Below are 576716 nucleotides of genomic sequence, written 5' to 3' on the forward strand. Positions count from 1 at the left end.
AATGTTTTCATACTAGAATTATTTTGCCAATTGACTTAGAAGTCCCCTCAAACCATGTTCCCCAGACCCCCGCCCCTGCTCCGCTGACCTTTGAAGCATTCATTTTATCCCAGAAAGTTCTTTGCTTTTGGTCCAGTCCAATTGAGCTGACCTTCCATGTATTGAGTGTTGTCTTTCCCTTCACCCAAAGCAGTTCTTATCTACTGATTAATCAATAAAAAACCCTCTCCCTCCCTCCCTCCCTCCCTCCCCCCTTCGTAACCACAAAAGTATGTGTTCTTCTCAGTTTTTACTATTTCTCAAGATCTTATAATAGTGGTCTTATACAATATTTGTCCTTTTGCCTCTGACTAATTTCGCTCAGCATAATGCCCTCCAGGTTCCTCCATGTTATGAAATGTTTCACAGATCCGTCACTGTTCTTTATCGATGCATAGTATTCCATTGTGTGAATATACCACAATTTATTTACCCATTCATCCGTTGATGGACACCTTGGTTGCTTCCAGCTTTTTGCTATTGTAAACAGAGCTGCAATAAACATGGGTGTGCATATATCTGTTTGTGTCAAGGCTCTTTTGTCTCTAGGGTATATTCCCAGGAGTGGGATTTCTGGGTTGTATGGTAGTTCTATTTCTAAGTTTTTAAGAAAACGCCAGATAGATTTCCAAAGTGGTTGTACCATTTTACATTCCCACCAGCAGTGTCTAAGAGTTCCAATCTCTCCGCAGCCTCTCCAACATTTATTATTTTGTGTTTTTTGGATTAATGCCAGCCTTGTTGGTGTGAGATGGAATCTCATCGTAGTTTTAATTTGCATTTCTCTAATGGCTAATGATCGAGAGCATTTTCTCATGTATCTGTTAGCTGCCTGAATATCTTCTTTAGTGAAGTCTGTGTTCATATCCTTTGCCCACTTCTTGATTGGGTTGTTTGTCTTTTTGTGGTTGAGTTTTGATAGAATCATGTATATTTTAGAGATCAGGCGCTGGTCGGAGATGCCATAGCTGAAAATTCTTTTCCAGTCTGTAGGTGGTCTTTTTACTCTTTTGGTGAAGTCTTTAGATGAGCATAGGTGTTTGATTTTTAGGAGCTCCCAGTTATCGGGTTTCTCTTCGTCATTTTTGGTAATGTTTTGTATTCTGTTTATGCCTTGTATTAGGGCTCCTAGGGTTGTCCCTATTTTTTCTTCCATGATCTTTATCGTTTTAGTCTTTATGTTTAGGTCTTTGATCCACTTGGAGTTAGTTTTTGTGCATGGTGTGAGGTGTGGGTCCTGTTTCATTCTTTTGCAAATGGATATCCAGTTACGCCAGCACCATTTGTTAAAAAGACTATCTTTTCCCCAATTAACTGACACTGGTCCTTTGTCAAATATCAGCTGCTCATACGTGGATGGATTTATATCTGGGTTCTCAATTCTGTTCCATTGGTCTATGTGCCTGTTGTTGTACCAGTACCGGGCTGTTTTGACTACTGTGGCTGTATAATAGGTTCTAAAATCAGGTAGAGTGAGGCCTCCCACTTTCTTCTTCTTTTTCAGTAATGCTTTTCTTATGCTGGGCTTCTTTCCCTTCCATATGAAATTGGTGATTTGTTTCTCTATCCCCTTAAAATATGACATCGGAATTTGGATCGGAAGTGCGTTATATGTAGAGATGGCTTTTGGTAGAATAGACATTTTTATTATGTTAAGTCTTCCTATCCATGAGCAATGTATGTTTTTCCACTTAAGTATGTCCTTTTGAATTTCTTCTAGTAGAGCTTTGTAGTTTTCTTTGTATAGGTCTTTTACATCCTTGGTAAGATTTATTCCTAAGTATTTTATCTTCTTGGGGGCTACTGTGAATGGTATTGATTTGGTGATTTCCTCTTCGGTGTTCTTTTTGTTGATGTAGAGGAATCCAAGTGATATTTGTATGTTTATTTTATAACCTGAGACTCTGCCAAACTCTTCTATTAGTTTCAGTAGTTTTCTGGAGGATTCCTTAGGGTTTTCTGTGTATAAGATCACGTCATCTGCAAATAGTGATAGCTTTACTTCCTCCTTGCCAATCCGGATACCTTTTATTTCTTTGTCTAGCCTAATTGCTCTGCCTACGACTTCAAGTACGATGTTGAATAAGAGCGGTGATAAAGGGCATCCTTGTCTGGTTCCTGTTCTCAAGGGAAATGCTTTCAGCTTCTCTCCATTTAGAGTGATATTGGCTGTTGGCTTTGCATAGATGCCCTTTATTATGTTGAGGAATTTTCCTTCAATTCCTATTTTGGTAAGAGTTTTTATCATAAATGGGTGTTGGACTTTGTCAAATGCCTTTTCTGCATCAATTGATAAGATCATGTGGTTTTTATCTTTTGTTTCATTTATGTGATGGATTACATTAATGGTTTTTCTGATATTAAACCAGCCTTGCATACCTGGTATAAATCCCACTTGATCAGGGTGAATTATTTTTTTGATGTGTTGTTGAATTCTATTGGCTAGAATTTTGTTGAGGATTTTTGCATCTATGTTCATGAGGGATATAGGTCTATAATTTTCTTTTTTTGTAATGTCTTTACCTGGTTTTGGTATCAGGGAGATGGTGGCTTCATAGAATGAGTTGGGTAGTATTCCGTCATTTTCTATGCTTTGAAATACCTTTAGTAGTAGTGGTGTTAACTCTTCTCTGAAAGTTTGGTAGAACTCTGCAGTGAAGCCGTCCGGGCCAAGGCTTTTTTTTTTGGAAGTTTTTTGATTACCGTTTCAATCTCTTTTTTTGTTATGGGTCTATTTAGTTGTTCTACTTCTGAATGTGTTAGTTTAGGTAGGTAGTGTTTTTCCAAGAATTCATCCATTTCTTCTAGGTTTGCAAATTTGTTAGAGTACAATTTTTCGTAGTAATCTGAAATGATTCTTTTAATTTCATTTGGTTCTGTTGTGATGTGGTCCTTCTCGTTTCTTACTCGGGTTATTTGTTTCCTTTCCTGTATTTCTTTAGTCAGTCTAGCCAATGGTTTATCAATTTTGTTAATTTTTTCTAGGAACCAGCTTTTGGCTTTGTTAATTCTTTCAATTGTTTTTCTGTTCTCTAATTCATTTAGTTCAGCTCTAATTTCTATTGTTTGTTTTCTTCTGATGCCTGATGGGTTCTTTTGTTGCTCACTTTCTATTTGTTCAAGTTGTAGGGACAGTTCTCTGCTTTTGGCTCTTTCTTCTTTTTGTATGTGTGCATTTATCAATATAAATTGGCCTCTGAGCACTGCTTTTGCTGTGTCCCAGAGGTTTTGATAGGAAGTATTTTCATTCTCGTTGCTTTCTATGAATTTCCTTATTCCCTCCTTGATGTCTTCTATGACCCAGTCTTTTTTCAGGAGGGTATTGTGCAGTTTCCAAGTATTTGATTTCTTTTCCCTAGTTTTTCTGTTATTGATTTCTAGTTTTATTGCCTTGTGGTCTGAGAAGATGCTTTGTAATGTTTCGATGTTTTGGACTCTGCAAAGGTTTGTTTTATGACCTAATATGTGGTCTATTCTAGAGAATGTTCCATGTGCGCTAGAAAAAAAGTATACTTTGCAGCAGTTGGGTGGAGAGTTCTGTATAAGTCAATGAGGTCAAGTTGGTTGATTGTTGTAATTAGATCTTCCGTGTCTCTATTGAGCTTCTTACTGGATGTCCTGTCCTTCTCCGAAAGTGGTGTGTTGAAGTCTCCTACTATAATTGTGGAGGTGTCTATCTCACTTTTCAATTCTGTTAAAATTTGATTTATGTATCTTGCAGCCCTGTCATTGGGTGCATAAATATTTAATATGGTTATGTCTTCCTGATCAATTGTCCCTTCTGTCATTATATAGTGTCCTTCTTTATCCTTTGTGGTGAATTTAAGTCTAAAGTCTATTTTGTCAGAAATTAATATTGCCACTCCTCTTCTTTTTTGCTTATTGTTTGCTTGATGTATTTTTTTCCATCCTTTGAGTTTTAGTCTGTTTGTGTCTCTAAGTCTAAGGTGTGTCTCTTGTAGGCAGCATATAGATGGATCGTGTTTCTTTATCCAGTCCGTGACTCTCTGTCTCTTTATTGGTGCATTTAGTCCATTTACATTCAGCGTAATTATAGATAAATAAGTTTTTAGTGCTGTCATTTTGATGCCTTTTCATGTGTGTTGTTGGCAATTTCGTTTTTCCACATACTTTTTTGTGCTGAGACGTTTTTCTTAGTAAATTGTGAGATCCTCATTTTCATAGTGTTTGACTTTATGGTAGTTGAGTCGTTACATTTTTCTTGGCTTTTATCTTGAGTTATGGAGTTGTTATACCTTTTTGTGGTTACCTTATTATTTACCCTTATTTTTCTAAGTAAAAACCTAACTTGTATCGTTCTATATCGCACTGTATCACTCTCCATCTGGCCGTTCAATGCCTCCTGTATTTAGTTCCTCTTTTTGATTATTGTGATCTTTTACCTATTGACTTCCATGATTCCCTGTTATGTGTATTATTATTATTATTTTTTAATTAATCTTAATTTGTTTGTTTTTATGATTTCCCTATTTGAGTTGATATCAGGACGTTCTGTTTTGTGACCTTGTATTGTGCTGGTATCTGATATTATTGGTTTTCTGACCAAACAATATCCTTCAGTATTTCTTGTAGCTTTGGTTTGGTTTTTCCAAATTCTCTAAACTTGTGTTTATCTGTAAATATCTTAATTTCGCCTTCATATTTCAGAGAGAGTTTTGCTGGATATATGATCCTTGGCTGGCAGTTTTTCTCCTTGAGTGCTCTGTATATGTCGTCCCATTCCCTTCTTGCCTGCATGGTTTCTGCTGAGTAGTCTGAACTTATTCTTATTGATTCTCCCTTGAAGGAAACCTTTCTTCTCTCCCTGGCTGCTTTTAAAATTTTCACTTTATCTTTGGTTTTGGCGAGTTTGATGATAATATGTCTTGGTGTTTTTCTTTTTGGATCAATCTTAAATGGGGTTCGATCAGCATCTTGGATAGATATCCTTTCGTCTTTCATGATGTCAGGGGAGTTTTGTGTCAGGAGTTCTTCAACTATTTTCTCTGTGTTTTCTGTCCCCCCTCCCTGTTCTGGGACTCCAATCACACGCAAGTTATCCTTCTTGATAGAGTCCCACATGATTCTTAGGGTTTCTTCATTTTTTTTAATTCTTTTCTCTGATTTTTTTTTTTCAGCTATGTTGTTGTTGATTCCCTGGTCCTCCAGATGTCCCAGTCTACATTCTAATTGCTCGAGTCTGCTCCTCTGACTTCCTATTGCATTGTCTAATTCTGTAATTTTATTGTTAATCTTTTGTATTTCTACATGTTCTCTATGGATTCTTGCAACTTATTAATTTTTCCACTATGTTCTTGGATAATCTTTTTGAGTTCTTCAACAGTTTTATTGGTGTGTTCCTTGGCTTTTTCTGTGGTTTGCCTTATTTCATTTGTGATGTCTTGAAGCATTCTGTAAATTAGTTTTTTATATTCTGTATCTGATAATTCCAGGATTGTATCTTCATTTGGGAAAGATTTTGATTCTTTTGTTTGGGGGGTTGTAGAAGCTGTCATGGTCTGCTTCTTTATGTGATTTGATATGGACTGCTGTCTCCGAGCCATCACTGGGAAACTAGTTTTTCCAGAAAATCCGCTAAAAAAAATGCAGTCAGATCCCTATCAGAGTTCTCCCTCTGGCTCAGGCTATTTGGATGTTAACGAAGCCGCCTGGGGAGGGTGGGGGAGGGATCAGAGAGATAGGAGAGTAGCACCTCAGAATATAGCCAAAGTTGCTTGTTCTGCTTGGAATGACTATTATATCTGAGATTTCCGTGGGGCGCGTCGCCTGTGTGTGCTGGCTGTGTGGAGATTGCTCCCGGGGGGTCTGGCCCGCTGGAGTCATGGTCAGATCCTCCGCTGCCAGCCCCACGCCCAACGTCAAGGTTGCCCTACTGGGACGGTGCACTCCCGACTCCAAAATCAGTCACTGCTTCCCAGGGACTTCTTGTCCCGCCAGCCGCGTCACCACGCAGATCCCGCGAACTGCCTGGGCCCCTCCCCGGGTCAGCTCAGGCGAGTGGAGCAGCTCCCCGTGCCTGCGCCGCGACCGCACGTCCCAGCTGGGACGCCGCTCTCCCCGCTCCAAGACCAGTCGCTGCCCCCGGGGGACCTCCCCCACCGGCTGCGTCGCCACGCCGCCCGCGTGAACCGGCTGGGCCCCCCTCTGGGGCTAGTTCAGGGGGGTGAAGCAGCTCTCCGCGCCTATGCCGTGCCTGCGCTCAGTCAAAATTTCCGCGGGACGGTTCCCGGCTGGGACGCCGCTCTCCCCGCTCCAAGACCCGTCACTGTCTCCCGGGGACTTCTTCCACCAGCTGCGTCGCCACGCCGCCTTCATAAACCGGCTGGGCCCCCCCCGGGGTCAGTTCAGGGGGGTGGAGCTGCTCCCCGTGCTTATGCCCTGCCTGCGCGCCACCAAAATCCCGGCGGGACGGCTCCCCGGTTGGGACGCTGCTCTCCCCGCTCCAAGACCAGTCACTGCCTCCTGGGGACTTCTCCCACCGCTGCGCCGCCACGCCGCCCATGCGAACCGGCTGGGCCCCCTCCCGGAATGAGTTCGGGGGTCAGGGCTGGGCCCCTTGTTTGTGCCATCTGCCCCCCTGGGCTCTGCCCCAAATTGGGGGCCGCAGGTCACCTGACTGGTACACTGGCTTCCAGGCTCTGAAAACAATCGCTGCCTCCCCGTATTTGTTCGTTCTCCGTCTCTAAATCTGTGTTTGTTGTTCAGGGTTCGTAGATTTTTATGTATGTGATTGATTCACTTGTTTTTCCGAGTCTTTGTTGCAAGAGGGATCCGCAGTAGCGTCCGCCTAGTCTGCCATCTTGGCCCCACCTCCAGTTCCTTTGATTTTTATTACGTAATTTTTAAACGTTTCTAAGTTGTCAGGACTAATTCTAAGTTTGAATGGCATTACAATATTTCAGTTTTCCCTCCAAGTAATTAAGAAAGTTGATCTAAAAAGAAAAAACAAATCTGAGGCTTTAGAGAACCATGAGTTTTCTTGTCTGTAAACTGGTGGGTCACAACAGGAAAGTATATTTACTTGGGAGCAAGAGTTTGGGATTCAAAGTGTAATCTTATGAAAACTGCATCCACAGAATGACAAGAACAATAATAATAATGTGTTCAATCTTAAATGTATCAAAATCCTAACAGCTTAAACACAGCAAAACCAAACTGATTATAACTTTTACTTTCTGTCCTTTAACATCTTTCAGGCCTTTCTGGTTAAACGCAGGGATGTTAATAAGATGGGACAGCTTGGAGGCTATGAAACCTCCTGTGGAAAGGCTTGGGGAAGACATGTCCAAATGCTTTGGGGTAGGGGTGCAGGGGCAGCATCTCTTGACTTGGAACCTCAGGAATAAGGCAAAGAGAAAGGCTAATTGGGAATTATAGGAAGTAGGATTTCCATTATTGGAGAGCACACACAAATACCCTCCTGTTTAAAGAACCCAGCCTTAGTTCAAGAGGTTAGTAAGAGACCTACCAGTTGGGAAGAGTGTATTACAAGGGCAAAATGTCTTCCTGAAATGAGCCAGCCTCCCATTAGCCTTATCACATGGGTGGGATGCAAAGGTTTAAAACTGCACTGAGCACTGTCTCCTGACTCCTGAGGTGATGGGGGCCCAGAACTTGTCTGAGAGAAATGAAGCCCTGCCTAACAGTTTGGGATCAGTATTTTCTTGCCCAAGTCTGAAAGAACCAGAAATGTTTAACAACAGGCTCTCTGGAAATAAAAATTCTGATTTGTAGTGTTTTCAGATTTCTGTGGAGTAAATACTCCCAACATGACTAATTTCAAGCTATGAACATGAGGTCGCTGAATACGGAGTTGGGGCTCCAGCACACTACTGAGCCCAAGTACTAGCTTAACAGATCCTCAAAGCAGAGGAGGCTGGGGCTGCCCGCAGGGAGCCATAACTGGTGGAGCACCCCAGTGAAGAGCAGGCAGAGGCCTCAGGCCTTGTGGGTTGTGAGCAGAGCCTCCAACTGGGCAACAATACTAGTGGGAGCCATAGGCCGTGGGGTGGGCCAGTGAGAAGCAGGGTTGTCCAACCACAACACCCAGGGGCAATGGGGATGGAGTATTGGCAAGGAGACCAAACATAACAGAGGAAGTGCATTCTTTCAGAGCTGAGAGAGGCTTACCCAGCGTGGATAAGAGGAGCAGAACTATAGCACTCTTCGGCTCTCAGGCAGCTTCAGAGGCGATCGGAATTTTCTCAGACTGGAGGAAAACACACTTTTAAACATTTTCCTCATTAGGACATTCTCCTAAAGAAGACCTTGACAGGAAGGTAAAAATTTAGGGTAGACCTTTCAGGGCAAGCACACATGATTTTTATCTCTAAACTTAATCTCACATGGATTTTTTCCCCAGTTCAGGGATTGTTACCCTCTGAGCCCAGCGGAGGACACATCTGGGCCCCTGTTGTTGTTGTTAGGTGCCGCCGAGTTGGTCCCAACTGATAGCAACCCTATGCACAACAGAACGAAACACTGGCCGGTCCTGAGCCATCCTTAAAATCGTTGTTACGTTTAAGCTCATTGTTGCAGCCACTGTGTCAATCCACCTCATTGAGGGTCTTCCTCTTTTCCACTGACCCTGTACTCTGCCAAGCATGATGTCCTTCGCCAGGGACTGATTCCTCCTGACAACATGTCTGAAGTACGTAAGACGCAGCCTCGCCATCCTTGCTTCTAAGGAGCATTATGGCTGTATTTCTTCTAAGACAGATTTGTTCCGTCTTTTGGCAGTCCATGGTATATTCAATATTCTTCACCAACACCACAATTAAAAGGCGTCAATTCTTCTTTGGTCTTCTTTAGTCATTGTCCAGCTTTCACATGCATATGATGTGATTGAAAATACCATGGCTTGGGTCAGGCGTGCCTTAGTCTTCAAGGTGACATCTTTGCTGGTAGAGCAGGTAAAGATTGTGCAGGTAATGAAACCAAGAGAACTTGGTGAGTTTGCTTTTACTTAAAATGGATCTTAGGGCCCCTATATGATGCTGCTTAGTGATGAGCCTGGACTAGAGCTTATTATCTCTTTTTTAGACTAACCAAGTAGTATTCTAACTGGTCTCTCTGTTTTCAATGCTGTTGTACAATACATCCCTCACACTGGCTGCAGTGATTTTTGTAACAGGCAAACAACATCTAATGTTCTTCCTTCTTAAAAACCCTTCCCTGGGTCAAATTCACTCTCTTGTGCAGCCCATAAGCTTGTCCTGATCTGATATTTATTTATCTCTCCAGCTTTACTTCCTACCCTGCCTCTGGTAACTTCACTTTATCTAGGTTGCCATTCTGACACCAGCTATATTTAGTCATGATTCTAGGCCCTCACATATATATTTCCATCCAATGGTAAGATCTTGTTTCCATTGTCAACCTGGCCAGCTCCTATGTATCTTTTAGAACCGTTTGTAAGTACAAAGTGGTAAAACAGGAGCACAAACCCAAGCCCCTTGATGATGTCCAGAGGTGTTTCCACTTTGCCACACTAAGTATAGGCTTTCCTGGACAGACAGTCCTAACGAGAGTGGGGTTACACTTTCTAACAGCAGGTAACAGGGCGGATTAAAGGGAGGAGAACCTGAGGAGACTAGTATAGAGGTTCCAGTAATCCTGGAATTAGGGATAGGGCCTGGCCCAAGGGTGGTAAAAATGAGTCCACATTTGATACTCATAAATGTTCACAAGCAGCCATCCTCAGAAGAGAAGAAGGTGCATAGATTGGTGTGGGGTATGTATATATGAATTGGTTGATGGGAGAAGAGCACAAAGGAATGGGAGATAGATGGGTAGAAGACAGATTAGAGTAAGTGATAGACAAAGGGACAGAAAAGAGCTTACTAGATACTGCCTGAATACTCAGCACAACTTTAGCAAAGCTACTAAGTCACTACGATAATAATAAACCTGGTCCAATAAAGACAAAGTGAAATAGTGGGATGCCAACATGCAGTTTGGTTTTATGTGCTTTTACATGAATATAAATGATATAGCATACTGAATACAAACAAGGACATTCAACTGAGCATATATTAAATGCCACGACCTAGCCTAAATTTGGTCAAACTGTTAATATGCCCTCTGAAAAATAGTAACTGAAAACCTCTTTGATCTTCTGTCCCCTGCTCCAAAGCCTTGAGGCCTTATAGTGAATTTTGTCAGCATTTACGGGAGAACTGTAAGACATTTCAATTTGTAGATTCAGAAGTTCCTCTATGACCCTAGTCATGGGCCATCCTCAAGCAAAATTAGGAAGGAAGCTGCCAGCATCTTCTTTCTGTGTCCTTTCCTTCCAGGCACAGGGTGTTAACAACAGGTACGAATTAATGGTGGAATTTTAGGCATGAATGGAACAGTTTTTTTTTTTTTTAATGTGGTAACCTTGCTAAAAAAAAACCTTGCTGGCACTCCTAAAATCATACAATAAAGACACACCTCATACTCATCTTGCCTGAAAGGCTAGTCCTGCCTGGACAAATCCTCTCAAGACTAAGACACTCTAATAGGAAGCGGACTTTGGAAGAATTCTCTACTTCTTGGAGCTGAATATAACTAGGCCATGAGTCAGAATTGACTTGATGGCAACTAGCAATGACAAGTACACTGCGCTACCTTGTTGCAGCCTAAGTAAAGAGGGTTTGAGATACTGAAAGAGGATGTGGCTGTAAAAAGGAAACAAAAAGGAATCTTGGGGAGTAAGCCTGGGAATCATTTCTGTCTTCCTCTCAATTTCCTAAACCCAGTGAGAGAAACCATAACAAGTTCTAAGGCAGACCGCTAGGAGCCATTAGGTATTGTGGTCACCTGCCTATTCCTGGGAACTTTCTGGGGGCCCTCATGCATTCCTGGCTTAATATCCATGTCCAACTCCACACTCAGTGTAAAACTGCAAATTGAATTGACAAAGAAAACTCTTAGGCATTCAGGTGAGATCAATCCTGTGCAAAAATCTTGAAGAACACAAGATTTTTCTTTTATATTTGATTACCTCTCTTTCTCTTCCTTTATAGCCACAACGACGGACTCAAACATATCAACCATCATAAAGACGGCATAGGACCAGGCAGTATCTCATTCTGTTATGCACGAGGTAGTGATGAGATGGAGTCGACTTGACAGCAACTAACAACAATAACAACCTCTCCTTTTTCTTTGAAGGGGTTCCACCTCCCTGCCTCAGTTACTGACTTTTAATGTCTCTCAACTCTTCCATTTTCCGCCACATAAAATTAGCTTTACATGAGGTCATTTTGAGTCAGAATCAACTCAATAGAAAAAAAAGAAAAAAAATTTTTTTTTGTAGCACCCAACAAAAACAACCTATTTGTTGAAAGGATCTTATGTACTATACTAATTCATTGTTGTTTGTTAGTTGCCACTGAGTCAGCTTCAACTCATGGAGACTTGATGAACAACAGAACAAAAAGAACCATTGCCTGATTCTGTGCTATCTTTGTAATCATTGGTATCCTCAAGCCCATTGTTGAGGCAGCCACTGTGTATTCTGAACGCCTTCCAGCCTAGGGAATTCATCTTCCAGCAGTATATTGGACAATATTCTATTGCAATCCATAGGATTTTCACTGGCTAATTTTCAGAAGTAGATTGCCAGGCCTTTCTTCCTAGTCTTCTTAATCTGGATGCTCCACTAAAACCTGTCCACAATGGTTAACCTTGTTGGTATATGAAATATTGGTGCACGGCTTCCAGAATTGACACCTTTGAATTGTGGTGTTGACAAAGAGTATTGAACTTACCATAGACTGCCAAAAGAATGAACAAATCTGTCTTGGAAGAAGTATAACCAGAATGCTCTTTAGAAGCAAGGATGGAGAGACTGCATCTTACATACTTTGGACATGTTGTCAGGAGGGATCAGTCCCCGGAGAAGGACTTCATGCTTGGTAAAGTAGAGGGTAAGCGGAAAAGAGTAAGACCCTCAATGAGATGTATTGACACAGTGGCTGCAACAATGGGCTCAAGCATAGCAATGATTGTGGGCATGGTGCAGGAGTGGGCAGTGTTTTGTTCTGTGGTACACGGGGTCGCTATGAGCTGGAACCAACTTGACAGCACCTAGGAACAACAACAGTTTCCGGAATCACAGCAACGTGCAAGCCATCATCTGTCTGTCAGTTTGTTGTACTGTAGTTGCTTGTGTGTCGTTAAACTAATTCATACTAAGGTATAAATGACGGGGAATAGCTTATGATTCTGCCTCTCCCAAGAGAAGCTACATTTTCCATGGGATTAAATTATACCAGTGATAGATTTGATGTTATACTTTAAAAAATTTTTATGTGGAATATTTCATAAAATTTAATAGAATAATAAATTTTACCTGGAGAAATAACTGATTGATTGTACTATAAGAAAAGCCTCGACTTGCTAGATTTTTAAACATGTTATACTAAATAGACACCCGTCAAAAGGGTATAAGATCATCACTCCAAAATAACTGCTTCACTTAGGATAGGTTTTGCCCAAAACATCACTAAACTGGTGCTGTTTTCCCTCTCTGCCATCAGAAAGCTCTTCTGGATCCAGACAGGCAAATATCAACTAAGAAACAGCCCCTGGGTGAGAGGGCTTTGCCCCTTGCCCTTTGCTGTTGGCAAAGTCTAAAGGGTGATTCTGGAATACCAAGCCTCTGCTCTCATAATGGAGCCAAGATGACGAGGTCTGGGGTGACACTAGCAGGCCTCTGCAGCTATCAATGAGCAGACTCAGTTCTGTATTTAACCGTGTCCTCTTTTACATTCCCAGGGCAACTTTGGTTTTCAAAGCACAAGGATTTAGATAATGAGAAGTATTTTCCAGAAATAAAGAAAGGAGAGAGGAAATCAAGAGCTGTAAACGGGGGGAAAAGAAGCTACGGCAGTCTCCTTTGTATTTCTAAGAGGCCTTTCACATCTGTGCTCACAGTGTCAGGACAACAAATGCTTTTGTGCTAAACACTTCGAATGCGAGGTCATTCTCCTCTCTTGCCACAAAGGGGTGGAAATCATACTCTGTCTCTAGCATTTCAGTTATAGTGTGATTCAGAACTCTTGCTTAGTAAACTACAAAGTTAAATGAACACATTTAAATACATTTAGGATCCAGAACAGTAGAGCTAGATGAGACCCTGGAAATCAGTTATTTAAAAACCCCACTTAATAAATGAAGAAACCCCAGCCCAGAGAGGTTTAAAGACTTGCCCAGGATCACATAGCAAGGAGAAGCAGTGTAGGATAATAGAATCAAACAGATGTGGGTTTGATTCCCAAACTTGAAGAAATCATTTCACCAACCATTGCTCTTCATCTATAAAAAGAAGGAATAAGAAGAACAATTTCACAAGATTGGTATGGAATTTAAGATAGAGAATATCTTATGCCTGCCACATAGAAGTGCTCATTAATTGTCATTTTCCTTTCTTCTGATTCTCAGTGTCAGAGCCAGTACTCAATGCCTAGGCTTTGGCCTCCCAGTTCATCCCTCTCTCCTCCGGTCCAGATGGTAGGAATGGGCAGTATACTTGCAGATAGTTGGTCAGGTTGGAGATAAAAGGGTGATACTGGGTGCACTATAGTGGTTTTATGGTTCTGCTCTCCAGTGCATGAGATACTGAACTGGAAGGCTTAGTTTCTGCCTCTGCCACTGATGAACACTACATGAAAACCTAGATCCACCTATAATTTAATTTTTCCATCTGAGAAATAGGGCAAAGGTCACTGAAAATTGATATTATCTGGTATTTTGAAAGGCTTAAAATTTTAAATTCAGTGAACATTTCTTAATCTGTGTTTATTTTATTTTGCTTTTTGTTAATCTGTATTTATGACTACATTTGCAGCAAGAACCAGAAATGCAGGTAGGTATGTAGGTGTATCCTGGACTGGGATAGGATGTGCAGATAGCCCTATTCTAAATGAAAACAATGATCAGGATCAAGAAGGACTTTGGCCATCTCAGGTCCTCATATATGCAGAGAGAAAGAGCCAGTAGGCTGAGAAAAGTGGATGCATGGCCTTAGGAGAGTGAGGTTCTAGGGACTTGGAAAGAGAAGAAGGATGGAGGCAGAGGAAGACAGAAGCAATAGCAGTTTAACAAAGAGCGTTAGGGAATTCACTCTAATTCTCCATGGCTCCCCAAACCTATATTTTCCAGGTTTACCTCTATCCAGAACTCCAGACTAACACTTGAGTTGTTTCAAATGAACTTTCTCAAAAGAGATCTCTTGATTCTACTCACACCCCCCAATCAAAATCTGCTCCTCTCCAGTTCCCATCTCAGAAAAAGGCACTATGATTCATTCAGTTGCTTAAGCCAAAAATCTAAGAATTTTCCTTCATATCTTGCTTTCATCTTCGTTATCTCTCATATCTCCAAAATGCATCCCAAATCCACTCTTCTCTCCATCTTCACAGCTACCCCTCTGTCCAAGCCACCATCATTTTTTGTTTTACCATTGCAATATCAGCCTAAGTGGTCTCCCTGATTCCAATCTTGTCCCCTCTTCACCAAACCACTAGAGTGACCTTTAAACAATATAAACCCATTGCCATCCAGTTGATTCCGACTCATAGCAAACCTATAGGACAGAGTAGAACAGCCCCATAGGGTTTCCAAGGAGCACCTGGTGGATTCAAACTACCAACCTTTTGGTTAGCCACCATAGCTCTTAACTGCTACACCACCAGGGTTTTCATACAATATATACCTGGTCAAACTATCCCTCTGCTTAAAGTTTTCCAATGATTTCCCATTGCACTTTAGAAAAAAAAAATCCAAACCTTTCCTCTGAGTCACAAAGTCCTCTATGATCTGGCCTCTGGCTTTCTTTCAAACTTACGTCCTACCCACTCTCTCTGTTCACTCGCTGTGCTCTGGGCAAATTGGCCTTGTTTGTCTTCCTCGAATTTGTCAAGCTCAGTACTGCGTTAGAGCCTTTGTGCTAGCTGTGCCTCTGCTTGGAATGGTCTTCCTCCACATTGTTGCATGGTGACCTCATTCAGAACTCAACCTAAATGTCACCAACTTAGATCATCCAATGTAAGAAGTCACCTATTCACTCACTATTATGTTACTTTATTTTAATTCTCTGTGTACCTCTTATCACTTGCTGATAATTTCCAGGTTTATTTCTTTGATTTTGTCTATCTTGCTCTACTAGAATGGAAGCTCATTGAGACAGCAGGGGTCTTATCAATCTATTTTGTTTACTGTATCTCAGTGCCCAGAAACCGTTCTGGCACATAGCAGGCGCTCAACTGAATAGATGGCACTTGACTGAATAGGTGAAGGGATGAATTCCAAACCACAAAAGTAAACTAGAGAGCATTATCTTGGGGGAGTACCCATTTTATCGGAATCCCTAGATGGTCTAACAAAAAGCTAAGTTCAGAAGCTCACCAAGGCAACCAGACAGCAGAACAGAAATTAGAACTGAGTAATGAGCAAGTTCAATACGATATCCTGAATGCTTTTCTAAAGGACCCCAATTGGCTGGACACCCAAAGGCCTCTCTACTAGGATATCCCAGGTAGAAGCTAAACATCTACTCATGACTGAGAAAAACCGATGGGGGGGATCTTAAACTTCAGGCAGTATTTACATATGTTTTCAAGGCTACCTTCTCTCCTCTCAGCATAGAAGATTGAAAAGCCAAACCAAAACCTTGCTATGATTTGCTTAAATAACCCACGTTATCAAGGAGAAGACAGCTGAGTATTGAGAAATTAACAGGCATCCCAAGGTAATGATGGCCAGTCATCCTAAAAGTTGAAGATAAAGTGCTAAGATATTATAAAAATATAGATATACATATATTTGGGGTGAATTCATAAATGAAAAGTTATAAATTAATGAAGAAAATATCTGGTTTTACTTTAATATTTGCTTGTAAATTTATTCTTCGATAAAAAAACAAAACAAACCCATTGCTGTCAAGTTGATTCCAATTCATAGCAACCCTATAGGACAAAGTAGAACTGCACCATAGAGTTTCCAAGGAGCAGCTGGTGGATTCAAACCGCCAGCCTTTTGGTTAGCAGCCAAGCTCTTAACCACTGCACCACCAGGGCTCCTCTTCTTCAATACTATCTTTAAAATGATTTAAGAAGTGTTTTAATAAATATAAAAAACCCACTGTATACGTTTTAAAAAATAAGACATGAAAAATCCATAGTCTATGTCTGTGTGGTTAAATTTTAACCCACATGACCAAGGTTCCACCACCACCACATAATGGGATTTTAGGAAATTATTTGTTTTTGCTTTTTGTCTTCAGGAAAATGAAGTTACTTTTAGAGGAAAATGGCATAGTTCTGAACTATTTTATGCTCTTATAAAAAGCTTTGTCTTCCCCATTTTTTTTCTCTGCGTTCCCTATTACCAGCTTTCCTGTCCCCTCCTGTCTTCTCGTCCTTGCCCCTGGGCTGGTGTGCCCCTTTAGTCTCATTTTGTTTTATGGGCCTGTCTAATCTTTGGCTGAAGGGTGAGCCTCAGGAGTGACTTCATTACTGAGTTAAAAGTGGTCTGGGGACCATACTTTCAGGGTTTCTTCAGTCTCTGATGGGCCAGTAAGTCAGGTGTTTTTTTTCTTTTTGGTGAGTTAGAATTACATTTTCTCCAGCTCTGTCTGGGATCCTCTATTGTAATCCCTATCAGAGCAGTCGGTGGTGGTAGCTGAGCACCATCTAGTTGTGCTGGACTCAGTCTGGTAGAGGCTGTGGTACTGGTGGTCCATTAGTCCTTTGGACTAATCTTTCCCTTGTGTCTTTGGTATTCTTCATTCTCCCTTGCTCCAAACGGGGTGAGACCAGTGGAGTATCTTAGATGGCTGCTCAGATTTTAAGACCCCAGATGCTATTCACCAAAGTAGGATGTAGAACACTTTCTTTATAAACTGTGTTATGCCAGTTGAGCTAGATGTCCTGCGAGACCATGGTCCCCAGCCCTCAGCCCAGTAGTTCGGTCCCTCAGGGAGTTTGGATGTGTCTATGGAGCTACCATGACCTTGCCTTGGTCAAGTTGTGCTGGCTTCCCCAGTATTGTATATGGTCTTACCCTTTGCCAAAGTTACCACGTATCTATTGTCTATTTAGTGTTTTTCACACCCCATCCCTCCCCTGCCTTGTAACCATCAAAGATTGTTTCTTTTTGTGTCTAAACCTTTTCATGAGTTTTGATAGTAGTGGTCTTATACAATATTTGTCCTTTTGTGATTGACTTATTTCACTCAGCATAATGCCATCCATATTCATCCATGTTGTGAGACATTTCGAGGATTCATCATTGTTCTTTATTGTTGCATAGTATTCCATTGTGTGTATGTACTGTAGTTTGCTTATTCATTCATCTGTTGATGGGCGCTTAGGTTGTTTGCATCTTTTTGCTATGGTGAATAATGCTGCAATGAACATGTCTGTTTGTGTGATGGTTCTTATTTCTCGAGGATATATTCCTAGGACTGGGATTGCAGGATCCTATGGTATTCCTGATGGTGCGGTGGTTAAGAGCTACAGCTGCTAACCAAAAGGTTGGCAGTTTGAATCCACCCACTACTCCTTGGAAATCCTATGGGGCAGTTCTACTCGGTCCTATAGGGTCTCTCTGAGTTGGAATCAGCTCAATGCAACAGGTTTGGTTTTGGTATGGTATTTCTGTTTCTAGCTTTTTAAGGAGCACCATATTGTTTTCCAAAACGGTTGTACCATTTTGCATGTCACCAGCAGTAATGCCATCATCACTCTTAACTGACCATGACCTCAACTCCCATAGCTAAGTTTTCCTTCCATGTGCTCAAGCCCTAATGCTTCACTTCTTCTCTTCCCACCTCTTCTTCTTTTCTTACACTATCTCCTGTAAGTTTTCTTCTTATGTCTGTCATTACTTACCACTCTCTGGCAACTTATTGGGTCTTCTACAAACTACAGATAACAATCTATGAACAATTCTCTCTCTGGGGCACTTGGGATTAGCATGACCATGGATTCCGTACCCACTAAACTATGTATACTCTCTGACTCAGTAATTCCACTGCTGGTTATATGCACTACAGAAATGAGTATTTATGGACACCAAAAGACATGTACAAGAATGTTCACAGCAGTTTTATTCATAATAAACAAGAGCTAGAAACAACCCAAATGCTTATCAACAACAGAACCCATAAAGAAATTGTAATATAGTTACACAATGGAATATTATACAGCAGTGAAAATGGAAGAATTATTGCTATATACAATACAAGGATAAATCTCAAAGACAATGATGAGCAAAAGATATATTTGGCTTCTTTTGCTCATCATTGTCTTTGAGATTTATCAGTTTTGTTTGTTTTGGTTAGTATAACTCTATATAAATCAAATAGGAAAAATTAATGTATAGTGAAAGAGACTGAAATGATGGTTACTTTGGGGGAGATACTAATTGGCAGGGGACAAAAAAAAGCCTACTGGAGTCTGGAAACATTCTATATCTTGATCTGGATGGTGATTATATGCGCCTATATATATGTAAAAAAGGTTATGATTTGTTCACTTTACTATATGTAAGTTACACCTAAATTAATATATATGTATATATATACATATATGTATGTATGTATGTATGTGTGTGTATATATATACATTTATAAAAATAACAAAGTAACCCATGCATTACCACAAATTCCAGAACAGGAACCAAGCTGTGCTCTCTTTCACTCCACCATTCTGATTTAGCTGCCTCCTCTTGCGTTTGTGCAAGGATGTCATATGATGGGTGCTGTTAGCATATGATATGGGGAAAATGTGCAAAGCAAGCAGAGAGCATGGCAGATGGAAGCACTCACCTTGTTAGAGGAAGAGATGTGGACCTTCCTTTTGAAGTTTCCTCAGCTGTGGATATAGAAAATCAGTGCATGCCCTGAGAAAAATGGTGGAATAAACAGTTTATCTATGGTTGTTTTCCCCCGATTTTACTCTTGTACTCTACCTCATAGTTAAGGGCTAGGGGGTCTCTTTAAAAGCATCCACACTGATGGTCTAATTCCTAACTGCGTGATTCACCATAAGTATGTGGTATAGCGATCGTTCTGCCTCTGGTCTCTGCCTTTTCCTCTTATCATTTATTTTATGCTATTTTCCTCACATCATTCCCCATCCCTTACTCCTACCATATGCTTCTTTATCTTTCTCCTTCTTTTTCTATCCCACTCTTTGTGATTCCCTCTCTCTTCTCAATCTTCCCACTCATGTCTTCTCTCTAGGATGTGGAAGGAAGATTCAGTGATTTTCTACAGCATTCTTAATAATTTTAAAAAGGAATTTGGAAAAGGCTAGATTTTGTTTACAGTACCCTGGTGGTGCAATAGGTAAGCGCTCAGCTACTAACCAAAAGGTTGGTGGTTCAAAACTACCAGCCCACTTTGTGGGAGAAAGGACCCAGTTTAGGAAATCCTATGGGATAATTCTACTCTGCCATGTAAGGTCACAATGAGTCAAAATAGGCTCAGCGGCACACAACAGATTTTGTTTTACCAAACACCATAGCTGATAATTTAGACTTATGTGTACATTGTTACATGGAAATTTGATTTTCAAATTACATAGTTGCCACTCTGAAAGTTAAAAACAAAGCCTGTTAGAATCGTACTATGGTGGGCCTGCTGTTTTCTCCTCAGGAAAACAAGCAATTTACAGTAACACTGTTATTAAGTACTGAAAAGATTTACCCAAAGTCAAAATCATGTCAAATTTTAAATAGCCTCAATTTATATCTACGATAACTTACAAAATACCTAGTGATAGAAAACTAGTTGCAGGAGATTTCTTTCATTTATACTTCACGACCCAACAGAGAGATGAGTGAGTGGGGATGTGTGAATTGAGGAGTGAAGCCTTCCTGGGGGAGAGTGATACTGGAGAAATGAACACTGTCCGGACAGGGGAAAGGATGTGTGTCCAGACTGAGGCAGGTGAGAGATGCAGATGGAGTTGGGAGTGGATTGTAGTTACCTCGGGAGGCTAATGATTTGCCTTGCCTTCAACCCGATAGTCTTTTTGTTCAGCATTTACTTGAAATGGAGGCTAAGTACTGCATGGTGTAGAGTGGGAGGGCTGTAGGGAGTAAGAAATGGGGACATTCAGCCTCCTCTGTTCTGAAGAATTCAATTCTAACTTTAACCTTGCACACCAACTTAGCAAACCAAAACCCTGCATTAATCAGACTCTTACCCATATTCCAGAAGGCAGTGTAGTAGGGGTTATAACTGTACCCCACTCCCAAGCACCTCGTTAACTATTTCTTACAGCTATCTACTTCACCTTCCCCAAGAGAAGTGCTGGAAATAAAATATTCTTCACCTCATTACATTTCCAGTGAAGCCTGGGCACTCTTTAGAAATTAATATTTGCCCTTAATTCAGCTCTGCAGGAATTATTGTTGGACCATTTATAAAATTCACAGTAGAAATATGGAAAAAACTTCATTTAGCCTGAGCTTGTTTCTAAAACTTCAAAATCAGGGATAATAATAATACCTTCCACACAGGATTGTTTTGAAGGCCAAATAAGATACAATGCCTGTGTTCAGTACATGTTGATTTTGTTCCACTTTATTCCACTCCACCCCTATCCTATCCTCCTTAAAAAATATGAGTCAGCAATGGAACAGAATTGAGAACCCAGGTATAAATCCATCCACATATGAGCAGCTGATATTTGACAAAGGCCCAGTGTCAGTTAATTGGGGGAAAGATAGTCTATTTAACAAACGGTGCTGGCATAACTGGATATCCATTTGCAAAAAAATGAAACAGGACCCATACCTCACACCATGCACAAAAACTAACTCCAAGTGGATCAAAGACCTAAACATAACGACTAAAATGATAAAGATCATGGAAGAAAAAATAGGGACAACATCAGGAGCCCTAATACAAGGCATAAACAGAATACAAAACATTACTAAAACGACAAAGAGAAACCAGATAACTGGGAGCTCCTAAAAATCAAACACCTATGCTCATCTAAAGACTTCACCAAAAGAGTAAAAAGACCTCCTACAGATTGGGAAAAAATTTTCAGCTATGACATCTCCGACCAGCGCCTGAACTCTAAAATCTATATGATTCTGTCAAAACTCAACCACAAAAAGACAAACAACCCAATCAAGAAATGGGCAAAGGATATGAACACAGACTTCACTAAAGAAGATAGTCAGGCAGCTAACAGATACATGAGAAAATGCTCTCGATCATTAGCCATTAGAGAAATGCAAATTAGAACTACGATGAGATTCCATCTCACTCCAACAAGGCTGGCATTAATCCAAAAAACACAAAATAATAAATGTTGGAGAGGCTGCGGAGAGATTGGAACTCTTATACACTGCTGGTGGGAATGTAAAATGGTACAACCACTTTGGAAATCTATCTGGCGTTTTCTTAAAAACTTAGAAATAGAACTACCATACAACCCAGAAATCCCACTCTTCGGAATATACCCTAGAGAAATAAGAGCCTTTACACGAACAGATATATGCACACCCATGTTTATTGCAGCTCTGTTTACAATAGCAAAAATCTGGAAGCAACCGAGGTGCCCATCAATGGATGAATGGTTAAATAAATTATGGTATATTCACACAATGCAATACTAAAAGAAAATATTATGTATCGATAAAGAACAGTGAGGAATCTGTGAAACATTTCATAACATGGAGGAACCTGGAAGGCATTATGCTGAGCGAAATTAGTCAGAGGCAAAAGGACAAATATTGTATAAGACCACTATTATAAGATCTTGAGAAATAGTATAAACTGAGAAGAACACATACTTTTATGGTTACGAGGAGGGGAGGGAGGGAGCGTGGGAGAAGGTTATTTACGGATTAGTTAGTAGATAAGAACTACTTTAGGTGAAGGGAAGGACAATACTCAATACATGGAAGGTCAGCTCAACTGTACTGGACCAAAAACAAAGAAGTTTCCGGGATAAACTGAATGCTTCAAAGGTCAGCGGAGCAAGGGCGGGGGTTTGGAGACTATGGCTTCAGGGGACTTCTAAGTCAATTGGCAAAATAATTCTATTATGAAAACATTCTGCATCCCACTTTGAAGTGTGGCGTCTGGGGTCTTAAATGCTAACAAGTGGCCATCTAAGATGCATCAATTGGTCTCAACCCACCTGGATCAACGGAGAATGAAGAACACCAAGGTCACATGATAACTATGAGCCCAAGGGACAGAAAGGGCCACATGAACCAGAGACTTACATCATCCTGAGACCAGAAGAACTAGATGGTGCCCGGCCACAACCGATGACTGCCCTGACAGGGAGCACAACAGAGAACCCCTGAGGAAGCAGGAGAACAGTGGGATGCAGACCCCAAATTCTCATAAAAAGACCAGACTTAATGGTCTGACTGAGACTAGAGGAATCCCGGCGGTCATGGTCCCCAAACCTTCTGTTGGCCCAGGATAGGAACCATTCCCAAAGACAACTCATCAGACATGGAAGGGACTGGACAATGGGTTGGAGAGTGATGCTGACGAAGAGTGAGCTACTTGTATCAGGTGGACACTTGAGACTGTGTTGGCATCTCCTGTCTGGAGGGGAGATAGGAGGGTAGAGAGGGTTAAAAACTGGCAAAATTGTCATGAAAGGAGAGACTGGAAGAAGGGAGTGGGATGACTCATTAGGGGGAGAGTAAGTGGGAGTATGGAGTAAGGTGTATATAAGCTTATATGTGACAGACTGACTTGATTTGTAAACTTTCACTTAAAGCACAATAAAAATTATTAAAAAAAAAAAAATATATATATATATATATATATGAGTCGGTAAGTTTATTTTCTCCAGACTACTTAGACTGCAGTTAAAATGTAGTGTCTCCGTGTGGGCAGGGCCAACTTGATTATGTCTTAATGGTTTCTCTATGACTCCATACTCTTAGTTTTGTGATTTTTTTAAAAAATAATTTTTATTGTGCTTTAAGTGAAAGCTTACAAATCAAGTCAGTCTCTCACACAAAAACTTATATACACCTTGCTAAAAAAAAATACTCCCAATTACTGTCCCCCTAATGAGTCAGCCCACTCCCTCCCTCCACTCTCTCTTTTCCTATCCATTTCTCCAGCTTCTAACCCTCTCTACCCTCTCATCTCCCCTCCAGGCAAGCGATACCAACATAGTCTCAAGTGTCCACCTGATCCTCACCAGCATCCCTCTCCAACCCATTGTTCAGTCCAATCCATGTCTGAAGAGTTGGCTTCAGGAATGGTTCCTGCCCTGGGGCAAAAGGAGGTCTGGGGGCCATGACCACCAGTGTCCTTCTAGTCTCGGTCAGACCATTAAGTCTGGTCTTTTCATGAGAATTTGGGGTCCGCATCTCACTGCTCTCCTGCTCCCTCAGGGGTTCTCTGTTGTGTTCCCTGTCAGGGCAGTCATAGGTTGTAGCTAGGCACCATCTAGTTCTTCTGGTCTCAAGATGATGTAAGTCTCTGGTTCATGCGGCCCTTTCTGTCTCTTGGGCTCGTAATTACCTTATGTCCTCGGTGTTCTTCATTCTCCTTTGATCCAGGTGGGTTGAGAGCAACTGATGCATCTTAGATGGCTGCTTGCTAGCGTTTAAGAACCCATACACCACTCTTCAAAGTGGGGGGCAGAATGTTTCCTTAATAGATTTTATTTTTGCCAATTGACTTAGATGTCCCCTGAAACCATGGTCCCCAAGCCCCCACACCTGCCACCCTGGCCTTCGCAGCATTCAATTTATTCAGGAAACTTCTTTGCTTTTGATTTAGTCCAGTTGTGGTGACCTCCCCTGTATTGTGTGTTGTCTTTCTCTTCACCTAAAGTAGTTTTTTTTTATTTAGCTTTTTTTTTTTTTAGTAATTTTTGTTGTGCTTTAAGCGAAAGTTTACAAATCAAGTCAGTCTCTCACATATAAACTTATATACACCTTACTACATACTCCCACTTACTCTCCCCCTAATGAGTCAGCCAGCTTCCTCCTTCTAGTCCCTTCTTTGGTGACCGTTTTGTCAGTTTCTAACCCCCTCTACCCTCCCATCTCCCCTCCAGACAGGAGATGCCAACATAGTCTCAAGTGTCCACCTGATGCAAGTAGCTCACTCCTCATCAGCATCTCTCTCCAACCCATTATCCAGTCCAAACCATGTCTGATGAGTTGGCTTCGGGAATGGTTCCTGTCCTGGGCCAATAGAAGGCTTGGGGACCATGACCACTGGGATTCTTCTAGTCTTAGTCAGACCGTTAAGTTCGGTCTTTTTATGAGAACTTGGGGTCTGCATCTCACTGTTCTCCTGCTCCCACAGGGGCTCCCTGTTGTGCTCCTGTCAGGGCAGTCATCGGTTGTGGCCAGGCACCATCTAGTTCTGGTCTCAGGATGATGTAGTCTGTAGTTCATGTAGCCCTTTCTCTCTCTTGGGCTCGTAATTACCTTGTGACCTTGGTGTTCTTCATTCTCCTTTGATCCAGTTGAGATTCATTGCTGCATCTTAGATGGCCGCTTGCTAGCATTTGAGACCCCAGACACCACACTTCAAAGTGGGATGCAGAATGTTTTCTTAATAGAATTAATTTTGCCAATTGACTTAGATGTCCCCTGAAGCCATAGTCCCCAGGCCCCTGGCCCTGCTCCCCTGATCTTCAAAGCATTCAGTTTATCAGAAAACTTCTTTGCTTTTGGTTTATTCCAGTTGTACTGACCTCCCCTGTATTGAGCATTGTCCTTCCCTTCACCTAAAGTAGTTCTTATCTACTATCTAATCAGTAAATAATCCTCTCCCACCCACCCTCCCTTCCCCCACTTGTAACCACAAAAGAATGTGTTCTTCTCAGTTTAAACTATTTCTCAAGATCTCATAATAGTGGCCTTATACAATATTTGTCCTTTTGCCTCTGACTAATTTCACTCAGCATAATGCCTTCCAGGTTCCTCCATGTTATGAAATGTTTCACAGATTCCTCACTGTTCTTTATCGATACATAATATTTTCTTTTAGTATTGCATTGTGTGAATATACCATAATTTATTTAACCATTCATCCATTGATGGGCACCTCGGTTGCTTCCATCTTTTTACTATTGTAAACGGTGCTGCAATAAACATGGGTGTGCATATATCTATTCGTGTAAAGGCTCTTATTTCTCTAGGATGTATTCCGAGGAGTGGGATTGCTGGGTCATATGGTAGTTCTATTTCTAGCTTTTTAAGGAAATGCCAAATCCATTTCCAAAGTGGCTGTACCATTTTACACTCCCACCAGCAGTGTATAAGTGCTCCAATCTCTCCACAGCCTCTTCAACATTTATTATTTTGTGTTTTTTGGATTAATGCCAGCCCTTTTTGTTGGAGTGAGGTAAAATCTCAGTGTAGTTTTGATCTGCATTTCTCTAATGGCTAATGATCGTGAGCATTTTCTCATGTATCTGTTAGCTGCCTGAATGTCTTCTTTAGTGAAGTGTCTATTCATATCTCTTGCCCATTTTTTAGTTATTTGTCTTTTTGTAGTTAAGTTTTTTGCAGTATCATGTAGATTTTAGAGATCCAGCGCTGGTTGGAAATGTCATAACTAAAAACTTTCTCCCAGTCTGTAGATAGTCTTTTTACTCTTTTGGCGAAGTCTTTGGATGAGCATAGGTGTTTGATATTTAGGAGCTCCCAGTTATCTGGTTTCTCTTCGGCATTGTTAGTAACGTTCTGTATACTGTTTATGCCATGTATTAGGCCTCCTGACATTGTCCCTATTTTTTCTTCCATGATCTTTATCCTTTGAGATTTAAATTTAGGTCTTTGATCCATTTTGAGCTTGTTTTTGTGCATGGAGTGAGGTATGGGTCTTGTTTCATTTTTTTGCAGATAGATATCCAGTTATGCCAGCACCATTTGTTACAGACTGTCTTTTCCCCATTTAACTGTTTGGGGGCCTTTGTCAAATATCAACTGCTCATATGTGGATGGATTTATGTCTGGATTCTTAATTCTTTTCCATTGGTCTATGTATCTGTTGTTGTACCAGTCCCAGGCTGTTTTGACTACTGTTGTGGTATAATAGGTTCTAAAATCAGTAAGGTAAGGCCTCCCACTTTGTTCTTCTTTTTCAGTAATGCCTTATTTATCCAGGGCCTCTTTTCCTTCCATATGAAGTTGGTGATTTGTTTTTCCATCTCATTAAAGAATGTTTTTGGGATCTGGATCAGAATTGTATTAAATGTATAGATCGCTTTTGGTAGAATTGATATTTTTATAATGTTAAGTCTTCCTATCCATGAGCAAGGTATGTTTTTCCACTTATTTAAGTCTCTTTTGGTTTCTTGCAGATGAGTATTGTAGTTTTCTTTGTATAAGTCTTTTACATCTCTGGTAAGATTTATTCCTAAGTATTTTATCTTCTTGGGGGTTACTGTAAATGGTATTGATTTGGTGATTCCTCTTTGATGTTCTTTTTGTTGGTGTAGAGGAATCCAACTGATTTTTGTATGTTTATCTTGTATGCCGATACTCTGCTGAACTCTTCTATTAGTTTCAGTAGTTTTCTGGAGGATTCTTTAAGGTTTTCTGTGTATAAGATCCTGTCATCTGCAAATAGAGAATATTTTACTACTTCCTTGCCAGTCTGGATGCCTTTTATTTCTTTATGTAGCCTAATTGCTCTGGCTAGGACCTCCAATACAATGTTGAATAAGAGCGGTGATAAAGGGCATCCTTGTCTGGTTCCCGATCTCAGTGGGAATGCTTTCACTCTCTCTCCATTTTGGGTGATATTGGCTGTTGGCTTTGTATAAATGCCCTTTATTATGTTGAGGAATTTTCCTTCTATTCTTATTTTGCTGAGAGTTTTTATCATGAATCAGTGTTGAACTTTGTCAAATGCCTTTTCTGCACCAATTGGTAAAATCATATGATTCTTGTCTTTTATTTATGTGGTGGATTACATTAACTGTTTTTCTAATGTTGAACCATCGCTGCATACCTGGTATGAATCCCCTCCGTCATGGTGAATTATTTTTTTGATATGTTGTTGAATTCTATTGGCTAGAATTTTGTTGAGGATTTTTGCATCTAAGTTCATGAGAGATACAGGTCTATAATTTTCTTTTTTTGTGGTGTCTTTAGCTGGTTTTCGTATCAGGGATATGGTGGCTTCACAGAATGGTGGCTTCACAGAATGAGTTTGGTAGTATTCCATCCTTTTGTATGCTCTGAAATACCTTTAGTAGTAGTGGTGTTAACTCTTCTCTGAAAGTTTGGTAGAACTGTGCAGTGAAGCCGTCCTGACCAGGGTTTTTTTTTGTTGGGAGGTTTTTGATTACCTTTTCAATCTCTTCTTTTGTTATGGGTCTATTTAGTTGTTCTACCTCTGTTTGCGTTAGTTTAGGTAGATAGTGTGTTTCTGGGAATTCGTCCATTTCTTCTAGGTTTTCAACTTTGCTAGAGTACAATTTTTCATAGTAATCTGATATGATTCTTTTAATTTCATTTGGGTCTGTTGTAATATCACCCATCTCATTTCTTATTTGGGTTATTTGCTTCCTCTCCTGTTTTTCATTTGTCAGTTTTGCCAGTGGTTTATCAATTTTGTTGATTTTTTCAGAAAACCAGATTTTGGTCTTGTTAATTCTTTCAATTGTTTCTCTGTTTTCTATTTCATTTAGTTCTGCTCTAATTTTTATTATTTGTTTTCTTCTGGTGCCCGTGAGTTTCTTTTGTTGCTCTCTTTCTCTTTGTTCAAGTTGTAGGGATAATTCTTTGATTTTGTCCTTTTCTTCTTTGTATGTGTGCATTTATTGATGTAAATTGGCCTCTGAACACCTCTTTTCCTGTGTCCCAAAGGTTCTGATACAAAGTGTTTTCATTCTCATCGGATTCTCTGAATTTCTTTATTCCATCCTTAATGCCTTCTATAATCCAGTCTTTTTTGAGCAGGGTTTATTGCTCAGTTTCCAAGTGTTTGATTTCTTTTCCCTGCTTTTCCTGTTATTGATTTCCACTTTTATGGCATTATGGTCAGGGAAGCTGCTTTGTAATATTTCAATGTTTTGGATTCTGCTTAGGCTTGCTTTATGGCCATATATGTGGTCTATGCTAGAGAATGTTCCATGTGCACTAGAAAAGAAAGTATACTTGGCAGTTGTTGGGTGGAGTAGTCTGTACATGTCTATGAGGTCAAGCTGGTTGATTGTGGCATTTAGATCTTCTGTGTCTTTGTTGAGCTTCTTTCTGGATGTCCTGTCCTTCACCAAAAGCAGTGTGTTGAAGTCTCCTACTATTATTGTGGAGCTGTCTATCTCACTTTTCAATGCTGATAGAGTTTGTTTAATGTATCTTGCAGCCCTGTCATTGGGTGCATAAATACTTAATATGCTTATATCTTCTTGGTGTATTGTCCCTTTAATCATTATATAATGTCCTTTCACATGCTTTATGATGGATTTAACTTTAAAGTCTATTTTGTCAGAAATTAAGATTGCCACTCCTGCTCTTTTTTGATTCTTGTTTGCTTGATATATTTTTTTTTCCATCCTTTGAGTTTTTGTTTGTTTGTGTCTCCAAGTCTAAAGTGTGTCTCTTGTATGCAGCATATAGACGGATCTTGTTTTTTAATCCATTCTGCCACTATCTCTTTATTGTTGCATTTAGTCCATTTACATTCAGGGTAATTATCGATAGGTATGACTTTAGTGCTATCATTTTGATGTCTTATTTTGGGTGTTGTTGACAGTTTCTTTTTCTCACCTAATTTTATGTGCTGTGTAGATTATCTTTATATATTGTCCTTTCCTCATATTCCTTGTTGTTGATTTTGTTTCTGTTGAGTCTGTATTTTTTTTTTTTTTGTATTTTATTTTGATGAGTAGGATAGTTTGTCTCCTTTGTGGCTACCTTATTTTTTACCCCTATTTTTCTAAATTTAAACCTAACTTTTATTTCTCTGTATCGCCGTATGTTCCTCTCCATATGGAAGTCTACGATTACATTTCTTAGTCCCTCTTTATTATTTTAATATTGTCTTCTTTTATGTAGTAACATCGCTGCTACCCTGTTTTAAGCTTTTTTTTTTTTTTTTTATAATCTTGCTTAGTTTTTTTTGGATTTCCCTGTCTGGGTTGACTTCTGGTTGCTCTGCACAGTGTTCTAGCCTTGGGTTGTTACCTGATATTATTGGTTTTCTAACCAAAAAACTCCCTTTAGTATTTCTTGTAGTTTTGGTTTGGTTTTTACAAATTCCCTAAACTTGTGTTTATCTGGAAATATCTTAATTTCACCTTCATATTTAAGAGACAGTTTTGCTGGATATGTGATTCTTGGCAGGCAATTTTTTTCCTTCAATTTTTTAAATATGTCATCCCATTGTCTTCTTGCCTGCATGGTTTCTGTCAAGTAGTCCGAGCTTATTCTTATTGGCTTTCCTTTGTAGGTGACTTTTTGTTTATCCCTCACTGCTCTTATAATTCTCTCTTTATCGTTGGTTTTGGCAAGTTTGATTATAATACGTCTTGGTGACTTTCTTTTAACATCTACCTTATGTGGATTTCGATGAGCATCTTGGATAGATATCTTATCCTCTTCCATGATATCAGGGAAGTTTTCTGCCAACAAATCTTCAACAATTCTCTGTGTATTTTCTGTTATCCCTCCCTGTTCTGGTACTCCGATCACTTGTAGGTTGTTTCCCTTATAAAGTCCTACATGATTCTTAAGGTTTTTTCATTTTTTTAAATTCTTTTATCTGATTTTTCTTCAAATATATTAGTGCCAAGTGATTTATCTTCTAGCTCAGAAATTCTGACTTCTACTTGCTGAATTCTGCTCCTCTGACTTTCTATTGAGTTGTCTATGTCTGTAATTTTATTGTTAATCTTCTGAATTTCTGATTGCTGTCTGTATAGATTTTTCCAGCTTATTAAACTTTTCATTATGTTCCTGAATAATCTTTCTAATTTCTTCAATTGCTTTATCTGTGTGTTCTTTGGCTTTTTCTGCATATTGCCTCATTTCCTTCCTGATGTCTTGAAGGGTTCTGTATATTAAACTTTTGTACTCTGGCTCTGGTAATTCCAGGAATGCACTTCCATCTAGAAGATCCCTGGATTCTTTGTTTTGAGAGCCTGTTGAGCTGATCATGGTCTGTTTCTTTATGTGACTTGATATTGGCTGTTGTCTCCGAGCCATCTATAAGTTATTGTATTAGTTTATGCTTGCTTACTGTGTTGTAGCTTCTTGCTTTGTTTTGTTTTGATATACCCAGAGAGGTTGCTTGAGTGAGCTAGTTTGATTATTTTCACATTTGGAGCTCTGACGTCCTGTCCCCAGATGGCTAGAGCTTTTTTCAGGTATATGAGCCTAGCAGTCCGTTCACTTTTCTTGTATGAATTCAGCTCAGGTTTCCAGATAGCTGATCATTAAGTGTGTGGTACAGGCTCTGTCCTACAGTCTTAAAGGGGCAGGGGTGATTGGCGTATATACCAATATCTGATTGCGGCAGGGGGTCATGCTCTGAACAAGGCAGGGTGCTGAGAACCAACCCCTGAGTGTCTCTGTGGAAAGTGCTTCCATGTTTCCTAAAGCGTGCAGGTGGGTGGGTTCTGCAGACAGACCATGGGCACCCAAAGTTTTTGGTCGTAAGGACTTGGAGATATCAGTTATCCTTGGACCCCTGTTGCAGGTGGCTGGATGACCTGAGTGGAGTACCAGTCCTTAGGTCCCTGATGTGGGTAGGTGAGGACCTTGTTTAATAGGCAAAGCAATGTCAAACATCAAACACCCACCTCTCCACCACACAGCTGAAGTGGTTGGAGTTTGCCAACAAGAGCCTATTCTCCCAAAATAGGCCCACCCAGGTCCATGCAGAAAGGAAAGGTGCTCAAAGTCCATGGACCATTTATGCCTGGACAGGAGCCGCTTCTGTCCTGAGCTCCCCCGGTTAGTGGAGCTAGCAAATTACCTTTCTGCCAATTGCAAATTTTTTCCTTCTCCAGGGCCAGGAGGATGGCTCTAGGTGCTCAACAATGCCTGTCTCAGGCCCAGAGAATTCAGCTGCTGAAGCTGGCTTGGGGGCGGTGGTGGGGGGGCGCAGTAAAATATACAGAAGTATTTAGCTTTTGCTGAGAGCTCCGTTCTTCTCAGGTTCTGGAGGTGTGAGTAGGCTGTGTGGCTGGCTGCTTCTCCCTGAGGAAACTGCAGCCAAACGCCAGTATCCGCCCTCTGCCACCGCTCAGGGAATGGTGCCTGAGGGCTCCCTGCGATTCAGGTCCGGTAACTCCTCTCCACTTCTGAACGGTCTCTTCCTCCCCCTGCCCCTCAGTTTGTTTCCCAAGCTTGCCTTTGAAGCTCAGAGAAACCGGCTTGTCATAAATATACTCGTTTCACTTGTTTTTTCAGGTCTTTGTTGTAAAGAGGGCTCGCCAGAACCGTCTGTCTATTCTGCCATCTTGGCTCCTTCCTTCTGGTTTGTTACATTTTGATGCAGCTGCTTTGATACAAGAGCATTTTGATATATTGCCTAACTGGCCATCATTTTGAACTTTAGAAACATTGCCAAATAATGTGAGAAACAGGTAGCTCCACTCCTTCCCTGAGTCTCACCCTACTGATGACTCTCTACAGGATGGATGTCAGTTCTGCATATTACTTAGTAACAAAACAAACAACAATAAGTTTACATTTGGGCACTGCTGAATTAAATAATTACATCACAAAGTTCCTGAGTCAAGCAGCCACATCAAATAAGTTGCAAAAAGAGGTACCACCAAAATGGTCTGCTTTACCACGATCATATTCAGAAACTGGCAGAGTGATCACTACTTCGGAAAATGGAATCTTTTTTAAGGTGTATTTTAAAATCACACCACAAACAGCCTTCTAGGAGTGGATCAAGTTCAAAGAGAGAACCGTTTATTCTGTTGAGCTCTTTGGTGGTTATGGCTATGCAAAGGTGGGCCTAGAGCTAACTAAGTTCACCCACAGGGGCAGACAGTATTTTACAGACTTTTTTTTTTTTGGACTATGATGAAATAGTAACACATATATAATATGATTGAAACACAATTCACAAAAGAGTACTTATTCTTACCATGCACACTAACAATTTCTATTCTATTCTTTTACCTGAAAGAAAATCTGGTTATAAACCAATAAATTGATTCTCGCATTAACCCATCGCTGTTGAGTTGATTCCAACTCATATCCACCCTACAGAACACAGTAGAACTTGCTCCATAGGATTTCCAAAGCTGTAATCTTTTTTTTAATTTATCATTTTTTTTTATTGTACTTTAGATGAAGGTTTATAGAACAAACTAGCTTTTCATTAAACAGTTAGTACACATACTGTTTTATGACATTGGTTAACAACCCCACGGCATGTCTTTCCCTTCTGGACCTTGGGTTCCCTATTACCGGCTTTCCTGTCCTCTCCTGCCTTCCAGTCTTTGCCCCTGGGCTGGTGTGCCCATTAGTCTCATTTTGTTTTATGGGCCTGTCTAATCTTTGGCTAAAGGGTGAACCTCAGGAGTGACTTTATTACTGAGCTGAAAGGGTGTCTGGGGGCCCTACTCTCAGGGTTTCTCCAGTCTCTGTCAGGCCAGTAAGTCTGGTCTTTTTTTGTGAGTTAGAATTTTGATCTACATTTTTCTCCAGCTCTGTCCAGGACCTTTGTTGTGGATTGAATTGTGCCCCCCAAAATATGTGTCAACTTGGTTAGGCCATGATGACCAGTATTGTGTGGTTGTCCTCCATTTTGTGATTGTAATTTTATGTTAATGAGGATTAGGGTGGGATTGTAACGCCACTACCCAGGTCACTTCCCTGATCCAATGTAAAGGGAGTTTCCCTGGGGCGTGGCCTGTACCACCTGTTATCTCTCAAAAAATAAAAAGGAAAGGGAAGCTAGCAGAGAGGGGGGAAATCATACCACCAAGAAAGCAGTGCCAGGAGCAGAGTACGTCCTTTGGACCTGGGGTCCCTGTGTGAAGAAGCTCCCAGTTTGGGGGGAGATTGATGAGAAGGCCGACAGAGAGAGAAAGCTGTTCCCTGGAGCTGACGCCCTGAATTTTAGACTTTTAGCCTACTTCACTATGAAGAAAAAAATTTCTCTTTGTTAAAGTCATCCACTTGTGGTATTTCTGTTATAGCAGCACTAGATGACTAAGACAGCCCTCTACTGTGATCCCTATCAGAGCAGTCAGTGGTGGTAGCTGGGTACCATCAAATTGTATTGGACTCAGCTGTTGGAGGCCATCATAGTTGTGGTCCATTAGTCCTTTGGACTAATCTTTCCCTTGTGTCTTTAGTTTTCTTCATTTTCCCTTGCTTCTGAAGGAGCAAGACCTGTGGAGTATCTTAGGTGGCCGCTCACAGGCTTTTAAGACCCCAGATGCTACTCACCAAAGTAGAGTGTAGAACATTTTCCCTATAAACTATGTTATGCCAATTAAGCTAGATGTTCCCTGAGACCATGGTCCCCACAGCCCTCAGCCCAGTAATTTGGACCCTCAGGGAGTTTGGATGTGTCTATGGAGCTCCCATGACTCCAAGGCTGTAAACTTTATGGAAACAGACTGCCTTACCATTCTCCCAGAGAGCAGCTCGTGGGTTCAAACCACTGACCTTTCGGGTAACAGCTGAGTGCTTAACCACCGCACCATCAGGGGTCCTCACAAATTGATTCTACTATGCACTAATGCATTATGACACAGTTTGAAAAACAGTGGGCTAGACTGTTGAATTATACCATATAATAGAGAAAAATAAATGTGCAGTTCGGGGAGAGAGGGATGCCTGGGAAAAAGAATGTGAGAAGAAATAGGGAGACGGAGAGAAGAGCTATTAAGGTGGGGTGAGGATAGACCAATAAGCAGGTGAAATGACCAAGGGTCATTGGTATTCAGTCTGAGGAACTTTTAAAAACAGAAATGTCTGATGTTTATTTTGAAGCTGTTTGTCTTGAAGCATTGTGATCCACCTCTTGCTCCTGAACATTCAGTTAAGTCTATTCTCTACACAAATGTCTCCTGTAAGTAGGTTTTTGGTGGAAACAGAGGGAAAAGTTGGATCTTGTTTCTGGGTTGATGTATATAATGCAGTACACAGGCTGCGCTTATAGAATGGTGATAAGATCTATGAGCTACGCTACTGGTGGAAGCAAGGGCTCAGGGTCAGAAAATCACAGAAATGAGGGAAAATTTCTGGACTTCCCCAAGGCCTGCTAAAGACATTCAAATCAATCTTATTTGAATCTTAAGGCAGGGTTTTACTAGGATTTTCAGACCAAAGATCCCAAATCCTATCTTCTCAGGGAGAGCTTCATACCTCAAACAATTTCTACTGAAGAAGACAGAGGTGTGAGGAAGGCACAGGAAAAGTAGAAACAGATGTGAGATGAGAGAGGCCCATGAGAAGAGAAGGAAGGCTAGAGAGTTTTTGAAAATTGAAAAATGGAGGGAAGCTTTGAAATAGAGATTGGATGAAGACATATGATGGGGTAAATAGAGATGCGGAGAGATATGCAGGATAGGAAAGAGGTAGGGGAGACATGAGGGTTAAGAGAAACCTAAGCAGGAATGTTTGTGGCTTAGAGTGGAAAAAAGGAGAGAGAGTTTAGAAGGAAAAGATGTCATAATACTGGGAAACCCTATATATGTCCGTTTGAAAGCAGACAAGAGGCAACCCAACTAGGTTATCATTTAATCTCTGAGTGTCAAGGTAAATTTTTACCATTATCTAAGGGGAAAATGTTTCATTAGAGATCATGCCCTGTGGGCACAGCCACAGCTTTTCTCCACTTTCTGTTCCATCGTTGTACCCTTTTCTCTTATTATATTCACTGGACACAGTGGCAATGCACACTTTCAGTTATGTGAAAGGTTATCAGATACAGACGAAACATCACACAAGTGACATTCTCAGATTTCACATTTTATGAGCAAGACCTGGGGATCATTTCTGACAGGGAAGATAGTCCCTACATCATAGGGTTGTTGTGAGGTATAAATGAGATTACTGTTACTCTGCATGCTGTTATTTACTTGCCTGTATAATATGGAGAATGAACCCTGGTGGTGCAGTGATTAAGTGCTTGGCTAACTGAAAGGTCAATAGTTCAAACCCCCCAGTTGCTCCACTGGAGAAAAATGTGGCAGTCTGCTTCCATAAAATTACAACATTGGAAACCAAGTCGATTCGATGGCAATGGGTTTTGGTTTTGGTATAATTTGGAAACGAATCTCTTAAGTATTGAGTGATCCTAGCTGATGATCTATAAACTATATCTTACATGAGTTGGGAATTTTTTAAGTTCTTGGAATATATTTCTCTTAAATTGGTAATTACAAGCCTGGTGCAAAGCAAAAAATACTGATATTTACTTCATGTAATACTGAAATACTAATATTTCAGTGTTGAGAGAGCCAGTAAAATGTAGTGTTTAAGAGCACAGATTTTGCAGCTAGCTTGTATACTTTAAATCCCAGCTCTACCATACACTAGCTGCGTAACCGCAGGATTTTTAATCTTCCTATACTTTCCCCTTGTCTGAAATGCAGATAACAATAAAATTGTTGTGAGGATTAAACAAATTAATATGTGCCAAACATTTAGAACTGTGTTTAGCATATATTACATATTTTATTTTTTCTAAACATTCAGAATTTATGAAATTAAATATCAGTTGTATAAAACTTTAAGATATTTCAATTTCAAAAATTATAAACATCAAGTAATATATATATTATAAATGGTATTTTATTATTTTAAAGTAACAGAAATGGAAATAATCATGAAAAGTTGAAAATGAAATCATTTCAGCTGTTTAAAAAAGTAAGACATTAAAAAACAAACACTCCAATAGTATCATTCGGTAATGAGTGTACTTTGTGCAAAACTTCCCAGCTGCTGAAAAAGCCTTTTTTGACTCTATACGAGACAAAGGAACAGTAAGAAAATGATAGTTATAAGCTATCTCCAAATATATTCCTCTGAACCCATCTTCAGATAATACAATTTTCTATTTTGTTTTATAACTTTGAAAAAAAATCTTAGAACAACTTTGTGTATGCGTGCTTTTTGGGGATTGCAAACATTTTGTTGACTTTGAATTATAGTTTCTGTCTGGGTTGTTTTTATCTTCCTTACTTTTGTCATGTATAGCTGAAGATTCCAACATAGAATTACCTGTATCTATTTCAATAATCTTGTTGATATTCTGCTTGTCCAAAAGTTTTTGAAAACTAAGACTCATTCTTGCAGGAGAGTCTTCATCAACTATTTTATCTTCCTGAACATTTTAGAGGCATAAAAGAATATTTTCTAGAGAGCATACCTTTACTCCCTTTGAAAATTTAATGTGCTGTCCAACAAAATACATCTCAAGATGTGTTTTGGGTTTTCAAAAATACCGCAGTGGCAACATTATTCCAAAAAAATATTAGTACTTCAGCACTGAAAAATAACACAGTACACTGGAATACTGATGTACTGAAATTTCAGAACACTAAAAAGTGAAATTGCTATCAGCACTGGTGCAAGTCAAAGGTCTGCTCTATACAACTGTTGAGGTAAGTCACCAATAGTAACATACTACTCAGATGATACAGTGTCAGACTCTTCACTGTTTCCTTTGGCTCTCTGCAGCCACCTGTTCTGACATCACCAAAACCAAAAACCAAACCCGTTGCTGTCCAGTGGATTCCGACTCATAGTGACCCTACAGGACAGAGTAGAACTGCCCCATAGAGTTTCCAAAGAGCACCTGGTGGATTCAAACTGCCGACCTTTTGTTTAGCAGCTGTAGCTCTTAACCACTATGCCACCAGGGTTTCCACAGTCACCATAAATCAGAATCAACTTTAAGGCAACTGGTTTTTGGTTAATCTGTTATTTACTGAATACTGTTCAACACGACAGCTGTTAGTATTCAGTTTGATATTATGTTCAGTTCATAGAAAGAAAAAGAATGATAACATGGGTCAGGAAACCAAGATGAATGGAAAAAGAGTGCATGAGGGAAGAGAAAGGTAAAGACTTTGGCTGGGAGGAAGGAGAGTGGTTGGTGTGAGCAATAACAGTATAATAGTCAAAATCTCAAGGGGCAGAGATAGGGTCAGAATGGAGGAAAACCAGGGCAAAATGTAGAATTCTTAACTTTTCTCATCACACTCTACTTTGAGAATATGAGAAACTATGAATGCTTTTCCATGAAATAGACTTATTTATGTACCTAAGGGGCCTATGAGCCATAAGGTAAAAACTTCTGGTTTAAAAAGAGCTACAGAGAAGCAAAATCAAAGAGAAAGAGGCAAAGAGGCAGAAAGATGGAGAGCTGGATAGAAGGAACCACAAGATAAGAAAGAAAGCAGAGAGAAGGGCCAACATCAGTTTCTGCCTCCTCTCACACAGCTGCAGGCCATTCCAAGCTAACCTGGGCTAAAGTGTAAAAAGGGCATTTCTCAGTGTCTTTTAACAACCCCAATCCCACCTTCTCTCTCCTTATCAAAGCTCATTCCCTACATTAAAAGGGAGTCCTATGGTTTTCAAATTTATTGTTATAAGCCATTCTAGGAAAACATCAAAACACACACAAAAAAATGACACTCTTGGAGTCTACGTATAGCAGTGTTATTTTGGCCAGTCATTTACCTCTCAAGGTCCCTATTTCCTCATTTGGATAATGAGGGTAGCTGAATAGATGAAAACAGAGGTTTTTGAATAAACACAATGTCAACTCAGAAATTGCCCAGGCCCCTAGAAGCAATCGTAGGTGTCAAGGATAGACAGCAGGAGAAAAGGCTTACAGAAAGACAAGCTAAGACCTCTCTTTTCGAATACCTGTCCGCTACAGAAACAGTGGGGCAGGAATGAAAGGTATCTTATTTTTTGTCCTGCATTGTTTGTTTTTATGACTAAAGAAGGTGGGTGTCTGTATAGAAATCATCTACCTAAAGTATCTAAATCTGGTCTTTGCACTAAGCCTTTCCCCTTCGCTTGGGGCATCAGCTGGGGATGGCCCAGAAAGGCATTTTGAAGATGTGTTCCATGTTGTTGTTGTTGTTAGGTGCCATCGAGTCAGTTCCAACTCATAGCGACCCTATGCACAACAGAAGGAAACACTGCCCCGTCCTGCGCCATCCTTACAATCGTTGTTATGCTTGAGTTCATTGTTGCAGCCACTGTGTCAATCTACTTCATCGAGGGTCTTCCTCTTTTCCGCTGACCCTGTACTCTGCCAAGCGTGATGTTCTTCTCCAGGGACTGCTCCCTCCGCTATGAGTCGGAATCGACTCGACGGCAGCAGGTGTGTGATGTGTTCCATAAATCCAACTTACTCTCCAACTTAACTTTTAACTTCAAATATGTAGGCTTGGCTCTATAGTTTTCATTCTAGAGTTCTTACCAGGCAATGAAGAGTTAGCTACAAGAAAAAGATACTGTAGGGTAGTATGGGGTTTGAAGCAGGAATAATATTAAGAACTGAAGTTTCTGTATTAGAGCAGCCTCTTTATAGAAATAGGGATTCCGGACATAGTTGTTATCTTAGGGGTTATATTTCTTGAGCATCTTAGGGGGGTGGCAGAAGAGTATTGCTCAAAAGAACAGAGGCTTAGTTTTGGATGACTTGGAGCAAACAATGTCCCATTCAAGGGATCAAGGCGGGCTGGGCAGGGGTAATGGGTTGAGGAAGAAAGGAATAGATCGAGTGTGAAAATTCTGTGCAAAACAGCCTCCACAAGCTTCCTTCCAGCTAATCTGACCCTCTTCAATAAGATGTGTGAACTAAGCTGTTGCCTTGATGATCTTTCCACTTTTTTCCGCTGAGGTGAACATGGAAGTCTTAAGGCATCCATTCATTTACAATCCTACAAGAGAAGGCTCTGGGCCAAAAGCAAATAACAAGCTCTTCCCCTGTAGTCATCAACAAATGACGCTCATTAGGAAAGCTGACTCCAAAGAGGGTGTCACCTCCCTAAAGTACCCCGCCCACAAGGTTTGCTGGCAGGTATCTGCTTACTCTCCGTTTGCCCACACCGTGGCACAGGCAAGCTACTGCAGAGCAAAGGGATTCTGAGGCAAAGGTGAAGGGAAAAAAATCTAGGGGAATATTAAGAACAATTTATAACCACCTGCTTATTTGTCCATTTGTGATCTACAAGATTTACTTATTGCCTAGGGATTCAAAACTCCATGCTGTAGGGGAATGCTTTTCAAAGCATGGTCCTTTGGTCCATATGCATCAGAATCATTTACACTTTAATATTCAGATTCCTGGGTCCTACCTAAGACTTACTGAATCAGAATCTTTGGGCCTGATACTATGCTTTTCATGGTCTATTTCCACCCCAGGTGATTTTTTAGTGCAAAGTAAAATTTGAGAACCCCTGCTCTAATAGAAAGAGCTCTTCTCTAAGACTCTAAGAAACTGGGCTTTGAATTCTGACTTTGCTTCAGGTCACATGGGTCTCTGTTTTATCATCTGCTGGGTTACATCAGGGGTTAGCAAATTAAGGCTCTTGGGACAAATACAGCCCACCAACTCTTTCCATAAATAAAGCTGTATTGGAACATAGCCCCAACCATTTGTTTATGTATTATCTAGGGCTGCTTTCTTGCTAAACGGTGGAGTTTAGTAGTTGCAATAGAGAACCTAAAGTCTTTAAATCCTAAAATATTTACTACTTGGCCATTTACTTAGGTGATTTAGATGATACCTTTTTCCAACCCTGAGATTCTTTAAAACATTTAATTGCCCCCTCCTTAACCATATTTATACTGTTTCTATATCAATAATTCCTGCTATTTTAGATATGGCTAGGGATGGTGAGGAAAGCCAGGGATGGAAGAGGGAGAAAAGAAGACAACTTTTTGGAGCCTGAGAACTAGAGGATTAGTACCACTGAAAAGACAAAAGAGGAATTTAAGCAAATGCAGAATTCCTTGCTCAGTGTTTGTGTTGTTTGTTTTAAATGGGTGAAGTGTGATCTGGTCTAAAACTGTGAAGTAGAGGAAATTGGTTTTGGTGCCGACAACATTTTCCCCAGCTTCATTTAAAGATCTTTCCCAGCATAGACCTTATATCCCTGGGCTAAGCCATTATATTTTCTCCTACCTTACAAGTTTTCCTGTATCTCATCCATTCAGAAATAAAGATATTAATCTATAAATGAATCTATGGTGATAAGCAAATGGGATAGGGCAAAAAGCTCACTTTCAAGTAAAACATGTACATTTTAACTGTATCTCTTTGTTGTCTAATGGTTAGACTCTAACCTACTAATGACTGTAATATTGAGAATTCTGATTTAATAAATGAATTGAGAACCAACTAGATTCTAGGGATTGTGCCATGTGCTCAGCTCCATGCCTCTCACCCTCCCTCCCTCTTGTTGCAACCATGTTTACCAGCCTCTCAATCATTCTCTCTCACTCAATGAAGACTACAACACATGTTCCCAGTCTTCTTCTGCAACCCAGTTCCTGAAACCATCCTCAGCAACTTCATGATCCATGCTAACAATCCATGCAATACCTCGGCCTCTCATACCTGATAGGCTCATCTCCAATGACCATCTCCTCTGTTCCATCTTGGTCACTTACTGCCATAGTCACATCCTGGACTTCTTATGTCCAGAAACTGGAGCCAGACACGCTCAAAGCTCTCCAACCTCCGCACTTCACACCCTCTACACACACCACAAAAGGAAGACTTTTGAAAAATTGTTGTTAAAGGGAGAATGAAGAAAACCAAAGACACAAGGTAAAGATTAGTCCAAAGGACTAATGGCCCACAAATATTACAGCCTCCACCAGATGGAGTCCAGCACAAGTAGATGGTGCCCGGCTACCACCAACAATTGCTCTGACAGAGATCACAGGGTCCCGGACAGAGTTGGAGAAAAATGTAGAATAAAATTCTAACTCACCAAAAAAATTTTTTAAAAGACCAAACTTATTGGTCTGACAGAGACTGGAGAAATCCCAAGAGTATGGCCCCCAGACACCCTTTCAGCTCAGTAATGAAGTCACTCCTGAGGCTCACTGTTCAGCCAAAGATTAGGCAGACCCATTAAAAAAAAAAGAGAGAGAGAGACAAAATGAGCACACCAGCCCAGGGGCAAGGACTAGAAGGCAGGAGGGGACAGGAAAGCTGGTAATAGGGAACCCAAGGTTGAGAAGGGGAGAGTTGACATGTTGTGGGGTTGGCAACCAATGTCAGAAAACAATATGTGTACTAATTGTTTAATGAGAAGCTAGTTTGTTCTATAAACCTTCATCCAAAGCACAAAGAAAAAAATTATTAAAAAACTTGTTGATTATGCCCAGGATTAATGCAAGGACACAGACAGGTTCTCAGGACAGAATCTGAGATAATGCCAATATTGCCAAGAGACAGGAGAGCTGAAGTAACAATGTAAGACCTGATTCTGGACTAGAGGCCTTGGGAGGCCCACCACAAAACTACTAGACAGGGAGAAGAGAGAGTTGGGAATGAAAATTATGAGCAGCACTAGCAATAAAATATATTAATAAAGTTCAAATAGCATTTTAGAAATAAGTAGATTTAACAATCTGCGGGAAACACAGTTTCACCAAAATACAGGTGGGTTTAACATCATCAGTTATAAGGTATGTTGTTAGGTGTTGTCTAGTCAGTTCTGACTCACAGAGGCCCTATGTACAACAGAACAAAACACTGCCCTGTCCTGCACCATCCTCACAATCCTTGCTATGTTTGAGCCCATTGTTCCAGCCATTGTGTAAATTCATCTCGTTGAAGGTCTTCCTCTTTTTTGCTGACCCAGGCATGGTGTCCTTTAACAGGGACTGGTCTGTCCTGATAACATATCCAAAGTGTGCTGTTGTTAGCTGCCGTTGAGTAGGTTCCGACTCATAGCTACTCTATGCACAACAGAACGAAATACTACCTGGTCTTGCGCCATCCTCACAATCCTTGTTATGCATGACCCCATTGTTGCAGCCACTGTGTCAGTCCATCTTGTTGAGAGTCTTCCTCTTTTTCACTGACCTTGTACTTTACCAAGCATGATATCCTTCTTCAGGGACTGATCCCTCCTGACAACATGTCCAAAGTGTGTAAGATGCAGTCTCGCCATCCTTGCTTCTAAGGAGCATTCTGGTTGTACTTTTTCCGAGACAGATTTGTTCGTTCTTTTGGCGGTCCATGATATATTCAATATTCTTTGCCAACACCACAATAAAAGGTGTCAGTTCTTCTTCAGTCTTCCTTATTCATTGTCCAGCTTTCACATGCATATGATACGACAGAAAATGCCATGGTTTGGGTCAGGTGCACCTTAGTCTTCCAGGTGACATCTTTGCTTTTCAATACTTTAAAGAGGTCCTTTGCAGCAGATTTGCCCAATGCAATGCGTCTTTTGATTTCTTGACTGCTGCTTCCATGGGTGTTGATTGTGGATCCAAGTAAAATGAAATCCTTGACAACTTCAATCTTTTCCCTGTTTATCATAATGTGGCTTATTGGTCCAGTTGTGAGGATTTTTGTTTTTTTTATGTTGAGTTGCGATCCATACTGAAGGCTATGGTCTTTGATCTTCATTAGTAAGTGCTTCAAGACCTTTTCACTTCCTGCAAGCAAGGTTGTGTCATCTGCATAACACAGGTTGTTAATGAATCTTCCTCCAATCCTGATGCCCCATTCTTCTTCATATGGTCCAGCTTCTCAGATTATTTGCTCAGCATACATATTGAATAGGTATGGTGAAAGGATACAGCCATGACCCATACCCTTCCTGACTTTAAACCACTCAGTATTGCCTTGTTCTGTCTGAACAACTGCCTATGTGTGGGTTCCTCATGAGCACCATTAAGTGTTCTGGAATTCCCATTCTTCTCAATGTTATCCATAATTTGTTATGATCTACACAGTCAAATGCCTTTCCATAGTCAATAAAACACAAGTAAACATTCTCCTGGTATTCTCTCCTTTCAGCCAGGATCCATCTGATATCGGCAACGATATCCCTGGTTCCACATCCTCTTCTGAATCCGGCCTGAATTTCTGGCAGTTTCCTGTTGATATACTGCTGCAGCCGCTTTTGAATGATCTTCAGGAAAACTTTGCTTGTGTGTGATATTAGTGATATTGTTTGATAATTTCCACTTTCAGTTGGATCACCTTTCTTGGAAATGGGGATAAATATGGATCTTTTCCACTTGGTTGGCCAGGAAGCTGTCTTCCATATTTCTTGGCATAGACGAGTGAGCACCTCCAGCACTGCATCCGTTCATTGAAACATCTCAATTGATATTCCATCAATTCCTGGAGCCTTGTTTTTCGCCATTGCCTTAAGTGCAGCTTGGACTTCTTCCTTCAGTACCATTGGTTCCTGATCATATGCTACCTCTTGAAATGGTTGAATGCCGACTAATTCTTCCATCTTCCTTTGATGCTTCCTGCGTCATTTAATATTTTCCCCATAGAATTCTTCACTATTGCAACTCAAGGCTTGAATTTTTTCTTCAGTTCTTTCAGCTCGAGAAATGCCAAACTTGTTCTTCCCTTTTGGTTTTCTATCTCCAGGTCTTTGCACATGTCATTATAATACTTTACTTTGTCTTCTCGAGCTGCCCTTTGAAATCTTATGTTCAGTTCTTTTACTTCATCATTTCTTCCTTTTGCTTTAGCTGCTCGACGTTCGAGAGTAAGTTTCAGAGTCTCTTCTGACATCTATCTTGGTCTTTTCTTTCTTTCCTGTCTTTTCAATGACCTCTTGCTTTCTTCATGTATGATGTCCTTGATGTCATTCCACAACTGATGTCATTCCACAACTCATCTCGTCTTCAGTCATTAGTGTTAATGCATTAAATCTGTTCTTGAGATGGTCTCTAAATTCATGTGGGATCAAGGTCATACTTTGGCTCTCATGGACTTGCTCTGATTTTCTTCAGTTTCAACTTGAACTTGCATATGAGCAATTGATGGTCTGTTCCAGTCGGCTCCTGGCCTTGTTCTGACTGATGATATGATATTGAGGTTTTCCATTGTCTCTTTCCACAGATGTAGTCGATTTGGTTCCTGGGTATTCCATCTGTTGAGGTCCATGTGTATAAAAAAAAAAAAAAAAATTATAGTCACCATTTATGTTGGTGAAAAAAAATATTTGCTATGAAGAAGTCATTGGTCTTGCAAAATTCTATCATTTGATCTCCACCATTGCTTCTATTACTAATGTCGTATTTTCCAACAACCGATCCTTTTTCATTTCCAACTTTTGCATTCCAATCACCAGTAATTATCAATGCATCCTGATTGCATGTTCGATCAATTTCAGACTGCAGAAGCTGATAAAAATCTCCAATTTCTTTGTCTTTGGCCTTAGTAGTTGGTGTGTAAATTTGAATAATAGTTGTACTAACTGATCTTCCTTGTAGGATATTATTCTATCACTGACAGGGTTGTAGTTCAGGATAGATCTTGAAATGTTCTTTTTGATCATGAATGCAACACCATTCCTCTTCAAGCTGTCATTCCCGGCGTAGTAGACTATAAAACAAAAATACATATATATATATGATTGTCCAATTCAAAATGGCCAATACCAGTCTACTTCAGCTCACTAATGCCTAGGATATCGATGTTTATGCATTCCATTTCATCTTTGACAATTTACAGTTTTCCTAGATTCATACTTCGTACATTCCAGGTTCTGATTATTAATGGATGTTTGCAGCTGTTTATTCTCATCTCCCTGGTCATTTTTTGAGTGTCTTCCAACCTGGGGGCTCACCTTCTGGCACTATATCAGACAGTGCTCTGCTGCTATTCATAAGGTTTTCACTGGCTAATTCTTTTCAGAAGTAGACTGCCAGATTCTTCTTCCTGGTCTGTCTTAGTCTGGAAGCTCAGCTGAAACCTGTTGTCCATGCGTGACCCTATTGGTATCTGAATACAGTGGCATAGCTTTCAGTATCACAGCAATACACAATCTGAGAGCACGACAAACTGACACACGTGGGGGATTTCTTCTATTACCCAGCGGTTTTTAAGCAAGATGTTATTCAGTTTCCATGTAATCGATTTTTTTCCTTGTTAGTCCTGTTGCTAATTTCTACTTTAATGGCATTGTGGCCACAGAAGATACTTTGGTTATCTCAGTGTTTTGGATTTTGTTGAAGGTTTCTCTGTGGACTAAGATGTGGTCTATTCTGGAGAACGTTCCATGTGCGTTAGAAAAGAATGTGTACTTTGCATCTGTTGGGTGGAGTGTTCTATAAATGTCTATGAGGTCAAATGGGCTGATTGTGCCCTTTAGCTCTTCTGTATCTTTGCTGAGTTTCTTTCTAGATGTTCTGTCATTTATCAAGGGTGGCGTGTTGAAATCTCCTGCTATAATTGTGGAACTGTCAATTTCTCTTTTCAGTGTTGTTAGAGTTTGTTTCATGTATTTCGGAGCCCTTTCATTGGGTGCGTAGATGTTTATTATAATTAAGTCTTCCCTTTAATCGTTATATAGTGCCCTTCTTTGTCTTTTATGGTAGATTTTGTTTTAAAGTCTATTTTATCTGCGATTAGTATTGCCACTCCTGCTCTTTTTTGGTAGTTATTTGCTTGATATATTTTTTCCATCCTTTGATTTTTAATAAATTTACATCTTTGTTTCTAAGGTGTGTCTCTTGTAGACAGCATATTGATGTATCCATTCTGTCACTCTATGTCTCTTTATGGGTGCATTCAGGCCATTTACATTCAGTGTAATTATTGATAGGTGTGAGTTTATTGCTGTCATTTTGTAGTGCTGGCATTTTCTTTGTTCCTCTTACTCTCCTGTGCTAGAATTCCTTTTGTTTGTGGTTTTCTTTTTCATTTGTTTTTGTAGATTTTTTTTTCATTGCGGCCTTACGTTTTTCTTCTTTATTTTGATGACTAGATTTGTTAACTTTCTTTGTGGTTACCTTGAAATTTACCCTTATCTTCTTTGGTTTGAACCAGTGTATTATTACTTAGCATTCTTTGCTGATTTTAAGGAGCCCTAGTGGCACAGTGGTTAAGCACATTAGGGTGCTAACCGGAAGGTTGGCAATTTGAACCCACCAGCTGCTCCACAGGAGAAAGTTGTGGCAGTCTGCTACCATAAAGATTACAGCTTGAAAACCCTATTGGGGTAGTTCTGCTGTCCTATAGGGTTGCTATGAGTTGGAATGGACTTGACAGCACTGGGTTTTGTTTTGGCTTTTTTGGTTGATGATTTTTCTCTGAATAAGTGTGAGTAAAGTATTCCTATGGCAGTTCCCAGTGGTGATTTTTCTATCATTCCTTCTACTTTCATTAGTTGGCTTTTACTGTAAAGAAAAGCCCTCTCTTCTCCTTTACTTTTAATAAAGTATTTTTAATTACTTGGGGTTTAAGTTTTCAGTGATGACTTTGTAGGCATTGACTCCATGAGTAAAGTCAATCTTTTCTTTTTCTTAGTTTTATTGTGGTACAATTTAGTCAAAGTCACAGTTTTAGTGTACAAGCCAATGATTTTTAGTAAATTTGCAACCATCACCACAATACAATTTTAGAACATTTCTATCATTACCCCCAAAATCTCTCATGCCCATTTGGAGTCACTCCTTGCTTTTACACCCAGCCCCAGCCAACCACTAACCTACTTTCTTTCTCTATAGATCTGTCATTTCTGGACGTTTTATATAAATAGAAAAAATACTATATGTGGCCTTTTGCATTTGGCTTCTTTCACCTAGCATAATGTCTTTGAGGTTCATTTACATTATAAATATGTACTAGTAGTTTGTTCCTTTTCATTGCTAAATATTATCTCATCGTACGGGTATACCATACCTATTTAATCTTTCACCATACCTATTTAATCTGTATGCTGAACAACTAATACGAGAAGCTGGACTATATGAAGAAGAACGGGGCATCAGGATTGGAGGAAGACTCATTAACAACCTGCATTATGCAGATGACACAACCTTGCTTGCTGAAAGTGAAGAGGACTTGAAGCACTTACTAATGAAGATCAAAGACCACAGCCTTCAATATGGGCTTCAGCTCAACATAAAGAAAACAAAAATCCTCACAACTGGACCAATGAGCAACATCATGATAAACGGAGAAAAGATTGAAGTTGTCAAGGATTTCATTTTACTTGGATCCACAATCAACACCCATGGAAGCAGCAGTCAAGAAATCAAAAGATGCATTACATTGGGTAAATCTGCTGCAAAGTACCTCTTCGAAGTGTTGAAGAGCAAAGATGTCACCCTGAAGACTAAGGTGCGCCTGACCCAAGCCATGGTATTTTCTGTCACATCATATGCATGTGAAAGCTGGACAATGAATAAGGAAGACCGAAGAAGAGTTGACGTCTTTGAATTGTGGTGTTTGGCGAAGAATATTGAATACAACATGGACCGCCAAAAGAATGAACAACTCTGTCTTAGAAAAAGTGCGGCCAGAATGCTCCTTAGAGGGAAGGATGGCCAGACTGCGTCTTCCATACTTTGGATATGTTGTCAGGAGGGATGAGTCCCTGGAGAAGGACATCATGCTTTGCAGAGTACAGGGTCAGCGGAAAAGAGGAAGACCCTCAACAAGGTGGATTGACACAGTGGCTCCAACAATGAGCTCAAGCATAACAACGATTGTAAGGATGGCGCAGGACCGGGCAGTGTTTCGTTCTGTTGTGCATAGGGTCGCTATGAGTCGGAACCGACTTGACGGCACCTAACAACAGCAATGGGTATGCCACAGTTTGTTTACATTTGTGGGTGGGCATTTGGATTGTTTCCACTTTTTGGTTATTAGGAATAATGCCTCTATGAATATTCACATACAAGTCTTTGTATGGACATACGTTTTCATTCTGTTGAGTAGATTCCTAGGAGCGGAAAAGCTGCTTCTCATGGTTTAACTTTTTAAAAAAACAGCCAAAGTATTTTCCAAAGTGTATGTACCATTTTATTTTCCCATCAGCAATGTATGAGTGTTCCAGTCTTTCCACAGTTTTGTAAATGCTTTGGATTATCTTTTTTAGTCATTCTGGTGGGAATGTAGTAGTACCTTACCTTGGGCTTACTTTGGATTTCCCAAATGATTAATGATATTGAGCATTCTTTTATGTACATGAATCAGAATCAACTCCACAGCATCTAACAACAATTCATTTGTTTACTATCCATTTGTACATCTTCTTCAGTAAAATATTTATTTAAATCTTTTGTCCTTTCAAAAATTCGGTTATCTTCTTATTATTGAGTTATAAGAGATCTTTAAATATTCCAGATACAAGATTTTATCAAATATATGATGTTCAAATATTTTCTCCTAGTCTGTGGCTTATCTTTTAATTTTCTTAGTGGTGTCTTTTGAAATATGAAAGTTTTTAATTTTGGCAAGGCCAATTTATCAATTTTTCTTTTATGGGTCATGTTTTGGTGTCATATTTAAGAACTCTTTGCCTAACTCAGGGTCATGAAGATTTACACCTATATTTTCTTCTAGAAGTTTTATAGTTTGACATTTAGGTCTGTAATCCATTTTGAGTAAACATTTGTATATGGTATGAGGTTAGGGTCTAAGTTCATTTTTCTGCATGTGGATATCTACATGTCCCCACACAATTTGGTGAAAAGATTATCATTTTCCTCCTTGAATTGTCTTGTCCGAAATCAATTCACCATAAAATAAGGATTTACTTCTGGACTTTCAATTCTGTTCCACTGATCTACCTACCTATCCTTGAACCAATACCACACTGTCTTGTTTACTGTGGCTTTATGTAGTAAGTTTTGAAATTGGGTATTGTTAAGTTCTCCAACCCTGTTCTTCTTTTCAAAGTTGTTTTGGTTATTTTAGATCCATTCCATTTCCATATAAATTTTAGAATAAACTGGTCAGTTTTTTAAAAAAAAGTCTGCTGAAATTTTGATGGGAATTGCATTAAATTTGTGTCTTAATTTTGGGAAGAAATTCTATCTTGACAATACTGAGTGTTCCAAAACATGAACATGGAATGTATGTTTATGTAGACCTTGATTTTCTCTCAACAGTGTTTTGTAATTTTCAATGCATACATCTCATACTTCTTTTGTTAAATTTATTAGTATTTCATTTTATTGAGGCTATTGTGAATGGATTTTTAAAATTTCATCTCCAAATTGATTATTGCTAGTATATAGAAGACCAATTGATTTTGTATATTAATCTTGTGTTCTGTGACACTGCTAAACTCATTATTCTAGTAGGGTTTTTTGTGGATTCTTTGGGATTTTCTACATGCAGTATTATTTTTTTACTTTGGGATTTTCTACACACAGTATTATGTCATATGCAGATAAAGATGTGGTTTTACCGGTGAATTCTATAAAATATTTAAAGAAAGAATACCAATCCCTCATAAATTCTTCAACACAGTAGAGGAAGAGTAATTTATTTCTTTCCTTCCTATTTTAATTAATTAATTAATTAGACTTAATGCACTGGTTACAACCTCCAGTTGAACAGAAGTGGAGACTGTGGTCATTCTCGCCTTGTTCCCAGACTTAGGAGTAAAGTATTTAGTCTTTTATGATTACGGTAAGTACATTTGTTACTTGTGGATTTTTCATAGATGTTTCTTAACAAATCGAGGAAGCTCTCTTTTATTCTGAGTTTGTTAAGAGTTTGTATCATGCATGTATGTAGGACTTTGTCAAATGCTTTTTCTGTAATGAGAAGCCCCTTCATTCTACGAAGTATCATGTCATTGATTTGGATATTAAATCTTGTATACCTGGGATAAATCCCACTTGGTCATGGTGTATAATTCTTTTTGTACGTTACTAGATTCAGTTTGCTAATATATCATTAAGGACTTTTTAATATCTTCATATAGGACGTAGGTCTGTAGTTTTATTTTCCTGTAAGTCTTTGGCATTGATATCAAGATAATATTGACCTCATAGAAAGAACTGGGAAGTGATCACTCTTCCTCTATTGTCTTGAAGAATTTGTAAGGAAATGGTATTATTTCTTCTTTAAATATTTCATAGAATTCACCAGTGAAACTATCTGGACCTGAGCTTTTCTTTGTGGAAATTTTTTTAATTACTAATTTAATCTCTTTGTTATAGGTCTCAGATTTTCTATTTTTTGAATCAGTTTCATAGTTTGTATCTTTCTAGGAATTTGTCCATTTCATCTAGGTTATCTAATTTGCTGGCATATAATTATTTATAGTATTCCCTTATAAGCCTTTTTATTTCTATAATGTTGGTAGTAATAGGCCCTCTTTCATTCTTGGTTTTAGCAATTTGAGTTTTATCTCTTACTTTCTTGGTCAACCTAGCTAAAGGTTTGTCAATTTTGTTCACCTTTTCCAAGAACAAAATTTTGGTTTATTTTCTCCACTATTTTTAATTCTGTGTTTCATTTATCTCTGCTCTAATCTTTATTATTTTCTTACTTCTCCAGTGTTTGTTTTTTTTTAAACTTTACTGTGTTTTAGGTGAAAGTTTATGGCTCAAGCAAATTTCTCATTAAAAAATTTATACACATATTGTTTTGTGACATTGGTTGCAATCCCCACAATGTGACAGCATGCTCCCCCTTTCCACCCTGGTTCCTTGTGTCCATTCATCCAGTTCCCGTTCCCTCCTGCTTTCTCATCTTGCCTTTGGGCAGGAGTTGCTCATTTGGTCTCATATATTTGATTGAGCTAAGAAGCACGTTCCTCACCTGTTTTTGTTTTTTTATAGGCCTGTCTAATCTTTGTCTGAAAAGTGGGCTGTGGGAGTTGTGATCGTTAAGATTGTGTGTCAGCTTGGCTGGGCCATGGCTCTCAGTCTTTTGGCAGGTGTATAATGTTGTGGGAAACCCTGGTGGTGTAGTGGTTAAGTGCTATGGCTGCTAACCATAAGGTCAGCAGTTCAAATCTGCCAGGTGCTCCTTGGAAACTCTATGGGGCAGTTCTACTCTGCCCTATAGGGTCGCTATGAGTCAGAATCGACTTGATGGCAGCGGGTTTGGGTTTTTTGGGGTTATAATGTTGTGATCACTTCCCTGTTGAAAATTGATATGTGATCACCCCCACAATGGAATCTGCTTAGTGTTACCAGTGGGGGTGGGGCCTGTGGCAGCTCACTTCCCCCTCAGCCTTCATCTCTTCTCCTTCTGCTGCCTACTGCCTTCTTGCTCACCTGCTCACCTTGTTCTGGATCCAGCAGCTGTCTCTTTTCTGACCTCTGGTTCTTGGGACTTGAGCTTACAGATTATCTGTCCATCTTGGGATTCATTGATCTTCATGGCCTGCGAGCAAGAGTCCTGCTCCCTAACTTGCCTATCTTGGGTTTACCAGCCCCTGCAGCTAGGTGACTCAGGAGAAACCTTGAGGCCTTGCCTGCCAACCTTGGGGATTCCTCAACTGTAAGAGCCTGTGAGCAGGAGTCCTGCTGTGTGACCTGCTCATCTTGGGCCAACAGCTTCTGTGGCTCTGTGAATTGGGAAAGGCCTCTATCCTGATCCAAGGACTTGGGAGGTTCCAACCCCTACAATCACGTTAGCTGTTTCCTTGATATAAATCTCTCTATTATATATATTTATACATGTTACTGGCTTTGTTGCTCTAGAGAACCCAGCCTAAGACAGGAGTGGTTTCAGTTCTGAGTTAGCAGAGTATTTGGGGGCCATAGTCTTGAGGGTTCCTCCAGTCTCTGTCAGATCAGTAAATCTGGTCTTTTTTCAAGAATTTGAATTTTGTTCTACATTTTTCTCCCACTCTGTCTGGGACTCTTTGTTGTGACCCTTGCCAGAGTGGTCGGTGGTAGTAGCCAGGCACCATCTAGTTCTTCTGGGCTCAGGTTGGTGGAGGCGCTGGTCCATGTGGTCCTTTAGTCCTCTGGGTTAATGTTTTGTGTCTTTGGTTCTTTTCATTCTCCTCTGCTTCAGACGGAACGTGACCAATAGATGTAACTTAAGATGGCTGCTCGCAAGCTTTTAAGACCCCAGACCACTGTTTCTTACTTTCACTTTGTTTTTGAACTTTGCTGGCAAGATCATGCAAGCTAAGCAATGCAATAACAAAGTTGACTTTTGTAGATAATCCAGTATTTTAGTTATTTTCATTGGAAGGGGCAATGAAAGTATCTAATGTTCCATACTGTTGGAAATGTAAGTTCTCCATTTACTCTTCAATCCTCCCAGACTGGCTTCGCTCCCACTCTAGTGCAGTTGTTCTTTTCAGTAGTCTTCACGTTGGTAAATTCAATGATCTTTCTCAGTTGTCATCTTCTTATTCAATCTTTATCATTTCACCAGTTGAACTACTCCTCCTTTATAAAGCACCTTTTTCTCCTGGTTTCCCTGATAACACATTTCCCTAATATTCTTCCTTTCTCACTGGCCTCTCCTTCTCACTCTCCTCTCCTGGCCTTTTGTCTTCTACACAACTTCTCTATTCACAGTCTTCTACAAGGTTATCTGGTACGTCCAATGCCTTTAAATACTTTTAAATCTACCTCTTAATGATTCTAAAATTTCTATCTCAGGCCAAAATCCCACTCCAAGTTCCAGACTCATATATCTAACTGCTTAGTTGGCATACATCTAACTCACATATCTGACTCCTCACTTGGATAGTCGCCTTAAACGTAACCTGTCCATAACAGAACATTTGATTTTTTCCTCCAACATCTATTCTTCCTCAAGTCTGAGGAAGTCCTGAGTCCTGAGTCTTTGTTTATTCTTTTCCATCTCTACAACTACCATCTGAGTCTAAGTCACAATCATCTCTAGCCTGTACTAGTGCAATTGTTTTTTAATTGGTCTCCCTGCTTGCATTCTTGATTCTCATAATCCATTTTCCAGAGCTGACAAAATAATTTCTTTAAAAAGAAAATCATATCATGTTAATCTCTTAATGGCATCCTCTTGTACTTAGAGCAAAATCTATATTCTTTAGCAAGACCTTTAAGACCTTCCCTATAGGATCTAGCCCTTGATTATTTCTCTAACGTCATCTCATCACTTTCTCCCTTATTTACTATGCTCCAAGCTACACTTGCCTTCTTTGTATTCCACAGTCATGCCAAGCTTATTCCTACCTTAGGGTTTTTGCAATTTTTCTTTCCTGTACTGGAAATGCTCCTTCTCCAGCTCTTCTACTGACTCCTCATCTATCAGGTCTCAGTTAAAAGGTCACCTCCTCAGAGTGTCCTTCCCTGAACACCCTATTTAATGCAGATCCCCTCAATTCCCTTACTCTATTACGTCCCTATTTATTTATTTCATAACTCTTGTCACTATCTGAAATTAGTCTGTTAATTTGTTTACTTATTTATCACCTGTCTCTTCCCTTTAGACTCAAAATTCTGAATATAGAACTGCAACAGAACAATTGCTTATTTTGTTCTCTACCCTACCTTAAGCAACTAAGAAATGATCAATAAATATTTACAGAATCTTTCATATTCTGTGAAGCTCTCCATATACTCAGTCCTCATGGCAGAAGTAACTTCTTCCACATTTGTGCTTTCATAACACTTTGAACATACCATATTAAAGTATTCAGGTGTTTAAAAGTTTTATCTCCTCACTGATGTGTGAATTGCACAAAAGAAGAAACCATATTATTTTCTTCTTTGAATTCCTAGGGTCTTACTACTTGGTAAGGAGTAGGTAAACAAATGAGTGTCTGCTGAATAAATGAATGAATTAATTAATGCTACCGAATAGTCAGATACTTGAAAATCATTTTCTAAAATGACTTTAGGGAACAGACAGGAAAAACAATACAAATATGACCCTTGGCTCTGGGAAAAGAAAACTAAAACTATGACACCTAAAAAAAAAAGGCTTACAGTTAAATATGCCATATTTCTGTAAAAGAACTCATGACAGTGAACCAGGGAAAAGAGAAGAAAGGAAAAATTTCTAGACTAAACATTTATAGTTTGTTCTCCCCTAAGTACCTCTGGATTTGTTAACTAATTTTAGTGCTACAGCAGTGGCTCCAGAAACATAAGTCGATTTCTTGCAGCCACGTGGCCCACACAATATTTATGTACTCTGGAATTTTCAGAAAGGTCTATCATCACACTAAACATGCAAGGCAGTTATCCTTGTCATTATGGTAAGGTTTCATTTGCAATCTACTAAACTGATGGCCGAGGGGCACATGTACTACCTATGCCCCAGGGACTATTACTGACAGTTCCCTTAAACTGGATCATCCTTGCCCAACCTGTTGTGAGAGGACAAATTCCCACCTTCCACCCTCTGGCCACCCAGACATGTATGAAGCCAGAAGCTTGCATACAGATATTAAACCAAAAAAAAAAAAACCAAACTTGTTGCTTTCGAGTGGGTTCCAACTCATAGTGATGCTATAGGACAGAGTAGAACTGCCCTGTAGTTTCCAAGGAGTGGCTGGTGGATTTGAACCAACTATCTGGTTAAGAGCGAAGTTCTTAACCACTATGCCACCAAGGCTCCATATAGATATTAATACATGAACATTATTTCATATTCAGCACTTTCTAGCAACTCCTGTGTCAAAAAGTCCTAAAATAATAATATACATACTTCGATTCGCTTCATGTGAAGCATTTAAATCCTTCTATTATATTATTGCACAGTTCCTCATCTAATATTAACTGAGGCTGATGAAGACTTTCTATTTGCCTCTTAGGGTCTTCAATTTTGAGTAGTCTACAGAGGTAGTGAAAAGGGCTCAACATAATTCTTCACTGAATAGAAGATAGTGACTGTTATGGATTGAATTGTGTCCCCCCCAAATGTGCATCAACTTGGTTAGGCCATGATTCCCAGTATTGCGTGGCTGTCTACCATTTTGTTATGTGATATGATTTTTCTATATGTTGTAAATCTTATCTCTATGATGTTAATTGAGGCAGGACTTAATCTACAAGATTAGGTTGTATCTTGAGCCAATCTCTTTTGAGATATAAAAGAGAGACATGAGCAGAGAGACAAGGGGACTTCAAAATACCAAGAAACAAGAGCCAGGAGAACAGCGAGTCCTTTGGACCCAGGGTCCCTGTGCTGAGAAGCTCCTAGACCGGGGAAAGATTGATGACACAGAACTTCTCCCAGAGCTGACAGAGAAAGAAAGCCTTCCCATAGAGCTGGCATTTGAATTTGGGCTTCTAGCCTCCTACACTATGAGAGAATAAATTTCTCTTTGTTAAAGCCATCCAGTTGTGGTATTTCTGTTACAGCAGCGCTAGGTAAGATATCGACTAATCAGTACCTTAGCAAAAATCTTTTGTTATTTTCAAAATAATTCTGAGTACCTGCTGTTTGCTAAGTTTTCTAAATAAATGAATTAGTATATAACCTTTGTGCATGTGTGTGTATATACACAGTAACCAGTCTATAAAGCTATGTTCTTTAATTTTTTTAATACTTGTCATGCCTTGAAAATCTTGACATTTTTCCAAGGTACAACCTACTCATCTCCTAATGACAAATAGTGGGTGTGTATGCTGGTGGGAGTGCGGGGTTGATAAAAATATGCTTGGTTAGATTAATAAAGCAAAATGAAGAAAGGAGTTTTAAAGAAGAGAAAAGTAGAATGGAAGGAAAGATAAAAAGAGAGATGGGAATATATGAAGAAAAAAAAATAGTGAAAAAAAATGAAGAGTAAAAGAGATGAGGTAGAAGGACACCAGAAGCTGATTGCTCTTATTAATCTTAATAATTCTAGTCTGTGTCTACCTACCTCCACAGCCTGTTTCATGGCAACTGGCCAGTTCTCTGAAATGTTTCTGACTCTAGATGGAATCTTTGAGCCATTTTCCATTACCCATTTGTTTGTTACTTAAACTTCACACATGTGGATGTGTGAGACTCAGTTTAGTTTTCTATTGTTGTCATAATAAATTATCCCAAATTTAGAGGCTTAAATAACACAAATTATTATCTTAGAGTTCTGTAAGTCAGAAGACCAACACAAGTCTCAACAGGCTGCGTTTCTTTCTGGAGGCTTTAGGGAAAGTCTTATTTCCTTGTTTATTCTGGTTGTTAGCAGAACTCAGTGTCTGGCAGTTCTAGGACCAAAATCCATGATTTTTTGCTGGTTGTCAGCTGAGAGCCACTCCCAGCTCTGAGAGGCATTCACATTCCTTAGCTAATGGCCTCCTTCTTCCATCTTCAAAGCCAGCAACAGCACATTAAGTTATTCCATCATCGCAGCTCTCTCTGACCACAGCCGGGAAAGATTCTCCACTTTAAGGACTCATGTGATTAGATCGGGCCTACATGGGTAACACAGAATAATCTCCCCATCTCAAGGTCCATACCTTAATCATATCTGCAAAGTTCCTTTTAGCATGTAAGGTAACATATTCATCGGTTCCAGGAACTGAAGGTCATACTACACTCAGAGTAGGGGTGCTGACCAATTTGATTTCTGAATTGTTGCTCCTAGGAGGTTTGGAAGAAGGAGGGGATTGGGAACAGACAAAATGGGAGGGCTATTTTTATATAGTGCACATCAGTAGGGTATGAATCGACTCAATGGCAACTGGTTAACTGGTATATCAGGGCATAGTTTTCACTTAAGAACAGTAAGTTGTGAGGGCTAAATAAGAATTGAAAGGATTACTTGGTAACTTCTTAAAATGAATGCCAGTAAGTTTTTTAAAATTAAGAGATGGAAAAAGACAGTGAGAAAAAGAATGAGGCTGAGAGAACCTAGAAATCATCTTAATTTAGTAACTGAAAACATTTTTTAACTTTTTAGTTTGAGATAATTTGAGATTTACATGCAGTTGTAAAAATATAACACCCTTATCCAGTTTTCCCCCAAATGGTAACATATTTGTAACTATAGCACAGTATCAAAGACCAGGAAATTGGCATAGATACAATCCATCAATCTTACTCAGGTTTTACTAGTTTTATATGTGTGTGTGTAGTTCAATGCAATTTTATCACGTTTAGATTCGTGTGATCACCACCCCAGTCAACATAGAGAATAATTTAGTAATTTTTGGAGTAGGCTCTTTGAGCTCTATAAAGTTCTATCTAGGTACTTCAAGGTATGCTGGGGTGGAGAGGAAGGTAGAAGGGCTAGGCCAAGTAAGTGAGATTCTAGGTACCCTACTTTTCCTTTAAACAAAACAGTCTACTTTTTACCTGTTTTATGTACCAAGATTACATATACTATTTTATTTGATGTACGGATCCCAAACCTGAAAACCATTGGCTTAGTCCAATACTTTAATTTTACAGATGAAGAACCTATGTATGTGTGTTTATATGTGTTCCAGCACACACACTGTGATTAGGACTCAATCTGTTAATGATCAGCATTTGCCTACCAAGTTAGCTAATGATCAACACAAACCAAAACACCTAAAATATTCCTCCCTTCTTTTCAGATGTAAACACTAAATTTTAGAAGTCACACTACAATAAGATTTTCCTGTCTTAATTAAGTATTTGGTTCAGCTTAGAAATAAAGTGTCAGGAGTTTAAGGGTTTTATTTGGTTTACTGCTTGGAAACAGTAATTAATCAATCGGTGCTTCAGGGAAATGTTTGATGCTAGTTGATCATATTAGATTCTGAATAATTAATGTATGTGTAAATATACATATTTTCATCAGATGGATGGGTAGACCTTTCAGTGATTAGAGGGAGACAGTTGTAAAAAGGCACCCCCATTCTTCTATGTAAACTTAGATAGAATTAACAGAAGTATAAAAATCAGTTGTCTTTGAGTTGATCCCAACTCATGGTGATCCTATGTGTGTCAGAGAAGAACTGTGCTCCATAGGGTTTTCAACGGCTGATTTTTTAGAAGTAGATGGCCTTCCCTTTCTTCCAAGGTGTCTCCTGGTAGACTCAAACTGCCAAGCACGTTAACTGTTTGCACCTTCCCAGGATATAGTGTAAGATGGATTCTTCACTGATTATATAGCATCTGAAGATACATGTTCAGTTCTATGGAAATATTTAAGAGGAATATGCACAACTGGAGTGTTCTGAAGGGAAACAACTAGGGTTGGATATGACATCAGAGGAGGCATTAAGGAATTGCAGAAGAGACATATTCTGCCTACAGAAAAGATTGAAAGAAAATGATAAGTATTTTAAATATCTAGAAGGTACTCCTATGAAAGAAGAATTATTATATATCTGTACAGCAGTACAAATGGAGAAAGGTAACAAAAAAATAAATTTTCACTCAATACATGAAAGGCCTTTTATAACAATTATAGCTGTCTCAAAGTAGAATGGAACGCACTGCAGAGTAGTAGAAGTTTCCCATTGCTGAAATCATTCAAGAAGAAGCTTATAAAGGTTGGTGCATAAAAGGATTCCTACACTGGGTTGGAAGTTGGATCTCATAATCTCTAAGGTCAGGTCCCTTACAACTAAGGACTGTATGATCCAGGTAAGAAACTCTAATAGTAGTTTAAATACTGGTCGGCCTTCCTATGGATAGGAACTTAGTATTTATTAAGTTGCTATTATGTGCCTAGTAGTTTTATGTACTGAAGATCTATGAACAGAGAGAGAGATCTTATTTATATCGATAAAATAAGTACAAGAGAAAGGGGTATAAGACATAGGATGTTATGTTTATATATTTCTACGCTCAAGATTAATGTGAATCCTATGTTACCATAAATTTAAAAATTAGTAGTACTAAAAGAACATAAAATATAGAATGTGATTTAAAAACAGCAGTATAATATGTTAAACAGAATCAGGACAATGATGTAGAAAATTATATTCAATCAAGTAGTAATGACAGAATAGAGAAGAAATTACTTAATTTTATTAAAAATTTCCAATTTATAACCAAAATATACAACCACTACATTTAAAACCAGTTTGTACACTCACAGTTAAAGTGCTAAGAAAAACATTTACAAAACTTACATCAGTCTACTGTAAACAAAATAAATCTACAAGAGCAGAGTGCAAAGCACATCCAGCTAATGTTAAAGTACAGTTCATGCTCTAACCAAGTGCACTTGCTCTATAATATCTCCACAACAGTAACTTTTCCACTCATTTGGAAACGAATATCAATTTTAATGAACATATAAAAAGAAACGTGAAGAACTAATGCCACAAAATACGAGTCTTTAGCATCAATACTTTCTAACTAGATGTTTATATAATAAAGCAAGATTAAAATTTTAGAATCATTTTAGAATCACCTCAGCAATTTAATTCAGAATAGGGTTTGAAAACTAAAATGCTAAGTACCTGCTATTTAATAATAATAATTTTGTTGGAAAATGAAAAAAGAATCTTCTCTACCTTTATATCTCTTGAAAAAAGGAGAAGGTGGTAGTCATCATCAACAGCAGTAAAATTGGGAGAAAAAAAAAACAACCTGTTGCTGTCAAGTCAATTCTGACTCATAGCCACCCAAGTGGACAGAGTAGAACTGCCTCACAGGGCTTCCAAGGAGCGGCTGGTGGATTCAAACTGCCAACCTTTTGGTTAGGAGTGGAGCTCTCAACCGCTGCGCCACCAACAACAAACAAACAAAAAAAACCCATTGCCATCGAGTCGATTTCAACTCACAGGGCTCTGAAAATTGGGAAAGGCTTTTTTTTCCCCCAACCATGGACAGAACTCATCTGCAAATTTAATATCAATGAGCAGAGCTGAAGATAGGCATAGATGTAAAGTAGGATAGACTGAAACTAAAACAAGGACAGTCTTAGATGAACAAAGTGAGTAAAAGAATCTAGAATGCTCTAGACATAGCCCTTGAACTGAAGAGAAAAACAGGATCAGCAGGCTCTGACTTCATACAACCAATAAATACAAATGACTAGCTAGGTCACCGAGAGTTTACAGCACTTTTAGACATCACATGGGTTAGGGAAAGAGGAGCAGATCCCCAAGTTAGGGCAACTTAATGAAATCTCTTGCCTCAAAATAGTCCCATCAATACCAATTAAGTTATTCCCACTTTTCTTTTAAACCTTAAAATTCTACTTACTGAGATTAATTTGTGCTAACAGCGATGTGTTTGCTTTTAATGAATATTTCTCTTTAAAGAGCAATAAAGGGTTATCAGTCAATGACACTTTAATATGAATTAGTTAAAGCCAATTTCCTTTTTCCTAACACTTGAGGTAAGTTGTATTTCAGAAGTATTGACAGGGAAAACTGAGAAGATGGGTAGGTAGGTTTTGGGAAATGTAGCTTTTGGAGGATAGGCCAGATAATGTGTATATGTGGACAGGGCTTAGGTTATCATGAGGGTATCACCTAGGAGATATGTTACCAGGCAATAATTGAGAGACCAAAGTAAGCATTCTCCATTAGAAAACTTTATGCAAAACCAGGACACCTAGATAATTACTAGAGTATACTAGATCAGCTTTTGTTGCCTAACCTGTTACTGTTATTACTAATACTAATATTACTTACATGAGGAGAATGGTCTGATTTTGGAACAATGCAGTTTACAATCTTTTAGATCACAGCTGTATCTAACATTGGGAATTTCCTGTATAGGAGCTTCATATTTCTACATGCATTGTTATGCTTATATACTTATATTCTTATAACCTGAGACATAAAGAAAATCTTTAAATGACATTTTAAGGCAAACTTTAGTGTAACTATATAGTGATATTCATTATTTTAGAATGCCTACCAAGAAGATAAAATTCTATAGCTGGCAAAATTTGAGTCCATGTTAGATATGAGGAAAAAATAAGTTGTTTTGCCTTTACATGGTATTCACACCCTAATCCTTTTATATATAAAAATATCTCAGATTACGAAAGCTGAAAAATACACATAAATTTAATGAAAGTTTTATGTAACTTACTTATCCCCAATAGATATTTGCTTCAATTACTAAGGTAATTTTGATAAAATATCTTTGGAAAGTGAAGAACTTAAAAACAAAACAAAGTCTAATTTCTCTTGACAGACTTGTGGTTATCTGTAGTTATAGTCTCCTTCATAAAGCCTCTGATAGGCTGATAAGTAGAGCTGGGATGAAATGTTAATGTATCTGCTCTAAAAGATATTTTGTTTGTTGTTTCTTTAATATATATTATGAAATTGCTGACATTTTGTCACTTTTGACCTGCAAAAATAGCAATTTCATGCAGTTTAAAATAATATCCCACTATGACCAGTCAGAAAGAACTTCCTTGGCCTTATTCTCAGAGAAAACTATAGTCTACAGGAGAATTCTCTGTCAGATGACGATGATAACCTAAATGTACAACACTATACAAAGTTAAGAAAACAAACAAAAAGGCTCAGAACAATTAAATAAATGTAAGCTTTGAATATTATATAAAGTAAAATACTAAAAACTTCTATTAATTGTAGACACATATATTTATATAACCAATCCCCCAAAATTATTATCAGAGTCAAATACAGAAAAGCCAGTGTTTTCTTAATTAAAAAATTTCAATTTAGAAGAAACAGCTTCAACAGCTCTTTCAAATAAAGCTCTTTTCAAATTAAGCCAATTTAACAGCCCTTGAGTGTCAAATGTACATTTCTTTATGTGGACTCCAGGAGAAGGATAGTGGCAGTGATGCCTTTTTCGTGCCAAAGTGATGTCTAAACTAGTCACTCCTTCACATATGTAATGAATTCATACTTCAAAGAGAAAATAAACTCTGAAAAATAAAATTTTGCATTGGAAAATAAAAGCAGAAATGTAGTTTCAAGTTGGTGTTAAGGACATATAGAATGGGACAACTATGCAGAAGTTAATAATTATGCAAAGATGAGTGAAAAGAATAATTTAGATTAACTGTGAAATCTCACAGCTAAGGTAGAAATAACACCTGATAATAAGAGAAATTCCAGACTAATATTACACGTTGGAGAGTCCTTTATATGTTTTAAAATGTAATTTTAAGTGTACATATAAATAAAATACATTATTTTCAAGTATGTCTTCATCTCAGCTCAATGTAAAGAACTACTGAGTTGACCTTGTCTCAGGAATACAGAATTATTTCATAATAAATGTTTCTGCTGACAAGAGAGATTCACCAGAAAAATTACCTGAGGCAGGGCTGGGGGAGAGACGGAAAACACTTACAGATTTCCTTTTCAAAACTGGGGATGGGAGAAGTAGTTAGAGAAACAGGAAAATGGTGGACAGATAAATTCAATCACTTTAGGATTATTTGGTGTATCTTATTGAAAATCCCCTTATCAAAACCCAGAAAATATTCAATGAAATGTATGGACCTCAGATTCAAATTTAACAAATATGACAACTAACTTGCAGAGCCAGAGAGTTGAAAATAAAGATTATTCTTCTCTACAGGCAATAAAAATAACACCGGCGCAGATGTATCTGTGAAAGAGAGAGGCTGCTCATCTAATTTCTGGAAGCCTGGAGAGTTACCTGACCCAGTGAATTTACATAAGACAAGGAGTCAAGAGTAGCCTAAGAAATCATATCAGAAACCAGTATATCTTCCTATATCAACTTTCCACTATTCTTCTCCTCCCGTCAAATTCCAAACCTAATACCTAGATTGTAAATCTATGACCAAAGTATTCAACAGATTGATATGAATTAATGCAGGCAATTAGAGCAAAGACAGTGATCTTTAAAAGTAACAAACACAGTTAATCTATATGAGAACTCTGCTGAGAGATGGGACCAATAGAATCTCTACATGGTATCAGATGAGCATGAAGGAGGCTTTATGGAAATATGTTTTGCATAGCCAAAAATATTAAAAATAATGAATCACATTTATCTCTACTAATATGTTAAAGCAGGAAATTCACTTGTCAATGGCAATCTGGCAACTACATTCAATGAAACAAAGAATATAGGTTAAGGATAACTACTGGAAAGATCAATTTCAATCAACTCTGCTGAAATGTTTTTTGTATTTTATAATTATTCTAATGTTGGTAAAACCCGATAGCTTTTTAATTAGCCATGTGGACAGTGCTATCACTGCTTTCCTCACTAATTTTGTCTTAACTACATTTTGTGTAAAGATTAACTAGCTATATTCATATTTAAGAGAACAAAGACCATAAAAGTTTATATGTCATTTTTTTCTGTGTATCTATTTAAGATGCTTATATTGGTGCTTAAGGAAACTTATTCCATGAAAAAAAGGTCATGTCCATTATTTGTAACCTTTTTTCACTTCTATTATCTGTAATGTAATTGCTATCCTTTAAAATTAACTTAAAAATCATGAAAGTTAATAACATATCTGAATCCTACCAATTTAAGTATCAATTTATCATCAATTGTACAGGATGACCTAGTACATAGGGTTTATGGGGGAGAATAATGAGAATAAAAGTCAGCCCAGAATGATGATTATGAAATGGTCAATAGAGAACTAAATTAGAGATGGGGGGACCTGAGACACTACTTAGTCTACTCTCTTCATCTCCATTTACAGATGAGAAAACAGGCCCCAAGAGGTAAGGTGCCTTGTCCAAAGTTATACAGCTCATTGATAACAGAGGCAAGACTAGAAATCAGCTCTCCTGACTTGAAATTTGGTGGCATTTTAGAAAATAACATAATCCATCTTTATTAAGCATTAAAAAAAAACCTATCAACTTAAAAATAGAAATTATTAAACTCTAAAGTTTTAAAAAAGTTAATAAGCAAAACAAAACCGGGGAAAATTTTAAGTTAGCATATACAAATAAGCTCATATGACAATAGCATTAAGACTACAATACCAAGAAAAATGTAATTCACCCTATTTCAGAAAATATGATAAAAGAACAAACTTGAAAAAAAATCACCGTCTCATAAATACTAACTTTACTAAAAAAACTTTACTAGTTAATATTAATTAGCAAAATAATGGACCACTGGATCTGCAAAATCTGAATTATTACAAAAAACTCTACCACAGAAAACTGGTGACAGTGGCCAACAAGACGAAAATAAATTATGAGCAATGTTATCATACCAATAAAAATGTCCAAGAAAGGACATAATAAATTTCCTGAGACATGGTAATGAAAGTAATCATAATAATCAGAAGGAAACTATCCTTCAATGCATTTAAAAAGGTTGAACTACCCTGTCTTATAGGAAATAATCTCATACTGGTATGGCATTTGTCTAAAATATAAGTGAAGACTTTACTTCCTTTTTTCTTTATGGCAACAAAAATTTCCTTTCTAATTAGTTTGAGATCCAGGATAAGAAATCAATATGATAATTAATTTTTTACATTAAATCTTTATAAATCAACCAAATGGGAATGTCTACAAAGATGGCTGGCTCTGGAAGACTTTGGATACTTGAGAGCAAATCATAATCCTATATCAATTTGATTATTAAAGAAGTATAGGATTAAAATGAAATTAGAAAAAAAAGGGATGGAAGGTAAAGTAGGATAGAAGGTAAGGCTGTAATGCATAGTTTTCCCATTCCTTTCCTACAGTTCATATAACTGAAACAAAAAAAGGAAAGGAAAATAATTAAATTATGAAGAGATGCATATATAATTTTTTCATATAAAATAAATCAAAATGATTTAAGAATAATGTATAAAATTATACAGCCACTAGCAAATGTAGCTGAATTAAATGTAAACACTTTGTTTTCTTATTTTAATTGGTGGTAAAAAGGCATAAAAGAAGTTTAAAAGAATCATGAGTTCCTTTATGAATCTAGGTTCTATAAAAATGCTATCATTTGTGTGTTTATGTATGTTTGGAGAAAGATGGAGAAAAAATCTTTACACAGATTTTTAAAAATTATATATACATATATACAAACAATTCCCGTAGTGTTATAACTTAAAATTTAAAGTTTTGCCGTGATGAAAACCAAAAAATCATAGCAATCACCTTTGAAAGACTTGTTCTTAATCATAAAGAATTAGGTACATGAAAGTCTTCAAAGGAAAAAGAAAAGTTATAGGGTCTACACTCCTCTTTATATTTTTCTTATAAATTTCAGTCAAGTTAAGCTAATGTAATTATACACTTCCACTTCAAAGAAAACATATAATGAAGATTCCTAAATTTCTGCTGAAAGTGACCTACAAACTCAACCACATAATATCTGAGAGCATATAAGTATGCAAACAACACATACAAGTTAAGGGTATAGCTATTCTTGAAAAACAAAATAAAACAATCATTTTTAAAGATTAATTGGATTGTTGATTTAAAGATTGTACCACATGAATCTGGTCTAATTGCCTACTTTTGTTGTTATTGCTAAAAATAAATACTACTGAAAACCATATCCTTGTTTTCTACAACCCCAAAATTCTAACAAAAGCAAATAATATCAGTAGAGCAATTTACAGATTACAGAGCACTATAATACATGCTATTTTATTCAATCCTCACGATGCTAGTGAGGTAGGCTGGAACAAAACACTACTTTATCCTCATTTTACATTGAAGAAATTGAGAATAAGAGAAGTTAAATGACCTGTCCAGTTCACATCATAATTGTGGGTCTTCAAATTCTAAGTCCAGTGGAATTTTCAGTATACTCACTACACTGTGTAAGTCATCCAAGCATGATATATGGAAATTCCCTTTGGCATGTTAACAAGCACTATAAATATCATCATAGTGAAATTTTGGTATATTAATGTTTTCCAAGTTCCAGCCAGTAATCCACTATTTTATCAAAAAATTTAAGTAGTTCCTTTTATTTCACTGGGATATAGCCTAAACTAAGACAGTTACGATTTTAGTTATTTCCAGCAGTTATCACAAAGAAATTAATGGGGTAGGTAAAAACGTAAATTTTTCTAATTTGAAGTGATGCTTAGAATTTTTTATAAATCTGCTCTAAGAAATAGCAGAAAGAATAAAATTATTACTAATAAAAGTGTGCTTGAATATTCATTCACCCAACTGGTCCACAAAATCTAACTTAAGACCAACAGAAGCTTAATTATTTATTTCTAAAAATCACTTGTTCATCTTTTTAAATTAATACATAAGGGTCGGTAAAAGTTTTTACATATATTTCTTTAATTAAAATAGTAATAGGGACTGTTGCTGTAAGAGAAATAAGCTTCGTCTGGTGTAATTTACATATTCCTTATTATCTATCAGGTAATTCTGGTAAAGCAGAGACTTCATTTTACTTAGTATAAATTTAGATCCTTCAAAAATCTTTGAACTTAGAACTCTCATTACTAGGGTAAAAGCTGTGCAACATGAGTTGTTCTTTCATTTAAGTATGTATTGAAAACTTTCTATGTATTAAGCCCTGTGCTAGTTGTTGGGTTATTCATCAACTGTTAACACTAATTATAGTTTGGGGCTTAATATTGTCTTTCATCTTTTGCATTAATTACTGAATAAAAACATATTGCTAAAATGAAATACTTTTTGAAAAACTTTTTTAATTATACATAACATTTTAGAGAAAGCCATTATTTTCTCAGTTGTCAACTGAACTAGCAGAATGCTAAACATCATATGCCAATCACAACACAAATTAAAGTTAAACATATGGTAAGAAAACTGTCCAGACTTGCTCAAGTTGTTTTAAGCAGGTTGAAACTTAAGTTGCTGTTTTGCCAAAGTCTTCAATTTTCTCTTAAAAATTAATTTGGAGCACTAGTTTGATAAATACCATGGCCTAAATTAAATGCTGTTATTTAAAACAATGGATTAATATTATATAGATTTTGTGGGGCAAAATAAGATACTAACTGAAAGTGACTGAAAGGTCAATATGACAATATGCACACCAACTATCAATGTAATGGAGAAGATACACGTGAATATATAAAAATCAGGAAACACAAAGTTAAGATTTTCATAGAGACGTTATATGTCTATACTTGGCCCACTTCTATAAGGAAACCAACTAACATTTTGGCAGTTGACAATATAATGCAGATGGCTATGGACAACAACATCTTTGAGCTCAAACTGGTACCTTCTATCTTAACTTCTTATTTTTGTATCTGAATATTTGTTTTGGCTCTCTCATGCTGTTCTCAGGAGAGATTCTCAGACAAAAGCCTTGTGAATTAATGATTTATTTATAAATTAGTTGTTGTAAGTTTGGCCTTCAGAGAAAAGGTTTACTAATTGTCAGTTATGAGGGAATTCAGGACCTGCCTAACATGGACACTAATTCCAGTTCCAAGAAGAAAGACAATGAAGAGAAAGGAAAAAGAAAAACATTTTGGGTCAAAGGTTCAAAATATATCTTATGAAGAATCAGTAACAATTCAATCAAAGAAAAAAGCATGATATACAAACAAAATACATATTACTATCAGAAAACGGACCAATTGCATTGGGCAAATCTGCTGCAAAAGACCTCTTTAAAATGTTAAAAAGCAAAGATGTCACTTTGAAGACTACGGTGTGCCTGACCCAAGCTATGGTATTGAATATACCATGAACTGCCAGAAGAAGGAACAAATCTGTCTTGGAAGAAGTACAGCCAGAATGCTCCTTAGAAGCAAGGATGGCGAGACTACATCTCACGTACTTTGGACATGTTATCAGGCGGGATCAATCCCTGGAGAAGGACATCATGCTTGGTAAAGTAGAGGGTCAGCAAAAAGAGGAAGACCTTCAGTGAGATGGAATGACACAGTGGCTGCAACAATGGGCTCAAGCATAACAATGATTGTGAGGATTGCACTGGACTGGGCAGTGTTTCATTCTGTTGTACATGGGGTCACTATGAGTCAGAACCAACTCAACCGCACCTAACAACATCAGAAAACTGACTTGTGTGCCTCATGAAAGCTTCTTTTTCAACACCTAACTTCTTGCTATTTTTCGTTTTAAAGGAGAGAAAAAAGTACACAAGGAATTAAACACATTAAACAGCAAGCCCACAAACAAATCTCTTAAGTCTTCAATAATATTAATCCCATTAATCCCTTATATTTCATAATGCTTTACAGTTTCCAAAGAGTTTTCATATTATTTTTTTTAAATTTGATCCTCACAACAAACTTATGAGGTAGGTAGGGTAGGTATTTATCTTCTATCTACATTTAAAACAAGCAAGCTCAGAGAGGTTTTCTTGTTAAAGGCCAAAAAACTAGGATATGACAGATCCAGGCCTCTCTAGAGTCTACAGCAATATTTTTCAAAGTGTGATTCTTGAATTACCTCCATAAATCCTACCACCTTTGACCTATTGAATAAGGATCTCTAGGAGTAGGGCCTAGAGTCCTGCATTTCATAATAGTTGATAAAATGGAAAACAATCGTACATAGGTAACAATATAAAAGCATAACACTGAGTCCAGCTACATTTTCGCTTGGTATACTGTGTGTGTGATAGAGTCGCTATAAATCGGAATCGATTCGACGGCACTGGGTTTGGTTTTTTTGGTTTTATACTGTGATGCCATCAGATTATCAACAGGGGCAAGTTAATTTAAAACAGTAGTTTTCAACCCTAGTGGCAGATTAGAATCACTTGCAAAGCACTTTAAGAAAATACCAATTCTCTAGGTCTCACCTCAAGGAGTCCTGATGGTGCAATGGTTAAAGCGCTCACTGCTAACCGAAAGGTCGGTGCAAAATCATTGGTTCAAACTCTCTAGTCGCTCACAGGAGAACGATGCAACACTCTGCTTCTGTAAAGATTTGTAGCCCTGGAAACTCTAGAGAGCAGTTCTACTCTGTCCTATAGGGTCACTATGAGTCGGAATGGACTCAATGGCAATGGAATTTTTTGGTTTAGGCCTTACCTCAACTAATTAAATCTGAATGAGAAGAAGGTATTGAGCATCAGAAGTTCCCCCAAGTGATTCTTACCTGCAGAGTTGAGAACCACTTTTTTAAATAAGCTCTTCTGCGTAACACATCCAAAATTTTTCTTTTCCCTCTGATCAATTACATGCCTAACAAAGTTCACAGTCTACATTATAAATTATTTAAACATTACAAGAAAAAATGTCAAACATTTTTGAGTTGCTATTTTTAGGATAAGAGATACTTCACAGCAAGACTAATCATGCTTCATTTAGCTACAATAATTTTTAAATACCCTAAATTATCACCACTTTGGATTTAGGTTAATCTATTTCAGCTGTAAACAAGACTGATCCAGAATCTAAAATAAGGTTGTGGGGCAAAAAGCAGTAGCCTATTAGGGCAATGCAAGTGCAGACAATCAACTCACTGATAGGAGGGGCCTGGATGCCAAGGTCTGGTGGCTCAGGCAAGATCATATCTAACTCCAGAAAAGTACAACAATGGATACAGAGAAAACATTTTGCCATTTTGTAATTACGGTTACCACAAAAAAACCTTACAATGTGTGATGCTTATCTTACTACATGCCTCCATGAAACAGATCTAAACATGAAGTTCTTTATGAATCAATGCTATTACATGGGAGAAGATGGCTACAAATTAAAAGTTTTACATCATGCATATGGATAAGTTATAAAAATACAGCCAATAAAAGTAGTATTTACAAAAGTAATAAAAACAGCAAAATTATAGAGAAAAATGTCCATCTCCACTTCTATTTCACTATTAATCTTAATCCTGAATATCTCTGGATGAAGATTACTTTGATAGAAATTTGACAGAGCCTTCAATATACTAATCAGATTCTTCCGTTGCACTTATATTCTATTAGCTAAAATACTCCTGTTGATTTATCAAATTCTCCTACAGTTTAAAAATACATTTCTTTTTCACTTAGTGGGAAGAACTACAAAGTCCTATTTATCTGAGAAAAAAAAACCTTGCATAGAAAATTTCTTCAATTCTGAAATTTTATTTTATTAACAGAACACCAGAATGCCATCTCACCACTAGTTCATACTATATGAAAGTTTACTACAAAGCAGCCACCACACATTTAGGATTTTTCTAAATATAAAATAACTGGGTTTTAAAAAATGCTTACCAGACAAATAATTATCTCTTCATAGCCTAGAAAGAAGAATTATTTTTGTGAACATATAATTCTTAGTGTGTTGGATGTCTTGATGTTCCAAGTTTGATGCAATATAAACAGCAAAAATTTACTTTTCCAATGCACACAATCTGCACCTGACTGAAAGCATGGTAAGAGTGAGTCACAGCAATCAGTCATGCAAAGGCAAAGAATAAAACCTGCTTTTTAAACAGCACAAGTTTTCCACCTTAGGTAGGACAAATTAAGCGCTGGTTCCGTCTTCTTCAATAACCCGATTCATACTTGTGCCATGTGTGATGTGAGTCATGGGATTACTACTGAGATCTCTGATGCTGCTATGTCGTGACTGTTCATTGAGCCGATGAGAACTACTGTGCCTGGAGTGATCTGTTAGTCGTGACATGCTGCCATGAGGTAGTCTTTCCTCCATTCCCCTGTAACTGCAGGGAGTGTACCTAAGATAAGAAAGTTTAATTTGAAGTGGGTAAGAAAATACATTATAAAACAACAGTATTAAATTTCATAAAAATGCCTCACTGAAATTTAAGTGAAATGGTTAGGAAACCAAAAATGAAAAAATAACAATCAATCTTTGAGTATTCACAGTAATTTCATTAATGCTTTATAATTACTGACATGGATAACAAAAAAGGAAGATTCACTCAGTATGTTTAGAATTAAAGTCCTATTCCCAGTAAAAATGACAGGAGCTGAGGTTAATTGGAGCTGACTGATAAGAAGGAGCTTTACTAAGTATGGGTACTTTTCTCAAATGAGTTGTGGGCAATGCGGTGGGTTCAAGGAGAGGAGAAGCATCGATAGATGTATCACTGCCCCTAGGAGTCTAGAAGATTGATTATAATCAGTAGCACAACAAACTCAGATTTTACTAAAAGACTAGCTAGCATTGGAAGAGGGAGCATATTAAATTAGAGGGGAAATCAGTGTACCAAAAAAAAAAAAAAAAAAGGTGAATGAATTGGCAAGCGATGATGCGTATGTGCTGACAGTTTCTTTCCAGATAGTCCAGTTAACAGCTGAATTAACTACCTATCAGGTCAGCGGTTCAAACCTCCCAGCCACTCGAGGGGGAAAGATGCAGCAGTCTGCTTCCATAAAAATTTACTCTGTCCTATAGGGTAGCTATGATTCTGAATCACCTGGATGCCAATGAGTTTGGGTTTTTTGTTTGTTTGTTTAAATGGTCTTAATTACTTTTCATTAGGACTTGAGGTTATGAGGTGCTCTTTCATAGAAGCTACATTTACTTAAAAATACTTGTAACAATGTCCTAACACCTAACACCTATATTCCTGCTAAAGCAAATTCTCTCTGTACCCTTAACCTTTGTCCCAGATTTCTAATTCTGCCAGCTGGACTACACAGCTCATCGCAGGTAGTTTTCTCCCTCCATCATTGTATATATCCTGAAAGGCAGCAGTGGAAGCTTGTAAATTTTCTTTTGTTGCAACTTGACTCACATCAGAGCCCCCCTCTCCCTGCCCCATCAGAGGACATGAGGGACGAGAGATTAGCTTCTGGCCAGTCAAGGCAAGAAAAATCAATTAAAAAAAAAAAATGGGTATTAGTACTTTGCTTATACCTCTACCAAAAAACAAAAAACCAAACCCACTGCCGTTGAGTCGATTCCGACTCACAGTGACCCTGTAGGACAGAGTAGAACTGCCCCATAGAATTTCCAAGGAGTGCCTGGCAGATTTGAACTGCTGACCTCTTGGTTAGCGGACGTAGCACTTAACCACGATGCCACCAGGGTTTCCATATAGCTCTAGTATGTTATTTATTAATCTTTCTGGCTTTATAGTGAGCTCTTTCAGGATTGAGACAGTATTTTATTTATCTTTTAATTCTTAATGCCTCAAGAAATATTTGTCTTGGATACTTTTTGTTCATACTCACACTCATACACACACCCCTCTGTAAAAAGTATTTAATTTAGGAGAACAAAGCTCAAAGAAAATTTAACTGAATTAATTTAACTTTAATTAATATATTAAGTTTTAAGTACCATAATGTTACTAAAAATAAATAGGACTTTTTTTTTAATAGTCAGCAAAAGGACTAATCATAAACAGTTGAAGCAACTATTGGTTATCAGAAAGTATTGATAAGCATCCATCATTCCTTCATAATAATAACAAATTTCACAGCTTAAATGTGAATAATTTATAACATTTAAACATAGATTTGCATCCTACAGAGGTGATCTTCTAGGCTTACAGCAATAGTTGTCAAGTATAGTCATGCACCGCCTAACGTCTGTTCGGGCAATGTCCAACTGCATATATGTCCACGGTCCCACATAGCTTTGGTAAGTATAGGCTAAGTATATAAGTATATACACTTGTTTGGACACAGGAAGAAAGGGGAAGAGGGAGGAGGAAGGGAAGAGGAAGGGAGGGAATGGGAACCCCGCGCAGATGCGGGGACAAGTCATTGGAAGTCAGTGAACCTTGACAAGTCAGACTGCGTGGTTGAGTGGCTCCTACAATCTGCGCACAGTGAGCAGCTGCTCTTCTGGCTCAGGTTAGTGCAGCTGGGCTGTGATGGGATGCAGGGCTTGGGAAGGCAGGCGTGCTGGAGAAGGGATCAAGAGGCAGGGGCTGTGGTAGGCCTTAGGAAAGGGCATGGAGTGGGGATCCAGGGCCAGAGAAGAGGGATCCAAGTGAAGCCACTGAAATGGGGGCACTGAAGAGGGGGACAGAGGCTGAGGAAGCGTCTATACTTTGCTAACTAATATGGTATTCCCACAACATACTAATCACATAACATCCTATTTCATAGAACGTATCATGGAAGACCCTGGTGGTGTAGTGGTTAAGTGCTACAGCTGCTAACCAAAGGGTCGGCAGTTTGAATCCACCAGGTGCTCCTTGGAAACTCTATGGGGCAGTTCTACTCTGTCCTATAGGGTCGCTATGAGTCAGAATCAACTCGACGGCACTGGGTTTGGTTTTTTTTGGTTATCATGGAAGATAAGCAATGAATGACCGTATTGTCTTCATTAGATCACAGAGTTTAAAATTGAGAAACCTTTTGAAAATGATAAAAGCAAGAAAGCAATCTTTTGTTTCCAGTCTGAATGAAGCAAAATTTAAAATTTAAGGAACAAAAGGATGCACATTAAATATTTTTGAAATTTCTCATGTTAATTGGTAAAAGGGTAATTAATTTTTATTTTTAAAAGGCATTTCATATTCAGGACCAAATCAGTTTAAAATTTTTACTGCATGTTCTATTAAAATAATTTAAATGTTTGTAGGTGCTGGCTACTTCTTTAAGAATGAACTTATTGAGATTGGAACACTTATACACTCTGGTGGGAATGTCAAATGGTACAACCACTTTGGAAATTGATTTGGCATTTCCTTAAAAAGCTAGAAATAGAACTACCATATGATCCAGCAATCCCACTCCTTGGAATACATCCTAGAGAAATAAGAGCCTTTACACGAACAGATATATGCATACCCATGTTTATTGCACCACTGTTTACAATAGCAAAAAGCTAGAAGCAACCAAGCTGTCCATCAACGGATGAATGGATAAATAAATTATGGTATATTCATACAATGGAATACCACACATCGATAAAGAACAGTGAGGAATCTGTGAAACATTTCATAGCATGGAGGAACCTGGAAGGCATTATGCTGAGTGAAATTAGTTCAGTTGCAAAAGGACAAATATTGTATAAGACCCCTATTATAAGAACTCAAGAAATAGTTTAAACTGAGAAGAAAACATTCTTTCGTGGCTATGAGATGGGGGAGGGAGGGAAGGTGGGAGAGGGACATTCACTAATTAGGTAATAGATAAGAACTACTTTAGGTGAAGGGGAAAACAGCACACAATACAGGGGAGGTCAGCACAATTGGACTAAACCAAAGGCAAAGCAGTTTCCTGAATAAACTGAATGCTTCGAAGGCCAGCATAGCAGGGGCAGGGGTCTGGAGACCATGGTTTCAGGGGACATCTAAGTCAATTGGTATAATAAAATCTATTAAGAAAACATTCTGCATCCCACTTTGAAGAGCGGCATCTGGGGTCTTAAACGCTAGCAAGCAGCCATCTAAGATGCATCAATTGGTCTCAATCCACCTGGATCAAAGGAGAATGAAGAACACCAAGGATACAAGGTGATTACGAGCCCAAGAGACAGAAAGGGCCACATGAACCAGAGACTTACATCATCTTGAGACCAGAAGAACTAGATGGTGCCTGGCTACAACCGATGACTGCCCTGACAGGGAATACAACAGAGAATCCCTGAGGGAGCAGGAAAGCAGTGGGATGCAGACCCCAAATTCTCGAAAGACCAGACTTAATGGTCTGACTGAGACTAGAAAGACCCCAGTGGTCATGGCCCCCAGACATTCTGTTGGCCCGGGACAGGAACCATTCCTGAAGCCAACTCTTCAGGCATGGATTGGACTGGACAATGGGTTGGAGAGGGATGCTGGTGAGGAGTGAGCTTCTTGGATCAGGTGGACACTTGAGAGTATGTTGGCATCTCCTGCCTGGAGGGGATATGAAAGGGTGGAGGGGGTTAGAAGCTGGCGAAATGGACACGAAAAGAGAGTGGAGGGAGAGAGCAGGCTGTCTCATTAGGGGGAGAGTAATCGGGAGTGTGTAGCAAGGTGTATATGGGTTTTTATGTGAGAGACTGACTTGATTTGTAAACTTTCACTTAAAGCACAATAAAAATTATTATAAAAAACAGAGTGAACTTATTATTCTAATGTAATAATTATTATTTTGCATAATGATTATTCCCCTAAAGTGACTAGAAAATTTTTCCAAATAGCTATGATTTGTGAGCTGATTTGGAGATCTCTCTCTTCTCAAAGACTTCATTAGTATTGATTTAAAAAAGAAATATGGAAAATAAAAAAGCAAAATATCCTGCAGTTCTGGAAATGATATGAAATTAATGAGAAAAAAATGAAAAAAAGTAGTTATTTAAAATATTAATTGGATATTTTCTAAAATAAAACCTAAACCTTTGAATTACAAGACTCAAAGAATACATTTTTCAAAGGAAAAAAAAATTACTATATTGAGTTAAGTCCAATGATTTAAGTGACATATATGTGAAAAGTACCCACAAAAAATTCTTGAATATGAACACGTCCATGGGTACTTAGGAATCAACTACAAAGAAAAATAAATCTAATTACAGTGTTTAATCTCAATTGTATAGGTGGGAATTACCAAATGTATTTATCTTCTGATAGCCATTTAAGCCACTGTGACCATCTGCTCGAATACACAATATTAAAATGTACATTAACTTTAATATAAAAAAAGCCAAACTAGTTGCTGTCCAGTTGATTCTGACTCGTAATTTTAATATAAGCTTAGGCAAAACAATTAGAATGGTTAATCTGCTGCTGCTGTTACAAGATTACATGGTGCATTCCTAAATCAAAATGAAAGAAACTTGAGAATGATTTACTCTTTTGATTCTCCAAAGTGTTGTTGTTGTTAGCTGCAGTTGAGTCAGCTCCCAACTCATGGTGAGCCCATACACAACTGGATGGGACTGCTAGACCACAGGGTTTTTGTTAGCTGATTTTCAGAAGTAGATTGCCAGTCCTTTCTTCCTAGTCTGTCTTAGTCTGGAAGCTCCACTGAAACTTGCTCAGCATCATAGCAACATGCAAGCTTCCACTGACAGATTGATGGTAGTTGTACTTGAGGTGCATTGGCCAGGAATTGAACCCAGGTCTCCCACATGGAAGATGAAAATTCTATCACTGAACCATCACTGCTCCCACACCCAACTGTTAGCTACCATTTAAATAACTGAATTAATTGTAGTTTACACTAGTATCTCATTATTCATTACTAGCTTTCCCTTGGCACTTTACCTACTTACCAACCTAACCACTCATTCCAAAACCTCCACCTACCTATTCACCCACTTCCTTTTCTACCTATCCTCTCATCTAACTACCAATTACTTATTCTTTGAAGCTGACATACATGTGTAGATGTGTTTATCTAAGCCTGTATTTTATATACCACAGAGATGGTTATCCATCAAGGAGTCTGGACCAGAGTGGGTATTGGGAAGCAAGTGTGTGTGTGTGCGTGTGTGCATGTCTATATGTGTGCACATGTGAGATGCTGTAGCCAATATACCATGTAATGATAAGAAAATGATGGCTAAAACATAGTGTTAACATGCAAACTTAAAAACCAATTAAAGCAGAAAGTAATCGCCATGAGATGGTTGTTGGTATTATGAAAACTTTTAGATTCAGCATGTTCTTCATACCTCTCAAATCTGCCCTAAAGTTTTAGGTATGGCAGAGGATCCTACACTACTAGTATTCATGCACTGCATTGCAGAACACCACTAGTAGGCTGCCATTGCGCTTTGGGCCTTAATTTTGTGAGAAATGCCCACATTACTTTATAAAGCCATTTATTGTTCAATTGATTTGTCTCTGAATATATGCCTAGTTCTGTTAGATAGTCTTGTGAAATACCGAGATGTATGATACCTAGTTCTCATTTTCCAGAAGCTGCAAACTTACCTAAGCGAAGACAACTGTACTGAAAATATGTCATAACCAAAAGAACAATCAAAAGCAGTTAAATGTCATGGAAATGGAAATTACCCGTTGCCATCCAGTCAATTCTGACTCACAGTGACATGTAGGACAAGGTAGAACTGCCATAGCGTTTCTAAGGGTACAGTCTTTATGGAAGCAGACTGCTACATCTTTCTCCCATGGAGTGGCTGGTGGGTTCGAAGTGTTGCTCTTTCAGTTAGCAGCCGAGCGCTTTAACCACTGTGCCACCAGGGTTTGTTAAATGAGAATTAAGTAGGCCTTAAAGTATGGATATGATTTGGATTAAGCAGAGAAGACAGGAAGGGCCATTACAGCAAAGCATTCTATATCCTCCAGTTTCCATGACACTACACTTTTGTATGACAACTTTCTCTGTAACATATGCTGTTTCTACCAAAATTTGTTCTCAGTCTGTTCCTTTTTTTTATAATAATTCAATATATTATAATTTTAATAACCAACTACCTTATACTGATAATGATAAACCTTCTTAGCTTTAGTTCCATTCAGATTGTTGTTGATAGTTGCCATTGGATCTGTTCCGATTCATAGCAACCTATAGGACAAACTGTCCCATAGGGTTTCCAAGGAGCAGCTGGTGGATTCGAACTGCCTACCCTTTGATTACCAGCACTTGACCAGGGCTCCAGTGTGACACATAGTAGGTGCTTGATAAACACTTGTGGCAGGATTTAGAACATTTTCTTTATAAACTATGTTATGCCAGTTCAGCTAGACATCCCCCGACACTGTGGTCCCCCGCCCTCAGCCCAGTAATTCAGTCCCTTAGGGAGATTGGGTACGTCTACGGAGCTTCCATGACCTTGTCTTGGTCAAGTTGCGCTAACTTTCCCAGTATTGTGAAGTGTCTTATCCTTCATAAAGGTTATCAATTATCTATTGTGTATTTAGTGTTTTTCACTCCCTACCCCCTCCCCAGTAACCATCAAAGATTGTTTTTTTCTGTGTGTAAACTTCTTCATGAGTTTTTATAATAATGGTCTCATACAGCATTTGTCTTTTTGTGATTGACTTATTTCGCTCAGCATAATGCCCTCCAGATTCATCCACATTGTGAGATGTTTCGCAGATTCATTATTGTTCTTTATTACTGTGTAGTATTTCATTACATGTATGCACCATAGTTTGTTTATTCATCTGTTGATGGGTACTTAGGTTGTTTCCATCTTTCTATTGTGAATAACGCTGCAGTGAACATGGGTGTGCATATGTCTATTTCGTGTGATGGCTCTTATTTCTCTAGGATATATTTCCAGAAGTAGGACTGCTGGATTGTATGGTATTTCTATTTCTAGCTTTTTAAGGAAGCGCCATATTGTTTTCCAAAACGGTTGAACCATTTACATTCCCACCAGCAGGGCATAAGAGTTCCAAGCCCCTGTAGCCTCTTCAACATTTGTTGTTTTCTATTTTGTTCATTTGTGCCAGTAATGTCAGGGTGAGACGGTATCTCATTGTAGTTTTGAGTTGCATTTCTCTAATGGCTGGTGATCTCCAACGTTTCCTCACGTCTCTGTTAGCTGCCTGAATGTCTTCTTTGGTGAAGTTCATATCCTTTGCCCATTTTTAAATTGGATTATTTGTCTTCTTGTTGTGGAGATGCTAGATGTTCCTATAGATTTTAGAGATTAGACCTTTATCAGATTTGTCATAGCCAATTTTTTTCCCCCAGTCTGTAGGCTCTCTTTTTACTGTTTTGGTGGAGTCTTGATGAGCATAAGTGTTTACTTTTTAGGAGATCCCAGTTATCTAGCTTATCTTCTGATGTTTCTGTATTGTTAGTTATCATTTGTATGCTATTTATGACACATATTAGGGCCTCTAGTGTTGACCCTATTTTTTCTTCTATGATCTTCATAGATTTTGGTTTTATATTCATGTCTCTGATCCATTTTGAATTAGCTTTTGTGTGTGGTGTGAGGTATGGATCCTGTTTCTTTTTTTTTTTTTTTATAAATGGATATCCAGTTTTGCCAGCACCATTTGTTAAAAAGACTGTCTTTTCCCCCATTTAATGGACTTTGGGCCTTTGTTGAAGATCAGGTGACCAGAGGTGAATGGATTTATATCTATGTTCTTGATTCTGTTCCACTGGTCAATGGTCTGTCGTTGTACCGATACCAGGCTGTTTTGACTACCTTAGCTTTATAGTAGGTTCAGAGGTCAGGCAGTACTTTACTTATCTGGGAACTCTTTCCTTTCCATATGAAGTTAATGATTATTTTTTTCATCTTGTTAAAGAATCCTGTTGATGTTTGGATCAGGATTGCATTGTATTTGTAGGGATTTTTTTTTGGGGGGGGATAGAATTCACATTTTCACAATGTTGAGTCTACCTATCAATAAGCATGGTATGTTTTCCATTTATGTAGGTTTCATATGGTTTCTCACAGTAGTGTTTTGTAGTTTTCTTTGTATAGGTTCTTTATGTCCCTGGTTAGATTTATTCCTAAGTATTTTATTTTTTTAGGGGCTATTAAAATGGTATTTGCTTTCCTGACTTCCTTCTCACAGTTCTCTTTACTGTTGCATAGGAATCCAATGGATTTTTGTATGTTATTTTTTATCCTGCTACACTGCATCTTTCTATCAGTTCCAGTGGTTTTCTTGTGGAATCCTTTAGGTTATCTATGTATAATAAAAATACCATCTGCAAATAGGGATAGTTTTATTTCTTATCAATTTGGATGTCCTTTATTTCTTTTTATTGCCTTATCGCTCTAGCTAGGACTTCCAGCTAGCCAGAATGTTAAACAGGAGTGGTGATAAAGGGCATCCTTGTCTTGTTTCTGTTCTCAGGGGAAATGTTTTCAGCCTTTCTCCATTAATAATGATGCTGGTTGTTGGTTTTGTATAGATGTCCTTTATTATTTTGAAGGATTTCCCTTCTATACCTATTTTATTGAGAGTTTTTATCAGGAATGGGTATTAGACATTATTGAATGCCTTCTCTGTGTTGACAGAGATGATCATATGATTCTTTTGTTTTATTTATGTGGTGGATTACATTGATTGATTTTCTAATGTTGAACCATCCTTTCATACCTGGTATGAATACCACTTGATCATGGTGCATTATTATTATTTTTTATGTGATGCTGAATTCTATTGCCCAAAATTTTGTTGAGAATTTTTCCATCTATATTCATGAGAGATATTGGTCTATAATTTTCTTTTTTGTTGTGTCTTTGCCTGGCTTTGGTATCAGGGTTAGGCTGGCTTCTAAGAATGAATTTGGAAGTATCCCCTCCTTTTCTATTTTCTGAAATAGTTTGAGTAGTACTTGTGCAAGCTCTTCTGTGAATGTTTGGTAGAATTCTCCATGAAGCCATTTGAGCCAGAGCTATTTTTTTATTGGGAGTTTTATAAATTACCTTTTCAATCTCTTCTTTTGTTATGGGTCTGTTGAGATTTTAGACCTCAGTTTGTGATAGTTTAGGTAGGTAATGTGTTTCTAGAAACGTGTCCATTTCCTCTAGGTTTTCTAATTTGCTGGACTATAGTTTTTTATTTTATTTTAGTTGTGTCTGTTGTAATGTCCCCTATTTCATTTCTTATTTAGGTTATTTGTATCAATCTCTTTTCTTTTATCAGTTTGGCCAATGGTTTGTCGATTTTGTTGATCCTTTCGAAGAACCAACTTTTGGTTTTGTTGATTCTTTCTATTGTTTTTCTATTTCCTATTTCATTTATTTCTGCTCCGATCTTTATTATTTCCTTTCTTCTGGTGGCTTTCAGCTTCTTTTGCTAGTCTATATTTGTTCAAGTTGTATAGCTAATGTTTTGATTTTGTCCCTGTCTTCTTTTTTTATGTGTGCATCTGTTGGTATAAATTGGCCTCTGAGCACTGCCTTTGCTGTGTCCCAGAGGTTTTGGTATGACGTGTTTTCATTATTCTATCTTTGATTTCTTCTATTGCCCAATGATTTTTAAGCAAAGTGTTAGTTTCTATGTATTTGATTTTTTTTCCCTTGCTCTTCCTGTTATAATTTCTCCTTTTAATAGTGTTGTGAACAGAGAAGATGCTTTGTATTATCTCAATGTTTTGGATTTTGTTGAGGGTTGTTATGTGGCCTAAGACTTGGTCTATTCTGGAGAATGTTCTCTGTGCGTTGGAAAAGAATGGGTACTTTTGCTGCTGTTGGGTGGAGTGTTCTATATATGTCTGTGAGTTCAAGTTAATTGATTGTGGTCTTTAGATCTTCTGTATCTTTGTTGAGTTTCTTTCTAGACATTCTGTTCTTTACTGAGAGTGGTGTGTTGAATAATAATTGTGGAACTGTCAATTTCTCTTTTCAGTGCTGTTAGAGTTTGTTTTACGTATTTTGGACTCCTGTCATTGAGTGCACAGATATTTATTATGGTTATGTCCTCATGGTGGACTGTCCCTTTAATCATTATATAATGTCGTTCCTTGTCTTTTATGATGAGTTTTGTTTTAAAGTCTATTTATCTGATATTAGTATTGCTACTCCTGCTCTTTTTTGGTTGTGGTTTGCTTGATGTATTTTTTTTCCATCCTTTGGTTTTTAATATATTTATATCTTTGCTTCTAAGGTGTGTCTCTTGTAGACAGCATATTGACGGTTTCTATTTTTTTTTTAATCCATTCTGTCACTGTCTCTTTATGGGTGCATTTAAGCCATATATGTTCAGTGTGACTATTGATAGGTGTGAGTTTTTGGTTGTCATTTTGTAGTGCTTTTTTTGTGGTGCTGACATTTTCTTTGTTCCTCTTACTTTCCTGTACTGAGTTCCTTTTGTTTGTGGATTTTTTTTTCCGTTTCTTTAATTTTTGTAGATTTTGTGTTTACTGAGACTTCATGCTTTTCTGCCTTATTTTGATGAGTAGGTTTGTGAACTTTCTTTGTGGTTACCTTGAAATTTACTCCTGTCTTCCTAAGTTTAAAGCAGTCTTTTATGACTTGATATCGCCTTGACTTCTTCTCCATCTGAAAGTTCTGTACCTACACCATTTATCCCTCTTTTATTGTTCTGATACAGTCATTTACAGATCGACCTCTCTGGTTCCCTGTTATAAATTTTTTAGTTTTGTTTTATCTTTGAGAGTTCATTACCGGGGCTGGTATCTGGCTGATGCTGTCTTATGTCCTTGATTCAAGTTATTGTCTGAAGTGCTTGGTTCTCTAACCAAAGAACTCCCTTCAATAATTCTTGTAAATTGGTTTGGTTTTTACATACTTCTTTAATTTGTTTATATGGAAATGTCCAAATTTTGCCATCATATTTCAGCAAGAGTTTTGCAGGATACATTATTCTTGGTTGGCTGTCTTTTTTCTGTCAAGATTTTATATATGTCATCCCATTGCCTTCTTGCCTGCATGGTTTCTGCAGAGTAATCAGAGCTTAGTTTTGTCTCCCCTCTGTATGTGACTTTTTGTTTTTCTCGAGCTGCTCTCAGGATTCTTTCTTTGTCTTTGGTTTTGCTAAGTGTGATTATATGTCTTGGTGTTTTTCTTTTAGAGTCTGTCCTATATGGGGTTCGATGAGCTTCTTGGATAGTCAGTTTTTCATCTTTCACGGTATTAGGGAAGTTTTCTGTCAGCAAATCTTCAATGATCCTCTCTGTGTCTTCCATTTGTTTCCCTTATTCTGGAACGCTGATCACACGGAAATTTTTGCTTTTGATTGTATCCAACATTGTTCTCAGGGTTTCTTAATTTTTCTTCTTTCTTTTCTCTGATTTTTCCTCAAATAAATTAGTATCCAAAGATTTGTCTTCAATTTTGCTGTTTCTGTCTTCCATTGTTTCAAATTTGCTGCTAATACCTTCTATTGCTCTGTCCATTTCTGAAATTTTGCTGTTTATCTTTTGGATTTCTAATTGCTGTTTTTGTATGATTTTAGTTGTTTTTTTTTTTTTTTTACACCATGTTTCCATACTATTTTTCTGAATTCTTCCATTGCTTTGTCTGTTTTACCTGATTTGGTCTGTATTTTCCATGATTTTGTCTATTTTTTCCTTATTTTTATCTGCAGTTTCTTTTATTTGTTGGAGAACCCTGAATATTAGAGCTCTGAATTCCCTATCAAGTAGTACCAGTGCCTTTTCTTCTACCAGAAGGTCATCTGGTGTTTTATTTTGTTCCCTTTCTGGAGCCACCATCTCCTGTTTTATTATATGTTTTGATACTGTCTTCTATCTCTGAGGCATTCAGGAATTATTTTCTTCATTTACTGATTGTAGATGTGATTGTTTTGTCCTGCTTTTTGGTTTTATTTGGTTATGCCTGGGCAGGTAGGCTGGGCATGATTTGTTGCTTGCTTGCCTATGAGCATGATATTTCTCACCACCATGTCCAGGTGGGCAGTGCCAGTCACTCAGCTATGGTGCAGTGGACAGGGGCAGGGGTCCAGCAGGGGGTGAAAGTAGCAGGGATGAGTAGTTTACAGCATGAACTGGGGCCGACAGGGCAGGGCTGGGGGGCAGTGCAAGGCGGAGTCTGGATGACCATGTTGGTGTTGCTTCGGGGCAGTGCAGATAGGCAGGAAAGGAGAGGATGCAATGTGTGGAGCAAGGTGGCTGGGTGAAAAAAAGAGGAATAAGAGAGAGAAACAAAAGCAAAAATAAATAAAATGGTGGCACGGTAGGATTCGGCAGGTAGGCATGGGGCAGACCTGGCGACCCTGCGTGCTGGTGACTGTCTAGCTGAGTAATGTGGCTTGGCCTGTTGAGAAGGCGCATGGGCAGCACATGGGTCTAGGTGGGTGGGAGAAAGGAAAAAGGGGAAAGAGGGAGAAGGAACCAATTAAAGAACAAATAAATAAATTAATTAATTAATTAATTAAAAACAACAAAAATATATATATAGTAGTGGGGAGCTGGCCATTGGGGGTGGGGTGGAACTGGGATGGCAGTGAGCTGATGCCTCTCTTGTGAGGTGGCACAGCATGGCCTATCAGGACTGGGCATAGGCAGTGCAGGACCTAGGTGAGGGGGCAGAAGGAAAAGGTAGAAGGGAAAGGATAAAGAAAAATAAAAAATATGGCACTGAAGAAACTGGCCTGTGGGGCGGTGCAGATCCAGGGAGGCCATGTGCCAGAGGCTCTTGAGTCGAGCAGTACAGGACAGCCTGCCAAGAAGCTGGGGGGGGGGGGAGGGGGGAGGCGTGTGGTGCACAAGGCTAGATTGGCAGGGGAAAGGAAAAGAAGGAGAAGAAATGGAAAAAAAAGAAGAAAGCAAACCAAAAAATCATAGCCCGTCAAGAAGGGGAGAGGATGGCACAAAGGCTAGCTGGGTGGGAGAAAGGAAAAGAAGGAAGGGAGAAAGAGAAGCAATAAAAAAGCTAAATATATATATATGTGTATATATATATAAACAAATAAACAAAAAAATGGTGCTGAAGGGGCCGGCTGGTGGGAGTGAGTAGACCCAGGTAGCAGTGAGCTGGTGTCTCTCTGCCCAAGTGACCATGGCCTGCTGAAAAGCAGCGGATGGCATATAGAGGGAAGAAAGGTAGGGGCTGAGAAAGCATGTATTCCTGGTTACTGGGTGCTTTGTCTCCTGTTGGGAAGTCCTTGAAGTTGCCTTCCCATACTCTCTGTATGCGTTCCTTGGTGGGTGTAGTCCAAGATGGTGAATCCGTGCTGCGTTAGCTAGTAGGGGTCCTCTACGTGGTAGTCCTCCTTGTTGTCTGTCAGTTTCTTATTCCATTTGGTGCTTGATCGAGTTCTTTATTCCTTCATTTGATGCTTAGGGTTTCAGGATTGACCTTTGTATCTGTTTTACTTAGCTTTCTAGGTCTTTGCTGCAGAGGGGTGGCATGGTGCTTCTGTCTATAGTGCCATGTTGGCTCCACCTACTCCTTTAAGGTATTTTTAATGGACCAACCTAACCCTCACTGACCTTCCCTTTCCTGAAGTTCTACAATATCTATAATAATAAGTTCTATAATATCTATAATAATAAGTTCTATAATATCTATATCTGTTATAGATATAAACTGGTATTCTAGAACTTCTGTTTATAAACTGGTTTATACTATTATTTCATATATGCTTTATCTTTCCTAGAAGGTTATATGCTCCTAGAATGCAGGAATTATACCTTACCTTCTTCTATATATCTCTTTATACACAGAATGGCACATACATAGGAGTTGTACTATAAATAACTGTTCGATTTGTTATTGAAAAGGACGAGGCCAATAACGCCAAATGTCAAATAATGCTCAGAGTTCATGGAGGGTGGTGAGTGACAAAACATATTCTAAAAGACTCTCCAATTTCCTCTTTCTTTATCAGTGTCCTAAGTTAGGACCCCTAATTTATTGTAGAAACTTCCTAACTTATCTTACTTATAATCTGTTCTCTCCTATGCTGTTGCCAAAGGGATTTTCCTAAAATAAGAATCTGATTTTATTACCCCAAAGCCTTAAGTCCTTTAATGGCTCCTCATTGCCTGCATGGAAAAACACAAACTCCTTAGCATGGCTTTCTCTTTTACAACTGTGCCAACCTACATCCTATGCTCCAGACAATCCCCAGTATCTGACTGCCTGCTTTTCCTCCTTGCATTTGCATATGCTGTTTCCTTGTCTTTAATATCCCACTGCCTCCTCCAAATCTGATTGGAAGTAGAAGTGACATCTCTTGTGGAGCTTTCACTGACTTTCCATGATGAGTTAGTTAGATGATTTTCTTCTCTAGGCTCCCCAAACACCCTGTATATCATTCTATTATACCTATTAATTATAACTGACTCCTTAATCTTCTTTCTTCCATCTCCATGTCCCTCACACTTAGAATAATGATTCTCACAGAGGAGTGCTGAGTGGAAGGAAAGAAGGCAGGAAGAAAGATCTTTGAATGTGGCCAAAGAGAGATCATTGGTGATGTTAGAAGGTACAGTTCAGATGGGGAAGGAGGAGAAAAAGACTAGATTTATAGGGGATAAAGGACAGAAAGTGAGGCAGTGAAAACAGTAAGTAAAGAATATTCATTTCAAAAATCTGGCAAGAAAAGGAAAAAGAAATGGATATAAGAAAAGATAAATCAGCATTAAGTGCTTCTTTTTAAACACAGGATAGCTGACCAAATTAGAAAGCTGAGAGTAAGTACAGGAATCATATTCTACACTAGGAGGACAGGGAGAAGAGTGACAAAAAGACTAGAATGAGATTGGCAGGATACAAGACATCTGTAGAAACAGATGTTTTAAAATAAACAGAAGATTTCACCCATTTCAGACATTAGAATTTTCATTCTTTCAGTTTCTCAAACTAGAAATCTTAAAAAGAAAAAAAAACTTTGGTGCGCCCCTTTTCTCCAGCTGCTAACATTAATTCATCACCAACTGCTATCATTTCTTCAATCAGCTCTTTATCTCTTCCCACTGCCACTCCTCTCCAATAAGCTTTCATCATCTCTCAACTGAATTATTGCAGAAGCTCCAAAGCAGTTTCTCTAATTCTAGTGTCTCAATCCTCCAATCCAACAGGAAAGCCACAGTCATCTATTATACATTCTCTCTGTGAAGCTTTCTCTGATCCTATCCTATTCTAAAAAAATTATTCACTCTCTCCTCTATACTATTACTATACCTTTTAAATAGGCTTTCAAGTCTGACCATAACCTAGAGCAACTCTACCTAGCAAAAGGTTTAATAATTGTTAACTTCTATTTCTTCTTTCTTAAGCTATTTGAGCATAATTCAGCATATGAAATAAACTAAGCCACTAATAAAACTTACCTGCCATCACGTGATCTGTGGAGGCTGCCATGGTAGCTGCTCACTTTGCTGTGGACACTACCTGCTTTGCTTCTCTGATCATCCACCATAGCCAGTTGAGTTGAAGAAGCATGTGTGGATGTTCCTTGAGTGGATGTTCCTCTTGATTTTCTTATAATAGGAGTATTCGGATCTCTTAGGAGGGACTGAGCAAAATCAGGTTCCTGGAGTACCTGTCGGCTCTCATTCACTATCCTAGACAACAAAATGTTAAGTTTAAGACACAGACTTAGCATGCTGTATAAATCAGTAAATAATGCTGTGTGCAATATAGAGGCTATTCTTGAAATTAATTGCTCTCCAAATCAGGTCTTCAAGACTTATTTAAGATAACATTGTTGACAGAGTAAAGAATATAACAAATCCATGCCAATCTGTCCCCCAGGGTGTTATGATGAGAGGCCAGTGAAGGAAATCAGGTGATCAGTTCTAATTCTATCAGTAACTATGTGATCTTACAAAAGTCACTCATCCCGTCTTTCCTTCATTTTCCTTATCTATAAAATGAAGGTATACAAATCCATCATTTCTGAAAGGTTCTTTCCAGCTAAAAAAATTCTCAAGGACACTAAAATTGTACATATTTTATTATAAAGCAAGGAAACCATTTTCTTGCATGGTTTATAGTAGTGGAAGCTTCATCACAGCATAGATATAACTTTTTTTTTTAATTGTAAGAGCAGTTGTTTTAAGGTTTAAAGTTGATTTTTTGGTAGAAGCAGTTGTCTAGTGCTGAAATAAATGAGTAGTCATTATTTAGAGCAAATCATATGAAATATCAATTTAAGCAAGCATACAATTAAGTCCTGGACCTATTAAAAGCTTAAGAAAACAAATTAAGTGGAAAAAATTAAGAGGATGAATTATTGTCAGTAAATGCTTTTAACTGCTATAAAGGGGTTAAAAACAGATGTTGCTAATGATGAACAAAGCAGTAATGCAATTAATCAAAGAACCAATTAAATGGTTCTAAAGATCAGCATCTTGGTTTATATAAATAAGTGACTATGAGAATCAGAGTTAAAGTTAAAATTAGATAAATACATTCATTAAAAAAATAAAATTCCAACATGTAAAGACTGGATCATATATTGAGAAATAGTGTATATATCTAAGTTTTCAAATTTCAAAAGGATTGTTGTTATTGCTGATGTTGTTTTTAATGCTGAAGAAAAAACTAGCATTGCTGAGTACCTGCATTGTGCCAGTTATTTTACAGCCATTTTCCTTTAATCCTTTTTAATAATGTTGCTATTGCAGGGATTAATGTTATTTCTAGAAGGATATTACCACCTGTTGCCACCTGGTCAATTTCAACTCACAGAGACTGTCTTAGTCATCTAGTGCTGCTATAACAGAAATAACACAAGTGGATGGCTTCAACAAAGAGATATTTTATTCTCTCACAGTTTAGGAGTCCAAATTCAGCGTGCTAGTAGTAGAATTTTCACCTTCTATGAGGGATACCTGGGTTTGATTCCTGGCCAACGCACCTCATGCACAGTTACCATCCGTCTGTCAGTTGAGGCATGTGTGTTGCTGTGATGCTGAACAGGTTTCATCAGAGCTTCCAGACCAAGACAGACTAGGAAGAAAGGCCTGGTGATCTACTTCAGAAAATCAGCCAATGAAAACCCTGTGTATCACAATGGTCCAATTTATAACTAATCATGGGGGTGGCACAGGACAAGGCAGCATTTTGTTCCATTGTGCATGGAGTTGCCATGAGCAGGGGCTAACTTGACGGCAGCAAACAATAACAAAGTGCTTAGAACAGCATTTGGAATATTCAATATGTTCAGTAAATTGGGAACCATTATTATGATTACTTTATGGACATTCTCCAAGGCTAAACCTGATTAAGGCTAGATGAAGCTATTAGATACTCATACTTGAGTTTCAGAATAAAGACCTGCCAAGCAAGTCCAGGGAGCAGCTCTGGCTTTGAGAAGCACAATGACTTTGTTGTTTGGGGATCCAGAGTTGCAGAAAACCAGATAGAATGAATGATCCTTCAGAGTTTTAACCAGTTTCGAAAGCGTTCTACTCCAGTCAGGATCCTTCCCCTACCTCCCTGCCAATAGCTAGGATGGATCTCTAGAAGGGTAGCCTGGATTTAGCTCCATCTGGAATTTCTAATGCAACCCTATTATAGAATTATTTGTCTATGGTCCAGAGGTGCACAAGGATGTTTAATTCAGGCCCTTTCCTCAAAATCATGTTTTACTGAGATTAAAAATAAAATAAAAAATTTCAAAGAATACACAGATGAATAACAGTAAATTCAGTAAGGAAGGAATCTCCACGGAAGCTGGAACTTAGCTTGTTTTGTTTGCTTTTTAATCCCTGGTATCCTAAAATAGTTTATGCACATCCAAACCAAAACCAAACCTCTTGCTGTGGAGTTGATTCTGACTCAAAGCCACCCTATAAGACAGAGGAGAACTGCCCATAGGGTTTCCAAGGCTGTGATGTTTATGGAAGCCGACCACCACATCTTTCTCTTGCAGAGCACCTGGTGGGTTCCAACCATCAACCTTTTGGTTAGCAGCTGAGCACTTAACCACTATGCCACTAAAAAAAAAACTCCTTTTATGGCACATAGTAAGCATTTAGTAAAGCTTTTCTTAAAGAATGCATAAATGCCAAAGAAAAAAATTTTTTTTTTTGGCAGATGAATGACCCCTTCCCTTCCTTGCCTTATAAAGCTGGATTTAAAGGAGAAATGCATTATCTGATGTCACTGGTAGCAGTCTCAGATGCTGTAATAAGAAATGCATATCTTAAAAACTGTGATCTTTTTATCCCTGATTTTAATCTAATCTGTGTAACCAAAACCATCCAGTTACCAAGTTGATTCCAACTCATGGAGACCCCATGTGTATCAGAGTAGAAATGTGCTCCATAGGGTTTTCGATGGATGATTTTTCAGAAGCAGATAGACAGGTCTTTCTTCCAAGGAGCCCCTGGGTGGACTTGAACCTCCAATCTCTCAGCAGCCTAGAGCATTAACTGTTTGCACCACCCTGATGTATAACAGAGACTGCTTACTACTGGTGATCTAGTAAATATAGATTTTGTTTGCGAGGCAACAACTAACGTTAACTTTAGGTTGTACCACATAAGAAAACAAATTAACCCATACACAACATGACATTTTACATATAATCTAAGGAACTTTATAGACTATACCTCCCAAAGCCATTGGAAGACCCTAGGTTAAGTAAAATCATAAGGACATGAACTCCACTTAGAATTTATGATAATTCAGATACACTATTTATATGAGACTTGCATGAGTAAAAAATTTGAAATTATTTCTTCCTTTGCGAATATTTCAGGTTTTTTTTCCTTGTTTGTTGGATGAATTAGGGGTTCATGAAATTAAAGATTCCTAAATATTCTTCCAAATGATTACTCCCGCAAGTCTTACATTTTACCATGACATTCTATTATACTCTGTGGTCAATTACAATTTAAAATAATTTCTTTAACATATCTCATTTTACTACTATTGTCATTTTTCTATTTTGGCTTTAACATACACTACCATCAGAATGGGATAACACTCTACCTCTTTAATTCATTTTTGGTATAGTTGAAAGAAAACGGTCAATTAGGAAAAAGAAGTCTAATCTGACTCTTAATACTAAATACCTGTGTTACTCTGGCCAGAGGACTTAACCTCTCTCTGTTTCAGTTTTCTAATCTTTAAAACAGAGATGGCTATACATACCAACCCTCACAGGAATATCAAGAGGGTTAAATAAGAATGTTAATACATTAATTTGTTTTTTTTTTAATTTAAGAAATCATAACTTAGATTTTTTCATAAAGTCTGGCCTTCCCTCAGATATTTTGAATTAGTAGAGGAAAAGATTGCAAGCTTGGTTCTACTTGGCCATTTTTTCAAAATAAATTTTTAGTTTTTAATTAGACATGGTACTGTGCCAGTTATGACTAGTGGCTGCTTACAAGGTTACAAATCTTATTTGAATATTTTCTCCAAATCCAAATCACTTTAACATAAGCAATGCAAAAATTTACGTAAATGTGAGATTTGCTTTATTTCAACTTACTCTTTTTTCCTACGACCATGGAAAAAACTGGCCCATTCAAAACACGTTTTCTTGCTTCCAACCCAAAAAATGGAGGGAATACCGACTATGAGTGCCATCAGGTATTTCATCAGAAAAAGGATCAGGTCAGGACGACTCATTTGAGTAACCTACAAGAAGAAAAAGAAAAATATCTTAAATATATGAAAAGAACTTGCTATTAAAGAAAGGCCATTATAGATCATTTAAATGAAATGAATAAGAGTAAAATGATTAATTCTACAAATTTGACATTTTTATTTGTAAGTTTCTATACTTAATACTGTACAAAGCCCCATGTGAGACTTATACAACAGAAATATGGCTTAATTTTTGCTCTCACCACATTGATAAGCTAGATGAAAATATATCTTAATCACAGAATAGTTTAGAACTACAATTAAGAAGCAGTAGTTGAAGAGACTAAAGCAGATCAGAAATAACCTCATTTACAAATACGATGGTTCCTTGTTGGCTCACTTTTTTTTTTTTACTTCTATGTAGCATCAGTTATCAATGATCAGCTCATACTTTACAAACTTCTCACATCCCCTGGCTTCTACAACACTGAGGCATTACATTTTCTTCTCTGCCTTCTACTCACTCTCTTTCTTCCACCCTTTTCACTCCTACCCTCCATACAGGAGCTCTTAAAGTCGCTCCTCTTTTCTCTCTCTTTATTCTCTCAACTAATTACTTAGACTTAGAAGTCACCTACTTTATTCTTTACCTAAGGACTAAATTTCCTTTCAGTTTAGTTCTATGAATACATTTGGATGAATACATTTGGTACAGTAAAAAAATTAAAGAGTAGCCTCTTAGCTCTAGCTGTTCTGTTTATCTGGCCTACCTGTCCTTTGAAGGCATAAAGAATAAAGCTAATGTTCTAAAAGTCCTGCCAAAAACACTGTAATTTTGGGAAAGAAGAGACAAAAGCCTACCCAAAAAATCCAAAAGAATCAACTGAAAAACTAACAGAAATAATGAAAGAGTTCAGTAAATTTGACAGGATTAATATTAAAAAATCTCACTTTTTCCTATATACTATAAATGTTGTTGTTAGTTGCCATTGAGTCTATTCCAACTATGGCAACCCCATGTGTGCTGACTAAAACTGCGCTATAGGATTTTCAAGGCTGGGACCTTTAGGAAGCAGATCACCAAGCCTGTCTCCCAAGGCACCTCTAGGTAGGTTCGAACCACCAACCTTTCAGCTAGTAGTCACTTAACCGTTTGTGCCACCCAGGGACTCCTATAAATAACTAGGTAGAAAACATAATGAAAATAATTTCATTTATAATATCAACATGTCCAGGAATAAACCTAACAAGAAATAAAAAATAAAACTAGAAAACTCTACTAAAGGACACAGAGGAAGATTGGTGTAAATGGATAGATATTTCATGTTTCTACATAAGAAGACTGAATGTTTTTAAGGTGTCATTTCAATTTTCCCCCAAATTAATCCTATAAACCTATAAATCCCAAAAGACCAATATGATTTTTTTCATAGGGCTTGAAAAGTTATTTATGATAAAAGCTGTTAAATACGTAGGGAAAAGATAGATTGTTTAATAAATGATATTGAAATGGTTGACAATTTACTTGGGAAAAAAATAATTTAGGTATCACCTCACCTCACACAATAAAGAAAAATAAATTCTAGGCAGATAAAAATAAAAGTATTAAAAGAATGTAGGACAGTTTTTAATTGAGGGAGGGAGGCAGAAGGTCTTTTTTGGGGGTAATGTGAAACCATGAAATCATAAAAGGCTTTGATAGCTTTGACTGCTAAAAATTTAAGACTTCTGCAATATAAGACACCATAAATAAAATTAACTGACTAATGTGATAAACTTGAATTATTAATTGCATCCTCTATGGCAGAGAATTAAAGAGCTTTCATGTATCAATAAAGCAAACCTAAGGAAAAGAAAACAAAAGAATTAATAAAGGTAAAAGAGAAAATTAAGTAATTATAATACATAAAAATAGTAAAGCTAATTATCAAGCCCAGAAGTTGATTATTTTAAAAAAATAAATAAAGGACATTTTAGTCAAAACAACAAAGGAAAGAAAACAGCAAATACACGGACTAACACAGAAATTATAATAAGGAAAAAAAAAGTTTTTTTTTTTTCCTTATTAAACAACTACTAAAAGAATGGAACTATATTAACCTTAAGAGATTATTTTACTCAACTCTATGTAAATAAACTTTGAAAATTCATGGAAACAAATGACAGGAAAATATAATTTAACAAAACTGACTCTAGCAAAGAGGAAAAATTTAAACCAATGAATTACAGAAGTAAGAAAAAAAAAAAAAGCTGCCTCCTCCCCCAAAGCACTAGACCCAGATAGTTTCACGGGAATGTTCTAATAAACTTTTAAAGAACACATAATTCCAAACTGAGCAAGAACACAGAAAAAGAAGAAAACCTCTCAAATTCTTTAAAGCAAGCATAAAATTGGGATTGAATCTCAGCAAAGACTGTGTAAAACTGTTTATCTCATTTATGAATGTTTTATGCAAACAGAATCCAAGAGTGCTTTAAAAGAACATGCCATGACCAAATGTAGGTATGCAAGAATAGTTCAATAATAGAAACTGTATTTATAAATTTGAAACCCTAGTGGCATAGTAGTTAAAAGCTATGGCTGCTAACTAAAATGTCAGCAGTTCGAATCCATCAGGCGCTCCTTGGAAACCCTATGGAGCAGTTCTTCTCTGTCCTATAGGGTCTCCATGAGTCGGAATGGACTTGACGGCAACGGGTTGGGGTTAGGTTTATTTATAAATTCAACATATTATTAGATCAAAAGGAAAAAACATGATTGTCTCCACAGACACTGAAAAGGCATTTGATAAAATTAAATATCCATTCTTAAAATTGTAGTAAAATACAAATAGATGATGAATAATTCCTTTAAGTGAAAATAAATTTATTTCAATCCAAAGGCCAGTATCATACTTAATGGGAAAACACCAGAAACCACTAGAAATGTTTCCATTAAAGTCATGAATATAAGAAGAGCATCTACAGCCAACACTTTTAATTAACCTTGTTTCAACAGCTCAGATTGGAATTAGACAAGAGAAAGAAATTAAGAATGCAAAAATGAGAAAGAAGGAGGTAAAATTATCATTATTTCCAAACAGTATAATTCTATATCTGGAAGAAGCTAAAATAATAAAGTAAAACTATTATAAATAGTAAGCAATGTTGCTAGGTACAAAATTAAAATACAGAAATAACTTTCACATATATAAACAAGTAGATATAAGAAAGCCTTTATCATAATAACAGAGCAGAAAAATACCTAAGAATAAGTTTAATAAGGAAAATTAGTGATCTAGATAAAGAAAACTTTGAAACATTCCCCTTAAAACATGTTCTTGGCTAGAAAGAATCACTATTAAAAATGAAAATTCTTCTTGATTTAATAATTAAACTTAACACAATTCCAATAAAAATACCAACGGATTGAAGATTAGACAGATTCTAAAATTCATATGGAAAAACAAACAAGCAAGAATAACTAGGAAAATCTTGGAAGAGAAACATACATATAATTAAACTACAATAGTTAAAACTATGTAACAATGGGGCCTAGAGAGATAGATTTAGTACTATGTGGTATTTCAAATCACATATATTATTCAATATATTCAAAACGATGGATTATTCAATAAAAGGATTCTAGACAGGCAATTAGGAAAAAAAAAACAGAGCTGAAGCCATACCACTCCTCATACCAAGATGTATTCCTAATGGATCAAAACTTCAAATGTAAAAATAATAAAAATTAAGCAGCAACAACAACAAAGAAACCATAAAGTTCTTGATGAAAACTTTTATACTCCTAGGGTGAAGAATGACTTTCTAACTATGACACTATCTATGGCTTTTAAAAATCTAGAAACCATAAGGGTAAAGACTTAAACATCTGACAACATAAAACTCCATTTCTGCATGGCCATAACCTTCATGACAATAGCCAAGAGATAATAAAAAACCTGGCAGATAATTGTCGTAAATAGTATGGCAGATAAAGGGCCTAATTTCATTAATAAACAAACAACTCCTGAAAATAAATAAAAGTCTACAACTGGAAGAAAAATGGGCAAATGACATAGACAGTTTACAGAAAAAGAAATACAAATGGCTCTTAAACATAGTATTCAGCCTCACTCAGTTAAAAATAGTACTAAAATTAAATGAAAAAAGAAAAGCAACAAATATATTTTAATTACATGACATTCTATTTGCAAATCTACAATATATGTAAGATCCAAAAATCTTTGAGTATATTGTATTACCAAAGGTGAGGATAAATAAACACTGTCATATTTTGGAAATGGGGATGTAAATCCACACAGCCTATATAAAAGACAATTTGTTAATATCTATAAAAATTATACCATGGATCAAGCAATTCTACTTCTAGAAATATATGGTAGATATATTCACATATATGTGAAATGATGTATGCACAAGTACTATTTGCAACAGTAAAATATTAGAAACAATACGGTTTATATAGTCAATGGAATACTATGAAGTCATTAAAAATATTGAGGAAAGTTTTCCCATTTGGTTATTGATCTTCAAATTACATTGTTAAATGACAAAAGCAGCCGGGGAAATGTGTATAGTAACTACCATCTGAGTGAAAAAAAGAGGAAGAAAAGGAATATATTTGCTTGTATATGCATAAACATCTCTAAAGGGATATGCAAATTTTTTATAACATGGTTATCCTTGGGAAGAGCATTGTGAAGCTGGTAAACGCAGGTAAGGATGGAAGGGAGACCTTTTGCCGAATACTTTAGTTGCTTTAGGGTTTTGAACCATGTGAATATATTCAAAATTTTTAAGATTAAAAATCCCAAATATAAATAAGTGCTGAATGGGATATGGGGAAACACCCTCATTGTTGGGCAGTATATAAATTGGTGTAGTCCTTCTGGCATATAATCTTGTAATATTTATCAAAAAATTAAGTTTGCATACCTTTGATCCAGCAATTCTACTTCAAGAATCACTTAAAGAAATAATCGGTCATTATTATAGAGGATTATTTAAATAAATCATGGAACAAGCAAATACCTAAATAAGCACCCATTAAAAAAAATTATAACGTAAAGTTTAAAAAGGAAGACACAGACAATGGTGCGCTGGCAAATGTTTAACCACTTGATTGAGAGGAAGCCCTGCTTTGTAACATTTGCCAATTGTGGTGTAAATACACTGGTTAAGGCCATTTTCCAGCTACCAGTGTGAGAGCACTGAATGAGAAGTTGTGGAGATGCACACAATGGTCTCTTGTGAGCTGTCCGAGCCAGCTCCAGTAACCACTAATTATAGACTAAGATGTCAAATATGATGCCATTTATGTCTCAAAAATTTATATATATTTATAATATGCTATTTATAAATATAGTAATTAATATTTGGTAACCACTATGTATTGTTTTGGTTATGTACTGCTATATAAGAAACCACACCAAAACTTAATGGCTTAAAACAATTTATTATTATCTCTCACAGTTATGTGAGTTGACAGGGTTCAGCTAGATGATTCTCACCTGAGGGTCTTGTGTATATTTGCAGTGGGCTGATGGCTATAATCAGCCAAAAGGAGGCTGAGCTAGACATACAAGATGGTTTCTTCACTCAAATGTCTGGCATCTCAGCTGAGATGGCTGCAAAATGTGGCAGCTGGCTTTGGAACTCTCCATACAGCCTTTCCATATGACTTACAGTTAGTTTGAGCTTCTTCACATTACGTAGTCTCGCTGTAGTATGACTTCTTACAAGAGGTTGCTTCCCCCAGAGTGAGTGTTCCAAGAGAACCTGGCAAAAGCTGCAAGGCTTCTTATGACCCAGCCTTGAAGTCAGGTAGTTACTTCTGCTGCATTCTATTAATCCAAAGCAGGTCACAGAGCCAGCCCAATTCAAGGGCAGGGGACTGCACATCATTGAGCACTGGCTATGTAGGGACCAGAAAGTCTAGAAGTATGTATATAAAAATATAAATAGTGGTTATATTGATAGGAGGGAGTGTGCCTTTTACTTCCTCTGAGCACATTTTACAATTATATTTTTTTCTAATATTTTAGATTTTTTTTTAAACTGGAGAAAACTACATCTATATAGTCAACATTTACAAAACAAATTTAACCACAAAAATTTTTAAAGCCATAATGTATTAATAGAATACCAAAAGCTCATGAGATACAAAGTGAGTTTAGATTACATAACCCATTGCTGTCAAGTCGATTCCAACTCATATCAACCCTAGACATCCATAAATGTTCTAAAAATGAATTTCTCTAAGAAATTATAAAAATTTTTACCGATATTTAATACACAGTATATATCAATAACAATATTTAAAATAAGCTACACAAATATATCAATGATCAAATAGAAAACATGATGAATTTGTAAATGAATACAAGACTAGGCCTCATAGTCTGCATTTATATTTATGTCATCTTCTTATGTCACTTTCTTAAATTCTCTGATATGGCATACCACTTCTTAAGGGCAGATTTTCACATAACAGTCACTACGAGTTGAAATCGACTCATAGCAATGAGTTTTTTTTCTTAATGTATTCAGTATATTAAATGGGTTGGAACATATAAAGTACTTACAAATGTGCTCAAAAATGTGTTCCACGGAACACTACTGTCCCAGAAAACATTAAAAGGCATTCCACAATAAGAGATTCTGTGATAAAATAAAATTTGGACATTATAATCCTCCCCTTGGAGATTCAAATGTACATTTGCATATTAAAGGCTCTGAGAAGTCCTAAAGTAAAACCTGTTTATATTTGCTTACTCCAGGTTTTCTAAGCTGATATACAGTTAAATTTCCTCATCTGAAAAATTAAGGGGTTGGAATAGGTATATTCTAAGGTTTATCCCCATAGCCTATGAGTCTATTAACCTGGAAAAACCTTCCGGGGGTATTAGAAAGGAATTAAGAGTCTGGTTTTTATTATGTCTAAGTTTGCTCCAAAAGTTATGTTCCTTTTCCATGATTTAAAAATCTATCATACTAGTATGTAAATGTTAACCATGACTCTGTACATTTTTTGGCTTATAAACAAAAGAAAGCCACTATAAAAGTGGGGGGAGGGAGGTAGAGAGAATGCAACAGTTACGTAGCATGCTTCAAATCACACGTGCTTATATTCAATGACTGGCGAGAAGAAAATAACTGGTTGAAGAAAAAAAAAGTATTTGTAAATATAAAGAGGTGACTTAGAAAAAGGATATAATGAAGAGGCATAAGGCCAAGAACATAAACACTAAAACTAGTAAAATTTTAATCAAAGAAGTATAGAGGGAGATCTACTCAGAGCTAATCACAAAATTAGAGATATATGCTATGTGAATAGAACACTGGCCTGAGCAATATGATCTTGGCAAATCACTTTTTGTAAAATAAGGGCCTTATACTTAACCTTTAAGGTTACCTTCAATTCTAGATGACTGATCATCTGCAATCTAAATTACTTGTCCTCAGAGATCTTACGGACACAATCTAATCCCTTTGTTTTACAGATGTGAAATCAAAGTCTAGGGAGATGAATTGATTTGCTCATGGTCTCTAATTCATTCACTTAAATAGTAAGTGCTTACTATGTCCTGGTACAAGAGATATAGCAGTAAATTAGAAAATTTTCTGCCCTTACTGAGCATACATTCTAGGGAGGGGTGGAATGTGAGTGGAGTGCTTCAATAAATAAGGAAATAAATGTTGTAGGTAGTATTTCAGGTAGTAATAAATGCTGAGAAATAAAGCAGGCGAGTAGAGTTTGGGGTTGTGATGTGGTGTAGTGAATGGGACATGCTATTTTAGATAAGAGTGGTCAGGAAAGGCCTCACCAAGGACGTGACATTTAAGCAGCAATTTGGAGTATATTCTAGGGTGAGGGTATTTCAAGCAGAGAGAACAGCAATACCAATCTTGAGAGAACAAATTTGTTGTCTTTGAAGAACAATAACAAGATTGCCAGTGTGGCTACAGTTGAGCATGCAAAGAAGAAAGTGATAGAAGATGAAGTCAAAGAAGTGAGCAGAAGGCCAAATCATATATGGCCCTACAGGCCATGGTTAAGAATATGAATTTTATTCAGTGAGTAATAGGAAGCCACTGGGGGTTTTGTTCAAACTAGCAACATCATCTGATTTATGTTTTAAAAAGATCACTCTGGAAAATCTGGCAACAGATACTGGTGATAGTTGCACAAGAGGACTAATGTAATCACTGTCATTGAATTGTACATGTAAAAAATGTTGAATTGGCAAATGTTGTGCTATACATATTTTTTATTAAAAAAAAAAAAAAGGATCACCCTGGCTGCTGTGTTGGAAACACACTGCAATGGAGCAAGAGTAGAAGCAAGAGGATGAATTGGAGGGCCACTGTGAAAGTACCAATGGCTTGGCCTAAGGTAGAGTGGAGGTGGTGAGAAGTTGATGAATTGGATATAAGGTATATGAGAAAAAGAGGGTTCAAGAATAATTACAAATTTCGTTTTAAGCAATTGGTGAATGAGGATACCACTTACTGAACAGCAAAGAACTGGGGATAGGATACAGGAAGTATGTTTAAGGAGGGAAAATTAAGTTTTATTTTAGATATGTTAAGTTTGAAATAAGGAACCCTGGTGGGGCAATGGTTAAGTGCTCAGCTGCTAACTGAAAGGTTGGTGGTTAGAACTCACCCAGCGGATCTGCAGGAGAAAGAACTGGTAATCTGCTTCCATAAAAGATTATAGCCAAGAAAACCCTATGTGGGCAGTTCTACTCTATCACACAGGGTCGCTATGGGTCAAAAATGAACTCTACAACACCCAATAACAACAACAAGTTTGAAATGCCTGGTAAACTTCCAAATGGAAATATCATGTAAATATATACATAAGTCTGGAGCTCAGAAATTAGACTGGGCTATCCAAATTTTTAAAAACTAGGACTAGGTGAGATTACCCATAAAAGAGATAGAGAAAGAGACTCTGACTAGGTAAAAAAAAAAAAAAAAAAAAGCCTATCTCCCACACCCGAAGCCCATTTTTCAAACAAAGATTAGACATAGACAAGCCTGTAAAATAAACAGTAACACACGTGAGGAACATGCTTCTTAGTACAATCAAATATACGAAACCAAATGGGCAACTCCTGCCCAAAAGCAAGACGAGAAGGCAGGAAGGGACAGGAACTGGACAAATGGACACAAGGAACCCAGGGTGGAAAGGCGGAGTATGCTGTCACATTGTGGGGATTGCAACCAATGTCACAAGACAGTATGTATATAAATTTTTGAATGAGAAATTAACTTGAGCTGTAAGTTTTTACCTAAAGCACAATAAAATAAAATAAAAACCCTATCTCCTAACTTTTCCTTAGTTTTAAACTACATTGTGCTGTCATTCATAAATTACAAATACTATCCACATAAATGTTTAAACTAAAGGGAAGGAGTGCTGGAAAACAAAATCAGCAACCACCACCACCAAAGCCTTCAGTTAGGCAAGGCAGTACAATGGAAATTTGGAGGAGAGCAAGGATGTAACATGGAACACACCGCATTATAAGGTGCTGTTTAAAGCCAAAATTCCAGGGAAGACACATCAGGACCTGCCCATGGCAGGGCTCCAGTAAGAAAATAACTCAAGTAACATCTGCTTTGTGAACATGTTACAGGCAAAGAGTGTTGGAGTCAAAGGGCCAACATTCCTAGAGCCAAGAAGGTTAGATGAACCCCTGTAACTATTGTCCTTGGATAATTTTTAAACCTTAAACCAAACATATCCCCCAAAGTCGTCTTAAAACCAGACAACAATTTAGCTTAACTAGTAAAAAATGTCTGTCTTGTGACCATTAACCTCTTTTAAGAACTATCTATATGGGATCAAACTGACAAACAGTAACTTGAAATATCAGACAGGACCTTTGAGGGCAGTGAATTTATGTTAACGGTGGAGGAAAAACTCAGAAAAGGAGGGTGAGAGTGGTTGTATAATTCGAAGAATGTAATCAGTGTCACTAAATGGTACATGTAGAAACTGTTGAATTGGTGTATGTTTTGCTCTGTATATTCTCAACAACAACAAAATAAATAAAATTTTAAAAAGGGTAATGATGTTGGAATCATTTGGAAAAGGATAGTGAGAATGGTAGCACAACTTGAAGAATGTAATCTATGACACTGAATTGTACATGTAGAAATTGCTGAATTAGTATGTTTTTTAGCTCTGTATGCTTTCACCAATTGAGAAAAAAAAAAAAAGCCCTATAATGAACTTGATATCTATAGATTGGGGTAGGGATGGAAACCACTAAATATCTCAGTTCCTTGTGTAATTAAAATGGACAAATGAGAAACTTTATTCTCTTTTTTTATAAGTGTCTTCTGAAAACACTATATTCCTTCTGATAATAAATATTTCACCTTAATAGTTGAAAGAATTCAACCGATGTATTTCTTTGGTCTATTTACTAGGAAATGAAGGTGAATTCCAGGCAGCAAAGGGAGACATGAGTACCAATTGCAAACCCTATGTCTTGATTAATCTTTTTCTACAACAGCCTGACTAGCCATGAACAACCTACATTCATTTTCTTCTGAACAATCAATCTCCACTAACATCACCCTAATTTCAATGAACTTCAATATGACTTTATTCAATCATACTCTGAAAATGTTTTCCCACATTTTGCTTTTCCTGTTTAGGTCCATAATTCACCAAAGACAGCTGGAACTTAAATGCTTTTTAATTAAGCAGAAAACATTACTTATGGAGGAGGGGGAAAAAAGAGGTCTTGCCAAAAACTAAAAAAAAAGAAAGAGGGCATATTTATGGTTATTGTGGTAGCTTAAATTCAATTCTTGTTTTGAGACCTTCGCTTTGAAATCAGGTTGGCAAAGTCCTTGGCTTATTTCCCTATCAAGTGAAATTCATACTAATGGATACACATATTGCATAGGTTTGCTTTTATTTTATATTGAGTCTGTGATCATCTAAAGCTCACCAAAAAAATGAATTACTGATCAGACTCATGAAGCCTATGAGACGAGACAGAAAGAAGCATGGATATCTGAAGCAACTCATTGATTTCAAAGTTAATCCAATGTTGGTCTAGAAATGCATTTCCCCAATTTCTTTTCTACTGGATTTTAGGTGTATTTTTAAACTCCCAAATTAAACATTATTAGTGTTTATAAAAACAGTATTTGTTAAGCTTTATATACATGTTTGTGACTCGACAGCAACTAACTACAAAAATACATATACATTTACAACTTTATTTCCTTATCATTGCTTTTGCATCTTCTACTATCCTTCTGAGGTCCCTGGGTTGCACAATTCGAACTCAGCTACTAACCGAAAGGTTAGCAGTTCGAATCCATCCAGCACTGCTACTGAAGAGAGGCCTGGCAACGTACTTCCATAAAATTATAGCCATTGAAAACCCAATGGAGTGCAGTTCTACCCTGACACACATGGTATCTCCATGAGTCCGACCGAACGGCAACAAATGTTCTCCGTCTGAGATCATTTTCCTTCTTAAGTATAACCTTTAGAAGTTCCTTTCATACAAGTCTCTTGGTGGCAAACTCACAGTTTATGTTTATAAGAGAATGGCTTTATTTCGCCCTTGTTCTTGAGAACAACGTTGGTATCCCTAAGAGATGTAGAGATGAAGATTGGGGTACAGGATGGATATTAGGCAGCAACATATGTGAAAGAAAGGGTGAGAAGCAGCAGGACTGGGTAGAGGAAGAAGGTGAACTGCCCATGCATAGTCAGAACAGCCTCAGCCAAGCTGTGAGGCATTCTGGAGCAAACACTTTTGACCTTCAGAATGTTCCGAGTCAGGTCAAAAGGGCCAATCATTATAGCCTACCTAACTTAATCATCAGATGCATGGAAAGGGCATGACCTTAGTGCAGCTCCCTGTGGCTGAGCAGCAAGTCCTTCTTTGAAGGGGTTCTGGCAGTGTACCTCCATGTCTACCGTAATAGTTCTGCAAGGTACAAAATTCTGGTTGAAAGTTATTTTCTCCCAACATTTTAAAGATATTATTATACTGTCTTCTGGCTTTCATTGGTAATTAAAGAGACAGTGGTAGTTCAATGCCAGAATTCTTGCCTTCCATGCGGGAGACCAGGGTTTGATGCCCAGCCAGTGCACCTCAGTGCAGCCACCACTTTTTCAGTGAAGGGTTGCACGTTTCTATGATGCTGAAAGGTTTCAATGGAACTTCCACACTAAGATGAACTAGAAAGAAAGGCCTGGAGATCTACTTTGGAAAAATCAGCCAGTGAAAACCCTGTGGATACCAGTGGTCTGATTCCATTCTGCGTGAGATCACCATGAGTCAGGATTGACTTGACGGCAGCTAACAACAACAACAACAAGAGGAATATACTACCTGCTTGATCTGTGGGTTCACGTGTTTTACCAAATATAGAAAATTCGCAGCTATTTTTTCTTTAAATATTGTCTCTTAATTTCTTCCTCCTGGCATTCTGATTGGAAACCCTGGTGGCATAGTGGTTAAGTGTTATGGCTGCTAACCACAAGGTTGGCAGTTCGAATCTACCAGGTGCTCCTTGGAAACTCTATGGAGCAGTTCTACTCTGTCCTATAGGATCGCTTTGAGTCGAAATCCAATTGATGGCAATGGGTTTTTGGTTTTGGCATTCTGATTATACTCAATTTTCTCTTAATATCACTTTCATGTTCATCTTATTATCTCTATTGATGCATTCTGTGGAGCTTTTTATACCTATATATACTAATGCACTGCCATATATACTAGTTCATTAAATTTTTCTTCTACTCTAAAATGTTGTTTTATATTTCAACAATTCATCAATTGAGTTTTTATTTAAAAAAATAACATCATTCTAGAACTCTCATTTTTAAAAATCTATTGTTCCAAATTAAAAAAAAATTTTTATTTATTTTGTTGTTGAGAATATACAGAGCAAGACATACACCAATTCAATAGTTAATACATGTACAATTCAGTGACACTGATTACATTCCTTGAGTTGTACAACTATTCCTACCCTCCTTTTCTGAGATGTTTCTCCCCCATTAACATAAACTCACTGCCCCCTAAGGTTCCTTTCTAATTTTTTGAGTTGCTGTTGTCAATTTGATCCCGTATATAGTTGTTAGGTGCCATCAAGTCAGTTCTGACTCATAGCAACCCTATGTATAACTGAACAAAACACTACCCGCTCCTGCACCATCCTCACAATTGTTGCTATGTTTCAACCCATTGTTGCAGCCACTGTGTAAATCCATCTTGTTGAGGGTCTTCCTCTTTTTTGCTGACTCTCTGCTTTACCAAGCATGATATTCTTCTCCAGGGATTGGTCCCTCCTGATAACACGTCCAAAGTACGTGAGACAAAGTCTCACTGTCCTCGCTTCTAAGAATTATCTGGCTGTACTTCTTTCAAGACAGATTTGCTCATTCTTCTGGCAGTCCATGGTATATTCAATATTCTTCGCCAACACCATAATTTAAAGTTGTCAATTTTTCTTTGGTCTTCCTTGTTCACTGTCCAGCTTTCACATACATATGAGGCCACTGAAAACAGGATGGCTTGGGTCGGGCACACCTTAGTCCTCAAAATGATATTTTCACTTTTTAATACTTTAAAGAGGTCTTTTGCAGCAGATTTGCCACATATATCCCATATGAAGAATTCTTAAAAGACCATAACGCTCCAGGCAGATGTTTTTACTAGATAAGCTAAACTATTGTTTGGTTTTAAGAAGATTTCAGGGGATGTTTTTGGTTTAGGGTTTAAAGATTATCTCAGAGCAACAGTTTCAGGGGTTCATCCAGCCTTCATGGCTCCAGAAAGTCTGGAGTGCAATAGAATTTGCAATTCTGTTTTGCATCTTCCCCCTTTGACTAGGATTCTTCTACAGAACCTTTGATCAACATGTCCAGAAATGGTAGCCAGGCACCATCCAGTTCTTCTGATCTCATGGCAAAGGAGGCAGTTGTTCATGGAGGCCAAATTTCTTCCTTGTGGATTGGTAATTTTGTGACTGTTATTTCTGTAAACATTATATATTTACCTATTCTGTTATTCAGCATCTCACAATTTCAGTATCTGCAGTTCTTGGGAATCTAAGTCTGATGTTATATCCAATGACTCTCAGTCAAATGGCTTCTTTTTCATGTGTCTGTTGTTAACAGGTGCCATCAAGTAGGTTCTGACTTATAGTGTCCCTATGAAAAACAAAACAAAACACTGCCTGGTCCTGCGCCATCCTCACAATCGTTTTGCTCGAGCCCATTGTTGGAGCCACTGTGTCAATCCATCTCATTGAGGGTCTTCCTCTTTTTTGCTGACATTCTACTTAACCAAGCATGATGTCCTTCTCCTGGGACTGATGTCTCCTGATAACATGTCCAAAGTATGTGAGACGTAGTCTCGCCATCACTGCTTCTAAGGGGGATTCTGGTTGTACTTCTTGACAAATTTGCTTATTCTTTTGGCAATCCAAGTTATATTCAATATTCCTTGCCTACACAACAACTCAAAGGTGTCAATTCTTCTTCAGTCTTTCTTATTCATTGTCCAGCTTTCGCATGCATATGAGGCGGCTGAAAACACCATTGCTTGGCTCAGGCACATCTTTATGTTCAATGTGACATCTTTGCTATTCAATGCTTTAAAGAGGTCTTTTGCAGCAGCTTTGCCCAATGCAATGCATCTTTTGATTTCTTGACTGCTGGCCCCAGGGATGTTGATTGTGGATCCAAGTAAAATGAAATCCTTGACAACTTCGATCTTTTCTCCATTTATCATTATGTTGTTTATTGGTCCACTTGTGAGGATTTTTATTGTCTTTACTTTGAGCTGTAATCCAAACTGAAAGGTGTAGTGCTTCCAGTCCTCTTCACTTTAAGCAAGGAAGGTTGTCTCATCTGTGTATCACAGGTTATTAACGAGTTTCCTCTAATCCTGATGTCCCATTCTTTTTCATATACTCCAGCTTCTCGGATTATTTGCACAGCATACGGGTTGAATAGGTATGGTGAAAGGATACAATCCTGATGCACACCTTTCCTGACTTTAAACCACGCAGTATTCCCTTGTTCTGTTTCAATGACTGCCTCTTGGTCTAAGTACGGGCTTGTCACAAGCACAATTCAGTGTTCTGGAATTTCCATTCTTCACAAAGTTATTCATAATTTGTTACAATCCACACAATCAAATGCCTTTGCATAGTCAATAAAACACAGAAAAACTATTTCTGTTATTCTCTGCTTTCAGCCAGGACCCATTTGACATCAGCAATGATGTTCCTCATTCCATGTCCTCCTCTGAATCCAGCTTGAATTTCTGGCAGTTCCCTGTCGATATTCTGCTGCAGCCGCTTTTGAATGATCTTTAGCAAAATTTTACTTGTGTGTGATATTAATATTACTCAATAATTTCCACATTCTGTTGGATAACCTTTCTTGGGAAAAGGCATAAATATGGATCCCTTCCAATCGGTTGGCCAGGTAGCTGTCTTCCAAATTTCTTGGCATAGGCAAGCAAGCACTTCCAGTTTTGCATTCATTTGCTGAAACATCTCAACTGGTATTCTGTCAATTCCTGGAACCTTGTTTTTCACCAATGCCTTCAGTGCAGCTTGGACCTCTTACTTCAGTACCATCAGTTCCTGATCATATGCTACCTTCTGAAATGGCTGAACATCAACCAATTATTTTTGGTACAGTGACTCTGTGTATTACTTCCATCTTTTGATGCTGCCTGCACTGTTTAATATTTTCCCTACAGAATCCTTCACTATTGCAACTCGAGCCTCGAATTTTTTCTTCAGTTCTTTCAGCTTGAGAAATGCCAAGCACGTTCTTCCCCTTTGGTTTTCTAACTCCAAGTCTTTGCACATGTCATTATAATACTTTACTTTGTCTTCTCGAGCCGCCCTTTAAAATCTTTTGTTCAGCTCTTTTACTTCATCATTTTTTCCTTTTGCTTTAGCTACTCGACATTCAAGAGCAAGTTTCAAAGTCTTTTCTTTCTTTCCTGTCTTTTTAATGACCTCTTGCTTTCTTTATGTATGATATCCTTGATGGCATTCCACAGCTTGTCTGGTCTTCAGTCATTAGTGTCCAACACATCAAATGTAGTCTTGAGACGGCCTCTAAATTCAGGTGGGATATACTCAAGGTTGTACTTTGGTTCTCATGGACTTGTCCTAAATTTCTTCATTTTCAACTTTAACTTGCATATGAGCATTTGATGATCTCTTCTGTGGTCAGCCCCCAGCTTTGTTCTGACTGATGATATTAAGTCCTCTAAATGCACAAGTTCTCATGTATTTTGAGGACTTATATTGTGAGCTATTTGGTTGATCAACCAGTGGAAATCCTGAAGAGAAAATATGCTTCTGCTCATCTGCAGGACAACAACTAATCTGCAAACACTTTAGCCCCTGACCTTTGTGATCTAAGCCAAACAAGGGAGTCCCCTGGCTCCTCTTCCTAACTTCCCTGCTGGCCTAAGGCTCAATTTGTGATCTAAGCCAAACAAGGGAGTCCCCTGGCTCCTCTTCCTAACTTCCCTGCTGGCCTAAGGCTCAATTTCCCCAAGCCACTTAGGCAAAATTTTCCCTCCCCTCTGCCTGGCAGTCTCTGCTGAACCCAGCTCTAGCTCTTTATCGTAAGGCTCTAATTCATAATCATTTTTGAGGAATCCTTGGAGAACTCCCCTAAATCATGTAACGTGATATCTCAAATAGGTGTCCTTTCCAGATTTTGTTTAGTCTTTAACTGTTAGTTCTCCTATACAGACAAACTGTCAGAAGTGGAACTTGATTGCATTCTATCCTTTTCATTTTTCTAACTTTCTACTTTGGGACAAACTTCTTATCTCTTCCTTTAGCAAACTTAGAAAATAACAATGAAACCAATGACCTTTACAGTCTATGAAGTTACAGAATATTTGTGATTTACCAAAGGAAATAAAGTGGATGATTTCATATTTAACCTGATCAGGCAGGTAGTTTAGTAAAAAAACAAATACACCAGTAAATCACATGCACACAAAAAAAATTATTTTAACTTAAAACAATTAATCATCTGGTGTAAGGTTGAGGCCTTTTCTTTGGCTGCTGATCTGCTAATTAGTATTCCAGTTTTTTCTGTCTTACATGCTGCAGACTTATTCATCATTCATAATTTCCAGTTTCTGTTGCTTTAAAGGGGAGAGAACTAAAATACTTGTAAAGCAATCTGAGTGCAAAAACTGTAGATTTTTACAATTCCCCCACACAATCTTTTACAGTTAGTCTTGCCTATACCAACTTCAATAACAATCTTTTTCTTGAACAACCTGCCTTTAATCAAGTCTTTCCAAAGCAATTAACTTAGTTTTCATGAAAACAACACATTCTTTTCTGCCCATGTATATTACAATAACACATACTAAAGTGAAAAACAGTTTTTTTTTAAGAATAAACATAATTGATTCTCAACTTTGTACTTTTAGCTACAATATAATTGATAAGGTTTTTCAATATTTTTAAAGGAATAAAAAAGAATAAGAAGTCATAAAATTATAGTACTTTAGTCACAGAATTATCTGATTTCTGTATTTATTTTGTCCTGCTAGGCTACGAAGCAAGGGCTGTAGAATGTTAGGGATATATTAAATGGTTGTTGAATTAATGAATAAGTTTTATAAAGAAAGGAAAATTAGTTATAGTTAATAAAAGAATACTTTCTATATTCATTTAATATTAGACATCTGCAGAAAGAGACGATGGAAAAGCTCAACGTCAACAGTCGGAACAAGGCCAGGGGCTGACTGTGGAACACACCAACAACTGCTCATATGCAAGTTCAAGTGAAACTGAAGAAAATCAGAGCAAGTCCACAAGAGCCAAAACATGACCTTGAGTATATCCCACCTGAATTTAGAGACCATCTCAAGAATACATCTGACGCGTTGAATGCTAATGACCGAAGATGGGACGAGTTGTGGAATGACATCAAGGACATCATCCATGAGGAAAGCAAGAGGTCACTGAAAACACAGGAAAGAAATAAAAGACCAAGATGGATGTTGGAGGAGACTTTAAAGCTTGCTCTCAAATGTCGAGCAGCTAAAGCAAAAGGAAGAAATGCTGAAGTAAAAGAACTGAACTGAAGATTTCAAAGGGTGACACGAGAAGACAAAGTGAAATATTATAATGACATCTGCAAAGAGCTGGAGATAGAAAACCAAAACGGAAGAACACGCTCGGCATTTTTCAAGCTGAGAACTGAAGAAAAAATTCAAGCCTCGAGTTGCAACAGTGAAGGATTTTATGCGGGAAAATATTAAACAACGCAGGCAGCATCAAAAGATGGAAGGAATACACAGAGTCATTATACCAAAAAGAATTAGTCCATGTTCTACCATTTCAAGAGGTAGCATATGATTAGGAACCAAGCTGCAATGAAGGCATTGGTGAAAAACAAGGCTCCAGGAATTGACAGAATACCAATTTAGATATTTCAACAAACGGATGCAGTGCTGGAAGTGCTCACTCGTCTATGCCAAGCAATTTAGAAGACAGCTACCTGGACAACCAACTGCAAGAGATCCACATTTATGCCTATTCCCAAGAAAGGTGATCCAACAGAATGAGGAAATTATAGAACAATATCATTAATATCACATGCAAGCAAAATTTTGCTGAAGATCATTCAAAAGCGGCTGCAGCAGTACCTCAGCAGGGTACTGCCAGAAATTCAGGCCAGATTCAGAAGAGGACACAGAACCAGGGATATCATTGGATGGATCCTGGTTGAAAGCAAAGAATGCCAGAAGGATGTTTACTTGTGTTTCATGGACTATACAAAGGCATTCGACTATGTGGATCATAACAAATTATGGATAACACTGCGAAGAATGGGAATTCCAGAACACTTGTGCTCATGAGGAACCTATACATAGATCAAGGGGCAGTTGTTCAGACAGAACAAGGGGATACTGAGTGGTTTAAAGTCAGGAAAGGAGAGCGTCAGGGTTGTATTCTTTCACCATGCCTAGTCAATCTGTATGCTGAGCAAATAATCCGAGAAGCTGGACTAAATGAAGAACTAGGCATCAGGATTGGAGGAAGACTCATTAACAACCTGCGTTACGCAGATGCCACAACCCTGCTTGCTGAAAGTGATGAGGACTTGAAACACTTACTGATGAAGATCAAAGACCACAGCCTTAAGTATGGATTACACCTCAACATAAAGAAAACAAAAGTCCTCACAGCTGGACCAATAAGCCACATCATGATAAATGGAGAAAAGACTGAAGTTGTCAAGGATTTCATTTTACTTGTATCCACAATAAACACCCATGGAAGCGGCAGTCAAGAAATCCAAACACGCATTGCATTGGGCAAATATGCTGCAAAGGACCTCTTTTAAAGTGTTGAAAAGAGGTCACCTTGAAGACTAAGGTGCACCTGACCCTAGTCATGGTATTTTCAATAGCATCATAAGCATGTGAAAGCTGGACAATGAATAAGGAAGACTGAAGAACTGATGCCCTTGAATTGTGGTGTTGGTGAAGAATATTAAATATACCATGGACTGCCAAAAGAACGAACAAATCTTCCTTGGGAGAAGTACAACCGGAATGCTCCTTAGAAGCAAGGATGGTGAGACTGTGTTTCACATACTTTGGACATGTCGTCAGGAGGAATCAGTCCCTGGAGAAGGACATCATGCTTGGCAAAGTGCAGGGTCAGCGGAAAAGAGGAAGGCCCTCAACGAGATAGACTGACACAGTGGCTGCAACAGTGGGCTCAAGCATAGCAACTATTGTAAGGATGGCCCAGGACCGGGCAGTGTCTCATTCTGTGGTTACATAGGGTTGCTATGAGTCGAAATCCACTTGACGGCACCTAACAACAACACTATTAATACTACATTATGTTACTTCTATTCCCAAAAGCTACTGTAATTATTTCCTTATATTGGCATGGTAAGGCCTTCAGAGACTACAGGAAATGAGACTTATTGGCATGTCTTTATTTCAGTGATGCACCAGAATTTAAAAGTAGTTGTGGTGGTGCAGTAGTTAAATGCTTGGCTGCTAACCAAAGGGTCAGTGGTTCGAACCCAGCAGCTGCTACGCAAGAGAAGGATGTGGCAATCTGCTTCCATAAAGATTACAACCTTGGAAACCCTGTGGAACAGTTCTGCTCTGTCTTACAGGGTTTCTATGAGTTGGAATCAACTCAACGGCAATAGGTTTTTTATATATTTAAAAAGAAGTTATTCACTGTCTCTGATGTTGGAAGTATAAAACATATCGATCACTCTCATGGTCCTTTCATAAACAATGTTGATTCCTTTTGCAAATGCCTGCTAAAGAAAAGCACTCTTCTGAGAAAATGAAGCTAATTCATAACAAGTTAGATTTGACAATCTCTGCTGTTTTTGTGTTTTTCTGAATAAGAATAGATAAAGAGTAGATGGGTTGCCTTCTGTAATGGAAAGAATACAAATAATGCTTTTCTGTTTATTTTCTAAAGAAAAAAATTAAAAAAAAAAAAGAATTCTAATGTGAATTTGATAGTCAGCTAAGCTGCCTGGACTATGGCAACACATTTTATTATTGAAACAAAGGTTCTAGTATCAAAATTCCCTGGGACATACAGCATTTAGAAAAGAGAAAAAATAAATAACAACTCAGATTAGATGGATGAAAGAGATGAAAAAATGAAGAAATGGGTAATTTAGGAAGGAAACCTGTTCTTTTGAAAAATCAATGCTTAAAAGAAAAAAATGATGATTCAAATATAGGATGCAGGGATAATACTTTTTCAAACCTCGGGAATTATGTACTTGTAATAACAGAGGCTAACATTTACTGAAATTCTACTTTGTGCAAGGCATTGTGGTAAGAGCCTTAAATCACCTCATTTATTTTTATAATTTATTTTATCTCATTTAGTATTCATAACTCTCCATGAGGTAGATATTTCTGTATTTAACATACTATTTCTTGCATTTTACATGAGGAAATTGAGGCTCAGAATGGTAGCTCTGGGACTTAAATTCAGGCTGTCTGACTTTAAAATCCATGTTTTTAACCAATATATCATATTCAAATGCTTTCCTAGAAAAATCTACAAACTTTGAGAATTATAACTTTCATAAAATGCTTTGAGCATTTTAGAAGGCACTAAGTAAAAATAATTAATTACTAAAAGAAAGAGCAAAACAAATCAAGTATCTGGAAAATTCCTAATGGTATTTAAATAATACGTAAGATGAAAAATTATTCTAGGAACATACTTCACTGTTTTTAATCTGTGAAATAAACATTACTCTGACTACATAGGTTGTATTTCGTAACTCATGTCTGAATTCAAGCATTAAATATTACTTTCTCCACTTGAGACTATGTTGGCATCTACTGCCTGGAGGGGAGATGAGAGGGTAGCAGGGGTTAGAAGATGGCAAAATGGACACGAAAAGAGAGAGTGGTGGGAGGGAGTGGGCTGTCTTATTAGGGGGAGAGCAATTGAGAATATGTAGGAAGGTGTATTTAAGTTTTTGTGTGAGAGACCGACTTGATTTGTAATCTTTCACTTAAAGCACAACAAAAATTTAAAAACAAAACAAACAACAACAAAAAAAACACATTGTCATTGAGTCAATTCTGACTTATAGCGGCCCTATAGGACAGAGTAGAACCGTCCCATAGAGTTTCCAAGGAATGCCTGGTGGTTTGAACTTCTGACCTTTTGGTTAGCATACATAGCTCTTAACCACTATGCCACCGGGGTGTCCAGATGGAAACGTAAATGGCAGGGAAGATACATGCCACATGAAGATCACCAAGGAACTGAGGGACAGAAGCTGAAAAGTACCAAAGGCTTTCCCCCAGAGCTGACAGAGAAAGGAAGCCTTCCTCTAGAGCTGACACCCTGCATCCTTTTAAGCCGGTTGTGGTTTTTCTGTAAGAGCAGCACTAAGAAATTAAGACACCTCTTATGTTCAGAAAATGATACAATGCTAGGAGAAGCCCTGATGAATTTCTCTTTTATTCATTTTATATATCCTTATTTCTGTTTATGTTCAAATATCATTTCCTTAAAGAATGTCTTCCTGACCCCCCTATCTAACACAGGATCACCTGTCTATTCTTCTGTATGGCTCATAGTAGAAACTATCTTTCATTTCAATTTGAATGTAGTTTCACACACATGTCTCACCCCCCTCTACCTGGCCCAGGATTAAAGTTTGACAAGGGCAAAATAAATAAACATTACTTTCTCAACTACTTTTTATTACATTTTAAAAAATGAGTGTTTTTGCCAAAAACAGCCGGTATAAAGTATTTTAAAATCTAGGTGGTAAATTTCTGTTCTCGGCAAGAACACTGCCTAGATTTTAAAATACTTTAAACCGGAGATTTTTCTTCAAAGTATGGGCTTACATAAATGCAATTTCCATCAAACCCAATTGGTATTTGGAAACGCTGTGATAAACTACTTCAAAAACTTATTTTTCAGATATTTGAATGCTTCAGTAATATGACATATAACTGTAAAGCAACCTTACTGATTTTTAAGCAAACATATTCAAATATTATTTTGTCATTTTATGTCACCTGAGGATCCTACTCCAAGGATATCATCGTTTAAAACATCTTAAAAACTCCTCATTAAGAATTATCAGAGCCTGCTAAATGTTCTTTTAGGCATGCTCAATGGTAGCAAATCTTGTTCAATTACGTGTGGATATTACCTCAAACAGAAATTTAATATGTCTTAGTCTCAGTTAACAAGTGTATATGAGAGTCTTCTAATGTAAAATTCTGGATGAGAACTAATATTAACACTGTAATATCTGAATATTAAAAAATCATAAGGTTACTTGGAGCCAAGTGTGGAGAATAGAATGAGTCATCAAGCTGGTTAGTAATGGTTTCTTGGTTAAATTTAAAATCACTGTTAAATGCATTTTAAAAATTAGAAAATATTGGCAAAACATGAGTTAAGATTATAGTTCCAGAATGTAGAAAAACAAACTAATTCTAAAGGCAGCGGTAGAGAGGAAATAAAGGTAAGAAAAGAAATAGCTGAAATGAAAAGATTATCCTCTAGCAAGGTTGATCAAAGGAAAAAAACAAAAAAGAATGTACATTAGAAACAAAAAAGGAAACAGTAAAAATTTTAAAAATCAAATGATATTTACAACCTTATGCTAATGTATTTGAAAAGTTAGGTGAAATGATTTTCTATAAACATATAAATTACTAAAAGTGCCTCAAGAAGAAATAAAGAACCTGAAACCAGTTACTTTTAAAGCAACTGAAATAGTATCTTATACCTCTCTTTCCTTACCTCAAAGACGGGGTTTAGGGTTTTTACGCGAAGATGTACCAACCCTTTCAAAGACCAGATAGCCTCTATTTAACATACAAAGTATTTCAGAGAACAGAAAAATAAATAAATGAAAGAATGCTCCCCAACTCACTTATAAAGCTATTATAACCTTGATACTTAAACTGGACAACAAAAGAAAAATATCACAATCTTACTTACGAGTACAAATACAAAATCCTAAATAAGATATTAAAAACCCAATCCCAGTGCATACTAGCTAATCAAATTCAGCAAGGTTTAATAACAATAATACAATATAACCAAATGAAGTTTACCCAAGCAATGTAAGGATAATTCAAACATCAAAATATATATTAAACTAATCTAATTACATTAACACATTTAAAGAGAAAGAAATTAAATAGCAGAAATAGAAAATGCATTCCATAAAACTTAAAACTGATTCATAATCTTTTAAAAATCTCATAGAAAACAAGAACAGACAGAACAGATGGAAAACAACTTCTTTGACTTGATCTTTTAAAATATACTACAAACATCACGCTTAATGCCAAATTTTTGGAAATATTCCATTAAAGGCAGGAACAAAATAACTATGAACCCAGATTCTAGATTTTATTCAACACTGTATTTTAAATCATAGTAAATGCAACAAAACAAGAAATTAAATATATGCAAGCAGGTGACAAAATTATCCTTATTTGTAGAGAATAGGATTTCTACAAAGAACATATAAGAGAATCTATACACAATTAGAACTAATAAGAGCTCAACAGGGTTGTTTAATGCAATGTCAATATGCAAAAATAGCATTCCTGTATATCAGCAATAACCAATTTCAAAATAGAATAGAGAAAAAGATCCCACTCCCAATTGTAACAAAAACTGCAAGGCACCTTAAAAAAATTTTTTAAAAACCCATTACCATGAAGTTGATTCCGACTCATAGTGACTCTACAGGACAGAGGAGAACTGCCCCATAGGGTTTCCAAGGAGCAGCTGGTAGATTCGAACTGCCAACCTTTTGGTTTGCAGCCGAACGCTTAACCACTGCGCCACCAGGGCTCCTAGGAACAAACAAAAAACTCAGTTTTGCAAAGATGGCAATTTTCCCCAGATTCATTTATAATCAAAAGCAACTTCAATCAAAATTCCAACAGTGTTTTCCATGGAAAAATTGATTCTAAAAATCACACACAACAGCAAAGTGCCAAGAACAGCTAAAATAATTTTGAAGAAAAAGAACAAGTTAGAGGAAGTGTGGAATTGACACTAGGTTATATAAATGGAGCAGTGGAACAGAAGAGAGCACCTACACACAGAACTCGTGCATCACAAAGGTTGTATCAAAATTCAGATGGGCTATCTGATAAATGATACAGAAGGTACACTGCTTACTCATATAAAACAATAAAATTATGTTCCACATAACACAGACAAAAATAAATTCCAAGGTATTAGAGAAATGAGTCAAAAAACTAAACCTAAAAAACTGCTAGGAAAAATATGGTAGAACACTTTTATGACTTTAGAGGTAGGGAAGGATTTCTTAAAACACAAAAGGCAAAGAAAATAACACAAATAAAGTGAAAGGACAAGTCACAAGCCAAGAGAAGATATTTGTAATGCACATAACAGACAAGAAATTAATACCATGAATATTTAAACAAGCCAACTTAGAAAAAAGAAAAGACAATATAACGAAGGGCAAAGGCAACAAATTGGCAAATCACAGAGAAGAAAACCCAAATGGCGAATAAACACGAAAACATGCTCAACCTTTCTAGTATTACAGAATTGAGACACCATTTCAAAGGTTGGAAAAACTTAAAAGCGAGAGAACAACGAGATGGGAGAAATGGGGAATTCATACTCTGGTTTGAGTGTAAATTAAAATAACCACTTGAGTTGAAGGTACTTATATCCTACATTGCAACAGTTCTACTTTCTGATATCCATCCCATGGAAACTCTTGTTCATGTGCAAAGAAGATAGGTATACAAGAATGTTCATTGAAAAATAGTTTAAATAGCAAAAATTTGGAAATTACTTAGGTCCATCAAAAGAAGAATGAATGAATAAATTGCAATATATTTTTACAATGGAGTACTGTACTGCAGTTAAAATGAACAAATTAGTGGTACATATTTCAACATATATATTCTCAAAAACATAAAATTGAGTGAGGAAATCAAGCTACTAAATGATCCCACTAATACAGATTTTAAAAATTTGCAAAACAGTAAGTTTTATGGATATACAAATATTCAGGGCCAGTATAAAATATGCAGAATAATAAATAGCATATTTATGAGAAGGGTTACCTCTGGGAAGGAAGGGAGTGGAATAGAAACATGGAAGGGAGCACATGGGGTATCAGCTGTATCTTTAATATTTCGTGTTTAATATATATGGCATAATGTTAAGATTTCAAAATAGTTTGGTTGTGAGTACACGGACGTTTGTTATTTTCTATACTTCTATATATTTAAAATATTTTATAAAATAAACTTTCTTAAAAGGAAACATATTTCAAAAAATGAACCAGAACTACATGTATTAACATGAATACACCTCAGAAACAAAATACTGAGTTAAAAAAATCAAGTTGCAGAAAGAGATGTATAGTATATCATTTATATACTATTTTAAAACATGTAAAACAGTAGCAAAGATTTTTATGGCTACATATATATTGGTAATTGTACAGACTTTCAATGGTATGCTCCAAACTCAGGATGATGGTTACCTCTGGGTAGGGATTAACAGGAACAGGATTGGGTATGGAAGGGAAGTATATACAGGCAGCTTCAGCTAAACCTGTAGTATGCTTTATTTCTTTAAAAATTTCAAAGTGGATGCTGTCTCATTAGTGGGAGAGCAACTAAGAGTATATAGCAAGGTGTATGTAAATTTTTGTAGGACTGACTTGATTTGTAAACTTCCACTTAAAGCACAATAAAAATTTTTAAAATTCAAAGCAAATATGGCATTTTCTAAAGCTTGGTATTAGATGGTTTTAAAAAAAGGAAGTCAAAGGTAGCACTAAATGTGGGTGAAGAGCACACAGAGTAACCAAGGTAAATGATGTCACTAAGAAGTACACAACAGAAAAGGTTGTTTCTGATAAAGGATATAACATATATAATGTTATAACACACAATAACAACCAAAATATAAGTGTGTGGTTACATGTATGTATGTGTATGCATACATGTACCTCTATATATTTAATAAATCACACAGGGGGCACAGTCAGATACTTCTTAGACATAACCAAACATCTTGTGAGAATGGTTTTCTGGGTTTAAAGGCTTAAGGACCATAGTCTCAGGACAACTTGGTCGATCGGCATAATATAGTTCATAAAGTATAAACTATATTACATCCTGTTTGGTGCGTAGCATCTGGGGTCTTAAAAGCTTGCAGGCAGCCATCTAAGATACAACTAGCAGTCTCTACTCATCTGGAGCAAAAGAGAAAGAAGGTAATCGAAGACTCAGAGAAGAAACTAGTCAATAAGACTCAGTCTACATGAACCACAGCCTCATCTACCTGAGACCAGAAGAACTAGATGTTGCTTGGCTACCACTAATGACCATTCTGATCAGGGCCACATTAGATGGACCCTGACTGAATGGAAGAAAAACATAGAACAGAACTTAAAATTCTTATAAAGTCCACACTTACTGGACCAGTTGAGACTAGCGGACTCCCTGAGACTATCACCCTGTGATACTCTTTAAAAACCTTGGACCAAAACTATCCCCTGAGGTTATCTTGGAGGTAATTAACAGATTGGTTCATAAAATAAAGAATATCACCCATGAGTACTACACAACTCTAAAAAATCATCTACATGAGACCAAAGGTTTAACAATTTTGCTAAAGCGAAGATTTGAAGGGAAAGGGAACAGGGAAACTAGATTACTGGAAACGGATCACCCAGAATGGAACTAATAAGAATGTTGACACACTGTGAAAAATGTAACCAATGTCACTGAACAATTTGTGTAAAAAACCCCCATTGCCACTGAGTCGATTCTGACTTATATCGATCAACAGGACAGAGCAGAACTGCTCCATAGAGTTTCCAAGGAGCGCCTGGTGGATTCAAACGGCCGACCTCTTGGTTAGCAGCTGTAGCACTTAACCAACACACCACCAGTATTTAATGGGAACTTAATTTTCTGTGTAAACTTTCACTGAAAACAATGAAATATTATTTTAAAAAGATTTTTTAGAAAGCAAGTAACAATAACAACAGCAGCAGCAACAATAATAATAATAAATAGAAGAAAAAGAATAGCAGCTAACTTTTGAGCACTTATTATGAACCAGTCACTCTTCTAAGTATTCAGATGTACAATCCTAAAAACGCTTGGCGATAGATTCTTACCATTATCTGCATTTTATATAAGAGGAAACTTACGGAAAACAGAGAGGTACGAAGTAGTTTGTCCAACGTTAGAAAGCTGGTAAACAATGAAACTAAGATATAAAGCCAAGATTCCTGCTCCAGAGTCTGTAGTTTAATAACTATGTTATTGTTATTATATCATTTTCTACTCTTTTCTGTATGTTAGAAGTATTTCATAAAAAACATTTTTAACCTATGATCATACAGAAATATGGAAACCTTGGTGGCATGGTGGTTTAGAGCTACAGCTACTAACCAAAAGGTTGGCAGTTCGAAGCCACCAGGTGCTCCTTGGAAACCCTATGGGGCAGTTCTAGTCTGTCCTATATGGTTGTTATGAGTCAGAATCAACTCCATGGCAATGGGTTTGTTGTTTTTTATTTTTGTTTTTATTTTATAAAGAAATAAATGTACATTTTTCTGTGTAGTTCAAACTGGTTCTAAAGATGCTAAAAGAATTCTAAGAATGTCCTGAAGATAGCATCCCAACTAATCTAATTTACGTGTTTAAAATTTGGTATTTTTTAGATGACTGCTTCATAGTCAAACATTTCTTCAATATTCCTTAGATAATATATAAAAGGAATCTAGATAGCACATATGTGGACAAATACATAATTCAACAATCTTTTCTCTCTGTCATTAAAGGCAAAATTCTATTACTTAGCTTCAGATCTGAAAACTTATATTAAGGGTTTTTAGTAAGCATTTCTGGTGAGAAATTTAATAGACTTACTCATTTTCTTCCAGTCTCTTAATTAGGAGTTGTTTTAATTTTTTAAAAATCAGTGGCTAATATGTATACAGTGACAAAAATATCATTTTGTATATTTTATGTATACCACAAAGTAAAAGAACTGGCATTCTCAGTCATCAAATATTTATGAGCATTGGCTATGTGTTAACCACACACTCCTCGTCCCCCAGTACCACTGTTACCATTTCCTAAAAATTCCCCGTCTTCTCAATCTATATACCCGCATTCCCAATCCTATCATCTACTAAGCTACAGAATATGCATTCAAAAAATATGAAAAAGAAGGTTCTTTTCTTCAGAGAGATCATTGTCTAGTAGGGAATCAGATAAGCAAAGTTTTACCTATAATACACAAGTACTATAATAAAGGTATTTAAAAGGTATTAGAGACACAAAGGTTGAAGGAGAGGAAAAGGGTAGCTGGGACACTTTGAGACACTTTGAGAATAGGAAACCTGGAACATGATGAATGGGTGACACCAAGTTGAGACTACTCTTTCAAGAAAATTTGTTTCAAAAGGAAGAAGAGAGGGTAGTAAGCTAGGGGTTTTAACATGGGAGAGATAAATGCTTAGCATCAACCCCTCTAAACTATTTTCCTTGACTCCACTCCTCTCCTAGGTCTAAATCCCAGTTGGTCATTTACTGACTGAGCAGGTCAATTAACATATCTAAGCCTCAAATGAGATACACGTGTAGTAACTCTAAAACATAGAAAGAACCTGAATAAATTATCTTTAAAGTTCTTTTAGTGATCTTTCAACTCAAAAAGAAATCACAAAAAAAAATTAATATTCAAAGAAGAAAAACCAACATCAATTAGAGATCAACTAGTTTGTATTGTATAATTGCATTCTATTATGTTTGCAAAACTGTTAAAACAATTAATAATTCCTATTCTGGCCATGAGTAAAATTTGTGCAAAAAGACAGAACCTTTTCACCCGAGTTGATAAAGTGCTTCTTCCCCTCAAACCTGCAGACTCCTAAAGAATCAATTATAATAAGCAACTATTTTATGATAATAGAAGTACTATGTTTAAGAGTCCATTGCTTAGACTTATAAAAGTCATATTCTAATGTTCATAGAAACATGCATTTTACACACTTACTACAATATATTCATTTTCTTCCCTTTAAAATTTTAATGTATATGTTGAAGGTACATGAAGAGTTTTCTTGTTTAAAAAAAAAAAAAGCTAACATTAACTTTTTATAGTAATATTTTCTCTTTCACTATTACACATTCTGAAATTTATAACAAGTTTTCCCTTACCTGATATGGACATGGAATGTGATATTCTCTGCAGCGTTCTTGTATCCATGTTGTTTCCCAAATGCCACGGTAAGCTTGCTCATAAAAGTAGCATCCAATTACAACCAAGAGTGGTACAAGATAAAGAATGCTGAAAACACCAATCCGGATCATAAACTTCACCAATTTATCTTGGTTTTCCTTTTCTAACGGAATCTCAATTCGAACTCTGTTTAGGGATATAATGCCAGCTAAGAGGAGAGAAACCCCAACTACCACATATAGGCAGAGGGGAGCAAGAACAAAATATCTCAATGCATCAACATCGTAGAGGCCAACAAAACACACGCCACTAATATTGTCACCTTCAATTTTATTCATCGCTAACAGGATGATAGTTAGAGTTCCAGGGATGCCCCATGCACTGGCGTGAAACAGCAATGCTTTCTTCTCAATAGCTTCACTGCCCCACTTTGGCACAGCTGCCAAGAACCATGTGATGGTAAGAATTACCCACCAAACGCTGCCAGCCATAGTAAAGAAATAGAGTACCATAAAAAGCATGGTACAGGCTTTATTGTGAGATCCTTGTGTCACTGTGGAAGCCTTATACTGGGCAGGGCTAGATGCATTGCAGGCTACTCGATCCTCGAGTAAAAACCCAATGAAGAAAATTAATGATACCATCATGTAGCAGACTGCATAAAATATAATAGGTCTTTCAGGATAGCGGAATCTTGTAACATCAATCAAAAAAGTTAAAAAAGTAAACAATGTGGCAGAGAGGCAAATGATTGAAATCAGTCCTATGAAATATCGAGCAAATGAAAGTTCTTCTCTCCTAAAGTACATATTTGGACAAGGAGGTGAACAATCACGCACGTGCAAAAAAGAATAACCAAGGTCAGGATCAATTTTCAACTCTCGGGGACACCAAAAGCCATAGTCCCTCTGCACTGCCACTGGGGCTCCTTCCGTAGGGTCTCCAGCTAAATTCAGATCCACAAGTCGAGGATATGGCTCATCACAATCTGGAAACCTAAAAAAATATAAGACAAGAACCATTTTTTAATCATTGGGATATCACTGGCACCTAACAATTTGGATTTCCAAATTTAGCACTGATGACCTTATGTATCCTTGTCTCACTGGAATGCAATTAAAATAAGTAGGAATAAGGTAGATGGTGATATTTTGTTTGTGAGCCATACAACTAGGTTTTCCACAGCTGACAAAAAATATAGTTTTATACTAATTTTTGTTTTAGCTTCAAAAACAGTGCCTGTTGCCATCAAGTCAATTCTGACTCATAGAAACCCCACAGGACAGAGTAGAACTACCCCATCAGGTTTCCAAGGCTGTAAATCTATGGGGAAACAGACCGCCTGCCACATATTTCTCCCGTGGAGTGCTTGGTGGGTTTGGACTTCCAGACTTTTCGTTTGGCAGCTAAGCGCCACCAGGACTCTCTATTAAAATATTGAAGCATACCCATACCCGTTGCTGTTGAGTGGATTCTGACTCCTAGCAACCCTGAAGGACAGAGAAGAACTGCCCTATAGGATTTCCAAAGAGAGGCTGGTGGATTTGAACTGCTGACCTTTTGGTTAGCAGTCATAGCTCTTAACCACTCTACCACCAGGGCGCCAATAAATAATATTTATTTAGGATATACAGTTTAGAGTAAGATTTCAAAATATAAAAATATATAGGTATAATTCTAAGCTCATTTTCTAATATTTAATTTCATCTAACTTCTACAAAAGAATAGTAGTAAAAAGTTACTTTTTTCTAACTTCAAATAGAGCATAGTCACAAATTTACTCTAGGCTCAGAACCTACTTAATTACTTAATAATATGAGTTAAAAATACTCCCATAATTGTATGGCCCAAGGTGCTCTCAGTTACATTAGCATTAAGAATCCTTGCAGGTGAAGGAAAGAAGCCCCAAATAGCTAAAGCTATATTGAAGAAGAACAAAGGAGGAGGCCTCACACTTCCTGATCTCAAAACTTACTGTATAGACACAGTAATCAAAACAGCCTCGTACTGGTTCAGTGACAGACACACAGACCAATGGAATAGAACTGAGAACCCAGAAGTAAATCCATTCATCTGTGGGCAGCTGATCTTTGAAAGGGTGGAAATCCACTCAGCGGGGAAGAAATTGTCCCTTTATCAGATGGTGCTGGCAAAACTAGATATTCATTTGCAGAAAAATGAAACAGGACCCGTATCTCACAACATACAAAAAAACTAACTCTAAATGGGTCAAAGACCTAAATGTCACAGCTAAAACCATAACATTCCTGGAAGATAACAGAAACAAAACTGGAAGACCTAATTTTTACCATAAATAGTCTATCAAACACAACAAAAAATCCAAGAACAAAAGATAAATTAGATAACTGGGATCTCCTAAAAATTAAAAACTTACGCTCATCAAAAGACTTTACCAAAAGAGTAAAAAGAGAACATACAGACTGGGAAAAAAATCTTTGGCAACAACATATCTCTTAAGAGTCTAATTTCTACAATATATAGAAAACTTCAATCACTCAACAACAAAAACACAAAAATCAAAACATGGGCAAAGGGCATGAACTTCACCAAAGAGAACATTCAGGTAGCTAACAAACACGTGAAAAGATGCTTGCAATCATAAGACATGAAAACCAAACCCACTGCCGTCGAGCTGATTCCAACTCATAGCAAACCTACAAGACAGAGCAGAACTGCCCCCATAGGGTTTCCAAGGCTGTAAATCTTTTATGGAAACAGACTGCCACAATTTTCTCCCATGGAGCAGCAGGTGGGTGTGAACCACTGGCCTTTTGGTTAGTAGTTGAGCACTTTAACCACTGTGCTACCAGGGCTCCTTCATTAGCCTTTAGAAAAAATACAAATCAAAGCTACAATGAGACACATTTCAGCCCTGCAAAAATGGCAATGATCAAAAAAGAAAACAAATGCTGGTGAAGTTGTGGGGAGACAGAAACTCTTAGACACTGCTGGTGGGATTGTAAAATGGTACAACTGCTTTGAAAAACAGTATGGCACTTCCTTGGAGAGTCAGCACAACTTGACCAAGACAAGGTTATGGAAGCTTCAGAGACACATCCAAACTCCCTGAGGGACCATATTAGTGGGCCAAGAGATGGGGACCACGTCTTGGGGGACATCTAGCTCAACTGGCATAATATTTTATAAAGAAAATGTTCTACATCCTACTTTGGTAAGTAGTGTCTGGGGTCCTAAAAGCTTGTGAGTGGCCATCTAAGATACTCCACTGGTCCCACTTCATCTGGAGCAAGGGAGTATGAAGAAAGGTTGTGTGATAGACATACTTATGTGACTAAGGACACCATTTTCATAATTTTGTTCTTCAATTTTCTTGCTGGTATCAGGTCTAAACCTTCAGTCTCCCACTAACTGGATGTTTACTGGTTAGTTTTCATCAAATAGCTTCCAAGAAACTACAATTGATATTAATATTGCCAAATGCACGCATGACTTTATGCCATAACCCTGATTAATATATTTAAACCTTTTATTTTCTAATGCAAATCATTTTCTTCAAAGCTAAACTACAAAAACTTGTTGTATTCAAGTACTCACTGAAACCATGCAAGGGTAAAAGACAAAAAAAAAAAAAAAAAAACCCAGAATCTCTATTCTTTTTTTTTTTTTTAATTTTTATTAAGCTTCAAGTGAACATTTACCATTCCAATCAGTCTGTCACATGTAGGTTTACATACATCTTACTCCCTTCTCCCACTTGCTCTCCCCCTATTGAGTCAGCCCTTACAGTCTCTCGTTTCGTGCCAATTTTACCATCTTCCCTCTCTCTCTATCTTCCCATCCCCCCTCCAGTCAAGAGTTGCCAACACACTCTCCCGTGTCCACCTGATTTAATTAGCTCACTCTTCATCAGTATCTCTCTCCCCCCCACTGACCAGTCCTTTTCATGCCTGATGATTTGTCTTTGGGGATGGTTCCTGTCCTGTGCCATCAGAAGTTCTGGGGAGCATTGTCTCTGGGATTCCTCTAGTCGCAATCATACCATTAGGTGTGGTCTTTTAATGAGAATTTGGGGTCTGCATCCCATTGGTCTCCTGCTCCCTCAGGAGTTGTCTGTTGTGTTCCCTGACAGGGCAGACATCGATTGTGGCCGGGCACCAACTAGTTCTTCTGGTCTCAGGATAATGTAGGTCTCTGGTTCAAGTGGCCCTTTCTGTCTCTTGGGTTCTTAGTTGTCGTGTGACCTTGGTGTTCTTCCTTTGCCTTTGCTCCCGGTGGGTTGAGACCAATTAATGTATTTTAGATGGCCGCTTGTTGGCATTTAGGACCCCAGGTGCCACAATTCAAAGTGGGATGCAGAGTGTTTTCATAATAGAATTGTTTTGCCCATTGACTTAGAAGTCCCCTAAAACCAAGTTCCCCAGACCCCAGGCCCCTGCTTCGCTGACCTTTGAAGCTTTCATTTTATCTCGGAAACCTCTTTACTTTTAATCCAGTGCAATTAGGCTGACCTTCCTTGTTTTGAGTGTTGTCTTTCCCTTCACCCAAAGCAGTTCCCATCTACAGATTGGTCAATAAAAAGCCCTCTCCCTCCCTCCCTCCCTCCCCGCTTTGTAACCACATAAGTATGTGTTCTTCTCCGTTTTTACTATTTCTCAAGATCTTATAATAGTGGTCTTATACAATATTTGTCCTTTTGCAACTGACTCATTTCGCTCAGCATAATGCCTTCCAGATTCCTCCATGTTATGAAATGTTTCACAGATTCGTCACTGTTCTTTATCGATGCGTAGTATTCCATTGTGTGAATATACCACAATTTATTTACCCATTCGTCCGTTGATGGACATCTTGGTTGCTTCCAGCTTTTTGCTATTGTAAAGAGAGCTGCAATAAACATGGGTGTGCATATATCTGTTTGTGTGAAGGGTCTTGTATCTTTAGGGTATATTCCGAGGAGTGGGATTTCTGGGTTGTATGGTAGTTCTATTTCTAACTGTTTAAGATAACGCCAGATGGATTTCCAAAGTGGTTGTACCATTTTACAATCCCACCAGCAGTGTATGAGAGTTCCAGTCTCTCCGCAGCCTCTCCAACATTTATTATTTTGTGTTTTTTGAATTAATGCCAGTCTAGTTGGTGTCAGATGGAATCTCATCATAGTTTTAATTTGCATTTCTCTAATGGCTAATGATCGAGAGCATTTTCTCATGTATCTGTTGGCTGCCTGAATATCTTCCTTAGTGAAATGTGTGTTCATATCCTTTGCCCACTTCTTGATTGGGTTGTTTGTCTTTTTGTGGTTGAGTTTTGACAGAGTCATGTAGATTTTAGAGATCAGGCGCTGGTCTGAGATGTCATAGCTGAATATTCTTTCCCAGTCTGTAGGTGGTCTTTTTACTCTTTTGGTGAAGTCTTTAGATGAGCATAGGTGTTTGATTTTTAGGAGCTCCCAGTTATCTGGTTTCTCTTCATCATTTTTGGTAATGTTTTGTATTCTGTTTATGCCCTGTATTAGGGCTCCTAGGGTAGATCCTATTTTTTCTTCCATGATTTTTATCGTTTTAGTCTTTATGTTTAGGTCTTTGATCCACTTGGAGTTAGTTTTTGTGCATGGTGTGAGGTATGGGTCCTGTTTCATTCTTTTGCAAATGGATATCCAGGTATGCCAGCACCATTTGTTAAAAAGACTATTATTTCCCCAATTGACTGACACTGGTCCTTTGTCAAATATCAGCTGCTCATACATGGATGGATTTATATCTGGATTCTCACTTCTGTTCCATTGGTCTATGTGCCTGTTGTTGTACCAGTACCAGGCTGTTTTGACTACTGTAGCTATATAATAGGTTCTGAAATCAGGTAGGGTGAGGCCTCCCACTTTCTTCTTCTTTTTCAGTAATGTTTTGCTTATCCGGGGGTTCTTTCCTTTCCATATGAAATTAGTGATTTGTTTCTCTATTCCCTTAAAGTATGACATTGGTATTTGGATTGGAAGTGCGTTGTATGTATAAATGGCTTTTGGTAGAATAGACATTTTTACTATGTTAAGTCTTCCTATCCATGAGCAGGGTATGTTTTTCCATTTAAGTGTGTCCTTTTGAATTTCTTGTAGCAGAGTTTTATAGTTTTCTTTGTATAGGTCTTTTACATCCTTGGTAAGATTTATTCCTAAGTATTTTATCTTCTTGGGGGCTACTGTGAATGGTATTGATTTGGTTATTTCCTCTTCTGTGTTCTTTTTGTTGATGTAGAGGAATCCAAGTGATTTTTGTATGTTTATTTTATATCCTGAGACTCTTCCAAACTCTTCTATTAGTTTCAGTAGTTTTCTGGAGGATTTCTTAGGGTTTTCCATGTATACGATCATGTCATCTGCAAATAGTGATAGCTTTACTTCCTCCTTACCAATCTGGATACCCTTTATTTCTTTGTCTAGCCTAATTGCCCTGGCTAGGACTTCAAGTACGATGTTGAATAAGAGCGGTGATAAAGGGCATCCTTGTCTGGTTCCCGTTCTCAAGGGAAATGCTTTCAGGTTCTCTCCATTTAGAGTGATATTCGCCGTTGGCTTTGCATATATGCCCTTTATTATGTTGAGGAATTTTCCTTCAATTCCCATTTTGGTTAGAGTTTTTATCATAAATGGGTGTTGAACTTTGTCAAATGCCTTTTCTGCATCTATTGATAAGATCATGTGGTTTTTATCTTTTGTTTTATTTATGTGATGGATTACATTAATGGTTTTTCTGATATTAAACCAGCCTTGCATACCTGGTATAAATCCCACTTGATCAGGGTGTATTATTTTTTTGATGTGTTGTTGGATTCTATTGGCTAGAATTTTGTTAAGGATTTTTGCATCTATGTTCATGAGGGATATAGGTCTAAAATTTTCTTTTTTTGTAATGTCTTTACCTGGTTTTGGTATCAGGGAGATGGTAGCTTCATAGAATGAGTTGGGTAGTATTCCGTCTTTTTCTATACTTTGAAATACCTTCAATAGTAATGGTGTTAAGTCTTCTCTGAAGGTTTGGTAGAACTCTGCAGTGAAGCCATCTGGGCCAGGACTTTTTTTTGTTGGGAGTTTTTTGATTACCGTTTCAATCTCTTTTTTTGTTATGGGTCTATTTAGTTGTTCTACTTCTGAATGTGTTAGTTTAGGTAAGTAGTATTGTTCCAAGAATTTATCCATTTCTTCTAGGTTTTCAAATTTGTTAGAGTACAATTTTATGTAGTAATCTGATATGATTCTTTTGATTTCATTTGGTTCTGTTGTGATGTGGTCCTTCTCGTTTCTTATTCGGGTTATTAGTTTCCTTTCCTGTTTTTCTTTAGTCAGTCTAGCCAATGGTTTATCAATTTTGTTAATTTTTTCAAAGAACCAGCTTTTGGCTTTGTTAATTCTTTCGATTGTTTTTCTGTTCTCTAATTCATTTAGTTCAGCTCTAATTTTTATTATTTGTTTTCTTCGGGTGCCTGATGGATTCTTTTGTTGCTCACTTTCTATTTGTTCAAGTTGTAGGGACAGTTCTCTGATTTTGGCTCTTTCTTCTTTTTGTATGTGTGCATTTATCGATATAAATTGGCCTCTGAGCACTGCCTTTGCTGTGTCCCAGAGGTTTTGATAGGAAGTATTTTCATTCTCGTTGCTTTCTAAGAATTTCCTTATTCCCTCCTTGATGTCTTCTATAACCCAGTCTTTTTTCAGGAGGGTATTGTGCAGTTTCCAAGTATTTGATTTCTTTTCCCTAGTTTTTCTGTTATTGATTTCTAGCTTCATTGCCTTGTGGTCTGAGAAGATGCTTTGTAATATTTCGATGTTTTGGATTCTGGAAAGGTTTGTTTTATGCCCTAATATGTGGTCTATTCTAGAGAATGTTCCATGTGCACTAGAAAAAAAAGTATACTTTGCAGCAGTTGGGTGGAGAGTTCTGTATAAGTCAATGAGGTCAAGTTGGTTGATTGTTGTAAGTAGGTCTTCCGTGTCTCTATTGAGCTTCTTACTGGATGTCCTGTCCTTCTCCGAAAGTGGTGTGTTGAAGTCTCCTCCTATATATGTGGAGGTGTCTATCTCACTTTTCAATTCTGTTAAAATTTGATTTATGTATCTTGCAGCCCTGTCATTAGGTGCGTAAATATTTAATATGGTTATGTCTTCCTGATCAATTGTCCCTTTTATCATTATATAGTGTCCTTCTGTATCCTTTGTGGCGGATTTAAGTCTAAAGTCTATTTTGTCAGAAATTAATATTGCTACTCCTCTTCTTTTTTGCTTATTGTTTGCTTGATATATTTTTTTCCATCCTTTGAGTTTTAGTTTGTTTGTGTCTCTAAGTCTAAGGTGTGTCTCTTGTAGGCAGCATATAGATGGATCGTGTTTCTTTATCCAGTCCGTGACTCTCTGTCTCTTTACTGGTGCATTTAGTCCATTTACATTCAGCGTAATTATAGATAAGTAAGTTTTTAGTGCTGTCATTTTGATGCCTTTTCATGTGTGTTGTTGGCCATTTCATTTTTCCACATGCTTTTTTGTGCTGAGACGTTTTTCTTAGTAGCTTGTGAGATCCTCATTTTCATAATGTTTAACTTTGTGTTTATTGAGTCGTTACGTTTTTCTTGGCTTTTTTCTTGAGTTATGGAATTGATATTCCTTTTTGTGGTTACCTTTTTATTTACCCCTATTTTTCTAAGTAAAACCCTAACTTGTATCCTTCTATTTCGCCTTGTATCACTCTCCATCTGGCAGTTCAATGCCTCCTATATTTAGTCCCTCTTTTTGATTATTTTGATCATTTATCTATTGATTTCCATGATTTCCTGTTGTGTGTATTATTTTGTTTATTTATTTATTTTTTAGAATTAGTCTTAATTTGTTTGTTTTTGTGCTTTCCATGTTTGAGTTGCGTTGATATCAGGACGTTCTGTTTTGTGACCTTGTATTGTGCTGGTACCTGATATTATTGGTCATCCGGCCAAACAATCTCCTTTAGCATTTCTTGCAGTCTTGGTTTAGTTTTTGCAAATTCTCTAAACTTGTGTTTATCTGTAAATATCTTAATTTCTCCTTCATATTTCAGAGAGAGTTTTGCTGGATATATGATCCTTGGTTGGCAGTTTTTCTCCTTGAGTGCTCTGTATATGTCGTCCCATTCCCTTCTTGCCTGCATGGTTTCTGCTGAGTAGTCTGAACTTATTCTTATTGATTCTCCCTTGAAGGAAACCTTTCTTTTCTCCCTGGCTGCTTTTAAAATTTTCTGTTTGTCTTTGGTTTTGGCAAGTTTGATGATGATATGTCTTGGTGTTTTTCTTTTTGGATCAATCTTAAATGGGGTTCTATGAGCATCTTGGATAGATATCCTTTTGTCTTTCATGATGTCAGGGAAGTTTTGTGTCAGGAGTTCTTCAACTATTTTCTCTGTGTTTTCTGTCCCCCCTCCCTGTTCTGGGACTCCAATCACTCGCAAGTTATCCTTCTTGATAGAGTCCCACATGATTCTTAGGGTTTCTTCATTTTTTTTAATTCTTTTATCTGATTTTTTTTCAGCTATGTTGGTGTTGTTTCCCTGGTCCTCCAGAAGTCCCAGTCTACATTCTAATTGCTCGAGTCTGCTCCTCTGACTTTCTATTGCGTTGTCAAATTCTGTAATTTTATTGTTAATCTTTTGGATTTCTACATGCTGTCTCTCTATGGATTCTTGCGACTTGTTAATTTTTCCACTATGTTCTTGAATAATCTTTTTGAGTTCTTCAACAGTTTTATCAGTGTGTTCCTTGGCTTTTTCTGCATTTATCCTAATTTCATTTGTGATATCTTTAAGCATTCTGTAAATTAGTTTTTTATATTCTGTATCTGATAATTCCAGGATTGTATCTTCATTTGGGAAACATTTTGATTCTTTTGTTTGGGGGGTTGGAGAAGCTGTCATGGTCTGTTTCTTTATGTGGTTTGATATGGACTGCTGTCTCCGAGCCATCACTGGGAAACTAGATTTTCCAAGTAGTCAGCTGGTGCGCTGGCTCCTAGTTCTGAAAACAGTCGCTGTCTGCCCGTATTTGTTCGTTTTCCGTCTCTAAGTCTGTGCTTGTTGTTCAGAGTTCGTAGATTGTTATGTATGTGATCGATTCCCTTGTTTTTCCGAGTCTTTGTTGCAAGAGGGATCCGCGGTAGCGTCCACCTAGTCCGCCATCTTGGCCCCCCCAGAATCTCTATTCTTAAATCTAGGAGGAGCGACAATCTTGTAAACACAACACAAAATACAGCATTGTGCTGAATGAGGCAATCACAACCTACTTAAGGTATAAAAATGATAAAGAGAAGGATTAATTATTGCAGGGGAAGGAGTTAATAAAGACTTCACAGAGTAAGTACCTCAATACAAGATTGTGAATCATCTTTTACCAGTAAACAAGGCATTCAAGCAAGCAAAGGCATAGAGGTTTGAACAGAGTGTGTTTAGTACTGCTGGAATGTAAAGTGTGCAAGACTTGTAACAGGAATGAGGCTGGAGAGGTAAGCATGTTGCAGAAACATGCATACAGATGTATGCGTGCATATATCTATAGGAGCCCTGGTGACACAGTGGTTAAATGCTAGGCTGCTAACCTAAAGGTCGGCGGTTTGTAACCCACCCGCCGCTCCACAGGAGAAAGATGTGGCAGTCTGCTTCAATAAAGATTTACAACCTTGGAAACCTATGTCCTATAGGGTCACTGTGAGTTTAATTTGACTCGATGGCCGTGGGTTTTTTTATATGTATTTACGTGTGTATTTTCTTTATACGTATGTGTGTATGTATACATATTTAAAACACTGATATAAAACCATGTAAAGTAATACTATTATCTTTTATGAATATATTTGTATATCTAACTGCCAACTCAACATATACACCTAGATATCTAACAGGCATCTCAATCTTTAGCTCTTTCAAAACCCAATTCTTGATTTCCACTCCTTGGATTTTCTCACTTCCATAGCTGGTAATTCCATTCTTCCAGTGGCTCAGGTCAAAAATCTTGGGGTCATCCTTGACACCTCTTCTCTCTCATGTATACTTCACAAACAGCCTATCAGCAATTCCTATCATTGTACTTTGTAATATATCCAGAATCTTACACTTCTCACTTCCTCCATGGCTGCTGCCTAGTCTGAATCACCTGTACCTCTTCCCTAGACTTCTGCAATGGCCCTCCAATTTATCTCTGTTTCCACACAGAAGCCAGAGTTATCCTCTTCTCATGATCAGGCCTCTCTTCTGCTCAAAACTCTCTACTGGCTTCCCATGTTACTCAGAGTCAAATCCAAATTCCCTACCAGACCTACAAAACCCTATGTGATCTATATACTCCCCCATTACCTTTCTGATCTTATCTCCTCCCATTCTCTCATTCACTTGGCCCCAGCGTCATTGGTCTCGTTCTTGACTATACCAAGCATGCTTCCACTTCAAAGCCTTTGTACTGCTCTATTTCCTCTTCCTGGGCTGTTCTTGCCCAGATATCTGTAGAGTTCGTCCTCTCACTTAATTCAGGTATCTATCTAATGCCTTGGAAACCCTGGCACTGTAGTGGTTAAGTGCTATGGCTGCTAACCAACAGGTCGGCAGTTCAAATCCGCCAGACGCTCCTTGGAAACCCCATGGGGCAGTTCTACTCTGTCCTATAGGGTCGCTATGAGTCGGAATCGACTCAACGGCAGTGGGTTTTGGTGGTAGTGGGATCTAATGCCTTGTTGTTGGAAAGGCCTTCCCTGATGACCCTACAGAAAGTAGAGTTCATTCCCCCAATACTGTACCGCTATCGCTTAACCCTACACTTTCCTAGCATTCATCACCAACTGACATGATTTGTTATCGCCTATCACTAGAATTTTAGCTTCATAAGAACAGGGATTTTGGTTCACTGCTCATCTTCAGCATTCAGGACAATGACTGGCACACGCAGAAGACATTTAATTAACATTTGTTAAATTAATGAATGCTGAATGAATATGTTCATATAACCCTAACCCAAGTAATCAGACAGAGAACTAGGAGCAGTGTGGAAGACAGACTTGAAATGGACAAAAATGGAGGCAAGGCTATCAGTTGGGCTGGAACTAAAAGCCAGCCAAGGCAGTGAATGAAGAAGATTTGAAATTAATTAGATAAAGGCAATAGGATTTATAATTGATTGGATGTATTGGATGTGCAGGCTGAGGCCGATCAATGAGGAGCAGAGGATAACTTCCAAGGATTAAAAAAATGAGCAAAAGAAATGAGATAAATTTTAGATGTGTTGAGACAATTTCAGGTTAAGATTTCCAATGGCTACTAGATATGCAGATTTGGAGCTTAAAAGGGAGAGGTAAGGGCTACAGGTTTGAGAGTTATTGGCGTATGAATAATCGTTAAAATCAGTTAAGATGAGGTTATTCAGGAAAGCATGTAGAATCAGCAGAGAACAGGAACAGAACTGTGGGAAGCACCGATAGTCAAGGGGCAGGAAAAGGAAGAGGATCCAAGAAAGAAAATTGAGAAATGTTGGTCTGAAACGTAGCAGGTCACAGTAGTTCATACATAATGGTCTAAATGCCTTTTAGGAAAGAGGGACAGGTTGAGGTTGAGAGTGACAAATAGGTTTGAAATGAGTGATACAGATTTGGCATACTGCTGAGGGGAATGAACAGAAACTTTCCTCACCAAAGACTAATAGTGACAAAGAGCTAATAGAGCTGCTATGGTTTAAATCACTAAATATATAGCATAATTAATTTGTAAGAAATTGCTGGATCAATCTAGAGTTGAAGTTTCACTAGTGGAAGGAATGAGTTGAAATTGCTAGCAAAAGCGTATTTCAAGTGATGAACCACAAAGTTTAACTTAGATAAAGAAGCAAATTAGATCAGGAAGGGGTCCTTATGGGGGGGAGGGGGAAAAGAAAATCGAAAGCCTGGGGATGTCGATGAAGTTGAAGAACAAGTACAGTAGGAACAAGAGTATATGAGATGTGGAAGAATGAAAGGTTATTATGAAAGGCTATTTTACCAGAATCCTGGGTAACAGTGAGGGCATAAAAAAGGTTTAATCCTATCAAAACACATGAATAAAGATTATAATGAAATTTATACACTTGTACATACATTGATAAAATAAAGACTAGTAAACAATGACACTTAGATGCAAAAAACATGAAATAGAGCTCCTGCCAGGCAATTTACAACTGTTGTTGTAAATATCAAGAATTTTACAGACTTTCAAAAGAGGGACTATAGCCAGGTGTTTGGGTGTTTGGGGAAGTGGATGATGAATGGTTAGATGAGGCTACTACTACATAAGAGAACAAATAAAACAGCTGGGAAACAGTGGACAAATAAGAGAAAATAAAATGTCAGTGATATTAGTAAGAAACTAATTAATGCATGTTTTATTTTTTAAGTTTCTCTACATGTCAAATGAGAATAACAACACCTGCTTTCCCTACCTCCAAGGGCTACTGTCAGATAACAACAACAACAAAAAAATTACTTTGAAAAATGAAGAAGAAAAGAATGTTTAGTGTAGCATGGCTTGTAATAGCAAAAACCTAGAAATAACCTAAATGACCATCAGTAGGAGATGGTTATCAGAATATTTATATAATTGGTCACTATACAGCAATTAAGGGGAATGAGCCAGGCCTATAGACACAAACAGACACATACACAGAGAGATAGAATAAAAATAAACATGGGAATAATTAACAACAAATTCAGAATAATGATTACCTCACCTCTGGGGAGTAAAGAAAGGCATGAGATCAAGGTAGGTCCCAAGGAACCATCAACTGTATCTGTATTGTTTACTTCTTAAAAAAATCTGAAGCGAATATTGCAAAATATTAAGATTGGACAAAGCTAGATAATGATAGGTACATAGCTATTCGTCTTATTCTTTATCCTTGAAATATTTCAGAATACAAGAAGTGCATTATTATATTAAAAATATAGAATATTATTGCTAATAATAATAATAATGTTTTCTCATGCAAACCCAGGAGACTGTCCAGTAAATAATTCTTCAAACCTTTAGGAAATGCTTGCAGTCTATGTAGTGGAAGTCATTTGAAAAGCATCTAATGTTTTCAGATCTGGTATGATAATACATGACAGAAAAACAGAACTGACATAACTTTTAGTCATTAACATAATCATAAAGGTATTTAAGCCCCTACAATGATGACATTACTAACAAGTGATTTTCTTCTGCGTTTTTCTATATTTTCCAATTTTTCATAAATTGCATTACTTTTGTAACCAGGGGAGAAAAAAAAACTTTTAAAAAGAGAAAAATCAGCTTAATGTCTTGATTACATATTTCTTAATTTAATTACTAAAAAATTTCTTTATAGAAAATTTTTCTTTTTCTACCTCTTCCACTTAGTGCCTCTAAATTTCTAAGGCATTGTTCAACTCTGAGGTTATGATACTGCTGTTCGAAACTGATGATTAACATGTGCACTTTTCTGAATGTAGACTTCAAAAATAATTTCTGGAAAACTGATGAAACAGAAGGCAATAAGCAATTTTAAGCATACTACAACATAAAAAATGATCCACGAAAATCTGTCATTTTCGCACCTACTACATTCCATATCTTCAGGCCAAGGAACACCAAACATTTCCATGAGCTTCGAACACTCGCTGTAGGCCCGCTGACATAGCCTACGACAAGGAAGTGTGACACGTCCGTATTCCATACAAATAGGAGCGTAGAGTGCACAAAGAAATGGCCGGAAATCCCGAGAGCAATCCAGGTTCACCATAGGGTGGAATGGCTAGGAAAAAGTCAAAATTAAAAAATTAGTTAAAGAGCTATATACAAGTTAAAGCTACCTATATTACAATACTAAGTTTTTCCATTTAAAAAATTTCTCAAGGTTATTTTTAAAATTCTGAAGGAGAACTGTGTTTTTTTAAAAACAAAACTCTCTTAGCCCCACCCCTGAAGATTTCAGGGGTTCAAACCTGAACAAACCAGTTTGAAGCCCTGGAAGATTCTAATTCAGTAAGTCTGAGTGAATCCCAGAATCTATATGTACATTTTAATTGCTACAGGTGATACTACTGAAGTGGCAAGGCTGAGAACCACTAATACAGAAGATGATCCATTTTTATATAGGAAAAAAAAAAGCAAAACATAAGCACCAAAATATTCAAGAGTGATTACTGCTTGGTGGTGGGATTATAAGACATTTTAATTTTCTTCTTTTTATGTATTTTAATTTCTACATTTTCTTCAATTAACATGTATCAATAGTAGAGGGAAGACAAAGAGTAAAAGCGGAAAGATGGAAAAGGAAAGAGATATAGTTATACATCCATTGCTGTTGAGTCAATTCTGACTCATAGCCACCCTATAGGACAGGGTGGAACTGCCCCATAGAGTTTCCAAGGAGAGCCTGGTGGATTCCAACTGCCGGCCTTTTGGTTGTAGTCGTAGCACTTAACCACTACGCCACCTGGGTTATACAGGACACCCTGGTGCTGTACTGGTGAAGTGCTACGGATGCTAATCAAAGACGTCGGCAGTTCGAATCCGCCAGGTGCTCCTTGGAAACTCTACGGGGCAGTTCTACTCTGTCCTATAGGGTCGCTGTAAGTCGGCATCGACTGGATGGCAGTGGGTTTGGTTTTTTTTTTTTTTTAAGTTATACACAGCAGTATAGTTGGCCCTCTGTACCCGCATGTTCTCTATCCACAGATTCAAACAACACGGATGGAAAATATTTGGGGAAAAAAAAAGCTCCAAAATGCAAAACTTGAATTTGCTGGGCACCGAACACTACGCTGATTTCACGCGAACGATGCGTAGGCATACCCTATTGTGGCCTCCCGCCATTTCACAGATTCTCAATCTCTCTCCAGCACTCAGTATTTGAGCATTGTTTGCCAAGCAGCTTATTGGTTCACTTATGTTATGCACACCCATTGTTTCTGTGAAAAAATGTCTCCTAAAAAGAAATGAAGTGGTCAAAGGCTAAGTGGGAAGGGACTGAGGAGAGTGAGAGGAAGGAGACTAAGGCTAGTAAGGGATGGCTGGCTAGCTTTGTAAAGCACTACAGCCTCAAGAACTTCAAGATCACAGGAGAATCAGCGACTGATGTCAAGGCAGCATCAGCGCTCCCAGAAGAGCTTAAGAAACTCACAGAAGAGAGAGAAAGTCTACCTTCCAGGGCAAGTCTTTAATTGTGATGAAACAACTATTCACAAAGCTTTTACAATGTATTAGGTATTATGAGTAATCTAGAGATGATTTAAAGTATGTGGGAGGATATGCATAGGTTATATGCAAATACTATCCCATTTTATATAAAGGATTTGAGCATCCATGGATTTGGGTATTAGGTCCTAGAACCAATTCCCTGTGGATACTGAGCGACAACTTGTAGTTATTTTGAGGACAAGAGGAAGGGAAGGATCTCTGATCTTTGTCTCATGTTTTCTTTTCTTTTCACATTTTTAAGCAGAGTTCTTTAAACTCTGAAATCATATGATGTCAAGAGCTCTGCACTGTAAGCTGATATTAAGTAAACAAACAAAAAGCAGTAGCACCAAACTTAAAACCATACTGAAATAATCATTACAACCACAGGAATAGATCAACTATCCCCAGAAATGTACAACTGGGCTTTTAACTATCAAATATTTTTTCCACTTCTTTATATAAATAGTTTCAGAGTCATTGCTGATTTTGAACTGGTAATGGATATTCTCACCTCCAGGTCTTTCTGCTGAGTAGGAATCAATCTACTCATTTCTACAGTGATGTATAATGTTTTCCAGAAGCCTGCTAGAGATAATGCAAAGACTATCAGATGTGGTCAGAAAATCAGAAATCACTTTAAAAAAACTGAGGTCAAGGAAACTAACTGTAAAATGGACGTGATGGCCTATATGTAAAAATAAATTGCATGTGATGATAAACTGTATGTGACTACCACTTACAAGTATGATAAGCAGTTTGTGGTAAACCAATGCTTTCACCAAGAACAACTTAAAAAAACAGAAGAAAATGTTTTAAAATATGTATGTATAGCTACTGGAGAACTGAAGTAAAAGAACTAGGAGAACTAAGATTCTAGAGAGCAGGGAAGCACAGAGAAGGACCTTATAGCTGTAGCCACTTTTTCAAGAGGGCATTTGTTAAATCTGGGCACAAGGCTGAGAATCCAAGCATTGCCTAGACTCATGCTAGAGAATCACAAAACCAGCAGAGCTTTCTGGTGGTCTTGCGAAGCTGTAGATACAAAATTGGAAATTAAAGGAAAAAGATCTAGGTGAGAAGGGAAGTACCAAGAGCTGAGTTTGACACAAAGTCAGTTTTCCCTTCAAGATAATTGAAAATTCTGAAGCTGTACAGGGAAGAAGGTTAAGCAGTTTTGCAGGAAGCCTCTGAAAAGCAGACTAGAGATTTTGGCAGTCTTATTTTTTTATCAGGGCAAAAGGAGCTCTGGTACCGCAGTGATTAAAGCACTCAGCTACCAAGATGCGGCAGTCTGCTTCCGTAAGGATTTACAGCCTTGGAAACCCTATGGGGCAGTTCTACTCTATCCTATAGGGTCACTATGAGTCAGAATCAACTCGAAAGCAGTGGGTTTGGGGTTTTGGATCAAGCCAAGAAGATACGGATTAGAGCTCAGGTCCTGCCAGCGGGACTGAACACACAAGGCTCTCATCTGGAAGCCTTGCATGAGACAACACCTTAGTTTAAAAAAAAAAAAAAAAAAAAACCATTGCTGCTGAATTGGTTCCAACTCACAGCAACCCTGTAGAACAGAGTAGAACTACCCCACAGGATTTCCAAGGAGCGGCTGGGAGATTCAAACTACTGAGCTTTTGATTAGCAGCTGAGCTCTTAGCCACTGTGCCACAGTGGCAGGGACAAATCAGAGGGAGACAAAGACTTACCAAAACTGTTACCTAGCCTGAACTCAGTTCAGTCTCAAACTGAATTAGGATGCTCTTCCCCCATTTATCTGCCAAACAAAAGAAAGGGCAAACTTTTTCTAGAGTGATATAACATCATCTGGAACCTCGCTAATATTTTAGGATGTCTGATACTCAATAAAAAATTAATGGGCATTCCAAGAGACAGGACCATATGACCAGAAACTGAGAAAAAAAAAATACAATGTTTTAGTGATCCAGATACTGAAATTAACAGACAAGACTGTATATAACTATGACTGATATGTTCAATAAAATAAAAGATGAAAAATTTCATCAGAAAACTGGGATCTACTATAAGAGGAATCAAACGGAAATTCCATAACTAGAATATGGTTACTGAAATTAAGAATGAGTTAGATATGGGAGAATACACGACTTGCAAAATGGAAAACAAGGCAATAGAAAATATTCAAATGGGTGCATACTGATAAAAAGTAATGAAAAATACAAAAAAAAGCATTATATATATATATACGCAAAGGTCTAACATATGCATAAATGGCATTTCAAAAGGGGAGGAGAGAAACAACGGAGCAGAAGAAATACATAAAAAGATGATGGCTGAGAATTTTCCAAAAACTGACTGTCTTAGTTATCTAGTGCTGTTATAACAGAAATACCACAAGTGAATGGCTTTAACAAAGAGAATTTATGTCTTCATGGTAACGTAGGCAAAAAGTCCAAATTCAGGTTGTCAGCTCCAGGGTAAGGCTCTCTCTCTCTCTCTGTTGGCCTTCTCATCAATCTTCCCCCAGACTAGAAGCTTCTCCATGCAGGGACCTCAGGTCCAAAGGACTCACTCTGCTCCTGGAAATCCTTTCTTGGTGGTACGAGGTCCCTCCTCTGCTAGCTTCTCTTTCTTTTCATCTCTTGAGAGATAAAAGTTGTTGCAGGCCATACCTCAGGGAAACTCTCTTTACACTGGATCAGGGATGTGACCTGGGTAAGAGTGGTATTACATCCCACCCTAATCCTCTTTAACATAAAATTACAATCACAAAATAGAGAACAGCCACACAATACTGGGAGTCATGGCCTAATCAAGTCAGCACATATTTTGGGGGGACACAATTCAATCCATGACACTGACTAAAACAACAACCTGCACATTCAAGAAGTTCTCCAAATACCAACCAAGAAGGATAAATACAAAGAAAACCAAACTTCAGCATATCATGTTCAAATTGGTGGTGACCAAATAAATATTTTAAAAGCAGTCAGAGGAAAAAAGACATGCTACCTTTAGGAGAGCAGCAGTAACACTTAGAGCTGACTTCAGAAAACAATGGAATGACTTCTTTGAAGAGCTGAGAGAAAATAGCTGGCAACCTACAATTCCATACCCAGTGAAAATATCCTTCACAGACGAAGACAAAGTAAAGACATTTTCAGAAACATAAAAACTGAGAAAATAAGTCACCAGCAAACCTGTACTAAAATGAATGATTAGCAAGCTCTTCAAACAGAAAAGAAAAAAAGGTTAAAAAAAAAAAAGACTCAAAAAGAATTAAGAGCAACAGAAAGGGTGAATATGTGAGTAAATACAGATTAATATTTTCTATAGCAACAAAAATAATAACAGTAGTGTCTTAAAATACATACAAATTTAATATACATAATAATAAAATGGAAAACATAGGAGGGAGTACGTGGAACACTACTAGGGAGTGATTCAAGTAATTATTTTTATTAGAATGTTGTAAGTCAAAAATGTGTGTCATAATTTCAAGGGTAAGCACTAAAAGAATGTACAACTATCAAGGTAACAGAAAAACAGAATTATCCAAAAGGTGGAATGAGAGGAAAGAAAAAAATGTAAAATATTTTGGACAAACTGAAATCAAATAATAAGATAGTAGATATAAACATCACATAATAGATTATTAATGACATTAAATGTAAATGAAAAAAACTCTAAGTAAAAGACTAAGATTGTTGGAGTAGGTAAAAATAAAAACAGGAAAAAAAACCTCTATGCTGTTTATAAAAGGCACACTTTCAATATAAGGACACAGATAGGTTGAAAACAAAAGGAAGGAAAAAAGTACAAACCAAAAGAAAGTTGGTGTGGTATACTAATTTCAGAAATAATAATCTTTATGGCAAGAAGTATTCCTAGTGATAAAGTAAGTCACTTCATAAATATAAAAGGGTCAATTCACCAAAAGGCAAATAAAAATATATATGGCACCAAATAACATAGCTTCAAATTGTTTTAAGCAATAATTGACAGAACTAAAAGAAGAAATATCAAGTCCACAATCAGGACAAGAGATTGATAGACCTCTTTCAATAAGTGACAGAAGAGTCAGACAAACATTCATTAACAATACAGAAAATCTAAACAACCCATTACAAACTTGACCTAAATGATATATATAATCATGATACCCATCAATGAATGAACCCTATTTAAAAGGCACATTCAATCTTTATTAAAAATTGGCCATATTCTAGGCGCTAAATTAGCCTGAGTAAACTTCAAAGTATTGAAATCAGAGACTGTTCTAAGACCAAAATAGAATTAAAGTGGAATTACAAGAAAACCTAGAAAATACCCAAATATTTGGAAATAAGGCAACAAAATCTCAAATGCCCCATGATCAATGAAAAAAAAATCACAATTAAAATTTAAATTCAATATATTTTGAATTCAACAGCAAAGGTGATAAAACATCAAAACTGATACACTAATGTTCATAGCCGCACTATTCGCAATAGCTAAAAGGTGGAAACAACCCAAAAGTCTATCAACTAATGAATGGATAAACAAAATGTGGTATATCCATATAATGGAATTTTATTCACCCATAAAAGGAATGAAGTACTGATATATGGATGAACCTTGAAAGCATTATGCTATGTGAATGAAGCCAGACAGAAAAGATCACATATTGTGTGATTCTACTTACAGGAAATATCTATAATAGGCAAATTCACAGAGACCGAAAAAAAGCTTAATGGTTTCCAGGGGAAAGAGGGAATGGGGGCAGGGGCGAGACTACCTAATGGGTATAGGGCTTCCTTTCGGGTTGATAAAAACCCTGTGATGCTGGTTGCATAACATTATGAATGTACTTAATGATAATGAATTGTATACTTTAAAATGGTTAAAACGGTAAATTTTATATTATTTATATTTTACTACAAAAATAATAAACTCATTACATTCTAACATAAAGGAACAACAATAAAAACACTGATGAACATCTAAAAATAAAATCAAATCTCCAGGAAGATATTCTTACAAAAGACGTGCAAGACCTCTATATCGAACACTACAGGAAATATTATTGTGAAAATTAAGAAAAAAATCTAAATATTCAGAGGATTATACCATGTTTATGGACTGGATGATTTAATATTATAGAAAATACCATTCTTCCCCAAAATGATGTATAGTTTCAATGCAACCCCAATCAAATCCTAAGACTTTGTGCTTTTATGAAGGCTGACAAACTGATTCTAAAATTAAATGTAAATACAGACAACAACAGCCAAAACAATCTTGGAGAACAAAGCTGGAGTTGATAGACCATTAGATATCAGGACTTCTTATAAAGCTATGGTAATAAAGACAATATAGTACCAACACAAGAACAGTCACATAGATCAATGGAACAGAATGGAGGGTTCAGACAGAAACAGGCATGCACAGACACGGTCACTACTTGACTTATGAAAAAGTGGCAGTGAACCAGGGTGAGGGGAAAGGATGACTTTTTAATAAACAGTGCTGTACCAACTGGTTATCCATTTGGGATAATAAATGATTCTTGCTCCTATCCCAAACACAGAAATCAATTCCAAGTATAAATATGAGAAGTAAAGCAATAAAGGACCATGATTTTCACATAAAGATTACTTAAATAGGACATAAAACTGCTAACTATAAGGGAAAGAAGCTGATAAATTTGACTACACAAAAATTAAGAACATATGTTCATCAAAACACTCATTAACCAAAAAAAGCAAACCAACTGCCATGGAGTTGATTCTGACTCATAGTGACCCTGTAGGACACAGTAGAACAGCACCAAATGGTCTACAAGGCTGTAAATCTCTACAGAAGCAGGCTACCCCATCTTTCTACTGTGGGGTGGCTGGTGGGTTCAAACTGCCAACTTTTCAATTAGCAGCCAAGTACTTTAGCCACTGCACCACCAGTAGTTAAAGACCCATTAAAAGATGGAAAAGACAAGCCACAGAACGAGAAAATATATTTGGAATACATATTACCCTACAAAGGTATTGTAGTCTGAATATATAAAGAGCTCCTACAAGCAACAAGCAAATACAAAAAAAAAAAAAAGAGCAAAGAACTTGAATCAGTGCTTCACAAAAGAGGATATCCAAATTGCCAATAAAATTGAAAAAGGGCTCAACTTCATTGCTGTTGTTGTTGTTAGGTGTTGTCAAGTTGGTTCTGACTCACAGTGACCTGATGTACAACAGAACAAAACACTGCCCAGGTCCTGCACCATCCCCACAACTGTTGTTATGGTTGAGCCCACTGTTGTAGGCACTGTGTCAATTGGTCTCCCTCTTTTTCGCTGACTTTCTACTTTACCAAGCATGTCCTTCTCCAGTGACTGATCCCTCCTAATAGCATGTCCGAAGTATGTGAGACATAATCTCACTATACTTGCTTCTAAGATGCATTCTTGCTGTACTTCTTCCAAAACATGTTCCTTTGTTCTCTTGGCAGTCCATGGCATATTAATATTCTTCGCCAATACCATAATTCAAAGGCGTCAATTCTTCTTCAGTCTTCCTTATTCATTGTCCAGCTTTCCCATGCATATAAGGTGACTGAATCAGGCGCACCTCAGTCTTCAAGGTGACATCTTTGTTTTTAACACTTTAAAGAGATCTTTTGCAGCAGATTAACCCAATGCAATGTGTCTTTTGATTTCCTGACTGCTGCTTCCATGGGTGTTGATTGTGGAAATGAAATCCTTGACAACTTCAATCTTTTCTCTATTTATCATGATATTGTTTGTTGGTCCAGTTGTGGGGGTTTTTGTTTTCTTTATGTTGAGGTGTAGTTCCATACTGAAGGGTTTGATCTTCATCAGTAAGTGCTTCAAGTATTAAGCAAAAAGGAACCAAGATTTAAGATCTGGAAAATTCTCAGCCTATTGGTATTGTAAAAATTGAGAAAGCATGCTCTGGAGAGAACACCAAAGGTATCGCTGAACAAGATCTTCCTAGACATGATGGCCTCACGGAGTCTGAAGAAACCCTGAGAATATGGCCTCTGGACACCCTTTCAACTCAATAATGAAGTCACTCTTGAGGTTCACCCTTCTGTCAAAGAGTAGACAGGCCCATAAAAGAAAACAAGACTCAAGGGACACACCAGTCCTGTGGCAAGGACTAGAAGGCAGGAGGGGAGAGAAAACCTGGTAATAGGGAAGGGATAGTGTTGACATGTTGTGGGGTTGTTAACCAATGTCAAAACAATATGTGTACTAACTGTTTAATGAGAAACTAGTTTGTTCTGTACACCTTCATCTCAAGTACGATAAAAAAAGAAAAACGAGTTTCCTAGAGAGATTAGGCATGTCATTTATGGATCCAATCAGCCATCTCAGTAGAAACGCTGCCAGTTTGGACTGAAGGGAACAGGGATGGGACAGAATGAAGTAAGACTATCAGACTTCTGGAATTCTACAGGGAGAAACAGGTCCATAGAGCTACTTGGCTGCAAACATATGTTATCATTCAAGATAAAGGAATAATGGCTCTAAGGCCTCCAGGTGGCCACTTCCTTGGTTCCAGAGAGCAGACCATTTCCCATTTTGGTCCAGAGGGCAGGTTTCAGCCCAGGGTGGCTCATAGATTAATACGGCCTCCACAGGCCCAGAGGCCTGGACCAATAAGGACCTCTTAGGGCCCAGAGGGCAGATTGAGCCACAGATAATTATTCTCAGGCCTTGAGAACTAATGGAGTTTGCCTTGCTGGGTTGTGAACTTCCTTGGGACCTGTGACCCTGACCCCTTTTTCCTTCCAATTTCTCCCTTCTTGAATGGGAATGTTTATACTATGCCTGTCTCACCATTGTATTTTAGAAGCAGATAATTTATTTTCTAGGTGTTACAGGTTCTCAGACAGAGGAATTTTGCCCCAGTATGGACCATACCCATATTTATCTAGAAAATGCGATTTGGGTTTTCCTGAGTCCATTACATGTAGATAAAATCTTGGATTTAGAGGTAATGCTGGAATGGGTTAAGATTTTGGGGGATATTCTGGTGGGGTAAACGTACTCTGCACATAAAAATGACATGAATTTTTGGACGCGAGAGGGTAGACTTTATGGGTTGAATTGTGTGACCCTCAAAAAAGATATATTAGCCGATTATTTTAACTGTTCTCAATAAGTTGTACACCTGTAAAAAGTTAAGCTGGCAAAAGTTGTGTGATAGATATATTTACAACAATGACAAAAAAACAGCTGTTGAGGCTGCTTATGTACAACCAAAAACCTCATGGGATTTAGTTCCTTGGCTTGGATGTTTAGGGTCGTGGTTTCATTTGATATTATAGTTAATTGGCCTAATAATACACTTAGTGCTTCTGTTCTACCTCCTAGTTCCTTGCACAGTGCCTGGGGTCTTAAAAGCTTAAAAGCCTGCAAATGGCCATCCAAAGCACAACACTTCACTTGGAGCAATAGAGGAAGAAGGAGTTAGGAATAGGAAGAGGATATGGAATATGTGGCTAATTGACTCCATGAAGAACTGCCTCTTTTCTCATGAGACCAGAAGAACTAGATGGTGCCTGGCTACCATTACTGAACATTTTGATCAAATATTCCATAGAAGAATCCTGATCAAAAGGGGAAAAATGAAGAATAGAATTTACAATTCTCATGGACTCTAGACTGAACCCTGAAACTACTGCCCTGAGATAAATCTTAAGCCAAAAAGATCACCTGAAGTCATCTTAAAAACAAACACTAGTAAAAAAGTTTTTTTTTACTTAACTAGTAAAAAAAGGTTTGCCTTGAGTATTACGCTCTTTTAAGAACTATCTATATGGGATCAAATTGACAACTGTCAACTCGAAAGATTAAATAGGAACCTTAGGGGGCAGTGAGTTTATGTTAATGAGGGAGGAACAACTCAGAAAAGGACGGTGAGAATGTTTGCACAACTCAAGGAATGTAATCAATGTCACTAAATGGTACACGTAGAAACTACTGAATTGGTGCATGTTTTGCTGTGTATATTCTCAACAACAGCAACAATAAAATAAGTAAAACTGAGAGGAAAAAAGAAATATATAATAAATAAGCCAAAAAAAAAAAAGAAGAATTAGGATGCATCAGGTGCTTAAGTAAACTGCTTCTAATACACGAATAGCCTAAACTGCAAGTTGCAGAATTTCTAAATGGCTGGTACTCTTGGTATATCAAGGTTCTGGGGATCACTGCCATTATGACCCGCTAGGGTCAGAAAAGATGGTAGCCACAGCCATATCTCAGTCCAGAGGACCACAATTGGGGTACCTCAAAATCAAGAACAACCAACCACCACTGACTGCTCTGACAGGGATCAAAACAGAGAGTCCTGGACACAGCAGGAGGAAAATGTAAAATAAAATTCAAATTCATGAGAAAAGATCAGACTTACTGGTCTGACAAAGACTGGAGGAATCTGAGACTATGGCTCCCAGACATTCTAACTCAGAACTGAAACTACTTCTGAAGCTGACTTTTCAGACAAAGATTAGACAGGCTTATAAAATAAACACATGTGAGAAACATGCTTCTTAGTTCAATCAAATACACGAGACCAAATTGGGCAACTCCTGCCCAAAAGCAACACGAGAAGGCAGGAAGGGACAGGAACTAGACAAATGGACACAGGGAACCCTAGGTAGAAAGGAAGAGTGGGTTGTCACATTGTGGGGATTGCAACCAATGTCACAAAACAATATGTGATAAATTTTTGAATGAGAAACTAACTTGAGATGTAAACTTTCACATAAAGCACAATAAAATTACAAAAAAAAAAAAAATCAAGATCAACCAAATACATCCTTTTTTATAAAATGAATAATAGTCATTTCCCATTAACACCAATTAACATGATTTTAAAAATTAATAAATGCAATATAAATGCCAGTTCTACCAAAAAAGAAAAAAAAAGATACATTGAAGTCCTGACCTCTGGTACCGGTGAATGTGACCTTATTTGAAAATAGGGTCTTTGCAGATATAATTAGTTATGTTAAAATGAGGTCATACTGAAGTAGGGTGGGCCCTAATCCAATATGACCAGTGTCCTTACCAAAAAGAAGAAAAGAGATAAAAATACACAGGGAAGACAGCCTCATGAAAACAGGCCCAGAGATTGGAGTAATGCTGCCACAAGCTATGGAAGTATCAGAAGTTGGAAGAGGCAAGGAAGGACTCTTCCCCTACAGCCTTCAGAGAGAAGATGACCCTGTTGAACCTTGATTTTGGACAACTAGCCTTCACAACTGTAAGAGAAGATTTTTGTTGTTTTAAACCACCTAGTTTATGGCACTTTGTTACAGCAGCCTGAGGAAACTAATACAGGAGGTTAAAAGACAAAGGATGGGAAAACATATACTATGTAAACACTAATCAAAAGATAGCAGGAGTAGCTTTATTAATATCAAACAAGACTTCACAGCAAAAAAAAAAGCTGGGACAAAGAAGGGCATTAGAACACATAAGAACACATCAGAATCCGAAATGTGTATTCACAAAACAACAGAGATTCAAAATACGTGAAGCAAAAACTGGCAGAACTGACATAAAAAATAGACAAATTCACAGCTATAATCAGGGACTTCAACATTTGTCTATCATCAACAGAACAACTAGACAGACAATAACAAGAATATAAAAGAACTAAACACCATTACAACCACTGGGATCTAACAGACATTTATAAAACATTCCATGAACAAAAGCAGAATATATATTCTTTTCACATGAATGGAATATTTACCAATATAGTCAATATCCTAGATCATAAAATAAACCTTGACTTATTTTAAATAATTGAAATCATACTTTTCTAACCATAATTAAACTACAAATCAATGAAAAGAAAGATAACAGGAAAATCTCCACACACTTGGAAATTAAACAACACACTACTAAATAATCCATGGGTCAAAAGGAAGTGGCAAGGGAAATTAGAAAACATTTAAACTATATGAAAACACAAGATATGAAAATAATCTGGGATATAACTAGAGAAGTGCTTAAAAGGAAATTTAAAGCACTAAATGTTTATATAAGAAAAGAAGAAAGGTCTCAAGTGAATAATCTACATGTCCACATCAGGAACTTAAAAAAAAAGAAAAAAAAGCCAAGTAAACTGAAAGCATGCAAAGAGAGAATAATAATAAAGGGATGAAATGGGAAACAGAAAAGCAATAGGGTTAAATCTTTCACACCTAAAGCTGGCTCTTTGAAAATGGCAATAAAACTGATAAATCTCTAGCAAGGCTGAGAAAGAAAAAAAGAGAAATCACAAATTACCAGTATCAAGAATGAAAGAAAGATGTCACTAGAAGTTCTGCAGACATTAAAAAACATAAAAGAACATTAAGAGCAATCCTATTCCACACATAAGCTAGATAATTTAGATGAAATGGACTAATTCCTCAGATCCACAAACCTCTGAAAATCTCCAGGCCAGATAGTTTCACTGGTGAACTCTCATCAAACTTCAAAATAAAGTAAGACCAATTCTGTACAATCTCTTCCCAAAAAACAGAAGAGAGGGAACACACCCCAACTCATTCTCTGGAGTCAGAATTACCCCAGTAATCAAAACAAGACAAAGTCAGTATGAAAAAATAAAACTGCAGACCAGTAATCCTCATAAATGCAAAAATCTTTAACAAAATAGTACCAATCCAAATCCTGCAATATGTAAAAAGAATTATATCCACAATCTAGCAAGGTTTGTCCCAGAAACTCAAGGCTGGTTCAATATTTAAATGCTAATCATTGCAATCTACAAATTAACAGGCTAATAAAGAAAAATCACATGATCATATCAGTTGATGCAGAAAAAGCATTCATGATTAAAAAAAACACTCTTAGCAAACTAGAAATAGAGGGTTGTTGTTAGTTGACATCCAGACGGCTCTGACTCATAGTGATCCTATGTATAACGCAACGAAACGTTGCCCAGTCCTGTGCCATCTTCATTATCATTGGTATGTTTGAGTCTACTGTTGCAGCTACTGTGTCAATACACTTCACTGAGGGTAAACCTTAGGCATCACAACAGAAACAGATGATAACGTCCTCTATTTCTCAAGAAACCTACAGCTAAAATCATAGTTAATGGTGAAAGGCTAGAAGCTTACTGTAAAATTGATAGCAAGACAAGGATGCCTGCTGTCACCACTCTTATTCAACATAGTACTGGAAATCTTATCAGTGCAATAGAGGAAGAAAGGGAAATAAAAGACATAGATTGGAAAGGAAGAAATAAAACCATCCCTATTTGCAGATGACATTACCGACTATGTAGAAAAATCTCAAGAAATTTATAAAAAACTCCTAGAAACAAAAAGTAAGTTGAGCAATGTCTCAGGATACAAGATAAACATACATATTCTATATGTAATTTTATTTCTATAAACAATGAACACGTGGAAACTAAAACACAATACATTTATAATCGATAAAAAAACTTCAGCATAACAACACATGTAAACACTTACATGCTAAAAATTATGAAATGCTGATGAAAAAAACAAGGAAGATATAAATGAAGAGATACATGTTCTTCACAAATTAGACAACTCACTATTGCAATTCTCCCTAAATTGATCTATAGATTTAATGAAATTTCAAAATCCTAACAAAGCTTTTAGTAGATAAAGACAATTGTTTTTTCCAATTTATATGGAAAAAACAAAGGAAGTAGAATAGCTAAAAAAGTTTTGAAAAAGAAGAAAGCGAGAAGAATTACGCTATCCAAAATCAGAATCGACAGGAACAGATTTGGATTTTTTTGTTTGTTTGTTTATATAGCAAGAGTAATTAAGACAATGTGGTACTGATAGAGACAGAGGCACAAAGATCAATAGAAGAGAACAGAGATCCCAAAAACAGATGCACACAAGTATGATTTTTGACAAAGATGCAAAACCAACTCAATGGAAGAACGATCGTCTTTTCAACAGATGATGCTAAAGCTACTGGATATTCACAAGCAAAAAAAGGAACCACACCTTACACAAATATTAACTCAAAATGGATCATGGAGTTAAATGTAAAACTATAAAACTTTTAGAAGAAAACAATGCTGAAGATATTTGAGACCTAGAGCTAGCTGAAGAGTTCTTAGAAACGACACCAAAAGCACGATCCATAAAAGAAAACAAAATCAGTAAATTGGACTTGATCAAAACTTAAAACTTCTGTTCTCCTAAAGATTTTCTTAAAAGGATGAAAATACAAGTTACAGACTAGGATAAACTACTTGCAAACTCATATCTGACAAAGGATTTCTATCTAAAATATATAAAAAACACTTGAAACTGGAAAATGAGCAAACACATGAACAGACATTTCACCAAAGAGGATATTAACCCCACTGCTGTCGAGTCAACTGCAACTCACAGTGACCCTACAGGACAAAATAGAACTGCCCCCACAGGGTTTCCAAGGCTGCAAATCTTTATGGAAGCAGACTGCCACATATTTCTCCAACAAAGCAGCTGGTGGGTTCAAACCACTGATGTTTCAGTTAGCAGCCAAGCACTTAACCACTACGCCACCAGGGCTCTTTAAAGAGGATATATGGATGGCAAAGAAGCACATGACAGGATGTTCAATATCATTAGCCATTAGGAAAATACAAATCAAAACCAAATGAGATATCACTGAATACCTGTTAGAACAGCTAAAATAAAAAACAGTGACAACACCAAATGCTGGTGAGGATACGGAGAAACTAGTATCTCATACATTGCTGATGGGAATGCAAAATGATACAATCACTATGGAAAATAGCTTGGCGGTTTCTTAAAAATCTATACATACACTTACTGTGCAACCCAGCGATCACACTTCTGGGTATTTATCCCAGAGAAATTAAAACTTATGTCCACATAAAAACCTGTACAGGAATATTTACAACAGCTTTATCTGTAATAGCAAAGAACTGGAAACAACCCAAATGTTCTCCAATGGGTAAATAGTAAAAACACATCTATATAATGGAATACTATTCAGCAATTAAAAGCAATGAACTACTGGTATATGCAATACCTGAATGGATCTCAAGGGTAAAAAAGCCAATCTTAAGAGATTACATACTGTATAACTCCATTTATGTTACATTCTCAAAATGACAAAATTAGAGAAATGCAGAACAGATTAAGTTATATATAAGGTAAATTAAGTAACTTGCCCAAGACCATGCAGCTACAAAGGTGCACCCAGGAGTCAAATCTTGGCATTCTTACTCCAGAGCCCTCTGAACAAATTTGTTCTACTTAACCTCTCTAAATTTCAGTTTCCTCCTCTGTAAAACAGCCTTAATAATACATAAGAAGACTATAGTTATCATATAAAAACTCATTTAATAAATGACAGCTTAAAAGTGGATTAGGGAATAGTTTCAAGTCAATAAAGCTGTAGCAGGACTATTTGGCGAGCACGAAGAGCCCTGCTGAACAACCTGTACAAGGCAAGGTCATGGTAGCTCCATAGACACATCCAAACTCCCTGAGCGACCAAATTGCTGGGCTGAGGGCTTTGGGAACCATGATCTTGGAGAATATCTAGCTCAAATGGCACAACATAGTTTATAAAGAATACGTTCTACATTCTACTTTGGTGAGTAGCGTATGGGGTCTTAAAAGCCTGTGAGCGGCCATCTAGGATTCTCCACTGGTCTCACCCCTTCGGGAGCAAGGAAAAATGAAGAAAACTAAAGATACATAGGAAAGATTAGTCCAAAGGACTGATGGACCACATCTACCAGGGCCTTCACCAGACTGAGTCCAGTAAAACTAGATGGTGCCCGCTACCACCACTGACTGCTCTGACAGGGGTCACAATAGAGGGTCCTGGACAGAGCGGGAAAAAAATGCAGAACAAAATTCTAACTCAAAAAGAAAGACCAGACTTGCTGGCCTGACAAAGACTGGAGAACCCTGAGGGTATGGCCCCCGACACCCTTTCAGCTCAGTAATGAGGTCACTCCTGAGGTTCACCCTTCAGTCAAAGACTGAAAAGGCCCATGGAACAAAACAAGACTAAAGGGGTGCACCAGCCTTGGGGCAGGGACTAGAAGGCAGGAGGGAACAGGAAAGCTAGTAATAGGAAATGCAGGGTTGAGAAGGGAGAGTGTTGACATGTCATGGGGTTGTTAACCAGTGTCATAGAACAATGTGTGTACTAACCATTTGATGAGAAACTAGTTTGTTCTGTAAACCTTCATCTAAAGTAAAATAAAATAAAACAAAAAAGAACCCTGCTGAATTCCCTGTTCTCAACTCCCAAACAATTTCTTTTCTGAGGATCAGACAAAGCTGGTTCCCATGTGACCAAGGTTAAAGACGTCCTAAATGTCAGCTTTTCCAAGCTGCTGTACCACTCCACCATTTGTAACATCAGCCACTCCCTCTTAGTACTCTCCCTCCTGTCTTTGGGTTCCCTAACACATTGCAAACAGAACTCACCAACTGAATCATATAAATGACACAGCTCCTGTCATTGTGGAGCCTGGCAAGTCCCAAATTCATGGCTCAGGCATAGGCTTCTCCTGACCCATGTGGCTGCAGGGGCTGACAAACCCAAACCAGCAGTTCTGACCACAGGCTGCTGGCTCACAAGGCTGCAGAAGCTGGCAAATCAGGTCACACAGTAGGTTGCTGGCCCAAGGGGCTGTGGAGGCCAGTGAATCCCAGAATCAGCTGGTCAGGCAGCAGGCCTCTGGCTCAAGTCCCAAGAACTGGAGGTCAATTGATCATGAACTGGGCATGGGATCCAGATATAGACAGAAAGCATCGCCAGGATACACACATATAGCTTAGATGCAGGCCATACCCCAGGAAAGGGCATAACTTTAGTAAGGGTGGGACTTGAGTCTCACCTTCCAGCAAGGCTGCAACCCAAGACACACTAAACCAATCCTGCTGTAGAGGTAAGGGTCCACAACAGATAAAATAGAGGACAACCATACAATATTGGGAATCATGGCCTAGCCAAGTTAACACATAACCTCAACCATCACAGGTTCCATATATTTTATTTGCATAGTTTGTTTTTTTTTTTACTCAATCATCGTGTGTGAGTTACAAAGGCCATGGCTAGAAGGGGCATATTAAATAATTTATTGCACCGCAACTGCCAAGTGCCAGCACTTTATACAGAATGTCAATTGGAATGATGTTTTTAAAAAGTAAAACTAAACATAGATGAATCCCAAAACCATTATGCTGCGTGAAAGATGCCAGACACAAAAAAAGTAGATACTGTATGATTTCATTTATATAAAACTCTAGAAAATGAAAACTAATCCATAGTGACAAAAACAGATCAGTGGTTGCTTGGAGCAGGGAGTGGAGAAAGGGATAGACCACAAAGGGACACGTGGAAACTCTCAAGGTTATGGAAATGTTATATATCTTGATTATACGGTGGTTTCATGGGTGTATATATGTCTGTCAAAACTCAATAAGTTGTAAACTCTAAATGGGTGTACAATAAATACATCAATAATGTTGTTATATAAAAACAAATTAGAATATTAATATCTTTTGAAATAAGCAAATTACTTTGATTTTAACCTTAATAATTTACAACCTTAGTAAGATCAAAATTAAATAAGGTAGCTTGGATAATGTAAAGTTGAAAACAAAATATATAAGCTAAGGAATACTACTATAGCTCTATGAAGTAGGCAAAAAGAAGTTTAGTTTATCAAATTAAAAAAAAATTCTTATTATGCTTCCTTAAACAATAATACTTTTGTTCACTAAATCAAGACCAGGGTATAGGACGTCTACGAACTGAAAAACAACTTTCTAACATTCAATTTCTGGTTTCTACAACAAAGATGCACTACATGGAACCTTCTACTCTTTGTTCAAATTCAAATCAACCAAGCCTTTATGCTCGCATTCTCTTTCTTCTTTCAAATTTCCATTCCTGTTACCATAGGAACCTGCTAGCTGACAAGCCTTCAAGCATAATAACAGCCCAAGCTTAGCAAAGGATGTGAAAAGGGGACAGAGTCAAAGGCCAAAATTTGACTCATGAAAATCAGAATTCCAACCTTTGTTACTCCACAAAGGGTCTGGTAGCTATAGAAACTGTATCCTAGTAGGTTTGGGAATATTATGACTAAATTTACTAAATGTGAAACCAAATGTGGAATGGCCTTTGAAAATAACCACTACTCACAGCTATTTCAGATCCAAATCAGAATAAGAAATCATTCAAAACTAACGTTTTAAAAAACAATGTAAAGTGATTTAAAAATAAGATCTTTTTAAAACCCCTTTCTGTAAGAATAAAATTCCTAGTGAGAAGAGATCCAAAACTTTAAGAATTCTCTTATTTAAAAAAAAAAAGTCTTGTTACTACACGCCGTTGAGTCAATTCTGACTCATAGCGACCCCACTGTACAACAGAATGAAACACTGCCAGGTCCTGCGCCATCCTCACAATCATTGCTATGCTTGAGCCCGTTGTTGCTGCCACTGTGTCAATCTATCTTGTGGAGGGTCTTCCTCTTCCTCTTTTTCGCTGACCCTACTCTACCAAGCATGGTTTGTAAAAACACCTCTAATCCCATTGATTGGCTTTTCTTTTTCAACTCTTAATTTTTAATGCTCCATGACAGCATATTAAATATTTTCCAATAGTCTTTCAGTGAGTTGGTTTATAGAAATTTGCCATTATCATATTTTTTATATTTATTATCTACAAAAGTCAAATGGGGAGTTTCAAGATTAGTTTATAAATTTGATTTTTCTGTAAAAAAAACTTCTAAGATTTCAAACATCATGGAAAATTCTGAATTATGGCCTGTCTCAAGAGATAAAACTTTATAAACCAAGTTCCACCACATTTAATAATTTAATAACATGCATTTCTAAGGTATTCTAAGGTAAAGTGATTTGTCACATAACAAAATCCAATAACAATTTTAAAAGCTATTATTATTTTTCTAAAGCCAAAAATGAGTAAATGTAATTAATTCTCCACTACACTATACTTGTATGTATATTTTTCAATTTAGGAAATTCCTAATTCTGAGCTGGTTTCCCCTGTCACGTACCAGACTTCTCAGGCCACTTCACTGGATTGTTTGCTTAGGGAAAGCCACCTAATTAATATTAAATTAAAAAAAACAAGGAAAGTAAATCTGTGGGATAATGCATGAATTCTATAAAGACGTAAACTATGAATTCTAAGAATAAAACAAACCTCATTTTTATTGATACAAGGTGTTTACATTATTTTCTTAAAAACAAAAAATCAAACAAACAAAAAATCTCTCTCTCCTTAAAAGCCCATTCAAATACCATCTGCAACTTGAAGCCTCCCTTGATTTCTTCCACATATAATCCTTTTCTCTTTTGAATCTCCTTAGCACTTTATGCCTTTTTTGTGGCACTTACCAAGTTCTTCCTTATGCTTTAGTCATTCAATCAAAATACATTTAATAAATGCTAAGTCATTGGGTCACTATGAGTCGGAATCAACTCAACAGCACTGGGTTTGGTTTTTTTGGTTTTAAGTCATTGGGAACTGGACAAAAAAGGACGGTTGTGATTTTTTACATAGTTTTTTTTTTTTTAACCAATCTTTCTTATTTTAAAAGCACAATGTATTTCTTACAGAAAATATAAACATTAAAAGAACACAGAGAATACCAATAAATTGTGCTAATTCAGGAACAACCACTATTGGGCCTAGATGAAAATCCTTACTCTGCATGAATATCCATACATATATTTTTTTCCCCAACCATGCATAATGTTTTGTTTTCTACCCTTTTTTTTTTTTTTAAACTTAATAATGTATAAGTACAACTGTCAGGATTTTGAAAGGCAAAGATGAAGAAGGGAGTGTTAAGGCAGAAGGAATATGAATAGCCTGGAGATGGGAAAGCTGAATTGCTTTATTCTTTTGCTTAATTACAGCACTTAAAATGCAAACACACAATGTTGAAAGCTTCATTTTTGACCAAAAAAAAAAAAAAAAGATGCAAGATGAAAACTAGTTTTCACAAGTACGAGGTATGCACCACTATTTACAATTCCAGGAGATTAAATACTTAAGTACAGCACTATAACCACGACTATGACTACTTCCTCTACCACCTCTTACAGGATTTATAGTTTATAAAGTTCATTAATTAATTCAAATATTGATTTATGCAGGGTACTGTGCTAGGTGCTAGGTGTACAAAGATGAATAAGGACAAGCTCTGCCTTCAAGGAGTTAAAATTCTAGTGGTAGTGGTGTTGGTAGCTGCTGGGGAGTCAATTCTGATTCACAGGACTCCATGTGACACCAAGTAGGACTGCTCAGGAGCATTTTCTAGGTCTTTACAGGAGCAGATCACCAGCTCTTTCTCCCACAGAGCTGCTGTGTGGGTTAGAACTGCCAACCTTTCAGCTACCAGCCGATTGCTTAACTATTACACCACGAGGCAGGAGAAGCAAAAATGTAAACAATTCCAACATAATAATATAAACACTAAAATAGAGGGATATGTAATACGTATTGATAGTGTGGAGGAGAGAGCCACTGACACTTCTGGGCATCCCAGGTTTCACAAAAAAAATAACATCCAAACCAGGCTTTGAAAATTAATTAAGGTATCACCAAAGGGGATACTGGAAGAGTCTTCCAGACAGACAAACATTTGCAAAATCATGGTAGGTTCAAGGAATGCAAAAAGGCACGACCGCTATAGAAAGGTTTGGCAGCATAAGAAAATAACATGCATTAATTCTTTGACCCAGCAATCCCACTTCTAGGGCTCTATCCCAAAGATATGCTAGTAATTAACATGAAAATACACATGCAGCACCATTTGTTATAGGAAAAAGACAGGAAACAATGCAAATGTCCACCAATATAGGTGACTGAATGAATAAATGTGGTATATCTAACCCATTCGGCCAGGTGCTCCTTGGAAACCCTGTGGGGCACTTCTACTCTGTCCTATAGGGTCGCTATGAGTCGGAATCGACTCGATGGCACTGGGTTTTATCTAACCCAAAAGAGTAAAATGTAGTTCTAAAAAAATGAAAACATTGCCTACAAATACTGCTAAGGAAGATTCAGGATATACTATTAAGTGAAAAAGCAGGGTAGAGAAAATAAACATCACAATACTGTATCAAAAAAGAGAAGAAGAATACACAGATATCCACTACCCGTCTGTCAGTCTGTCATACTGTGGTGGCCTGCATGTTGCTATGATGCTGGATACTATCCAACCAGTATTTCAAACACCAGCAGGATCACTCATGGTAGACAGGTTCAGTGGAGCTTCCAGACTAAGGCAAACAAGGAAGAAAGGCCTGGTGATCTATTTCCAAAAATTAGCTAATGAAAACCTTATGGATCACAACAGAACACTCCCTGACTTGCTTCGTTCGGACACGTCATGAGAAGGGATCAGTTGCTAGAGAAGGACATCACGTTTGGTGAAGGAGAGGACCAATGTAGGCATGAGAGGCTCTCAATGAGATGGATTGTCACAATAGCCACAATGATGGACTGGAATATGCTGCCAATTGAGGGGTAACAGGACTGGGTAACATTTTGTTCTGTTGTACATAAGGTCAGCATGAGTCAGGGTTGACTCAACAGCGGCTAACAACAATTTACATAGATATAAGACAGATATATAAACATTTCATACAAATTTTATATTCATATTTATGTTTTTTTTACTAGGAAGATAAAAAAAATTTTAAGTGGCTACTTTTAGGGAGAAGAAAACAAAGTAGAGGGGTCAGAGGTAGAAGCTAGATTTCTCTGAATGTACATTGTTTCGTACGTAAAAATAAATTTATAAAATAAATTTAAATTTATAAAATAAATTTAAATTTATAAAATAAATTTAAAAAATTGTAAAGGTAGTCCTTCAAAATCAAAAGCATAATGAAACATATGAACCTGTGTATTTAGTTGGTCCACACAGAGAGGAACTATTTAAGTGAGTTTAAAACACAGTAATTTGACCATACAGGCAGTCCCCAACTTATGACGGGGTTCCGTTCCTACGATTCCATAGTAAGTCAAATACCTCTTTTTTTTTTTAGTTTTTATTATTTGCTTATTGTTATCAGTATCTTTATAAATCCAACCTTTATATGCCTTTTGGGGCTGGAGACATTACCCATAAACATCTCCCAGTGAATATCTGAGAATAACAGCAGCAAATTATGCCGCAACATTGTATTACTAATGATAAGATATACAAAAAACAAAACAAACAGATGGTCCTAAATGTGTTTCATTGTAACTCGAAGACACCATAAGTCAGGGACTACCTGAACATCCTGAGTGAGATAGATCTCTAAGGACAAAAAGAAGTAACATCTTCAACAGTTTTCAGTAACTATATTGTTAGTAATAATATTGCTATTGTTATTGTGAAAGTACATAATGTGTGTATAACAAAGTTTCACTATAAAACAAAACAGAACAAATATAAAGGCCAATCTAGTATTAATAGGCTTAAGAGACCACCAGACTGTGGTCTCTGTCATTTCTGAAAGTAATCTGTAACTCCCTAGAGAAATGGCTGATTCAAGGCTAGAGGCAGAATTTTATAAACTGAAGTTGGATCATACCAAAACAAAAATAAACTATCAAAGACCAGGTGGTGTCAAAAAAACACTGGAATACCTTGAGGAGGCTCCCACTGCAAAGATGGAACATTCTGAGCACCAATAGTAATAACAACTGCAATGTATTAAAATCCATCAGTACATAAAGATAATTAAAAAAAAAAAAAAGAAAAAACTCATTGGAAGGTACTTGGCAATTAATTTGTTCCTCTAAAAACTTGTAAGTAAAGGGGAAGAATCAAGTATTTATCGTGACCCTCTTATATAAACTGTAAATCAGAGTAACCCAATAGCTGATTAGGGAAAGTTTCTATTTATAGAAGTATACCAGCTGATAAAATGAAGAGAATATCACCCTCTTGCAAACCCCTAATAAAATAATTGATGGAGAAAATGATCATCAATGGCTGCTAACATTACAAAAAGAGTGACAACCTGACATTACGTGCTTCCTGGCAGAAGTATGTTATATATCATCTGCGAAGTACTCTTTCAAAAAAAATCAAACCTGAATCTAATCAAGCCTTTATATCTGCTTGGTCTGTAGAAAATAGAAGACCATGGTAAATACCACAAAGATGCAATAAGTAAAATTCAGATTGTGAGAAATTCTATAGGGAAAACATATTACAAGAAAAAAGGAGGCGAGAAGAGGGAATAGGAACCTAAAAATTAAAGAGACTTAAGAGATATATCAATTGAATACTATGTATAAACCCTGATTTGACAAAACCAACTATAAAAAGATTACAAAACATTAATTGAATATTTGATGATAATGTGGAAGTACTATTTGTTTACAAGTGAGAAAGGTGTTGTAGCTATACATTTTAAAAGAGTCAGTATTCTAAAATATTTGTGGATGGAATTATGGTGTTTGGGATGTGCTTCCAAGAAACCCGGTTGTTATGCAGTGGTTAAGAACTTGGCTGCTAATCAAAAGGTCAGCAGTTCGAAATCCACCAGGTGCTCCTTGAAAACCCTACGGGGTAGTTCTACTCTGTCTTATAGGGTCTCTATAAGTCGGAATCAACTGAACAGCAACAGGTTTAAGCCCGTTGGAGGGGGATGGGTGCAGTCACAGATGAAACAAGACTAGCTAGAGTTGATAATTTTTGAAAATGCATGATGGGCACATGCACTCATTCTGCTATTCTTCCTATACTTGTATATAACTGAAATTTTCCTTATAAAAAGTTTTTAAAAAAAAAACCTGAGTTTGGATAACTAGGACGCTGGTTCAAACACGACTTATTCTTAATGAACCATACAGGATACCAAGGCTTTTAGACTTTTCCCACTAAAAAACCTGTTGCCATTGAGTCGATTCCAACTCTTAGCGACCCTACAGGACAGAGTAGACCTGTCCCCTAGAGATTCCAAGGAGCGCCTGGTGGATTTGAACTGCTGACCTTTAGGTTAGCAGCTATAGAACTTAACCACTACGCCACCAGGGTAGTATCTATTCTGCTGGCAGCCTGCCATGCTCCATTAAAAAAACAAACAAAAAAACTTAAATAATAGAAAATCTTTAAGGAGAATGTTTTAATGAGAAAGGAAAACAGTAAATGGAGGCAAACACAAACCATCCCAGGAGCTTTTTCTCTGATTATCCTATATAAGCCTAATTTCTGGAGGGGGGAGAAAAAAGAAAAAAAAGAGCAGACAATCAAACTACCTCTTAAAATATTAAAGATTGCTCCTTTCCACCTGTCGTTGTTAAGTGCTGTGTTAGCTGCCGTCAAGTCGCTTCCAGCTCATAGCAATTCTATTTAATGCTGTCAAGTCGCTTCCGGCTCATAGCAATTCTATTTACAACAGAATGAAACACTATCCAGTCCTGCATCATCCTCACGATCATTGCTACGTCTGAGCCCATTGTTGTGGCACTGTGTCAATCCATGTCGCTGAAGGTCTTCCTCTTTTTCAGTGACTCTCTACCTTACCAAGCATGATGTCCTTCTCCAGGGACTGGTCCCTCCTGACAACATGTCCAAAGTACCTGAGACAAAGTCTCGCCATCATCACATCCGAGGAGCACTCTGGCTGTACTTCTTCCAAGATAGACTTGTTCATTCTTCTGGCAGCCCAGGGTATATTCAATATTCTCCAACAACACCATAATTCAAAGGCATCAATTCTTCTTCAGTTTTCCTTATTCATTATCCAACTTTTACATGCATATGAGCCGATTAAAAATACCATGGCTTGGGTCAGGTGTACCTTAGTCCTCAAAGTGACATCTTGAGCCCTGGTGGCACAGTGGTCAAGAGCTTGGGTGCTAACCAAAAGGTCAGCAGTTTGAATCCACAAGCTGCTCCTTGGAAACCCTATGGGGCAGTTCTACTCTGTCTTACAGGGTCTCTATGAGTAGGATTCAATTTGATGGCAAGAAGTTTTTGTTTTTATTCCCCCCAGCAGATTTCCCCAATACAATATGTCATTTGATTTCTTGACTGCTGCTTCCGTGGGCATTGACTACGGATCCAAATAAAATGAAATCCTTTACAACTTCAGTCCTTTCCACATACTGACTGAAATTAAAGAATTGGGTGACAGGCAACAAAGAATAATATTCTGTATTCACAAAGCACTTTAACTTTTCCAAGTTCATTAACAGGAAGCAGAGCCAACATGGCACCCTAGACAGACACATCATGCTGTCCCTCTGCAGCAAAGACCCGAAAAACTAAGTACAACAGATACAAACGTCAATCCTAGAACCCTAAACATCAAATGAAGGGATAAAGAAATAGATCAAACACCAAATAGAAGAAGAAAGAGAAGGAAAACAGAGAACAAAGAGAGATAGAGAGTGGAGGTCCCCTGCCAACTCACGTGGTGCAGGCTCGCCATCTTGGAGCACAGCCATCAATGACCCCAGACAGAAAGTATTGGAAAGCAACTTCACAGAGCTCCCAACAGGAGACAAAGCACCCGATAACCAGGAAAACACATTTTCCTACCCCTTACCACTCTGCCCTGTACACCAACACCTCTCCCAAAGGGCCATGCTTTGGCAAGAGAGCTACCAGCCTGCCATCAGCCCAGGTCAGCTCTGCCAGCTCCTGCCACAACTTTTTTCGCCCTGTCTTGGTTATCTAGTGCTGCTATAACAGAAATACCACAGGTGGATGGCTTTAACAAAGAGAGGTTTATTTTCTCACAGTAATTAGGCTAAAAATCCAAATTCAGGGTGTCAACTCCAGGGGAAGGTTTTTCTCTCTGTCGGCCTTCTCATCAATCTTCCCCCAGACTAGGAGCTTCTCTGCCCAGGGACCCCGAGTCCAAGGGACACGCTCTGCTCCCAGCACTGCTCTCTTGGTGGCATGAGGTCCCCCACTCTCTGCTTGCTTCCCTTTCATCTCTTGAGAGATAAAAGGTGGTGCAGGCTGCACCCCAAGGAAACTCCCTTTACCTCAGATCGAGGAGGTGACCTAAGTAAGAGTGGTATTACAATCCCACCCTGATTCTCTCAACATAAAATTACAATTACAAAATGGAGGACAACCACACAGTACTGGGAATCATGGCCTAACCAACTTGACACATATTTTGTGGGGGGACACAATTCAATCCATGACACCCCCCTTTCCTCATCTTCTTTCTCTCTCCCACCCAGCCCATACCTTATCGCTAACTCCTTGCCACTGGGCCACGCGGTGCTGCACCACATTGGCTAGGCAAAGGTAGAGACATCAGCCCACTGACAGCCCGGGTCCACCCTACCCAGAGTTGCTGACTCCTGCAACACCATTTTGTGCCTTTTCTTCCTCTCTCCCACCTAGACTGTACCTTACCTCTACCCCTTACCATCAGACCATACCATGCTGCCTTGGCTAAAGAAGCACTGGCCCTCCACCAGCCCAGGGCCACCTCACCCCCACGTGCAGGCTCCAGCTGTGCCATATATACATACATTTTTTCTCCTTCCTTCCTTTTCTTTCCCCTCACACCTAGCCACGTACCCTGCCTCCACCCCTTCCTGCTGAGCAATGCCATGCCACCTTGGCTAGAGACACACCAGCCCACCACCAGCAAGGACCACCTAACCCCACCCACCAGCACCTGCTGCATCATTTTTTTTTTTAATTATTTTTTTCCTTCTCTTTCTTCCTCTTCGTTCTCCCTTCTACCTAGCCCCGTATCCCACCTCTACCCCTTCCCACCAGGCCATGCTGTACAGCTTTGGCTAGAGAGACGCTGGCCCACCATAAGCCAGGTCCTCCCCACCAGCACCCACTGGCTCCTGCTGCCCCCTTCCCCTTTTTCCCTTTCTTTCTTTTCTTTCTCCCTTCCACCGGGTATTATACATCGCCTTTACCCCTTCCCACCATGACCACTGCAGGTAGAGAGATAACCTGCCGCCAGCCTGGGACTCCCTAGCCTTACCCACCAGCTCCCACCACACCATTTTAGTTTATTTACTTTTCTCTTTCCTCCTTTTCTTTCTCCCTTCCACCTAGCCTGGTATCCCACCTCTATTCATTTCCACTATGCATTGCCTTGGCTGTACAGGCACCAGCCCACTGCCACTCCCGGTCTGTACCATTCCCACTCAACAGCTCCCACCGTTCTGGTTTCTTTTTTTCTTTCTTTTTTCCCTACTTTTTCATTCCCCTCCCACCTAGCCCTGTACTCCACCTCTACCCCTTCCTGCCAAGACTCACTGCATTGCTATGGGTAGAGAGCTACCGGCCTGCCACCACTCTGGATCCCATTCACCCCCACTTGCCAGTTCCCACTGTGGCATTTTATATTTTATTCTTTCTTTGCCTCCCACCTAGATCCATAAACTACTTACCCCCTTCCCGCTGGGCCATGCCACAGTACCACGGCTAGAGACCCACTGGCCAGCTGCTTTATACTTCCTACCTACCCCTGTACACCAACTCCCCCTGTCCTGCTGGCCCCCAGTCTCATCCTGTCCCCACCTGCCAACTACCCCCTTTTCTCCTTTCTCTTTTTTCTTTGTCCTCTCAACCTAGTCATATACCCCACCTCCCTTTCTGCTGGCCCTCAACATGCTGCCGTGGCTAGGGCATCCCAAGCTCAGGCCCACCGCCACACTGGACCCACACTGCCCCTCCCCTTCTGCCACTCAATCAGCTGCTAAACAGAGGGAAAAGAAACCATACTACTCCCTGTCTGACACCCTCACCTATCTGATGAGGGACTGTGAACACTCCAACACCACTGGACCAACATCAGGAGCCAGACAGTGCCTGCCCACTCTACCTTCAGCCACCTCACCAAAAGAATGTACAGCACATCAGACTTAGCCTACCTCCTGAAGCTCTGCTAACCCAGAAAAGGTGATGAGAGCTATCATGCCCACAGACAAGCAAGCAGCAAAGCACACCTGGCCCACCTGCCCTGACATATCGAAACAAAACAAAGAAGCAGGAACACAAACCAACATACAATCGATAAACAAAGAAAATAATGCCTTAATGTCTCAGAGACAGAAGACCATATAAAATGCAGGACAAGATGGCTCCAGAAAGTGACAAAAATAAAGAATCAGATGACCTTCCAGCAGAAGAAAAGGCAGTGGAACTAACTGATATGGAATTCAAAAGAGCAACACTCATGGTTCTCCAAGAGATTAGGAAAGAGATCAAGGAAAACACAAAGAAAATGAAGAAAAAAATAGGCAATATCATGGAAAACACACACATGTCCACTAAAAAAAAAAAAAGCCCCAAATCAAGGAAAAACACAGACAAAGCAACAGAATTCAGGAAGTTAATACAGGCACAAAACATCTAAATAAATAAACAACTAGAAATCATACAAAAACAGCAACTAGAAATCCAAACAACAAACAACAAAGTTTCAGAAATGGACAAGTCAGTAGAAGGCTTAGGAGAAAACCTGAAACAACGGAAGTCAGAAATATCAAGATTGAAGATGAATCAATGGACGCCACATTCCTTGAGGAAAAACCAGGAGAAAGAATGAAGAAAAACGAAGGACACCTAAGAATTATGTGGGACACAACGAAGAGCAGAAATTTGCACGTGATCGGAATACCAGAACGGGGCGGGGGGGGGACGGAGGGGGAGGAAATGGAAAACACAGAGAAGATTTTTGAAGATGTGCTGGTAGAAAACTTCCCAAATATCATAAAAAATGAAAAGCTGACCATCCCAGATGCTCAATGAACCCCATATAGGATAGACCTCAAAAGAAATTCACAAACACATATCATAATCACACTAGCCAAAACCAAAGACAAAAAAAGAATCCTGAGAGCAGTTTGAGAAAAAAAAAGTCACATGCAAAGAGAAAACAATAAGATTAAGTTCTGATTACTTAGCAGAAACTAGGCAGACAAGAAGGCAATGGGATGACATATATAAAATCTTGAAAGAAAAAAAGCTGCCAACCAAGAATAATATATCCTGCAAAGCTCTCCTCTCAAATACCATGGCAAATTTAGGACATTTCCAGATAAAAAGAAATTAAGAGAATGTGTAAAAACCAAACCAAACTTACAAATACTGAAAGGAGTCCTTTGGTTAGAGAACCAACAACACCAGACAAGTGGAGTCTAGAACACAGTACAGCATCAGCCAGATAACAATCTAGGTGAAGAACTCTCTATAATAAAATAAAGCCAAAAGACTTAAAACAGGGAAAGTGAGACATCAATCTGTAAATGACTAAAATGTCAAAACAATAAAAGTGGGAATAAACGGTGTAGGTACAGAACTTTCAAACAGAGACGAAGTAAGGCAATTATCACATAACGAAAGACCGGTTCAAACTTAGGAAGGTAAGGATAAATTTCAAGGTAATCACAAAGAAAGTTAACAAACCTATTCCTCAGAATAAAAAAGAAGAAAAACATAAGATCTCAGTAATGACAAAATCTAAATCTATAAAAACTAAAGAAAAGAAAATCCACAAACAAAAGGAATTCAGCACAGGAAAGTAAGAGGAACAAAGAAAATGCCGGAACCACACACAAAAAAGCACTACAATATGGCAGCAGTAAACTCATACCTATCGATAACCACACTGAATGTAAATAACTTAAATGCACCTGTAAAGAGACAGAGACTGGCAGAATGGATTAAAAAAGCATGGCCGATCAATATGCTGTCTAAAAGAGACATATCTTACAAAAAAAAAAAACCACAAATACATTAAAAATCAAAGTATGGGAAAAAAATATATCAAGCAAACAGCAACCAAAAAAGAGGAGGAGTGGCAATACCAATCTCAGATTAAATAGACTTCAAGGAAAAATCCATCATAGAAGACAAGGAGGGACATGATGTAATGATTAAAGGGACAATTCACCAAGAAGACATAACCTTAATAAATATCTATATACCCAATGACAGGGCTCCAAAATACATATAAAACAAACTCTAACAGCACTGAAAAGAGAAACAGTTCCACAACAAAGTAGGAGACTTCAACACACCAGTCTCGGTAAAGGACAGAACATCTAGAAAGAAACTCAACAAAGATACAGAAGATCTAAACGTTAAAAACAACCAATTTGACCTCACAGACATATATGGAACACTCCACCTAACAACAGAAGTATACATTCTTTTCCAACGCACACGGAACATTCTCCAAAATAGACCACATTTTAGGCCACAAAGTAACCTTCAATAAAATACAAAACATCGAAATACTACAAAGCATTCTCTCTGATCACAATGCCATAAAAGAAGAAATCAATAACAAGCAGAGCAAGAAAAAAAAAATCAAATACATGAAAACTGAATAACACCTTGCTTAAAAACAAGTGGGTAATACAAGAAACACGACGGCAGCGGGTTAATACAAGAAATGAAAAAGGCAATAAAAAAAATTCTTAGAATGAAAACACATCACACAAAACCTTCAGGACACAGCAAAGGCAGTGCTCTGAGATTAATTTATAGCAATAAATGCACACATCAAAAAGAAGAACAGGCCAAAATTAAAACAGTAGCCTACAGCTTGAACAAACACAAAGTTTACACCAAAGGAAGCCTACAGTCACCAGAAGATTGGAAATAAGAAAAATTTGATCAGGAATAAAAGAAATAGAGAACAGAAAAACAATAGAAAGAATCAACGAGACCAAAAGTTGGTTTTTGAAGAGATCAATAAAATTAACAAACCACTGGACAAACTAAAGGAAAAAAAAAAAAAAAACAGGAGCGGAAGCAAAATAACCCATATAAAAATGAGATGCAGAACGTTACAACAGACCCAAATGAAATGAAAAGGATCATAACAGAATACTATGAAAAACCATACTCGAACAAATTTCTGAGACTAGAGGAAATGGACTAATTTCTAGAAACACAGTACCTACCTAAGCTAACACATACTGAGATAGAAAATCAGAACAGACCCATAACAAGAAAAGAGATTGATGAGGTAATAAAAAACTCCAACAATAAAAAAACACCCTGACCCGTACGGCTTCATTGAGACTTCTACCAAATATTCAGAGAAGAGTACTCAAACTACTTCGCAGCATAGAAAAAGGAACACATGCTGTGAAGTCAGCATAATCCTGATACCAAAGTTACGCAAAGGTACCACCAAAAAGAAAATTACAGACCAATTATCTCTCATGAGTACAGATGCAAAAATTCTCAACAAAATTCTGTTGTTGTTAGGTTCTGTCAAGTCAGTTCTGACTCATAGCGACCCTACGTACAATAGAACAAAACACTGCCCAGTCCTGCACCATCCTCACAATCATTATGCTTGAGCCCACTGTTGCAGCCACTGTGTCAGTCCATCTTGTCGAGGGTCTTCCTCTTTTTTGCTGACCCTCTACTTTACCCAGCATGATAACAACATGTTTTCCAGAGACTGGCCCCTCCTGATAATATGTTCAAAGTACGTGAGACGAAGTCTTGCCATCCTTGCTTCTAAGGAGCATTTTGACTGTACTTCTTTCAAGACAGATTTGTTCCTTCTTCTAGCAATCCATTCTATATTCAATATTCTTTGCCAATACCATGTTTCAAATGTATCAATTCTTCTTTGATCTTCCTCATTCATTGTCCAGCTTTTGGATGCATTTGAGGCCAGTGAAAATACCATGGCTTGGGTCAGGCACACCTTTACCTCAAAGTGACATCTTTGCTTTTTAACACTTTAAAGAGGTATTTTGCAACAGATTCTAACAAAATTCTAGTCAAGAGAACTTAGCATCGTATCAAAAAAACAACACATCATGACCAAGTGGGATTTATGTCAGTTATGCAAGTACAGTTCAACATTAGAAAATCAATCAATGCACTCTACCACAAAAACAAAAGAAATCACATAATCATCTCAATCAATGCAGAAAAGGCATTTGATAAAGTCAAATACCCATTCCTGATAAAAACTCTCAATAAAATAGCAACAGAAGGGAAATACCTCAACACAATAAAGGGCATCAATGCAAAACCAACAGCCAACATCATTCTCAATGGAGGGAGGCTGAAAGCATTCTCCTGAAAACAGGAACAAGACAAGAATGCCATTTATCACAAATCCTATCTAACATTGTACTGGAAGTCCTAGCTAGAGTAGTAAGGCAAGAAAAAGAAATAACAGGCATCCAAATTGGAAAAGACCAAGTAAAACTATCCCTATTCACAGATGATAAGATCCTATACATACAGAACCCCCAAAATTCCACAAGAAAACTACTGGAACTAATAGAAAGATCCAGCAGAGTAGCAAGATATAAGGTTGACATATAAAAATCAGTTGGATTCTTATACACCACCACCAAGAACTACAAAAAAGGAAATCAGAAAAACAATACCATGTATAATAGCCCCTAAAAAGATAAAATACTCAGGAATAAACCTAACCACAGATATAAAAGACCCATACAAAGAAAACCACAAAACACTATTGTAAGAAATCACAAGAAACGTAAAATAATGCAAAAACATATCACACTCATGGATAGGGAGACTCTAACATTGTGAAAATGTAAATCCTACCCAAAGTTATCTACAGATATAATGCAATTCTGATCCCAAAACCAGGAACACTGTTTAATGAGATGGAAAAAATAATCACCAAATTTATATGGAAAGGAAAGAGGACCCAGATAAGCAAAGTATTACTGAAGGAAAAAAAACAAAGCAGGAGGCCTTGAACCACCTGATCTCAGAACCTACCATACAGCCACCACAGTCAAAACAGTCTGGTACTGGTACAACAACAGACACATAGGCGAATAGAACAGAATCAAGAACCCAGATGTAAATCCATCCATCTACAGTTACCTGATTTTTGACAAAGGACCAAAAACCAAAAATCCCATTGTCATCAAGTTGATTCTGACTCATAGCGACCCTATAGGACAGGGCAGAATTGCCCCATAGGGTTTCCAAGGAGTGGCTGGTGGATTCAAACTGCTGACCTTTTGGTTAGCAGCCAAGCTCTCAACCACTGCTCTGAAACGGGGAAAAGACAGTCTTTTTAACAAATGGCGCTGGCAAAACTGAATATCCATCTGTAAGAAATAGGATCCATACCTCACACCATACACAAAAACTAACTCAAAATGGATCAAAGATCTAAATACAAAATCTAAAACGATAAAGATAATGGAATAAAAAATGGGGACAACATTTGAGGCCCTAATGCATGGCATAAATACAATACAAAACATAACTAACAATGCACATACGTCAGAAGAGAAACTAGATAACTGGGAACTCCTAAAAATTAAACACTGATGCTCAACAAGACACGATCAAAGGAGTAAAAAGAGAATCTACAGGTTGGGAAAAATTTTTTGGCTACAACATATCCAACAAGGGTCTAATCTCTAAAATCTACAGAATTTTTCAACACCTCAACAACAAGAGGACAAGTAACTCAATTGAAAAATGGGCAAAAGATGAACAGTCACTTCGCCAAAGAAGACATTCAGACAGCTAATAGACACATAAGGAAATACTCACTATCATTAGCTACTGTTGTTGCTAGGTGCTGTTGAGCTGATTCTGACTCATAACGACCCTGTGCATAACAGAATGAAACTACCGGGTCCTGCGCCATCCTCACAATCGTTGCTATGCTTGTGCCCACTGTTGTAGCCACTGTGTCAATCTATCTCATTGAGGGTCTTCCTCTTTTTTTGCTGACCCTCTACTTTACCAAGCATGATGTCCTTCTCCGAGGACTGATCCCTCCTGATAACATGTCCAAAGTATGTAAGATGCATTTGAGATGTGGTCTCGCCATCCTTGCTTCTAAGGAGCATTCTGGTTGTACTTCTTCCAAGACAGATTTGTTCGCCCTTTTGGCAGTCCATAGTATATCCAATATTCCTCGTCAACACCGCAATTGAAAGGTGTCAATTCTTTTTCGGTCTTCCTTATTCATTGTCCAGCTTTAACACGCATATGAGGCGATTGAAAACATCACAGCTTGGGTCAGGTGCACCTGAGTCCTCAAGGTGACATCTTTGCTTTCCAACACTTTAAAAAGGTCTTTTGCAGCTGACTTGCCCAATGCAATGCATCTTTTGGTTTCTTGACTGCTACTTCCATGGGTGTTGACTATGGATCCAAGTAAAATGAAATCCTTGACATTCTCAATCTTTTCTCCATTCATCCTGATGTTGCCTATTGGTTCAGTTGTAAGGATTTCAGTTTTCTTTATGTTGAGGTATAATCCATACTGAAGGCTGTAGTCTTTGAACTTCATCAGTAAGGGCTTCAAGTCCTCTTCACTTTTGGCAAGCAAGGTCGTATTAGAGAAATGCAAGTCAAAACCACAATGAGATACCATCTTACCCCAACATTACTAGCATGAATTAAAAAAAAAAAAAGCAGAAAATAACAAATGTCGGAGAGGTTGCAGGGAGACTGGAACTCTTATACACTGCTGGTGGGAATGTAGATGGTACAACCATTTCAGAAAATGATATGGTGCTTCCTTAAAAAGCTCAAAATAGAAATACCATATGATCCAGCTATTCAACTCTTAGGGATATATCCTACAGATGGGGTTGAGGCTAGGGATCATGGTCTAGGGGAACATCTAGGTCAATTAGTATAACATAGTTCATAAAGAAAATGTTCTACATCCTACTTTGCTGAGTAGCGTCTGGTCTTAAAAGCTTGCAAGCAGCTGTCTGAGATACACCTACTGGTCCCATTATATTCAAAGTGGAGTGAAGGAAACCAAAGACACAAGGAAATATTAGTTCGAAAAACTAACAGACTACATGAACCACAGCCTCCACTACCCTGAGCCCAGAACAACTAGATGGTGCCCGGCTACCACCACTGATCTCTGTGACAGGGATCACAATAGAGGGTCCCCGGCAGAGCAGGGAAAAAATGTAGAAAAAAATTCAAATTCATGAAAAAAAGACCAGACTTACTGTTCTGATGGTAACTGGAGGAACCCCCAAGGCTTTGGCCCATGGACACCCTGCTAACTCAGAACTGAAGGCCCAAAGTCCACCTTTCACCCAAAGATTAGATACGCCCATAAAACAAATGATAATGCATGTAAGGAATATGCTTCTTAGTCCAATCAAGTATACAAGAGCAAATGGGCAACACCTGCCCAGAAGCAAAGACAAGAAGGCAGGAAGGGACGGCAAAACTGAATGAATGGACACGGAGCACTTACAGTGGAAAGGGAAAGTGGAAAAGGGCTGACACATTGTGGGGATTGTAACTAATGTCACAAAACAATTTGTGTATAAAATTTTTTAATGAAAAACTACTTTGTGCTATAAACTTTCACCTAAAGCACAATACTTTTTTTTTTTAAGTTCTTTAATATACACGTCACTTCTCTTAGCAACCCTGTAAAACAGACAAGGAAAAACTTCATTTGCTAGAGGAAATCATCAACACAAAGAGGTCACAAAGTCACTTAGTGGCAGAATACCAAGTGTTCTATCCCTATTGTAGTGTTTTTTCCACTAAATTGTTCCTTTCCACTCTATTTAATTATTCAATACAGGAAAAAATGCTACCCAGACCTTTTATTACCACTGAAGTCATAAATACCTGATAATATGTAAAGACAGTAACTGACAATGTATTGTTTACAGTCACATGCTGGTCAGCTCCCAAAATTTTACTTAACAGCTTGGGCAGCTCAAAATGGCCTGGGAAACTTAGGAATGAGGAAAATTTTTTCAATTGGAGCCCTGGTGGCACAGAGGTTAAGAGCTACGGTGATCTATGGCTGCTAACCTTTACTCTCACTTGTTCCTCTCCTCCTGCCCCACAAATAATTGTTTATAAAGGGTATCAGGAGCCCTGGTGGCACAGTAGTTAAAAGCTCAGGCTACTAAACAAAAGGTCGGCAGTTGGAATCCACCAACCATTCCTTGGGAACCCTACGGGGCAGTTCTACTTTGTTCTATATGGTCACTATGAGTTGGAATCAACTTGACGGCAATGGGTTTGGTTTTTGGTGCATGTTTTGAAAGGTAGGATAGAGAAAAAAAAAAAAAACATATTAGCAAGGATCTTCTTTCCTTTTCTACCTTAATGAGCTGACACCATATTTATTTAAGTCTGTCCCAGTTCCAGTGAAAGTATAGACCAGGAATCCTCCATAAACAATGACAGAATATCCAATTTGTTGATTCTGAATAATCAAATTTGAAACAGCCCAGATTCTGCACTTTCTCTGGACACCCAAAGCTCACTGTCCATATTCTGCTTGTTCAGGCACTCATCATTCTGTACAGGAATGGGTCCTAGGCAGGCCTGAAGCCTGGGTTTGCTGAAAGATGCTACGCTTGGGAAATTATCTTTCAATTCATCCAGTTTCACAATGAACACTCACGAATGAGCTGGAATTGTTTGCTCCAATTACTTGTTCCTGGTAAAAGCTCACAAAGACATATCCAGAGTCTCTGAATCAACAGAGGGATAAAGATGTAAGGTGTCATCAACAGCTATAATTCTTTGTGAGGACCCAAGAAGCCTTACTTCCACCTGAAGCATGTTGTGTTGTCTGCTGAGTTTCCACATCTTAATATTACATCCTCAAACTGTGTCTGATGATTCTTTCTGTCAGCGCTATCAGTGCCCTGATATGACAATTATGCAACTATCAACTATCCCCAACATTATTTAAATCAGCAGAGCCTTCTCTTGGAAATTATTACCCACTTTGGTGTTCTCCGTAGAACGTCTGAAATTCAAACAGAGGCAACCCTGATGCCAATAAAGTATCTAGACTACATGGGCATCTTTGAGAAGTGGATAGAGATAACCTACCATAGCATCATTATGAATGTCTTATGAACCTACAACCAGGGATGCAAGTTCATTTGGAGCAAATACATTCTCTTCCTAGTACTTTCTAGGATAACTGAGAAGTGGAATTGGGAATAGGATTAACATTTACAAATCATCTATTGCATGCCAGGCATTGTGTTAGCTACCTTATGAAAATCTCATGTAATCGTAACAGTCCTTCAAGGTATTTTCATTATTACTGCCTTTCACTATGGTAAGAAATGAAGGAATCAAGAAAGTGACTTATACAAAATCTTAAAGCTAGTAGCTGACAAAGCCAGAAGTTGAACTAAAGTCAGTGCAAACATCTTTATGATTTGCTTCTTACTACCCTATTTGATTTCCAAAGGAGTTAAAATGATTTATAATGACATTAGAAATAAAGGTATTTCTACTTCAATTTTTTTTGGTGAAAAAATTGGTGGCTTTAATATGTATTAAAATGCCTGGAACCAATGCACTGTGTTAAACACATACACATTTTCATGACAGTCTATACAGCCTCTAGTCTCTTTACGGACTAGCTCTTGTGTAGTCAGGAAAAGAGTAGCAAATGTTTTGTTCAACCTCTATGGCATTTTCAGATATTTGGGATATATAAGATCCTTCCCCAACCTCATATTTCAAAATTTATGAATAATAATCTTCCTGATAATTTTCCCAGATTTTTTTTCCTACAAATTTGCCCAGGCAACTTTTTTTTTTCCATTTGTTTGTTTTTGAACATTTTATTATGCTTTAGGTGAAAGTTTACAGAGTAATTTCCCATTCAATAGTTTATATACAAATTGTTCCATTATATTGGTTGCAATTCCCACAATGTGTCAGCACTCTACCCATTTCCCCCTGAGTTCCCGTTTCCATTTGTCCAACTTTCTTGAACCTTCCTGCCTTCTCATTTTTGCTTTTGGGCAGATGTTGCCCTTTTGGTCTTGTATGGTTGATTGTTCTTCAGAGAACTTTCCTTATGTGTGTTATTGTTTATTTTATAGGCCCGTCCATTATTTGGCTGGGAGATGATCTCTGTGAGTGGCTTCAGTTTCAAATTAGAAGGATATCTAAGGTCTATAGTCTCAAACGGTTCCTTTATTCTCCATCAGACCAGTAAGTCTCGTCTTTTTTATGAATTTGAATTTTGTTCTACATCTTTTTCCCGCTCTAACTGGGACTTTCTTTTGTGATCCTGGTCGAAGTGGTCAGTGGTAGTCAGGCACCATCTAGTTCTTCTGGTCTCAAGCTTGTGGAGGCTATGGTTCATCTGGGCCACTAGTCCTTTGGACAAATTGCTTCCTTGTGTCTTTGGTTTTCTTCATTCTCCTCTGCTCCAGATGGGAAGAGACCAATAGCTCTATCTTTTATTGCTACCTGCAAGCTTTCAAGACGCCAGGCGCTACTCACCAAAGTAGGATGCAGAACAATGTCCTTATGAACCATGCTATGCCAATTGGTCTAGACGTCCCCTGAGATGTTAGTCTACTTTGAAGTAATGAACCTTTCAGTTTTACCATAAACTGAATTCCAAAACATGTAGGTTTCAATTTGCTTAAAAAAAGCACTGTAAAAATGGATTAAAGACTAAAGTACAAATCATTTTTTTTAACTTATATGTATTATGTAGTCACAATAGTATGAAAATATACATAAATTATAAAAGCTATCATGTACTTACTATGTGCCATATACTTTATACATGAGTTTTACTCCCTACCTTACAAAAAAATCTATGCGATGCAGGTATTATTATCTCCATTCTACAAGTGAAGAAACTATGGTGAGAAAGTACAAATAACTTGCCTAATGTAATATAGCTAGGAAGTAGTTAAGCTAGACTTCAAACCTAGGTTTGTCCAACTCCAAAGCCCATGCTCCTCTTCACCACTGTTTACTGCCTCCTAGCTCTTATTTAAGGAGCTCTGGTGGCATAATGTTTAAGCCTTTGGCTGCCAATCAAAAGGATGGTTGTTAGAACCCACTAGCAGCTATGCCAGAGAAAAGACCTGGCGATCCACTTCGGTAAAGACTACAGCCCAAGAAACCCTGTAGGACAGCTCTACGCTGTCATATAGGGTCACTATGAGTCAAAATCGACCTGATGGCACACAACAACAACAATTCTTATCTGATAAACATATTCTTGTCCACAATTCTAAAACCATTATAGATAGACACACACTTACTTAAGCCCATCATTAACTATATGCATTAATTTGACATAGTTTCTAAAGTACAATCATTAACAAAAGCGCCTGAGAGTTAGCACTAGGAAAATTCAAGTAAGGCAATGATTTTACATAAAATCCTGAGAGGTCAAGAGCAGATAGTTCAAAACACAAAAACTTTAAAAGCTGTTTTGCTGCTAGAGAGTTATCATTTTTAAATTGACGTGAATGGGATAAGACCAGGAAATCACTTTAAGTATTTAAGAAAATTCCAATACTATAAATCACCAGCCTTCAAATTGAATAAGAGAGCTCATTTTTTTAATCACATTAGATTCAACTCTTAATGACTGAATTGTGAATAATATTATATTGTGCTTTATCTGAAATTTTATGATTAATCAAATAACTGTCTATTTGGTTCTATTTATAATCATATCATAATTTGAACAATTCTAAACTCCTGAATGGCTATTATCGCCCATGTTCCAGTGACTCAAATTTATTTATAAAAGTATGTCTAAAAATAAATCAAGAGTAACAATCCCCAAGCATGAAAATTCTTCAAACTATCAGAGTTTGAACTTAAATACATAATTGTTTTAAATGTATAAGATACAGTTACATAATACTTTCAAAATAAAAGATAACAAATTCTTCCTGTTGTTTATCAGATATATTCATTAGTTATCATGGCAAATAAGAGTCATTTTCTAAGATATGTCAAAGAATAGATCAACTCTTACCTCCATTGCTAAAGCTGCTGTTTGTTGGTCATAATGATTCAAAAGATTAGGCATGAAGGTAGTATTATAAGGCAAATCTTGGCACATTCTCAAGGTAATAGGTTCACAAGAAAACAAACTATGCCCACTTATGCATCCCACAAACATAGCCAAGGCCCAAAGATAGAAGACAATCCAACTCATAGCCATCCTTTCAGGATTTCAATGAGATTTGAATGATCAGGGCTATTCAATATTTTTAGATCTTTATACCCCTGCAGGTCTCAGCTTCAAAGTACTTCTTTTATATCTCACTGTTGAGTTCTTCACTTAAATGCTCTTTGCACTGTCAGAGCTTTGTTAGCTTGGTCTCACAAAAGGCATTTGTTTTTGGTTTCACAATACGGGAAAATGACATCATCTTGTCTCTTCTTTTCATTTTGTTACGTAGGGCACATTTGGCCAACATATCAAGTTGATTAACCACATTCCCAAACAACAGATTCCATCTTAGGTGAAGAGCTATTTCTTCCTGTGATTAAAATATCTGAAAAATATTAAAAAAAGAAATAGGGAAATTAGCCATTTCCTCTCAAAATGTTGTATATTTAAACTCTTTGATGAACGATAACATACTGACAAAATAGATAACGTACATAAGTACCTCATAAAGATACAGTATAGTTTTTCTGGAGTTCCTTGGTGGTGCAAATGGTTAACATACTCGGTTGCTAACCAAGATTGGAGATTGGAGTCCACCCAGCAGCCCCTCGGAAGAAAGGTCAGGTGATCCACTTACAAAAAATCAGTCACTGAAAACCTTACGGGGCACAGTTCTACTCTGACACACGTGGGGTCATCATGAGTAAGAATCAACTAGATGGCAACTGGCTTTTTAAAAGTTCTTCTGCTTTATCACTTATGCTGTAGATACACTAAAACAATCCTTGAACAGCATTTATGAACAAATTTAATACTCTTCTCTGTTGGTTATGTAAGCTATAGCACATCATTTAACTTTCTGTTTTAAAATAGCAGTTTTTCATTTGTCCCAAGATCTGATTGATTTATCTTGTAAAATTCTTATGCTGTTAGCATAAACTTTATTTAAAATGATATCTGTAATACCTACAAACTAACTTATTAATTTAAAATTCATTATATGTTTTAATAGTTAATAATGAATTTTTACATTGATTTGAGGAGGCAGGGCCAAGATGGAGGAATAGTCAGATGCTTTCCATGGTCCCTCTTACCACAAAGACCCCAAAAAACAAGTGGATAGATTATATATGACAAGCTAGGAGCCCTGAACATCAAAGACAAAGTTGAAGAGTTGGACTGAGTGGCAGGAGGAGGGAAAGACAGTTCAGAAGCAGCAAGGATTTGCCAGATCAGACCTGGCCAGCACCCTGCAGGCTGGATTGGCTAGCACACATGGGCTAAGGCGAGCTATAGCACTTGGGACGTGTTTTCCATGTTGGGAGAAAGTGAGCAGCAGAAGGTCTACACAGGCCTCCAGAGCCAGGGGAAGTGGCACTGGATCTGCAAAAGTTAAGTGCAAGCATCTAACCTACAGCACAGGATCAAAAAAACGCTTCCTGCTCTGGGAAATGCCTCTCTCCCCCTCACCCACCCCCCTCCTCACTCAGCTCTGGTCCCAGTCTGGCTTCAGCAACTGCTGCATCCCCTGGCCGGAAGTAGGACCCATTGCGTGTACCCAAGCCAATGACAGGGAACAAATGAACAAACAGGAAAAAAAAATCTGCCAGCTCCCCTAAGCTGGAACCTCAGGACAGGCGCTACTGCCCCTTTGCCTAGGCACAGGCATACGGGGTCCACAGACTTCAACTACCTTTCACCCCTGCCTAGACCCGTGTGGGTCCATTTCAACAGTGTAGGCCCTCATCAGCATAGTACAATACAGTATATACCTGAAGCCTATTTTCAACTACAACAGCTAAGAGGGAGTGCCAGATTTGTGACATTTGACACTGCCCTGCCCATTAAACAGGGTCCTCACCTACCCACATCATGGGCCTGAGGACTGGTGGCTCCACCCACTCCACTTAGCCACCCACAACAGGGGTCCAAGAATAAGTGGTGCCTCCCAGTCCTTACAGCCAACAGCATTGGGTGCCCAAAGTCTGGCCACAAAACCCACCCACCAACGTGCTCTAGGGAACCAGGACACTCCTTCTACCCAGGCACTCAGGGGCATAAAAAGACAGCAAATAGAAATCCAAAAGATTAACAATAAAATTTCAGAATTAGACAACTCAATAGAGTTATAGGGGCAGAACTGAGGGAATGGAAGTCAGAATTAGTGAGATTGAAGATAAAGTACTTGACACCAACATATCCGAGGAAAAATCAGATAAGAGAAATTTTTAAAAATGAAGAAACCCTAAGAATTACATAGGACTCTATCAAGAGGAGTAACCAACGCGTGACTGGAGTACCAGAACGGGGGGATAACAGAAAATACAGAGAGAATTATTGAAGATTTGTTGGTGGGAAACTTCCCTGATATCATGAAAGACGAGAAGATATCTACCCAAGAAGCTCATCAAACCCCACACAGGGTAGATCCCAAAAGAAAGTCACCAAGACGTATTATAATCAAACTTGCCAAAACCAAAGAAAAAGAGAGAATTTTAAGAGTGGCTAGGGATAAATGAAAAGTCATCTACAAAGGAGAGTCAGTAAGACTAAGCTCTGGCTACTGAGCAGAAACCATGAAGGCAAGAAGGCAATGGGACAACATATATAAAGCCTTGAAAGAAAAAAAATTGCTAACCAAGAATTATATATCCAGCAAAACTGTCTCTCAAATATGCAGGTGAAGTTAGGGCATTTCCAGATAAACAGAAGTTACAGGAATTTGTAAAAACCAAACCAAAACTACAAGAAATACTAAAAGGACTCCTCCAGTTAGAGAATCAATAATATCAGATAATAACCCAAGACTAGAACACAGGACAGAAAAACCAGATATCAAGCCGGACAGGGAAGTCACAAATAAGTCAAGGCAAAAACACTGAAAACAGGAGAACAGAGATGTCAGTATGTAAAAGATGGCAACATTGAAACAAAAAATGGGACTAAATAGTGTAGTCAATAGAACTTTCAGAGGGAGAGAAATTTACAGCAATATCAAGAAATAAAAAATTGGTTTAAACCTAGAACATTAATTGATTTGACAGAAAGCATCTGTGATACCTTGAAACAGGTCTAAAAATAAAAAGATATAAATTCAAACTTTTTACTAGCTGTGTAAACGTATCGCTTAATTTCTCTGAACCCAGAATTTTTTTCTTCCTTGTAATGATTCCAGCATCACCTCTCTCACAGGGATGATATGTGAGTGAATTATAAGACAATGTATAATAAAGTACTCTATAAATGGTAAAGCAGCATCAAACACGAGGCTTTTTTATTATTTATTTATGGTTGACACAGAGGCTACCTCTCTGAACCAATACTGAACTGGCAAAGAGAAGGTTCTAAAAGTAATACAGGAAATTTCCCCAAGATCACATCATCATTTTAGATAGTACAAAAATTTAGTACTGTAGATACAGCCCCTGAATTAGAAATATCTGACCAACAAATGACCGTCATACACAATCAGGCTACACAGAGAATCAAAATCATCCAAAAAAAAAAAAAAAAAACACAGCAGAAATAAGAATGACTTCCAGTTATAGTTTCCACTGAGCTTTAGAATCTTTGACTTGCCTCTGCTTTTCCAGGAGAGAGAACGTATGTGAGTCTCGATTGGGATATGGAGGGTGCTGGTGTAGTGGAAGACAAGTCTGGTATAAAAAAGCATACTCTAAGCTATCACACTATGATTTGATCTCGTCGTGATGCTAAATTTGCTTTTACTTTGTTTCATATTCACTGAATGTTTCTGTTTGGTGTAGACAGCCCAGGTTGGGAAAGGAAGAGAAATTCAGGCTCAGAAACTCTTAGAGACCCAGATTAATAGGACAACTCAACTACTGGCATAGAGAATGTGAGAAGATAGTAGACTAGTCAGACACACTAAGCCATCCCGCTGCAACGAAGACCCAAAAAAGCAAGAAAACACATACAGACATCAATCCTGGAACCCTGAATCTTAAATGAAGAGATAAAATATTAGCTTGGAAGTCACTGAGGAGAAGAAGAAACTGATAGAAAACGGGAATGGAACAGAAATATGGAGTGGAGGTTCCGGGCCAAATGGCATGACTCAGCATGGTCATCTTGGAATAAAACCAACAACCCTGCCACACAGAAAGGCACCTCCACGTTATTTCCAAAAGGAGATAGAGGTACAGTGTGGGGATACCCAGGGCTAAGTAAGACCAAATTTGCTGGCTGCAACTCAAGGAGGAGCCCATACTCTCTCACCAGGTAACCACAGGACCACACTCCTACCATCCACACCACTCTGGTGAACAGCAACTATAACCACCCCATCCCAGCAACCTCAACTGCCAGGAAACACAGTGCCAACTCATCGTATTGCCCTCCTTCATCTAGCCCCCTCTGCCCCTACCTTCACCCCTCTTCTGCCTCTCTCCTCCACCCTGCCTGCTGTGGCCCCAAGGGGAGCCGGTCTGGACCCAAGGCCCCTTCCCACCAGCTCCAGACCCCTCCCACTGCCCACTGCAGCCCTGAGGAGATCAGGCCTGGACGCTGCGCCCCTCCCTGCTGGATCGGGACCCCACCCTGCGCTGACCGCAGCCCTGCTATAGTCCCTGGGCCGGTTCATGCTGCAGACAAACAACCAATCTCTGCCCCTTCCCCACCCCCCCACCACCACTGGACCTGCCCTGCTGCATCACAGCTGAGCAACCTGCCTTGCACACCCAGACGAAGAGGTGAGAACTATCGTGCCCAAAAATGAGCAAGCAACAAAGCACACCCAGCCCACCCACCTGGACATAAGAAAACAGAAAAAGTGGGATGAAATAAACACACCTACAACCAATAAATAAAGAAAATAATACCTGAATGTCTCAGAGACAACAGACAGTACCAAAACATATTATAAATACAGGATAAAATAGCTCCAGTAAGCAGCCAGAATAAAACACCAGTTGACCTTACAGCAGAATACAAGGCACTACCTGATAGGGAATTCAAAAGTCTAATATTCAGGGCTCTCTAAGAGATTAAGAAAGAGATGGTGGAAAATATTGACAAAATCATGAAAAACGCAAACAACACCAACCAAAACATAGCCAAAATCAAGGAAAACACAGACAAAGCAACAGAAAAATTTGGGAAATAATACAAGAACAAAATGTCAAACCATACAAAAAAATCAGCAATTAGAAATCTAAAAGATAAACAACAAAATTTCAGAAACAGACAACACAATAGAAGGTTTCCGAAGCAAATCTGAAACAATGGAAGGCAGAATCCACAAAACTGAAGACAAATTCATGGATGTCACTTTACGGAAAAAATCAGAGAAAAGAATGAAGAAAACTCAAGAACTATATGGGACACAATGAAGAGCAAAAACTTGTGTGTGATCAGAGTCCCAGAACAGAGGGAGAAAATGGAAAACAGAGAAGATCACTGAAGATTTACCGACAAAAAAATTCTCTAATATTATGAAAGATGAAAAGTTGACCATCCAAGAAGCTCAATGAACCCCATATAGGATAGACCCCAAAATAAAGTCACCAAGACATATCATAAGCATACTCATCAAAACCAAAGACAAAGAATCCTGAGAGCAGCTCCAGAAAAAGTCACATGCAAAGGAGAAACAATAAGACTAAACTCTGATTTCTTGGCAGAAACTATGCAGGCAAGAAGGCAATGGGATGACATATACAAAATCTTGAAAGAAAACAATTGCCAACCAAGAATAATACATCCTGCAAAACTCTTGTTCAAATATGATGGAGAAATTAGAATATTTCCAGATAAACAGAAATTAAGGGAATTTCAAAAAACCAAACCAAGCTTACAAGAATTATTCTTTTATAAAGAATAATTAAAGGTTAGAGAACGAACAACATCAGATAACAACCTGAATGTAGGACACAGGTCAGTATCAACCAAATATCAACCTAGGTAATGAACGTTCAAAAAAAAAAAAAAAACCCACTGCCATCAAGTCAATTCCAACTCATAGCAACCCTATGGGACAGAGTAGAAGTGCTCCACAGGCTTTCCAAGGAGCAGCTGGTAGATTCAAACTGCCAACCTTCTGGTTAGCAGCCAAACGCTTAACCACTGTGCCACCAGGGCTCCAATGAACCAAAACCAAACCCATTGCCGTCGAGTCAATTCCAACTCATAGTGACCCTATAGGACAGGGTAGAACTGCCCCACAGAGTTTTCAAGGAGCGCCCGGTGGATCTGAACTGCCAACCTTTAGGTTAGCAGACGTAGCACTTAACCACTACACCAACAGGGTTTCCCTCCAATGAACACTCAAGGATAAAACGAAACTAGGATTCAAAACAGGGAAATGGAGATGTCAATCTGTAAATGACAACATCAGAACAATAAAAAGGGAGAATACACAGTATAGGTACAGAACTTTCAAATGGAGAGGAAGTCAAGGGAATATCAAGTAATAAAAGACTAGCTCAAATTTAGGAAGATAAGGGTAAATTTCAGTGTAACCACAAAGAAAATTAACAAACCTACTCATCAAAATAAAGAAGAAAAATATAGTCTCAGTAAACTCAAATAATAGTGTAGACACTGAAGCCTGAAACTGGTTTGCCTTAAGAAGGGAATTAAACTGTCCTCTCTGTATTGACTATCAACGATTGGGACCTCTGCATTCCAAGCTTTAGTTACTAGGTAGAAAATTTGTTCGGGGAAAGTAAAGTAGTGGCTGAATCTTCCCAATTTCTCCCTCGAGTAGATGTTCTTGAGTGGCAAAAGGAAAAAGGAAACTCTGTGGCCTCTAGAATTAGGAACGCTAATGTTATGAGAAATCCCTGCCCAAAAAGTCCGACTGTTAGGGCTCTAAATCTCTCAGCACTCTATGTCAGAGACTTTTCAGACAACTGCTTGACCTATCATTTTTTTTTTTCACCTCTACATTGGCCCCAAAAATATGAGGTCAGGCTATAGAAAACTGATACTAAACATAGTCATTTATATTTAAGCTTAATTACCATGCAGAACAGTAACAATTATGCATATCATTAAAAAAAAAACAGTGCTGTCGAGTCGATTCCGACTCATAGCAACCCTATATGACAGAGTAGAACTGCCCCATAGAGTTTCCAGGGAGTGCCTGGCGGATTTGAACTGCCGACCCTTTGGTTAGCAGCCATAGCACTTAACCACTACGCCACCAGGGTTTCCATGCGTATCATTAGTATGTGCCAAGTAACTGTTGAAAGCTTTAAAATATCCATGCAAATTAGTCTTTGTAGTTTGTTGCTTATGCAACATGTTCATTTGCTTGCAACTCAAAAGAAAAAAATTAAAAAGAACATTGCTCCTTACTGAATGTGTGTCTAACAAAAACCCACTGCTGTCCAGTCAATTCTGACTCATAGTGACCCCACAGAGTTTCTGAGGCTGGAAATATCTACAGAAGCAAATTGCCACATCTTTCTCCCATGGAGCCGCTGCTGATTTTGAACCACCAACCTTTTGGTTGGCAGTTGATCACTTTGACCCCTGCACCACCAGAGCTCCCTATATGTGTACAATAGTGCCAAGAATTCCATTTTAACCAATTTATTTTTCAAGCAGTATGGGTTTCAAATTTATGGTTCAAAGAAGACTACCATATAATACTTGTGAAGAAACTAATACCTCACGGGTTTTTAAAACTAGATGAAACACAGCCTCTTACTTCTGACTACTCCTTCTATTTTACCTTATTTCCTCTAGATTGTTCCTTTTGCCTCATTTGCAAGAGAAGCTTCAACCTTCTACCAAAGTTAATTCTTTCATGTACTATGGTATCCAAATTACCATATATCAAAACACTTTTGTAAATCCTATGATGTTAAACTGTGGTGGGACAATAATCAGTATATCAAGATTGTAATTTATGATTATAAAAATAAATGAGATAGAAGAGTTCAGCAGAGTTTCAGGTTACAAGATAAACATATAAAAATCACTTGGATTCCTCTACATCAACAAAAAGAACATCGAAAAGGAAATCACCAAATCGATACCATTCATAGTAGCCCCCACAAAGATAAAATACTTAGGAATAGATCTTATCAAAGATGTAAAAGACCTAAACAAAGAAAACTACAAAGTACTACTGCAAGGAACTAAAAGGGACTTACACAAATGGGAAAACATACCTTGCTCATGGATAGGAAGACTTCGCATTGTAAAAATGTCTATTCTACCAAAAGCCATCTATATATACAATGCACTTCTGATCCAAATTCCAATGACATTTTTTAATGTGATGGAGAAACAAATCACCAACTTCATATGGAGGGGAAAGAAGCCCCAGATAAGTAAAGCATTACTGAAAAAGAAGAAAGTAGGAGGTCTCACTCTACCTGATTTTAGAACATATTATACTGCCACAGTAGTCAAAACAGCCTGGTACTGGTACAACAACAGGCACATAGACCAATGGAACAGAATTGAGAACCCAGATGTAAATCCATCCACATATGAGCAGCTGATATTTGACAAAGGCCCAGTGTCAGTTAACTGGGGAAACGATAGTCTTTTTAACAAATGGTCCTGGCATAACTGGATGTCCATCTGCAAAAAAATGAAACAGGGCCCATACCTCACACCATGCACAAAAACTAACTCCAAGTGGATCAAAGATCTAAACATAAAGACTAAAACGATAAAGATCATGGAAGAAAAAATAGGGAAAATGTTAGGAGCCCTAATACAAGGCATAAACAGAATACAAAACATTACCAAAAATGATGAAGAGAAACCAGATGACTGGGAGCTCCTAAAAATCAAACACCTATGCTCATCCAAAGACTTCACCAAAAGAGTAAAAAGACCACCTACAGACTGGGAAAAAATTTTCAGCTATGACATCTCCGACCAGTGCCTGATTTCTAAAAATCTATACGATTCTGCTAAAACTCAACCACAAAAAGACAAACAACCAATTAAAAAACGGGCAAAGGATATGAACGCGCACTTCACTAAAGAAGATATTCAGGTGGCTAACAGATACATAAGGAAATGGTCTCAATCATTAGCCATTAGGGAAATGCAAATTAAAACTATGATGAGATGCCATCTCACTTCAACGAGGCTGGCATTAATCCAAAAAACACAAAATAATAAATGTTGGAGAGGCTGTGGAGAGATTGGAACACTTACACACTGCTGGTGGGAATGTCAAATGGTACAACCACTTTGGAAATCAATTTGGCGTTTCCTTAAAAAGCTAGAAATAGAACCACCATATGACCCAGCAATCCCACTCCTCGGAATATATCCTAGAGAAATAAGAGCCTTTACACAAACAGATATATGCACACCCATCTTTATTGCAGCACTGTTTACAATAGCAAAAAGCTGGAAGCAACAAAGGTGTCCATCAATGGACGAAACGATAAATAAATTATGGTATAGTCACACGATAGAATATTACGCATTGATAAAGAACAGTGATGTACCTGTGAAACATGTCATAACATGGAAGAACCTGGAAGGCATTACGCTGAGTGAAATTCGTTACAAAAGGACAAATATTGTATAAGACCATTATTATAAGATCCTGAGAAACAGTTTAAACTGAGAAGAATATAGGAGAGGGTTATTTACTGATTAGATAGTAGATAAGAACTACTTTAGGTGAAGGGAAGGACAACACTCAATACAGGGGAGGTCAGCACAACTGACCTGGACCAAAAGCAAAGAAGTTTCCTGAATAAACTGAATGCTTCGAAGGTCAGCAGAGCAGGGGCGAGGGTTTGGGGACTATGGCTTCAGGGGACATCTAAATCAATTGGCAAAATAAATTCTATTAAGAAAACACTCTGCATCCCACTTTGAAGTGTGGCGTCTGGGGTCTTAAATGCTAACAAGCAGCCATCCAAGATGCATCAGTGAATCTCAACCCACCTGGATCAAAGGAGAATGAAGAACACCAAGGTCACAAGGTAATTATGAGCCCAGGAGACAGAAAGGGCTACATCAACTAGAGACTACATCATCCTGAGACCAGAAGAACTAGACGGTGCCTGGCTATAACCAAAGACTGCCCTGACAGGGAGCACAACAGAGAACCCCTGAGGGAGCAGGAGAACAGTGGGATGCAAACCCCAAAATCTCATAAAAAGACCAGACTTAATGGTCTGACTAAGGCTAGAAGAATCCCAGAGGTCATGGTCCCCAAACCTTCTGTTGGCCCAGGACAGGAACCATTCCCAAAGACAACTCATCAGACATGGAAGGGACTGGACAATGGGTTGGAGACAGATGTTGATGAGGAGGGAGCTACTTGCATTAGGTGGACACTTGACACTATGTTGGCATCTCCTGTCTGGAGGGGAGATGGGAGGGTAGAGGGGGTTAGAAACTGGCAAAATGGTCATGAAAGGAGAGACTGGAAGGAGGGAATGGGCTGACTCATTAGGGGGAGAGTAAGTGGGAGTATGTAGTAAGGTGTATAAAAAAAAAAGGAGTGGAATGCAATGAGACAAAAGAAAACAGGCAGGGCAAAACAAAGGTCTTAGTTAAAGAATTTTGATTCCCCCAAAAAGCTGTTCTCTAATTTTAATGTGCAGCAGATTCATGGATCCTCTCACCATGTCACAGAAATCTGAATCTCTGGAGAATGATCTGCCTTCTAACAATTACTTTGGGTACTATTAGAAATGGTCCATAAATCATGTTTTGAAAAATACTATCCTAAAATAAAATAATTTAAAAGAGTACAGATATATTTTTATATAATTGTATGCTAAGAAATAGTACAGAAAATGACTTTTCAAAAATAAAAGCAGGTAAGAAATAACACTTTAATAGAAAATGGGCAAAAGACATAAAGCACAGAATCAACAAAAGAAACACAAAAAGCTAATAAGCACATGAAAAGATGTTCATCTTTGTTATTAATAAAAAATGTAAATATTAGATAAGGTTTTTATCAATCAGATGGTCAAAAATGGCAATCATAGGATACAGTGTAGGAGAGGGTAAGGGGAAAAAAACATTTTCAAATAGCATTGGTAGGAATGTAAACTGGTACTTTGAAAAATGACTATTTGTATCAAAAGCCCTTAAAGTGTGTAAAATTTGATCCACCAAATCTATTCTACAATTTATTCTAAGAAAGTAAACACACAAATACATATGATGTAAAACCAACATGTTAATGTAACTTGTTTATAATGATAAAAAAAAAAGTGGAAACAACAGTGTACCAGTAAGGGACTGATTAATTATGGTATATCCACATAAGGAAATATTAGTCACTAAAAATGATCACAGACCTGTATTTACTAACATGGTAAGACACTAACAGAACAATAAGTTAAAAAAAAAAAAAAAGGCTATTTATAAAACAGTATAGTCCCCAACTTACAACAGGGTTCCATTCCAAGGACTCTGTCATAAGTCAGTTCTGACATAAGTTGAATACTTTTTTTCAGTTTCCATTATTATTGCTTTTTATTATCAGTATCTTTATAAATCCGATCTTTACTTGTCTTTGGAGGTTGGAAACATTACATATAAACATCTGCAAGTGATCATTTGAGAATGATAACATCAGTAAATTACTCACTGCAACACTGTTTTAGTACATATTACTAACGATAAGATGTACAAAAAACAAAACAGCAGTACGTCATAACTCGAATAGAACGTAAATGAGAATCTACCTGTATACTTTCTTGTCAGAAAAAATATATGTGCATAGAATATAACAAAATTTCGATTGTTTAAAAAATAAAATATTACAGATGCTCTAGGAGATTTTGTAAAAGAATATACAGTACATTATTTTGTATGTGGAATACTACCCTCTGCTAAACCTATAAATGTGTGCTGACTGGTGGACAAGTATAAATACTAGTTGAATGACTGATTTATTGGCTGCTAAGTAAAAAACAAGCTAATGAATACACTACTGACCATCCCTAGAGGTGGTAAGAAAAGCAAAAAAATGATCAACATAGTATGAGTCAAAAACTGATTCTCAATATAGAAAAAAAATCAGATCACCTATCAGCTGAGTCAAATAGTATGCACATTTTAAAATTCTTTGACACATATTCCAAATCGCTCTTCAATGATACAAGGAATTAACTTTCTGCTTCTAATCAGGTTCATGTAAGTGTAGGTAGCAAAAGTTACTTTTCCTAAGGTAGGTTCATCCATGGAAAAGCTGTAAGTTGAAGTTCTAGACATGCAGGATATACAGAAGATTCTGGACCCGAAGTGATTCTGCCAAAATATAGCAACTCATTAAATAAAGGTTAATAACAGTTTTAGGGTGGTTTTTTTTGGGGGGGGGGGTTGGTTCTTTTTCTTTTTTGCATTCTTACTGATAGTATCATATTTTTTACAAGAATCTACAGTATCTCGACTGAATAAAGGAGACTGCTGGGTTAACATAACTGGAGTGAGCAATTTCAGGGACTAACCCTAAGGGAAGCCAGCAAAAAGTGAATGCTATAGCAACAGTTGTTCATGCCCTATCCTGGGAAAAGAGGCACATGCACTTCTATACACAGCAACAGAAAATATTTGGAAAACTGATTTCATATTAAGTTACTTGGTTATCATTCCATCACAAAACAAAAGAGACTACATACTTTTAAAATTATTTTTATGAATGTGTAACATCACGAATCTGATATCCCCGAAGTATTACGTATTCACTTTCTTTTCATGACAAAATGTAAAAACTCTTAAAATAAAATAAGCAGAGTATTTATCCTGAAGAAAAGCAAAAAAGGGAAAGAAGATGCAATCTTGGAACACTGTCTCCCCAGGTTAGCTGCAAAATTAGACCCAATGAACTCAAGTGGGAAAAGTAGAGGGTGGTAACTGTGAACAGGAAAGCAGATTGAATCCCAGAACAATGAATAAAAGTAGGCCCTAAAAGCTTGTCAAGAGTGTCCTAAATCAAATGATTATGCTCAGCTATTCTATTTCAGTTCACTGTGTCTGAATAGAATATGATCTTTTTTTTTATTCTATTTCAGTTCACTCTGTCTGTATAGAATGTGATCCATTTCATCATTCTCAATATCTATTCACCTTTCTTGATACTCTATAAATACAGGCAACATTTTGCATTTCCAGTTCAGAAATACCATTTAAGGTAAATATAGGCTACGCAGTGGCTATAGTCAGGGTAGGAGGAATAGTCTTTATCTTTCTTTCAAGAATGTATTGCAAGGATTAGCAAAGACCACCTCTAAATAAGGAGCCAAGGAGGCTAAATAGCAGAGCTTCTTCTCTCAAGGAAATATAGTCTTGTTAGAAAAATAAAATATACACTCAGAGCACACTTATTGCTCTGAGTGTTACTTTCCTTTTCCTAAAGCCCATGTACTCTTTGACCTTTTGTTTCCCATATCCTGTCATTTAAAAAGTGAATTCATTCTCAAAATATTGTTTCCTTGTTGCTAAAGGAAGTTTACATAGTTTCATATTTAATTTATAGGACATAGATTCCTATTAATCTCAGAGTGATTATCCCTTTTATGACTTTCCCTATTTATCTCCCTAATTTTTAAAGCCCATAAATAACTTAATCTTATAAAGTGTTAAGTGATATGACTTAAAACGGGGTGGAGGGGTTCACTTTAGACAGTATAGACTTGTTATTTGTGGATAGGAAAAGTGGCACCAAATGTGGATGTAGTAAGCACAGAACAACCAAAGTAAAAAGCGAATGTCTAAATACATCTGGATGGGTATAAAACCAAACCAAAGCCAAACCCAGTGCCATCGAGTCGATTCCTACTCATAGAGACCACATAGGGCAGAGTAGAACTGACCCATAGAGTTTCCAAGCAGAGCCTGGCAGATTCGAACTGCCGACCCCTTGTTTAGCAGCCGTAGCACTTGACCACCATGCCGCCAGGGCTTCCCTGGATGGGTAAAAACCCCACTGCCGTCCAGTCGATTCCAAGTCATAGCGACCCTATAGGACAGAGTAGAACTGCCCCGTAGAGTTTCCAAGGAGCACCTGGCGGATTCGAACTGTCGACCTCTTGGTTAACAGCCACAGCCGTAGCACTTAACCACTACACCATAGGACAGAGTAGAACTGCCCCGTAGAGTTTCCAAGGAGCACCTGGCGGATTAGAACTGTCGACCTCTTGGTTAACAGCCACAGCCGTAGCACTTAACCACTACACCACCATGGGTATAGACACAATTAAAGAGAAAGCTGACAGATTGCGATGAACTAACGTCAATGATAATCTGTGCGGAAACTGTCAAATGGAAACCTAAATTGCTGTGTAAGCTTTCACCAAAAAATTAGTTAAAAAAAAAAAAAGGAAAAATAAATGCATCTGAGTTCAAAATGATAATGAATGGTAGGCTTCAAAATTCAGTTCATTTTATAAATTACTTTTAAAACTAAAAAAGCCAGAAGAATTTTTTTTAATGAAGCTGACTATCAAACTGGAAAGTAAAAAAATGGCCAGATTCCAGATGAAAAATTTTAAAAAATTAAGGCCGAAATTCCAGTCCAGCTTCCCTTTCCACTTAAAATCTGTTCATCAGAAAATTCTCTAATAGCAAGCCCCGATTTTTTCCCTTAGCAAGGTTGTGTGTTTTGTATACTTTAAGTTCTGAATTATTTCAATAAAATAGATTTGGGGAGTCACAGTTTTGTTAGTTGTTTGAAGCCTATCAGCCTCTGTTACATCATCTCAGCCTTCATTTGCAACGCATTCCTTGGATCCACCAAAACTGTCAGTAGTTCTCAGTATAATCAATCGGAAAGCAATAAGAAGGAATTCATTTTTTACAGAATAGTTTAAACTCGTCTCTAGCCAGAAAGGAGTTCTTACTCTTTGAACATTTATCCCTAGTTTATAAAAATAACACTACTAAAAATCTTCATTTCTTGCCTCCCGACTCTGCTACACATCTTTTCCAATCTATACTAAATAATTTCCCCCGTATGTATTGTCCAAACCATTCTCTTTGTCTGCATTATTGCTCTATTTGTGGGCAGTTGCAGCTTTAAGCAGCCGTAACTCTAGAGCTTTGGGGGTTAAAAATCTATCTATCTATCTATATCTCTATCTAAAATAAATAAATAAATAAACTTGAGCACAACACTTCCCACCCCCATGAAAGAAGGTATGGATGTGTTAAGAGCTGTTTCCTACCACTTGTCTCCCAAAGAAGATAAAATCAACAGTACCCTATAACTAATACGCTCCAAAAACTTTTGAGTATATAATCTTACAGTTTTACTAACAAACTAATATGAAATTTGAGTAGATATTTTTTCCTGATGTCAAGTGGGAAACAGAGGACTATTGTGAGCAAAAACCTCCTCCCTTCCAAATGGTATTCACATTGTACTATACAAAGAAAGAATGTGCTTTTTTGCTATTAAATTCCCCTTGACCCTCCCTACTTCAAATATCTCAATCATGGAACCTCAAGAAAAATCTACCTAAATGCTTGAAGCACAAAATAAAGCTCAGGAAAATGCAGGATTTCTAAAAATAACACTAATAATAAAATAAAGCTCAGAGGAGTATATTAGCTTAGATGAGGAAACGAATGAAAAAGTATAGGAGTCTGTAGTCCTTTCTTCTATTATTGATGGGACACTCACAGATTTAGGAGAAGGTTGGAGGTAGAGGATATTAGTAGTGGACGAAGGAAAAAAAAAAGAAGAGGGTAGGACGGTGGTCTCATTAGTAACTTACTTATTTTACTCATACAGTAGTTTCAAAACATTTGGGATGGGAAAACATGGTAGCTCACGAGAAATTGGGCAACATGGTAAGAGATAGGTTGCATCTTAATTATTTCATCTTCAGCTCCATCCTTCCAAGTCTGCCCAGCCACGCTTTAACACCTTTCCTACTCCCTAACTAAATCTTCTGTTGTGGTTTGGTAGTTGAAGTGGATAGGGATTTTTGGTTTGGTTTGGTTTTTGTTTTTTCCTAGATGAAACAGAAGGTATTGATTTGTTTAAAAGAAAGGATGGAAAGCGTTATCTTGAGTAGTAATTGCTTCTTAATAACAGAAGTAAGGACTTATTTATTCCTCACCCAGCCTATAATGTAAAAAAAGCTATCATCAGCACACCACTAAAGGCTAAAAAGAGGCTGAGGAGGGAGGTAACATACCCGATGTCAGGTCTTTGTTTCCTTGCTGTTGTGGTATTGGCTTTGCAAAGTAATCCAATTCCCATAAACATTACAGGTCTATCAAAATGAGTTCTACAAAATAAGATTTTGTTTGTATACTTTTATACAGCAGTCATTGATGCTGCTGTTCTCCTGCTCTGCTGCTGCACCTGCCTAAATTTAAAAGGGAACCAAAATTTAAATTTTCATTTTCTACTGAGCAAAAAAGCTGGACCTCTTTTACGGTGTAGGTATTTTAAAACTTCAAGTCTACTCCTACGCCTAATTTAATAGAATGTGTCTTTTGTCCTCAAAAAATCCTTCTGTTCCTCTTATAGAGAAATTTAAAATTTAAAAAGCCCCTGGGAAAATTTTTTAATTGCTTGAACTTTCTGCTAAATATTTAAACGGCATCTTCATTTCAGAGAGCATCTATTAATTATCCAACAGTACCCCATGAAAGACACATACACCATAAAAAGGGGCCACAGGAGAAAACATTTGGGAGCAAGCAGCAGACTTTCCAAATTGATGGGATGGAGGATACAACTTTCATGTAATGTAATGTAAATAAAAGGTCAGCTCGAATACTAAAATGACATCTGAGAAAGGAAAAATTCAAAGGTGTCTTCCTCTGGCCCAAACTGCCCAGCGGCGCTGGAGACCCCGATGCATTGTCCTCTCCCCTCCTCCCAGCCGCGTCTTCCCACACACGCTGCCGAGCGGGTGGGGTGCGCCACACACCCCCGCGTTTCACGAATGAAGTGAACCGAGCTCGAGATCAATCCACCTTTCGTCATGAATATTTTGGGGCGGGGGTGGAGGAGAGGGAGCAGCGGTCCACACTCGCACAGGTTGCCCAGCTCAGGTTTGAAGAGAGTGGGTTAATAATCTCCGAAGGCATCTCCCCAACTCACCCCTTAACCCCAAACTTGTCCTCACCGCACCTCCTTCCCCCATATCGCTCAGAAGAAGCCTCGCAGACACCCTGCCACAGCCAGGAGCTGGAGGCTTTTGTTTTGGCCGCGACAAGAATAACGATCCCTGACGAGGAGGTGCCGGGGCTGCTGGTGACTCCTCAGCACAGGGTTAAGCAGAGGAGCAGGAGGCGGCGGCAGCACCTCCTCATTCTTCAGACCGACTACTCCGTTTTCCCGCTAACCCAGGCCAGGGGATCGCGCGCCTCGATGCTCACCTCAGACCTTGGAGGCCAGATTCGATGGTGGCTGCAGCGCCAGGCGGGGGAAGCGAGCCGTCCCTCAGGTAAACCGAGCAGTCGCGGACCGCCAGTGCGCGCCTCAGAGCGATCGCGAGCTTTGGCGAGCGCTGGGGCGCGCGGCCCGGTAGGCGCGAGCGCGCGCGCACGCACGACGCAGGCGCTCTCCGCTCTCTCAGCTGAGCGCACCCATTTTGAGCCTAGCTGCCTGGACCTAAGTGAGCGGGGTTTGTTGTTCTCTGTTTCGCGCCTACGATTGCGCCTTCCTTTAACTGCCCGGCACCGGCGTAGCTGTTTCAATGTCTAGAGGCGTTTTTCATAAATGCACTTAGTGCCCTTTGTAAAGCTTCCTCCCCTGCTGAAACAGCAGCGATTCTCGATCCTCCAAGCCTGTGATGCTGTTGCGAGACTACTAAAACCATCTCTGAGAACAAGTGTGCCGACCTCGAAACCCCGAGGATTGGAGGTGGTCAGGAGGCGGGTCAGGTGCTAGGGGTGGAGCTGGGTGCAGGTAGAGGTAGGCAGGTAGTCCGTTGCAGAACTCGGCGCTAAAACAACAAAGCAGACAGGGTATGTACTTGCCCGGGAACACTTTACATCATCTTTGCGAAGACCTTATTAAACAGATGGAACTTGAGGTTAATGTTGGTAGCGTTCCTCCTTTTGCTCCTTAGGAAATGTTCCCCCTCTTTTTTTTCTACATAAACGATTTCAGAGCTGAAAAAGTCCTTTTAAAAAAAAAAGGTTGCCGTCAAGTCGATTCCGCCGCGTAGCGACCCTATAGGACAGAGTAGAACTGCCCCATAGGGTTTCCAAGGAGCAGCTGGTGGATTCGAACTGCCGACCTGTTGGTTAGCAGCCGAGCTCTTAACCACTGCGACACCAGGGCTGCGAAAAAGTCGTTAGAGATCATCCAAACACAACTTCGCATGTTTCAAACAAGGAAGAGGACACCCAGAAATTACCTGCTCAAAGCCACGCAGGGCTTTCATGACAGAGTCTGGATTCATTCAAAGCCAAGGCTGTTTTTCTTTTTTACTGCATTTCTCTTCCTCTTCTTAGCCTTTTCAACCTGAAATACATGGGCATCATTTTGTTCTATTGGTAGCTCATAGGACTTAGTAATGATCCTTAGACTGATTCTAGGTAAGTCAGTGGTGCCTCTCCTAAGGGGCAATGAGGAGGCAGATTGTGCGGAAAAATCTGTGTGTGCCTGCTTTATGCATTTCCAGATCCCGTGTACCAGCGGAACCTAGCAGTGTGCTGCTAGTTGCATTTTTATGTAATTTACACATCTTTCTAACCTTGTTGTAATAACTGTCAGCATAGAACACATCACACAGTTCACATGGGGAGGTGGGAATGTTAATTATCACCGAATTTATCTACATAGTTAAATTTTCAAAATATAACATTGAGTGAAAAAAGCATACTACAAAATATGTAAATTAGATACCTTAATTAAAAAAAACTAGCAATGCTACATGGTGTTTTCGAAGACAAAACATGTATATATAAAAAAACATAAAAAACAGACGAAGGATATACACCAGTTTCTTAACTATGGTTTTCTCTAGGGAGGCAAGGAGAGGAATGAGATCTGGGAAGTGTAGGAAAGGGGCTTCAACTGTATCTGTTAAACACGTGAAACAAAATGTTAACATTTTATCCGTGGAGATGTAAGGGTGTTTCTTATGAAAATCTCCGAATTTTTTTTCATGTTTGAAAATTTTCTCTTAAAAGTAATGTATCACAGATATTGAGCTAATATGCTTACTATGAACTGGGTGTGAATGGCATGACTCAGACTCCCACGAGCACACAGTAATCAGATGGATGAAAGGGACCTTATTTTCAGGGATAAAAATATTCAAATCCAACAGGCATAAAGTGATAATGCTCCCTATTATTCCATCTCTCTGTAATTCCAGGTCGTAATCACCAACGTCTTTAATGAGCAGGAACTTCACAGAGAAAGCACTGTGAACATTGTTAAAACTGGTCTTTTTCTGGATGAACTTCTTTTGAAATCATAAATGTTACCTGGTAATGCGTGGTAATTTAGTATTACATCTACATCTACATACCACCTCCAGGTCATGCTCCCCCCCCCCCCCCGCGTTTGTTTACTCTTTACATACAATCTGGTCAGTGGAGAAACCATTAGGCTAGAAGTCAGACAACCTGGGTTCTAATTTCAGATTTGTCACTTACTGATCCGTTGTTAATTTAAGGAAGGCTATTTTTACACCTCTGTGAGCTCCACTTCTCTTTTTCTTTTTGAACTGGAGATGTAAAAACCCTGCCCATTTCAAAACCATGAAAGACAATACAAACATAGGGATAACTTTTAAGTTGGAAGAAATACATTCTTATATATTTTAGGAAACATAAGATAGTGAGGAAAATCTTATCTGCTGCCGTAAGAACTGCTTTATATTTATTTACCGAAAAATCTTCCTTCTGAAATTTTGAACTTTTTGGTATTCTCCTGCACTTGTTTATGGTTCTATTACAGCAATTATCACTTTGGGCCTTACATCAGTTATTTATACAATGAGTTTTCCAGTCTTCCTCATTAGATATCTTTTTTATCTTTCGATCCTTACTCCAGGGGCCCTAATGGTGTAGTGGTTAAGAGCTTGGCTGCTAACCAAAAGGCCGGAAGTTGAAATCCACCAGAGGCTCCTTGGAAACCCTATGGGGCAGTTCTACTCTGTTCTGTAGGGTTGCTATGAGTAGGAATCTCCTGGACGGCAACGGGTGGATTTTTTTTTGTTTGTGTGTGTGTGTTTTTGTTTTTTTGCTTATTAAGCATGCCATCTACTGGTTTCCTGGTGTATCAGTCAGTCAGCCTGAATTCCATAATCCAGTAAACATAGAAATTTGTGTCGAGAAGCATTTGTTTGGGAGTTTTCCCACGTCCCTCCACTGGCTGTGGCAGGTGCTATTCTTTCAGTGAACCAGTTGTCAATTCTTTTTCCTTGAGCCTTCTTTTACCTGGTGGCCACTCTTAAAACCTGGAAAAGTGGAGTTTGCATTTGGGAGCACCGCGTGACCAGAGCAATGTAACTAGACACGCTCAGTATGGAAGGCTGATTTGGAACACAAATATTATTTTGATGAGGGCTTTCCGTGTTGCTTGTGTCAGGATCGAATGCATCTTCATGCTAGCATTATATCGGGATATTGCAGTCTCTCCCACCGTTTCAGCGCTCATGCTTTAAAATATTATCTCTGTGCCAAATTTTGGAGCCAGCCCTCTTGAATCTCCTGGCCAATCAAGAGACCACACATTGTTGCCTAAGAGACCCCGAAGGCCATCAACAGGATTTCTAGACTGTGATTGGACTACTGAAAGCTAGAAAGGGTGGAGGCTGGCAGCAAGCAGTCAAAGAAAAGGCTGGCCTAGTGCAACTATGGCAACCCCAGCGCTTGAGGCTTGAAGAAGGAGACCAGCTAAAAGAGGTGAGAGCAGTGGGCAGTGCAAAAAAATCATGGAGATTCTTTTTGAGACTCCATTGTCAGATTTTCCTGGGCCTCTCACAATCCTTGTCAGTGCTTCAGGGGATTACATTTTGCTCTCCCGTTTTAGCAACAGTTAAAGTGCCAGATGCTTCATACTTACGGAATTAACAGTCAACAAATAATTATTTCAAGCGTTAGCTGTTTACATTATATTATAGTTCTTGCTTTATTTTTAACTATTTATCTAAAATGAATTCGTATTTAAATCTAACCATACCTGGTGACCCCAGTGGGTGTTTGGCTGCTAACTAAAAGGTCAGCAGTTCGAATCCACCAGCTGCTGCTTGGCAACCCTATGGGGGCAGTTCTGCTCTGTCCTATAGGGTCGCTATAGGCAACGGGTTAGGTTTTGGAAACCCTGGTGGCAGTGGTTAAGAGTTTCCCTGCTAACCAAAAGGTCGGCAGTTTAATCCACCAGGCGCTCTTTGGGAATCCATGGGGGCAGTTCCACTCTGTCCTATAGGGTCGCTATGAGTCGGAATCGACTCGACAGCAATGGGTTTTGATACCCTACTAATTTCCTGATACTATCTGAGATTTCCTTTGCTAATGCTACTGCAGTGTACAATGGGTGATTTGTATGTTAGCAGAGGAACTCAGTCCTATTCTGCTCTGTAAAATTCAAATAAAATTTGATAATCCTGAATATAATTCCTGTGCTCAGGTCTAGATGTTGCATTTCACCCAACATTTCCACGAGCTTTAATCCTTAAATTCCCTCCCCGTTGTGTTCATTCATTCGGTTCATTTAACTAGTGTTTATTTAACCTATTATGTAATGCTGTGATTAGGATTCAGATGAAAAGCTTCAGAAAACCACATTAGCGAAGATACAGAAGCATCAAAGTTCTGTGCCGTGTCCACAGAGTGGTCAGTTCAGTGTGTCTTCACACAGGTCCATGAAGGGAGATGGGGGGATGAGGCTGAAAAGGTAGGCTGGGGTAAAATCATAGTGGATCTAGACTTCCAGGCTAAGGTGCTTGGATATTCTGTAGACACTGGAGAGCCTGTGAAGGTTTCTGAGCTGAAAAAGTGACATGATCAACTCATCTTTTTTTAAAAAAAACACCTCTCTAACAGTAGACTGTAAGCTCCATTAAAGCAGAGACTCTTGTCTTTGTACCCTAATTCAGGCCCAGACGGAAGTCCTGGTAGCATAGTGGTTAAGAGCTATGTCTGCTAACCAAAAGGTCAGCAGTTCGAATCCACCAGGTGCTCCTTGGAAACCCTATGGGGCAGTTCTACTCTGTCCTATAGGGTCGCTATGAGTTGGAATCGACTCAACAGCAATGGGTAATGGGTTTTTAGGTACTAGTAAATGTTGTTGAACAATGGTGACCGTGTGAAGAGTGGCTCAGAAAATCAGACTGGAACTGTGTGGCCACTGGAACTTTACCACAGGGCCCATCCTTATTGTTGAATGTGGAACTAGAACCACACATAGGGGACTGGGAGCTCAGGCCTTTCTATATTCTTATCCAAAGAAAAATTAAAGGTGAGCATTTAAGGACAGCCATTAAGGGGGAGAGTTCACAAAGCAACACGCCTGTATGTGGAAAGAGGGAAAGACAACTGGCTTTGTCTTGCTGATGGAGTGGGAGAAATTATTTTTTGTGCATGTTATGTAAAAGTTTCTGTCTTTTTAGTGGTAGCCTATGGTCTCTACCATAAACGTGTGTGAATGCATATATGTACACTGCCCATCATCTGGAATGGAATGAGGAGGAAAGATGTGTAAAACATAATAGCATAATACAGGGCAGGACACCCCTGTTTCCATACTTTATCATGGCTGTATTACTAGAAGGGCTGCTTCTCCTGGCCAGGCCCATCTCATGAAAATCAACCTTTCCTCAAGCTGACTTGAAGAATGCCTAATTCAAATAATTTCTAGTTCTAAGGAACCAGGAAAAAGAAAACAATCAGCTCAGAGTCTTGGGAAGTCATCTAGAAAAGCTATTTTGCCCTAATTTAGAAATCATGCAGATATGAGTCAGAAAGGATCTCGTTTCCTACACAAACTTGGAATAAAGAGAGAGTTTCTCAGCTTCGAGTGGGAGTTTTTAACCTGGTATTAACAAAATTTTATATTCATGTGTATTTTCCTAGAGAGAGGATTCATAGCTTTCATTTAGAGCTTTATGACCCTCAAAAAAAGATTAAAAACAACTGATTTAAAGAGAAAAAAGGTAAAAACAAATAAACAACAAAAAAGAATATCATTCTTAACTGGGCAGATCTAGACTCCATGGCCATGCTTTGTGTCTATAACTTGTCTGCTCACAAGTTAATAATACCGTAATGAACTAATTTCTTCTGCCTTTTGTAACTTAGCTAAACATATGATGACTCAGATAATTAGCTGTTAGAGAGAGGCTGAGAAGAACCTGAGAGCTGATCTGAACCCCTTTTATTCCCTTAATATGGCACAAATGGTTAAAGCACTCAGCTGCTATCTGTAAGATTGGAAGCTCAAGTCTGCCCAGAGGCACCTCAGAGGAAAGGCCTGGCAATCTGTTGCTGTTACAGAGCACAGTTCAGCTCTGTACACAGAGGTGGCCATGAGTAGGAATAGACTCAACAGCAACTGGTTTTATGGTACCAACAGATAACTGCAAGAAGGCATTGTCAAGTAGGAGAATCAAAGGTTTCGGATGTAACACTTGGGGAAATTCTGCATCAGCCCCCTGCCCCAGTAATTTTTTTTTCTAATTTTTATTGTGCTTTAAGTGAAAGTTTACAAATCAAGTCAGTCTCTCACACAAAAACTTATACATACTCCCAACTGCTCTCCCCCAATGAGACAGCCCGCTCCCTCCCTCCACTCTCACTTGTCCTGTCCATTCTGCCAGCTTCTACCTGCCTCTACCCTCTCATCTCCCCTCCAGACAGAAGATGCCAACATAGTCTCAAGTGTCCACCTGATCCAAGAAGCTCACTCATCACCAGCATCCCTCTCCAACCCATTGTCCAGTCCAATCCATGTCTGAAGAATTGGCTTTGGGAATGGTTCCTGCCCTGGGCCAACAGAAAGTCTGGTGGCCATGACCACTGGGGTCCTTCTAGTCTCAGTCAGACCATTAAGCCTGGTCTTTTTGCGAGAATTTGATGTCTGCAGCCCACTGCTCTCCTGCTCCCTCAGGGATTCTCTGTTGTATTCCCTGTCAGGGCAGTCATCGGTTGTAGCTGGGCACCATCTAGTTCTGGTCTCAGGCTGATGTAGTCTCTGGTTTATGTGGCCCCTTCTGTCTCTTGGGCTCATAATTACCTTGTGTCCTTGGTGTTCTTCATTCTCCTTTGGTCCAGGTGGGTTAGGACCAATTGATGTATCTTAGATGGCTGCTTGCTAGCATTTAAGACCCCAGACGCCACTCTCCAAACTGGGATGCAGAATATTTTCTTAATAGATATAAATAATTATTATTTTCTTTAAATCATCCAGTATTTGTTGATGTACAGTAATTTTTGGATCCCATAGATCAAGCAGGCAGGCTTGGCCCTTCAGTTACCACCATTACCTTCTTATGGGAAACCCGCCTTCAGAAAGGAAGGAAGGCAAAAGCAAGCAGAAGCATTGTGGACGTTTATTGAAATGACTATAAACCTGCTTTACAAATTTCTCCACCATAAAGTATTTTGTTATGGCACTCTAAAGGACAGGTTTTGAGGCACTCTGTAAATGATTGAAAGTTCTAAGAAAGGTTGCAGGGAAGTTACCACTTACTGAGGCCACCTATTTGTCAGCCACTCTGCCAGACCCTTTTTCTCTAATATTCGCACAACAGTTTAGGGCATATGTATACATCCTTATTTTACAGATGAGGAAACCAAGTCTCGGATTGATTAAATAACGTGCAAAGAGTTACACAGCTAGTAAGTGTTAGAGCCAGGATTAAATTTTTGGTTGCAAACAACAGAAACAGATTCCAGCTAACTTAAACAAGAGAAGAAATTTAGTGCAAAAATATCAAGTGGCTCACAAAATGGACAATAAAAGACATACGATTTCTGAAGGGCAAGGTAGCTGGAATTTAATAGTCTGTTCAGGACATCAATGCTATTTTGAATGACCACCTCATATACAAAATAAGGATAATCCCTTTTCAGTCCAACTAATCTAGCTTGGTCTCATGACTACCTCTCGGCTAGACAACAGGCAGGCCACCTTGATTAACCAACCCAGGAGACTAAACAATGGAAAAGTAATTCCTCATGGAAATTAAAATGCTTTAATCAAAAGAAGACAGACTGTATACTGGGCAACTAAAAACATCCAATCCCCTCCCCCCTCAATTAACCCGCATCTGTTCATTGCTAAAGCTTTGTCTTTATCCATTACACCATTCTATTTCTTAAATATGGCATTAGGCTAGAACCCTTGTTACTTAGACACCAGTAAGTTAAGACAGGAGAATTATTTAAAATACTTTCTGACCAATATGGTGTGTTTGTCCCTAGCTGGCAGTGATTCTGGATTTCCTTCCATGGTCCAATGAAAATGAAATGGAGTTAAACAGACCTAGGCCTGCTTCCCAGTTCCACCGCTTGCTATCTGTGTAACTTGGGCAGGGCATGTAACCTCACCTCTTTTTCTTCATCTGAAAAATGAGCTAAAATCTACCACCTCACGAGATTGTTATGAGCTTTAATTGAGCATAAATATAAAGTGTCTAACATATAAAACAAGGAGCACTGGTGGTGCGGTGGTTAAGTGTTCAGCTGCTAACTGAAAGGTCAGAGGTTTGAACCCACTAGCCACTCCACAGGAGAAAGATGTGATCTGTTTCTGTAAAGATTTATAGCCTTGGAAACCCTATGGAGCAGTTCTACTCTGTCTTATAGGGTTGCTCTGAGTTGAAATCAACTGGACAGCATATAAAATACTCCCAATAAATGTCCTTTCCCTCCTTCCTCTATACCCCTCCCCAACAGACTAAAAGATTATATGGTGTTAGTAATTTTAGTATTCTGAAGATCATATAATTGATTTCTTCTGATAGGTGTAGTTTTTCTTATGGAAGAATATCCAGTTATTTCATGATGGCATTTGCACCACCAAAAAGCATAGATGGTTCCAAAATGCAGACAAAGATGAGTACCTGGACACCCCTAAACCATCAGCTTTTGAATGACCAGGTAAGTGACCAGAGCTATTAGTTGGATCCATGCTTTAAAGAAAAAAAGCATTATCATTTTGGTTATCAGAATATGAATAGGAATTGTTTAGGATTGTGTAACGAAATTAAAAGGAGTCCCTGTGTGGTGCAGACGGTTAACATGCTCAGCTGCTAACTGAAAGGTTGGAGGTTCACATCTACCGAGAGGTGCCTCTGAAAGAAAGGCCTACTGGCCTTTAGTCTGCTGGGTTGATCTATTTCTGAAAAATCAGCCATCGAAAACTCTGGTAGAACAGTTCTACTCTGACATGCATGGGGTCACCATGAGTTTAGAATCAACTTGACAACAACTGGTTGGTTAATGGATTAAAAAGCAAAAATGAAGGATTTGTTTAAAAACTTTTATTAAGCCCTTGCTATGCAAGCAATGCTGATGTCAGATGGATCTTGGCTGAAAGCAGAGAATACCAGAAGATGTTTACATGTGTTTTATTGACTATGCAAAGGTATTCGACTGTGTGGATCATAACAAATTATGGATAACATTGTGAAGAATGGGAATTCTAGAACACTTAATTGTGCTCATGTGGAACCTTTACATAGATCAAGAGGCAGTTGTTCAGACAGAACAAGGGGATACTGATTGGTTTAAAGGCAGGAAAGGTGTGTGTCAGGGTTGTATTCTTTCACCATACCTATTCAATCTGCATGCTGAGCAAATAATACGAGAGGCTGGACTATATGAAGAAGAACGGGGCATCAGGATTGGAGGAAGACTCATTAACAACCTGCGTTATGCAGATGACACAACCTTGCTTGCTGAAAGTGAAGAGGACTTGAAGCACTTACTAATGAAGATCAAAGACCACAGCCTTCAGTATGGGCTTCAGCTCAACGTAAAGAAAAGAAAAATCCTCACAACTGGACCAATGAGCAACATCATGATAAACAGAGAAAAGATTAAAGTTGTTAAGGATTTCCTTTTGCTTGGATCCACAATCAACAGCCTTGGAAGCAGCAGTCGAGAAACCAAAAGATGCATTCATTGCATTGGGTGAATCAGCTGCAAAGGACCTCTTTAAAGTGTTTTAGAGCAAAGATGTCACCTTGAAGACTAAGGTGTGCCTGACCCAAACCATAGTATTTTCAATCGCATCACATGCATATGAAAGCTGGACAATGAATAAGGAAGACCGAAGAAGAATTGATGCCTTTGAATTGTGGTGCTGGTGAAGAATATTGAATATACCATGGACTGCCAAAAGAAAAAACAAGTCTGTCTTAGAAGAAGTACAACCAGAATGCTCCTTAGAAGCAAGGATGGCGAGACTGCGTCTTACATACTTTGGACATGTTGTCAGGAGGGATCAGTCCCTGGCGAAGGACATCATGCTTGGCAGAGTACAGGGTCAGCGGAAAAAAGGAAGACCCTCAACGAGGTGGATTGACACAGAGGCTGCAACAACGAGCTCAACCGCAACAACGAGCTCAACCGTAACAACGACTGTAAGGATGGCTCAGGACCAGGAAGTGTTTCATTCTGTTGTGCGTAGGGTCGCTATGAGTCGGAACCGATTCGACGGCACCTAACAACAACAACAACATGCAAGCAAGCCTGGCAATAGACAGAGTACCTGCCTAAGAAGAAAATGTCTTAGATTTCGTCTTTCCTCTACAGTCACTCCTCTCTTAACCAACTGCCTTTTTTCTTCCATCACCGGTTCGCCTCTAGAAGCCACCAGAAATGAGAGAGGAGAGGATGGTCTGTGAGTTGTTCCCTTCAGAAGACAGGTGTTTCTTGTTAGAATTGAGCTCACTGAGTAATGCTGTACATTTAACCAAACAAAGTGAATAAATCTCAGCTGAGAACCTTGCATTACTCAGGTTCTTCTAAGTTTATTTTCTACCTGCCTTCTGGGGAAGCTCTAGTATAATACATTCAACAAAAAGTTGAAAGGGTGGGAAGCTGAGTATCATGCTGGGGTGTGAGACTGGCCAATCTCTGGGGCATTTCTGCTTCAGTTAGGGACAGATTGTTTCAGAGGGTCTGTAACTCCTATTATTTAATACCTGTATATTAGGACCACACCTAGTTGGCAATAAAATAAAACTGCCATGTATAAACTGACCTCATTATCTTACTCTTACAAACCAGCCCTTCCGCCCCACTTCCATTGCCCCTCCGTGAGAGGTACCACTTAACACCAAGTCACTCAAGCCAGAAATCTTCCTTCTTCCTGTTGGGTGTGGGATTTATCTTACTCAATTTATAAGGTAATAAATTAGCTTGTTACTTATGGAATAGAAAACAATACAGTTTCACAATAAAAGACACAAGACTATTAGGTCAGAGACAAAGTACTTTATTATTCACAACACAGCAAGTAGCATGTGCATTATGTTTGCATCGGTTCTGTTTGTCCCCTAAGTCCCACAGGGGTGACACAACACACGAGTAAATACTACATATGTAGTGGTTTGCATCACAGCCAAGAAACAATGGGCTTGGGGAATCTATTGCTTTCATAGTAAGCAGTAAGCAAGCCTGCTTTCAGTCCTAAAGGGAGATAAAACCTCATTCCTCAGGGTTGCCTTGTAACAAACACAACCCTGAGAAATGGCCCAAATAGTGATCAGTGCCTTGCATTCCTGACATACCAAGACATCTAGGAGTATAAGAAGCTCACGGAGAAGTGTCTTCCAATACTTCCACACTCCCACATCTGATCTGTTTTCAAGTTCTATGAATCTTCCTCCAAGAGCTCTTCATCCAGACCCATTATGTCCATCCACCTCCAGCACCGCATACCTTAGTTCACACCCTCATCACCCTTTGCCCAGACCACTGTAGTAGCACTCTAACTGGTTTCCCTGCCTCTTTCCCTATCAATCCATCCTCTATTCTGATCCCCGAATAATCTTTGTAAAATACCAATCTAATTGCTTAAGTCTGATAATGGCCCCACGCATAAATTACAAAACCCCTGCATAGCATTGAGGACCCTTCATGATTTGACCTCAGCCTACCTCAATTCCAAACCCTGCCGCTGCTTCCTCATATTCTGTGTCCAAGTCAAACTAGTGGTTCCCTGGATGAGCCACGCTCTCTCACACCTCCATACCTTTGCACACACTCTCGTCATTGCCTCCTGTAAGATTCAATTCAAATGTTATTTCCTCTGTGAAGCCTCTCTCTGCTTCCTTTTCTTTGCTCCTTTCACTGCTTACTTTCTCCCTCCACTCTATTTGATTAAAATTTGAGATTCTGTCTTTTCTCCCCATATCTCCAGTGCCTGATATGGTTCTTGAAGCATAGAAATGGAGTCACATTTCAGCTATACTGTCCTGCACCTTCTTTGTTGACTAATCTTCTTGCCCCTACATTTTTTCTTCGTTCGCCTGGATTTGACCCTTTTCCTTTTGTCTTAGTTAAGGTTCTCTAGGGAAACAGAACTAATGAGATTGTCTATATCTAGAGAGAGAGAGAGATTTTAAGGAATTGGCTCACACAACTGTGGGGGCTGGCAAGTTAAAAATCTTTATGTCAGACAATAGGCTAGAGACTCCTGTGGGCTTGTGTCCGAAGATCCTTAGGTCAGGCTGTGAGAAGAGTGAGGGAATTCTGCCAGAATATTTATCTATAGTATGGAGGCAGAACACACCCTAGGGAAACTCCCTTTTTGCTCTTAAGGCCTTCAACTAATTGATTAAGGCCCACCCACATTATGGAAGGTAATCTGCTTTTACTTAGGGCCAACTGATTTAATCACATGTAACTACCCCATAACCACAACTGGACTGGTGTTTGGCCAAACAATTAGGTATCAGAGCCTAGCCAAGTTGATGCATAAAATTAACCTTCACACCTCTCTAAACCCAACAGATATGTTAACCCCTTTGGCAAAGTTGGATCACCAATCCTGACCCCCCTTGATCAGTATTTTCCTATACCTACTCCTCTGATGTGAAACATGGGCAATTTTGGCAGAGAAGCAGAGGAGCAAGGTTAGGGATTGGAATCATGAAAAATAAAAGGGGGAGAGACTAAAAAGGAAAAGATAAAGGAAATGAGGAAAGAGGGGAGAGAAATAGAAAAGAAAGGAGGGACCAGAAAAACCAAAAGGAAAGGCAGAGAAAGAGAGAGAGAAATCCCGCTTTTCTCTAGCCATGAACATCAAATAGGTCTATAGAAAGTTCATTTTATTCAGCTCAACAATTATTTATTGAGCACCTGTTTGTACAATGCTCTTAATTCTCCAACAGTTTATATAACAGTTTATCTGGTTTTTCCCCTCAGAACTTCAATGTTTAGTTTTGAAATCTGTTTCCCATAGAATTGTAAAGGTTTTACACACACGTGTGAAAAAGTGACTTGAATTGAAATATTTATTTGTTGAAATGCCCCTATTTTCAGAATTTTTCTTTGAAAACATAGTTATTTTGATCGACAGCTGTGGAGAAGTGCTTTACTAGCCAAAAATTGCCTGACTGCCCATCACAGGTTAGATTACTAGAAAAGCTGATTGAGACAGAGATTAGCATGCAGGATACTTGCCCGGAAGGTCTCTCAGGATCAACACTGGGGTAGGGACAGAATACATAGGTTTGGGCAGGGGAGGAAGCTGGGCTGTGATGCAGTCTCAACAAAGACCTCTGCTGACCCCATAGGGCACTCTGAAGCTGGCATGATTTTGCAGGGTTGTCTTACATTGCGGCAAGGGGGCTTGGCTTGTATACTTCCACATTGACCATTCAGTGGATGCAAGCTACCCACCAAAAGGCATGACCTTGGACGAGGCTGCTCTCTCAAGCTGAGGACAGTCAGCCAGAAACACTCCTAACAGGCGATGGAATACACCCTTCAGTTCAAAAGGGAAATTGAGGTAGTATATGAGAGCAATCATTGCATTTTCTTATCTTGGTTCTTCAATAAAAAAAAAAAAATAGATTCTGTCAAATTTAATGATGATTTTTGGAGGCAATGTTTATTGTTCAAAACTCCCATTTTATGTAAAAAAAATTACTTTTGGGTTTAGTTAAGTTCTAGCTTGAAATAAAATTATTTTTTAATGATTGTGTATACACACGTATGTATGTGTATAAATGTATATAAACACACAAAGAATTTGTAGATACATACACCATACTACACCTACTCCTCACTTAATGACATGGTTAGTTTCCAAAGACCAGGTTGTTATGTAAAAATCAGCATTATGCAAAAATAGAGGATGACCACATCGGGTCACAAAATGGAGGATGACTACTACATCAATACATTCTGCCAAATTACGTCATTACCCACCTACCAACTCACTGCCATTGAGCTGACTCTGACTCATAGACTACAGAGTAGACCTGCCCCATTGGGTTTCCAAGGCTGTAAATCTTTTCAGAAGCAGACTGCACATCTTTCTACCATGGAGCGGCTGGTGGGTTTGAACTGCTGATCCTTTTTGTTTTTTTTTTTGGTTAGCAGCCAAATGCTTTAACCACTACACCACCAGAGTTCCTTACATCATTATACAACTGCCAGATCATATAATTACTTAACTCCCAAACCACTGAGAACCATGGCCCAGCCAAGTTGACACATAACCTTGACCATCACAGCCAGCATTACTCTCGCCTCATACCTTCATTACTGCCAGACTTATATTGTTAATGTAAAAAATTGTTGGATAGTAAGTGTTTTACTATTGCCCTAAATGCTAGATGTCGGGTAACGAGATAGTTGATAAGTGAGGAGAAGGTGTATTAACAGAGGTTTCCTGCAAAGAGCTGAATGGGCACTGGGGGGTCTGTAAAAAGGAAGAGGTTTTATTTTTTAGTTTATACAATGCGATAATATTTCAAATTTAAAAAGCAAATATAAACAAAATCAAACAAAGAATAATAACTCTGGGAATTGAAAGCTCTTGGTCAAGATCAGCTTGACCAATAATTTGCCACATCGCTCAGTAAGTCACTTAACTTTTCTGGGCTTTGCTTTACTACTTTGTAAAATGAGTGCCTTGGATCAGATGACTTTGAAAGTAACTTCCAGACCTAACATTCTGACTGTGTAAAAGAGATTAAAAATAGATGCCCCAGGATACAGATGACCAGAAGGTATCTGTACAATAATTTCAAAGAGTTTTCTACACTTCTAATATATTTGCCAACAATGATCAGTTTTTTATTTAAATTTTGTCTTTCTTCTATCCTGTAGTAAAACGTGAAATATGTAACTATCTCAGACTAGATTAAGAGTAACAGGATTTTGAGGAGGCGGAGCCAAGATGGCGGACTAGGCAGACGCTAACTCGGATCCCTCTTACAACAAAGACACGGAAAAACAAGTGAATCGATCACATACATAACAATCTACGAAACCCTGAACAACAAACACAGATTTAGAGATGGAGAACGAATACGGGGAAGCAGCGATTGTTTCCAGAGCCTGGAGCCAGCGTACCAGTCAGGTACGGCACAAGCACAGAGAGCTGCTCCACCCCCCTGAACTAACCCCGGGAGGGGGACCAGCCGGTTCCGCGGGCGGCGTGGGACGCAGCCGGTAGGAGAAGTCCCCGGGAGGCAGTGACTGGTCTTGGAGCAGGAAGAGCAGCGTCCCAGCCGGAGAACCGTCCGGCCGGGTTTTGGACTGGACGCAGGTGCGGCATAAACACGGAGAGCTGCTCCAACCCCCTGAACTAACCCCGGGAAGGGGCCCAGCTGGGTCACTCGGGCGGCGTGGGACGCAGCCGGTAAGGGAAGTCCCCGGGAGGCAGCGACTGGTATTGGAGCGGGGAGAACAGCATCCCAGCCGGGGCACTCGGTCACAGCACAAGCACGGGGAGCTGCTCCACCCATCTGAACTAACCCCGGGAGGCGGCCCAACTGGTTCGCAGGGGCGGCACGGCCGCTGGAGGGACGAGAAGTCCCTGGGAGGCAGCGACTGATTTTGGAGTCGAGAGTGCACCGTCCCAGTAGGGGAGCCTTGACGCTGGGCATGGGGCTGGAAGCGGAGGATCTGACCGTGACTCCAGCGGGCCAGACCCCCTGGGCAATCTCCACACACCAAGCGCACATAGGCGACGCGCCTGCGGGAATCTCAGATATAATAGTCATTCCAAGCAAGGCAAGAAACTCTGGCTATATTCTGAGGTGCTACTCTCCTATCTCACTGTTCCCTCCCCCACCCTCCCCAGGCGGCTTCATTAACATCCGAATAGCCTGAGCCAGAGGGAGAACTCTGATAGGGATCTGACTGCATTTTTTTTTTTAGCGGATTTTCTGGAAAAACTAGTTTCCCAGTGATGGCTCGGAGACAACAATCCATATCAAACCACTTAAAGAAGCAGACCATGACAGCTTCTCCAACCCTCCAAACAAAAGAATCAAAATCTTTCCCAAATGAAGATACAATCCTGGAATTATCAGATACAGAATATAAAAAACTAATTTACAGAATGCTTAAAGATATCACAAATGAAATTAGGATAACTGCAGAAAAAGCCAAGGAACACACCGATAAAACTGTTGAAGAACTCAAAAAAATTATTCAAGAACATAGTGGAAAAATTAATAAGTTGCAAGAATCCATAGAGAGACAACATGTAGAAATCCAAAAGATTAACAATAAAATTACAGAATTAGACAAAGCAATAGGAAGTCAGAGGAGCAGACTCAAGCAATTAGAATGCAGACTGGGACATCTGGAGGACCAGGGAATCAACACCAACATAGCTGAAAAAAAATCAGATAAAAGAATTTAAAAAAATGAAGAAACCCTAAGAATTATGTGGGACTCTATCAAGAAGGATAACCTGCGGGTGATTGGAGTCCCAGAACAGGGAGGGGAGACAGAAAACACAGAGAAGATAGTTGAAGAACTCCTGACAGAAAACTTCCCTGACATCATGAAAAACGAAAGGATATCTATCCAAGATGCTCATCGAACCCCATTTAAGATTGATCCAAAAAGAAAAACACCAAGACATATTGTCATCAAACTCACCAAAACCAAAGATAAACAGAAAATTTTAAAAGCAGCCAGGGAGAAAAGAAAGGTTTCCTTCAAGGGAGAATCAATAAGAATAAGTTCAGACTACTCAGCAGAAACCATGCAGGCAAGAAGGGAATGGGACGACATATACAGAACACTGAAGGAGAAAAACTGCCAGCCAAGGATCATATATCCAGCAAAACTCTCTCTGAAATATGAAGGCGAAATTAAGATATTTACAGACAAACACAAGTTTAGAGAATTTACAAAAACCAAACCAAAGCTACAAGAAATACTAAAGGATATTGTTTGGTCAGAGAACCAATAATATCAGATATCAGCACAACACAAGGTCACAAAACAGAACGTCCTGATATCAACTCAAATAGGGAAATCACAAAAACAAACAAATTAAGATTAATTAAAAAAAAAAGAATACACATAACAGGGAATCATGGAAGTCAATAGGTAAAAGATCACAATAATCAAAAAGAGGGACTAAATACAGGAGGCATTGAACTGCCATATGGAGAGTGATACAAGGCGATATAGAACGATGCAAGTTAGGTTTTTACTTAGAAAAATAGGGGTAAATAATAAAAAAAAATAATAATAAGGTAACCACAAAAAGGTATAAAAACTCTATAACTCACGATAAAAGCCAAGAAAAACGTAACGACTCAACTAACATAAAGTCAAACACTATAAAAATGAGGATCTCACAATTTACTAAGAAAAACACCTCAGCACAAAAAAGTATGTGGAAAAATGAATTTGTCAACAACACACATAAAAAGGCATCAAAATGACAACACTAAAAACTTATTTATCTATAATTACGCTGAATGTAAATGGACTAAATGCACCAATAAAGAGACAGAGAGTCACAGACTGGATAAAGAAACACGATCCATCTATATGCTGCCTACAAGAGACACACCTTAGACTTAGAGACACAAACAAACTAAAACTCAAAGGATGGAAAAAAGTATATCAAGCAAACAATAAGCAAAAAAGAAGAGGAGTAGCAATATTAATTTCTGACAAAATAGACTTTAGACTTAAATCCACCACAAAGGATAAAGAAGGACACTATATAATGATAAAAGGGACAATTGATCAGGAAGACATAACCATATTAAATATTTATGTACCCAATGACAGGGCTGCAAGATACATAAATCAAATTTTAACAGAATTGAAAAGTGAGATAGATACCTCCACATTTATAGTAGGAGACTTCAACACACCGTTTTCGGAGAAGGACAGGACATCCAGTAAGAAGCTCAATAGAGACACGGAAGACCTAATTACAACAATCAACCAACTTGACCTCATTGACTTATACAGAACTCTCCACCCAACTGCTGCAAAATATACTTTTTTTCTAGCGCACATGGAACATTCTCTAGAATAGACCACATATTAGGTCATAAAACAAACCTTTGCAGAGTCCAAAACATCAAAATATTACAAAGCATCTTCTCAGACCACAAGGCAATAAAACTAGAGATCAATAACAGAAAAACTAGGGAAAAGAAATCAAATACTTGGAAACTGCACAATACCCTCCTGAAAAAAGACTGGGTTATAGAAGATATCAAGGAGGGAATAAGGAAATTCATAGAAAGCAACAAGAATGAAAATACTTCCTATCAAAACCTCTGGGACACAGCAAAAGCAGTGCTCAGAGGCCAATTTATATCGATAAATGCACACATACAAAAAGAAGAAAGAGCCAAAATCAGAGAACTGTCCCTACAACTTGAACAAATAGAAAGTGAGCAACAAAAGAATCCATCAGGCTCCAGAAGAAAACAAATACTAAAAATTAGAGGTGAACTAAATGAATTAGAGAACAGAAAAACACTTGAAAGAATTAACAAAGTCAAAAGCTGGTTCTTTGAAAAAATTAACAAAATTGATAAACCATTGGCTAGACTGACTAAAGAAATACAGGAAAGGAAACAAATAACCCGAATAAGAAACGAGAAGGACCACATCACAACAGAACCAAATGAAATTAAAAGAATCATATCAGATTATTATGAAAAATTGTACTCTAACAAATTTGAAAACCTAGGAGAAATGGATGAATTCCTGCAAAAACACTACCTACCTAAACTAACACATTCAGAAGTAGAACAACTAAATAGACCCATAACAAAAAAAGAGATTGAAACGGTAATCAAAAAACTCCCAACAAAAAAAAGCCCTGGCCCGGACGGCTTCACTGCAGAGTTCTACCAAACTTTCAGAGAAGAGTTAACACCACTACTTCTGAAGGTATTGCAAAGCATAGAAAATGACGGAATACTACCCAACTCATTCTATGAAGCCACCATCTCCCTGATACCAAAACCAGGTAAAGACATTACAAAAACAGAAAATTATAGACCTATATCCCTCATGAACATTGATGCAAAAATCCTCAACAAAATTCTAGCCAATAGAATCCAACAACACATCAAAAAAATAATTCACCCTGATCAAGTGGGATTTATACCAGGTATGCAAGGCTGGTTTAATATCAGAAAAACCATTAATGTAATCCATCACATAAATAAAACAAAAGACAAAAACCACATGATCTTATCAATTGATGCAGAAAAGGCATTTGACAAAGTGCAACACCCATTTATGATAAAAACTCTTACCAAAATAGGAATTGAAGGAAAATTCCTCAACATAATAAAGGGCATCTATGCAAAGCCAACAGCCAATATCACTCTAAATGGAGAGAACCTGAAAGCATTTCCCTTGAGAACGGGAACCAGACAAGGATGCCCTTTATCACCGCTCTTATTCAATATCGTGCTGGAAGTCCTAGCCAGGGCAATTAGGCTAGACAAAGAAATAAAAGGTATCCGGATTGGCAAGGAAGAAGTAAAGTTATCACTATTTGCAGATGACATGATTATATACACAGAAAACCCTAAGGAATCCTCCAGAAAACTACTGAAACTAATAGAAGAGTTTGGCAGAGTCTCAGGTTATAAAATAAACATACAAAAATCACTTGGATTCCTCTACATCAACAAAAAGAACACCGAAGAGGAAATAACCAAATCAATACCATTCACAGTAGCCCCCAAGAAGATAAGATACTTAGGAATAAATCTTACCAAGGATGTAAAAGACCTATACAAAGAAAACTACAAAGCTCTACTACAAGAAATTCAAAAGGACATACTTAAGTGGAAAAACATACCCTGCTCATGGATAGGAAGACTTAACATAGTAAAGATGTCTATTCTACCAAAAGCCATCTATACATTTAACGCACTTCCAATCCAAATTCCAATGTCATATTTTAAGGGGATAGAGAAACAAATCACCAATTTCATATGGAAGGGAAAGAAGCCCCGGATAAGCAAAGCACTACTGAAAAAGAAGAAGAAAGTGGGAGGCCTCACTTTACCTGACTTCAGAAGCTATTATACAGCCACAGTAGTCAAAACAGCCTGGTACTGGTACAACAACAGGCACATAGACCAATGGAACAGAATTGAGAACCCAGACATAGATCCATCCACGTATGAGCAGCTGATATTTGACAAAGGACCAGTGTCAATTAATTGGGGAAAAGATAGCCTTTTTAACAAATGGTGCTGGCGTAACTGGATATCCATTTGCAAAAGAATGAAACAGGACCCATACCTGACACCATGCACAAAAACTAACTCCAAGTGGATCAAAGACCTAAACATAAAGACTAAAACGATAAAGATCATGGAAGAAAAAATTGGGAGAACCCTAGGAGCCCCAATACAAGGTATAAACAGAATACAAAACATTACCAAAAATGATGAAGAGAAACCCGATAACTGGGAGCTCCTAAAAATCAAACACCTATGCTCATCTAAAGACTTCTCCAAAAGAGTAAAAAGACCACCTACAGACTGGGAAAGAATTTTCAGCTATGACATCTCAGACCAGCGCCTGATCTCTAAAATCTACATGATTCTGTCAAAACTCAACCACAAAAAGACAACCCAATCAAGAAGTGGGCAAAGGATATGAACACACATTTCACTAAAGAAGATATTCAGGCAGCTAACAGATACATGAGAAAATGCTCTCGATCATTAGCCATTAGAGAAATGCAAATTAAAACTACGATGAGATTTCATCTCACACCAGCAAGGCTGGCATTAATCCAAAAAACACAAAATAATAAATGTTGGAGAGGCTGCGGAGAGATTGGAACTCTTATACACTGCTAGTGGGAATGTAAAATGGTACAACCACTTTGGAAATCTATCTGGCGTTATCTTAAACTGTTAGAAATAGAACTACCATACAACCCAGAAATCCCACTCCTGGGAATATACCCTAGAGATACAAGAGCCTTCATACAAACAGATATATGCACACCCATGTTTATTGCAGCTCTGTTTACAATAGCAAAAAGTTGGAAGCAACCAAGGTGTCCATCAACGGATGAATGGTTAAATAAATTGTGGTATATTCACACAATGGAATACTACACATCGATAAAGAACAGTGACGAATCTCTGAAACATTTCATAACATGGAGGAACCTGGAAGACATCATGCTGAGTGAAATGAGTCAGAGGCAAAAGGACAAATATTGTATAAGACCACTATTATAAAATCTTGAGAAATAGTAAACCTGAGAAGAACACATACTTTTGTGGTTACGAGGGGGGGAGGGAGGGAGGGTGGGAGAGGATTTTTTATTGATTAATCAGTAGATAAGAACTGCTTTAGGTGAAGGGAAAGACAACACTCAATACATGGAAGGTCAGCTCAATTGGACTGGACCAAAAGCAAAGAAGTTTCCGGGATAAAATGAATGCTTCAAAGGTCAGCGGAGCAAGCGCGGGGGTCTGGGGAACATGGTTTGCGGGGACTTCTAAGTCAATTGGCAAAATAATTCTATTATGAAATCATTCTGCATCCCACTTTGAAATGTGGCGTCTGGGGTCTTAAATGCTAACAAGCGGCCATCTAAGATGCATCAATTGGTCTCAACCCACCGGGAGCAAAGGAAAATGAAGAACACCAAGGCCACACGACAACTAAGAGCCCAAGAGACAGAAAGGGCCACATGAACCAGAGACCTACATCATCCTGAGACCAGAAGAACTAGTTGGTGCCCGGCCACAATCGATGACTGCTCTGACAGGGAGCACAGCAGAGGACCCCTGAGGGAGCAGGAGATCAGTGGGATGCAGACCCCAAATTCTCATAAAAAGACCATACTTAATGGTCTGACTGAGACTAGAGGAATCCCGGCGGCCATGCTTCCCAGACCTTCTGTTGGCACAGGACAGGAACCATCCCCGAAGACAACTCATCAGACATGAAAGGGACTGGTCAGCGGGTGGGAAAGAGACGCTGATGAAGAATGAGCTAATTATATCAGGTGGACACTTGAGATTGTGTTGGCAACTCTTGTCTGGAGGGGGGATGGGAGGATAGAGAGAGAGGGAAGCCAGCAAAATTGTCAAGAAAGGAGAGACTGAGAGGGCTGACTCAAGAGGGGGAGAGCAAGTGGGAGTAGGGAGTGAGATGTATGTAAACTTATATGTGACAGACTGATTGGATTTGTAAACGTTCACTTGAAGCTTAATAAAAGTTATAAAAAAAAAAAAAGAGTAACAGGATATTGACTTCACAGCAGGCTCTAAGCAAAGAGACTGAATGCAAATTTAGATTACTAAAACGAAGTGTCATCAGCAGAGGCAAGTGTATCAGATTACAAAATAATTCAGACATTGTGAATTTTGAGAGGAGAAATGTTTTAAAAGTATATATTTCTTTGCCATCTAGAGTTTTGATTGATAGTGATGAACATTTCTTTCAGAGTATGGTTTATACATTTAGTACAGTATGTGTTAAAAGGGTGTTTTGAGAACAAGCACCAAGTTACCATGGTTAAATTATAATTTAGGATCCCCTAAATGTTGTCTTACTCCAACACTATAATGATGTCACATGGTGAAATATGTGTCTGCGGTGTCAACAGTCTTAAAATAACAGCCATAGAATTTTGACTAAACAGCAGGCTCTGAGTAAACTGTGATATAAACAGACTGTAGCAGTTTGTAAGAGAAGATCTATTTAAATATTTCCATTTTGAATGGATATTTTGTTTTCCAGCTCTTTAAGATGAAGAAACTGATTGCAAATTTTGGGGATGAAAACTTTTTCAAACCAGAGAATATAAGACTGTAAGTCTGACTGAGGACCTGGCAGTTAAATAATTTGCCAAAATTATATTTCTAGTCAAGGGTAGAACCAGAACTGAGGGCTCCTGATTTCCAGTCTATTTCTCTTCTACCCCTCCACCACGATCAGTTTCTACTTGGTTCTAGAGGCATTCTGGGGAAGAACTGGATATGCTTTCACTCTATTTAGTCTTTGGTGTTTGACTGACTCTCTCAAGATTATGACTTTAGCCTGAATGGCACTCCCCATCCTCCCACCCTTATTTCTTTCCTACTACCTTCTTTCTGACTGCTCTGTCCCTTTCAAGTCAGTAGCCCTTTGTTTCCAGTGTTCCACACCATCTTTGGACACTGTAGTGGTGCCTCCCAACATCCTTTTGAAAGCTGGATTGTGGTCTCAGAACCTAACCTTATCTTCTTTCCACTGCCAGACCAAAACTAGGGCAGAAGTCCATTGATAATAAAGGGCTGGAGGTCAGTATAGGGAAAATTCTAGTGAGGAACTAAGTGCAGTGTTGAGCTGAATAGTCTGGAACCAGTGATCTTTTGTTTTAATCTGTAAGTATTTCCTGTTTGGGACTCTGTTTATCTTCTATAAAATAAGGGGATTGAGCAAAAAGATCTGTAGTATTCCTTTTAACTCTAAAATTCTATGACTTCCAAAGCCTCTTTCTGTTCCATCAGCATATGTTTATTGAGGACCTACCATGGAACCTGTGCTTGCTGGTTCTATGGAGCATGTAAGAGAAAATGATTGTAATCTAAGCAGCAAGATAAAATTAATAAAAATAACCAGAGAGCATAAAAAATACTGTATAGGCTATGTGTTGGAACATGGACTATACACGAAGAGTTTAGAGGAGAGAGATGATTGGGCATCAGAAAAGTGGTGGTGCTGATGACTTGTCAATGGATAATTGATAGAATTTGGATAGATAGAGAAAAAGTGTTTAGGAAACTTTTGGATCCAAATTTTTTAATCTGCATTCTATAGGTTTTATTCTATATTCATCTATAAATTCTGAGTTTATCTGTTGCAGTTTATTTGAAGGTCCTTGTAGCCCAGAACGAGGTGCCCTGATGGTACAATGGTTAAAGTGCTTGGCTGCTAACTGCAAGGTCAGCAGTTCAAACCTACCAGCTGCTCCATGGAGAAAAATGTGGCAGTCTGCTTCAGTAAAGATTTCAGCCTTGGAAACCCTTTGGGGCAGTTCTGCCCTGTCCTATAGGGCTGCTATGAGTTGGAATCGACTCGATGGCAATGGGTTTGGTCTTTTTTGGTGAGTAGCCCAGGTGGCATTTAATTAGTGAGGGAATTAGCTTTTTAATTCTTCTGAAATGTTCAAAAAGTGTCTATATATGATATTTGACATTCCATGGCCAGAAGGAAAACTGACATTTCACTGTCCCAGAAGTTGTTGTTAAACTAAATATTTCAATCCCCATTTTGTATGTTCTTTGAAATGAGAGTTTGAGAGTCTAAGAAAGGAAGGAAAGTGTAATCTATTGGAAGCATAAAACCAGCTCTCCATCCTCCTCCACAAAAAGGGAAAACATAGGCCTGAGCTGCCTCTCCAAGTAGAAACTTTCTTATAATGCTAGAATTTAGGTAATGCCAAGAGGAAGGGAAAAACAGCAGTTCTAATTTTGAAAACTGACAGCGTATACGCGCAGAGCAAGGAAGGCATTCACATATGTTCGTTACATACTCTCACTTGCTTCCTTTCTCCATTACGCCTCCTCTGCCAAACATACTCATGTTAATCTTCCCGTCCTCACTCACTCAAATACACATATGCACTAATGCTCAGAAAAACACCTACGCACCAATGTATAAATACCCTCACGTTTTACTTATACATACATAAGGATATTCATTCTCACAATCACATTCAATTCAACTCAACAAACCTGAGTGCCTGTAATTTACTATGTAGAGTACTCTACACTGGAGATATACCATGACTTTTGACCCAAATAGTATATGATAATAAACCTATGAAGATAAACACTTAGTTGTAAGTCCAGAGGTGCATACATACAAATTTCTAATCCTACAGTGATATTGACTCGACAGCAGCAGGTTCAGTTTCAGTTCACAGTGATATACATTGTACACCCACTAATATGTGTACACACTAAAGTGTAAAAATAGAGCTGCTAGTTCATAAATTTTGCACGTTCCCATACCATTGATATGATGCATTTTAGAGGAGCTCTCCATTTTTCTCTTTTCTCCTTGTTATTCTTTTCATCTCCTTTCAAATTCTAAAAATGATTTCTCTTTTCAATTCTATTTTTAAAATTATTTCTTGTCTTCAAAAATTATTACTTCTTTAATATTAATTATTCTACATGGAGAAACTTGGAGATTCCCATATAGAATATTGGAGATACGGGGGAAAAAACCTTACACAGGTAAAAAAAAATAAGTAAATATCTTCTGAGGAATGAACTTTGCCTTTTTGTACTCAGTGAAAACACTGAATATTTATTCACTGCTACTTTAGTCATGTCTTTCTTGTAATGCGGAAACCCTGGTGGCGTAGTAGTTAAGTGCTACGGCTGCTAACCAAAGGCTTGGCAGTTTGAATCCGCCAGGCGCTCCTTAGAAACCCTATGGGGCAGTTCTACTTTGTCCTACAGGGTCGCTATGCATCGGAATCGACCCGACAGCACTGGGTTTGGTTTTTTGTTTTTTTTCTTGTGATGGGTATTTTGAACCATAATGTATGAAATCATCCTATTCATTTTACTTATTGTAGGTATTTGAAGAAAGAAGAGCCTTGCTTGGAAAATGGGTAACAATTTAAAAAATACCTATTTCTATGTTATACTATTTATCATAGAGCCCAAAGAACTCAGCTTGGGCTTAAGGTAGTTACTGCTCATTTCCTGAGAAGTATGATTGATCCCTTCTGTATGTATCAGTTAACGTTTTGTCAGGAAAATAGAAAACATATGTTATTTTAAAAGACATAATTTAATAAAAAGAATTGGCTAAGCAAGTATTAGAGAATGGAGAAAATGAAAAGGGAAACACTAAGGTAACACAGAAATAGAACTACAGGAAGTAGCTATTACTAGCTTTAATGGTACTTGAGAAACTGAGAGGAAGGACTTCCTGGAGCTGAGACCTAGCCCTGTAAGGGACTAGACCTCTGAGAAATAAAGCAGATGGCATTATGGCCAGTTGATTCTGATATATCTGAGGAAGGATGATGGTTCTGGAAGTATGGAAAAAAACTAGAAACTGCGATCAACTGATACTGCCTAGATGAAGAGCTAGGGTGACACTAAAGGAACACCAAGCAAATGGAAAGGAGTAAGTCAGTCTTTTATTTCTCTATTCCTGACTTCCCTCTAGTGTCCACTTCCCCACTGGCAACATTTAACAGGTGGCTAGCTGTCAAAAGAGAAATATGATTTGTAGAGTCCTAACTTATGGCTGCTAACCAAAAGGTCGGCAGTTCGAATCCAGCAGGTGCTCCTTGGAACCCCTATGGGGCAGTTCTACTCTTTCCTATAGGGTAGCTATGATTAGGGATCGACTCGAGGGCAATGGGTCTGGTTTTTGGTTTTAACCTTCTCTACTCAAAGTGGAATATAGAAAGGTGGATTTGGATCTGAGAAACAGCAGCTTGATAACCAACACAGTCCATCCATTTGACTGTTCAACATCCATACACACCCTTAACCCCCACATGTCTGTCAGTTTGTCATACTGTGGGGGCTTTTGTGCTGCAGTGATACTGGAAACTATACCACTGATATTCAAATACCAGCAGGGTCACCCATGGCAGACAGGTCTCAGCTGAGCTTCCAGACTAAGACAGACTAGGAAGAAGGACCTGGCAATCTATTTCTGAAAAAGATTAGCCAATGAAAACCTTATGAATAGCAGTGGAACATTGTCTGATATACTGCCAGAAGATCAGCCCCTCAGGTTGGAGGGCACTCAAAAGACGACTGAGGAAGATCTGCCTCCTCAAAGCAGAGTCCAGCTTAATGATGTGGATGGAATCGAGCTTTCAGGACCTTCATTTGCTGATGTGGCATGACTCAAAATGAGAAGAAAGAGCTGCAAACATCCATTAATAATCAGAAAATGGAATGTACGAAGCATGAATCTGGGAAAATTGGAAATTGTCAAAAATTAAATGGAGCACATGCTTATTGATATCCTAGGCATTAGTGAGCAGAAATGGACTGGTGTTAGCCATTCTGAATCGGACCATCATTGGTCTACTATGCTGGGAATGACAACTTGAAGAGGAATGGTGTTGCATTCATCATCAGAAAAAACATTTCAAGATCTACCCTGAAGTACAAGTTGTCAGTGATAGGATAATACCCATACACCTACAAGGAAGCCCAGTTAATACTCTTATTATTCAAATTTATGCATCAGCCACTAAGGCCAATGATGAACAAATTGAAGATTTTTACCCCCATCTGTAGCCTGAAATTGATCGTACATGCAATCAGGATGCATTGATAATTACTGGTGATTGGAATGTGAAAATTGGAAACAAAGAAGAAAGATTGGTAGTTGGAAAATATGCCCTTGGTGATGAAAGTATTCCGGAGATCACATGATAAAATTTTGCAAAACCGACTTCTTTATTGCAAGTACCTTTTTTCACCAACATAAACGGCAACTATACACGTGAACCTCACCAGAGGGAATACACAGGAATCAAATTAAGTACATCTGTGGAAAGAGACGATGGAAAAGCTCAATATCATCAGTCGGAGCAAGGCCAGGGGCCGACTGCTGAAGAGAACATTAATTGCTCATAAGCAAGTTCAAGTTGAAGCTAAAGAAAATTAGAACAAGTCCACAAGAGCCAAAGTACAATCTTGACTATAACCCACCTGAATTTAGAGACCATCTCAAGAATAGATTTGATGCATTGAATACTAATGACTGAAGACCAGACGAGTTGTGGAATGACATCAAGGACATCATACATGAAGAAAAACAGAAGTCATTTAAAAGACAGGAAAGAAAGAAAAGACCAAAATGGATGTCAGAAGAGACTCTGAAACTTGCTCTTGAACGTCGAGTAGCTAAAGGGAAAGGAAGAAATGATAAAGTAACAGAGCTGAACAGGAGATTTCAAAGGGCAGCTTGAGAAGACAAAGTAAGGTATTATAATGACATGTGCAAAGACCTGGAGATAGAAAACCAAAAGGGAAGAACACGTTTGGCATTTCTCAAGCTGAAAGAACTGAAGAAAAAATTCAAGCCTCATGTTGCAATATTGAAGGATTCTACGAGGAAAATATTAAGTGACACAGGAAGCATCAATAGAAAATGGAAGGAATACAGAGTAACTGTACCAAAAAGAATTGGTTGACTTTCAGCCATTTCAGGAGGTAGCATATGATCAGGAACTGATGGTACTGAAGGAAGAAGTCCAAGCTGCACTGCAGGCATTAGCAAAAAACAAGGCTCCAGAAATTGACAGAATACCAGTTGAGACGTTTCAACAAATGGATGCGGCACTGGAAGTGCTCATTTGTCTATGCCAAGAAATTTGGAAGACAGCTACCTGGCTAGCCAACTGGAAGAGATCCATATTTACTATGCCTATTCCTAAGAAAGTTGGTCAGAGTGTGGAAATTATTGAACAATATTGTTAATATCACATGCAAGTAAAGTTTTGCTGGAGATCTTTCAAAAGGCGCTGCAGCAGCAGTATATCAACAGGGAACTGCCAGAAATTCAAGCCAGAATAAGAGGATGTGGAACCAAGGATATCATTGCTAATATCAGATGGATCCTGGTCGAAAGCAGAGAATACTAGAAAGATGTTTACCTGTGTTTTATTGACTATGCAAAGACATTGGACTGTGTGAATCATAACAAACTATGGATAACATTGTGAAGAATGGGAATTCCAGAACAGTTAATTGTGCTTATGCAGAACCTGTACATAGACCAAGAGGCAGTCGTTTGAGGGTCTTCCTCTTTTTCACTGACCCTCTACTTTACCAAGCATGATAGCATGATAACGAGGTGATACTGCGTGGTTTAAAGTCAGGAAAGGTGTGCGTCAGGGATGTATCCTTTCACCAAACCTATTCAATCCATATGCTGAGCAAATAATCTGAGAAGCTGGCCTATGTGAAGAAAAATGAGGCATCAGGATTGGAGGAATACCCATTAACATCTTGGAATATGCAGATGACACAACCTTGCTTGCTGAAAGTGAAGAGGCCTTGAAACACTACAGCCTTCAGTATGGATTACAGCTCAACATAAAGAAAACAAAAGTCCTCACAACTGGCCCAATAAGTAACATCATGATAAACAGAAAAAAGATTCAAGAATTTCATTTTACTTGGATCCACAATCACCACCCATGAAAGCAACAGTCAAGAAATCCAAAAGACACATTTTATCAGACAAATGAGCTGCGAAAGACTTCCTTAAAATGTTGAAAAGCAAAGATGTCACCTTGAAAACTAAGGTTCACCTAACCTAAGCCATGGTGTTTTCAATTGCCTCATATGCATGTGAAAGCTGGATAATGAATAAGGAAAACCGAAGAAGAACTGATGCCTTCAAATTGTGGTGTTGGCAAAGAACACTGAATATACCATGGACTGCCAAAAGAACGAACAAATCTATCTTGGAAGAAGTGCAACCAGAATGCTACTTGGAAGCAAGGATAGCGAGACTCCTTGTCACATACTTTGGACATGTTATCAGGAGAGATCAGTCCTTGGAGGACATGAAGCTTGGTGAAATAGAGGGCTAGTGAAAAAGAGGAAGATCCTCAACGAGATGGACTGACAAAGTGGCTGCAACAATGGGCTCAAGCATAACAGCGATTATGAGGTTGGCACAGGACCACGCACTGTTTTGTTCTGTTGTACATAAGGTCACCATGAGTCAGAACCAACTTGACTACACCTAACAACATATATATATATGTTGTTGTTGTTGTTGTTGTTGTTGTTAGGAGCTGTTGAGTGGTGCCAACTCATAGCGACCCCATGTACAACAGAACGAAACATTGCCCGGTGCTGTGCCATCCTCACAATCGTTGCTACGTTTGAGCCTATTGTTGCAGCCACTGTGTCAGTCCATCTCATTGAGGGTCTTCCTCTTTTTCACTGACCCTCTACTTTACCAAGCATGATAGCAACGTGTTTTCCAGAGATTAGTTCCTCCTAATAACCTGTCCAAAGTATATGAGACAAAGTCTCACCATCCTCACGTCTAAGGAGCATTCCGGCTATACTTCTTCCATTTGTTTGTTCCTCTGGCAGTCCATGGTATATTCAATATTCTTCGCCAACACCACAATTTGAAGGCATCACCTTTCTTTCTTTGGAATGGGCACAAATATGGATCTCTTCTAGTTAGTTGGGTAGGTAGCTGTCTTCCAAATATCTTGACATAGGTGAGTGAGCACTTCCAACGTTGCATCCATTTATTGAAACATCTCAATTGGTATTCTGTCAATTCCTGGAGACGTTTTTTTTGCCAATGCCTTCAGTGCTGCTTGGACTTCTTTCTTCACTACCATCAGATCTTGATCATATGCTACCTCCTGAAATGGTTGCACGTTGACCAATAATTTTTTGGTACAGCAACTCTGTACATTCCTTCCATCTTCTTTTGATGCTTCCTGTGTCATTCAATATTTTACCGATATAAAACCAAAAAACCAAAGCGGTTGCAATCGAGTTGATTCCAACTCATAGTGACCCAACAGGACAGAGTAGAACTGACTGAGGGTTTCCAAGGAGCAGCTGATATATTCAAACTGTTGACTTTTTAGTTAACAGCTCAGTCCATAATCACTGTGCCCCCAGGGCTCCATTTTGCCCATAGAATCCTTCAGTATTGCAACTCAAGGCTTGAATTTTTTCTTCAGCTCTTTCATCTTGAGAAATGCGAAGCATGACCTTCCCTTTTGGTCTTTGCACATTTCATTATAATACTTAAGTTTTCTTCTTGGGCCACCCTTTGACATCAGCTCTTTTACATCATGATTTCTTTCATTCGCTTTAGCTACTTGACGTTTCAGAGTCACTTCTGATATCCATTTTGGTCTTTTCATTCTTTCCTGTCTTTTTAATGATCTTTTACTTTCTTCATGTATGATGTTCTTGTTGTCATCTAACAGCTCATCTGATCTTCAGTCATTAGTGTTTAATGCATCAAATCTGTTCTTGAGAGGTCTCCAAATTCAGGTGGGATATACTCAAGGTCACCCTTTGGCTCTCATGGACTTGTTTTAATTTTCTTCAGCTTTAACTTGAACTTGCATATGAGCACTTGAGGACTGTTCTGCAGTCAGCCCCTGGCCTGTTCTGTCTGATGATATTGAGCTTTTCCGTAGTCACTTTCCATAGATGTAGTCAATTTTATTTCTGTGTATTCCGTCTAGCATGGTCCATGTGTTTAGTCACCGCTTATGTTGTTGAAAAAAGGTATTTCCAATGAATAGGTGGTTGGTCTTGCCATATTCTATCCTCTGATCTCTGGCATCGTTTCTGTCACCAAGGCCATATTGTCCAACTACTTATCCTTCTTCTTTGTTTCTAACTTCTGCATTCCAAACACCAATAATTTTCAATGCATCTTGATTACATGTTTGATCAATTTCAGACTGCAAAAGTTGGTACAAATCTTCAGTTTCTTCAACTTTGACATTGGTGGTTGGTACATAAATTCAAATAATACATGTATTAACTGGTCTTCCTTGTAGGTGTACAGATGTTATCCTATTACCGGCAGCATTATACTTCAGGATAGATCTTGAAATGTTCTTTTTGACAATGACTGTGATGCCATTCCTCTTCAATTTGTCATTCCCAACATAGTAGACTATGCGATTGCCTGATTAAAAATGGCCAATACCAGTCCATTTTAGCTCACTAATGTCTAGGATGGAAACTCTGGTAGTGTAGTGGTTAAGAGCTATGGCTGCTAACCAAAAGGTCCACAGTTGAAATCCACCAGGTGCTCCTTGGAAACTGTATGGGGCAGTTCTACTCTGTCATATAGGGTCACTATGAGTCGAAATTGACTTGATGGGAACAGGTATAGTATGGGTATGGTGATGCCTAGGATAACGGGTGTGAAATATTTCTTCCTTAAAGCATATAGCCAAAGGCTTCTTCCTTAAGGGAGCATCGTTACTCCGGAATATAAAGTGATATGGAAGGCCCTTTCCTATAAAGCACTGTTTCTCAGCATTTTGTTTGCCTTAGTTGTACACCAGATCATTTCTCTACAACCTCTAATCTAAGGATATTTAGTTGTTTTATAAAAACAAAAATTGCATACAAAATGTCTCTGAAATGAAACAAGAAAACAGGTAACATCGGTTTCCTCCAGGGAGGAGAACTGTGTCTGGGACAGGGTGGAAGAAACTCTTTTCACCAAATAGCCTTTTATTCCTCTTTACTTTTTAATCATGTGAATATATTACTTATTCAAAATATTAATAAAATTTTACAAATAAATTAATACAACTAAAAATTAAGAAATGAAAAAAAATAACTAAAACTTTGAAATCTGGTTGAGTTTTCTCATTATTCTACTTATGTTTTTAAACTTTGCCTCTGAAACCAAAACCTTGTAAAGAGACTTATTTAGAATGACTAATTTTGTATTATCATTTCACTTAATGTTAGTGGAAAGCCATAAATTGTATGACCAGGGCTAATGTTCAGCTGGTGCTCCTTGATATGGCTGACCAGCTTCTGTCTGTTTTGATTGGTTTGTGGCTTTGTCAGTTGTTAAATATTTTTAATATCAACCTGAAAAAAATGAAAGGTCTTCAAACTCTGAAAAGATCTTGCTTATTCTTTTATTTTATCATGATTAATAACAACATATGTTTGCAAAGATTGCAATTACCTATCTTTTCCAGTAGACTAAACTATAGGGAGCAGGGATGGTTTCTGTTGCACTCCTTATTTTACATTCCTTGATGCTTAGTAGACATTCAATAAATTTTTAAATGAATAAATGATGCTCATTTGTTTTTCTCTAGCCAGCAACAAACTTATTCCTTAAACTTGCTAGATCAAGATCATATAATAGTCTACGTTAAAAATGAAAGAAAAAAATCAGTTACCATCTGAGTTATCTAGTGCTGCTGTAACAGAAATACCACAAGTGACTGGCTTTAACAAACAAATTTATTCTTTCACAATTTAATAGGCTAGAAGTCTGAATTCAGGGCACCAGCTCCAGGAGAAGGTTTTCTCTCTCTGTCGACAGAGAGAAAAAAGATGATAAGATTCTTGTCATCAATCTTCCCCAGTCTATGAGCTTCTCAGTCCAGGGATCCTGGGTCCAAAGGACTGGCCCTCCTCTGTCTTCTTGCTTGGTGGTAATGAGGTCCCCCTGTCTCTCTGATCTCTTCTCTCTTTTATATCTCCAAAGAGATTGACCCAAGATACAACCTAATCTTGTAGATTGAGTCCTGCCTCATTAACATAACTGCCTGTATTCCTGCCTCATTAATGTCATGGAGGTAGTATTTACAATGCATAAGAAAATCCTATCAGGCGATAAAATGGTGGACAGTCACACGATACTAGGAATCATGGCCTAGCCAAGTTGACACACATTTGGGGGAGACACAATTTAATCCATAACACTGTCTAGTCAATTCTGACTCATGTAGACCCCATGTGTTTCAGAGTAGAACTATATGCTATAGGATTTTCAATGGTTGTAAACTGTTAGATTTCCAGGCCTTTCTTTTAATACCCCTCTGGGTGGATTCAAACTGCCATCTTTTCAGTTAGCAGACAAGTGCTTAACCATTTGTGCCACCTGGGTTCTCCTCATATTCTATATATCCCCACAAAAATCACATGACTTAGGTTTGAGGAAGATATTTCCAATTTATCTTTATTTCTGTTTATTTTAGTTTTTAGGATTTTTGTTTGCTTGTTTGATGGACAAGAGATTGATAACATAAGAAATGCATTTTCCAAAAAGAAGAAAGGCAAAATAGGATAGCTTTATTATGATTATTTTTTACTTAGTATTATATGGCATTTTCAGTGCAGGGATAAGTGTTACTTTTAAAACTCAGTCCAGTATTAGAAGGACAATCATTTTTTAAATTGTATTTTAGATGAGGATTTACAGAGCAAATTAGTTTCCCATTATACAATACACATATTGTTTTGTGACATTAGTTGCCACCCCTATGATGTGTCGACACCCTCTCCTTGACCTTGGGTTCCCCATTACCAGCTTTCCTGTCCACCGTCCCCCCCGCCCCCCAACCTTCTTGTCCTTGCCCCTGGGCTGGTATGCTCATTTAGACTCGTTTGGTTTTATGGGCCTGTCTATAATCTTTGGCTGAAAGGTGAACTTCAGGAGTGACTTCAGTATTGAGTTAAAAGGCAGTCTGGGGGCCATACTCTCAGGGTTTCGCCAGTCTCTGCCAGACCAGTGAGTCTGGTCTTTTTTTTTTTAGATAAAAGTTTACATAACAAACTAGCTTCTCATTAAATAATTAGTACACATACTGTTTTGTAACATTGGTTGCCAACACATGACATGTCAACAGTCTCCCCTTCTCGACCTTGAGTTCCCTATTACCAGCTCTTCTGTCCCCTCCTGCCTTCTCGATCTTGCCCCTGGGTTGGTGTGCCCATTTAGTCTCATTTTGTTTTGTAGGCCTGTTTAATCTTTGGCTGAAGGGTGAGCCTCAGGAGTGATTTCATTACTGAGTTAAAAGGTGTCCAGTGGCCATACCTTCAGGGTTTCTCCTGTCTCTGACAGACCAGTAGGTCTGGTCTTTTGTGCATGTGTGTGAGTTAGAATTTTGTTCCACATTTTTCTCCAGCTCTGTCAGGGACCCTTAATTGTGATCCCTGTCAGAGCAATCAGTGGTGGTAGCCAGGCACCATCTAGTTGTGCTGGACTCAGTCTGGTGGAGGCTGTGGTACTTGTGGTCCCTTTGTCGTTTGGACTAATCTTTCCCGTGCGTCTTTGGTGTTTTCATTCTCTCTTGCTCCAGACAGGGTGAGAACATGGAGTATCTTAGATGTCCGCTTACAAGCTTTTAAGACCCCAGATGCTACTCACCAAAGTAGGATGTGGAACGTTTTCTTTATAAACTATGTTATGCCAATTTAGCTAGATGTCTCCTGATACCATGGTCTCCAGCCTTCATCCCAGTAATTCGGTCCCTGAGGAAGTTTGAATGTGTCTATGGAGCTTCCGTGACCTTGCCTTGGTCAAGTTGTGCTGGCTTCCCAAGTACTGTGTAACTGTCTGACCCTTCACCAAAGTTACCACTTATCTGTTGTCTAGTTAGTGTTTTTCCATCCCTACCCCTCCCCTCCCTCGTAATCATCAAAGATTGTTTCTTTTTGTGTCTAAACCTTTTCAGGAGCTTTTACAATAGTGGTCTCATACAATATTTGTCCATTTGTGATTGACTTATTTCACTCAACATAATGTCCTCCAGAGTCACCCATGTTGTGAGACATTTTGCAGATTCATCATTCTTTATCATTGTGTAGTATTTCATTGTATGTATGTACTATAATTTGTTGCCATTCATATATTGATGGGCACTTAGGTTGTTTACATCTTTTTGCTGTTGTGAATAATGCTGCAATGAACATGGGTGTGCATATGTCTATTCGTGTGACAGATCTTATTTCTCTATGATATATTCCCAGGGAAACCCCAGTGGCGTACCAACTCAAACGCAATGGTTTCGGAAACCCTGGTGGCATGGTGGTTAAGCGTTATGGCTGCTAACCAAAAGGTCAACAGTTTGATTCCACCAGGCACTTCTTAGAAACCATATGGGACAGTTCTGCTCTGTCCTATGGGGTCACTATGAGTTGGAATCAACTTGACGGCAACTGGTTTGTTTTTGTTTGTTTGTTTTGTTTTGTTTTGGCATTCCTAGCAATGGGATTGCTGGATCATATGGTATTTCGCTTTCTAGCTTTTTAAGGAAGCAGCATATCGTTTTCCCCATTTAATGGGCTTTGGGCCTTTGTTGAAGATCAGGTGGCCGTAGGTGGATGGATTTACATCTGGGTTCTCAATTCTGTTCCATTGGTCAACACATCTGTTTTTGTACCAGTCCCAGGCTGTTTGGACTATCGAAGCTGTATATTAGGTTCTGGGGTTAGGTAGTGTGAGTCCTCCTACTTTATTCTTCTTCTTCAATAGTGGTTTACTTATCCAAGGCCTCTTCCCTTTCCATTTAAAGTTAATGGTTAGTTTTTCCATCTCTTTAAAGAATGCTGTTGGTATTTGGATCAAGATTGAGTTGTATTTGTAGATTGCTTTGGGTAGAGTTGACATTTTCTCAATGTTAAGTCTACGTATCCATGAGCATGGTATATTTTTCCATTTATGTAGGTCTCTTGGTTTCTTGTAGCAGTGGTTTGTAGCTTTCCTTGTATAGGTCTTTTACATCCCTGATTGGATTTATTCCTAATTTTTTTTTTTCAGGGACTTTTACAAATGGTATTGTTTTCCTGATTTCCTTTTTGTAGTTCTTTTTATTGGTGTAAAGGAATCTGATTTTTATATGTTTGTCTTGTATCCTGCGACTCTGCTGAATCTTTCTATTAGTTCCAGTAGTTTTCTTGTGGTGTCTTTTGGGGTTTTCTATGTCTAGTATCATATTACCCACAAATAACAACAGCTTACTTCTTCCTTACCAATTTGGATGCTCTTTATTTCTTTTTCTTGCCTTATTGCTCTAGCTAGGACCTCCGGCACAATGTTAAATAGGAGTGGTGATAAAGGGCATCCTTGTCTTGTTCCTGTTCTCAGGGGAAATATTTTCTACCTCAGTCCATTTCTTTCTAGACATTCTGTCCTTTACCAAGAGTGGTGTGTTGAAGTCTCCTATTATTATTGTGAAACTGTCAGTTTCTCCCTTCAGTGCTGTTAGATTTGTTTGATGTATTTTGAAGCCCTCTCATGGGGTGCGTAGATATTTATTATGGTTATGTCCTCATGGTGGATTGTCCCTTTAATCATTGTATAACATCCTTCTTTGTCTTTTATGGTGGATTTTGTTGTAAAGTCTATTTTATCAGAGATTAGTATTGCCACTTTTGCTGTTTTTTGGTTGCTCTTTGATATTTTTTTTTCCATCCTTTGATTTTTAATAAATTTGTGTCTTTGTTTCTAAGGTGTGTCTCTTGTAGACAGCATATTGTTGGGTCTTGTTTTTTAATCCATTCTGTCACTCTGTGTCTCTTTATGGGCACATTTAAGCCATTTACATTTAGTGTGATTATTGATAGGCGTGAGCTTATTGCTGTCATTTTTCAGTGCTTCTTTTTTTGTGTCGTGCTGATGTTCTCTATGTTCCTCTTAACCTCCTGTGCTGAATTCCTTTTGTTTGTGGATTTTTTTTTTCATTTTGTAGATATTATGTTTACTTTGTTTTTCTTCTTTATTTTGATGAGTAGGTTTGTTAACTTTCTTTGCGGTTACCGTGGAATTTATCCCTATCTTCCTATTTTTAAACCAGTCTTTTATTGCTTGATATTGCCTTGACTCCCTCTCCATTTGAAAGTTCCATATCTATACTATTTATTCCCAATTTTATTGTTCTGATGTTGTTGTCATTTACAGATTGACTTCTCTGATTCCCTGTTGTAAATCTTTTAGTTTTGTTTTCTCCTTGAGGATTCATTTCCTAGGTTGGTATCTGGCTGTTGCTGTCCTGTGTCCTGGATTCAGGTTGTTGCCTGATGTTGGTTCTGTAACAGAAGGGCTCTCTTTAATAATTCTGGTAAGTTTGGTTTGGTTTTTACATATTCCCTTAATTTCTGTTTATATGGAAATGCCCTAATTTCATCATTATATTTGAGCAAGAGTTTTGCAGGGTATATTATTCTTGGTTGGAAATTTTTTTCTTTCAAGATTTTGTATACATCACTCCATTGCCTTCTTGCCTGCGTGGTTTCTGCTTAGTCTCATTTTTTCCTCTCTGTATGTGACTTTTTGTTTTTCTGGAGCTGCTCTCAGATTCTTTTTTCGTTTTTAGTTTTAACGAGCGTTTCTTGGTGTCTTGGTGTTTTTCTTTGGGTTCTATCCTATATGGGGTTCATTTTGCTTCTTCGATGGTCCACTTTTCATCTTTCATAATATTAGGGAAGTTTTCTGTCAGCAAATCTTCAATGTTCCTCTCTGTGTTTTCCTTTTTTGCCCTGTTCTAGAACTCCTATCACATGCAAATTTTTGCTTCTGATTGTATCCCACATTGTTCTCAGGGTTTCTTCATTCTTTTCTCTGATTTTTCCTCAAATGATGGGGTATTCAAGGATTTGTCTTCGATTTCGCTGATCCTGACTTCCATTGTTCCAAATATGCTCCTAAAACCTTCTATGGCACTATCCATTTATGAAATCTTGTTGTTTATCTTTTGGATATTAACTGCTGTTTTGGTATGATTTCTAGTTGTTTATTTTGACATTTTGTTCCTGTATTATTTTCTTGAATTTGTCCATTGTTTTGTCTGTCTTTTCCATGATTTTGTATGTATTTTCCATAATTTCATCTATTTTTTTCTTACTTTCATCTGTATTTTCCTTCATCTCTTGGAAAGCCCTGAATATAAGAGTTTTGAATTTCCTATCAGGTAGTTCCTGTACCTTTTCTTCTACTAGAAGGTCATCTGATTTTTTTTTTTTCTTCTTCTTCTTTTTTAATGCTTTCTGGAGCCATCCGGTCCTTTTTTAAAAAAATATGTTTTGATATTGTCTGCTGTCTTTAGGACATTCAGGAATTATTTTCTTCATTTATTGATTGTAGATTTATTTGTTTCTTCCTGCTTTTTTGTTTTATTTGGTTATGTCTGGGTAGGCTGGCTGAATGTTCTTTGTTGTTCACTTGTCTGTGGGCATGATACTTCTAACCACCTTGTCCAGGTGTTCAGGGCCAGTTGCTCAGCTGTGGTGCAGCAGGGCAGGTTCAGCAGAGGGGGAGGGGTGGGACTGGGTCATTTGTGGCATGTACTAGGGCTGACAGGGTGGGGCCAGGGGGCAGTGCAGGGCATTGTCCAGTGGTCCACATCTGTGCTACCTGGGAGCTGTGGTGCTCAGCACATGGTGCAGTTAGGCAGGAGAGCAGGGGGAAGATGTGATGGGTGCAGCTAAGTGAGTGTGTGAAAGAAGAGAGAGAAGAGAGAAACAGAAGCCAAATATATATGTATATGTGAAAATAACAGCAACAGCAAAAAAAAAAATATATCCCAAGTGATCCCACCTGCATGGTGGTGCAGACCGGCTTAGCCTGTCAAAAAGCTGTGAAGACTATTATAAGATCTTGAGAAATAGTATAAACTGAGAAGAACACATACTTTTGTGGTTACGAGGGGGGGAGGGAGGGAGCGTGGGAGAGGGCTTTTTACTGATTAGTTAGTAGATAAGAACTGCTTTAGGTGAAGGGAAGGACAATACTCAATACATGGAAGGTCAGCTCAACTGGACTGGACCAAAAGCAAAGAAGTTTCCGGGATAAAATGAATGCTTCAAAGGTCAGCGGAGCAAGCGCAGGGGTTTGGGGACCATGGTTTAAGGGGACTTCTAAGTCAATTGGCAAAATAATTCTATTATGAAAACACTCTGCATCCCACTTTGAAATGTGGCATCTGGGGTCTTAAATGCTAACAAGCGGCCATCTAAGATGCATCCATTGGTCTCAACCCACCTGGATCAAAGGAGAATGAAGAACACCAAGGTCACACGATAACTAGGAGCCCAAGAGACAGAAAGGGCCACATGAACCAGAGACTTACATCATCCTGAGACCAGAAGAACTAGGTGGTGCCTGGCCACAACCGATGACTGCCCTGACAGGGAGCACAACAGAGAACGCCTGAGGGAGCAGGAGATCAGTGGGATGCAGACCCCAAATTCTCACAAAAAGACCATACTTAATGGTCTGACTGAGACTAGAGGAATCCCGGCGGTCATGGTCCCCAAACCTTCTCTTGGCCCAGGATAGGAACCATTCCCGAAGACAACTCATCAGACATGAAAGGGACTGGACAGTGGGTAGGAGAGAGATGCTGATGAAGAGTGAGCTATTTGTATCAGGTGGACACTTGAGACTGTGTTGGCATCTCCCGTCTGGATGGGGGATGGGAGGATAGAGAGAGTTGGAAGCTGGCAAAATTGTCACGAAAGGAGAGACTGGAAGGGCTGACTCATTAGGGGGAGAGCAAGTGGGAGTACGGAGTAAGGTGTATATAAACTTACATGTGACAGTTTGACTTGATTTGTAAACGTTCACTTGAAGCTCAATAAAAGTTAAAAAAAAAAAAAAAGCTGTGAAGATAGCACATGCAGCCAGGTGGTTGGGAGAAAGGAAAGGAAGGGAGGTAGAGAGAGACAAGAAACCAAGACAAAAAAGAAGACAAAGAAAATGCCTTGAGGGAGCCCACTGGTGTGGCAGTTCGAACTGGGGAATTGAATACCGGCAGTTCCCCAGGCAAGTGGTGTGGCACAGCCTGTCAAAAAGAGACGGAGACAGAACCTGGAGCCAGGAAATGAAGGGAGGTAGAGTCAAGAAACCAAGAAAAAAGGGGGAAAAATACCCTGAGGGTACCCACCAACATGGTGGCGCAGACTGGGGAAGCTGAATGCCGGCAGTTCCCCAGCCAAGCAGTGTGGCACAGCCCCCCAAAAGTAGCAGAGATGGCACCTGGAGAAAGAAAAAGAAGGAAAGTAAGAGTCAAGGAACTAAGGGAAAAAAATGCCCTGAGGGTGCCCACTAGTGTGGCAGTGGGAACGGGGGAAGCGGCTCCCTAGCTGAGCAGTGTGGCACAGCCCATCAAAAAGCGATAGAGACAGCACCTGGAAAAGAAAAGGAGGGAAGGTAGAGTCAAGAAACCGAGGGGAAAAAAATGCCCTGAGGGAGCCCACCAGTGTGGTGGCGTGGACAGGGGAAGTAACTTCCCAGCGGAGTGGCATGGTACAGCCTGTTAAAAAGTGGCAGAGATGGCACATGGCGCCAGCTAGAAGGGAGAAAAGAAAGGAAGGAGGTGGAAGAGAAAATTGAAAAGAAGCCAAACAACAACAACAACAAAAGAATGGCACTGAAGGAACTGATCGTTGGCACAGGACGAATCCAAGCAGCAAGGAGCCAGCATCTCTCCACCGAGCAACCTGCAGCCTGCCGGAAAGCAGCAGAGGCTGCACAGAGGGAAAGAAGATAGGGAGGTGGAAAAGCATGCATCCCTGTTATTGGGTGCTCTGTCTCCCTCTGGGAGCTCCATGGATTTGCCTTTCCATACTCTCTGTCCACTGTTCTTGGTAGCTGAGGGGTCCAAGATGGTATGTCTGTGCTGCCCCAGCTGGTAGGGGAATTCTACTCTGTACTCTCCTCGTTCTCTGTTCTCTGGCAGTTTCTTACTCCATTCGGTGTTGGCTGAGTTCTTTATTCCTTCATTTGATGCTTAGGGTTCCAGAGTTGACAATTTTAACTGTTTTACTTAGTTTTTCAGGTCTTTGCTGTAGAGGGGTGATGTGGTACTTCTGTCTATAGTGCCAAGTTGGCTCTGCCTGTGCTGCTATGATGACCTCAGACAGAGTCACCTCCTTGGTGCACCTTGCTGCCACCAGAGCCCCAGCATGGGTGACCAGAAACTTCTCCAGAAGTCCCACCCCTGAAGTACAGCCATTTTTGGTGAAAAATATCTGGACAGTGAGAGATAGACATAATGCAAAACATATTCAATGATAGACAATCCAGAAGTATTTTATATATGGCCACAGAATGTCATTTTTTTCATGCATTTGCATATGGCTCTCTCTGATGTTCTGTACTCTTTAAAAAACCAAATTCCTTGCTGTCAAGTTGATTTCAATTCATAGTGACCCTACAGGACAGACTAGAACTGCCCCATAGAGTTTCCAAGGAGAGGCTGGTAGATTCAAACGGCAGCCTTTTGCTTAGCAGCCAAGCTCTTAACAACTACGCCACCAGGGCTCTGATGTTCTGTACAGTAACAAATAAAATAATTAGAGAATTGAATAGCTCTTCTGCTTCACTATTCCATACTTAATTTTTCTCTCAACTCTTCCTTGCCTTTCAATTCCTGTTAGAAAAGGCAGTTGCCTCCCAATCAATAGAAAACACCAGCAGAAGTATTTTAGTTTAAACAAAAAAGTATCTGAATCTTCTCAGCTTCTGCTATGCTGTTAACAGAAATAATAATAATACTCTAAAGAAACAGTAATAGAGATGACATCACTTTTAATTTGCTAGATACAGCCATAATCAGTTACATTCAAGACAGCAGGGAAAATATTTTGCAAATTGAGTGATAAAGGATTAATATCCAGGATATATAAAGAATTCCTACAAATCAATAAGAAAAATATAAATACCTCTACAGACTAAGGGGCCAATATAAGAATGAGAAATTAAAATATATATATATATAGCCTATAATTTGTTTTTATAAGCATATAAAAATGCTCTGTTTCACTAACATCAGAGAAGTGCAAATTAAAACAATGAGATACTCCCTCCTTCCTCCCCTGCATTGTCTGTGTGGTAAAAACTTGAAGAGATAGATAGTAGATAATAGGGGGATACTCTTAAACACAACTGGAGGGGATTTAAATAGTAAAGACTTTTTAAAGACAATTTGAAAAGATCTATTGAAATTTAAAATGCACATATCCTTTGAACCTGTAATTTCTGTTCTATTATCTGTGTTGTCATTGTTGTTGTTAGGTACCATCAAGTCCTTTCCTACTCATAGTGACCCTGTATACTACAGAACAAAATAGTGCCCAATCCTGCGCCATCTTCATGGTCATTGTTATGCTTAAGCCCATTGTTGTAGCCAGTGTGTCAATCCATCTTGTTGAGAGTCTTCCTCTTTTTTGCTGACCATCTACCAAGCATGATGTCCTTTTCCAGGGACCGATCCCTCTTGATAACATGTCCAGAGTACATGAGATGACGTCTCACCATCCTTGCTCCTAAACAGCATTTTGGCTGTACTTCTTCCAAGATAGATATGTTCATTCTTCTGACAGTCTGTGGTATATTCAATATTCTTTACCAACACTGTAATTCAAATGCGTCAATTCTTCGGTCTTCCTTATTCACTGTCCAGTATTTGCATGCATATGAGGAGACTGAAAATACCATGGCTTGAGTCATGCGCATCTTAGTCCTTAAAGAGATATCTTTGCTTTTTAACACTTTAAAGAGATCTTTTGCAGCAGATTTGCCCAGTGCAGCGCATTGTTTGATTTCTCGACTGCTGCTTCCGTGGGTGTTGATTATGGATCCAAGTAAAATGAAGTCCTTGACAACTCCAGTCTTTTCTCCTTTTATCACCATGTTGCTTATTAGCCCAGTTGTGAAGATTTTTCTTTTCTTTATGTTGAGGTGTAATCCATACTGAAGTCTTTGATCTTCGTCAGTAAGGTCTTCAAGTTCTCTTCACTTTCAGCAAGCAAGGTTGTGTCATCTCTGTATCACACGTTGTTAATGAATCTTTCTCCAATCCTGATGCCGTGTTCTTCTTCATATAGTCTAGCTTCTCAGATTATTTGCTCAACATACAGACCGAATAAGTATGGTGAAAGGATACAACCCTAATGCACACCTTTCCTGACTTTAAACCAACCAGTATCCCCTTGTTCTGTTCAAATGACTGCCTCTTTGTCTATGTACATGTTCTTTCTCCACGAGCACAATTATGTGTTCTGGAATTCCCATTCTTCACAATGTTATGACCCACACAGTTGAATGCCTTACCATTTTCAATAAAACACAGGTAAATATCTTTCTGATATTCTCTGTTTTCAGCCAAGATCCATCTGACATCAGCAATGATATTCCTTATTCCACATCCACTTATGAATCCAGCTTGGATTTCTGGCAGTTCCATGTCATTGTACTGCTGCAGCTGCTTTTGAATGATCTTCAGCAAAATTTTACTTGAGTGTGATTTTAATGATATTGTTCGATAATTTCTGCGTTTGGTTGGATCACCTTTCTTTGCAATAGGCATAAATATTATACCTGTTAATCTCTACTAGAGAAACATTCACATCGGTCATGAAAAAGCAGGTACAAGGACATTACTTGCAGCATTTTTCATATTGGAAACAACCTAAATGTTGTCAGTAGTAAATTGTATGAATAGATCAGGGTATATCCATCCTACCATGAAATGAATGAGAAAACAGTATGCTCTGGAGTTCATTACATGTATGGCTATATTTTGCTTTTTTAAACTGCTGAATAGTATTCCATGGAATTGGGTATACTCTAATTTTTTTAACAGCTTTCTTATTGATGGATATAGGTGTATGTCGTCAACCAAAAATGACGTCAACCAGTGTAGACCTGCCCTAGGTGCTTACTTAACTTGTATTTTCCAAACTCATATTCTCTTGAGACTTCATCATAGTAAAGCCAAGATCCCTTGCACCTATTACAAATGAAAGAAAGACACGTGGCCCAATCACAGTTTTGCCCCTGCTTTGAAAGGACTACCTTTGCTTAAATGACAACTTTCTAGAACCTATTCTTTTTTTTTTTCCAACTAACTTCCTCAAAGCTTCTATAAAAAGAGATGGCTATCTTTTTCAAATTGAAATTTTTGGTATCTCCTCTGGTGCCAGGCTTCCTCCTGCAGCAATCTGTCTGACTCTCAAATAAAATCCTGTGTTAAAATTTTTATAGCTCGACTCCAGAATCTGTCATTTAACAATGTAAATGCATAGAACATGTGAACAGTGGCTATGTCCGGGGAATGGAGTAAATTTAATGGGAAAGGAGTGGTTAAACAGAATTTTCATGTTTAATTTTGTATGTGCCCATTTGAAACGTTCGAAACAAGACTGTATTTTAATGGTGAAATAAGATTTTTGATAATAGGACTCAGAGCCTCAACCAGATTATTACCCAATAAACAAAAAATAACAAATTTCCCTCTTCATCCCACTCCCAACTCCCCATGACCTTTTCCTGCCATTCAGTGTGATGTGAGAGTGGAATCTGACTCTAGAAATCATCTTCACTTCCTGAAACTGCAGGGAGAATCCTTATAACAACTACTCTGAAAATAGGATCTTCCCAATTATACTGAATCAAGAAAGACCTATAATGGCATCCTCCAAGAACTAATTATGACATAGTGATAAGAGAATAGGAGCATTGGATTCCTTGCTTGTTATGGGTATTTTTAATTAGAGGTGATGCAACAGATATGGGACATCATTGAATTCCTATACAGTCAACTCTTCCATGGATTGTCTGCTTTTTGGATTACTCATTGTACTTTCTAAATTCCAAAGGAATTTTTACCTGCTGTTACGCATTCTTCTGACCCCCCTTAAATTAGTATTCATTCAAGGAATACAAATTCATTTTCTATCAGCCTAAACACACACAATTAGAAAGGAAAATCCCTTGAGGCAAAGAACACCTATCAAAAAAAAAAAAAAAAGCCAAATATAAATTACTTTTGACCGTTGTAACCAGGGAAATAAATGAGAAACCAATGCAATTCTTCTTAATCTCTAGAGAAAAATGTTTTAATGTTTTCTTTTATAGATTTCTTCACTATTATATAATTCTAATATTCTTTTATATTGATTTTAAATCACTCATTATGTAATCCAAGCCCATTCTGTTTCGGGAGGCATCAAGGAAAGCAGAAGAGCTGACTCAGTCATTCTAAATGTACTTCCTATCCTTTTCAATGTACAATACAAATGTAGTAACTATATATTTTAATTTAATTTTTGTGCATATCTTCTTTTCACGTTGATTTAGCCTCCATACTTATTATTTTTAACATCATCGTGGTATTTTATAACAGCTGCCATGTCTACAGTGAGTCATGCACTCCATTAGAAAGTTTATGCATATTTAATCCTCACCACAACCTACAATGTAGATGTAAATATCCATAATTTATAAATGAGAAATTTGAGGCTGAGAGAGGTAGTTAGTGGTGGAGCTAGGATTTAGAAATTTAGAAATAATAGAATACTGGAAATGAGGCTCCCGATTGCCCCACTCCCAAGCCCCTCATCTATTCATAATGAAATATATTGATATAGTATAGTTTGCTTAACTGATCCTTACTGTTAGGCATTTTGGGTTGTTTGGATTTGGTACAGTGATAATTATATTATGAAAATCTTTTTGTAACTGTAATCATCCTGGCTCCCCACGTAGCTTAGTCTCTACAGAGTCACATAAACCATTTCCATTGAATCAGCTCCAACTCATGGTGAGCCCACATGTGTCAGAGTAAAACTGTGCTCCATAGGGTTCTCAATGGCTGATTTTTCAGAAGTAGATTGCCAGGCCTTTCTTCCAAGGTACCTCTAGGTAGACTCAAACCTCCACCTTTTGATTAAGCAGCCAAGCATGTTAACCATTTGCACCACCCTGGGAATCCGTAGAGTCACATGGCACTGTCCAAAAGTAATTTTAAAAATAAATTCCAATTTTCACTTTGTCTCTCAAAGAAACATCACAGAGGATCCAGTTCAGAATGTATAATGATACTCCTCATATCCCCTTCTTTCCTTTCCCAATTCTCTCACACTCTGTAACTGCATATAGACCATCACATTCTGAATCTCAAAACTTACCATCGAGCCAAAACCTTACAGCTTTTCTTCTAGCTCTTCACACCTCGCCCTTGGTTTTTTATTCCATAGGTCAATTCAGCTTCTTTGGCTTGAGTTCTCCCTCTGGCCTTAGGATCCTTGATCTTGCCTCTCTCTACTCATTCTCCTAATAAGCCATCCCAATAGATTTGGGGAGGAAGTCTCCTTTTGTGCGAGATGGAGATATGGATCATGCAGAAACAGGGATAGGAAAAATCAGGGAACATTCACATAATAAAGTTTATTTCTGTGATATTTGTGAGGTTTTTTTTTTTTTTTTTTCCATTTTAGGTTTTTTCTCTTGCGTTATAGTCTCCAAAGTGAGATTCTTGGGTCACTGAGTAGATCTATGTAGTTGTTGTTGTCAGGTGCCGTCGAGTCAGTTCGGACCCATAGTGACCCTATGCACAACAGAACGAAACACTGCCTGGTCCTGAGCCATCCTTACAATCGTTTTTATGCTTGAGCTCATTGTTGCAGCCACTGTGTCAATCCACCTTCCTCTTTTCTGCTGACCTTGTACTCTGCCAAGCATGATGTCCTTCTCCAGGGACTGATCCCTCCTGACAACATGTCCAAAGTATGTAATATGCAGTCTCGCCATCCTTGCTTCTAAGGAGCATTCTGGTTGTACTTCTTCCAAGACAGATTTGTTCTTTCTTTTGGCAGTCCATGGTATATTCAATATTCTTCACCAACACCACAGTTCAAAGGCGTCAATTCTTCGGTCTTCCTTATTCGTTGTCCAGCTTTCACATGCATATGATGCGATTGAAAATACCATGGCTTGGGTCAGGCGCACCTTAGTGTTCAAGGTGACATCGTTGCTCTTCAACACTTTAAAGAGGTTCTTTGCCGCAGATTTACCCAATGCAATGCATCTTTTGATTTCTTGACTGCTGCTTCCATGGCTGTTATTGTAGATCCAAATAAAATGAAATCCTTGACTTCAATCTTTTCTCCATTTATCACGATGTTGCTCATTGGTCCAGTTGTGAGGATTTTGTTTTCTTTATGTTGAGGTGCAATCCATACCGAAGGCTGTGGTCTTTGATCTTCATTAGTAAGTGCTTCAACTCCTCTTCACTTTCAGAAAGCAAGGTTGTGTCATCTGCATAATGCAGGTTGTTCGTGAGTCTTCCTCCAACCCTGATGCCCCGTTCTTCTTCATATAGTCCAGCTTCTCGTATAATTTGCTAAGCATACAGATTGAATAGGTATGGTGAAAGAATACAACCCTGACGCACACCTTTCCTGCCTTAAAACCAATCAGTATCCCCTTGTTCTGTACAAACAACTGCCTCTTCATCTATGTAAAGGCTCCTCATGAGCACAATTAAGTGTTCTGGAATTCCCATTCTTCACAGTGTTATCCGTAATTTGTTATGATCCACACAGTCAAATGTCTGTGCATAGTCAATAAAACATGGGTAAACATCCTTCTGGCATTCTCTGCTTTCAGCCAAGATCCATCTGACATCAGCAATGATATCCCTGGTTCCACGTCCCCTTCTGAAACCGGCCTGAATTTCTGGCAGTTCCCTGACAATATACTGCTGCAGCCACTTTTGAATGATCTTCAGCAAAATTTTGCTTGTGTGTGATATGAATGATATTGTTCTATAATTTCCACATTTGGTTGGATGACCTTTCTTGGGAATAGGCATAAATATGGATCTCTTCCAGTCAGTTGGCCAGGAAGCTGTCTTCCATATTTCTTGGCATAGCCAAGTGAGCACCTCTAGCGCCGCGTCTGTTTGCTGAAACATCTCAGTTGATAGTCCATCAATTCCTGGAGCCTTGTTTTTCACCAGTGCCTTCAGAGCAGCTTGGACTTCTTCCTTCAGTACCATCGATTCCCGATCTTATGCCACCTCTTGAAATGGTTGAACATTGACTAATTCTTTTTGGTGTAATGACTCTGTGTGTTCCTTCCATCTTCTTTTGATGCTTCCTGTGTCATTTAATATTTTCGCCATGGAATCCTTCACTGTTGCAACTCGAGGCTTGAATTTTTTCTTCAGGTCTTTCAGCTTGAGAAACACCAAGCCTGTTCTTCCCTTTTGGTTTTCCATCTCCAGCTCTTTGCACATGTCATTATAATACTTTACTTTGTCTTCTCGAGCCACCCTTTGAAATCTTCTGTTCAGTTCTTTTACTTCATCAGTTTTTCCTTTTGCTTTAGCTGCTCAACATTTGAGAGCAAGTTTCAGAGTCTCCTCTGACATCCATCTTGGTCTTTTCTTTCTTTCCTGTCTTTTCAATGATCTCTTGCTTTCTTCATGTTTGATGTCATTCCACAACTCATCTGGTCTTCAGTCGATAGTGTTCAATGCACAAAGTCTGTTCTTCACGTGTCTGTCAGTTTGTCATACTGTGGGGGCTTGCTTGTTGCTGTTATGCTGGAAGCTATGCCACCAGTATTCAGATACCAGCAGGGTCACCTATGGAGGACAGGTTTCAGCTGAGCTTCCAGACAAAGACAGACTAGGAAGAAGGACCCAGCAGTCTGCTTCTGAAAAGCATTAGCCAGTGAAAATCTTACAAATAGCAGCGGAACATTGTCTGATATAGTCCTGGAAGATGAACCCTCTAGGTTGGAAGGCACTCAAAAGATGACTGAGGAAGAGCTGCCTCCTCAAAATAGAGTCGACCTTAATGAAGTGGGTGGAGTAAAGCTTTAAGGATCTTCATTCGCTGATGTGGCATGACTCAAAATGAAAAGAAACAGCTGCAAACATCCATTAATAATCAGAAACTGGAATGTACGAAGTATGCATCTAGGAAAATTGGAAATCGTCAGCAATGAAATGGAACACGTAAATATCGATATCCTAGGCATTAGTGAGCTGAAATGGACTGGTATTGGCCATTTTGAATCGGACAATCATATAGTCTACCATGACAAGTTGAAGAGGAATGGTGTTGCGTTCATCGTCAGAAAGAACGTTTCAAGGTCTATCCTGAAGTACAACGCTGTCAGTGATAGGATAATATCCATACACCTACAAGGAGGACCAGTTAATATGACTATTATTCAAATTTATGCACTAGGGGCAAAGATGAAGAAATAGAAGATTTTTATCAGCTGCTGCAGTCTGAAATTGATCGAACATGGAATCAGGATGCATTGGTAATTACTGGTGATTGGAATGCGAAAGTTGGAAACAAAGGAGGATCAGTAGTTGGAAAATATGGCCTTGGTGATAGAAACAATGCCGGAGATCGAATGATAGAATTTTGCAAGACCAACGACTTCTTCATTGCAAATACCTTCTTTCACCAACATAAACAGCAACTTTATACATGAACCTCACCAGATGGAACCCACAGAAATCAAATTGACTACATCTGTGGAAAGAGACAATGGGAAAGCTCAATATCATCAGAACAACACCAGGGGCCAACTGTGGAACAGACCATTAATTGCTCATGTGCAAGTTCAAGCTGAAACTGAAGAAAATCAGAGCAAGTCCATGAGAGCCAAAATATGACCTTGAGTACATCCCACCTGAATTTAGAGACCAATTTAGAGTAGATCTATAGTAGTGAATAATTTTAATTAAAAAATATTCCTACTAGTTAGAAAAATACATTGTATGACTATAATAAAATTGACTTATCATAAAAACAAACAAACCAAAACCCCAAATTCATTGCTGTTGAGTTGATTCCAACTCATAGCGACCCTGTAGGACAGAATAGGGCTGCCCCATAGGGTTTCCAAGGAGCAGCTGGCGGATTCGAACTGCTGACCTTTCGGTTAGCAGCCAGATGCTTAACCACTGCACCACCAGAGCCCCAGCCGACTTGTCATAAGGCTTATAAAAATTTTCTTTTTGCTTTGTATACCTTTTTAGGTATTATATTTTATGATCACAACTAAAGCTTATTATGAAATTCTGGTTCTAATAACTGTGCTAAATATCTACATATGAAATGCAAAATACAAGTAGCGAAAACCTCCCTATTTTTCTCTTACCTAGTGGGCTAGTGAATGGTAGAGAGGTTTAGACTTCTGGTGAAGTGACTCATTCAGCTGGTAAATGTCCCCTTAAGAGCTTATCTTTTGGTTTTGGCAAGTCCTTAAGTTCTCATCTTTGGTTAGTCATTGTTCTTGGGGTTTAGGATAATCTCTGGGGAAAATTGTGAAGTAGCCAAAGCTTTTGTTTGGTATATCCCACATTACTTGGCATTTACCTCCTCTCTCTGGCACTGTTTCTCCCTTATCAACCTTTTTCTCCAAACATATTACTCATTTATGTATTAGTGGAAATTTAACTCAATACTGTACTCCCTTTGTGGGATGTTTGCGTTCTATACCTTTTCTCCAATAGTGAGTGCAGGGATTTGTTTCTGGTTCTGGAATTTTAAGCACTGATGAGCTAATACAGAAACTATTTAAGAAGGAGGGCTGCTGAGATGCCTTCTTTAGAAATTGTATTTTATAAGTATTCATTTTCTCAGCCTATAAGTAAGGTTAGGTCCCAACTTACTATTCTTATGTAACTGTCAGTTCTGATGTCAGATGCATTTATGTGTACACACGTAGTCCTTGCACATGCTCACAAGTGTGAGAAAGGATAGCTAGGTGGCAAAGCATGGAATCTAGTAGTTTGGGAAAGAGATACAAGGAATTCTCTAGAAATAAATTACTAGTCACTTTCTGTGCCATTCTTATCTCTGCCTCATAATGAATTTCCAGTGTCAGACTAAACCTGGGCTTTTTGTTGTTGTTGTTGTTTTTTCCCAGTTTGACAAATGGACAGACTCTCAAAGGAGAAGAATCCTGACAGGCCTGTTAGAACGCTGCTCCCTGTCACAGCAAAAGTTTTGCTGTAGACAGCTTCAAGAAAAAATTCCAACAGAAGCCCTGGATTTTACTACCAAGCTTCCAAGGGTGTTATCTTTATACATCTTTTCCTTCCTGGACCCTCGAAGCCTTTGTCGTTGTGCACAGGTAAAGACAAAAAAAAAAAAAAAAAGTCACTCCTGAGTCTATTCTGACCCATCGTGACCCTATAGGCAGAGCAGACCTGCCTATAGGTTTTCCAAGGAGTGACTGGTGGATTTGAACTGCTGACCATTTGCCACCAGGGCTCCAGATAAAGGCAAAGAAGCAATATATGGCATTTTGTAAGGACAGCATAAAAAAATAATTTGCTGTTGAGCTGATGCCAGCTCATGGCAACTCTATGTGTGTCAGAGTAGAACTGTGCTCCATAGGGTTATCAATGGCTGACTTTTCAGAAGATCTTTCTTCCAAGGTGCTAACCAACCTTTTGGTTAGCAGCCGAGCATGTTAACCTTTTGCATCACCCAGGAAAGGATAGCATAGACAACTCTAACACTTGAATAACTTAAGGGAAAAACCACATACACCAAGCCAAGAAAGATGAGATGGTCAAGCAGCATGATGTTTAGACTGTATGGTTTTTTTAACCCACCTCCTTTTTGTCTAGTTCTATATTGAGTGCTCAAAGGGGGAAAGCAAGTATAAGACACCATCAGGCACCAAACACCCATTGCCTTCAAATCAATTCTGACTCATGGTGACCCAGTATGTTACAGAGTAGAACCGAGCTCTGTATAGTTTTCTCGGCTGCAGTCTTTACAGAAATAGATCACAAGGCCTTTCTTCCATGGCTTAAACTGTCAACCTTTTGGTAAGAAGTGGAGAGCAAAACGTTTGCACTACCCAGGGACCTAAGACACCTCAGTATCCATACAAAAGTATTAGCTAGTTGGGGAAATAGGTAAACATGTAAAAGGTTTCAGCAGGACATTCTTATATTGCACAGCATGCAATTACAATAAATCCTAGATTGTGTTGTTGTTTGCCATCAAGTTGATCCTGACTCATACTAACACTATAGGACAGACTAGAACTGCACCATAGGGTTTTCTAGGCTGTAATCTTTTCTGGAGCAGATCGCCAGGTCTTTATTCCCGTGGAGCCTCTGGTGAGTTCGAATCACCCACTTGTTGGTTATCAGCCAAACACTTAATCGTTGCACCACCAGGTCTCCTAAATTGTGTAGTGTAGGCCATTTATAACTAGAAAAGCTTATAATAAGATGCTAATGAGATTATAGATTATATGAACAAAAGAATATGAGACTAAAGAGATCAGAGTGAGCACAGGCATGGTCACAGAAGACTTGATAAAGCAGCTGACCATCATTTTCATATAAGTAATCCCATGGCATATTAAAATGAGGTTTATTTAGGTATAAAACTGGTAGTCATTTTGTTGAATCTTTTCATAGTGTAAGACCATTCTAGTAAGAGCAGAAATTACCTGCTACTGTGCATTCTCATAACATGTAACATGTTAACTTTAGTTTTTTTAATTAAAAATGAACAAATGGACATGGGAAAGCCAGGGTGAAAAGGGAAAGGGGGAGAGTGCTGACATAATGCAGGGATTGCAACCAATGTCACAGGACAAGCGGTGTATGAATTTTTGAATGAGAAACTAATTTACACTGTAAACTTTCACCTAAAGCACAATAAAATTTAGAAAAAAATTAAAAAATGAATACAGTAAGAAAAATGGATTATTCAGTAAATGGTGTGGGGACAATCTATATTTTTTAAAAAAAAGGCCAACAACCCAGCAGAAAACTTAGCAAAGGAAATGTATAAGAACTTCACAGAAAAAGAAATGTAGATGTCTCTAAAACATGTAAGATGCTCAGCCTCACTATGACATGCCATCTTTCCTGAATCAGAGTAATTGAGATTTTTTTTAAAAAATGGTAATATTCTATATTGATGTGGATGTGGGGAAACAAGAACTTTCATATATTTTTAGTAGTTAATTTGGCATGACCACCATAGAGAACAATGAAAATTTTTTAATGAGAACTTCCTTTGACCCAGTAGTTCCACTTTTTGGAATTTGTCTGATAGGTATACTTTAACATGTCTAAAAATTATGTCTGTAGACGAATATTGTTCATAATAGCAAAAGGTTGGAAACAACCTAAATGTTCACCGTGAGGGGACTGGTTAAATAAAAAAAAAGCGCAACTGTCTCCAAGATATATTATCAGTGAAAAAAAATAAGGTACAGAGCTGTGCTACAATTTTGGAGAAGAAAAAAAAAAGTATATATATGTGTATATATATTTGTTTATATGTGCATAGAATGCTTCTGGAATGGCACAGAAAAACTGGTAACAGTGAAGTGGAACTGAGGACAGGGATGAAAGCGAGATTTACTTTTTACTGTCTGACCTTTTGTATCTTTGAATTTTGTATTAATATGCACATATTGTAGAGAACATAGCAATCTAACAAGAAAGTACCATACAGCCAAATGAGGAATTATTATGCAACCATTAGAAAACATGTTTTGGAAGAATACTGATAACATCAGAGATGCTTGTGATACGTAAAATGAAGAAAACAAAATTTGAAATTATTTAAAATTATATGTATAATCTTCCAATTTTGTTTTGTATATGCTTAGAAAAAAGACTGAAAGGAAAAGAACCCCACTAGATGGTTTATAATGGTCATCTCTGATAGATGGGACTCTGGGCACTGTTTTTATTTAAACATTTCAGAATTTTACAAGAATTCCACAACAGAATATTATCATTAGAAGGAAACTTATTTGAAAAGCTAATGCCATCATCTACATGCACCATATGTCAATATTGTAAAATCTCAGCTTTGTGTTTTATTCTCACTACTGTCCCTGGGTGGTGTAAATGGTTTAGCCCTCGACTGCTAGCTGCAAGATTGGCAGCTCGAACCCACCTAGTGGCACCTTGGGAGAAAGGCCTGGTGATGTGGTTCTGAAAGATCACAGCCTTGAAAACCCTATGGAGCAATTCTACTCTGCACACATGGGGTCACCATGAGTCAGAATCAGCTCAACAGCAACTCACATCAATAACAACAACTGCCTGTAAGGAAGACCCAGGCAGTTATTCTTCAGCTAGATGTGAAGTAAGTGTCATTGCAGTAAAATAAGCTTTGAGCTGTTTAAAGAAGGGGCATGTTGTATGGTTTTGAAAGCTCTTATCTACCTTCCAATTCTCCTCATTCCTCTCTACCTTAAAAAACACAACAAAAGAAAAGCACAAAAGAAGCAAAAATGAAACACACAAAAACCTTATCAGCCCTGGAAAAAAACTACTTAAGTTCCCAGGCCAAAACAAGATCTAAACAAGGAAAGGAGTAAGAAATGAGAACCCCCCACCCCATCTCTCCATTACATTCTGAATTAATTTGCCATGGATGTGTGGATAGCAAGGACCATTACAAAGTGTTCAGCTTTTTTTGGGGGGGGTGCACTCAAAACATATCAATTATTTAATATTGGAAAAGAGGTCAGTTTTCCAAGGGTGAAATTCTACAAATTTGTGTTTGGAGGTTAGGAGATGTCTTTTTCATAACTCTTAGAGCTAAGAGAGGACCTCAAATATCATCTTTACGTCTTAATTTGCCACTAGTTTCCAGCAAGACTTATTCAGAACCTGGGATAAATTATTGTAAATACTGCTGCACATTGTAATAGGGCCACCTCCATGGTTCACTGGATGTGTGGCATTAACACGTGATGGAAATAGAATGTACAGAACAAATATTTCATGCTCTATTAAAACCTAAAGGTTAGATATAACGTGCTGTATAGTGTTGTAATTGTGTTTCATCTCTAAGTTTGTATTTAGTTAAATCATGAGAACAGAGGAAAAGGAAGTATACTATGAAAAGAATAAACAATGTGCAGAACTGAGTTTAGATAACCTTCCTATAACTTTCATATGACTTTCAGGAACCTTCAGGAAGTTCCAAATTCTGAGCCTCAGTTTCCTCATTTTACAAAATGAGGGTACTAATTATACTTACCTCCCTAGGTGGCTAAGAGCTGCTCGATAAATATTAGTCGACTTTGATTCTAAGTTTCAATTAGTATTTAAAGTAAATCATGCTGCCTGGATAGGAAGCGCTTTCAGTAAGAGGTAACTCTTTAATCTGTGATTTAGAGGAAAAGAACAAAAAAGTTATCTCAGATACAAGGTGACAGCTGAAAATCTAGAGAAAGTAGGCATGCAAACAGAGTAGGTTTGTTTGTTTTTTAATTGTTGTTTTTCCAGGTGAGCTGGCATTGGAAGAATTTAACAGAACTGGATCAACTCTGGATGCTCAAATGTTTACGGTTTAACTGGTGCATCAATTTCTCTCCCACTCCCTTCGAGCAAGGTATATGGAAGAAGCACTATATTCAAATGGTGAAAGAGCTTCATGTTACAAAGCCTAAGGTATGTGAGAGGCAAGAAACAACAAACTTACTAAGAATTAATTATGATACTTGAAGTTGGGTACAGAGTTCAAAGGAAATATGCTATGACTTCAAAATTCTGTTTTTCTAAGAACTTGATTGCCTTTTCAAAGACATTCATGTCAGCTGAGAGCCATTTTCCTGACACTCCCAAACCACAGTTCCACCCAGGAGGTTAGAACTGTAGAGCATCTCCCCCTGTCCGGTTTTCTGTCTTTCTGCAACTCTGGCTCAGACACCAGGCAGTCTGACACTGGGTAGGACTCTGGATAGTGTGCAGTATCTATGGGTCATCAGATTTCACTTTACTGATACAAATTTTTCATACTTCCACCAGATGAGCTGAAGCTTATTTTGCACCAGATTTAAGGAAAAGTTTACCTAATAAATTAGTACTTGCACAAGGTCATAATGTACATATTAAAGTTCTTTTAAAGCTAAAAACTAAGCAATATAAAGCATTCAAATGATAATCAGAAAAGTAAAAAATACAAGAATAATTTTTCTAGTGGCTTTCTATGCATTATAACCAATGTTTACATTCATTCATTTATAGTCACTGTTAATTAGGTAACTTATACAAAATTTTTGTGAGCCTTTTCTCTACAACATGCAGAGGTGTATACACATGCGGAGTTTCACATCATTTTATACAATAGTTGAGTTCCTGAAATGTGTAATTTGGGTGTAAAGTAAATTTTTTAAATGATTTTTAAAACCACAGGGGGATTATGTTCTATGAAAAAACTCTGCAGTGAATCCTTTGAAGTTGAAGAATTGTTTGGAAACCCTGGTGGCGTAGTAGTGCTACGGCTGCCAGCCAAAGGGTTGGCAGTTTGAATCTGCCAGGTGCTTCTTGGAAACTCTATGGGGCAGTTCTACTCTGTCCTATAGGGTCGCTATGAGTCAGAATTGACTCAACGGCACTGGGTTTGGTTTTGGGGTTTTTTTTTTTTGTGTGTGTGACATGAATAGTCAACTCCTAACTTGCTCATTTAGGTTTAAATTTTATTATGTTTTCTGAATGTAGACTTTTTCTACATTTAATATGGTAGTAAACTATGCATAATTAATATTGTTACAATAAAAAAAATAGCATGTGATAAACTAGTCTTTCTGATTTCAGTAATTGGCGTGCTCTTATGAGAATTTTTTTACAAAAGAAAAATGTAAACTGCAATGATAGAAAAGTTATTTGAAAAATTACTGTAGCTCTGACTTCTTGTAAATGTTTTTTGCATCTCTGTCTCAATTGGGGGCAGGGAGTAGCATTCAATAGCTGAAGCTCAGGCTGTTGTGGGACAAAGGAGAGTAAAGTGATTAACCAAGTTTTAAGAGTAAAAGAGGTTTTAAGTAATATATGGAAAATTGACCTTAATACATTATTTTAAGCAACAATTTTTCCTGTAAAATATTTATGCATAAATACATTTAAAATAACTAATAGCTCTGATGCTTGGAAATTTTCACCTGTTTGTTTAGCATTAAAATTCTGGCGCTATAGACAAAAGTACCATGCCATCCCTTTACGGCAAATACCTGAAAAACTAAGTAAAACAGATACAAACATCAATCACGGAACCCTAAGTATCAAATGAAGGCATAAAGAACTCGATCAAGCACCGAATGGAATAAGAAACTGACAAAGAACAGAGAACGAGGAGAGCTATGGAGTGGAGGTCCTCTACTAGCTAACATGGCACAAATTCGCCATCTTGGACCTCAGTCACCAAAAGCAGTGGACAGCAAGTTCAGGAAGGCAACTTCATGGAGCTCCCAACAGGAGACAGATCACCCAGTAACCAAGGATACACACTTTCCAACCCTTCAGCTTTCTTTCCTCTAAGCAGCCTCCACCACTTTCCAACAGTCCACGGTCACTTGGCTACACAGACACCAGCTTACTGCCTCCTGGGTCCGCCTCATCCCCACCAGCCTGCTTCTTCAGCACCATTGGCGGTTTTTGTTGTTATTGTTTTTATGGATTTTTTTGTTTGTTTCTTCTCTCCTTTCCTTTCTCCTGCCCTGCTAGCCCTGTGCGCCATCCCCACCCTCTCTTGATTGGCTGTGCCACACAGCTCAGCTAGAGAGCCACCAGCACACAACCTCCCCAGTTCACGCCACCCCACAGGCAGGCTTCCTCAGTGCCTTTTTTGTTTTTTCTTTTTCAGTTTCTGTTCTCTCTCTCTCTCTTTCTCCCTACCTTCTTTTCCTTTTTCTACCCAGCTCGCACCATGTGCCATCCCCACCCCTTCTTTTTTTTTTCTTTGTTCTTGTTAAATTTTATTAGCATCATGTTCATCTCTTTGCAGAAGAACATGGCCCACACCCTAGAATGTAGACCTTTGGAAAAAAGGAGAAGTGCTCCGTTAAGCAAGCTACAATGCAGGGACAGATCCTAGGGAGGGAGCAGAACTGCCGGGGTTCCATAGCAAAGAAACAGGTTAATTAATGATGGGCGATATTAGAGAGTCAGGTGGGGAAAAGGAGAAAACAGTTTGCTAACCTATGGATACCACAATCCCAAAAGGAGCGCCTTCTAGAACAAAGGTAAAATCGCTAGGACAGATCTGTTAGGACTTTACTTTTCCTCTTATAGTAGGATGCTGATCTAACAGGAGATTTTTCAAGTGTGGAGCAGGAAAAAAAAAAGGGAAAATGAGAATTTTAATATTTGAAACAACAGCCATTTTATCCATTGCACACACCACTGTATTATGTGAATCAACCTTTTGGAAAATTTAGACACAGAGGGAACTAGACAGTTTCCCCCTAGAGAGGTGAAAAGCTTTTTGGCTCTTAAGTCTTTGATAAAAGGCATACATACTCGTGTCTACTGTACAGAATACTGCCTCTAGCTGGATTTTAGAATTCTGAGTTGCTAACCCTCTGTGATCCAGACAGGATTCAACCCTCCATCTTGCACACCTGCATTACAGGACTTAAACACATAATCCAAGAATTTCTTACACTGATTTATACATTTTAATTGGTTGCATATATTAACATGTACTATAAGATTCTTTTCTAAGAAGCATTACATAATAAATGGATACTGTAAAAAGATCTGATTAGTTAAAAGTAACAAGCATGAACAGATACATACAAAACTCAGCCTAATCAGACTGGGTGTGAGCCTGTAATGAAACGTGGCCACCAGCCTTCCCAAGGTGTAGCCTTCACAAGGAGGGAGGGTGAAGTGGGGTAAAAAGACCACAAGACCGCTAAAAAAAATCGAGTTTAACTAATTAGATACAGATTAACTGCAAATAGTTCTCTCTCCCACAGTGGACAAAACAAAAAAGCTTCCAATGCCGACTACACGCCAAAACAATGCCTACAGCTGGCCTGTCCTGCTGCCACAGATGAGGGCTCATGTGATGGGTGGGCAGACCTCATGGAGCTGTCATAGGTGTGGGCTTGAGTTTGTCTGCTTGTGTTAGATCTGTGTGTGTGTTGTGTATGAAGGTGAGTGTGTTTGATAGGGGTTCTTTCGGCAGCTGGAAATGAGAGATCAATTTATGTTTTGTTTGGAAGAGGCAAGGGGGGGCCGTGTTTGAAGGCCTAAGTGTGTTCTTGGTTTGTGAAGGACTCTGTGCTCTACTCTCACTGCCCCTTCAGCAACTGCAGCTTTCCGCCGAGGCCTTGGCCCGGTGGTTCTTGTCCAGTTTGATGGGTTTGGGGAATTCGTTGTACAGCTCCACCTCTGTTTCTTGTTTAAGTGCATTCCGTGCAATCGTCTGGAACACCTGCTGCACATTGATGGCCTCCTTGGCACTGGTCTCGAAGTAGGGAATATTATTTTTGCTGTAGCACCAGGCCTGTGCTCGCTTTGTGGCCACCTGGAAGAGGATGCAAGGCTAAAAATATGGAATGCTTCACGAATTTGCTTGTCATCCTTGCACAGGGGCCATGCTAGTCTTCTCTGTATCATTCTAATTTTAGTATATGTGCTGCTGAAGCAAGCACCCCACCCCTTCTTAATGGCTATGCCATACCACTCAGCTAGAGAGCCACAGGCACACAGCTTCCCCAGGTCTGTGCCACCCCACTGGCAGGCTTCCTCAGGGCCATATTTTTTTTTTCAGTTTCTTCTCTCTCTGTCCCTTCCTTTCTTTCGCCCAACTAGCCCCGTGTGCTTCCCTGCCTTTCTTAATGGGCTATATCACACCACTTGGCTAGAAAGCCACCAGCACATGGCCTCCCCAGGTCCACCCCACCCCACCAGCAAGCTTCCTCAGTACTATTTTTATTTGTTATTTTTGTTCTCTCTCTCTCCCTTCCTTCTGTTCCTGTCTCCCGCCCATGTAGCCCCATGTGCCATCCCCACACCTTCTTGACTGTGCCACAGCACTTGGTTAGAGAGCCACTGGCACACGAGCTCCCGGTATCCACCACCCCACCAGTAGGCTCCCTCAGTGCCACTTTTTATTTTTCTGTTTCTTCTCTCTCTCCTTTCTTTTCTTTCCTTTGTCCCCCTCAGCTAGCCTAGTCTGCCATCCCTGCCCCTTCTTGACAGGCTATGCCACACCACTCAGCTAGAGAGCCACTGGCACACAGCCTTTCCAGGTCTGTGCCACCCACCAACAGACTCCTTTAATGCCATTTTTTTTCAGTTTCTTCTCTTTCTCTCCCTTCCTTTCTTTCCTAACTCCTGCCCAGCTAGCCCCGTGTGCTGTCCCTGCCCTTCTTAATGGGCTGTGCCACACCACTGAGCTAGAAGGCCACTAGCACACAGCCTCCCTGGGTTCGCCCCACCCCACCAACAGCCTCCTTCACACCGTTTTTATTTTGTTATTTTTCGTTTGTTTATTTCTTCTCTCCCTCCCTTCCTTCTTTTCCTGTCTCCTGCCCAGCTAGCCCAGTCTGCCATCCCCTCCTCTTCTTAACAGACAGTGCCACACTGCTCAGTTAGAGAGCCATTGGCACGTGGTCTCCCCGGGACTGCACCACCCCTTCTGGCAGGCTCCCATTTTTGTTTTGTTTTCTTTTTTGTTAGTTTTTGCTGTTGTGATTTTTTGTTTTCTTCATTTTCTTTTTGTTGTTTCCTCTCTCTCTCTCTCTCCCTTCCTTCCTTTCCTTTCTCCCACCCACCTAGCCCCATATGCCACCACCTGCCCCATGGACTGTGCTATATTACTTGGCTAGAGAGCCTCTGGCACATGGCCATCCACACCCCTTCTCAATAGGCTAAACTCCACCACTCGGCTAGAGACCCACTGGCACATGGCCTCACTGAACCTGCCCTGCCCCCACCTGCCAAATCCTACTGCACCACCATTTTATATGCTTTTTTATTGTTTGCTTTTTTTGTTTCTGTTTCTCCTGATTCTCTTTTTACTCTCACCCACTTAGCTCCACACATTACATCCTCTCCCTTTCCTCCTGCCTATTGGCAATGCACACCAAGTGCTGTGCTCCTGAGCAGCACCAGTATAGACCACTGGATCCTGACCTGTGTGGCCCTGGCCCACCTCGTCAGCCCCTGTACATGCCACAGACGACCCATCTCCCACCCTCTCCCCACCGCTGGACCTGTCCTGCTGCAACAAAGCTAAGTGACCAACTCTGCCCACCTGGACAAGGTGGTAAGAAGCATCGTGCCCACAGAAGAGCAAGCAACAAAGCCCACCTGTGCAGACATAAACAAAAAAGCAGGACAAAACAAATAAACCTACAATCAATAAATGAAGAAAATAATTCATGAATGTCCCAAAGACAACAGACAGTATCAAAACATATTGAAAAACAGGACAGGATGGTTCCAGAAAGTGATGAAAATAAAATACCGGATGACCTTATGGTAGACAGAAAGGCACTGGAACTACCTGACAGGAAATTCAAAACTCTAATATTCAGGCTCCCCAAGAAATGAAGGGAAAAAAATCATGGAAAATACAGACAAAATCAGGTAAAACACTGGTAAAGCAATGGAATAATTCGGGAAAATAATACAGGAACAAAATGTCAAAATAAAAAAACAGCTAAAATCATACAAAAGCAGCAGCTAGAAGTCCAAAAGATAAATAACTAGGTTTCAGAAATGGACCATGCAATAGAAGGTTTTAGAGCAATTTTGAAACAACAGAAGACAGGATCAGTGGATGGAAGACAAATCCTTGAATATCACTTTGAGGAAAAATCAAAGAAAAAAAAGAATGAAGAAAAATTAAGAAACCCTGAGAATAATGTGGGATACAATCAAAAGCAAAAATTCATGCGTGGCAGGAGTTCCAGAACAGGAGGAGAAAATGGAAAACACAGAGAAGATCATTGAAGATTTACTGACAGAAAACTTCCCTAATATCATGAAAGATGGAAAGCTAGTCATCCAAAAAGCTCAACAAACCTCACACAGGATAGACACTAAAAGAAAATCACCAAGACATATCATAATCATACTTACTAAACCAAAGACAAAGAATCCTGAGAGCAACTCAAGAAAAATGAAAAGTCACATACAAAGGGGAAACAATAAGGCTAAGCTCTGATTACTCTGCAGGAAACATGCAGGCAAGAAGGCAATGGGATAACATATATAAAACCTCGAAAAAAAAAAATTGCCAGCCAAGAATAATATATCCTGCAAAACTCTTGCCCAAATATAATGGCAAAATTTGGACATTTCCAAATAAACAGAAATTAAGGGAATATGTAAAAACCAAACCAAAATTACAAGAATTATTAAAAGGAGCCCTTTGGTTAGAAAACCAAAAACATCAGACAACAACGTGAATCTAGGACACAGGACAGCATCAGCCAGATACCGACCTAGGTAATGAACTCTCAAGGATAAAACAAAACTAAAAGATTTACAACAGGGAACCAGAGAGGTCAATCTGTAAATGACAACAACATCAGAGCAATAAAAGAGGGAATAAACAGTGTAGTTATAGAACTTTCAAATGGAGAGGAAGTCAAGGCAATATCAAGCAATAAAAAACTGGTTTAAATTTAGGAAGTTAGGGGTAAATTTCAAGGTAACCACAAAGAAAGTTAACAAACTTACTCATCAAAATAAAGAAGAAAGGTATAAAGTCTCAGTAAAAACAAAATCTACAAAAAGGAAAGAAATGGCAAAAAAATCCACAAACAAAAGGAATTCAACAAAGAGGGTAATACAGAAAACATTAGCACCACCAAAAAAGGCACTATAAAATGGCAGCAATAAATTCACGCCTATCACTAATCACACTGATTGTAAATGGCTTAAATGCACCCATAAAGAGAGAGTGATAAAAAAAAAAAAAGAGAGAGTGATAGAATGGATAAAAAATAGTATCCATCAATATGCTGTCTACAAGAGACACATCTTACAGAACAAAGACATAAATATATTAAAAATCAAAGGTTGGAAAAATATATATATCAAGCAAACAACAACCAAAAAAGAGCAGAGGTGGCAATACTAATCTCAGGTAAAATAGACTTTAGAACAAAATTCACCATAAAAGACAAAGGATATTATATAAAGATTAAGGGACAACCCACCATGAGGACATAACCATAATAAATATCTATGCACCCAATGACAGGGCTCCAAAATACAAAACAAAACAAAACAAAAACTCTAATATCCCTGAAAAGAGAAATTGACAGCTCCACGATACTAGTAGGAAACTTCAACTCACCACCCTCAGTAAAGAACAGAATATCTAGAAAGAAACTCAGCAAAGATACAGAAGACCTAAAGGCCACAATCAACCAAGCTGACCTCACAGACATATATAGAACACTCTACCCAACAGCAGCAAAGTACATATTCTTTTCCAATGCACATAGAATGTTCTCCAGAATAGGCCACTTATTAGGCCACTAAGCAACCCTCAAAAAACCCAAAATATTGAAGTAATACAAAGCATGTTCTCTGAACACGACACCATAAAAGTAGAAATTAACAACAGGAAGAGCAAGGAAAAAAATCAAATACAGGAAACTGAATAACACTTGCTTATAAAACCACTGGGTAATAGAAGAAATCAAAGATTGAATGAAAAAATTCAAAGAGTGAAAACACATCATACCAAAACCTCTGGGACACAGCAGAGGCAGTGCTCAGAGGTCAATTTATAGCAATAGATCCACACATCAAAAAGGAAGAAAGGGACAAAATCAAAATATTAGCTATACAACTCAAACAAATAGAAAGAGAACAGCAAAAGAAGCCCACAGCCACCGGAAGAAAGGAAATAATAAAAATCAGAGCAGAAATAAATGAAATAGAGAATAAGAAAATGATAGGAATAATTAACAAAAACAAAAGTTGGTTCTTTGAAAGGATCAACAAATTCAGCAAACCATTGGCCAAATTGACAAAGGAAAAACAATAGAGGATGCAAATAACCCAATAAGAAATGAAATGGGGGACATTACTACAGACCCAACTGAAATAAAAAAGATCATAACAGTACTATGAAAAAACTATACTCCAACAAATTTGAACACCTAGAGGGAATGGAAAAATTTCTAGAAACACACTAGCTACCTAAACTAACAAACTGAGGTCGAAAATCTGAACAGACCCATAACAAGAGAAGAGACTGAAAAGGTAATAATTAAAAAAAAAAAAAACTCCCAACAAAAAAAGCCCTGGCACAGTTGGCTTCACTGTAGAATTCTACCACACATTCAGAGAGGAGCTTGCACCAGTACTACTCAAACTATTTTGGAACATAGAAAAGGAAGGATTACTTCTGAATTCATTCTAAGAAGCCAGCTTATCCCTAATACCAAAACCAGGCAAAGACACCAGAAAAGCAGAAAATAACAGACCAATATCTCTCATGAATGTAGACACAAAAACTCTCAACAAAATTCTAGCCAATAGAATTCAGCATCATACAAAAAAAAAAAAAAACACCACAGCCAGGTGGAATTCATACCATGTATGTAAGGATGGTTCAACATTAGAAAATCAATAACATAATCCACCACATAAATAAAACAAAAGAATCACATGGTCATCTCATTTGATGCAGAAAAGGCATTTGATAAAGTCTAACACCTATTCCTGATAGAAACTCTCAATAAAATCGTTATAGAAGGGAAATTCCTCAACATAGTAAAGGGCATCTATGTACAAAACCAACAACTACTATCATTCCTTAATGGAGAGAGGCTAAAAACATTCCCCCTGAGAACAGGAACGAGACAAGGATGCCTTTTATCACCACTCCTCTTTAACATTATGCTGGAAATCCTAGCTACAGCAATAAGGCAAGAAAAAGAAATAAAGGGCATCCAAATTGGTAAGGAAGAGTAAAACTAGCCATATTTGCAGATGATATGATACTACAGAAAACTCAAAAGACTCCACAAGAAAACTACTGGAACTAACAGAAAGATTCAGCAGAATAGCAGGACACAAGATAAACATACAAAAATCAGTTGGATTCTTATACAGCAATAAACAGAACTACAAAAAGGAAACCAGGAAAGCAATACCATTTATAAGAGCACCTAAAAAAAAAAAAAAAAACTTAAGAATAAAGCTAACCAGGGACACAAAAGACCTATACAAAGAAAACTACAAAACACCACTGAAAGAAACCAAAGATCTACATAAATGGAAAGGCATACCATGTTCATGGATAGGTAGACTCAACATTGTGAAAACGTCAGTTCTACCCAAAGCAATCTACAGATACAATGCAATCCCAATCGAAATACCAGCAGCATTCTTTAACAAGATGAAAAAAGCTAATCATTAGCTTTATATAGAAAGGAAAGAGGCCCTGGATAAATAAATCATTATTATTATTATTATTTTGTGTGTGCTTTAGGTGAAAGCTTACAGCTCAAGTTAATTTCTCATATAAAAATTCATACACATATTGTTATGTGTCACCAGTTGCAATCTCTATAATGTGGCAGCACACTCCCCCTTTCCACCCCTGGCTTCCTGTGTCCCTCCAACCAACTCCTGTCCCTTCCTGTTTTCTCATCCTGCCTCCGAACGGGAGCCGCCCATTTGGTCTGTATCTGCTGGAACTAAGAAGGACACTCTTCACAAGTATTATAGTCCAGTCTAATCTTTGGAAAGTGGGCTTTGGGAATAGTTTTAGCTCTGGGTTAACAGAGCATCTGGGGGCCATGTCTTTGGGGGTTCCTCCAGTCTCAGGAAGACCATTAAGTCTGCTCTTTTTACTAGAATTTGAGGTCTGCTCCACATTTTTGTCCTGCTCTGTCAGAGACTCTGTTGTGTTTCCTGTCAGGGTGGTCATTGCTGGTAGTCGGGCACCATCCAGTTCTTCTGGTCTCAGGCTGATGGAGTCTCTTTTTTATGTGGCCCTTTTGTCTCTTGGGCTAGTATTTTCCTTGTGTCTTTGGTGTTCTTCATTCTCCTTTGCTCCAGGTGGTTTGGGACCATCTGATGCATTTTAGATGGCTGCTCCCTAGCTTTTAAAACCCCAGATGCCACTCACCAAAACGGGATGCAGAACATTTTCTTAATAAATTTTGTTATGCCAGTTGACCTAGATGTTCCCTAAAACCATGGTCCCCAGACCCACGCCGCTGCTACTCTGTCCCTCAGAGTATTTGGTCGTATTCAGGAAACTTCTTAGCTTTTAGTTTAGTCCATTTGTGCTGACTCCCCCTGTATTGTGTTTTGTCTTTCCCTTCACCTAAGATAATTCTTGTCTACTATCTAATTAGTGAATTCCCCTCTCCCTCCCTCCCCACCCTCATAACCATCAAAGAATGTTTTCTTCTGTGTTTAAACCTTTTCTTGAGTGCTTATAACAGTGGTCTCGTGCAATACTTGTCATTTTGTGACTAATTTCACTTAACGTAATGCCTTCCAGATTCATCCATCTTATGAGATGTTTCTCGGATTCATTGTTTTTCTTTATCGTTGCATGGTATTACATTGTGTGAATATACCAAAATTTGTTGATCCATTCGTCCATTGGTGGACATCTAGGTTGTTTCCATCTTTTTTGCTGTATGAACAGTGCTGCAGGAGTATGGGTGTGCATATGTCTATTCATGTGACGTCTTTTATTTCTCTAAGATGTATTCCAAGGAGTGGAATTACTGGATCATATGATACTTCTTTTTCTAGCTTCTTAAGGAAGCACCAAATCAATTTCTGAAGTGGTTGTACCATTTTACATCCCCACCAGCAGTGCATAAGTGTTCCACTCTCTCCAGAACCTCTCCAACATTTATTATTTTGTGGTTTTTTGTATTAGTGCCATCCTTGTTGGGGTGAGATGGTGTCTCATTGTAGTTTTGATTTGCATTTCTCTAATGGCTAATGGGTCATCATGAGTCAGAATCGATTCAGTGCAATGATTTTTTTTTTTTAAATGGCTAATGGTCATGAGCATTTCCTCATGTATCTATTAGCTGCGTGAATGTTTTCTTTGGCGAAGTGCCTGTTCATATCCTTTGCCCATTCTTTAATTGGGTTATTTGTCTTTTTGTTGATGACGTGTTGCAGTATCTTGTAGATTTTAAAGATTAGACTGTTATCAGATATGTCATAGTCAAATTTTTTTTCCTAGTATGTAGGTTCCTTTTTACTCTTTTGGTGAAGTCCTTTGATGAGCATAAGTGTTTGATTTTTAGGAGCTCCCAGTTATCTAGTTTCTCTTCTGGTGTTTGTGCATTTTTGGTTATGGTTTGTATTCTGTTTATTCCATGCGTTAGGGCTGCTAGCATTCTCTGTATTTTTTCTTCCATGATCTTTATCATTTTAGATTTTAGATTTAGGTCTTTGATTCATTTTGAGTTAGTTTTTGTACATGGTGTGAGGTATGGGTCTTGTTTCATTTTTTTGCAGTTGGATATCTGGTTATGCCAGCACCATTTGTTAAAGAGACTGTCTTTTCCCCATTTAACAGACTTTGGGCCTTTGCAAATATCAGCTGCTCATACGTGAATGAATTTATATCTGGATTCTCAATTCTGTCCAATTGGTCTACATATCTGTTGTTGTACCAGTACCAGGCTATTGTATCAGTACCAGATCATAGAAGAAAAAATAGAATCAATGCTAGAGACCCCAATACATGGTATAAATAGGATACAAACCATAGCTAACAATACACAAATACCAGAAGATAAGCTAGATAACTGGGGTATCCTAAAAATTAAATACTTATGCCCATCAAAACACTTTACCAAAAGAGTAAAAACAGAACCTACAGACTGGGGAAAAAAAAAATGGCTATGACAAATACGACAAAGATCTAATCTCCCAAATCTATAGGAAAATCTAACACCTCCACAACAAAAAGACAAATAATCCAATTCAAAAATGGGCAAAAGGATATAACAGACACTTCACCAAAAAGACATTCAGATGACTAACAGACACATGAGGAAATGCTCGAGATCACTAGCCATTAAAAAAAAAAAAACCAAACCCAGTGCCATCGAGTTGGAATTAGTGCAAATCAAAACTGCAATGAGATACCATCTTACTCTGACATTATTGGCACAACTCAAAAAAACAAAAAATGACAAATATTGGAGGGGATTCAGGCAGATTGGAACTGTTATGCACTGCTGGTGGGAGTGTAAAATCATACAACTATTTTGGAAAATGATATGGCACTTCCTTAAAAAACTGGGAATAGAAATACCATATGATCCAGCAATCCCACTCCTAGGAATATATCCTAGAGAAATAGGAGCCCTAACGTGAATAGACATATGCACACCCATGTTCCCTGCAGCATTATTCACAATAGCAAAAAGATGGAAACAATCTAAGTGCCCATCAATAGATGAATGGGTAAACAAACTTTGGTACATACATGCAGTGGAATTCTACACAACAATAAAGAGCAATGATGAATCTTTGAAACATCTCACAACATGGATGAATCTGGAGAGCATTATGCTGAGTGAAATAATTCAATCACAAAAGGACAAATACTGTATGAGACCACTATTATAAAAACTGATGAAAAAGTTTACACGTAGAAAGAAACAATCTTCGGTGGTTATGAGGGAGGAGAGGGGTGGGGAGAGAAGAACACTAACTAGATAATAGATAAGTGGTAACTTTGGTGAAGGGTGAGACAATACACCATTCTGGGGAAGTCGCCACAACTTGACCAAGCCAAGGTCATGGAAGTGTCATAGACACATCCAGATACTCTGAGGGACCTAATTATTGGGCTGAGGGCTGGGGACCATGGTCTCAGGGGACATCTAGCTTAATCAGCATAACATCGTTTATAAAGAAAATGTTCTACATCCTACTTTGGTGAGTGGCATCTGAGGTCTTAAAAGCTTGTGAGTGGCAAATAAGTTACTCCACTGCTTCCACCTCGTCTAGAGCAAGGGAGAAGGAAAAAAAAAAACCAAAAACAAAAACACAAGGAAAGATAAGTTTAAAGGAGTAGTGGACCAAAACTACCATAGCCTCCACTAGACTGAGTCTAGCACAACTACATGGTGCCCAGCTACCACTACCGAGTGCTCTGACATGGATCACAATAGACAGTACCTGGCAGAGCTGGAGAAAAATGTAAAACAAAATTCAAACACACACAAACACAAAGACCAGAATTACCGGTCTGACAGAGACTGGAGAAACCCCGAGTGTACAGCCCCTGGACACCCTTTTAACTCAGTGCTGAAGTCCCTCCTGAGGTTCACCCTTCAGCCAAAGATTAGACAAGCCCATAAAGCAAAATAAGACTAAATGAGCATGCCAGCCCAGGGGCAAGGACAAGAAGGCAAGAGGAGACAGGGAAGTTGGTAATGGGTAACCCAAGGTCGAGAAGGGAGAATGTGGCATGTTATGGGGTTGGCAACCAATGTCACAAAACAATATGTGTATTAATTGTTTAATGAGAAGCTAATTTGCTCTGCAAACCTTCATCTAAAGCACAATAAAGAAAAAAAAAATACGTATATGTATATAAAGAATTCTAAATAGGCCTAAAAAAATTTTATAGGGACTCTTTTGTTATATTGATTTTAAATTTATCTGTTAAAAAATAGACTTAAGTAAGAAAGACTAAGGTTAATATGTAATCTGAGTAAGATTAATAAAATCACCTGCCATCACTATATTTATTTGTGTGATTTGTGTCATTCCCCATGTGGTTACTCCAATGGCAATGAACATAGGCAGCCACAGTAGTAGAGCATTATTTACCTTCTCTCAAGCACCATCACCACCCCTTTTCCCCAGTGTTTTGTACCTGGTATGTGCTCCAACAGAGCTTTTAAAATTATGTTAAAAGCATGTGCAAACAGTTAGTTGTTTCCCCAACTTTAAAATGCGATTATTGTACTAGAATGATTTTTATTACTGTCTTGAGCGTATACTACCTACTCCAGAAAACATAATTTCAAAAGGACTTCCAACTAAGAGAAGAAGAGTAAATTAAACCCAAAGTGAGTAGAAGAAATAAGAAAGAGCTAAAACCAATTAAATTGAAAACAGAAACACAACAAAGAAAATCAATGAAACCAAAGTTGATTCTTTGAAAATATAAATAAAGTTCATGCTTCTAGCTAGACTGATCAAGGAAATGAAAGGACATTATCAGGGACATCATTAAAGTTCTACAGATACTAAAATGACAATGAGAGAATATTATGAACAGCTCTGTGTCAAATTCAAGAACCTACATGAAATGGACAAAATTCTTGGAAAAACACAAATTACCAAAACTGACTCAATGTCAATTAAAAAATTGAATTCATGATTTTAAAACGCCCCACAAACTTCAGACCTAGCTTTGTTGGTGTATTCTATCACACATTTAAAGAAGAAATAATGCCAATTCCACATAAATTTTTTAAGAAAACAGAGGAAAAGAGAATACTTCCCAATTTATCACCCTTATACCAAAACCGGATAAAAACTTTACAAGAATAAAAAAAAGATACTAACAAAAATCTACAGACCAATATTCTTCATGAACATAAACAAAAAAATTCTTTAAAAGTATTAGCAAATTAAACCTAGTAATATATAAAAAGAACGGTACATGATGACCAAGTGGGATTTATCCCAAGAAGGTATGGTTGATACAACATTTAAAAATCAAGTGTGATTGATATATTTACAAAAAATAAAGAGTAGCTCCTTAGCTGCTTATGGGATTTGGTTCCTTGGTTTGGAGGTTCAGGGTCATAGTTTCATGGAACATCCCAGTTAATTGGCCTGATAACGTATTTAGTGCTTCTGTTCTACCTCCCGGTTCGTTTCATAGTGCCTAGGATTTAAAAACTTGCCAGTGGCCATCCAAGGCACGACAATTGGTCTCCATTCACCTGGAGTAACAGAGGAAGTAGGAAAGCCAGAAATGTGTGGCTAATTGCCCCCCGTGACCAACTGCCTCCTTTGCCATGAGACCAGAAAAACTGGTGCCCAGCTACAATTACTGAACATTTGATCAAAGATCCCGTAGCAGAATCCTGATCAAAAAGAGGAAAATGCAGAACAGAATTTCAAATGCTCATGGACCCCAGACTTTCTGGAGCCAGGGGGACTGAATGGACCCCTGTAACTATTGTCCTGAGATAATCTTTAAAATTTAAACCAAAAATATCACCTGAAGTCTTCTTAAAATGAAACCATAGTATAACTAGTAAAAAAGATCTGCCTTAAGTGGGATCAGAGTTACAACAGCAACCCGAAAAATTAGATAGGAACCTCAGGGGGCACTGAGTTTGTTAATGGAGGAGGAACAACTCAGAAAACGAAGGTGAGAATGGTTGCACAAATCGAAGAATATAATAAATGTCACTGAATTGCACATGTAGAAACTATTGAATTGGTGTATGTGTTGCCATGTATATTCTCAACAACAACAAAATAGAATTTAAAAAATTAAATTTTAAAGAATAAAATAGTAAAGTTTTATGATTGTTTCACTATATGCAACAGCAAAACCATTTAATAAAATTCAGCACCAATTCATGATACCAAAAAAAAAAAGATGTCTCCTGGAGTTAACAAAAATTTTGTTTACTTACTACAGTAAAGTCATCACTGATTTGGTTATTGCCTATTTTGTTAAAGTGTCAAGCATTTTGTACATTTCAGAAATAATGATGACTATGGGTTTTGGTGGAATAAGTAATTACTAGCGTTTATGTCTGAAGTTTTACACCTGAAGTTTTATTATTATTATCATGTATTATTTATTTCCAACAGTATTAAACTAGACTGCCTCCAGCCAAAACAAACATTTAATTAAATATTAAGCTCAGAAAAATGAATGTCCATTCTAAATGAGAACTGCAAGAAGTATTTTAATACTAGTAACCAACAGTGAGTTATCAATTATATACATTTAAAATAGCTAAATATACTACTAGGCAAAAATCATTCATTAAATGAGTAAATATTTATTAAGCACTATTACGTGCTAAAAGGAGCCCTGGTGGTACAGTGGTTAAGTGCTCACCTGTTAACCAGAAGCTCAGCAGTTCAAACCTAGCAGCCACTCTGCCAGAGAAACAAAGATGTGGCAGTCTGCTTCCATAAAGATTACAGCCTTAGCCCTCATGAACATAGATGCAAAAATACTCAACAAAATCCTAGCCAATAGATTTCAACAACATATCAAAAAAATAATCCACCATGACCAAGTGGGATTTGTACCAGGTATGCAAGGCTGGTTTAATATTCGAAAAACCGTTAATGTAATCCGACATATAAATAAAAAAAAAAAGACAAAAACCACATGATCTTATCACTTGATGCAGAAAAGGCATTTGACAAAGTCCAACACCCATTTATGATAAAAACTCTCAGCAAAATAGGAATTGAAGGAAAATTCCTCAACATAATAAAGGGCATCTATACAAAGCCAACAGCCAACATCACTCTAAATGGAGAGAGCCTGAAAGCATTTCCCTTGAGAACGGGAACCAGACAAGGATGCCCTTTATCACCGCTCTTATTCAACATTGTGCTAGAGGTCCTAGCCAGAGCAATTAGGCTAGACAAAGAAATAAGGGGCATCCGGATTGCAAGGAAGAAGTAAAATTATCTCTATTTGCAGATGACATGATCTTATACACAGAAAACCCTAAGGAATCCTGCAGAAAACTACTGAAACTAATAGAGTTTCGCAGAGTCTCAGGTTATAAGACAAATATACAAAAATCGCTTGGATTCCTCTACATCAACAAAAAGAACATCGAAGAGGAAATCACCAAATCAATACCATTCACAGTAGCCCCCAAGAATAAAATATTTAGGAATAAATCTTACCAAAGATGTAAAAGACCTATACAAAGAAAACTACAAAGTACTATTGCAAGAAACTAAAAAGGACCTACTTAAGTGGAAAAACATACCTTGCTCATGGATGGGAAGACTTAACATAGTAAAAATGTCTATTCTACTAAAAGCCATCTGTACATACAATGCACTTCCGATCCAAATTCCAATGACATTTTGTAATGTGATGGAGAAACAAATCACCAACTTCATATGGAAGGGAAAGAAGCCTCGGATAAGTAAAGCATTACTGAAAAAGAAGAAGAAAGTGGGAGGCCTCTATCTACCTGATTTCAGAACCTATTATACAGCCACAGTAGTCAAAACAGCCTGGTACTGGTACAACAACAGGCACGTAGACCAACGGAACAGAATTGAGAACTCAGATATAAATCCATCCACATATGAGCAGCTGATATTTGACAAAGGCCCAGTGTCAGTTAATTGGGGAAAAGGTAGTCTTTTTAACAAATGGTGCTGGCATAACTGGATATCCATTTGTAAAAAAATGAAACAGGACCCATACCTCACACCATGCACAAAAACTAACTCCAAGTGGATCAAAGACCTAAACATAAAGACTAAAACGATAAAGATCATGGAAGAAAAAATAGGGACAACGTCAGGAGCCCTAATATAAGGCATAAACAGAATACAAAACATTACCAAAAATGACGAAGAGAAACCAGATAACTCGGAGCTCCTAAAAATCAAACACCTATGCTCATCTAAAGACTTCACCAAAAGAGTAAAAAGACCACCTACAGACTGGGAAAGAATTTTCAGCTATGACATCTCCAACCAGCACCTGATCTCTAAAATCTATATGATTCTGTCAAAACTCAACCACAAAAAGACAAACAACCCAATCAAGAAGTGGGCAAAGGATATGAACGCGCACTTCACTAAAGAAGATATTCAGGCAGCTAACAGATACATGAGAAAATGCTCTCGATCATTAGCCATTAGAGAAATGCAAATTAGAACTACGATGAGATTCCATCTCACTCCAACAAGGCTGGCATTAATCCAAAAAACACAAAATAATAAATGTTGGACAGGCTGCAGAGAGATTGGAACTCTTAGACACCACTGGTGGGAATGTAAAATGGTACAACCACTTTGGAAATCTATCTGGCGTTATCTTAAACAGTTAGAACTACCATACAACCCAGAAATCCCACTCCTCAGAATATACCCTAGAGAAATAAGAGCCTTTACACGAACAGATATATGCACACCCATGTTTATTGCAGCTCTGTTTACACTAGCAAAGAGCTGGAAGCAACCAAGGTGTCCATCAATGGATGAATGGTTAAATAAATTGTGGTATATTCACACAGTGGAATACTACATATCGATAAAGAACAGTGAGGAATCTGTGAAACATTTCATAACATGGAGGAACCTGGAAGGCATTATGCTGGGTGAAATTAGTCAGAAGCAAAAGGACAAATATTGTATAAGACCACTATTATAAGATCTTGAGAAATAGTATAAACTGAGAAGAACACATACTTTTGTGGTTACGGGGGGGAGGGAGGATGGGTGGGAGAGGGTTTTTTACTGATTAGTTAGTAGATAAGAACTACTTTAGGTGAAGGAAAGGACAATACTCAATACATGGAACGTCAGCTCAACTGGACTGGACCAAAAGCAAAGAAGTTCCCGGGATAAACTGAAAGCTTCAAAGGTCAGCGGAGCAAGGGCGGGGGTTTGGGGACTATGGCTTAAGGGGACTTCTAAGTCAATTGGCAAAATAATTCTAGTATGAAAACATTCTGCATCCCACTTTGAAATGTGGCATCTGGGGTCTTAAATGCTAACAAGCGGCCATCTAAGATACATCCATTGGTCTCAACCCACCTGGATCAAAGGAGAATGAAGAACACCAAGATCACACGATAACTAGGAGCCCAAGAGACAGAAAGGGCCACATGAACCAGAGACTTACATCATCCTGAGACCAGAATAACTAGATGGTGCCCGGCCACAACCGATGACTGCCCTGTCAGGGAGCACAACAGAGAACGCCTGAGGGAGCAGGAGATCAGTGGGATGCAGACCCCAAATTCTCATAAAAAGACCATACTTAATGGTATGACTGAGACTAGAGGAATCCCGGCGGTTATGGTCCCCAAACCTTCTGTTGGCCCAGGACAACAACCATTCCCGAAGACAACTCATCAGACATGGAAGGGACTAGACAGTGGGTAGGAGAGAGATACTGATGAAGAGTGAGCTACTTGTATCAGGTGGGCACTTGAGGCTGTGTTGGCATCTCCTGTCTGGAGGGGGCATGGGAGGGTAGAGGGGTCTGGAAGCTGACAAAATTGTCACGAAAGGAGAGACTGGAAGGGCTGACTCATTAGGGGAAAGCAAGTGGGAGTATGGAGCAAGGTGTATATAAGCTTATATGTGACAGACTGACTTGATTTGTAAACGTTCACTTGAAGCTCAATAAAAATTAAAAAAAAAAACTCTCAGCAAAATAGGTATTGAAGGAAAATTTCTGAACATAATAAAGGGCATCTATAAAAAAAAAAATTTATTTATTTATTTTTTTTATACAAAGCCAACAGCCAACATCACTGTAAATGGAGAGAGCCTGAAAGCATTTCCCTTGAGAACGGGAACCAGACAAGGATGCCCTTTATCAGCGCTCTTATTCAACATTGAGCTAGAGGTCCTAGCCAGAGCAATTAGGCTAGACAAAGAAATAAAGGGCATCCGGATTGTCAAGGAGGAAGTAAAATTATCTCTACTTGCAGATGACATGATCTTATACACAGAAAACCCTAAGGAATCCTCCAGAAAACTACTGAAACTAATAGAAGAGTTTGGCAGAGTCTCAGCTTATAAGATAAACATACAAAAATCACTTGGATTCCTCTACATCAACAAAAAGAACATCGAAGAGGAAAACACCAAATCAATACCATTCACAGTAGCCCCCAAGAAAATAAAATACTTAGGAATAAATCTTACCAAAGATGTAAAAGACCTATACAAAGAAAACTACAAAGTACTATTGCAAGAAACTAAAAAGGACCTACTTAAGTGGAAAAACATACCTTGCTCATGGATAGGAAGACTTAACATAGTAAAAATGTCTATTCTACCAAAAGCCATCTGTACATACAATGCACTTCCGATCCAAATTCCAATGACATTTTGTAATGTGATGGAGAAACAAATCACCAACTTCATATGGAAGGGAAAGAAGCCTCGGATAAGTAAAGCATTACTGAAAAAGAAGAAGAAAGTGGGAGGCCTCTATCTACCTGATTTCAGAACCTATTATACAGCCACAGTAGTCAAAACAGCCTGGTACTGGTACAACAACAGGCACGTAGACCAACGGAACAGAATTGAGAACCCAGATATAAATCCATCCACATATGAACAACTGTTATTTGACAAAGGCCCAGTGTCAGTTAATTGGGGAAAAGGTAGTCTTTTTAACAAATGGTGCTGGCATAACTGGATATCCATTTGCAAAAAAATGAAACAGGACCCATACCTCACACCATGCACAAAAACTAACTCCAAGTGGATCAAAGACCTAAACATAAAGACTAAAGCGATAAAGATCATGGAAGAAAAAATAGGGTCAACGTCAGGAGCCCTAATACAAGGCATAAACAGAATACAAAATATTACCAAAAATGATGAAGAGAAACCCGATAACTGGGAGCTCCTAAAAATCAAACACCTATGCTCATCTAAAGACTTCACCAAAAGAGTAAAAAGACCACCTACAGATTAGGAAAGAATTTTCAGCTATGACATCTCCGACCAGCGCCTGATCTCTAAAATCTATATGATTCTGTCAAAACTCAACCACAAAAAGACAAACAACCCAATCAAGAAGTGGGCAAAGGATATGAACACGCACTTCACTAAAGAAGATATTCAGGCAGCTAACAGATACATGAGAAAATGCTCTCGATCATTAGCCATTAGAGAAATGCAAATTAGAACTACGATGAGATTCCATCTCACTCCAACAAGGCTGGCATTAATCCAAAAAACACAAAATAATAAATGTTGGACAGGCTGCAGAGAGATTGGAACTCTTAGACACCGCTGGTGGGAATGTAAAATGGTACAACCACTTTGGAAATCTATCTGGCGTTATCTTAAACAGTTAGAACTACCATACAACCCAGAAATCCCACTCCTCAGAATATACCCTAGAGAAATAAGAGCCTTTACACGAACAGATATATGCACACCCATGTTTATTGCAGCTCTGTTTACACTAGCAAAAAGCTGGAAGCAACCAAGGTGTCCATCAATGGATGAATGAGTAAATAAATTATGGTATATTCACACAATGGAATACTACGCATCGATAAAGAACAGTGACGAATCTCTGAAACATTTCATAACATGGAGGAACCTGGAAGGCATTATGCTGAGTGAAATTAGTCAGAGGCAAAAGGACAAATATTGTATAAGACCACTATTATAAGATCTTGAGAAATAGTATAAACTGAGAAGAACACATTCTTTTGTGGTTACTAGGGGGGGAGGGAGGAAGGGTAGGAGAGGGTTTTTTACCGATTAGTTAGTAGATAAGAACTACTTTAGGTGAAGGGAAGGACAATACTCAATACATGGAAGGTCAGCTCAACTGGACTGGACCAAAAGCAAAGAAGTTTCCGGGATAAACTGAATGCTTCAAAGGTTAGCAGAGCAAGGGTGGGGGTTTGGGGACTATGGCTTAAGGGGACTTCTAAGTCAATTGGCAAAATAATTCTAGTATGAAAACATTCTGCATCCCACTTTGAAATGTGGCATCTGGGGTCTTAAATGCTAACAAGCGGCCATCTAAGATACATCCATTGGTCTCAACCCACCTGGATCAAAGGAGAATGAAGAACACCAAGGTCACACGATAACTAGGAGCCCAAGAGACAGAAAGGGCCACATGAACCAGAGACTTACATCATCCTGAGACCAGAATAACTAGATGGTGCCCGGCCACAACCGATGACTGCCCTGACAGGGAGCACAACAGAGAACCCCTGAGGGAGTAGGTGAATAGTGGGATGCAGACCCTAAATTCTCATAAAAAGACCATACTTAATGGCCTGACTGAGACTAGAGGAATCCTGGCTGTCATGGTCCCCAAACCTTCTGTTGGCCCAGGACAGGAACCATTTCCGAAAACAACTCATCAGACATGGAAGGGACTGGACAATGGGTTGGAGAGAGATGCTGATGAAGAGTGAGCTACTTGTATTAGGTGGACACTTGAGACTGTTTTGGCATCTCTTGTCTGGAGGGGAGATAGGAGGGTAGAGAGGGTTAGAAACTGGCAGAATTGTCACAAAAGGAGAGACTGGAAGGGCTGACTCATTAGGGGGAGAGTAAGTGGGAGTATGGAGTAAGGTGTATATAAGCTTATATGTGACAGACTGACTTGATTTGTAAAGGTTCACTTAAAGCTCAACAAAAATTATTAAAAAAAAAAAAAAAAAAGATTACAGCCTTAGAACCCTTATGTGGCAGTTCTACTCTGTCCTCTAGGGTTGCTGTGAGTCAGAATTGACTTGATGGTAGTGGGTTTGGAGTACAAAGATCCTGACTCTGCTTTCAAGGAGCCTAATCTAGTGGCCCAGAACATAGATAAATAATTACAACACTGAGTACTAAATGCTGCCCTGTAGTAGAAGTGTATGCAAAGAGGAGTTGAAAAGCTCTGCTTAGAGGGACTGGGGAATTTCTTGATTTTCCCAAACAACCTAAGCAAACCAATTTACCAAGCAAAGCTTCTTTAATCTCTTAAAGAACAAAAATTAAGCCCTTAATGACTTCTCAACGCAACAGTAACATAGATCCCTTAGGTTACAACCATATAAGAACCTTATGAATTTTACACATACACAGAGACTCAATTTTGGAAATAAAAGCAGAAGTATTCTTTGAGAATAGTTGGGATTTTGGTAACTGATAAAAATTTTATATCCTATATAACTCAAAACTGACTGTGTGTGTTATATATAATTAGGGCTGGGGGCTTTGGGGGGTATGCATTTTTATGAGTGAATTACAGTTATGACAAACTGCAGTGATAAGGCAGAAGAGGCAGTGATACAACAGAGAGAGGTTCAGTACATGGGCTTGAAACAAGGTAATCCTGGATTCAAATTCTTCCCCCGTAACTTACTACTTATGTAGTAGTAAACCAAACCAAACTCATTGCATATGACTCATAGCAACCTTATAGAGCATAGAACTGCCCCACAGGGTTTCCAATGAGCCGCTGGTAGATTCAAACTGCTGACCTTTTGGTTAACAGTGAGCTTTTAGCCACTGTGCCACCGGGGGTCCTATGTATTAGTGGGCAAGTTAATTTGCTTCTCCTGTCATCAATTTTCTCTTTTGTAAAATGAGGGTACTAATGATTACCTTATAGCTTTGTTGTAAATGTTAGATGAGATAATGTATGAAAACTACCTGAGACAGTGCTTGGCTCATAGCAAGTACTCATTGGATGGTGGCTGCTATAATCATCATCACCGTCATCATTACTATAGTGATGAGGATGGTGAGGATGATATTATGATTTTTATTGTTGTTGTTATAGTGATTTGAAAACAATTAACTTTCTTCTTCTAGACTCCTCCAAAAGATGGCTTTGTAATTGCCGATGTTCAGCCAGTTGCAAGCAGTACTCTAGAGGAAAAGCTGTCTCCTTCACCAGCTTTTAGGTCCTCTTCCTCTTTAAGAAAGAAGAATAACCCAGGGGAGAAAGAACTCCCTCCATGGCGATCCTCTGACAAGCATCCTACTGATATCATCCGTTTCAATTACTTAGACAACTGTGACCCCATCAGGCAAGCCTGGCCTGGGTAAGAAGCTCCATGCCCTTCTCAAATTCTTTGCTTTTGGAAGCCATTTATTAGCACTTCAGTATATGAAAAGATGAATATAGAACTTGTGAAATACAAGAGCTTTTCCCTACATAGAGGCAAAAAGTAATTGAAATATGAAATTCACTGTTATTAGTAAATCCGCCCTGTTCATTATGATTTCTTTGCATTTTGTAGCTGTAATAACGTAACATTACAGCTTCTTTTAATATTTTGATACCTCCAATTCCAATCTAACACCACAGGGTTCATTCTAGCTTTTCCCCTTTCTATATTTATACCTCTCTTCAACAGTGAGAAAACTGGCTTTCAGTATGTTTACTTATATATTATATTATACATACACTTTTTATATATTAGTTCATTTACTCAGTCCTAGAATGCAAAGAAAGTATATTTCAAAATAGCTAACCCACTGTAGAAACAAACCTAACTAGAATTCAACATTTGTTTATGGTTCTTCTTGCGTTTGATCTGAGGGTATGTAGTCATAATAGTGTGTTCAAAAGGTTGTTTGGGTTTTGTTTTGTCGTGTTTTAATACCCCCTTCAGTGTGGTTATTTTACATGGTTCTAAAATGAAAACTACAGACAGGTATGCTCGGAGAAGTATCATTACCCCCGTCTCTTCCAGCTCACTCACACCTCTCCCTCATCTTTTCCAGCCTATTGCTAGCAACAAATCTCATTTGTTTCTGGTTTATCCTTCTAGTGTTGCTTTTTGGACAAAGTTACACTGAGATATCATTTTTCAACTATCTGACTGGCAAAAAATCTTAAAGTTTGACCGTATATTCTATTGGCAAGGCTGTGGGGAAACAGGTACGCTCATACATTGCAAGTGGGAATGCAAATTGGCACAAACGTTATAGAGGGGAACTTGACAATATCCAACAAAAATACAAATGTGTTTATCTCTTGAACCAGCAGTCCCACTCTAGGAATTCACCTTGAAAATACCAAAAGTACATCTGCAAAAGGATTATTTATTTCATCATTGTTTATGATTTCAAAATATTGTTGTAAGGTGGTACTACAGTACATCCACACTACAGAGTACTAGGCAGGTGTAAAAACAAATACGCAAATGTGGATGAACTGATACACTGTTCCAGGATACAATGTTAAATGAAAAAAGCAAAGTGCATACTATAGTATGCCACCTATAGTATGGAAATAAAAGGAAATAAAAAAATATACATGTATCTGATCATTTATTCAAACACATACACATGTAAGAATAAATCAGAAGTTAATGTAATACATTTTGGAATATTTGAGAATGTTTTAATACATCTGCTATGTTTTTAGCACTAATTTCAATAAGATTAACATCCAGGAGACTATGTGGGCTGCTCCTGTCTGGAGGAGAGATGAGAAGGCAGAGGGGGTCAGAAGCTGGCCAAATGGATGCGAAAATAGAGAGTGGATGGAAGGAGTGTGCTGTCTCATTAGAGGGAGAGCAACTAGGAGTATATAGCAAGGTGTATATAAGTTTTTGTATGAGAGACTGACTTGGTTTGTAAACTTTCACTTAAAGCACAATTAAAAAAAAAGATTAACCTCCAGACAGTATAGGATAGTGATAAACAGTATGGGCTCTGAAACCATGTTGCTTGAGTTCAAATCTAGTCTCTCACACTTCTGGGTCTGCAGCCCTGAAAAGTCATTTAGTCTCTCTGTGCCTTAGTTTTCACTTCTGTAAAATAGCAACAAAAGTAACACCTAAATCATAAGGTTACTGCAAGGAAGTATGAGTTAATATATATATGAAGTACTTATAATAATGTCTGGCACATAGAAGGTACTTCTTTTGTAGGATGGGCTCTAAAGTTATAATATTTGCCTAATATAGGAAAAGATAATCCTATAGGCTTCATGATTTGGGGTCAATCTGATTACATATTTTTTTCAGGACCATTGGGATCCCTTTGGTGATAGCTAGCTGAGAGTGGTATCCCTAATTAAGGAAGATTTGAGCTTCTTGAGGGCACAGACTACGTTTAACTCCTTTTGTATCTCCATTGACTAGCGTTTGATACTCATTGAATGTTTTTGAATGAAGTCAGGCCTTTAGATTCATGAACTTTAAATTCATCTAATGGTATCAAAGAAATCCAATTAGCTTAACAATAATTTAGAAAGGACTAGAGGGGGAGTTCAAGGTACAGAACAGGATATAAAAAAACTAACATTTACATTAAAATTAGTGGGGGGAAATATATATATATATTGAATATATACACTTGGGTCAACAATCAATGTCCATGGAAGAAGCAGTCAAGAAATCAAATGAAGTATTGCACTGAGCAAATCTGATGCAAAAGATCCCTTTAACATGTTGAAAAACAAAGATGTCACTTTCGGGACTAAGGTACGCCTGACCCAAGCCATGATATTTTCATTCACCTCATATGCATGCAAAAGCTGGACAATGAATAAGGAAGACCAAAGAAGAAATGATGCCTTTGAATTATGGTGTTGGTGAAGAATATTGAATATACCACAGACTACCAGAAGAACAAATCTGTCTTGGAAGAAATACAGCCAGAGTGCTCCATAGAAGCTATGATGGTGAGACGTCATCTCATATGCTTTGGACATGTTATCAGGAGGGATCAGTCCCTGGAGAAGGACATCACGCTTGATAAGATAGGGAGTCAGCAAAAAACGAGATGAACTGACACAGTAGCTGCAACAATAGGCTCAAACATAGCAACAATTGTGAGGATGGCTTAGGACTAGGCAGTGTTTCTTTCTCTTGTACATTGAGTCACTATGAGTTGGAACCGACTCAACAGCACTGAAGGACGATAACAACATATACATTATATATACACATATTTGTTTGTATATACATAAAATACCTCTGGAAATATATACAAGAAACTGATGCTATTCATTTGCTTTCAAGGAGAACTGTGACTTGGAGACGAGAATGAATAGGAGAGTTTTCACTGTATATCATTTTGAGTTATTTGAATTTTGAACTATTGTGAATATATTATGTATTGAGCAACTAAATATATTGATCAATTAAAATCCCTGGAGATAGCATTTATGAGTTTGTATGTGGCCTTGTCTGGACTAGGTTGACAAAGTTAGATACCCAGGCATATGAGTGGTACATTAACATGAGATGAACTGATAATCTCCTGGGTTTTCTGGGAGAACTAAATACTCTTTGTGGAAGGCAATAATTACATTAAATATTAATGTACTGAGCACCCCAATCAAAAGGCAGAGATTATCGGCACAGGTAGAAAGGCAAGAAACAACTATATGCTTTCTACAAGAGTCACACTTTAAATATAATGACATAAATAGGTTTAAAGTAAAATGATGGAAAATGATTTCCCGTGCAAGGAATAAAGCATAAGAAGCCTGAAAGCATCATATTAATACTAGATAAAATAGACCTTAAGACAAAGTGTATTATTCAAGATAAAGAGGGACATTTCTTAATGATAAAGAGACCAATTAAATAAAAAGATATAATTATTATAAATGTGTATGCACCTAATTACAGAACCTCAAAATACTTAAAAATTGAAAAAATTAAGGAGGTAGACAATCCCACAAACATAGTAGATCTTGGCACATCTCTCTCTCAGCAATTAATAGAACATATGTACCCCCCCCAAGAAAAAAAACTGTAAATACATAGAGGATCTAAACAACATTATCAGCCACATTGACCTAATTGATGTTCAGAGAACACTACTTTCAACAAGTGGAGATGACACATTACTTTCTGGTACATGTGGTACATTTGCCAAAATCAACCACATGCTGACTATAAAATAAGTCCTAATAAATTTAAAAGGATTGATATCTTTCACAGTATTTTCTCCTACCAAAATAAAATTAGAAATAGATAGCAAAAAAATATGGATGAAACAACAAGTATTTGGAAATTAAAAGCCACACATCTAAATAACTCATGCGTAAAAGAAGAAAATAACTGAGCAATAATGGAATTACAACATTTCAAAATTTTTGAGGTGCAGCTAAAATGGTGCTTTATAACTTTTAAGTGTTATTCGGAAAAAAAAAAAAAAAGGTCTAGAAATCAATGACCTAAGAATTCATCTCAAAAAGCTAGGAAAAGGAGATCAATATAAACCCAATGTAAAAAGATGGCAGGAAATAATGAAAAATAGAAATTAATAAAACAAAACAAACAGTGGATGAAAATAACAAAACCAAATGTTGTTTCTTTGAAAATATGCACAAAACTGATAAACTTCCAGCTAGACCAATCAAGTAAAAAGAGCCAGAACAAATCACCAGTACCTGGAATGAAATAGAGGATATCAGTACAGATCCTAGAGACATTAAAAGGATGGTAATAGTAAGAGATGTTATGCGTGTGAAAACTGGACAATGAATAAGAAAGACCAAAGAAGAATTGAAACCTTTAAATTATGGTGTTGCTGAAGAATATTGAATGTACCATGGACTGCCAGAAGAATGAACGAGTCTGTCTTGGAAGAAATACAGCCAAAGTGCTCCTTGGAAGCGAGGATGGTGAGATTTCATCTCATGTGCTTTCAACATGTTATCAGGAGGGACCAGTCCCTGGAGAAGGACATCATCTTTGGTAAGGTAGAGGGTCAGCAAAAAAGAACACCCTCGGTGAGATGGATTGACACAGTGGCTGCAAGAATGGGCTCAAACATAGCAATGATTGTGAGGATGATTCAAGACCAGACAGAGTTCATTCTGTTGTACATAGGGTCACTATGAGTTGGAACTGACTTGACGGCACCTAACAGCAATAGCAAGAGATATTATAAACTACCTATACCAATAAATTCAACAGTTTAGATAAAATTGAAAAATTCCTTGAAAACCACAAACTGGTAAAGCTCACTCAAGAGGAAATAGTTAATGGTTATGGTCCAAGACAGCAGCATATTCAGAAGTCTTACATTGTACCCCTTACAACAAAAACTAGAGAAAACAAGTGAATTGAATATAGATGATAACTTTGGAACCCTGATCATCAAATGGAAGGCTGAAGAATTGGACTGAGTGTCAAGTGGAAGGAGAGACTATACAAAAACAGTGGACATGGAGCATTACGGATTGTAGGTGCCTGCCAGCCGGACCTACCCAGTGTAGCCATATTGAGACAAAGCGAGCAGCAGTCCCAGCTGAAGTTCCCATCATCTGGTGCTGCCAAGCAGAAGAACCCTCACATCCATGTCCAGAGCCTGGCAGGAGCACTCCCCACCCAGCAAAAGTTAAGGACACTCACCACACTCATTATACCACCTCCAGCCTCCTCATTCCAGAGGTCCATGAATCTGCAGTGCCCCCCCATCCTTATCCACCCCACCCATGCTACTGAGGAATGATGGCACCCACAACCACCCTAAACCCCTGTGCTGGGAGCCCATGGACCAGTGGTGCCCCACTCCTATACCCAGACACCCACGTTGGGTACCTGCAAACCAGCAGTGCCCCCTCATCACAGTGAGAATTGTGGAAGATGTATTGGCAGAAAACTTCCCTAATGTCAGGAAAGATGAGAAAGTTTCCATCCAAGAAGCTCAAAGAACACCATACTAGATCCAAAAGAAACTCACCAAAACATAGCATAATCAAACTTCCCAAAATCAAAGACAAAGAATTCTGAGAGAAGCCCATAAAAAATGAAATATCACCTACAAAGGGGCACCAATAAGACTAAGCTGTGATTTCTCAGCAGAAACTATGCAGGAAAGAAGGCGATGGGATGACATACATAAAACCCTGAAAGAAAAGAATTGCCAGCCAAGAATCATATCCAGCAAAATTATTTTTCAAATACAGTAGTGAAACTAGGACATTCCCAGATAAACAGAAATTAAGGGAATTTGTAAAAATCAGACCAACCCTACAAGAAATCTTAAAGGGTGTCCTCTGAACAGAGATCTAGGGCCATCAGGCAACAATGTGAGATGATGCCACACGACAGCATCACCCAGATACCAATCCAGATAAAGAGTTCTCAAAAGCAAAATAAAGCTGCAAAACTAAAAATAGGGAGCCAGGGATGTCAATATGTGAACAATAATAACTTCAAAACAAGGGGGGACTAAATGGTGTAGTTATAGAACTTCCATATGGAGAGGAAGTCAAGGTGATAGATATAACAGACTGTTTTCAACTTAGGAGATAAAGGTAAATCTCAGGGTAACCACAAAGAAAATTAATGAATCTAATCACCAATTGAAGAAGAAAAAAAATGAAAAAGACTCAGTAAACACAAAATCAACAACAATTAGGGAAACAAAAAAATCCATAAACAAAAAGAACCCAGCACAAAAAAATTAAGCAGAACGAAGAAATTGTTAACACCATAAAAAAAGGATAACAAAATGACGGCAGTAAATTCGTGTCTATTGATAATCACATTGAATATAAATGGTTTAAATGCACCAGTCAAGAGACAGAGAGTACCAGAATGGATAAAAACAAAGCAAAACAAGAACATGACCTATCAATATATTGCCTACAAGAGATACATCTGAGACACAAAGAAATAGGTAAAAATCAAAGAATGGAAAAAAATACATATCAAGCAACAACCAAAAGAGAGTAGGACCTGAGACAATGGCCCCTGGACGCCCTGCTAACTCAGAACTGAAGCCACTCCCGAAGTTCCCCTTTCAGTCAAAGATTAGACAGGCCTATAAATAACACACGTATATTTCAATCAAGTATACAAGACCAAATAGGCAACACCTGCCCCAAAGCAAAGACAAGAAGGCAAAAAGGAACAGGAAAACTGGACAAATGAACACAGAGAACCTGGTGTGGAAAGGGAAAAGGGGAGAGTGTTGACACATTGCAGGGATTGCAACCAATGTCACAAAACAATTTGTGTATAGATCTTTGAATGAGAAACTAATTTGCACTGTAAACTTTCACCTAAAGCACAATAAAAATTTTTTAAAATCTTATAACCCAGTGCTGTTGAGTCGATTCCAACTCATTAAAATCTTAAAGGAAAGAAAAAAAAAAAAGCAGGAGTAGCAATAATAATCTTTGATAAAATAGATTTTAAGTCAAAATCCATTATAAGAGCCAATGAAGGACACTATATAATGATTAAAGGGTCTGTTATGGATTGAATTGTGCCCCCCCCCAAAAATGCATGTCAACTTGGCTAGTCCATGATTCCCAGTATTGTGTGATTGTCCACCATTTTGTCCCCTGATGTGATTTTCCCATGTGTTGTAAATCCTACCTATATGATGTTAATGAGGTGGGATTAGTAGCAGTTATGTTAATGAGGCAGGACTCAATCTACAAGATTCCGTTATGTTTTAAGTCAATCTCTTTTGAGATATAAAAGAGAATTGAGCAGAAATACAGGGGGACCTCATACCACCGAGAAACAAGAGCCAGGAGAATAGCATATCCTTTTGACCTGGGGTCCCTGTGCTGAGAAGCTCCTCAACCAGGGAAGATTGATGACAAGGACCTTCCCCAAAGGGCCAACAGAGAAAGCCTTCCCCTGGAGCTGGCACTCTGAATTTGGACTTCTAACCTCCTAGACTGTGAGAAAATAAATTTCTCTTTGTTAAAGCCATCCACTTGTAGTACTTCTGTTATAGCAGCACTAGGTAACCAAGACAGAATTTAGTGTTGAGAGAGTGGGGCATAGCTCTAAGAAATACCTAAAATGTGGAAGTAGTTTTGAAACTGAATGGGTAGAGTCTAGAAGGGTGTCAAAGTGCCTGAAAGTAAAAGCTTAGATTGCCTTGAAGAGATTGTTGGTGGAATTATGGACGTCAAACAATTCTGGTGAATATTCAAAAGAAAATGAGGAGAACTGTTACACTGGTGACAACGCAGATGGCAAGAAGCAGCAGCAGAGAAACAGCAACAGCAGAACCAGGAGACCAGTGCAAGATGGTGCTGGACCCCGACCTACGGAGTGAGAGAGCTGTGTGCCTCTTTGCAGGAGGCTTCCTGGTGGAATGTGGTGCCTCCAAGCACTTATTGGTGGAGCTAGGCTTGCCGACTCACACAGCGAAAAAGCTGAGTGCCTTCCAGTTGAAGTTTACTGGCGGAGTAGGGTGACTCCAGGCGCTTATCAGTGGAGCTAAAGAGCTTTGGAACACTTGCCCCAGCAGGGCAGGCAATGGCAGAGAGGCCTGAGGGGCCGAGAGGCCAAGTAACCAGGAAGCAGAAGCTGAAAAGACAAGGAACACAGGAATCAGAGCTACGTCAGTCTCAAAGAGTAGGGCCACAACCTCTGGGGTCTCAAAGGGCAGAGTCACCACTCAGATGAACTAAGAGAATGAGGCTGCCCAAATCCAAGGGAGCAGAGTTGCAATTCTAGTGGGCCTGGAAGGCGGAGCTGAAGCCAGGGGTGAGGGGCTTCCGTGCAGAATCCAGAGAATGTGGCCAACACCTAGAGACTGGAGGGCATGGCCATTGCCTAAATGGTCTCAGAGAACAGAGGGTTATTTTCAAGCCTTGAGGACCAATGTAATGTGTTCTTCTGACTTCCTTGGTGCCTGTTATCCCTCCTTTCCCTCCAATTTCTCCCGTTTGTAATGGAAATGGAGCCCTGGTGGCATGATGGGTAAGAGCTTGGCTGCTAACCAAAAGGTCAGCAGTTCGAATCTACCAAGCAGCTCCTTGAAAACCCTATGGGGCAGTTCTACTCTGTACCATAGGGTCACTATGAGTCAGAATTGACTTGACAGCAAGTAGTGAGTTTGATTTGATGTAATGGAATTGTCTACCTTGTGCCTGTTCCTCCACTGTACTTTGGAAGCAGATAACTTGTATGCTAGATTTCACAGATGAAGAGGAATTTTTTGCATTTTAGATTTGGAGTTGATTTAAGACTTTCGGTATGATATGATGGGGTGAATGGTTTTACATATTACAAGGATGTGATTTTGGGGGGCCAAGGGATGGGATGTTAATGGATTGAATTGTGTCCCCCCACCAAAAAAAATGTGTGTCAACTTGGGCTAGTCCATAACTCCCAGTATTGTGTGATTATCCACCGTTTGTGTCACCTGATGTGATTTTCCTATGTGTTGTAAATCCTACCTCTATGATGTTAATGAAGTGGGATTAGTGGCAGTTATGTTAATGAGGCAGGACTCAATCTACAAGATTAGGTTATGTTTTAATTCAATCTCTTGTGAGATATAAAAGAAAGAATTGAGCAGAGACACAGGGGGAACTCATACCACCAAGAAACAAGAGCCAGGAGAATAGCACTTCCTTTTGACCTGGGGTCCCTGTGCTGAGGAGTTCCTCAATTAGGGAAGATTGATGACAAGGACCTTCCCCCAGAGCTGACAGAGAGAGTAAACCTTCCCCTGGAGTGTGCACCCTGAATTTGGACTTGTGAGAAAATTAGTTTCTCTTTGTTAAAGCCATCCACTTGTAGTTTTTCTCTTGTAGCAGCCCTGGATAACTAAGACAGGATCAACCCACCAAAAGAACATAACCATAATACGCATTTATGCTCCCAGTGACAGAGCTCCAAAATACATAAAACAGACTCTAACAGAACTGAAAAGTGAAGCAGATGTTTTGTAATAATAGTAGACGTTAATCACCACTTTCAATGATGAACAAACAACTAGAGAAAATCTCAGCGAAGATACAGAAGATCTAAATAACACAATCAACCAACTTGACTTCGTAGACATATACACAACACGCTACCCAACAGCAACACAATACGCATTCTTCTCCTGTGTCCATGGATCATTCTCCACAGTAGACCACATTTTAGGTCACAAAGTAAGCCTCAAAGAATTCAAAAACGTTGAAATTGAAGACAAAGTGTCTTCTCTGATTGTAACACTATAAAACTAGAAATCACTAACAGAAAGAACAAGGAAAGAAATTAAATACATGGAAACTGAGTAACACCTTACATAAAAACTACCGGGCAATAGAAGAAATAAAATTTAAAAATTCCTAGAATCAAATGAAAATGAAAACACAATGTGCCAAAACCTCTGACACACAACAAAAGCGGTGCTCAGAATAGAATTTATAGCAATACATGCACACATCAAGAAAAGAATAAAGGAACAAAATAAATAACCATACAACTCGAACAAATATAAAAGGACCAGCAAAATACGAGCCAATATCCTTCATGAATATAGATGCAAAAATTCCCGACAAAATTCAATAGCATATCAAAAAAAATTATACATCATGATCAAGTGGGATTCATACCAGGGATGCAAACATGGTTTAAGTTAGAAAATCAATGTCATTCACCACATAAATAAAATAAAGCCCATCTCAATCAATGCAGAAAAAGCATTTAATAAAATGCAATGCCCTTTCCCGATAAAAACACTCAGCAAAATATTAATTGTTGTTGTTGTTAGGTGCCACCGAGTCAGTTCTGACTCACTTCAAACCCGTGGACAACAGAATGAAACACTGCCCAGTCTTCCCCCATCCTCGCAATTGTTGCTATGCTTGAGCCCATTGTTGCAGCCACTGTGTCAATCCATCTTGTCAAGGGCCTTCCTCTTCTGACCCTCTACTTTTCTAAGCATTATGTCCTTCTCCAAGGACTGTTCCCTCCCGATAGCATGTCCAAAGTATGTGAGACATACCCTCGCCATCCTTGCTTCTAAGGAGCATTCTGGTTGTAATTCTGCCAAGACAGATTTGTTCATTCTTTTGGCAATCCGTGGTGTTTTCAACATTCTTCACCAACACCACAAATCTCAGGCAGCAATTCTTCTTTGGTCTTCCTTATTCAGTATCTAGTTTCACATCCATATGAGGTGATTGAAAACATCATGGCTTGGGTCAGGCAGTTTAGTCCTCAGGGTGACATCTTTGCTTTTTAATACTTTAAAGAGATCTTTTGCAGACAATTTGCCCAATGCAATGTGTCTGTTGATTTCTTGACTGCTGCTTCCATGGGTTTTGATTGTGAATCCAAGTAAAATGAAATCCTTGACAACCTCAATCTTTTCTCCATTTATCGTGAGGTTGCTTACTGGTCCAGTTGTGAGGATTTTTGTTTTATTTGTTGAGGTGTAATACATTCTGAAGGCTATGGTCTTTGATCCTCATTAGTAAGTGCTTCAAGTCCTCTTCACTTTCAGCAAGTAGGGTTGTGTTATCTGCTGAACACAGGTTTTTTGTTTTTATAATTTTTATTGTGCTTTAAGTGAAAGTTTACAAATCAAGTCAGTCTCTCACATAAAAACTTATATACACCTTGCTACATTCTCCGAATTGCTCTTTTTTTTTTTTTTTAATGAGAGAGACTGCTCTCTCCCTCCAGTCTCTCTTTTCGTGTCCATTTCGCCAGCTTCTAACCCCCCTACCCTCTCATCTATCCTCCAGGCAGGAGATGCCAACATAGTTTCAGGTGTCCACCTCATCCAAGAAGCTCATTCCTCACCACATCCCTCTCCAACGCATTGTCCAGACCAATCCATGTCTGAAGAGTTGGCTTCAGGAATGGTTCCTGTCCTGGGCCAACACAAGGTCTGGGGGTCTTGACCACCAGGATCCCTCCGGTCTCAGTCAGACCGTTAAGTCTGGTCTTTTTATGAGAATTTGGGGTCTGCATCCCACTATTCTCCTGCTCTCTCTGGGGCTCTCTGTTGTGTTCCTTGTCAGGGCAGCCATGGGTTGTAGCCGGGCACCATCTAGTTCTTCCGGTCCCAGGATAATGTAAGTCTCTGGTTCTCTCTCTTGGGCTCGTAATTACCTTGTATCCTTGGTGTTCCTCATTCTCCTTTGATCCAGGTGGGTTGAGACCAATTGATGCATCTTAGATGGCCGCTTGTTAGCATTTAAGACCCCAGACTCCACACTTCAAAGTGGGATGCAGAATGTTTTCTTAATAGATTTTATTATGCCAATTGACTTAGATGTCCCCTGAAACCATGGTCCGCAAACGCCCGCCCTTGCTCCGCTGACCTTCGAAGCATTCAGTTTATCCCGGAAACTTCTTTGCTTTTGGTCCAGTCCAGTTGAGCTGACCTTCCGTGTATTGAGTATTGTCCTTCCCTTCACCTAAAGTAGTTCTTATCTACTAACTAATCAGTAAATACCCCTCTCCCACCCTCCCTACCTCCTGCCCTTGTAACCACAAAAGAATGTGTTCTTCTCAGTTTATTCTATTTCTCAAGATCTTATAATAGTGGTCTTATACAGTATTTGTCCTTTTGCCTCTGACTAATTTTACTCAGCATAATGCCTTCCAGGTTCCTCCATGTTACGAAATATTTCACAGATTCGTAACTGTTCTTTATCGATGGGTAGTATTCCATTGTGTGAATATACCATAATTTGTTTAACCATTCATCCGTTGATGGACACCTTGGTTGCTTCCAGCTTTTTGCTATTGTAAACAGTGCTGCAATAAACATGGATGTGCATATATCTGTTCGTGTAAAGGCTCTTATTTCTCTAGGGTATATATATATATTTTTTTTTTTTTATTCCGAGGAGTGGGATTTCTGGGTTGTACAGTAGTTCTAACTGTCTAAGATAACGCCAGATAGATTTCCAAAGTGGTTGTACCATTTTACATTCCCACCAGCAGTGTATAAGAGTTCCAATCTCTCCGCAGCCTCTCCAACATTTATTATTTTGTGTTTTTTGGATTAATGCCAGCCTTGTTGGAGTGAGATGGAATCTCATCGTAGTTCTAATTTGCATTTCTCTAATGGCTAATGATTGAGAGCATTTTCTCATGTATCTGTCAGCTGCCCGAATATCTTCTTTAGTGAAGTGCATGTTCATATCCTTTGCCCACTTTTTGATTGGGTTTTGTCTTTTTGTGATTGAGTTTTAACAGAATCATATAGATTTTAGAGATCATAAATCTGGTTGGAGATGTCATAGCTGAAAATTCTTTCCCAGTCTGTAGGTGGTCTTTTTACTCTTTTGGTGAAGTCTTTAGATGAGCATACGTGTTTGATTTTTAGGAGCTCCCAGTTATCGGGTTTCTCTTCGTCATTTTTGGTAATGTTTTGTATTCTGTTTATGCCTTGTATTAGGGCTCCTAAGGTTGTCCCTATTTTTTCTTCCATGATCTTTATCGTTTTAATCTTTATGTTTAGGTCTTTGATCCACTTGGAGTTAGTTTTTGTGCATGGTGTGAGGTATGGGTCCTGTTTCATTTTTTGCAAATGGATATCCAGTTATGCCAGCACCATTTGTTAAAAAGACTACCTTTTCCCCCAATTAACTGACACTGGGCCTTTGTCAAATATCAGCTGCTCATATGTGGATAGATTTATATCTGGGTTCTCAATTCTGTTCCAATGGTCTGTGTGCCTGTTGTTGTACCAGTACCAGGCTGTTTTGACTACTGTGGCTGTATAATAGGTTCTGAAATCAGGTAGATAGAGGCCTCCCACTTTCTTCTTCTTTTTCAGTAATGCTTTACTTATCCGAGGCTTCTTTCCCTTCCATATGAAGTTGGTGATTTGTTTCTCCATCACATTACAAAATGTCATTGGAATTTGGATCGGAAGTACATAGTATGTATAGATGGCTTTTGGTAGAATAGACATTTTTACTATGTTAAGTCTTCCTATCCATGAGCAAGGTATGTTTTTCCACTTAAGTAGGTCGTCTTTAGTTTCTTGCAGTAGTACTTTGTAGTTTTCTTTGTATAGGTCTTTTACATCTTTGGTAAGATTTATTCCTAAGTATTTTATCTTCTTGGGGGCTACTGTGAATGGCATTGATTTGGTGATTTCCTCTTCAATGTTCCTTTTGTTCATGTAGGGAAATCCAAGTGATTTTTGTATGTTTATCTTGTAACCTGAGACTCTGTCGAACTCTTCTATTAGTTTCAGTAGTTTTCTGGAGGATTCCTTGGGGTTTTCTGTGTATAAGATCATATCATCTGCAAATAGAGATAATTTTACTTCTTCCTTGCCAACCTGGATGCCCTTTATTTCTTTGTCTAGACAAATTGCTCTGGCTAGGACCTCTAGCACAATGTTGAATAAGAGCGGTGATAAAGGGCATCCTTGTCTGGTTCCCGTTCTCAAGGGAAATGCTTTCAGGCTCGCTCCATTTAGAGTGATGTTGGCTTTTGGCTTTGTATAGATGGCATTTATTATGTTGAGGAATTTTCCTTCAATTCCTATTTTGCTGAGAGTTTTTATCATAAATGGGTGTTGGACTTTGTCAAATGCCTTTTCTGCATCAAGTGATAAGATCATGTGGTTTTTGTCTTTTGTTTTATTTATATGGTGGATTACTTTAATGGTTTTTCTAATATTAAACCAACCTTGCATTAAAAAAAACCCGGTATAAATCCCACTTGGTCGTGGTGGATTATTTTTTTGATATGTTGTTGAATTCTATTGGCTAGAATATTGTTGAGGATTTTTGCATCTATGTTCATAACGGATATAGGTCTGTAATTTTCTTTTTTTGTGGTGTCTTTACCTGGTTTTGGTATCAGGGAGATGGTGGCTTCATAGAATGAGTTAGGTAGTATTCCATCATTTTCTATGCTTTGAAATACCTTTAGTAGTAGTGGTGTTAACTCTTCTCTGAAAGTTTGGTAGAACTCTGCAGTGAAGCCGTCCGGGCCGTGGCTTTTTTTTTTGTTGGGAGTTTTTTGATTACCTTTTCAATCTCTTTTTTTATTATGGGTCTATTTAGTTGTTCTACTTCTGATTGTGTTAGTTTAGGTAGGCAGTGTGTTTCTGGGAATTCATCCATTTCTTCTAGGTTTGCAAATTTGTTAGAGTACAATTTTTCGTAGTAATCTGATATTATTCTTTTAATTTCTGTTGGATCTGTTGTGATATGGCCCATCTCGTTTCTGATTCAGGTTATTTGTTTCCTTTCCTGTGTTTCTTTATTCAGTCTAGCCAATGGTTTATCAATTCTGTTAATTTTTTCAAAGAACCAGCTTTTGGCTTTGTTAATTCTTTCAATTGTTTTTCTGTTCTCTATTTTTTTAATTCATTTAGTTCAGCTCTAATTTTTATTATTTGTATTCTTCTGGTGCCTGATGGATTCTTTTGTGGCTCGGTTTCTATTTGTTCAAGTTTAGGAACAGTTCTCTGATTTTGGCCCTTCTTTTTTTTTATGTCTGTGTGCATTTATCGATACACATTGACCTCTGAGCACTGCTTTTGCTGTGTCCCAGAGGTTTTGATAGGAAGTGTTTTCATTCTCATTGCATTCTATGAATTTCTTTATTCCCTCCTTAATGTCTTCTATAACCCAGTCTTTTTTGAGCAAGGTATTGTTCAGTTTCCAAGTATTTGATTTCTTTCCCCTGATTTTTCTCTTACTGATTTCCACTTTTGTGGCCTTGTGGTCTGAGAAGATGCTTTTTAATATTTCGATGTTTTGGATTCTGCTAAGGCTTGCTTTATGACCTAATATATGGTCTATTCTAGAGAATGTTCCATCTGCACTAGAAAAAAAAGTATACTTTGCAGCTGTTGGGTGCAGTGTTCTGTATAAGTCTATGAGGTCAAGTTGGTTGATTGTAGCAATTAGGTCTTCTGTGTCTCTATTGAGCTTCTTACTGGAAATCCTGTCCTTCTCTGAAAGTGGTGTGTTGAAGTCTCCTACTATAATTGTGGAGGTGTCTATCTCACTTTTCAGTTCTGTTAAAGATTGTTTTATGTATCTTGCAGCCCTGTCATTGGGTGCATAAATACTTAATATGGGTATATCTTCCTGGTCAATTGTCCCTTTAATCATTATGTAGTGTCTTTCTTTATGCTCTGTGGTGGATTTAACTTTAAAGTCTGTTTTGTCAGAAATTAATATTGCTACTCCTGTTCTTTTTTGCTTATTGTTTGCTTGATGTATTTTTTTCCATCCTTTGAGTTTTAGTTTGTTTGAGTCTCTAAGTCTAAGGTGTGTCTCTTGTAGGCAGCATATAGACGGATCGTGTTTCTTTATCCAGTCTGAGACCCTCTGTCTCTTTATTGGTGCATTTTGTCCATTTACATTCAGCGTAATTATAGATAAGTATGTGTTTAGTGCTGTCATTTTGATGCCTTTTTGTGTGTGTTGTTGACAATTTCATTTTTCCACTTACTTTTTTATGCTGAGACGGTTTTCTTTGTAAATTCTGTGTTCCTCATTTTCATGGTAGTCGAATTTATGTTTGCTGAGTCGTTATGTTTTTCTTGGTTTTTATTTTGAGTTATGGAATTGTTATACCTCTTTGTGGTTACCTTAATATTTATCCCTATTTTTCTAAGTAAAAACCTAACTTGTATTGTCCTATATCGCCTTGTTTTCCTCTCCATATGGCAGTTCTATGCCTCCTGTATTTAGTCCCCCTTTTTGATTATTGTGATCTTTTACATATTGTCTTCAATGATTCCCTGTTTTGAGCATTTCTTTTCTTTTTAAAATTAATCTTAATTTGTTTCTGTGATTTCCCTATTTGAATTCATATCAGGATGTTCTGTTCTGTGACCTTATCTTGTATTGGTATCTGATATTATTGATTTTCTGACCAAACAATTTCCTTTAGTGTTTCTTGTAGCTTTGGTTTGGTTTTTGCAAATTCTCTAAGTTTGTGTTTATCTGTAAATGTTTTAATTTCACCTTCCTATTTGAGAGAGAGTTTTCCTGGGTATATGATCCTTGGCTGGCAGTTTTTCTCCTTCAGTGCTCTATATATATCATCCCATTGCCTTCTTGACTGCATGGTTTCTGCTGAGTTTTCTGAACTTATTCTTATTGATTCTCCTTTGTAGGAGACCTTTCTTTTATCTCTGGCTGCCTTTTTTTTTTTATTAAGTTTTATTGAGCTTCAAGTAAACGTTTGTACATCAAGTCAGACTGTCATATATAAGTTTATATACACCTTACTCCGTACTCCCACTGGCTCTCCCCCTAATGAGTCAGCCCTTCCTGTCTCTCCTTTCGTGACAATTTTGCCAGCTTCCCTCTCTCTCTATCCTCCCATCCCCCCTCCAGACAGGAGATGCCAACACAGTCTCAAGTGACCACTTGATATAATTAGCTCACTCTTCATCAGCATCTCTCACCTACCCACTGTCCAGTCCCTTTCATCTCTGATGAGTTGTCTTCGGGAATGGTTCCTGTCCTGTGCCAACAGAAGGTTTGGGGACCATGACCGACGGGATTCCTCTAGTCTCAGTCAGACCATTAAGTATGGTCTTTTTATGAGAATTTGGGGTCTGCATCCCACGGATCTCCTGCTCCCTCAGGGGTTCTCTGTTGCGCTCCCTGTCAGGGCAGTCATCGATTGTGGCCGGGCACCAACTAGTTCTTCTGGTCTCAGGATGATGTAGGTCTCTGGTTCATGTGGCCCTTTCTGTCTCTTGGGCTCTTAGTTGTCGTGTGACCTTGGTGTTCTTCATTCTCCTTTGATCCAGGTGGGTTGAGACCAATTGCTGCATCTTAAAAATAGATGGCCGCTTTTTAGCATTTAAGATCCCAGACGCCACATTTCAAAGTGGGATGCAGAATGTTTTCATAATAGAATTATTTTGCCAATTGACTTAGAAGTCCCCTTAAACCATGGTCCCCAAACCCCCACCCTTGCTCTGCTGACCTTTGAAGCATTCATTTTATTCCGGAAACTTCTTTGCTTTTTGTCCAGTCCAATTGAGCTGACCTTCCATGTATTGAGTGTTGTCCTTCCCTTCACCTAAAGCAGTTCTTATCTACTAATTAATCGGTAAAAAACCCTCTCCCACCCTCCCTCCCTCCCCGCCTCATAACCACAAAAGTATGTGTTCTTCTCAGTTTTTACTATTTCTCAAGATCTTATAATAGTGGTCTTATACAATATTTGTCCTTTTGCCTCTGACTCATTTCGCTCAGCATAATGCCTTCCAGGTTCCTCCATGTTATGAAATGTTTCACAGATTCGTCACTGTTCTTTATCGATGCGTAGTATTCCATTGTGTGAATATACCACAATTTATTTACCCATTCATCCGTTGATGGACACCTTGGTTGCTTCCAGCTTTTTGCTATTGTAAACAGAGCTGCAATAAACATGGGTGTGCATATATCTGTTTGTATGAAGGCTCTTGTTTCTCTAGGGTATATTCCGAGGAGTGGGATTTCTGGGTTGTATGATAGTTCTATTTCTAACTGTTTAAGATAATGCCAGATACATTTCCAAAGTGGTTGTACCATTTTACATTCCCACCAGCGGTGTCTAAGAGTTCCAATCTCTCCGCAGCCTCTCCAACATTTATTATTTTGTGTTTTTTGGATTAATGCCAGCCTTGTTGGAGTGAGATGGAATCTCATCATAGTTTTAATTTGCATTTCTCTAATGGCTAATGATCGAGAGCATTTTCTCATGTATCTGTTAGCTCCGTGAATATCTTCTTTAGTGAAGTGTGTGTTCATATCCTTTGCCCACTTCTTGATTGGGTTGTTTGTCTTTTTGTGGTTGAGTTTTGACAGAATCATGTAGATTTTAGAGATCAGGCGCTGGTCGGAGATGTCATAGCTGAAAATTCTTTCCCAGTCTGTAGGTGGTTTTTTACTCTTTTGGTGAAGTCTTTAGATGAGCATAGGTGTTCGATTTTTAGGAGCTCCCAGTTATCGGGTTTCTCTCGTCATTTTTGGTAATGTTTTGTATTCTGTTTATGCCTTGTATTAGGGCTCTTAACATTGTCCCTATTTTTTCTTCCATGATCTTTATCGTTTTAGTCTTTATGTTTAGATCTTTGATCCACATGGAGTTAGTTTTTGTGCATGGTGTGAGGTATGGGTCCTGTTTCATTTTTTTGCAAATGGATATCCAGTTATGCCAGCACCATTTGTTAAAAAGACTACCTTTTCCCCCAATTAACTGACACTGGGCCTTTTTCAAATATCAGCTGTTCATATGTGGATGGATTTATATCTGGGTTCTCAATTCTGTTCCACTGGTCTATGTGCCTGTTGTTGTACCAGTACCAGGCTGTTTTGACTACTGTGGCTGTATAATAGGTTCTGAAATCAGGTAAAGTGAGGCGTCCCACTTTCTTCTTCTTTTTCGGTAATGGTTTGCTTATCCAAGGCTTCTTTCCCTTCCATATCAAATTGGTGATTTGTTTCTCTATCATCTTAAAAAATGACATTGGAATTTGGATCGGAAGCATATTGTATGTATAGATGGCTTTTGGTAGAATAGACATTTTTACTATGTTAAGTCTTCCTATCCATGAGCAAGGTATGTTTTTCCACTTAAGTATGTCCTTTTGAATTTCTTGTAGTAGAGCTTTGTAGTTTTCTTTGTATAGGTCTTTTACATCCTTGGTAAGATTTATTCCTAAGTATTTCATCTTCTTGGGGGCTACTGTGAATGGTATTGATTTGGTTATTTCCTCTTCGGTGTTCTTTTTGTTGATGTAGAGGAATCCAAGTGATTTTTGTATGTTTATTTTATAACCTGAGACTCTGCCAAACTCTTCTATTAGTTTCAGTAGTTTTCTGGAGGATTCCTTAGGGTTTTCTGTGTATAAGATCATGTCATCTGCAAGTAGAGATAATTTTACTTCCTCCTTGCCAATCTGGATGCCTTTTATTTCTTTGTCTAGCCTAATTGCCCTGGCTAGGACTTCTAGCATGATGTTGAATAAGAGCGGTCATAAAGGGCATCCTTGTCTGGTTCCCGTGCTCAAGGGAAATGCTTTCAGGTTCTCTCCATTTAGAGTGATGTTGGCTGTTGGCTTTGCATAGATGCCCTTTATTATGTTGAGGAATTTTCCTTCAATTCCTATTTTGGTGAGAGTTTTTATCATAAATGGGTGTTGGACTTTGTCAAATGCCTTTTCTGCATCAATTGATAAGATCATGTGGTTTTTGTCTTTTGTTTTATGTGGTGGATTACATTAATGGCTTTTCTAATATTAAACCAGCCTTGCATACCTGGTATAAATCCCACTTGGTCGTGGTGAATTATTTTTTTGATGTGTTGTTGAATTCTATTGGCTAGAATTTTATTGAGGATTTTTGCATCTATGTTCATGAGGCATATAGGTCTGTAATTTCCTTTTTCTGTGGTGTCTTTACCTGGTTTTGGTATCAGGGAGATGGTGGCTTCATAGAATGAGTTGGGTAGTATTCCGTCATTTTCTATGCTTTGATATACCTTTAGTCGTATTGGTGTTAACTCTTCTCTGAAAGTTTGGTAGAACTCTGCAGTGAAGCCATCCGGGCCAGGGATTGTTTTTGCTGGGAGTTTTTTGGTTACCGTTTCAATCTCTTTTTTTTATTATGGGTCTGTTTAGTTGTTCTACTTCTGAATGTGTTAGTTTAGGTAGGTAGTGTATTTCCAGGAATTCATCCATTTCTTCTAGGTTTGCAAATTTGTTAGAGTACAATTTTTTGTAATAATCTGATATGATTCTTTTAATTTCAGTTGGGTCTGTTGTGATGCGGCCCATCTCGTTTCTTATTTGGATTATTTGTTTCCTTTCCTGTATTTCTTTAGTCAGTCTAGCCAATGGTTTATCAATTTTGCTAATTTTTTCAAAGAACCAGCTTTTGGCTTTGTTAATTCTTTCAATTGTTTTTCTGTTCTCTAATTCATTTAGTTCAGCTCTAATTTTTATTATTTGTTTTCTTCTGGTGCCTGATGGATTCTTTTGTTGCTCACTTTCTATTTGTTCAAGTTGTAGGGACAGTTCTCTGATTTTCGCTCTTTCTTCTTTTTGTATGTGTGCATTTATCGATATAAATTGGCCTCTGAGCACTGCTTTTCTGTGTCCCAGAGGTTTTGATAGGAAGTATTTTCATTCTCATTGCATTCTATGAATTTCCTTATTCCCTCCTTGATGTCTTCTATAACCCAGTCTTTTTTCAGGAGGGTATTGTGCAGTTTCCAAGTATTTGATTTCTTTTCCCTAGTTTTTCTGTTATTGATTTCTAGTTTTATTGCCTTGTGGTCTGAGAAGATGCTTTGTAATATTTCGATGTTTTGGACTCTGCAAAGGTTTGTTTTATGACCTAATATGTGGTCTATTCTAGAGAATGTTCCATATGCGCTAGAAAAAAAAGTATACTTTGCAGCAGTTGGGTGGAGAGTTCTATATAAGTCAATGAGGTCAAGTTGGTTGATTGTTGTAATTAGGTCTTCCGTGTCTCTATTGAGCTTCTTACTGGATGTCCTGTCCTTCTCTGAAAGTGGTGTGTTGAAGTCTCCTACTATAATTGTGGAGGTGTCTATCTCACTTTTCAGTTCTGTTAAAATTTGATTTATGTATCTTGCAGCCCTGTCATTGGGTGCATAAATATTTAATATGGTTATATCTTCCTGATCAATTGTCCGTTTTATCATTATGTAGTGTCCTTCTTTATCCTTTGTGGTGGATTTAAGTCTAAAGTCTATTTTGTCAGAAATTAATATTGCTACTCCTGCTCTTTTTTGCTTATTGTTTGCTTGATGTATTTTTTTCCATCCTTTGAGTTTTAGTTTGTTTGTGTCTCTAAGTCTAAGGTGTGTCTCTTGTAGGCAGCATATAGACGGATCATGTTTCTTTATCAAGTCCGAGACGCTCTGTCTCTTTATTGGTGCATTTAGTCCATTTACATTCAGCGTAATTATAGATAAGTAAGTGTTTAGTGTTGTCATTTTGATGCCTTTTTATGTGTGTTGTTGACAATTTCATTTTTCCACTTACTTTTTTATACTGAGACGTTTTTCTTAGTAAATTGTGAGATCCTCATTTTCATAGTGTTTGACTTTATGTTTGTTGAGTCGTTACGTTTTTCTTGGCTTTTATCTTGAGTTATGGAGTTGTTATACCTCTTTGTGGTTACCTTAATATTTACCCCTATTTTTCTAAGTAAAAACCTAACTTGTATTGTCCTATATCGCCTTGTATCACTCTCCATATGGCAGTTCTATGCCACCTGTATTTAGTCCCTCTTTTTTTTTTTTTATTATTGTGATCTTTTACGTATTGACTTCAATGATTCCGTGTTATGAGCATTTTTTTTTAATTAATCTTAATTTGTTTTTGTGATTTCCCTATTTGAGTTGATATCAGGATGCTCTGTTTTGTGACCTTGTGTTGTGCTGGTATTTGATATTATTGATTTTGTGACCAAACAATTTCCTTTAGTATTTCTTGTAGCTTTGGTTTGGTTTTTGCAAATTCTCTAAGTTTGTGTTTATCTGTAAATGTTTTAATTTCACCTTCCTATTTGAGAGAGAGTTTTGCTAGATATATGATCCTTGGCTGGCAGTTTTTCTCCTTCAGTGCTCTATATGTGTCATCCCATTGCCTTCTTGACTGCATGGTTTCTGCTGAGTTTTCTGAACTTATTCTTATTGATTCTCCTTTGTAGGAGACCTTTCTTTTATCTCTGGCTGCTTTTAAAATTTTCTCTTTATTTTTGGTTTTGGCAGGTTTGATGATAATATGTCTCGGTGATTTTCTTTTTGGATCAATCTTATATGGGGTTCAATGAGCATCTTGGATAGATATCCTTTCATCTTTCATGAAGTCAGGGAAATTTTCTGCCAACAGATCTTCAACTATTCTCTCTGTATTTTCTTTTATCCCTCTCTGTTCTGGAACTCCAATCACATGCAAGTTATTCTTCTTGATAGAGTCCCACATGATTCTTAGGGTTTCTTCATTTTTTTTTAATTCTTTTATCTGATTTTTTTCAACTATATTGGTGTCAATTGCCTTATCCTCCAGCCCCCCCACTCTGCATTCCGATTGCTCAATTCTGCTCCTCTGACTTCCTACTGAGTTGTCTAATTGTGTAATTTTACTGTTAATCTTTTGGATTTTTGAATGCTGTCTCTCTATGGATTCTTGCAGCTTATTAATTTTTAAACTATGTTCTTGAATAATCTTTTTGCTTTCTTCAACTGCTTGATCAGTGTGTTCCTTGGCTTTTTCTGTAGTTTGCCTTATTTCATTTCTGAGGTCATCCCTGATGTCTTGAAGCATTCTGTAAATTAGTTTTTTATATTCTGCATCTGGCAATTCCAGGATTGTATCTTCATTTGGGAAAGATTTTGATTCTTTAATTTGGGGAGTTGTGGAAGCAATCGTGGTCTGCGTCTTTATGTGGTTTGATATCGACTGCTGTCTCCGAGCCATCTATAAGATATTGTAATGATTTATTTTATATTTGCTCACTGAGTCTTGTTTTGTTTTCTTTCAATATACGTAGATGGGCTACTAGATTGCGCTGTCTTGATTGTTGTAGCCCTTGAATTGCTTATGTCCTATTACCAGCTGGTTTGGGCTGTTACCAGATATATAAGCCTAAGAATCCATTCACTATTCTTGAGTAGAATCTGATTTTGGGTCACCAAGTGTCTGGTGCAGACTGTCACCTATCCACCTAGAGGAGTAGTGGTGATAGTTGTGTGCACCAGATTCTAGTAGCAGCAGGGGGTCACACCCCAAGGGGGGCAGGATGCTGACAGGCTTCCCCCAAGTGCCAGTGAAGTAGGTGTGTCTCGATTCCTAAAGCACTTTGGTGGGTGGGCTCTGCAGCTGTACCTTAGGCACCCAGTGCATGTATCTCTACAGATTGTTAGGTGTCACCATCCTGAGACCCCTATTGCAACTCCTGCTCTTTTTTGATTGTTGTTTGCTTGATATATTTTTTTTCCACCCTTTGAGTTTTAGTTTGTTTGTTTGTGTCTAAGTCTAAGGTGTGTCTCTTGTAGGCAGCATATAGATGGATCTTGTTTTTTAATCCATTCTGCCACTCTTTGTCTCTTTATTGGTGCATTTAGTCCATTTACAGTCAGGGTAATTATGGATAGGTATGAGTTTAGTGCTATCATTTTGATGTCTTTTTTTTTGGGTGTTGTTGACAGTTTCTTTTTCCTGCTTAATTTTATGTGCTGAGTAGATTACCTTTATATATTTTCCTTTCCTTGTATTTGTTGTTGTTGATTTTGTTTCTGCTGAGTCTCTATTTTTTTCTTGTATTTTATTTTGATGAGGAGGATAGTTTGTCTCCTTTGTGGTTACCTTATTATTTACCCCTGTTTTTCTAAATTTAAACCTAGGTTTTATTTCTTTGCATCGCCGTATCTTCCTCTCCATATGGAAGGTGTATGATTACATTTCATAGTTGCTGTTTATTATTCTAATGTTGTCTTCTTTTATGTAATAACATCACTGTTACCCTGTTTTGTACTTTTTTTTTATAATCTTGCTTCATTTTTTTGGATTTCCCTGTCTGGGTTGACTTCTGGTTGCTCTGCCCAGTGTTCTAGTTTTGGGTTGATACCTGATATTATTGATTTTCTAGCCAAAAAACTCCCTTTAGTATTTCTTGTAGTTTGGTTTGGATTTTATGAATTCTTTAAACTTGTGTTTATCTGCAAATGTCTTAATTTCACCTTCATATTTAAGAGACAGTTTTGTTGGATATATGATTCTTGGCAGGCAATGTTTTCCCTTCAATTTTTTTAAATATGTCATGCCATTTTCTTCTTGCCTGCATGGTTTCTGCCGAGCAGTCTGAGCTTATTCTAATTGGGTCTCCTTTGTAGGTGACTTTTCGTTTATCCCTCGCTGCTCTTTTAATTCTCTCTTTATCTTTGGTTTTGGCACGTTTGATTATAATATGTCTTGGTGACTTTAACATCTACGTTATGTGGAGTTCAATGAGCATCTTGGATAGATATCTTCTCATCTTTCTTGATATCTGGGAAGTTTTCTGCCAACAAATCTTCAACAGTTCTCTCTGCGAACACAGGTTTTTAATGAGTCTTCCTGCAATCCTGATATCCCGTTCTTCTTCACAGAGTCCGGCTACTCAGATTATTTGCTCAGCATACAGATTGAATAGTTATGGTGAAAGGATACACCCCTGATGCACACCTTTCTTGACTTTAAATCATGCAGTATCCCCTTGTTCTGTTCGAACGACTGCATCTTGATCCATGTACAGTTTCCTCTTGAGCACAATTAAGTGTTTGTCGTGGGTCAAATTGTGTCCCCCAGAAAATGAATGTGTCAATTTGGCTGGGCCATGACTTCCAGTATTGTGTGGTTGTCCTCCATTTTGTGATTGTAATTTTATGTTAAAGAGGATTAGGGTGGGATTGTAATACCCTTACCGAGCTCACCTTCCTGATCCCATGTAAAGAGAGTTTCCCTGGGGTGTGGTCTGTACCACCTTTTATCTCTCAAGAGGTAAAAAGGAAAGATAAGGCAGCAGAGAGTTCGTGACTTCATGCCACCAAGAAAGCAGCACCAGGAGCAGAGCGTGTCCTTTGGACCTGAGGTTCCTGCGCCTGAGAAGTTCCTCGACCAGGGGAAGATTGATGATAAGGAATCTTCTTCCAGAGCCGACAGAGAGAGAAAGCCATCCCCTGGAGCCGACACCCTGAATTTGAACTTGTAACCTACTAGACTGTGAGGGAATAAATTTCTCTTTGTTAAAGCCATTCACTTGTGGCATTTCTGTTATAGCAAAACTAGATGACTAAGACAGTGTTCTGGAATTCCCATTCACCACAATGTTATCCATAATTTGTTATGATCCACTGTGTTAGTTATCTAGTGCTGCTGTAACAGAAATACCACAAGTAGATGACTTTAACAAAGAGAAGTTTATTTTCTCACAGTCCAGTAGGCTAGAAGTCTGAATTCAGGGCGCTGGCTCACTCTCTGTTGGCTCTGGAGGAAGGTACTTGTCATCAGTCTTCCCTTGGTCTGGGAGCATCTCGGCACAGGAACCTCAGGTCCAAAGATGTGCTCTGCTCCTGGCAATGCTTTTTTGGTGGTATGAGGTCCCGCAATCTCTCTGTTTGCTTCTCTCTTTTATCTTTTTTATAATTTTTATTGTGCTTTAAGTGAAAGTTTACAAATCAAGTCAGTCTCTCACACAAAAACCCATATACACCTTGCTACACACTCCCAGTTACTCTCCCGCTAATGAGACAGCCCGCTCTTTCCCTCTACTCTCTCTTTTTGTGTCCATTTCTCCAGTTTCTAACCCTCTCCACCCTCTCATCTCCCCTCCAGGCAGGAGATGCCAACATAGTTTCAAGTGTCCACCTGATCCAAGAAGCTCACTCCTCACCAGCATCCCTCTCCAACCCATTGTCCAGTCCAGTCCATGTCTGAAGAGTTGGCTTCAGGAATGGTTCCTGTCCTGGGCCAACACAAGGTCTGGGGGCCATGACCACCAGGGTCCTTCTAGTCTCAGTCAGACCATTAAGTCTGGTCTTATGAGAATTTGGGGTCTACATCCCATTGCTGTTCTGCTCCCTCAGAGGTTCTCTGTTGTGTTCCCTGTCAGGGCAGTCATCGATTGTAGCCGGGCACCATCTAGTTCTTCTGGTCTCAGGCTGATCTAGTCTCTGGTTTATGTGGCCCTTTCTCTCTCTTGGGCTTGTAATCGCCTTGTATTCTTGGTGTTCTTCATTCTCCTTTGATCCAGGTGGGTTGAGACCAATTGACACATCTTAGATGGCTGCTTGCTAGCATTTAAGACCCCAGACGCCACTCTTCAAGTGGGATGCAGAATGTTTTCTTAATAGATTTTATTATGCCAATTGACTTAGATGTCCCCTGAAACCATGGTCCCCAGACCCCTGCCCCTGCTACGCTAGCCTTCGAAGCATTCAGTTTATTCAGGAAACTTCTTTGCTTTTGGTTTAGACCAGTTGTGCTGACCTCCCCTGTACTGTGTGCTGTCTTTCCCTTCACCTAAAGTAGTTCCTATCTACTATCTAATTAGTGAATGCGCCTCTCCCACCCTCCCTCCTCTTGTAACCACAAAAGAATGTTTTCTTCTCAGTTTAAACTATTTCTCAAGTTCTTATAATAGTGGCCTTATACAATATTCGTCCTTTTGCAACTGACTAATTTCACTCAGCATAATGCCTTCCAGGTTCCTCCATGTTATGAAATGTTTCACAGATTCCTCACTGTTTTTAATTGATGCGTAGTGTAGTATTCCATTGTGTGAATATACCATAATTTATTTATCCATTCATCTGTTGATGGGCTCTCTTTTATATCTTAAAGAGATTGGCTTAAGACACTATCTAATCTTGTATATCTCATCAATATAACTGCCACTAATTCATCTCGTTTCATCACAGTGATAGGATTTACAACACATAAAGAAATCACTTAAAATGGTGAACAATACACAATACTGGGACTCATGGCCTGGCTAAATTGACAGATATTTTAGGGGGGCACAATCCAATCCTTGACATCCACACAGTCAAATGCCTTAACATAACCAACAAAACACAGGTAAACATCTTTCTGGTATTCTCTGCTTTCGGCCAGGATCCATCTGACATCAGCAGTGATATCCCTGGTTCCACATCCTCTTCTAAATTCAACTTGAATTTCTGGCAGTTCTCTGTTGATATACTGCTGCAGCCGCTTTTGAATGATCTTCAGCAAAATTTTGCTTTCATGTGATATTGATGATATTGTTGGATAATTTCCACATTCCGTTGGATCACCTTTCTTGGGGATAGGCATAAATGTGGATCTCCTCCAGTCAGTTGGCCAGGTAGCTGTATTCCAGATTTCTTGGCATAGACGTGTAAGTACTTCCAGTGCTGCATCCATTTGTTGAAACATCTCTATGTTAATCTGCCAATTCCTGGAGCCTTGGTTTTCGTCAGTACCTTCAGTGCAACTTGGACTTCTTCCGTCAGTACCACCAGTATTGGAATAGAAGGGAAATTCCTCAACATAATTAAGGGCATATATGCAAAACCAGCAGCCAACATTATTCTCAGTGGAGAAAGAGAGTATTCCCCTTGAGAACAAGAATGAGACGAGAGTGCTGTTTATCACCATTCTTATCAACATTGTACTGGAAGTCCTAGCTAGAGAAACATGGCAAGAAAGGGAAATAAAGGGATTCCAAACTGGAAAGGAAAAAGTAAAATTATCCTTATTCACAGGTGACGAGATCATATACATAGAATAGCCAAGAGTCTCCAGAAAAAAGTTACTGGAACTAATAGAAGGATTCAGCAAAGTGGCATGGTACAAGATCAAGAAACAAAAATCAGTTGGGTTTCTATATGCTAACAAGGGAGATCTGAAAAGAAAATCAAGAAAATAATACCACTAACAATAGCACCCAAAAGGATAAAATACCTAGGAATAAACCTTACCAGGGACATAAAAGACTTATGCATGGAAAACTATGAAACACTGCTGAAAGAGATCTACATAAATGGAAAAATATTCCATGCTCATAGACTGGAAGACTTAACATAGTGAAAATGTCAACACTGCCAAAAGCAATCTATGGATATAATGCAATCTCAATCCATATCCCAACAACGTTCTTTGATGAAATCGAAAAACTAATCTCCAACTTTATATGGAAAGGAAGGATTCCCGGAGTAGCTAAAGCAATATTGAAGAAGAACAAAGCAGGAGGCCTCATACTTCCCGATCTCAAAACTTACTATACAGCCACGATAATCAAAACAGCCTGGCACTTGTCCAATCACTTACTAGTGATTGGAATGTGCAAGTTGGAAACAAGGAAGGACTAGTAGTTGGAAAATATGGTCTTGGTAATATAAACAATGCCAGAGTTTGCGTGGTAGAATTTTGCAAGACCAACAACTTAGCCATTGCAACAACATAAATGGGTGACTATACACATGGACCTCACAGGATGGAAAACACAGGAATCAAATCAACTATATCTATGAAAAGAGAAGATGGAAAAACTCAGTATCATCAGTCAGAACAAGGCCAGGGGCCGACTGTGAAATAGATCATCAATTGCTCATACTCAAGTTTAAGCCGAAGCTGAAGAAAATTAAAATAAGTCCATGAAAACCAAAATACGGCCTTGGGTATATCCCATTTGAAGTTGGAAAACATCTCGAGAATAGATACGATGCTTTGAACACTAATGACTGAAGGCCAGACGAGTTGTGGGATGACATCATACATGAAGAAAGCAAAAGATCATTAAAAAGACAGGAAAAAAAGAAAAAACCAAAATGGATGTCAGAAGAGGCTGAAACTCTTAAACTGGAAGGAATGCAGAAGTAAAACAGCTGAACAGAAGATTTCAAAGGGTGGCTTCAGAAGACAAAGTAAAGTATTACAGTGACATATGCAAAGACCTGGAGTTAGGAAACCAAAAGGGAATAACACACTCAGCATTTCTCAAGCTGAAAGAACTGAAGGAAAAGTTCAAGCCTCAAGTTGCAGTATTCAAGAATTCAATGGGCAAAATATTGAATGACGCAGGAGCCATCAAAAGAAGATGGAAGGAATACACGGTCACTGTACCAAAAAGAATTGGTCGACGATCAGCCATTTTAGGAGGTAGAATCTGGTCAAGAACCAGTGGTATTGAAGGAAGAAGTCCAAGCTGCACTAAAGGATTGACAAAAAACAAGGCTTCAGGACTGACGGAATACCAGTTGGTGCTGGCAAAACTGAAATACCAATTGAGATGTTTCAACAAACGGATGTAGCACTGGAGATATTCATCTATGCCAAGAAATTTGGAAGACAGCTACCTGGCAAACTGACTGGAAGAGATCCATATCTGTGGCCATTCCCAAGAAAGGCAACCCAACAAAATGCAGAAATCATCAAGCGATATCATTAATACCACACACAAGTAAAATTTTGCTAAAGGGAATTGAAAAATGGTTGCAACAGGGAACTGCCAGAAATTCAAATCACATTCAGAAGAGGAAGTGGAATGAGGAATATCATTGCTGATCTTGGCTGAAAGCAGAGAGTACCAGAAAGATGCTTACCTGTGTTTTATTGACTGTGCAAAGGCAACCCACGGTGTGGATCGTAACAAATTACAGGCAACATTGTAAAGAATGGGAATTCCAGAACACTTAATGACTGACCAAGAGGCAGTCATTCAAAGAGAACAACAGGTTACTGTGTGGTTTAAAATCAGGAAAGGTGTGTGTCAAGGCTGTATCCTTTCACCACAATTATTCAGTTTGTGTACTGAGCATACAAGCTGAGAAGCTGGACTGTATGAAGAACGTGACATCAGGATTGGTGGAAGACTAACAGCGTGCATTTTCCAGATGACACAACGTTGCTTGCTGAAAGTGAAGAGGACTTGAAGCACTTACTGATGAAGATTAAAGACTGCAGCCTTCAGTATGGATTATACCTCAACATAAAAAAAAAAAGAAAACAAAAATCCTCACAACTGGGCCAATAAGCAACATGATGATAAACGGAGAAAATATTGAAGTTGTTAAAGACTTCATTTTACTTGGATCTACAGTCAATGCCCATGGAAGCAGCAGTCAAGAAATCAAATGACACATTGCATTGGGCAAATCTGCAAAAGACCTCTTTAAAGCACTGAAAAGCAAAGATGTCACTTTGAGGACTAAGATGCACCTGACCCAAGGCATGGTGCTTTCAATCGCCTCACATGCATACGAAAGCTGGACAATGAATAAGGAAGACCGCAGTAGAATTGATGCCTTGGATTTATGGTGTTGGCAAAGAATATTGAGTATACTATGAACTGCCAGAAAAATGTACAAATCTGTCTTGAAAAAGTACAGCCAGAGTGCTCCATGGAAGTGAGGATGGCAAGACTTAGTCTCATGTACTTTGAATATGTTATCAGGAGGGGCCCGTCCCTGGAGAAGGACATCATCCTTGGTAAGGTAGAGGGTTAGGGAAAAGAGGAAGACCTTTGACGAGATGTATTGACACAGCGGCTGCAATAGTGGGCTCAAACATAGCAACAATTGTGAGGATGGCACAGGATCAGGCAATGTTTCGTTCTGTTGTACATAAGGTCACTATGAGTCAGAATCAACTCAACAGTACCTACCAACAACAACACAGACTGGGAGCAAACCTTTTGGCAATGACACATCTGATAAAGGTTTAATTCCTAAAATATGTAAAAAAAAATTTAATAGCTCAACAACAAAAAGACAATCTAATCAAAAAAAATGGGTAAAGGACATGAACAGACACTTAATCAAAAAGAACGTTCAGGTGGCCAACAAATACATGAAAAGATGCTCCTGATCATTAGCCATTAAACCAAAAAACTGATTGCTGTTGAGTTGATTCTGACTCACAGTGACCCTATAGGGCAGAGTAGAATTACCCCAGAGGGTTTCCAAGGCTATAATCTTTATGGAAGCAGACTGCTACATGTTTCTCCCACAGAATGGCCTGTGGGTTCCAACCACCAACCTTCAGTCAGTAGCCAAGTGCTTACCCTTGTGCCACCAAAACTACTACTAGATACCATTTTACCCCTGTAAGAATGGCAATGATCAATAAAACAGAGAGCAATAAATGCTGGAATGGTTGTGGGGGTTGGATTTTAAAATAGTACAACCACTATGAAAAGCAATATGGTGCTAGAAATAGAAATACCTTATGATCAAGCAATCCCACTATATGTATATATATCCCGGAGATATAAGAGCAGTGACACAAATAGACATATGCATACCTATGTTCATTACTGCATTATTCACAATAGCAAAAAGATGGAAACAACCTAAGTAAGTACCCATCAGTGGATGAATGGATAAGCAAATGTAGCACATACATACAATGGAATACTATGCAACTATATGGAAAAATGAGGAGTCCACGAAACAACTTTTAGCATGGACGAATGTGGAGGACATTATGCTGAGTGAAATAAAGACACTAAGAAGTACACAATAAAAAAGGAAAATTTCAGTAAATGCTATAACATATACAATTTTGCAACACAGTATAAACAATCAAAAATATGTGTGTGGAAGGCAGGAAGAGACAGGAACTGGTTGAATGGACACAGGAAACCTGGGGTGGAAAGGGTGAGTGTGCTGTCACATTGCGGGGATTGCAACTAATATCACATAACAATATGTGTTTAAATTTTTGAACGAGGAAATAACTTGAGCTGTAAACATTCACCTAAAGCACAATAAAATAATAATGCAATTTGGACTTTTTCCTAAAAAAATTCATTATTTTTTTAAAGTTACAGTTAAAGATATCCAGCTTCCTGAGAAGAAATCAAAGTGAACAATGAGACCTGTAGTAAAAGAGAGGGTTTTGTACAGGCTTTTTGTGAGCAATTTGACATCTAGAAAATTTTTAAATGCACATATAATATATCCTAGCATCCCATTTCTAGGAGTCTTACAGAAACACCAGCACAAATGCTTAGAGATACCTGCACAAAGATATTCATCATGACTTACTTGCAGTATCAAGAAATTAGGCGGGAAATGACATTAATTGGGGAATGGAGATAAGTAAATTTATTTGCTTTGCTCACTGCTTTTCTTAGGCTGGGTTCTCCAGAGAAGCAAAACCAGTAATACATATAAATATAGAGAGAGAGACTTATATAAAGGAAACAGCTCATGTGATTGTAGGGGTTGGAATGTCCCAAGCCCTTGGATCAGGATAGAGGCCTTTCCCAATTCATGGAGCTGCAAAAGCTGGTGAACCCGAGATGAGCAGGTTGGAGAGCAGGGTTCCCACTCACAGGCTATGGCAGTCGAGGAATCCCCAAGGTCAGCAGACAAGACCTCAAAGTTTCTCCTGAGTCACTTAGCTGCAGGGGCTGGCAAACCCAAGACAGGCAGGTTGGGGAGCAGGACTCTTGCTCACAGGCTGTGAAGACAGCAATCCCAAGATGGACAGGTAAGCTGCTAACTCAAGTTCCAGGAACCAGAGGTCAGACAGGAGACAGTTGCTGGGTCCAGAACAAGCCAACAACTTTTGCAAGGCGAGCAGGAATAAAGTAGGCTGCAGAAGGTGGAGAGATGAAGGCTGAGGGGGCGGTGAGCCACAACAGGCCCCACCACCACTGGTACCACAAATCAGATTCCATCACAGGGGTAATCACATATCAGATTTCTACAGGGAAGTGATCACAGCATTATACAACTAACAAAAGACTGAGAATCATGGCACAGCCAAGTTGACACACAATCTTAACCCTCACACTGCTGTACCTCCAGTGTCAAGAACAGTGCCCTCAACAGATGAATAAACAAAATATGATGTATCCATACAATGGAGTATTATTCAGCCATAAAAAGGAATGAAGTACTAATGCATGCTACAACAAGGATGAATCTTGAAAACATTATGCTAAGTGAAAGAAGTCAGACACAAAAGACCACATGTTGTATGATTGCATTTACATGAAATGTCCAGATTAGGCAAATATACATAGAGATAGAAGGTAGATGATTGGTTGCCAGGGGCTGGGGGGAGGAGGAAATGGGAGTGACTAATGGGTACCAGGGTGACTAATGGGCGCTAATGTGTACCAGGTTTCTTCTGTGTGAAAATGTTCTGAAATTAGACAGCGATGATAGTTGCACAACTTTGAATGTACTAGAAACCACTGAATTGTACCCTTTAAAAGTGTGAATATTATGGTATGTGAATTATAGCTCAATAATGATGTTACAGAAACATAAAAAATATGTGTGCAGTTATGTGGGTAGATATGAATGCATATATGTGTATAGAAAAGTATATGTGAGTAAATCCATGAGCATGTATAGTTGTAGCTGGAGGCATATGTATATACATGTTTGTGTGAACTACATATATATCCATACATATAATAAACACATAGGGGGAACAGTTATGGAGGCTTCACAGACATATCCAAACAACTCACAGGATTAGTTTACTGGGTTAGAAGGCTTGGGACCATAGTCTCAGGGAACAACTTAGTCAATTGGTATAACATACTTTACAAAGATAACATTCTACATCCCAGATTGGTGAGTAGCACCTGGGGTCTTAAAAGCTTGTGAGTGACCACCTAAGGTACAACTATTGATCTTTACTTGTACGGAGCAAAAGAGACTGAAGGTGATCAAAGGCTCAAAGAAGAAAATAGTCCATGAGACAAATAGCCCACACAAATCACAGCCTTCTCTAATCTGAGACCAGAAGAACTAGATGGTGCCTGTATAGCACTACCAACCATTCTGACCAGGGATGCAGTGGAAGGTCTCGAATAGAATAGGAGAAAAATGTAGAACAAACTCAAATTCCTTAAAGAGGCCAGACTTACTAGACCAATAGAGATTCAAGGAACCCCCGAGACTACCACCCTCAGATAACCTTTGAACTTGGATTTGAAACTATTTCTGTAGATCACCTTTTAACCAAATAATATATTGGCTTATAAAATAAACAATACTTGTGAGCAATGTGCTCCCTTAAACAATTAGCTATATGAGATCAACTAGTCAACATTTACCCAAAAGCAAAGAAGAGAAGCCAAGGAGGGGAAGGGGAGCTAGGTCAATGGAAACAGAACGAACAGGATGGAAATAATGAGAACCCTGACACACTGTAAAGATTGTAACCAATGACACAGAACAATTTGTATAAAAATTGTTAAAGGAAAACCAATTTGTTGTGTAAACTTTCACCTAAAACACAATATTATTTTTATTAAAAAAGGAAACAGAAATAGATAACACAAATAGCCCTTTAGCTATTAAAGAAATTGGATTCATAATTAAATACCTTCCCACAAAGAAAATGTCAGGCCTAAGTAGCTTCACTATTGAAGTAATGACTCCAATTCTACACAAACTCAGAAAATAGAAGAGGAAGAATGCTTCTTTTTTTTAATTGTACTTTAGATGAAGGTTTAAAGAGCAAACTAATTTCTCATTAAACAATACACATATTGTTTTGTGACATTGGTTGCCAACCCCACATGTCATCAGTCTCCCCTTCTCGACCTTGGGTTCCCCATTACCAGCTTTCCTGACCTTTCCTGCCTTCTCATCCTTGCCCTTGAGCTGGTATTGTCTTTTATGGGCCTCTCTAATCTTTGGCTGAAGGGTGAACTTCAGGAGTGACTTCAGTACTGAGTTAAAAGGGTGTCCAGGAGCCATACTCTCAGGGTTTCCCCCGTCTCTGTCAGACCAGTAAGTCTGGTCTCTTTTTTGTGAGTTAGAATTTTTCTAACATTTTTCTCCAGCTCTGCCTGGGACCCTCTATTGTGATCTGTGTCAGAGCAGTCAGTGGTGGTAGCCAGGCACCACCTAGTTGTTCTGGACTCAGTCTGGTGGAGGCTGTGGTTGTTGTGGTCTGTTATTCCTTTGGACTAATCTTTCCCTTGTATCTTTGGTTTTCTTCATTCTCCCTTGCTCCAGACAGGGTGGGGAAAGAATGCTTCTTAACTTACTTTACTAAAAAAAAAATTAGGAGGCCATAATTATTCTGATACCAAAACCAGACAAAGACATTATAAGAAACTACAGACCAATATCCTGCATGAAAATAGATGCAAAAATTTTCAATAATATATCAGCAATTTAAACCTAGTAATATGTAAAAAGGAATGTATCAAACCAAGTATGGCTTATTTCAGGAATGCAGGGTTGGTTTAACTTTTGGAAGACAAGATAATTCACCGTATTAACAGAATAAGGAAAACAAAAACATATGATCATTTCAAATGATGTAAAACAAGCATTTGACAAAATTTAACTGCCATTTATGATTTAAAAAAAACTCTCAGCAAACTAGGAATATAGAGGAACTTCTTCAATAGAGGGTATCTGTGAAAAATCTACAGCTCACATTATACTTAATGGTGAAATATGGTGGATATTTCCTGAGATTGGAAACAAGGAAAGGATACCTGCTCTCAACACTTCTGTCCAACATTGCACTGGAAGTCCTAGCCATTGCAATAAAAAAAAAAAAAATTTTTTTTTTTTTTAAAGGGAGGGGGAAAAAAAGACACAAAGGTCAGGAAGGAAGACATAAAGCTGATTCTTTTTGCAGATGGCATAGTTGCTTATGTAGAAAATTCTCAGAAACCTACAAAACAACTACTAGATCTAATAAGTGAATTAAGTAAGGTCACAGGATACAAGTTTAATACAAAAAAATCTTATTTTTATATTCTTTGGAAAACTATTAGAAGTAAAATTTTAAAGTAATTCAATTTATAATAGTGACAAAAACAAAATATTTTTGTTTCAACAACAACAACAAAAAAAACTTGTAAGACTCCTACACTGAAAATACAGAACATTGCTGAAAGAAATTAAAGCGGACATAATTAAATGAATATACCATGCTTGATATGAAGACTCAATAGTATTAAAATATCAGTTCAATGCGATTCCAATCAAAATTCCAACAAGCTTTTTTTTTGTAGAAATTTGCAATCTGATTCTAAAATTTGTATAAAAAGTCAAACAAACTAGAATAGAGGCATTTTTTAAAAGAAAAACAAAGTTGGATGACTTACACTTCACAATTTTAAAATTTCTTATAAAGCTTTGGAAAACCTGATGGCATAGTGGTTAAGTGCTACAGCTGCTAACAAAAAGGTCGGCAGTTCACATTCACCAGGCGCTCCTTGGAAACTCTGTGGGGCAGTTCTACTCTGTCTTATAAGGTCACTATGAGTTGGAATTGACTCAACGGTAACGGGTTATTATAAAGCTACAGTAATCAAAACAATGTGGTACTGGCATAAGGATAGATATATAGATCAATGAAACAGAATGTAGTGAGTCCAGAAGTAGACCTAGACATTTATGGTTAATTAGTTTTTGATGAAGATACCAAGACAAGTCAGTGGGAAAAGAAGTCCTTTCAACAGCTTGTTCTGGAACAATAGGATATAGGTATGGAAAAAATTGTACATCAACCCTTACTTCACACCATACCCAAAAAAATAACTCAGAGTGAATCATAGACATAAATGTAAAAGTTAAAACTGTAAAAATCCTACAAAAAAACCCAGGAGAAAATCTTCGCAACCTTGGAGTAGGGAAAGATTTTTTAGGTTGCAAAAAGCATGAACCATAAAAGAAAAATTGATAAACTGGAATTCATCAAAATTCAAAACTTTTGGTCTTTAAAAGACACCATTAAGAAAACAAAAAAGCAAGATTCACCAGAGTAGTGGGATACAAGATAAACATACAAAAAAATCAGATGGATTCCTATACACCAATAAAGGGAACTATGAAAAGGAAATCAGGAAAGCAACACCATTTATAGTAGCCCCTAAAAAATAAAATACTTAGGAATAATCTAACCAAGGACATAAAAGACCTATACAAAGAAAACTACAAAACACTACTGCAAGAAACTAAAAGAGACCCACATAAATGGAAAAACATACCATGCTCATGGATAGGCAGACTGAACATTGTAAAAATGCTGATTTTATCCAGACAGTCTACAAATAGGAAGAAATCGTGATCCAAATACCAACAGCATTCTTTAACAAGATGGAAAAGCTAATCATTAACGTTAAATGGAAAGGAATGAGGCCCCAGATAAGTAAAGCACTAATGAAGAAAGAGAATAAAGTAGGAGGACTTGCACCACCTGAACCCAGAAACTACTATACAGCTGTGGTAGTCAAAACATCCTGGTACTGGTACAATACCAGACACATTGACCAATGGAACAGAATCAAGAATCCAAATGTAAATCCCTTCATCTACAGTCACCTGATCTTAGACAAAGGCCCAAAGTCCATTAAGTTAGGAAAAAGATAGTCTTTTTAACAAATGGTGCTGGCAAAACTGGACGTCCATCTATTAAAGAAAAAAAAAAATGAAAAGAGGACCCATACCTCACACCATACACAAAAACTGATTCAAATGGATCAAAGGCCTAAATACAAAACCAAAAGCTATAAAGATCATAGAAGAAAAAATAGGGTCAACACTAGAGGCCATAATACATGACATAAATAGCATGCAAACCATAACTAACAATACACAAACACCAGAAGATAAGCAAGATAACTGGGATCTTCTAGAAATTAAACACTTATGGTCATCTAAACACTTCACCAAAAGAGTAAAAAGAGAACCTACAAACTGGGAAAAATTTTATGGCTGTGACAAATCTGACAAAGGTCTAATCTCTAAAATCTATAGGAAAATCCAACCCCTCTACAACAAAAAGACAAATAATCCAATTAAAAAATGGGCAAAGAATATGAACGGACACTTCACCAAAGAAGACATTCAGGCAGCTAACAAACACATGAGGAAATGCTCAAGATCACTAGCCATTAAAAAAAAAAAATGCAAATCAAAACTACAATGAGATACCACCTGGCACGAATCAAAAAACAGAAAATAACAAATGTTGGAGAGGCTGTGGGGAACTTGAAACTCTTACGTCCTGCTAGTGGGAATGTAAAATGATACAACCATTTTGGAAAACGATATGGTGCTTCCTTAGAACGCTAGAAATAGAAATATCATACAATCCAGCTATCCGACTCCTAGGAATATATCCTAGAAAAATAAAATCCATCACATGAATAGACATATGCACACCCATGTTCGTTGCAGCATTATTCACAATATCAAAAAGATGAAAACATCCTAAGTGCCCATCAATAGATGAATGGATAAACAAACTACATGACAATAAAGGACAATGATGAATCTGCAAAACATCTCACAACATGGATGAATCTGGAGGACTCTATGCTGAGAGTAATAAGCCAATCACAAAAGGACAAATACTGTATGAGACCACTACCATAAAAACTCATGAAAAGGTTTACACACAGAAAGAAACAATCTTTGATGGTTACGAGGGAGGTGAAAGGTGGGGAGGGAAAAGTACTAACTAGGCAATAGATAAGTTGTAACTTTGGTGAAGGGTAAGCCACTACACAATACTTGGGAAGCCAGCACAACTTGACCAAGGCAAGGTCATGGAAGCTCCATAGACACATTCAAACTCCCTCAGGGACCGAATTACTGGGCTGAAGGCTGGAGACCATGTCTCGGAGGACATCTAGTTAAATTGGCATAACATAGTTTATAAAGAAAATGTTCCTCATCCTACTTTGGTGAGTACCGTCTGGGATCTTAAAAGCTTGTAAGTGGCCATCCAAGATACTCCACTGATCTCACTGTCTGGAGCAAGAGAGAATGAAAAACCAAAGATGCAAGGGAAAGATTAGTCCAAAGGACTAAGGGACCACAAGTACCACAGCCTCCACCAGAGTGAGTCCAGCACAACTAGATGATGCCTGGCTACCACCACTGACTGCTTTGACACAGATCACAATAGAGGGTCCCAGACAAAGCTGGAGAAAAATGTTGAACAAAATTCTGACTCACAGAAAAAAAAAAAAGACCAAGGAGGCAGAGCCAAGATGGTGGAGTAGTCAGACACTTTCTATGGTCCCTCTTACAACAAAGACCTGAAAAACATGTGCATCAGTTATGTATGACAAACTAGGAGCCCTGAACATCAAAGGCAAAGTTGAGGAATCAGACTGAGCAGCATGGGGAGGGAGAAACTGTTCAGAGGAACGAAGAGTTGCCAGACCTGACCTGGTGGGAACCGGCACCCCACAGGCCAATTCCACCACTGCTGCGAGCACTGCAAGACAAGCAGAGGCCTTTGGGATGTGTTTTCCACATCAGAGGAGGCTGAATGGTGGAAAGTCTGCTCAACCCTCCAGAACAAGTGAGAATTGGCCCACAATCGGCACACAATAAGTACTTGCATTTAACCTACTGCGATCCAAAACTATCCCTTAGGGAAAAACCTCTCACCCACCTACCTGCTTCCTTCTAGCTCTGCACTGGGTCCCATCCGGCTGCATGCCCTGGGCTGGAAGAAGGACCCTGCACTTGTCCTGAGCCATTCTCCTGGACTTGGAGAGAGAACAAATTAACAAACAGGGAAAAAATAATCTGCTGGCTCCCCTAAGCAGGGAACTCAGGGCAGAAACAGCTCCTTTGCCTAGGCACATGCATAAGGGGTCCACGGACTTTGAATGCCTTTCACCTCTGCATATACCTGTGTGGGCCTATTTCAACAGCGTAGGCATTCATTAGAACAGTACAACAGGGTATATACCTGAAGTCTAACTTCAACTGTTTCAACTACATGATGGAGAGGCAAGTTTGTGTCATTTGACACTGCTATCCCTATTAAGCAGGGTCTTCACCTACCCACATCAGGGACCTGAGGACTGGTGGCTCCATCCACAACACCTAGCCACCCGTGACAGAAGTCCAAGAATAAGAGGTGCCTCCTAGACCTTACAGCCAACAGCATTAGCTGCCCATAGTATGGATGCAAAACCCACCCACCTACATGCTCTAGGGAACAGGGATGTGCTTTCCTCACAGACTCTCAGAGCGGTTGTCAGCCCCCTGCCTTGCTCAGCACGTGACCCCCTACTGCACCCAGGTAGCTGTGCCTACAGCAATCACCCCTGCTCATCTAGGACTGTAGGTGAGAGCCTGCACCACACACTTGGTGACTGACTGTCTGGACACCTGAGTTGAATCCATACAAGAAAAGTGAATGGACTCCTGTGCTCACATACCTAGTAACAGCTCTAACCACCTGGTGACAGGATGTTAGAGCTTCAAAGGCACCAATAATCAAACTAGCTCACTTGAGCACCTATTTGGGTGTATCAAAACAAAACAAGAAGCTAAGACACAGTAAGCAAACATAAAATAAATAAATGCAATAAAATGTATGAAATAAATAAACGACTCAGAGACAACAGTCAATATCAAATCACATAAAGAGGCAGACCGTGATGGCTTCAGCAAGCTCCCAAAACAAAGAATCAAGAAATCATCCAGATGAAGAGAACTTCTTGGAGTTACCAGAGGTAAAATACAAAAGATTAATATACAGAACCCTTCAAGAGATCAGGAAGGAGATCAGGCAAAATGCAGAACAAGCCAAGGAGTGCACAGACTAAGCATTAGAGGAACTTAAGCAGATTAGACAAGAGCATAATGACAAATTTAATAGGTTGCAAGATTCCATAGAGAGACAGCAAACAAATTCAGAAGATTAACAATAAAATTTCAGAATTAGACACAATTCAATAGAATTGTCTAATTCTGACAATAAGGGCAGAATTAAGGCAATGGAAGTCAGAATTAATGAGATTTAAGATAAAGCGCTTGGGGCCAACATATTTGAGGAAAAATCAGATAAAAGAATTTTAAAAAATGAAGAAACCCTAAGAATTATGTGGGACTCTAACAAGAGGAATAACCTATGAGTGATTGGAGTACCAGAACAGGGAGGGATAACAGAAAATACAGAGAGAATTGTTGAAGACTTATTGGCAGAAAATTTCCCTGATATCATGAAAGATGAGAAGATATCTATCCAAGATGCTCATTGAATCCCACACAAGGTAGATTCCAAAAGAAAGTCACCAAGACATATTATAATCAAACTTGCCAAAACCAAAAATAGAGAATTTTAAGAGCAGCTAGATATAAACAAAAAGTCACCTACAAAAGAGAGTCAATAAGACTAAGCTTGGACTACTCAGCAGAAACCATGCAGGCAAGAAGGCAATGGAATGACGTATATAAAGCATTGAAGAAAAAAGTCGCCAGCCAAGAATTATATATCCAGCAAAACTGTCTCTCAAATATGATGGCAAAATTAGAACATCGCCAGGCAAACAGAAGTTTAGGGAATTTGCAAAAATCAAACCAAAATTACAAGAAATACGAAAGGAAGTCCTCCAGTTAGAAGTCAGTAATATTGGATAACAACTCAAAACTAAAACACAGGACAGAGCAACCAGATATCAACTCAGATAGGGAAATCACAAAAGTAAATCAAAGCTAAAACACTCAAAACAGGGAAACAGAGATGTCATTATGTAAAAGATGACAACATTAAAACAAAAAAGAGAGACTGAAAAATGTAGTCATAGGTCTTTCATAGGGAGAGGAAGTCAAGGTGACATAAAGAAATAAAAGATTGGTTTTAGTAGACATGTGAGACTATCTGGGCAGCTTCTGTCTGGAGGGGAAATGTGAAGGCCAAGGGGAACAGAAGCTGGCTGAATGGACATGGAAACACAGGGTGGAGAGAAGGAATGTGCTGTCTCATTAGGGGGAGAGCAACTAGGAGTATATAGCAAGGTGTATATAAGGTTTTGTATGAGAGACTGACTTGATTTGTGAACTTTAACTTAAAGCACAATAAAAATTAAAAAAAAAAAAAAAAGATTGGTTTGAACTTAGAAAAATAGGGTTAAATATTAAGGCAGCCACAAAAGAAACTAACAATCCTACACATCAAAATCAAAAACAAGAAAAACATAAAGACACAGCAAATCCAAAATCAAAAACAATGAAGAAGAGGAAAAGAAAATATATTAAAAAAAAAAAACTCAGCACAGAAAATTAAGTGGAACAAAGAAACTGTCAAGAACACACACAAAAAAGAAAACAAAATGACAGCACTAAACTCATAAAAACTCATACCTATCCATAATTACACTGAATGTAAATAGACTAAATATACCAATAAAGAGACAGGAGAGTGGCAGAATGGATTAAAAAAAACACGATTTGTCTGCCTACGAGAGACAAACATTAGACTTAAAGACCCAAACAAACTACAACTCAAAGGATGGAAAAAAATACATCAAGCAAACAACAATCAAAAAGGAGCAGGAGTGGCAATATTACTTTGTGACAAAATAGACATTAAAGTAAAATGTACCGCAAAGGATAAGGAAGGACAGTATGTAATGATTAAAGGGTCAATACCAGGAGGACATAACCATAATAAATATTTTTGCACCCAACGACAGGGCTCCAAAATACGTAAAACAAACTCTAACAGCATTGAAAAGAGAGACAGCTCTGTAATAATAGTAGGAGACTTCAACACACCACTTTCGGTGAAGGACAGAACATCCAGAAAGAATCTCAATAAAGACACAAACCCAAACCAAACCCAGTGCCGTCAAGTCAATTCCGACTCATAGCGACCCTATTGGACAGAGTAGAGCTTCTGCACAGAGTTTCCAAGGAGCACCAGGTGGATTCCAACTGCCGACCCTTTGGTTAGCAGCCATAGCACTTAACCACTACGCCACAGGGTTTCCCAATAAAGACCCAACAAATGCCACAATCAGCCAACTTGACCTCAAAGACATATACCGAACACTCCACCCAACGGCAGCGAAGTATACATTCTTTTCCGACGCACATGGAACATTCTCTAGAATAGACCACATATTAAGCCATAAAGCAAACCTTAACAGAGCCCAAAAAAAAGACCAGACTTACTGGTTTGACAGAGACTTGAGAAACCCCCAGACTATGGTGTCTGGATACCCTTTTAAGTCAGTACTGAATTCACTCCTGATGTTCACCCTTCGGCCAAAGATTAGACAGGCCCATAAAATATGACTAAGTGGTCTTAGGGGCAGAGACAAGAAGACAGGAAGGGACAGGAAACTTGGTAACGGGGAAACCAAGGTCGAGAAGGAGAGAATGTTGACATGAGGTTGACAACCAATATCACAAAACAGTATGTGTATTAGTTGCTTAATGAGAAACTAATTTGCTCTGTAAACCTTCATCTAAAGAACAATTTTTAAAAAAGGCAGGTCACACAGAATAGGAGAAAAATATTTGCAATGTGGACAGTCCTCAACTTATGATGTTACCACAGACTGTACTTATGACTGTCTGGGTTTTTTTTTTGTTTGTTTTTTGGGGTTTTTTTTTGGTACATCTTATCGTTAGTAATATGTACTACATACAGTGTTGCCGTACATAATTTGCTGATGTTATCATTCTTATAGGTTCACTCGCAGATGCTCAATGTTATGATTTACTGTTCAAAACACTGCTGTATATCAGCCTGCTCTACAGTGAAGTTGGTGTCAGGAGTCAAAATGGATAGAAAGTTGAGCAATATTCAGTTCTGACAACATATGACAACTGAACTGAGCACATGCCCAACAGCCATTACGACTCTGACTTCATTGTTATGACACCAATGCCAATCGTAGACTGTTACTATAGCATGATCTTACTCATCATTTCATGTGTAAGAAGCATCAGTTGTTAATTCAAAGCCAAGTTGTTCAAGTTCCTCACACTGTAATACTTGCACTGCTTATATCCCTGACAATATGTGTAGCAAAAAGTCATGCCACTATAAATTCTAATCCAAAAAGGAAGATGAGGAAGGCTATAGACATGGATATATCTATGGCCTATGACAATGGAAAGAAAGTCAGCTAAATAGTACATGAGGAGGGACTGTCTCTTTGATCGTTTCAAAGTCATTAAGGATAAGAATAGGATTTTGGAGGCAGTTAAAGGAGCGATTGGCATAAAGTCAACAGTTTTAACAAACAGTCAAGGACCAATCCACAAGATGGAGAAACTGTTGATGATTTGGATAGAAGACCAAATCCAGAAGAGGATTCCTATGAGCTTACTGACAATTCAGATGAAAGCATGCAGCCTTTTTGAAAACCTGAGGAACAGTAAGGAGACTACCTTGAGTACTTTAATGCCACCAAGTGCTGGTTTTCATTACTTCAAACACAGATTTGGCTTTACATATGCATGTATCACTGGAGAGGCAGGAAGCACTGACGTTGAAGCTGCTAAACAATTGAAGGATGGGCTGGACAAGAGAATACAAGATGAAGAGTATTTTCCAGAGCAGATTTTCCAGGCTTATTCTGGAAAAGGATGCCAGAACAGACCTATAGTCAGAGGCAAAGTCGATGCCTGGTTTCAAGACATTTAAAAACAGAGTCATGCTGCTGCTTGGAGGAAATGCTCCTGGATTTTGATGAAAACCTTTTCTTGTTTATCATTCCGAAAACCCCCTAGCATTCAAAAACATTGACAAAAATAAGCTGCTGGTCTACTACAGGAGTAATCCAAGGCCTGGATGACAGTTGTGTTATTCAAAGACTGGTTTTTAAATTGTTTCATTTCATAAGTGCATGCCTGCTGCCTTGAAAAGTGCATTCCTTTCAAGATCCTGCTGCTACTTGGTAATGCCCCAGGACACCCCCCTCATGTAGATTATCTAAATCAAGATGTTAAAGTGGTGTATCTACCTCCTAAAACAACGGCTGTGATTCAGTCTGTGGATCAAGATGCAATCGCCACCTTCAAGGCATACTACCAAGGACTGCATTTGCTCAGGCAATAGCTGCAACAGATGGAGGTAAAATTACATGATTTTTGGAAGAATTATAATATTCATCAGTGTATCTGAAACATTGCCTCTTCCTGGGAGGAAGTTATGGGAAAATGCATGCAGGGGATGTGGAAAAAATTGCTGAGTTATGTGAACATGCTCCAAGCATTTCATCAGGGTAATATGATGGAAGAGATCAATGGAAAAATTGTCCATATGGCAAGAATGCTGAATTTAGAACTTGATATCAATGATGTGAAATAGTTCACAGATCATAAAGAAGGGGAATTGACTGATCAGGACTTAATGGACTTTGAAGAGGTAAGAAATGCTGAAGAAGAAAGAAAGAATGAGAAAGAGGAAGGGGAGAAGTTGTTAAAAAATATTTACAGTGAAAAGATTAGCTGAAGTTGTTTCTAAACTCACTCAGGGGCTTCAATTGCTTGAAAACGTGGACCTAAATACTGATCCCTTTGGTAGAGTTGTTAGGCAGATTGAGAAAGCAGTGAGATGTTACTGTGAAATATATGAAGAAAAAAAAAGAAAAGGACCATACAAACAACTCTCACTAATTTTCTGACTAGAAATGCCATCCCGATTCCCAGGGAATCCAGATGATCCAGAACCATTCATAGTGAAGTTATTACCACAACTGACAAAATGCCAATGTTGTCCAGCTCTTCTTCATCATCAGAGTAAATTTTTATAATTTGTGTATTTTTTTGCATGTACGTATGTATTAAAATATACCCGTAAGTTTATATATAATGTTTCCAACCCCCAAAGACTAATAAAAATTGAATTTATAAAGATACTGATAATAAAAGGCAATAATAATGAAAACAAACAAAAAAAAATGAGGTATTCAACTTACATCAGAACCGATTTACAATGGAGTCATCAAAATGGAACCCGTCATAAGCTGGGACCTACCTGTACGTGTATCTGACAAAGGAATTTTATCAAAATATATAAATAAATTTTACAATTCATTAAAAAGACAACTGATTAAAAATGGGCAAAATATTTGAACACTTTATAAAATAAATGTGCAAATGGCCAGTAAACACATGACAAGAATCTCAGTATCATGAATCGTCAGGGATATGCTAAGTAAAACCACAGCAAGATGCCAATACATACCCACTGTTGTTATTCTAAGGTTCCAACTCCTATCAACAGCAACCCTGTGTACAACAGAACGGAACACTGCCCAGTCTTATGCCATCCTCACAATCGTTGCTATGTTTGAGCCCATTGTTGCAGCCACTGTGTCAATCCCTCTCATTGAGAGTCTTCCTCTTTTTTGCTGACCCTCTACTTTACCAAGCATGATGTCCTTCTCCAGGGACTGGTCCCTCGTGATAAAGTGTCTAAGTACGTGAGATGAAATCTCACTATCCTTGCTTCTAAGGAGCATTCTGGCTGTACTTCTTGCAAGACATTCTTTCAGCAGTCCATGGTATAATCAATATTCTTCGCCAACACCACATACCCAGTAGCATGACTAAAATCAAAAAGACTAATAATACTAAGTGTTGTTAAAGATGTGGATAAATTAGAGTTCTCATGCACTGCTGGAGAGAATGTAAACTTTTATAACCACTTTGGGAAAATATTTGACAGTCTTAAAAAGATAAACATGAGGTGGGGCCAAGATGGCGGAGTAGTCAGATGCTTCTGATGATCCCTCTAACAACAAAGACCTGAAAAAACAAGTGAAATGATTTTTGACAAGCTAGGAGCCCTGAACATCAAAGGCAAAGTTAGAAAACAGACTGAGTGGGAGGGGGAGGAAGAGATGGTTCAGAAGCGAACAGGAGTTGCCGGACCTGAATTGCCAGGAACCTTCAGGCACCATTCCCTGGAGTGACTGTGGCAGGGCTGGCAGTAGCATTCTGGACGTGGTTTCCTCAGAGAGAGACAGCGACCTGCACAGCCTACTCACACCTCTGGATCCAGAGAAGAACAGCACTTTTGGCAAAAGCTAAGTACTTGCATTTATTTTACCTTGGCCACAGCCCCCAAGACAGCTGCAGTGGCTGTCAATTTCCTTGGGCCTGTTATAAGTTCTGCTGCATGTCCTGAGCCATTCTCCCAGTCTTGGAGAAGGAATAAATTCACAACTGGGGGAAAAGATAATCTGCCAGCTCCACTAACTGGGGGAGCTCAGGACAGAAGCAGCTCCTGTCCAGGAGCAAAAGGTCCATGGACTTTGAATACCTTTCACCCCTGCATGGACCTTTTTGGGCCCATTTCAGGACAACAGGCTGTTGTTGGCAGACTGCAACTGTTTCAGATGTTTGGTGGAAAGGTGGGTGTTTGATGTTTGACACCACTTTGCTATTAAACAGGGTCCTCACCTACCCACATCAGGGGCCTAAGGATTGGTGGCTACACCCATGTCAACTAGCCACCTAAGGCAGAGGTCCAAGGATAAGTGGTACCATCCAGTTCTTAAAACCAAAAGCATTGGTGCCCATGGTCCGGCTGCAGAACCCATCCACCAGTGTGCTATAGGGAACAGGGACACACTTTCCTCATAGACACTCGGGGGATGGTTGTAAGCCCCCTGCCTTGTTCAGAGCATGACCTCCTGCTGCAACCAGATATCTATACCTACACCAATCACCCCTGCCCCTCTAATACTGTAGGACAGAGCCTGTACCACACACTTGATAACCAACTACCCAGACACCTGAGCTGAATCCATACAAGAAAAGGGAATGGACTCCTATGCTCATGTCCCTGGTAACAGCTCTATGCATCTAGTGACAGGATGTTAGAGCTTCAAAGGTGAAAATAACAAAGCTAGCTCACTCAAGCAACCCATTGGGCACATCAAAACAAAACAAAGCAAGAAGCTACAATACAGTAAGAAACATAAAATAAACTAATAAATAACTTATAGATGGCTCGAGGACAACAGTCAATATCAAATCACATAAATAAGCAGATCCTGATCATTTTAACAAGCTCTCAAAACAAAGAATCAAGGCATCTTCTGGATGAAGGTGTCTTCATGGAATTGCCAGATGCAGAATTCAAAAGATTAATATACAGAACACTTCAAGGCATCAGGAAGGAGATCATGCAAAACACAGAAAAAGCCAAGGAACACACAAATAAAACAGTTGAAGAAATAAAAAGGTTATTCAAAAACATAATGAAAAATTTAATAGGCTATAAGAATCCACAGAGAGACAGAAATCAGAAATCAGAAGATTAACAATAAGACTACAGAATTAGACAACTCAATAGAAAGTCAGAGGAGCAGAATTAAGGAAACGGAAGGAAAAATTAGTGAGATGGAAGATAAAAGACATGGCACCAATATATTCTAAGAAAAGTCAGATAAAAGAATTTTAAATAATGAAGAAACCCTAAGAATCATGTGGGACTTTATCGAGAGAAATAACCTACGAGTGACTGGAGTACCAGAACACGGAGGGATAACAGAAAATACAGAGAGAATTGTTGAAGATTCGTTGGCAGAAAACTTCCCTGATATCGTGCAATATGAGAAGCTATCTATCCAAGAACTCCACAGAAGGTAGATCTCAAAAGAAAGTCACCAAGACATATTAAAATCAAACTTGCCAAAACCAAAGATAACGAGAATTTTAAGAGCAACTACGGATAAACAGAAAGTCACCTAAAAAGGACAGTCAATAAGAGTAAATTCAGACTACTCGGCAGAAACCATGCAGGCAAGAAAGCAATGGGATGACTTATATAAAGCATTGAAGGAAAAAAGTGGTCAGCCAAGAATCAACTTCTCTGACTGTAATGACATAAAAGTAGAAATCAATAACAGAAAAAGAAGGGGAAAGAAATCAAACACTTGGAAACTGAACAATACCCTGCTCAAAAAAGACTGGGTTATAGAAGACATTAAAGATGGAATAAAGAAATTCATAGAATCCAATGAGAATAGAAACATTTCCTATCAGAACCTTTGGACACAGCTAAAGCAGTGGTCAGAGCTCAACTTATATCAATAAATGCACACATACAAAAAGAAGAAAGGGCCAAAATCAAAGAATTATCCCTACAACTTGAACAAATAGAAATAGAGCAGCAAAAGAAACCCTCAGGCACCAGAAAAGCAAATAATAAAAATTAGAGCAGAATTCAATGAATTAGAGAACAGAAGAACAATTGAAAGACTTAATAAGACCGAAAACTGATTCTTCGAAAAAGTTAACAAAATTGATAAACTATTCGCCAAACTGACAAAAGAAAAACAGGAGAGGAAGCAAATAAGCCAAATAAGAAACAAGATTGGTGATATCACAACAGACCCAACTGAAATTAAAAGAATCTTATCAGACTACTATGAAAAATTGTACTCTAACAAATTTGAAAACCTAGAAGAAATGGATGAATTCCTAGAAACACACTACCTACCTAAACTAACACAAACAGAGGTAGAACAACTAAATAAACCCATAACAAAAGAAGAGATTAAAAAGGTAGTTAAAAAAACTCCCAACAAAAAAGAAGACCTGGCGCAGATGGCTTCACTGCAGAGTTCTACCAAACTTTCAGAGAAGAGTTAACACCACTACTACTAAAGGTGTTTCAGAGCATAGAAAATGAAGGAATACTCCCAAACTCATTCTATAAAGCCATCATATCCCTGATACCAAAATCAGGTAAAGACACCACAAAAAAAAGAAAATTATAGACCTATATTCCTCATGAACTTAGGTGCAAAAATCCTCAAGAAAATACTAGCCAATAGAATTCAACAACATATCAAAGAAATAATTCACCATGACCAAGTGGGATGCATACCAGGTATGCAGGGATGGTTCAACATTAGAAAAACAATTAATGTAATCCATCATACAGATAAAATAAAAGACAAGATCCACATGATCTTATGAATTGATGCAGAAAAGTCATCTGACAAAGCCCAACACCGATTCATGATAATAACTCCCAGCAAAATAGGAATAGAAGGAAAATTCCTCAACTTAATAAAGGGCATTTATACAAAGCCAACAGCCGACATCATCCTAAATGGAGAGAGTCTGGACGCATTCACCTTGAGAACAGGAACCAGACAAGGATGCCCTTTATCACCACTCTTATACAACATTGTGCTGGAGGTCCTAGCACAATGTTAAAGATAAAGAAATAAAGGGCATCCAGATTGGTAAGGAAGAAATAAAAGTACCTCTATTTGCAGATGACATGATCTTACACACAGAAAACCCTAAAGAATCCTCAAGAAAACTACTGAAACTAAAAGAAGAATTCAACAGAGTATCAGGATACAAGATAAACATACAAAAATCAGTTGGATTCCTCTACACCAACAAGAACATTGAAGAGGAAATCACCAAATCAATACCATTTAGCCCCCAAGAAGATAAAATACTTAGGAATAAATCTTACCAGAGACATAAAAGACCTATACAAAGAAAACTACAAGGCCCTACTGCAAGAAACCAAAAGAGACCTACATAAGTGGAAAAACATACCTTGGTCATGGATAGGAAGACTTAACATTGTAAAAATGTCTGCGATCTATAGATACATTGCAATTCCAATCCAAATTCTGCCGACCTTTTTTAGTGAGATGGAAAAACAAATCACCAACTTCATATGGAAGGGAAAGAGGCCCCAGATAAGTAAAGCATTACTGAAAAAGAAGAACAGACTGGGAGGCCTCACGCTAACTGATTTTAGAAGCTATTATACCACCACAGTAGTCAAAACAGCCTGGTACTTGTACAACAACAGATACATAGACCAATGGAACAGAAGTGGGAATCCAGACATAAATCCATCCATATATGAACAGCTGATACTTGACGAAGGCCCAAAGTCCATTAAATGAGGAAAAGACAGTCTCTTTAACAAATGGCACTGGCATAACTGGATATCCATCTGCAAAAAAAATGAAAAAGACCCATATCTCATAGCATGCACAAAAAGTGACTCAAAACGGATCAAAGACCTAAATATAAAATCTAAAACAATAGAGATCATGGAAGAAAAAATAGGGACAGTGCTATGATCTCTAATACATGGCATAAACAGTATACGAAACATTACTAACAATGCACAAACACCAGAAGAGAATCTAGATAACTGGGAGCTCCTAAAAATCAAACACTTAAATGCTCATCAAAAGTCTTCACCAAAAGAGTAAAAAGATTACCTATAGACTGGGAAAAAGTTTTTAGCTATGATTTTTCTGATCTCTAAAATCTAACATGATACTGCAAAACCTCAACAACAAAAAGGCAAATAACCCAATTAAAAAATGGGCAAAGGATATGAACAGACACTTCACTAAAGATGACATTCAGCTCAGGATCATTAGCCATTAGAGAAATGCAAATCAAAACTACCATGAGATTCCATCTCACTCTAACAAGGCTGGCATTAATCCAAAAAACACAAAATAGTAAATGTTGGAGAAGTTGTGGAGAAACTGGAACACTTATACACTGCTGGTGGGAATGTAAAATGGTACAACCACTTTGGAAATCGATTTGTGCTTCCTTAAAAAGCTAGAAACAAAACTACCATAAAAATCCAGCAATCCCACTCCCTGGAATATATCCTAGAGAAATAAGAGCTTTTACACAGATATATGCAAACCCATGTTCATTGCAGTACTGTTTACAATAGCAAAAAGATGGAAGCAACCAAGATGCCCATCAACGGATTCACACAATGGAATACTGCACATTGATAAAGAACAACGATGAATCCATGAAACAGTTCATAACATAGGAGAATCTGGAAGGCATTTTGCTGAGTGAAATTAGTTGCAAAAGGACAAATATTGTATAAGACCACTATTATAAGAACTCAAAAAATAATTTAAACGCAGAAGAAAATCTTCTTTGATGCTTATGAGTGTGGCAGGGGGAGAGGGATATTCACTAATTAGATAGTAGACAAGAGCTATTTTAGGTGGAGGAAAAGACAACACACAATACAGGAGAGGTCAGCACAACTGGACTAAACCAAAGGCAAAGAAGTTTCCTGAATAAACAGAACTCTTCAAAGGCCAGGGTAGCAGGGGCAGGGGTTTGGGGACCATGGTTTCAGGGGACATCTAGGTCAATTGGCATAATAAAATCTGTTAAGAAAACATTCTGCATCTCACTTGGGAGAGTGGCGTCTGAGGTCTTAAACGCTAGCAAACAGCCATGTTAAGAAACATCAATTGGTCTCAACCCACATGGAGCAAAGGAGAATGAAGAACACTAAACACACAAGGTAATTATGAGCCCAAGAGACAGAAAGAGCCACATAAATCAGAGACTACATCAGCCTCAGAGCAGAAGAACTAGATGGTGCCCGGCTACAATTGATGACTGCCCTGACAGGGAACACAACAGAGAACCCCAGAGGGAGCAGGAGAGCAGTGGGATGCAGACCTCAAATTCTAGTAAAAAGACCAGACTTAATGGTCTGACTGAGACTAGAAGGACCTTGGAGGTCATGGTCCCCAGACCTTCTGTTAGCCCAAGACAGGAACCATTTCCAAAGCAAACTCTTCAGACAGAGATTGGACTGGACTATAGGGTAGAAAATGATACTGGTGAGGAGTGAGCATCCTGGCTCAAGTGGACACATGAGACTATGTGGACAGCTCTTGCCTGGAGGGGAGATGAGAAGGGAGAGGGGGACAGAAGCTGGCTGAAGGGACACAGAAACAGAGGGTAGAGAGAGGGAGTGTGCCATCTCATTAGGGGGAGAGCAACTAGGAGTATGTAGGAAGGTGTGTATAAATTTTTGTATGAGTCTGACTTGATTTGTAAACTTTCACTTAAAGACAATAAAAATTAAAAAAAAAGAAAAAAGATAAACATACATATACCTTATGACACAGGTAGAGAAATGAAAATGTATATCCTTACAAAATCTTGTACATGAATGTTTATTAGCTTTATTCACTATAAGGAATAACTGGCAACAGTCCAAATGTCCATCAGTAGAGAAACAAAAAATGTATATTCACACAGTGGAATACTAATCATCAGTGAAAAGGAATCAACTACTAATACATGCAATAATATGGATGAATCTAAAAAATAAAAATGAGTAATTTTGTTAAGTGAAAGAAGCCAGACACAAAAAAGTACAGAATGTTTGATTCCATCTATATAAGTTGAAAACCAATCTATGATGACTAAAAGCACTGGGGCTGGGGCTGGAGGGAGGGAGGAAGCTTTTGGATGATGGAAATGTTGTAAATTCTCTCTCTTTTTTTTTTTTCTCTTATTTATTGTGCTTTAGGTGAAAGTTTACAGCTCAAGTTAATTTGTCATTCAAAAATTTATACACAATAACATTGTTTTGCAACATAGGTTGTAAATCTCATAATGTGACAGCACACTCCCCCTTTCCACCCAGGTTCCCTATGCCCATTCATCCAGTTCCTGTCCTTTGCTGTCTTCTAGTCTTGCTTTTGGACGGGAGTTGCTCATTTGGTCTCATATATTTGATTGAACTAAGAAGCACTTCCCTCACGTGTGTTATTTTTTTGTTTTATAACCCTGTCTAATCTTTGTCTGAAAAGCGGGCTTCGGGAATGGTTTCAGTTCTGGGTTAGCAGAGTGTCCGGGGGCCATAGTTTTGGGGGCTTCTCCAGTCTCTGTCAGACCAGTAAGTCTGGTCTTTTTTCATGAATTTGAATTCTCTTCCACATTTTTCTCCCACTCTATCCGGAACTCTGTGTTGTGATCATTGTCAGAGTGGTTGTTGTTGGTATCCAGCCACCATTTAGTTCTTCTGGTCTCAGGCTGGTAGAATCTCTGGTTCATGTGGTCCATTAGTCCTTTGGACTAATAATTTCCTTGTGTCTTTGGTTTTCTTCATTCTCCTTTGATCCAGAAGGGATGGGGCCAATAGATGTACCTTAGATGGCCTCTCGCAAGCTTTTAAGACCGCAGATGCTACTCACTAGGTTGGATGCAGAGCATTTACTTTATGAACTGTGTTATGCCAAATGACCTAGATGTCCCCCAAGACTATGGTCCCCGGCTCCCAGCCCCAGCTGCTTGGTCCCTCAAAGTGTTTGGATGTGCCTAGGAAACTTCTATGCTTTTGCTTTGTCCAGTTGTGTTGAGTTTCCTTATATTGTGTGTTTTCCTTCTCTTCACCAGATTGACACTTGTCTACTATTAAGTTAGTGATTTCTCCTTCCACTCTCCCCCTACTCTCGTAAATATCAAAGAATGCTTTTTTTCTGAGTGTAAACCATTTCTTGAGTTCTTATTATAGTGGTGTCATACAATATTTGTCCTTTTGTGACTGACTTATTTCACTCAGCATAATGCCCTCCAGATTAATCCATGTTGCGAGATATTCTGCAGATTCATCATTGTTCTTTATTATTGCATGGTATTCCATTGTGTGTGTTGGTGTTGTTTTTGTTGTTGTTAGGTGCCATCGAGTTGGTTCTGACTCATAGCAACCATATGTACAACAGAACGAAACACTGCCCGGTCCTGTGCCAACCTCATAATCATTGTTATGATTAAGGCCGTTGTTGCAGTCACTGTGTCAGTCCATCTCGTTGAGAGTCTTCCTCTTTTTCACTGACCCTCTGTTTTAACAAGCATGATGCCCTTCTCCATGGGCTGATCCCTCCTGATAACATGTTCAAAGTATGTGAGACATAGTCTTGCCATCCTTGCTTGTAAGGAGCATTCTGGTTGTACTTCTTCCAAGACAGATTTATTTGTTCTTTTGGCAGTCCATGGTATATTCAATATTCTTTGCCAACACCACAATTCAAAGGCATCAATTCTTCTTCGGTATTCTTTATTCATCGTCCAGCTTTTGCATGCCTGTGAGGTGATTAAAAATACCATTCCTTGGGTCAGGTGAACCTTAGTCTTCAAGGTGACATCTTTGCTTTTCAACACTTTAAAGAGGCCATTTGCAGCAGATTTGTCCAATACAATGCATCTTTTGATTTTTTGACAGCTGCTTCCAAGGGCATTGACTATGGATCCAAGTAAAATGAAATCCTTGATAACTTCAGTATTTTCTCCATTATCTTGATGTTGCTTATTGGCCCAGTTGTGCTGATTTTTGGTTTTATGTTGTTTTTTTTTATGTTGAGGCATAATCCAAATTGAAGGCTGTGGTCCTTGATCTTCATCAGCAAGTGCTTCAAGTCCTCTTCACTTTCAGCAAGCGAGGTTGTGTCATCTGCATATTGGAGGTTGTTAATAAGCCTTCCTCCAATCCTGATGCCCCATTCTTCTTCATATAGTTCAGCTTCTCAGATTATTTGCTCAGCATACAGATTGAATAGTGGTGAAAGGATACACCCCTGATGCACACCTTTCCTGACTTTAAATCATGGAGTATCCCCATGTTCTGTTCGAACAACTGCCTCTTGAGCACAATTAAGTGTTCAGTAATTCCTATTCTTTGCAATGTTATCCGTGATTTGTTATGATCCACACAGTCCAATGCCTTTGCATAGTCAGTAAAACACAGGTAAACATCTTTCTGGTATTCTGTACTTTCAGCCAGGACCCATCTGACATCAGCAATGATATCCCTGGTTCCACATCTTCTGAATCCAGCTTTAATTTCTGGCAGTTCTCTGTTGACATACTGCTGCAGCTGCTTTTGAATGACCTTCAACAAAATTTTACTTTTATGTGGTATTAATGATATTGTTTGATAATTTCTGGATTCGGTTGAATCACCTTTCTTGGGAATAGACAAATATGGATCTCTTCCAGTTGGTTGGCCTGGTAGCTGTTTTCCAAATTTCTTGGCATAGACTAGTCAGTACCTCCAGCGCTGCATCTGTTTGTTGAAAGATCTCAATTGATATTCCATCAATTCCTGGAGCCTTGTTTTTTGCCAGTGCCTTCACTGCAGCTTGGACTTCTTCCTTCAGCACCATCAATTCCTAGTCATATGCTACCGCCTGAAATGGTTGAACGTCAACCCAGTCTTTTTGGTATGGTGATTCTGTGTATTCCTTCTGTGATGGTTAAGGTTGTGTGTCAATTTGGCTGGGCCATGATTCTCAGTGTTTTGGCAGTTGTATAATGTTGTGATCACTTCCCTGTAGAAATTTGATACGTGATCACCCCCATGATGGAATCTGCTGAGTGGTACCGGTGGGGGCAGGGCCTGTGGTGGCTCACTGCCCCCTCAGCCTTCATCTCTCCACCTTCTGCCACCTACTTCCTTTCTCCTTGCCTTGCAAATGTTGTTGCCTTGTTCTGGATCCAGCAGCTGTCTCCTGTCTGACCTCTGGTTCTTGGGACTTGAGCTAGCAGCTTACCTGTCCATCTTGGGATTCGCTGATCTTCACAGCCTGCGAACAAGAGTCCTGCTCCCAGATCTGCCTATCTTGGGTTCACCAGCCCCTGCAGCTACATGACTCAGGAGAACCCTTGTGGTCTTGTCTGCGGACCTCGGGGATTATTCAACCATCACAGCCTGTGAGCAGGAGCCCGGCTCTCTGACCTGCTTATCTTGGGTTCACCAGCTTCTGCAGCTCCATGAATTGGGAACAACCTCTATCCTGATCCAAGGACTTGGGACATTCCAAGCCCTACAATTGCATGAGCTCTTTCCTTGATATAAATCTCTCTGTATGTATTTATATGCTTTACTGGTTTTGCTTCTCTAGAGAACCCAGACTAAGACATCTTCCACCTTCTTTTTGTTTTTCCTGCTTCATTTAATATTTCCCCGTAGAATGCTTCTGTCTTGCAACTCGAGGCTTGAATTTTTCTTCAGTTCTTTCGGCTTGAGAAATGTGAGTGTGTGCTTCCCTTTTGGTTTTCTATCTCCGGGTCTTTGCACATGTCATTATAATACTTTGTCTTCTCAAGCCACCCTTTGAAATCTGTTTAGCTCTTTTGCTTCATCATTTCTTCCTTTTGCTTTAGCTACTCTAAGTTCAAGAACAAGTTTCATAGTCTTTTCTTTCTTTCCTGTCTTTTTAATGACTTCCTGCTGGCTACGCCCATTGCGTGTATGTACCATAATTGTTTATCCATTCATCTCTTGATGGGCATTTATGTTGTTTCCGTCTTTTTGCTATTATGAATAGTGATGCAGTGAACATGGATGTGCATATGTCTCTTCATGTGGTGACTCTTATTTCTCTAGGGTGTATTCCTAGGAGTGGGATCATATGGTTTTTCTATTTCTAGCTTCTTAAGGAATCGCCATATCATCTCCTAAAGCAATTGCACCACTTTACATTCCCACCAGCAGCGCATAAGAGTTCCAACCTCCCCACAACCTCTCCAATATTTATTTTGTGTTTTTTGGATTAGCGCCAGTATTGTTGGGGTGAGATGGCACCTCAATGTAGTTTTGATTTGCATTTCTCTAATGGCTGATGGTTTCAAGCATTTCTTTATGTGTCTGTTAGCCACCCGAATGCCTTCTTTGGTGAAGTGTCTGTTCATGTCCTTTGCCCCTTTTTTAATTCGTTTATTTGTCTTTTTGTTGTTGAAGTGTTGCAGTATCTTGTAGTTTTTAGAGATTAAATCCTTGTTGGATACGTCATAGCCAAAATTTTTTTCCATCTGTAGGTTGTCTTTTTACTCTTCTGGTGAAGTCTTTTGATGAGCATAAGTGTTTAGTTTTTAGGAGTTCCCAGTTATCAGTTTCTCTTCTGGTGTTTGTGCATTGTTATGGTTTGCATCCTATTTATGCAGTATGTTAGAGCCCCTAGTGTTGTCTTTATTTTTTCTTCCATGATCTTTATCATTTTAGATTTTATATTTAAGTGTTGATCTATTTTGAGTTAGTTTTTGTGTATGGTTTGAGGTATAGATCTTGTTTCATTTTTTTATAGATGAACATCCATTTATACCAACACCATTTGTTAAAGAGACTGTCTTTTCACTATTTAATGGACTTTGGTCCCTCGTCAAATATCAGTTACTCATAGATGGATGGATTGATGTCTGGATTCTCAATTTTGTTCCATTGGTCTGTATGTCTGTTGTACCAGTACCAGGCTGTTTTGAGTACCATGACTGTATAATAGATTCTAAAATCAGGTAGTATGAGACCTCCAACTTTGTTCTTCCTCAATAATGCTTTACTTATCCGGGGCCTCTTCCCTCTCCATATAAAGTTGGTGCTTTGTTTCTCTGCCTTGTAAAGACTGCTGTTGGAATTTGGATCAGTATTGCATTGTATCTGCAGATCGCTTTGGGTAGAATTGACATTTTCACAATGCTGAATCTTCCTGTCCATGAGCATGATGTGTTTTTTCATTTATAGGTCTCTTTTGGATTCCTGAAGTAGCATTGTGTAGTTTTCTTTGTATAGGTCTTTTACATCCCTAGTTAGGTTTGTTCCTAAGGACTTTATCTTCTTGTGGGCTGTTGTAAATGGTATTGATTTGGTGACTTTGTTTTTGAAGTTCTCTTTGTTGATGTAGAGGAATCCAACTGATTTTTGTACGTTAATCTTGTATCTGGCTACTTTGCTGAAATCTTCTATTAGTTCCAGTAACTTTGTTATGGATTCTTTGGGGTTTTCTGTGAGATCATATGACCTGTGAATAGGGATAATTTTACCTGTTTTTTACCAATTTGGATGCCCTTTATTTCTTTTTCTTGCCTTATTACTCTAACTAGGACAATGTTGAATAAGAGTGGTGATAAAGGGCATCCTTGTCTGGCTTCTGTTCTCAAGGGGAATGCTTTGAGTCTCTCTCTGTTTAGAATAATGTTGGCTCTTCGCTTTGTATACATACCCTTTATTATGTTGAGGAATTTTCCTTCTATTCCTATTTTGCTGAGAGTTTTTATTAGGAATGGATGGTGGACTTTGTCAAATGCCTTTTCTGTGTCGATTGATAACATCATGTGGTCCTTTTGTTTTATTTATGTGGTGGATTGCATTGATTTTCTAATTTTGAACCATCCCTGCATAACTGGTATGAATCCCACTTGGTTGTGATGTATTATTTTTTTGATGTGCTGTTGAATTCTATTGGCTAGAATTTTGTTGAGAATTTTTGTGTCTATGTTCATGAAAGATATTGGTCTGTAGTTTTCTTTCTCTTTTTTTGAGGTATCTTTGACTGGCTTTGGTATGAGGGTTGTCCTGGCTTAATAGAATGAGTTGGGGAGTATTCTTTCCTTTTCTATGATGTGAAATAGCTTGAGTGGTATTGGTGTTAGCTCTTCTCTGAAAGTTTGGTAGAATTCTCCAGTGAAGCTGTCTAGGCCAGAGCTTTTGTTGTTGTTGTTGTTGTTGGAAGTTTTTCTTATTACCTCTTCAATCTTTTCTTTTGTTATGGGACTTTTTAGTTTTTCTACCTCAGCTTGTGCTAGTTTAGGTAGGTAGTGTGTTTCTAAAAATTTGTCCATTTCCTTGAGGTTTGCAAATTTGTTGGAGTACAGGTTTAGGCAATTTACATTCAACTAATTATTGATAGGTATAAGTTTACTGCTGTCTTTTTGATGTATTTGTGTGTGTGTGTGTGTGGTGTTGATGGTTTTTTATTCTACTTAATATTCTGTGCTGAGTTGTTTTTGCTTATGTATTTTCTTTTCATCTCCTTCATTATTGTTGGTTTTGTGTTTGCTGAGTCTATGTTTTTCTTCTTTTTTGCTTTGATGGGTAGATTTGTTAGCTTCGTTTGTGGTTACCTTGAAATTTACTTTTATTTCTCTATGTTTAAACTAGTCTTTTATTTCTTGATATTGCCTTGTCTTCCTCTTCATATGGAAGTTCTGTGACTACACCATTTATTCCCTTTTTTTTGTTTTGACATTGTTGTCGTTTACATGTTGATGTCTCTGGTTCCTTATTTTCAGTCTTTTAGCTTTGATTTGTTTTTGTGAATTCCCTATCTGGGTTGATATCTGGTTGATCTGTCCTGTGCCCTAGTCTGGTATTGTCCAGTGTTGTTGGTTCTCTAACCTGAGGTCTCCCTTTAATATTTCTTGTAATTTTGGTCTGATTTTTATAAATTCCCTTAATTTCGGTTTAGCTGAAAATGACCTAATTTAGCCATCATACTTGGGAGACAATTTTGCTGAATATGTAATTCTTGTCTGGCAAATTTTTCCTTCAAGGCTTTATATATGTCAACCCACTGTCTTTTTGCCTGCATGGTTTCTACTGAGTAAACTGAGCTTAGTCTTATTGGTTTTCCTTTGTAGGTGACTTTTTGTTTATCCTAGCCTCTCTCAGGATTCTTTCTTTGTTGTTGGCTTTGCTTACTGTGTATTGCTTCTTGTTTTGTTTTGTTTTCATATGCCCAAATAGGCTGGTCATGTGAGCTACTTTGATTATTGGCCTCTTTGAAGCACTCATGTCCTGTCTCCAGGTGGTTAGAGCTGCTACTAGGTATGCGACCCTAGGATTCCATTTACTTTTTTTGCATGGATTCTGCTCAGGTGTCCAGGTTGTTGGCCATCGAGTGCGTGGTGCAGGCTCTCACCTACAGTCCTAGATGGGCAGGGCTATGTAAGAGTGATTGGAGCAGGCACAGGTGGCTGGCTGCAGTAGCTGATTATGTGCTGAGCAAGGTAGGGACCTTATGGCTGCCCCTTAGTGCCTGAGTGGAAGGTGTGTCCCTGTTCCCTAGAGTGCATAGGTGGGTGGATTTTGTAGCCAGACTTTGGGCACCCAGTGCTGCTGGCTGTAAGGTCTGGGAGGCACCACTTATTGTCGGACCTCTGTCATGGGTGACTAGGTGGAGTGGGTGGAGCCACCAGTCCTGAAGCCACTGATGTGGGTAGGTGAGAACTCTGCTTAATGGGTAGGGCGGTGTCAAATGTCACAAATCTGCCACTTCCCCTTAGCTGTTGCAGTTGAAAATAGGCTTCAGGTATATACCCTGTTGTACTATGCTAATGAGGGCCTACGCTGTTTAAGTAGACCCACACAGGTCTAGGAAGGAGTGAAAGGCAGTTGAAGTCCATGAACCGCTTATGCCTGTGCCTAGACAAAGGGACAGTGCCTGCCCTGGGGTCCCGGTTTAAGGGAGCTGGCAGATTTTTTTTTTCTGTTTGTTATTTGTTTGTTTATTTGTTCCTTCTCCAAAGCCAAGAGACTGGCTTGGGTACGTGCAACAGGCCCCACTTCCAGCCCAGGGTGGCACGGCAATCCCTGAAGCCAGACTGGAATCAGAACCGGAGGAGTGCAGGGAAGGAGCGGATGAAAGGGAGCGGGAGCGGGAGCGAGGCACTTCCCAGAGGGGCAAGGGTTATTTTGATCCCATGCAGTAGGTTAGACACTTTCAGTTAACTTTCGCAGATCCAGTGCTGCTTCTGCCTGGCTCCGGAGGCTTGTGCAGACTCTCTGCAGCTCAGTTTCTCCCAACATGCAAAACACTACTGCTTGCCTCAGCCTGCATGCACAAAGTGATCCAGCCTCCAGGGTGCTGGCCAGGTCAGGCCTGGCAAATCCTCGCCACTTCTGAACTGTCTCTCCCTCCCCCTGCCACTCAGTCCAACTCCTCAACTTTGTCTTTGATGTTCAAGGCCCATATATTGTCATACATAATTGATGTACTTGTTTTTTTGGATCTTCTTTATAAGAGGGACCACAGGAAGCATCTGACTATTCCCCACCCTGACCCCCCTCTGTCTCTTGTCATTGGTTTTGGGAAGTTTGATTATGATATGTCTTGGTGACTTTCTTTTGGGGTCTATCCTGTATTGGGTTCATTGAGCTTCTTGGATAGATATCGTCTTGTCTTTCATGATATTCATGATATTAGGGAAGATCAATTCTCTCTGTGTCTTCCATTATCCCCCCTGCTGTGGTATTCCGATCATATGTGGATTTTTTCCTCTTGATAGTGTCCCACATGATCTTAAACTTTCTTCACTTTTTTTCATTCATTTTTTTTTTTCCTCAAACAAGTTGGTGTCAAGGGATTCATCTTCTATCTCACTAATGCTGAGTTCCATTATCTCAATTCTGCTCCTATGACATTCCATTGAGTTGTCTAATTCTGACATTTTGTTGTTAATCTTTCAGATTTCTAGTTGTTTTCTCTGTTTGGTTGCTAGCAGCCTGTTTATTCTGTCATTTTGTTCTTGTATTGTTTTCCTGAATTCTCTTATTGCTTTGTCTGCTTATTGGTTTGGTCTGTGTTTTTGCCTGATCACCTTCCTTAGCTCTTGGAGAGCTCTGTATATTAGTCTTTTGAATTCTTTATCAGGTAGTTCCATTGCCTTATCTTCCTCAAGAAGGTTTTCTGATTCTTTATTTTGGTCATTTGCCGGGGCCATCTTGTCCTGCTTCTTCATGTGATTTAATACTGTTGGCATTGTTGAACCTCTCACCTCCTGTCTACAGGTGGTCAGAGCAACTACTAGGTGTGTGAGCCCAGGAGTCTGTTCACTGTTCTTGCGGTGGTGTAGTTGTTCGAGTTGCAGGTGCCTGGGTCATCCATCACTGAGTGTGTGGTGCGGAGACTCTCACCTACAGTCCTAGGTGGGCAAGGCTATGTGCAGATGTTTGGAGCAGGTGCAGGTCTCTAGTTTGAATGCGGGGTGATATTGGGGGCAAGGCAAGGGGCCGTTGGCTGCCCCCACATGCCTGAATGGAGGGCGTGCCCCTGTCCACTAGAGCATTTAGTGGGGAAGGTAGTGCAGCTGGTCCTTGAATGGTGCCATTGGCTGGAGAGATTGGGAGGCGCCACTAATTCTTAGGCCCCTGTTGTGATGGCTAGAAGGGGTGGTTAGTGCCACCAGCCCTCAGGCTCCCAGTGTGGGTTGGTGAGGCCCCTTCTTAGGGGGCAGGGCAGTGTCAAGTGTCACAAATCTGCAGCTCCCACTTGGCTGCTGTAGGTTGAAAATGGGCTTCAGGTGGATCCGCTGCCCATGATGTCCTAATGAGGGCATGTGGTGTTGGATAGACCGGCAAGGCACTGGGGTGGGAGTAAAGGGTGCTGCAAGTTCATGGACCCCCTTATGCCAGTGGCTAGGTAAAGGAGCTGATGTCTCCAGACCCAGTCATGAGTCCCAGGCTTAGGGGGCAGAGCGTTGTTGAATGCTTTGGGTCTGGTGTTGGAGTGGGGAGGGGGAAGAGTGGGGGGAAGGAAGTGCTCCTCGACAGTGGAGCTCTGGTGGGGGAAAGGCATGTGGTAGGTTGGGAGCTTGCACTTAACTTTCACAGGTCTGGTGTCACTCCAGTTTGGTTCTGATGGTGTGTGCAGATTTGCTGCTGCTTGGCTGCACCTGATGGGGTGGATTTTGGCTTGGAATGTTGCTGCTTACCTCAGCCTGTGTGTGCTGTACAGATTCAGTTAGCAGGACACCAGGAACCCTACAATCTGTAATTCCCTGTTTTAGCTGTTTTTGAATTGTCTCTTCTTCCACCTGCCACTCAGTACAATTCTTCAGCTTTGTCTTTGATGATTAGGGTTCCTAGATTGTCACATATACCTGATTCACTTATTTTTTTTCAGGTCTTTGTTGTAAGAGGGATGACATGAAGTGTCTGACTATTCCGTCATCTTGGCTCCACCCCTGTATATTGACTGTGGTGATGGTTTTGTGGGTACATACAACTATCAAAACTTACCAAATTGTATACGTTAAGTGGATGCATTTAAGTAAATCATTTCTCAATAAAGTAATTAGAAAAAATATTTGTGGGAGGAATGGAGAGAGGGAAAAAGGAAGAAAAAAAAAGAATTATTATTATGCTCAATCCAGATGTCATATAGGAAATTAGTAGTAGTAGTAGTAGTATTTGGTCCTTTGACAAAGACACCAGAAATCTCTTCATTAGGATCTTTCAAACCAAAAGCATCTAGTCAGGGACAAACAGGCTTCTAGCATAATAACTTAATAGCTTTAGAGGTCTGCTAAAAATAGTTCTACCAACCAAAAAAAAAAAACCACACCCAGTGCCATTGAGTCGATTCCGACTCATAGCGACCCTATAGGACAGAGTAGAACTGCCCCATAGAGTTTCCAAGGAGCACCTAGCGGATTTGAACTGCCAACCCTTTGGTTAGCAGCCATAGCACCTAACCACTACGCCACAGGGTTTCCGATTCTTCTACAGCCCTCCCCAAATATGCAGATTACCTGAAAGAATCTTCAGTCTTTGAGGTGTCCTAGTGGAGCTCCGTAGTTGTTAATTAAAATGTCTTGCATAAAAGAAGTGGTCTGGGATGATTGTGGTAAGGGGTTGCCTTTGCCTAGCTTGAAATACCCCCTTTAGTAAAAGGACATTAACTTTTCTCATCTAATTGAATCAAACAATAATCAGGGACCACTGGATTTGTCAAGGAGTTAGTCATTTTTTAAGTTGTTAGATCCTCTTAAATGTTAGTGCTTAACGCTTTTCTCCTTGATAATTTCAGCCCAGTAAGAATGAGCAATACAGGTGTGAGAAATACTGAGTTATTAGTCCATCAGGCACTATTTCAGAGAAGGATAATTGGGATCAGAATGCAGAGAACAGAGCCAAAGTTGGAAATCTAAGGCAGCCAATAAGGCAGAGAGACTAAGAGTGAGTCAGATAAGTGACAGAAAAGAACAGATAGAGCAAAGATTGATCAAGTGAAACTGAGCAATACTGAAGCTCATTTCATGAAGGTAGAGCTGTCACCAGAACATTCATTGTATGTGCAGACAGCCATTTTCACTGGGACAAGGGTACGTGGGAGCTGAGAGGTTGGGGTGGACTCTTAAAAGTGTGAGATCAAAAAATTGTATGTGTGTGTGCACATGCATGCATGCACACTCTCGCAAGTATGTAAAGAGATAAAGCAGGTATAACAAATATTATCTGCTACTGAATCTAGATAGAAAGTATATGGATAATCACTGCACTGTTCTTTCAACTTTTCTGTATGTTTGAAATTTCTGTAATTTAATACCATTCTTCACGTCCTAAGTTGATAGCTGGTCATTTTTCCTAACTGTGTTTGATCAAGCTGGATAGTCTAGAGTAGAATATACATAGGCAAAGCCTGTTTTAGGAGAATCTGGCACTGAAGTAACACTAAATGTTGTCTGAAGTCCACCTAATCGAACTGGAGGGCACCCTGCCATCAGAAGTACAATTAACGAGGAAGGCAATCAGACAGTGAGGTAGCTGCCCCCAGAGCCACATATAGGATGGGAAGGTGATTGCAATTGCCTCTAGAGATAGGGAGACAGGGCAGGATGGATACCTGACATACCAAACCAAACCAAACCCAGTGCTGTTGAGTTGATTCCAACTCATAGTGACCCTATAGGACAGTGTAGAACTGCCCCATAGAGTTTCCAAGGGGTGCCTGGTGGATTTGAACTGCCGACCCTTTGGTTAGCAGCCGTAGCACTTAACCACTATACCACCAGGGTTTCCACCTGACATACAAGAAGTCAAAAATTATAAATTGGAATTTAAAGGAAGTTCTCAGGATGCCAAAATATCATTCCACATATTACTAATTGCAAAGGTAAAAATGCATTTTTACAGTTGAGAGATTTGGCAGTCACCACCTGTTAAGTTGATCAAACTTAGAGTCACTATTGGGGGAAAACCTGATGTTGAGTGTCATGATGTGATATAATATGAAATACACAACATCTTCCCAACATTCTTTAACTTGAATTCAATCAAGTCTGTAGACCTAACTTCCTATATTCTAAAAGTATAGGTAATGAACATGTAAATGATACCATGTGGAAGTAATCAGAAATACCAGAATATATTACAGTCTATGGAGTCCCTGGGTGATGCAAAAGATTAACGCATTCAGCTGCTAATTGAAAGCTTGGCAGTTTGAGTCCACCTCAGAAGAAATGCCTGGCGACCTAATCCTGAAATAATCAGCCACTGAAAACACTATGGAGCACAGTTCTACTCTGACACACATGGGGTGGCCATTAGTCAGAATCAATTCAACGGCAACTGGATTTTTTATGTGATAACTATCTTGGACTCTTCAGAGAGTTAGTGCCACGGGGGGAAAAGGAGATAGTGAGAATGTTCTGGATACAAGACATAACAACGCAATGCAGCTTAAATCTAGGTGAGATTCTGGTTAAAAAAAGAAAGATTATATAAGGCATTCTTGGAACAATTGCAGAAATTTGAATATGCCCTAGGTATAAATATAATATTAAAGAACATTTTCTAAGGTACGATGATACTACTATGACTGGTTGGGAGAATGTCTTTATCTTAGGAGATGCATGTTGAAATATTTAAAAATGAAGTGTCATGATGTCTGCAACTTAGTATCATATGGCACAGCAAATATATGTATATACACACACATATACATACACATAATACATAAATATGTAGTATATGTGTATGTATTTGTATGTATGTGTAAATAGGGAGAGGCAAAGTAAATACATACTTATGTGTATGTGTGTATGTAAAAAGAGTGCAAAACTAGGAAAACGTCAGTTGTTGAACCTAGATGGACACTACATTGGGTAATCACTGCACTATTCTTTAAACTTTTCTGTATGTTTGAAATTTCTCCTAATTAAAAGTTAGAATTTTTTTTCATTGTGCTTTAAGTGAAAGTTTACAAGTCAGTCTCTCATATAAAAATTTATATACACCTTGCTATATACTAGTTGCTCTCTCCCTAATGACACAGCATACTCCTCTCTCCACCCTGTATTCCCGTGCCCATTCAGCCAGCTTCTGTCCCCCTCTGTCCTCTCATTTCCCCTCAAGACAGGAGCTGCCCACATGGTCTCATGTGTCTACTTCAGCCAAGAAGCCCACTCCTCACCAGTATCATTTTCTATCTTATAGTCCAGTCCAATACCTGTCTGAAGGGTTGGCTTTGGGAATGGTTCCAGTCTTGGGCTAACAGAAGGTCTGGGGACCATGACCTCCAGGGTCCTTCCAGTCTCAATCAGACCATTAAGTCTGGTCTTTTTACAGGAATTTGAGGTCTGCATCCCACTGCTCTCCTACTCCATCAGGGATTCTCTGTTGTGTTCCCTGTCAGGGCAGTCATCAATTGTAGCCAGGCACCATCTAGTTCTTCTGCTCTGAGGCTGATGTAGTCTCGGATTTATGTGGCCCTTTCTGTCTCCTGGGCTCATAATGACCTTGTGTCTTTGGTGTTCTTCATTCTAAAGTTAGGAGAAATTTTTTTTTTTAATTTTTATTGTGCTTTAAGTGAAAGTTTACAAATCAAGTCAGTCTTTCACACAAAAACTTATATACACCTTGCTACATACTCCCAATTGCCCACCCCCCCACTGCAATGAAACAGCCCGCTCCCTCCCTCCACTCTCTCTTTTTGTGTCCATTTCGTCAGCTTCTAACCCCCTCTACCCTCTCATCTCCCCTCCAGGGAGGAGATGCCAACATAGTCTCGAGTGTCCCCCTGATCCAAGAAGCTCACTTCTCACCAGCATCCCTCTCCACCCCATTTTCCAGTCCAATCCCTGTCTGAACAGCTGGTTTGGGGAATGGTTCCTGTCTTGGGCCAACAGAAGGTCTGGGGGTCATGACCACCAGGATCCTTCTAGTCTCAGTCAGACCATTAAGTCTGGAAGGAGAAATTTTTGAAAATTAAGTGACAAGAAATATTTGGACAAAGAATCTTTTCAATAAGTTTTTTTATAATGGAAATTCAAGAGAATAGTAAAATGAACCCCTTGTAACCATCATCCATCTTCAGTAGTTTTCAACTCATGGCCAGTCTTGCTTTATTTATACCCTCACCCACTCAGTCCTTTCCCTGGATTATTTCTGAGACAAATTCAAGTGTAATATTATTTTATCCATAAATATTTCAATGTATATCCTTAAAGGATAAGAATTCTTTCTAAAAATCATATCACATCTAAAACAATTAACAATGATTCCTTAATATAATCAAATGTCAAGGCAGTTTCAGGTTTTCCTGAATGTCTCATAAGTGTTTTGATTTTTTTTTTTTTTTTACCTGTTGGTTTGTTTAATCAGGTTCCAAATGAGAACTACATATTGCATTTGGCCAATGTGCCACTTAAGTCTTTTTTTTTTATCCCTGTCTTTTTTTTTTTTTTTTTTTAATTTTCTTTCTTGCAATTTATCTGTTGAAGAAATCAGGTCACGTAGCCCGTGAAGTTTCTCACATTCCCTATTTTGCTGATCGCACCCTCAACATGCAGTTTAACATATATTTGCCATACTGGTACTCAGATCTAGAGGCTTCAGCATATAATGATGGAGTTAGGTATTTCCATCATGAGGCACATAATTTCTGATTGTTTCCCTTTTTATGATTTTAGTGGTCATTGATGATCATTGCCTAGATTCATTATTTTAGGCAAACTTTTTCTGTAATGGGCTGGACAGTAAATATTTTCAGCTTTGAAGGCCTTGTGATCTCTGTCATAACCACTCAACTCTGTCATTGTAGTTTGTAGCCAATGTGCAGAAAAAAGTAAGTGTGACTGTGTTCCAATAAAAGTTTATTTACAAAAACAGGTGGTTGGCCAGATTTGGTCCATTTGCACACTCCTGCTTTATCTCGATATGATGATAATTTTAGAAAACAAATACTAATATTAATACAAACAAAATTACTAAAACACAGTTTAAGATTTCTTTGTGTTTTTGCTCTTAGGATATATTCTGCTAAGAATACTCAGAAAAATTGTTTTAAAGTCACGTGAAATAATTCCTCTCTTTATGGTAATGCCACCAACTCTATAGACAAGATCATTTGTTCCGTTTTGCTTTTACTTTTCAGAGATTTTTTTTCTTCATTTTATTTTATAACATTGAGAAAATAATAAAATCAAATACACAAAGCAAAGTATATTTGAAAAAGTCTCACTTTTGTCCTTGTTTCTCTGTGCTGTTTCCTGTTCCTGATCAGAACACACGGGAATCCTACTTATACTTAGCCATTTTTTTTTTAATTTTATGGTTTAATCCTTCTGTTTTAAAAAATACAAGCAAATACCTCTTTTTTTTTTTTTTACCTCTTCTGAAATAACTGGTAGCACACAATACACTTTCTCCACCTTTCCCTTTTCAGATAACAATGTATATCTGGATTACCCTAGAGTCATATATAGAAATATAGTTCAGTTCTTTTTATAGCTCATAGTACTCATTGTGTTGATGTACCAGAGCTTATACAGCTAGTTCTCTATTAATAGACAGCATTGTTTCCAGTTGAGTGAAGACAATCTTTTATTTTTCAAGTTTTTTACTTCTCAACGCCACTCACCAAAGTGGGATGTAGAACATTTTCTTTATAAACTTTGTTATGCCAGTTGACCTAGATGTCCCTGAAACTATGGTCCCCAGGCCCTAGCGCCAGCTATGAAGACAATCTTTTAAATCATAGGGGCAACAAAATCAAACAGATGAAGGAAACCACTAAATTAAAAAAATGGCAATTTATAATTTTTCCAATGCTTTTCAACTTACAGAAGGAGGAAGAAAAATGAAATGACTCCAGATTCCAGCCGACAGCCACATGATAAGAAAAATAAATTACAGGACAAATCTAAGCTAAGAAAAGCTCAGTCACTGGTAAGTAAGTATTGCTTATAAAAGATTCACCACTGTAAAATTAATGAAAATTTCTGGATCTCTAATCCTATTTGTGAAATTGAATTTGTTTTTTTAATCACAATCATCAAGCGATGGTTTAAACCTTGGACTTTGACACTGACTGACTAGCTGTGTGACCTCAAAGACCCCCTTATTTAATCTCTTAGCTTCTGTTTTTTTTCTGTCTCTCTCTTTTAAAGACTGGTTGAAAAGCTGTATCTAAAACTGCTTTGAAACTATAAATGAATGTATAATATGAAGGGAGTATTATTATCATTAGTTCTTTCTTCTGCAGTGATTCCTTTGGGGGAGGGAGAGTCCCTACCAGAAATTGCTCATCTCTAGAGTGCAGGTTCTAGTGCCTAAGAAGAAGGTAACACTTTCCGTAGCTCTCTGGCTGCCAGTGGAGCAAGACTATAAGAGTACACTTAGAATAACTTCAGAAAAATTAATTAAGAACTTTTCTTAAAAACTTAATTAAAAAAAGCTAATCGTCGACCTAATAAAGTCAATAATTATGGGTAACGAGTATTATCATTTCATAGCAGTTTCCCAGGTTGTGATTCAGATTTCCCAATGATCCCTTCCAGCATAAATGAGAGTCTGGAGCAAAGTAAAAGGTAATAAGAGTGGAAAAAAGAATTTGTAGTAGCAGTAAGAATTTAGGGAGAAAACTGAGGATGCACACTCAAGGAAAATTAATATAAAATGAATGTCATTTGGGAGAGGAATAAGTATGTACTCGTGAATAAATCACTTTTATAGCTCTGTTTCAAAGCCCTATTGCTTTTTGTTTAAATTATTTTCAAGTGTTATATTCAGACAAAAGTGATAATGGGCTTCTTAAAGCAGAGCAGTCTTATTCTGGGGGACCGATTTTGTTGGACTGGATAAGGCTTATCATAGGCCAGTGTATAGAAGCACAAGGAATGAGAAAGCTTAGAGCAAAGCAGTAAAATTGTCAGTGAAGGGAGGCAGAGCCAAGATGGCAGAATAGGCAGATGCTTCTGGCAAGCCCTCTTTACAAAAAAGACCCCTCCAAAAAAGTGAAACAAGTATATTTATGACAAGCCAGGAGCCCTGAGAATCAAAGGCAAGCTTAGGAAATGAACAGAGGTGCAGGGGGAGGAAGAGATGGTTCAGAAGTGGAGAGGAGTTACTGGACCTGAATCACAGGGAGCCCTCAGGCACCATTGCGGGAGTGGCGGTGGTGGGCTGGTACTAGTGTTCAGCCATAGTTTCCTTGGGGAGAAGCAGCCAGCCACACAGCCTACTCACACCTCCAGAACCAGAGAAGAACGGCGCTCTCGGCAAAAGCTAAGTACTTGCATATATTTTAGTGCGCCCCCTCCCCACCCCCAAGCCAGCTTCAGCACTGAATTCCCTGGGCCTGACATAGACCCTACTGAGTGCCTAGAGCCATCCTCCCGGCCTTGGAGAAGGAAGAAATTTGCAACTGCGGAAAAGACAATTTGCCAGCTCCACTAACTGGGGGAGCTCAGGACTTAAATACCTCCTGCCCAGGCATAAACGGTCCATGGACTTTGAGCAACTTTGCCTTCTGCATGGACCTGTGTGGGCCTATTTCAGGAGAATGGGCCCTTGTTGGCAGACTCCAACCATTTCAGCTGTGTGGTGGAGAGGTGGGTGTTTGATGTTTGACATTGCCTATTAAACAGGGTCCTCACCTACCCAAATCAGGGGTCTAAGGACTGGTGGCTCCACTCAGGTCACCCAGCCACCCGCGACAGGAGTCCAAGGATAACTGATACCTCCCAGTCCTTATAACCAAAAACATTGGGTGCCCATGGTCCATCTGCAGAATGCACCCAACTGCACACTCTAGGGAACAGGGACACACTTTCCTCAGAGACACTCGGGGGTCAGTTCTCAGGCCCCTGCCTTGTTCAGAGTGTGACCCCCTGCTGCAATCAGATACCAGTACCTACACCAATCACCCCTGCCCCTCTAAGACTGTAGGACAGAGCCTGTACCACACACTCGATGATCAGCTACCTGGACACCTGAGCTGAATTCATGCAAGAAAAGTGAATGGACTCCCAGACTGATATACGTGATAACAGCTCTAATTATCTCAGGACAGGACATCAGAGTTCCAAAGGCAAAAATAATCAAGCCAGCTCACTCAAGTAACCCATTTGGGCATATCAAAACAAAACAAAGCAAGAAGCTATGACACAGTAAGCAGCATAAACTAATACAATAATTTATAGATGGCTTGAGGACAACAGTCAATATCAAATCACATAAATAAGCAGATCATGATCATTTTAACAAACTCTCAAAACAAAGAATCAAGGCATCTTCTGGATGAAGGCGTCTTCGTGGAATTACCAGATGCAGAATACAAAAGATTAATATACAGAACACTTCAAGGCATCAGGAAGGAGATAATGCAAAACACAGAAAAAGCCAAGGAACACACAAATAAAGCAGTTGAAGAAATAAAAAGGTTATTCAAAAAATAATGAAAAACTTACTAGGCTGTAAGAATCCGTAGAGAGACAGCAATCAGAAATCAGAATACTAACAATAAGATTACAGAATTAGACAACTCAATAGAAAGTCAGAGGAGCAGAATTGAGGAAATGGAAGGAAAAATTAGTGAGATGGAAGATAAAAGACATGGCACCAATATATTCTAAGAAAAGTCAGATAAAAGAATTTTAAATAATGAAGAAGCCCTAAGAATCATGTGGGACTCTATCAAGAGAAATAACCTACGAGTGATTGGAGTGCCAGAACACGGAGGGATAACAAAAAATACAGAGAGAATTGTTGGAGATTTGTTGGCAGAAAACTTCCCTGATATCGTTAAATATGAGAAGATATCTATCCAAGATGATCATCAAACTCCCACAAGAAGGTCACCAAGACATATTAAAATCAAACTTGCCAAAACCAAAGATAAAAAGAGAATTTTAAGAGCAGCTAGGGATAAAGAAAAAGTCACCTACAAAGGAGAGCCAATACGGATAAGCTCGGACTACTTGGCAGAAACCATGCAGCCAAGAAGGCAATGGGATGACTTACTGAAAAAATTGAAGGAAAAACTTGCCGGTCAAGAATTATATATCCAGCAAAACTATCTCTTAAATATGAAGGTGAAATTAGGACATTTGCAGATAAACAGAAGTTTAGGGAATTCATAAAAACAAAACCAAAACTACAATAAATACTAAAGGGAGTTCTTTGGTTAGAAAATCAATAACGTCAGATATCAACCCAAGACTAGAACACTGGACAGAGCAAGCAGAAGTCAACGCAGACAGGGAAATAAAAAAAAACAGAGCAAGATTTTTTAAAAAAAAAGCTCAAAACACGGTAACAGCAATGTTATTATATAAAAGAAGACAACATTAAAACAATAAAGGGGAACTAAGAAATGTAATCAAAGATCTTCAATACGGAGAGGAAGATACGGCGATAAAAAGAAATAAAAATTAGGTTTAAATTTAGAAAAATAGGGGTGAATAAGAAGGTAACCGCAAAGGAGACAAACTATCCTACTCATCAAAATAAAATACAAGGAAGAAATAGAGACTCAGCAGAGACAAAATTGACGACAATAAATATAAGGAAAGGACAATATATAAAGATAATCCACTCAGCACATAAAATTAAGTGGGAAAAAGAAACTGTCAATAACGCACAAAAAAGGACATCAAAATGATACCAATAAAGTCATACCTATCCATAATTACACTGAATGTAAATGGACTAAATGCACCAATACAGAGACAGAGGGTGGCAGAATGGGTTAAAAAACAAGATCCGTGTATATGCTTCCTACACGAGACACCCCTTACAGACACAATCAAACTAAAACTCAAAGGATAGAAAAAAATATATCAAACAATCAAAAAAGAGCAGGAGTGGCAATATTAAATAGACTTTAAAGCTAAATCCATCAGAAAGGATAAGGAAGGACACTATATAATGATTGAAGGGACAACACACCAAGATATAACCATATTAAATATTTATGCACCCAATGACAGGGCTGCAAGATACATAAAACAAACTCTATCAGCATTGAAAAGTGAGATAGACAACTCCACAATAATAGTAGGAGACTTCAACACACCACTTTCAGTGAAGGACAAGACATCCAGAAAGAAGCTCAATAAAGACACAGAAGATCTAAATACCATAATCAACCAACTTGAATTCACAGACTACAGAACACTCCACCCAACAGCAACCAAGTATACTTTCTTTTCTAGTGCACATGAAACATTCTCTAGAATAGACCACATATTAGATCATAAAGCAAGCCTTAGCAGAATCCAAAACAATGAAATATTATGGAATTCCCATACGGCCATAAAAGCGGAATCAATGACAAAAAAAAAGAAGCAGGGAAAAGAAATCAAACACTTGGAAGCTGAACAATACGCTGCTCAAAATAGACTGGATTATAGAAGACGTTAAGGATGGAATAAAGAAATTCATAGAATCCGGTGAGAATGAAAACACTTCCTATCAGAACCTTTGGGACACAGTGAAAGCAGTGCTCGGAGGTCAATTTATATCAATAAATGCACACATCCAAAAAGAAGAAAGGGCCAAAATCAAAGAATTATCCCTACAAATTGAACAAATAGAAAGAGAGCAACAAAAGAAACCCTCAGGCACCAGAAGAAAACAAATAATAAAAATTAGAGCAGAACTATATGAAATAGAAAACAGGAAAACAATTGAAAGAATTAACAAGACCAAAAGCTAGTTCTTTGAAAAAATCAATAAAAATGATAAATCACTGGCCAAACTGACAAAAGAAAAAAAGAAGAGGAAGCAAATAACTTGAATAAGAAATGAGATGGGTGATATTACAACGGACCCAACTGAAATTAAAAGAATCACGTCAGATTACTATGAAAAATTGTACTCTAATAAATTTGAAAACCAAGAAGAAATGGATGAATTCCTAGAAACACACTACCTACCTAAACTAACACAAGCAGAGGTGTTGTTGTTAGGTGCCATCAAGTCAGTTCCAACCCATAGCGACCCTAAGCACAACAGAACGAAACAGTGCCCCGTCCTGAGCCATCCTTAACAATCGTTGTTATGCTTGAGCTCACTGTTGGAGCCACTGTGCCAGTTACATCGTTGAGGGTCTCCCTCTTTTCTGCTAACCCTGTACTCTGCCAAGCATGATATCCTTCTCCAGGGACTGATCCCTCCTGACATGTCCAAAGTATGTAAGACGTAGTCTCACCATCCTTGCTTCTAAGGAGCATTCTGGTTGTACTTCTTCTAAGATAGATTTGTTCATTCTTTTGGCAGCACATGGTATATTCGATATTCTTAACCAAAACCACAATTCAAAGGCGTCAATTCTTCTGCCTTCCTTATTCATTCTCCAGCTTTCACATGCATATGATGTGATTGAAAATACCATGGCTTGGGTCAGGTGCACCTTAGTCTTCAGTGTGACATCTTTGCTCTTCAACACTTTGAAGAGGTTCTTTGCAGCAGATTTACCCATGGAATGCGTCTTTTGATTTCTTGACTGCTGCTTCCATGATTCTTGATTGTGGATCCAAGTAAAATGAAACCCTTGACAACTTCAATCTTTTCTCTGTTTATCATGGTCCAGTTGTGAGGACTTTTGTTTTCTTTATGCTGAGGTGCAATCCAAACTGAAGGCTGTGGTCTTTGATCTTCATTAGTAAGTGCTTCAAGTCGTCTTCACTTGCAGCAAGCAAGGTTGTGTCATCTGCGTAACGCAGGTTGTTAATGAGTCTTCCTCCCATCCTGATGCCCCGTTCTTCTTCATATACTCCAGCTTCTCGGATTATTTGCTCAGCATACAGACTGAATATGTATGATGAAAGGATACAACCCTGACGCACACCTTTCCTGACTTTAAACCAATGGGTTCTATCCAAACAACTGCCTCTTGATCTATGTAAAGATTCCTGATGAGCACAGTTAAGTGTTCTGGAATTCCCATTCTTCGCAATGTTATCCATAATTTGTTATGATCCACACAGCTGAATGCCTTTGCATAGTCAATACAACACAGGTAAACATCCTTCTGGTATTCTCTGCTTTCAGCCAGGATCCATCTGACATCAACAATGATATCCCTGGTTCCACGTCCTCTTCTGAAACCAGCCTGAATTTTTGGCAGTTCCCTGTCGATGTACTGCTGCAGCCGTTTTTGAATGATCTTCAGCAACATTTTGCTTGCATGTGATATTAATGATATTGTTCTATAATTTCCAATTTGTTTAGATCACCTTTCTTGGGAATAGGCTTAAATATGGATCTCTTCCAGTCAGTTGGCCAGGAAGCTGTCTTCCATATTTCTTGTCATAGACGAGTAAGCACCTCCAGCGCTGCATCTGCTTGTTGAAACATCTCAATTGATATTCCATCAATTCCTGGAGACTTGTTTTTCGCCAATGCCTTCAGAGCAGCTTGGATTTCTTCCTTCAGTGCCATCTGTTCCAGATCATATGTTACCTCTTGAAATGGTTGAACATCAACTAATTCTTTTTGGCATAATGACTCTGTGTATTCCTTCCATCTTCTTTTGATGCTTCCTGCGTCGTTTAATATTTTCCCCATGGAATCCTTCACTATTGCAACTCAAGGCTTGAATTTTTTCTTCAGTTCTTTCAGCTTGACAAACGCCAAGTGTGTTCTTCCCCTTTGGTTTTCCATCTCCAGCTCTTTGCACATGTCATTATAATACTTTGTCTTCTCGAGATGCCCTTTGAAATCTTCTGTTCAGTTCTTTTACTTCATCAATTCTTCCTTTTGCTTTAGCTGCTCGATGCTCAAGAGCAAGTTTCAGAGTCTCCTCTGACATCCATCTTGGTCTTTTCTTTCTTTCCTGTCTTTTCAGTGACCTCTTGCTTTCTTCACATATGATGTCCCTGATGTCATTCCACAACTCGTCTAGTCTTTGGTTACTAGTATTCAGTGTGTCAAATATATTCTTCCGATGGTCTCTAAATTCAGGTGGGATATACTCAAGGTCATATTTTGGCTCTCGTGGACTTGCTCTGATTTTCTTCAGTTTCAGCTTGAACTTGCATTTGAGGAATTGATGGTCTGTTCCATAGTTGGCCCCTGGCCTTGTTCTGACTGATAATATTGAGCTTTTCCATCATCTCTTTCCACAGATGTAGTCAATTTGATTTCTATGGGTTCCATCTGGCAAGGTCCATGTGTATAGTTGCCGTTTACGTTGGTGAAAGAAGGTATTTGCAATGAAAAAGTTGCTGGTCTTGCAAAATTCTATCATTCAATCTCTGGCATTGTTTATATCACCAAGGCCAGATTTTCCAACTACTACTCCTTCGTAGTGTCCAACTTGCGCATTCCAATCACCAGTAATTATCAATGCATCTTGATTGCATGTTCGATCAATTTCAGACTGCAGCAGCTGATAAAAATCTTCTATTTCTTCATCTTTGGCCCTAGTGGTTGCTGTGTAAATTTTAATAATAGTCGTATTAACTGGCCTTCCTTGTAGGTGTATGGATATTATCCTATCACTGACAGCATTGTACTTCAGGATAGATCTTGAGACGCTGTTTTTTTTGTTTTGTTTTTTTTTAATTAACTTTTATTAAGCTTCAAGTGAACGTTTACAAATCCAATCAGTCTGTCACATATAAGTTTACATACATCTTACTCCGTACTCCCACTTGCTCTCCCCCTATTGAGTCAGCCCTTTCAGTCTCTCCTTTCGTGACAATTTTTCCAGCTTCCCTCTCTCTCTATCCTCCCATCCCCCCTCAAGACAAGAGTTGCCAACACACTCTCAAGTGTCCACCTGATATAATTAGCTCACTCTTCATCAGCATCTCTCTCCCACCCGCTGACCAGTCCCTTTCATGTCTGATGAGTTGTCTTCGGGGATGGTTCCTGTCCTGTGCCAACAGAAGGTCTGGGAAGCATGGCCGCCGGGATTCCTCTAGTCTCAGTCAGACCATTAAGTATGGTCTTTTTATGAGAATTTGGGGTCTGCATCCCACTGATCTCCTGCTCCCTCAGGAGTTCTCTGTTGTGCTCCCTGTCAGGGCAGTCATCGATTGTGGCCGGGCACCAACTAGTTCTTCTGGTCTCAGGATGATGTAGGTCTCTGGTTCATGTGGCCCTTTCTGTCTCTTGGGCTCTTAGTTGTCGTGTGACCTTGGTGTTCTTCATTTTCCTTTGCTCCCGGTGGGTTGAGACCAATTGATGCATCTTAGATGGCCACTGGTTAGCATTTAAGACTCCAGACACCACATTTCAAAGTGGGATGCAGAATGTTTTCATAATAGAATTATTTTACCAATTGACTTAGAAGTCCCCTCAAACCATGTTCCCCAGACCCCCGCCCCTGCTCCGCTGACCTTTGAAGCATTCAGTTTATCCCGGAAACTTCTTTGCTTTTGGTCCAGTCCAATTGAGCTGACCTTCCATGTATTGAGTGTTGTCTTTCCCTTCACCCAAAGCAGTTCTTATCTACTGATTAATCCATAAGAAACCCTCTCCCTCCCTCCCCCCCCCCCTCCTTCGTAACCACAAAAGTATGTGTTCTTCTCAGTTTTTACTATTTCTCAAGATCTTATAATTTTGATTACCTTTTCAATCTCTTTTTTTGTTATGGGTCTATTTAGTTGTTCTATTTCTGAATGTGTTAGTTTAGGTAGGTAGTGTTTTTCCAAGAATTCATCCATTTCTTCTAGGTTTTCAAATTTGTTACAGTACAATTTTTCGTAGTAATCTGAAATGATTCTTTTAATTTCATTTGGTTCTGTTGTGATGTGATCCTTCTCATTTCTTGTTCGGGTTATTTGTTTCCTTTCCTGTATTTCTTTATTCAGTCTAGCCAATGGTTTATCAATTTTGTTAATTTTTTCAAAGAACCAGCTTTTGGCTTTGTTAATTCTTTCAATTGTTTTTCTGTTCTCTATTTTTTTAATTCATTTAGTTCAGCTCTAATTTTTATTATTTGTTTTCTTCTGGTGCCTGATGGATTCTTTTGTTGCTCACTTTCTATTTGTTCAAGTTGTTGGGACAGTTCTCTGATTTTCGCTCTTTCTTCTTTTTGTATGTGTGCATTTATCAATATAAATTGGCCTCTGAGCACTGCTTTTGCTGTGTCCCAGAGGTTTTGATAGGAAGTATTTTCACTCTCGTTGCATTCTATGAATTTCCTTATTCCCTCCTTGATGTCTTCTGTAACCCAGTCTTTTTTCAGGAGGGTATTGTGCAGTTTCCAAGTATTTGATTTCTTTTCCCTAGTTTTTCTGTTATTGATTTCTAGTTTTATTGCCTTGTGGTCTGAGAAGATGCTTTGTAATATTTCGATGTTTTGGACTCTGCAAAGGTTTGTTTTATGACCTAATATGTGGTCTATTCTAGAGAATGTTCCATGTGCGCTAGAAAAAAAAGTATACTTTGCAGCAGTTGGGTGGAGAGTTCTGTATAAGTCAATGAGGTCAAGTTGGTTGATTGTTGTAAGTAGGTCTTCCGTGTCTCTATTGAGCTTCTTACTGGAAATCCTGTCCTTCTCCAAAAGTGGTGTGTTGAAGTCTCCTACTATAATTGTGGAGGTGTCTATCTCACTTTTCAATTCTGTTAAAATTTGATTTATGTATCTTGCAGCCCTGTCATTGGGTGCATAAATATTTAATATGGTTATATCTTCCTGATCAATTGTCCCTTCTGTCATTATATAGTGTCCTTCTTTATCCTTTGTGGTGGATTTAAGTCTAAAGTCTATTTTGTCAGAAATTAATATTGCTACTCCTGTTCTTTTTGCTTATTGTTTGCTTGATATATTTTTTTCCATCCTTTGAGTTTTAGTTTGTTTGTGTCTCTAAGTCTAAGGTGTGTCTCTTGTAGGCAGCATATAGATGGATCGTGTTTCTTTATCCAGTCCGTGACTCTCTGTCTCTTTATTGGTGCATTTAGTCCATTTACATTCAGCGTAATTATAGATAAATAAGTTTTTAGTGCTGTCATTTTGATGCCTTTTCATGTGTGTTGTTGGCCATTTCATTTTTCCACATATTTTTTTGTGCTGAGATGTTTTTCTTAGTAAATTGCGAGATCCTCATTTTCATAGTGTTTGACTTTATGGTAGTTGAGTCATTACGTTTTTCTTGGCTTTTATCTTGAGTTATGGAGTTGTTATACCTTTTTGTGGTTACCTTATTATTTACCCCTATTTTTCTAAGTAAAAATCTAACTTGTATCGTTCTATATCGCCTTGTATCACTCTCCATCTGGCAGTTCTATGCCTCCTGTATTTAGTCCCTCTTTTTGATTATTGTGATCTTTTACCTATTGACTTTCATGATTCCCTGTTATGTGTATTATTATTTTTTTTTTAATTAATCTTAATTTGTTTGTTTTTGTGATTTCCCTATTTGAGTTGATATCAGGACGTTCTGTTTTGTGACCTTGTATTGTGCTGGTATCTGATATTATTGGTTTTCTGACCAAACAATATCCTTTAGTATTTCTTGTAGCTTTGGTTTGGTTTTTGCAAATTCTCTAAACTTGTGTTTATCTGTAAATATCTTAATTTTGCCTTCATATTTCAGAGAGAGTTTTGCTGGATATATGATCCTTGGCTGGCAGTTTTTCTCCTTCAGTGCTCTGTATATGTCGTCCCATTCCCTTCTTGCCTGCATGGTTTCTGCTGAGTTTTCTGAACTTATTCTTATTGATTCTCCCTTGAAGGAAACCTTTCTTTTCTCCCTGGCTGCTTTTAAAATTTTCTGTTTATCTTTGGTTTTGGCGAGTTTGATGATAATATGTCTTGGTGTTTTTCTTTTTGGATCAATCTTAAATGGGGTTCGATGAGCATCTTGGATAGATATCCTTTCGTCTTTCATGATGTCAGGGAAGTTTTGTGTCAGGAGTTCTTCAACTATTTTCTCTGTGTTTTCTGTCCCCCCTCCCTGTTCTTGGACTCCAATCACCCACAAGTTATCCTTCTTGATAGAGTCCCACATGATTCTTAGGGTTTCTTCATTTTTTTAAATTCTTTTATCTGATTTTTTTTCAGCTATGTTGGTGTTGATTCCCTGGTCCTCCAGATGTCCCAGTCTGCATTCTAATTGCTCGAGTCTGCTCTTCTGACTCCCTATTGTGTTGTCTAATTCTGTAATTTTATTGTTAATCTTTTGGATTTCTACATGTTGTCTCTCTATGGATTCTTGCAACTTATTAATTTTTCCACTATGTTCTTGAATAATCTTTTTGAGTTCTTCAACAGTTTTATCAGTGTGTTCCTTGGCTTTTTCTGCCGTTTGCCTTATTTCGTTTGTGATGTCTTGAAGCATTCTGTAAATTAGTTTTTTATATTCTGTATCTGATAATTCCAGGATTGTATCTTCATTTGGGAAAGATTTTGATTCTTTTGTTTGGGGGATTGTAGAAGCTGTCATGGTCTGCTTCTTTATGTGGTTTGATATGGACTGCTGTCTCCGAGCCATCACTGAGAAACTAGTTTTTCCAGAAAATCCGCTGACTGGTACGCTGGCTCCAGGCTCTGAAAACAATCGCTGCCTCCCCGTATTTGTTCATTCTCCATCTCTAAATCTGTGTTTGTTGTTCAGAGTTCGTAGATTGTTATGTATGTGATCGATTCACTTGTTTTTCTGAGTCGTTGTTGCAAGAGGGATCCGCGGTAGCGTCCACCTCGTCCGCCATCTTGGCCCCGCCTCCTCCGAGACGCTGTTTTTGATGATGAACGCAACACCGTTCCTCTTCAAGTTGTCATTCCCGGCATAGTAGACTATATGATTGCCCGATTCAAAATGGCCAATACCAGTCCATTTCAGCTCACTAATGCCTAGGATATCAATGTTTATGCATTCCATTTCATTTTTGACGATTTCTAGGAAAATTAGAAATCGTCAAAAATGAAAAAAAAGAACTACCATATGATCCAGCAATCCCACTCCTTGGACTATATCCTAGAGAGATAAGAGCCTTTACACAAACAGATATATGCACACCCATGCTCACTGCAGCACTGTTTACAATAGCAAAAAGATGGAAGCAACCAAGGTGCCCATCAACAGATGAATGGATAAATAAATTATGGTATATTCACACACAATGGAATACTATGCATCAATAAAGAGCAGTAAGGAATCCGTGAAACATTGCATAACATGGAGGAATCTGGAAGGCATTATGCTGAGTGAAATTAGTCAGTTGCGAAAGGACAAATATTGTATGAGACCACTATTATAAGAACTCAAGAAATAGTTTAAACAGAGAAGAAAATATCCTTTGAAGGTTACAAGAGGGGGGAGGGAGGAAGGGTGGGAGAGGAGCATCCACTAATCAGACAGTAGATGAGAACTACTTTAGGTGACGGGAAAGACAACACACAATACAGGCGAGGTCTAATCCAAAAGCAAAGAGGCTTCCTGAATAAACTGAATGCTTCAAAGACCAATGTAGCAGGGACGGGCGTTTGGGGACCATGGTTCCAGGGGACATCTAAGTCAATTGGCAAAATAAAATCTATTAAGAAAACATTCTGAATCCCACCTTGGAGAGAGGTGTCTGAGGTCTTAAACAGTAGCAAGCGGCCATCTAAGATGCATCAATTGGTCTCAACCCACCTGTTTCAAAGGAGAATGAAGAACACCAAGGACACAAGGTAATTATGAGCCCAAGAGACAGAAAGGGCCACATAAAGCAGAGACTACATCAGCCTGAGACCAGAAGAGCTTGATGGTGCCTGGGTACAACCAATGACTTCCCTGACAGGGAACACAACAGAGAATCCCAGAGGGAGCAGGAGAGCAGTGGGATGCAGACCCCAAATTGTCATAAAAAGACCAGACTTAATGGTCTGACTGAGACTAGAAGGACCCCGGTGGCCATGGCCCCCAGACCTTCTGTTGGGCCAGGACAGGAACCATTCCCAAAGCCAACTCTTCAGACAGGGATTGGACTGGACAATGGGTTGGAGCGGGATGCTGGTGCGGAGTGAGCTTCTTGGATCAGGGGGACACTTGAGACTATGTTGGAATCTCTTTCCTGGAGGGGAGATGAGAGGGTAGAGGGGGTTAGAAGCTGGTGAAATGGACACAAAAAGAGAGAGTGGAGGGAGGGAGTGGGCTGTCTTATTGTGGGGAGAGCAATTGGGAGTATATAGCAAGGTGTATATAAGTTTTTGTGTGAGAGACTGACTTGATTTGTAAACTTTCACTTAAAACACAATAAAAAATTTAAAACAAATTGTCAGTGAAACCACTGAGAAAAATAACTTGATGAGGCTTATCATACAGGTCATTAGTATATGCTTCTGCCTGGTTTCCTTGCCCCTGCTAGGTCAAGAGTAGGAGAGAAATCCAGGGGAGAACAGGGAATTTGAAGTACAGTGAAACTTCATAATGATGTATGCTTACAAATTACCAGCATAGTCAAAAATTTCTCCTGCTTTAAAAAAAAAAAATCAAAGGCTAAACAGGACCATCCCTGTAGGCTTTGACATTAACCATCTGTCAAACACTAGGAGGGCTTAAGTTGAAATATTCATTACAAATTAAAAATTTGTGCCAATTAAGGCTTAAACAGAAACCAGGGTAAATTAAGCAATGATAAAGAATAATTAACTATTAATTAATGAAGTACCTGATTGTATCTGCTTGTATTGTTTTTGTAAATATACTAATTGTAATCACTATTTATGTTTAGTAGTTTTGATAAACAGCATAAGGCATATTTAAATCCCCCCAAAGCACGCTATGGTCTTTGACCGAGTAATAGTGCCTAAGATAAGCCTGGCTGTTTGAGCCATAAGGCTGCGTGTGGTGAAGGCCCCCATTCATATGGCGGTAGTTCACCCTCACTGTGGGCCACATACCTCAGAGGAAAAAAGCAACCTCCTGAGTGATACAAGAAGGTTATGAAAATTAAGAAATGCTTGAATGTGGAACCTGAGAGAAGAAATGGATATTGAGGGAATTTAATTAGGGGGCCTAAGCATTAAGGCTGCTAACCAAAAGGTCAGCAGTTTGAATCCACCAGGTGCTCCTTAGAAACCCTATGGGGCAGTTCTGCTCTGTCCTACAGGGTCATTATGAGTTAGAACTGACTTGACAGCAATGGGTTTGGTTTTTGGGTAAAGGTCCCTGGAGCCCTGGTGGCACAGTAGTTAAGAGCTATGAGAAGCGATGGCTGCTAACCAAAAGACTGGCAGTTTGAATCCACCAGCCACTCCTTGGAAACTCTGTGGAGCAGTTCTACTCTTTCCTATAGGGTCCTTATGAGTCAGAATCAATTTGATGGCAAGGTTTTTGGTGTTTAAAGGTCCCTAGGTGGCACAAATGGTTTGTACTTTACTGCTAACCTAAACATTGGTGGTTCAAACACACCCAGTGGCTCTGTGGGAAAAAGGCCTGGGAACCTACTTCCATTAAGATTACAGCCAAGAATACCCCACAGAGCAGTTCTACTCCGTAACATAGAAAGTCACAGTGAGTCAGAACCGACTTGACAGCAACTGACAACTACAACATCTAGGAAGTTTTCAGGGGGATTGAGAGAAACAGGAGAGCAGGTGAAACTTAGCAGAGCACATTATAAAGGCAAGGATGAAAGTGACATATCCCCAGAACCCTGACTAGAAGGTGCCTGAGACCTAACATTCCTTCTCCTGTAATAGGAAAACGGGACCTGTGATAACTTGGAGAAGTTACAGCTTTATTAAACAGAAAGGGTTGGAAGAGATAAAAGCACAAAGATGCAGAAGAGGCACGAAGAATCTTTCTTAAGCCATCTCTCCAGCGCTGTGACTATCAGGCTACTGAAACCACCTTTGCTTTTTGTCTGTCATTACTGAGAGCCTTTAAATATGAGAGTTCTCTCTAAGAAGGGAAGCGCTCTCAGATAACAGTTTCAAATCTATACATATTCCTGTGAACTTGTGATGTTTTCTGCAGTTTAATAGGTTCATGTTTTCAAAGTCAGCCCCTAAAAATGTACCTGGTTTCCTCTTATGCTTTTAATTCTAGAGGCAACCACCAGAGCTGCCTCGTTGCAGCTGCTTAATTTAACCAGACTTTTTGGTGTGAATAATTGATAGAAGATGGGAGTAAAGCCTAGATCTCATCATTAATGCTTTTTAATTTTGATCACTGTTTATTAAAATTATGTAAATATATAGAAATCCTTTTACTGTTTGTTATAATAAAATTCCATACAGAAAAAAAGCAATTTAAAAATAACAAACACAGGACAGTGGGTACCATCTTGATTAAACTGCAAAGATTTTCAATATTGTGAAAAGACATGAAAAATACCGGTTTTTGTTTTTTTAATTCCTCACAATTAGCCCTACAATTCCTCTTAGGGGAGGTGGGAGCTGTCTCCTTGGGGAAGACTTTGATAAGCTTGCCCAGGAGGAATAAAACCTTGAGGGCATGGATGTTAGCAGGCATCACAACTTCAGAGAAGGCGAAAACCTGCTCTGCTTGAGATTAGAGGAAGAGTTGTTGTTTCTGCTCCAGAAAGGTAAGGGGAGGGGGAGGGGAAGGAGAGGAAAAAGGGAGGAAAGAGATGAGGAGGAGAGAGAATCCAGCAGGATGGAGAGAAGCTAAGATTAGGTAGGGGAGAACCAGTAGCCTTGGAGTCGATTCTGACTCATGGTGATCCCATGTGTGTCAGAGTAGAACTGTGCTCCATAGGGTTTTCAGTAACTGATTTTTCAGAAGTAGATTACCAGGCCTTTCTTCCAAGGTGCCTCTGGGTAGACTTAAACTGCCAGCCTTTTTGATAGCAGCCTGGCACATTAACCATTGGTACTACTCAGGCTCCTAGGCAGAGGAGAGGGGCCAGCAAAACTTTCCGGTGGGCCAGGATGCTGTTAGATAGTAATGCCACCATTCCAATTGCTGTTGCTGGGATGTATACACTCCCTTCCATCTCTATGGTAAATTCTACTCATTTTACATATGGAAGCAAGATCTCAGAGGTCTAGAGGGCAAAGTAAACAAAAGCCCCTTGGAACAACTTACAAAAAGCAGGGATTGGGCTTTGGATTTCATAGGCCCTGGAAATGAACTGAGAGGACATCCAGCTGACATTTTTTTTCACTTTTTTTTTTTTCCTACCAAATAAAGCAAATACCTTTTTCTCACACTGAACTTTTACTTGGATGTTAGAAGTCCTTGCTTTCTAGGTTCTGATTTGGCCATGAATTTCAAAAAGCTTGCTGTTTCAGGGTATTCCCCTAAATATGAAGAACCAAAGCTTTTAATTGTCTGCTTACTCTAATTGCTTTAGAATAAGGCCTTATCTTTTCCTGTGCTCTGCTAATTGTAGCCTCTGAAGTTACCTTCATCTCTTTCCAGGATAACTTGACTTTTAGTGTCCTGATTTTGTAAATGTTTCTTCAAACTTTCTCATTTTTTTTTCCTTCTCTGGGTCAAAAGAGGAGGGAAAAAAAGAAATAGACTGTAAAGTAAGTCCCATATCATGTCATGGAAAGTGCAAGGTTTAAGAATCACGAAACCCAGGTTCCAGTCTCAACTCTAGCTGTCACTTACCTGATTTGAGTTTTAGTTTTCCCATTTATGAAATGAGAATTCGAATTACAAGATTTTTAAACTCCATTCCAAGCTGAAGTCTGAACCTGTGGGGTCCATAGGTTTCTACTGTATTCACTCTCCCCTCTTCCCTGATCCCTGAAGGACAGAGCTTGGATTCAAATGACTTTGCATAGAATACCATTACATGAGTAAATCTTAATTTTAAACTATTGAAAACTGGTTCCTGTCTCCCATCTTTTTCTCTGAACTTTAAAAAAAAAAAAAAAACCCTAAAATGGAAGAATTTCCAAAATTCTTACTCAGTAGTTTCCTTGCAGAAAATCTTTAAAATAAGAATATTTGCTTTGCAGTCAGATGTACCTGGATTCTTTTGTGTGTGTGTGTGTGCTTTAAGTGAAAGTTTACAAATCAAGTCAGTCTCTCATACAAAAATTTATATACACCTTGTTATGTACTCCCAGTTGCTCTTGCCCTAATGAGATAGCACACTCCTTTTCTCCACCCTGTATTTCCTATGTCCATTCAGCCGCCTTCTGTCCCTCTCTGCCTTCTCATCTCCCCTCCAGACAGGAGCTGCCCACATGGTCTCATGTGTCTGCCTGAGCCAAGAAGCCCACTCCTCACCAGTATCATTTTCTATCTTGTAGTCCAGTCCAATCCCTGTCTGAAAAGTTGGCTTTGGGAATGGTTCCAGTCTCAGGCTAACAGAAGGTCTGGGGACCATGACCTCCAGAGTCCTTCTAGTCTCAGCTAGACCATTAAGTCTGGTCTTTTTATGAGAATTTGAGGTCTGCATCCCACTGCTCTCCTGCTCCATCAGGGATTCTCTTTTGTGTTGCCTGTCAGGGCAGTCATCGGTTATAGCTGGGCACCATCTAGTTCTTCTGGTCTCGGGCTGATGTAGTCTCTGATTTATGTGGCCCTTTTTTTTTTGTCTCTTGGGCTCATAATGCCCTTGTATATTTGGTGTTCTTCATTCTCCTTTGCTCCAGGTGGGTTGAGACCAGTTGATGCATCTTAGATGGCCACTTGCAAGCGTTTAAGACCCCAGATGCCACTCACCAAAGTGGGATGCAGAATGTTTCTTAATAGAGTTTATTATGCCAGTTGACCTAGATGTCCCCTGAAACCATGGTCCCCAGACCCCCATACCTCATACTCTGGACTTTGAAGCTTTGGGTTTATTCAGGAAACTTCTTTGCTTTTGGTTTAGTCCAGTCATGCTGACCTTTCCTGTATTGTGTGTTGTCTTTCCCTTCACCTAAAATAGTTCTTGGAAACCCTGATGGCGTAGTGGTTAAGTGCCACAGTTGCTAACCAAAAGGTCAGCAGTTCAAATCCACCAGGCGCTCCGTGGAAGCTCTATGGGGCAGTTCTTCTCTGTCCTCTAGGGTCACTATGAGCTGGCATCGACTCGATGACAACAGGTTTTTTTTTTTTTTTTAATAATTTTTATTGTGCTTTAAGTGAAAGTTTACAAATCAAGTCAGTCTCTCACACAAAAACCCATATACACCTTGCTACACACTCCCAGTTACTCTCCCCCTAATGAGACAGCCTGCTCTCTCCCTCCAATCTCTCTTTTCGTGTCCATTTCGCCAGCTTCTAACCCCTTCCACCCTCTCATCTCCCCTCCAGGCAGGAGATGCCAACATAGTGTCAAGTGTCCACCTGATCCAAGAAGCTCACTCCTCACCAGGATCCCTCTCCAACCCATTGTCCAGTCCAATCCATGTCTGAAGAGTTGGCTTTGGGAATGGTTCCTGTCCTGGCCCAACAGAAGGTCTGGGGGCCATGACCACTGGGGTCCTTCTAGTCTCAGTCAGACCATTAAGTCTGGTCTTATGAGAATTTGGGGTCTTCATCCCACTGCTCTCCTTCTCCCTCTGGGATTCTCTGTTGTGTTCCCTGTCAGGGCAGTCATCGGTTGTAGCCACGCACCATCTAGTTCTTCTGGTCTCAGAATGATGTAGTCGCTTATTCATGTGGCCCTTTCTGTCTCTTGGGCTCGTAATCACCTTGTGTCCTTGGTGTTCTTCATTCTCCTTTGATACAGGTGGGTTGAGACCAATTGATGCATCTTAGATGGCTGCTTGCTAGCGTTTAAGATCTCAGACACCACTCTTCAAAGTGGGATGCAGAATGTTTTGTTAATAGGTTTTATTATGCTGATTGACTTAGATGTCCCCTGAAACCATGGTCCCAGACCCCTGCCCCTGCTACGCGGGCCTTCAAATCATTCAGTTTATTCAGGAAACTTCTTTGCTTTTGGTTTAGTCCAATTGTGCTGACCTCCCCTGTACTGTGTGCTGTCTTTCCCATCACCTAAAGTAGTTCTTATCTACTATCTAATTAGTGAATGTCCCTCTCCCACCCTCCCTCCCTCCCCCTCTCATAACCACAAAAGAATGTTTTCTTCTCAGTTTAAACTATTTCTCAAGTGCTTATAATAGTGGTCTTATACAATATTTGTCCTTTTGCAACTGACTAATTTCACTCAGCATAATGCCTTCCAGGTTCCTCCATGTTATGAAATGTTTCACGGATTCCTCACTGTTCTTTACCGATGTGTAGTGTTCCATTGTGTGAATATACCATAATTTATTTATCCATTCATCTGCTGACGGGCACCTTGGTTGCTTCCATCTTTTTGCTATTGTAAACAGTGCTGCAATAAATATGGGTGTGCATGTAACTGTTCATGTAAAGGCTCTTATTTCTCTAGGATATATTCCAAGGAGTGGGATTGCTGGATCGTATGGTAGTTCTATTTCTAGCTTTTTAAGGAAGCGCCAAATTGATTTCCAAAGTGGTTGTAGCATTTGACATTCCCACCAGCAGTGTAGAAGTGTTCCAGTCTCTCCACAGCCTCTCCAAGATTTATTATTTTGTGTTTTTTGGATTAATGCCAGCCTTGTTGGAGTGAGATGAAATCTCATTGTAGTTTTGATTTGCATTTCTCTAATGGCTAATGATCGTGAACATTTCCTCATATATCTGTTAGCTACCTGAATGTCTTCTTTAGTGAAGTATCTATTCATATCTTTTGCCCATTTTTTAATTGGGTAACAGGTTTGTTTTGTTTTTTTGGTTTAAAATAGCCCTTGTCTACTATCTAATTAGTGAATACCCCTCTCCCTCTCTACCCACCCTCATAACCATCGAAGAATATTTTCTTCTCTGTTGAAACTATTTCTCAAGTTCTTATAATAGTGGTCTCATACAATATTTGTCCTTTTGCAACTGACTAATTTCACTCAGCATAATGCCTTCCATATTCCTCCATGTGATGAAATGTTTCACGGATTCATCACTGTTCTTTATCGATGCGTACTATTCCATTGTGTGAATATACCATAATTTATTTATCCATTCATCTGTTGATGGGCACCTTGGTTGGTTTCTTCTTTTTGCTATTGTAAACAGTGAACATGGGTGTGCATATATCTGTTGTGCACCTGGATTCTTGAATGAAATTGTGCAACTTTGGATGAATTACTAACTTCTCTGAGCCTCAATTTTTCTGTAAAATGGAAATAATGATACCTGCCTTGCAGGATTGTTGTCAGGGACTAAATCCCAGGTATATATTAAGTTCCTAATAAACATTTGTGTTCTCCTTCATTAAATACCATCTTATTTTTTACTTTCTGACCAAAAGCACAGGTTTGAGACTGAAACAGCCCAGGTTCAGTGCACAGTACTACTATTGTACTAGCCTGATGATTTTGGCCCAGTTACTCGATCTCTCTAAGGCTCTATTCCCTCACCTGTAAATAAAGGAGTTAGTAGTAATGCTAATCTCACAGGGTTGGGAGGAGTACATAAAGCACTTAGCACAGGGTCTAGCTCAGTAAACAGTAGCTGTTGTTGTTGGGTGCCGTCTAGTCGATTTCAACTCCTAGTGACCCCATGTGACAGACTAAAACTGCCCCATAGGGTTTTCTAGGCTGTAATCTTTATGGGAGCAGATTGTCAGGTCTTTTTTCCAAGAAGCTGCTGGGTGGGTTCAAACTGCCAACCTTTCAGTTAGCACCCAAGTACTTAACTGCCGTACCACCAAGGTGCCATATAAATAATAGCAAGTAGTAGTAGCAGCAGTAAAAATCATACTAAATCACAGCCTGAAACTACAAGGAAAGTGGAAGAGCACTGATGGTGAGCAGCTGCTCAGAAACAGATGAGGGGCCAGTCCAGCAGCCAGGAGGCGTTGACAGGAGGATTTAACTGGTGGAAGACCATCCTCTCTTTTGCTTTCCCCCAGTTTTCTGTATCTTTCTCTTGGGAGCATCTCAGCACAGGAACCTCAGGTCCAAAGAACATGCTGTGTTCCCAGCACTGCTTTCTTGGTGGCATGAGGTCCCCCGTCTCTCTGCTTGCTTCTCTCTTTTATATCTTAAAGAGATTGGCTTAAGACACTATCTAATCTTATGTATCTCATCAATGTAACTGCCAGTAATCCATCTCATTTCATTATAGTGATAGGATTTACAACACATAGGGAAATCACCTAAAATGGTGGATAATCACACAATACTGGGAGTTATGGCTCAGCTAAGTTGACAGATATTTTGGGGGGACAGAATTCAATCCATGACAATTACTTAAAAGACAAACCAAGAACAAAGGCAGGCCTCTGGCTTATTTTAAACTGTGGTTATTTCTCCCAATATCTTACCTCTATATCTAGCAGAATCTTGAACAACAACAAAGATGGGTATTTCCAGCTAGGAGGAAAAGGGAACACCCTCCCCTTAGCTGTTGACCAGGGGTAAACAGACAAATCTGAGCAGCTTTCTGAGCTTCTAGACAGAGAAGAGGACAGCAAGGGTCCTCCTCACAGACTCCCCAGATGGAAAAGAGCATGAAGCAGCTCCGTCCTGGAGACTGAGGAGCCACTCAACTGGGTAAAGCCAGGACTACCACTCAGTGGGATGAAGCAAGGTGACACCCCTCTTAGACCCTCCTCCTGGGAGGAAGTCTCTGTAGGTGGGACTCTCCCAGCCATTTTGTCTGTACTCCGAGCCTTCTTCTCCACAGATGGCTCTTACTTATTGCTGTGCCCCCAACTTATGCTTAGGCAATTTACAGGAGTGAGTTTAAGTTGTGTTTATATCACTAAAACAGACAAACAAAAAAATTCATGTTATTATTTACAAACAATAATATAGTACTACCACATCACCTCTGAACTGGAGGTCATGACCAAGTGTTGATGTTAGATGAAAAAAAGGGGGGGGGGGACAGGTAGATGGGGCCTCCTACAATGAGAATTGTCACCTTCTTTACCACTTCTTTATCATACCACAGGCCCGTTGAGAGGATTAAACAATCTATTAGATGTATGACTGTTAGCACAATGCCCAGCAGTCAGATATAAGCAACTATTATTGCTATTGTTGTTATCACCATTGTTCCTAGAAGAGTGATTGACATACTGAAGGCACTGTCATCGCTACTACTATATTTATCTATTTTCCATATCTACATACTGCTTTACCCAGTCTACTCCCTTAACTGAACCATGGGTTTATCCAATGGTGTTGCTCATCTCAGTGATAATGTACAAATTTTCTGGAAGTATCGTGAATAAAAACCAAACCAAACCCACTGCTGTGGAGTCAATTCCAACTCATAGCAACCCCATAGGACAGAGTAGAACCGCCCCATACTGTTTCCAAGGAGTGCCTGGTAGATTTGGTTAGCAGCTGTAGCTCTTAACCATTACGTCACCAGGGTTTCCATCATGAATGGAGAACCCAAAAAATTCAACTGGGGAGTAAAAAAACACAGCCGTATGTATTATGTGTGTGTGTGTGTGTGTGTGTGTGTGTGTGTGTGTAATACAACTTATATTCCAAGTTGTTCTTTTCTAAAATCTTTTCTTACACCTTAGCCTCTCCTCCAGGCCCTACTCTTGGGGCAATGAGCCTCAGTGACCTGTCTGCATTCTCACTCACTTCTCTGTGCCCAATAAAATGACATCAGCCTGCAGACAGGAATTTTCTATCCCTACTTCAAAGTCCACCTACAAGGTTGTTTTAGCCATTGTCCTAAAACGAAAGAGGAGAAATCATTTGTGTATTTATTCATTTATTCAACAAATGTTTACAGGCACTGGACTAGGCCCTAGGGATACACCATAACAAGACACAGACCCTGCCCTCGAGTAGCTTACAGACTAGAGGGGGAAAGGTTCTAGTCAAGTAAAGAAAAACTGCTAGGTATCTGGGCCGGGTGATTGCATCAATGTTCGTTTCGCACTAATGAGACTGGAAACTCAGCAGGGAGGAGTTGTTTGAGGTGCCTGTGGGACTCCCAAGAATAAATATTCAGAAGAGTTGAATATATGAGCCAGGAGCTCAGGAGGGAGAGTGGGGCAAGAGATACAGATTCAGTGATTGAAGATCCAGGCACTGATTGCCCAGGAAGTGAGCCAAGAAGATAACCCTTGAGATTTCCAAACTGTAAACCATAGCCTTATATTTTTAATTTCCTATTTCCTCTGATTTAAAGACACTAAAACAACAGACTGTACAGGTATTATTAGGCAAATATCTTTAGAAAAAGAATAGTAAGTTCGACTGATGAGAAAAATCTATTTAAATTACTTAATATCATCCTTTTTCATAGAAACAGGTTGAGGAACTCTTTCAGATAATTCTCCAGTACTAGAAATACTGGTAGATTGCATGGCAGTTGGCAATCAGAAAACAAATGGGCTACAGCAGATAGACTCACACATATGTGAAAGGTCATTTATATCAGCATCGTTTGTAAGCACAAAAGATTGAAAACAGCGTAAGCATGTATCTGTATGGTTCATCTGTAGTCTATTATACAACTATGAAACATACACACATATACTTTGACATATACACCAAAAAAACAAACCCATTGCTGTCAAGTTGATTCCAACTCATAGCAACCATACAGGGCAGGGTAGGACTTCCCCGTAGGGCTTCCAAGGCTGTAATCTTTACAGAAGCAGACTGCCACATTTTCTCGTGCAGCATGGCTGATGGGTTCAAACTACCCACCTCTCAGTTAACAGCTGAGCGCTTAACCACTGTGCCACTAGGGCTCCTTCTTCACATATATAAGTAAACAAAGCAATGATGTTTTTAGTATGCTACCAATTGTGTAAAAAAGGAGAGAGGGAGCATATATTTGCATATTATGTGTATATTTGCTTGTGTATGTATAAAACATTTCTGGAAGGAGGCACACACACCTGGTAACCTTGGTTGCCCTAGAGGAATGGAACTAGAGGGCTGTGGGATGAGGTGGTGGGAGATTTTTCACTGTACCCTTTTGTACCTTTTAAATATTGAATCCTGTAGAAAAGTAACCTATTAAAAAATAAACTTATTTTTTTAAGAGAGAAAAGAAGAAGAAAATCACCAAGGAGATGTAGGAAAATGCTTTTGAGGAAAGAATTGCATGTAGGATAGAGATTTAGTAAAACATGCTTTGCCCAGTCTGGAAGTACTCAGAAATTAAAATAACTACTTGAAATAAGGGTTCAAACACCCTACTAAGATTATCCCTATTGCGAAGTCTATGTGCTAAGAAGGCAAGCCTTTCTGGAGGAAGGAAGGGGAGGGTTCACAGCAAGGTAGCAGTCAAAGATAAGCAGGAATGAAAAAGTTTGGTGAACTCCAGCATTGATATAAAAGAAATTTCCAGTTATCGTTTCAACCAGGTAGTCAGATGCTATAGACTGTGATCTAGCACTATAAGCTTTTTACTCTTTTATATAACTCCCTGTGTTTTCCTCATAGATCTTGTCTTTTCTCTTGTTAATAGTGGGCACTGAAGTCTTCAAATGAAGAGAGTCTGTGAGCTTTTATTCAGAGACAGCAAGGAAGAATGAGCATAAGGAGACCATCTCCCCAGAGCCATCTTGGTGCGATGAGAAACCCAACAGTCAGGACAGGCAGTGACAACAACCTAGAGGAGAGGAGAGCAAGCGGAGTCCCTGGGACCTGCCACCAGAAGAAAAGAAGCAGAGAAGAGCCTGGCTAGGCCTGTGAACAGCCCCCAGCGGCTTAGGAGAAAGGGGCTACTTGAATGCAGTGCTAGACACACTCTGCAGAGTGATAGGATTATACGCTTTGCACAGTGATAGGATTATACACTTTGCACAGTGACAGGGTTATGCAGAAAACCCTGGTGGCATAGTGGTTAAGTGCTATGGCTGCTAACCAAAAGGTCGCCAGTTCGAATCCACCAGCCACTCCTTGGAAACCCTGTGGGGCAGTTCTGCTCTGTCCTATGGGGTCACTATGGTGGGAATGACTCAATGGCAACAGATTAACAGGGTTATACACTTTGCACAGTGATAGGGTTATATACTTTGCACAGTGATAGAGTTACATTTGAAGCTGTTACAGGTGAGGTAGTGACTAGCCCATGTTTGTAACACACAGAGCTAGGCTTTTCCTTTATTCAATAGATACTATTTTATCTTCATTGTTACTAAAAGAGAAGAAAAAATTTTTTTTCCAGATAGGATCAAGAGCACAAAGGAACACTCCCATTTGTCCTTTTACCTTATGCTGACCTTAAAACAACACAGAAAACTTGAAATGAGGGAAGATTATGTACTCCCATTTCTCCCTCCTTCCCCACCCCCCCTTTCTCTTTGATTCTAACAACTTACTACTTTTAACTGCAGTTTTGCCTACTTTTTCTCAGAAAAATCAATGATATACATATATAGACCACCTACTGTATATAGGTAGTGCAAACAGTTAATGCATATGACTACTAACCAAAAGGTTGGAGGTTCAAGTCCACTCAGAGGTGCCTCAGAAGAAAGGCCTGGCAATCTACTTCCAAAAATCAACCATTGAAAGTCCTTCAGAGCACAGTGCGACTCTGATGCACATGAGGTCACTGTGAGTCCAAACTGACTCAAGAGTAACTGGTTTTACTATAGGCTCAATGAGTTTACCTATAGACTCAATGAAGCTTACAGTCTCATTGAAAATGGTCTCAATAATAATGACTTCAGGAATCCAGATGACAGAGAATCACTGAGGGTCTAGACGCTCACTAGACACTCAGCTTCTTGGAGAAGGTGGCCTTGCAGGACAGGTTATATTTAGAGAAAGGCTGATGAGAGCACTTCAGGCAGGTATAGTGGGTGAGGCAAGACCAGTGTGTGGGTGGCATTCTTGTAGGATAATTAACAACCAGGTTAGCTGGAGCTGAGGATTGGAGACAGCAGTCATTGATTAAAGAAATTTCTGATTCAATGAATGTCTAAAATAGGATTTCCCCCAGATTAATAGAAACTCTGTATACTACAAACATACCAATTAGAGTATTAGAGAAATGGTAACAAATGATCTGACCTAACTCCTGCCATTTGCCCACCAGGTATGAAGTAATAGGAAAGGGTTTGTGTTCAAGGCGAAGCTACAGCATCTGTGTTATGCCAAAATTTCCTATCTCTCACGTCACATAGTAGGAGCCAACGGTGAAATTGAAAGAGTACATCACTGTATATCACTGCACGCTCAGATTGTATTATTTCTTTCTCTCCCTCTCTCCATTCTTTCTTCTTCCTTTTCCTGCTCGTGGCCAGATGTCAAGGAGAAATCCTTTCTCACTGTGAGTTTTGGTTGGAATGTCAACCTGTGACTTTTTAGAGAGAATGAGTGTGCATGCACAGATTAATAGAGATGATGAAATATGGGAACTATACCAGTATTCACCTGGTCTGAGAGTCAGATCAAGTGTCCGGACCCAGCTTGGGTACTTTTTAGCTGTGTAAACTTGGACCTTCACTTAACCTGCTTGTTCCTCAGTTTCATTTATTTATAAAATGTAGGTGTTAATACTTCCCTATCTCCCTTAAAGAACTATCTTGAGATTCAAATGAAATAATGTTTGTGAAAGTACGCAAAAACTAAAGAACTTATTATTAGTAGCTCAAGATGAGGATTTGCATGGGGGTGGCGAGAGGTGAAATTAGGAAATCTCAGTAAATCTCATTCAGCCCTATGGTTTTTGTAGAATTGTTTTATGTCATTAAAATAAGTTTAGTGCTATAGTTTCCTTTGATACTGTAATAACTCACACTCTAACCACACCTTTTTCCTCCCTAGGTATCCCTAAATGCAGAACTCAGTCCCCTGCAGAAGTTCCAGCACATCTCGCCTGGGCTTCTCATCAGTCAGTAGGATTCTCAGCTGCCAAGGCAGCAACTAAAGTTCTCATCCAGCATATTCAGGGACACTCTGAGCTTCACTCTTTACCCTTCCAGGCTCCAGAACTGAAGCTGATTTAAAAATGTGGAAGGACTTTTAAAGAAATAACAAAATGTACATGTTTGAGAGTTGAATGTGACTTGGCTCCTTTATTAGAAGCTCTTACAGTTTAAGTACCTTGTTGTGAAAGTGAGTTCTGCTGTATTTCAGTAAAAGGTATTCACAGGGTAAATGTTAATACATGTACAAATTTAAGGAGAAATGAGATGGTACATTACATGGGGTTGATGAAGAGACGTATGATGGCACCATTGCTATTATTGGGTATATTCAGGGTCCCAAAAGAGCACATTCCCAAGGCTACTTGAACAGTTTCATGAAGGGCTGTTTAACCACAGTATGGGTAGGGTTAAAGAAGGGATGGTGAAGCAACCAGGACCTGGAAGAGTGGGATGCCTTTATAACTCCTTGGCCTGAAGAGGAAAGGGGAAAGATCAGTGTCTCCGGAACCCAATGAGAGCTGTAGCCTCAGGAGAGAGTCCACCCAACAGAATATATGTCATATCATAGAGGAATGAGGCCAGTGTCAAAACCAAGGCCTAGGAGGGAGAAATGAGGGAGAATACCCCCAGCCTGTCTCTCTACCTACCCTTCAATATCCCAACAGTGCTTTTGTCAAACCCAACTGGAAGTCACAGAGCAAAGAAGCCTGGGGGGTGTAGCTCTTAGATGTCAGCCTCCCAAGGCATAGAGCAGAGCTGAGGAGTATGGCCAGTGGATCGGGGTGGGGTGGGGGGGTAGGATATAAATGGGACAAGGAGAATAACTAGCACAATGAGGGGAGAAGTTATGATTGATGTTCAAGCGATGTAAATGGGCTTTAAAAAGTTATTGGAAACAGAAACTATAACTGTGCTACAAAAATATTAGTTATACATTCTAAACTAAACCACCATTTACCATTCTAGGATGCTTATTTGCCTGGGTAAGGTGGGATTATGGAAAAACAAATACGTGTGTTAGTCATGTAAGTTTGAATGTTTATGTTCTTATGCTATATTATGTAATATATATATTAATGGCTTAAAATGGTGGCTTGGAAGGACAGTCCAGGACACAGTAGTCTGAATGTCCAAATGATCCATGGGGCAAAACATGACTGGTTTACAATTTATCAGTTTGCACCACCCAAGGTAAAGCTAACAAGTGGCTCTGAGGCAGAAAAAAAGAAAATACACCTGGAATGAGACCTTGTATTCTTTCCATGGGCAGAGCAGGCAACTGTCTGGAAGAATTTCTTCTTCCTGGAGCCTGAGCTGTCGTGGTCTGCCCTCAGGAGCGAGGGGCAGCTGTGTAAGCTGGGTTGGTCTATAGTGCCAGGTTTCTGCCCCATTTGTCCCAGTGCACCCCACTGATTATGTCAGGAGCCAGTCACATTGTGAACAGATGTTTGAATGGGCCAAATTACAGTATGCTCCCAACTCCTTCTGGTTTTCTTTCATGGAATAAACGAGAATCTTCTGTGGCAAGGATATTAAGAGAAAGAAGGCCTCATCCAGTACCAATGGCTACATCTTTGTTTCTTGAAACAACAGCCAGTGGATTTTCTCGTGAATCTACACTTTGGGCAGCACTGTATGGGGAAAGCTTGTTCTCTGGTCCATGCAGCATCCTCTGGGTCTTCTCAAAGGTGGCTTACTGACACAACTGGAAATTTGATGCTGGCTATACACTGGGCACTCGGCCAGGGCCAGGGTCCTCTGTTCCTCTCCATGTGGAATGGGTTCTACACAGCATGGCACCTGGGTTCCAAGGATGAGTGTCCCAGGAGAGAGCCATGTAGTATCTGTATCACCTTTTATGTCCTAGTCTTGGAAGTCTCATAGTGTCCTTCCCACCATAGCCTATGTCTTGTTTATTTAGTACTGCTACACAAAAAAAAAAAATTTTTTTTTCTTACACCAGAGATACCACAAGTAGATGGCTTTAACAGACAGGAGTTTTTTTGTTTTGTTTTGTTTTTTTATTGTGCTTTAAGTGAAAATTTACAATTCAGTTCAGTTTCTCATACAAAACTTATACACACATTGTTATTTGACCCTAGTTGCTTTCCCCATAATGTGACAGCACATTCCTCCTCTCCACCTGTATTTCCCATGTCCATTCAACCAGCTCCTGTCCCCTTCTGCCTTCTCACCTTGCCTCCAGACAGGAGCTGCCCACATAGTCTAATGTGTCTACTTGAGCTAAGAAGCACACTCCTCACTAATATCATTTTATGTCTCATAGTCCAGTCTAATCTTTGTCTGAAGAGTTGGCTTCAGGAATGCTTTTAGTTTTGGGCTAACAGGGAGTCCAGGGACCATGTACTCGGATGTTCCTCTAGTCTCAGTCAGACCATTAAGTCTGGTCTTTTTATTGAAATTTGAGATTTGCATCCCACTTTTCTCCTACTCCATCAGGGATTCTGTGTTGTGTTCCCTGTCAGGGCAGTCATTAGTACGAGCCGGGCACCATCTAGTTATTCCAGTCTCAGGCTGATGGAGTTCCTGGTTTATGTGGCCCTTTCTATCTCTTGGGATCATATTTTCCTTGTATCTTTGTTGTTCTGCATTCTTCTTTGCTCCAGGTGGGTTGAGACCAATTGATGCATCTTAGATGGCCGCTTGCTAGCTTTTAAGACCCCAGATGCCACTCACCAAAGTGGGATGCAGAACATTTTCTTAATACACTTTGTTATGCCAATGGACCTAGAGGTCCCCTGAAACCATGGTTCCGAGCCCCCCACCCCTGCTACTCTGTCCCTCGAAGTGTTTGGTTGTGTTCAGGAAACTTAAAAGCTTTTGGTTTAGTCCAATTGTGCTGACTTCCCCTGTATTGTATGTTGTCCTTCCCTTCACCTAAAGAAGTTTATTCTCTTACAGTCTAGTAGACTAGAAGTCTGAATTCAAGAGCTCAGCTCCAGAGGAAGGCTTTCTCTCTCTGTCAGTTCTGAGGAAATGTCCTGGTCATTCATCTTCCCCTCATCTAGGAGCTTCTCAGCACTGGGACCCTGGGTCCAAAGGACACACCGTGCTCCTGGCACTACTGTCTTGGTGGTAGGAGGTCCCCCGTCTCTCTGCTCTCTTCTCTCTTTTATATCTCAAAAGAGATTGACTCAAGATACGACCTAATTTTTTAGATTGAGTCCTGCCTCATTAGCATAACTGCCTCTAATCCTGCATCATTAACATCACAGAGATAGGATTTACAATGCATAGGAAAATTACATCAGATGACAAAATGGTGGACAATCACACAATACTGGGAATCATGGCCTAGTCAAGTTGACACACATTTGTGGGAGATACAATTCAATCCATAACACCATATGAATCACTGTCTTAGTTATCTAGTTCTGCTATAACAGAAATACCACAGCGGATGGCTTTAACAAACAGAAATTTATTCTCTTACAGTGTAGGAAGCTAGAAGATCGAATTCATGGCACCAGCTCCAGGGAGAGGCTTTCTGTCTGTTGGCCCTGTAGGGAAATTTCTTGTCATCAATCTTCCTCTGGGTCTAGGAGCTTCTGAGCACAGGGACCCCAAGTCAAAAGGACGTGCTCCACTCCTGGCTCTAATTTCTTGGTGGTAGGAGGTCCCTCTCCACTCTGCTGACTTCTCTATATCTCAAAAGAGATTGACTCAAGATACAGCCTAATCCTGTAGATTTGAGTCCTGCCTTATTAATGTAACTGCCTCTAATCCTGCCTCATTAACATCATAGGGGTTAGGATTTCCAACACATAGGATAATCACATCAGATCACAAAATAATGGACAACCACAGAATACTGGGAATCATGGCCTGTCCATGTTGACACACATTTTGGAGGGACACAATTCAATCCACAATATTTCACCCTTTGGTCTCCCAAAATTCACGTCTTTGCCACATGTAAAACGCATTCATCCAATCATCTCATCCCAAAAGTCTTAAATTAAGTCCAAATTCCAAAAATTCCCCTTCATCTGTGAAATCTAGAATACAACTTATCTGCTTCCAAAGTACAATGGTGGAACGAACAGGCACAAGGTAGACATTTCCCTTACAAATGGGAGAAATTGGAGGAAAAGAAATAGGCACCAAGCAAGTCAGCAGAACACATTATATTAGCCCTCAAGGCTTGAAAATAATTTTCTGTTCTCTGAGACCATTTAGGCAATGGCCCTGCCCTCCAGACTCTGGGTGTTGGCCACACTGTCTGGATTTGGGTGGAGGCCCCTCAGCCCTGAGCTTCAGCTCTGCCTTCCAGGCCTACTGGGACAGCAATTCTGCTCCCTCAGATTTGGGCAGCCCCATTCTCCTAGTCCATCTGACTGGTGACCCTACCCCTTCAGCTCTGGCAGGCCCGACACTTCTGCCCCTTGGCCATGGAAGCCCTGCGTCCTCAGCTTTAGCCAGCAGATCCAGCTCCATCCCCCGGCACTTGTGAATGGCAGTCCAGAACCAAGTTGGTGAAGATCTGACTCTTTGAAACCTTGGAGGCCATGGCCCCACCCTTTGAGATCCTACTGCCCACTTCTCTCTTTTATATCTCAAAAGAGATTGATTCAAAATACAAGCTAATCCTGTATATTGAGTCCTGCCACATTAACATAACTGCCTCTAATCCTGGCTCCTTAACATCATAGATAAGGATTTACAACACATAGGTGTTTTGGTTATCTAGTACTGCTATAACAGAAATACCGCAAGTGGATGACTTGAACAAAGATGAGTGTATTTTCACATGGTAAAGTAGACTAAAAGTCCAAAATCAGGGCATCAGCTCCAGGGGAAGGCTTTCTCTTTCTACCAGCCTTCTCATCAATCTTCTTCCAGACTAGGAACTTCTTTGCACAGGAACCCCGGGTCTGCTCCTGGCACGGCTTTCTTGGTGGTATGAGGTCCCCAATTCTGTGCTTACTTCCCTTTCCTTTTATCTCTTAAGAGATAAAAGGTGGTGCAGACCACACCCCAGGGAAGCTTTTTTTACATTGAATCAGAGAGGTAACCTGAGTAAGGGTGGTGCTACAATTCCACCCTAATCCTCTTAACATAAAATTACAATCACAAAAAGGAGGACAACCACACAATACTGGGAATCAAGACCTAGCCAAGTTGACACACATTTTGGGGGGATACAGTTCAATCCATAACAGTCACAGAGGCTTGTCTAGTTTCAAGGAGAAGAAACATAGGCAGGAGAGTTGCAAGGCTCTGAAAGAATATGTGGGATGAGCAATATTATTGCCACCAGTTCTGGAATGTACTATTCACCTCAGGTTGGTTCCCTGTGTGACTCTTGCCCACCTTTAGGTCATAATGCCAGGGTCCTCTAGTTTATAGTGATACGAACTAGCCAGACAACTGATAATATAAAGATAAATTAATATTGATATCCATTAATCCAACAAAACTATTGAGCATCTACTATGTGCCAGACTCTATGCTAGGCTCTGGGAATAAAAACATGAAGAAAAAAAAAAAAAAAACTTCCTGCCCTCAATGACTTTGTAACTACAAGGGAGACAGCAGCAATCACAATACAGTGATAGCTGAAAGAAGAGGATGCTGTGAGAGCTTATAGAAGGGATGGATACACAACTCCATGGGGATTGCAGAGGTGACATCTAAGCTGTAACCGGAGGATGAGTAATAAATAGGAGGCGGGGCAGACAAGGGGCATTCCAAAGAGAGGAATAAGAGCTGCAGAGACTCCAGGCAAAACTAGGGTGACCAACCATCCTAGTTTGTCCAAGACTTTCCTGTTTTTAGTACTAAAAGTCCCATGTCCCAGAAAACCCCTCAGTTACTGTGACTTATTATTGGGATTATAGATAGTCTAGTCTGGCTGGAGCATACAGTCCCTGGGTTAACATGCTTAGCTGCTAACCAAAAAGTTGGAGGTGTGAGCCACCCAGAGGCACCTCAGAAGAAAGACCTGGTGATCTACTTCCTAAAAATCCTATGGAGCACAATTCTACTCTCACACACATTGAGTCGCCATGAATTGGAGTCAACTCAATGGCAACTGGTTACCTGGAGTACAGAGGAATATAGAGGAGTGGGGATTGATGGCAGGGTTGATGAAAATGAAGGCTGGAAAGGCAGGCACAGGCCACAACAGGAAGCTGAGCCACACTAATAAGTCAAGATTTTATCTTGAAAGTAGCTGAGCAACTAATTTAAAGAGGTTTTAAACAGGGAAATGACTTGTTAAGACTTGGCTGCAGGATAATTAAGAAGAGGGACAATACTGAAGACCAGTTAGAAAGCCATTGCAGTTTTCAGTCAAGAGACAATGGCAACTTGAACTAAAGTAGTGAAAGAGGGTGGAGAGAATTAGATTTAGAAGGTCTTAAGAAATGACAGAACTTAGAAATGTAGATGTGGGAGATGAAACAGAAGGAGAAATCAGAGATGACTCCCAGATTTCTGGCTTGGGCAACTGGAAAAGATGTTGGAAGTAATTAGGATGGTTTGGAAATAAATACCTTCCCCACACCACCCTACACTAGAAAACAAAGCAGCTATTCTTCTGCTTCCCTGAAGGTAATCTTAGTAGTTGTGCAACTGACCCAGGGGTCTCAGCCATGGCCATGAGACTTATAGACACTACAAGATAACAAAGAGGTTTGGGGAGTGAAGGGGAGGAGGACTAGATTAATTATTCATTAAACTAGATACTTCCTGAAGTGTTGATGTACTATATTTTATTTAATCATCATAAGAATCTTCTGTGGTAGGTAGTTATTGTTACCCCCATTTAATTGGTGGAGAATTCAGGATAAAGCGGCCACAGCCTCTAAGAAGCAGAGTTGGGTTTAAAAACCCAGATTTGACTCCAAAGATTGCTCCTTTCACCATGTTGCTTCCCCAATGAACACTAGTTTCTACCTGCTTGGATTTTTTTTCACATCTACTGCCATGGTTTGATTCCATCTTCATTAGCATTTGGGCTGAATGGGTAGAGGAGGAATGAGTAGAAAGAGCAGAGGAGGAGGCAGACCGAGGGAGGGGGTGTACCCCTTTAGGTCTCTAAGAGTCCAGCAGAAAGGTGCTTTCAGGAACAATGTTTACAAGGGATTTCTTTCTTTCTTTTTTAATGTGCTTTAGGTGAAAGTTTACAGCTCAAGTTAGTTTCTCATACAAAAATTTATATACACATTGTTATGTGACCCTAGTTGCTATCCCTATAATGTAACAGCACACTCCTCCTTTCCACCCCAGATTTCCGGTTACCATTCAACCAGCTCCTACCCCTTTCTGCCTTCTCATCTCGCTTCTGTACAGGGGATGCCCATTTAGTCTCGTACATCTTCTTTAACTAAGAATCACACTCTTCACGAATATCATTTTATGTCTTATAGTCCAGTCTAATCTTTGAAGAGTTGGCTTCGGGAATGGTTTTAGTTCTGGGTTAACACAGAGTCTGGGGGCCATGTCTTCTGGGGTTCCTTCAGTCTCAGTCAGACCATTAAGTCTGGTCTTTCTATGAGAATTTGAGTTCTGCAGCCCACTTTTCTCCAGCTCTCTCAAGGACTCTCTCTTATGTTCCCTGTCAGGGCGGTTATTGGTGGTAGCCCGGCACCATCTAGTTCTTCTGGTCTCAGGCTGATGTAGTCTCTGGTTTATGTGGTGGCCTTTTTGTCTCTTGGGCTAGTATTTTCCTCGTGCCTTTGCTGTTCTTCATTCTCCTTTGCTCCAGGTGGGTTGGGACAAATTGATGCATCTTAGTGGCTGGATGCCACTCACCAAAGTGGGATGAAGAATATTTTCTTAATAAACTTTGTTATACCAATTGACCTAGATGTCCCCTGAAACTATAGTCCCCAGCTCCCTGCCATTGCTACTCTGTCCCTCGAAGTGTTTGGTTGTGTTCAGGGAACTTCTTAGCTTTTGGTTTAGTCCAGTTGTGCTGACTTCCCCTGTATTGTGTGTTGTCCTTCCCTTCACCTAAGACAATTCTTGTCTACTATCTAGTTGGTCTGTTCTGCATAGGGTCGCTATGAGTCGGAACCGACTCGACGGCACCTAACAACAACAACATCTAGTTAGTGAATTCCCCTTTCCCTCCCTCCCCACCCTCATAACCATCAAAGAATATTTTCTTCTGTGTTTAAACCTTTTCTTCAGTTCTTATAATAGTGGTCTCATACAATTTTTGCCCTTTTGTGACTAACTAATTTCACTCAGCATAATGCCTTCCAGATTCATCCATGTTTTGAGATGTTTCCCGGATTCATCATTGTTCTTTATGGTTGCATAGTATTCTATTGTGTGAATATACCATAATTTGTTTATCCATTCATCTGTTGATGGGCACCTAGGTTGTTTCCATCTTTTTGTTATTGTGAACAGTGCTGCAAAGAACAAGGGTGTGCATATATCTATTCGTGTGAGGCTCTTATGTCTCTAGGATATATTCCAAGGAGTGGAATTGCTGGATCGTATGGTACTTCTTTTTAAGAAGCGCCAAAACGATTTCCAAAGTGGTTGTACCATTTTACATTCCCACCAGCAGTGTATAATTGTTCCAATCTCTCCACAGCCTCTCCAACATTTATTGTTTTGTGTTTTTTGGATTAATGCCAGCCTTGTTTTTTTTTTGTTGGGGTGAGATGGTATCTCATTGCAGTTTTGATTTGTATTTCTCTAATGGCTAATGATCGTGAGCATTTCCTCATGTATCTGTTATCTATCTGAATGTCTTCTTTGGTGAAGTGTCTGTTCATATCCTTTGCCCATTTTTTAATTTGGTTATTTGTCTTTTTGTGGTTGAAGTTTTGCAGTATCTTGTATATTTTAGAGATTAGACCCTGATCGGTTATGTTGTAGCCAAAAATTTTTTCCCAGTCTGTAGGTTGCCTTTTTATTCTTTTGGTGAAGTCTTTTGATGAGCATAAGTATTTGATTTTTAGGAGCTCCCAGTTATCTAGTATCTCTTCTGGTGTTTGTGTGTTGTTAGTTATGTTTTGTATTCTGTTCATGCTATGTATTAGGCCTCCTAGCATTGTCCCTATTTTTTCTTCCATGATCTTTATCATTTTAGATTTTATATTTAGGTCTGTGATTCATTTTGAGTTAGTTTTTGTGCATGGTGTGAGGTATGGGTCTTGTTTTATTTTTTTGCAAGTGGATATCCAGTTATGTCTGTACCATTTGTTAAAGAGACTGTCTTTTCCCCATTAAATGGTCTTTGGGCCTTTGTCAAATATCAGCTGCTCATAGGTGGATGAATTTACATCTGGATTCTCAATTCTGATCCGTTGGTCTATGAGTCTGTTGTTGCGCCAGTATCAGGCTGTCCTGACTACCATGTCAATATAATAGGTTCTCAAATCAGGTAGTGTGAGGCCTCTGACTTTGTTCTTCTTCAGTAATGCTTTACTAATCCAAGGCCTCTTCCCTTGCCATATGAAGTTGGTGATTTGTTTCTCCACCTCATTAAAAAATATTGTTGGAATTTGGATCAGGATTGCATTGTATCTGTAGATCGCTTTGGGTAAAATTGACATTTCCACAATTTGGAGTCCTCCTATGCATAATTAAGTATGTTTTTTTGACTTTGTAGGTCTCTTTTTGTTTCTTGCGGTAGCATCTTGTCATTCTCTTTGTATAGGTCTTTTATGTTTCTGGTTAGATTTTTTCCTAAGTACTTTACCTTCTTGGGGACTATTGTAAATGTATTGATTTGGTGATTTCCTCTTCAAAGTTCTCTTTGTTGGAGTAGAGGAATCCAACCAATTTTTGTATGTTTTTCTTGTATCCTGATACATTGCTGACATCTTCTATTAGTCCCAGTAGTTTTCTTGTGGATTCTTTAGGGTTTTCTGTGTATAAGATCATATCATCTGCAAATAGGAATACTTTTACTTCTTCCTTACATTTATTATATTTGCTAAAAACCCTAAAACTGGAAGGACCTGTATAATTATATTTGCCAGCATCAAGGCCAGGAGAAGCCATGGAGACAGTGACCCAGTCAATAACCAGTTTAAAGATGTGGGACAGGGATGTCAGGAGATGAAACTCAAGAGATAGATAACTATGGGAATGATACTACAAGGAAGAAAGGAGACCAAAATGAGTTCCAGGACCTCCCTCCCAAACAGAGAGAGTACATAGCAGGGCTTGTCTAAACCTCGAAGGTGCCTGGGGAGTCTGACAGCTGGAAGGCCTGTTGTGGTCCCTGCCTGGAGACCAACCTCTCCATATCAGAGACAACCTGGAGCTGAAGCCATAAAAGAAAAACCAAAAAAAAAAAAAAAGCCCGCTACCAATTAGAGCTCCTTCCTAACCAACCAACTTTCCATTTTGATGTAAATCTTTTTTTTTAAGAATTCATTCCTTTTTGTTATTGTTACTATGTATGTATATATATATATGCACATATATATGCATATAATACATTTGCCAATTTAACTTTTTTCGTGTGTAAACTTAGTGATATTGATTACATTGATGTAAATCTTGATCCTTCTGTAGTCACATACACTCTGTCCATTTCACTCAGTCTGTATCCTATGATGGTTATTTCTGCATGTGTCTTATTACTCCCCCTACATTAGATATTCTTTGAAGTATCTGTTTCACGCTGTATTTCCACATTTTCTTTTACACAATAGGCACATGATTAGCTTTTGCCTGTAACTGAATGTCATCAAAAGATCTGAAATGTTCATTTTTTAATCTCTTCCTGATCCACTGACACCAGCAGAGAAAGGACACAAGAGGGCGCTCACTCCCCTTTTATCTGAGTCCAGGGCATTGCCCCTCTTCCCTACTGAAAACTCAGGACATAAGAGACACAGTACTGTTGGGGAGGGACTTTCGAAAATTTTGAATATTTATAACAAGACCCTTAGGGAAATACTCATTTATTCAGCTCAGATCTTTGATTGCATTCATATGTATCAAATATTCAGTGTCAGCTTTTTAAGAACTTATAGTCTAAAGAAGCAACATATTTAAAAATTAACCAAAATATACAGTGATCCAGGCCCTGATTATAACTTTCCCTGTTCTCCCCCCACAGGTAGAAACGTCTCCCTCCTCAGGGGTTCAGAGATGTTAACAAGCCTGCCCAAGATGACGCAGTTATCACAGAGCCAGAGCAGAAACCAGATCTGTGCATCCTTCCCCAGCTTTGGTTCTAAATACCACACACATGGCCTCCCCCATACCGTGTCAGCCCTGGCATGCACCATTGCCAGTAGCCCCACTCTAATGGTGGGCTTTCTCCCCTGACTTTGCAATTAGTGGATTTGTCCTCTGCACTCACTTGGCATCTCTATCCATCCTGTGTATCCCATGCCCATTAGAAAGAAAAAAAAAAAAGTCGTAAAATCCAAACTGAGAAATATTCCCAGTTCTTCTTACTTACACTCAGATTTCTGTAGTAGAGATTAGTCACCTTGCTAAGCTTTAATTTTGGTGAGATTTAAAAAACTGTGGCAATAAAGTATTTAAGAGAGATCCTTTAGCCCTGGAGTCCCTGGGTGGTACAAATGGTTAACCACTCAGCTACTAATTGGAAGGTTGGAAGTTCGAGTCCAGGGGACACTTTGGAAGAAAGTCTTGTGACCTACATCGGAAAAATCAGCCACTGAAAACCCATGGAGCACAGTACTATTCTGACACACCTGAGAGTAGTGAAGAGCCTCAGGGGCTGTGCATCTCCAACTCAGTAAGAAAGAGAGGTATGGCTTCAGACAAATTGGCTCTTGCTAAGGCCAACCTCTCTACCCACTTGGCTATCCCAGGACCTTGCTGTCTCAAGCCTTATTCACATGTCTTACATTCTTTACCCCACACTTTATAACTCTTCTCAAAAATTTCACCCAGCCTGTTCTTCATTTTGCTAAAAGCTTTCCAGCATGTTCCACCTGTACATTTCTTCTGTTCTTCAACATCTACTCTCCTTAAATCCATAGTTTCAGCCTTAACCTCATGGAAATTGCACTCTCAGGGGTTACCAGGACCCTCCCAATTGCCTCATTAAACGGCCTTTCTCCATCTTCATCCTACTTGATCTCTCTGTAGCATTTGGTATATTCTTTTCTTCTTAGAAGCCTACTCTTACCTTAGTGACTGCTGTTGGTGTCCACTCTCTCCCCCAGCCACTGTTTCACTTTTTCTCCTGTGTGCTACTGATGTCTCCCCCTCAAATTCTTTTCCCTGCCCCTTGCCAATGGACTTTCCGTTTAACCTGTAGCAACCCTCTGCTTACTCTACTTGCTCTCCTGGGCCCTCTCCTTAAAGGACTCATCAGCTCAGTCTGCTGTGATGGATTAGGAAGATAACTCCCAGATCTATAGCTCCAGTTTTGGCCATCTTCCCTAACTTAATCCCACATTCCCTGCCTATTTTTCAGATGTTTCCACTTTGGGTGTCCTGCCATTATCTCAAACTCAGCAGCCAACAATGTTCAGTTTATTTCTTAAATGTGGAATGAGGAGGAAAGAATTGTAAATGCTTCTGATAGGGCTGCCCCACCCTGCTTTGCTGTCTTGGGTGGGTCATTTAACTTCTGTGAGTCTCAGTTTTCTTATTTGGGAAGTTATTTACTTATTCATGAGTGTGTGTGAGAGAGAGAGCGAGCTCTAAGTAAAATCTATACATGCTGAGGAGTGTCAGGAACAGGGGAAAGAGCAGGGACTGCACCATCTAGGAATTACTTTGCTTAGAGACCATCCCTTCCTCATGAGCACACCATTGTGCATGAACAGAATTTAATGTGATTTAGACACATTTCAAGGAGCCGTGGTGGTACAACGGTACAACTTGTATGCACACTAAAAAAAAACAAAACACTAAGCTTTGAAAAACAAGAAACACTGTCCTACAAAACAAAGTCTAAATGACTTAATCTGGCAAAGTTCTCCAATAACTTTTCAATCTTATTTTCTTACTTTAAACCATAAACCTTCTGGCTACAATGTAATTGGAGAAAGAGGGTATCATTTCATTGATAAGCAAGAGGAAAATGAGCGAAACCTAGCTCAGCACAACAAAACCTGAGGATCCATATGGTGATGCTTGATTAAGTGCCACGTGAGTAGCAGAAACAATCAGTGCTCTGCGAGGAAGGAAAGATCATCAGTATTTTAAAAGTTTCACAAAGTAGAGAGTTGACTTGGTCCTTTAAGATTGGCTGGGGGTTCTATAGACGGGAGTGAGCATGGTGCAGAATTCCAGAGAGTTGGGATGGCTTATGCAGAGCAGGAAAAAAAAAAAAAAAGTGAACAGAGATTAGACAACTTTGTTTGAACTCAAGGATTCATGAAGGGGAATAGTAGGCCAAAGCATTTAGACTTTATTCTGAAGTGCAGTGTTTTTGCCACTTTGTCGATGATGAAATTTTGATGTAGTTTGTTTCGTCATAAAAAATAGAAACAATTTTTAAGAAACTGACTACACAACTCAAGTGCTTTATAAAAATCACAACTACCAGCACATGCGGCTGTTGAGAAAACAAAGCTGTTGAAGTAAATACAATCTTGTTAAAACAAGCCCTTGTTATTACTTGCTGCTTGTTCGTTCGTTTTGTCATCTGCTAATTCAAGTGGATAAAAGTTTAGATTCTTGCTACTGTGGATAACTAAGTATAGGAAACAAGCTTAAAAGCTAAGAAAATTCTATCCACTAACTTGTCATTTCCCTGTGAATTAGGGAAAGGTCACGGTTATTTGATATGAAGGCAGACCATCTTGGTGCGGTTCACAGAACACAAGTCTTCCTAGGGAATATGGGTTAAGCCCTGCTCTGGACTGTGGGAAGCAAGGTCCCGAAAGGGTGAGTATGTGCTTTCAGGCAGATTACTCTGGTAATGGACTAGAGGCTGAATCAGTGAAGGGAGTAACTGGAGATGGGAAGATCAGTTAAGAGGTTGTAGCAGTAAATAGCAGAAATCCAGACTCAAGGTACTGTAATAAGACCTTATGTTTACGTAGTACTTTATGTTATACAAATTCTTTTTACAGACACTTTCATTCAATCCTTAAAACGATGTATGAGGTGGGTAGAGTCATTAAAAAAAAAAAAAGGTAGGGGTTTAATTTAAAAAGCAGCTATCTGAGAGACATCCTAAAAGAACTGACAGAATTTAGTGAGTGGTAGGGAGTCCCTGGGTGGCACAAACACTCCAGCACTAAAATGCTAAACTTAAAGATTAGTGATTTGAACATAACCAGTGGTGCCACAAAAGTAAGACCTGGCAATTTGCTTCTGAAATCTCACGGCTTTAAAAACCTTATGGAGTTCAGTTCTATTCTGCACACACAGGGTTGCTATCAGGTGGAATGTACTCAACAGCAACTGGTCTGGTTTTTGGTTGTGTCTTTCTCTTTTCTTTTTTGGTTTAATGAGTGGTAGGACAGTAGGGAAGGAGCCCTGGTGACACAATGGTTAAGTACTCAGCTGCTAACCAAAAGATTGGCAGTTCGAACCTACCCAGTGGCTTCCTGGAAGAAAGACTTGGTGATCTGTTTCTGTAAAGATGACAGCCTAGAAAACCCTATGGGGAAGTTTTACTCTGTCACTTGGGGTGCAATGAGTCAAAAATTGATTCAACAACACAACAGGGTGGTGGGGAAGAGGGTGGCCCTCCTGAGGCAAGAGAGGAATCAAAGATGATCCCAGAATTTTTAAGCTTCGGTGGTTGGAAGAATGTTGCTACCATTAGTGGAAGTCTAGAGGAAAAGCAGAGCCCTGGTGGCACAGTGGTTAAGTGCTCGACTGCTAACCGAAAGGTGGGCAGTTTGAACCTATCAGCTTCTCCATGGGATATAGATGTGGCAGTCTGCTTCTGTAAAGTTTATAGCCTTAGAAACCCTACGGGGCAATTCTATTCTGTCCTATAGGGTTACTACGAGTCTAATCAACTCAATGGCAATGGATTAGATTAAAAAAGCTGGTTTAGAGGAAGGTTTGTGATGATAAATTTTCTTTTTATCTGAAATAATTTTAAACTTAAGAAAAGTTGTTCTGAAAGAATAATATAAAATTACCTCCAAATTTACTCATTCAAATTTTACATATTGTCTTAACAACATCCTTTTTAGCAAAAGAATTCAATCCAGGATTGTACCCAGTTGTATGTCTTTTCAGTCTCCTTCAAACTAGAACAGTTCCTCAGTTTTCCCTGACTTTTATGGCCGTAACTTTTTTGAACAGGCTGGCCCTTTTGTAGACTGTCCCTCAGCTAAGGTTTCTCCAATGTTTCTTCATGATTAGACACAGGTTATGCATCTTTGACTGGAATATCACAGATGTGATGCTGTGTTGTTCTCACTACATCCTATCAGGTGCCACACAATGTTGATCTGTCCCATTACTAGCGGGGTTGGCTAGCTTTTATTATATGGTTATGTTGGTGTCTGCCAGGTTTCTCCACAGTGAAGTTACTTTTTTCTTATTTATAGTTGCTAAAATATTTTGTGAGGAGATATTTTGAGCCTATGTAAAATCTTGTTCCTTGTCTGTTTCACCATTAGTTTTAGCACATACTGGTGTTTCTTACCTGGAATAATTACAGTATTACTAAGATGGTTGCCAAATGGTGATTTTCTAATTCCATCATTCCTTCTGTATGTATTACTCAACACTCTGCTGTAAGGAAAAGCTTTCTTTTCAACCTCATTTATTCATGTATTTATTGATATCAATGTGGACGTGTGGATTCCTATTCAAAAGGTTAAAATTTGTTATTGTTATTTATACTCATGTTAAAATTTTCTCAGATTTGGCCAGTCCAAACCAAAACCAAACCCAGTGCTGTCGAGTCGATTCCAACTCATAGCGACCCTATAAGACAGAGTAGGACTGCCCCACAGAGTTTCCAAGGAGCACCTGGCGGATTTGAACTGCCACCCTTTGGTTAGCAGCCGTAGCACTTATCCACTATGCCACCAGGGTTTCCAACTTGGCCAGTAGGAGCCCCTTAAAACTGGCTTCTGTGTCCTTTTGATACATGCCCATCATTTTTGAGCATTTCTTTACTTTCTGGCACGACAAGATGTTTCAGGCTCATCTTGTTCTTTCCCTCTCCCAGCCCTGAAATAAGCCATTTCTTCAATGAACTCTGGTCCCTTTTAGTGGAGAGTATTTAGAAACCAAGATCTAGGCACCAGGTGTGCTCATTACTACTGGGGTGTTCATGCTCTCGGGTTCTCTCAGTGGACAGAGCTGGGTAAAAAACAAACAACTATATCTCTATCTCTATGTATACACACACGTATACATACACACACACATCTCTGTTCTTCCATATGTATATATGAGTTTGTACTACTGATAAAAAAAAATCCAATTCCAACCCATATACCACAGAGTTCAATGGCTTTCCAGTTTTCCATATTTGTACCTTCTTTCTCCAACAATGTGAAACCTAGCTCTCATTATCCTCAATATATTTACTTAGTTACTCAATCCTCCTCTATATGTGTATCCAGTCTACCAACCCTGCCAGGCTACTGCCCTGCTCTGACATGCCCCCTTACAGGCTTTAGCCACTGGTAGGCTGCCTTCCCACCCCACTCCCATCATCTTTAGTATATTTACTTTTTGCTCAACTCCCACAAGGAACGAAAGAACAAAGAAATGAATAAAGGAAGGAAGGAAAAAGGAAGGAAAGGAGGGAGGAAGGGACAGAGAGATGGAGAAAGAAAGAGAGGGATGGAAAGATAGAAGAGCAACAGAAGGTGGAAGGGAAGGAAACAAACAGGTTTACAATTAATTTTCAAGTTGTCAGGACACCCAGGAAAGAAAGTAAAACTATGGCTGGAGGGGAAATCTGGGCTGGAGATAAAAGCTAAGGCATTACATGCACAAAGGTCATGTCTGAAATAAGGAGGACAATCTCTCCAAAAGAATTAGAAAGAAAAAGAATTGAGAACCTAACTTTTGGGAACACACACATAAGTGGTATAGAAGGAAAGAGAGAAGCCAAGAAAGAAGTTAGAGAGAGAGAGAGAGGGAAATCCAATGGTGCAATGTTACAGAAGCCAAAGGAAAAGGTAGATTTATAAGGTAAGGTATAGTTGCCCATGTCAGTGCTACAAAGAAGTTAAATGAGATGGCTGACCAAGAAAAGATCCCCGGTTCTAATAACCAGGGAATATACCATGAACTGTCAAAAGAATGAACAAATCCCTTTTGGAAGAAGTACAGCCAGAATGCTCTTTAGAAATAAGGATAGTGAGACCACATCTCACATACCTTGGACATGTTATCAGAAGGGACCAGTCCCTGGAGAAGGACATCAAGCTTGGTGAAGTAGGGGGTCAGCGAAAAAGAGGAAGACCCTCAACGAAACGGATTGACACAGTGGCTACAACAATGGGCTCAAGCATAACAATTGTTAGGATGGTGCAGGACCAGGCAGTGTTTTGTTCTGTTGTACATAGGGTTGCTATAAGCTGGAACCAACTCGATAACACCTAACAATAACAACAATAGGAGTCCCTGGGTGGTGCAAACAATTAACACACTTGGCCACAAACCATAAGGTTGAAGGTTCCAGTCCACCCAGAGGCACCACAGAAGAAAGGCCTGTCTACTGCTGAAAAATCAGCCACTGAAAACCCAATGGAGTGCAGTTCTGACACACATGAGGTCCCCATGAGTTGGAGTCAACTAGAGGGAAACTGGTTCTAGTACTAGCCACAATGAAGAGATTATTCACTTATTTTTCTATGCATTCAAGAAACATTGGTGGAAACCAAAAGAGACCTATGTAAGTGGAAAAACATACCATGCTCATAGAAAGAAGGACCCAACATTGTGAAAATGTCAATTCTATCCAAGGCGATCTACAGATATAATGCAATCCCAATCCAATTCCAACAGCATTTTTTTTAGTGAGATGGAGAAACAAATCAACTTCATAGGGAAAGGGAAGAGGCCCTGGGTAAGCAAAGCATTACTGAAGGAGAACAAAGTAGGAAGCCTCATACTACCAATTTTAGAACCTATTATACCACCGGGAAACCCTGATGACGTAGTGATTAAGAGCTACAGCTGCTAACCAAAAAGTCGGCAGTCTGAATTCCCCAGGCACTCCTTGGAAACCCTATGGGGCAGTTCTACTCTGTCTTATAGGGTCACTATGAGTCGAAATCACGTCAAAGGCAGTGGATTATTATACCACCACAGTAGTCAGAACATGGTACAACAATAGACTCACAGACCAATGGAACAGAATTGAGAGCCCAGACATAAATCCATCCACCTATGAGCAGCTGATATTTGACAAAGGCCCAAAGTCCATTAAATGGGGAAAAGAGTCTCTTTACCAAATGGTGCTGGCATAGCTGGATATCCATCTGTAAAAAAATGAAACAGGACCCATACCTCACATCATACACAAAAACTAACTCAAAATCAATCAAGGACCTAAATATAAAGTCTAAGACGATAAAGATCACGGAAGAAAAGATAGGGACAGCACTAGAAGCCCTAATGCATGGCGTAAGTAGTATACAAACCATAACTAACAATGCACAAACACCAGAAAAGAAACTAGATAACTGGGAGCTCCTAAAAATCAAATACTTATGCTCGAGAAAAGACTTCACCAAAAGAGTAAAAAAACAACCTACAGACAGGGGAAAAAAAAATTTTTGGCTGTGACATATCTGATAAGGGTCTAAAATCTACAAGATACTGTAACACCTCAAAAACAAAAAGACCAATAATCCAATTTTAAAAATGGGCAAAGAACAGACACTTCACCAGAGAAGACATTCAGGCAGCTAACAGACACATGAGGAAATGCTCATGATCATTAGCCACTAGAGAAACGCAAATCAAAACTACAATGAGATAGCATCTCACCCCAACAAGGCTGGCAATAATCCAAAAAACACAGAATAACAAATGTTGGAGAGGTTGTGGAGAGACTGGAACTTTTACACGCTCCTGGTGGGAATGTAAAGTGGTACAGCCATTTTGGAAAATGATATGATGCTTCCTTAAAAAGCTAGAACTAGAAATACCATATGATCCAGCAATTCCACTCCTAGGAATATACCTGAAAGAAGAGCTATCACACGTATAGACACATGCACACCCATGTTCACTGCAGCACTATTCAAAATAGCAAAAAGATGGAAGCAACCTAAATGACTATCAAAAGACAAATGGATAAACAAATCATGGTACATACACACGAATGGAATACTATACAACAATAAAGAACAATGATGCACCCTCGAAACATCTCACAACGTGGATGAATTATGCTGAGTGAAATCAGTCAGTCACAAAAGGACAAATATTGTATGAGACCACTATTATAAGAACTCAAGAAAAGGTTTAAGCACAGAAAAAAGCATTCTTTGATGGTAACAAGGGTGGGGAAGGAATGGGACATCACTAATTGGATAGTAGACAAGGATCAAATTCAGCAAAGGGAAGAATAACACACAATACAGGGAAAGTAAGCAGAACTGGACCAAAGCAAAAGCTAAGAAGTTTCCTGGACACATCCAAACACTCTTAGGGACAGAGTAGCTGGGGCTGGAGCCTGGGGGCCATAGTTTCGGGGGACATCTATGTCAATCGGTATAAAAAAGTTTCTTAAGAAAATATTCTACATCCCACTTTGGTGAGTGGTATCTGGGGTCTTAAAAGTTTGCAAGTGGCCATCTAAGATACATCAATTGGTCCCATATCAACTGGAGCAAAGGAGAATGAAGAAAACCAAAGACGCAAAGAAAATATTAGCCCAAAGGATTAAATAACCACATGCACCAGAGACTCCACCAGCCTGAGACCAGAAGAACTTAGATGGTGCCTGGCTATCACAATGACTGCCCTGATGGGGAACACAACAGACAGTCCTGGACAGAGCAGGAGAAAAATGCAGAACAGAACTCAAGTTTACGTAAAAAGACCAGACCTAATGGTCTGACGGAGACTGGAAGAACCCCCGAAACTATGGCCCCTGGTTGCACTGTTAACCCAGAACCAAAAACATCCCTGAAGCCCACTCTTCAGATAAAGATTAGACAGGTCTATAAAACAAAAAATAATACACGTGAGGAATTGTCTTCTTAGTTCAGTCAGATATATGAGGCCAAATGGGCAATTTCTGTCCAAAAGCAAGATAAGAAGGCAGGAAGGGACAGGAACTGGTTCAATGGACACAGGGAACCGGGGCGGGGGGGGGGGGGGGAGTGTGCTGTCACATTGTGGGGATTGGAACTAGTGTCACAAAACAATACGTGTACAAATTCTTGGATGAGAAATTCACTTGAGCTGTAAACTTTCACCAAAAGCAACATTAAAAAATAATAAAATAAAAAGTTTAAGACGAAAAAAGAAAAAACAGAAAGCTTGGTGGGAGGGGGTTAGAGCAGTGGTCAGATTGCAGAGGCTAGAGGGTGGAAATGGTGCTGACACCTGTGCAGTCTCACAAAGTCCCAGGCTTGGTTTCATGCTCTGCTGTCACTGTCTGGAAATCCCTAATTTTTTAAAAAAAGAGCCCCTGTATTTTAATTTTGCACTGTTGTTGTTAGGTGCTGTCCAGTTGCTTCTGACTCATAGCGACACTACATACAACAGAATGAAACACGGCCCGATTCTACACCATCCTCACAATCGTTGTTATGCTTGAGCCCATTGTTGCAGCCACTGTGTCAATCCATCTCCTCAAGGGTCTTCCTCTTTTTGCTGACCCTCTACTTCACCAAGCATGATGTCCTCCAAGGACTGGTCCCCCCTGACAACATATCTAAGGTATGTGAGATGAAGTCTTGCCATTCTTGCTTCTAAGGAGCATTCTAGCCATACTTCTTCCAAGACAGATTGGTTGTTTTCCTGGCAGTCCATGGTATATCCAATATTCTTCACCAACACCATAATTCAAATCAATTCTTCTTTGCTCTTCCTTATTCACTGTCAGGTTTGGGCATGCAAATGAGGTGATTGAAAACATCATAGCTTGGGTCAGGTGCACCTTAGTCCTCAAAGTGACATCTTTGCTTTTGAACACTTTAAAGAGATTTTTTTGCAGCAGACTTGCCCAATGCAATGTGTCATTTGACTTCTTGACTGTTGCCTCCATGGGTGTTGATTGGGGATCCAAGTAAGATGTAATCCTTGACAACTTCAATCTTTTCTCCGTTTACCATGATGTTGCTTATTGGTCCAGTTATGAGGATTTTCGTTTTCTTTATGTTGAGGTGTAATCCATACTGAAGGCTGTGGTCTTTGATCTTCATCAATAAGTGCTTCAAGTCCTCTTCACTTTCAGCAAGCAATCTCATATCATCTGTATAATGCAGGTTGCTAATGAGTCTTCATCCAATCCTGATGCCCCCTTCTTCTTCATATAGTCCAGCTTCTTGGATTATTTCCTCAACATAGAGACTGAACAAGTATGGTGAAAGGATACAACCCTGGCACATACCTTTCATAATTTTAAACCATTCAGTCTCTATGAGTCAGAATCAACTCGACGGCAGTGGCAGTGGGAGTATCCCCTTGTTCTGTTCGAACAACTGCCTCTTGGTCTATGTACAGGTTCTCCATGAGCATAATTAAGTGTTCTGGAATTCCCATTCTTTGCAATGTTATCCATAATTTGTTATGATCCACACAGTTGAATGCCTTTGCATAGTCAATAAAACACAGATAAACATCTTTCTGGCATTCTCTGCTTTCAGCCAAGATCTACCTAACATCAGCAATAATACCCCTTGTTCTGAATCTGGCTTGAATTTCTGGCAGTTCCCTGTTGATGTACTGCTGCAACTGCTTACGAATGATCTTCAGCAAGATTTTACTTGTGTGTGATATTAATGATATTATTTGATAATTTCTGCATTCTGTTGGATCACTTTCTTTGGAATGGGCACAAATATGGATCTTTTCTAGTGAGTTGGCCAGGTATCTGTCTTCCAGATTTCTTGGCATAGACGCACAAGTGCTTCCAGCACTGCATTATTTGTTGAAACAGCTCATTTGGTTTCCATCAATTCCTGGAGCCTTGTTTTTTGACAATGCCTTCAGTGCAGCTTGGACCTCTTCCTTCAGTACCATTGGTTCTTGATCATATGCTACCTCCTGAAATGGCTGAACATCAACCAATTCTTTTTGGTACAGTAACTCTCTATATTCCTTCCATCTTCTTTTGACTCATCCTGCATCACTTAATATTTTCCCTGTAGAATCCTTCAATATTGCAACTCAAGACTTGAATTTTCTATTTCAGTTCTTTCAGTTTGAGAAATGCTGAGCATGTTCTTCCCTTTTGGTTTTCTAACTCTGGGTCTTTGCACTTTTCATTATACTACTTTTGTCTTCTCAAGCTGCCCTTTGAAATCTTCTGTTCAGCTCTTTCACTTCATCATTTCTTCCTTTTGCTTTAGCTACTTGACAATCAAGAGCAAGTTTCAGAGTCTCTTCTGACATCCATTTTGGTCTTTTCTTCTTTTCCAGTCTCTTGGAAACCCCGGTGGCGTAGTAGTTAAGGGCTACAGCTGCGAACCAAAGGGTCAGCAGTTCAAATCCACCAGGCGCTCCTTGGAAACTCCATGGGGCAGTTCTGCTCTGTCCTATAGGGTCGCTATGAGTCGGAATGGACTCAATGGCACTGGGTTTGGTTTTTTTGTGGTTTTTTAAATGACCTCTTGCTTTCTTCATGTATCGTGTCCTTGATGTCATTCCACAACTCGTCTGGTCTTTGATCAAATCTATTCCTGAGATGGTCTCCAAATTCAGATAGAAAACACTCAAGGTCATACTTTGGCTCTCATGGACTTGTTCTAATTTTCTTCAGCTTCGACTTGAACTTGCATATAAGCAATTGATGGTCTGTTCCACAGTCGTCCCTTGGCCTTGTTCTGATTGATGATATTGAGCTTTTCCATCATCTCTGTCCACAGATGTAGTCAATTTGATTCCCGTGTATTCCAACTGGTGAGGTCCACGTGTACAGTCACCATTTATGTTGTTGAAAAAAGGTACTTCCAAAGAAGAAGTCGTTGTCTTGCAAAATTCTATCAAGCAATCTCCAGGGTCATTTCTATCATCAAGGCCATATTTTCCAGCTACTGTTCCTTCTTTTTTGTTTCCAACTTTCAAATTCCAATCACCAGTAATTATCAAGGCATCTTGATTGCATATTTGATGAACTTCAGACTGCAGAAGTTGGTAAAAATCTTCAATTTCCTCATTGTTGGGATTATTTGGCATAATTTGCAAAAGGTCCTGTGGATTATGTAGCTGGTCTTGGGAGACGGAGCAAGTATAAACTATTCTTTCCTTTTTGGTGTGAGAGGGCAGTATCTTGTCCCAGTGGCAAAACCAAAAACCAAACTCGCTGCTATCCAATTGATTCTGACTCCTGGTGATTCCTGTGTTACACAGTAAAATGCTCCATAGTGTCTTCTTGGCTGTAATCTTTAGGGAAGCAGATCTCCAAGCCATTCCTCTGCGGTGCTACTGGGTAGGTCCGAACCAGCAACCTTTCAACTAGTAGCTGAGCACAAACCATTTTTGCCACCCAGAGACCTTCCAGTGGCAGTTATTGTTGTTAGGTGCCATCCAGTTGGTTCTGACTCATAGCGACCCTATGTACAACAGGACGAAACACCTCCCTGTCCTGTGCCATCCTCACAATTGTTGTTACGCTTGAGCCCATTGTTACAGCCACTGACTGTGTCAATCCATCTTGTTCAGGGTTTTCCTCTTTTTCACTGACCCTCTACTTTACCAAGCATGATGTCCTTCTCAAGGGACAGATCCCTCCTGATAACATGGCCAAAGTATAGAGACAGTCTCACCATACTTGCTTCCAAGAAGCATTCTGGTTGTACTTCTTCCAAGACAGATTTGTTCATTTCTTTTGGCAGTCCATGGTTATGTTCAATATTCTTACCTGACACCACAATTCAAATGCATCAGTTCTTCTGTCTTCCTATTCATTGTCCAGCTTTTATATGCACATGAGGCAATTAAAAACACCATGGCTTGGGTAGCTATGAGTCAGAATCAACTCTATGATAGCAATGGGTTTTGGGTCCAGTAGCAGAGTGGAGATGAATTTTAATTTAGCCTTTGGCACATCTGTTGGCAGAGAGTAATGGAGAGGTGATTACTGAAGCTGGTAAGAGATGGTGCATTTACAGATAGAGCCAAACCTCAGAGGAGACTAGAAGGAGGTTCAACACATGCCTTTGGTGCGTCAGACTCAGTCTTGGAAAGGCAGCGGGACTGAAGAAGCAGAGGACGAAAGAGGTATAAAGACAAAAGAGTCGAGAAGGGTGCCGTCAAACACTGAAAATGGGCCAAACGCCAAAAAGAAATCCTTGTCTGGTGTCCTAGTAAACCAAACCTGTTGCCACTGAGTTGATTCCGGCTCATAGCGACCCTACAGGAGAGGGCAGAACGGCCCCAAATGGTTTCCAAGGAGCAGCCAGCAGTTTTTAACTGTCGACCTTTTGATTATCAGCAGCCGAGCTCTTAATCACTGTGCCACCAGGGCCCCAGTGCCTGGTACAAAGGCGCATTAATGACTGGGCTCCTGGAGAGTCCGTTGCAGAGACCTACACCAAAGCGCCTGCGAAGGAGAAGCCCGCAGCCTCCTCAGCCGTTCACACCCAAGCTAAAGCGCGCGCGTAACACAAAGAAGAGATTCCAACCCGTCGGGGAGCACGATTCTCGGACAAAAGGGCCGACTGGCCAGCAGGGAGGGCTGTGTGTCCGGGCTGCAGACAGCACGCCCTGCGGTCGGATCGCAGCCTCCTCCTCCTCCCTCTCTCCTCTGCAGGGCCTATGTCCTGGAGGGAGCCGGCCTGGGCGACGGGGGGGCGCCCTTCACCCTTCCCACCTCCAGGCCGCGCACGCCGGACCCAGGCCCCCCCGCCCCCCGCTCGCCGTGGGCCCGGGCACGTCGGCGCCGCCGCGCCCTCCGCGCCTCCGGCCGCCGGGAATTTGAGCTGGCGGTGGGGCCCTCCCCTTCCCCCCTCCCTCCCCCTTTCTCTCCCCCTCCCCCTCTCCCTCCTTCTCCCCCTCCCCTCCTCTCGCCATCTTCCCGTCTCCCTCCTCCGCACTTCCGCCGGCAGCAGCCCTGGGCTGAGGCGGGGGTGGGGAGGGAACCTGGGTTTGCAGGCCGCTGCTTGGTCCCGACCTACACCACTGGCGGCGCGAGTCTCCGGTGCCCGGTTCCCCCCCGGGGCAGGGCTGACACGGCCGGCGACACGCAGGGTAGGGAGAAGGCAAGAAAAAGCTCCGCTTTTCCAGTAACTCGCCCCGTGCTGCAGTGGGCGTTCTGTGCACAGCTCCTGGGGAGGAGAAACGAGTTAGAACAGCCTTGTCTGCGCTCGCACGGGAGGAGGGAGTGCCCAAAAACCGGCCGAGCCAGCGACCGGCCGAGCCAGCGACCGCCCACCCCCGTTGGCCGCGTCCTGCCTGCAGCCCCACACTTGTCTACGTGCCTGAAGGGACTATGAGGAATTTAACGTGATTCAAAGGACTTGAAACAACACAGGGTTTGAGGTCATTTCAACCTCTGCCCCACTCCCTCATAATCAAAGTATTATGTGCTTATTGTATAAAGTGCGGCAAACACAGGAAAGTACAAATAATTAGACCTTAAAAAAGCAACTATAATTCCACCACCCAGAAACAACCATTTTGCTATATGTAGTTGTTAATTTTATACATATCATTTAGTATCATGCAGGGTTTTTGTTTTTGTGCTTAATATCTTAAAAACAGTTTCCATTTTCTTAAAGACAATAAATATTTTTAATGCTTCTGTAGTATACCGTGGTATTGTATAGAACCATTCAGGTTTTATAATTGAAGGATCAAAGGATACAAAAATTGTAAAGGTTTTTTAGTCTTAATGTTAAATTGTTCTTCAGAAAGACTGTACTAATTTTTTTCAAGTTGTAGTGAATGAATGGGCAGTCTTACTACACCTACAGATAGCGATCAGGGAAAGACACTGAGCCTTGAATAGTAACTCCATCTCTTTGTAGGCACCAAACCTCTGCCCTAGCTCCCTCTTGCTATTAAAAATGTAAAATAATAGAAGAACTTTTGGACTCAGACTATTGGGGACTTAGACCAATTCTTGTTTTTAGGTTTCCTCCTCGTTTTTTACTTCCCTAAGTCTTAAAAGGAGCCCCTTTGGTGGCACAAAAGTTAAGCATTCAGCTGCTGACTGAAGGGTTGGTGGTTGGAATCCACCCAGAGGTAACACCCTAGTGGGCCTGGTGATCTGCTCGGAATAATTAGCCACTGAAAACCCTGTGGAGCACAATTCTACTCTGACACACATGGGACCCCCATGAGTGGCAATCTACTAGAAGGTGACTACTTTGGTTTGTTTTTAAAGCCTAAAAACAATACCACTCATTCAGTACTTTAAGGAGTTGGAATCATGTGAGAAGTCTCTCCCCTAAAGCCCTGTGGGCATTCCCCTTTCTAGTGAAGCTCCTCCAGTGTGTTTCCCCAGGAGGCACAGCCTGCTGATAGGTACATTGCTCCCTGAGGTCAGGCCTGATAATAAGTCAAAGCTTACGTGTTAAATAATTATTCCTATTAAGAATCCCTGGAAAACCAGCCCCTGGGTGCCTTTCCACCCACGATTTTTGGCAAGTCATGGCTCTGGGGTCAGCACAACCGGACTAAACCAAAAGCAAAGAAGTTTCCTGAATAAACTGAATGCTTCAAAGGCCAGCGTAGCAGGGGCATGGGTTTGGGGTTGGTTTCATGGGACATCTAAGTCGATTGGCATAATAAAATCTGTTAAGAAAACATTCTGCATCCCACTTTGGAGAGTGGCATCTGGGGTCTTAAATGCTAGCAAGTGGCCATCTAAGATGCATCAACTGGTCTCAACCCCCCTGGAGCAAAGGAGAATGAAGAACACCAAAGACAAAAGGTAATTATGAACCCGAGAGACAGAAAGGACCACATAAACCAGAGACTACACCAGCCTGAGACCAGAAGAACTAGATGGTACTTGGCTACAACCAATGACTGCCCTGAGGGAGCAAGAGACCAGTGGGATGCAGACCTCAAATTCTCATAAAAAGACTAGACTTAATGGCCTGACTGAGACTAGAAGGACCTTGGAGGTCATGGTCCCCAGACCTCCTGTTAGCCCAAGACAGGAACCATTCCCAAAGCCAACTCTTCAGACAGGGATTGGACTGGACTATGGGATAGAAAATGATACTGGTGAAGAGTGAGCTTCTTGGATCAAGTAGACACATGAGACTATGTGGGCAGCTCCTATCTGGATGGGAGATGAGAGGGCAGAGGGGTTCAGAAGCTGGTTGAATGGACAAGAAAATAGTGGAGGGAAGGAGTGTGCTGTCTTATTAAGGGGAGAGCAACTAGGAGTGTATAGCTAGGTGTATATAAGTTTTTGTATGAGAGACTGACTTGATTTGTAAACTTTCACTTAAAGCACAATTAAAAAAAAAAATCATGCCTCTGGAAGAATTTATTCCCCAAATCTAAGTGGCTGAAGGGACGTCTGAGTGACTTTCCGGAGGCTTAGCATTACATTATAAAATAAATAATAATAGGCACTCTATGGATCACTAGCTCACTTATGAGCATTATGTCGGGTTAAAAAATCAAACGTGCTACTGTTAAGTCAACTCTGACTCATGGCGACCCTGTGTGTTACAGAGTAGAACTGCTCCATAGGGTTTTCTTGGCTGTAATCTTTATAGAAGCTGATCACCAGGCCTTTTTCTTCCTCAGTGCAGCTGAGTAGATTTGAACCTCCAATCTTTAGATCAGAAGTCAGGCGAAAACCATTTGTGCCACCCAGGGGCCAGGTACTAACAACAACAACAGAAAGAAACCAAACCCGTTGCCGTCGAGTCTATTCAACTCATAGCCACGCTATAGACAGTGTAGAACTGCCTCACAGAGTTTCCAAGGAGTGCCTGGTGGATTCAAACTGCAGACCTTTTGGTTAGCAGCTGTAGCACTTAACCACTACACCACCAGGGCTTCCAGGTACTACTAGGACTATCCATTTTACAGATGAGGGAATTGAGGCTCTGAGAGGTTTGTCTGATTCCTTGATATTCTGTAACCGATAATATGTATTGCTTCCTTTCACTTTTCCTTTTTGGCTTCTGTGGTGAGCGTGTGAACCTGAATAAAATCTGCACCGTTTTCTTGTGTACGGTGACAATCTAATCATAACACAGTACTGATTGGATAAAAATATATCTCACGCTTACTTTTATTTGGCTGCAAATTTGCCATGCATGTTTTTACCATGGTCCCGGTGGCACAGTGGTTAAGCACTCCTTGGGGAGAAAGATATGGAAGTCAGGTTCCCTAAAGCTTACAGCCTTGGAAACCCTGTGGGGCAATTCTACTCTGTCCTATAGGTCGCTATAGGGTCTCTATGAGTAGGAATCTCGACTTGACGGCAACAGGTTTTGTTTTGTTTTTGGTTTGGAGGTTCATTCATCTGCCTTGTCTCCCATCTAGACTACTGGCCTCAAGATGTTTTTGAAGACTGCTTTAACTGTTCTTTCCAGGGTGGGTTTGTTGTCTATCTCTTCTTTCAGGTTTCCATTTTCCTAGAATCACTAAGTCATGAAATGATTGAATTTTCAAGCTGGGAGGCGTATTATCCACTGTCTAGTCACCATCTTACAAAGGATCTTGGACACCTGAGTGATAAGTGATGTGCTCTGGTTGCACAGCCAGGAGTGTCACCGAGCCTGGGACACAGGCACCCAGTGCTCTTTCTTGCATAATACGTGGCTTCTGGTCACTGGCGGTTTCCTTGGCTCTGGGCTTTTCTGAGCAAGCTCCGCTGATAAGAGCAGATAACACACAAATACCTTTAGATCAAGCCTCTGGCTCTTGGCTACTCAAAATAGTTGCTTAGCCAATCCTGAATTCTTGAGCAATGTGGATTTTCCAGATTTTAACTCTGTAAACTATCCTGATAAACTATCTTTTTAATGGATCTGCATTGGCTAAGCATCTGGCCCTTGGCAGTGTGACGGGAAGAAGAACAGGTACAAAGGAGGACCTTAAAAAAAATGTTGCACTAGGTCATTCAGAGGGAACTAAGAGTGCCATTCTCCCCCTCGCCCAAGTTTTAAAGCTTTCTTATAGCTAGCAAGAGCTTTATTTTATTTTGTTTTTCAAAGGATTTAAACTTCATTTTAAAACACTACTACAAATACATAAGAAGCCCTGGTGGCACAAAGGTTAAAGTGCTTGCCTGCTAATCCAGAGGTTGGCAGTTCAGACCCACCCAGCTGCTCCAGGGGAGAAAGACCTGGTTTCTGTGAAGGTTATAACCTAGAAACCCTAATGGAGCAGTTCTACTCTGTCACGTGGAGTCACTATGAGTCAAAAATTGATTCGCTGGCACCTAACAACAGCAATTACAAACACATAGCATATTCACACCTTTTACAATTCACTGTCAGGTTTTGTTTTTTTTTTTTAATAATACGTATGCATTTTTATGTAATTTAGATATTGTTTCAATTCTGAAACATGCTTCTCCCCCCCGCTTTATTAAAGTAAAATATACATCAAGTGGAATGCGCATATCGCAAGTGTACATCTTGATCCATTTTACCAGTTGAACTCTTTTGGTTACCTGCATTGAGATCAAGAAATATTTTCAGCACCCCAAAAGCCCTCTCATATAGATTTTTGTTGTTGCTCTTTCTTTCCTCTTTTCAGAAACTTGCCTGATATGAAGACTGATTCTTACTCGGTTTAAAGATGGCACACCCCCAGCTTCCTAGCATTCAGAATGTGTACTATGGAAGAAACATTTTTTTCCTTTCCACCTTGATGAAAACTCAAGGTATTAAAGTGTATAAAAACTTCAGTCCCTTAGAAGAAAGCTTGAAGGTAGATGCATAGAATCATAGATATTTAAAGCTGGAAGAGATTTTAGAAAGAGGAGGGAAAAAAAGGTAATGGCCAAGGTGTTGTACTCACAAGTGGCAAATCTGGAACTAGAGACCAGGCCTCTGAACAACTACCATTATTCCTTGCTTTGTTAAATGTTATGTAAATAGCTACAGTCACAGGTGGAGGGAGGTACTAGGAAGAGAGACGTCAGGAAGATTTCCTGTGGCAGTGGCAGTTGCATAATGACATGGTACAGGTGGCTCCCCCTCTTCGATTCTACTGGAGAGAACTATGCTGCTCTTTGGTTGCTTTGAGGTAGCGTTTAATACTTTCCTTAGGTCCATGGCTCCCAAATTGTGTGCCAAGGTGCCCCAGGGACATCTTGGGGTGTTCTAAATTTTTAAGAGAAACATAGCAATACTTGACATCTGTCGGACACTGCATGAACTGTTAATTAAAGGAAATTCAGTTTCAACACTAGATTGCACTGCATTTTTTCTGACGTTGGGTTTTTAGTAGATACTGTGTTAAAAAGCAAGCATTTGTGAAAACTGATGTGGAATAGGAAATGAGGGTGGTTGTCTGCGATCTGATTCCTAGATTTGAAAAGTTGTGTGGTGCTCAACAGGTGCACAAATCCCATTGCAAAGCAATTGTTACGTAAGAATAAAATGAAAATATCTGTTTCTCTCAATTTACAGGTATTATTTTTGCAAACAACTACTAAACTGTTAGGACATAAATACTTTAAGTTGTTTGGCTCTAACTACTTAATAAGCAGATATGTCAGGTATTTCTTTTCTAGGAGCTCCCTGAACCTTTGCCTTAGGCATAAGGCTAGATGAGATCAGGCTCTTCAAGTTACTTCAGCACCTCTGGTGCTGTGTGGCAACTGCAACGTTCAGCTGATAGATCAGGGTCCAGATGAGGAAACTAAATCTCAGAAAGTTTGGTAACTTGATCAAGGTTACCCAGTTGGGGTGGATCCAGGTTTTGTGGGTCCTGAAATTATACAATTGTTGGAGCTGTCTTTAAAAACAATAAGCAAAATTAAGGATTCGAAATTGGGTAGAAGGCTTATAAGGGGCATGTGTAAGTCAGGGGTTCTGGAGTTAAGGGTTCACTAGCGTCACAGTGAATCTGCTTCTGCCACCAGCTAATAAATCATGGAAATGAAATTCTAACTGGTTTTTTCTAACTCCAAAGGCACAGAATTATTTTTTCCTAGAGATAAGGTTTTTTTGGTAGAGATATAAACAGAAAATTAGGGATGAAAAGCACTCCTAGAAATGTGAATTTAGCAGGGACATCCCCACACTTAATCTTCTATAAGAATGAAGCTAAGAGTGGGACCACAATCCCTGTATCCTCTCTTTGAAAGGCTGAGATGAGAGGCTGGAGAAGGTTTTGGCATCAAAACTGAGTTTGAATTCTGGACCCAGCACTTACTAGATCTGTGATCTGAGAAGGTTATTTGCCACCTCTGAGTGTTACTGGGGCACTAATACCTAGACCCAACAAGATCGTGAGGATTAAATGAGATACCACAGGTCTACAGGAGGCACACAAACTGTGTTAATCTCCCTTTCCTTCCTCTCTTCCCACATAGATGTCATGTGTATTTGGAGATGAAATAAATATAGACAGGCTGGCTGGTTAAGTTTCCTTTGTGTGTGGGTAAATTAAGTATATGCACATATATGGCAAGCAACCGTCTGCAAAAGATGCAAATAAAACCAACTTGGCAGATATTTGCCTGGTATCTTGCCTTGGTTCAGTGCCTAGCTTAGTCTCTATTTTCAGGTTTTCCCCATTACTTACAGGCTAAGGTCAAAACTCCTTATCCTGTTATTTGAAATCTCCCAAAATCTGGCCTCAACCTAATCTTCCAACGTTTTTTCCCACTATGATCTGATGCAAACCCTCTCTTCTAATCCAACTGATTTCCCCACTGACCCTCAAATATCTACCATGGCCTCAGCAGAAAGTCATTTCTCCTGCCAGAAATTCTCTTTCCACAGTCCCAAATCCTACCCATCCCCCTTAGGCCCTCTCTGGCAGGAAGCTTTTTTCTGACTGATTCCAGTCCCTGGGGAATCCAGTCCTTTCAACTCCTACCACACCTACCATTTGTACCATGCATCCAGGTCTTAACTGCATACTGCCTTATTTTGTCCCGTAACTTTTAGGTTTTTTTCCTTCCTTCCAACTGCATTGTAAATTCTGTGTAGTATCAGGGGAATAACACCAGACTGAAAGCTGATACTTGGTTTCTGTTTCAAACTTGCTATATAACCTGAGGCAAATTACTTTCCTCTACCTCTGAAATGAGGGAGTTGGTTAGGTTTAAGACTTGGACCCTCTCCCCAGGGCCCACCTCGGTGAGCTACGCACACACACACAATCATTTCATATAACAAAGATTTGTTAATTTCTTATGCCCAAATCACTGAGCTAGGTGCTAAAGGGTGAATGTTGTTGTGTACCTTGTAGAATTGATCCCAACTCAAGAGACCCCGTATGACAGAGCAGAACTGCCCCATAGGGTTTTCTGCTTCATTATGGGAGCAGATCATCTGGTCTTTTCTCCCACAGAGTGTGGGTGGGTTTGAACTGCTGACCTTTCAGTTAGCAGCCTAGCTCTTAACCACTGTGTCACCAGAGCTCCTACAGTGTGAAGAAAGGTGAACAAAACACAGTCCGTGTTCTCAAAGAACTTACGATCAAGTGGGAGGACTACATGTACATGCTCACTTGCAGAATTTATTAAGTCAGTGCTTAGGAACTAAAAGGTCAGGAGCTGGCAGGGTATCTGTCTGACATCCTGTCTAGTAGTTATTTTCTTTCCCCATGCCACTGGCTCCATGGCTGATTTGATTTTCTGAACCCCATCTCTCTCTCTATTCTGGTACCCCACAATGCACAACTCGCAGAGACAGAGCTCAGAAGTTCCCTGCCACTGTCCTTACTACCATAGCTGGTCGGTGGCACAGATGCATGTTCCTGGGCCTAGAAGTCTGCTCTGTTACTCTCAACCTTGGGATGTCTCGAGAAATACGGCTACCCTGCCCTGTGCCCCTCCATTCAGTAAGTGTCGGAATCCTTGAAGTCAGTTCTCTAAAGCTGAATCTGGCCTAACAGATTAATTTGGCTGCAATATATATTGGGAGGCATCAGGAAAAACCGGTAAAAACACTAAGAAACCCAACACAGTGGTTGGCACACTTTGTGATGTGGCAAGTGCTATTACAAGCACTTTACCTTTATTAATTCATTTAATTGTCACAACATCTCTATCACTATCCCGGATTTATAAATGAAGAACCTGAGGCAGAGAGAAGTCAAATGATTTGACTAAAATATCAATTATGTAGAAGAGCTGGACTGGAACTCGGGCAGTCCGGCTCCAGAGTCCACTCTCTTGACCTCTAAATAAAACCGCCTCTTGTAGCAGTGATCAGTGGGTCCTTTTTTTTTTAACTTGCCTGATTTTTTTTTTTGATATGGTCTATTGCCTGGAGCTACTTGGAGACAGACGGAAGGTAATGGGCACATGCATCTCCCCGAGGGAAAAGATCTGGACTGTGTTAACTGGATGACGAAGGCTAGAGCTACCGGTTTCAGGGTAGTCAGCCTGACCGTGAATTGCAGGATGGGATGGGGTGGAAAGCCTCTGGGAGCATGACAGTTGACTTCTGTTCCAGGTTATGATATAGGAAATCTTTTCACCTTTTTGAACCCCAAGTTTTCCCACCAGTAAAATAAAAGGGAAGGAGGTTGAATTCCTTGATTGCTTCTAATATTCTGACTCCAGGGCGGTAATAGGCGTGTAGAGACTGTACAATATAAGTCTGTGTGTAGGCAGGAAGACAGTATGTTTATGCAGCAGGAATATGTGGGCTCAGGGAACTCATGAATATGTAGGGTTCTGTGTAGCCAGGCAAGAAACTTAAAGCTGTGTGCCGGTGGAAAGAGGCTCTGCCTGCGTGGAGATCTGGGGGAGCGGGGTTGAAGGTGAGCACCTTGGCGGGACAGCACGCTGAGGGTGTGTGAAGAGCAGCACCAAGAGTGGTAAAATCATCCTGAAGCCCAGTGCGCCACTCGCCGGGCAAGGAGCCAGCGTGGGGCCCCAACCCGACCAAAAGCCGTCGGTGGGGGCAGAAAAAGACGAGGCCCCAGCTGGGTTCCGGGGAACCAAAAAAGCCGAGAGCCCGGCGCACCGCCCCTTCCCCGGCCGCCGCTTCCTCAGGGGTCGGGGGAGAAAGACGCACCCCGGCGGCGGCGGCCAACGGCCCGCCCACAACAAGAGTCACGTGCATGCCCGCCCCCTCCTCCCTCTGCTCCGGGCTCCAGCGGCCGGGCGGGGCCGGGGACGCGGAATCCCGAGGGAAGAGGCTCCGGGGGCGGGTTGGATACACTGCCAGGGCCGGGACACAAACGGAGGGAAAGGCGGGCTTCCCTGAGAGGGTGGCGAGCTGCTCAGGCGGCTGCTGGGGCAGGGGCGGGGCGAAGCCTGTCGTGAAGGGCGAGGCCTGTTGCTAGGCTGGCGCAGGAAACGGGGCGAAGGGGCCGGTCCTACTGGCTGCTTGTTTAGCAGGCTTGTTTACTCCAGGCGGGGGAGCTTCGACCCCAAGGGCTGGAGGGCGAGAGGGAAAACGCGGAGATGGGACTTTTCGAGCCGCTGGAGCAGGAAGTGGAGGGCGGCTGAGGAAGAGCGGGAAGTAGGGGTATTGCAGTGAAAGTGTCGAGCCGGTAGCGTTCCTGGAAGGGTACTGCCAAAGAAACCCAGCACAGTTTTTTTTTTCTTCCTTTTTAAAATGTCCTAGCCAGCTCAGTGCTGCCTCACCATACACAGTTTTTACCCCGCGACACACACCCTTAGTAGTTGAAGACCGCTCGCAATCCTTTCGGCCCGTAAAATCCTTTAATGCTGGAGTAGGCTTCCGAGAGGGGAGGGGTGTGTGTACGTGCACTTTCGTCAGGATCGCTGCCTTAGGAGGTGGACGGTTCAGTGCGTTTTGTTCCTGAGTGCTTTTCTGGCACTTTTTTAATCCAGGAAATGATTCAGTTGCAGTGTCGTCGTGTATTTTGCGTGCCTGCATGTGGCTAAAGAAAAAAAAGTGGCTACGGTTACATAAATAAGTTAATTTAGCCTATACTCTAGGAATTCAAGCCTCTTGAGCTTCATTTTGTAATTTATATAGTAGACGAGTTTTGTAAGATGTAAAGTGTTTCACAAACATGTTAGCATAAAAATATAGGACAGCGATGCTTTCCTCAACTAAATTTTTCATGATCTGAAAAATTATCTGATACCAAGCAGAGATACTGTAAAATATAATTTGATATTGTACTGGTAACTACCATGTCACCATTTTATAGTTGAAGAATTGGAGCTCAAAAAGACAAAATAGTTTGTCAGAAGCGACACAGCTAATAAAAGAGTACTGGAGTCTGACTCTCCGAATGGTGTCCCCTCACCCCCTGCCGCGTTTGGATAATAAACATATATGATTCTTCTCTGTCAAGTATCCCTTCCCACTCTCAATCATAGTACCCCATCCCTCTGCCAACAGCAGTCCAAAGAGTGGGCATTTTAACCAAGCACAGTCTATTAGAGTCTTCCCCTGGAATTAATATGTGAGTGTTGGGAGGGAAAATTTTGTTTTCTGTTGCTAAATAGGGACGTCAGACTTGGCAGCTGCCAGCAACTATCTTCTCAAGAGTATGAAAGAAGCTTTTTTTTTCATTATACTTTAAGTGAAAGTTTACAAATCAAGTCAGTCTTTCACACAAAAATTGATACACACCTTACTATGTACTCCTAGTTGCTCTCCCCCTAATGAGACAGCACACTCCTCTCCACCCCGTATTCCCCGTGTCCATTCAGCCAGCTTCTGTCCCCCTCTGTCTTCTCATCTTCCCTCCAGGCAGGAGCTGCCCACATAGTCTCATGTGTCTACTTGAGCTAAGAAGCTCAGTTCTCATCAGTATCATTTTCTACCTTAAAAAAAAATTTTTTTTTTTCCTATCTTATAAAAAAAAAAAAAAATCTTATAGCCCAGTCCAATTCCTGTCTGAAAAGTGGCTTTGGGAATGGCCTCTGGTATCCTTCTAGTCTCAGTTAGACCTTTAAGTCTGGCCTTTTTACGAGAATTTGAGGTCTGCATCCCACTGCTCTCCTGCTCCATCTGGGACTCTCTGTTGTGTTCCCTGTCAGGGCAGTCATCTGTTGTAGGCGGGCACCATCTGGCTCTTCTGGTCTCAGGCTGATGTAGTCTCTGGTTTATGTGGCCCTTTCTGTCTCTTGGGCTCATAATTACCTTGTGTCTTTAGTGTTCTTCATCCTCCTTTGCTCCAGGTGGGTTGAGACCAATTGATGCATCTTAGATGGCCACTTGCAAGCGTTTAAGACCCCAGACACCACTCACCACAGTGGGATGCAGAATGTTTTCTTAATAGATTTTATTATGCCAATTGACCTAGATGTCCCCTGAAACCATGATCCCCAGAGTCCCTGCTACTCTGCCCTTTGAAGTGTTCAGTTTATTCAGGAAATTTCTTTTTGCTTTTGGTTTAGTCTAGTTGTACTGAACTCTCTTGTATTGTGTGTTGTCTTTTCCTTCACCTAAAATAGTTCTTGTCTACCATCTAATTAGTGAATACCCCTCTCCCTCCCTCCCTCCCCACCCTCATAACCATCAAAGAATATTTTCTTCTGAGTTTAAACTATTTCTTGAGTTCTTATAATAGTGGTCTCATACAATATTTGTCCTTTTGCAACTGACTAATTTCACAGAGCATAAAGCCGAAGGAAGCTCTTTTGAAGCAGGAAAGAATGGACTAATAAAAAAAAATAGGGAGGGGCAAACAGAAATGAGAGACTGAGAGAAGAATCCTTACAACTTTGTTTAAACCTGGAATCCAGCTGTGTCTGTGGCCAGTTATACTCCTGTATTTCCCAATTAAGTGAGCTAACAATAATTATGATTGTTTTGCTTAAGCTAGCATGAATTGAGTTTCTGTCACTTGTTTCCAAACGAGGCTGACTAATAAGTTTGGCACAGTGTTATTTATTTATCCATCTGAAAATAATGGAAGTTGGGTGCTGGCAACAACTATCACTTCTTGATTGTTTCACTTCCCATAGTGAGTCATACCAAGTGTGAGTCACATGGATAAGGGTGAACAGAAGAAAATCTAATTCTTTCTCAATATTATTGCTTTATGGACAGGGCGCAATTCAACAAACCCAAATTAGAGGTTGGAGAGATAACATTTAACCTTAGGATACTATGACGACCTGAATTATGAAGAGGATAAGATTGAAGTTTTTGAGATGAGTTAACTAGAAAGTTTCTAAAGAAATGGATAAAGAAGGAAAAAGGTATCAATAACAGCTATTCTATCAGTTTCTTATACCAGTAAAGCTGAAGGATGAGAAGGTGGGCAGGTCGTTTTAAAGAAGAAAGCAGAAAGACAGGTATTAAACTACAAGAATCAGGGACATTTAGAATCACAGAATCTTAGAGATAGATGGCAGTCCCTGCCAGGTCACTCGCCTTCCTCCTGAACATTTTCAGTGGTAGACAACTGGGTAAGTGACCAAGCAAAAGGTGGTCTTTGGTCCAAGGAGAATCAGGGTGAGATGGTCCTTTTGTATCCTTTGTCAGTTATGGCCATTCTAAGGGCCTGGGGATAAAATTATATAGAGCTACTGTATGTGTTCTTTGGGAACTCATCCCGGAGATGGATACCGGTCTGATAATGTTAGCATGAGAAGAAAAAAAATTTTTTTTTTTTATTAAATTTAAATGTATGTACCATCAAGCCCTCCACACTTGCCTACTTCCAAGGGGAAGATTCTTTGCTGGCTCAGCCAGCTGCTAGGCCATTGACTAGGCTGAAAGGCAGAAGTCAGGAGTGGGCCATATTTCTCCATTCCCTTGAGAAGAGGAGAGAACAAAGTTGGGGACAGTGAAAGAGAGAAGGAAGAGAAGGGGAGAGAAATAGATGTTGTAGGGGGTGGGATTTTGAGGAAAAAATTTGAACAGGATTTTTGGAAGCTTTGCTGTGTGTGATGCTATGAAATTTCTCCTTGACTGCCCCCTGAAGAGAACTTCAGCAACAACTTACATTATTTTTAAGGCGTTTTTTAATTGGACTTGTTTTTCTTCTGGCTGTGTCCCTCAGATTTCACAGATCTGCCCATAGCATTTCCTAACCCTTTCAGCTAATCGAAGGTACTAGCATCTAACCTCCTGCACCTTTCCCCAGTATATAAAGGAGATGGGAGTGACAGTGATAACTTCCATTTATCAAGTGATAGCTTAGTACCTTGGGAATGGGGCCAGTGGATGCCATGATGACTGGTAAAGTACATGATAGTAATGATTTTCCAGTCATTTTTTTTGTCCTTTGTATTGATCTCAGAGGTGACTGGCAAGTTATTGTCTAATGAATTTCAGAGATTCCCTTTGGGGTGATTAGTTTGAATCAAGAGATAAGTCGTGAGGGAAGAAGAGAAATACCAGAGTAAGAACAACTTAGAATGGTCTGTGAGTAGGTGGAGATCTGGTTCCTATACATGGCAGATCTTCTCCCCTACCTTGAATGCTAAATTACTGAAAACCTAGTTGTTAGCCATTTCTCTTGCCCTCGAATCATTTAAAGCTTTTCAGGGGTGATCTGAGAGGCAATAAATTCCATTGTCAAATGGAAAAGGCTGAGATTTGGTGATTCAAGAGCTTATAGGTGAAAACATTGTGAGATCTGCCATGTCTAAGACGTGTATTGGAAAATCAGAGTACTCCCCAGTGGGAGCTCATTTAATTAATTTATAATAATACAAAAGAGGTAATTGTACAGAATTTTAATAATTCACGGGATTTCTATTCCAGTGCGTTATGAGGATTACCAAGGAGGATGTGGCCTAAAGCCAGATGAATTGCTGGTTAAGAGAATCAGTGTGGTGACCAGATATGTTATCACAGAATGACTATAGATTTTATGGGCAAGTTGTTCTGATTGATTCTCTCCAGAAAATCAAGGGTCAGTAAGTCCCATTCTTCCTCATCTAAATGAATCTAAGCAGGTCTATGCAGAGAGGAGAAACTTCTTGTCAGTAAAATGATTTAAACTCAGAAACATTAAATTTGAAGGAGAATCTAAATTTCAGATCTTGCTATCTATACTGAAACTCAACGGGGAATTCAATAGCCTGTGTCTTAAAAAATGCTTTGTAACGATGGCTATGCCACTGAGTACTGATCCAGGCCAACCTATCACAGATGTAGGAAACTGTTGTTGACGTGTTCTGGCAAGTCAACTTTTGAGTCATTGCAACTCCATGGGACAGAGCAGAACTGCCTCATTGGGTTTTCTAGGCTGTAATCTTTACTGGAGCTTAACCATTGCACCACCAGGGCTCTTGTAAGAAACTGTGCTGACTGTGAATACAGTATCTGAAACAAAAAGGTAATAGAGCTGTTATTCAATTCAGAAGAGCCAGAAATTATCATGAAGTGTTTGGCAGCACTTAAAATGCTTTTAGAAATAGTCTTTTATATTTGGGGTTTCATCTGACAGGTTTTTGGACTAATGTTTTCATTTTATTTTTTAATAATAGATATTTGTAGAGCAGTTTTAGGTTTATAGAAAATTTTCACAGAAAGTACAGAGTTCCAATATGCCCTCTTGTCTCCACACAGTTTCCTCTGTTATTAACATCTTGCATTAGTGTAGTATATTTATTATAATTGATGAGCCTATATTGATACATTGTTATTAACTAAAGTCCAGAGTTTACATTGTTGTCGTTGCTCTTGTTGTCCACTGAACTCATGGTGACCCCATCAAACAAAGCACAACTGCTCCAAAGGATTTTCAAGACTGTGACCTCTCAGAAGCAGATTGTCAGGCTTTACTGCTGAGGCGCATCAGAAGTTTGAATCACCAATCTTAGGGTTAGTAGTTGAGCGCTTAACCATTTGTGCCATCAGGGACTCCTAGAGTTTATATTAGTGTTCATTTTTTTGTGTTATACAAGTCTATAGATTTTGACAACCACATAATGCCATGTGTCCATCATGACAGTATCATACAGGATAGTTTCACTGTTCTAAGTAGTTTCTATGCTCTACCCATTCATCCATTGCCCCCTCCCCCTGGACCCCTGGCAACTACTGATCTTTTTACTGTCTCTGTAGTTTTGCCCTTTCCAGAATATCGTATGGTTGGAATCATACAATATGCAGCCTTTTCAGACTGGCTTATTTCACACAGCAATATGCATTTAAGGTTCCTCTATGCCTTTTTGTGTCTTGATAGTTTGTTTATTCCTTCCTTCCTTCTTTGTTTCCTCCCTCCTCCCCCATCCCTTTCTTTCTAGCTCATTTCTTTTTATTGCTGAATAATATTCCATTGTATGGATGTATCATAGTTTATTTATCCATTCATCTATTGAAGGACATCTTGGTTGATATTTTTGGCAATTGTGAATAAAGCTGCTGTAAATATTCATGTGCAAATTTTTGTGTGGACATATGTTTTTTCAACTCATTTGGGTAAATACTTAAGAACATGATCGTTGGGGCTATGGTAAGCCTATGTTTAGCTTTGTAAGAAACTGCCAGACTGTTTTCCAAAGTGACTATACCCTTTTGTGTCTCTAGCAATGAATGAGAGTTCCTGCTGTTACACATTCTCGCCAGAATTTGATGCCATCAGTGTTCTGGATTTTCGTCATTCTAATATAATAGGTATGTAGTGGTATCTCATTGTTGTTTTAGTTTGCAATTCCCAGGCAGTGTTTCATTCTGTATGTTATAGTAAGTCGTAACAGACTCGACAGAACCTAGCAACAGAACCTAACAATGACAACAATGACACGTTAAGTATCTTTTCATATACTTATTTGCCATCTGTATATCTTCTTTGGTGAAGTGTCTATTCAGATCTTTTGCCCATTTTTAAAATTGAGTTGTTGGTTCTCTTGTTCAGTTTTAAGTGTTCTTTGGATATATTTTGGTTACAAGTCCTTTGCCAGATGTGTGTTTTGCAAATATTTTCTCCCAGTCTATGGCTTGTCTTTTTGTTCTCTTAACAGTGCCTTTTGCAGAGCAGTATTTACATTTTTTAATGAAGTCCAACTTCTCATTTTTTTCTTTTATGGATTATGCTTTTGGTGTTGTATCTAAAAAGTCATCACCAAACCCAAAGTCACCTAGATTTTCTCCTATGTTATCTTCTAGAAGATTTATAGATTTGCATTTTACATCTCAGCCTATGATCCATTTTGAGTTAATTTTTGTGAAAAGTGTAAGGACTGTGTCTAGACTGATTTTTTTTTTTTTGCATGTGGATCTCCAGTTGTTCCAGCACCATTTGTTGAAAAGATTATTCCTTCTCCATTGAATTGCCTTTGCTTCTTTGTCAAAGATCAGTGACTATATTTGTGTGGGCCTATTTCTGGGCTGTCTACTTTGTTCCATTGATCTGTTTGTCTGTTCTTTCACCAATACTACAATGTCTTGATCACTGAATGATCTTTAAGTAAGTCTTGAAGTCAGACCTTTGACTTTGTTCTTCATCAGTATTGTGGTGACTCTTCTGGGCCTTTTGTCTTTCCATATAAACTTGAGAATCAGTTTGTCTATACGAAATAACTTTCTGGGATTTTTTAAAAACTGGGATTGCATTTAATCTATAGATCAAGTTGGGAAGAATTGACATCTTAATAATATTGAGTCTTCCTATCTATGAACATAGAATCTCTCTATATGTATTATCTTCTTTGACATCTTGCATCAGAGTTTTATAGTTTTCTTCATATAGATTTGTACGTATTTATTAGATTTATACTTAAGTGCTTAAGTTTTTGGGTGCTAATGTAAATATTGTTGTGTTTTTTATTTCAAATTCTTGTTGTTCATTGTTGATACATAAGAAAGCAATTGACTTTTGTATATTAACCTTGTATCCTGCAACTTTTCTATAATTGCTTATTAGTTTCAGGAGCTTTGTGGTCGATTTTGGGATTTTCTATGTAGAAAATCATGTCATCTGCAAACAAAGACATTTTTATTTCTTCCTTACCAATTGGTATACGTTTTGTTTACTTTTCTTGTCTTATTGCCTTAGCTAGGACCTCCAGTGGAACGTTGAATAGGAGTGGCGAGAGGAGACATTTTTGCCTTGTTTCTGACGGTAGGGTAAAAGTGTCTAGTTTCTCACAATTAACTATGATGCTAGTTGCAGGGTTTTTGTAGATGTTCTTCATCAAGTTGAGGAAGTTCCCCTCTATTTCTAGTTTTCTGAGAGTTTTTATCATGAATTCATGTTGGATTTTGTCAAAAAGCTTCTCTATAACTATTGATATATTCTAGAATTTTGCTTTTTTAGTCTGTGGATGTGACAGACTACATTTGTTGATTTTCGAACTAACCTTGCATACTTGGAATAAATTCCACGTGGTCATGATGTATAATTCTTCTTATACATTATTGAATTCAATTTGCTAATATTTTGTTGAAAGTTTTGCATCTATCTTCATGAGAAATATTGTTCTGTAATTTTCCCTCCTTGTAATGTCTTTGTCTGTTTTTGGCATTAGCTTAATGCTGGCCTCATAAAATAAGTTAGGAAGTGTTCCTCTGCTTCTATTTCTGGAAAACATTGTAGGGAATTAGTTTCATTTCTTCTTTAAATATTTTCTAGAATTCACCAGTGAAATCATCTGGGCCTGGTACTTTCTGTTTTGGGAAGTTATTAATTGTTGATTCAATTCTTTAATAATAATAATAATAAACAGTTGCTATCGAGTCAATTCTAACTCACAGTGACCCTATAGGAAGTTCAGAGTAGAACTTCCTCATAGGGTTTCCGAGGAGCAGCTGGTGGCCTTGAACTGCCAACCTTTTGGTTCGCAGCTGAACGCTTAACCACTGTGCCATCAGGGCTCCAAGTTTCTTTAATAACATAAGCCTATTCAAATGATCTGTTTCTCCTTTGTGAGTTTTAGTAGGTTGTATCTTTCCAGGAGTTGGTCCATTTCATCTAAATTATCAAATTTGTGGGCATAGAATTGTTTATAATATCCCTTATTATCCTTTTAATGTCTATCAGATCAGTAGTGATGGCCCCTGTTCGATTTCTGGTAATAGTCATTTGTGTCTCGTCTCCTTTTTTCTTGGTTAGCCTGGCTAGAGGTTTATCAATTTTATTGATCTTTTCAAAGAACAAGCTTTTGGTTTTGTGGATTTTCTTCATTGTTTTCCTGTTTTCAATTCATTGATTTCTATTCTAATTTTTTTTTTCTTTTGCCTAGTTTGGATTTAATTTGTTCTTTATTTAGCTTAGATTATTGATTTTAGAGCTTTCTTCTTTTCTAATACATGCATTCAATGCTATAAATTTTCTCTAAGCCCTGCTTTTGCTGCATCCCACCAATTTTGGTACATTGTATTTTATTTTCATTTAGTTAAAAATATATTTTAATTTCTCTTGAGACTTCTTCTTCGACCCATGTGTTATTTAGAAGTGTGTAGTTTAATCTGCAAACACTTTGGGAATTTTCCAACTTTTTTTTGTTGTTGTTGATTTCTAATTTAATTCCATTGTGGTCTGAGAACATACGTTGTATGATTTATATCGTTTTGTATTTATTAAGGAATGTTTTACGGCCCAGAACGTAGTCTATCTTGGTGACTGTTCCATATGAGCTTGAGAAGAATATGTATTCTGCTGGTGTTGGATGAAATATTCTATAAATGTCAGATCCAGTTGATTTATGGTGCCGTTCAGTTCAAATATATCCTTACTGATCTTCTGCATGCTGGGTATATCAATTACTGATAGAAGTGTGTTTCATCTGACTCATTTATGGACTTTTTTTTTTTTTTTAATCTTTTCATTGTGTTTATCAAGAAGTTGTCCAATTGATCAACCCCAAATCCTGGACAATAGTTAGTTACCTCACCAAAGGTGTGGCTCTGTGGGAATTGTTATAATTTCACAGAGCTTCGTGGTTCTGCCTTTCCACAGTATTAGCGTAGTGGATGCAGATTCTCCTATGCCCTTTGTGTTCTTCTCATCGAAAACTGTGGTGCTCCTACACGATCATTTCTTCTGCATGGGAGCCCCATGTAGGAGTTAAGCAGGATCTGTGCCATTCTTGACCATCTGAGTGGTCTGGATTGTAGGAGGTATACTTGCCTTGGGCAGAAGTTTTGTCCTACAGAAGAATGACAGAATGCTTATATGGGGCTAGTGAGAAGAATTAAGTATGTTTGAGGGTATATTTTAAGTATGTTTGTGTACATTTAAGTATGTTTAAGTACACTTAGTAGCTGGACAAAAGTAAGACTCCAGTAAGTTCAGTAGCAAAAAGGCCACCATTCCCTTCTCTGGGAGGCTAGGGGGTGATACTGCCATTGGAGGGAAAGCAAGAGTAGAAGCCTTAAGAGCAAAGTCACATGATGATAAAAATGGGCAGAAAAATAATTATCATTGATTGGAACCCCAGAAACTAAAAGAGGGTGGCATGGACAGGCATTCACAATGCATACCTTTTTTTCCCCTCCAGTTCTTTACTTCCTACTGGCTGTTTTACCTTTGCTTGATCCTGTCTTTTATGGGAGCACTCAATCTGTTTTTCTAGTGCCATTTATTATCTAGGGGGTCAGATAACTTCAGGCTTTCCCCCCAGTCTTCTTTCTACTTTCCCAGCCTAAGATTCCCTACCCTTTCCACCTTGTTTAATGTTTCTTATCTCTTAAAAACCTTTGTGTTTTTTCCCATATGGGTGGGAAGAGCTGGTTGCTTCAGCCCATTTAAGGACACTCTATGACATGTCCCTGGATCATGCAAATGGTTAAGCACTCAGCTACTAAAAGAGTGGTGATCTGAAACCACCCAGAGGCACCTCAGAAGAAAGGCCTGGTGATCTGCTTCCAAAAGGTCATAACCATGAAAATCCAATGGAATGCAGTCCTACTCTGAAACACATGGGGTCACCATAAGTCGTAATTGACTTGACTGCAAATGGTTGGTTGCATTTTGAGTTAGAAGACTATTCTTACAGAGGTTATAACGTGGAAACCTCTCTAATGGAGAAGGGCTACTGGTGAGATTGGGAGCAGTTCAAATAGTATTTGCCAAGTTGAGCTGAATTGGTATTTTTACCACTTGATATTTCCTGTATCTAGTATGCTTCAGAAAGCTATGTCTAGATTGTCTTAAACCTGTGGCAGAAATATTTTCCTTGGCTGTACACTCCACCAGTCTCAGTTACCAGCATCTTCTGGGAGTACAATGTAGGACGAAGCCCACAGTTGGTCCATCCTCAAAATGGTACTGTTCTGGTTTTTATCTTCCTGCCCTGAGCAGTGAGATAGACGCAATGTTAATCCACACATCTTACACACTCACCAGAAAGCAGACAGGGTTGTTCCAGAATGGATTTCCTGTGTCATAAAAATCACAGAAGCATAAAAGGAAAAACCAGATGTGCACATAGAGCATGCCCGGGCTTACGCATACTCTCATACCCAGAGTCATAGGGCTTTATGTTCCCAAAGCTAGCTCACCCCCCCGCCCCCCGCCACCTTTTGAAATGTACCATTGCTCAAATTCACAGAATTTCAGAGCTAGGAGAAAGGATTCATGGATCTGGGTTTATGCACTGGGGTATATCTGTGGGTATTTTCATACATGTGGGTGCTTGTTTGCCTGAAAGTGTCACTGTGCAGATCTAAAGAGGCCACTTCAGGGATACCCTTAAGCTTTGAACAACCTACTTGTAACCTATCAATCCTTTCCCTTTAATTAAATGTAAAGGCCAACTCCTCCAGGAAACCCTTATAGATTGAGTAGATGAGAGAGAAGATGTCATTTGCCCACGCTTACCTGAAAATCATGTTCTCTTTCAAATTCCTGAATCTTGTGTCTTGATGTGAAAATGCTTAAAATAGGTGCTAGTTCCGTTTTTGTCTGCTAGGATACATTATAATTTTGCCAATGAAAAGAAAAGCAAAAAAAAAAAGTATGCTATCAACACAAAATTAGCAGTACTATACTTTCCATTTGAAATTCACAGGCTGGCTTGAGGTTGTGGTATGGAAGCTGTGTTTAGAACTGTGTGTTGCAGAGGTAATAGAGGTCCGTAGTCTAAGTGCATGAAAGGTGGGGTGGCAAACAATTGGGAAGCTGGGATCTTGATGTCCTGCTTTAGGGGAGCTAAACTCCGGAGGGACTAATGTGGACTAACGTAGTGAATAGCAACCTGAAGACCCTTGATTCATGATTCTTTATTGAACACCTATAATATGCTAGATGTTGTTCTAGATGGTGGGGATACAGCAGTAAACAAAAATAAAGATGCCAACCTTATAGTCAAATAGACGGAGACAGATTGTCAGATGGTGATAAAAGCTAAGTAGAAAAATAAAGCAGGGTAGTATATATATATATATTTTTTAAAGGGCTGATGGAGTCATTGGGTGGTACAAATGGTTAATGTACTTGGATGCTAACCGAAAGGTTTCGGTTCAAATCCACCCACAGGCACCTCAGAAGAAAGGTCTGGTCGTCTCCTTCCAAAACAAAATCAGCCATTGAAAGCCCTATGGAGCACAATTCTACTCCAAAACATGTGAGGTTTGCCAGGAGTTGAAATCGACACCACGGCAAATGGTTTTAAAAGTAGCTATGTGGCTATCTGGAGGGAAGTCATTCCAGTCAAAAGGAACAGCCTTTGCAAAGGTTCTGAGGTATGAGTGGGGCTAAGGAACAGCAGGGAGACCAAGAGGCTAGAGCTGGGTGAGCCAGGGAAGAGTGGTGGGAGGTGGAGTCAGAGAGTTGATTGGGGAGTGAGATCATGTAGGACCTTGTAGTGAGTGAGATGGGATTTAGGTTTTAGAAGAATAACTCTAGCTGCTCTGGTGTTGAATAGATTGCAGACAGGCAGCAGAGAAAGCAGAGACGACTCGGAAGCCTATTGTGGAAGTCCAGGGTAGAGACATGGTGGTTGGACTAGCAAAGTTGTGCTAGAAATGGTAGGATAGAATCAGGTTCTAGGTATATTTTATAGATAGAACCAACAGGATTTTATAATGAATCGTATGTGGGGTGTGAGAAAAAGAAGTCAATGATTATTCCAAATATTTTTTTTTTGTTTTATTTTCTGAGAAAGTAGAAGAATGGAGTTGCTACTTACTGAGATGGGGAGGAGAAGATTTTGGAAAGAAACAAGAAGTCTGCTTTTGGACATGTTACATTTGAGATCCCATTAGACATATAAGTGGAGATGTCTAGTAGGTAACTGGTCATAGGAGTGTGGAGTTCAGGAAGGAAGTTAATCATAAAATAGGCTTTCCTGTAGTGTGAAGATTCAGTTCATTCATCATCCTGCTCTAAATAAGATGGTTAGGATGTCTTCAGGAGCCCTGGAAACTATTGAGTATCTGAGGCATGCTTTGACCCAGGGATTGCCTGAACAATGGAAAACTCTAGTCTGTTCCCTAGGTCCAACCAGCAATTCTTTCATTAAACAATGTTTATTAAGTGCCTACTGCGTGCTGGGCACTGTGCCAGGTGTTGGATAAACAATGGAGATCAAAATACACTCCTTGTCCTTACAGAATGTTTAGTCTTGTATTGTATGAGGACAAGAGAATGGAGATCTCAGTGCTATGTGGTGGGTACACGGTGCTATTGGACACAGAGTAAAGGCGCTGAATCCAGTCTTGCAGCCAAGAAAAAGCTTCCTAGAGAAAGTGCTATCTAAGCTGACCCCTGAAGGATGAGTAGGGATAGCCAAGGTGAAGGGGTGAGAGACTAGGGGAGAGAAAGTTCTAGGCAGAGAAAAGAGCATGTGACAAGCAAGGAAAAAAATTTTGTTCAGACAAAGAACAAAAGTTCAATTTAGCAAGTCTGGGGTGCAAAGCAAAGGCAGAGGCAGAGAGGCAAGTCAAGTCTGGAGAAACAGTTGTGGGCCAGACCATGACAATCTTAATGAGCAACACTGGGACTTTATTATAAAAGCCGTGGAAAGCCTTGAGGAGTTTGAAGCAGAGGAAAGAGAGTAGGGTAAAGAGTGGATTGGAGGGAGGCAAGCCTGGAAACAGTTGCACCAGGGGGCTGGTGATGGTGGCCTAAATTAAGTAGTGGCAGTGGGGATCAGGAGGAAAACCGGGTCTTATCTCTCCAGGCCAGCTCAATCTCAGATTCTGACTGCCCTAAAATATCATATATAAATATGTCCTTAGGATGTGAGGCAGGGAAGAGGAGGCAGGGCCTGGATCTGCTCTCCCTACCCTCAACTAATGGGAGACTTGCTCTGAGAAGCTAATTACTTCAATGAAATGAGGCATACAATGCCTACATTTTAATAGGGGCCAGGTGTGGGACGAAACAAGAAGGAAAGGTCTAGAATGAGATAGTTCCTGGGAAGGACATACTCTAGTCTTGAGGGGTGGCCAGGGACAGGATTCAAAACCAAAAAACTTATTGTCTTTAAAGTACAGTACACCTCGCTTTGTGTAATGTGTATGCTGTGCAGTGTGTATTCAGGACAGGACCTGGATTCTGTATGAAGGCCCTTGAGTGCTGAGTGTGTGCTTGGGAATGGATGTATACGATGCGAAGTTTTCTCTGAGTCTGCGTTAATACGCAAAATTCTGGAACGCATACTGTACAAGTACATACCTGCCGTAAAAAGAGACATGCAGGCAATATATGCTGTGAGAGAACATACGCCCTTTGGCGGTCCATGTTCCCAAGACACAGCCTGGAATAAAACAAGCTAGGGGTTCTGTTCAAAATTAGAGACCCTTTGCATGCAGCAGGCACTCACATATTGTCAAATGAGTGACTGTTTTAGTTTTTTTTTTACAGCTCAATAGTTTTAGGGAATATATAAGTTTTGTTGTAAGTTTGAACTAGATGTTTACTTAAGAAAAATAAATTCACAGCCAGGCATCAATGTCCATTTACAAAACCTGTAGTTTAAACACTATAATGAAATTTATACACTAGCTCAAATGCTACCTCCTGTAAGAAATTTTCACTATTTTATTTCATTTTCTTCAACAAACATTTACTGAATACCTCAGGTACTCAGGCGCTGGGCTGTTGCCGCTCAAACTGATTTCCCTTTCCTCTGAACCACCTTAGTCTCGTATTGTTCCTTCATTGCTGCATGTACATTAATCCACTTCCAACTATGTTCCTTGGGGGCAGGGACTCTATCATAAGCTTCAGGGTAGGTGAGGAGTTTGTTGTTGGGTGCCTTTGAATTGATTCCAACTCATAGCCACCCCATGTGACAACAGCAGAATTTCTCCGTAGGGTTTTCTAGGCTGTAGTCTCTATGGGAGCAGATCGCCAGGTCTTTCTCCTGCAGAGGCTGGGTGGGCTTGAACCCCCAACCTTTCTTTTGGCAGTAAGCGCTTAACCATTGTGCCACCAGAGTTCCTTATGAGGAATTTAGTAGAGAGGTGAATACACAGAAGTGAGTAAATACCCACTATTTGAGGAAAACTAAGAACAAAAACCATTTTTGTTTATGAACTTTAATAATATAATAGATAATAAAATACCTTAATAACAAGGGAACATTGCAATTAATTAAAAAATATTTCTCTAATAATAAAACACAGTAAGCCTCCCAAAACAGGGAACTATAAGGCAGGAGACTGTCAGAGAAGGAAAACTAAAATATTTTCCATTAATAGTGACAGAAAAGTGGTAAGACTGCACCCTGTCAAAGTTAGAAACTTTTCTAGACCCTGAAAAGCAAGGCAGTCCCATGGAGTTCCGGCTTTCACAGTATATGATTCTCATATGTATGTTCACATTAAGAAAAAGATTTGCGCATTGATGTAATTGCTACTATTCCCAGAATGTCATTTTGTTGTTGTTGTCCTTATTCTTTACGCAAAACAAAAATGTTTCCTTCCGGATGTTGGCTAGAAGGTAGAGCCAGTCTTTGGTGAATTATTTGAAAGGCATTCATTACCTTATAGCAGGTTTTTTTTTTTTTTTTTTTTTTAGCAGTGGCACTGTAGACATTTTAAGCCAGATAATTCTTTGTTGTGGGGGGGCTGTCCTGGGCATTTTGGATATTTAGCAGCATCCCTGGCCTAAACCCACTACAAGCCAGTAGCACCGCCCCCTCCCCAGTTGTTAAAATCACTAAACGTCCCCAGATATGGCCAAATGTTCTTTGGGGTGGGAGCAAATCCCCCCCCCCACCGTGGAGAACCACTGTCCTATAGAAATTTTGGTTTTATTTAGGTAATTTTCTTTTTTAAAAAATGGTAGGCGATGGGGGAAGGGAAAGAATATTGCTTATTTGCTAAGTTAAGTGTTACAATTCTGTTATTTTATTTCGTTTTACAGATAAACTAAGGTTCAGAGAGAGAAAAGAACTTAGTGAATATCATAAAACCAGTTCAGCAGTTAAATTAGGATTTCATGCTAGGCTTGTATGACTCCAAAGCCTTTAGTTCTTTCCAGCACATTTCCCACTGCCTCTCTGTAAAAAAGGCAAAAAAAAAAAAGCATACTTCAAATCGAAGGTGAACTGCAAATTAAAAAAAATTATATGCAAACATATTTTGAAAACTTCATTGCGGGAGGGGGAATCAATACTCTTCTATTCATTAAATGTACTTGAATATGACTATGTATGCTCGTACACATACACACTTGGGGCCCCTTACTATCGTTGTAGCTCTGGTCTTATCTCTGAAAAACAAGAGCAACACAATGAAACACCTTCAGTTCTCCTTGTTACAAATTATACAAAACCAGGGTCTAACGGTGCCAAAAGGAACCAGTATTGTTTACATAAGGACCTAAGGCTAATAGTTAACTTTCTCCCATTAAATCCAGAAGCAGTAAATAACGACTCACTTTACAACTACAAATGAGTAAAATCTAGTAAAAAGTCATAATATGGAGAAGAAAACATTAAATAAAAACAAAAATGAAAAGGTTGGTTTTCAACCGCTGCCTTTCTGGCCCCCTTTCTCACACTATCGCGGCAAGTCCCAGTTCCGCGGCCTGCGTCCCTATCATCCCCGCCAGCTCCAAGCCGGTAGCGCCCCGCATGCTCTGGCTCGTTTCCCGCCCTAGAGCGAGCTCGGGCTCTCTCGAAGACTGTCCCAGAGGCAGGCCTGGAAAAACAGCAGTAAGAAACTTCGGCTCAGTTTGCGGTTCATTGAAAAAAAGCAAACTGTCAATTTTGATTCGAGGCTTCAGCCGCTGGTTCCGATTTTGGGCTGGGGGGGGGGGGTCGTCATAATTCGTCAAGGTCAAGTGCGCATGTGCATGAAGAGTCGCTCGGGCCCTTACTGAACACCCTCGGTCTACGAGCGGCTGGGGGTGTGTATCCCGCGTGCGGTGGGTGTGTGGGGAGGGCGCGGGCGCGCGTGGCCGCCGAGAGGCGCGCAGACCCTGTGTGCGCGCGGAGCCCGTGGCTGGTGGGAGTGGGGCCCGGGACGGGCGGCGGGGGGTGTGTCCCTGAGGCTCGCTCGCTCGCGCGCTCCTCCGCTCCCTTCCCGGGCGGGAATCCGGGCCAGGTTGTGGCTGCGGCCGTGTACGTGAGCGCAGTGTCCCGGAGAGGGAGGGGAGGCCGGCCAGGTGGGCGCGAACCGATCCTGGGCGGGCGGCCGAAGACGAGCGGGGCGGCGGGCTGCGCTGGGTGGGGGGGCAGGCAGGAGCGGCGGGAGCCGCAGCCCCGAGCCGAGCGGAGGCGTTTGAGCGGGAGCTGCCCGGTCCGTGCTGCTGCTTGCGGCGGGGCGAGGTGAGCTGCGCGGGGACTCGCGGCGTTGCAGCCCGGGGCCGCGGGCGGCCCGGAACTTCCCACGCGTTGCACGCCCGCGGGGTCCAGGCCCGCGGCCTGGGGGCTCGGGGAGGCCGGAGCCGCCGGGGCAGCGGCGGTCAGGCCGTAGGGGTGATGCTGCAGTGCCTGCGCTGGATGGGTGGGGGGGGGTAATGTGGGGGGTGCCCGCCCGCTCTCCCGTGCGCCGCCCTGTTTATCTCGTCGGCCGCCGGCGCTTCCATCGGATCCCCCTCCCCAACTTTGGAGCGGTTGTGCAGAGTCGCGTCACCGATGGAGGCTGACCGGGTTAACGTGTCCCCTCCCCGACCCTTTCCGGCCGGGCCGCCAGCTCAGCCCTCCCGGCTCCCTGCGCATTCCTGCCCACTCCACGGAGTGAGCGAGAGCCGGACTCTGGGACCGGCGGCGCAACACACCCAACACCTCCGGGGCTGCTCCCAACTTCTATCTCCCGTTCTGCCCACTCCCTCCGTCCCGCGCGGTTTCACCCAGCCTTGCCTCGCCTCTCCCAGGCTCCTTGCCCTTCCTGGCTGTGGCACTGCAGTGAGTGTGGGCATACGGGTGGGGGCCTGGATAGGGAGTTTGTGATGTTCGAACAGTTCCAAAGGCAGCATTTTCTTCCCTGCCTTGGAGCTCAGGGCTCCGCGCCTAAGCTTTAGGATTGCATCAGATATCTCAAGAAGCCCACCTGCCAGACAGTGAGGGGTGCCACTGCCTCCTTGTTTTCAGGTAGCCCTGGCCAATTCCCGAAGACTTTGGGGCGTTTCCACTAAGCAGGCGTTCCCATGATGCCAGGCCATCAAGCCAGGCACGGGGGTTACCTACAGGCTACCACTACTTTCTTTACATTCTTTCTACAAAAAAGTAAATGGCTCCTTTTGGCTCAGAATAAGTGATCAACAGGTATTGAAGGCCTGCTTTACACTCTGCCACGGTGCTGTGTAAACAGAGGTTCTTGGTCTCAGGGGAACTTGAGATGCAAGGAAACAGCAGTTAAGTTCAACTCCACAGGTACTTTTGAGGAGCTGTTGTATTTTCAGCAGTATGCCAGGCTCTCCTAGAGATGGTAAGAAAAAAAAAAAGAGGCACACAAAAACTCCAAGATTTCAGGGAGCCTCCTGACTAGGTGGAAGTTATTTGAGAGCTCAAGTTCAAAACAGTGTGCTGTGGATGCCTAAATTGGTGTAAATGCCCAGGGGCTGGGGGAATATCAAATAAAGAAATAGAGTTGGGGAAGGGACCTACAATAGTACATTTTGAAATAAGTTATGCATGTGGAGAATAGCTCACTGATGTTGCCTCAAAGACAAGAAAGGAAGAAGTAACAGGTGGGAGAGGTCACAAAGGAATTACTAGAGGAGCAGAGATTCATACAGCTATCTCAGGATGCAAAAGATACATGAGGTGATTCCCTCTTGGGTTTATAATCTCATGAAGGAGATGGAAAGACATGAGCACGTGAAGCAAATTAGATCTCGAGCTAGAGCATAGCTAACTGTCAAAATGCATGGTGTAGAAATAGGTGCTGCTGGATTTCAGAGACAGAAGGTGTGGGCAGGAGTTGCCAGGACTGTATTCCCAGAGGACATTATGACCCTTGAGATGGGCCATGAAGTGGGAATGAACATTGCTTTCCTGAGATATAGAAGAATGGCCTTGACCAAGCCAGGGAACTTTCCTTGAACGGTGGGAGATAAAGATGGAGAGGAACAATGGTAGAGATTGTGAAAGTCTTTGAAAGCCAGGCTGAGGAATTGCGCTTTACACTATGTCTGGTGGGGAGACTAAAAGTTTATGAGCCAGGGAATGATGTGACAAACAGTATTCGGAAACGTTTTTAAAGTAATATTAGGAGATGAATCAGTTAGTAGACTATTACAGTTGTGGAGTGCTCAGGGCTTGGACTGGGATAACTGGAAATAAAAAAGGGGGTGGGTTTTAGAAAAATTAATGTTGAAATAATCTGTTGACGGGCAAGGTGAAGGAAAGAGATGAATGGAAATTAATTTTTTGTGGAAATTGATTACATGCCAGGGCCTTGGAGCTGCTGTAGTCGGTAACTGGAGAAATCGGAAGTGTGTGTTTTGGAGAGAAGTAATAGATACTCAGATTGCAGAGAAGTTTCTTGGTTTGCCAAGGCATCCAAATGTAAGTGTCCTGTGAGGAACTGGGGCTATGAGATTGGTGGGAACCAGGGTTGTATAGTATTATTGGAAAGGCTGCCAACACCTTGAGAGGAAGACACTCCTAGCGTATGTAAATGGAGCATGTTCTTGGTAATAGGGAGGCAGCAGAGGATGCTGTTGAGTGGGGTTGAGGGTCTGAATCAGAGGGCACGTGTTCTTATTGCCATTCAAATTACAACTCCTGGTCCTGAACTGAAGTTGGCAGAGCAGTTTTGGGGAACTGGGGCACTGAGGATGGGGCCACTCATTCTTCCAGTCGTGAGGATGGGCTTGGAGATTGGAGAGAATTAGAATGGAATTTACTAAAGATATAATTTCTTGGGTTTTGAAACAAGTTAAATGGAATCTCAGCTGGTGTTACTCTCAAGTAAGATCTTCAGGCTAGTCCTGGTGCACCTCTCATGAGGGGGAAGCATCAAGATGATCTAAGGAGTGGGAGGAAATTTTGGGTCTAGGGAATACTGTCTTTCTTAGGCCCAGGTCTGTTTTGACCTGCACTGCTTGTCTGTTCTCAGGAACCCGGTAAACAGCAGGCAGATGGGAGCTGGTGGTATTTTTCCTGAGCTCTGAATTTTGCTTTATTGTTGCAAGGATGATTTAGAGTGATTTGCCGAACAAATTCCCCAAGCCTGAACTTGCAACATCTGAGAGCTGGTGAATTTGAAGGATGTTGCAAAAAGTTGCAGGACGAGCTGAGAATGTAATTGTAGTTACTGAGCCTCTCTTGTTTCTCTGAGATGCAGGATCATTGAACTAGCAGGTGAGGCTGACAATGGGGGGGGGGGGGGGAGACGACGACGACGGCCAATCAGGTTTTGTTTTGTTTTTTTTTTATAGGGAATAGTTGACTGTCAAAAAAATTGTGTGGAGCAGTGATTGAACTAATAACTCATTGTAAAGCAGTGTTTTCTGTGCTGTTTTGATCGTGACCTTCATTAAGAAATAATATTTACGTCATGACTTAGTACAATTATGTATTTAAAAGTCTAATTTAAGTTCACGAAAGTATGACTGTTTCCCTTTACTTGGTGCAGGCTGCTCTGATACTTTTATTTTTTTGTCCTATTATTTTTCATTTAAAAAATACTGTGCCCCACTAAACTGATTTAATCACTCTAATGGCTCATAATCCATAGTTTGAAAAACGCAGTTACAGAGAATTTTCACATTTGACAAGTATTTATTAAGCTGTTTGTGTGTAGAATTAGCATTACTTGTGTGCTAAAGATAGGAAAAGAATGGCGAAGTGATTGACAATTTACAGTTGAATTGGAGAGATAAGATATACTATGATTAAGGAGAAAGACAAGATGACGAAATGACAAAATCAATAGTAAGTATCTTTAGGGCTCAGAGAAGGGAATGAGCAACCTGTGCTGGAGTAGCTCGGAGAAACTTTTGGCGTAAGGAAGGAAGCCTGGGGTGAACTGTTTGTGGTCTTTCATGGTGTTGCACAGTCAGGAGACATAACATGAGCAAAGACTTGGAGTCAGGGATGTGCACAGGGTGCTTGCGTAAGAGTGAAGAACAGAAGATTCTTGTTAGGGAGGAGGGAGAAATCAGGTTGGAAAGGTGGACTATGGTCAAAATGTAGTGTAGGTGTTGTAAGCAGGAACCCACCCCATCGAATGTTTTAAGCCTAGAGATGTGTTATCGTTTGGACTACATCAAGGTTTTAAAAAAGTGAGAAGAAGCCAGAAAACCTCTGGATTTGGGGACTATCTTAAAGAATCAGTTCTAGCAGCCCTCTAGAGCTGAATGGTGGCTACGACAGGCAGGATGTTCTCCAGTTGTGTAGTTCCAGCACTCCCTGTTGCCTCAGTTCGGTCTCTTTAGACTCCTTGCCTAGTCCTCTAGGCTTTTGGGTTTGTGACATGTTTTCAAGAGACTTGAATGCCAGTCTAGGGAATTTGGGACCTCTGTCATGGGCTTTGGGTTTTTTTTGTGTTGTCATGGGCTTTGGGTGGCCACTGGAGGATCCAGGGTAGGAGAGTGACATTATAGTATCTGAGATATTTGGGTGCAATGGATTTGTTTTAGGTAAGTCAACAGCATTTCATGAGGAGCTGCTGATTGGAAGCTTGAAATATTTTTATGATGATTGTTAATGGTATTAATTAGAGAGGGCTTTTAACTGTATACTCTATAGTGAGGCAAATTTTTGGTGACCCCCAAGTCTGTCAAATCATCTCCTTTTTTACTTTTGGCTGGCACAGTGAGATGTTGGCTCCTGGCATGTATTCTCTGAGTATGATGTCTGGGTAATCACTTGGTGAGATGTGAGTCATGGCCACCAAATTATGTATGACATTAGACTCTCAGAAGCTTTGGTTCTGTGAGCCAATAATAAAGGAATAGTAAGAGGAGGAACTGTGTCATTTCTTCTCTTACTTCCTTACCCTGAGGATGACCCCAGGGGATAGGTCTCCAGGATCAGGAGAGATTCATAATGACCACAGAATAACTGGTTCAAGCCCAGGTGTTCATCCAAATCACTTTCAGACTCTCAAATGATTATGCTGATTTTGGAACCAGGGAGTCCCTGGCTGGCACAAATGGTTAAGCGCTCAATTACTAACCATAAGATTGGTAGTTCACACCCGACCCAGAGGTACCTCAGAAGCAAAACCTGGTGATCTCCTTCTGAAAGATTACAGCATTGAACACCCTATGGAGCACAGTTCTACTCTGACACACATGGGGTCACCATGAGTCGGAAATGACTTATCGGCCACTGGTTTGGTTTTTGGTTTAAAGTGAGTAAGTTCACAGCTCTCTGGGCTGGAGACAGTCTGGTTTAACTGGGAGAAATCCATAATTATCCATGATGCAGAGCTCTTCCCAGGTGAGCTCAGGTGAGGGGGACTGAACAGTAGTTACCTAGCTTTTTACAGGTTGGGCAAAAGTCAGTTACTTAAAAATATTGCTTTTGTAACATTAAAAGAGTAGAAATGCATTTTTGCTTAAACATGTGTGGCAGTAGGATCAAGGATAACAGTTTTACATGATTGTTAGGTTGCTAAATCGGGAATGGTGCAGCGTCTGTGTGCACTTTGGCTTTACGAGCTGTTAATAGTTTCTTAAGATAGGATGGTGCATATTATATATAAATGATAAAACGTGAGCTGGATGATGGTGTTATTATTTAATAATCATATGTAAAAATGGTTATTGTTGGCGCTGGGTCAGCCTGGAAGGAGGTCTGAAAATGAGTGCCATAGGGTTCTGTTTTGGCCTTGATCTATTCAACGTTTTTCCAGTGTTGTGGATGAAAGTACAGAAGGTATGTTTTGTTGATGGCACAGAGGTGGAAGGGATGGATTATTTAGAAGTCATATCAGGGCTCAAAGTCATCTACAATGCATGGCCTGAATTAATGGGCTCGGGGGAAAAGAAATTCAGTAAGGATAAATATGAAGTCTGGATTTAGTTTTTAAAATTTGGATTGTAGTATATTGGGATGTTCATACATTGTAATAAAATAATTACACTTTTGGGGATATAACTGAGACCATATACAACACGTAGACGATGTTTTATGCACAAAGAGACTATTTAGAGTTTTTCACTATAGTGATAAATTAGAAACAACTTAAATATCCAATGGAGTGGGCTGAAGGTAATAGATAACTGAATTCTGATAATCTTGTCTTTACAACGGAATGTTATGAAACCATTAAAAATGATGTTTAGGAATAGTTTTAAAATTACACGAAAAATGTTTCTGCTAAAACTTAAGGTGCATCTCCAATATGATTTCAAACGTGAAAAAACAATGTACGTAGAAAATGACTGGAAGGAAATATACTAATGCTAATACCAAAATGCTAATACTGGTTGTTTCTATATAGGTTGGCTTGAGTGACTCTTTTTAAAAAATGTTTTAAACTTATTATTTGTATTTTCTTTAATATGTATGTTTACAGTGGGAAAAACATTGTTATTTTAAAAATATTTTTCAAGGACAGGATGGGGAAAAGCTAGGTGGTTCATTAAATAATTAATTTTAAGCACCTGCCTGCTATGTGCCAAGCACTGGGTTAGGCACTGGGGTCAGAAAAATAAGATTCAGTTCCTGACCAGAAGTTGTTCATGGTCTAAAGAGGAAGACTGACAGGTAAACAGAATAGCATAGTATAGCCCTGGTGATGTTCCAGGTACACTGAGGAGGGGCAGGTCATGTGGAAAAAAAGTCTTGGGATTGTGCCATTGTTCATGAGCCCTGAATGGGATGGGTGTTTAAAAAAGGTAATCTAGTTTATAACTGGATTACAAATTCAGTAACCCAGTCACAGATAGAGTCTTAATGGCCTCTGCCGATCATGTGACACTTGAACCATGGGGGAGCCATGATTTAAAAGGGACATAACAAGCAAGACTTTATCCACAGGAAAGAGACTAGGATGATGTGGGATTAGGAATGACTGGAGTATGCTCATGGGGTGGATAACAAGAGTGCCTTTAAATATTTTCATGGTTATCAGATACAAGAAAGAGTTGACTTGTTCATTTTTGTTCCAGGTATTGAAATATAACCAATGGGTGAAGTAATCACTTTATCCTCTCTAACTCAGGTTTCTAGAATGATTAGAAAATAAATCAAGGCTCAAAGTAATTTACAGTGAGGATGGGCTAAAAGTCCTCTTTACCCTAAAGGCTGGAGCCCTGGCGGTGCAGTGGTTACATGTTCAGCTGCTAACCAAAAGGGCAACAGTTTGAATCTACCAGCTGCTCCTTAGAAACCCTATGGGGCAGTTTTACATTGTTCTGTGGGGTCGCTATGAGTCAGAACCGACTTGACGGCAACAGGTTTGGTTTTGGTTTTTACTCTAAAGGCTAGGAGAGCAGATTTCAGTTCAATATGGAAAAGAATTTTCTAGTTGGCAAAACTGTCCAACAATGGAAATACCTGTCCATGGACTTAGTGAGCTTCCTGTTATTGGAGCCATTCGAGTAGGGCTGAATATAGTTGATCAGGGATGCTGTACAAGAGAGAACAGGAATTAGAGCTCCGGAGTCTTTTCCAATTCTTAGGGTCAATTGTTATGTGACTTGCTATAGCTCAAAGATAATGTGAAATGGGCAATGTAATATTAGTTGCATAATATTAGTTGCATAACATCATCACGTAAATTCTCTAAAAATTTTATGAACAGGTTCTAGAATTTTCTAGAGATCCTTCTGGTGTCATTTCTAAAGGATAAAAGGAACTATTCTGAAGTGGTTCAGAACTCAGTTTGTAGCCCCAGAGCTGCTGAAAATTGAATTTTGTCCTTAGAAAAAGTAAGAAGGTGAGGGGGTGGGGAATGACATATAATAATAAATGAAATAGATTGACCTGTAGAAGAATAATGTGTTTACTGGCTAGTTCTACTCAGTGTAATGAACAAACCAGAATGAGGCTCTTCAGTTGAATCCTGGATCTGCCACTTGGCTGTGGCTCTGCTTGAACCTGGAAGTGCCCTTGAACATCCATTCTCTGCTTCATTTCTCACACCGTGGGTTTACATTGCTGGGAACAGTATTTAAATGCCATTCTGACACCAGGGATGAGACTGAGCCTTATGATTGCTCTGTAATTTTAGCTACAAAAAGAACAAGAGGCAGACAAATTAAAAAAAAAAAAACTTGGGCAAGATTTTCCCGGAAAGCAGATACTTAGTTTATATCAGACCATATGTTTGTGGTTTGAGTACTTAAAATCTTAATTTTTGCATTTTTTAAAAATTAGCAGTTTACACGTGGAAAATTTGATTTAGTTTAATCTTTCCAAAGTTTTATTTGAAATTATTTAAAATCCACCTTGATTATTTAAAATTTTTTGATTTTTCTTACTGCTATTTTTGTTATTATTTTTTGATGTGGTTAAGTGTTCAGCCGTTAACTGAAGGGTCAGCAGTTTGAATCCACCAGCCACTCCTTGGGAGAAAGATGTGGCAGCCTGCTTCCATGGAGATTTACAGCCTTGGAAACCGTATGGGGCAGTTCTGCTCTATCCTGTAGGGTTGCTATGAATCAGAATCGGTTTGACAGCAGTAGGGTTGGTTGGTTTGTTTACTAGGGCTAAATCATACAGCAGAGCTTTCTTAGAGAGCTCTGCAAAGAGAATGGAGGCTACTTTATCTCATCAGAATATCACAGGATGATTTCTGTCTCCATGTGATTCATTTTCACATTTTGGCATTTGAAAAATCAGCATTCTGCAGAAGTGCTCTCTATTTTCATGAAGTAAAGTAATTTTGGGTACACTGACCTAAGGACTGATAGTTTTAGATATCTGTAGAAAGTATAGGCAAAACTTGGTTATTTAGAGCGAAAATGAAAAATCCTTGTGACCTTGTTGACACTGGGTCTCTGTGTCATCTGTGCCTGGCATGGTGTCTGGCTCACGGACCGTGTTTACTGAATTGCAGTGAGTCAGTTCACTGAGCCACATATAGCAGATGTGGGGAAAAGTTAGACTGCCATATACTTTTCATTTGTTTTTTAAAGCAATCACAGCCAAGAAATAACTGTTCAGCCTTTTTTGTCCTTTGAGTATTGGGAAGCCATAAAATTGTTTTAGTAAAAACAACCCACATGCGGTGGATATTTTTTAGGGTACAGGAAGAGTGGAAAACTTCCTTACCTTTTTCTTTTTCTGCTGAAAATGAATTGCTCTTGGTGTGCTGTTGTTAAATTCATGTGTCCTCTATCCATTTTCATCTCATCTATTTTTATGGTGACTGTCGCCATGGTACTCGTGCTCTTTACATAGCACAACAGAGATTTCAGGTGTCTGATAGAACAGCTCGAAGTTCTGCTGCGGTGGGAGAGAAGTTGTGTTTCAGTAGTGTTTTTTTTTTTTTTTTCTGTTGAGGTATAATTTGCATATGGTGAAATACTCAGATCTTAAGTATGCAGTCTTGATGAATGTGTATCAAGACAGAACCTTTCCACCACTCACCCCAGAAAGTTCCCTCGTACCCTTCTCTAATTCCCCAGCCAGAAATATCACCGATCTGATCCCTGTCACCAGAGGTTGATCTTGTTAGGTTAATCTTGTTTAATAGGTTCTTAATATTTTAATTTTGTCTAGCAACAGGACTTTATACGGAATGCTTTGACAAGGTATAGGGTTGTGGGGGTATGTATTTAAAAATCAGTATCCTGTATGGTTAGGAGGCCCCATTAAGTAAATACTAGTATTCTTGAGCTCATCTTGAGCTTAGATTCTTCCTTCTTATTAGCCTAAGGGATCCAGATTTGTGTTAGGAATCCTGATTCCCAGATGGAAAAGTCAGAGGTGCAGACAGCTGACCTGGTGTGGGCTAAGTGTTATTGGGCAAGTGCTGCCATTACTGGGTGTGTGTATGTGTGTTTGTTTTAGTTGTTCCGTTGGAGAGCTGGAATGCTCAGTTAGAAGATCTGGAATTGCTCCTAGGACATCCCTTTGGATTATCCAGAAGCCCCTTTGACATACTTTCTCCCTTTTCCTGCCTCTTCCTTGAACTAGCATATAAATTTAACAATCCACAGAGTTACAGAGTTGGGCCTGTAATGTTGAAACAAGATCTGTATTGCAAAGCCCATGGCTGACTGGAAACACAGATTCGCTTTGCACTGCTGAGCTCTCCGCCTCCTGGGAAGTGTGTGTCAGATCGCCTCCCCTTATTTGGGTAGAAATTGCTCCCAGACTCGTTTGTGAAATGTATTGAGTAGGGTCAGTTTCTTCCTTTTTTAAAATTAAACTGTTTTACAAAAATTTCATTACACAAGTAATATATGAACACATTCGCAATAGAAAAAAATGCAAACCTTCCTGAACAAACAAAAATCTTTGATGTCCTTCCCCAGGGATTTGTTGGTATTCTTTAAATGTTTTATATACCTACATTTATCTGTATAAAACCAAAAATTAAGTGCATTGTACTACATGTATTGTTCTATTGCCTTCACCCCGCCCCACTCAACAGTGAATCTTGGTAATAGTTCATGTCAGCACTTACAGGTCTTCTTGATTTTATTTAACTCCTTCTGCATGGTCTTCTGTATAATGGGGAGGACCACAGTTATTTAGCCTTTCACCAACTGATGGACATTCAGGTTATTTCACTAAGAGTCAGAACTGACTTGATGGCAACAGGTTTTCGGGCTTGTATTACTATTACAGATAAAATAAAATAAAATAAAAACATCACTGTGCATTTACAACACATGTGAGTGTTCTTCCAGAGTAGATACTGAGAAAGTGAGATTGCTGGGTACTTGTTGTTAGCTGCTATTGCGTTGGACCTACTCAATGGCGACACCATGCACAATGGCATTGGACCATTGTAATCCATAGGGTTTTCAGTGGCTGATTTTTGGAAGTAGATTGCCAGACCTTTTCTTCTTAGTCTATCTTAGTCTGGAAGTTCCACTGGAACCTGTTTAGCATTATAACAACATGCAAACCTCCACTGGCAGATGTGTGGCAGCCGTGTGTAAGGTACGTTGACTGGAAATCGAACTTGGTACTGTAATTTTTTATTTTAATAATGATACATTATAGGGCCAGTTCTTAGTGTAGATTTAATGTAGGCCAGGGGATACGTGAAGTGTGCTTAGGCACTAAGCAATTATTTTAAGACCAGGGCAGGATTTAGGGTGTGCCAGGAGTAGGTTTATGCATCTTCACGTGCTAGTGCTGGTTGAGCTAAAAGGATTGGTGTTGGGAAGAGCTCTTCAGGACCCTGTAGTTACTTCTGTCTGATGTCCACCTGTCCTTGTACTTCTGCAGAGGGCTTTGGCTGCTATGTTGATAGTGTTGTATGGAGGAGGAGAATCATAGGAGGGATAAGCAGCAGATTGTGGACTCAGGATGGTAAATTCTAAACTGAGTTCATTCTCTGCGTAGAGACCTGTGATTCTTCTCCTAAAGTATGGCTTAAGCATTTAAGCCAAGGGTGAGGCATTTGGGAACATTTTTGTTTTCTTTAAAAACAAAACAAAACTAGAATACTGCAATTTTTCTTTTATTAACAGTTTTATTTTAGTTACAGAAGAATGCTGTATGTGTGACTATATTTATACTTCGTGTCATCTAGACCTCTGAAAACTAGAAAACACGAAAATTAACCACATCAAGGTACACCCATGCCAGCGTGGCAAGGGAGGGCTTGGTTGTCCCCTTCTTGAAGATTCCTAAGCAGATGTTAATGGGAATATTTCTGGTTCCCACCTCAGAACAACCCGACTCTTGCATTCAGACCGTTGTCCAAACCCCTTAATGCATTTATTGCCATTTTTGGGGGTTCCAGAGGCTTCTCCTCCTTTGGTCTCCCGCTTATGTCAGCAGGAACTCCCTCTCCTTTCCCTTCAGGATTTGGTGACCAAGTCCCCATCCACCTTATCTGTCCCATTCATGACTTGGTAGATTCCCTCAGGGCCTCCTGGCCTCGACCTTTCTGACCTAAAGAGCACTGTTTTCTTAGCCCGCCCTCCTCATTGCACAGCTCATTTAGGCTGACTGCTCCCTAGTTTCACAAATCTTCTTTCTTGATGGGCTGCAACCAGTGTTCCCAGTGTAGATGATTTCCTGATTTTATGGGGAGTGACTGGGCAGAGGGGTCCCTGCCTGGCGCAGACTGTTAAGCAGTTAACTACTAATCGAAAGGTTGGTGGTTCAAACCCACCCAAAGGTGCCTGGACAGACAGGCCTGACAGTCTGCTTCTGAAAGGTCGCAGCCTTGAAAACCCTGTGGAGTAGTTCTATTCTGCACACATGGGGTTGGCTTTTTGATTTTTGGAGTGAGCAGTGTGTTTCTTTTTGTTTTTTGTACTTTTGTAATGATGATGGACAAAACTTTTTTGGCTTCGTGACCACAGTAGAATGGCATTTTGCTCTACATTGACCTAACTAAACACATTGACCTAGAAGTCCCTTTATTGGACTGTGAATGTTACCACGAAACTCTTGCATGTTTCTTTCCTCCATGAATGTATTATATCTCTCTTGAAGATGCTAAAATATATTGGCTATTTTTTCCCCTACTTGTACAAACTCTTCCCTGTAAACTTTCCACAAGTTTACCTCTTCTCTTCACTACCAGGAATTTGGTGTCTTTTTTTTTAAAGCTAAAATTTATTGAGTATCTGTGCCAGGCATGGTGCTCAGCATGCAGTGTATGTTTTCTCAGTATTTTCTAGGCATCTCCTTCAAACTTAGGAAATCAGAATCTCGAAGAAGAGGAGCTTCACCTCTTAAAAGGCAGGGCACTTTTTTTTTTATCTTGGTGAATATGCCATGTCCACTTGGAATGTCATTTAGGTCAAGGTGATTGATAGTGTTGTTGAGATCTTGTGGGTCTTTCTAACTGGAGGACTCCCTTTAGTATTTCTTTTTTTATAGTGCCTTAAGTGAAAGTTTACAAATCAGGTCAGTCTTTCATACAAAAATTTATATACACCTTGCTATATTTTTTTTGCTGTATACTCCTAGTTGTTGTCCCCCTAGCAAGATAGCACACTCCTCTTCTCCACCCTGTATTCCATTCAGCCATGTCCATTTAGCCAGCTCCTGTCCCCCTCTGCCTTCTCATCTCGCCTCCAGACGGGAGCTGCCCACATAGTCTCATGTGTCTACTTAAGCCAAGGAACTCACTCCTCACCAGTATCATTTTCTGTCTTATAGATTAGTCCAATCCCTGTCTGAAGAGTTGGCTTTGGGAATGGTTCCTGTCTTGGGCTAACAGAAGGTCTGGGGACCATGACCTCCAGCGTCCTTCTAGTCTCAGGCAGGCCATTAAGTCTGGTCTTTTTCCATTAGTATTTCTTCAAATTTTGGTTTGGTTTTTGCAAATTCCCTAAACTTCTGTTTATCTGGAAATGTCCAAATTTCGTCATCTTTGACAGACCTTTTTGCTGTATATATAATTCCTGGCTGGCAATGTTTTTCCTTCAAGGCTCTATATATGTCATTCCATTTTCTTATTGCCTGCATGGCTTCTGTTGAGTAGTCAGAGCTTAGTCTTATTGACTCTCCTTTGTAGATGACTTTTTGTTTATCCCTAGCCACTCTTAAAATTCTCTTTTTATCTTTGGTTTTGGCAAGTTTGATTATAATATGTCTAGGTGACTTTCTTTTGGGATCTACCTTGTATGAGGTTTGATGGGCATCTTGGATAGCTGTCTTCTCATCTTTCACGATATCAGGAAGTTTTCTGACAACAAATCTTCAACCGTTCTGTCTGTATTTTCTGTTATTTCCCCCCTCACCCCCCCAGCCCATTCTGGTACTCTTGATAGAGTCCCACATAATTCTTAGGGTTTCTTCATTTTTTTTTAATTCTTTTATCTGATTTTTCCTCAAGTATTTTGGTATCAAGTGCTTTATCTTCAGTCTCACTAATTCTGACTTCGATTGCCTCAATTCTGCTCCTATGAGTTCTTATTGAGTTGTCTCATTCTGAAATTTTATTGGTAATCTTTTGGATTTCTGTTTGCTGTCTCTCTAAGGATTCTTGCAGTCTGTTAAATTTGTCATCGTGCTCTTCTGTAATCTTCTTAAGTTCCTCTGTTACTTTGTGTGTTCCTTGGCTTGTTCTTTGTTTTGTCTAATCTCCCTTCTGATCTCTTGAAGAATTCTGTATATTAATCTTTTGTATTCTACCTTTGGTAATTCCAGGAGGTTTTATCTTCCTCTGGAAGTTTTCTTGATTCTTTGCTTTGAGAGCTTGCTGAAGCCATCATGGTCTTCCTGTTTATATGATTTGATATTTACTATTGTCTCCGAACCATCACTAAGTGTCCTAGCTCTTGTTTTGATATGCCTAAATAGGATGCTCAAGTAAGCTGGTTTGATTATTGGTGCCTTTGAAGCTCTAATGTCCAGTCACCAGGTGGTTAGATTTGTTACTAGGTATGTGAGCCCAGGAGTCCTTTACTGTTTTTGTATGGATTCAGCTCGGTGTTCAGATAGTCGGTCATCAAGTGTGTGGTGTAGGCTCTTACCTGGAGTCTTAGATGGGCAGGGGTGATTGGAGTAGGCGTAGGCATCTGGCTGCAGTAGGGGGTCATGTACTGAGCAGGAAAGGGGGCTGATGGCTGGCCCTGAGGGTCTGAAAGGAAAGTGTGTTCCTGTTCCCAAGAGTGCATAGGGGCGTGGGTTTTGCAGCCATACTATGGGCATCTAGTGGTACAGGCTGTAAGGACTGGGAGACACCACTTATTCTTGGACCCCGTTGCAGGTGGCTAGGTGGCATGGGTGGAGCTACCAGTCCTCAGGCCCCTGATCTGGGTAGGTAAGGACCCTGCTTAATGAGCACAGTGGTGTCAAATGTCACAAACCTGCCACTCCACCATATAGCTAGTAGTGCAGTGAAGTTAGGCTTCAGGTATATGTCCTGTTGTACTGTGCTAATGAGGGCCTACGCTGCATAGGCCTACACAGGTCTATGCAGGGGTGAAAGTCATTCAGAGTCTGTGGACCCTTATGCCTGTGCCTAGGCAAAGGAGCTGTACCCGACCTGAGTTCCCTGCTTAAGGGAGCTGGCAGAGCATTTTTTTCCTGTTTGTTAATTCGTTCCCTCTCCCAGGCCAGGAGAGTGGCTCAGAGCTTGTGCTGGGCCCTACTTCTGGCCCAGGGGAAGTGGAAATCAGCAATCGGAAGAAATCGGCAATTGCTAAAGCCAGCCCAGGACCTGGTGCAGAGCGGGGAGGGAGCAGGGAGAGAGGTTCTTCCCGAACTGAGTGTTTTTTGAACTGCGTGGTAGGTTAGACGTGTGTACTTATCTTTTGCTGATTGAAGGCTGCTTCTCGCTGGTTCTGGAGGGTTGAACAGACTCTCTGCTGCTCGATCTCTCCTGATGTGGAAAACATGTCCTGAACTCCACTGCTTGCCTCACTGTGCTCGTCAGCCGATCTGGCCTGCAGGGTGCCAGTTTCTGCTAGGTCAGGTCTGGCAACACCTCGCTGCTTCTGAACCATGTCTCCCCTGCCAGCCCCTGCCAGTCAGTCTGATTCCTCAACTTTGCTTTTGATGTTCAGGGCTCCTAGATTGTCATATATAATCGATTCACTTGTGTTTTCAGGTCTTTGTTGTGAGAGGGACCACCGGAAGCATCTGACTATTCTGCCATCTTGGCCCCGCCTCTGTCCTTCTCAGATCTTATGGGTCTTGAGTGATATTTTGCCTTGTTCTACCAATTAAAGAGTGTTAAAGTCTCCAGCTATGTTTGATGATGTGTCTAATTTTTCCCTTAGTTTTCCAGTTTTAAGCAAGGCACTTTTGAAAAAAGTGCCTTATCCTTTCAGCAGAAGTTAATGTTTTTCTCATTTTATGGGTGAGGAAACTGAGGTACATAGAGGTGAGGTACTTTGCCCAAGGTCACAGAGTTGGGAAGTTACAGCTTATCTGCAGCCCTGAGTGTTTCACTATGTTTTCTTGTTCAGATGTTTGTAGAAGTGTTGAAAACAGTTTAGCCTTGATCCTGGTGGAGCCCTATACATTATACTTAGCTAACCAGAGAAATGCTCATTTCTCTTCCATGCCACAACCACCCAACCACAGTAACCTGTTGGTGACTCAAGTTTTTAGTAGCAAGGAACCTTGGGAGGTCACCTAGTCCAGCCTCTTACTCAATGTACAATTTTACTGGCTGTATAACAGTAGAGCATAGATTTCAGAATCAGACATATTTGAGCTCAAATCTTAGTTCTGTCACTTTCTAGCTTAGTGGCCTCAGGAAAATTACTCAGCCTCCCTGAGTCTCAGTTTCCTCATCTATAAAATAAGGAAGATAATGATTCTTATCTCATGGAATTAGTGGGGGGCTAAATGAGATTTTATTCCTTGTGAACATCACAGTACTATTTCCTGAAAACACTTCCAGTCTTGTGGCCCTGAACTGAATAGTCTGCCTGCTGGGGTGAGACTCACTGCACATCAGCCTCTGGGCTTGTCCTCTTTTGGACCAGGCTTGGTCTTACCATTGTTGTGGCACGGCTTGCGGGTTGGCTTCCCAAGAGCCAATTTCATCCTTTACTTCTCTCAGAACTCTCAAGGGTGGGCCATCTGGTCTTTGTGATTTATCTACCTCTATTTATTTATTATTTTTTATTTATTTGTCACTTTGGCTTAGAACATCCTCATCAATGAGCATTATTTGATTAATGCTTCCACGCTGTCCATTATAGAAAAAACACCAGAGAGTGGACACCGGATATCCTGAGCTAGGGCTGGGGCAAGTACTCATTCAGCCTATTTCTCCCTCTCTATTTTGTCTTCGAGTCTATTCTCAGTCCCAGATTTATGAGTCCATAAAAGACTTTCTTTAAAGAAACATGTTTAAAGTGCTTTAGTGGTTTGTGTCTTGGGCAAGCCCACCTGCCCCACTTCGCTCGCTTTTCTCTATGCGTGCAAATTATCTTCCTTTATGGTGTCTTTATTCTCTTCACTATCCCTGGGTGGTGTATATGGTTAACGTGCTTACCTGCTAACCAAAAATTGGAGGTTTGAGTCTACCCAGGGATGCCTCAAAAGAAAGGCCTTGTGATGTACTTCTAGAAAATCAGTCATTGAAAACCCTATGGAGCACATTTTTTGTCTGACACACGTGGGGTTGCCAGGAGTCTGAGCTGACTCCACAACAGCTGGTGGAGGTGGATTCTCTTCACTTAGACTGGCTTTTTATTTTTTGGGGGAAACACGTCTGTCTTAATCTCCAGCAACTCAGCAGAATTTCAAAGATGCCAATGTTTTTGTCCTGTGATGTCCCTTTCTTTGGGATCCTCTGGAGTTGATAATAAAGAAACTCCTATGTTGACTTGAATTGGTATGGGCGGGATCCAGGATGATTGGAACCCAGAAACTAAAGCTTCAGCTGGGTGGGACAAGAGATTTGGAAAGGCCTAAGCAGCAGGCATTGGAGGTAGTTCAAAGTGGCTGATCAGGCACTGTCTCAGGGAAGTTTGGCAGCAGGCGTTGAACCACACTGGGCAGGGAACCAAGACTGAGATTTAGGCTTCAGGGAAGGTGAGCAGGATTGGACCTATTTGCTGAAAGTGAGGTAAGCAGGGGCCAGGTCATGTGGGGCAGAGGGCAGAGGCTGGTTATTGGTTTTGGGCCCTAGGGTCGAAGCCCATCTGACTTGGCGTTAAACTCTCACCACTGAGCCCTGGGGTGGGTACATTTTGGCCAGCAGGCCTCTAAGTGGAGTAGGTTGGGGTTCCCCTCTCTTGCCAAAATCTGTTTTGTTGTGATTTCAATTAAAGGCTCACTCATAGTCAACGTTTTGATTTCCTTTAGTGTTAGTACTTGAGTTATTACTGGTTCTGGTAGAATATCCTTATACAACCGTATTTCCTAGATGCTGCCTGTTATAGATTGAATTGTATATCCCCAAAATATGTGTTGTAAATTCTAGCCTCTGTGCCTGCGGTCATAATCCCATTTGGGAATGAGTTGTCTTTGTTATGTTAATGGGACAGAATTAGTATAGGGTGTGTCTTAAATCAGTCTGTTTTGAGATATAAAAGAGATTAAACAAGCAAGTGAGAGAAGCAGAGATGGGGGGAGAGAGATGTCAAACCACGCGAAGATTGTCCAGGAGCAGAAGCTCAGAAGAGAAAAGGACCTTCCTCTAGAGCGAACAGGGAGAAAGCCTTCTCTTAGAGCCAGCACCCTGAATTCAGACTTCTAGCCTCCTAAACCATGAGAAAATGAATTTCTGTTTGTTAAAGACACCCATTTGTGGTATTTCTGTTAATAGCAGCACTGGATTACTAAGATACCACCATATAGTGGCTACTAAGGGCTCAAAATTGTTTATTGTGTTATTTAGCTGTCTAGCACTGATCTGGAGCCCTGGTGGTACAGCGGTTAAGTCCTCAACTGCTAACCAAAAGATTGTGGTTTGAACCCACCAGTTGCTCCACGGGAGAAAGATGTGGCAGTCTGCTTCTGTAAAGATTCCAGCCTTGGAAGCCATATGGGACTATTCTGCTCTCTCCTATAGGGTCCCTATGAGTTGGAATTGACTTGATGGTGATGGAAGCACTGGTCTAAAATAGGGTAGTGGGAGAAGGAAACACATCTGTTGAGTACCTTCTAGATGCTAGGCACTGTGTATATTTTATCCTCATGACAACTCTGTGAGGTATGTACAGTTCTCATTTTGACAGATGAGGTGGGGGAACTGAGGCTCTGAAATGGTGGATAAAAATTGTCCAAGGTCACGCAGGTCAGACTGGCTGGCCCATGTCTCTGGGTGCAGAGTCTGCTGTTTCCCTAGAGAAGCTTCCTCTGTGATGTCAGGCGTAGCCCTCTTCTGGACATATTTGGTGTCCATCTTGATGTGTCAGTTTTAGTACCTCGGTGGTATCCATTCTTTCCCCGTCTCTCCAACCCACAGCACTCCTGAGGAATTGGAAGCATTCCCATTAGTATTAGGAGTCCCCCATGATGTGTGGGGGGCTTACCCCTTCCCATGAGAACAGAGCAAAATCTTCCAAAATGTGCTAGGATGGTTCTGAAACCATGCTCCTTGATGGGGGTGTGGAGGCAGGGGGGAGGTGGTGATGCCTTCCATCCTGAAATAGAAAACATGTATATGCCAGAATTGTGACCTTGGGTTGTGCAAATGGTTAATACACTTGGTTGCTATCCAAAAGATTGGAGGTTTGAGTTCACCTAGAGATCCTTGGAAGGATAGGCCTGGTGATCTACTTCTCAAAAATCAGCCTATAGAGCATAGTTCTACTCTGACACACGTGGGGTCACCAGGAGTCAGAATTGGCTCAGTGGCAGCTGGTACTGTTACATATCAAAATAAAGGGAAAAGTTAGATTAAAAGTTGATCTGCGACTGCCTCATACCTCCTTTTGACCAGAGAGAGTTATTCATTCCCATTGGCCCCCCCAACCATCCTTGTCTTCTGACACACAATGCTGGTATCCAGCTATTAGTTCAGGCTTTTTTTTTTTTTACTGTTATCAACAACTAGAATGTTCTGTCATCCCAATAGCACAGGTTTCTTATTTTGTGACTTATAATTTTGAATATTACAGCGTATTTTCTATTACTTTTCATTTTGGGTGGGTGATTCTCAGATGAGATTTGGATTCCTAAAGGATATTTGGGTGGCACCTTGGTCTCCTTCCTTCCATGTTTGTTATCTTTTCTGTTAGTTGATCAGTCTTGCCTGTGTGTGCATTGTTTCTTATCTTTAATTTTGGGTCTGACACTCATGGCTTGGCCTCCAGACAGGGTAATGCTCTTCTTGGGGACCTGCAGCCCTCTGTGTCCTGATTACCCACCACAGGAGAGGCTCTGCCTTTTATTACCTTCAGACCCGCCAGGCAAGTCACTAGGTAGCTCTAACCCTCCCTGTAGACCCCACTGCCTGTTTATTTGGCATTGTCAAGGAATGTGATAATTCATTTAAGTGACTGTTGAGCTCCGAACCAGTTTTCTAATTTAACCATTCACTGCCTGGAATAATTTATTTGGTGTCATCGAGAACTGTGATTATTTGTAAGTGAATGTTGAGTTCCAAATAGTTTTTCTACCTTAACCACTTAAATGAAGGGCCTTAAAGTGACTGGCCCTTGACTTTTAGAATTTTTAGATTCTCATGTCCGTGTTTTGTATTTTCCTGGTGATTCTTCTATTGTTCGGAGTTCCTGGGTTATGCAAGTGATTAAGGGCTCATCTGCTTCGTTTTCTTTTGTTGTCAGTTTTTGCTTATCATCACTAAAGTTTCTCCAATAGGTCTGTCTTAGTCATCTAGTGCTGCCATAACAGAAATACCACAAGTGGATAGCTTTGACAAGGAGAGATTTATTTTCTCACAGTCCAGTGGGCTAGAAGTCCAAATTCAGGGCGCCAGCTCCAGGGGAAGTCTTTCTCTCTCTGTCGACTCTGGAGGAAGGTCCTTGTCATCAATTTTCCCGTGGTCTAGAAGCTTCTCTGCACAGGAACCTTGGGTCCAAAGGATGCGCTCTGCTCCTGGCTCTGCTTTTGTGGTGGTGTGAGGTTCCCCTGCTTTCTGCTTCTTTCCCTTTCATCTCTTGTGAGGTAAAAGGTGGTGCAGGTTGCACCTCAGGGAAACTCCCTTTACATTGGATCAGGGATGTGACCTGAGCAAGGGTGTTACATCCCACCCTAATCTCGTTTAACGTAATCTAATCTTGCCTCATTAACCACAGGCAGAGATTAGGATTTACAACATGTAGGAAAATTATATCAATCACAAAATGGAGGACAACCACACAATACTGGGAATCATGGCCTAACCAAGTTGGCACATTTTTGGGAGACACAATTTAATCCATGACAAGGTCCCTTTTTTCTAATGAAACTTAGACTTTCTTCCTCACAGCATTGTAAGGACCAGATGTTGTTGTTTGTTGCCACAGAGTCGGCCCCCAATTCATGGTGACCCCAGGTGTTACAGAGTAGAACTGCTGCATGGGGTTTTTCTGGCTGTAATCTTTATTGAAGCAGGTTGCAGGCCTTTCTTTCTTGGAGCTGCAGGGTGCAAAGCCCTTGCGCCACAGGAACGTAGGACCAGTTGAAGCAATGTTAAGGTGTCCAAGCTGTGAACTAGATAGTCCGTATCCTGCTGCTGGATTTCTACTTGTGAGAAGAGAGACCTGAACTCAGGAGGACCTAGGAAAGCTGCAAGCTTCACAACTTGCTAGCTGTGTGATTTTGGGCAAGTAAGTGAAGTTCTTGAAGATCCTCAATTTTGTCAGCTATAAAATGGGGAGGATATTACCCCTCTATATTTATTCAGTTGCCGCAAGGCCAGGAGAAACAGAAGCTCTCAGATGTGTGTATTAAAGTGAGTGTAAACCCAAGTGGCTTTCAGGCATTCACTGGTGGTTTTATTAAATGTGCAGGTCTCTTACAAGCTTACTGTGAAAACTGCTATAAAGAACTGCTAGTTCTCTGGGGCTTGTTCTCCTGGGGAGACTCAGTTCCCGGTCCCTTCCGTCCCATTCCTGCTCTGGGTAAAGTGCCAAGTCAGCAGTCATCTGTCTCCCCGCCTTCTCCTGGGACTCTCAGTTTCAGCACAGTTTAGATCAGGTTTAACTACACACGCAAACACACACGCCCATGCATTCATGTGTGCTCATCCTGCAATGAGTGCTTATCCCCCCATGTGTGTGCAAAACAGCAGTGGACAGCCTCTCCACTTGTGCGGCACATTTGTGAGCACGATTTCACTTATACCTCCTTCTCTATAGTATTCTCCCCATTTTCACAACTGAGTTTTCTGCCTGTTTTAGAACTAAGTTTGAATGCTATTAAATACTCTACTCTTGCTTTTGATCCCTCTGTGACACAAGCAGTAATGGCTACTGTATTAGTCATCTAGTGCTGCTATAACAGAAACACCACAAGTGGATGGCTTTGACAAAGAGAAATTCATTTCTTCATAGTAAACTAGGCTGAAAGTCCACATTCAGGGCATTAGCTCCAGGGGAAGGCTTTCTCTCTCTGTCGGCCTTCTCATCAGTCTTCCGCAGACTAGGAGCTTCTCCACGCAGGGACCCCGGGTCCAAAGGACACGCTCTGCTCCCGGCACTGCTTTCTTGGTGGTGTGAGGTCCCCCTGTCTCTCTGCTCGCTTCTCTCTTTTATATCTCAGGAGATTGCCTCAAGACACAATCCATTCTTGTAGGTTGAGTCCTGCCTCACTAACACCACTGCTGCCTATCCTCCCTTATAACATCACAGAGGCAGGATTTACAATATATAGGAGAATCACACAATACCAGGAATCATGGCCTAGCCAAAATGATACACACATTTTCTGGGGGATGTAATTCAATCCACGACAGCTGCTAACTGATAGGCCGGCGGTTTGAGTCGACTCAGAGGCACCTTAGAAGAAAGACCTGGGCAATCTACTTCTGAAAAATCAGCTGTTGAAAACCTTGTGGGGATCAAATTGACCACCCCAGCTGGAAAGATTAGATAGGAGCCTACAGGACAGTGAGTTTATGTTAATAAGGGAGCAACAACTCTAGAAAAGGAGGATGAGAATAGTTGCTCAACTTGAGGAATGTAACTGATGTCACTAAATTGTACACGTAGAAACCGTCGAATTGGCATATGTTTTGCTGTGTATATTCTCAACAACAACAAACATAAATAAAAAAGGAAAACGAAAATCCTGCGAAGTATAGTTCTACTCTGACACACATGGAGTCGCCATGAGTCAGGGTCAGTTTGATGGCAACTGGTTAGTTTGTTTTTAGTCTTTATTTTAAGGCAGGCAGTAGGTATTATTTCTTATAACACATCATTCTTGAATATTGTCCCTCCTCCTCACTGGGAATATCATGTCTTTAAAATCACAAATCTGGATGGGATAAGCAAGATATGGTCTTTACTGTCCAAGGGCTTACAGTCTATGGGAGGTGGCAGTCCTATTGGTTCGAGCTGAAATAGTTATTGAGCGCTAACTATTTTGCTTAATACAGAATGGTGTATACATGATAGAGGTATGAACAAAGGGCACTGGTGTTTCTGAAGGCAAATAGGGAGGTAGGTGTGAAGGAAAGGAGAAGTATTTCTATTCCTAGATAGGACTGTGAATGTGCTTCTCTTCCCGTGCGGCGTGCAGACTTGACTGAGTGCCTGATGCGCAGTCAGACCAACGGAAGTGTTTGGTGATCAGGATCATTTATTATTTCTGGGGAGAATTCCCTGTAACCAGATCAGATGACCTACTTCTATGGCCCATCTGCTGGAATATGAGAGTTGCACTGCTGTCTGGGGCCCTTGTGTTTCTCTTCCATCATTCTATTACATCTGTTTCTCATAGTAATGGGAAGGCTGGGGGCTCATATACAGGGGATGCTATAGAGAGCATTCCAGCCCTGAATGGGAGCTGGTCAACCTTTAAAGTTTTTGTTAATCCTGATATTCTGTAATTTTTTGGGTAGCCCAAACTATTATACATTGATGCAGTATAATCCAGTTTTTAAAAACCTTCAGCAAAAAGGCTATAATTAAAATGTCCTGAGACTCCAAACTGTCATTAACTGACTGGCTGATTTAGAAATATTGGTATCCAATTGACCACTGATGTGCTCAGTGCTATGTATCTCAAGCTTGTATCGTGAAAATCTAAAATACGCATACACATAGATTCTTAAAAATCATGTAACAGGGTCTGATAAATAATTTCAGAGCTCTACAAGTTTTAGCTCAGAGGCTTGAGTGCTGCTCGTAGGATTTTTATCCAAAGCCTGGCTGGGCAGAGGAGTCCTCTGGGAAGAAAAGCTCAGTATGTAATCAGTGAAGTATTTTTCCCCCCTCTGGAGAGGCATCCCAGAAAAAATAAGACTTGAGAATAGGCAGCAGTTGGGTAGTGATGATGGGATATGACAACCTGCTCTACCAGGATTTACGTGTTATTGTTGTTAGGTGCCATTGAGTCCATTCTGACTCAGCGATCCCACGTGACAGAGTAGAACTGCCCCATCGGGTTTCCTAGGCTTAAATTTTTGCAGGAGTGGATTGCCAGGTTTTTCTCCTGTGGAACCGCTGGGTGGGTTCAAACCACCAGCCTTTCAGTTAGCAGCCTAGTGATTAACCGTTTTGCCACCAGGGCTTCTTAAGGTTCACATGAACTGCAAACTAGGAGGATCACACATGTATTTGCATTTAATCATAAGTATGCTTGCAAGCGCCCATGGCATCTGTCAATGCAGATATTCCCTGCCTAAGAATGCTAAAAGTGAATTGTTGAGGAATCCTATTCACCACTGAGTTTTACTGTAAAATAAGAGACATAGTTTGTTAGCAAACATTTTGGCTTTTGGATGAGCTTAATGCATCACACTGGAAAAAAAAAATTAAAATTCTTACAGGTTTAAAAAAAAATTAGCAACTTGCTGATAAAACATTAAGGATGATATGCAAAGTATTGGCCAAAGAACTAAAAACTTAAATTGTTTTTCTGTGCAGTGGTACCCAATGGGATCACAACATACACAGAAAGGTGAGGTTTACTAGAGAGCCTGAAACTGTTGTCTCCCGAGGGTTGATGTTCCTCACCTTGATTGATTAGAGAGGTAGCAAGCACCCAAGCTTTAGCAAATGAGAATCTTACTACAAACTTCAACTTCCTTAACTTAAAAAAAAAACAAAAACAAAATTATTTATGTAATGAGTCACTTTAACGTATGACCTGTGTTCTAGAAGTGCCCCTAGGTGTTCATGGTTTGCTGCGGTGTCACTGGGGGATAGGAGAGAGCAGCCAGTGTGCGTGAGTGCATGCACACGCCTCTGTGTGCTGAGATATGGTTGTCCTGCAACAGTCACGTGTCAAATAGCAGTTTGCAACTCAGAGCCACAGAGAGGGTTTATTTTACTAGCCTGTCTGTCCCAATTATTTAACTGATGGCAGATGTCCTCATTAAGGGTCATTAGGACATCAGAATAATGTTTGCTGAGCCTGGAAAAGGGCTAACCCCTTTTGGTCATATACCAAAATACATATTCTGGGCAGCAAATTCCTCCTGTTGGTGACAGTAGTAGGGGTGAGAAGCACGAGAGAGCTCAGGATCCCCTAAAACTGTTCGTCAGCCTAGAACGGTTCTTTATCGTGAATTTCAATTCTTTGTTTTAATCAAGGAATTTCATAAGTCGAGAATGTAAAATCATGAAGTGGACTTTGGCTACATGTTGAAATACTGTTATTGTTACCCTGATATAGATGTTTCTTGATTTCTCTTTGCTGCCTCGGAACCGTACGGAAAATTAGGGGATGGCTAGTTTTTATGGGACTTTGAGAGCTCCCAAGGAAGCAACCAGCAGGGGAGTGAATAGAAGTAGAGATGAGGGAAAGAGGAGTTTGAAGGAGGCTACAACAAGGAACCCTTGCAGCGCAATGGTTAAGTGTTTGGCTGCTAACTGAAAGGTCAGCAGTTCGAACCCACCGTCTGCTCCGTGCGAAAAAAGACCCGGCGATCTGTTCTGTAGAGATTTACAGCATAGAAAACCCTGTGGGGCAGTTCTGCTCTGTCATATAGGGTGACTATGATTTGGAATCGACTTGATGGCACACAACAACAGCAATTAAAATGGTAGAAGCCTACTAGGAAGGGAGAGAGAAGCCATCGATACCCCAGCATGATTTGCTGGAATGGTTGGAAAAGAGACTGGGATCATGGAGATGTGGTGTTGGTCAACCACTAATTGAAAGGTTGGTGGATCAACCCATCCAGTGGTGCAAAAGAAGAAAGGCCTAGTGATCTCCCTCCATAAGAATTACAGGAAGAATTACAGCCAAGAAAACTCTGTGGAGCAGTTCTCTGCTGTAACACATGGGGTCGCCATGAGTCAGAATTGACTTGACAGCAACACATTTTTTTTTGTTCTGAGATGGTATGGAACCCAAACAAAGTCCTGAGGCTCTAAAATAATAAGCGATCCTGGAGAGTCACTCTGGGGCCCAGAGTTAGCTTTCCTTCTCCACCTACCTTCATGATAGACCTTTGTAGGTGCTCTAATTCACTTCTGGATCCCCGAAGACTCTCTTATCTGTAGAGCTAAAGTCATTTGTTGTCATGTGCTGTCCAGTCAATTCTGACTCACAGTGATCCTGTATGACAGAGTAGAGCTGCCCCATACAGTTGCCCAGGCTGTAATCTTTACGGAAGGAGATGGCCAGGCCTTTTCTCCTGCAGAGCTGCTGGTGTGTTCAACCTGCCTACTTTTCAGTTAGCCAAGCGCTTAACCATTGTGATACTAGGGCACCTTAAAGACATTTACTCCTCAGGAAGTTTAAGAACTATTGAAGTTGTCAAGGATTTCATTTTACATGGAGCCACAATCAACACCCATGGAAGCAGCAGTCAAGAAATCAAACGATGTATTGCACTGGGCAGATCTGCAAAAGACCTCAATAACAAGTTTAAGAATTATGGTTGTCTTTAATGTTACGTGTTGCTGATTAATACAAAGGAGGCATTGAATACCACCTAGTGATACTGCGTAGCCTACGTTTTTTTTTCATAGATTATTTATCAAATTTTCCGTTTCCACGCTGTTAATCTTCACTATAAAGTTAGCTAAAGTTTTCCATAGCTTTTTGGATTCATTACATTATCTCTTTGTGCCCTCTTGTTGTTGTTGTTAGGTGCCGTGGAATTGCTTCCAACTCATAGCAACCCAGTGTACAACAGTGCTGTACCATCTTCACAGTCTTTGCTGTTTGAGCCCATTGTTGCAGCCACTGTGTCAGTCCATCTTGTTGAGGGTCGTCCTCTTTTTTGCTGACCCTCTGCCTTACCGAGCATGATGTCCTTCTCCAGGGACTGGTCCCTCCTGATAACATGTCCAAAGTACGTGAGAAGTCTGCCATCTTCACTTCTAAGGAGCATTCTGGCTGTACTCCTTAGTGCCCTTTTAGAAGGCAGTATGTGTATGAAGGTCTTCCCAAACCTCTAAATGATTAACAATGAGTTGGACTGTTTGACCAGGTCAGAATAAGGCATTGACCTATATTTTGTAGGTAGGAGGGTAAGATGCAGGTGGAAAAGAGATTTTTAAGGAAAGAAAGTACATGAGGAAATATAAGTATAGACTTGTAGGACTGGGAACTTTTTTTTTTTTGTTTTAAACAAAGGTTCATTGACATAGGGAAAAAATACATGTAGGTTAGAGGTGTTTGTTTCTGGCTTGAGGCTTCAAGGACAACTTAATCGAGTATTTCATTTTGAGAGCTCATATACCTACTGGAATAATGAGAAGAGCACCATTTTTGACACCAGATGGACATGGGTTCAAACCCTAGGGCTGCCGTTCCCTAGTTGTGTGGCCTCTGCAACCTAACTTCTCTGTGGCCCAGATTCCTCATCAGAAATAAAAAACATGTTCACCACAAATTGTTCTGAGGATTAAATTAGATACAGTTTGTGAAAGCCAGTGCTTATTAGGCACTTAATAAAGATATTTTCCCTTCTTTCCTATTTTTAAAAATCATGATTTGGAAGTACTGTAAATAAAACTAATAATAAAATGTGTAGTATTTCATTTTGGAATTTGGGCTTGTTAAAGGAGAAGAGCTAGAGAACGGGACAAGTAGATTTGGAAATAAGCCAGAAGTGGGCAAATTTTATACCAATCCAGCAGATTTGGGAAGTTGCATGCTTAAAAACAAAGTATTCTTTAAGTTAAAAAAGAAAAAAGTTTACAAAAGCACTGTTAGAGTTTGTTAGCCAAGCATCCCAGGCTCTGTCTAAAGATTAGAAGCCCAGGAATTTGGAAAAACTACCATTTCTTCATTTTTACTGGTAGAAACCCCCAACTTCCTGTTCTGGAAAGTGGGAGTGGCCACCTCCTATTTGTCCTGAAAACAGTTGTCTCTTTCTCTGGATTGATGCTGCCATCTTCTGTCTGTAACTGGCATTACAGCTTCACCCTTTGCTCTTCTGAGCTGAATAAAATCAGACTGAGAAAAAAAAATTTTTTTTTTTTTTTAGACTGAGAGAGGCGTTTTATTTCTGGCCTCAGACTTCAAGCATAAAGGTAGGTGACTGAGTTTTGAAAACCCATTTAGCATCAGTACCCTGGTGGCACAGCTGTTAAGAGCTTGGCTGCTAATCAAAAAATCGGTAATTTGAATCCACCATCAACACCTTGGAAACCCTATGGGGCAGTTCTACTGTGTCCTGTAGAGTCACTATGAGTTGGAATCAACTCGATGGCACTGGGTTTATACATTTTTCTGTAGTGGTAAAGAATTTATCCTTTACATTTTTCTTACTCTTTATTGTCTTAGTAAAGGTTTTTGATACAGTGTTATTAAATGTACAATCACCAGACACCCAATGAATGCTGAGACTCTGACTTATCTCTTCTTTGCTTTGTAGAGAATTCATGGTGGAAATACCATGCTTGAGTAACATACTTGTAAAACAAGCCAAATTCTTTTTCTTAACATTTGTAACTTTATTGTTATTTTTTCCATTTCCTTTGTGTTATGTGGAGATGTTCTCTAGCATGATCTGCTGGGGATGGCTAGGAAAGAAGCTAGGATTAGGGTGATCTGAAGATGACATGGGACCCAAACAAAGCCCTGAGGTACTTTTGAATGAGGGTAAAAAGTTAAGGTCGTTTACAGAACTGTTCGAAGAAAATGTGAACCAGTTGCTCTGGTGTGAATGCAGGCCAGGGAGGAAGAGTGGGTGTGCGTGTGGGAATGTGGTTGAGGCCGTCTTTTGAAATGCTCAGCTTTATAGACTAGGTGGAACTAGCCTGGTAGGGCCTTCTGGGTAGGGGAAATGGCATTGGTGTTTAGGTACATGAACGCTTTAGTGTTCTTTACTTGCCGCAACACCTGGGATTTGCTTTGTACCTGTCAAGCCCTCGATTAACAGGAGTACATGAATAGGAAGGGGCGGAGGATCTGGAAGAGCTGTGATTGGGAATGTGCCAGGGGGTCCAGAGTAGAAGAACATAGGAAGGCTGAGGAACTGCGAGGGCTCTGGAGAAGGAGGGTGTTTGCAACATACTGCGTCTCATCCTTCTGCTTCCACCAGCAGACCCTGGACCTGGGAGCAGGGACTCTGTGTAGGAGCAAAGCAATCAGGTTTGTGGGGGAGGAACTGCAAAGTTCAGGCCTGTTGTCTGTGAGTAAATGGAAGTCAGTTTGCAGAGAGGAGCTGGTGGAATGAAGCTGGCGAGAAGGGCAACACGTGGCTGAGGACAAGAGGGGTAACCCATTAGGAGTGTGCATTTGGAGGTTGTGAGCACAAAGCGTGACTCTTTGGAGGTTGAGTGGTACCTTGTGATACCAACTTAGGATATAGATGGTGGAGATGGAGGTCAGTGGAGCCAAAGAAAATGAGAAATAGGGACATTGAAGCCATACGTCGTAAGTTACAAGAAGAGCTGGAGCATTTCTGGAAAGAGGAGGAGGAACATGGTTTAGTAGCAGGAAACACAGACTTTGAAGTCAGCAAATCTTGGGGTCTGGATCCTGACTGTGCTGAGTACCAGCTTTGATTTTGGTCAAGTTTCTTAATGTCTCCGAGCCTCGGTTTTTTTTTAAACTGTGGTAAAACTTAGTTTTTTTTTTAAGAATAGAACAGGACGGATGCTGATGGTACCTGCTGAGTGAAAGAACGCCTGTAAACCACTTAGCACAGAGTCTGGCAAAACAGTCAATGGCCTTAAGTGCTAGCGATAAGTACAGTGTGTATATACGTAAATGAGGGGTTCAGAGGTGAGCTGTCCGAATGGTGTGAGGGTTAGAAAATATTACCTAAATGGAGAAAAAAGGACTATTCATCTTGGAAAGGTGTAATCTTTTTAACGACTTGAAAGTCTGGTAGACTTCCCCAGTGAAGACACCTGGTCCAGGGCTTTTCTTTGTTGAGAGGTTTCTGATTACGGATTCAATCTCTTCACTTGTTATGGGTCTTTTGAGGTTTTCTGCTTCCTCTTGAGTCAGTTTAGGTAGGTTATGTGCTTCTAGGAATTTGTTCATTTCATCTAACTAATCATATTTATTGGAGTACAGTTTGTAGTATTGTTTCGATCCTTTTAGTTCTGTTGGGTCAGTTGTAATATCTTGGCTTTTGTTTCTTCTCTTTTTTCTTTGTCAGTCTAGCTAAAAGTTTGTCAGTTTTCTGAAAGGAAAATTTAATACAGAGTCGTATAGAAGCCTATACCCAAATGGTTTATTTCCACTGAGGCTAGAGCTAGATTGAACTTCATCATATCAGTATCACTTTGCATGTACATCACACTTTACAGTTTGTGAAGAGCCTCTACAGGAATGTTCTCATTTGATCCTGTGAGGCGTCAACAAGAATGGTAATTAGCATTCTGATTTATAGATGAGGAAACAGGATCTGAGAGGTTAAAGGAACTCGAAAATGAGTGGGGACTGACTGTGTGGGCTTTGATAGCTGATCTAGTATGCTTTCCCCTGAATCTCACTTAGCAGGGAGGTTGTGGGTTAGAGCAGGCATTTCCTAGTAGGAAGGTTGTTGACTGATTTGGATTCCTGAGGGAAGTTATAGAGCCTTTTTCATGGGAGAGACCTGAAAGATGGAGTTCCTCTTTTCTGGAATGGTCTAGGTGTTTGAAGCTGGAGTGGTCCAGATGGCCTCTGAAGGCTCTGCCCAGTCTTGTGGTCATTGAGTGCCAGGGGTGTTAGAATCCTTCCTTGGGCAGGAGGATTTTGACTAATGAAGCATGACACCAAGGTTTCTGTGTTTGATCTCTTCACTAGCTCTTCCCCTCTATAAAATGATGAGGCTAGTACTATCCATTTCCCGAGGCTAGTACTATCCATTTCCCTGCTTTCTGCAGTTGTTGGGTGATAAATGCGGTGTACTTGGAGTCCCAGAGGATGCGAAAATGATGTGTTCCATTTTCAGATGAGCACCTGAGCCCTGGGTGTTGAGTAAAACTTTCCCTCATGATACCAGTTGTGGGGTGAGGTTAACTAGGCATGGAATAGTCTCCTTTGGTTTATGTCAGGGGAAGACAGGTTGTCAGGAAGAATAAACAGCCCTGCTGTGGTCCTACATTTCAAGGATACCTGAATGCATTAGTGGCCCAACACCAAGTGCTATTGGAAGCAATGTTCAGGCAACTTTAAGGCAGAGCAGGAAAGTGGAAAGAGCCCTGAATTGGGAGTAAGGAGACTAGACCTTGTCCCGGCTCTGGCACCAACTACCTTTGTCACCACAAACAAGACATTTAAGCTCTCAGCTTTAGTTTCCTCAAGTGTAAAAATGAGGTGAATGACATGGTTCATATCTGGGGTTCTTTGCAGCTTTAAAGACAACTGATTTTCAAGTAGCTTAAGAATCTGCATGTGTCAGACAAATGCTTTGACCTGGCAATTTTTTATCTAGGAATTTAAGCTAAGGAAGTGATCACTGATGTGCATTTATGCCGAAGTTTAGCTCCAAGGGTGTTCACTGCAGGCAGAGCATTTTAAGCAGCAAGACATTGGGTACAACCCTAAGGTACAGTTATAAGGGGTTTGTTATGTTAGCAGTGTGCGTCCACCTAGGAAAATACTGTTACGTTAGCAGCGTGCATCCACCTATGAAAATACTGTTACGTTAGCAGTGTGCGTCCACCTATAAAAATACTGTTACGTTAGCAGCGTGCGTCCATCTAGGAAAATACTGTTACGTTAGCAGCGTGCGTCCACCTAGGAAAATACTGTTACGTTAGCAGCGTGCGTCCACCTATGAAAATACTGTTACGTTAGCAGCGTGCGTCCACCTAGGAAAATACTGTTACGTTAGCAGCGTGCGTCCACCTAGGAAAATACTGTTACGTTAGCAGCGTGCGTCCATCTAGGAAAATACTGTTACGTTAGCAGCGTGCGTCCATCTAGGAAAATACTGTTACGTTAGCAGCGTGCGTCCATCTAGGAAAATACTGTTACGTTAGCAGTGTGCGTCCATCTAGGAAAATACTGTGTGGCTTTTAGAAGTGTTTTTATAGAATAATATTTAATGATATAATAAAACATATAATATATTAAGTAAAAGTTCAGTTTACCAGTGATCTCATTTTTGTACAAATAACAGTGTATGTGAACAACGTATATAGAAGAAAGCATGGAACATTGTACAGTAAAAGATAATATACCTCTGGGAGGCAGGTTTATGAATGATTTGTTTTTCTTTGTGCTTATCAGTATTTTCTAAATGTCCTACTTTTGTAAAGAGAAAAAATTGTAGAAGTTACTTTAAGATGTTTCATTCAATGTAACTGACACATATTGGCTCTTGCTGTGTGTAGGGTGCCAAACTGAATGCTGAAGGAAGTCCCTGCTTCCATGGTCCTGGGGATAATGGGTGAAGGACTCTGTTCTCTGTGTCTCCCCAGGAAAGGCAGCAGCATGGCCAGTGTGCTTTCCCGGCGCCTTGGTAAGCGGTCCCTACTGGGAGCCCGGGTGTTGGGACCTACTGTTTCAGATGGGCCACCAGGGACCGCCCAGCCCTTGGAACCTCAAGCGGAGCTACTGGAGAGGGCTGCTGCACAGCCCTTCCTTGCCTATAAGGACGGCTCCTGCCATGAGCAACCCAAGGAGGTCCTCAAGGCTCCCGGCATCTCAGGCCTCCAGCAGGTGGCATTTCAGCCTGGGCAGAAGGTAGGTTGGTACCCAGTATATACAGATGTCTGCTCTACTCAGACTGGGGCTGGAAGGCCAGGAATGTCCCCAGTGGCAGGCAGGAAACTCTTTGGGCGCTAGTATGAGCACAGACCTTTTCCTTCTGGCCGTGTGGGCCCTTCGGCAGGTGGGCTTCCTAAGAGAAGGTACCATCATTAGGGGCCCCAGGGCTCCTTGAGGGTTCCTTCGTAACAGTGTTAACTGGAGGGAAGGCTGGCAAAACCTGACATCTGCAGTTCTGGGCTTTAGCCTACTCAAAGTCTTGGTTTGAAGCATGGCCATAGGTCCATTTCTTCTTATTCTCCCTTAGCTTGCCACTTCACAAAATTAGGGAAATAATCTCAGGCTTAAAAGAGCCAGCTAAGATTGCACCTTTGAATTACCTTTAGATGTTTTCAAGAGATGAAGATGTTTCTTCAATCGGAATTCAATTTGGATTTCCTTTTCCCTTCTGTTGCAGCAGGGCCCAGCCACATCTATACCTGAATATTAGCATTAGATCCAGGTGCATGGGGTTCTCTTTCATTGCCTTTTCCAGGGCTCATCAGTAGAGACCCTGTCTTCCCATCTCTTCTCCCTGAGGCTTGTGTCCTCCAGGCTTCTCTTCCCACAAGGCAAGATGTCCTGCCAATATCCAGGTGCCCTTTGAGAGAGGTCAGCCTACCTCTTCACCCCCTACCCTCTTGTCCAGGTAGACTCAGAATTCTTTGAAGGGAAAAATGCAGGGTCTGATCACTTGAAGACAGTAGTTGGGAATCAGCAGATATGCAGGGGCATTAAAGGCAAGGCAAGGGAAGAAATCAGAAGGAATGGACACAGATTCCAAATTTAGGTCAAATCTCTAGAAACTGTTCACTGTCTCTAGTCTAGAGAGTTTATAAGGACCTGTTTTGGGGAGAATCAGTCCAATTTGCCTAGTGTGCGTGCTCAGATGGGAAGCAGGTACCTGGGAACATCTAGCTCAATTAAAGCTGCGTGAGTCAGAGAAGCAGCTTGTGACAGGCAGATCCAGATTCCTGGAAGTTGGGGCATATGAACTCTTCGGGGGTAAGAACTACCTAGTGCTGACCGCTATTGCTGTTTTTCTTCCTTCCAGGTTTATGTGTGGTATGGGGGTCAAGAGTGTACAGGACTGGTTGAGCAGCACAGCTGGGTAGAGGATAAGGTGACTGTCTGGCTGTTGGATCAGAAGTTACAAATCTGCTGCAAAGCAGAGGAGGTGTGGCTTGCAGAGCTGCAGGGCTCCATGTCCCAGGCACCACCCACAGAGCAGGGAGCCCAGGTTCCAGCCTGCAGGCCTGTCTCCAGGAACATTGATGTCCCAAAGAGGTTCGTGTGGGAAGAATTTGGGCTCTGAAGTTGTGTGGGTCATGTGAGGTGTTAGGCTGTGGGCTGTCTTATGATGGAGGGATGGAAAGTGGGAGTTATAGGTATCTAGTTGTCAAGCTATTGGACAAGTGGCTCATTACCTCCTACACAGCAATAGTGTCAAAACAGCCTGGTATTGGTACAACGACAGATGCAGAGACCAATGGAACAGAATCGAAAACCCAGATGTAAATCCCTCTACCTATGGCTACCTGATCTTCGACAAAGGGCGAAAGTTCATTAAATGGGGGAAAAGACAGTCTCTTTGACAAAAGTGTTGGCAAAACTGTATGTCCATCTGTGAAAAAGTGAAACAGGACCCATACCTCACATCATATACAAAAACTAACTCAAAACAGATCAAAAACCTAAATATAAAACTTAATATTATAAAGATTATGGAAGAAAAAATAGGGACAGTGCAGGGGGTACAAACCATAACCAACATTACAGAAAGTCCAGAAGATAAGCTAGGTAACTGGGATCTTCTAAAAATTAAACACTTACAGTCATCAAAAGACTTCACCAAAAAAGCAAAAAGAAGACCCACAGACTGGGAAGAAATCTTTGGCTACAATATATCTGACAAGGTTCAAATCTATAAAATACATCAACACCTCAACAACAAAAAGACAAATAATTCAATTAAAAAATTAGCAAAGGATATGAACAGACACTTCACCAAGGAAGACATTCAGACGGCTAACAGACACCTGAGAAAATGCTCGCGATCATTAGCCATTAGAGAAATGCAAATCAAAACTACAGTGAGATACCATCTCACCCAGACTTTCCTGGCACTAAACAAAAAAACAAACAGAAAATAAATGTTGGAGAGGTTGCAGGGAGATTGGAGCTCTTATACATTGCTGGTGGGAATGTAAAATGGTACAGCCATTATGGAAAGTGATCTGGCGCTTCCTTAGAAAACTAGAAATAGAAATTCTGTGTGATCCAGCAGCCCCACTCCTATGAATATATCCTAGAGAAGTAAGAGCTGTCACACAAATAGACGTATGCACACCCGTGTTCATTGCAGCATTATTCACAATAGCAAAAAGATGGAAACAACCTAATGTCCATCAGCAGGTGAATGGATAAATAAATCATGGTACATACATACAGTGGAATACTACACAACGTTAAAGAACAATGATGAATCCACAAAACGTCTCAGAGCTTTATGCTGAGTGAAATAAGTCAATCACAAAAGGATAAAGATTGTATGAGACCACTATTATAAAAACTCAAGAAAAAGTTTACACACAGAAAAAAAAAATCTTTGATGCTTATGAGGGAGGGGACAGGTGGGGAGGGAAAATCACTAACTAGATATTAGACAAAGTGTTACCTTTGGTAAAGGGAAAGACAACACAATATAGGCGAAGTCAGCACAACTTGACCAATGCAAAGTCCTAGGAAGCTTCTTAGATACATTCAAACGCCTTAAGGGACTGAGTTACTGGGGCAGAGAACTGGAGACCATGGTCTTCGGGGACATGTGGGTCAATTGGCATAACATAGTTCATAAAGAAAATGTTCTATATCCTACTTTGGTGAGTAGTGTCTCCCCAGGGTCTTAAAAACTTGTAAGGGGCCATGTAAGATACACCTGTTGGTCCCTTCTCATCCGGGACAAAGGGGAATGAAGAAAACCAAAGATAGAAGGAAAATACTAAGTCCAGAGGACTAATAGACCACATGAACCAGTCTCCACTAGCCTGAGCTCAGAAGAACTAAATGGTGTCCAGCTACCACCACTGACCACTCTGACAGGGATCACAGTAGAAGGTCCCAGACAGAGTGGGAGAAAAAGGTAGAACAAAGTTCAAATTCACAAAAAGAAGCAAACAAACAAAAAACAACCAATACCAGACTTTCTCGTCTGACAGAGACTGGAGGAACCCTGAGACCATGGCCCCTGGACTCTATGCTAACTCAGAACTAAAGTCACTCCCAAAGTTCACCTTTCAGCCAAGGATTAGACAGACCTATAAAATAAACAGTAACACACATAAGGAATGTGCTTCTTAGATCAATCAAGTATACAAGACCAAATGGGTGACACCTGCCCAAAAGCAAATGCGAGAAGGCAGGAAGGGACAGGAAAACTGGACAAGTGGACATGGAGAACCTGAGGTGGAAAGGGGGAGAGTGCTGACACATGCAAGGATTGTAACCAATGCCATGAAACAATTCGTCTATAAATTTTTGAATGAGAAACCAATTTGCCGTTACACCTAAAGTACATTAAAAAAAAAAAATTGGACAAATGAGATACAGAAAAGAAAGGCTTGCTTCCTTTAAAAACCCAAAATGGCATATTTTCTTCCCTGTAACTAATATGGATGATGTATATTTGGTTTGGCCAGGGGCTTTTCTTTACCCCATTCATATTTAAACTACAACCAGATCTGAGTTTTTCTTGATAAGAGTCAGGGAAGGAGCGGCTTAGTTCAGAGTCAGCAAAGGTTTTCTGAATGGGCCAGATAGTAAATATTTTAGGTGTCATGGGCCATGCAGTCTCTGTTGGAACTACTCAACTCTGCCATACAAGAGCAGCCATAGAAAAGACAATATGTAAATAAGTGATTGTGGCTGTGTCCCAGTAAAACTTTATTCATGGACACTCAAATTTGAATTTCATATGACTACCATGTGTCATGTGCCAAGAAATAATATTCTTCTTTTGATTTTTAAGAACCATTTAGAAATGTAAAAAACATTTTTAGCTCACAGGCTATACAAAAACAGGCAGCAGGCCAGATTTGGCCCACAGCCTGTAGCTGCTGACCCCTGGCTTAGAGATTCAAAACCACAGATGATGAATAAAGAATGTGTATGTTTTGCTTTAGAATTTTATTATGTAACTTTTCCCTGAGAATGTATATTCTGATTTCTATCTTAAGAAGAAAATCTCCTATCAGCCTGTCTTATATACAAGATGTGCAACAGTTAAGCCCTATTCCACCTTGCGCTTTGACTTGGTCCCTAATCTTGTCTTTGGGTGTTCTTGTCATTGACAGTAAACCTAGTATTTTGAGACCAGACCAGAACAACAATATTTGTGATTGTGTATTCAGTGGGTGCTGGCAAATAATGTGTTTTTCTAGTCTATGGAAATGAAATATAAAGATCATACTTAAAAGGTGATTCTGATATGTTTTGTTAATACTCTTGATTTAGCTGCTTCACACCCAGCCACATATGTGTGAACCTGAATTATAAAGAATTTATTAATACAATACTTTGAAATAGATGAACCACCTAGAAGTTTATTTCAGACTAACTTTTCGTAATACTGTAAATTAACTTAGAGACAGCTCTGATTTTACTTCCAAACAATGTAACCTTATATGGATTTGAAAAATTACATATAAAGGTGTATGGAACTCTGCTATATAAAGCATTCAGATTTACATTGGGTGATTTATTTTAGCGCTTTTAGTTTATTTGTAAACTGGCTTATGTAATAGGTTCTCTTGATGTTCAGGAACTGTCAGAATGTTTCTGCAGGGAGGGCTTGGTTAGGGTAACTGTTCCCTGTTGAATTTAAATATAAGACAGGAGAAGGCAGGTAATTTTTTTTTAATTCTAGTGGGTGTATTTTATCCCAATGTTTTATTTCATTGTTTTGACTCCTTTCTCTTCCCTCCAAATAAAATTCTCCACTTGAAGTTGCAGAATTAGGAAGAGAAGTCAGGGGAGAATGCAGCTACCTCAAGGTGTTGGCAGTGGGATGGAGACCATCCTGCTTACACTGGCTTGATTAACAAAGTCATAATTCAAAATGTTTTTTTTCCACAAAGTATTAGGAGACGCTTTCATGCTTTACTTATATTTTTTGAACACACACGGGCTGATCGGGGTGGGTGTTTTAGAAGGGACAGTCCAGAAGTCTATGATTATCATGTGGAAATAACCAGAAACAGAATCTAGTTCTACAGGGTCATGAATTAGCTGTTTCAGGAAGTAACCTTTCATGCTCTTCCATTTGAATCCAGGAAGTCGGATGCAGTGGAAATGGATGAGATGATGGCAGCCATGGTACTGACATCCCTGTCCTGTAGCCCAATTGTGCAGAGTCCTCCTGGGGCCGAGGCCAACTTTTCTGGTGAGGAAGTGGGGCCTCCATGGGTTCTGGGTGTGGCAAATGCCCAGGACTGACTTCTTCTGCTTCCAGCAGCTAATTGTGAAAATCACCAACCTGGAAATAGGATTTCTGGAGTCTCTTCTCACTTCGACCTCAGACTTGCTGAGTGACATTTAGTTAGATGCTTACATTCTTTTTCCTCAGTTTCCTCATCTGGGGAGAAGTTTCCTGGTGTATTGTGAAGGTGTTTTTGCCCGGGACTGAGCCTCACTGGCCACTTGAGTAAGTTCTTCTATGGGAGCAAGTTGAGTGAGGCACATTGATGGAGACCTGAACAAGGCTAATAGAGGAATATTTAGTTCACAACAGTAGAAATGTACTAAATGGTCCCTTAGTGGCCTCAGAAAATTCATGCCCCATTTTACAGACCAGGGAAGGAGCCCTGGTGGAGAAATGGTTAAGCTCTCAGCTGCTAACCAAAAGGTCAGCAGTTCAAACCCTCCAGAGTCTCCATAGGAGAAAAGACCTGGTGACCAGCTCCTGTAAAAATTGCAGCCTATGAAAACCTATGGGGCAGTTATACTCTGTCATATAGGGTCACTATGAGTCAGATTGACTTGGCGGCATACAACACCACCAAGAACAAAACAAGGCCAAGGACCTGAAATAAATTAGCTGAAGTCTAAAATACATCTATTTGCTTATTAAAAACCAATAGTATTACTTCAAATCAAATTTGTAAAGTGAAACAAAATTCTTCTAGTTTGGCTCCAAAATACATTATCAGTAATACTGAAGGAAGGATTTGCTGGATATTAGTAGTTTGACAGGACTGGTAGTAAACTTGAAGTTTTTTTGAACTTCGTTATAGGACTGGCCTAACTTACTCCCAGGGAATAACTTTTTCATTAGGGAGAACTGACTGAATTACAAGCCATTTAGGAGGTTGTAGGAAAATATGTGGTTAGCTTTAAACAAATGCCTTCACCAAAGGACTAGAGTAAGTTATTGCACTCTGATGGGATCTAGTTGTGAAGCACAGTATTGCATGCCTGCTCTGTTAGTAGGAGCTACATTAGCAAAAGGGGGAGGAAAAGAGTTAACTTCAAGTTCTCAGAGAATTCAGCAAGTTTAAGAGATCTGTAGTAGTCAAGAGGATGAAGATCTAGGAAAGTGTCATAAAAGGAAAGAAAATTATTGACTCCAGTTCCCAGCAAAAGTGTGTAAGTATGTGTCATACATGTACACACACATATACACACACCAGCATATACACAGGTCACTGATAATATGACATAATCCTGATGTCCTAAGTTCCTTTTTGACAAAAAGTTTTTAATTGTCTATTAAAGATTTTTTTCCATTGTAATATACTTCTGATTTTATGGTTGAAGTCAGTGGAAAAATAAGACCCTTGGTGGTCATTTTGGCAGCAGTATATACTAAAATTGGAATGATACAGAGAAGATTAACATGGCCCCTGCGTAAGGATGACATGCAAATTCATGAAGCATTCCACATTTTTGAGTTTCTGTTAATGGTGGTGGAATAATTTGGAAAAGGATAGTGGTGATGGTTGTACAACACGATTAATGTAATCAATGTCACTGAATTATACATGTAAGAATTGTTGAATTGGCAAATGTTTTGTTCTTTATATTTTTGCCACACAAAAATGGCTTCCTTAGCAGCTAATTATAATTATATCTCCATAGTTATATTGCAATATGCTGCAGTGTGAGGTATATACAACAACAAATACCTCCCTCTAATCGTGGCTACTATTTGCACCTAAGCCACCTTTTCCCTTTAGTTCTGTATTATTTGGAAGGCTGTGTCTGTGTAGAGATGGCAAGAGCAGAGGAAATTGTAAATATTTCTTAAAAGTTCACTGTGAACTCTCACTGTTCTGCATTTTCAGTGGAACACTTTATTTTCATGATGTTGAATGTCTAGTGTCCTTGCCCTAGAAAAACTCACTAAGTAGGATAACATATGAATGGCTTATGTTCATCATATAACACAGATTAATTTATGGTGTTAGCTTTTTGCTTTGTTTTATGTTTTTCTTCCTTTGTATGCCAATTTTCCAGTTTTGGAGTTTGAGCCATTTGAAGTGGTCATGCCCTGTGCCTATATAGGGAACGCCTGCTCTATTTGTAGGGTTTGCCACTGCCCAACCTGTCTTTTATCCCTAGAGTCCTGATCACCCCAGATGTAGTTTTCTCCTGCCTGGAACTTTGATCCCTGCTATGTTTCCTGAGTAGATGTGTGTGGCTTAACCAGTTAACCTGTTGGCCTGTTGGGTGGTTTCTGAGTTCTGCCCTAAAGGTCTACTCTGGTTTAACCACACTGTGTAGATACAGTAACTTCTTGCTTTCTAGGAAGGGAAAGCTGTGGCTTTGAGACTTGACAGTGATATTTAGGAAGGGAAGAGTTCCATCCTTCCCATCTTATTCCGTTTGGATAGATGAGAAATTTAAGGAGAATCTGGGTTGGAAACATGGACAGCTGGGAGTCTGTACTAGGTGTCTAGATTAGCATAAAAGCAGTTTGGAATATTGAGCAGGATGAGAGAAAAGCAGGAGGATTTTATCATTGTCATGAAGAGTGTGGAATTCAGTCTTGACGTCCAGGATAAGGAGGCTCCTTTGGAACGCAGTGTTAGGAGCTGGGGCTCTGGGAGACATGAGGCGTAATATCTGCAGGCTTTGTAGCCCCCTGCCCTCTTGCTACTTAATATAAATTCAGATTTATGGCCTGGAAATGAAAGAGTCTGGGTTGGGCCTAAAGCAGCCTGAAGACAGGCAATTTAAAAACTGAGCATTTACCACGTCTCACCTGACCTCCTCCCTGTTCAGATGCGCTATTGGGAGCAGGGCAGTCGGCTCAGGGCCACAGCAGGTGTGAGGGCCTCCAGTCATCTTGTGATTAGTCATATTCTCAGAGCTTGTCTTTCCTTCTCCAAGTGTGTCTCTTCTGAATAAAAATAGGAGCAACCTGGGCTGCAGCTAGCGCTGGTAAATGTTATGCCCTCCTGATATTTCTAAGAGCCAAGTGGCTTCTTTTTACTCACAGGCTTTAGTGTTCTTGTAGGGGTTTAAATTATTGAAAGGCATTTTTCAGGAAAGCCTAGTCAGAAAGCTCTTGGCCTTCCCAGCCTCAATAGGATGAAAATTTGTAGGGAAAGCTTTCCAAGTGGCATTTGACATACTTGTATGTGTGCATTCTCACTCACCCTCAGAGGCCTAGAAGGCAGGAGAGCTTTTTTTCCTCTCCACTCTCCATTTTTACTTCAGCTCACAAAGGGGAGGTTATTTTCTTTCCTTTGGAGTGGCAAAGGCAGGCAGAGTCAGAGCCGAAATTGGACTCCAGACCCAGGTTCCCAGACTAGAATGCACGGTCCCCCGGCCTGGGCTGTCAGTGCAGAATCTGGCATAGACAAGGCCATGGCAGAGCCCTGCCCAGATACAAGCCCTGGGCATCCTCTTGTCTTCTCTCCGGCCAGCTTCCCGCACAGCCTGTGACCTGTGGAAGGAGAGCGGCGATGTGTCCGACAGCGGCAGCAGCACCACCAGCGGGCACTGGAGTGGGAGCAGTGGCATTTCCACCCCTTCTCCCCCCCACCCCCAGGCCAGCCCCAAGTATTTGGGAGATGCCTTTGGTTCCCCCCAAACTGATAATGGATTTGAAACAGATCCCGACCCTTTCCTGTTGGATGAACCAGCTCCACGCAAAAGAAAGGTACATGGTGCAGTGTGAGTGTGAGCCTGGCTGGTGGAGTTAGTGTCTGTGAGCAGCTAGGGGCAGGGACAGCCAGCAGAGGAGGGCCCCTGCAGATCCTAGATGTTCCCAGGTTCCACCCCATTTCAGTTTTCTTTTGCTGCTTCTTTTACCTCATGGTATTCCCAGGAGCCTACTCCTTTTCTTTAATGCAGTTCCATTTTTTTTTCAATCTCTATCCCAATCCCTGCCTTCTTTTGTGTACTATTACAGAGGCTTATGCATGAGAGGTCTGGTGGGCTCTTCTCCACAGCAGCTATCCCTGCTGTTTACCATTAGGACTATCTCTTGGGTCCAGGTTGTCAGTTTCTTTGGTCCTGTAGAACCCCTTTCCTAGACCCTTCTGTTGGGTTTTGCCAGAAGGCAGAGGGTAACAGCCAGTTGAAGCTCAAGTCTCCATTAGTTTGGGATGAGAGAGGGGTGAGGGAGAAGAACATATCCCAATTACCCAGTCTGCCTTTTCCCTTAGAACTCTCTGAAGGTGATGTACAAGTGCTTGTGGCCAAACTGTGGGAAAGTTCTGCGCTCAATTGTGGGCATCAAACGACATGTTAAAGCCCTCCACCTGGGGTAGGTATGGAGCCCCATCTTTGTCTGGGGTACCATTCAGGGATTCCTCCACCCTGCTAACTCCTTATGACCCACAGCCCAGAATGCTTTCAAGGAAAGCACTTGCTGAGAACACCACCTTTTCACCTTCCTTTTTCTTCAGGGGTTTATCCCTGCCCCTGTGCCACGCAACATAGGACCTTCCTATCATGACAAATGACGACGATGAGTTTGCTGTGGATGAGAAGGGAGCTCTGTCCATCTTATGGATGTGCCTTCTTGCCTCACTGTAGGAAGCAAGATGTCTGGTTTTAGTTCAGGGTAGAAGTAGGGTAATTTGGTTCCACCACTGGTGATACCCTATTGCCAAGAAGTATAGAGACCAGTTTTTGGGGAGACGGATCTCCATCAGCATTAGCCTTCTGGAGCCAGGGACTTATTTCCGTGCAGAGCTGGGGCTGAGCCTCACAGCTACTCATGACAGAGGAACTGACTCAGTCCTTGAATAAAGAGCTTGGGTCCAAGTAGGTAGCGGCTGGAGATGACTCGTGGCAGAGCTTAGAGTCAAATGACTCCTGTGGGAGGAGAGGTTCGCACAGGTTCTGTGAGAGCAGAAGCCTTATGAAAAACAATTCCTGTTGCGGTGTGAGAGCCTAATCCTTTGTGACACCATATCAGGAGATGGGCTCCTGGGTATTCTCATGGGCTCCTTCCCTGACTTGCTGAGTGGCCCTGAGCACCTTGGACTGAGGCAACTTGTACCTAATCATGCCACATCTCCCTCCCACACAGGGACACTGTGGACTCTGACCAGTTCAAGCGGGAGGAGGATTTCTATTACACAGAGGTGCAGATGAAGGAAGAATCTGCTGCTGTTTCTGGCACCCTCGCCCCTGGGACCCCCACAGCTGAACCAGCTCCCACCCCCAGTGTGACCAGCACACCCCTTGCCATTCTTTCACCACCTCCTCCCAAAGCCCAGTCCTCAGGCCCAGAACACCCTGGCCTGGAGTCTTACCTGCCCTCTGGTGCTCTCAGCAAGTCAGCTCCTGGTTCCTTCTGGCACATTCAGGCCGACCATGCATACCAGGTATGGGGCTGGGGCAATCTGGTTGCTCAGCCTATGGCTGTGAGGACATTCAGTGTCTAGCTTGTGACTGGCCAGCCTCATTAGAGACCACTGACAACCCTGACTGAAGACTGAACTGTTCAGCCAAATTGCTAATCCTTTACTTGTACAAAGAAGGAAAAAGAAAATCATTTCACACTCAATGAATGTGGGAATTCTAGAGTTTTAAATTGGTAGCTGTCACAAGTGGTGACTAAAAATCCAGCTGAATCCCTAAGTAAGCAATTTAATTTATTTGGGCTGGAGAATTATTCCATCACTGTTTATTAAAGGTGATGGAATAGTGGAGTTGGGATTCCCAGAGCAAATCTCTAGTCCCTAGAATTGTGTTACATTAGTAAATAATCCAGCAACTATTTTTTAAATATCTACAATGTGTCAAGCATTGGGCTAAGCTTTCAGGATAAAATAAGACATAGTTCTTGCTCTTGTGAAGTACATGGTTTAGCTGGAGAAATGAATATATAACTGATTAATCATAATAAATCGTCAAAATAATTATAATGTATAAATATAATAAATAGTCAAATTATAATAAATAGTCCAGAGTGCCTTTACTAGAGGCATGAGCAAAGTGTGGGTCCAGGAAGAAACAATCTGTTACGCTTGCATGATTGGGAAAGTGGTCATGGAGGGGTGACACTTAGGGTCACTGTGAGTTGGAATTGACTCTACGACAACAAGCTTTTAGGTTCACTGTATGTGAACCCTGGTGGTTCTTGTACAATCACTGCTAACCAAGAGGGTGGCGGTTTGAAACCATCAGCAGCTCCTCAGGAGAAAGATATGGCAGTCTGCTTCTGTAGAGATTTACAGCCTTGGAAACCCTGTGGGATCACTATGAGTCAGAATCAACTCAACAGCAGTGAATTTGGTTTTACTGTGCATAGTAGGTGCTCAGTGAATGTGCAGCTTTTATGTAGCAGTTTTCTTAAAGTCATTGTGTGCCTACAGTTTGGTTTTATCAGACTCTGGCCTGATTTGTTGGAATCGACTTGACGGCACTGGGTTTGGCTTTTTTTCTTTTTTTTGGTTTGGCCTGATTTGCAAGTTAGCCGTTAAAAACAGGGCTTTCAATGATACATCTAAAAAATGAGCCAGCCCTCCCTCTGATTAGAATGAGTGGCTGCTTTGCTATTTCAAGTTGCCAAACTTCAGGTGGAAACCCTGGTGGCATAGTGGTTAAGTGCTGTGGCTACTAACCAAAAGGTTGGTGGTTTGGATCCACCAGGCCCTCCTTGGAAACTCTATGGGGCAGTTCTACCCTGTCCTATAGGGTCGCTGTGAGTTGGAATTGACTCGATGGCAACGGGTTTGGTTTTGTTTGGTTTTAACTTCAGGTAGCCCCATCAGCAGCTGTGGTTGACATTGTGTGGCTGACATTGAGTGTGGCTGATGTTTTTACGAACAGACCTAGACCTGTGCATCCATGTGAGGGCTGTCAACCTTCAAGTAGTTGCCTTGGGATGCATTTCACTTACTCCAGCAATGCCACCCATGCTTAAAAGGCTTTTAGACTTCTTTTGGAACTGCCTATAGCATGTTCCTGGTAGGTGCTCAGTCTGAGATTTTAATCCTCTGTGATGATTAGGTCGTGAGGCTGGCACGTCAGCCAGCTTGAGAGCATTTGCTAAGAAGAGTTCCAAAAAAGATTAAAAAACCCTTTACCATCACAAGTCGATTCCAACTCGTAGTAACCCTATAGGACAGAGTAGAACTGCCCCATAGGGTTTCCAAGAAGCAGCTGATAGATTTGGACTGCCGACCTTTTGGTTAACAGCCAGGTTCTTAATTACTGTGCCACCAGAGCTCCAGGAGACGACTTCAAACATTTGGAAATTCTGATATTTCTCTTGTGAAGATGCATCTTTCCTATCCCAGTATCTCCTGGTCATCTCACGGACGCAGAGATGCACCTTCTGCTGCACAATGTGAAATTACACGATGATTACTAGGCTTTGAAGGCTTCCTGAGGTGTTGCCTTGGTTGACTATCTTGTCTCTGCAGGCTCTGCCGTCCTTTCAGATCCCTGTCTCTCCACACATCTATACCAGTATTAGCTGGGCTGCCGCCCCCTCCACTGCTTCCTCCCTTTCTCCGGTGAGTGGCCCTCAGTACTTCCTGGGGCTCTGGTATGAGCCAAGGGCTCTTTCACATATATCCTGTGCTAGAGGCCGCCAGCCCCTAAACCTCTCGGAAGATCTTGATGCACTCTCCCCCATCCCATAGCAATCCCCAGCTGGTCACAGGCTCTTTTAGAAGGCGAAAGGAGGTGCTTCCAGAGGAGTGTGGGGATTTAGCAGGTTTATTGCCAAGAAAATCCCCAGGCTAGGTTGTCTTTGGGTGCTGATTGTGGTTTTAGTATTGAGAGGAGAGGAAGGGAGAGAATTCTCTATAGGGTGGTCAAATAGAAATAGAAGAAGGTGGGAAAAATGAAGAAGATAGGAGCATGTGAAGGGGTGTGTGCAATGAGTCAGAAATCTTGATGGCCATTGTGGACCATAACTTAGGCTGCTTGTCCTTGGAATAAATAAACCGGAAGTCATTTTGAACCACATGTGGTGAGCTCTAGTCTTAAATATCTCCTACAGGAAGGTTATCATACACTGCAAAACCTAAGTGCCTGAAGGTGCCATTGAGCCAGTGGAATCTCTCCCCTTAGTTTCACAGATGGTAACTGTCTAAATCTCCTGTAGGGAGCAGCCCACTAGATGGCCTGCAAGTGGCTGCCTTTGATCCCTACCTACCCTTGGCCCCTACTCAGTTTTTAGCCTTAAAGGCCTGCTGCTCACTCTTCAACTTCACCTCCTTACCTGGCCCCTGTTGCAGAGCATGATCACCTCTGCATCAGTGCATGATATAGGGCCCAGCACTTAAAGGGAGCTCAGTCAATGTTGCTGACTGTGCTGCGGGAGTGCTTCTCTCATTTCCCATGACTGCCCTCATGCTCACGGCCTGGACTTACTGCCACTCTCCCTGTGCCCAGGTCCGGAGCCGGTCACTAAGCTTCAGCGAGCCCCCTCAGCCACCACCTGCAATGAAGTCTCACCTGATTGTCACTTCGCCGCCACGAGCCCAGAGCAGCTCCAGGTGAGACATCTGCCATCTTGCTCTTTGGTTTCTGTCCTCACCATCTCCACTGGAAGCGGAGACTCTGAGTCCTCCAAACCATCATCACCAGAGTTAGTCCAGAGAGGGGACTCTACATGGGGAGGGCTTTCAATCTTCTGTGCCTGTGGTCACTTACCCTCTGGAAGTCAAGCTGCTGGCCCTGTTGGCTTCTGTCTGAGCCACCTCTTCCAGTCTCACATGTTTGCTCAGCCTCTTGCTTGGCTGCTGTCCAAGTCTAACCAGCAGCATTTCTTTCTTTTGGCAGGAAAACCCGTGGGGAAGCAAAGAAGTGCCGCAAAGTGTACGGCATTGAGCATCGAGACCAGTGGTGCACAGCCTGCCGGTGGAAGAAGGCCTGCCAGCGATTCCTGGATTGAACTTGTCAAACCGGCTCATCCTCTGTTCTTTCTGGCCTTGACCTGCAGCCGGATGACAAAAGGCAGACTTGTCACAAGAAGCCCTCAGCAGAAACCTAAAAGATAAAGGTGAAAATGTGGATTTGGGGCTCTATTGGCCAAGGTTTAACACTTAAAGCATTTTTTCCCCATGGGGGAACATTTTATTTTTTAAAAAAGAAACGGAACTATTTTTCCCCTAAAATAGAAGAGAGCCAAAACTGCCCAAGGGTATTCTACAGTAAACCAGAGACCAAAGAATGAATTACCCTCCCTTTCCCACACCTTGTTTCTCTAGGGTATTAGTTTGTATGTATCAAAAGAAGGAAGAGCTCATTCTGTTTCTTGCTGAGTTGGTGAATTCTTTGCTTTCTCAACTCCTCCAGAAGGGACTGTGAGCAAGACGAATTTAGTTTTGTTAAAAAAAAAAAAAACAAGTTTCTGGCTGATCACTCAGAGAGCAGGACCCATTGCGTATGGGGGTGGGAAGAGTATCTGTGCACTTTCCAAGGTGCCATCTCCTTTTCTTTATCTGAATCTGAGAAGGGAGCTTTTGTGCTTCTCACCAAGCCGCTTCCATGGAAGTAAAAAGGGACACCCTTTCTTGGTGACAAGTATTTGAATCTGGGTTCTCTCAGATGTTGGGTTTCCTCCCAACAAATATTATGTGGCTTCTTCTCAAAGCCCTGGCAAATAGGTTTTTAAAGACTGTCCCAAATTAGCTGAGCCAAAAGGCTAAAGATCACTTTTTGAAATGTGACAGTTAAACACTACCTTGATCATTCTTTCCTGTTTCTTTGAAGAAATGCTAGAGGGTTTTAGTGTCTGTGAAGCTCTCTGCTGTTACTTCCCTCTTGATGTCTCCTCCCTCCATTTATGGAAATGACACTTCTAAAAACACTTTGTTTTCTTTTATGGGTTATTCTGAAGCCTTTATTCTGGATACTTTATTAAAGTGCCCTCTTACTTCAGTGACCCTCAGAGACCCTCTAGGTTCTTCACCAGGGATGTCTCCCATATTCCTCCTAAGGCTGCAGGTAGGGATGGCCATGGAGGAGGGAGAGAGAAGGGAACAGATAGAAAGGCAAGTGGCAGATGGCTCCCATGATGTAGAGGGAGCTCACAGGTTCCCGATTGTTCCATTATCTAACCTGCCCTTTGGGAAGAACCTGATCTTCTTCCTAAGGTGAGACAGAGCCTAGGACTCTTCAGTTAATACAGGAAAGTTGTTCTGGATCTTTTCAGTGTTGTTTTAGTCAGTGTGATGTGGAGGGTCCGTTTGATGACTGTAACCTTCCCAGATGCCTGCTGAGCATCATCTCTTACCTGAAGGTGGGATAGTGGAGGCTAAAGGGGGAGTCCTGGGGCAGGGAGTAGGGTGGGGGTGTATGAGATTCAAGCTGAGGCAGTCATGTAAAGAAGATGTGAGGCTGAATTCACAGCCACTGGAGTTCAGGCCTTTAGTGTTTCTGGAGACCGCAGGAATTTAAGGGAACCTGGGCCGCCTTGCTTATGAGGTAAATAAGCAAAGATATTGTTGGGAAGGGAGATTTAGGGAGTTTATTGGCATACTAGCTAATGATTAAAGATTGGGTGAGATGGGCCCTGAAAGTAGGGCAAGTTTTTGTTTTGGAGCCTCACCTTTCTTCTAACCATGAAGAATTCTCCAAGGCCTGCTTGCATGTGGCCACCAGTGCCAGTTATCTTGGTAGGAGTCCTGGACCTGCGTCCCAGATGTCAGAGCTCAGGGAATCCCACTAGGCCACCTCTCCTGGGACTGAGCAGCAGCATCTACCCCTTGATTCTAATATAGGCTGTCCTCCTGGTCCTAGGTAAAAATACCTGGCTACTGAAGTTCCTTTGGCCGGCTTCCAATGGGAAATACACATATACTTTTCAATCCAACACACATTTAATATTTTAAAAAAAAAAAAGACCCTTGAAATCTAAGAATGTGATGTTGTAAAGGATGATAGTGGCCTGGGTTTGGTAATACAAGGGAAAGGCACAGTTTTGCAGAGGTGTCTTTGGTGGTGATGGAGTATATTTTTATAACTTAGTAAGAAAAAATTCTGTGGATTTCTGACTCTTGGTAAAGCTAGAAACCAGGCCAGCAAAAGGTGGCCCAGGGTTCTTCCTCTTCTCCCTTCTGCCTCATTGACAATAAAAGCTGATGTCAGGCTATCGGTGTTCCTCCCGGTGTTACTCATCTTCAGATCTCACCGGTGAGGGGAGGGAGCATTTTGAAAAGTGGGAACGCAGCACAAGATGATCATCCCCTCTCTTGTAGGCAGTTTTCTTAGTCAGAGCTCTTGCTGAGTCTCTTCTTTAGGAAAGCTGCTTGACTCCCACCCCCCACCCCCCACCCCACCCCGCCTCAGTTTGTACTGTGTAGATATAACTGGATACAAAGATTTTCTCTAAGTGAGGTAGGCTTCCCATTTCCCTGGTGCACAGGACAAGAAAGGATGATAAAAGAAGAAATTAATGGAACAATTGAAGAACTGAGGCTTTTTTCCCTTCTTTTTTGGTGCAGCCTTCCCTGTCCGCCTTTGCTCCCACTCTCATTTTGGTGATATTGGTCTCCTCTGCTCCTCCTCCTGCCTGCTCCTCTGTCTGGTTGCTGCTGTGTTGGTTTTTGACATGTGGTTGTCCTAGGGATTGCCCCTTTTGTTCTTCTCGGGGTATGGGGTGGTTTGTGAATTGATCAAGTGATCATGCCTGTTTTCTTCATCTCTGTATCTCTCTACTTCCCAGCCCAGCCAGACAGCAGAATTGGACTGAGGGAAGATGCCAGAGGTGTGCTTTTGAAACTAACAGGACTGATTTTCAAAGCAGTTACCTTGGGAAACTGTATGTTTATTCCATTGATGTCACCCTTATTCAAAATAGTTCTTGGACTTAACCTTCAGAGTCTGTGGTGCTGTCTTTTAAATTGCCTTAACAATGGAAATCACAAGTCGGGCAAATCATGTCTGTGGTCAAGTAGGGTAGTTAAGGTCTTAGGTACAAAGCAGAAGGATTGACTATTGAGTAAAATTGCTTGGATTTATTTATGTGGCTTTTAAACTGGCTCTGAAAGCAATTTTGTAATTTCAGAGTATGTTTTGAGCAATGGCCACTTGTTGTAGTAAGCCGATAGCTTCCCAAGGTGACTTCTTGAAGGACAATAGTAATTTGGGTATGGGAGCTCTGGTTTGTTTGAAGAAATCTGTCCTGTTACTTTCTGGTTGGTCATCTCAGGTTCTGACTTTACCAAGGGCAAAAAAAAGAGAAGAGGGAGATAAATCCCATCTGTGAATTTGTCTTATTGGCGCCTTTCCCCCGGCTGTCTTCCAAGTATTATTTTTACTGTTAAAATTTTTTTAAAAAATGTGAAATGTAATGTTTTTACAGCATCAATATGAAATATATTTTATAAAGAATAAAATGGTACATTGTCTGATTTAATTTGTGCCTGTCCGTCTGCGCCCTCCCCATGCAGAAAATAAGATTGTCATTGTCCTTGGTGTTAAGCAAATGATACCATGTCACACATTGTCGGCAAAGCATATACATCCATTTGGTTGTAATAACAGCAGGTAACATTTACCAGATACTAGGCCAAGTGTTTACATAGATCACCTGAAATAAATCCTCACCATAGCCTGTGAGGGAGTTAGTATTCTCATTCTCATTTTGTAGATGAGGAGTCTGGGTTAAGGGACTTGCCCAAGGTCATGAACCAGGGAATAATGGCCTCAGGATTCTAATCCAGATGGTAACTGTTTACTGTAATGTTTATATTGACCGTGGGGTAGCATATTGGCTATTCCTGGGTCTACTGAGGAGTAGCCCAGTATAAGATAATAGGCTTAAGAGAAAACAAATCACACTGTACTTATAGGATGGGTTCGGAACCTAGGGAGCAACATGGTTTACTCCCTGGTCATTCCCTGAAGACATCCATTACACGTATTATGATGGCCCAGATGTCTAGTTAGAAGCTGGCCTCGGTGGGAAGGATGATGGAAGCAGAAAGCATCACCCCACCCCTGCTACAAGGGGCCCTGGTGGCTCAGTGGTTAAGTGCTTGGTTACTAACCTAAAGGTCAACAGTTCGAACCCTCCAGAGGCTCTGCAGGGGAAAAGACCTTGCGATCTCCCGTAAAGATTACAGCCTAGGAAACCCTGCGTGATAGTTCTGCTCAATCACATAGGGTTGCTATAAGCAGAATTGACTGTACGGCACACAACAACAACCCTTGCTGCACCGAGACTACATTATGCAATTTTAGTTGCTTAACTTTAAAAAAGGCAGTGAAGCAACTATAGACTCAGGGAAGACCAAGTAAAATTAAGTTTGAAGAAGCTGGAATTGTGGAAATGTGTTTAAACATTCAAAGTATACTTAAAATAAGGGAAAAGCTTTTGCACTTCTAAGAATCTGAGGTGGCGGCAGGGGGCAGGTGGGAGACACTTGGTTAAATCCTTTTCATATGAAGTCACATTTGCTGTATGGGAGAAGCATGTGCTGAGTAGTGAGAAATTGATGTGCAGAGTGGCAGGGGAAGCAGAGAGGTATTCAGAAGCTTTTGGGGCTGTGAGGCAGTTAGTTCTAGGAGAGTGGGAACTAGGGACCCCTAATAGTGCTTGATGGTGAGAGTGATTCCACCTCTGAGGAGATGCAGAAGGCAGAAGTCAGGCAAGCCCAGTAGGCTGTAAAGCAGGTGTGGGAGGTTGTCTTTTTCTCCATACCTTGGGGTAGAATAGAGGACTTCTTTCTCCTCATTCTGTGTTTCCTTGCCCCACCTCCTTCCCTCTAAGAAAGTGAAAAATAGAATCTGCCTGTTCTACTGCAACTTGACAAAGGCCCTGTTCCCCAAATCAATTAATTGCCTTTGTACCAGGTTTGTTTGCAGCTCTGTGCTCTGCGAGACTTACCCTTATGGTTGCATCAATAGACACCTTATGTCCTGGCTTCCAGTTGGTTTTGGCCAATGGGAGATACCAGGCTGGACTTTGAAGTGTGTGGGAGGAGAGAAATTGGAGTATTCAGTCCCCTGGCTGCCTAGCACAGTGTGTAAGTGGCTATTTTCCTCTACTGAAAGCTGCGGCGAGCTACGGTTCCCACTAGGTTCCAGAGACTCCCTTTTCCCTGTCAGGACTCCCTAGCTCCCCAGCAAAGTACTTCACCATCTCTTACTGATTTTCTGTAACGTTGTCTACTTATATAAATAGTCCTTTCATTTAACTCTCCTCAGTTACTCCCTCTGGGGTGCTGTGTTTCTTGTCTAGACCCTGACAGTTGCAGTTTAGTGTTAACTGGAGGTTTTTACAAATGACACCAGCAGATTCATTGTGGCTTCAGCCCTTGCCCCATGTCCCAATCCAGTGTTCCCAAAGTGTGGTCCCCAACCAGCAGCATCTGGCTTACCTGGAAACTTGTTAGAAATGCAAATTTTACTGTGTCAGAAGCTGGAGCCCCACAGTTTGCCCTTTGTGTGATTCTGAGGCACAGTAAAGTTTTGAGGACCACTGCCCTCCCTTATCCCATCCATCCACTCCACACGGCTGTGTGCCTCTGTTTCCCCCACTTACTCCACTTGGATCTGACAGCAGTTGGGGTGTGTATGCTTACCTATCTTGCATGTTATACTTTATACGAAGCAGCCCTTTGCCTCTGGCTTTTTTTTTTTTTTTCCCAGGGAGAGGCAGCTCTGATTGTGGGTGTGAAATCTGTGCTTTTCAGTTGTTTCATTAAAACAGCAAACTGATTTATTAGCCAACCATTTGCTCAGTAGAAGTTTAATGGAGAAATACTTGTTTAAAACATTGAGTCAAAAAGAACAACTCTTTTACAAACAAGTTATGGCAGTGACAAGTCAAAACCCCAGGTTTGTATTTGATTGGTCATATTCCTTTTTTTTTTTTTTTTTATTCCTTTAACCCACCCCTAGAAGAGGGAAGAGGCAGGTGAGAAGAAACAATGGGGCCATTTAAATGTTAGCTGGAGGAATTACAAAAATACACTCTGATGTAGCAACAGGGGTGTTGTGAAACATGCCGTGAGGGAAACGGTAGGTACAGCCAGACAGGGAGTTCTCCCTGGGGGTGGAGACCTGGAGGCAAAGCCTGCAGTGCCTGTGGCTGCTCAGTGCCTGGGGGAGGAAGGAATCCTGATTCTCTGCCTGCAGGTCTTGGGCTGGAGACATGCTGTTTTGGGGATCACCTGGACACCTGGGGAGACAGACATAGTTAAAATGGCAAACCCAGGAGTTTTTCTGATTCTTCAATCCAGTCTGCATATTATTCAATTCTGTTTGGCTCAGATGATCCAAAAGAGGCAAAGAAAAGCTATCAACCCAGTCATTAGTCCCTAATGTATCCAGAAGCGTTCCCTAAGTCCCTCTGCACATCTGCTTCCCTGATCTGAGTCTATTGTCAGGACTGATGGAATAAAGGGGGGCGGGGTCTGTGGGCTTTGACTTGAAAGGCATAGCAATAGGCCCCCTGCCCAGAAACAGTTTCTCTTATCTCTGGTATTTGGAATTCCATGCCTAGCAATTCATTTCTTTAGGCTAGATGGTGCCCTCCTTTGTACTTCTCTTGTATTGCAAGTGCTTTTTAAGCCTGATATCACTAATATCGCACCATGAATGAATCTATTCACTTTCCACTGTTTAGCAGAGTCAAAGCTTCGGGCAGTGAGAGAGAGGAGAGCAGTACTGGGGCCAGGGAAAGGGAAGGAAGACAGCAAGACCAGCTGTGCCCACTTCGCGGTTCTGACTGTGGCTGGCTCTGTACCCCATTCCTCTCATTCCTAGGACATCATTATACTTTCTGAATAGGGTCCTTTATCCCATTCCGGTGGTATGTGGCCCCATTTCTTCCCAACCTTGTAAGGTGGGAGGAATGGTAGATTGGTTTTTTATGTCTTAGAAGTCAAGAACAGCTTTAGTAGCAAGAGTTCCCCACGATGGAGAAATGACAATAATTGTAAGGCAGGTTGGGGTGTGTGTATGTGAAGACAAAGTTTAAGTTGCCTGTTCTAGACTCATAAATACATATCTGTATTAGAACTCAGCAACCATGAAGGCACGGAAAAAAGGTGGTTGCAGGAGAAAGAAGAGCAATCAGTGATACCCAAATGAGCTGGTTAATGTTTCCATCAAGAACTTTACATCTTGAACAAAGTAGTAGACAGAAGCTAGGTACTGGCTTTGTTTCAGCCCATCTCAGCTGGAAGCTTAAAAGAAAATTAGAAAAATCAATTGCCTGAATAGGGGCTCAAATGGCTTTTGGAAATAAATTGATTCCTGCTAGTGTGAGTGATTTTCAGCTGTGTTTGGGTAAAGCAAACTGTTCTAGTTCAGAATTAGACGTGAGCTTTAGCATTCCTTAATAACCACTTTAAAGGAGAACGTCTTTAAAATTTGAAAGAATTCAATCGTGTTACTTCTGAAGGATTTACTGTTAGGTACTGTGCGGATATGGCTTAGGGAGAAACAGAATGCTTGTTAAGGATCCAAGAATATGACTTCAGAAACACTGAGGTTAATTCAGGGCTTTCAGAAATTAGTTATTCTGTTAAACATAGCAGCCTCTCCTCACCACTTAACACATATGTCCATATTTGGCAATGGGCCTGTTACAAGGAAGCTTGCCTACCTTCAAGGAGCTCTGGCCCCATGCTGGGCCAAAGGTTAACAGAGGTATTAATATACTTGAAGGAAGATTACTAATGGTCTGGCTACATTTGACTTATGGGAAGTAAAATAAAACAGCTAATGTAGATTATTATTATTTTTTTAATGCCTCTGAGAGGCAGGGAAAAGCCCCACTTGGGTAATATTTTAGGATGATTTTGATGGACCGACTCATTCTTTATGTTAAGTTTCTAGGGTGTTTAAGGAGAGGCATGGAACTCTGCAGATGATCATATTCCTATATACAAATTAAGGCACATATGTGTGGTGGTCGATGGACAAGTGGCTTGTGGAGGAAAGAAAAGCAGAAAGCCTAACTGCTGGCCCTAGCATGAACTCTGACTGGGGAAGAGTGGAAAAGTTTAATGGTTTCCATGGAATCCAGGCACCTTAAGACAGGGGGTAGGGGAGAGGATAGGTAAGCTGTCTTTGAAGATGAAATAATAACATAGTAACCACAGTAATCAGACCCTTTGCAAATGACAGAGTAGGTCCAGCTATTGGTTCTTAGAGATAAAGTCTCTCAGGAAAGGTGAGCTGAATGGTTGCTGTGGAAACCAGATAGGAGGATTGGTCCACTTAACTGTCCCCATAGTAACTAAGCTCCTGGAGAGATAAAGAAAAATTAGTTATCTTAACATACTACTATTATCCCCATGGTAACCAAGCTTTAAATGAGAGTGGTCAGCCCTAAGAAGCAATCCTAGAAAAATCTTTGTTCCCTAGAGCAAATGTGGGCCGATTAGTCCCTGGTTCAGGAGGGAAGGAGATGACTGTACCTCACAAACCCCACAGTAGCTGAAATCCTTGAGGTTCTGTGTTGTGTGTGTATGTGTTTGGGGGAAGAGGTAATGTGCTTCTAGGTCTGGGAGGAAGGCTAAGACAGTTGGGTGTATGAGGTTATCTTCTTGCCCCCAGTTCATTTGTGCCCAACTCACTCATGGGTTGAAGTGGACGGTGCAGCTGGAAGGGGCTCCCCTTCCAGCTACGCATTACCATTCTGGTGCAGGGTGCGCCGGCGCTGGCTGGACTGCATGCTCAGGACGAGGTACTGCCTCATAAACTCACTGAACCGCTTCTGGTTGGCCAACTTCCGGGCCGACTTCCGGGCCCCAGTGAAGCCCCCGAACCTCTTCTGCAGCTGCTTCTGCTCCATCTCTCCAGCCTCATCCATGCCAGGTTTTGTGTTTCCCTGTCCTTGGAATAGGCTCCTTATGCGGGGCATTCGCTTTAGATTCTGCATCTCAGATGCTCTTGGCTGGTAAAGAGCAGCAGGCATGTGCACCGGGTCAGTAGGGCTGAGCTGCTGGGACCTCCTGGTCAGGTCCTTGATGCACGGAGTCCAGGGAGGGCTTGGGAGGACCTTCTTTTCACACTCAAGAATGCATGCCTGCCAAAAACAGAGGTGGGAGGAGGGGAAAAGAAACAGGGACTTCTGTTAGTCCAAAGCAATGGAGGAGGTGACTCTCAATAGTCTATCTATATACCAGTGTGTTTCCAAAGCATCTATTTACCAAGTACTGTGCAGCAGTTTTACACACAGATATTTAGGTTCATAAGAAGCCCTGGTGGCGCAATGATTAAAGCAATGGACTGCTTGCTGAAAGGTTGGCAGTTCGAAACCACCATCAGCTCCGTGGGAGAAAGATGTGATAGTATGCTTCCACAGAGATTCACAGCCTTGGAAACCCTACAGGGTCACTATGAGTTGCAATCAACTTGATGACAGTGGGGTTTTTTTTTTTTTTTTTTTTTTTGGTATTTAGGTTCATAGAATTTCAGAGTTGGAAAGAAACAGAACTATATGATCAAACATAGCCATATTACAAACGAAGAAACTGGGACTCAGGGAAGTCAGGTTAATTTACCCAAGGTGACACACAGCAAGTTGGTACAGAATGAGTGCACCAAAAACTGTATACTGTTACATCCTTAGTTGAGTCTTTGGAGCCAAACACGCTCATGAGAGTCACCCATAAAGAAGAATTTTACTTTGTTCTCATCAGGCTTGAGGGAAGTCAGATTGCTTTAAGAAATTGGAAGTGTGACTAGACTGAGTCCAGCACAAATAGATGTTACCTGGCTACCACCACCGACTGCTCTGACAGGGATTACAGTAGAGGGTCCTGGACAGAGACGAATGTAGAACAAAGTTCTAACTCACAAAAAAAGACCAGACTTACTGGCCTAACAGAGACTGGAGAAACTCTGAGAGTTTGGCCCCTGGACACCCTTTTTTAAAAATAATTTTTATTGTGCTTTAAGTGAAAAAGTTTACGAATCAAGTCAGTCTCTCACACAAAACCCCATATATACCTTGCTACACACTCCCGATTACCCCTAATGAGACAGCCTGCTCTCTCTCTCCACTCTCTCTTTTTGTGTCCATTTCGCCAGCTTCTAACCTCCTCCGCCCTCTCATCTCCCCTCCAGGCAGGAGATGACAACATAGTCTCAAGTGTGCACCTGATCCAAGAAGCTCACTCCTCACCAGCATCCCTCTCCAACCCATTGTCCAGTCTAATCCATGTCTGAAGAGTTGGCTTCACGAATGGTTCCTGTCCCGGGCCAACAGAAGGTCTGGGGGCCATGACCACTGGGGTCCTTCCAGTCTCAGTCAGACCATTAAGTCTGGTCTTATAAGAATTTGGAGTCTGCATCCCACTGCTCTCTTGCTGCCTCAGGGGTTCTCTGTTGTGTTCCCTGTCAGGGCCGTCATCGGTTGTAGCCGGGCACCATCTAGTTCTTCTGGTCTCAGGATGATGTAGTCTGTGGTTCATGTGGGTCTTTCTGTCTCTTGGGCTCGTAATCACCTTGTGTCCTTGGTGTTCTTCATTCTCCTTTCATCCAGGTGGGTCGAGACCAGTTGATGCATCTTAGATGGCTGCTTGCTAGTGTTTAAGATCCCAGATGCCACTCTTCAAAGTGGGATGCAGAATGTTTTGTTAATAGATTTTATTATGCCAATTGACTTAGATGTCCCCTGAAACCATGGTCCCCAGACCCCTGCCCCTGCTACGCTGACCTTTGAAGCATTCAGTTTATTCAGGAAACGGCTTTTGGTTTAGTCCAATTGTGCTGGCCTCCCCTGTACTGTGTGCTGTCTTTCCCTTCACCTAAAGTAGTTCCTATCTACTATCTAATTAGTGAATGCCCCTCTCCCCGCCTCCCCCATCATAACCACAAAAGAATGTTTTCTTCTCAGTTTAAACTATTTTTCAAGTTCTTATAATAGTGGTCTTATACAATATTTGTCCTTTTGGAATGGACTAATTTCACTCAGCATAATTTTTAATGCCTTCCAGGTTCCTCCATGTTATGAAATGTTTCCCAGATTCCTCACTGTTCTTTATCGATGTATAGTATTCCATTGTGTGAATATACCGTAATTTATCCATTCATCCGTTGATGGGCATCTTGGTTGCTTCCATCTTTTTGCTATTGTAAATGGTGCTGCAATAAACATAGGAGTGCATATATCCATTCGTGTAAAGGCTCTTATTTCTCTAGGATATATTCTAAGGAGTGGGATTGCTGGATCGTATGGTACTTCTATTTCTAGCTTTTTAAGGAAGCGCCAAATTGATTTCCAAAGTGGTTGTAGCATTTGACATTCCCACCAGCAGTGTAGAAGTGTTCCAATCTCTCCACAGCCTCTCCAACATTTATTACTTTGTGTTTTTTGGATTAATGCCAGCCTTGTTGGAGTGAGAAGAAATCTGATTGTAGTTTTGATCTGCATTTCTCTAAAGGCTAATGATCGTGAACATTTCCTCATATATCTGTTAGCTACCTGAATGTCTTCTTTAGTGAAGTGGCTATTCATATCTTTTGCCCATTTTTTAATTGGGTTATTTGTCTTTTTGCAGTTGAGTTTTTGCAGTGTCATGTACATTTTAGAGATCAGGCGCTGATAGGAAATGTCATAGCTAAAAACTTTTTCCCGGTCTGTAGGTAGTCTTTTTACTCTTTTGGTGAAGTCTTCGGATGAGCATAGGTGTTTGGTTTTTAGGAGCTCCCAGTTACCTGGTTCTTCTTCTGCATTCTTTATAATGTTTTGTATACTGTTTATGCCATGTATTAGGGCTCCTAATGTTGTCCCTATTTTTTCTTCCATGATCTTTATCGTTTTAGATTTTATATTTAGGTCTTTCATCCATTTTGAGTTAGTTTTTGTGCTTGGGCTGAGGTATGGGTCCTGTTCCCTTTTTTTGCAGATGGATATCCAGTTATGCCAGCACCATTTGTTAAAAAGGCTGTCTTTTCCCCATTTAACTGTTTTGGGGCCTTCGTCAAATATCAACTGCTCATATGTGGCTGGATTTATGTCTGGATTCTCAATTCTGTTCCATTGGTCCATGTATCTGTTGTTTTACCAGTACCAGGCTGTTTTGACTACTGTGGCAGTATAATAGGTTCTAAAATCAGATAAAGTAAGGCCTCCCAGTTTGTTCTTCTTTTTCAGTAATGCCTTATTTATCCGGGGCCTCTTTCCCTTCCATATGAAGTTGGTGATTTGTTTCTCCATCTCATTAAAGAACGTCATTGGGATTTGGATCGGAATTGCATTAAATGGATAGATCGCTTTTGGTAGCATAGACATTTTTATAATGTTAAGTCTTCCTATCCACGAGCAAGGCATGTTCTTCCACTTATGTAAGTCTCTTTTGGTTTCTTGCAGAAGTGTACTGTAGTTTTCCTTGTATGAGTCTTTTACATCTCTGTTAAGATTTATTCCGAAGTATTTTATCTTCTTGGTGGCTACTGTAAATGGCATTGATTTGGTGATTTCCTCTTCGATGTTCTTTTTGTTGGTGTAGAGGAATCCAACTGATTTTTGTGTGTTTATCTTGTATCCCGATACTGTACCTATTTTGCTGAGAGTTTTTATCATGAATGAGTGTTGAAATTTGTCAAATGCCTTTTCTGCATCAATTGATAAAATCATGTGCTTCTTTTGTTTTATTTATATGATGGATTACATTATTTTTCTAATGTTGGATCATCCCTGCATACCTGGTATGAATCCCACTTGGTCATGGTAAATTATTTTTTTGATACGTTGTTGAATTCTATTGGCTAGAATTTTATTGAGGATTTTTGCATCTACGTTCATGAGGGATATAGGTGTGTAATTGTCTTTTCTTGTGGTGTCTTTACCTGGTTTTGGTATTAGGGAGATGGTGGCTTCATAGAATGAGTTTGGGAGTATTCCATCCTTTTCTATGCTTTGAAATACCTTTAGTAGTACTGGTGTTAACTCTTCTCTGAAAGTTTGGTAGAACTCTGCAGTGAAGCTGTTGGGACCAGGCCTTTTTTTTGTTGGGAGTTCTTTGATTACCTTTTCAATCTCTTCTTTTGTTATGGGTCTATTTAGTTGTTCTACCTCTGTTTGTGTTAGTTTAGTTAGGTAGTGTGTTTCTAGGAATTCATCCATTTCTTCTAGGTTTTCAAATTTGTTTGAGTATAGTTTTTCATAGTAATCTGATGTGATTTTTTTAATTTCAGTTGGGTCTCTTTTAATATCACCCATATTATTTCTTATTCGGGTAATTTGCATCCTCTCCTGTTTTTCTTTTGTCAGTTTGGCCAATGGTTTATCAATTTTGTTGATTTTTTTCAAAGAACCAGCTTTTGGTCTTGTTAATTCTTTGAATTGTTTTTCTGTTTTCTATTTTATTTAGTTCAGCTCTAAATTTTATTATTTGTTTTCTTTTGGTGCCTGAGAGTTTCTTTTGTTGCTCTCTTTCTATTTGTTGAAGTTGTAGGGATAATTCTTTCATTTTGGCCTTGTCTTCTTTTTGGATGTGTGCGTTTATTGATATAAATTGACCTCTGAGCACCGCTTTTGCTGTGTCCCAAAGGCTCTGACAGGAAGTGTTTTCAGTCTCATTGGATTCTCTGAATTTCTTTACTCCATCCTTAATGTCTTCTATAATCCAGTCTTTTTTGAGTAGGGTATTGTTCAGTTTCCAAGTGTTTGATTTCTTTTCCCGTTATTGATTTCCACTTTTATTGCCTTATGGTCAGAGAAGATGCTTTGTAATGTTTCAATGTTTTGGATTCTGCTGAGGCTTGCTTTATGACCTAATATATGGTCTATTCTAGAGAATGTTCCATGTGCACTAGAAAAGAAAGTGTACTTGGCAGCTGTTGGGTGGAGTGTTCTATACTTGTCTATAAGGTCGAGTTGGTTTATTGTGGCATTTAGATCTTCCGTGTCTTTATTGAGTTTCTTTCTGGGTGTCCTGTCCTTCACTGAAGTGGTGTGTTGAAGTATCCTACTATTATTGTGAAACTGTCTACCTCGCTTTTCAATGCCGATAGAGTTTGTTGTATGCATCTTGCAGCCTTGTCATTGGGTGCATAAATATTTAATATGGTTATGTCTTCTTGGTGTATTGTCCCTTTAGTCATTATATAGTGTCCTTCCTTATCCTTCCTGATGGATTTAACTTTAAAGTCTATTTTGTCAGAAATTAATATTGCCACTCCTGCTCTTTTTTGATTGTTGTTTGCTTGATATTTTTTTTCCATCCTTTGAGTTTTAGTTTGTTATTTTTTTTCCATCCTTTGAGTTTTAGTTTGTTTGTGTGTCTAAGTCTAAGGTGTGTCTCTTGTAGGCAGCATATAGCCGGATTGTGTTTTTTAATCCATTCTGCCACTGTCTGTCTCTTTATTGGTGCATTTAGTCCATTTACATTCAGGGTAATTATGGATAGGTATGAATTTAGTGCTATCATTTAGGTGTCTTTTTATGTGTGTAGTTGACAGTTTCTTTTTCCCACTTGATTTTATGTGCTGAGTAGATTATCTTTATATATTGTCCTTTCCTCATATTTGTTGTTGTTGATTTTGTTTCTGCTGAGTCTGTATTTTTCCCTTGTATTTTATTTTGATGAGTAGGATAGTTTGTCTCCTTTGTGGTAACCTTATTTTTTACCCCTATTTTTCTAAATTTAAACCTAACTTTTATTTCTTTGTATCGCCATATCTTCCTCTCCATATGGAAGGTGTATGATTACATTTCATAGCCCCTTTTTATTATTTTAATGTTGTCTTCTTTTATATAATAACATCGTTGTTACCCTGTTTTGGGATTTTTTTTTTTTGAATAATCTTGCTTTGTTTTTTTGGATTTCCCTGTCTGGGTTGACTTCTGATTGCTCTGCCCAGTGTTCTAGTCTTGGGTTGACACCTGATATTATTGATTTTCTAGCCAAAGAACTCCCTTTAGTATTTCTTGTAGTTTTGGTTGGGTTTTTATGAATTCCCTAAACTTGTGTTTATCTGGAAATGTCTTAACTTCACCTTCATATTTAAGAGACAGTTTTGCTGGATATATGATTCTTGGCAGGAAATTTTTTCCTTCAGTTTTTTAAATATGTCATCCCATTGCCTTCTTGCCTGCATGGTTTCTGCCGAGTAGTCCGAGCTCATTCTTATTGGGTCTCCTTTGTAGGGTGACTTTTTGTTTATCCCTCGCTGCTCTCATAATTGTCTCTTTATCTTTGGTTTTGGCAAGTTTGATTATAATATGTTTGGGTGACTTTCTTTTAACATCTACCTAATGTGGAGTTGGATGAGCATCTTGGATAGATATCTTCTCGTCTTTCATAATATCAGGGAAGTTTTATGCCAAAAAATCTTCAATATTGTTTTCTGTATTTTCTGTTATCCCTCCCTGTTCTGGTACTCCAGTCACTCATAGGTTATTTCTCTTGATAGAGTCCCACATGATTCTTAAGGTTTCTTCATTTTTTAAATTCTTTTATCTGATTTTTCTTCAAATATATTAGTTCCAAGTGATTTGTCTTCGAGTTCAGAAATTCTAGCTTCTACTTGCTCAATTCTGCTCCTCTGACTTTCTACTGAGTTGTCTAATTCTGTTATTTTATTGTTAATCTTCTGAATTTCTGATTGCTGTCTGTCTATGGATTTTTCCAGCTTATTAAACTTTTCATTGCATTCCTGAATAATCTTTCCAATTTCTTCAGTTTCTTTATCTCTGTGTTCCTTGGCTTGTTCTGTGTATTGCCTCATTTCCTTCCTGATGTCTTGAAGGGTTCTGTATATTAAACTTTTGTATTCTGCATCTGGTAATTCCAGGAATGCACTTTCATCTAGAAGATCCCTGGATTCTTTGTTTTGAGAGCCTGTTGAGGTGCTCATAGTCTGTTTCTTTACGGGACTTGATATTGTTTGTTGTCTCTGAGCCATGTATAAGTTATTGTATTAGTTTATGCTTGCTTACTGTGTCATAGCTGCTTGCTTTGTTTTGTTTGGTATACCCCTATGGGTTGCTTGAGTGAGCTGGCATGATTATTTTTGCCTTTGGAGCTTTGGTGTCCTGTCCTCAGCTGGCTAGAGCTATTATCAGGTATATCAGTCTAGGAGTCCATTCAGTTTTCTTGTATGAATTTAGCTCAGGTTTCCAGGTAGCTGATCATCAAGTGTGTGGTACTGGCTTTGTCCTACAGGCTTAGAGGGGCAGGGGTGATTGGCACATATACCGGTATCTGATTGCAGCAGGGGGTCACACTCTGAACAAGGCAGGGGGCTGAGAACTGACCTCCAAGTGTCTCTGAGGAAAACACATCTCTGTTCCCTAGACCGTGCTGGTAGGTGGGTTCTGCAGAGGGACCATGGGCACCCAAAGTTTTTGGTTGTAAGGACTGGGAGGTACCAGTTATCTATGGATCCCTGTCGCGGGTGGCTGGGTGACCTGAGTGGAGCTACCTGTCCTTAGGTCCCTGATGCGGGTAGGTGAGGACCTTGTGTAATAGGCAAAGCAATGTCAAACGTCAAACACCCACCTCTCCACCACACAGCTGAAATAGTTGGAGTTTGCCAACAAGGGCCCATTCTCCAAAAATAGGTCCACATAGGTCCATGCAGAAGGGAAGGGTGGTCAAGGTCTGCGGGTTGTTTATGCCTGGACAGGAGCCGCTTCTGTCCTGATTTCCCCCGGTTAATGGAGCTAGCAAATTATCTTTTCCCCCTAGTTGCAAATTTTTTCCTTTCCCAAGGCCAGGAGGACGGCTCTAGATGCTCACCAGGGTCTATCTCAGGCCCAGGGATTCACCTGCTGAAGCCAGCTTGGGGGTTGGGGGGAGGGCCGCGTTAAAGTATACTCAAGTACTTAGCTTTTGCCAGGAGCGCCGTTCTTCTGGGGTTCTGGAGGTGTGAGTAGGCTGTGTTGCTGGCTGCTTCTCCCTGAGGAAACTGCGGCCAAACACTAGTACCAGCCCGCCGCTGCTGCCACCGCCACTCTGGGAATGGTGCCTGAGGGCTCCCCACGATTCAGGTCAGGTAACTCCTCTCCACTTCTGAACGGTCTCTTCCTCCCCCTGCCCCTCAGTTCATTATCTAAGCTTGCCTTTGATGCCTGGGGCTCCCAGCTTGTCACAAATATACTTGTTTCACTTGTTTCTTTGGGTCTTTGTTGTAAAGAGGGGTCGCCGGAAGTGTCTGTCTATTCCGCCCTCTTGGCTCTGCCAGTACCACCCCCAGACACCCTTTTAACTCAGTACTGAAGGCACTCTTGAGGTTCACCCTCCAGCCAAAGATTAGACATAAAACAAACAATAATACACATAGCTCAACCATGTATACGAGATTAAGTGGGCATACCAGCCCAGGGGCAAGGATGAGAAGACAGAAGGAGAGACAGGAAAGCTAGATGAATGGAAATGGGGAACCCAAGTTTGAGAAGAGGAGAGTGTTGACACATTGTAGGGTCAGCAACCAATGTCACAAAACAATATGTGTGTTGTCTAATTCTGTTATTTTATTGTTAATCTTTTGGATTTCTACATGTTGTCTCTCTATGGATTCTTGCAACTTATTAATTTTTCCAGTATGTTCTTGAATAATCTTTTTGAGTTCTTCAACAGTTTTATCAGTGTGTTCCTTGGCTTTTTCTGCAGATATCCTAATTTCATTTGTGATATCATTAAGCATTCTGTAAATTAGTTTTTTATATTCTGTATCTGATAATTCCAAAATTGTATCTTCATTTGGGAAAGATTTTGATTCTTTTGTTTGGGGGGTTGGAGAAGCTGTCACGGTCTGCTTCTTTAAGTGGTTTGATATGGATTGTTGTCTCCGAGCCATCACTGGGAAACTAGTTTTTCCAGAAAATCCGCTGCGTGCAGTCCAAATCCCTGCGGGACGGTTCCCCGGCTCGGATGCTGCTCTTTCTGCTCCAAGATCAGTCACTGCCTCCCGGGAACTTCTCCTAACGGCTGCGTCCCACGCCGCCCGTGGAACCGGCTAGTCCCCCTCCCGGGGTTAGTTCAGGGGGGTGGAGCAGGTCTCTGTGCTTGTGCCGTACCTGACTGGTACGCTGGCTCCAGGCTCTGGAAACAATCGCTGCTTCCCCGTATTAGTTCGTTCTCCGTCTCTAAATCTGTGTTTGTTGTTCAGGGTTCGTAGATTGTTATGTATGTGATCGATTCACTTGTTTTTCCGTGTCTTTGTTGTAAGAGGGATCCGAGGTAGCGTCTGCCTAGTCCGCCATCTTGGCTCCGCCCCCCACAAAACAATATGTGTATTAATTGTTTAATGAGAAACTAATTTGCTCTGTAAACGTTCATCTAAAACCAAAAATATCCCTCTGCCGTCGTGTCGATTCTGACTCATAGCGACCTTATAGGGCACAGTAGAACTGCCCCAAAGAGTTTTCAAGGAGCGCCTGGCGGATTCGAACTGCTGACCTTTTGGTTAGCAGCCATAGGACTTAACCACTATGCTACCAGGATTTCCTGTTCGTCTAAAGCACAATTAAAAAAAAAAAAAAGAAATTGGGGGTTTGAGAATGTATAGTGAAATCTGCATGTTTATTTTAAAGTCACCATGTGAAGGTCAATCCTAGTGTTATTAATTTTTCATCCCACATACATTTAATCATCAGTATGTGTGCATCATTTATAGAAAATATGGTCAAGCCACTTTGGGATGTAGGTAGGTTGGGCATTTAGGGATAAACCTGCAATCCAGTTTCAGGTAGGGGAAGAGATGCTACCAGATGCAAGCCAGATAGACCCACAAGACCCCTGGAAACTCCTTGCTGCTGTCCTGCCTCTTCACCACCACTAATTTCTAGTCTAGGCCACCAGCCTGACCATGATGTTTTTTGAACCCTTCCTGATTGTTCCTGACCTTTGCCCTTCCTGTCTTTGGTTGGGTCTTCTGGAAGTCTCTGCTTACAACTTTTCTTCCTACTTAATGTTTGGCTTCACTCCTGAGTCTCATCTCTATTTTTTGGCCTTAGCCAGATGAAACCCCATCTCAACCTAACCTTGCCAACATGGGTCAGCAGGAAGGTGCTTTGTACAACCTTGAGGCTCTTGCCTGGCTTACAGGGCACCAAGAGTTACTGCTGAGTCTGGGCAGCTGCAGAACATCAGGAGATTGGTGTGTGTGTGCCCCAAAGCCCGTATCTGGGGAGCCAAAGCACTCACCTCAGTGTTCACAGTGGTACAGATGGCTCCGTGGCCAGGGTTTCCAACCTGATCCCTAACCAAAAAGTACGATGAGCGGGCAGCTTAGGCCACAGACCTTACAGGTTGTTCCTCTTTATCCTAAAAAACCCTTCCTTCAGTCCTACTTCTCTTCCAAGCCTTTGCCACAGCTCCACAAGCCATGAACCTGTTTAGTCACTGACAAGCTTCTCCAAGATGTGGTCTGCATGTGATGCCTCCATTTCAGCATCTTCCAGCTACTTCTCGACTCCTTAGAATCTGGTTTCCTCCCTCATCTACAATAGCCATTGACTTCCCAGTCACCAGGTCCAACCACCCTCCTTAGTCCTCATTCTCATTGGCCCCGTAGCATGTGGCAATGTGGACCACACACCCCCTTCTTAAAACTCTCATTCTGATATTGCAGTCAGAACTCAGACTGTTTGTGCTCCTTTCCTCCTCTGTTCCTAAGATCCTACCTTTAAACTTCTCCCCGTCTCTTTACATTCTATCCATTGGTGACTTTGTTCATTTCTGTGCCTTCAGTCGTTAATTCTGTCAGGTTACCCCAATTCTATACTTCTAGCACCTGATATCTCCAGAACTGATCTTCTGATGCCCTGCACCTGCCCAGACACTACTCTGATCCCTGCCTGGTATTTCCACCAAGATGTCTCACTGGTACTTTTTTAAGTGCGATTTGTTAAAAATAAAGCCCATCTTCCCTTCTGGGGTATAGGCTGCCAAGAGCCTATTCCGTACCCATCTCCCTTCTTCCTTACTAACAGAACACACATTTCATTCTTTATAGCCAGAGGTGGCCAATGACATATAAATGGAAGTGATCAGGTGGGGCTTCCAGGAAAGTATGGGCTGACTCATCTGGGAAGAACATTGGTTTTTCCTTCATCCTTCCCTTCCTTTAGCGTCCTGTATACGCTGTGGATGTTTTGGCTCTGATGCTCAATTGGCCATCTTGAAACCATGAGGGGAGGCTGAGGATGGAAGTCACATGAGGGTGGAAGCCATTCACTGATGGAGCAGAAAGAAAGGAGTCTGGGACATTGATGATAGCCCTGGACTATCTACCTCTGCCTTCTTTATGAGTAATCAAATTCTTGACTTATTTAAGCCACTGTTACTTTAGGCCTTTGTTACTAGCAGGTGAATGTAATTCTTGTCTGATATACTTTTCCCACCTGGAAGCCTTCCCTTCTGTATGGTCTCTGTCTGTCTAAGTGGCACCTTATTCTCCAACTCACTCAGGTTTAAAAACCTGGGAATGTCTTTAACTTCCCTCCTCCCCATCCAATTAGCATGCACATCTGCATTCTCTCTGCCACTGCCTTTGTAAGGACTTCATAACCTCTCAGGTTGCAGTGGCTTCCTAACTGGTCTCCACATCTCTGATATTTGCCTCTCCAGTCTACTTTATACTCCTGGCAGAGTATGCTTCCTGAAGAATAGCTCAAATCACCTTGTTACCTTACCCATAGCTGTCCAACATTTTGTCGTTGTTCATAAGAAAAAGTCCCAATTCCTGAGCAGAGCATTCACGTCCCTTCCCCATCTGGTCCCAGCCCACCTTTTCAGTCTGATTTCTGATTCCTCCTCTCACACCATCCTTTAAGCATATGGTGCTGCTCCTAGTGCCTCAAACACACCTAAGGTCTTCCCACTGCCATGCCTTTTCTCATTCTGTTCCCTCTGTTGGAATGACCTCCTGCCATCCACTGTGGACCACAGCCAGCCCCTCTGTGGCACCTTCCTCAATTCTGGCCAGAACTACTTTCTCCTGCCTCTATGTTCTCACAGAATTTTGTATGGCTCTTGTGGAAACTTTAGTACTTAATGTAATTGTAATACATTTTAAGGCAGAACATGACAACGTAAGGACCACATCTAACTCATGTTTGAATCCTTTATAGGAATCTTCTCCATGCAGTAAGTAGGATTTCAACAGGAGTTTGTCGAACTGAGCTGAGTTAATCAAGTAGTGACCTTTATACTTAGCTAGGGTGAAAAGGGAGGAAATGAAAAAAGATGAGGAGAGTCACTGGAAGAACAGGAGTTGCAGCTAGTTGCAAACAGACCTTGAACTCCCCCGTTGTTATTGTTGTGTGTCATCGAGTAGTTTCCAACTCATAACGACCGTATAGGACAGAGTAGAACTGCCCTGTAGGGTTTCCAAGACTGTAATCTTTATGGAAGCAGATGGCCACATCTTTCTCCTGTGGAGTGGCTGTTGGGGTTCGAACTGCTGACCTTTCAGTTAGCAGCCGAGCTCTTAACTGTTGCAACACAAGGGCTCCTTTGAATTCCCCTAGCACTCAGTAGACTCTTGTGATGTAACACTTGTCACCATGTGGCAACTCTTTGTTTGCCTGATTATTTGTCTCATTAGACCAGGGGTCTTAACCTTTTTTTCAGTAATGGACTTTTTTGAGAATCTAATGAAAACTGTGGACCCACCCTTTTGTCATATAAATGCATACTCATGTCAAATTTGCATGCAGTTTTAGAGGGTCCATAGATTTTCCAAAACCTATCTGTGGACCAGCCATCCATGGACACCAGGTTAAGAACCTTTTCACTTGGCTGTAAGTTGTCCGTGTGGGTAAAGTCTATAGATATTCCAAGCATCTAATGCCTGACAATTCAGAGGCAGATTAACCAGTAAGCAAGGTATGCATGAGCTTAATTATGTTTACTTACTAATCTGTAGTGCACAATTCCATATGGTTTTTACCACATCAAAGATGTGGTGAAAAACAGGTGAAATTGTGCACTACAGGCTTAGTAAGTAAGTACAAGTAAGCCTGGGTGTACCTTGCTTGTTTGGTAATTTGTCCCTGCCTAGCATACAAAGTGGAGCTCGATAGCGAGGATGTGAAATGAAGCAAGCCAACAGGAGAAGGGAGGGGATTCTGCTTCAGAAGTCACCCATTGGCCACATTGGGAGACCACCTCAACTCTGCTTGTGTATCACCAAAGTGTTTCATACAATAACAGCACTAGGGGGGACCTCAGGCAACCCCTGGGGCAGTGGGTCCTAAACCTGGGTGTGAATCCAAGTCATCAGCAGAGCTTTAAAAAACACAGACTTTCAAGACCCGATTAAATCCCCAAGGCATACAATGGGAGAAATTTATTTTTACAAAACTCCTTAGCTAATTCTGAGGTTTACTTGGGTTTGGGAATCACTAATGTGGTGCAATCTTCACATGTTACAATGAGGCTCAGTAACTTGCCCAGATTTACACCGTTAAATAATAGGATAACCTGAATAAGAACTCAGATGTCTTGATTCCCAACGCAGGACAGCTACTCACGTGCTTGTGATACTGATTGGTGGAAATTCATGCAAGAATAAGAATTCTGTGACACCCAAAGGTAAGGTTCTGATGGGAGTAGTGCTCATTTTCCCCTGGACTAGAGAGGAGAAAGAGGTAGTATTCAGCGGGGTGCTGCTTTCCGTCACTGCTAAGGCTTCCAAGGAGCTCCTTTCCTGCTACCCGGAGGTGGTGATGTTGGCCTCTAATGATATTCCAGCCATGGTTTTTCTGAGCATGTCTTTTCCTCTGAGATTTTCCTCAGAGATACTTGACAGATGAGAAATAGTTGCTGACAGAACTAACAGCAGTTAGTGCAATTTCAGCAGAGATACCTAGAGAAACCACTTTTTAATACCCACAGTGTCACTGGGTATGAAAAACAACAGGCAAGTTTCATAGATGGAAGACCTAACAGGGACAATAAAGTTGTAAACTTTAGTGTCTATAAGCATCGCTACTGCAGTTGGTTAGAATGCAAATTCTTGGACCACATCCCTCAAAATTCTGATTCAGTAAGTTAGGAGAGGGTCCAGGAGTCTGTATTTTTAAATAAGCACCCCAGGTGATTCTGAGGTGGGACTAAAATTTGAGAAATCCTGCTTTGGAACTTGCTTATGGGACACGGTGGTCAGAGGTAGTACTCCTTTAGAGAAAGACAGGTGGATCTGCACTTAGCCCATTGCCAAAACACTTGGAAGAAAACTGGGTAGAATCTTATTTGGGTTATTACTTTGCCACAGTGGTTCTTATCTGGGGGAAGTTATTTTGAGTACTTACTTTAGTTTTTATTGTGGTAAAAATACACAACAAAACAAACACCCAATTCACCAGTTTCCACATGCATAATTCAGTGACACTGATTACATTATCAAGTTTTGCAACCATTCTTGCTATCCTTTTTCAAATTATTCTACCACCATAAGCATAAATTCAGTGCAAAAACTCCTCCAACTGGGGGCAGTTTTGCCCTCCACGGGACATTTGGCAATGTCTGAAGACATTTTTGGTTGTTACAACTGGGGGTGGGGGAGTGTGCTACTGGCATCTATTGAGTAGAGGCCAGGGATGCTGTTAAACATCCTAGAATGTACTGGACTGCCCCCCACAACAAAGAATTGTACAGCCCAGTATGTCAGTAGTGGCAAGTTGGAGAAACCCTGCTCCATTAAGTCAATGGGAAAGCAGGAAAACATGAGTACCATTGGAGAAGTTGCATAGAAGTGTAGAATTTTGGAGCTAGAATGGACCTTTCGGTATACTTGGTCCAATTTTCATAGGACTGAAGCCCCAAAAGTGCTTGTTGAATTGTTCTGCTTTTTCTGTTTTACAGAAACAGGTGGAAGAGTCATTAAACCTAGAGGCTATTAGATCTCATGTGGGCCCCTGAGTTTCTAAGCCCAGATGGTAATTAGATTTCGTGTCAATCACAGAAAATGAAATTCTATGATCAAACCGGATGCACAGCCCATACTCAGACTTGACACAATGTTAGATGAATTAGGTACTAACAAAATCATCTCAACTCCTGGTTTAGAAGAAGATTTTGGACAAATATGAGGAATCCAAATTCAAAACAGCATTTGTAACACCAGATGGCATATGAGCTTAATGCCTAACACTCTGGTTGGAGGAACCTGCCAGCCTCTTTCCAGAGATGGGTTAATGGCCTATTAAGTGAACTGGACATATTTGCACAGCCCATGCTGATGACATTGCTATATTAAGCCAGAGTATGGATGAGCATCTGGGAAATCTCGTATTGTTGCCAAATTGATCTGAAAACTGGACTTGTGGGGAAACTGAGAAAAGGGCCATTTGAATGTCTGGGATCAAATTATTAGGACACAAAGTGGGAAACAGGCAAATGATTCCACTGGGAGGAAAAGACGAAGCTAATTGAGATGGTCAACTTTTTGCCATTAAAGAGCCAAACCGTTTGTGACCAAGAGACATTTGGATGCTATTAGCTCTAGGAGGTTCTGCTAGACTATCTGAGGCCTGACAGATGAATAGGAGAGAAGAAAAACATATAATAAGTGCTCAGCTGCTAACCAAAGGGTCAGCGGTTCGAACCCACCAGCTGCTCTATGAGAGAAAGATGTGGCAGTCTGCTTCTCTAAAGGTTATAGCCTTGGAAACCCTATGGAGCAGTTCTACTTTGTCCTGTAGGGTTGCTATGAGTCGGATTTGACTTGACAGCAACAAGTTTGGTTTAGGTTTACTGAAATCAACTACTAAGAGTTTTCATTTAATAAAGATAGAACTACCAGAAGATTGTTTATCTTGCAATAGAGTTTTAGGAAGTTTTAAATAAATTTCCTTAGACGTTTCTTGGGGGTTACCTTCTCTTTGTCTCTAAAATAACTTCCTGAATCTAATTTCTTCCATTTGAGCTGATGGGTTAAGTACAATTCAGTTAGGTGAAAGTGAATGGGTTTGGGTGTGTGAATCATTTCCCAATCAAAATTAGACTCTAATGATAAGCCAGTCATACTTGGACCATGTACCTGGGGTAAGAGATAAAGCTGATGAAGCAAAAGGTGTAGTGGATCATGGAAACAGCTCAGGATTACGTAATTCCAAGGAGGGTTTGGGGAAGTAGTCCTTGACAAAGTATCTGAGTCCCCTCTGCCATTCACAGTGTGGACATAATCAAGGGTTGCAAGATTTGGAAATGAGACGTGGTTGCCTACATTTTTCTAAGCATTTCATTAAAAATTTAAAATAGCTTAAAAGTGAAATACGAGCTAGAAACAAAAACAACCAAGCAGCCAAGTCTTCTGGGTGATTAGCAGGCACTGTGAAGGGTTTTACACACCCAAACCCAATTAGCACTCATGGTGAGGCTATAACTGGTCCATTTTCTGACTTGTTTCAAAGAAGTAAGGCTAATAATGTTGTGTGGACCCTACAGATTTAAGGTGTTATGGAGAAATGGAAACGTGCTCCAAATTCTTTACTGGTTTTGAAAGACTCAAATGTAAAAACTACAGTGTCTGCAATGGATGCGCCTGATAGGAGATTAAATGTGACTATCTTAACAGTTTCTCTAGGAGGCATTTATTGAGTACTGCTCTGTGGCACACACTGTACTATGTGCTGGGGACATCCAGAGATATGACACAAGGAAGGTGAGAGAAAGACCTGCAAACACAAAAAATTGTCAGAGCACAAAGGAGGGAGAGGCCAACTCTGTTGGCAGCAGGTAAGAATGGGGAAAATTTTCTCTTAGAGGTGGAATGTAATCTGGGTTTTGAGGTATGTGTAGGATTTATCAGATTGGGAGGAGGGAAAGGCAAGTGCAAAAATGGCAGGGCTTGTTCCTAGAGCAGTGAGAAAGTCAGTAAGGGAAGGTGGGATTTCCTGGTAACTATGGAAAATGACCACCACTCATCTGTCAGTTTGTCGTACTCTGGTGGCTTGCATAATGGCATGATGCTGGAAGCTATGCCACTGGTATTTCAAATACCAGCAGGGTCACCCATGGTGGACAGGTTTTAGCAGATCTTCCAGACTAAGACAGACTGGGAAGAAGGACCCGGCAATCTACTTCTAAAAGAATTGGCCAGTGAAAACTATGAATAGCAGTGGGACATTGTCTGATATAGCGCCGGAAGATGAGCTCCTCAGGTTGGAAGGCACTCAAAATACGACTGAGGAAAAGCTACCTCCTCAAAGTAGAGACGACCTTAATGATGTGGATGGAGTCAAGCTTTCGGGACCTTCATTTGCTGATGTGGCACAACTCAAAATGAGAAGAAACAGCTGCAAACATCCATTAATAATTGGAATGTGGAATGTAAGAAGTATGAATCAAAGAAAATTGGAAGCTGTCAAAAATGAAGTAGAATGCTTGACAATAGATATCATAGGTGTTAGTGAGCTGAAATGGATTGGTACTGGCCAATTTGAATCAGACAGTCATATGGTCTACTGTGCCTGGAATGACAAATTGAAGAGGAATGGTGTCCCACTCATTGTCAAAAAGAACATTTCAAGATCTATCCTGAAGTATAATGCTGTCAGTGACAGGATAGTATCTATATGCCTACAAAGAAGACCGGTTAATACAACTGTTATTCAAATTTACACATCAACCACTAATGCCAAAGTTGAGGAAATTGGAGATTTTTACCAACTTCTGCAGTCTGAAATTGATTAGACATGCAATCAAGATGCATTGATAATTACTGGTGATCAGAATACTAAAGTTGGGAATGAAAAAGGATCAGTAGTTGGAAAATATGGCCTTGGTGATAGAAACGACACCGGAGATCAAGACCAACAACCTATCCATTGGAAATACCTTTTTTCAACAATGTAAGTGGCAACTACACACATGGACATTGCCAGATGGAATACACGGGAATCAAATAGATTACTTTTGTGGGAAGAAATGATGAAGAAGCTCAATATCATCAGTCCGAACAAGGCCGGGGGTCCGACTGCGGAACAGACCATCAATTGCTCACATGCAAGTTCAAGCTGAAGCTGAAGAAAAGTAAAACAAGTCCACAAGAGCCAAAGTACTACCTTGAGTATACCCAATCCAAATTTAGAGACCATCTCAAGAATATATTTGATGCACTGAACACTCATGATTGAAAACCAGACGAGTTGTGAAATGACATCAAGGACATCATACATGAAGAAAACAAAAGGATCATTAAAAAGACAGAAAAGAAAAAAATGACCAAAATGAATGTCAGAAGAGACTCTGAAGCTTGCCCTTAAATGTAGAGTAGCTAAAGCAAATGGAAGAAATAATGAAGTAAAAGAGCTGAACAGAAGATTTCAAAGGGTGGCTGGAGAAGACAAAGTAAAGTATCATAATGAAATGTGCAAAGACCTGGAGTTAGAAAACCAAAACGGCAGGACATGCTCAGCATTTCTCAAGCTGAAAGACCTGGAGAGAAATTAAAACCTTAAGTTGCAATATTGAAGGATTCTGTGGGCAAAATATTGAACTATGGAGGAAGCATCAAAAGAAGATGGAAGGAATACACAGAGTCACTGTACCAAGAAGAATTGGTCAGTGTTCAGCTGTTTCAAGAGTAGCTCATAATCTAGAACTGATGGTACTGAAGGGAGAGGTCCATACTGCACTGAAGGCATCGGTGAAAAACAAGATTCCAGGAATTGATGGAATACCAACTGAGATGTTTCAACAAGCAGATGCAGTGCTGGAAGCGCTCACTTGTCTATGCCAAGAAATTTGGAAGATAGCTACCTGGCCAGTTGACTGGAAGAGATCCATTCCAAAGAAAGGAGATCCAACAGAATGCAAAAATTATCAAATATTAATATCACACACAAGTAAAATTTTCTGTAGTTCAAAAATGGTTGCAGCAGTGCATTGACAGGGAACTGCCAGAAATTTATGCCAGATTCGGAAGAGGACGTGGAATAAGGAATATCATTGCTGATGTCAGATGGATCTTGGCTGAAAGCAGAGAATACCAGAAAACTGTCTACCTGTGTTTTATTGACTATGCAAAGGCTTTTGACTGTGTGGATCATAGCAAATTATGGATAACATTGTGAAGAATGGGAATTCCAGAACACCAGTTGTGCTCGGTGGAACCTGTACATAGACCAAGAGGCAGCTGTTCAAACAGAACAAAGGGTTGCTGCATGGCTTAAAATCAGTAAAGGTGTATGTCAGGGTTGTATCCTTTCACCATACTTATTCAATCTGTATGCTGAGCAAATAATCCAAGAAGCTGGACTATATCAAGGAGACCGAGGCATCAGGATTGAAGGAAGACTCATTAACAACCAGTGATATGCAGATGACACAACCTTGCTTTGCTGAAAGAGGACTTGAAGCACTTATTAATGAAGATCAGAGACTACAGCCTTCAGTATGGATTACACTTCAACATAAAGAAAACAAAAATCCTCACAACTGGACCAATAAGCAACATCATGATAAACGGAGAAAAGATTGAAGTTGTCAAGGATTTCATTTTACTTGCATCTATATATATATTTTTTATAGTCAGTGTTCTTGGAAGCTAACAAAGTATTGTATTGGGCAAACCTGCTGCAAAAGGCTTCTTTAAGGTTTTAAAAAGCAAAGATGTCACTTTGAGGACTAAAGTGTGCCTGACCAAAGCCGTGGTATTTTCCAGTCGCCTCATATGCATGTGAAACCTGGACAATGAATCAGGAAGACAGAAGAAGAATTTATGCATTTGAGTTATGGTGTTGGTGAAAAATACTGAATATACCATGGACTGCCAAAAGAACGAACAAATCTGCCTTGGAAGAAATACAGCCAGAATGTTCCTTAGAAGTGAGGATGGTGAGACTGTGTCTCATGTACTTTGGACATGTTTTCAGGAGGGACCAGTCCCTGGAGAAGGATATCATGCTTGATAAAGTACAGGGTCAGCGAAAAAGAGGAAGACCCTCAATGAGATGGACTGAGACAATGGTTGCAACAATGGGCTCAAGCATAACAAAGATTGTGAGGATGGTACAGGACCGGGCAATGCTTTGTTCTGTTTTACATAGGGTCACTTTGGGTCAGAATTGACTCAACAGCACCTAACAACAACATGGAAGATGACTACTGCCTGTCTGCCAGTTTCTTGTCCTGTGGTGGTATCTTAGTCATCTAGTGCTTTTGTAACAGAAATACCACAAGCGGATGGCTTTAACAAAGAGAAGTTTTTTTCCTTGCAGTAAAGTAGACTAAAAGTCCAAATTCAGGGTGTCATCTCCAGGGGAAAGCTCTCTCTCTGTTGGCTTGCTTATCAATCTTTCCTGGGCCTAGGAGTTTCTCCACGCAGGGATCCTGGGTCAAAAGGATGTGCTTTGCTCCCGGCACTGCTTTCTTGGTAGTATGATGTCCCCCCTCTCTGCTAGCTTCCCTTTCCTTTTTATCTCTTGAGAGATAAAAGATGGTGCAGGCCACACCCCAGGGAAACTCTCTGTACATTGGATCAGCGATGTGACCTGGGTAAGGGTATTACAATCCCATCCTAATCCTCTGTAACATAAAATTACAATCACAAAATGGAGGACAACCACACAATACTGGGAATCATGGCCTAAGCAAGTAGACACGTATTTTGGGGGACACAATTAAATCCATGACAGGTGGCTTGTGTGTTACTATGATGTGGGAGTTATACCACTGGTATTTCAAACATCAGCAGAGTTTTCCATGGTGCATAGGTTTCAGTGGAGCTTCCAGGCTAAGACAGACTAAGAAGAATGACCTGGAGAACTACTTCTGAATATTAGCCAGTGAAAATCATAAGGAGTACCACAATATTGTCTGATATAAACCCAAACCCAGTGCTGTCGAGTCGATTCTGACTCATAGCGACCTTATAGGACAGCGTAGAACTGCCCCATAGAGTTTCCAAGGAGTGCCTGGCGGATTTGAACTGCTGACCCTTTGGTTTGCAGCCGTAGCACTTAACCACTACGCCACCAGGGTTTGTCAGATATAGTGCTGGAAAATGAGCCCCCTAGGTTAACTAAAAATACACAGTGGCCACAATAAAGGAATCGAGCATATCAATGATCCTGAAGATCGGACCAGGTAAGGTTTTGTTCTGTTTCACATTGCGTCACCATGAGTTGGAGTCAACTCCATGGCAACTAACAGCAACAACAATGGAAAATGAGTGGGAATGTCCTCTGGAGCACAGTAGAGAGTGTAGGCCGGGAGTGTACATTTGGAAGTTACTTGCAGACCGGGGAGAACTGAAGGCATGGGCTGTGTGGATGGAGTCTCAGAGGGAGAGAGTACATTGAGGTAAGAAGCAGGAAGTCTTGGCAATCACTTATGTCTGGGGGGTGAAGAGAAGAATAGCCAACACAAGAGGAGAGAAGAACAAGCCAATGCAAGAGGCAAAGAGAGTCGGAGCAGGGAAGAGAACTAGGCAAGTTCACCAAGAAAGGTCGGGGGTTTCCTGAAGGAGGAGCGGATCAGCATGGGTTAAATAGTGCACAGAGGAAGAGTAGGAGGGACACAGAATACCAGCCTGTGGCATTTGGTGATTAGGCGTTGCTGGTGAGCTCTGAGAGTGCAGTTAAGTGATTGAGAGGCAAGGAGGTTAAAATCACTTTGTAGATTATTCTTTCAAGAAACATGACAATGAAGGGAAGGAAAAAGCAAGTCGAAGAGGGGAAAAAGAGAATGCCCAAGAGGAAGATGGATAGCACAAAGGAGGAAGAAGGGGACAAGAGCACAGGGTGGGAGGCAGGTGGGGAGAATAACCAAGAGTCTGATCTGAAATGGTGATAAAGGAACTGGAGAGAAGCTGTACTTGGTGGCATCCATTTAGGATCCCTGGGTAGTACCAATGGCTAAGTGTGTGGCTACTAATTGAAAGGTTGGCAGTTTGAACCCACCCAGAGGCATCTCAGAAGAAAGGCCTGGCGATCTGCTTCTGAAAGGCTACAGTCTTGAAACCTCTATGGAGCTCAGATCTACTTTGCAGCACATGGGGTCATCATGAGTTGGAATCAACTTGACAGTAACTAGTTGGTTGGTTGAGCCTCCATCTTCTTGGTATGGAGCAACCCAAGGTCATGGTGTCTAAAGGAGTGCAAAGGCACACTAGTGGTTCACAATCAGGTATGATGTTTGTTACAAACCACCTACTTAGGTATTTTTATTTACTTTGTAAATAAATACATTAAATTCAGAATGATCTCTACAGTTAAATTCCTAATGCTTTTTTGAGTGGGAGATAAAGGGTTGCAGTGAAAGTGATTCAGGAATTGTGCATAGCCTTCAGTTGTATCTATGCTGCAACCTAAGAACCTTAATAGTGTGGCAATTACAAGATAATGGCTTAATCGGCTCCTTAAGAACAAGGGAAAGTGCTTTTGGGTGAACTTCTAAACCATTCTGAACCAGTCTGAAGAAGTAACAAGAAACAGCTTTGGGCTTCTGCATAGAAAACGTGTGTGGGACCTACTGTGCTCTAGTCAAACTCAGCTTTTCTCAGTTCTTTAAATACCTGCTGCCCCCACCACCCCCCACCCGTATAGGCTTTTTCACATATTCCCTAATCCCCACCCCTCCTCTACCATTTGGGATACCCAGGACACACTTCCCTGCCTCATCATTTTCTTTTATCTTCAGGTCCATTATAGACTCCATTTCCTCTGCCCCTCTAGACTGGCTGGGGTCCACTTCTCTGTGCTTCCCCAGTGCCTGTGATTACTCTAGCATGAGGAATTGTGTGTTCTTCTAGTCTGCTAGTTGCAAGCTCCACCCGTCTGCTCGCCTTCTAATCTCTTGGCCTAACACATTGTATACAAAAAAACCAAATCAGTTTCCACTGAGTTGATTCCAACTCAGGGCGACCCCATGCTTACTCCATAGGGTTTTCATGGCTGCGACTTTTCAGAAGTAGATTGGCAGGCTTTTCTTTCAAGGTGCCTCTGGCTGGGTTTGAACCGCCAACCTTTCAGATAGTGGTGGAGTGCTTAACTGTTCACTCTGTTCAGGGACTTACATAGGTGTTCATAAAAAAAAATGGTGAATGACTGAGATAAATGAATAAACTTTAATGATGCTTTTCATGATTTTACTGTTTTGAAAACCACTGAGCTGAGTAGGAAGAGTTTGGTGTGCTTGGGTCTGTTGGGGCTATATCTGCTTATCTGTTACTGGGAGATGCCTTGGTGCCTTAGTCCAACCAGAATACTTGGTTTCTATGTTTGTACATTTGCCTTAGTAACAGCAGTTACTTTTAAAAGGTTGAGGAATTTGAAACATGGCATCTTTTGAGCACGAAGTTTATTTGACTACAAAGGAAATATAATTGAGTTATGCAAGATTTAAGAAGAGAATAATTATGTAGACTGAAGTTATAGTTGGAAAAGCAGTTTACTTAATGAGTAAAAATTTAACAACAGATTTGCAACTTAAATTTGAAATGTTAAAATATAAGAGATCATTTAAGTACCTGAATATTCACTGCAGAATGACCTATAATATCAAAATGGAGGACAGCATTACTAACACTGCTAACAGTAGGGGACTGGTTAAACAAAGGAAACTGTATCCATAGAAATATTTTAAAACAGTATTTAATAACATGGGAAAATGATCCTGGTATAGTATTAAGTGAACAAAGCAGGGATTCTTTCTCTGACTGGTGGGATTAAAGATGATTTTAATATTTTTATACTTCTTTGAATTTGCCCAGTTCTCTAAAATGAGTGTGGCTTATTTTGATGTGAGAAGAAATGGCAATATAGGCATGCCTGTGTTTGAATGTCAAGTGGAAAGACCACAGGGATTTTGGGTCAGGAGATGGGAGGTCCAGCCCTGATCTGTTTCCTACCGACCATGTGACACTGGGCAAGTCGTGTGACCTCTCAGCAAGGCCTTACTTACACATTCAGAGTCTGCTCTGGAGGGAGGGTAGAGATGAACAGGCAGAAGGGATGTCGCCTCTTGCCTCTTGCACTTACCTCTAGGTTGAAGCTGTCAAGGGCTGGGCGGAACCTCTCTCTGCAGGTCAGACAGTCTCTCTGACAACCGCTGAACACACTGGAGAACAGGCTGAGCAGCAGGAGGTCACAAAACAGGAGTTTCATGGTGAAGGAGCAGGAAGCAAGATGCTAAAACATGAACGGGGCGGAGGGGGGCAGCAGTTAGTAGAGCCTTTCTGTGAGGGGTGGTCAGGACTAGAGACCCCGACACAGGAAGATCCTGCAGGAAAGAGGGAGCAGCATGAGGGGCTTGAGATTCACCTCCTGGGAGGAAGTGTATTGTCAGGGGCACAGGTGGTCTGCTTCTGTCAGCCAGGCCTAATGTTCACGGGTAGGCTAGTGTCTAGGTTCCTGAAGAGAGCACTCATGTGATTCCTGCCACTGAGCTGGCCTCACCACCACACAAGAACTTTCTGGAGCAACTGTGGTGTAGAGACAGAACTTTCCTAAGTGCTAAATGTATTGCTTTGTAAGAAGGCCTGGTAGTGCAATGGTGAATCACTTGCCTGCTAACCAAAAGGTTGGTGGTTCGAACCTACCCAATGGAACCTACCCACGGGAGAAAGACCTGGAGGTCTGCTCCTGTAAAGATTACAGCCTAGGAAACTCTATGGAGCAGTTCTACTCTGTCACGTGGGGTCGCTATGAATCAAACTCCAGTCGATGGCACCTAACAACAACAACAAACATGTTGCTTTACCTCTTACCAGTGTGTGACCTTAAGTCAGCCTCTGTAACTCTCAGTTTTCATAGCTGTAAAATGGGAATATCTGCCTTGTCGCAAGGTTGTCATGTTAAATGAGATATGTGAGGGAAGTTTTGTGAAGGTCTATACAAGATTAAGATGTGTAAAATATGAGATTTGTTAATGACTCATTTACTTCCTCTCATCCTCCCCAGCCTTCCCTGCCTCAGTCAGGAATGCCACATGCCCCAGAATTCTCTGTTCCAGAAACCTTCTACCAGGTTCCTTGTCTGTTTCCCCTGATAGACTTAAGCTAGCTCTCTGAGGACAGGGCCATCTTGTTCGCCTTGGTATTCCATACCAAGCACAGGACCTGGCACGTGGAATTCTGTATTGAAAAATGAACAAAACACTATTCTGAGATAATCACTCCAATGATATTTATGAAGGAGTGCTTGCAAGATACGCAGTTTTTCTGTTTCTCTTTAAAATTTATCTTTCGATCAAGTCTCTTGTATCAGAAAGCTATTTCCTTGGACTGCATCGTTTGGGGTCCCAGGCAAACTGCTCCCATAAAGATTACAGCCTCAGAAACCCTATGGGGGCAGTTCTACTCTGTCCTGTAGGTTCGCTATGAGTCAGAATTGACTGTATAGCACACGACAATAGAACCAGCTTAACCTGGAGGATTAAATGGAAAGGGGCACAAGGGAACTTTCTGGGATGATGGAAATGTTCTTGATTGGGATGTAGATTACAGGGCTGTGTGTGTACATTTGCCAGAACTCATTGAATTGTATGTTTAAATTCTGTGCATTTCACTGTATGTAAATTTCACCTCAATAAAGGGTTCAGTGTAGAAAAACAAAAATAATGGCTTTTTATTGCTTTTTCATCAGACTATACTGAGAAAATGTATAAGGTCGTGCAACTCAAATGCAGTCTGCAAACCACAACATCAGCATCGCCTGAGCTCTTGTTACAAATGCAGAATCTCCAGCCCCACCTAACCCCAAAACCACCAAATCAGGATCTGCATTTTTAGCAAGATTGTCAGGTAATTCATATGCATACTAACTGTTCCAAAAGCACTGGTATCAGGAGGATGAGAAATGGAGTAGGTGACAGGAGAAAGGAGCTGATTCTGTAGGTGAAGTCACCTAGTGGCCATGTTGGGAGACCACCCAGTTCTTCTTGTGCATCATCAAAGTATTCACACCAAGAGGATGTTGACTATTGATGTTGTTAGGTGCCGTGAAGTCGTTTCCGACTCATAGCGACCCTGTGCACAACAGAACGAAACACTGCTCCGTCCTGCGCCAGCCTTACAATCATTGTTATGCTTGAGCTCATTGTTGCAGCCACTGTGTCAAGCCACCTCGTTGAGGCTCTTCCTCTTTTCTGCTGATCCTGTACTTTGCCAAGCATGAAGTAAGGACTGATCCAGGGACTGATCCCTCCTGACAACATGTCCAAGGTATGTAAGACGCAGTCTCTCCATCCTTGCTTCTAAGGAGCATTCTGGCTGTACTTCTTCTAAGACAGACTTGTTCATTCTTTTGGCAGTCCATTATGTATTCAATATTCTTCACCAGCACCACAATTCAAAGGCATCAATTCTTCTTTGGTCTTCCTTATTCATTGTCCAGCTTTCCCATGCATATGATGCTATTGAAAATACCATGGCTTGGGTCAGGCACACCTTAGTCTTCAAGGTGACATCTTTGCTCTTCAACCCTTTGAAGAGGTCCTTTGCAGCAGATTTACCCATGCTATGTGGAAACGACTCGATGGCAGTGGGTTTGGTTTTTGGTTTTATGCGTCTCTTGATTTCTTGACTGCTGCTTCCATGGCTGTTGATTGTGGATCCAAGTAAAATGAAATCCTTGACAACTTCGATCTTTTCTCCGTTTATCGTGATGTTGCTTATTGACTCAGTTGTGAGGATTTTTGTTTTCTTTATGTTGAGGTGTAATCCATACTGAAGGCTGTGGTCTTTGATCTTCATCAGTAAGTGCTTCAAGTCCCCTCTTCACTTTCAGCAAGCAAGGTCGTGTCATCTGCATAACGCAGGTTGTTAATGAGTCTTCTTCCAATCCTCATGCCCAATTCTTCTTCATATAGTCCAGCTTCCTCATATTATTTGCTCAGCATACAGATTGAATAGGTATGGTGAAAGAATACAACCTTGATGCACACCTTTCCTGACTTCAAACCAATCAGTATCCCCCTGTTCTGTCCAAACAACTGCCCCTTGATCTATGTAAAGGTTCCTCATGAGCACAATTAAGTGTTCTGGAATTCCCATTCTTTGCAATGTTAACAGTAATTTGTTATGATCCACATAGTCGAATGCCTTTGCATAGTCAATAAAACACAGGTAAATATCCTTCTGGTATTCTCTCCTTTCAGCCAGGATCCATCTAACATCAGCAATGATATCCTTGATTCCACGTCCTCTTCTGAAACCGGCCTGAATTTCTGGCAGTTCCCTGTTGATGTACTGCTGCAGCCGTTCTTGAATGATCTTCAGCAACATTTACTTGCATGTGATATTAATGATATTGTTCTATAATTTCCACATTCGGTTAGATCACCTTTCTTGGGAATAGGCATAAATATGGATCTCTTCCAGTCAGTTGGCCAGGAAGCTGCCTTCCATATTTCTCAGCATAGATGAGTGAGCACCTCCAGCACTGCATCTGTTTGTTGAAACATGTCAATTGATATTCCATTAATTCCTGGAGACTTGTTTTTTGCCAATGCCTTCAGAGCAGCTTGGATTTCTTCCTTCAGTGCCATCGGTTCCTGATCACATGCCACCTCTTGAAATGGTTGAACGTTGACTAATTCTTTTTGGTATAATGACTCTGTGTATTCCTTCCATCTTCTTTTGATGCTTCCTGTGTTGTTAAATATTTTCCCCATGGAATCCTTCACTATTGCAACTCGAGGCTTAAATTTTTTCTTCAGTTCTTTCAGCTTGAGAAACCCCGAGCATGTTCTTCCCTTTTGGTTTTCCATCTCCAGCTCTTTGCACGTCATTATAATACTTTGTCTTCTCGAGCTGCCCTTTGAAATCTTCTTTTCAGTTCTTTTACTTTATCAATTCTTCCTTTTGCTTTAGCTGCTTGACGTTCGAGAGCAAGTTTCAGAGTCTCCTCTGACATCCATCTTGGTCTTTTCTTTCTTTCCTGTCTTTTCAGTGACCTCTTGCTTTCTTCACGTATGATGCCCTTTATGTCATTCCACAACTCGTCTGGTCTGCGGTCAATAGTGTTCAATGTGTCAAATCTATTCTTCAGATGGTCTCTAAATTCAGGTGGGATATACCCAAGGCCATATTTTGGCTCTCATGGACTTGCTCTGATTTTCTTCAGTTTCATCTTGAACTTGCATATGAGCAATTGATGGTCTGTTCCACAGTCGGCCCCTGGCCTTGTTCTGACAGATGATATTGAGCTTTTCCATAGTCTTTTTCCACAGATGTAGTCAGTTTGATTTCTGTGTGTTCCGTCTGGCGAGGTCCATGTGTATAGTTGCCGTTTATGTTGGTGAAAGAAGATATTTGCAATGAAAAAGTCATTGGTCTTGCAAAATTCTATAATTCGATCTCAATGTTTCTTAAATAAACGAGGTCACATCTGAGCTGAGTTTTGAGAAGTCAGTAAGAGTTTGTCAAGAAGACAGAGAAAAGGATGTCTGAGGGACACAGGAAACAATATTTTCAGAGGTATAGAGGATTCGGGATCATAGCTTGGGGGGTGGTGGTGAGCAGACTGGTGCACTGGGACCACCTGCCCACACTCCTCCAGGTAAACAACCAGCTGAAATGGAGGCTGGGCCAGAGTGAACAGGCCCTTCTTTGCTATCCCAAGGGATTTCAACTTTACCTTATAGATGATGGGATATCCTGGGCTAATGAATAATGAACACACAAAATAAGGCATCTATACAAAGGAATATACCTCATATTTATATTTTCTTCTCTATCTTGGGGGCCAGTGCCTTCGTTCAGATTCATTGCCTTGATTATTGTAATTTCAAGCCTCTAATTAGCCCTCCTAATGATCTGGCCTCCCTCCAAGCCATCTCCAAATCTGATGATGCCACTTCGTACTTACAATAATTCTGTAACCCTTACTGCTGTTAGGAGGAACTCCAAGGACTCAGCTTAGCACTGGCTCCTGCCCACATGTCTAGCCTCATCTGCTGTCGCTCACACTTGCATCTCCTCTGGTCCTGGTGAATCACATGTAGTTCCCCAGCTGTATCAGGCTCCTTAATGCCTTCGTATCTTGGCGCTCACTGTTCTCTCTGCCCAGAGTGCCCTTTTCCAACTCACACTTCATATACACCTCAAAAATCATCCCCTCTGGGAAGCCATCTCCAATCCCTGGTCTGAGTTAGATGAATCTCCTGTGTTTTTCTATGGCATTGGGAAGCGGGACGTCATAGTGGGAAGCAAGTGAGCCTCAGGCTCCTTATCTGTCAGTCAGGCAGAACAGACCTACATTGCAGAGTTGTGATGTGCGCTATCTTACCTGCTCGGTACAGGAGGCTGCCTGGTTCAGATCCCAGTTCTGCAGCTTGTTAGCTGTACTTAGCCTCTCAGTTCTTCATCTATAAAAATGGGATAATAATAGTACTTAATGGAGCACTGGTGGCGCAGTGGTTAAGCAATAACCAAAAGGTTGGTGGTTTGAGCCCACCCAGAGGCTCTTTGGGAGAGAGACCTGGCGACCTGCTCTTGTAAAGATTACAGTCTAGAAAACCCTATGGGGCAGTTCTACTCTGTCACATACGGATGCTATGAGTCAAAAATTGACTTGACAGCACCTAACAACAACAATACTACCTATCTCATAGGTTGTTATGAAGGTCAAATGAGTTGACATCTGTAAGTACTTCAAATAATACCTGGCATATAGTAAGTACTATAACAAGAGCATATAAGAGAGAAAGAGCCCAACTCATAAGAATCACTCTGTACTACTATTATTGTTTTTCTTGTGGTGCTTGTCACATTATACTGCAAGCTTGGGCTTATGGGGCTGTTTCTCCCACTGCACTGTGACCTCCTTGAGAACAGGCCATGCTTTCTGGTTCTATTTCCAGCACCTAGCACAGGGCCGGTCATTTAGGAGGCGCTCCATAAGTGTTTGACAAGTGGCAGTGCAGTCTCCTAGGAGCCCCTCCCTTCTCTTAAGCAAACGCAGAGATTGAGGAGTGTCTAGAAGCATCTGTCTCATTGGGGGCCCAGGATGCTCATGACACAGGAGCCACCTCAGGACTTGCCTCGCTGACAAAGTGTCTATTAGCTAATTCTCCAGTTTGAGGAGGTGGGGTGGGAGCTGGTTTTGTTCCAGAGCAAGGCAAGTTGCCATCTTAAGCAGGTACAAATGGCCATTAGGCATGGTTGGAATAGTGCTCTATGCTAGGTTTGTACAAGTTAAATCGGTGTTTGTGGACAAGCTCTGGGAGTTCATCACCACTTAGTTCTTTTGAAGAGAAAATATATTTTGAGTTCCAAACAGCCACCATATAAGCAAATGTTTTAGAACACAGTCCAGTCTTAAACTAAGGACCGCCTCAATATTTATTTGTTTCATATGAGAATTGTCTTTACATTTCTTATTAAAGTAAGTCTCAGTCTTTTTAGTCAGTAAATATTTTCGTAGAATTTGTCTGAGATGGCATGGCTGTGCCCTCTTCGACCACATGATGGCAGTGGCTGTACGTCAGAGGAGAGGAAAGCAGCGGAGACAAGGGACTGTTTCCTTCCCTTCCTTCTACAAAATTGTAATACATAATGGTCGCGTAGGCTGAGCTTGAAGTTGTGACAGATGTTAATGAAATGCTGTCTGGCTGAGGTTTTTCATGAACTTCATTAACCGCTGTAATGTGCTCATTCAGGAAACGATTGGTGGATTGACTGATGTTTGTTATCTCAAACGGGATTTAAGGGTGAGGTGAAGAAAGACGATGAGCTTCTGAGATATTTAGCGTGTGCTCCAATTAATAGCTTTCTTGCATGTATAATGTGGGGCTTCTTTGGATTGGTTCTTGGGGAAACTTTATCAAACTTACTTGGCTTTAGCCAGTGCCTCCCTGCTGGCCCATGGCACAGCCCCCACCCCCCGCCCCACCCTGTGTGATTCTTTTCCACTCTCTCCCAGCCTTCATCCTCCCTACGCCTTTGTACCCCACCCCTCACTTTTAACAAGTGACTCCACCTTTTAGAAACCATTCATACTCGATGCTGTGCATCCTCCATTGCAATTCAAAGAATCTGTAAAATGGGCATAATACAATGTAGTAGTTCAATCTCTCAGGCTCTTTGTGACATTTAAATGGGAAAATATACATGATAGCTCAAAATAAATGTAAATATTATTATAAAACAAACAAAACCAAACCAGTTGCCGTGAGTCGATTCCAACTCATGGCAGCCCCATGTGTGTCAGAATAGAACTGTGCTCCATAAGATTTCCAATGGCTGATTTTTTGGAGGTAGATCTCCAGGCCTTTCTTCCAGTGCATCTCTGGGTGGACTCGAACCTCCGAACTTTCAGTTAGGAGCCAAGTAACATTAACAATTTGCACCACCCAGGGACTCCAAATATTTTAATAAAACCATACTTTTTGGTACTCCTCATAACACCTAGTCCAATTGTGTTCTAGGTTAAATTAGATTTTGAATTTTTCTTGAAAATTCAAAGAAGTTTTTCATTTATGGAGCTCTGGTGGTGCAGTGGTTAAAAGCTCAGCTGCTAATCAAAAAGTTTGCAGTTCAAACCCACTAGTTTCTCCTTGGAAACTCTATGGGCAGTTCTACTCTGTCCTGTAGGGTCGCGCTGAGTTGCAATCAACTCAGCCACAGTGGATTTGGTTTTTTTGTTTTGGTAGCTCTGTATATGTTAATGTCAATTAAAATGAAAGTGAGTAACTAGCTAATTTATGAGTTACATTTATGTTTTAACTTCACACTTTGAAACTGTGTGACTCTGGTAACGTTATCTCACCTTCTCGAGCCTCAGTTTTTTCAACTGGAAAATGGGGATGATAACAGGATTTTTTTTTAAGTGCACAACAATAGTGACCATCAGTAAATAAAACTTACTTGAGTACGTTTGAATTTTACATGGCTTGTATTTCGCTTGGTGAGCCCAGCTCGGCTAACACTTCTATATGGCAATACCATAATCCAGGTGTTTTGTATTGAATAAAGAAATGTTTAATTACCTTTTATTTTCACAGTGACACTTTATGAATTTAATTATGCCTCACTGTTTATGAAGATAAAATATTGCGATGTCTCAGCCTTCATCTATTTGCATGCTGTCTTACTTCTGAGGGCGGTGTAATTAGTTGCATATCTGTTTGGAGGATTACGTATAAAGATTTAACAGAAACTGAAAGATATTTGAGTTTTCTCTTACGACCTATGAACCAAAAAAAAAAAAAAAACAGAAAACAAAAAACAAACCTTTTGCCGTTGAGTCAGTTCCGACTCACAGCGACCCTATAGGACAGAGTAGAACTGCCCCATAGGGCTTCTGAGGCTGTAAATCTTTACGGAAGCGGACTACCACATCTTTCTCCTGTGGAGCAGCTGGTGGGCTCGAATTGCTGACCTTTCGGTTAGGAGTCACATGCTTGAACCACCGTGCCACCAGAGCTTGTTTATAACCTATGAGAAATCCTGTAATTTTGGCAATTTTAGTGGCAAAGGGAAGAGGGGGCAGCCCTGTTGTAACAGGTATATATGTTCCTGTCCCCATCAACCACATGTATAGAATATGGTTCTTTGCAGGTAAGAAAATACTTTTATATTCATATACAACCTTGTAATCTAGGGAGTCCCTGGGTGGCACAAATGGTTAAGTGCTTAGCTACTAATCAAAAAGTTGGTGGTTCAAACCCACTCAGAGGCACCTTGGAAGGTAGGCCTGGCAGTCTGCTTCCAAAAGGTCATAGCCTTGAAAATCCTAGGGAGCTGTTTTACTCTGCATACATGGGCTGGCCATGAGTTGGAATCCACTTGATGGCAGCTAACAACAACAATCTAGGGTTATTATATTATCCTCTTTTCTGAGATGAACATAGATTCATGAAGGTTAAGCAACTTGCCTAAGATCATCCTGGTTAAGTAGCATTGCCAGAACTTAAATGTTTTGATTCCAAATCGGGAAACCATAAACTCCATATACAAGTTGGCAAATTCTGGTGGAATTTGGGATGGTCTTTTTTTGACTTTAATAAGAACCACATTACTTATTACATTTAGAGCGCAGACTATGGGCTGGGCACTGTGCTAAGTGCTTTGTAGACATCCACTCTGTGGGGTAAGTGTTATTATCACCATTTTACCATTGAGAAGAGTAAGGCCTGAAGAGGTGAAATGACTTAAGGTGGCAGAGCTGGGACTCAAACCCACTTGATTCCCAAGCTCATGCTCTTAACCATACTTCTCAACGATCTCTGCAGGCATCTATGGAACACTGTCTTTGTGTAGGTGAGCTGGTTCTAAGGACCTCCTTTTTTTCCTCAACTCTGGGCTCCCTCCTGATAGCAACCTCTTTATTGTTGCCTCTCCTCAGTTCATAGAGGAATCATTCATTGCCCACCGGCTGCACATCCATTAAAAGAAAGGCACGGGGTGGGTCTTTCACAGGCCCATTCTTTGACCCATTGTTGATGGGACTCCCACGCTGAGCTTGTGCATGTTCACTGCCCACCATCTATTCCTGACAGAGGCCTCTTTAGTTTCTCTTCTTCCTCTGACTAATACACTTAAGAAAACACCTCTTCGTCTACTCTAAATTTCCACCTGGAAAAAAGGGATGAGTATCAAGGAGGTAGAGGACAAAACACTCTCTCTGCCCCGCATGGGCCAACTGTGCCTAGTGCTGGGGAGCTCTGTCATCACCTGTGCCGTTGCCAGACTCCTTCTCTTTCTGGGCCTCAGTTTCCCTTTCTGTAGAAATAGGCAGTTGGATTAGCTAGTTAATAGCCTTTATTTTATGAATGGCCAGATATTTGGCCTCTCCTAGTAAGGGGAAGCAAGAAGGAAGGAGTGAAGAGCAAGAGAAGGCAGACTTCACGGGGAAGCAGCTTCACAGTGCAACGCGGGTCAAAGGCAGTAATAACAGCATAGCTGTGGTTTCAGGAGAGACCTTAAGGGGGCAAAAAACACTTTCCATCAGGGCTTGCATGAAGGGAAACATATCACTCTTAATTTTTGTCTTCCTAGTCTGGACTACAGTCCCACATATACTGTTAACATAATTTGAAAGATTTTAAAAAGCTTTTATAATAAAAGCGCTTAGTGTTCTCTTCAGAGATTAGAAAACATAGATTAAAAAAAAGAGTAATAAATCTAGACCAATAGTATTCAAACTTCTTTAACTTCGTCTAACTATTGCGAGAGGTCTAGCAATAAAACATTTTTGAGCACACTTTATTTATTTATTAATCATATGGATTGTAAAACTCACTAAAGTGCAAATTAAAAAAGATAAGATAAAACAAAAACCAAAGCCCCAATTTCCTGAAGCCCAGGGGGACCTCGGGTGTGCAACCTGCTTTGGAGACCAGTGGTCTAGACAGACTAACGTTTAGCTACGTTGACTGTACTGAGGACGGTAAGGACTGTCTGACAGCTCCGTATTCCTGGCACCTGGTGCTGTGCGTCTCCTATCAGGAACTCAACACACGTTTGTCGGCTGAGTGAATGAAAGGGTGAATGAATGGGTAGTGGGGGTGGGGGAAGATCACAGGCAGAGTCGGAGAAGAGGGAGAGGTTGGCTCCTAGCCACTATGGGAAGGCAGAGCCCCAGATGTAGGGTGGTTTACTGACGTTTTCATCAAGACCCTGGACTCCTCCTAGGCAAGCTGTACACCTGCCAAACCAGGCCCTTCAAAGTTGGGGATCTTGTGTTTCTGCAATGCTGAAGCAGCTGCCATTATTTTGAAAAGCCAGAAGATCACAGAAAGCCAAGACTGAAAGTGATAGTAGCTTGTCTAGGGAGACACCTGAAAATTGAATTATCCCAAAAATGGTTGTGGCCAAAATCTCATGGTTAGTTTGTCCTTAATGTTAGTTGCTGGGGACTCCTAAGGTATTTAAATAAACCTGTTCTAGAAAATCCAGTTTGCCCAATGAGTTTTTAGCAAATTGAGCCACTGCAAGTGATAATGACACCTATTTTCTGAGAAGGGCCCATTCCTTTCCTAGGGTATCTGATAAGTAGCTCCACTCAGACCTAGAATAAGTGTGATTTCAGAGGGTCCCTTCTGCTCGTTGGGAGTTGTGGAAGTGGGAAGTGATGATCACTGAACCATGTTGATTCGAGTGTGGAAAACTCACTCCAAATTCTACATTCCTACCTTGGGGGGATTAAATGAGAAAAACATGTAGACAAGTTTAGCTCATTGCCTGGCACATAGTAGATTTCAGTAAATATTAATTTCTTTGTCCTTCTTTTGTGTACTTGTTACCACTGCCTCCCTCTCAATAGCGTTGTTGTTAGCTGCTATTGAGTTAGTTTCTACCCATGGTGACTCCATGTATGCAGAGTAGAGCTGCTTTATAGGGTTTTTAATGATGTGACCTTTCTTAGAAACAAATTGCTAGGCCTGTCTTCTGGGTGCCTACGGGTGTGTTCTAACCATCAGCCTTTTGGCTAGTAGGCAAGTGCTTAACTGTTTGCTCTACTGAGGAGCTCCTTCAAAAGCCCGATTCACAGTGACCCTCTAGGACAGAGTAGAACTGCCCGATTGGGTTTCCTAGGCTGTAGTCTTTATGGGCTAAGTTGTAAGAGCTTGGCTGCTAACCAAAATGTTGGCAGTTCAAATCCACCAGCCACTCTTTGGAAACCCTTGTGGGGCAGTTTTACTCCGTCCTGTAGGATCACTATGAATTGGAATCGAGTTTACGGCAACAAGTTTGGTTTTTTAATCTTTACGGGAGCAGATTGCCAGGTCTTTCCCCTACGGAACAGCTGGTGGGTTCGAACCACAGACTTTCAGGTTAGCAGCTGAGCACTTAACCACTGCACCACGGGGAGTCTAGATCCATCTGAATTCTGTCTCCTTCCCTACCCAGTTGCCCCTCAGAATCTCCCCCATCTTGTTTTTTGGCCCACACTAAGGAAACGCCCTTTCGCCCGAATTCCTCTGCACTTGCTGTCTGTACCACACAATGTAGGACTTAATTACATAGTCTTGCATTGTTCTCTAATTGTTTCACATATGTTTGTGTTGTCTCCTCCCAATTAGTTTATGAGCTCCCATGAACCAAATGGGGAGATGTGCTGGAGCCAGGAAGGCTGGGCTCGGTCCCAGCTCTGCCACGTACTGAACGAATTATTTAACTCCTCAACTTCAGTTTCCTCAACTGCAACTTGGAGATATAACACCCGCCTCACAGAGTTGTTGCCAGGGATAATGGGTGCGAAAGCGCTATGTAAAATGTAAACCGTTGTACAAATGTAAAGGGCTGTTATTATCACCTTTGTTGAACCCACCAGAGCCCCAGCACGCCTCCCCTGCCTGCTGGAGTGTAGATGATAAATACCTGATTGATGGAATATGGAATAGTTTTTGACAGCTCCTGTTATAGGCTCGAGAGACCACGGGTTTGAGCCTAATCCTGCAATTATTCCCTTCATTGGCAATGCAAAATTCTCCTAAATCCCTAAGCACCCTCAGCCTTCAGCTGACGAAGCAGGGGGCTGTCTCCCCACAGAGAACGGAACTGTACCCAAAAACTACCACAGGTGGGAGCTGCTCCTTTGACTAAGATTGTGGTGGTGGCTGGGGACAGTCTTTCCAGGGACCCTCCCCTGCAGAAAACTAGCAAGCGCAGAGGAAACTAATCTTTTTTGTTAAAGGTATCACAGCAGCAGTGGATGCTTGTAGGATATTTTCCTGCCACACTTTGCAAATGAGAAAAAGGATTGTGCTTTCAGCAGATACCCACCGGCAGGGAGAAACAGCAGTATTTTGGCGGGGGGGGGGGGGTGGGGGGGCGGGGGGGGAGGTTTTGATAAGAAGCCAGGCAGTTACTTTTTCCCTTTATGTAGAAAACTCTGGTTTAGGCTTGCTGGTGAATGTCGTGCAAAGCTTATCTTTTGTTAGTCTGCCGAACAATGTTATTGGTTATAATTGGGGCAATTATGTGTGGCTCGAAGAAGCTAAACACAGATGTTTAAGCCCAGGATCAGGGTATTCAAGACGAAAGCAGCCTGCTTTAAATAGTCCGTTTCCCAAATCATCCTGCCTTACTTGAAATTCCCCCAGAACTTGCACATGTTCCCACCGAGATGGGGGCAGAAAGGGATGGGAAATGAAGGGAGGGGAAGCAAGACACACAGGGAGAAAGAGGCACAAAGAGAGGAGAAAGGAAGGAGGCTGAGAAAGAGCAGAGAGAGTTTGAATGCTGTGACTTCTGAAAGTAGTTTTCCACAGGACCTGGGCAAAACCTGGGTGGGAGAGTTGGGCAAGATACAAAGAGAGAGAAGAGCTCTTAAAATGATTCAGGGTCTAGGAGACCAAGGGTATCTCTGCAGAAATTCTCTATGGAATTCACACACAGCGGCTGTGTTCAGCAATGTACAGGTAGAGAATATCCCCCCTGGGTTTGAATCAACAACGCTATTAGCAATTTCTATTCAGTACATAAGGGAGAAGGGCTCCCTTAGGATTAAAAGCGCAAATATAAATAGTGTCAAATTCAGCGAAATGTTGAAAACCATCCTGAACAGAATTATCAGGGAAGGAAAAGAAGTCAGTCACAGAACAAAAACCCTCATGAGAGAACCAGGGGCTTCCTGAGGGAGGCCTTGCAAGGCAAGCCCCCTTCTAAGTGCCTGCCCCTCATCTAACCTCACTCCTATAGCCCTCTCTTTTCAACATATAGCAAAAAACAAAGTGGGGGCTAAAACTGGAGAATCAAACTTTTCCTATTTCTAAGTTCAGCTCTTTCTTCTTCTGCATTTCTCTTCAAGATAAAAAACTTAAACCCCCATCCAAGCACTGAAAATAAGGTGCGTGAAATAATCTTACAAGAAGACCAGCAGCATCTAAATTGGACAAAAGAGGGTGGCTGAGGAAAAAGCTCCTGGCTATCCTGTTCTTCCCCAGTCCTGAGGCTCTTAGCAGTTTGTCCTAGGGCTGGGGTTCGCATGCAGTTGCCTTACCTGAGAGCTGTCGGTAGCTGGGCTCCTTCGGATGTGAGGCTTGGTTCTGCTGTATCAGCCACACCAGCATATATATCCTCCCCACACACACGCACAGCCCTCCCCTTCCCTGCCCACCTCAATGACACATACACACGCTGACCCCCTTAATCAACTCAACAGCAGAACCTACAGTCCTTCCTGGCTGCTCCCCTCCCCCTTCACTCTGCAATCAAACCTGTGACATCCCAACCATCCCCATCAGTCCATTTTCAAGCCTGCTTTACCTGGACTCTGTTCAGCCAGGATCCCCACAGCTGCCTTCCCTTTGCTTCCAGAGGCGTTGTGAGGACTGGCAGGGAGCAATGACAAGTCAGTCAGAAAAAAAGACTCCTGGTGACAGCGACGAGGCAGACCCCAAACGCTGGAGTCTCTTTGAGCAACCTTTTTGCCTCAGGACTAAAGAATAGGAAGTGGGCAGAGGGAGGGAAAGCTCACGCCAAGCTCCCATCGGCACAGAGAAGCCCAGAGCTAAGTGAAGCTCCCTCCTGATGTCACTGCCCCCTTGAGCAGCAACAGCTAGGCCACTGCGAGTGGCTGGCTCTGCCTGTGAAGGGCTGGGTCAGAAGTCATTTCACAGGTACCCACAGCATGGTGCAATGGAAAATACTGAGACTGGAGAATCAGATTCAAGTGTCTGAAATTCTGGCTCTACCATCAGAGCAAGGTGTTTATCTTTGCAAACCTCTGTTTCTTCTTCTGTAAAATGGGTATAATACAGGCTGGTTGTGAGTAGTAGAATGAAATTCTGTTTGTATCTGGAACACATGAGGCCTTTAATATTAGTTCTGCATCCCCCTACACTTTTGACACTAAATACTACTACCTGAATCTAGAAATCTCATGTCAGCGTCCAGCGTTACAACAGAGCAGCGTCACTAAAGGTGCTCACGTACCTGAGGGTGTCACCACCAAGTCCCTTGGAGGCTTGAAGCTGTTGAATATGTCCCCACCTCAGTGGGGAGCCTCCTTTTCTTTTGCTGCTCAGGTAGGGGGTGGATTGCATAAGGTAGGTCATAGTAAGCTCAGGCAGAGAATCTTTAGGTTCTATAGAGTCCTTGTGGATCCTCTCCTCTCGTTGCCCCCTAGGCAAATTGCACCATGACCTCTTCTCTGGCTCTCCTAAAAAAAACTAAAAATAAGAGGATCCAAAATCCCAGAATTTGAGCCTATGTTGGCAAGGAGCTCAAGCACTAACTTAAGTAGCAAGTCTGACACTCTTGTCAACCTGGGACTGAGTGGAGAAGGATTAAAGAAAGCACCTGCCCTGACTGCTGATAGGTATGGGGTTTGTTTTGGGGGTGATGGAAATGTTCTGGAATTAGATAGTGGTGATGGTTAACCAACATGATGAATATAATAAAAACCATTGAATTGTACACCCTAAAACGGCAGATTTTATGTTCTGTGAATGATATCTCAATATAAAAATATTCATAAAAGAAAAAGAAAAGAAGGGAGGAAGGGAGAAAAGAAGGAAGGAAGGGAGAAAAAAAGGCTGTCTCAGGGTTAAGAGCAACAAAATCTAAGAATAAAATTTCCCTCCCACCTATGTTCACAGCACGAGGGCCCAGGAGACCAGCATACTCACGATTCTTCTCTTAGATCTCTGTTGCCCAAACTTCACACTTTGTTACTACAGGTCAAAGCTACCACTATGAACTCTTTGGAAAATGAGGACTTTCACTGCATGATATGGGGCCAGTTTTGCATCCAGACATACATCGGGGTCCCAGGTCTGGAGCTTGATTTCACACATGCATGGCAGATATTGCTGGTTGCCTACCCAATACCCATTCTTCTGCTATTCCTTACTAAACAGTACTTTTGATTTTATTCTGGGTGGCAAATGTGCTCAGCTAAAAGACTACATTTTCTAGCCTCCCTTTAAGCAAAGGATGCCCAATGAGAATCAAGCTGCTAATCATTGTGTGAGACTTCAAGAAAAACTCTTTTAAGGAGAGTTGACTGAGTTAGAAGAGACATCCTCTTTGCCATCCCTCCTTCCTGACTGGAACAACAAGTGATGGCTGGCGCCCTAGCAGCTATATTGGATTATGAGACAACATCGAGGATGGAAACCATGGGCTAAATATGATGGAGCATAAAGATAGGGATTACGAGTCCGTGATGACTTTGGAGCTGCTATACCAATCCTGGTCTGCCTACCTCCAGTTTTTTTTTTTTTTTTTTTTTTTTAAAGGCAAAACAATAACAACAACCTTTTAAAAAGTATCAGTCAGGGGTTCGGGCCAAGACAGCAGAGTATTCAGGTGCTTCCTATGGTCCCTCTTAAAACAAAGACCTAAAAAACAAGTGAATTATTATATATGACAATCTAGGAACCCTGAACATCAAAGCAAAGTTGAAGAATCGGACTGAGTGCCAAGAGGAGAGAGAGATGGTTCAGAAGCAGCAAGGAGTTGCCAGAAGTGACCTGGTTGGCACCGGCACCCTGTAGGCTGGATCGGCTGGCGCATGTGGGGTGAGGCGAGCAGTGGCTTTCAGGATGCGTTTTCCACATCAGGAGAGACCAAGTAGTGGAAAGTCTGCTCAAGCCTCTAGAAACAGAGAGAATCAGCGCTCAATCTGCAAAAGATAAGTACAAGAGTCTAACCTACTGCGTGGATGAAAAAATCCCTTCCCCCATTTGGGAAGTAACTATGTCCCATTTACCTGCCCCCTCCCCAATCTGCTCTGGTGCCGCTTCAGCTTCAGTGATTGTTGTGCCCCTTGGGCTGGAAGTAAGACCCATTGCACATCCTGAGCCATTCTCCTGGCTTTGGAGAGGGAACAACAAATTAACAAACAGGAAAAAATACTCTGCCAGCTCCCCTAAGCCAGGAACTCAGGGGATACACAGCCCCTTTGCTTAGGCACAGGCATAAGGGGTCCATGGACTTTGAATGCCTTTCACCCCTGCCTAGACCTGTGTGGGACCATTTCAAAAGCATAGGCCCTCATTAGCACAGTACAACAGGCTATATACCAGAAGGCTATTTTCAATTGCATCAGCTCTAAGGGCGAGTGGCAGATTCATGACATTTGACACTGCCCTGCCCATTAAGCAGGGTCCTCACCTACCCACATCAGGGGCCTGAGGGCTGGTGGCTCCACTCACTGCACCTAGCCGCTCGTGACAGGGGTCCAAGAATAAGTGGTGCCTCCCAGTCCTTACAGCCAACAGCATTCAGTGCCCACAATCCAGCTGCAAAATCCACCCACCTATGTGGTCTAGGAATCAGGGACACGCCTTCCACCCAGACACTCAGGGGCACCCATCAATCCCCCGGCTTGCTCAGCATATGACCCCCTGCTACAGCCAGATACCTGTGCCTACTCCAGTCACCCCTGCCCGTCTAGGACTGTGGGTGAGAGCCTGCACCACTTAGGGACCAATGACCTGACATGTGAGCTGAATCCACACGAGAAAAATAAACAGACTCCTGGGCTCACATACCTAGTAATAGTTCTAACCACCTGGTGATAAGACGTGAGAACTTCAAAGACTCCAATAATCAAACTAGCTCACGTGACCAGTCAATTTGGGCATATCAAAACAAAACAAGAAGCTAGGACACAGTAAGCAAATATATAAAATAAACAAATATAGGAGACACTGACTGAGGCAATGGTCAATACCAAATCATATGAAGAGCAGACCATGATCACTTCAGCAAGCCATCAAAATAAAGAACCAAGAAACTTTCGAGAGGAAGAAAACTTCTTGGAATTACCCGAGGTAGAATTCAAAAGATTAGTATACAGAGCTCTTCAAGATATCAGGAGCGAGATCAGGCAAAATGGAGAACAAGTCAAGGAACACACAGACAAAGCAATAGAGGAGTTTAAGAAGATTATACAGGAGCATAATGACAGATTTAACAGGCCACAAGGATCCACAGAGAGACAGCAAACAGAAATCGAAAACATTAACAATAATATTTCAGAATTAGACCACTCAATAAAAAATCATAGGAGCAGAATTGAGGCAATGGAAGTCAGAATTACTAAGACTGAAAATCAAGTACTTGACACAAACTTATTTGAAGAAAAATCAGATAATCCATCACATAAATAATACAGAAGAACCACTTGAGCTTGTCAATTGATGCAGAAAAGATATTTGACAAAGTCCAACACCCATTCATGATAAAAACTATCAGGCAAAATAGGAATAGAAGGGAAATTCCTAAACATAACAAACGGCTTTTATACAAAGCCAATAGGCAACATCATCCTAAATGGAGAGAGTCTGAAAGCATCCCCCTTGAGAATGGGAACCAGACAAGGATGCCCTTTATTACCACTCTTATTCAACATTGTGCTAGAGGTCCTAGCCAGAGCAATTATGCTAGAAAAAGAAATAAAGTGCATCCAGATTGGTAAGGAAGAAGTAAAACTATCCCTATTTGTAGACGATAATGATCTTATACACAGAAAACCCTAAAGAATCCACAAGAAAACTACTGGAACTAATAGAAGATTTCAGCAGAGTATCAGGATACAAGATAAACACACAAAAATCGGTTGGATTCCTCTACACCAACAAAGAGAGCTTCGAAGAGGAAATCACCAAATCAGTACCCTTTTCAATAGCTCCCAAGAAGATAAAATACATAGGAGTAAATCTAAAAAAAAAAAAAAAATCTAACAGTGATGTAAAAGACCTGTACAAAGAAAAGTACAAGATGCTACTGCAAGAAATGAAAAGAGCCCTATATAAGTGGAAAAAACAAAAACAAAAGCAAAAAACTGCTCATGGATAGGAAGATTCAACATTGTGAAAATGTCAGTTCTACCCAAAGTAATCTACAGATACAATGCAATCCTAATCCAAATTGCAATGACATTAAAAAAAAATTTTTGTGTTTAAGTGAAAGTTTACAAATCAAATCAGTCTCTCACACAAAAACTTATATACGCCTTGCTACATACTCCCAATTGCTGTCCCCACAATGAGACAGCCCACTCCCTCCTTCCGTTCTCTCTTGTCCTGTCCGTTTTGCCAGCTTCTAACCCCCTCTACCCTCTCATCTACCCTCCAGGGAGGAGATTCCAACATAGTCTCAAGTGTCCAGCTGATCCAAGAAGCTCACTCCTCACCAGCATCCCTCTCCATCCCATTGTCCAGTCCAATCCCTGTCTGGAGAGTTGTCTTTGGGAATGGCTCCTGTCCTGGGCTAATGGAAGGTCTGGTGGCCACGACCACCGGGGTCCTTCTAGTCTCAGTCAGACCATTAAGTCTGGTCTTTTTATGAGAATTTGGGGTCTGCATCTCACTGTTCTCCTGCTCCCTCAGGGGTTCTCTGTTGTATTCCCTGTCAGGGCAGTCATCGGTTGTAGCCGGGCACCATCTAGTTCTTCTGGTCTCAGGATGATGTAGTCTCTGGTTTATGTGGCCCTTTCTGTCTCTTGGGCTCATAATTACCTTGTGTCTTTGGTGTTCTTCATTCTCCTTTGAAACAGGTGGGTTGAGACCAATTGATGCATCTTAGATGGCCACTTGCTAGTGTTTAAGACCCCAGACGCCACTCTCCAAAGTGGGATGCAGAATGTTTTCTTAATAGATTTTATTATGCCAATTGACCTGAAGCCATGGTCCCCAAGTCCCCACCTCTGCTACACTGGCCTTTGAAGCATTCAGTTTATTCAGGAAACTTCTTTGCTTTTGGTTTAGTCTAGTTGTGCTGACCTTGCCCGTATTGTGTGTTGTCTTTCCCGTCACGGAAAGTAGTTCTCATCTACTATCTAATTAGTGAATACCCACTCTTCACTCTCCCTCCCTCCCCGCCAGTAACTATCAAAGAATATTTTCCTCTCTGTTAAAACTAATTCTCGAGTTCTTATAATAGTGGTCTTATACAATATTTGTCCTTTCGCCTCTGACTAATTTCACTCAGCATAATGCCTTCCAGGTTCCTCCATGTTATGAAATGTTTCACAGGTTCATCACTGTTCTTTATCAATGTGTAGTATTCCATTGTGTGAATATACGATAATTTATTTATCCATTCATCTGTTGATGGGCACCTTGGTTGCTTCCGTCTTTTTGTTATGGTAAACAGTAGAGCAGTGAACATAGGTGTGCATGTAACTGTTCATGTAAAGGCTCTTATTTCTCTAGGATATATTCCAAGGAGTGGGATTGCTGGATTGTATGGTAATTCTATTTCTAGCTCTTTAAGGAAGTGCCAAATCAATTTCCAAAGTGGTTTTACCATTCTACATTCCCACCAGCAGTGTAGAAGTGCTCCAATCTCTCCACAGCCTCTCCAACATTTATTATTTTGTGTTTTTTGGATTAATGCCAGCCTTGTTGGAGTGAGATGAAATCTCATTGTAGTTTTGATTTGCATTTCTCTAATGGCTAATGATCGTGAGCATTTGCTCATGTATCTGTTAGCTACCCGAATGTCTTCTTTAGCGAAGTGTCTGTTCATATCTTTTGCCCATTTTTTAATTGGGTTATTTGTCTTTTTGCAGTTGAGTTTTTGCTGTATCATGTAGATTTTAGAGATCAGGTGCTGATTGAAAATGTGATAGCTAAAAACTTTTTCCCAGTCTGTAGGTAATCTTTTTACTCTTTTGGTGAAGTCTTTGGATGACATAGTTGTTTGATTTTTAGGAGCCCAGTTATCTAGTTTCTCTTCTGCATTGTTAGTAATGTTTTATATACTGTTTATGCCATGTATTAGGGCTCCTAACATTGTCCCTGTTTTTTCTTCCATGACCTTTATGATTTTAGATTTTGTACTTAGGTCTTTGATCCATTTTGAGCTTTTTGTGCATGGAGTGAGGTATGGGCCTTGTTTCATTTTTTGCAGATAGATATCCAGTTATGCCAGCACCATTTGTTAAAAAGACTGTCTTTTCCCCATTTAACTGTTTTGGGGCCTTTGTCAAATATCAACTGCTCATATGTGGCTGGATTTATGTCTGGATTCTCAATTCTGTTCCATTGGTCTATGTATCCATTGTAGTACCAGTACCAGGCTGTTTTGACTACTGTGGCAGTATTATAGGTTCTAAAATCAGGTACAGTAAGGGCTCCCACTTTGTCCTTCTTTTTCAGTAATGCTTTACTTATCCGGGGCCTCCTTCCCTTCCATATGAAGTTGGTGATTTGTTTCTCCATCTCATTAAAAAATGTCATTGGAATTTGGATCGGAGCTGCATTAAATCTATAGACTGCTTTCGGTAGAATAGATGTTTTTATAATGTTAAGTCTTCCTGTCCATTAGCAAGGTATGTTTTCCAATTATGTAGGTCTCTTTTGGTTTCTTGCAGAAGTGTTTTGTAGTTTCCTTTGTATAAGTCTTTTACATCTCTGGTAAGATTTACTCCTAAGTATTTTATCTTCTTGGGGGCTATTGTAAATGGTATTGATTTGGTGATTTCCTCTTCAATGTTCTTTTTGTTTGTGTAGAGGAATCCAATTGATTTTTGTATGTTTATCTTGTATCCCAATACTCTGCTGAACTCTTCTATTCGTTTTCAGTAGTTTCCTGGAGGATTCCTTAGGGTTTTCTGTGTATAAGATCATGTCATCTGCAAATAGAGATAATTTTACTTCCTCCTTGCCAATCTGGATGCCCTTTATTTCTTTGTCTAGCCTAATTGCTCTGGTTAGGACCTCCAGCACAGTGTCGAATAGGGGCGGTGATAAAGGGCATCCTTGTCTGGTTCCTGATCTCAGGTGGAATGCTTTTAGGCTCTCTCCATTTAGGATGATGTTGGCTGTTGGTTTTGTATAAATGCCCTTTATTATGTTGAGGAATTTTCCTTCTATTCCTATTTTGCCTGAGAGTTTTTATCCCGAATGAATGTTGAACTTTGTCAAATGCCTTTTCTGCATCAATTGATAAAATCATGTGCTTCTTACCTTTTGTTTTATTTATATGATGGATTACATTGTTTTTCTAATGTTCAGCCATCCCTGCATACCTGGTATGAATCCCACTTGGTCGTGGTGAATTATTTTTTTGATATGTTGTTGAATTCTATTGTCTAGAATTTTGTTGAGGATTTTTGCATCTAAGTTCATGAGGGATATCGGTCTACAATTTTCTTTTTTAGTGTGTCTTTACCTGGTTTTGGTATCAGGGATATGCTGGCTTCATAGAATGAGTTTGGGAGTATTCCATCCTTTTCTATGCTCTGAAATACCTTTAGTAGTAGTGGTGTTAACTCTTATCTGAAAGTGTGGTAGAACTCTGCAGTGAAGCCATCTGGGCCAGGGCTTTTTTTTGTTGGGAGCGTTTTGATTATCTTTTCAATCTCTACTTTTGTTATGGGTCTATTTAGTTGTTCTACCTCTGTTTGTGTTAGTTTAGTTAGGTAGTGTGTTTCTAGGAATTCATCCATTTCTTCTAAGCTTTCAAATTTGTTAGAGTATAATTTTTCGTAGTAGTCTGATATGATTCTCTTAATTTCAGTTGGGTCTGTTGTAATACAGCCCGTCTCATTTCTTATTCGGATTATTTGCTTCTTCTCCTGTTTTTCTTTTGTCATTTTGGTCAATGGTTTATCCATTTTGTTGATTTTTTCAAAGAACCAGCTTTTGGTCTTGTTAATTCTTTCAATTGTTTTTCTATTTTGTATTTCATTTAGTTCTGCTCTAAGTTTTATTATTTGTTTTCATCTGGTGCCTGAGGGGTTTTTTTTGTTGCTGTCTTTCTATTGTTCAAGTTGTAGGGATGATTCTTTGATTTTGGCCCTTTCTTCTTTTTGTATGTATGCATTTATTGATATAAATTGACCTCTGAGCACTGCTTTCGCTGTGTCCCAAAGGTTCTGATAGGAAGCGTTTTCATCCTCATTGGGTTCTATGAATTTCTTTATTCCATCCTTAATGTCTTCTGTATTCCAGTCTTTTTTGAGCAGGGTATTGTTCAGTTTCCAAGTGTTTGATTTCTTTTCCCTGCTTTTTCTGTTATTGATTTCTACTTTTAAGGCCTTATGGTCAGAGAAGATGCTTTGTAATGTTTCAATGTTTTGGATTCTGCTGAGGCTTGCTTTATGACCTAATATGTGGTCTATTCTAGAGAATGTTCCATGTGCACTAGAAAAGAAATTATACTTGGCAGCTGTTGGGTGGAGTGTTCTATACTTGTCTATAAGGTCGAGTTGGTTTATTGTGGCATTTAGATCTTCCGTGTCTTTATTGAGTTTCTTTCTGGATGTCCTGTCCTTCACTGAAGTGGTGTGTTGAAGTCTCCTACTATTATTGCGGAACTGTCTATCTCGCTTTTCAGTGCTGATATAGTTTGTTGTATGTATCTTGCAGCCTTGTCATTGGGTGCATAAATATTTAACATGGTTATATCTTCCAGGTATATTATCCCTTTAGTCATTATATAGTGTCCTTCCTCAGCCTTTATGATGGATTTAACTTTAAAGTCTATTTTGTCAGAAATTAGTATTGCCACTCCTGCTCTTTTTTGATTGTTGTTTGCTCGATATATATTTTTTCCATCCTTTGAGTTTTAGTATTTTTTGTCTCTAAGCCTAAGGTGTGTCTCTTGTAGGCAGCATATAGCCGGATCGTGTTTTTTAATCCATTCTGCCACTCTCTGTCTCTTTATTGGTGCATTTAGTCCATTTACATTCAGCATAATTTTTTTAATGAATTTATTGCTATCATTTTGATGTCTTTTTTTGTGTGTTGTTGACAGTTTCTTTTTCTCACTTGATTTTATGTGCTGAGTAGATTATCTTTATATATTGTCCTTTCCTCATATTCGTTGTTGTTGATTTTGTTTCTGCTGAGCCTCTATTTTTTTCTTGTATTTTATTTTGATGAGTAGGATAGTTTGTGTCATTTGCAGTTACCTTATTTTTTACCCCTATTTTTTCTAAATTTAAACCTAACTTTTGTTTCTTTGTATCGCCGTATCTTCCTCTCCATATGGAAGGTGTATGATTACATTTCTTAGTCCCTCTTTATTATTTTAATGTTGTCTTCTTTTACATAATAACATCGCTGTTACCCTGTTTTGAGTGTTTTTTTTATCTTGCTTTGTTTTTTTGATTTCCTTGTCTGGGTTGACTTCTGATTGCTCTGCCCAGTGTTCTAGTCTTGGGTTGATAGCTGATATTATTGATTTTCTAACCAAAGAACTCCCTTTAGTATTTCCTGTAGTTTTGATTTGGTTTTTATGAATTCCCTAAACTTGTGTTTATCTGGAAATGTCCAAATTTCACCTTCATATTTGAGAGACAGTTTTGCTGGATATATGATTTTTGGCTGGGAATTTTTTTCCTTCAATTTTTTAAATAAGCCATCCCATTTCCTTTTGCCTGCATGTTTTCTGCCAAATAGTGTGAGCTTATTCTTATTGGCTCTCCTTTGTGGGTGACTTTTCGTTTATCTCTAGCTGTTCTTATCATTCTCTCTTTATCTTTGGTTTTGGCAGGTTTGATTATAATATGTCTTGGTGACTTTCTTTTAACATCGACCTTATATGGAGTTCGATGAGCGTCTTGGTTAGATATCTTCTCTCACGATATCAGGGAAGTTTTCTGCCAACAAACCTTCAACAATTCTCTCTGTGTTTTCTGTTATTCCTCCTTGTTCTGGTACTCCAATCACTCTTATGTTATTTCTTTTCATAGAGTCCCACATGTTTCTCAAGGTTTATTCATTTTTTAAAAATTCTTTTTTCTGAGTTTTCTTCAAATATGTTAGTGCCATGTGCTTTATCTTCAAGTTCAGAAATTTTGCCTTCTACTTGCTCAAATCTGCTTCCCTGACTTTCTATTGATTTGTCTACTTCTGTAATTTTATTGTTAATCTTCTGAATTTCTGATTGCTGCCTATCTATGGCTTTTTCCAGCTTATGAAATTTTTCAGTATATTCCTGAATAATCTTTTTACTTTCTTCAATTGCTTTATCTGTGTGTCCCTTGGCTTGTTCTGCGTATTGCCTCATTTTTTTCCTGATGTCTTGAAGGGTTTTGTATATTAATCTTTTGTGTTCTGCCTCTAAGAGCAAAGATGTCACCTTGAAGAGTATGATGCGCCTGACCCAAGCCATGTTATTTTCAGTCACATCGTATGCATGTGAAAGCTGGACAATGAATAAAGAAGACCGAAGATTGGCGCCTTTGAATTGTGGTGTTGGAGAAGAATATTGCATATACCATGGCATGCCAAAAGAACGAACAAATCTGTCTTGGAAGAAGTACACCCAGAATGCTCCTTAGAAGCAAGGATGGTGAGACTGCATCTTACGTACTTTGAACATGTTGTCAGGAGGGATCAGTCCCTGGAGAAGGACATCATGCTTGGCAAAATACAGGCTCAGCAGAAAAGAGGAAGACCCTCAACAAGGTGGATTGACACAGTGGCTGCAACAATGACCTCAAGCATAGCAACGATTGTGAGGATGGCTCAGGACTGGACAGTGTTTCGTTCTGTTTTGCATAGGGTCGCTATGAGTTGGAACCGACTTGACGGCACCTAACAACAACATTCTGCCTCTGGTAATTCCAGGAATGCACTTTCATCTAGAAGATCACGTGATTCTTTGCTTTGAGAGCTTGTTGAGGTGATTATGGTCATTTCTTTATGTGACTTGATATTGACTGTTTTCTCCAAGCCATCTATAAGCTATTGTATTAGTTTATTTTGTTTGCTTACTGTGTCGTCGTGTCTTGCTTTTTTTTTTGATATGCCCAGATGGGTTGCTTGAGTGAGCTAGCTTGATTATTTTTTGCCTTTGGAGCTCTGACGTCCTTTCCCCAGATGGCTAGAGCTGTTATCAGGTATATCAGTCTAGGAGTCCATTCACTTTTCTTGTATGAATTCAGCTCAGGTGTCCAGGTAGCTGATCATCAAGTGTGTGGTACAGGCTCTGTCCTACAGTGTTAGAGTGTGGGGGTGATTGGTGTAGCTACTGGTATCTGGTTGCAGCAAGGGGTCACACTCTGAACAAGTTAGGGAGCTGAGAATTGTCCCCCACGTGTCTCTGAGGAAAGCTGTCACTGATCCCTAGAGCATACAGGTGGGTAGATTCTGCAGATGGACCATGGGCACCCAGTGTTTTAGGTTGTAAGCATGGGAGGTAAGCTGTTGCGAGTGGCTGGGTGACCTGAGTGGAGCTACCAGTTCTTAGGCCCCTGATGTGGGTAGGTGAGGACCCTGTTTAATAGGCAAAGCAGTGTCAAACATCCAACACTGAACTCTCTGCCAACAAGGGCTTGTCCTCCCGAAATAGGCCCACACAGGTCCATGCAGAGGGGAAAGGTACTCAAAGTACATGGACCGGTTATGCTTGGACAGGAGCTGCTTCTGTCCTGAGCTCCCCCAGTTAGTAGAGTTGGCAAATTACCTTTTCCCCCAATTACAATTTTTTTTCCTTTTCCAAGGCAGGCAGGATGGCTCTAGGCACTCAACAGGGCTTATCTCAGGCCCAGAGGGTTCAGCCACTGAAGCTGGCTTGGGGGCGGTGGCGAGGGGCGGGGGGCGCGGTAAAATATACGCAAGTTTTGCCGAGAGTGTCGTTCTTCTCTCTTCTGGAGTTGTGAATAGGCTGTGTGGCTGGCTGCTTCGCCCTGAGGAAACTGCGGCCGAATGCTAGTAGCAACCACTGCCCCCGCTCTGGGAGTGGTGCCTGAGGGCTCCCCGCGATTCAGGTCTGGTAACTCCTCTCTGCTTCTGAACCATCTCTTCCTCCCCTGGCTCCTCAGTTCATTTTCTAAGCTTGCCTTGGATGCTCAGGGCTCTTAACTTATCACAAATATACTTCTTTCACTTGTTTTTTTCGGGTCTTTGTTGTAAAGAGGGCTTGCTGGAAGCATCTGTCTATTCTGCCATTTTGTCTCCGCCTCTCCAATGACATTTTTTAATGAGATGGAGAAACACATCACCAACTTCATATGGGAAGGGGAGAGGTAAAGCATTACTGAAGAAGAAGAACAATGTGGGAGGCCTCCCAGTACCTGATTTTAGAACCTATTACATCACCTTGGTAGTCAAACAGCCTGATACTGGTACAACAACAGATACATAGACCAATGGAACAGAATTGAGAACCCAGAAGTAAAGTCATCCACCTATGGGCAGCTGATATTTGACAAAGGCCCGAAGTCTGTTAAGTGAAGAAAAGACAGTCTCTTTAACAAATAATGCTGGCATAACTCAATACCTGCCTGCAAAAAAAATGAGTCAAGACTCATATCTCACACCATGTACAAAAACTCACAGAAAATGGATCAAAGATCGAAACACAAAATGTAAAATGGTAAAGATCATGGAAGAAAAAAATAAGGACAATGCTAGGAGCCCTAATACATGGCATAAAGAGCATACAAACTATAACTAACAATGCGTAAACACCAGAAGAGAAACTAGATAGTTGGGAGCTCCTAAAAATCAAACACTTATGCTCATTAAAAGACTTTACCGAAAAAGTAAAAAGGCAATGTACAGACTTTAAAATCTACAAGATACTGTAACATCTCAACAACAAAAAGACATATAATTCACCCAATTAAAAAATGGGCAAAGGATATGGACTGACACTTCACCAAAGAAGACATTCAGGCAGCTAACAGACACGTGAGGAAATGCTCAGGATCATTAGCTATTAGAGAAATGCAAATCAAAACTACAATCAGACCATCTCACCCTAACCAGGCTAGCATTAACCCAAAAAACACAAAATAATAAATGTTGGAGAGGTTGTGGAAAGACTGGAACACTTATACGCTGCTGGTGGAAATGTAAAATGGTACAACCACTTTGGAAATCAATTTGGCGCTTCCTTAAAAAGCTAGAAATAGAAGTACCATAAGATCCCACAGCCCCACTCCTTGGAACATACCCTAGAGAAATAAGAGCCTTTACACGAACACATATATGCACATCCATGTTCATTGCAGCACTGTTCACAATAGCAAAAAGATGGAAACAACCTAGGTGCCCATCAATGAATGAATGGATAAACAGATTATGGTATATTCGCACAATGGAATACTGTTGTTAGGTGTCGTCAGGTTGGTTCCCACTCTTAGCAACCCTATGCACAACTGAACGAAACACTGACTGGTCCTGTGCCATCCTCACAATTGTTGCCATGCTCGAACCCATTGTTGCAGCCACTGTGTCAGTCCATCTCGTTGAGGGTCTTCTTCTTTTCCGCTGACCCTCTACTTTACCAAGCATGATGTCCTTCAGGGACTGATCCCTCCTGATAACATGTCCAAAGTATGTGAGACGTAGTCTCACCATCCTTGCAGTGATATGCAATACTACACAATACTACGCAACATTAAAGAACAATGATGAATCTGTGAAACAGCTCATAACATGGATGAATCTGGAAGGCATTATGCTGAGTGAAATTAGTCAGTCACAAAATGACAAATATTGTATAAGACCAGTATTATAAGAACTCAAGAAAAGGTATAAACACAGAAGAAAACATTCATTGATTTTTACCAGTGTGGGACGGGAGGGAGAGAGGAATCCACTACCAGACAGTAGACAAGAATTAGGTGAAAGGAAGGACTACACTCATAGGTGAACGGAAAGACAACACGCAATACAGGGGAAGTCAGCATAACTGAACTAAACCAAAAGCTGAGACGTTTCCTGAACAGAAACAAACAGTTCGAGGGACAGAGTAGCAGGGGCAGGGGCCTTGGGACCATGGTTTCAGGGGACACCTAGGTCAATTGGCGTAACAAAGTTTATTAAGAAAATGTTCTGCATTCCACTTTGGTGAGTGGTGTCTAGGGTGTTAAAAGCTAGCAAGCGGCCATCTGAGATGCATCAGTTGGTCCCAACCCACCTGGAGCAGAGGAGAATGAAGAACACTAGAGACATAAGGAAAATATAGCCCAAGAGACAAAAGGGGTCACATAAACCAGAGACTCCATCAGCCTGAGAATAGAAGAACTAGATGGTGCACAGCTACTACCAGTGACTGCCCTGACAGGGAACACAACGGAGGGTCCCTGATGGAGCAGGAGAAAAAGGGGTGCAGAACCCAAATTCTAGTAAAAAGACCAGACTTAATGGTCTGACTGAGACTGGAAAACTCAAGAAGACATGGCCCTGGCCCCAAGACTCTCTGTTAGTCTAACTAAAACCATTCCTGAAGCCAACTCTTCAGACAAAGATTAGACTGGACTATAAGACGTGAAGAATGTGCTTCTTAGTTCAAGTAGATACACAAGACTAAATAGGCAGCTCCTGTCCGGAGATGAGATGAGAAGGCAGAAAAAGATAGGCGCTGGTTGAATGGACATGGGAAATCCGGGGTGGAGAGGAAGAGTGTGTTGTCACATTATAGGGGTAGCAACTAGGGTCGCATAACAATGTGTGTATAAATTTTTGTTATGAGAAACTAACTTGAGCTGTAAAATTTCCCCTAAAGCACTATATATATATATAAAAATACACATACATAAACCCCCAAACCCATTGCCATCGAGTCGATTCCGACTCATAGCGACCCTATAGGACAGAGTAAAACTGCCCCATAGAGTTTCCAAGGAGCGCCTGGTGGACTTGAACTGCCGGCCTTTTAGTTAGCAGCCATAGCACTTAACCACTACGTCACCAGGGTTTCCATATACATACATACATATATATATGTATATATGTGTATATATATCAGTCAGGACTCAGTTAGCTATTGCTCATAATAAGCCATACCAAAACTCAGAGGCTTAAAACAACAAACCATTTATTTGGCTCATGAGTCTACAGACTGACAATTCAGGCTGAGTTTAGCAGGAAAGTTCTTCTGGTCTCAGCTTGGCTCACTCATGCATCTGCTGTCAGCTGCAGGCTGGCTTCAGGAGGTTGGTTGGCTGTCAGCTGGGGCACCTTGGCTCTCTTCCATTTGTTTTGTCCTTTATGTGTCTCTCATATCCCCTAACAAACTAGCCTGGCGTGGTCTCATGGCAAGGCTGAGGTGCAAACATAAGCAAATACAATCAAGCAAGAGACTGAGTAAAAGCGTGTAGAGCCTGTTGAGGCCTAAACCTTAAGTTGGCATTCTATTGCTTTTGCTGCATTTATTGGCTAAATCCAGTCACAAGGTCAGTTCAGAGCCAGAGTGGGTGAGGACTACAAAGTTAGCGAGGCTGTATGGAGCCATTGATAACTTAAAACCATATTTTGTTTAAGCCACTTATTTGGACTTTGTTACATAAAATCGAAAGTCATCTTAAATAATATACCTAAGGCAGAGATCCCCAGGCTACTGCCTCAAGCAGCTTTGCATCAAAATTCTGTTTTCTTTGCTTACCCTACAGCTTTGCATTAGAATCCTGTTGCCTTTGCTTGGCCTGGAGAGGCATGAAGTTATATGTAAACCCCATTGTGCCTGCATAGTATGATTAAGAATGTTGCTGACATAACTTGTAAGAACTTCCTAACTGTAGTCTCCTTAAAAGTAACCTTCCCCCTCGCCCTTGCAGAGCAGTCTGGGCAGCAGCAGCTCTGACTGACTCCTTTCCTTGCATAACAAAATAAAGGTGGCTTTTCTGCTTTCCAACCTCGGTCTCTTGTTTATTGGTCAATTCGAGTCACACCGAGCAGAACCTGGGGTTTCCACCTAGTAACATACCTGCCCACGAGCACCTAGCCATTCTCAGGATGTTCCATTCTCAGGATGTTCAGGTAGCTAAATATTTTTCTTCCCTTGCAGTTAAGGGGCAGGAAGGGTGGGGGTGGGGGGAGGCAAGAGTAAAAAGTCACTTCTCTGAATTTTTCTTTCCTCATTTACAAAATGGAAGAGTCGAACCAAATTACCTGGAAATAGTTTTTGGGTTCTATGACGTTGCATATTGCACTAGGCTGTCTCCTGTAATAGCAGATGGAGTAAAGGGCAGGAATGAACCCAGGGAGGGAGTTTAAAATCACTAGTCCGTGGGAGTATTAGAACCTTGCCTCTCAGAGAAGCAAGAGGAAACTAGAAAGGATAGAGAGTGTGTTAACATTCAAAGTCACTTAAATACTTGGTGTTGCAAGACTGTGCCCTCAAGGCTGTTTTCTCTGCTGCACTTAGTCTGAATGGGGAGGCTCACAACCAGTGAATCATGGTGCCTTGTGATCCATGGGCTTCCCTTAGTCACAGAGTAATGAGCTGCCCTCAGCTTTTCTGACTGATAATATAAATTTATTAAAATAGTTGGTGAGTAAAGATCACACAGCCTTATTTCTATTAATTACTTCTATTAATTACTAGGCAAGGGAAGTTGACTATTGTCCAGACCAGCTTGTCATCCATCCTCTTACAATAGACAGTCTCAAGCCAGAAAAGCTGCAGAATTAAACTGTTCAGTCCTGACATAAGTTTTGAGGCAGATTTAGAAGCCCTTAAAACAGCGACCAGAAATCTCAGTGGAAAGAGTACAAGGAGTACAAGGGGAAGTCAGAAGGCAGTTTAGGCGGGCACCCACATTGAACTACTTAATCCTCCACCCACCAAGCAATTTTCCCCTCTCAAAGTAAAGCAACTCTTCCTACACCAGGTATTTGGCTGCTAGGTATTTACTGATTAATTACTGTACCTATGGCCAATTGGTCACCTTAGTAACCACTGGAGCACGGTCTCAGCTGGAAAAGCTGCATCTTATTTTCTAAGGGGGCACACCCTCTTACATTTTAAAACACCTCGAATTGGAACACAAATGGATTTAAAATTAGACACATGTTTCACCACAACTTCACTTCAAAAAATGGATGGGTTTTTGAACTATGGAAGACAAGTTGAATTTTATGACCGGTGATCAGTAAGAGCTAGATTTTAAATGAAGGTTTAGGTGAATACGATAGAATGCAAATAGCCAATTATTGCCTTTGCAAGTATAGGTTTTACTAGCCAGTGTTCAGCCAAGTGTTGTGCTAGATGCTGTGAGAACATCAGGAAGCCGAAGAGAGGTGTTCTTGCCCTCAAGAAGCTAGTCTGGGGGACAAAACATATATTAATGAATGCTGAGCATGTACTATAGCCCCCCAGACAATTAGAGGATTAGAAAGCACAGAATAAGTTGCTAATTGTAGACTGGAAGTGAAAGAAGATTGAGTAAGAAGGGAGAGATGATATGTTTATCTTATTTTTTTTTAAGAAATGTTTAAATGAGGGTAAATTGCTGGTTCTGAGTGGGTAGAAAGGTGGCAGCTGGGCTTCAGTATGGACAAGTGTAAGTATTAGGGGGGAAATGAAATTGCCCCCATCAGGTAATGGAGATACAATCCCAGAAAGGGAAGGAAAGATCACTGTGGGACATGGGCTGAATAATGTGCACAGTGTGTTCCTTCCACCCTTTTGCCCCTAAACCCAGAAGTTGGTATCCCCAGACACTTAGTAGAAAACATTGCTCCTGCTTTGTCACACCATAGCATGCCTGGAACACCCCATGCAGCTCTCATGGCTGTATTCTAAGAGTCCCATCCCATTCAAATTTCCAGTGTCATAGTACCATTCTCACAGCCACTCAGTTTTATCACCACCAGTTGCCATCAAGTCAGTTCTGACTGATGGCAACCCCATGTGTGTCAGAGTAAAGCTGGCATTTTCAATGACTCATTTTTCAGAAGTAGATCATCAGGCCTTTCTTCTGGGTTGCCTCTGGGTAGACTCAAACCTCCAAACTTTACCAACTGAGCAAGTTAACTGCTTGTACCACCCAGGGATTCCTGCTCAGTTTTATAACATGAGTCATTTTCCTTCACACTCTTTGTCTCACCCTTTGTATTAGATGTCTTATCAAGTGTAATCAATTCATCTTTATCATCATTTGTCAGAGCTCCCAGTTCTCCCTTTCTTTTTAATTTATCCTATATACAGTAATTTGCCTATTATTTTTAAAATGGCATTTTCATTTTGCTTTAATACCTTGCTCCAAACTTGTAGTTCAAAGGCAAGGGGTGGTAGTGGGGTGCACTGGATAGCACATTGGACCGAAACTCAAAACACTTGGGTTTGTATCCAGACTTAGTGCCTTAACTGCCATGTGACTGGTCAAATCACTCCTGCTTTCAGAGTCTCAGACTCTTATTCTTTAAAATGGGAATAGTAATATCCAATTATGATGGTGTGAGGATTTATTCAGTTAATGTAAATGAAAACTGTAAGGTACCACACAAATACAAAATGTAATAATTATCCTTCAAGGCCATCTCAAGCACAAGCGCTTCTTATAGCTATTCAAAAATTGGCCTTTTTGCCCAAAGTCCATCAAATGGGGAAAAGACAGTCTTTTTAACAAATGGTACTGGCAAAACTGGATGTCCAGCTGCAAAAAAAAAAAAAGAAGAAGACCCATACCTCACACCATACACAAAAACTAATTCTTCATCAAAAGAGTAAAACCAGAACCTACAGACTGGGAAAATTTTGGCTATGACAAATCTGACAAAGGCCTAATATCTAAAATCTATAGGAAAATCCAACACCTCTATGACAAAAAAGACAAATAATACAATTAAAAAATGGGCAAAGGATATGAACAGACACTTCATCAAAGAAGACATTCAAGTGGCTAACAGACACATGAGGACATGCTCAAGGTCACTAGTCATTAGAGAAATGCAAATCAAAAACCACAATGAGATACCATCTCACCCCAGCATTACTGGCAAGAATCAAAACAAACAAACAGAAAATAACAAATATTGGGGAGATTGCCATGCTGGTGGAAATATAAAATAGAACTATTTTGGAAAACCATATGGCGCTTCCTTAAAAAGCTAGAAATAGAAATACCATATGATCCAGCAATCCCACTCCTAGGAATATGTCCTAGAGAAATTAGAGCTGTCACATGAATAGGCATATACACACCCATGTTCATTGCAGCATTGTTCACAATAGCAAAAAGATGGAAACAACCTAAATGCGCATCCACAGATGAATGGATAAACTATAGTACATACGTACAATGGAATACTTACTACACAACGGTAAAGAACAATAATGAATCTGCGAAGCATCTCACAACATGGATGAATCTGGAGGGCATTATGCTGAGTGAAATAAGTCAATCACAAAAGGACAAGTATTGTATGAGACAACTACTATAAAAACTCATGAAAAGGTTTACACACAGAAAGAAACAATCTTTGATGGTTATCAGGGAGGGGAGGGGTAGGAGGGAAAAGGACTAAAGAGACAATAGATAAGTGGCAACTTTGGTGAAGGGTAAGACAGTTACACAATATTGGGGAAGCCAGCACAACTTGTCCAAGGCAAGGTCATGGAAACTCCATAGACATATTGAAACTCCCTGAGGGGCCAAATTACTGGGCTAAGGGTTGTGGGGGTCATGGTTTTGGGGAGCATCTAGCTCAACTGGCATAACACTGTTGATTAAGAAAACATTCAACATTTTACTTTGGTGAGTAGCATCTAGTCTTGCCCCATCTGGAGCAAGGGAGAATGAAGAAAAACAAAGACACAAGGGAAAGATTAGTCCGAAGGACTAATGGACCACATGTACCACAGCCTTCAACAGACTGAGTCCAGCACAGCTAGAGGGTGCCTGGCTACCACCACTGACTGCTCTGACAGGGATCACAATAGAGGGTCTGGGACAGAGCTGGAGAAAAATGTAGAGCAAAATTCTAACTCACGCACACAAAAAAGAGCAGACTTGTCTGACAGAGACTGGAACAACCCCAGAAGTGTGGCCCCTGGACATCCTTTTAGCTCAGTAATGAAGTCACTCTTGAGGTTCACCCTTCAGCCAAAGATTTGACAAGCTCATAAAACAAGACTAAATTGGCACGCCAGCCCAGGGGCAAGACAAGAAGGTAGGAAGGGACAAGAAAGCTGGTAATGGGGAACCTAAGGTTTAGAAGGGGAGAGTGTGGATAGGTCTTGGGGTCAGCAACTGACGTCACAAAACAGTATGTGTATTAATTATTTAATGAGAAACTAGTTTGCTCTATAAACCTTCATCTAAAGTACAATGCAAAAAAAAAAAAAAAAGTCCTTTTCCTTTCTTGAACTTTCACGGCACATTTCTGGAAGGTGTTCATATTGTGTGTCTCCTATTGTTCTCTGCTGCTTTCACATCTTGCCCATGGGGAGGACTGTAAAGCACCTGAGGGAAGCAATGTATCATATTCTCCAGCTGAGCAGGGGGCCAAGCACACTGAAGTCAATCAACCACACATGTACTCACTGAGCACCAAGTCTTTATTGATATACAGTGGCAGACAAGGAATTTTGCGCATGCTCTTGAAGGACTTGTAAGATCTGGATTGGCAGAGTTGGGGGAGGGGTGAATTAGCGAACAGGCCAGGTAAACTGGAGGCAAGGAAGCTTTGTGGAAAAGAGCCATAGGAAACAAGGCTGTAAATGCAGCTTGGGTAAGACAATGGAAGGTTTTGAACAGTATCCTCAAAGGTTTGTATTTTGCAGACAATAGGAAGACATTGAAGGTTTTTGAGCAGGGAAGTGATATGCTTAAGGCAGTGTTTGGGAGTGACACTAATTACTAATTGATTTGAAAAAGCAAGAGAGTGTCTGTGTAGGTGTTCCTCTGTCTTTATATGGCTGGTTATGTATGGATAACTGTGGCCTCAAAATCTCACTAGAAATAGACAAATAGTTAAGCAACTGCACTGAAAGCTTTCTATTTTCTCAGCAAATAGTGTCACATGAAAATCTCCTAATCACTTGACATTACCTGTTTCTAGATCAATTCAAATCTCTCCTTCACCACCACCATCCAAACGAGACAGCCACAGGATGAGCCTGTGCTCCACACAAAAGGACCCCTTCTTCCTCCCTTTCCCCTGCCTCACATCAAACAGTTATTGGCTTAAAGCTCACAGAATGCCATTTTACAAAATTGTGTTGTTGCTCATGTAAGATGACCATCTTCCCAAAGCTATTTCGTGGCTCTGGAAGAGAAAACATGAAATGGATACTTTTTTCCTGAGGAAAAAAATTACATCTTACTCCTTTTCAAAATAAAAGAATGGACCTCTAAATCTAAATTTTCTACACCAATTAAAGGACATTTCCTGAATGGTGACACATGAAGAATGTAACCAGTATTATTGAATTCTACATGTAGAAACTGTTGAATGGGTGTATGTTCTGCTGTGTATATTTAAAAAAAAAAAAAGACATTTTCTAAGAACCTTGTTGTGACCTTCTCCCTCCCCAACGCTCTCTTCCAGCCTGAGCCTCTGCTAGTTACATACTCCAGTCCCCCGGTAGTTACAGCTCTTTCTGCTATCGTTACAAGAGAAGAGAATTTGCCAGCACCTACACAAGCTGGCACCATTAGAATTCCTTGTAAAATGTGTCCGTCTGAAACACATTAGCAAGATGCCTAAAAAAATTTGAAGCCACATGGTTGGTTAAGATAATGGAATTATTTATCTGAGGGAAAGGTAGGCGATTAAACCCTCGTGTCATGTATAACAAAACTGAATGCAGAACTCTAGGAGAGAAACTTTTTCAGGGTGACTAACTGGCACTTTGCTCTGCCTTTTTCTGTTACTTTGCCCACAAATGTTGACGAGTTACCCAAGCCAGGCCCCAGGAGCTCAGGCTCCTTTCATAATGAAAACGGGACTCCCTCCTGAGGTGGCACATCTGTATTCCAGGCTGCCATGAGGCCTCCACTGGGGCTGCATCCAGGACCTAAATGTTTTATTGAACCATTAATAGTGAATTTTCTGCTTGAATTCCCTGCTGCTTGGAGACAAAAGGCACCAGAGGGCTCTGAGTCAGGGCTCTGGGTTGGGGTGCAAATGTTCCTATCTGTATCCCATAGCTTCACAAGTGTATATACACTTCTAAATACACACAAACAACTCCCCCCCCCCCCCCGCAGCAAATAACTGCACATTCTTGTTCATTCACTCAGCAAACATTTACCAAGGACCTCCTCAGTGCACTGTGTGAGGAGCTGGGAATAGAGACAAGAAAGAGACAGAATCCCTATCTGCAACACACCATAGCCCTTGAAGCTTGAAAAGTGCATTGAGGATTAACACAAAGCAATACATGCCCCAAATATGAATAGATTCCACAAGGTTTTAAATTAATGAACAATTGATTAAAAAAAGGATAGTAAAGGGAGGTCAGATGATCACAATTGGGTAAAATAATACATATGCAGATTCATAGGAAACAATAAGGAAGGAAACAACTGACATGGTGATTTTTCAAAATTTTATTTCATGCTGTTACAGTAATATTTATATAGCAAAATAGGGAGAAAAAATTTAAATTTAGATATAAGGATCCTCCTCTCCTAGAACCGAAGGGCAGGACATACTGCTGTAGCTTTTTAGGAGACTGCGACCAAGAGCCAAAATCTCAGAAACAAGGCCAAGAAACCAAACCCGCTGCCATACAGTCGGTTCCAACTCATAATGACCCTATCGGACAGAGTAGAACACCTCTACAACAAAAAGACAGATAATCCAATTAAAAAACAGGCAAAGGTTATGAACAGACACTTCACCAAAGAAAACATTCAAACGATTAACAGACACATGCGGAAATGCTCAAGATCACTAGTCGTTAGAGAAATGCAAATCAAAAACCACAATGAGATACCATCTCACCCCAACATTACTGGCACAAATCAAAAAAAAGAAAATAACAAATGTTGGGGAGATTGGAATTCTTATGCTGTGCTGGTGGGAATGTAAAATGGCAGAACCATTTTGGAAAACCGTATGGCACTTCCTTAAAAACCTGGAAATGAAAATACCATATGATCCCGCAGTTCTACTCCTAGGAATATATACTAGAAAAATAAGAGCTGTCACACAAATTAGACATATGCATATTTTTTTTATATCCATGTTCACTGCAGCATTGTTCACAATAGCAAAAAGATGGAAACAATCTAGGTGCCCATCAACAGATGAATGGATAACAAACTATGGTACATACACACAATAGAATACTACACAACGATAAAGAACACTGATGAATCTGCGAAGCATCTCACAACATGGATGAATCTGGAGGGCATTATGCTGAGTGAAATAAGTGAATCTCGAAGGAACAAATATTGTATGAGAAGACCACTACTACAAAAACTCATGAAAAGGTTTACACACAGAAAGAAACAATCTTTGATGGTTATCAGAGAGGGAAGGGGTGAAAGGGAAAACACTAAAGAGACAATACATAAGTGGCAACTTTGGTGAAGGGTAAGACAGTTACACAATATTGGGGAAGCCAGCACAACTTGTCCAAGGCAAGGTCATGAAAGCTCCATGGAAACATTGAAACTCCCTGAGGGACCAAATTATTGGACTGAGGTTTGGGGAACATCTAGCTCAATTGGCATAATACAGTTGATTAAGAAAACATTCTACGTTTTACTTTGGTAAGTAGCTTCTGGTCTCACCCCGTCTGGAGCAAGGGAGAGTGAAGAAAACCAAAGACACAAGGAAAAGATTAGTCCAAAGGACTAATGGACCACAGCCTCCAGCAAACTGAGTCCAGCATAGCTAAATTGTGCCCAGCTACCACCACTGACTGCTCTGACAGGAATCACAATGGAGGGTCGTGGACAGAGCTGGAGAAAAATATAGAACAAAATTCTAGCTCACCAAAAAAAAAAAAAAAAAGGCAAACTTACTGGTCTGACAGAGACTGGAGAAACCCTGAGAGTATGGCCCCCAGACACCCTTTAGCTCAGTAATGAAGTCACTCCTGAGGTTTACCCTTCAGCCAGAGATTAGACAGGTCCATAAAACAAAATGAGATTAATTGGGCACATCAGCCCAAGGGCAAAGACTAGAAGGCAGGAGGGGACAGGAAAGCTGGTAATGGGGAACCCAAGGTCAAGAAGGGGAGAGTGTTGACATGTCGTGGGGTTGGCAACCAGTGTCATAAAACAAGTGTATTAATTGTTTAAAGAGAAACTAGTTTTCCCTGTAAACCTTCATCTAAAGCACAATAAAACAAACAAGCAAACAAAAAACCGTGGTTCAGGGAGGTTCAGAAAATTTCCCAAGGCCATGCAGATAGTAAGTGATGGTATCAGAATTCAGACCCAGGTCTGTCTCAGATTGAAGCTCAAACCCTTTTCATTGCACTCTCCTTTGATCCAGGTCTGGTACTGCCACTGCTAAGGATCTGGGTAAAAGTCATCAGGGCAGGAATGATGTCTAATTTGTCTACTATTGTTTCCCCATGGCCTCACAGTACTAGTTACAGTACTCGAATATTTGTTGAATGATTATCTTTGCCATTAAAAGCATATAAGGAGCCATGGTGGTGCAATGGTTAAGCACTTGCCTGCTAATCAAAAGGTTGGCAGTTCAAACTCACTCAGTGGCTCCATGAAAGAAAGACCTGGCAATCTGCTCCCTTAAAAATAAAACCAAAACCAAACCCATTGCCATCGAGTCAATTCTGACTCATAGCGACCCAACAGGACAGGGTAGAACTGTCCCATAGAGTTTCCAAGGAGCGCCTGGTGGATTTGATCTGCTGATCTTTTGATCAGCAGCCATAGCTCTTAACCACCAAGCCACCAGGTTTTCCCCCTTAAAAATAATAGCCAAGAAAACCCTGTGGGGCAGTTTCATTCTGTCACATGGGATCACTATGAGTCAGAATTGACTTGATGGCATACAACAAGAGCTTATGATTTTGTTTAGGTAAGAAATCAAGCAAACATAAAACCAATATCACACAAGTGTTATGGTGGAGGTTCAATTGTAAAAGTAACTCAGGGAAGGAAAGGTCAGGGTAGACTGCAACAGCAGAAAAAGACTTCAGGAAGGAGATGGGACTCTAGCTGGACCTCTGCTCTCGGGACACCAGGAAAATAGTCACCTCCATTTACCATCAGGCTTCAATGGATTATTTATCTTTTACATTTTAAGTCATTCTATGATTACTGTTCTGACCCATGATATTGAACTTTTCCATCGTCTCTTTCCACAGATGTAGTCAATTTGATTCCTGTGTATTCCATCTGGCAAGGTCCCTGCGTATAGTCACCAATTATGTTGGTGAAAAAAGGTATTTGCAATGAAGAAGTCGTTGGTCTTGCAAAATTCTATCATTTGATTTCCGGCATTGTTTCTATCACCAAGGCCATATTTTCCAACTACCAATCCTGCTTCTTTGTTTCCAACTTTAGCATTTCAATCACCAGTGATTATCAACGCATCCTAATTGCATGTTTGACCAATTTCAGGCTGCAGAAGCTGATAAAAATCTTCTGTTTCTTCATCTTTGGCCTTAGTGGTTGGTGTGTAAATTTGAGGAACAGTCGTATTAGCTGATCTTCCTGGTAGGTGTATGGATATTACCCTATCAATGACAGTGCTGTACTTCAGGATAGATCTTGAAATGTTCTTTTTGACGATGAATGCAACGCCATTCCTCTTCAAGTTGTCATTCCCAGCATAGTAGACTATATAATTGTACAAATCAAAATGGCCAATACCAGTCCATTTCAGCTCACTAGTGCCTAGGATATCAATGTTTATGTGTTCCATTTCATTTTTGACAATTTCCCTATATTCGTACTTCCTATGTTCCAGGTTCCAATTATTAATGGATGTTTGCAGCTGTTTCTTCTCATTTTGAGTCGTGCCACATCAGCAGATGAAGGTCCTGAAAGCTTTATTCCATCCATGTCATTAAGGTCAACTCTACTTTGAGGAGGCAGCTCTTCCCCAGTGGTCTTTTGAGTGCCTTCCAGCCTGGGGGGAGCTCATCTTCCGTCACTGTATCAGTGTTCTGCTGCTATTCATAAGGTTTTCACTGGCTAATTCTTTTCAAAAGAACTGCTGGGTCCTTATTCCTAGTCTGTCAGTCTGGAAGCTCAGTTGAAACCTGTCCTCCATGGGTGACCCTGCTGGTATCTGAATACCAGTGGCATATCTTCCAGCAACACAGCAAAACGCAAGCCCCCACAGTACGACAAAGTGACAGACACGTGGGGGAAAGAGATGATGGAAAAGCTCATCATCAGTCAGAACAAGGCCAGGGGCTGACTGTGGAACAGATAGATCATCGATTGCTCATATGGAAGTTCAAGGTGAAACTGAAGAAAATCAGAGCAAGTCCATGAGAGCCAAAATACAAGCTTCAGTATATTCCAACTGAAATTAGAGACCATCTCTAGAATAGATTTGACACATTGAACACTAATGACCGAAAACCAGACTAGTTGTGGAATGACATCAACGACGTCATACATGAAGAAAGCAAGAGGTCATTGAAAAGACAGGAAAGAAAGAAAAGACCAAGATGGATGTCAGAGGAGGCTCTGAAACTTGCTCTCTAATGTCAAGCAGCTAAAGCAAAAGGGAGAAATGATGAAGTAAAAGAACTGAACAGAAGATTTCAAAGGGGAGCTTGAGAAGACAAAGTGTTATAATGACATATACAAAGAGCTGGAGATGGAAAACCAAAAGGGAAGAACATGCTCGGGGTTTCTCAAGCTGAAAGAACTGAAGAAAAAATTCAAGTCTTGAGTTGCAATAGTGAAGAATTCTGTGGGGAAAATATTAAACAATGAAGGACGCATCAAAAGAAGATGGAAGGAATACACAGAGTCATTATACCAAAAAGAGTCAATGTTCAACCATTTCAAGAGGTAGCATATGATCAGAAGCCAATGGCACTGAAGGAAGAAGTCCAAGCTGCTCTGAAGGCATTGGCAAAAAACCAGGCTCCAGGAATTGATGGAATATCAATTCAGATGTTTCAACAAATGGATGCAGCACTGGAAGTGCTCACTCATCTATGCCAAGAAATATGGAAGACAGCTTCCTGGCCAACTGACTGGAAGAGATCCATATTTGAGCCTATTCCCGAGAAAGGTGATCCAATTGAATGCAGAAATTATTGAAGAATATCATTAACATCACACACAAGCAAAATTTTGCTGAAGATCATTCAAAAGTGGGTGCAGCAGTATATTGACAGGGAACTGCCAGAAATTCAGGCCAGTTTGAGAAGGGGGTGTGAAACCAAGGATATCATTGCTGATGTCAAATGGATCCTGGCTGAAGGCAGAGAATAGTGATGGATGTTTACCTGTGTTCTATTGACTGTGCAAAGGCATTAGACTGTGTGGATAATAACAAATTATGAATAATATTATGAAGAATGGGAATTCCAGAACGCTAACTGTGCTTATGAGGAACCTGTGCATAGATCAAGAGGCAGTTGTTTGGACAGAACAAGGGTATACTGAGTGGTATAAAGTCAGGAAAGGCATGCATCAGGGTTGTATTCTTTCACCATACCTATTCAACCTGAATGCTGAGCAAATAATACGAGAAGCTGGACTATATGAAAAAGAATGGGACATCAGGATTGGAGAAAGGCTCATTAACAACCTGCGTTATGCAGATGACACAACCTTGCTTGCTGAAAGTGAAAAGGACTTGAAGCAGTTACTAATGAAGATCAAAGACCGCAGACTTCAGTATTGGATTGCACCTCAACATGAAAACAAAAATCCTCACAACTGGACCAATAAGCAACACCACGATAAATGGAGAAAAGATTGAAGTTGCCAAGGATTTCAGTTTATTTGGATCCACAATCAACAGCCATGGAAGCAGCAGTCAAGAAATCAAAAGATGTATTGCACTGGGCAAATCTGCTGCAAAGGACCTCTTTAAAGTGTTGAAAAGCAAAGATGTCACCTTGAAGACTAAGGTGCGCCTGACCCAAACCATGGTATTTTCAATCACATCATATGCATGGGAAAGCTGGACAATGAATAAGGAAGACCAAAGAAGAATTGACACCTTTGTGGTGTTGGCGAAGAATATTGAATATACCACGGACTGCCAAAAGAACGAACAAGTCTGTCTCAGAAGAAGTACAACCAGAATGCTCCTTAGAAGCAAGGATGGTGAGACTGCATCTCAAATACTTTGGACATGTTGTCAGGAGAAATCAGTCCCTGGAGAAAGGACACCATGCTTGGTAAAGCAGAGGGTCAGCAGAAAAGAGGAAGACCCTCAATGAGGTGGATTGACACAGTGGCTGCAACAATGGACTCAAGCATAACAACAATTATAAGGATTGTGCAGGACCAGGCGGTGTTTGGTTCTGTTGTGCATAGGGTTGCTTATGAGTCGGAACCGACTCGATGGCGCCTAACAACAACAACAACAACAATATGATTACTGTACAGAAGTAAGGATAGAAAGATAGTGAAAAACAGCTTTATTATACATTTTAGTAATTTAAATATAGCAAATTGCTTTGTACCGAGTAAATTCTGATGCACAAACATCATCAAAAATGAAATAAATCTGTCACTATCCTTTTAGCAAATGGTATGGTCACAAAATTTTGATGATGAGGCCTTTTCTGTTGACTGATTAACTAGATGAAAATGCCATATTCCCTTTTTATCCTCAAAAAATATGTTGTTCAGACATTGATTCTTAATTTTGAAAAAAAATCATCTAGCATAGTGTCATTTGAGGACTCACAGTCTGAGATTTCACTTACAGGGTAAATTTCACTATCATTATTACAATTTAGAGTGCTGCTGTCTACCTCTTCACATTCATCTTCTAGTTCGTCTAGTAATTTGAAATGTCTTTGTACTTCGATTTTCTTCTCTTTGCCTTTAAGGGTGGAAAATGAAACGTTCTGAAGTCTCCACTGTGTTCAATGAAGGCTAAAGGCAGACCACAAAGATGGTGTCTCCTGTCTTCTTTTGTATCTTCTTGAAAGATGGTGCAATTCTTTTGGGAATAAGAGAACTGAAGGATGACAATTTATTCTACTATTCCATCACCTTTCTAGGCAATTCCATAATTCTTTGATTTTAAAAATCATTTTTGTCTTTTTTTAGTATGTTTGGGAACAATTGGTGAGTAATGATGAGTAACAATGAAATACTCCCCAGGATAATGAAATAGTAAAATGTTTTAAGGTACAGGAAAAATAAGATCATTATGATCCCATAATGTATCTTAGATTTATAAAACAGTCCAACAGACCCACATAGTAATTGCAAGATAGAATAAGTTTTACAAAATTAAAAAAATAAGTAAATGCTTTTTGTTCTTTGGAAGAACTCTAAGAAGGAATAAAAGCCCTGAAATATCAATCCTTATAAATAGTTAGAACTCAAAAAAGAATTGCTAAAGGGGATTTGGGAAATGGGGTGAGGAGTGAGGCCCTCCAGCTGTGTGGGGCAAGGTTGCCAAATGTACAACAGGAAGAGGCAACACAACACTGTGTGTATGGGAGTCAGCAAGTGAATCAGATATATTAGTTTTTGTCGAGAAGTAGGGGGAGCCATGTTGGGGGCCCAATGATGGCAGCCCATACATTTGAGCAATGTGGACTCTATCCTTTAGATAAGTTTCAGTAACTCTTAAGGATTTTGAGCAGGGAATGGCATGATGAATGTAAAAACTTTTCTTGCTGTTTTCAACTATGATTTTGGAAATTTATTCCCAAGGAAAAAATTTAGCTTTTAACGTGTAATAAAGATCGTACATAAGAATCTTAACATTCAATTCAGAGCATTATGCATTTATTTTCAAGTACTTCAGTGTATATTACCTTCTCTTACACAAATTAAAAATCCACGTGCTGTTTTCATCACCAGTTAAAACCATATACAAATTAACAAATAAACTATTTGGTTAAGCCCCATTTCATTGGGAGTTTGCACTGACTCCACAGGCCTTGGATGTTTCAGGTACCACACTGGTTTGCCGTTAGAGAATGTGGCTAAAAATACTAGACTTCTCAACCTGGAAAGGTGAAGCTTAAGAGTGAATGTGATCATAGGCTCTAAAACACAGTGGATAAAGTGAAAAAGGATTTGTTTTTCAAATTCTGGAAGAGTTTCAAAGGGGAGAAGCTTATGGAACCATTATCCCAAGAGGTGGCAGTGCCTGAAAAAGTAATTTCAAAGCAGATTAAGATAAATGTGGAGATGACAGTCATAATTGGCTCAGAGAAAACTGAGTGCTTTGGGTGGCCTTGTCCTCACTGCCCCCCTGGCCCTGAGAGGCTGCTCTCAAAAAGCTCTCAGGGCCATGTATTTCTAGCAGCTTAGCCAGAGAGCCACACCTAGTGTGGCCTTCTTACAACCTTGGAGGCAGTCTGCACCAAGAGAAGCATCTTGCTTTCAGAACATAGCCCCACTGACTTTTTTAAAAATAATACTGGTTATCATTTCCACATACTGATAATAATGATACCTAACATATCCTCCATATCATCTTATCAATCGATCATTCATTCAACAAATATTTATTGTTAGGCATTATATCCATACTTGACATCTGAATGGAGCTTTACAGTATCCAGAACCCAGTGCTGTCGAGTCAATTCCGACTCATAGCGACCCAACAGGACAGGGTAGAACTGCCCCATAGAGTTTCCAAGGAGCGCCTGGTGGATTCGAACTGCTGACCCTTTGGTTAGCAGCCATAGCGCTTAATCATTATACCACCAGCGTTTCTACAGTATTCAGAAGGGCCTTCATATCCATTATTTTCCTTGATATTACCAATAACCATACAAGAATGGCTGGGCTTCTTTTATGTCTTTCATTGTTCAGATAAAGCAATAAGAAGCTAAGGAACTCATTAGAAGCCCCTGAGCTGGTCCCTGGTCCAGAGGTTAAATAAAACCCAATTCTGTCCTGGTATCATGTTTTTTCCACTTACCACCCAGAGGACCACCATCTCTCTGTCTCTCTTTCAAAAGGTCCAAGATTAGGGAAGGGGAATAGACAACCAGGTAGATTTGCTCAGAGTATAGTTTGGAACAATTGGAGAGTAACCTGGTGAGTAACCCCCAACCTGATGCCCCCTATTTCCTGACAAAAACATGGACTGTGATAAATTTGATTTGCTCATGACTCCAGTACACACAGTGTTGTGGCCTGTATACTGGGTGACCACATTATCATCCAAACTGGGACACCTGAGAGTGAAACATGGTGTTATTTGTAACTATATTGCGATGACATGCATAACCAGAACTGTTTGAAGTGAACTAGACATATGGTCACCTACAGGGATACTGTCAAATAGTCAAATTTGACTGGAATGCAAGTATCTTGTGCCTTTCCACCGAATCATGCCTCAATTTTTCAACTTTCTATCTCTTTAAACAAAATGAACAAATGCTAATAGAGCCACCAGTATATGTGGGGGCCACAACTTCTTAGGATAAGGCATGGGAGCAATCTGTGCATTTACACTCAACTGCCTAGACCAACCCCTTGTACCTGGCTCATCCCATGCTAAGGCCCCAGTATGGGCTTGGGTTGATGGGTATAGGCCTGGAAGGAGATGATCCAGGTGTCCTAGGCTTCTCATCTCTCTCTCCTGCTCTGCTGCATGGTTGGGGAGGCTAAGAAGAGCATACTCCAGAGAGCAGCAGTTGAGGGTAAAAGTGGGCACTTGGAATAAAAGGTGGGAAAAGAAAGGCCACCTGGAATTGGTAGCCTATAACTGAAGCCTAGAATTAGGGTGGGTAAGTCACAGGTGAACAAAATGGAGGACAATGTGGTTGCCAACTGAGTGTGGGTATGGTAGCGTAGCCTGGGGTAGGGCTGTGTGGCAGTCTGTGTTCTCCAGAAGCTAATGCTGAGGTGGAGTCTGGGGTGCAAGATGTTTTTTAGGGATCAACACCTGGAAAAGAAAGGGCAAAGGAAGCAGTCACAGTGTGAAGCAAGTTGTACAACACCTTGGCTAACCCAATGGGGTATTCTGGAGCAAATGCTGTCCATCGGAGTTGTCACTATTGGGCAGAACCCCCCGCCTCACTTAGTCACTTCTTGGGCTGCCCAGGAAGGATGTGACCTTGGGTGGCACAGACTTCTGCAGCTGGAGCACTCCTCAGAGCTGGTGGCTGTGTGCTGACCACATCCCCCACATGGGGCTGCAACTCCTTCCTTGAAGGAAAATCTGAGTGGGGTATCCCTATGTCCACTACCACAGGTTGTTCTACCAAGAAACAGAAAAATCAGAAGAAAACTTCTGTTTTAAATTAGACATTGTCTCAGACTGAAGAGATCTGGTGTAGTTTCTGCCACTAATTAGTTGTGTGACCTTGGGCATGTTCTTTCCCTCCAAGAGGTTCATTGCTCTCAATTGGAAAAATGAGGCAGTTGAATTAGTCATCAGTTAATCTCCCAGGCACTTCCTGGCTCCACACGCTGTTTTGTAGACACCAAGTTACCTGCGTTGTAACTTGTTCTGCCTGGTAGAGTGGGTTGGATTCAGCATTTTTACTCTTGGTTGGGGATATTTGTCATAGGCCGTTCAAAGTGAACTAGAATACCCCCTGGAGAATAACGTTTTAAATGGAGTTGCAGAAAAATGTATTGTGACTGTTAAGTGACGAGTTTATTGTGACCACAAAGAACAGAGAATCCCTAGGGAGTGATTGGATAGCACTTGTCCCACTTGGAAAGATTTAGTCTTTCCATTAGTGGGAAAGAATGCAGAGTTGTGTAATAACTGTATTGTACTGTACTTAGCATTTATGGAGAACTTATTGTGTCTTTCCTGTTCTTTAGATTTTACTTCTTTCCTGAAAACTCTTCGCTGGGCTCTTTAGTTTCCTGTAAGCCTCAATATAAAATTGCACATTTGATGTAGAAGATTTTTTTTTTTAAACTAATGGATTATTTGTAGCTTTCCATTATTCTTATCTTTCATTACAAGGTAATTAAAAGATGGCTATACCTTTGAGCACTTCAAGGTTTCCTCCACTTATCTGCAGTATTTATCTTTCTCTGCATTACTGAATATCCTCTTTTCTTGGTGCCGTCACTGTTTCTGGCAAATTGCTGACAGGAGGTTATAGGCAGATCTTTCTGAGACCCGCTCGTGCTCTGGGCAGTTGAGTTTAAGTGATGTCGAAATGGGTGCCCACAGTGTGGCAGATTGGCATCTTAGAATATCCTACTCCCCTCCCTGTCTCGACTCCTCTTAGAACAGGTGGAAGATAAATGGGAAACCAGGGACTTTGGGAGGTGGAAATCTTAGCAACATTCAGAGTTCCGTCTTTCTACTATCTGGTTGGGAGAGATTGAGGTAGCTATAATTCCTGTTAGATTGGGGAAGGGTAGAAGCAGGGCCCTTTGGGCAGTAGGGTCTCCTCTAGTGCTACCATTCTTCAACAGTGAGAGAGGAAAAAGGAACCAAAATTAGTGGGCGTGTTCAGCTGATAATGGTCACGTGTGGGTTAGCCACAGGCTTCCTGAAGGTGAATTCAAGATGAAGTTTGAAGAAGGTGAGGGATATTGATGATGGAGGGGAGTAGGGTAAATAACAAGGAATTACCAGAGACAAGACTCAGCCAGTCACTCATATGAGCTAGAAAACAGAAAAAGTTGGCTGGCACCAGGGCCAAGTAGGGGAAAGAATGCTGGTGATATAGGATGACTGTTAGTAATCAGAAATTATTCCTCTCCATTTTCTGTCAAGAATCTAAGGAGTTGACTGGTAACCAATAGAGGCTCGTCAGCAAGTGGGAAAATAACATTTGGAGGAGGGGCGGATTAACCAGTAAGCAAGATACACTCGGAGCCCTGGTGGCACAGTGGTTAAGAGCTCAGGTTGCTAACCAAAAGGTCAGAAGTTCTAATCCACCAGCCGCTCCTTGTAAATCCTATGAGACAGTTCTACTCTGTCCTATAGGGTTGCGATGAGTCAGAATCAACTTGATAAACCACTGTGATGGCAACAGGTTTTTTTTTTTTAAGGTACACATGGGCTTACAGTATGCAAGGTGCCTACAGGCTTACTTATGTTTACTTACTAATCTGTGGTACATATGATACGGAGAAAACCAGGTGAAATTGTGCACTACGCATTGGTGAGTAAGCACAAGTAAACCCCTGAGTACCTTGCTTATTGGGTAATCCATTGCTGATTTGGAGCATGATTATAGCTAGGAACAGATCACAGTGGGGAAGAAACTGTGAGGCAGGGGAGCAGCAACTCAAGGGAATATGCAGTAGCCCAGCTCTGAGAGAATGGAAGGGTAAGTTATGTGTATGCTCTACAATGTCATACAAATGTGTCCTCTCTTTTTTTTTTTTTTCAATTTTTATTATGCTTTAAGTGAAAGTTTACAAATCAAGTCAGTCTCTCATACAAAAATTTATATATACCTTGCTATATACTCCTAGTTGCTCTCCCCTTAATGAGATAGCACACTCCTTCTCTCCACCCCGTATTCCCTGTGTCCATTCAGCCAGCTTCTGTCCCCCTCTGCCTTCTCATCCCCCCTCCAGACAGGAGCTGTCTACACAGTCTCATGTGTCTACTTGATCCAAGAAGCTCACTCCTCACCAGTGCCATTTTCTATCCTATAGTCCAGTCAATACCTGTCTGAAGAGTTGGCTTTGGGGATGTCTTGGGCTAACAGAAGGTCTGGGGACCATGACCTCTGGGGTCCCTCTAGTCTCACTCAGACCATTAAGTCTGGTCTTTTTATGAGAATTTGAGGTCTGCATCCCACTGCTCTCCTGCTCTCTCTGGGGCTCTCTGTTGTGTTCCTTGTCAGGGCAGTCATGGGTTGTAGCCGGGCACCATCTAGTTCTTCTGGTCTCAAGTTGATGTAGTCTCTGGTTTATGTGGCCCTTTCTGTCTCTTGGGCTCATAATTACCTTCTCCTTTACTCCAGGTGGGTTGAGACCAATTGATGCATCTCAGATGGCCACTTGTTAGCATTTAAGAAATGTGTGCTCTCTTGCTTAATGTCAACACCTTCCAGAAATCTGGACCTCAAACTCTGATAATCTCCCAAACAACTTCATGATGCACCTTGTCCAGTTTCACTGCCCTGCCTCTAAATGAGCCCTTTAATATTGTGAACTTGGACTATTGCAACAATTTCGTAACCGGGCTTCCTTGCCTCAATCTCCTCTACTTTTGATTACAAACTCTTCACTGCTTCTGGAGCAATCTTTGCAAAACACAGCTATGGTTCTCTCTTCTGACCAAAAGAACCCTCCAAGTCTCCCCAACCCCTCAGAGTAAGGCTAAAATTCCTTAGCAAGCACTCAAGCCCTTCCCTTTGCTTTTTCATGCTTAACTCCTGTGCAATTCTCTGCATCTTATGGAAAGTCACAGTTCTCATTTTGTTGTTTCTGTCTTTATAACTTGTCCTTTTAGTCCTTCCCCCAAACCTTATCTATAGAAATCTTACCATTCTTAAGGCCTAGTCCAAATACTACTTTGTTCATGAAACTTACCAAGATTTTTCTGAGTAGAATCCATCTTTTTCTCTTCTCTGCTGCCATAACACTGTGATTGCATGCAACCCAGTTGGCTGTGCTTATTAGTTCTTTTTTGCCTTCTGATAATTAAGATGCAGTGATTGAAGGGTAGAGATGGTGTCTGACTGGTCTGTGTGATTGTTAATGTTGTGTGTCAACTTGGCTGGGCCATGAATCTCAGTGATTTGGAAGTTATAATGTAGTTTGGCAGTCATATAATGATTTAATCATGTCCATGATGAGATCTGACATAATGTGATCACCTCCATGGTGAGATCTACTGTGGTAGCTGATCAGGTGAAAGGGAGTTTCCTTGGGGGTGTGGTCTGCATTCAATATATGTGGACTTTCTGGCAAAGCTCTCTAGCTTTTGCTCTGCTCTGGATCCTGCATTTGGCTCGTCAGCATCTGACTTTCAGTTCTTGGGACTTGGGCCAGCAGCCTGCCATCTTACCTGCTGATCTTGGATTCGTCAGCCTTCGTAGCCCTTGAGTAGCCTACTGTCTGACCTGTGGATCTTGAGTTCCTCAATTCCTGCAGCTGTGTGGGTCAGAAGAAGCCTCCAGCCTGATGCCTGACCCATGGACTTGGGACTTGCCAGCTTCTACCACCATGTAAGAAATTTCTTTGAAATAAATCTCTCTCTCTATATAAATAATATATGCATATAATATACATATATTATTTATATATAAACAATCATGTGTATATCTATCTATCTATCTATCTATCTATCTATCTATCTATCTATCTATCTATCTATCTATCTATCTATCTATCTATCTATCTATCTATCTATCTATCTATCTATCTATCTATCTATCATCTATCTATCATCTATCTATCTATAATTTCACTGGTTGTGCTTCTCTAGAGGACCCACCTAACTAGTGAATACCTTATGAATAGCAGCAGAACATTGTCTGATATAGTACCGGAAGATGAGCCCCTTAGGTTGGAAGGCACTCAAAATATGACTGGGGAAAATCTGCCTCCTCAAGGTAGAGTTGGCCTTAATGAAGTGAATGGAGCCAAGTTTTTGGGGACCTTCATTTGCTGATGTGGCACGACTCAAAATGAGAAGAAATAGCTGCAAACATCCATTAATAATTGGAACATGGAATATATAAAGTATGAATCTAGGAAAATAGGAAATCCTCAAAAATGAAATTGAACACATAAACATTGATATCCTAGGCATTAGTGAGCTGAAATGGACTGGTACTGACCATTCTGAATCAGACAATCATATAGTCTACTATGCTGGGAATGACATATTGAAGAGGAAGGTATTGCATGCATTATCAAAAAGAACATTTCAAGATCTATCCCGAAGTACAACACTGTCAATGATAGGATAATATCCATACTCCTATAAGGAAAACCAGTTAATACACTGTTATTCAAATTTACACACCAACCACTAAGGCCAAAGATGAAGAAATTTAAGATTTTTAGTAACTTCTGCAGTCAGAAATTGATCAAACATGCAATCAAGATGCATTGATAATTACTGGAGATTGGAATTCAAAAGTTGGAAACAAAGAAGGATCAGTAGTTGGAAAATATGGTCTTGATGATAGAAATGATGCCGGAGATTGCATGATAGGATTTTGCATGACCAACCATTTCTTCATTGAAAATTCCTTTTTCAACAACATCAACAGTAACTATACATGTGGACCTCACCAGATGGAATACACAGAATCAAATCGACTACATTTGTGAAAAGAGACGATAGAAAAGCTCAATATCATCAGTCAGAACAAGGCCAAGGGCTAGCTGTGGAACAGACCATCAATTGCTCATATGCAAGTTCAAGTTGAAGCCGAAGAAAAGTAAAACAAGTCCACGAGAGCCAAAGTATGACCTTGAGTATATCCCACCTGAATTTAGAGACCATCTCAAGAATAGATTTGATGCATTGAACACTAATGACAGATGAGTTGTGGAATGATGTCAAGGAGATCATACATGAAGAAAGCAAGAGATCATTAAAAAGACAGGAAAGAAAGAAAAGATCAAAATGGATGTCAGAAGAGACTCTGAAAATTGCTCTTGAACGTAGAGTAGCTGAAGCAAAAGGAAGAAATGATGAAGTAAAAGAAATGAACAGAAGATTTCAAAGAGTGCCTGGAGAAGACAAAGAAAAGTATTATAATGAAATGTGCAAAGACCTGGAGTTAGAAAACCAGAAGGGAAGAAGACACTAGGCATTTCTCAAGCTGGAAGAACTAGAAAAAAAACTCAAGCCTCGAGTTGCAATATTGAAGGATTCTATGGGCAAAATACTGAACGATGCAGGAAGCATCAAAAGAAGATGCAAGGAACACACAAAGTCACTGTACCAAAAAGAATAGGTCTATGTTCAGTCATTTCAGGAGGTACCATATAATCAAGAACTGATGGTATTGAAGGAAGAAGTCCAAGCTCCACTGAAGGCACTGGTGAAAAACAAGGCTCTAGGAGTTGATGGAATACCAATTGAGATGTTTCAACAAACAGATGCCATGCTGAAGATGCTCACTCATCTATGCCAAGAAATTTGGAAGACAGCTACCTGGCCAATCAGCTGGAAGAGATCCACATTTATGCCTATTCCAGAGAAAGGTGATCAACAGAATGCAGAAATTATCAAACAATATCATTAATATCACACACAAGCAAAATTTTGCTGAAGATCAGTCAAAAGCAGTTGCAGCAATACATTGACAGGGAACTGCCAGAAGTTTAAACCAGATTCAAAACAGGATGTGGAGTGAAGGATATCGTTGCTGATGTCAATGGATCATGGCTGAAAGCAGAGAATACTGGAAATATGTTTACCTGTATTTCATTGACTACGCAAAGGCATTAGACTGTGTGGATCATAACAAATTATGGATAACATTGCAAAGAATGGGGATTCCAGAACACTTAATTGTGCTCATGAGGAACCTGTACATAGACCAAGAGGCAGTTATTCAGACAGAATAAGGGGATACTGCAAGTTTAAAGTCAGGAAATGTGTGTGTCAGGGTCGTGTCCTTTCACCATACTTATTCAGTCTGTATGCTGAGCAAATAATCAGAGAAACTGGATTAAAGGAGAAGAATGGGGCATCAGGGTTGGAGGAAGACTCATTAACAACCTGCATTATGCAGATGTCACAACTTCGCTTGCTGAGAGTGAAGAGGACTTGAAACACTTACTGATGAAGATTAAAGACTACAGCCTTCAGTATGGATTACACCTCAACATAAAGAAAAAAAAATCCTCACAACTGGAGTAACAAGTAACAGAATGATAAATGGAGAAAAGATGAAGATGGAAGTTGTCAAGGATTTCATTTTACTTGAATCCACAACCAACACCTACAGAAGCAGGGGCCAAGAAATCAAAAGATGCATTTTGGGCAAATCTGATGCAAAAGCCTCTTTAAAATGTTAAAAACAAAGATGTCACTTTAAGGACTAAGATGTGGCTGACCCAAGCCATGGTGTTTTCAATAGTCTCACGTGCATGTGAAAGCTGGGCAATAAATAAGGAAGACTGAAGAATTGACTTGTTTGAAGTATGGTGTTGGCAAAGAATATTGAATATACCATGGACTGCCAAAAGAGTGAACAAATCTGTCTTGGAAGAAGTAGAGAGAGAATGTTCCTTAGAGGCAAGGATGGCAAGGCTTCATCTCATGTACTTTGGACATGTTATTAGTAGGTACCAGTCCCTGGAGAAAGACATCATGCTTGGTAAAGTAGAGGGTCAGTGAAAGAGAGGAACACTCTCACGGAGATGGGTTGACACAGTGGCTACAACAATGGGCTCAAGCATAAAGATGGCGCAGGACTGGGCAGTTGTACATAGGATGGCTGAGTCAGAACTGACTTGATGGCACCTAACAACTAACAACAACAGGGAACCCAGCCTAAGACAGTCTGTATATGCCTCATGGTACCCAGACACTTAGGACCAAATTGTTATAGCTCTCTCTTGAACTTTGGGCATCATTTATTTTCTTTCTACATTGTATTGCTTTTGGTGATCAAGATCCCTTCCCAGACGTCCTAATTTTGATTCTCTGTGGGACCGATGCTGTTATATTTCCAAGTGTTCCTCTGTATGATACTAACAACAATTAGTATCATCTCCTTTCCTGTGACAGAAGCTGTGATTGTATAAGAGTTTTATTTTCACTGTCCTGAAGATAGCATGGTAACCCATCAGGGTCAGAAGAGCTGAATCATTAGGTAAGTTTCATTTTCCCGTTTTGTAGATGTTAAAAAATAGATGTCAGTAACTACTGCTCAGGGGTTTTAAGGATAAAGAATGAAATCACCGATGAATAAGAACTTCGTAAAGAAAAGTTTAAAATTCAAGATGAAACATTTAGATGACCCTTAGCTCATCTTATGATTTTTGGATGCTGTTGAAAAAAATCAGTTCACCTCTGTTTTCGTTTCCTAGGGCTGCTGTAACAAAATACCACAAACAGGGGGGCTTAGAGAAACAGAAATTTTTTTTTCTCACTCTTTTAGAGGCAAGTAGTCCAAATCAATGTGTTGACCGAGCCATGCTTGCTCTGAAGTCTCTAGGGGAAGATCATTTCTTGTGTCTCCTGGCTCTGGAAGCCCTGATGTTCCTTGGCTTGTACATGCATCTTCACACAGCTGTCCTTCCTCTGCCTCTTTGCATCTGTTCTCTTTCATAAGGGCACCTCTTGGATTGGATTAGGACCCACCTTACTCCAGTATGACTTCATGTTAACTGATACCAACTGCAAAGATCCCATTTCCAAACAAATTCACATTTACACATTCCAAGGGTTAGGACTTCAACATATTTTTTGGAGGACATTATTCAGTCCATAACAACCTACATTATAATCTATCATGTAAGAACTAAGAGTCTTCAGAAATACTTGTCTAACTATCTAGAGAGTGGTGAATAGAAGTTAAGTGACTGGCCCAAGGTCCCACAGCTAGCGAGGGCCACATTTGACATAACATTAATCCAAATATGTATATAAAAAAAAAAAAAATCCAAATATGTATAGTGAGGAGGAAGTTCTTTTTGAAACCAGGGATGCTGAGGGCAAGGAGATTGCCTTCCTGAACAGATGGACTTGGCATCTTCTCAACACATTATTGTTTTCTAGGGCCATCACTATTCACTAAGTCGGTCACCTGACTTAGTCACGCACAACTCTTTCCAAAACAACATAAGTAACTATCTTGTAGGCTCCCTTTGGGAGATCACGCTGCAGCCAGCTTACAAACACTGCCATTATAGACAAGGACAGTGTGAAAAAAGCATGGCCAGGAGGGCTGTGAACATCTCCTGACACAGAGTAAACAATTCTTGAATATTACCCACTGTTGTTGTTAGGTGCCATCCAGTTGGATCCAACTCATGATGACCCTGTGTACAACAGAATGGAATGCTGCCCAGTCCTGCACCATCTTGACAATCGTTATGTTTGAGCCCTTTGTTGCAGCCACTGTATCGATCCACTTTGTCGAGGGTCTTCTTCTTTTTCACTGACCCTCTACTTTTATGTTTATTCTACTGTTTATTATTTCTCACCTCAGAACTATAATATGGACTATTTTGATGTAATCTCAGAATTTGCAGTTGGAAGAAACATTAGAGATCATCTAGTTTAACCTCTTCAATGAGTAATCCTAACAGATGGTCTAGGCTAGAGCCTTGCTATTCAAAATGTGGTCTGTGAACCAGCAGCATCAGTATCACCTGAAAGCTTTTTAGAATTGCAGACTCATGGGCTCCATCTCAGACCTACTGAATCAGGACCCGCATTTTAATAGGCCCCTCAGGTATGCACATAGTATGCATATCTGGGGACCTTATCTCCCCCAGCCCCCAACCCCAAGTATGGATTTGCCTTCCCTGCACACAATGCTTCTGCCAAAACTACCATCCGTGGACTTACAGAATGCCTTATCCACCGTTATGGTATCCCACACAGCATTGCCTCTGATTAAGGGACTCACTCCACAGCAAATGAAGTGCGGCAGTGGGCCCATGCTCACGGAATCCACTGGTCTTACCATGTTCCCATCATACTGAAGCAGCTGGCTTGATAAAATGATGGAATGGCCTCCTAAAGACACAATTACGGCACCAGCCAGGTGGCAATACCTTGCTGAGTTGGGACAGTGTTCTCCTGGAGGCTGTATATGCTCTAATCCAGCGTCCAATGTATGGTGCTTTTTCTCCCATAGCCAGGATTCACGGGTCCAGGAATCAAGGGGTGGAAATGGGAGTGGCACCACTCACTATTTCCCCTAGTAACCCGCTCACAAAACTTTTGCTTCCTGTCCCCGCAATCTTATGTTCTGCAGGTCTAGAGGTCTTAGTTCCAAAGGGAGGAATGCTCCCACCTAGAGACACGTCACTGATTCCATAGAACTGGAAGCTAAGAACGCCACCTGGCCACTTGGGCTCCTTATGCCTCTGGATCAATAGGCAAAGAAGGAAGTTAACATGCTGGCTGGTGTGATTGATCCTGATTACCAAGAGGAAATCGGATTAATATCACATAATGACGGTAAAGAAGAGTATGCCTGGAATGTAGGAGATCCCTTAGGGTGTCTCTTAGTACTACCATGTCCTGTGATTAAAGTCAATGGAAAACAACAGCAACTGAATTCCAACATGACTACTAATGGCCCAGACCCTTCAGGAATGAAGGTTTGGGTTGCCTCACCAGGCCAAGAACCATGAACAGCTGAAGTGCTTGCTGAGGGCAAAGGGAATATGGAATGGATGGTGGAAGAAGTTAGTTCTAAATACCAGTTACGGCCACGTGACCAGCTGCAGAAACGAGAACTGTAATTGTTGAGTGTTTCTGCTTTGCATGTGTGCTTCAGATATTTTTGTTTTCTTCACTTATAAATCATAAGATATAAATGGGGCTAGTGCATTTTTGCTTGTACATGTGTTAATTGTGTCATATTAGGTACAAGTATGACTTTGTAATTGTGTTTATTCAGAGATTATGTATGGTTTGGGGAGATGTGTACAGGTGCCAAATTGACAAGGGGAGGGTTATAATGGTTAAGATTGTGTGTCAACTTGGCTGGACCATGATTTTCAGCATTTTGGCAGTTGTATGATGTTGTGATCACTTCCCTGTAGAAATGTGATATGCGATCACTCCCATGATAGATTCTGCTGAGTGGTACTGGCAGGTGCAGGGCCTGTGGTGGCTCCCGGCCTCCTCAGCTTCCATCTCTCTGACCTCCACCACCTACTTCCTTCCTGCTCACCTTGTGAAGATTTTTGGCTTCTTCTGGATCCAGCAACTGCCTCTTGTCCTCTGATCTCTGGTTCTTGAGATTTGAACTAGCAGCTTACCTGATGATCTTGGGATTCATCGACCGTCACAGCCTGTAAGCGGGAACCCTGCTCTCCAGCCTGCTGATCTTGGGTTCACCAGCTTCTGAGGCTACATGAATTGGGAGAGGCCTCTATCCTGATCCACGGACTTGGGACATTCTAGCCTCTACAATCATGTGAGCTGTTTCTTTGGTATAAATCTCTCTATATATACATTTATATGTTTTACTGGTCCCTGGTGGCGTAGTGATTAAGTGCTACAGCTGCTAACCAGAAGGTCGGCGGTTTGAATTCACCAGGCACTCCTTGGAAACCCTGTGGGGCAGTTCTACTCTGTCCTATAGGGTCGCTGTAAGTTAGAATCGACTCGATGCCAATGGGTTCAGGTTTTTTTTGGCTTTGGGGACCTTATTAATATGGTCTGTATATCCCTTAGCTTTTCCTAGGGAAGGGGTGCTAACTACTTCCCTACTGGTCAGCTTCGTTAGTTCTTACACTGAGTAGTGATCTTCTAGTTATATCTGCCCCATGGTTTGGGTTTGGCCTTCTGGTGCAACACGGAGCAAGTCTTTCCTGCTTTCTGAAGGGCAACCTTTTAGCTATTTGAAGCTAACCATCATTTCTCCTCTGAGTCATCTCTCTGCCTGAAGGAACCTGATTCCTTCAGCCACTCATTATGGCACACTACTTCCTGAGCTTTTGCTATGTTGCCCCCTGCCTTTGAATAATTTTCAGGTTTATAATTAACACACAACCTCCTTCCTAAAAGAATTAGAAGTAGTTTATGACAGCAACAGCCAAAATGCTGTCCTAATAGAAAAGGGAAATTAGGAACAGAAAAAATGAGGAAACATAATAATCCTAGGAGTTAATGCAGTTGTTGTAATCTAGCATAGAATTTTGTTCTGGGTATTTTAGCAGCAAGAGTAAAAAACAAACAATAAGTTATAGGTATTTATAAGACAGACTAGAAAGAAAGATCTGGTGACCTACTTCCAAAAATGAAAAGTCTTATAAATCACAACAGAATATTGTCCGATGCAGTGCTGGAAGATGAGCCCCTGATGTTGAAAAGCTCTCAAAATACACAGAAGCCATATAACGGATTGTGAAGATGGTGCAGGACCAGGCAATGTTCTGTTCTGATGTACGAAGGGTCCCCATGAGCCCGAGCCCACTCCACTGGCCACTAACAATAGCAACAACAACAGCAACATTTATTGTTACAAAGGAGAAATGCGTTCCAGACCCTCTTGAGAGATGCGGTTTTCTTGCCTCTAAGCTTTTCATACAGTTTTTACTTTTTTTGAAATAAACTTTTTATTTTGGAATAATTTTAGGTTTACAGAAAAGTTGCCAGGATAGTACAGAGAGTTCCTGTATACCCCTCACCCACTTTCCCCGCTTGTTAACATTTTATTACCAGGTACATTTGTCAAAGCTGAACAGTTAGCGGTGGTATGATAATATTAACTCAACTTCAGACCTTATTAGATTTCAACAGCTTTTCCACTAATTTCTTTTTCTGTCCCAAGATCCAATCTAGGTGGTATACATTGCATTTAGTTGTCTTGTCTCCTTAGTCTCTTCTGGTCTGTGACAGTTCCTCAATCTTTCTTTCACACAGGGTTTTTTTTTGTTGTTGTTGTTGTTATTGCTGTTATCAAAAATGTTGAATAACGTTCCTAACTACCAGATTTATAACAAAAGCAGAATCATATTTCACATACTATCTCTTGTAGTGATGCTTTATAAAAGTTGATGTTAAAAACACTCACGTGTTCTTCGATGAAGATATTTCTGTAGATCAGGCTAATGGGGGCCAAAGCATGTAGTCTTTTGGTGTTTTAACCTGGACAATAGGAAATTCTAACAATTGAAGTTAGAAGTGGATGACTCTCAAGCCCTGGTCATTAAACACTACTCCCTTTAGCAAGAATTTCTGGAAAGTAAGTAGTTCAAAGTTATACTCTCTGACAATGGGCTGAAGTGTTGGTGTCTATATTGCTGATTTAGGACAAACCTTCATCTTGGAGGCTAGGTGAGGGTGTGGTAGCTTTTTGTCATGCTGTTATGAAATTCATCCTTTTTGTTAAGTTTTTAAATTTACTCTAAGCAGTAATTTTTTCTTCCTGTTTTCTCTGCTGTTCTTCAAACTTGGGAATTGGGTGTTCTCTTCAAAAGTTTTTTTTTTTTTTAAATGTTATCACCTGAGCATGAGTGAGCCATGAGAGCTGACACCAAATATAATACCCCTTGGGAAGTGGGTCATGGTGATGAGGCAGCTGTGAATCAGCTGTGGAGGAAATGCTTTGCAATGGGCTGGAAAATGTGGAATATTCAGAGACAACCTGAGGATGTGGCCTGATTGCAGGCGTGCTTCTTGTAGTCTGCTGCCTGTGTAAGAATCATCCACCGCTGACAGCAACACATTGGCTTATTTTACACAGCTTATTGTGGAATTTTGTGACTGTGACAGTATGAATGAGTTCTTCTTGTCTAGATATCCAGCTGATCAAGAGTTTCAAATAGTCTGGTATTATCTTGGCAGATATCCATATGCAGACTCTTGAAGCTAGGTAGTATTCCAATTCCAAAAGACTCTTGAAATCCAATATTACATGTAAAATGATAGAAAATTATTTAACATAAGTATATTAGATACTTTGATTTAATTTATAAAGTGCTCATGAAACACTTGTGGAGGGAATATAAAAAGAGTAGAAATTTCATCCTAGTTGGAAACTGTGATATATTCCTAGTTGGAAACTGTGATATATTCCTAGTTGGAAACTGTGATATACTCCTAGTTGGAAACTGTGATATAGTTCAATTTAACTCAATAATGATATTTTGCAGACATACATATGACTAGTACTGTGTTATGCATTGGGGATACATAAATGAATAAGACAAGGTCACCAACCTTGAAGAACTAATAGCTGAGAAGGAGACAACACAACAGAATGTCAATATAATGTGTGGTAAGTGCTACGAAAGAAGAATCCAGGAAGTGCTATGTGAGCACTGATAAGGGATAAAGAATATTTAACCCAACTTGGGGGTTTAGGGTTAGCTTCCTAGAGGAGGCAACACCTGATTTAAAGCTCTAAAATAAAAAAAAGATTGGAAGTGAGATGTAGCAGCATCAGCAAGAGTACACATGTGTGGGGAAAAAAAAAAAGGTGGTAGAAACAAGTAGTTTTGTACTATTCAGACATAGAGCATGAGTCAGTGAGTGGTAGAATGAACCTGGTATGCCATGCTATAGAGCTGGGACTTTTTCTTCAGCTGATGAAAAATCATGAAGGGTTTTAAGCAAGGTGTGATGTTTTTATGTTTTAGGTAAATCTCTCTGGCGACCATATGAAGGATGAATTCAATGGAAGATAGAATGAATGCTAGGAACTCTAGAAAGATGTTGACTTTTTTGATTCCCTCTCTCCTTCTCCCTGCTGAAATAATCAACCAGCAAGAAAAGTATGGTTTACCACGATAAGATACTATTTCACCCCTGCAAGAAGAGAACTGATCAAAAATTCAGAAAACAAAAAATGCTGGTGAGGTTGTGGGGAGATTGGAACTTTCATACACTGCTGGTGGGAATGTAAATGGGTACGACCACTATGGAAAACAATATGGCGCTTCCTTAAAAAGCTAGAAATAAAAATACTATATGATCCAGCAATCCCACTTCTAGGAATGTATCCTAGAGAAATAAGAGCTATCACACAAATAGACATATGCACACCCATGTTCATTGCAGCATTATCCTCAATAGCAAAATGATGGAAACAACCTAAGTTCCCATCAGCAAATGAATGGATAAACAAATTATGGTACATACACAATGGAATACTATGCAACAATAAAGAACAATGATGAATTCATGAAACATCTCACAACATGAATGAATCTGGAGGGCATTACGCTTAGTGAAATAAGTGAATCACAAAAGGACAAATATTGTATGAGACCAATATAAAAATTAAGAAAAGGTTTATACACAGAAAGAAATAATCTTCGATGGTTATGAGGGAGGAGAAGGAAGAGTGGAGAGGGGAAATCACTAACTAGATAGTAGACAAGTGTTAACTTTGGTGAAGGGTAAGACAACACACAATATAGGGGAGGTCAGCACAACCTGATCAAGGCAAAGGAAGATATTTCGAGGAACACAAGGGGGGGGAGAGGCAACCACAGAAAATACTGTAGCATATGCAACCATACAATAACAGTAAAAACAAATAATAACTTACAAGCAGATAGTCATAGGCAGATAAGTATGCTGAATAGGGGAAGGAGGGTGTATAGGAGTATAACCAACGACCAAACCCATTGCTTTGAGTCAATTCTGACTTATAGTGACCCTACAGGACAGAGTAGAACTGCCCCATAGAGTTTCCAAGGAGTGGCTGGTGGATTTGAACTGCCAACCTTTTGGTTAGCAACAAAGCTCTTAACCACTGGGCCTGCCGCCTGGTTCATATAGGAGTATACCTGTGTTATATGGGTTAGGCTGTGGATATTTTTACATACATATTTGTATGTACAGCATGTATATTCATATATATAATAGGGTACAAAAGGGGTACAGTTAGAGTAGCTTCCTAGACACATCCAAACACCTTGAAGGACTGAGTTACTGGGGCTGAGGGCTGGGGACCATGGTCTCTGGGGACATCTAGGTCAATTGGCATATCATAGTTCATAAAGAAAATTATCTATATCCTACTTTGGTGAGTAGCATCTGGGGTCTTAAAAGCTTCAGCAGCCATCTAGGATACACCTATTTGTCACATCCTGTCCAGAGCAAAGGAGAATGGAAAAAAACAAAGAAAAAAAACAGACACAAGGAATATATTAGTCCAAAAGACTAATAGGCCACATGAACCACAGCATCCACCAGCCTGAGCCCAGAAGAACTAGATGGTGCCCGGCAACGACCACCATCCACTCTGACAGGGATCAAAATAGAGGGTCATGGACAGAGCAGGGGAAAAATGTAGAACAAAATTCAAATTCACAAAAAAGACCAGACTTACTGGTCTGACAGAGACTGGAGGAGCCCCAAGGCTATGGCCCCCAGACACCCTTCTAACTCAGAACTGAAGCTGTTCTCAAAGTCCACTTTTCAGCCAAACATCAGACTGGCCCATAAAATAACACATGTAAGGGACGTGCTTCTTAGATCAATCAAGTACATGAGACCAAATGGGCAATATTTGCCCAAAAGCAAAGATGAGAAGGCAGGAAAGGACAGGAAAACTGGACAAATGGAAACAGGGAACCCAGGGTGGAAATGTGGAGTGTGTTGATACATTGCAGGAATTGCAACCAATGTCACGAAACAATTTGTGTATAAATTTTTGAATGAGAAACTAATTTGCTCTGTAAACTTTCACCTAAAGCACAATTTTTAAAAAAAGTGTCATTCACTGCTGGAGCCTGAAAAGGGGTTTCAAACACATTTGAAGATTTGAGCATAAGAAAAGATATAGGTATAGTCCAGTTAAGGAGCCCTGGGGGCACAATGATTAAGTGCTCAGCTGCTGTCTGAAATGTTGTCAGTTCCAACTCACCAGCTGCTCCGGAGGAGAAAGATCTGGTGATCTACTACAGCCCAGGAAACCCCACGAGGCAGTTCTACTCTGCTCTATAGGGTTGCTCTAACACAGAACGGGCTTGACGGCAGACCACCACCACCACCACCACAGCACAGTCCGGTTGTTGTTATCTGCTGTCACGTCAGCCCCTGATTCAGGGTTGTACGATCCTTAGGGTGTTCATTGGCTGATTTTTTGGAGGTAGAGTGCAGGCCTTTCTTCCTGGTCAATCTTAGTCAGGAAGTCCCACTGAGACCTGTTCAGTATCATAGCAGCATACAAACCTCCACTGACGGATGGGTGGAGGTGCATTGGCCAGGAATCAAACCCAGGTCTCCTGTGAGAATTCTTTCACCGAACCACCGCTGCCCTCAGTAGAGGTCCACATTTGTACACCATTATTTGCATTATTTGAGAGAAAGCCCAAGAATCTGGGAGGAAGTCAGCCTTTCTGGCAAAGCCTAAGCCAGAGACCAATGACTCAAAGGGTGTTGTCATGGATTGAATTGTGTCCCCCAGAAATATCTGTCAACATGGCTAGGTCATGATACCCTTGTATATTGTGTGATTGTCTACTATTTTATCTTCTGATGTAATTTCTCCATGTGGTGTAAATCCTATTACTCTGATGTAATAAGATGGCTTAGTGGCAGTTGTGCTGATGAGGTTTACAAGATTAGGTAGTGTCTTAAGCCAATCTCTTCTGAGATATAAAAGAGAGAAGTGACTGGGGAGACTTGGGGACCTCGTACCACCAGGGGCGCCATGCTGGGAGCGGAGTGCATCCTGTGGACCTGGTGTTCCTGTGCTGGGATGCTCCCAGAGCATCACAACGGCCCTCCTTCGGAGCCGACAGGGAGGGTGGGCCTTTCGCTAGAGCCGGCAGCCTGGATTCGAACTTCTAGACTGCTGGACTGTGAGAGAATGCACTTCTCTTTGTTGGAGCCATCCACCTGTGGTACTTCTGTTGTAGCAGCACCGGTTGACTAGGATAGATGTGGACTGCTGATTCCATTGATTCTGGTCCCTCTCAAGGAGAACTTCCCTGTTCGATTGAACTTCTCTCTTTCTCTGTTGTTGGGAGAGGACTACACCTCCTATAGTCCCTAAGAACGTGGGTGACCCCTCAGGTGCTTCAATCAAGAGATCCCAGCTGACCAGGCTATTTGACGCTGGCTTAGAGTTGCCTCCTATGGGGCTGCTTCCTCACTGCATGCAAGAATTCAGCACCCTGACCTGCATTAAGTGATGCAAGGAGACAAAGAGAGTGCCAAAGTCGTGAAAACGGGCTCAGTAGCTTAAAAGGAAACCTAGCCAAAACCAGAATAGAAAGTTTAATTTAGACTCAGGAAGAAACAAGAGATTAAAAATAGATATATACAAATCTTACAGAGATACTAGACTATAAACTATATTGCAAAGAAACGGTCCAAGAACCTCCCCCCAAAAAGGTTTTGGAAATAAAAATATTATTTCTAAAAAAAAAAAAATTAAGAGTACCTGAAAAATGGAACAAACATTATTGATTTATTAACCTGGAAGATCGAAAAGAACAGATTCACAGATTACTTGCTGTCCCTGCTCAGCTCTCAAGAAATTCACAGATTTTTTTTTTTCAAAAGAAAAAACAATGGGACCATATTATTCATACATATTTCACAAATCCGCAAGCCTACTTCTGATTTTAACCAGACTCTTTTTTCTCACTACATTGTTTATCTCCTCAAAGGTTGTATATGTGTTGCATTGTTCAGTCATCTCCTGTAGCATTTCGGCTAACATAATTGTCCATTCTTCTAGGTCAATGCATTTCTAGGTCATTTGCATATTATTGTTTACATTTGTTGAGTTTTGCATTCATTACAATTACTTTCGTATTGTAATATCTAGAAAACCAAATGAAACGGGTAACAGGAGAATACTTCATACCAAAACCTATTAGGAACAGTGAAAGCAATATTTAAAGGAATATTTATAGCTTTAAATGTGTCATAGTTTCCTAGTTCACAAAGGAGGATAGATGGATCAGAAATGGTTCACTGAAGCATAAAAAGCAATAATGTAAACACTGCAACTCAAAGCAGTGATGTGATTTAAATGGTGAGTTGTGCAAATATAGAATATGACTATGTGCTGAAACAAGTGAAACCGCACAATTTGTCAAAATAGGAGTGCAAATAAGAAACAGATAATAGTGTAGAAATTGGATTTTATTGGATAGGCGATTCATTTCCCCCTCTAGTTCCTAATGTGTTGTCTGGTACGAAACTTTGTCAGATAGTGATAGGAAACCATAAAAGTTCTTGCAGAGTTTCCAAATGAATTGTAGAAACCTCTTCTGTAAACTTCCAACTGATTAATTTTGTTGCTAAAGGCAGAGGAGAGACATCATTCACGGAGGCATCATAGACAACTGCAGTCCTCATAGCAAAAAGAGGTATTAGTTACGCTATTGATGAGAAGCTTGTAAAACCAGCCAAAAGTTGATGATAGATATGTTTGGAGAGAAAGAAGAACAAGTTTTTAAAAAACATTCATTTAAAAAAGGATGCTGTTTAAAATTGCTGTTGGACACCATAGGCAAAGTGAAAGAACAATTACCATCACGTATGGTTGGATGAAACCATTGGTGTGTCAAGTATGAATTAGCTCTTGGTATACGTGTTTTTTTTTTTTTTTTTTTTTATGTGTATTGCTCCTTGGGTGGCACAAGTGGTTTGTGATTATTACTAGCCTAAAGGTTGGTACTTTGAACCCACACAGTGGTGCCATGGAAGAAAGTCCTGGCAATCTGCTTCTGTAAAGATTACAGCCAAGGAAACCCTATGGGGCACTTTTATTCTGTAACACACTGGGTCACCATGAGTCCAAATTGGCTTGCTGGTAATAGGTTTTTTTAATATGTGTGATATATACATGAAGGACAAGACATTTTGTCTTGTTTATCACTAAAAAAATCACATGCTGCAAAGGAAAATTTTTATTGCTGATTTGTTCATGAGCTGTGATGCCGACTGGAAAACAAATGTTGGAATCTTCTCTGAGCATACTTCACTGTGTGTACAGCAAGGAGGGGGCATTCATCGCTCTGCAAAGAAAAGAGACGACTCTGTAACTTCGACCCACACACTATTTTATACGTGGAGAACAATTGGTGACCAACAGTATTCATCCTGAGCTTGATTCAAGGTTGATGGAAATAATAAGCACTGTGAATCCATCCAAATGGTATCCACTGGCAGCATATCTTTTTAATATGCTGAGTCAAGAAATGGGCACTGAGTCCAAGACTGTTTTTCCCACTAGTTTTTGAAATAGGGATGAACTGAAAACATTTCTTCAGGACATTAATGTCATACACTCCATTTCTAAGACTTCAAGTGTTTTCCTCAACTGGGGTATCTTAGCTGTATGTTTATCATCTTTAACAGCTTGAACCTATTGCCCCAGGACTGAATGATCATGAATTTTAATACTGAGGATAAAATACTAGAATTTCTTCATGGTATAAACAGCTCGGTTGCAGAAAGTTTGTCTTTTCTCCAACACTTAGTGATTTTCTGCACAAGGAGAAAGAAATCAATGATGTATTATTGGGCATATTTTAAAACTACCTCCAAGGGGTGCAATGGAGCATGAAGAGCTGCTTTCCAAAGAGTAGATTAGGAATCCATTCAGCACTGATTACCAAACTGAAAGTCATCCCTCCAGCTTTTGAATGCAATATGCTTATTGACTTCAAATCTGACAGGGAGCTCAAAGAAGTCTCCAGGGAGTCATCTCTCCGTGATTTCTGTGTCCCTGCTCAACCACTATCTGACAACAGAGCAAAACTCTTGCTGCCATGCTCATTTCTTATAACTGGGACTTAGAATTTTATAATTGGGTAGCAACAGAGAGGAGAAACCAATCAGATGCGGAATCTGGTGATGGAAACTATGTCACCAAACCAAAGAGTGAAAGATTTCAAATTATCATCCCTTTCATTGTTATGAATTGGGTATTTTTTATTGTTGTAAAGATATATATATATATATAGAACAATGTTTGCCATGAACTGAACATTACTGATTTTAAGTGCTTTTATTTTTATTATTAAAATTCTGATGAAATTTGTGCTCCACTGTGTACCAAATACACGTTAAGTGCTCTGTGGATGCCCAAAGTCGGAGAAATCTGGTTTAATGTAAAAACTCTTTCTTAAAGGATTATATTTCCTTTTCTTACTGGCTCAAGTACATTTCCATATTCTTCTAGGATAATTTCTCTCCCAAGAGGGTCTTCAGTACTCCTCAAGAGAGGATTACGTATGAACATTCCATAGTAGGCCAAACAAAATGTATTTGAACTCCAGCAGAGAATAGAGCTAAAGTTCTTTTTCCAGGAAGCATCGCAATCCACAATCCACCATATATGATCACATACTGACAGGCTTCTGGCAGGACTGTGCCATCAATTTTCCAGGTATGCTTGGAGCCTAGACATTTCTGGATCTCTCATTCTCAGGAACGAACTCATATATTAGGGCCCTTAATTGCAAGCAAAAGAAATGTATTCTGGTTGACTCTAGAAGCAAATTAATATATTAAAAGGATATCAGCACTATTCACAATAGCCGAAATGTGGAAACAACCTAAATGTCCATCAAGAGTTGAATGGATAAACCAAATGCAGTGTATAGGTACAATGGAATATTACTCAGCTATAAAGAGAAATGGAGTCCTAATACATGCTACAATATGTATGAACTGTGAAAATATGATGCTGAATGAAATGAGTCAGTCACAAAAGGACAAATATTGCATCATTCCACTTATATGAAATATCTATAATAGGCAAATGTAGTTACCATGGGTGGGAGGGTGAGGGAAAGAGGAAGTCATTACTTAGGGGGCACTGAACTTCTGTTAAGGGTAATGGAAAAATTTGGAAACAAGTAGTGGTGATGGTTGCACAGCTTGGTGAACATAATTAATGTCACTGAAAAAAAGTCACTGAATTTTACATATAAAAATGTTAAAATGGTAAATGTTTTGTCGTATACTGTATTTTCTGCAAATAACATGCACAAACACACGTAACGTGCATAGCCAGCCTAGGAAAATAATGTGTGAGGGGGTTGTTTGGTTGGCAAAATAAACATATAACACACATGTTATTTGCATAAAAATATAGTATACACTTACCACAATTAAAAAAAAAACAGGGAAATTGGGTAACTAATAGAAACACAGAAGACTTCGAGAACTAGGCTTAGAGGCTCCACAACCATGATCAAAATTACTGCACAGGACTGGTTCTATCTATCTAAAAGTATCATTGCTGCCTCTGCCAGGGAACACGGCATGGGTAGGTAACACCACTGACACTTTTGGCGTTGGACAGAGCAATAGCCATTGTTGTCCAGGAGCTACGTCTTGGTGCAGTGCCACTGCTGCCAAGTGGAGTTCTCAGTGGTTTTTACTTCTTTGCATAACTGCCTACTGGTTCAAAGTTTGGGACAGGTGCTTCTGTTTGGTGGAGTCTAGGTCATGTGTCCATGACCCACCTGCAGGGAGGCCTGGCAAGTGAATTTCGGGAATTTTCTAAGTGATTCTAAAATGGGAGGTGGGTTCTATCAGGAAATCTCAAAATGGGGAATTAGAATATAACCAGTATAGTTGGGACAATATAGAGAAGTGGTTAAGAGTGTGGACTCTGAACCAACCTTTTTGGGTACAAATTTCAGGTCTGCCACTTACTAACTGTGTGACTTTGGCTAAGTTACTTAAATCCCTGTGACTCAGTTTCCTTGTCTGTAAAGTGAGGATGATAATAGCACCATTATCATATGGTGGTTGTGAAGATTTTATTAGTTAATATAGGTGACCTGCTGCTGTCAAGTTGATTCTGACTCATAGCGACCCTATAGGACAGAGTAGAACTTCCCCATAGGGTTTCCAAGGAGCAGATGGTAGATTCGAACTGCCAACTTTTTGGTTAGCAGCCAGGCTCTCAACCATTGTGCCACCAGGGCTGCTAACATAGGTAAAGCACTTACAATAGTACCTGACAAGTGATGTTGTTAGGTGCCCTCGAGTCGGTTCTGACTCATAGCAACCCTATGTACAACAGAATGAAACGCTGCCCGGTCCTGAGCCATCCTCACAATCCTTGTTATGCTTGAGCCCATTGTTGCAGCCACTGTGTCAACTCATGTCCTTGAGGGTCTTCCTCTTTTTCGCTGACCCTCTACTTTACCAAGCATGGTGTCCTTCTCCTGGGACTGATTCATCAAGATAATGTGTCTAAAGTATGTGAGATTAAGTCTCATCATCCTTGCTTCTAAGGAGTAGCCTGACTGTACTTCTTCTAAGACAGATTTGTTCATTTTCTGACAGTCCATGGCATAGTCAATATTTTTCACCAAGACCATAATTCAAAGGCTCCAGTTCTTCTTCGGTCTTCCTTATTTATTACCCAGCTTTTGCATGCACACGAGGCTACTGGTAACAGCATGGCTTGTGTCAGGTGCACCTTGCTCCTTAAAGAGACATCTTTGCTTTTCAGCACTTTGAAGAAATGTTTTGTAGCAGACTTGCCCACTGCAATGAGTCATTTGATTTCTTGGCCACTGCTTCCCTGGGTGTTGATTGTGGATCCAAGTAAAATGAAATCCTTGACAACTCCAATCTTTTCTCCGTTTATCGTGATGTTGCTTATTGGTCCAGTTGTGAGGATTTTTGTTTTCTATATGTTGAGATGTAATCCCTACTGAAGTCTTTAATCTTCATCAGTAAGTGCCTCAAGTCCTCATCACTTTCAACAAGCAGGGTTGTGTCATCTGCATAATGCAGGTTGTTAATGAGTCTTCGTCCAATCCTGATGCCCCGTTCTTCTTCATATAGTTCAGCTTCTCAGAATATTTGCTCAGCATACAGATTTAATAAGTATGGTGAAAGGATACAATCCTGATGCACACACTTCCTGGCTTAAACCACACAGTATTCCCTTATTCTGTTCAAACTACTGCCTCTTGGTCTATATACAGGTTTCTCATGAGCACGATTAAGTGTTCTGGAATTCCCATTCTTCACAATGTAATCCTTAATTTGTTATGATCAACACAGTCGAATGCCTTTGGATAGTTAATAAAACACAGGTAAACATCTTTCTGGTATTCTTTGCTTTCAGCCATGATCCATCTGACATCAGCAACGATATCTCTCATTCCAAGTACTCTCCTGTATTTTAGCTTGAATTTCTGGCAGTTTCCTGTCGATGTACTGCTGCAACTGCGTTTGAATGATCTTTAGCAAAATTTTACTTGCGTGTGGTATTAATGCATTCTTTTGGATCACCTTTCTTTGGAATGGGCGTCAGCAAATGAAGGCCCCTAAAGCTTGACTCCATCCACGTCATTAAGATCGACTTTACTTTGAGGAGGCAGCTCTTCCCCCATCGTATTTTGAGTTCTTTCCAACCTGTGGGGTTCACCTTCTGATACTATATGAGACAATGTTCCCCTGCTATTTATAAGATTTTCACTGGCTAATTTTTCAGAAGTAGACCATCAGGTACTTCTTCCTAGTCTGTCTTAGTCTGGAAGCTCGGATGAAACCTGTTCACCGTGGGTGACCCTGCTGGTATTTGAAATACAGGTGGCATAGCATCACAGCAAAGGGCAAGCCACCACAGTTCGACAAGTTGACAATACATAGTACAGCATAGTATAACGGAAAGTGCATTCACCCTTTCCCCAAAAGAGGAGTGACTCAACGACTCATTAGTTACCACATCTACTTCCTTTATAAGATCTTTGGGTAAGGTTGTCTCTTGTAGACCACATACTGATACACCATATGTAAATTGATGAGGTAAAGGGAGAAGAACAAAAGGAGTAATTTAGTTAAAATACATAGATACTTATCTGACACATCAGGAAAGAAAATACGGTGAACATCTAGCTCAACTGGCATAACATAGTTTATAAAGAAAATGTTTACATTCTACTTTGGTGAGTAGCATCTGGGTTCTTAAAAGTCTATGAGTGACCATCTAGGATACCCCACTGGTCTCACCCCTTCGGGAGCAAGGAAGAATGAAGAAAACTGAACATACAAGGGAAAGATTAGTCCAAAGGACTGATGGACCACATCTACCACAGCCTCCACCAGACTGAGTCCAGTACCACCGCAGGCTGCTCTGACAGGGATCATAGTTGCAGGTCCCAGACAGAGCTGGAGAAAAATGTAGAACAAAATTCTAACAAAAAAAGACCAAACTTACTGGCCTGACAGAAACTGGGGAAACCCGGAGAGTATGTCCCCTGGACACCATTTTAGCTCAGTAAGGAAGTCACTCCAGAGGTTCACCCTTCAGCCAAAGATCAGACAGGCCCGTAAAGCAAAATGAGACTAAAAGGGCACACCAGCTCAGAGGCAAGGATTAGAAGGCAGGAGGGGACAGGAAAGCTGGTAATAGGCAACGCAAGTTCGAGAAAGGAGAGTGTTGACATGTCGTGGGATTGTTAACCAATGTCATAAAACGGTATGTGTACTAACTTTCTCCCTTTTTTTATTGTGCTTTAAGTCGTGCTGCTTAATGAGAAACTAGTTTGTTTTGTAAACCTTCATCTAAAGTCCAATAAAAAAAGAGAGAGAGAAAAAAAGAAAATATGGTGAGATGCTATAGTTCTTATTTCTAAACTACTCATGAAGCTGTAGTTGATACTTAGGACTTACATCTGCAGTACCCATTCCTTGTTCTTTTTGTCACTGCCCAGCACGTCAGTTGATGGGAGCTTGTTATTCAGTAGGGTAACCTAAGCCTTCGTACTTGTAGGCCTAAGGTCTCGGTGATCCTGCTTCTTTAGGGTGGTTCTGGTCCTTCACTAACTTGAACCATTAGACATGTGTATTATTTAGGATACTTTTGTCTGGAAGTAACAAAAACCCAATTAAATGGTTTAAAATAAAAGGACATTCATTTAAAAATGTTTAAGTGCCAACTGTATCCATCTAGGTGTGGGAGATTCAGCAGTGAACGAAAGAGAAAAAATTCTCTTCTCCCATGAAAAATTCTGGTTGGAGGATGGGGGGAAGCAGGCAATAAACATGTAAAATATTTTTAGGATGTCAAATGATAAGTGCCATTCTGAAAAACAAAGCATGTTAGAGAAACCAAGTGAAATACCGTTTGCCTAGTGAGGTGGGGCTTGTTATTTTTAATAAGGTGTTAAAGAAGGATTCATTGATAAGGTAACATTTGAGCAGATACCTGAAGGAGATGAGGGAATGAGTTACAAGAGAATGAATTATTTTCAGATTAAGGTGGGCTAGATTATTTTGATAAAACTCACTGCTGAAAATAACTAAAAATGTTGGATTATTTTTTTTAATAACTTTTTATTTTGGAATAATTTTAGGTTTACAGAAAAGTTGCTAAGATAGAACCAGAACCAAAAACCCATTGCCATCTGGTCCATTCTGACTCATAGTGATCCTATAGGATAGAGTAGAACTGCCACATACAGTTTCTAAGGCTATATACAATCTTTACGGAAGCAGAGTGCCACATCTTTCTCCTGTGGAGTAGCTGGTGGATTTGAACTGCGGATCTTTCAGTTAGCAGTTGCGTGCGTAACCAGTTTCTTATATACCTCACACCCAGTTTCCATATTGTTAGCATCTTACGTAACAATGGTCCGTTTGTCAAAACTAAGAAACCACATTGGTACATTACTATAACCAAACTCTGTATTTGGATTCAACTAGTTCTTTCACTTGTGTTCTGTTTCTATTTCAGGATCCCATCCAGGGCACTGCATTATGTTTAGTTACCATGTCTCCTTAGTTTCCTTTGATCTGTGACAGTTTCTCAGTCTTCCGTTGTTTTTCACGAACTTGACGTTTCTGAAGAGTGCTGGTTAGGTATTCTGTAGAATGGCCTGCAATTTGATTTTGCCTGGTGTTTTTCTCATTCTTAGGCTGGAGTTATTGGTTTTTGGAGTGACTGTTACAGAGTGAAGCACCCTTCTCGTCACTTTATATCAGGAAAACCAAAAAACCAAACCTGTTGCTGTCGATTCCAACTCGTATCGACCCTATAGGACAGAGGAGAACTGCACCATAGAGTTTCCAAGGAGCTCCTGGTGGGTTCAAACTGCTGACCTTTTGGTTAGCAGTCGTAGGTCTTAACCCCTATGCCACCACGGTTTTCTCATATCAGGAAGTACATGATATAAACATGACTTCTCACTGGGGATCTTAAACTTGATCACCTGTTCAAGATAGCATTTGCCAGGTTTCTCCTATTCCCATACTATCTATTCTTTGGAAGAAAGTCACTAAATCTAGGCCACACTTGAAGGAGGGAGGAAAGCGGGAAAGGTGGGAGCGGTGGATTCAGCTCCACCTCCTGAAGAACATGACAACCTGATAACTGAAAACATTGCAGTTTTGTTAGCAGGAAAGAAGAGGGAGGGCTGTTGGGTAGGCATCTGGTGGGGCCTGACACAGATAGCAGTACTTAGGAAGTACCCCAGGGAATTTCCTGGGTCCCTCTGTATTCTTCCCATCCCTGTTGTGGAGTAGCAACCCTGTTACCTTTTGATGGTTGGAAATCAGTCACCCCAGCCAACACTGACATCTGCCCTTTTTTTGACCTGTTTGTTTAGTGGTTTGAGATGCTTGAAATGGCCAAATGGCAGTCTCAGTTTCTAATTAAGTGAAACCTCTATTGAGTCTTCTAATAAAAGCATTTCTTTCTTGGGCACTAAATCAGAAAGCCCAGAGTTGAGGAAGCAGCGAGGAAAAATGTTGTTAGTAGGTGTTTAGATATAAATGGTTAGGTATAAGTAGATGTGGCTTTCTCACTTCTACCCTATGTTTCCTGGACCTATATCCTAGCTAAGGGAGAAACTGTCCTGTACATTTGCCATTCATACCGAGCATTCTGAAGAACAAAATCCTGACTTCTAACATTTTATACAGCCAGCTTTTTCAGAGCAATGAGTTCATGGTGAGACCGGTAAATCCTAGGGCATCAGCACATTGTCTAACTACTTTTGTTATAAAGTGAATTCCTGGGTCAGAAGTAATGTTGTATGAGATACGATGGTGGCTTGTAGGCATTTAGTAAATCCATAGATGTGCTGGTGGAAACATGCTGGAAGGAACAGCAATATGAATGTGTGCATTCCACTGAGGAATGAATTTATTTAAGTTTTTACCTCAGGCCACCGCTCCTCTGAGGACAAATGGAAGACAGATTTTCTTCCTCGCTGCCCTTTAGGAACACCCTCATGAGGACTATACCATTTGGTGGTCTACACCTGGCTGGTGTCAGCTTATGGTGCAAAGCCAGGATTGAATTTATTTCTGCTCAGTCAGTTGGTTATGGGATGCTCCCCATGAAGCCATGGGTGTGGGTTTGGAGAGGGGTGGCAGTAGAACAGGACCAAGCGTGCTGGGAGTATTGACTACCTGCATGTGGGCATTTGAAAATTTCCTTGGTCCCAGTTCCTCTTGACTGTGCTGGGCACACCCAACTTTATGACTAGATAGTTAACATAATGTCTTGTTCATGGGCACTTCAGCTGTCATGGTCTCCTGGTATCCCCTAGTCTATTTCTCAAAAGGAAAATTGTTACGTACTAAAAAGGGAATATGACTTGCTCCAAAACTTTGGGGTCTCTGCTGAGATTCTCCTTGGGCTTGCATGGTTGCCACAGAACATCTGGCACAGGCACGTGGAGCATCACTGCATCCACTGCGCCATGAGACACGCCAATGACATTGCTGCTTCCATCGCTGTGTGGACCGTTCTCCTCTGCAGGCTGGGGCTGTAGTATTAGAGGAAATAGCAGGAAAAATTCAGGGTACTAGATCGCGGTAGTTAGTTGGTATATGGATTTCAACAAAGTCCTATGAGAGGGAAGAACTTAGAAAATGTGACTTTTAAAGAGAGATATTCTTTTCCTGAAGGCAGTTAACTGAAAGTTCTACAATTTGGAGCCTTGAGGGATTAGAAAAGCCAATTTCTGTAGGGTGAGCTAAAGCTAGCACCAGCAGCAACCTTATTAATTAATGGAAAGGCTAAAAGTTATTTATCCCAAAATCAATTTTCCCATTTCTCTCTAGGAACATATTGCAAAGTATATTGCTTTCCATACGTAAGGGCTACATTTCCCAGTCCCACTTGTAGGTTTGGACTGAGGACTTAGTTTTTTTTTGTCAGTGAGATAATAACAATTTCTCGGAAGACTGTTTTAAAGGGATATAATTCAGTTGGTTGGGGCCCCTTTTTGTTCTTTCTTCTTCCTCCTTCTTCCATCTGCGCTTAGATGTGATGACTGGCTCTCCAGTAATCATCTTGGACTATGAGGTGACCTTGGGTTTAAAAGCCAAGTAAGGTCGAGAGCAGAATGATAGGAACCTGGATCCCCAAAGAACACATCGGCACTACCCCACAGCCTTGGTCTGGCAACATTTGGGCTTTTTTATGTGGGAGAGATAGTAACAATATTAACTATCTCGTTTCAGCCACTGTTACTTTCGGTCTCAGTTATTAGCAGCTGAACCAGTTTCCTCATTGATACAAGTCCCCGTGTTCCATTAACCATTTGTCAGGGCTGTGCTTCTCAAACTTCGGCATGCATCAGAATCCCCTGGAGGGCTTGGTAAAATACCTAGAGCTCTGATTCAGTAGCTCTGGGATGGGCCCCGAGAATGCGCATTTCTAACAAGTTCCTAGGTGATGCTGCTGGTCTAGTGACCACAATTTGAGAATCCCTGGGCTAGGGGAGGAGTCCCTGGGTGACACAAATGGTTAACATGCTCAACCACTAACCAAAAAGTTGGAGGTTTGAGCCCACCTGGAAGCTCCTGGGGAAAAGACTTGGTGGTCTACTTCCAAAAAATCAGTCACTGAAAAACCAGCAAAGCACAGTTCTACTCTAACATACTTGGGGTCATCCTGAGTTGAAATCTACTCAATGGCAACTGATTTGGTTTGGTTTTGGGGCTAGGGGAATAGGTAGACTACAGAAGGTAGTATGTAAAAGACATGAATTTTTAGGCTTAAAGGTTATGTTTAGACAAGATCTTTGATTGTGGTTGTTTGCGTGTGGAACTGATCAGAAACAAATAAATTGCAAGCCTACAAAGTTTTTTTTAAAAAACAGCTTATTGAGATATAACTCACAAACTATACAATTCACCCATTTAAAGTATATAATTTAATGTCTTTTAGTATAGCCTACCAAGTTTTTAATTTAAATAGTTAATATATTCATGTGGCTCAAATATAAAATAATGGATGCACAGTGGAAAGGTCTTGCCACCAGTTCCCTTTCCCATAGACAACCTCTGTTATTAGCTTCTTGTATGTCCTTTTAGAGACATACGCCTCCTCTGGCCTTTTGACACAGATGACACTATCCTATG

General features: G+C 39.9%; 4 protein-coding genes, 1 long non-coding RNA gene and 2 other non-coding genes across 17 annotated transcripts; 3 read left to right on the top strand and 4 right to left on the bottom strand.

Moving 5' to 3' along the window:
• Positions 1–6949: 6949 nt before the first annotated feature.
• Positions 6950–18914, bottom strand: LOC126065573 (uncharacterized). Its single transcript, XR_007514874.1, has 3 exons — positions 18884–18914; positions 8191–8269; positions 6950–6992 (listed from the first exon to the last, which is right to left on the bottom strand). It is a non-coding gene; the product is annotated as an uncharacterized LOC126065573 (long non-coding RNA).
• A 50053-nt stretch (positions 18915–68967) lies between these two features.
• FZD3 (frizzled class receptor 3) lies at positions 68968–192838 on the bottom strand. 2 transcript variants are annotated; one of them, XM_049865684.1, is made up of 7 exons: positions 192683–192837; positions 175232–175757; positions 134848–135044; positions 120248–121265; positions 90349–90497; positions 86231–86464; positions 68968–70347 (listed from the first exon to the last, which is right to left on the bottom strand). In XM_049865684.1, the coding sequence occupies exons 2-7, from the start codon at positions 175418–175420 to the stop codon at positions 70134–70136; spliced, it is 2001 nt and encodes a 666-aa protein (XP_049721641.1). In that variant the 5' UTR covers positions 175421–175757; positions 192683–192837; the 3' UTR covers positions 68968–70133. The 2 variants fall into 2 exon arrangements, with proteins under 2 accessions (XP_049721641.1, XP_049721642.1); XM_049865685.1 differs by lacking the exons at positions 68968–70347; positions 86231–86464 and adding an exon at positions 87468–87854 and having other exon boundaries at positions 192683–192838.
• A 405-nt stretch (positions 192839–193243) lies between these two features.
• Positions 193244–382310, top strand: FBXO16 (F-box protein 16). Of its 8 annotated transcripts, XR_007514868.1 has the most exons (9): positions 196075–196171; positions 201232–201367; positions 218298–218333; positions 243932–244138; positions 248292–248456; positions 272316–272548; positions 341843–341945; positions 366310–368146; positions 368644–368733. XR_007514868.1 is itself a non-coding variant. In XM_049865710.1 (8 exons), the coding sequence occupies exons 2-8, from the start codon at positions 201269–201271 to the stop codon at positions 368716–368718; spliced, it is 918 nt and encodes a 305-aa protein (XP_049721667.1). In that variant the 5' UTR covers positions 193244–193273; positions 201232–201268; the 3' UTR covers positions 368719–369524. The 8 variants fall into 8 exon arrangements, 7 of the variants coding, with proteins under 7 accessions (XP_049721667.1, XP_049721672.1, XP_049721666.1 ...); XM_049865710.1 differs by lacking the exons at positions 196075–196171; positions 366310–368146 and adding an exon at positions 193244–193273 and having other exon boundaries at positions 368644–369524; XM_049865715.1 differs by lacking the exons at positions 366310–368146; positions 368644–368733 and adding an exon at positions 379810–382310.
• On the bottom strand, positions 252339–252445 carry LOC126066158 (U6 spliceosomal RNA). The gene has a single exon (XR_007515014.1). It is a non-coding gene; the product is annotated as a U6 spliceosomal RNA (small nuclear RNA).
• A 37690-nt stretch (positions 382311–420000) lies between the features above and the next one.
• On the top strand, positions 420001–467679 carry ZNF395 (zinc finger protein 395). Of its 3 annotated transcripts, none has more exons than XM_049865697.1 (10): positions 420001–420038; positions 452529–452793; positions 453911–454143; positions 458187–458296; positions 461784–462019; positions 462528–462628; positions 463400–463697; positions 465744–465836; positions 466723–466826; positions 467113–467679. In XM_049865697.1, the coding sequence occupies exons 2-10, from the start codon at positions 452542–452544 to the stop codon at positions 467222–467224; spliced, it is 1539 nt and encodes a 512-aa protein (XP_049721654.1). In that variant the 5' UTR covers positions 420001–420038; positions 452529–452541; the 3' UTR covers positions 467225–467679. The 3 variants fall into 3 exon arrangements, with proteins under 3 accessions (XP_049721654.1, XP_049721655.1, XP_049721653.1); XM_049865698.1 differs by lacking the exon at positions 420001–420038 and adding an exon at positions 420229–420252; XM_049865696.1 differs by lacking the exon at positions 420001–420038 and adding an exon at positions 420327–420459.
• Positions 459699–459800, top strand: LOC126066164 (U6 spliceosomal RNA). Its single transcript, XR_007515019.1, has one exon. It is a non-coding gene; the product is annotated as a U6 spliceosomal RNA (small nuclear RNA).
• Positions 467680–475915: 8236 nt separating the features above from the next.
• On the bottom strand, positions 475916–500308 carry PNOC (prepronociceptin). The gene is made up of 2 exons (XM_049865727.1): positions 500183–500308; positions 475916–476320 (listed from the first exon to the last, which is right to left on the bottom strand). The coding sequence occupies exons 1-2, from the start codon at positions 500306–500308 to the stop codon at positions 475916–475918; spliced, it is 531 nt and encodes a 176-aa protein (XP_049721684.1).
• Between the last annotated feature and the right edge of the window lie 76408 nt (positions 500309–576716).

The sequence above is a fragment of the Elephas maximus genome, chromosome 22, assembly GCF_024166365.1.
Source record: "Elephas maximus indicus isolate mEleMax1 chromosome 22, mEleMax1 primary haplotype, whole genome shotgun sequence".
NCBI lineage: Eukaryota > Metazoa > Chordata > Mammalia > Proboscidea > Elephantidae > Elephas > Elephas maximus.

Coding starts and splice junctions, on each gene's coding strand:
- FZD3 (XM_049865684.1), bottom strand. CDS start 175,420: ATGGCTATGAGTTGGATTGTCTTCTATCTTTGGGCCTTGGCTATGTTT. Junction 90,498..120,247: donor ACATTCCATGTCCATATCAG/GTAAGGGAAAAC, acceptor TTCTTCTTGTAG/GTTACTCAAATGAGTCGTCC. Junction 86,465..90,348: donor CATGGTCGTAGGAAAAAAGA/GTAAGTTGAAAT, acceptor TTTGTTGTCTAG/GATAGTGAATGAGAGCCGAC.
- FBXO16 (XM_049865710.1), top strand. CDS start 201,269: ATGATGGCATTTGCACCACCAAAAAGCATAGATGGTTCCAAAATGCAG. Junction 218,334..243,931: donor GAGCCTTGCTTGGAAAATGG/GTAACAATTTAA, acceptor GTTTTTTCCCAG/TTTGACAAATGGACAGACTC. Junction 244,139..248,291: donor GCCTTTGTCGTTGTGCACAG/GTAAAGACAAAA, acceptor TTGTTTTTCCAG/GTGAGCTGGCATTGGAAGAA.
- ZNF395 (XM_049865697.1), top strand. CDS start 452,542: ATGGCCAGTGTGCTTTCCCGGCGCCTTGGTAAGCGGTCCCTACTGGGA. Junction 463,698..465,743: donor AGGCCGACCATGCATACCAG/GTATGGGGCTGG, acceptor TTGTCTCTGCAG/GCTCTGCCGTCCTTTCAGAT. Junction 466,827..467,112: donor CGAGCCCAGAGCAGCTCCAG/GTGAGACATCTG, acceptor TTCTTTTGGCAG/GAAAACCCGTGGGGAAGCAA.
- PNOC (XM_049865727.1), bottom strand. CDS start 500,308: ATGAAACTCCTGTTTTGTGACCTCCTGCTGCTCAGCCTGTTCTCCAGT. Junction 476,321..500,182: donor TTGACAGCTTCAACCTAGAG/GTAAGTGCAAGA, acceptor TGTTTTTGGCAG/GCATGCATTCTTGAGTGTGA.